The following is a 535,454-nucleotide window of genomic DNA, read 5'->3' as shown; positions in this document are numbered from 1 at the left end:
CTCCATTTCCAGTCCAGCTCTCTGCTATGGCCTGGGAAAGCAGTAGAAGATGGCCCAAGTCCTTAGGCCCCTGCACCCCTGTGAGAGACCCAGAGGAAGCTCCTAGCCATTGCAGCCATCTGAGGAGTGAACCAGTGGATGGAAGACCTCTCTCTCTCTCTCTCTCTCTCTCTCTCTTTTTCTACCTCTCCTTCTCTTTCTGCGTAACTCTGACTTTAAATAAATAAATAAATCTTGAGCCGGCACCACAGCTCAATAGGCTAATCCTCTGCCTGCGGCGCTGGCACACGGGATTCTAGTCCTGGTTGGGGCGCCAGATTCTGTCCCGGTTGTCCCTCTTCCAGGCCAGCTCTCTGCTGTGGCCCAGGAGTGCAGTGGAGGATGGCCCAAGTGCTTGGGCCCTGCACCCGCATGGGAGACCAGAAGCACCTGGCTCCTGACTTCGGATCAGTGCGGTGCACTGGCCGCTGCGGCCATTGGAGGGTGAATCAACGGCAAAAGGAAGACCTTTCTCTCTGTCTCTCTCTCTCACTGTCCATTCTGCCTGGCAAAAAAAAAAAAAAAAAAAGGCTAAAAAAATAAATAAATCTTAACAAAAAAAAAAAAAAAGAAAAGAAAAGAAAAAGAAGAGGTGGGCCCTTGGGACCGGCATTGTGGTGCAGCAGGTTAAGCTGTCACTTACGATGCTGGCATCCTATGTGGGCGCTTGTTCGTGTCCCAGTTGGCTATTGCAGCCTTCTGGGGAAGTGAACCAGCTGATGGATGATTCTCTCTCTCTCTCTCTCTCAACTCTGCCTTTCAAATAAATAAAAGTAAATATTAACAACAACAAAGGTGGGATCTTTAAGGAGTGATTAAGTCAAGAGAACTCTCTCATGAATGGGATTGTGTGTGTGTGTAGCTGTGTCTGTGTTTCTAAAGATTTATTTATTTATTTGAAAGAGTTACACAGAGAATGAGAGAGAGAGAGAGAGAGAGAGGAGACACTATCTTCCATCTGCTGGTTCACTCCCCAGATGGCCACAATGTCCAGGGCTCAGCTGGCTAGACTGCCAGGAGATTCTTCCAAGTCTCCCACATGGGTGGCAGGGGACCAAGCACTTGGGCCATCATCCACTGCTTTTCCCAGGCCCTTAGCAGGGAGCTGGGAATTAGAACAATGGCATCACAGGTGGCGGGTCTACCCACTACACCACCACGCCAGCCCCATGTGTGCTTCTAAAGCCCTTGAGAAAGGAAGTTGCTTCTGTCTTTGCCTTGCCCCAGGTGGGGACACAGGAAGAAGGTCCTCACCAATGTCAGCAGCACGAACCTAGACTTCCCAGCTTCCAGAACTGTAAGGAATACATTCCTGCCTTTTATAAATTGCCCAGACTCAGCTATGCTGTGACGGCGGCACAGATCCCACGGCATGCTAATCTCAGTAAAGACGGTGAGCTGATGGCAGGGGGACATCTCCACCCTCAATGCTCTGGCTGGTTTTCACCTAAATGGGGAGGGTGTGCCTTTCTGCAACTTCTCCTTGGTACTTCATCTTCCACAGGGCCCCTGGATCTCCTGCTGGATGAAGCTCATTCAACAGTCCATGTGTACCAGTTTATTTAAAGACACTCACTTCTGCTTCTTCACAATGAAAAATACACTGCAATTCTAGCAGGTGTCCAGCTTACCACTTAGCACACCTACATCCCACGTCAGACTGCCTGAGACACTGTGGGGGGCCTGGCTCTGGTTCTTGACTCCAGCATACTGCCAATGGGGACCGCAGGAGGCAGCACCGATGACTCAAGGAACCGAACTTCTGCCACCTGGATCGAAGACCTGGGCTGAGGTCTGAGCTGCCAGCTTTAGCCTCAGTCCTGGCCCAAGCCAAGCTGTTGTGGACATTTGGGGGCGTGAGCCAGCGACTAGGAGTTCTGTCTGTCTGCTCCTGTTTCTCTCAAATAAATAAAAATTAAGCATGTGTGTATTTTTACAATAAGTATCCTTTATTATGCTGTTTCTCTGAAGCATCTCCAATATAGGTACACAGAATTAGAATTGGCTGGTAGAGAGGTACTTTACATTTATTTAGTTAATTTTAAAGATTTGTTTATTTATATGACAGGCAGAGTTAGAGAGAGAGAGAGGGAGAGATATCTTCTTCTTCTTTTTTTTTTTTTTTTTTTAAGATTTATTTGAAAGTCAGAGTTACACAGAGAGAGAAGGACAGGCACAGAGAGAGAGAGGTCTTCCACCCTCTGGTTCACTTCCCAATTGGCCGGAACGGCCGGAGCTGTGCTGATCTGAAGCCAGGAGCCAGGAGCTTCTTCCAGCTCCCCGACGTGGGTGCAGGGGCCCAAGGACTTGGGCCATCTTCTACTGCTTTCCCAGGCCACAGCAGGATCAGAAGTAGAACAGCCAGGACTTGAACCGGTGCCCATATGGGATGCCAGCACTACAGGTGGAGGCTTTACTTGCTACGCCATAGCGCCAGCCCCAAGAGATACCTTCTATCTGTAGGTTCACTCCCCCAAATGGCTGCAACAGCCAGGGCTGGGCCAGCTGAAGTCAGGAGCCAGGACCTCCATCTGGGTCTCCCATGTGGATGGCAGGGGCCCGAGCACTTGGGCCACCTTCCGCTGCTTTTCCCAGGCACATTAACAGGGAGCTGGATCAGAAGTGGAGCAGCTGGGACTTGAACCGATGTTTATATGGGATGCTGGCATCGCAGGCAGCGGTTTAACCTGCTGCGCCACAGGGCTAACTGTTAGTGGCTACGGCTGTGTGACCTCTGCATCAGTTAACTAATGCTAAATTCCAAATGGAATCAGGGCACCAGCAGAAAGCAATGCTCACGCACACTGCCAGCTGCTACCAGGACTGCAAACTTCGTTCACCTTCACCCTTTGACCACAGGCACGCAGAAGGACCTGAATAACTGGGCAATCACACTGTGCCTACAGGCTCAAGACGTGCAGCAAGAGGTTCCTGGAGTCTTGTTTTACGGAGACTTGCACTCCACTGTTGGACACAAAAGCCCCGTTCCTTCCCAACACATGAGCTCCCACTCTTCCTGCCTTCCTCGGAATCCCGAGTCAGAACTCGCTGAATCTGGGTCCCAGATTGCAATTGCTAAGTCCCCCCCAAAACGCCCTCTTGTGTTTCTGCAGTTTCAGAGTCTGGATTGATTCATATTAGCAAGCAGAAACAATAACCCACATTTATTATTTTTTCATGGTTGCTGTCGGTTGGGGATTCAGGAGTGGTTGCTTCTGGCTCAGAGACTCTCATGAAGTCTATGAAAGCTAATTTTAATAAAGCTTATAAATAAATCCATACAATCCTAGCCACACAAAGATTCCAGGGACTGGCATTGTGGTGGGTTAAGCACAGATTACAACACTTCTATCAAAGCTCAGACTCCACTTTCCATCCAGCTCCCTGCTAATGCACCTGGGGAGCCAGCAGAGGATGGCCCATGTGCTTGGGCTCCTGCACCCACGTGGGAGACCCGGATGGAGTTCTGGCTCCTGCCTTCCACCTGGGCCAACCCTGGCTGTTGTGGCTATTTGGGAAGTGAACCAGAGGATGAAAGATTTCTCTCTCTCTCTCTGCCTTTCAAATAAGTAAATAAATGTTTGCAAAAAGATAATATTTCTTCCCACAGTTCTTCTGCAACATTTTTTAATCCAGCAAGCTTTTTTCCTCCTACATGTCTTTCTTTCTCATTCTGGAAAAACCAGTAATTCTGCTTTAGTTCTGAATTAATTACTTCTTTTCCCTTAACAGAAAATATAGCCTCATGTCTCAGGACTTTCCTTACCTCATGAGACATCTTATTTTCCTTGTATATCTGGCATAGAGTGTTTTTTCTTGTTATTTCTAGTAGTTTTAGTTACATATTATTTTAATTTTAATTATTATTTTGATCCTCAGCAACTGTGAACTGTAACACAGTGACATTCTGATCATCCTTTCGTAATTCCTAGAAATATGTACTTCCTCATAGAATAAGTTCATGTGTTTATTAGCAGACTGAAACATATTTTGTCTTTTGGTATAATTTAAGGGGGCCGGCGCAGTGGCATAGTGGGTTAAGCCACCATAAGCAGTGCTGGCATCCCATATGGATGCCATTTCCAGTCCTGGCTGTTGTTTTTTTTTTTTTTTTTTTTTTTTTTACAGGCAGAGTGGACAGGGAGAGAGAGAGACAGAGAGAAAGGTCTTCCTTTGCCGTTGGTTCACCCTCCAATGGCCGCCGCGGCCAGCGCGCTGCGGCCGGTGCACCGCGCTGGTCCGATGGCAGGAGCCAGGTACTTCTCCTGGTCTCCCATGGGGTGCAGGGCCCAAGTACCTGGGCCATCCTCCACTGCACTCCCGGGCCACAGCAGAGAGCTGGCCTGGAAGAGGGGCAACCGGGACAGAATCCGGCGCCCCGACCGGGACTAGAACCCGGTGTGCCGGCGCCGCAAGGCAGAGGATTAGCCTATTGAGCCGCGGCGCCGGCCCTGTTCCACTTCTGATCCACCTCCCTGCTAATGGGCCTGGGAAAGCAGCAGAGGATGGCCCTAAGTGCTTGGGCCCTTGCACCCATGTGGGAGACCTGGATGAAGCCCCTGGATCCTGGCTTTGGCCTGGCCCAGCCCTGACCATTGCAGCCATTTGGGGAATGAACCAGCAGATGGAAGAGTCTCTATCTCTCTATAACTCTGACTTTCAAATAGATAAATCTTCAAAAAATTAAGAAATTAAAATTAGATAAATTCTGCTCTGTAATTAATATTTCTATACTTTTAAAAAAGATTTTATTATTTTATTTATTTGAAAGACAGAGTTACAGAGAGAGGTAGAGACAGAGAGAGAGGTCTTCCATCCGCTGGTTCACTCCCCAGATGGCTGCAACAGCCGGAGCTGGGCTGATCCGAAGCCAGGAGCCAGGAGCTTCTTCCGGGTCTCCCACGTGGGTGCAGGGGCCCAAGGACTTGGGCCATCTTCTACTGCTTTCCTAGGCCACAGCAGAGAGCTGGATGGGAAGAGGAGCAGCCGGGACTAGAACCGGCATCCATATGGGATGCTGGCACTTCAGGCCAGGGCTTTAATTCACTGCGCCACAGCGCCGGCCCATAATATTTCCATACTTTTAAAAAATATTTATTTGAAAGGCAGAGCAACACACAGAGAGATATTCCATCTATTTGTTTCACTCCTCAAATGGCCGCAACAGTCAAATCTGAGCTAAGCTGAAGCCAAGAGTCGGGAACTCCATCCAGGTCTCCCACATACATGGTGAGGTCCATTGTCTGCTACCTTCCCAGACACATTAGCAGGAAGCTGGATCAGAAGCAGAGGAGCTGGGACTAGAACCAGCACTCCACTATGGATGCCTGAGGGGGGGTTTAAGCCGCTAAGCCACAACACTGGCCCTATTTCATTGTTTTATGTTACTTAGAAATGATCCAGGGTCTGGTATTGTAGCGTAGCAGGTTAAGCAGCTGTCTATGATGCCAGCATCCCTTACTGGTGCCAGTTTGAGTCCTGGCTGTTCCACTTCAGATCCAGTTCCCTGCTAATGACCCAGGAAAAGCAGCGGAAGTTCTTGGGCCCCTGCCACCCATGTGACAGAAGCTCCTGGCTTCAGCCTGGCCCAGCCCCGGCTGTAGTGGCCATCTGAGGAATGAACCAGCAGATGGAAGATCTCACTCTGTCTGCCTTTGAACAAATGAATTCTTAAAAAAGTTATACAGTTACTAAATACTATTAATTAATTTAATTTAGCATAACATTAAGGTTTTAAGTTACCAATTTTTTTTTTTTTACCTTATTTTTTTGAGAGTCAGAGAGAGAGAAAGTCTGTGCGCTCATCCACTGCTTCACTCCTCAAAAGTTCCCAAAGGCCAGGGCTGGGCTGGCCAAAGCCAGGAAGTGAGAAACTCGACGCAGGTTTCTTCCCATGTGGTTGGCAGGAACCTAATCACTGCAGCCATCATAGTAGCTTCCCAGGGTCTACACTGGCAGGAGCAGAGCTGTGCACCAAACCTAGACGCTCTTTTTTTTTTTTTTTTTTAGATTTATTTATTTATTTGAGAGGCAGAGTTACAGAGTCTCTGTCCACTGGTTCACTCTCCCAAAGGCCAGAGCTGGGATAATCCAAAGCCAGGAGCCAGGAACTTCTGGGTCTCCCATGTGTAAGCAAGGACCCAAGAACTTGAGCCATCTTCTGCTGCTTTCCCAGACCATCAGTAGGGATCTGGATAGGAAGTGGAGCAGCCAGGACTAGAACCAGCACCCGTCTGGTGCGTCTCAGCACCAAACAACTTTTTTTTTTTTTTAAGATTTATTTATTTATTTGAAATCAGAGTTACACATAGAGTGGAGAGGCAGAGAGAAAGAGAGGTCTTCCATCCAATGGTTCACTCCCCATTTGGCCGCAACGGCCAGAACTACGCCAGTCCGAAGCCAGGAGCCAAGAGCCTCCTCCTGGTCTCCCACATGGGTGCAGGGGCCCAAGGACTTAGGCCATCTTCTATTGCTTTCCCAGGCCATAGCAGAGAGCTGGATTGGAAGAGGAGCATCTGGGTCTTGAACCGGCACTCATATGGGATGTCGGTGCTTCAGGCCAGGGCGTTAACCCACTGTGCCACCGCGCTGGCCCCCTAGACAACTCTTAATACAGGACTTGGGCACCTTAACTGCTAGGCCAAACACCTGCCTCAAGAGTGATTTTTTTTTTATTTGACAGATAAAGTTAGTGAGAGAGTCAGAGAGAAAGGGTTTCCTTCCGTTGGTTCACCCCCAAAATGGCCGCTATGGTTGGAACTATGCTGATCCAAAGCCAGGAGCCAGGTGCTTCCTCCTGGTCTCCCATGCGGGTGCAGGAGCCCAAGCACCTGGGCCATCCTCCACTGCCTTCCCGGGCCACAGCAGAGAGCTGGACTGGAAGAGGAACAACCGGGACTAGAACCTGGCACCCATATGGGATGCCGGCGCCGCAGGCAGAGGATTAACCAAGTGAGCCATGGCGCTGGCCCCTCAAAAGCGATTTTTATAGCTATTTTAAAACATACTTTATGGGGCTGGTGTTGTAGCATAGTGAGTAAACCCATTGCCTGTAGTGCCAGCATCCCATATGGGCGCCGCTTTCAAGTCCCGGCTGCTCCTCTTCCCATCCAGCCCTCTGCTGTGGCCTGGGAAAACAGTAGAAGATGGCCCAAGTCCTTGGGCCCCTGCACCCACGTGGGAGACCCGGAAGAAGCTCCTGGCTTCTGGCTTCGGATCAACACAGTTGCAGCCATCTGGAAAATGAACTGGTGGATGGAATGCACCTCTCTCTCTCTGCCTCTCTGTAACTCTGCCTTTCAAATAAATAAATATTTAAAAAATACATTAAAACATAATTATTATGTTTTTAAAATTATATTTATGTCATTTTATTTGAAAGGCAAAGAGGGGCCAGTGCTGTGGTGTAGCAGGTAAAGCTTCTGCCTGCAGTGCTGGCATCCCATATGGGCACCGGTTCAAGATCCGGCTGCTCCACTTCTGATCCAGCTCTCTGCTATGGCCTGGGAAAGCAAGAGAAGATGGTCCAAGTCCTTGGGCCCCTGCACCCACCTGGGAGACCCGGAGGAAGCTCCTGGCTCCTGGCTTTGGTTTGGCGCAGCTCTGGCCGAGGTGGTCATCTGGGGAATGAACCAAGAAGACCTCTCTCTCTCTCTCTCTCTCTCTCTGCCTCTCCTTCTCTCTGTGTGTAACTGTGACTTTCAAGAAAAATAAATAAATCTTAAAAAAAAAAGAAAGGCAAGGAGACAAAGAGATCCTCCATCCCTAAACCAGTAAGCCTTTGATGACTTAACCATGGACAAAAGAGACAGCCTCAAAAGAGATCCAGTACCAGTAGCAGAAACAGCCAAAGAAAGGAAGGGTATAGTTTCCACCAGAGGCTGTGGGTGTCTGCTCGCTCGCTCTCTCTCTCTCTTTTTAAGATTTATTTATTTCTTTATTTGAAAGGTAGAGTTACAGAGACGTAGAGGCAGAGAGAGAAAGAAAGGTCTCCCATCAGCTGGTTCACTCCCCAGATGGCTTCAATGCCTGGAGCTGTGCAGATCCGAAGCCAGGAGCTTCTCCAGGTCTCCCATGGGGGTGCAAGGACCCAAGGACTTACTTGGGCCATCTTCCACTGCTTTCCCAGGGCATAGCAAAGAGCTGGATCAGAAGTGGAGCAGCCGAGACTTGAACTGGCACCCATATGGGATGCCAACGCTGCAGACTGAGGGCTTTAACCCACTGCACCACAGTGCCAGCCCCTGTCTACTCTCTTTCAGAACTGTTCATCTATGATACACTTATGGGTTTATGGTTTGAGGCACTTGGTAGGTATCTTTGATTGATTTTTGGAAGATTTTTTAAAATCTATTTATTTATTTGAAAGGCAGAGTTACAGAGAGAGACAGAGACACAGAGGTCTTCCATCCACTGGTTCACTCCACAAATGTCCACAACAGCCAAATCTGTGTCAAGCTGAAGCCAGAGCCAGGAATTCAATTTGTATCTCTCACTTGGGTGACAGGGAGCCAAGGACTTGGGGTCATCTGCTGCCTTCCTGGGTGCATTAGCAGGGAGCTGAATCGGAAGTGGAGCAGCCAGGACTCGAACTGGCACTCCCATATGGGATGCCAGCAGTGCAAGCAGCGGCTTAATTCACTGTACCACAATGCCAGTTCCAGTAGCTTTGATTCGAAAGGAGAAAAATGAGACAAACTGTTCATTCCTGCTGGGAATCTTGACTGTTTGCTCTGCTGGAGACAGATCTTAAGATATTTAACAGTTAGAAGACAGACACTGGGTAGGCGGGTGACCAACCAAGACAAAGACAAAAGTCCCTTCTGGACTAGGGCCGATAACGGGTTCCTCCAGCTGCCTGATGGGAATCAACACTTGCGCCCCCTGCTGGCAGAGACCAAGAACAGTCTCTGCTTGTTAAGCTCTTGGGGACACACAGCTCTGACAGGAAAGAGCGAGAGCTTGTTTCTGGGTGGAACAGGATAGATAAGCACAACCAAGGTTAAACAAGAGACGCAGTCCTAAAGCATGCTTTTCTGCTGTTAATCTGAGTTTGGAAAGGAAGGAACAAGGAGATGTTTTTAGTTCCTGCTCTTGGCTGGGCCCCATGGGCAGAGAGCCAGGAGAGCTGACACTAATAAAATTTGTACCTTTGTCCAGCTTTTGGTCGACTTTCCAAGGATCTCATCTGCAGGCCCCAGAGAGAGTGTGGTGTCTTAGCCAGCCCATGTTGGGTGGAAAAAAAGTAGGGGAGAAATGCCTTTCTCTTGTCAATTGCAAGGTTCCTGGTTGAGGGCCTTGTAACAAGACAGGGGCTGGCTCTGTGGCATGGCAGGTGAAGCTGCTACTTGCAGTGCCGACATCCCATGTGGGCGCCGGTTCGAGGCCCTGCTGCTCCACTTCCATTCCAGCTCTCTGCTATGACCTGGGAAACCAGTGGAGGATGGCCCAGGTCCTTGGGCTCCTGCACCTGCATGGGAGACCCAGAGGAAGCTCCCAGCTCCTGGCTTCAGATCGGTGCAGCTCCAGCCATTGCAGCCAACTGGGGAGTGAACCAGTGGACAGAAGACCTCTCTCTGTCTCTCCTTCTCTCTCTGTGTAACTCTGACTTTCAAATAAATAATTAAATCTTAAAAACAAAAACAAAAGATAGGCCAGCGCTGCGGCTCAATAGGCTAATCCTCCGCCTTGCGGCACCAGCACACCGGGTTCTAGTCCTGGCCGGGGCTCCAGATTCTGTCCTGGTTGCCCCTCTTCCAGGCCAGCTCTCTGCTGTGGCCAGGGAGTGCAGTGGAGGATGGCCCAGGTGCTTGGGCCCTGCACCCCATGGGAGACCAGGAGAAGCACTTGGCTCCTGCCTTCGGATCAGCGCGGTGCGCTGGCCGCAGGGCGTCAGCTGTGGCGGCCATTGGAGGGTGAACCAACGGGAAAGGAAGACCTTTCTCTCTCTCTCTCTCTCTCTCTCTCACTGTCCACTCTGCCTGTCAAAAATAAAAAAAGACAGATTAACAAGGGAAAAGCACACTCATTTATTGATCGTGAGTCTTCTGTAACACAGGAGAGCCAGGGGTGGGTGTCTGGCACAGTGGTTGAGACGCCCCTAGAGAGGCTTCTTGCCTCTCACATCAGGGTGCCTAGGTTCCAGACCCTGCCCTGCTTCCAATCCAGCTTCCTGCCAACACATACACCCTGGGAGGCAACAGGTTCTGGCTCAAGTACTTGGGTCCCTGCCACCCATGTGGAAAACCTGGGTTGAATTCTGGGATCCTGGCTTCAACCTGGCCTGGCCCTGGTTATGGTGAGCATTTGGGGAGCAAACTGGTAGATGGAAGATCTCTGTCTCTCTAGTCTTCATACTTTAAGAAAAGAAAGAAAGAAAATCAATTAATAGGGAATGGCATTGTGGCACAGTAGGTTAAGCCACTGCCTGAGAAGCCCACATCCACATGGGTGCCAATTCTGTCCCAACTGCTCCACTTCTGATCCAGCTCCCTGCTAATGCACCTGGGAAAGCAGTGGAAGTTGGCCCAAGTGCTTGGAACTCTGCACCCATGAGGGAGATTGAGATGAAGCTGCTTCCTCTGGCCTGGCCTAGCCCTGGTTGTTGTGGCCATTTGGGGAGTGAACCAGCAGATGGAAGATCTCTCTCTCTCTCTCTCTCTCTCTCTGCCTTTCAAATATATATATATATGGGGGGCGGGTATCAGCTGTCAGACTACAACATCAGCACTTTGCTTAGGAATTTCTTCCACCAAATATCCTATTTCATGGCTCACGGGCTCCTCTTCCACAAAATTTCTGATCATAACTCCTTGGGTAATCTCTTCGAGGACTGACACCTTCCCTATAGCTCTCCTCTCCTTTGGGGTTCCCAGAAGAATCAGCCTAACACTCGGTTCACAGCAACATGAGCTGTTTCTAGTATTCACTCCCAGGCTGTCCTAGCCCCTGGCCATTTCCCACTTCCAAAGCCACTTCCACATTTCTAACAATTTATTTTTTATTTGGGAGGCAGAGAGAGAGGGAGCGAGAGAGAGCTTTCCGATCCTCTGGTTTACTACCCAAGTGCCTACAATAGCTAGGACTGGGTTGGGGGCTGCAGCCAGGTGCCAGGAACACAATCCAAGTCTCCTATATGGGTGGCAGAAACCCAATTACTTAGGACCTTGCTACTGACCCCCAGAGTCTGCATTTGCAGGAAGCTGGAGTCAGGAGCCAGAGCGGGGGTCAGGACTTGTACCCCAGGCATGGGTGTCTTAATTGCTGGGTTAGGCTGGCACCACGGCTCAATAGGCTAATCCTCCGCCTGCAGCGCCGGCACCCTGGGTTCTAGTCCCGGTCAGGGTGCCAGATTTTGTCCTGGTTGCTCCTCTTCCAGTCCAGCTCTCTGCTGTGGCCCGGGAGTGCAGTGGAGGATGGCCCAAGTGCTTGGGCCCTGTACCCCATGGGAGACCAGGAGGAAGCATCTGGCTCCTGACTTTGGATCAGCATGGTGCGCCGGCTGCAGCGGCCATTGGAGGGTGAACCAACGGAAAAAGGAAGACCTTTTTCTCTGTCTCTCTCTTTCACTGTCCACTCTGCCTGTCAAAATAAATAAATAAATAAATAAATAAATAAATAAAATTAATTGCTGGGTTAAATGCCTGCCCTGCCGGTTCGAGTCCCGGCTGCTCCACTTCTGATCCAGCTCTCTGCTATGGCCTGGGAAAGCAGTAGAAGATGGCCCAAGTCCTTGGGCCCCTGCAGCTGCATGGGAGACCCAGAAGAAGCTCCTGGCTCCTGGCTTTGGATCAGCACAGCTCTGGGCATTGCAGCCAATCAGGGAGTGAACCAGCAGATGTATGACCTCTCTCTCTCTCTCTCTCTCTCTCTCTCTCTCTCTCTCTCTCCATCCTTCTCCCTCTCCCTTCTCTGTGTAGCTCTGACTTTCAAATAAATAAATCTTAAAAAAAAAAAGCCTTCCTGTCCACAGCTTTCTGTACTTGTTACAGCAGTACTGCACTTCTCAGGATGAATTTTTTTAAAGATTTATTTATTTGAAAGACAGAGTTACAGATAGAGATCATCCGTCTACTGGTTCACTCCCCAAATGGCTGCAACAGGTCTCCCACATGCGTACAGGGACCCAAGCACTTGGGCCATCCTCTGTTGCTTTCCCAGGCCATTAGCAGAGAGCTAGATCAGAAGTGCAGCAGCCGGGATTCGAACCAACATTCATACAGGATGCTGGTGCTGCAGGCCAGGGCTTTAACTGGCTGAGCCACAGAACTGGCACTGCCCCCCTCCACCCCTGCCTCACCCAAGATACATTTTTGTATCTTTTAACAAAAGACCACAAAAGACCAAAAAACCCTATATACAACAGAAATTTACTTTGCATAGTTGTGGACGCTGGGAAGTGTAAGATCAAGGTACCCAGCAAACTCAGGGTCAGGCGGCAGTTCCTCCTCCGTCTTGGGCTGGCATCTCTCACCGTGTCTCTCATGGCTCAAGGGGCACACTCCCTTCTGCCTCTGGGGGCTCCTCTGATACAAGGTCTTTCTGAGACCACATTGGCCAGGGATTGAACACCAACATAGGAATTTGAGGGGGTCCAGGGGATACCAGCATTGGGACCACAGCAGCTTTCTGGCTACAGTGGCAGCTCTGCCTCCTCTTCCCACTGGGCCTTTGACATCACTCCTTCCCTTTCCCCTCCCTGGCTTCCTGCTCTCCCAACAACCCTTGGGACACCACTGTGCCTCGGGCTTCTGCCTTCAACCCTCTTCCTTTCCCCACCCTGGTCCTGGCTCTGTGCACACCTGCACCTGCGTGTCTGATATGGCAATGCCCGCCCCTCCAGCCTGACCCCCACAGAAGGGCATCCACCCACACACTCTTCACCCCACCCTGAGGGCCTGGTCTTTTCTCTGAATCCACTGTCGCTCCCACCTTGCTGGAGCCGGGTGGGCCCACTGTCCTTACCCGAGCAGCACGGTGGATCCTGCCTCCCCTCGGATTTCCAGCCAGCAGGTGCCAGCGTTGTGGCGTCGTAGCAGGTTAGGACGCTACCTGTGACGCCAGCATCCCATATGGGCACCAGTTTGAGACCTGCGGCTGCTCCACCTCCGATCCAGCTCCCTGCAAATGAGCCTGGGAAAACAGTGGAAGTCCTTGAGCCCCTGCACCCACAGGGGAGACCTGGAAGAAGCTTCTGTCTCCTAGCTTCGGCCTGGTACAGCTCTGGCTATTACGGCTATTCGAGGAGAGAACCAGTGGATGGAGGAGCTCTCTCTCTCTCTCTCTCTCCCCTTCTTTCTCTGTAACTCTGCTCTTCAAATAAATAAAATAAATATATTTTTTTGACAGGCAGAGTTAGACAGTAAGAGAGACAGAGAGAAAGGTCTTCCTTCCTTCCATTGGTTCACCCCCCAAATGGCCGCTACGGCCAGCACACTGCGCTGATCCGAAGGCAGGAGCCAGGTGCTTCTCCTGGTCTCCCATGGGGTGCAGGGCCCAAGCACTTGGGCCATCCTCCACTGCACTCCCGGGCCACAGCAGAGAGATGGACTGGAAGAGGGGCGACCGGGACAGAATCCAGCGCCCCGACCAGGACTAGAACCCGGAGTGCCGGCCTCGCAGGCGGAGGATTAGCCTAGTGAGCTGCAGCGCCAGCCAAAATAAATATATTTTTTAAAGATTTATTTTATTTATTTATTTATTTGAGAGGAGAGTTACAGACAGTGAGAGGGAGAGACAGAGAGAGGTCTTCCATCCGCTGGTTCACTCCCCAGATGGCCGCAAAGGCCGGAGCTGCGCCGATCTGAAGCCAGGAGCCAGAAGCCTCTTCCGGGTCTCCCAAGCGGGTGCAGGGGCCCAAGGACTTGGGCCATCTTCTACAGAGAGCTGGATCGGAAGGGGAGCAGGCGCCCACATGGGATGCTGGCGGCACGCAGGTGGAGGATTAACCTAGTGCGCCACAGCGCTGGCCCCAATAAAATAAATCTTAAAAAAAAAAAAAAAAAAACAAAACCTGATGACCTCTCAGACACTCTGCTGGATCACAAATCCACGCCTTTGCTGAACGCGTGCCCTTCCTGCAAAAGCTTTCCTCGCTTCCCTAAGTTCTCTTCCGTTGAGTGGGGGAAGGTGGGACAGGGAGCCATCTGTCACCTCCTCCAGGCAGCCTTCCTGGAGGTTCTGGGAGGCGCTAAGACACCAGACTGCTAAGCGCCTCCTCACGGATGGCTGGAACCAGGCTTCAGGACTGGGAGTTCGATTAACTCCAGCAAACAGGAAAACGAACCCCTGTCGGCCAGGGAGGCGTGCAGAAGTTGTCTCCGACATGCAGCAGAGGGCGGGGGACCTCGGGGAGGCAGGGGGCGAGGAGGGGGCGTGACGGAGAGGAGGCGGCAGGGGCCGAATGGAGGAAGTTTGCAGCCTCGCCCTGGGACGTCCGTTCACTTCTTCACTCATTCATTCATTCACTCGTTCCGCTGCGCAGGTGCCAGGTGCAGCGACGCACACGGCCACCCCGGCCGTCGCCGCCCTCCGCGGGCTGAGCCCGGCACCCGAGCTGCCCACGCTGGGAGGGGCGGCCCCGAGCCGCAGCGCCCCTACACCCTTCCGCCCGCCCCCGGCGGGGGCACCACGCTCCCTGCTCCCCAACCCCGCCGGTGCCCCTGCCCCGCCGGCGCGCCCTGCGCCTGCGCGGCGCACCACGTGACGGCCTTGGCCCCGCCCCCGCCCCCGCCTCCCGCGAGTGCGGCCTCGGCTTGCGGCGGCTCCAGGTCAGCTGTGAGGCGTGGGCCGGGCGGGCCGAGCGGGCCGGGCTGAGGGGAGCGCGAGCGGCGGCGGGCGCGCGGGGCGCGGGGCGCGGGTTGAGCGAGGCGCGCGAGCGTGCAGGGGGGCGGGCGCGGGGCCGCAGATGCGCGGGGGCGGCGGCCTGAGGTGAGCCGGGGACCCTGACGTGGCGGCGGGGGAGCGGCCCGAAAGGGACCCCCGAGGCTGGGGCTCGGGGCGGGGGGGACTCGGCGCGGATGCGGGGCCCACCGGCCTCTTCGGCCCCGGGGTCGGCGCCTGTCACCCGCAAGGCGATGCTAGTGCGGCCTTGGCGGCGGCGACCCTCGGCGCTGGCGCCGGCGGGTCCTGCAACAGGCGGGTGTGTCGTGGCCAGGCCGCCGCGGCCACCAGGCGTGACCTCGGACCTCGGCCTGAGAGCTTCCCGGGAGGGGAGGGGAGGGGAAGGCAAGGGTCGCAGGGCCGGGGGTCGCCACCGTGGCAGCCCAGCCTGGCCGGGTCGTCCGGCTTCTTCAAAGAAGCCGGAGATAGCGCTGTCAAAGTGCAAAAATCGCCCGGCCCGGAAGCCTCAGCCGCCAAGGTCTATTTTCGATCCTGGGCGGGCCGAACCGATCCGACCCGACCCGGGTGGGCGTGTGGGGGGGCGCTATCAGCTTCTGTCCCGGGCTTCTCCGTGCGGGGCCCAGGCTTGGGCGCGCAGGGACGCACGCTCCAAGTCCGCTTTTTCGAAGCGCGTCCGAGTCGGCGCCACTTTGGAGCCTTTGCCCCACCTCCCCACCCCCTCCCCGGAAATTAGGACCCACTTCCTCGTCTCCTTTGCCTGCGTTGCACTTCTTGCCTCGTGTCGCCAAGCATTGGGGTGCAGCCACTGCTCTTTGTGGGGGCGCCTTCGTTAACGGACGGTACTGTTGGGGTGAGGGGCTCTCTCTGCAATGCCGTCGACTCTCATGCCTGAGTTCCTAACATTCCGCTTGTCCCTGCTTGGAAGGAACGTAAAGCTCTCTTTGGGCCCCCCTCCCCCGAATCTGAACTGCACGGAGTGGGGAGACCTTGCTTACGTCGTCGGTTAGAGTCGGGCTGCTAAGGGCCCCGAGGGGGCGGGGCACTTCATCCGCGGACAGGGCTTCAGGATGGAGTAACTCCGGCGGGCCAAAGAACGCGTTGCTAAGAACGTTCTACTTTATCTTCGAAAAGCAGGCGTGGGAAAGGATATGCCTTGTTCCCTTCATCCTCTCCTGGTAGAACTAGTGTCCCTTACAGAAATGCTTGTTTCTCATCCAAATCAGCACAGATTAGAAAGGCACACAGTGGGTGAGGTAGACATTGGCCTCCCTCCGGTTCGCCTGCTTTGCTGCTGGGGATGGGGTGGGGCGGGGCGGGGCTTTCTTTTATCTAGAAACTTTTCGTGGGATGGCACAGCTAAAGGGCTTTTAACCTACAACTGCTTGCAGTCGCAAACAATTGGAGGAAACCCAGATGTCGCTCTAGGACTGGTTAAATAAAACGTCTTTATCTATACAGTGGATGGTGGGAGGGATATGAAGTTCCATGAAAAAGCTAGTGAATACCAGGACAGGGGGCTGACACTGTGGCTCAGCAGGTTAAACTGGCATTGGCTAAACTGTGCCTGGTTTGAGTCCTGTCTGTCCTGTGCTTCCCACCCAGCTTCCTGCTAGCGCACCTGGGAGGCAGTGCTCCCACTCACACGGGAGACCCAGATGGAGTTCTTGGCGCCAGGCTTTGTCCTTGGCGCAGCTCCTACTGCAGCTCGCACTTGGGGAATGAGCCAATGGATGCAAGATCTCTGTCTCTCCCTCTGCCCTTATCACTCTGCCTTTCTAACAAATGAATAAATCTGGAAAAGAAGAAGGGAGTAGGGGAGGGATGTTGGGATTTACAACAGTTGCCTGAGACTTTATAGATGCCTTCTAGAAGCTTCCTCTGGGAGAGGATCTGGAGGGGCAGAGCCTGGACAGTTGTAAGTTTTACAACGGACATTTTACTGCCTCTTGAATTTGAGTCATGGATGTATTATGACTTAAAAATATGTTTGATGATTTCTTACTAAACACATAACATTGACAGGCAAATATAAGGAGTAGCAGATCCTTACCAGTGTTTTATGTACTTTTTTTTTCTTTCTGGAGATAGTCATGACCCTGCATTTGACATTTATTGTTCCTATAAATGTGTTTGTACTGTTTTATACCATAATATCCTCCTTGCATGCGATCTTGAATATTATTGTTTTGCTGTTTTTTTGGACTTCATGTCAACAAAGTTGTCTTGTACCTGTCCTGGCATTTTCTGCTTTCTCTCTCCGTAGCTTTGAGATTCTCCCACTCCACGGCTAAAGCTTCAGTTCTCAGCTGCTCATTTTAACTGCTGTGTTCTGTGAAGTCATGGACCCCAGTAGGCCTATTCCCCTGTGGATGAGTGTCTTCTGTGGGGGTCTTCAATGTTTTGGCACTCTGTGCCACTGTGGTCGGTCCATGATGGCAGGGAATCGGCTCGCTTTTCTTCACAGCCCCTCAAGCACCTACCGCAGGGGTGGGAACTTCCAGCCAGCCCAGGCCACATTCGGCCAGCAAAAGCATTTGGTTTGGCTCTGCCAAGGCAGCCACAGGCGGGACTCAAAAGTCAGTAACTCTCTAGCAAGCTAATTTTTAAGTTGATAATTTTGTATGGCCCACAAATGATGTTATAAATATCCCAATGGCCCTCGGCAGAAAAAAAAAAGATTTCCCCACCCCTGCATAGCTGAAGTCCTTAAGTTGTACTTGCCAAATGCGCTCTGCCTGCCCAGGGAAGGAGTCCTTGGATGTCCTGTACTGTCGCTGGCAGTGGGCACTGAGGGAGCAGCAGCCATCCATCCCTTCCCAGCTGTGCTCGCAGGGCTGGGAACGTCCAGTGGTCATGGTGATGGTGATGAGGAAGTTGAGGTTTAGAGATAGGAACCAGGTGCCCAGAGGCTATGGTTAGTTAGCAAATGGTGACGCCAGCAGCTGTGGGGGCTTTGAGATGCGTTAGGAGATAGTCTCAGCACTCCCTCCTGGGGGTGGGCAGGTAAGACAGACTCCGTGTTTGTTTTGCTCTCCATATGGTGCTGGTGAGAAATGATTGGGCTGGACCTTGACCAGTACCAGGCCTAGGAGGCAGGCGGAAGGTGTTTAGAGGACGATGGGTGTCCCTTTTGGTCTGAAAACTAGACACAGGCAAGGGAAGGAAGGCTCAGGTCACAAGGGGCCCCACCCAAGCAGGAGGCAGTAGAGCCAGGGCACCCCGCCCTCCACCCCCAGGAGGATGAGAAAAGAGGTCAGGAAATGTGTTAAGGGGTCTTGGGGGGAGGTAGGGGGTGGCTGAGACAGAGAAGGACTCAGAACTGGAGGGTCTGTTAGCTGACTAAGACCTTGAGGTTTCCCATGTGGATGTGGTAGCTACCCCAGTGACAAAACTGGCCTGGTTGGGAGGGCTCGTGCCTGGACTAGGCCCTGAGCTGGAGGTGCACCCTGGAAATGCAGGCTTCTGGGCAGAAGCAGGGTGTGCTGGGTAAAAGGAAGGGCTCAGAAATTGGCACAGGCCGAGTTTGCAGGCAAGAGAGAACCACCAACAGAGGTGGTCAGTGGGTGATAGACCTCAGCTTGGGCCATCTCGGGGGGCCTTGGCGGGGAAGGGTGGGTGGGCAGAAATCTCCAGTCGTTAGGCTGACTGAGGAGGATTGGGTGTGTTGGCTGGGAAGCAGTAGAGAGCCCAGAGCAAACAAGTACGGAAAGCGGAGAGGGGCAGAGGGAGAAGGCGGCGGCAGATACTCATGGCCCTGTGGCTGGCTGGCGGTGCTGTGGCTTACAGCATGTGTGGCTCAGCCACACCCTGAGCTGGGGCAGCTGGCTCTTGGCAGTTGCTTTTGCTTGTTTTAGAGTCTGTGTTTGCAGTAGGTTTTTTCACTCGCTGGGTTTCCGAGGCTATCATCAAATCAGTTTGCATTTATTATTATTGTTGTTGTTTTTAGCGTGCAGACTCAATAGAAGGTAACCTTGAATTTAAGTCACAGTGTACATGATCTTGCGTGCATACTATCAGAGTCTTTAAAGAACCAACCTTCCGCTGGCCTCTGCCTCCCAGGCCAGGGTTCCACGGTTGGAACTTTTCCCTGGGTCCATGTCTCCTGACCAGCACTCAGGCCTTGCTGTTATGTGTCCATTCCTGTCGGGGGACCCAGTTTTGTTCTTTCTCAAAGGGAGGAAGAACTCTTGCGAACCTGGTATATTCTGGTGCTTTATGGTCATTGCCTTAGGAATTTTCAACTATTTTAATTAGATTTTTTAAAAATTATTTGAAATACAGAGAGAGCTCTCCCATCCATTGGTTTACTTCCCCAAATGCCCACAGCAACCAGGGTGGGGCCAGGCCAAAGCTGGGAACCCAGAATCCCATCCAGGCCTCCACACACGGGTCAAGAACTAGAGCCCATAACCTGCTGCCTCCCTGGGGGTACAAGGACAGAGAGCTAGAATCAGTAGCAGAAGTGGATCTCAAAGGCAGGCTCTTAACCCCTGCTCCAAAGCCTGCCGCTATCTTAACTAATTTTAGAACCCCCGGTGGGGTGGGTCCTTTCAGCTCACTTCTTTATAGCTGAGGAACCTGAGGCTCAGCTGGCTCCTGTTGTGAGCCCTGGGCAGGGCAGGGCAGGGCTAGGCCGGAGTGGAGTCAGTCCTTATCAGTCCGGTGTCTCCAGGCCACTCGGAAGGAGATGAGATAAAGAGTCTTGGAGAGAAAAGGACACAGTCATTGTGAAGAAGTGCAAGTTTAAACCAGAGGTGGGAAGGCGGCACTGGGAGCCCAGGAAGTTTGAGATCACAGGGAGAGCTCAAGGGGTGGAGGAGGTGCTGGCCGCCGTCTCACTCTGTGCCCTCTGTCCTCTCAGCTGACGGGCCGGCCGCGGTGGTGTGGGCTCTGGAGGCCGTCAGGATGGCGGAGGAGCAGGAGTTCACCCAGCTGTGCAAGCTGCCATCGCAGCCCTCGCACCCGCACTGCGTCAACAACACCTACCGCAGCACGCAGCACTCCCAGGCCCTGCTCCGGGGGCTGCTGGCCCTCCGCGACAGCGGGATCCTCTTCGATGTGGTCCTGGTGGTGGAGGGGAGGCACATCGAGGCCCATCGCATCCTGCTGGCGGCGTCCTGCGACTACTTCAGGTAAGCCGAGCTGCTTTGGTCTGTCTCAGGAGAGTGACCCCGTGACCCTGGCTCCATGACGGCAGCCCGGGGCTCCCGCTTGCCTTGGAACTTCTCGCACCTTCCCTGGCCACTCAGTCAACAAGCCTGAGACGGAGAGAAAGGGTCCTTAGAGTATTGCTGTGAGCCACGCAGTCTCTTGGGTATGCTCTTTTTATTTATTTATTAAAAGATAATCGTGCTTAGCTTTACTTCTAATACTGCTTTTCTTTTCTTTTTTGTAATAAAACGAAGTTTCTGCTCCAAGTACAGTATGTTGGTGTCAAACTGATTTTCTTCCTACTTTATCCTGGGGTTCATCCCCACCGCCTCAGTATTGTTCGGAAAAATGTATGATCTATGGACGTCTGCAGAATAGCGTGATGAACACCCAAGTCCCAGTTGTTAACATGTTACTGCATTGCGCTCTCTTAGTGCTCCCGCACTTTTTTTTTTTTCTTAAAGATTTATTTATTCATTTGAAAGTCAGAGTTACAAGAGAAAGAAGGAGAGGCAGAGAGAGGTCTTGCATCTGCTGGTTCACTCCCCATTTGGCCACAGTGGCCGGAGCTGTGCCGATCCAAAGACAGGAGCCAGGAGCTTCTTCCTGGTCTCCCCTGTGGGTGCAGGGGCCCAGGGACCTGAGCCATCTTCCACTACTTTCCCAAGTGATAGCAGGGAGCTGGATCGGAAGTGGAGTAGCTGGGACTCGAACCAGTGCCCATATGGGATGCCTGCACTGCAGGCGGTGGCTTTATCTGCTATGCCACAGTGCTGCCCCCCCTCCTTTAAGGACCATGACACTTTACCCCCAAGGTCTCTCAGCACCAGGCCCACCCCGCCATAGCTCTAAGGCCAGCCCTGGCCACGCCTCTGGTACTGTGGGGTGCTGAAGCCGAGCCGGGTGATTATTCCCGTAGATGCATGGATGTGTCGTGTTTGGACCCACCCCTTCCTTATCCACCTTCCAGGTCACAGGTCTCTTCCCTCATGGCAACTCTGTGGCCACTGTGGGGTTTCTTGCGGCCACAGATCCTCAGCTGTGATATTCTAGTTCCATTTCTCCATTTCTGTTCATTTTGTCTTCCTGGCTTGGTTGCAGTTCTGATTTTTAGGTTTTTTTTTTTTTTTTTTTTTAGATTTTAAAGATGATGCCTGCATGACATCATCCTGGGGCTGGAATCTGTGTCAGGTCCTCATGCCTAACATGTTGTGAGGATGGGCTCTCCGGACAGACAGAACCAATAGAAGGTAGATAGATAGATAGGAAGGAAGGAAGAGATGTGTTAGAATTAGCTCATGTGACTTTGGAGGTCACACAACAAACCACATGCAGGCTGGAGACCCCAGGATGCCGGTGCTGTGGCCTGAAGGCCCCTGGAACCAGGGAAGCAGGTGGTGGCACGCTGGGTGTGAGAGCTAAGGCCTGAGAGCCAGGAGGCAGCCGATATCCAAGGGCCAGAGAGCATGGAGTTCTGATACTCAGAGAACAGAAGAGAGTGTCCGAGCTTCAGGAGAGAGAGGGAATCCTTTTCTCGCCTTTCTGTTCCGTCTGGGCTCCCAGCTGACTGGTTGGTCGTCTTCCCTGGAGACAGTCTCATGGCCACGCCTGATTCCTTAACCCAATTCCGCAATCCAGTCAAACTGACGCCTAAAATTAACGATCATAAGTGGCTGTCACAGATACTCAGACAGTACCCATGGCTTAAGTCAATACTTTTTCACTTCACGGATACAAATCAGGATATCATTTCCTGCATGGTCTGCACTGCTCTGTACCCCACGGAGGTGGTGCCACTCCCCTCGCTTCACACCGTGGGATGGGACTCGTGGCAGGCGAGCAAGCCTGGGCCTCAAATCCTTAGTTGTGATATTCTAGTTCCATTTCTCCATTTCTGTTTGTTTTGTCTTCTGGGCTTGGTTGTAGGTCTTGTCTTTTCTTTTTGTGAAAGATTTTAGAAACTGGGGCCAGTGCTGTAGCATATTAGGCTAAGCCTCTCCCTGCAGCACTGGCATCCCATTTGGGCACCGGTTTGTCTCCTGGCTCCTCCTCTTCTGATCTAGCTCTCTGCAGTGGCCTGGGAAAGCAGTGGAAGATGGCCCAAGTAAGTCCTTGGGCCCCTGCACCTGCCTGGGAGACACTAGAAAAGCTCCTTGCTCCTGGCTTCTGATAAGCCCAGCCCCGGATGTTGCGGCCATTTGGGGGGTGAACCAGCAGATGGGGGACCTTTCTCTGTGTTTTACCCGCTCATTGTCTGTACTCTACCTCTCAGATAAATAAATAAAAATATTACAATATATTAAAAAAGATTTTAGGAACTGTCCAGCAAAACTTTTCCTTATGGTTAGATGCCTCCTGAAAAGAGTTTACGGGGAATGCGACCCAGTAGTGGCTTGCTATGGACATATCCATGGGCAGCAGTGTCCCTTTAGTTTACTGGGCTGGGGGGGTGTTCAGCTGAGGCCTTTCCCCTCCCCTGAATTTTATTTTTAAATTTATTTGAGAAGAAGAGTGAGCAAAAGAGAAGAGAGATTCCCCATCTGCTGGTTCATGCCCCAAATTCTTGTAACAGCTGGGGCCAAAGTCAGGAGCCACGAATGCAATCCACATCTCCTTAGGTGGGTGACAGGAAGCCAGTGACCAGAGCCATCACTGCCACCTCCCAGTGTCTCTCGTAGCAGGAAGCTGGCATTGAGCCAGAGCCAGGAATCAAACCCAGGCACTGAGAAGTGGGACACGGGCATCTTAATTGCTAGGCTAACTGCCTGCCAGCTGGGGCCTTTAATAAGCTCTAAAATAACATCCTGGGCAGTGGGCAGGGTGGCGGTACTGGGAGCCGATGTGGGGGATGTGGGGCCATACACTGGGGCTCACTCGGCGTAGGGACCGACAGAGTGAACGCTTGTGCAGGAGAGGCTGGCCGGGGCCAGATGGCCTGTGAGATCGATCTCCTGGGCTTCCCCTCGCACCCCTGGGGCCCAGACCCCGCTGCTCACGTAGGCCGTCCTGACTCTAGATCTCACCTAGCTTCCCAAAAGGCTGGTGTGGATGCTGCCTTTCTCTAATTGGTCCGAAGCCTCCTGTGACTTTCCACAGCCTTCAGGAGTGATTCCTAGCCCTTGCCACACCCCCTCAAGGTGGACCTCTCATGGGAGGTGCCCCACTGTCTGACATGGTCACAGGGTGTGGCTGACACTCCCTCTCCTCCCTCCACCTTTGTTGGAAAGCAGGGAGAAAGAGTGACAACGCTGTTGGGAGAGCCCAGACTGTGTGTGTGTGTGTGTGTGTGTGTGTGTGTAATAAAGCAAGTGTTCCTAAGCTTTAGCACATTTATTACTCATTTTAGTGATCTGATTCAGGGTAACATGATAAAGAACCATTTTCTTCCCCAGTAAGACTGGTGAAGCTGTGAAATGTTTGTAATGTCTGCTGGCGGCCAAGGGCAGAGAGAAGGGCGTTTGCCCGGGCGTCGGGGGTGGCTTGGTTCCCAGCCCAGGGCCCTGTGGCTGGCTATCCCATATCTGTCTGCCCAGGTGGCTGGCCTGTGGGACCACACTCTGGTGCCTGAGGCATGAGGCAGGGGAGCTGAGAGTGGCCCTTCCATGCTGTGGTGTTGGGTGCAGGGGCTTACAGGCAAGGCTGGTGGTGCCTGCTGACAGGGACCCCGTGGAAGATGCTCCCACTGGGATGCATGCCGAACTCTGGAGATGACAGGAGCGGGGAAGGGAACCGAGGCTCCCCGCTCTACCCTTGACTGTGTTGTTTGAGTTACTGTTTTACAAAGAACAGGAGCTGCTTCTGCTGCTGAACACCCCCGAAACTGGTTAGAGGCGCTGCTGTAGAACCCCCAAACGGAGTCCACTCACCTGACACGCAGCAAGCCAAGCCCTGACCAGGGTGTGGAGAAAGCAGATGTTTATTACAAACTCAGAGCAGGAGGCAGGCAGCCAACTGCTCAATTCCCCAAATGCCCCCGAGGGAGTAAAGGCAGAGGCTTGCGGGCCTCTGGCTGGTTCTTAGTGTGTGTGGCCTTCCTTTGACAGTGTGCTCCAGCTGTCTCAGGCCTGTGGGGCAGATGGGTTGTCAGTTTCTTTGATCAAGGCCTGTGAGTTCCGGAAAAAAACATCTTGGTGAAGGTCTAACACCAGGACATCAGCTCTAGGGGTGATAAAGAAATTCCAAGGCCTGCAGTCTGGGAGTCCTGCCTGTGAGGTTTGCAAAAGCTCTCAAAACAGAGTCTTGGATTGAGATGCTGGGGTCGGGGTGGGTGGGTGATGGGCCCATCTGGCATCCCACATTGGAGGGCCAATCCACTTCCTGCTAACGCACCTGGGGAGGCAGCAGAGGATGGCCCAAGTGCTTGGGCCCCTGCACCCATGTGGGAGACCTGGATGGAGTTCCTGGTTCCTGGCTTCAGCCTGGCCCAGACCTGGCTGTTGAGGCCATGTAAGGGTTGAACCCATAGATGGACGATCTCTCTCTCTCTCTCTTTCTCTCTGCCTTCCAAATAAATAAATCTTTAATGCTACTGGGGATGGGGCTGGTTATGCTTGTGAGATGCAGGATTTTACTTCCTGTTTGATGCTCCTTACTGCTGGCAGGGAAGCCTTGTGAGAACGGGGCTTGAGGGTACCAGGCCCTCTGGGAGCCCCTTCTTTTCCAGCCTCTCCTCCCCCAGTTTGCCTGGCATTCTCTTCAGCCACAGCCAGGTGCTCACAGCTTCTTTAGCCTCTGAGTCCTTGCTGTTTTCCTCCAAGCCCTGATTGCACTTCTTGCTTTCCCTGCTGTGCAGAATGTTATTTTTCCTTCAAGGCCCATCCCAACTACCTCTTTTGGGGAGCCTTCCCTAATTGTCCCTTGTCTTTTGCCAACCCTGGGGGGATATCAGCCTCATCCCTGCTAAATGCTGCTGGCCCCTGGAGGGCAGAGAGTCATATTGCCCTTTGCCTTCACCTGGGGGGATGTGGGGGCACCCCCTTCAGCCGGAGGCCTCCTTAACTTCTGGGTGCACCCAGAGCAGCATGGCTCAGGCAGTGGGTGTCACGCTGCATCTTGGGTCTTGTTTTGGACTGCTGTTGATAGCTGTCAGCTGCGTCTCCCTCCTGTGAGCCACACCCCGCCTGCTTCACCTGGGTCACTTGTAAGCCCGTTCCCCTTCTCCGCCCAGATCCCATGTCTAAAGGGCTCGCGGGCTCTGTGCTCTGTGCCGCCTCCCTGGGCCATCTCAGCCCTCCTTAGCTTTGGGCTGATGTGGGCATGTAGATGATGAGGAACAGCTGAGGATGCCTGCGTGTGCCCCATATCCCAGATCCCACCGCCTTCCTTGTATTCTGGCTGGAAATACCCAGTGTGACTGCAGGCCTGGCACTCCCACACCCCGTCATGCACCGTAGCCCCACCATACCAGACACCATGACACTTCTGAGAATCCAGAAAAATGAGATATGGAAGTGGGTGGTATTCAACCTCCACCCAAACTTCCCGCTTCTTAAATATTCCATTAGGCCCTACTCTGGCACCACCCCTTATCCTATAGAAGGAAGACCCCCCTCCCCCCAACTTTGGAGGCCCTTCCTCCCTCAGTGAATAGAGCTTGCCTGTATTCACATCTGAGTGTGTGCTGTCTTTTTGAATAAATCATGCTTCCCTGTACACCTTTATGTCTCCTCTTTGAACTCTTTTCTCTCATGGAGATAAGAAGCTAGAACAAACCCAGCAGGATGGGAGTGGGGGGGTGGGGCTAGGGGGAAGGGGTTGAGACCCCCGTACCTGGTGGGTGTTGTTCCACTTTAGGGAACCTCTCTTACAGTGCCTGGCACTGATCAGGTCGAAGATGACCTGCTCTACCTCTGCATACAAGGCTACTGGGCATGTCTGCAGACACAGGAAAGTGAGTGCGTGGCCCCATTCAGCATCCATCTCTGCAGTTAAAGAACCTAGCAGTAGGTGAAAGTGTATACCCACTGAGCCCTTTACCCTTTTACCCTGCCCTCCCGCCTCGTTCCCCCACATGATGGTAGCTGGTTTTCACATGTTCCTAGTCATCCACATGCTATTTCTCAGCCTTGACGTTGGGTTCTCAGAATGTTTATTCATTGACTTAGTTTACTTGAGAGGCAGAGTGACCTCCCATCCGCTGATTCATTCCCCAAATGCCCACAAGGGCCGGGGCTGGGCCAGGGCTGAAGGCAGGAACCAAGGACTCAGTTCAGATCCCCCATGTGGGTAGCAGGGACCCACACTTTTGAGCTGTCACCTGCCGCCTCCCAGTGTGCATTAGCAGGGAGCTGGAGTCAGGAGCAGAGCCAGGACACACACATGGGTGTGGGCACCCCAACCTGTGTCTTTACTGCTTCACCAAACGCCTGCCTCAGGATGTAGAAGTTTCTTTCTTTCTTTTTTTTTTTTTTCCTTTTAAGAAGTTTTGGACATATTCATTAGGCCACAAAGCCCACCCTGAACATCAGGGTATTGCATTTCTTTCTTTTCTTTTCTTTTCTTTTCTTTTCTTTTCTTTTCTTTTCTTTTCTTTTCTTTTTTTAAGATTTATTTTTCCTTATTTGAAAGAGTTACAGAGAGAGAGAGAGAGAGAGAGAGAGATGTCTTCCATCCACTGGTTCACTCCCCAAATGGCTGCAATGGCTGGAGCTGCACCAATCCGAAGTCAGGAGCCAGGTGCTTCTTCCTGGTCTCCCATGTGGGTGCAGGGTCCCAAGCATTTGGGTCAATTTGGGTCATCTTCCACTGCTTTCCCAGGCCACAGTAGAGAGCTAGATCAGAAGTGGAGCAGCTGGGACTCGAACTGGTGCCCATATGGGATGCTGGCACTGCAGGCCAGGGCTTTAACCCACTGTATCACAGTGCCAGCCCCTGTATTGTATTTCTTATCCTGCTTAATATGAGTCTTATAAACATTTTACCTTGGAAATACTAAGGTATTTTTAAGATTTATTTATGTGGCCGGCGCTGCGGCTCACTAGGCTAACCCTCTGCCTTGCGGCGCCGGCACACCGGGTTCTAGTCCCGGTCGGGGTGCCGGATTCTGCCCCGGTTGCCCCTCTTCCAGGCCAGCTCTCTGCTGTGGCCCGGGAGTGCAGTGGAGGATGGCCCAAGTGCTTGGGCCCTGCACCCCATGGGAGACCAGGAGAAGTACCTGGCTCCTACTTTCGGATCAGCGCGGTGCACCGGCAGCGGCAGCCATTGGAGGGTGAACCAACAGCAAAGGAAGACCTTTCTCTCTGTCTCTCTGTCTCTCTCACTGTCCACTCTGCCTGTCAAAACAAAAACAAAAACAAAACAAAACAAAAAAAACAAAGAGAGAGAAAGATTTATTTATGTGAAAGACACAGTTACAGAGAGAGTTAGAGATACAGAGAGAGAGCCACAGTGCCAGCCTCATAGCCAATTTTAACTGTGTAGTTCAGCGATATAAAAGTACATTCAGGGGCTGACGCTGTGGCACAGCGGGTAAAGCCACTGCCTGCAGTGCCAGCATCCCATATGGTTGCTGGTTCAAGTCCTGGCTGCTCCACTTCCCATCCAGCTCTCTGCTGTGGTCTGGGAAAGCAGCAGAAGATGGCCCAGTTCTTGGGCCCCTACACTCAAGTGGGAGACCTGGAAGAAGCTCCTGGCTCCTGGCTTCGGATCAGTGTAGCTCCGGCCGTTGTGGCCATCTGGGGAGTGACCCAGCGGATGGAAGACCTCTCTCTCTCTCTCTCTCTCTCTCTCTCTCTCTCTCTCTGCCTCTCCTCTCTGTGTAACTCTGATTTTCAACTAAATAAAGACATCTTTAGAAAAATAAACAAGTACGTCCACATTACTGTGTAGCGGATTTCCAGAATGTTTCTTCTTGCAAATCTGAAACTCTGCATCTAAACCTCAGTCCCTGTCTGTCAGCTCTCCCCACCTCCGTCCCTGTAAACCACCATTCTGCTTTGTTTCTCTGGGTTTGACTGCTCTCCGTTCCTCATGAATGGAATCATACTGTTTATCCTTTTCCAACTGGCTCACTTCACTGAGCAAAATGGCCTCGGAGTTTACCAACTGTTACAGCACATGATACGTTTCCTTTTTTTTTTTTTTTAAGGTTTATTGATTTGAAAGGCAGAGCGACAGAGACCTTCCAAATGCGATTCACTCCCCAAACTGCCGAACAGCCAGGCCTGGTCCAGGCTGAAGCCAGGAACCCAGAATTCCATCTGAGTCTCCTATATGGGTGCCAGGGTCCACTGCCTTCCCAGGTGCATTAGCAGGGGCCTGGCTCAGCAGTAGAGCAGCCGGGACTTGAGCTGGTGCTCTGACATGAGGTGCTGGCATATGCCAGCCCCAGTTTCCTTCATTTTTAAGACTGAGTAGTATCCCATCGTGTATGTGTGTTTGCCTATCCCTTCATCAGTTGATGGACACTTGGGTTGCTTCCTCCTTTTGTCTGTCATGAATGGTGCACACATGGATGTGCAAATAACCTCTGGAGACTACTGTCCATTCCCTTGGCTCTGTAGCCTAGAAGTGGGATTGCTGGGTCATAGTAATTCTATTTTAATTTTTTGAGGCATTGTGTAGGGGTTTTCATATCAGAAGTAGAGTAGCCCAAGGGGCTGGCAATGTGGTGAAGTAGGTTAATCTTCTGCCTGTGGTGCCGGCATCCCATATGGGCGCTGGTTCGTGTTCCGGCTGCTCCTCTTCCCATCCAGCTCTCTGCTGCGGCCTGGGAGAGCAACAGAGGATGGTCCAAGTGCTTGGGCCCCTGCACCCTCATGGGAGACCTGGAAGAGGCTCCTGGCTCCTGGCTTCAAATTGATCCAGCTGCAGCCATTTGGGGAGTGAACCAGCATATGGAGAACCTTTGTCTCTCCCTCTCACTGTTTGTGACTCTGCCTCTCAAATAAAGAAATAAAATCTTTAAAAAAAAAAAAAAAAGAAGAAGAAGAAGAAGTGGAGCAGCCAGGCTACTGCTGCAGGTGGGGACTTCATCTGCTTGCCCTACAGTATGGGCCCCCATTTGGGTACTTGTAACTCTTGTTATTTCATACCGTGCCTACTCACCCCAGCAGTGTCCTTCACCTGTGCATGCTAACATGCCCGGAAGGCAGCAGATGATGGCCCCAGTCAAGCCATGTGGGAGGGAGGCCTGGATGGAATTTCTGGCTCTTTACTATGGCTTGGCACAGCGCAGGCCATTGTGGCCTTTTGGGGAGTGAACCAGTGGATGGAACATCTCTGTGTGTCTCTCTTTGTCTCTGTCACTCTGCCTTTCAAATAAGCAATCAGTCTTTTAAAAATTCTCCAACAGCAGCGCTCCCTCCCCTCCCCCCATTTATTTATTTATTTGAAAGGCAGAGTGACAGAGAGAGAGGGAGAGAGCCTCTTCTGGGTTTCCTATGTGAGTGCTGGGGCCCAAGGACTTGGGCCATCTTTCGCTGTTTTGCCAGGCCCATTAGTAGGGAGCTGGATCAGAAGTGGAGCAGCCAGGACTGATGCCCGTATGGGATGCCAGCGCTGCAGGCAGTGGCTTTACCCGCTATGCCACATTGCTGGCCCCAACAGCAGCTCTCTTTATGCTCAGATGTCAACTGGGACTCTGCCCTGCCCTAGAGATAGCTAGTGTACCCAAGCCTGCTGCCTGCCCCACCCTCTTACCTCCCCGCTCACTTCCTGTTGTCTTGGCTGCTTTGCTTGCCAAACTGTTCCCGCCCCAGCACCTGTGTACCTGTCTCTTCCACCTGGAACTCCCTCCCCCTGTTGGCACGTACCGCATTCCCTGCCTCACCCTCTGGTCTCTGTTCTTCAGAGGGGACTGTCCCTGCCCCCTCTCAGAGCCCCACCCACGCTTGCCCGTTCCTCTCCCTCTTAACCTATGTCTTTCTCTGCTACCTTTATCGCATGTAGGAATCCTACCAGTTTACATGTCCCTGATACTTCTGCTCTTTTGAGTGGCGCCTGGAAGTTGGTAGGAGGAGCTCAATACAGGACACATGGTGTGGAATAATTTTATTTTGTTGTTCCCCTTCCATTCATTCATTCGTTCTCCTGTAACACACTCTGAGGGGTTTGCTGCTGCGAGCCAGGAGCCGCACAGATGGCTGCAGCAGAAAGCTTGCACGTGTGGACCTGTGCTTGAGGGGAGAACGTAGGACCCCTTCTCCAGGATCCGTGGGAGCGAAATCAGTGGTTCTGGGATGGCTGCCCAGACCCCTGAGCAACCGCCGTTTACTGAGATCAGAGTGGTCGCACTGTCATCAAGCACACCACCTGGTCAGCCCTCTCCCTCGCTGCCCCCCCCCCCATGCGGTCTCCTCTTCGAGCAGCTCTGACTACTCTTGCTCTGGCAGCCTGGGCTGGCGTCCTGACTGGTCTAACCGCTGTTGTCTCTTCCCTTTGCAGAGGGATGTTTGCTGGGGGCCTGAAGGAGATGGAGCAGGAAGAGGTGCTGATCCACGGCGTGTCCTACAACGCCATGTGCCAAATCCTGCATTTCATATACACCTCCGAGCTGGAGCTCAACCTCAGCAACGTGCAGGAGACGCTGGTTGCCGCCTGCCAGCTTCAGGTGGGGCTCACCTCGTGGAGCGGCCACACCCGCACCCAGAGCGCCCAGCCCGCCTGCCACGCCCCCCAGGCAGTGGCGTTGGCCCGAGGCTGTGTCACGAGGGTGAAGATACCCATACCCAACAGTGGAGGAAGCCCCGGAGCAAGAACGGGCCTCTTGGGCAGAGCCTGGAAGGGGCTCCTCCTCTGCCTCCGCCCTCTGCTCTTTTTTTTTGAAGATTTACAGAGAGATCTTGATCTTCCATCCGCTGGTTCACTCTCCATGTGGCTGCAACAGCCAGGGCTGTGCCAGGCTGAAGCCAGGAGGCCAGAGCTTCTTTTGGGTCTCCCATGTGAGTGCAGGGACCCAAACACTTGGGCCATCCTCCGCTACTTTCCCAGGTGCATTAGCACAGAGCTTGATCAGACATAAAGTTCTGGGACTGGTACCAGAGCCAGTATGGGATGCCGGTGTCACAGGTGGTGGCTTTACCCGCTGCACCACTACCCCGGCCTTTGCCTTCTGCCCTTTTGCTGCTTCCTTCCCCTCCTGGCCAGGGGCTGCACTGAGGCTGTGGGTGCAGTGTCCTATGTGCTCTGATGCCTGGTGATGCGAGGCTGCACCCACCCCCATCCACAGCATGCTGTACAGGCCATTCCCACCTGTCCTCGGCAGTTCTCCCTTTGAAACACTTGTTATCCTGAGGCCGTGTTTGGAAGATACTACTGAACCTCAGTGGTGTGGGCGCAGCGACACAGGGCTGGGCGTGCAGGTGCCTTTGAGTCATCAGCCCCAGGCCTGAACTGGGTTGAAGGTCACCTCTTCTCATATTTCTTTTCTTTTCCTTTTTTTTTTTTTTTTAAGATTTATTTTATTTACTTGAAAGGCAGAGTTACAGAAAGGCAGAGGTAGAGAGAGAGAGAAAGAGAGAAAGGGAGAGGGAAAGGGAGGGAGGTCTTCTATCCACTGGTTCACTCCCCAGATGGCTGCAGCGGCTGGAGCTACACCCATCCAAAGCCAGGAGCCAGGAGCTTCTTCTGGGACTCCAACTCAGGTGCAGGGGCCCAAAGACTTGGGCCATCTTCCACTTCTTTCCTAGGCCATAGCAGAGAGCTAGATCGGAAGTGGAGCAGCCAGAACTTGAACTGGCGCCCATATGGGATGCCGGCACTGCAGGTGGCGGCTTTACCCGCTGTGGCACAGTACCACCCCCCATGTTTCTTGAAAGTGAAACAAAATGCTACATGGAGTTCATCCTTCTGACCTTTCACACGAGAATGTGTTTGGGCAGCTGGAGGGTGCCCGTCCCCACCCTTTGCGACAGGTGGGCAGGTGTGAGGCTGACCCTACATGTGTGTTGGTCTGGATACAACTCCCCCCACCATGGGCAGGTGAAGCTGAGCCCAGGCAGCTTCTCCACAGAGCTCTCTTCTGCCATTGTCACTTTGGGGACGCTCAGCCAGTTTTGTTATAGCGCTTAACTCCGGAACATCCTCCCCATCGCATCCCCGGCATGGCTGAGGTCCAGCTGTCCGTCCTCCTCCATGCCCGCCTCCCGCCTGGAGCACCCTGCTCTGTTGTGTCCCACAGCCATTCTGCCACGTCCTGGGCTCAGGACCTCGCGCTGCCTCGGGAGCTCTTGCACCTTCTGCATCCGCTGTGTCCACACCTGGACGTGCCATCCTCGTCCATCTCGCCTGGAGCTGTCTATAGCCATTTCCCCTGCTGCCCCTGGTCCCCTTTCTACTGACACCAAATCACCTTCCCAGCTCCGCTTTCTCTCTCCCACCCACCTTCTCAGACACCTGCAAGTCTCTCCGTATCCCGAGTCCTGGAGCTGTCAGCCCGAGGGCTCAGGAATGAGGACTTCTACGGGTGTTGACGAGGCTCCTCGTGGTGCCCCTAGAGCCCTGGGTCTGCAGGCAGTGAGACCGTCCACACGAGTCACTCAGGCAAATGTGTTCCCTTCCCTGAGCCTGTCGCGGAGCCTCCTACGTGGGAGAAGCCTTGGCCAGATTCTACCAAGGAGAGGGCCGCGGCTGCTCGGAAGAGAGGGCGGGAAGCAGAGGGGACAGGAAGCCAGCGCTCCTCAAGGAGCAGCTCCTCAACCCACCCGCACTCCCCTGAGGGCTGTGACTCTCACACCTGCCCAGACCCACATGGGATGCCGGCACCGAAGGTCTTTCTGCGCTTTGGTTTGCCTTTCTTGACTGTGGCCATCCACACCAGCAGCGGGAAGTCTGTTCAGCCGGCCTCAGTCACCTCCACAGAGATGATGTACATGACATTGGTCCCTGTGTTGTCAGCACAGTTGATCACTGTGCCGACCGGAAGACCTAGGGAAATTCAAAATTTTACACTGGAGGACTCACTGCGTCCTCGCTTTGACATTTCAAATGTTGGAAAGGGATAGCAAATACATTTTTTTACAGATTTTTAAAAAATATATTTATTTATTTATTTTAAAGGCAGACTTACAAATAGGAGAGAGATCAGAGATCTTTCATCTACTGGTTCACTCTCCAAATGGCTCCAGTGGCTTCTTCCTGGTCTCCCACGTGGGTGCAGGGGCCCAAACACTTAGGCCATTTGCTGCTTTCCCAGGTACATTAGCAGGGAGCTGTATTGGAAGTGGTGTAGCCAGGCCTCAAACTGACACCATTATGGGGTACCAATATTGCAGGCAGTTTCTTAACCTACCACACTACGATACTGGCCAGGCAGCAAATAAATCTTTTTAAAAATAAAAAGTAAAATATTGTAAATGCATGTTGATAAGGCTTTTCAACACCGGCAAAGCTGCTCCATGTGCCGTGGTTAATCAGTTGCCGGTAGATAAATCAGGTATTCCTGTTTTCTGAGAAGCTCAGCAGCCCTGTTTTCCTAAAGCGTTTGTCAGCACCTGGTGTTATCCCAGGCAGTTTTTCCTGGGACCTTTTCCTCTGTCTCCCTTTCTCCTGCCATCCTTGGCTCATCAGACCCCAAGGTGACCTTCAACAGCCTCGAGCCTCTGTGGCCTGATTCTTAGCCCCTTGGCCCTCTTCCCACCCACCATCTGAGCAGAGCCCTGGGATGGGTGCTGGGTGGGCATTGGGGAGCACCTGGACAGCAGTTCTGAGCTGAGGGAGACACGGCCGCCCTCACCCGCAGCCCCCCACCCCAGGTCGGGTTGTTGGGCCTGCAGCTTTGAAGAGCCCCACCCCCACCGTGGGAATTGTGGCAGGCGAGAAGAGCCGGCTGTGTTTTCGATCCCAGCACCACCAGAGAGGCAGACACTAACAGAGAGCCCTGGGACGCGTGTGGGGGTGGTCCCGAGTCGCTACCAAACCGGGGACGCCTGGCTCAGTGACTATTTGTGCCGCTTTCTCTGGTCAGCGAGGCGGCTGCCGTCTGTGAGACGCCTGCCCTGTGCCGGCTGGTTCCCGCACAGTCTCACTCCCATGCTATGCGTGCTGCTCATCGCCTCAACTCTCCCCGTTTTCCAGATGGGGGAAACTGAGTTTCAGAGATGCTGAGCACACACCACGCCCCCCCTCACTAAACCCTGTCAGCCTGCAGTAAGCCCCAGGTGTTTCTGGTTTGTCAGAAAGGTGGGGGACGGGTGACGAGGGCTTGCGCGTCCCCCACCCCCAGGGGGGCCTGGCCGAGCGTGCCAGCTGTGCTTGTGCCATCCCCCTGCCTCCCAGCCTCAGACTCAGCGGGTGTCGCTCCCCTTGCAGATCCCAGAGATTATCCATTTCTGCTGCGACTTCCTCATGTCCTGGGTGGACGAGGAGAACATTCTGGATGTCTACCGGCTGGCCGAGCTGTTTGACCTGAGCCGCCTGACCGAGCAGCTGGACGCCTACATCCTCAAGAACTTTGTGGCCTTCTCCCGGACTGACAAGTACCGCCAGCTGCCCCTGGAGAAGGTCTACTCCCTGCTCAGCAGCAACCGCCTGGAGGTGTCGTGCGAGACGGAGGTCTACGAGGGGGCCCTGCTCTACCATTACACCCTGGAGCAGGTGCAAGCCGACCAGATCTCGCTGCATGAGCCCCCCAAGCTCCTGGAGACGGTGCGCTTTCCCCTGATGGAAGCAGAGGTCCTGCAGCGCCTGCATGACAAGCTGGACCCCAGCCCGCTGCGGGACACGGTGGCCAGTGCCCTCATGTACCACCGGAATGAGAGCCTGCAGCCTAGCCTGCAGGGCCCCCAGACGGAGCTGCGGTCAGACCTGCAGTGTGTGGTGGGCTTCGGGGGCATTCACTCCACACCGTCCACGGTGCTCAGCGACCAGGCCAAGTACCTGAACCCCCTGCTGGGGCAGTGGAAGCACTTCACCGCCTCCCTGGCCCCCCGCATGTCCAACCAGGGCATCGCGGTCCTCAACAACTTCGTGTACCTGATCGGAGGGGACAACAACGTCCAGGGTTTCCGAGCCGAGTCCCGGTGCTGGCGGTAAGAGAGGCCGGGTGCTGGCGTCTGTGCCTGCGGGTGACACGGGGCTGGCCAGCCATGTGGGCTGAGGGCTCCTAGGGGAGAGGGTGGGGGTGGTGCACAAAGAGCACGTCACGGAAGACCTGGTTCCCGCGTCAGCCTTCTGCACATGTGCTCAGCATGTGAACTCGCAGTGAGGGAAGAGAAAGGGGGCTCCCGTGCTCCTCGAAACCCATTCATTCACCCTGCATCCCAGCCGGCTCAGCCTTGTTGGGGAGGGCCTGAGTGGTGAGCGTGGCATCCACTTGTACTGGCTGCGCACGCGGCGAGGGGAACCTTGGCAGGAAGGGCGTCGGGGCTCTGGGGGACAGGGTAGGGCAGTGGCTCCTTCTGTCTTGTCCTCTTTCTCTTCGAAGCATCAGCACCCCCCTGTCTGTCTGCTCCTGCCTTCCCCCTCTCTAACCAGCAGCCTGCAGTGGGTGGGTGGCTTCCTGCTGCTCAGTCTCACCCTGCATTTCCTTTCAGTCCTGTAGGCGGCCTGTGTGCTGGGCACAAGGCTTCTTGGAGGGGGAGAGGGAAGGGAGAGGAGGGGGAGGGGGAGGAGAAGGGAGAAGGAGAGGAGGGGGAAGGGGAAGAAGAGGAGGGGGAGTTTTTCAAGAAGGAGTTTGGACTGCTGTGGTGTTGTCAGTCCTTTAGACTGTGACCCCACAAACCCATTGCTTGGAGCAGAAAAAGAGGCCGTAGGTCAAGAACCCCAGTCGCAGCCACTGTCAGATTTCCAGGGGGCACCTCCACCGCACTTTGGGTACACGTGGGCAGTCTCCCCACACCGCACATGGAAGACAGCATTGCCGAGAGGGAGTTTACCAACCTCTTCCGGTAGCCACGGGCCAGGGGCTGACCAAGTTCATGTCTTCGTCTCCTGGGGCAGGGGTGGTGGTGGGATCTAGCCATACCACGCCTCTCAGAATCAACCGCAGTGACCATGACCGAAGAGGAAACGGGCTTTCCCCAGCCACCTCTGCTCTCCTGCCCTCAGGAAGCAATCGCCTGTGTTAAAGGGATGTGACTCGGCTGGAAGCCAGCAAGAATATTTTGTGGTTGAACATGAGGAAGGGCAGAGTTCACAGAGGAGGTTTCCTCCCTAACCAAATGATGTCCCCGACGATGGATGTGGCCACACCTACTAGGGCTTCTCCCTGGCCAAGCCTCAAAGCTCTCGCCCACTCCCACCCCAGTGGGCTCAGTTTTCCAGCTTGGGAGGCTGTGGCCTAAGCTCCTCTGCTTGGGGAGCAGCCCACAGATGTGCAGAGCAGATCTCTGCAGAGCGTTCAGCAGAAGGCGTGGGCAGCTGTGTGCCCAGCAAAGGAAGCGGGTCTTCACCACAAGGCGGGCCCTGGGAGAGACAGCCAGGGCCTCTGTCTGCCCCTGTGCTCTGTCCTGTTGTGGGCTGGCTGAGGGGTGGGGGAGGGGGGAGGCAGAAGGGGGAAGGGGCGGGTCGTGTGTCACTCAGGACAGTGGTCCAAATTGCCGGTCTTGTGAGCTGCCCGCTGCAAGTCTGTCTAATGCTGGGACTCTGCAAAATGCTGACGCTGGCCCCTGTAATCAACGACCACGTCTCAAACTGCGGTCTGGGAGCTGGGTCCCAGGGGCAGGAGGAGTGGGCAAGAGCAGGCGTGAGGGCGGGGTTGGGGTGCCCAGGCCAGCCTGCCTTGCCGGTGGGGGGGGGGCGTCTCTGCGGAATGAATGTGTGGTGAACCTCCCTGCGGAGGGACTCAGAGCTTCCCGATGAATCCCGCCACCTGGCAGTTGGAAGAATGCAGTTCTTTCTCCCCTCCCCCTAGAGCACAAAAGGCTCTGAGATACAAGCCAAGAAGATTCTGCAGTGGATTGGGGTTGTCAGTCTGTGGCGTTAGTGCTTTGCCCAGTTACATCTAAAGCACTGATAGGGAAACTGCACGGGGAAAGTTACTTCTTGGAACAAATCGTGTTTGCCTCGGGGATATCACTGTTGTGTTGTTCTTTCTCTGCTTCCTCCGTGTGACACACATTCTTCTTTGTACCTTGTCCACGGCTACAGTAACTCTGGGGGTCACCAAATGCTGGCTAGGAGTAGCCAGTCACATGTTGCCATCTGCCCCACCCTACTTAAAATAATTTGTCTTTTTCCTACGGTAATTCTGTGGCTGCTAATATTTTTAATTTTTTTTAAATTTTATTTTACTTGAAAGGCAGGAAGATAAAGAGGGAGGGAGAGTTTTTTAAATTAGTTTTTTAAATGTCAGAGTTACAGAGAGAGACAGAGACAGAAAGATCTTCCATCTGCTGGTTCACTCCCCAAATGGCCACAATGGCCAGAGCTGGGCTGATGTGAAACCAAGAGCCAGGAGCTTCTCAGGATCGCCCACATGTGTGTGGGAGCCCAAATACTTGGGCCATCCATCCTCTGCTGCTTTCCCAGGCACATGAGCAGGGAGATGGATCGGAAGTGGAGCAGCTGGGACTTGAATGGGTGCCCATTTGAGGTGCGGGAGCTGCAGGAGGTAGCTTTACCTGCTATGCCGCAGCGCTGGTCCCAGAGCAGGAGATCTTCTATCTTCCGATTCACTCCCCAAATGCCTGCAACAACTGGGGCGGGGCCACCCCGAAGCCAGGAGCCTGGAACTCCAGCCAGGAAGTACTTAGCCATCATCTGCCACCCTCGCAGGGTGTACATTACCAGGAAGCTGGATCAGAAGTGGTGGAACCTGGACTCAAACCCAGGCACTGCAATATGGGAGGCAGGTGTACCAAGTGGTAGCTCTCCCTGCCAATGTTTTTAAGTACATTTGAAATTAAAAAAAAATTCAAAAGGCTTTAAAACACTTAACAGTCACAGAATGACAGAAGAAAAGCTTTATTGGATGAGGATCTGAGAGCATTTTTATACTGACTAGATTTCCCTCGGTGATGTAAACAAGTACTTATTTCACACAGCCTGGACACTGGGAGGCCCAAGGTCACGGTGCTGGTCATCTTGGTGCACGTGCAGACCCACTCTTGCTGTGTCCTCGCCCGGTGGAGGAGCACTCTGGCTTGTCTCTGCGAAGGGGCACTGACCCGCTCAGCAGAGCCTTGCCCTTGGCACCTGACTTCACAAAGTCCCCACCTCCCAGCGCTGCCACATTGCGTCCTAGGGCTTCAAAATAGGGATTTGGCAGGGTTGGGGTAAGGGGTGGGACACAAGCATTTAGTCATCAGCAAACACTAAAGCTGTTTATATCTTTAAAACATTTTTTAAAAATTTATTCTCGTGTTTGGAAGAGAGAAAGCGAGATCTTCCACCTGCTGGTTCATTCCCCAAACGCCAACAGCCAGGGCTGGGTCAGGCCAAAGGCTGGAGCTCCATCCAGGTCTCCGACGTGGGTGGCAGGGACACAGATACCCAAACCATCGTCTGCTGCCTCCCAGGCTGTGTTTTTCATTAGCAGGAAGCTGGCTCAGAAGCAAGGTGAAACTTGAACCCAGACCCTCGGACATGGGATGCAGGTTGTCCCAAGTGGCATCCCAACCCTGGCACCAAAAGCCTGCCCCTATAATCTCCATATGCAGCAGTGAAGCGTGTTCTCATGAGAAACAAATATTACTTGGGAACCTATTCTGAGAAGGAAGCAATCAATCCAGGGACTCAGCGTTGTGGTGTGGGCGCCGGCATCCCATATGGGCACTGGTTCGAATCCCGGCTGCTCCACTTCCAATCCAGCTCCCTGCTTATGCACCTGGGAAAGCAGCAGAGGATGGTCCAAGTGCTTGGACCATGTGGGAGACCTGGATGGAGCTCCTGGCTTCAGATTGACCCAGACCCAGCTTTTGGGACCTCTTGGGGAGTGAACCAGCTGATGGAAGACTTCTCTTTCTGTCTCTCTGTAACTCTACCTTTCAAATAAATAAATCTGAAAAAGAAAGAAAGAAAGAAAGAAAGCCAATATTGAAGAAGAGGTGGGTTATGAGAGACAGAGAGGGCTAAGGAGAGCAACCCCTGACTTGGTGCATTACAAATAGCATACATATATTGAATCATCACACTGCACCCCATAAATTTGTACAGCCTAAAAGAAAGTACAACTGGGGGAAAAAACAGGAAATGAGTGAAATTTTGGTTATGTCACAATTACTGGCATGTGGTATCAGTGTTGACTCAGCCTGAGCAGCCGTGAGGGGAAGAGGCCAGTGGAGGCATTCAGAGGGTCTTGTCTCACGCTGGTGGGAGAAGCACATGCTGCCGACTTGGGTTACACTGAAAACAGGGCACAAAGACACACACGCTCCCAGAGGAGACCAGCACGCAGGAAGGGCCGTGGCCAGCCCGATGCCGGCTGGACAGCAGGGTCCCTGTGAGCACTGGGCCTTCCCCAGGCTCGTGCCCCGCGTCGTTCAGGTGCCAGCTCCTCCACAGGTCTTTCCTGGCGTCCTGAAGATCAGCGCGCTGCCCTTGCCCGCCCCCGCCCCGCTGGCTGGCCCACCACCCCCTTCCTCTCCTGGAACACCAAGAGACTAAAACCGACAGCCAGGGACATCCAACTAGAAGGGGCAGGACCAGGAGTCACACCCTGGGCAGGTGTGACCCAGGTGCCTGTGCTGGCTGCCATGGGCCCTGCTCCCTGCAGAAGTGGCCGTGGGCGGCGCCCGACTTGCTCTGTGGGATAAAAGGCTCCAGCTGAGGTCTTGCCTGGCCAGCGCTGGGCACAGGCCAGAGAAAGCGCTGTTGAGTCTCCTGAGCCAGTTAGACCTGTTCTCCCTGGGCGCTGTTCTCCCTCTGCAGAAATAAAAGCACTCGTCTGAAAAAAGGCCGTTAGCAAAGAGGCTGCAGCAGCTGGAGCCAGGCGCGTGCTGGAGCCAGGTGCGTGCTGGTGCCTGGGTGGCTTCCCGGGGGAAACGGGGTGTGTACGTGTCCGTCCTGGGATCATCTGTGTTAACAGCACGCCTTCCTGTGTGCGCCACGTGGGCCCAGCAGAGTCCAGGCCTGGTGATGGTGAGGAAGGGAGGAGGCAGAGAGAAGTCCCCAGGGTGTGGTGCTAGAAAGGTGTGTGTGGTCCTGGGCCTGTGGATGGGCCTTGGGTGCCAGCTCAGGCGGGTGGGAGCGGATGGCCAAGTGGACAGCCAGGCGGCCCCAGTGCAGGCGAGAGCGATGGGCGACGGTTAGCAGTCCTGGGTGGCTGAGATCACCCAGTGGGCAAGCATAAGGGGGCGTCTACTCCAGCAGGGCAGGGGCAGCCTCAGGGGACTTTGGGGTGGGCAGTGATGAGCCATCAACTCTGGACATCTTTATGGAAGTTAGCAGGGAAGCAGGGAGAAGGCAGGGCTGTGGTCTGGGGGGAGCAGCTGCATGTCCCATGAAAGGTACGTGAGGTGGCCCTGCTGTTGGAGGGCGAGCCTCCTGAGAGGACCCGGGCTGAGCAAGGTCAGCAGTGGCCATTGTCCCTCCCACCCTCCCCTCTCCATGTGCCCGGGGCCTGGACTGTTGGCAGGCAGGTCGCCCTCGGCTGCCTCATGGGAGTGGAGACTCCCCTAGCTGACGAGATCAGGAAAGCCAGGGGCTGGGGGTGTGGGGGACAACGGGACAGTATGTCAGACACAGGAAGTAGGGGTGGAATCCTGGCCCATGCTAGATGTTGACCAGGCCGAGTGTGATGGGCACTGGGCACAGGTGTGCCGGGCAGCCCACAGGTGATAAACGGGGCTTGAGGTCAGGAGGCCAGTAAGAGGAGGCTGACACACCCATCCAGCCTAGAGGTTGTAACTGGGCCCTTCTGGGGAAAGACAGAGCCCTGAGGCAGGAGGTGGCCCTAGGAACAGCTGTTGGGGGTGTGCAGGTGGTGAGCTAGAAACTGCACACAGGGGTCCCACCGAGAAGGGGCTGGCTTCAGGAGTGAATGCCAGGAGGCCCCTGGCCTCACCCTCTAGACCTTGTAGGTGGGTGCACCTGCACTCAGGTGTGTAGCAGCCTGCTGGCCTGGCTGTGGGGGCAGCAAGAAGGTTCAGGCCAGGCCGCAATGCGGGGCAAGCAGGCCAGAGTCAGAGGTGGGGGCCCTGGGGCAGGCTGTTACCTGGTCAGTGACACGCCAACCTTGTGTCCCCTCAAAGGTATGACCCACGGCACAACCGCTGGTTCCAGATCCAGTCCCTGCAGCAGGAGCACGCAGACCTGTGTGTGTGTGTCGTGGGTGGGTACATCTACGCCGTGGCGGGCCGTGACTACCACAACGACCTGAACGCCGTGGAGCGCTACGACCCTGCCACCAACTCCTGGGCCTACGTGGCCCCACTCAAAAGGGAGGTAAGGAAGCCCTCCTGGGGAGGGGGGGGACAGTGTTCTCCTGACTTCTTTCCTACGGATGCAGAGGGTAAGAGGCCCAGGTGCTGGAGGCCTGTAATGAGCAGCCTGCCTGACCTAGGGCGCAAGTCCTATGTCACAGACCCCGGCCCCGTGGGCACAGGCCACAGCCCCTCCCAGATTGCACTGACAGTGTTGATGGGGCTGGGGCTGCCTGAGCGTCAGCCGCACCACAGCAAGAGAGGGCACGTGGAGGGCTCAGACCCTCCCCAGTCAGCGCACCCTGCCTCGGCTCCCGAAAGCCGTGTTAACCCTGCAGTTCCAATGTGGACAGAAGCCTTCCCCTCGTCTGTCTGTCCCTTGGCCTGGCTAAGATGAACAGGGACATTTCCAGAGAGGTTAACCAGGAGGGACCCTGGGATAAAAGAATGTTCCTTAGCTGGCTCCCTGGATTGGGGGGGCGGGGAGGCAAACGCATTCAAAAAACACTTCTAAGGTTTTAGTCTTTGTATTAACAACAACTAAAAAATTCATGTTCATCCTACACAATGCCTTTGTTCCAGTGTGACTGTGTTTAAAGTTGTGTACACAGTGCAGAGGCAGCACCTCAGGGAGGTCCCTCTTCTGTCCTGTGACTTTGGGGGTACTCAGACGTGGCCTGAGAACCACCCATGGGACCCCAGGGGAAGGAAGAGGCCTTGCTGGCCCCACCTCTGAGTGCTGGTACAGGCACTGCTGTTTGAAGTGCCTGCTGGGGGCCGGTACACCTCCCGGGGACCCACGCACACAGGCCCCGTCCCTGGCTCTGCCTGCACCCGCCTGGGGAGAGGCAGGAGCTCCGGCCTCGGGAGCCTCTCTCTGCTGCCTGTCATTTTTCTCTCCCACCCTTTCTGCAGCCCCCTGGGGACTTCAGCTTTGACCTTTGCGGGCAAGGAAATGGAGTCCATCTGACAGGTCCAGCTCCCATCCATCTGAGTGCCCCTTCTGCCCTTGGTCTGGTTCTCTGGGGGGAGGAAGCCCTCTGGGAGCGAGGTTCTCGAACCCCTTGCTGGAGAAAGAGGCATAGAAAAGATCAGGGGGCCCTTGAGACCTGGTGCCCCCTGGGGAACTCCTGTGTCCATGCCAGGAGGAGGGGAGGGGAGACCAGCCGGAAGCCTGGGGGAGCAGATTGAGCCCTCCGTCAGCGGCTGCGGGGTGGGGGTGGGGAGGGGTGGGGGGGAGCTGCAGTTCCCCAGCTTGGCCACAGGGGGGCAGCCGTGGCCTTCAGCGGCCTGCTTTGCTTCCTTCATGTACCAGGTCCTGAGAATCTTGTAGTGACAAGTGACAAGGACACCCCTCTCCCCAGATGATCTGCTCAGCCTCGCAGAGGGGGAGCCACACCTGACCACCAAACATGTTCACGATGACATTACAGTGTTCCAAGCATGAAGAAGGACATGGGGAGGGGCCTGGGCTGGGCTCAAGTGGGATAGTCCAGGGGGGCTGTTTGGGAATGGTTCACCTGCAGAGAGGTCAGACCAACGCCCAAGGAGAGACAGGGAGGGCTGGCGCAGTGGCGTAGTGGACTAAGCCTCTGCCTGCAGTGTAGGCATCCCATATGAACGCCAGTTCCTGTCCTGGCTGCTCCTTTTTTGATTCAGCTCCCTGGTTATGGCCTAAGAAAGCAGTAGAAGATGGCCCAAGTGCTTGGGTTTCTGCACCCTGTGGGAGACCCGGAAGAAGCTCCTGGCTCCTGGCTCCTGGCTTCATATCAGCCCAGCTCTGGCTGTTGTGGCTATCTGGGGAGTGAACCAGTGGGTGGAAGACCTCTCTCTCTGTCTCTACCTCTCTGTCTCTAACCCTGCCCATGAATCCTGGCTGTGGGAGTGGCAAGGGCGTGTGTTGGAGGCTTATTCAGAGCACTTGTGTACAGCCTGCGGTGGTGGTGGGGGGGGGAGCTCCCGCAGCCCTACAGAGGATTGTCACCTCCCTGATGCTGGCTGTCAAGCCAGCCTGCCCGAGGCTGGTGGGGCCCACGGTGACACCTTGGAGTCCAGGAGCATTGGTCCCTTGCGGTACTTTGTGAAGGTGTTCTGTGATCAGCAGCGTCACCATGCCGGATGCCGAGAGTTGTGGCCACTGAGATTTCCCTGTAGGGTGGTCCCCACATGTTGTCCGGAACCATCTGTGAGCCAGGCCCCAGCCTTCCTCTGTCAGCTGCTTGTGGTGCACAAGGCCACAGGTGCAGGCTGGGAGAAAGAAGGTAAAATAGCTGAGGTTAGAACTGCAGGTACCTGGGCCCCTTCTCCATGCAACTGCTGCGTGCCTTCTGGATTTGTTTGGGTCTGATCACGTATGTACCCCTGGAGGGCGGCCATGCACGCCTGGTGGGTCAGATGATACCCAGTTCACAGTGGACCATTCAGGTCACATGGTGTCTTGGTGGCCCATGGCTAGGCATTCAGTTTCTTTTTCTTTTTCTTTTTTCTTTTCTCTCTCTCTCTCTCTCTTTTTTTTTTTTTTTTTTTTTTTTTTTTTTAGATTTATTTATTTGAGAGGCAGAGCTACAGAGAGAGGGAGAGACAGAGAGGGGTCTTCCATCCACTGACTCACTCCCCAGTTGGCTGCGACGACTGGAGCTGGGCACTGGGAGCTTCTTCCGGGTCTCCCACATGGGTGCAGGGACCCAAGGAGTTGGGCCATCTTCCACTGCTTTCCCAGGCCATAACAGAGAGCTGGAAGATGAACAGCCGGGACTCGAACCTGCACCCATGTGGGATGCTGGCACTCAGGCATTCAGTTTCTACTAGTGCCCACTAGCAGGCCAAAAGCTGCGTCTCAAGGCGAGAGTTGTGACGAGGCAGGGTCTAATTGTGAGATCCTGCGGGCCTCCACTGCCATTTCTTTGCAGGATGTGCACAGCGTCCCTGGCTGTCACCGACACCTCACGCACCATTGGATCTGCCCGGTCCTATTGGACTCTGCTGTGACAGAGTCCCTGACAGCAGCCTCGACTTGTTCTGTTGCAGAGCCGTATGCTGTCTCGGGTCACTGGGTGAATGGGCTGCAGTAACAGGCCTAATTTAGGAGCGTATTGCCCCCCCCATTTTAAAATATTTATTTATTTGAAAAGAACAGTTAGAGATCTTCCATCCGCTGGTTCACTCCCAAGATGGCCTCAATGCCCGGAGCTGAGCTGATCCTAAGCCAGGAGCCAGGAGCTTCTTCCAGGTCTCCCTTGTGGGTGCAGGGGCCCAAGGACTTGGGCCATTTTCCACTGCTTTCCCAGGCGCAAAAGCAAGGAGCTAGATTGGAAATGGAGCAGCTGGGACCGGAACCGGTGCCCATATGGGGTGCTGGGGCTGCAGGAGGCAAAGGTGTCTGCTAGCTCAGTAGCCAGCAGCTGGTTTTCATTTGTTCATGCCACATCTGGTGTGGCCGCCCCAGCTGGAGTCACTGCCTGGTTGAGCTTATGGTAGTCGCCGTCACTGTCCAGTGTCCGTCTGTCTTCTGCACAGGCCAGCCCCGAGAGTTGAGTGGGGGTGTGGTGGGACTCAGCCTCTTCCCATCCCTGATGGTGGCACGGACCTCCCCCCCACCCCCCGCAAGGGTGCTGGGCTGCGGTGCTGCTTCTGGTTTTGTTCTGCCTGGTGGAAGCAGCTCTCGAGGTCTCTGTTTGCCTTTTCCCACCATAGGAACCCTCATGTCACAGGTCAGGGACCCGGTGTAGGGGGTCAGCGAGCTGCTAAGTATGTTCCGATTACTCACCCTGCAACGGGAGGTGACAACCGGATGTGGCAGTCCCTTTCTGGCTGGAAGGGCCGCCGTGGTGTGCCAGGTCTCCTGGAATCAGGGTCAGTTCAGAGTAACAGTTGGACTTTTCAGTCATAAGCCAGCAGGAATACAGCATCCAAGGGCTCCGGGTCTGGAAATGGACCAAGGGACAGTGGCTGGCTGTCCGCTGGCCCTGGAAGATTTCTATTCACACAGCACAAGTGAAAACTCAGTGGGGCTTCCTATTTGCTTCACCTCGTGGCCATCGCTGTGTGGTTCTGCAGCTGGACTTTGAGTCCCTAAGCTTACCCCTTCCTCAGCCACTCTTTCCAGTGACGTGAGACACAGCCAACCAGCGTCCTTCTATTCCTTGGTTTTCCACAGACGTTCAAAAGTATACCCAAAGTCCCCAAGTTCCTGGCTGCGTCCAGGTGGCATCCCACAGAGATATTTTGCGTGTCTGTCAGTGCCGTCCGTGCGGTTGGAAGCACAAGCCGGATTTGAGAGCCAATTCCAGAAACCCAGGGTCACACTGACCTTCCGGGTGGTGACAGTTCCACCTTAAGGACTCGTCCTCCAAGAGGGACAGACCCTTTTTATCTTTTTAATCACCCGGTAAACCTAAAAAAGGCAATGATAGTCCCCCCCCACAAAAAAAAATAGTTTGTTGCAACACACACAAAAGCAAAACAAACAAAAGGGTATGAAGATACGGGCACAGATAAGTCACTCCCCCGAGCACAGAGTGGCTCACAGCAAACCTCAGACTGTGTCCACAGAGCAGCCCCTCCAAACAGTCCCTCCCCTCAGGCAGGGCCCAGATATTCGCAGCGCAGAGCCCCGGCGAGTCCTGCCTCAATTGGCAGTCTGCAGGCACTGGTATTTATAGTCGGGGAAGGATGTGTGACCTCAGCTCCCAGACATCCCCGCCTCACCTGCGTGGGGGCACACAGCTGTCGCCAGTGTGGCCGGCCATCAGCCAGCCGTGGAGGGTGCTCAGCCACCCACGGGGCTCGAGTGCAGCTGGTGATGCCCAAGGAAGCTCAGAGTGGTTAGTGCTGTCGGCTCGTAGTCACATTCCTCATCATCAGAATACCAGTTTACTTAGACTCATGAGAATCATAACAGCAAAGAAAACAAAAAACCACAGATCCCAATACTCCAGAGCCAGTTAAGGAAACGCACCTTTGAAAAAAACCAATGGGTTCCCGGGGGGACCACTCTTGCTACCAAAACCTATTAGCCAGGGTACTCCAGAGAGAGAGCCTCTCTCTTCCGTCTCTCCCTCTGCTTGTAACTCTGCCTCTCAAATACATAAATCTTTATTTTGTTGCAAAAAATATGTTGGAATCCATGCCGTTTTTCTGTAGTACACACTTTTTTGTTTCTTTAAATATTTATTCATTTTTTTGAAAGAGTTACAGAGAGAAAGAGGTACACACACACACACACACACACACACACAGAGGGAGGGAGGGAGGGCGGGCTTCCAGCTGCTGGTTCACTCCTCACATGTCTCCAACAGCCAGGGCTGGGCAAACCAGGGCCATCTTCCACATCTCCCACGTGGGTGCAGGGGCTCATGCACTTGGACCATCTTCTGCTTTTCCCAGGCCATTAGCAGGGAGCTGGATTGGAAATGGAGCAGCCAGGACACGAACTAGTGTCCATATGGGATGCTGGCATTGCAGGCAGTGGCTTTACCCACTACACCACAGTGCTGACACATGTAATACATATTTTCTGCAGACATTTTGAACACCCCTCATAGGTCGTGCAGGCTGTTCGGTCCACCTCTCTAGCATCTTGTGTCACGCGCAGCCCCCAAGTGGTAGGGAATGGCTCCTGTGACATAGCCCTGGAGCCTCCATGCCTCGTGAGGCTCCTCCCACCAAAACTCACGCAGCACCTCTGTGAGTGGGTCCTGGAGGCCTCAGGGCCATGTGAGGCATGGTGTCATGGACGCCAGCAGGGCCATGCAGAAGTAGCCGTCAGTCAGGCTAGAGAGCCCTGGAAAGGCTGAAGGCCAAAATCAAGAGCGGTGTGCGTGCCTTCCCTGCCACGCACCTGTCACCAAGGATGGAGTGTCCCTCCCACGGTCACCCCCATTCTCCCCCGCTGGGCCTTGGGACCAGAACCTGGGCAGGTGCCAGAATCTGCAAATACTCAAGTCAAAAATAGTGTATCTGGGGCCAGCGCTGTGGCAGAGCTGCTGAAGCCGCCGCCTGCAGTGCAGGCTCCCATATGGGCACTAGTCCTGGCTGCTCCATTTCTGATCCAGCTCTCTGCTGTGGCCTGGGAAAGCAGTAGAACTCCATCTGGGTCTCTCCCAGTGGGTAGCAGGGGCCCCAGCACTTGAGCCATCACCTCCCTCCCCGGATGCATTAGCAGAGAGCTGGCTGGGAAGCCCAGAGTAGCTGGGATTCGAACCCACGTGCACCAATATGAGATGTGGGCATCCTGGGCGGCTTGACTGCTGCGCCCCGACAACCACCCCCTCCTCCTTTATGCTTTAAGTCATCTCGAGGGTCCTTATGACCCCTAGCACCCTGCAGATGCTGAGTAAAGAAACAGCAAAGTCCTGTAGACGGTCTCCATGGTTGGAAAGGACAGATCAGAGGGCCGCCTGTGGTTGGCTCTGCGTCTCCCTGTCTTCCTCCCCACAACGTGGCTTTATGTCAGTTAAGTGCTGCTTGCCAACAGCTCTTGGACTTGAGTCAGCAGGCGCGGGGGTAGGGAGGAGGGGCCTTGCCTGGCCAGTGTGGGTGGGGAAGAAGGAGTGGCTTGGGGTGCCCCGTGTGTGGGTGGGGGGTGGGGGTGTCTCTGGCTGCTTCTGCAGAGGTATGCCTTGGTTTCCCCGGAGGATTCCCCCAGGTAAGAGTTCCCTTTGGGGGTGAAAGGAAGACTAAGATTGCACTTGATGTCTGGGTCTGCAGATGGACAGTGAAGTCCAGTGAGAGCCCAGAGAGCATTGTCCTTGGCGTGTGAAGAGCAAACAGGGGGCGAGGTGGACACCTCTGGCCAGCCCCACCCACTGCTCTCTCATCCCCTCCGTGTCCCCCCAGGTGTACGCCCACGCGGGTGCCACGCTCCAGGGGAAGATGTACGTGACCTGTGGCCGCCGAGGGGAGGACTACCTGAGGGAGACGCACTGCTACGACCCGGCCAGCAACACCTGGCTCACCCTGGCCGACGGGCCTGTGCGGCGGGCCTGGCATGGCATGGCTACGCTCCTGGACAAGCTGTACGTGATTGGGGGCAGCAACAATGACGCCGGCTACAGGCGGGACGTGCACCAGGTGGGCCGCGCTCCGGGGCTGCCCCTCCAGCTGGCACTGAGGAAAACAAGTGCCTGCCTGCCTTTTTCTTTCTTCTTTTCTTCTCCTCTCCTCTCCTCTCCTCTCCCCTCCCCTCCCCTCCCCTCCCCTCTCCTCTCCTTTCTTTTCTTTTCTTTCACAGGCAGAGTGGACAGTGAGAGAGAGAGAGAGAGAGAGAGAGAAAGGTCTTCCTTTCCCGTTGGTTCACCCTCCAATGGCCGCCACGGCTGGCGTGCTGCGGCCGGCGCACCGCGCTGATCCGATGGCAGGAGCCAGGTACTTCTCCTGGTCTCCCATGGGGTGCAGGGCCCAAGCACTTGGGCCATCCTCCACTGCACTCCCTGGCCACAGCAGAGAGCTGGCCTGGAAGAGGGGCAACCGGGACAGAATCCGGCGCCCCGACGGGCACTAGAACCCGGTGTGCCGGTGCCGCAAGGCGGAGGATTAGCCTAGTGAGCTGCGGTGCTGGCCTCTTTTTCATTTTTTGACATTAGGGCTCACTCTTGGTGTTGCAGCTTCTGTGGGTTTGAGAGGCGCAGTCCCCAGCCCTCTTATATCCTGTCTAAGCTTGGTTGGTCCCAGGTTAACATCACAAGTCGGGCTGCCTCCCGGAAGAATGCAGATTCTCCAGCCTCACCCTACACCTGCTGACCCGGGAGCGCTGCAGGGGGTGGGCGTGGCCGGAAGGATCGTGGAGGCGGTTCCCTTCTGCTGGGCTGCCGGCTGCTGTAACTACTGGCCCCAACCTTAGTGAGTTAAACCAGGAAGCGTGTTTACTCACAGCTCTGTGGGTTGCCCCTAGCCTGGGCTGCTGCATCTTCAAAGCTAGCAACAGTAGGGTCAGTCCTCACTTCTCACCTCTCCTGTCTGGTTTCCCTTCCCCCCTCTTTTTTTTTTTTTTTTTTTTTTTTTGAGTGACAAGGATTTTCCATATGCTGGCTCACTGCCCAAATGCCCACAACAGCCAGGGGCTGGGCCGGGCTGAAGCTAGGAGGATCCAAGGACTCCATCGAGGTCTCCTACATGGGTGGCAGGGGCCCAAGGACCTGAGCCGGTACTGGCTGCCACTCAGCATGTGCGGAGTCAGTCAGGCGCTGTGCCGTGGAATGCCGGCTTCCCAAGTGCGCCAAGTGCCCGCCCCTTCAAGTTCTCAAGGGCTGTGCACTTAGGTGGGTCCCCTAAAAAATCCAGGAAAACCAGCCCTGGAGCTCCATCTAGCTAGAAAAGCCAGAAATGGCTAAGCAGTCACGAAGGTAAGTTGTTGTTTTAAAATAAGACTTATTTATTTTTTTACTTGAAAAGCGGAGTAAGAGGTAAGGCAGGGAAGAGAGAGAGAGAGAGAAAGGGAAAGAGATCTTCCATCAGCTGGTTCACTCCTGCAATGGCCAGGCCTTGAGCCCAGGCCAAGCCAGGAACCAGGACCCCATCCAGGTCTCCCAGACAGGTGGCAGGGAGAGGCCCAAGTCCTTGGGCCATCCTCTGCTGCTTCCCAGGCGTATGCGCTGGGAGCTGGGTCAGGAGCGGAAGAGCCGGGACTCGAACCGGTGTTCCATTATGGGATGTCAGCATCACAAGTGGTGGCTTAACCTGTTGTTAACAATGCCAGCCCCAGAAGGTAAGATTTTAATAGCTCTCGGGGCTTACTGCCTGATCCCTCACCCTGCGTGGCAGACCCATGCCCGGTACTGTGACTCCACCCCACCGTCGCCAGCAGTGGGTGCCGTGGGCGGTTTTTTCCTTCCCCCAGTGGTTGCTGGGAAACAGTTGGAAATCTGTCCCCGGCATTTTGGTTTCTTGGCTTACTGGTAGGCTGAACGTTTTCCATGGTTTACTGTTGGGGATCATTTCAAAGACAGAAGGCAAAGACGGTGGTGACCACTTCCGCATTTCGTCTGCACCCCACCCCCGCCCCCGTGTTGGTGGGGGGGAGAAACCATGTCCTCAGGAACCACAGATGACAGCGTCCTGAGGGGACAACCCCTGTGTGCACGGGGACCAGAGGCCAGCCGGGGCGGGGGGGCTGCCTGCAGGAAGGCGAGGGACCTGCGGACCTGGCCCCTGGCCGTCTGGCAGGACAGAAGGTCACCCTGGCCCCAGGCCAGGTAGGGAGGGGGCTGGTGCCAGGTATACCCGGGGCCTGTCAGATGGGCTACAGCCCCGCCACAGCTCTGGGCTCGACTCTGCCCTTGGCTTTGCAGGTGGCCTGCTACAGCTGCACATCGGGACAGTGGTCGTCCGTCTGCCCGCTCCCAGCTGGCCACGGCGAGCCCGGCATTGCCGTGCTGGAGAACAGGATCTACGTGCTGGGCGGCCGCTCGCACAACCGCGGCAGCCGCACGGGCTACGTGCACATCTACGACGTGGAGAAGGACTGCTGGGAGGAGGGGCCCCAGCTGGACAACTCCATCTCGGGCCTGGCGGCCTGCGTGCTCACTCTGCCCCGCTCCCTGCTCCTCGAGCCGCCCCGCGGGACCCCCGACCGCAGCCAGGCTGACCCAGATTTTGCCTCCGAGGTGATGAGTGTGTCGGACTGGGAGGAGTTTGACAACTCCAGCGAGGACTAGGGCTCCAGGCCTGGGGTCGGAGGTCAGGGTGGCAGCAGCCGCCAGGGCCTAGGTCAGGGCAGCTGACTCCAGGGTTGGGGGGCCTGCCCATGGCGCCCAGGGTTCCCCGGCTGCTGCACCCTTGCTTTATGCCAACCCCTGGGCCAGCCTGGTTGACCGCCCAGTGGGACGTGTTCCTGGACCTCGTCGGTGAGTCCTGGGACTGGGTGAGGGGAGACTCAGTGCCACCTGCTCGGCCTTTCTCCCACCCCCACCCTCGCCTGTACGGTCCCTGCCGGCCACAGAAGGTCCCTTCTCCAAGGGAACCATCGAGGCGGATGGGCTGGGTGCACAGCCCGGGCCCGCAGCCTGCCCGGCAGCTTGAGCCATTGCAGAGCGGGCAGAGCCGCCCTAGGTGCCTGGGCCTGGCTCTGGTGATTCAAAGCCCCCCCCAGCCCCGACTCCCCCTGGGTTTTTCTGACCCTGTGTTGTTGATAAATGAAATAAAAGCATCCTAATGAGCCAGAGCCAGCGGCATCAACTGCTTTCTGGTGGCCACGCCCCCCCGTTTCTCTGCTTCTGAAGCTTGCAGGCTTCTGAGGTCAGAAACCCTGGGACGCCCCCAGGGCCAGGGCGCAGCGCTGTGGGAGAGACAAGCACAGCGAGCTCCCGTGGTTCCTGGGGAGGACCCACAGCCCAGCTCCCCCAGAACTTCTAGCGGTTCCTGTGCGAAATCTCTCGGCTTCAAGCGAAGCCCCTTCCTGGGGGCCCAGAAATGGCAGGCAGGCAGGGGCACAGGAGGGTACAACAAGGGGACACAGTCCTGGTGAGGGTGCCCCACTGGCCTGGGCCCTGCTCCTCCCAAGTGTGCGGTGGGGAGGGACCCGTCCCACAGTCCCACAGGTGCACCAGGTGGTGCCTGGGCCACCTCATGCCAGCACCGAAGGCGGGACCCTCCCCTGACCAATGCTCCTGGGGCTTTGTCCGCCCTCGGGAGCACTGCGGATGGGCACCGGCCCCGGCCAAGGCCAGGCTTTCACCTGAACACACGCCGTGCCCGGCTGTTCTGCTGAGGCCCTGTGGGGGCATGGGGAGGGGGCGAGGCCCCTCGACCCGCTCGTGGCTGGCGTGGCACCGCGCAGCCACAGCCCCGCCTGCCTGAGTGGAGGCCCAGGGCTCCAGCATAATACCCAGGCTCCCTCAGGCCCTGCTCCTGCGGAGGCCTGCTCACCCTTCAAGGTCCACATCACCTCCTCCAGGAAGCCATCCTGGCCAGTGGTCACTCATCTCTGGGTGCCCCTGGGCTCACACCTGATCCATGCTAGCGTCCACCTGGGACCTCCTGCTTGTGGGCACTGCTTGGGGAGTGGCCAACGGGAAACAAGTCTGGGGGAAGCAGAAAGGAGGAGATGGAGGCCCATGTGCCTGTTGGGGGCTTCTGTCCCGGCCAGGTGAGTGCCCGGGTCTAGTCCTGGGGGCGGGGCTGGGACAGACTGCGACCCCAGGGACCTCTGCTGGTAGCCCAGGGCAGCCTCTGGGGGAGGGCCCCCCACACTTGGGAGGGCACAGCTGAGGTCAGGGCGCGTGCCGGGGCTGAGCTGAGCGGCCTGTTTGCTTGTCTGGGAGAAGTGTTTGCATTGGTGACCACACTGCACTGCCCTCGACTTCCAGGCCACCCCGCCTTGCTCCCGCTGCAGCCAGCTGAGGGCCTGGCCGGGGGTGGGGGGTGGGGTGGGTGTCCCCAGCTTCCGGCACTCCCCGCCCCCAGCGGTCCCAAGTTGCCCATGGCCTTCGGCCCTTTCTGTGCCTGCTCCCCGGGGCAGGCAAGTGCCCTCCGGCCTCAAGTCCTCAAGATCAGTTCCTCCTCGTTGGGTCCTGAGTGCCCACGGGGATGCTTGTGCTTCCTGCCCACACCCCCCAACCTGTGGACCTGGGGCTCCTCCGACCCCCTGCTGGTTCCCAGGCACCACCAACCATCCCCTCTCCCTGACCCTACCTCCCTCTGCTCCAAGCTGTCACCTCACCCTGCCCAGCTCTGGCCTCTGCTCCCTGGAGGTCCTGAAGCCCTCCCCAGCAGCATCCAGCTCCCAGGCTCCCCAGCCCCTCCCCACGCACCCCCGGCCAAGGGCCCACGCCGCCGTCTCTAACTTCACCTCCACCACCTGGCGGAGTCCAGAGCCAGAGCCATTCCGCCTCCACGGCTGCATCTCTCCCACCGTCCCCACCAAGCCCCTCCGCCCCAGGCCCCTGGTCCCTGGTCCCTGGTCCCTGGTCCCTGGTCCTGACCGAGTCTGCCGGCAGGCCTCAGGCATCCTCCCGCTCAGTCGGATCCCGCGCGGTGCGCGGAGACACCGAGGGCTTCCCCGAGAGCAGAGCGGCCGTCTGTGGGTCACCCTACCCTGGCAGGTTTCACGGCGCCGGGGTGTGGGCCGGGGGCCGAGGACGTCGCGCCCGCGTCCGTCTCGCCCTCCCCGCGCGGGGCTGGCCCGCAGCGAGCGCCCTGGGGCGGCTTCAACGCGGGTGTCTAGAGAGGGGAGGGGAAGGCGCAGGAGCGCGGGACTCCCCGCGCGGGCCCCGCGCCGTCTCCTCCGAGTCGGCCCCCCAAGTTCGTGAGTGGCCGCGTGGGGGCGGGGGCCGCGCGGAGGGGCGGCGGCGCGGCCGGAGGGTGGGGTCTGGCGCGCGGGGCGGGCGCTGCCGCCTGGCCGGCCGCGGCTGGCCCGGGATCAGGGAGCCGATGTGGAATTTCCTGCCCGGCCCGGCGCCCCTCCTGCCGCCCCCCGCCCGGCCTCGCACTCCGTTTCCGGCCGCTGTCGCTGCGGCCGCACCCGCGCCCGCGCCCGCCCCGCGCCTGCCCCGCGCCGCATGGAGGGCGCAGGGCCTCGGGGGGCTGGGCCGGCGCGGCGCCGGGGAGCCGGGGGCCGGTTGCTGCTGCTGCTGCTGCTCTGGCTGCTGCCCGGCCCCGCTGCGCCCCAGGAGCTGAACCCGCGCGGCCGCAACGTGTGCCGCGCGCCCGGGTAGGAGGCCGGCCTGCCTGCGGGAGCGGGCCGAAGGGGGCGCGCGGGGCCGGGGGAGGCGGCACCGACGTCGGTGGGGCGGGGGCGTCGGGACCTCCGCACGCCAAGCGCGCGGGCCCCTCGGCGGCCCTCGCCGACGCCAGCTCAATTGCAGGCAGAACCTGGGAACTCCCCCCAACCCCCGGGCACCTCGGTGCCTCCGAGGAGACCCCCGACGGGAAGTCCCAGGGGTGGGGGCGGGGTGGGGATACCCGAGGAGCTGACACTCGGTGTCCGGGGTTCCCGTCGGGCCAGGTCGTGAGGGCGGTAGGGACAGCATCTCCCGTATGCAGAGGCGCGAGACAGGCGCGTGGCTCGAGCCGATGGGGAGGGGGGGGGTTGAAGGGAGAGGGAGCGACGCTCCCCAGAGGTGGCAGCCGAGGTCTGGGGGCCGGCGAGGCTTGGACGGACAGATGTGTGTCCTGGAAAGAGCAGGCGCGGGTGGTGACCCAGACGGAGGCGGCGCTCAGGGCAGCCGAGAAGCGGGGGTCGAGAGGACCACGATGGGCGTGGGGGATGGGAGGACGTGGGGACCCCCGGCGACTCCCAGGTGTGGATGCTGGGTACGTGGGGCGCCGCGCGCAGAGGGGGGCGCCATGGGGACAGGCCCGGCCGGAGGGTGGCAGGGCCCGGAGCTCGTGCGGAGGGCCCAGAGCCCAGGACGCGACGCCAGGGGTGGGCTCGGGGGCCCCGGCCACCACAACGTCTGTGTGCATCTCGGCGAGGCGGCGGGGAGGGGGCCGCGGCGGGCGCCTGGGCTCGTGTAGGGGGCGCCGCACCCGGGCGGGCAGGACAGCTGAGGAGGTGGCGCGGGACGCTCCGGGCTGGGTGCCCTCGGGGCGCCGCGGGCCCGCAGGGTCGGAGCAAGGCCGAGTCCAGGGGCTCGGAGGTCGCCGTAGACAAGGGGGCCCGCGCGGGGTTCCCGAACGCGCGCAGACCCCTCCCCGCCGCGAGCCCCGCCTCCGGGGCGGGGGCCGGCCTGGGCCGCCATCTGCTTCGCATCGACGCCGCCGCCGCCGCCGCCTCCTCCCCGGCCTCCCCGGCCCCAGGAATGCAGCGGCCGCGGCAGCCGCGGCGGGCGGGCGGGGCTGGGCCTGGAGACGCGGGGCAGGGCGCGGGGGGAGGGCGCGATCGCCGCCTGCCCCGTCGGCCCGCGCCAGCCGCCTCCTCCCGCAGCCCCGCAGCGGGGCCAGGGCCGGGGATGGGGTCCTGAGGCCCCTGTCCTGCAGACTTCCCCAGGCGGCGGCCTGAGCCAAGCTCCAGGTTCCTCCCTAGCTGTGCGGACTTCGGCCAGGCGCTTGACCTCTCTGAGCCTGGAAAATGCAGCTGCGGACGGCGCCCAACTCTCGGGGTTCTCGGGGGTGGGGTGGGGGGGAGGTTACTGTGTGGTCAGGGCTCCCGGGGAGGACACTGCCTGCTGGGGAGCCGGCCGTGCCTTTGTTACCCTCTTAAGAGGGGGGCGGGGGAGAGGAGCGTGCATGGCGGGGCATCACGCACACGCCCCTACGGTGTGCCAGGCACGGTCTGTGCGGGAGGTAGGAGGAGACGGAGGAGGGTATCTTGGAGTTCCTGGGAAATGCAATCTAAGTCTTTGGTGCAAAAATGGAAAATGTGCGTTACTGAAAAACTTCATGGATACCCCCACCCCTTATTTTTGTTGGCACAAAATAAACTTTTTAAAGAGGGAGAGAGTGAGAGTGAGAGCGAGAGCGGGAGCCTGTCTGTTGGTTCACCCCCCAAATGCCCACGATGGCCAGGGCTGAAAGTAGGAGCCAGAAACTCAGTCCTGCTGGGAATTGAACTCTGGCACTTCCGCGTGGGATGCAGGTATCCCCAGCTGGTGTCCAAGCTACCGGACCAAACACGCGCCCCTGAACGGATGCCTTAGTTCCACTTTCCCACCGACTTTTTAAAGCACTCTTGCAACTGCAGTGGACATGCAGAGCTGGTGTTGAGTTGGGGGTTGCTGCCTCCCTCAGGCTGATCGGGGAGACCGCCTGAGAGAGTGGGCAGTGGGCACAGGCCTGCATGAGGGGAGGCAGGATCCGGTGGGTGTCAGGGGCACGGCCCGTTGGAAGCAGGGTGAGGAGCCACGGGGCTGGGCAGAGCCCGCGAGGGCCGGAGTGTCTGCCCCCTGCTCAGAGGACTTGGGCTTTTTCTCCAGGGCCAGGGAACTCTGGGGGGTGAGGCCAGGGTTGGCAGCCAGGTGGCAAAAGCACTGGGGTTGGGAGAGTGGGAGTTGGGGCGGGGTGGAGGGTGGGGTGGGGGTGTTCTCAAGGGTGGGGCAGGGCAGGGAGAAGCGGCCCCACCCTCAGTGTTGTTGGGAAGGTGGAGGTGGTCTGTTTCTCAGAGCACCCATGGGATGGAGTCAGGGATGCCTGCTGGGTCTCAGCCCCCCAGTTTGGAAGGACAGGGGTGGCCTGAGATGGGGAAGGCCTGGGGTGCAGAGGCTGGGAGTTTAAGTTTCATTTTTTAAAAATGATTGATTGATTGATTTGAAAGGCAGAGTTACAGCAAGTTACACACATAGATCTTCCACCTGCTGGTTCACTCCCCAAATAGCTGCAACAGCCAGGGCTGGGCCAGACCGAAGCCAGGAGCCAGGAGCCAGGAGCTTTTTCTGGGTCTCCCATGTGGGTGCAGGAGCCAAAACACTTGGGCCATCTTCCGCTGCTTTCCCAGGCGTGTTAACAGGGAGCTGGATCAAGCTGGCGCCGCAGCTCACTAGGCTAATCCTCCTCCTTGCGGCGCCGGCACACCGGGTTCTAGTCCCGGTCGGGGCACTGGATTCTGTCCCGGTTGCCCCTCTTCCAGGCCAGCCCTCTGCTGTGGCCAGGGAATGCAGTGGAGGATGGCCCAAGTGCTTGGGCCCTGCACCCCATGGGAGACCAGGAGAAGCACCTGGCTCCTGCCTTCGGATCAGCGCGGTGCGCCGGCCACAGCGCGCCAGCCGTGGCGGCCATTGGAGGGTGAACCAACGGCAAAGGAAGACCTTCCTCTCTGTCTCTCTCTCTCCCTGTCCACTCTGCCTGTCAAAAAACAAACAAACAAACAACAAAACACAACAGGGAGCTGGATCAGAAGTGGAGCAGCCGGGACTCAAACCGAAGAAGTCCATGTGGGATGCTGGCATTGCAGGAGGTGGCTTAACCCACTGTGCCACAATGCCAGCCCCTGGGTGGTTGTTGTTGTTAATATTCATTTATTTGAAAGGGAGACACACACACACACACACCGCATCCGTGGGTTCACTCCCCAAATGACCACATGTCTGGGGCTGGACTGGGCTGAAGCCAAGAACTCACCCAGGTCTCCTGTGTGGGTGACAGTGACCCACGTCCTTGAGCCCGTCGTTGGCCGCTTCCCAGGGTGCGCAAGGGTAGCAGAGTGGGGACTGGATCCTAGGCACTGGCTATGGTGTGTGAGCATGCAAAGCAGGGTTTAAGCTGTGCACCAAACCCCACCCCAGGAGTTCCGTTTTCGATTGGTTGAGTATGAGACGCCCACGGTTTCTCCCTGTAGTGAGGTCATCAGGTAGCCAGTGGGCAGTTGGATTTGCAAGTCTGGCACTGAGAGGGACTGCCCTGCTGGGGCACCCCAAGGGTCTTACTAACTCATGGAACCACCCCAGCATCACAAGGTCAGGAGTGGGTGGGCTTGCTACCCCAGCCTGCAGTGCCCGCCAGTGCTTCCGGAAGGTTCTTGGGTCCTTCTGTCCTGGCTGCCGGTGGATGTAAGCTCTGCTGGGCTGGGGCCCGGGTGCCCACCCTGTGGGGAGTGATCACGCAGACTCAGCGGCTTCCTGGAGCCTACTCCCAGAATTCTCAGGTTCAGCATGGGCTGGAGGAAAGATGGTGACTTCCATCGTGGCCATGGAGGGCACCTAAAAAAACTGGTAAAATGGAATTGTCAGAGTGCCTGAGTCCCCGCTCTGCTGCTGGGTCCAGCTTCCTGCAGACGCACACCCTGGGAGGCACAGGTGGTGGCTCAAGTCCTTGGGTCCCTGCCACCCAAGTAGGAGACCCGGATGGAGCTCTGGGCTCCTGTCTAGGTCTGGCCCAGCCCTGGCTTTTTCAGGGAGTAAAACAGTGGATTGGAGCTCTCTTTCCTTTTGCTTTTGCTTTTCGAACCAAGAAGTAAATAAATAAATAATTACATTTAAAACATCCAATCGTCAAAAATTCTATTAAAAAGATAAATTACTTTTGTTGCCAAAAAAAAAAAAACAAATTGAAATCTATCGATAGTTTTTATTTTTAGAGATTTAATTATTTACTTGAAAGAGTTTACAGAGAGAGGGAGAGACAGGCAGGTCTTCCATTCATTGGTTCACTCCCCTAATGGCTGCAGTGAGGCAAAACGTCTGGACCAGAGGGGACCCCAGGGCACCTGCACAGTCAGCCTTCTCTGCCCTCCCCCCACCCTAGCGTGGCCACACTCAGCTCAGCCCCTCCACCATCCTCTCTGCCGGGGCCTCCCCACCTCCGATTCCAGGCTTTCAGGGGCTGCACCCCCCCCCCCGCGCGCGCGCCAGGACCTCCTGGTCATGTATATTGTGAGGCTAAATGAAATCAAAAGGCTAGGGCTGAAACGGGGGCTCTCACCCCTCTCCCTGCACCCCAAGTCTCGCCTGGGGTGCTAGTCTTCCTGGTTTCACTCACTTTATGCACTTGCAAGATTCTCCCTGTACCCTGCCTTCTTTTAGCTCCTGGGGGAGGGGGGTGCGCCTCACTGCCCAACCGCGCCGCCCCCAACCCAAGCCCCTTCTGCTGTCCCAGTCATGTCATCTCCCAAGACCGGCAGGCCCTTCACCCCGAGGGACACCCCAGAACCCCAACTCTACAGCAGGTTTAGAGGCTCAGGGTCCTCTTCCAAGCTCCCACCAAGTACCCACCAGACCTCTGAGGCTTACAGTGGGAGGGCGGGAAGGGCTAGCTCTTATCTGCTCCCTGGCGGCGCTCCCTCCGATTCGTTTTGTTTACCGTCCGTCTCTTGCGCACGTACAGCCGCGCGCACGGCAGGGGCCACGGTAAGCAGCTCCCGAGGGCCGCACGGCTACAGCGGGGGCAGGGAGGCCGCGTGGAGGCTGCGTGGGAGCCCATAGCACCACGGACGGGGGTGGGGAAGGAGGGTCAGGCTCAGGCGTCCTCCCTTCGCCCGCAGCTCCCAGGTGCCTGTGTGCTGCGCCGGCTGGAGGCAGCAGGGAGACGAGTGCGCGATCGGTGAGTGGGGCTCCCCCGGGGCCCTGGGCGCCGGGCGGAGGTGGGGAGCTGACGCGCGGCAGCTCGGCCCCCACCCCTACCCGTCTTGTCCGCAGCGGTGTGCGAAGGCAATTCTACGTGCTCAGAGAACGAGGTGTGCGTGCGGCCAGGCGAGTGCCGCTGTCGCCACGGCTACTTCGGCGCCAACTGCGACACTAGTGAGCGCGGCCGCGGGGATGGGGCCGGGGTCCTGGGGAGATGAGGCGTGGCCTGAGCCAGGAGGTGGAGTCCCGGGGTGGGGCGGGGCCTTGGGTAGGGGACTGTAGCCAGCTGTGGGTGGGGGCGGGGGGTGCCCCAACGACGCCAAGCAGGTTCGGGCTGGGCCTGGCGCCCACGCCACCCGCCCCGACCCTGCTCGTCCCCACAGAGTGCCCGCGCCAGTTCTGGGGTCCCGACTGCAAGGAGCGGTGTAGCTGCCACCCGCACGGGCAGTGCGAGGACGTGACGGGCCAGTGCACGTGCCACGCGCGGCGCTGGGGCGCGCGCTGCGAGCACGCCTGCCAGTGCCAGCACGGCACGTGCCACCCGCGGAGCGGCGCGTGCCGCTGCGAGCCGGGGTGGTGGGGCGCGCAGTGCGCCAGCGCGTGCTACTGCAGCGCCACCTCGCGCTGCGACCCGCAGACGGGGGCCTGCCTGTGCCACGCTGGCTGGTGGGGCCGCAGCTGCAACAACCAGTGCGCCTGCAACTCGTCGCCCTGCGAGCAACAGAGCGGCCGCTGCCAGTGCCGCGAGCGGACGTTCGGCGCGCGCTGCGACCGCTACTGCCAGTGCTTCCGCGGCCGCTGCCACCCCGTGGACGGCACGTGCGCCTGCGAGCCCGGCTACCGCGGCAAATACTGCCGGGAGCCGTGCCCCGCCGGTTTCTACGGCCTGGGCTGTCGCCGCCGGTAAGCGCAGGGGTCCCGGCCAGGGGCGGGTGGGCCGCCGACGGCGGGGGGGGGGGTGCGGCATCACCTAGTCGCCTGCCCTTCCCCCAGGTGTGGGCAGTGCAAGGGCCAGCAGCCGTGTACAGTGGCAGAGGGGCGCTGCCTGACGTGTGAGCCCGGCTGGAACGGAACCAAGTGCGACCAGCCGTGCGCCACCGGCTTCTACGGCGAGGGCTGCGGCCACCGCTGCCCGCCGTGCCGCGACGGGCACGCCTGCAACCACGTCACCGGCAAGTGCACGCGCTGCAACGCCGGCTGGATCGGCGACCGGTGAGCACCCCGAGCCAGCGCCCGCCCAGCCCCTGCGCGCGCGGCTGTGGGCTCTGCTGAGGCCCCCTTTCCTCGGTCCCAGGTGCGAGACCAAGTGCAGCAATGGCACCTACGGAGAGGACTGCGCCTTTGTGTGCGCCGACTGCGGCAGCGGCCACTGTGACTTCCAGTCTGGACGCTGCCTGTGCAGCCCTGGCGTCCACGGGCCACAGTGAGCGGCAGCGGGGGGCCCAGAGCGGGGTGGGGGATCGGCACCTGGCTAGGGGACTTCAGCCAGACCCCCCCGGGGAGGGGGGCGGCAGGTGGGACCAGGCTGCATTCTCCGCGCCCTGGGCCCTCTTCCCCAGTTAGGGAGTGCCAACAGCAGGCTCTTAGGTTCCTAATCCTGAAGTGGACCTGGCGCTCAGAGCCGGGATCCAGCGATCAGCCTGTGTCAGTGTGCTCCCGACGTGACCCGAGCTGGGGGTGTGGTCGGCAAGCTCCTGTTCTCCTGCTCGCAAGAGGCAGCCCCCCGAAACGGGCGTGCGGCTGGGCCTCCGTGGCCTCAGCGCCCTGGCTGGCTCTGCAACGTTGCCAGCACTGATTTCCAAAAATCTAAGGGGGTCGCCCGGTGTGCGCCCGCGCAGGTGAGAGTAGGCTTCTATCCCCAGACAATGGAGCTAGGGAAGCCGGCTCTGGGACCTGCGGCGGGCTGGGAGAGGGCGGAGGCACCCCGGGGGCCACGGCGGCCCGCCCTGACCCCGCGCCCCCGCAGCTGTAACGTGACGTGCCCGCCGGGGCTCCACGGAGTGGACTGCGCCCAGGCCTGCAGCTGCCGCGAGGACTCGTGCGACCCGGTCACCGGTGCCTGCCGTCTGGGTGAGTGGGGGCAGGGACGTCCAGGTGGGGCAGGCAGGGTTGGGGGGCGTCGGCCCCTACGCTGACCGCCTCCTCCCTCCCCAAACAGAGACCAATCAGCGCAAGGGCGTGATGGGCGCGGGCGCGCTGCTCGCCCTGCTCCTCGGCCTGCTGCTGTCGCTGCTCGGGTGCTGCTGCGCCTGCCGCGGCAAAGACTCCGCGCGCCGGTGAGGCCCGACGTCGCCCCGGCTCCCCCGGGCGGCTCCGACCGCAAGCGCCGTGGGGCGCCGCCGGACTCGCTTCCGCGGCCCGGCCGCCTTCGGCCCCGCCCCTTCCTGGCCCCGCCCCCGATTAGGCCCCGCCCCGTCCCATCAAAGTCTCGGCTCCCGCCTAGATGGACCCCTCCTCCTTCCTGGCCCCGCCCCCTTCGCTCAGGCTCCGCCCCCGCAGGGAGCTCTCGCTGGGAAGGAAGAAGACGCCGCAGAGATTTTGCGGGCGCTTCAGCCGCATCGGGATGAAGCTGCCCCGGATCCCGCTCCGCAGGCAGAAGCTGCCCAAAGTCGTGGGTAAGGAGGTGGACTCAGGGTCTCTGGGCGGGGGCTGGGGGAAGAGGGAGACACCTGCCGGCCGAGGAGGCTGCTGGTTCGGGTCTTGAGTGTTGCTCTCAGTGGGAGTGGGGAGGCGGGACCAGGAGGAGGGAGGGGGCGGCTGCTGCTGCAGCGGAGCTGCGGGGCGACGGGAATCAGGCCCGCGGGACGCCGTGCGGGAGTGCCTTGGGGATGCATGGGGGACATCTGGGCCAGGAGACCCCCACCCCGCTTTTGCAGGAGTGTGCAGCTGCTGGGGTCTGGTGTGCTAGCAGGCACGAGCATCCCCTCCTCCCTGGACCCCCTTCCTGGAAAGGAGTGGGCTGCTCCCATAGCCACCCCACCCTGGCAGGGCCCCCCTGGCGCTGTGCCACACCCCCCCCCCCGCCTGCTCCGGCCCACACCTGGGATGGACCCTCCGGGTGTCCCTTCTTCTCTCAGACTGAGCCGCCGGGTGGTCTCGACATCGCATGCCCAATGGGCTCCGAGATGCCCACCAGGCAGGGTCTGAGTCGTGGATTCGGGTGTCTCCCGCCTTCTTACTCTTTCCCCGACACTTCAGCCCACCCTGCTCTGGTTCCGCGGGCTTGCATCGTTCATACACAGCCCTGCTGGTCTCCATTCCTGGCCTTAGGTGTCACTCTTACCTGTTGAATTGCCTGTCCCACCAGCAGCCTCAGGGGATGGCTTAGCAGGAGGGCTGAGGCTGGGGCGAGGCAGGGCCCCTGGCAGCTCGGCCTGTCTCCCTCCCCAGTGGCCCACCACGACCTGGATAACACGCTCAACTGCAGCTTCCTGGAGCCGCCCTCGGGGCTAGAGCAGCCGTCCCCATCCTGGTCCTCCCGAGCCTCCTTCTCTTCCTTCGACACCACCGACGAGGGCCCCGTGTATTGCGTCCCCCACGAGGGTGAGTCTGGCCCTGCCTCTGGTGGGCGTTGCTCCAGCCGGTGGAATGTTCCAGCGCCGGGAGAGGGGGACAGGCAGCCTAGGAAGGAGGGGTGTGGTCAGTGGGGTTGGTCACAGCGGCAGGTGCAGAGCTAGGTGCTGTCCAGCTCCGAGCTGGGGTGGGGTGTGGGGAGATAGGTGACCCACCCCGTCACTAGGTACAGCCCAGCTTCCCCTCTGGGAGGAACGAGGCAGAGAAAAATGTCTGGGCTGCGTGAGGGGGTATCTTCAGGGGGTGGACTTGTGGTCAGCAGGATGGAGCTTGGGAGGCTGGACTTCTGGCCTCCCTTCTTCCTTGACCATCTTCCGGGGTGGCGGTGGCCAGATGACTAAACTCAGAACCTCAGAGGCCTTAAAGAAGGGGGTCGGATTAAAAAAAAAAGATTTATTTATTTGAAAGAGTTACACACAGAGAGAAGGAGAGGGAGGGAGGGAGAGAGAGAGAGAGAATGTGTCTTCCATCTGCTGGTTCACTCCCCAATTGGCTGCAACGGCCGGAGCTGTGCCCATGGGAAGCCAGGAGCTTCCTCTGGGTCTCCCATGCAGGTGCAGGGGCCCAAAGACTTGGGCCATCTTCTGCTGCTTTCCCAGGCCACAGCTGAGCGCTGGATAGGAAGTGGAGCAGCTGGGACTCGAACCGGTGCTCATATTTGATGCCGGCGTTGCAAGCGGCAGCTTCACTCTCACAGCCGCCAGCCCTCCCCTACCCCGGGGGTGGGCAGGGGTCAGATTTGATGGTTTGTGGGTGGAGCCATGACTGCGCCAGGCGCGCGCTTGGATGTCCCGGCTGCTCCAGAGGCGTCCAGGGTAGAGGAACGGGTGGGGGTTTGTGCCTGGCGGCTGCAGCTATTCCTAAAGGCAGTGACTGCCTCCCTCTCCACTTTGACAGAGGCGGCGGCCGAGAGCCTGGACCCAGAGGCCCTCGCTGCTCCTGCGGAGGCGCCGGCACCGTCCCCCGCGCCCTTGACCTCTCCGGCCTCTGCGGAGGAGGCAGCGCCCCTGCCCGCGTCCTCCGACAGCGAGCGGTCGGCGTCGAGTGTGGAGGGGCCCGGCGGGGCGTTGTATGCGCGCGTGGCCCGGCGCGAGGCCCGGCCGGCCCGGGCCCTGGGTGAGGCTGGGGGGCTGTCGCTGTCGCCATCACCCGAGCGCAGGAAGCCGCCGCCACCCGACCCCGCCACCAAGCCCAAAGTGTCCTGGATTCACGGCAAACACGGCACGGCCGCCGCTGCCCGAGCGCCCTCGCCGCCACCCCCGGGCCCCGAGGCTGCTCCCAGCCCCAGCAAGAGGAAACGGACGCCCAGCGACACGTCGGCGCGGCCGGAGGAGCCCGGCAGCCCCCGGGTCCGCGACCTGACGCCGCGGCCGCCAGGGCTGGCCGAGGAGGCGCCGGCCCTAGCTGCGCCCTCGCCACCCCGGGCCCGTGCGCGGGGCCGTGGTCCCGGCCTCTTGGAGCCCACGGACGCCGCCGGCCCCCCGCGCAGCGCGCCCGAGGCCGCCTCCATGCTGGCCGCCGAGCTGCGCGGCAAGACTCGCAGCCTGGGCCGCGCCGAGGGACTCCCGGGTGCCCAGAGTTCCCGGGAGAAGCCGGCGCCGCCGCAGAAGGCCAAGCGCTCCGTGCCGCCCGCCTCGCCGGCCCGCGCGTCCCCCGCGCCCGAGGCGCCAGCGCCCGAGAAAGCAGCGGCTGGCTCACCGGCATCCGAGACACCCCGGAAGAAGACCCCCATCCAGAAGCCGCCGCGCAAAAAGAGCCGGGAAGCTACGGGCGAGCTGGGCAGGGTGGGCGCTCCCACCCTGTAGCCGGCTTGGGCCCGGCCGCGCCCGCAGCTTCCCCGGCTTAGCGATGCTTGCCACCCCTCCTGCGCGCCCAGCGGCTCCCGCGTGGCCTGGGCGCGGGCCACCTCCCATTTGGCCAAGGCCCCAAAAGACCTGGCCGAAGCCTGTGTCTCAATGGCTCAGGCTCCAGCAGCCGCTCACTGGTTGGACCAGCGCTCTCTGGCGGGAAGGCCCCATCCCGTGGGTCGAGGCCTACGTGGCGCTTGGCTGGAGACGCCCACCTCATTGGTTTAGGTAGGGAGCGCTCCCACCAGCCCCCGCGTCTCACTGGCTAAGTCCACCAGGGTTCTGCCGAGACACCAGCATCTTAACTGGCCGAGAGTGCGGCTTGACTGGAGTTACTTTCTCGTTGGCTCAGGCCAGAAGCACTTCTAGCCTGGCTGCCTCTCATCGGCTAGGGGCCTGGCGCCTGTGCCTGGAGGCTCCCTTCCTTGGCAGTAGCCCGAGGCTACATCCACTGGCCAGGCTCCAGGGCATCTGGTTGACCAGAGCCTGGGGAGGAGGGCTGGTCTCCGCTCCTCAGGGGGCTCAGCGCCCCTGGGCTTAGCCCATCCCACCTCTGCCCCACCCTGCGGTCCCTCCTTGCCCCCTGCCCTGGGCCCTCAGCTGTCAAGCAGGTTTTGATGGCCTCCCAACCCCATGCGCCATGGGAACCCCAGGGGCGACTCCAGTGGCCTGAGGAGATGTATTTATAGGCCCCCGGCAGGGCTGCTCTCACCCCACCTGGGTGCCCCAGGATGGGCGCCTCCCGGCAGGGGTTTGGCCAAAGCTTAATAAAGTGCCTTCTTCCCCTCCCGCTTTGTGCTCTTATTACTTCCTGTCTGTGGGCTCCAAGCTGAGGTGCCCCCCAGGGAACCTGCACGCACTTCCGGTCCCCTCGTAAGACCCCTCCCCCAAAGCAGCCCCTGGGATCCCAGGTGTGGGTGTCCAGGGACCACCTTGGCAGTGAGCAGGCTGTCAGGTTTATGGGACTTCTGCCTTGACCTGTCCCATCCTGGCCTGGTCACTTGGGTGTTTGGGAGGAAGGATGGGCCAGTACAGATGGGCGGAGTCCAGTAACTGGGAGGGGCCACGGGTGGGCACTTGCCTCTGGGGCCGCTGCTGTTAACACTTGGGGTCAGGATTGTTTTGGGGGTGGGCCAGGGGGCCAAGAGTGCTGCCTGCAGCCGGGCCTCCTCGGCACACACAGGACGGTCTGGCGCTGCACAGAGCCCCGCTGTCCGCATCAATGGGCTCCTTGTCCTCAGCCGGAAGCTGCTCACCCGCCCGCCTGGCCCCGGGTGGGAGGCTGAGGGGAGCAGGAGGGGAACCTGCCTGGCCCAGAGCCCTCGCGCCTAAGCCAGCCCCTGCCACACGCCTTCCCCTGGGACAGTTCCTCACTGCTCCCCGCTCCCCCTCCCAGCTTTGATCCAGCCGTTCCACCGGGCAGCCCAAGCCACACACCCTTGCCTGTCCACGTGTCCGTGGTTTCCTGCTGTCCTCTGGGCCGAGTGCCATCAGCCAGGCCTGCCTGGGCTCCGCCTACCAGCTGGCTCCCCGTTGTCCTGCTCTGCTGTCTTCAGATGTCCAGAGCTGCTGGATTCTCCCAGGATCCTCCAAATCTCCCCAGCCCTGCCCTGTAGCACCCTCGTGACTACTGCCGGCAGCTCAGGGGTCCTCTCCCTGGCAACTTTCCAGCGCGTCCACTGCCCCGTCCATTTTGGCGACCCATCCATCACTCAGACACCTGAGCAGAGATGGGCTCCCTTCCCCCAGTGGCAGACACTTCTGCAGCGAGGGTCGGGCCAGCAGCACGCGGAATGCGGGCTCCCTGTCTCTGGGCCATGCTCCATCCCCTCAGGCCAGCTGGGCACCCTCCCAGCCATGGCCCTGCGGCTGGCCAACCACTGACCCATTCGGACACCTCGCTGTGCTGGCGGCTGGGTGAAGGCCCAAAGTCAGCCAGTTGGGCTTGGAGAGAGCGAGGCAGCGGTGACCGGGGCAGGGGGACGGTGCCGCATTGTTGCTCCCTGACCCCTTACTCAAAGCTCAGGCTCTCCTGCCCCAGCCTGAACCAGTGCAGGGTGGGGAGACGGGGCTGTCTCAGTGACCAGCCTTTTCTAGGGCCTCTCCCCCTGCTCTGAGCCCTCAGGCATCTGAGGCCTGACTCGCAGGAGCCCCTCTACCGGTGCCTCACAGAGCAGGACCCCCCTTTTCCTGCCACCAGCCCTCCAGGAGGGTCCCCTCCACAGCCTCCTGCCCTGGCCGCCACCAGCTCCTCCCCACCCCCTCGGGGCTTGCAGCAATGCCAAGTCCCAGGGCAGGCGCCACAAAAGGGAACTGCAGCTGCTGGAGCCTCCGTTGCCATGGGGACGGGGACCGCAGGACCCACATCTGGTAGCGATTGAGGGGGAAACATTAGGAGTGGTGGAAAACGCAAATATTTTTTGTAGCACAGAGCACAAAGGAATGTGGGGACTGGGAGAAGTGCCTGGTCTGCAGCAGGGACAAGGCTCCGAGAGGCCAGGCTGCCTGCTCCCATGCACACACACGTGAACACACACACTACACACACGCACACACACATGTGCCTGTTCTCACACACAGGCATACCACTCACAAGTGCACACATACCACACACACTACACACATGCACACACACATGTGCCTGTTCTCACACACAGGCTGCTACTCACATGTGCACACACACCACACACACTGCAGTGCCCCGTCGGCGACAGTCACAGAGACCCTGCAGTGCCCAGTGCCCGCACTGGGAGACACAGGCTGAGCAGCCCACACGCACGGGGGACAGGCTCCCTGGGAGACACGCACAGCCACAGAAGGACTCACACTGTGGTGCCACACACACACAGACACACACACACACACTCCAGGGGCCAGAAGAACCATGGCAGCCGCAGCCCTGCGGCACACAAAGCCCCGCAAAGGTACAGCAGTCTTCAAAACCTCACGGTAAAACGTAACAACGATGCCCCATTTTCAAGTCTCTCGGCACCAAACAAACTTCTCTTAATTCCACTTCCTACAAACTTTCTCTTCTTTTTAAAGATTTTTTAAAAAATAATTTATTTATTTGAGAGGCCGAGCTACAGAGAAGGAGAGACAGAGAGAAAGGTCTTCCATTCACTGGTTCACTCCTCAGATGGCCACAATGGCTGGGGCTGTGCCAGGCTGAAGCCAGGAGCCAGGGGCTTCTTCCGGGTCTCCCACGTGGGTGCAGGGGCCCAAGGACTGAACCATCTTCCACTGCTTTCCCAGGTGCATTAGCAGGGAGCTGGATCTGACGGTCGCCCACACGGGATGCTGGTGCTGCAGGCAGAGGCTTAACCTGCTGTGCCACAAATCTGGCCCTTCCACGAACTTTCTGAAGTGCCTCCTATCTTAGAAAGCACATACCCGCCCCACCCCACACAGTGAAACTCCAAGGTGGACACATTCCCAACAGCACACACGCACACAGACACACACCGACACAGAGATAAACACTCATTCTACAGACACACACCCTCTGCCAGGGACGGACACACGTGGCAGCTCACATGCCACCTGACATGGACAGGGACAGACGTGCACCTTGCACTCTGACACACTCACAGGAGCACACACACACACACAGACACCACGAGATAGCCCACCTGCAACCACAGGGGCGTGTCCACAATGTGGGACACAGGCTCCACTGAACACTGACACAGACACTGACACCCCTCAACCCTCCCTCCTCCTCTCCATCACCACGGAAACCCTGGGGCAGACACACAGGGACATCACAGGACAAAACCACACACGTGCCGGTATCTCAGAAAAGTGCACAGGAGGGGCGGGTGTTTGGTTTACAGGCTAACGTGCCCACCGAACCCCGTGTCAGAGCGCCTGGTTTGGGTCCTGCCTCCAGCTGCCTCTAAGGCAGCCCCTGGGGGCAGGGTCCCTCATGCAGGACCTGGGATAGTAAGCTCCCAGCTCTCGGCCCGGCCCAGCCCCCTTGCCAGGGCAGCAAGCGGGGGAGTGAACCAGGGGCCAGGAGCTCTTTGTCACTTTCAAATAAATAAAAATATAATTTTATTTGGGTGGAAAGAATCTTGAGGTCCGTCTTTACAGTTTCTTCATCACACTCATTTTCTATGATTATTTTTTAATTTTAAATACTTATTTTATTTATTTGAAAGGCTTAGTGAGATGGGGCTGGCACCATGGCACAGGTTAATCCTCCACCTGTGGTGCTGGTTCTAGGCCCAGCTGCCTCTCTTCCCATCCAGCTCTCTGCTGTGGCCTGGGAAAGCAGTAGAAGATGGCCCAAGTCCTTGGGCCCTTGCACCTGTGTGGGAGACCCGGAGGAAGCTCCTGGTTCCTGGCTTCGGATCGGCACAGCTCTGGCTGTTGTGGCCATCTGGGGAGTGAACCAGCGGAAGGAAGACCTCTCTCTCTGCCTCTCCCTCTCACTGGCTGTAACTCTACCTGTCAAATAAATGCAATCAAGAAGAAGGAGAAGGAGAAGGAGAAGGAGAAGGAGAAGGAGAAGGAGAAGGAGAAGGAGAAGGAGAAGGAGAAGGAGAAGGAGAAGGAGAAGAAGAAAGGCTTATCGAGAGAAATCTGAGAGGGAGTTTCCATCTGCTGGTTCACTCCTTCAAACTGTGGCGACACCCACAATGTTTGGCCAGGCTGAAGCCAGGAGCCAGGAACTGCAATCGGGTCTCCCACGTGGGTGGCAGGGCCCACACACTGGTTCCTCCTGCTGTGGCTGGGTGGGGCTTGCCTTCCCATCTCCACTCGGTGCCCTCTCTGCACTGCTCCTCACTGGCAACTTGGGGGTCCTGGTGGCGTGCTCCAGATGCTCTGTCCTGTGCTAGCACGGCCAGGCTTTGACTTGAGATGCTTTCTGTTTGATTTCTGGGGGCTGGAATGTTTGGCTTCATGGTCTGACCATTCCGTGATCTCTGTAAACACAGTGGTGGTTTATAGAGGTCTTCTCTCTGCCGGGGGACAGACGACAGAGCCTGGAGTTTGTGTTTTTTTTTTTGGTTTGTCTCTCTATTTTGGGCTTATATAAATTAAGAATGTGTCCCCGCTGGGAAGATGGTTTGGAGATGTGGCCAGCAGAACGGATGGACAGAGCTGTGCCACCAGGGAGGCTTTGCTTGGGTCTGATGGATTGGCTGGAGCATGTCCAGGTGAGTGAAAGACACAGCAGTAAGTAAGCATGCATTGAAAGGTGGCCTCGGGGCAGGGCATGCGGCCCAGAGGTTAAGACACTGCTGGGGACTCCCACATCTCATATCTGAGTCCCTGGCTTTGAGTCCCCTCTCTGCTTTCCATTCCAGATTCCTGTTAATGCAGACCCTGGGAGGCAGAGGTGATGGAGCAAGCACTGTGGCCCCTGCCACCCATGTGAGAGACCCGGATGGAATTCCCAGCTCCCAGCTTCAGCTGTGGCCCAGCCCCAGTTGTGGGCATTCGAGGGGGTGGACCAGCAGACGGAGAGTCCTCTCTCTCTTCCTCTGCTCCTTAAAGACAGACAGACAGAAAAGAATATACAGGACTAGGCCGGTGCCGCAGCTCACTAGGCTAATCCTCCGCCTAGCGGCGCCGGCACACCGGGTTCTAGTCCCGGTCGGGGCGCCGGATTCTGTCCCGGTTGCCCCTCTTCCAGGCCAGCTCTCTGCTATGGCCCGGGAGCGCAGTGGAGGATGGCCCAAGTGCTTGGGCCCTGCACCCCATGGGAGACCAGGAGAAGCACCTGGCTCCTGCCATCGGATCAGCGCGGCGCGCCAGCCACGGCGGCCATTGGAGGGTAAGGAAGACCTTTCTCTCTGTCTCTCTCTCTCCCTGTCCACTCTGCCTGTCAAATATATATATATATATATATATATATATATATATATATATATACAGGACCTGTTCCTCCAGTGTGGCTCACATGCAAATGATTGGTGTCTCCGGACTGGGGATATAAACCCAGAAACCTGGGCAGGAACGGAGTCAAAAGAATGAATGAAGCCGGCGCCGCGGCTCAGTAGGCTAATCCTCCGCCTAGCGGCGCCGGCACACCGGGTTCTAGTCCCGGTCGGGGCGCCGGATTCTGTCCCGGTTGCCCCTCTTCCAGGCCAGCCCTCTGCTGTGGCCAGGGAGTGCAGTGGAGGATGGCCCAGGTGCTTGGGCCCTGCACCCCATGGGAGACCAGGAAAAGCACCTGGCTCCTGGCTCCTGCCATCGGATCAGCGCGGTGCGCCGGCCGCGGCGGCCATTGGAGGGTGAACCAACGGCAAAGGAAGACCTTTCTCTCTGTCTCTCTCTCTCACTGTCCACTCTGCCTGTCAAAAAAAAAAAAAAAAAAAAAAAAAGAATGAATGAATCTGGGGACAGCCGGTGACTCAGAGGAGGGGGACACGTGGAGGGAGCCGGGAAAGTCTGGGGTATGATCGGAGGTGGGTCTGCCTGCTGAGCCTCTTTGGTGGGCAGAGAGTGATCAGGGGTCATCCATCTTTGAGTGAGGTCCGGCTATTGAGGTCACTCTCCTGTTGGTGTCACAAGGCTGGTCAGGGTGAGGTCCCAGGGTTTGCAACAACTTTGGGACCTTGAGACATCCATTGTTTGTGGAGTAGTGGAAACGCATGCTGCAGCTGGATCCCATGGGCACCCAAGGTGGGGGGTGGGGCTCGTGTGGGGCCTACAGCACCTCCCAGGGGCACCTGCTGCCTGCATGCTTGCAAGAGGTTTTCTGGTGGCTTTTTATTTTTTATTTATTTTTTTAAAGATTGATTTATTTTAACTGCAGAGTTACAGAGAGGCAGAGGCAGAGAGAGAGAGAGGTCTTCCATTTGTTGGTTCACTCCCCAGTTGGCTGCAACGGCCAGAGCTGAGCTGATCTGAAGCCAGGAGCCAGGAGCTTCTTCTGGGTCTCCCACATGGGTGCAGGGGCCCAAGAACTTGGCCCATCTTCTACTGCTTCCCCTGGACATAGCAATCAGCTGGATCAGAAGTGGAGCAGCCAGGACTCGAACCGGCACCCATATGGGATGCCAGCACTGCAGCTGGCGGCTTCACCCACTGTGCCACAGCACCGGCCCCTGGCGGCTTTTTATTAGGGGTCTGCCATGCATTCTGAGAGGCGAGGCATGGGGTCTTCATCCCAGAGACTCAACAACTTCGTTCCACATACACGGCTGCCTCCCTCCCCTGTGCTGCGACTGACTCCCTTGGGATGAGGGCAGCCAGTGGTTTCTGTCAATTACCGCTCCAGGCACAGAGCACGTGGAGTCATGGTGCCATCTAGTGGTTGGCAGTGGCAACGTCCTGAAGAGGCTGGCGTTCAATCCAGGTCTCCCAAGTGGATGGAAGAGACCCAAGTACTTGAGGCACCACCACTGCCTCCCTGTGTCCATTGGGAGCTGCGGCTCGCACCCAGGCACCTCCAATATGGAATGCGGGCTCCCAAGGGGTGTCGTAACTGTTCACAGCGCGCGCCCACCCTGATGTCTGAGAATGTGACTGAGGTCAGGGCCCTGAGCCTCACACGGGGCTACTGTCCCGCCTCCACTAAGCTCTGTGTGGACGTGGACTTGGTCTCCTGCTGTGTCCCCTCAGAGGGAAATGCGATCAGCCAGAAACAGGGACGGGTGTTCTCACCCAGGCTGCGGTGTGGACATGCCCTGGCGGCGCTGCCCTCAGTGGATAAAGCCACACACAAAAATGCCGTGCGATTCCGCGTCATGAGGTGCCCAGAGCGCTTAACGGGGCAGTGGGTTAAGCTGCAGCCCGGAGCGCCGGCATCCCACGAGTGCTGGTTCAAGTCCCAGCTGTTCCACTTCAAATCCAGCTTCCTGCTAATGTGCCTTGGACAGCAGTGGGAGGTGGTGGGAGTTTTGGGCCCCTGCTACCTACACGGGAGACCTCGATGGAGTTCCAGGCCTCTGGATTTAGCTTGGCCCAGCCCTGACCACTGCGGCCATGTGGGGAGTGAACTAGTGGGTGGAAGATCTCTTTCTTTGTCTATTTCTCCCTCTCACTTTTACTCTCCCTTTCAAATAAATGAATCTTAAAAAAAGGTAAGGGGCTGGTATTTTGGCCTAGTGGTTAAGCACCCACTGGGGAAGCCAACATCCCATACATATAAGAGTGCCTGGGTCTGAGTCTCAGCTCCACTTCTCTTTTTACTTTATTTATTTCTAAAGATTTATTTATTTATTTGAAAGGCTGAGTTACAAAGAGGCAGAGGCAGAGAGAGAGAGAGAGAGAGAGAGAGAGAGGGAGGGAGAGGTCTTCCATCTGCTGATTTACTCCCCAAGTGACCACAACAGCCTGAGCTGCGCCGATGCGAATCCAGGAGCCAGGAGCTTCCTCTGGGTCTCCCACGTGGGTGCAGGGACCCAAGGACTTGGGCCATCTTCTACTGCTTTCCCAGGCCATAGCAGAGAGCTGGGTTGGAAGTGGAGCAGCCGGGACTTGAACTGGCGTCCATATGGGATGCTGTTGCTACAGGCGGTGACTTTACCCGCTTTAGCACAAGCACTGGCATCCCCAGCTCCACTTCTGATTCCATCTTCCTGCTAATGCACACCCTGGGTGGCGGCAGACAATAGCTCAAGTGATCAGGTCCCTGCCACGTCCGTCAGAAACCGGGACTGAGTTCCCAGCCCCCAGCCCCCAGCTTTGGTCCTGGCCCCATCCTGACCACTGTGGCCATTTAGGAAGTCAATCAGTTAACAGGAGCTCTCAAATAAAAGCATAGTCATGGCCGGTGCTGCGGCTCACTAGGCTAATCCTCTGCCTTGCGGCGCCGCACACCGGGTTCTAGTCCCGGACAGGGCGCCGGATTCTGTCCCTGTTGCCCCTCTTCCAGGCCAGCTCTCTGCTGTGGCCCGGGAGTGCAGTGGAGGATGGCCCAAGTGCTTGGGCCCTGCACCCACATGGGAGACCAGGAGAAACACCTGGCTCCTGCCTTCGGATCAGCGCGGTGCGCCGGCCGCAGCACACTGGCTGCGGTGGCCATTGGAGGGTGAACCAACGGCAAAGGAAGACCTTTCTCTCTCTCTCTCTCTGTCCACTCTGCCTGTAAAAAAAAAAAAAAAAAAGAAGCATAGTCACTTGACAAAGGATGCTATGCAGCCTTGGGATTTGTGGTCTCTCCTCCGAGAAATGCTACAGGCCTCTTGTGTCAAGAACCCTTTCTCCGGAGGGCATCTGGGGTTGTTCCCTCTTTCCTTCCTTATGCTTCTGACTTTTCCATCTGTACCTCAAACTCTAAGCCATGGATTCAGAGTGGGAGTTGGCAGGCTGGCTTGCATTTTCTGAAAAGATTTATTTTATTTGAAAGGCAGAGTTACAGAGAAAGGGAGAGATGAGAGAGAGAGAGAGATGAGAGAGAGAGAGAGAGAAAGAGAGAGAGAGAGAGAGAGAGAGAGAGAGAGATCTTTCATTCTCCACATAGCCACAATGGCTAGGGCTGGGCCAGGTCAAAGCTAGGAGCTTCCTTCGGGTCTCCCACGTGGGTGGCAGGGGCCCAAGCACCTGGGCCATCCTCTGCTGCTTTCCCGGGAATGTTAGCAGGGAGCTGGATCGGAAGTGGAGCAGCCGGGATTCGAACTGGTGTTCATATGGATGCTGATACTGTAGGCAGCAGCTAACTCACTGCGCCACAGCGCCAGCCCCTACATATTTTCACACATAAAGATTTACACACTCACAAATAGCAAAGTGCATGCACAGGGCCAATTAAGGCCGATTAGGACTTTCAGTCCTTGTTATGCTCAGCAGAGTCATCTACTCACTGAACCATGCCAGATGTGAGTGTTGCGACCCAGCAGCTTAAGCCGCCACTCGGGACACCAGCATCCCATGAGTGCCTGGGTTAGCGCTCCACCTGTCTGATCCAGTTTCTTACTCATGTGCACTCTGGGAGGCAGCAGATGATGGCTCAACTACTTGGGTCCCTGCTGCCCATGTGGGAGACCTCGATGGAGTTCCTGGCTCCTGCTTGGCCAAGGCCAGGATGGAAGATCCCTGTCTCTCTGCCTTTCAATAAAACAAAACAAAACAAAGCAAAACAAAACTATCCATTCAGGGAGGCCCCGGCATGACTGTCTACAGCAGTAGGGCGGGCCATTTTCCAAGCCACAAGCCCCCAATGCAGCAAGGGCAAGGCCGGAGGTTGTGGCTGTGAACGCCAGGGTGGGTGAACAGTGCCTGTCCGTCCCCCCGTAGTCCTGGTGGCTCTCACAGATGATTAATCCCATCCGTTAGAGACATGAGGGTCACAATTCGTGCACGTTGGCAGTGTTTGAATGAAATCAGAGCCACTCTTTTTTTTTTTCTCATGGTCTAGACTCACTTGTTTTAGTGCACCTTGCAATTCTGGCTGAGTCACATCACCAGATGTCTGCTTTTGTCTCTCTCTGCACTACAAGAGTCGGGGTGTTTGTGTGTGTGGAGGGACTGGGGTGTCCTGCTGGGAGTCCCAGATTCATATATTGTCCATGTTAGGGCACCACTTCCTCCTAGCACCACCGTGTCCACAGGGGCTCAGAGCCCGTCAGGACAGACACGCCCCTTCAGTATCACAGTATGGCTGACGGACACAGGGGCTCCACGTGTTCCCACTGTCGCCAAATCGCCTCCAGCCCAAGTCGCTCCGAGGAGCTTTATTGTGACGAGGGAGACGATGGGAAGGCAGAGTTCCCTACAGAATCTGCCTCCCTAGGCGTCTGCAAAGGCTGGGGCACTGCAGGCAGTGGACAGGGGCAGCGGGAGGGCCTCTTCTGCTTGAAATGCTCAGCTTCATGCACTGTAAGTCCAAAGACAGGGCTCAGGCTCCTTGCTGGCAGCTTGTTTGAGGAGGCCGTGGGACAGGCGTTCCTGGGATGTTCTGAAAGGCCAACTCCAGGGGCTCGCCTGTCACTCTTTCCTTTTTTAAGATTTATTTATTTGAGAGGAGGGGGATATCTTTCATCTGCTGGTTCACTCCCCCAAATGGCTGCAACACCTGGGGCTAGCCCAGGCCGAAGCCAGGAGCCAGGAGTCAGGGAACCCCAACTGGGCCTCCCACATGGGTGGCAGGGGCCCAAGAACTTGGGCCATCTTCTGCTGCCTTTCCCGGCACATTAGCAGGGAGGTGGACCAGAAGTGGAGCAGCTGGGACTCGAACTGGCGCTCCAATATGGGATACCTGCATCACCTCTGTGGGGCTATGGCTTCCCTTCCCAGTGGGCAGTATGGAGGGGCCTCCTCTTGGACACAAGCTAAATGGTAAAGAGAGATCCTTACAGGGCAGCCTCGCCAGCACTGGTCAGCGAAGGCAAGCTTCTAGAAACATCTGCTTTGATGCTATGCCCATCTTCCCTGTATGTACTGGGTACCTGCTAGGGTGCTCCCAATTCCCCACCAGGGACTGCATGGCAAGGTGTAAGGATGTGGCTACCTTGGTGCTTTGCCGTGACTGCTGCAGTCTCTGACAGACGTGTCTGCTGCAGGAAGCCAGTCCAGGAAGTAAGAGCGCTCACTTGGAGGCAATACTGCTTGCAACTCTGGTGTTTTATTTCTGTTGTCGCACAGCGGGTTACAGAGGGAAGGCACTCCAGGAGCCCGTCTGAGGACACAAAGGCCCTTTTTATCTGCGGGAACCACTTCCCTTCCCCGGTCGGTGACCTCCACGCTCATCCGGGGAACAGACAATGGACATCCTCAAAAGGCTCTCCACTCTCACCCCTTCCCAGTGGGTGGAAGTGCTCTGAGCTTTGGGCCAGGCTTGCATGGGCTGGAAGGAGGAGCAGCCTGGATCCAGGAGCCCATGAGGAGTGACTGTGCCGTCTCCTGGGCAGCCCAGGAAGTGGCTCCCCAGACCTCCTGTCAGTGTCTGGGCTTGCTCCCCAGGGGGCAATTCCTGCTGGGCGGGGGCGGGGCCGCACACAGGAGCTCTGCCACATCCATGGCGTTCACTGGGTCCACGGCCCTCACCTCCGTGTCCCCAGCCCCCAGCAGACCGCCGGGCACGTAGTACGTGCCCAGCAGGTGTTTGTTGAGCTGGAGGGCAAAGGGCTTCTCCTCGCTGTGCAGTTTCCGGTGCTCCAGGAGGCGTGCGCTCCAGCTGAACATCTGCCCACAGTCGTTGCGCTTCAAAGACTTCTCTCCGGAATGAACCTTCTGGTGCTTCATGAGACAGTGGTTCTGGCTGAAGGCCTTGCCGCACTCGCGACACTTGTAGGGCTTCTCGCCGGTATGGACCCGCTGGTGCACGATGAGCGACGAGTGGCAGCTGAAGGCCTTCCAGCACTGGCTGCAGTCGAAGGGCTTCTCGCCGGTGTGGACCCGCTGGTGCACGATGAGGTACGAGTGGGAGCTGAAGGCCTTGCCGCACTCGTTGCACTTGAACGGCCTCTCGCCGCTGTGGACCCGCTGGTGCACGAGCAGGTACGAGTGGCAGCTGAAGCCCTTCCCGCAGTCTGTGCACTTGAATGGCTTCTCGCCCGTGTGGATCCGCTGGTGGAGGGTGAGGCGGGACCGGTGGTTGAAGGCCTTCTCGCACTCGCTGCACTTGAACGGCTTGTCTCCGCTGTGGATCTTCTCGTGCACGGTGAGGGAGGAGTGGCAGGTGAAGGCCTTGCCGCACTGGTCGCACTTGTAGGGCTTCTCGCCGGTGTGGATCCGGTGGTGCCGGGTCAGGTGCGTGCGCTGGTTGAAGGCCTTGCCGCACTCGCCGCACTTGTAGGGCTTCTCGCCGGTGTGCACGCGCAGGTGCATGCTGAGCAGGGAGCTGCAGCTGAAGGCCTTCTCGCAGGCACTGCACTTGTAGGGCCGCTCGCCCGTGTGCACCCGCTGGTGCACGTTGAGCGACGAGTGGCAGCTGAAGGCCTTGCCGCACTCCCTGCAGACAAAGGGCTTCTTGCCGCTGTGGATCCGCTGGTGCTCCACGAGGTTGGTGCTCCAGGGGAAGGCCTTGCCGCACTCGCGGCACTTGTACGCCTTCTCCCGGCTGTGCCAGCGCCGGTGCAGCGTGAGCGACGCGCTCTGGGGGAACGCCTTCCCGCACTCGCCGCACACCAGGAAGCCGCGCTGCCTGCACGCCTGTGGGGATTGGCCCTGCTCACTTGACTTCCGCGAGCCTTCCCCTGCGTGCGTTCTCCCGGGGGCCTTGGTGACGCCCTCAGCGGATGCGACATCCCTGAGGTGTGTGTCAGGACACCGTCCCTGTGTGGGGTTGCTCGGCTCGGCGGGGACGGTGCACCCGAGGGGGGAGCCCTCCTTCGACGTGTCCTGGCCCCGACGGTGCTCCTCGGGGGAGACGTCCTCACCGGCGGTAGGTGTGTGCTTCCATAACACAGCCTTGCTTCCCCACACAGCATCTGCTGGGTCTGCCCAGGCCCATGTCTCCCCCGGACTGGCACCGTGGAGGCTGGGCCTCGCTGGCTGCATGATCGGCTCCTGGAACGCCTCTCCTTGGCAAGCAGCCCGCCGCTGAGGGGGTTCTGCCTCCTCCACCTCAGGCCGAGGCGCCCCTTCTGTAGGGAACGGAACGTGGAATTCTCTGTGAGCGGGGCTCTGGAATTCAGATTTGAGTCTCCCTGCCTCTTGGGTGGGGAGATTAAGGGTGATCTTGAGACTTCCTGTGTTATCCCAGTTTTTTTTTTTTTTTTTAAATATAAACATGTATTAGTCAAACACAAAATGTTATTTGAAAAAGGGTAGTTGTGGGGAAGAGGATGGAGGGGGCAGTGGGAGCTAGCGCAGGAAGTTGCGGCTGTGGCCGCCACTGCAGGTTCCTGGGCCGGGGATGCGGAAGAGGGAGGGAAGGGAGCAGAGGAAGGGGAAGGAGGGGTCTGCCTCTTCCCCGCCCGCCCAGCACGGCAGGCCTGCAGCACTGATCCTGGCTCTACGTTCACCTGCTCGCTGGCCTGCCTTTCCCACACAAAGGTGTGTTTCTGGGGCAGGTGTTCGCCTTAGTGGCTGAGCCGCCTCTCGGGATACCTACATCCCAATCAGAACGCACGGGTTCATGTCCTGGCTCTGGAAGGCAGGAGGTGATGGCTCACTGTTGCTGGGTCTGTGCCATCCATGCGGGGGGAGTTCCTGGCTCCTGGCTTTGGCGTGGCCCAGCCATGGCTGATTGAGGGCATTTTGGGGAGTTGAACCAGCACAGGAAGGTCGGTCTCTCTCTCTCTCTGTGACTTATTAAAAAAAGTAGAAATGTGTTTCTCATTACTTTTGAAGGATTTATTTTTTTATTTGAAAGGCTGAATGAGAGTGGGGGAGACAGAGAGACAAAGAGATCTTCCATCTGTTGATTCACCCCCCAAATGGCTGCAAAGCCCGAAGCCAGTGGGTGAGAGGGACTCAGGTACTTGAGTCGCCATCCGCGGCCTCCCAGGTGCATGAGCAGCAGGCTGCACTGGAAGTGGCGTGGCCAGGACTTGAGCCAAGCACCCTGATGTGGGCGTCCTGAGTGGTGGCTTAACCTGCTGCGCTACAGCGCCCACCCCGAATGGGTGCTTCTCAAGTTCTCCAGATACCACCCACACGTAGCATCCAGCGTCCACTAAATGAACTGAAATTCATTAGTTAGAGCCAACTCAAGCAAAGAAGACAAATAGGCCATGTTCACCCCTGCTCAGGACTCGTCCATAACCACCCCCCCTTCACTCTAGGAGAGCCAGTGTTTCTGCCAAGTGGCCTTCACTGACCCTGACTTTGACCCTGAGCAGTGTGGCCTGTCCCACTTCTCCCGCCTCCTCTTCTTGGTTAGAGAAGCCCTGGCCCCAGTTCCTCACATATCCTGCCTCTGCCCAGCAGAAGGCGGGCCTTTTGGTGGTCTTAGTCACTGCTGTATTCCCAGACCAGGTGCTGGCACACAAACAGTGTTCAGTACGTGAGGGAGGGAGCGAGGCAGGGCAGTGGGACTATGGACAGAAAGTGGAAGCCACAACCTGGACACCCACAGAGGAAGCAAGGAGGGGGTGCCAGGCACCCTTTCACCTGGGTCACTGCTCACCTGGACAAGCTCCTCCAGGCACTTCCCTCTGCACACGCCATGGCTCCTCGCCTCGTTCCAGATGAGAGATCACATCTGGCTTGCAGACTGGGGGCCCTGACCAAGGGGGAGAAAGCAGCAGGGCTAGGAGCTGCCCACACAGGACCAGCCCTGTGGATGGGGACAAGACACTGTGAAGTGGGCACTACGGACAGGACACAGGAAGCCCTCCGGGTGTCTCGGATGTGGACTCCTAATCACAGTACACACTCTGAAACCCCAGGGACACCCTGCCTTCATTACCTGAGGACATCTCTGTGTGGGCTGAGCCCCAAGTCCTCTCAGCCCCATCTGCCTCCCGACCAACAGTCCTCCTATGTTCCCCAGTCACAGCTCCCAGCGAGATGGCGCTGTGGGGGCTGCCGGAGCGGCCAAGGCGCAAGCCCAAGGTGGAGAGTCACTGCTGTGTCTGGCACCAGGGCTGACGCTGAGAGGGTGGTGGGAGCAAGCCGAGAGCAGACACTCAGCCCTAGGGGGAGCATCTTACCAAGGGCGAGAAGGTTCTGGTAGTTCTCCAGCATCACGTCCCGGTACAGGGCTCGCTGAGGGGAATCCAACTGACTCCACTCCTCCTGGGTGAAGTCCACGGCCACGTCCTTGAAGGTCACCGATTCCTGAAATGACACAGCTGCTCACTCGCTCAGGTCAGGAGTGGTTCCGTGGCCACAGTTCCAAGGGAGTTCACTTCAGCTGCACTTCTCCCAAGGGAGGAAGGCTGTATGGCCGACACTGAGCAGGATGGGACTGCGGGCCCAGGAGGCGTGGGGTGCAGAGAAGTGGCACGTCTCCCACTCCCTGGCCCAGCTTTGTGCGCTGGCAGAGTTAGGCTGAATGGATGCTGAGGTACCCTGGCACCTGTCCAGGGCCTGCCTACGGCTGCTGTGACAGGTCCTGGGCGGGATCAAGAATTGCAAACTTAGAAAACATGAAAGAATAGTACAAAGAACCCAGCAGCTCTACTGTAAGCTGACTGTGGCCACAGGATTCAAACCCAGACTCAAAACCATTACGTTATCGGCAAGTTCTGGGTCCCAGGGGGCCCGCAGGGAGAAGCCACTAGGTGTTCTCGCCTGACCAGCCTCTACTCCTTCCTCACACCTCCCACTCGCCCTGCTCCAACATAATGAAATGTGTGGGATGTAGCTAACGCAGGACTTAGGAATGTACAGCACGGAATGCTACGTGAAAGAAGAAAAACAGTGTCAATATCTGAGTTTCAACCTGAAGAAACCAGAGAATATAAATGAAGACAATAACAAGGACCAGACATCAATGAAACAGCAGGCCGAGAAGCAACGAAAAAAAAAATCAAATAAGCCAAAAGATGATTCTTTGAAAAGATCAATAAAATTGACAAATACTAACTGTTATGACTCAGTAATTCTACTCCTAAGTGTTTTCTGATGAGAACGGAAAACACGGGTTGAGTGTGCTCAAACATTTAGAGCAGGACTCCTGAGCACACGGACGTTTGAACCCCCATGTTGAAAGTCAATGGCACTAGGGGGGTGAGACTTGCTCCAGTTCTGGAGTTGAGAGCTGGGCCCTTTGGGAGGTGATTGGGTTGGGTCAGTCGGTAGGGCAGTCTCATGAGACACAGGCACAGACAGCTGTGCACTCTGACTCTTCGATGATCTGCATCACCTTGGGACTGACTCCAAGGCCATCAGCTGAACCCGTGGGGCCCGCCTGATCTCGGACTATGACCCTCTAGAACCACGAGGCCGAACAAATCTTTATAAAGGTTCTTACGTGTAGTAACGAAAAACCGACCAATATAATCAACCTACATGTCAACTGGCTGGTGCAAGGATAAACTAACTGTAGAGTAGTTTCATGATGGTGTTATGGACTGAATTGTGTAGCGCCCCCAATGTACATGTGCAAGTCCTGAGCCCCGAGTACTGGACTGTTTTTGGACACAGGCTCTTTAAGCAGGTAATTAGATTAGAATAAACGCATTAGGGTGGGCCCTGTGCCAATATCACTGGTGTCCTCATGAGGAGATTCAGGCACAGAGCCGTGTGAAAAAAAGACTATGTGAAGACACAGAGCAAAGACAGCCGTTTACAAGCCAAGAAGGGTGGCCTCCAAGAAACCAACTCTGCTGACACCTTCGTCCCAGACTTGTACCTCCGGGACCATGGGAAAATGCATTTCCGTTGTCTATGGGACTTTGTTATGGCAGCCTCTGCGAACAGATCCAAATAAACCTGAGCGTTACAAAGGTGGAGCAACCTACTGAGCCACGCAGCAACACGGATGAACTCGAAGCATGGTGCGAACTCAAGTCAGAAATGAAAGCCTGAGCGTGCTGAAATCCGCATGAAAGTCTTAACAAGGCAAAACGGTAGCGGCTACCAAGGGGCACGGGGAGAAGACTGAGGGGCACGTGAGGGAACTTTCCAGGGAAGGGCAATGTTCTATCAATCATGGTTATGGCGCTGCTTACACAACTGTGTGCGTTTGTCAAAACTCACCAAATCGTGTAAAGACTGGAGAATTTATGTTGCATATAAATTGTAGTTCGATAAGCCAGTTCCCCACCCCCCCCCCAAAAAAAAGAGAAAACAAAACAAGCCGGCGCCGTGGCTCAATAGGCTAATCCTCCACCTAGCGGCGCCGGCACACCGGGTTCTAGTCCCGGTTGGGGCGCCGGATTCTGTCCCGGTTGCCCCTCTTCCAGGCCAGCTCTCTGCTATGGCCAGGGAGTGCAGTGGAGGATGGCCCAGGTGCTTGGGCCCTGCACCCCATGGGAGACCAGGAAAAGCACCTGGATCCTGGCTCCTGCCATCGGATCAGCGCGGTGCGCCGGCTGCAGCGGCGGCCATTGGAGGGTGAACCAACGGCAAAGGAAGACCTTTCTCTCTCTGTCTCTCTCTCTCACTGTCCACTCTGCCTGTCAAAAAAAAAAAAAAAAAAAAAAAAAAAAAAAAAAAACGAAAACAAAACAAAAAAACAAGAAACCAGTGTTTGTCAGCGACATGAGAAGGTGGAGATGGGACCACTTGCCGAGAGCACGTGTGTAAGTGAGGCAGACAGGATGATGGTGGCGCCGTTGGCCGATGCAAAGAGCAATCAGGTGGCATCAAAGCTCCAGGCCCATTGGAATACGATGCTGGCTGGAGGGTGTGAGAGGTTACGTGGCTCCAGTGTGTGTGTGTGTGTGTGTGTGTGTGTGTGTGTGTGTGAGAGAGAGAGAGAGAGAGAGCAAGAGGAGTCCAGGGTCTGTGCCCGAATCAGGCCCTCCTTGGGGTATCTCCAACCCACTAGGAGAAGCTCATGTCCACTGTGTCTTCATTCTCCAGGAAAAGGATCCCAGCGCCCAAGGGCTGTGGGAATCCAATGTGGTGTGGGCACGGAACCGGAAGAGAAGCCAGCACAGACCCTGGCAATGTCCCGGGAGACCAGACCACCTGAACTAGGCAGGAGTAAATGAGACTGCCGGGAGAGAAGGCCAAAGGCCAAGGGTGCTCAGGAGACGGGGGACGAGATACTGAGAGATCTGCCACGCTGATGCTTTAGGTGTGACACACATGCCCAAGTAGCTCCTGGCAGCTGACCCAGAGCCTGTGCTGGCTCGGCCGGAAGTGAGGGTCACAAGGGCTCACCTCCAGCGCCCTGGGTGGGAGTGTCCTCCGAACTTTCCCACCAGAGCTGCTCCTGGCGCTCTCAGCTTCCAGAAGACCCCACAGCTGGTTCCCAGGGGAGGGTCTGGGGCTGACTGAAGATCCAGGACTGTGTCGTAAAGAAGGAAGACAGGACAGCCACTCACCTCAGACCTGGCTTCCAGGAGACCCCAACCCAATTCAGCCTCTGGATTCTCTTTGAGGGAAAGGGCAGGGTTCTGAGAGCACAGAGCTGGGGAAGAAAAAAAAAAAAAAAAAAAGGAGTCAAGGGAGGGCTGTTGTGCTGATGTGCACCCCATTCTGGTACATCAGGAACCAGGGAGGAGGCGGGAGCCAGCCAGCGCTCCCACGTATGACACAGTCTGACCAACACCAGCGTTTGTTCTCTCTGGTCACTGCCGTGCCCTCCCTCCCACGCGCATGCTTGGGAAAGTGGAGCAGACGATTGCACACGATGAAAAAGCAGGGGCCTTGTCTGGGAAGCCGTCCGGCTCTCAAATGCAAACCTGCAGACCCACGGGCTGACAGAGGCTGTACCTGTCTCCTCAGGCTTCAGGGCCGAGGTCTCCATGGCGCCCCTGGGCGGCGGCCCCCGAGGGGGTGCACAGCCCTAGAGGAGCGAGTCCCGCTTCTGCGGCTGGCTCGGGCCCGCAGGGGAGCCTCGCAGGGTCGCCACGCGCTCACGGCTGCACCCTCGCACGCCCGGAGCCTCCTGCCGGCGCCCCGGCTGAGGCAAACGCGCCTCCCCCGTCCGCCGTCACCCCCTGTCACACCGCCCCGGCCTCGCTCCCCGGCCCCTCGCGCACACGCCCCTTCTTCCCCGTCACATTCCTCGGGGCGAGCCGCGCTGCAGCGCAAGGGCCAGGCCTCGGGTTCCTCCGCCCAGGGACAGCGAGCGCGGAAACTCGGCCACACACAGGAAGCGGGACGGACGGCGACCGCGACCCGCGCGCGGTCGGGCTGACGGCCGGGAGAGCTGACCAGCCTTTCACAAAAGGACAGACACCTCCACAAAGAGCAGCCCGCTGGCCGCCGCGGGGCAACGCGCCTGCGCAAGCCAGACGTGAACTACACCTCCCGGGAGCCTTTGCGCCGCGCAGGCGTCGGGCTGTATTTGACTGCGCCGGGACCTCAGAGCCACCCTGGAGGCCTGGCCCGGCGGGTGAGTGGCACAGCCTCCTGGGAAATGTAGTTCCGGGCCGCCCGCCGCCTTCCTTGCCGTGAGGGAGGCCAGGTAGCTCCACAGGGGCGGGCGGAGAGCATTGCGTGGTGGTGGAAGGACCATGTTATATAATTGTCCTGTCCTTCCTCCACATCTCCAGATGAAGTCGGGTGGACTCCAGGAAAGGCCTAGGCCCCTGGCCCTCGAGGCCCCTGACCCTAGCGAGCCTGCACTGCAGAGGCACCGAGCCCTTTGGGAAGGAGCCTGTAGTCAGGTCTGCTCCCCGACGGGGCAGGCGACCCTGACTGTAGCGCACCCTCGGACCCTGGGAGAGTGGTGGCGGCCCAGCCTTAACACCGGGCTGAGATCACTGCGCCCAGTTACCCTGCACCAACCACTGCCAGTGGCGCTCCCAGGGCCCGGCATGTGTTGTCAGGCAGAATGCTCACCACACCAGCTCCTGGCGTTTGGTGATTGTTGGGGGAGAAAGGACCACCACCCCTCTTTTCTGCTCAAAATAATTTTTTTCCAGAGGCCTCTTGTACAGGAACTCTTGACCCCTGGTTATCTGGGGAGACTTCTAGGATGACATCCTGCTCTGTCCGTACCCCAGCCCAGGGAACTTCTGTCCTGGCTGGTGAATAATTTCCCCCTGGCTGGTGCATATAACCGCAAAAGCAAAACGCTGTTGCTAGCTTGCTTGTGGGGAAATGTGGCAGCAGGAAAAAGTCGAAGGACTTGTACTATCTTATCAAGGAACTTACTGTCCCGTTGGCATCATTAAGACAAACAGATCAAGGGAACAATATACAGTCTGGAAAAAGAACCACACAACATATAGTTAATATCCCATCGAGGTGCCAATGGTTTCTATGGTAACAGGAAAGTTTTGTCAACAAGAAGTTTTATTCCTGTATTTCATAATATACACAGAAATTAATTTGAGATGGATCATGGGTCTTAAACACTAGAAGCATAAACAATTTATTAAGTACACAAAAGGCAGTATTGATTAAAAACCTGGTAAGTTGGATCTCATCAGAAACCAAATGTATGTGCTCATTAAAACATTACATTAAACATTAAAAAAATTTTATTTATTTATTTATTTTTTGACAAGCAGAGTGGACAGTGAGAGAGAGAGAGAGACAGAGAGAAAGGTCTTCCTTTGCCATTGGCTCACCCTCCAATGGCCACCACGGCCGGCGCACTGCACTGATCCGATGGCAGGAGTCAGGTGCTTCTCCTGGTCTCCCATGGGGTGCAGGGCCCAAGCACCTGGGCCATCCTCCACTGCACTCCCTGGCCACAGTAGAGAGCTTGCCTGGAAGAGGGGCAACCGGGACAGAATCTGGCGCCCCTACCGGGACTAGAACTGGGTGTGCCGGCGCCACAGGCAGAGGATTAGCCTAGTGAACCGTGGCGCCGGCCTAGAACATATTAAACATTAAAACAGGTGGGCGTTTGGCCTAGTGGCTAAGCTGCCTGCATCCCAAATTGGGGTACCTGGGTTTGGGTTCTGGCTCCAGCTCCCCACTCCAGCTTCCTTCTTTTTTTTTTTTTTTTTAAGATTTATTTATTTATTTGCAAGTCAGAGTTACACAGAGGAGAGGCAGAGTGAGAGAGAGAAAGAGGTCTTCCATCTGATGGTTTACTCCGCACTTGGCTGCAATGGCTGGAGCTGCACTGATCTGAAGCCAGGAGCCAGGAGCTTCTTCCGGGTGTCCCATGTGGGTGCAGGGGTCAAAGGACTTGGGCCATCTTCTGCTTTCTCAGGTCCGAGAGGACCACTTAGGAAGAAAGGTTTATTTTTGGATCACAGGTTTGGAGGTTCGCAGTCCAAGCCTGGTTTTTCCCCATGAGCCTGGTGTCTGATGAGGGCAGTGGGTGGTGGAACGCATGTGGAGGGAGGATCACGTGGTGGGCCAGGAAGCAGGGAGGGAACAGCTGGGTTGAACTTGGCTTTTATGACCAGGTCTCTCAGGAGTACAGCCTTCCAAGGAGACACCCCCAAGGACCCAAAGACCTCCTGGGCTCCCTTCCTAGGTGTCATAATCAGATCCACCCTAGATCCACTAACCATTAACATAAGCCTTTGGGGAGCAACCCCAGCACCTGGGCCTTTGGGGGGACGCCCACCTTGCTAGCAGTCACAGACACATTTTGACTGGGTTAAGATTCAGTGGAAATGACACCCACCCCCTCAGCCTCCTGACGTGTGGGTGAAGAGTTAAAATTGTATATGTGTGGGTGTAAAAAGTTAAGCTTAAGCTTACAGGTTTAAACCTTCCTGGTGCAGCTGTGAAAATAAAACAGAGTGAAGTAGCACCTTGACAGTAGGGACTCCATTTTGGAGCACTTGAGACTGCATTCTGGGAAAGCAACCCCCCCACCGTGAGACTCTGGTCCGAAACTATGATCTCAAATAGTCGGACAATAGCAGTGCACTACATCACCCTTGGCAGAGCACAAAAACCCCCTAGCATGATTGCTCAAGCTTAAAAGTAGAAAGGTTGCACCTGGGTTACCTGGGCTAATAATAAAGATGTGATTTGTCTGTGTCTTGCATTAATGTCAAGTCCTAATTGCTAATTGTAATATTGTAACTGGTATTGTCAAGATTATGATAAATATTAATTTCACTTAGGTTTTAGGTTATGTTGACCCCAGTAACCATATACTCTCTTTTGATTTTATGTACTCTCTTTTGATTTTAGCAACTGTGTATAGCAACCGTGCATAGCAACCGTGTATTCCCCCCTTCCCGGTTTTGCGGTTTTTGCCTTTATAAACCCCGACCTTTGGTTATTCGGGGCTGCTCTGTTCATGTATGATCAGACAGCCCCAGCATGCTGGATAATCAATAAAGCTTCCCCTTGCTGTTTGCATAAGAGATGTCTCTTGGTGACGTTTTTCGGGCAGTCGACCCTAACATTTGGAGGCCCCAGCGAGATCTGACTGCTGCCTGCAGACGTCTCCAACGGATATCTCTTGGGGTAAGTGCAGGCGCCTATTCGTGTTGTCGGCCGGCTTATTTGTGGTTTGTGTCTCTTCATTCTGGATTTTGGTAGTTTGTGAGCGCTCCAGGGTTTTGGGAACTGTGCTGGTGTAGTAGCTGCTGGGACAGGGCGTGAGCCCTTCCTGGCTGTGGCCGGCAGACGTGCCCGGGGGCCACAGGCTACGGCCCTGAGGGACGCCTCAGGAGGACAAAGGAAGGCTGGGGACGCCCAGATACTTCCGACGGGGCAGGCGTGGAGTCTGCATTCCCAGCACAGACGGGGTGGCCGGTAAGGCCTTCTTATTATTAGTCTTTTGTAGTTGTAAGGTGCTTTGTTGGTTGTCTTGTTGTTTGTTGATTGTGTTCTCTTGTCATTTAGCATTGTATGGGGTGCTGTGATGGCTCCCGTTTGGTAGATTTGGAATCTGCATTTGTATTGCCAGCATTATCGCGTGACTCTGAAGTGGTTCTGGAGTCTGCATTTGTAGGTTCTGAAGTGGTTCCGGAGCTTGCATTTGTATTACCGGCATCCTCACAGGGCTCTGAGGCGGTTCCAGAGTCTGTGTTTGTATTGCCAGCATCATCGCGACCAGTAGTTTATCTCAATTCCTTTATGGACACTTTGTGTGGTTGTTGTGTGCTGATTCTCTACACTGTTTGTCTGTTCGTGTACATTGTGATGTCTGCTAACATGGGCCAGACTGTGTCTACACCTTTGTCTCTAACTTTGAATCATTGGTCGGAGGTAAGCGACCGGGCACATAACCTTTCTTTGTCAGTCAAGAAGGTAAAGTGGCAGTCTTTCTGTGCCTCTGAATGGCCCCCCGGAGGGCTCTCCATTTACCACTCATTCGCCAAGTGAAAGAGGCCGTTCTCCTGCCTGGCCGTCATGGGCACCCAGACCGGGATTTTGAGAAAACATCGGAGGTCAGTATTCCTTCCCTCAAGCGGGACCGGATCTGTGGAAGTGACCGTTGAGTGTCCGGCACCCCACAGCTCTCCGAGAACGCGGAGTCCCCCCGGCCACGGCTTAGCTACGGCCGAAACTCCAGAGGGATTGTAAGGAATGGGAGGGAAATTAGGAAGGGCAGTTGGCTGAGAGCCTGGAGACCCCCTGAGCTCGCTTTGGCTTCCCGGCGGCCGGACTGCGACCCGAGGACCAGGTCTCTCTCTCGGAGGGACGCCTGGTCACGCTGCCTACTGCTACGCGAGCAGGGCTTAGCCTCGGTCGAGGCTAATATTGGCCCTCCAGGTAAACTCAGACAACTAGGTAGTGGGTAACCTTGAGTGATAGGAGATTTCAAACCCCACTCAGCCCCCAGACATGACGAGCTTCATTGCTTTCTGCCTTCCTCCTCCTCCCGGGGGGGGGGGGGGGGGGGGCTCCCTCCCCCACTCTTTTGCTCTCCTCATCTCCATTCCTATACCACTGGCGAGGAGAAAGGGAGAGGGAAATTCCACAGGTCTCTCCACCTGGGGAAAAGCTGTTACCTGTTACCTGTTAACCCTTTCCAACCGGGTAAAAAGTTTTCCGTCTTTGCAGCTTATGGTAGCTCTGGTGCGTCTTAAAAGTTTTTTGTAAACTATTACTGTTGCTAAGCTTTGATTGCCTGAGGACTAAATCTGGAAAAGAGCTAAAGTTAACTATCTGTTGTAATTGACTGAGTGTCTGCAGTAGTCCTAATTAATCTGGCTTTGGTTAAATTATAGAAGGTTCCCAACACCCCACGGCTAGTCCTGCCAGGCCCCGGTGTGTGCAGTCTTCCCTGTAAATGGGGGACCACAGCCTTTCTCTGCACTCCAAATATCTCTAGGCAGAGCCCCCACCCCAGGGCTGCTTCTTTTTCCTCTCCTGGAGGAATTTCCAATTCAATACCACTGCTGACCTTACCTAAGGGAGCCAGAACCTTAAGCCATTAACCCTTTCCAACCTGATGGGTTTTTCTCTTTGCAGCTAATAAAAACCTAAACAATGGGTTCATATGCTGATAATCAGCTCTTTTCTGTGCTGCTGTCCCTGACTCATCTGAGAGCGTTCACCTGTCTTGAAGGTTTCGCGTTTTTCTATTGCCATTAGAGTCTTGATTGGAAAAACTACAATGTGAAGTTGTTTACATTGTTTATCTGTTTTTAATGTCTGAGTGATTACCCAACTGATCAGAAATGTACTAATTTTGGCTAAATGGTTTGACTCTCTGACAGCTTAAATTCTAAACCGAGTCTTCCAACTTTGGGCTTCCAGTCGGATTCCTGGAACTCTCAAAGGATGAGACTCTAAATTTGTTAAAGTAACAGCTGCTTGGGTCAATTCAAATTATATAAAATATATTAAAATGTTATAAGTGATGTCAGACCTATGCTGTATTTATGTTTTTGCTTTCCAGCTAAAGCGGTCTTATAAAAATAAGAGTAAAATTCTGTGTATACAAGCCTTTATGTTGTTAACTAAAGTAAGCCAATACAGATTGGTTCAGAAAATTGAGGTAATGCAAATACCCTTTGGTTTGCTCAGTGGCTTGCTTGCTCAGTTTTACATGTCTTTGATATGCTTTAAACTTGTTTCTCTTAATGAGGAAGATCTTTTCAAAGTTGTAAACATACACTAATGTTTGCTGTCCAGGAGGTGTTATCCTTGTGTTACTTAAAAACATAAAAATGTAATTTTAACTTTTATTTCAGATAATGGTGTGGTATTCATTAATAACTCAGTGTCTTAAGTCATCTAGGCATCAGTGCTAAGTAAAACTTGGAAAAATATATTATATATACTTTTAACATCTCAAATTCAATAAAAAAAAAACTGAGTTTGTTAACATGTATTCTCATAGGTTGTCCATACATGACAATTCAAGGCTATGTAAAAAAAAAAAAAAAAAAAAAAAAAAACTACGGGTATAAAGTTTCAAAAGATGTAAACAAGTCATAAAAAGTTTTAAAATGTTTATAATTTTAAAATATTATTTACAGAGTTAAGTGCTAATGCTAAAATTACACTGACCTAAAGTTAAAGTCTAATCTTCTGTTATAACAATGGGGTTTAAAAAAAAAAGTGTACTAATGTTAGTAAATATCTAAAAATGGTCTAAATCATAAATCTTAAAATCTGTTTTTGCAAAAACTGTAACGTCTGTTTTAACAGTGTCTGCTTAATCGGTTACTCTGCCATTTCTAGAGTTAGGTCTTGTAAGCTCTTTTTGACTCTGTTAAATAATTCTAAATTATGTAAACTCTTATATACAAGTTTTTTTTATTTATTTCTGGTTTATTCAACAACAAGAGACATAAAATTCATGTTAATCCATTGTGTACTCTACTGTCTCTGTTAAGTTATGGTTATGTGGCAGATGCTAGAAAACTGGGTTCCAGAAACCCAAGAAAGCTCTAGTGTCCACAGGCTACACGGTAAATACCCGGAAGCCAAAGAATGGCAGAGAACTCTGCCATAATTTCTCCTCTAAGTCGGGCTACGCAGTAAACACTGGTTAAACTGGCAGTTAAATCTAAAAGCCCAGAAAGTCAGGCTAGAGACCCAACTCGCTGCCTCACTTCTCCTCTTTTCTCTTCCAGAAGGGAAGTTACTACTGTTCTGCAGGACTCTCCACTGTGGTGTACGGTTTGATCCCCAGACCTTATGTAAGGGATGACTGACCTTTTCTGTAATAATGCCTGGCCACAGTATAGGGCCCCCAACAACAACAACAACAAAGGTTAAACTATAAAATAATGTGACAACTAAATCAATTTTTGGGTGTAAAAAGTTACACTGACGACTTCAAAGTATGCAAGCAGGTCACCACAGTTGATCTTACCTAAAGGGTCATAGTTCTCCTCATGGGCACAGTCTTAACTCGCAGGCAAATACTAAGTGTCAGAATTTGCCCATGACCATAGTTTTTCTAGCTCACCCTGATATTTAAAAAAAAATCTCCAAAAATCAGGATTGGGTTGAGCACCCCCTTGACTGACATCATAGAGGCTGACTCCTTGGTCTACTTTATTAGAGACCAGGAAAACGCGGAGCAAGCTAGCAGCAGAGGATAGGCAACAGACCAATCAATGGCTGCTTTACACGGTGATTGCCATCAAGGAGACCCAACAAGGCCAGTGCACCCCAAACGGCACCTGTTGCTGATATAAGGAGCCAGGGCATTGGGCAAGCAGCTGTCGTGACAGCAAATGCCTTCTGTCAGCCTTGCCAAGAGCATGGCCACTGGACACGGAACTGCCCTGGGTGTCGAAGGACTCCTGGTTCAGAACTACAGACCCTGTGGCCCCGAGCTAAAAAGCCTTTGGCTCTGCCCAGCCTCTGCCCAGCTTCCAGCTCCAGCCACTGCTACTGGGGATGGCTTAGGGTCAGTAAAATGTAAGTTGCCTATTTCTATCAGCCTCCTATTTAACTCTCCTAGTCCAGCCATGTAATGCGAGTCAACAGGGTGCCTCCCTTAAAGGAGATTTGCATCTCTTACAATTTTCTTAACAGCACCCCATGGATAGGTCTGGGCCTCACACACCCTGCCAGGCCTTAAAAGTCTATCCAATAGTCCAGGGGGAAGTGGTCCCCTCCACTCCTGTACTGAAACTATAGATGCTTCTCCTTACACCGTGTGTTTTTAATGCCTTATTTGTTTTGTCTCTAACAGACTAAAAGCTGTTAACTCCAAATGGTCATCAGACAAGGCTTCCAGCCCATTCCACTGGACTACCTGAGCAGCCCTCTGGACCAAGCAGTACAGTCTCTCCAAGGCCACTGTTGCACACCATAAGACAGGTAGCAAGAGGAAATACCCAAATCCCCCTCGACGCCCACATGCCAGCTTCGAAGAAGTTACAGAAGACGGAACTCCATCCATAATCCCAAAGAAAAATTTTGGGTATTACCTCTTGAGGAAAAAATATTAGGCAGAAAGTTAGTTATGAGCTTATGTGTGTGTGACATAAAGGCCTAATGTGTCCACCATATGCATCTGCATCTCAGTCATCCTGACAATGTTTCATAGACAGCCCTGCCTTTGCATCCTGCCCTGCCCCCTTCTACCTGATAACCTGCCAGGTGGAGATCCCCGCCCCTTCTGCCTGACAAATCTTCCACAATCTCCCAGATGTAGCCCAGTATCTGCATTTCAGTATTACAGAACAGGCGGGGGTTGGATCTCATTTTCATAAGGGGGGGTGTGTGTTATGCGCGGCCCTAAAGGAAAAATGTTGTTTTTATGCTGACTAAACCCAGGTGGAAACTTCATGGCCAAACTCAGAAAACGACTGGAAAAATGGCAACAGGAGAGGGAAACTCAACAGGGACGGTTTGAGTCATGGTTCGGCCAGTCCCCATGGCTTACTACTCTACTGTCAGCCCTAACAGGACCCTTAATTGTTCTACTCCTAATTGTAACCATAGGACCTTGTGTGTTAAATAGACTCATCACCTTCATGCGGAAACAAGTTAAAAATGTTAAACTCATGGTCATAAGACAACAATATGTCACATTAAAAAAAAAAAAAAACAATCTCTAAGATTAGAGATCCTTACAACAAGGAGTGGGGAATGAAGAGTTAAAATTGTATATGTGTGGGTGTAAAAAGTTAAGCTTAAGCTTACAGGTTTAAACCTTCCTGGTGCAGCTGTGAAAATAAAACAGAGTGAAGTAGCACCTTGACAGTAGGGACTCCATTTTGGAGCACTTGAGACTGCATTCTGGGAAAGCAACCCCCCCACCGTGAGACTCTGGTCCGAAACTATGATCTCAAATAGTCGGACAATAGCAGTGCACTACATCACCCTTGGCAGAGCACAAAAACCCCCTAGCATGATTGCTCAAGCTTAAAAGTAGAAAGGTTGCACCTGGGTTACCTGGGCTAATAATAAAGATGTGATTTGTCTGTGTCTTGCATTAATGTCAAGTCCTAATTGCTAATTGTAATATTGTAACTGGTATTGTCAAGATTATGATAAATATTAATTTCACTTAGGTTTTAGGTTATGTTGACCCCAGTAACCATATACTCTCTTTTGATTTTATGTACTCTCTTTTGATTTTAGCAACTGTGTATAGCAACCGTGCATAGCAACCGTGTATTCCCCCCTTCCCGGTTTTGCGGTTTTTGCCTTTATAAACCCCGACCTTTGGTTATTCGGGGCTGCTCTGTTCATGTATGATCAGACAGCCCCAGCATGCTGGATAATCAATAAAGCTTCCCCTTGCTGTTTGCATAAGAGATGTCTCTTGGTGACGTTTTTCGGGCAGTCGACCCTAACATTGGCAGGCCTGGGAAGTGCTGCGGAGCTGTGGCTCAGTTAGGAGCCTAGTGGCTAATTGGGAGGCCCACAGGAAAAGAGGAGAGGAAAGGAACTCTGTCCACAGGGATCAGGAACCATAGGAACCTGGGTGGGAGGGGTGGCCGTGCCAGTTCCCTGGCAACAGGCCCCTCAGCCAATGCATACCTCTCTACTGTTTGACTCCAGATCAAAGCCAGTTTGCGTGGGGCTAACTCTTGGTGCATCGATTAAGTCACTACTTGGGACGGCCACATAAGCCTGGCTTGAGTCCTGGCTACTCTGCTATCTATCCAGCTGGGAAGCAGCAGATGATGGCCAAAGTCCTTGCTACCCATGAGGGAGAACTGGATGGAGTTCTGGCTCCTGGCTTTAGGCCTGGCTCTGCCCTGTTTGTTCGAATATTTGGAGGGTGAGTCAGTTGGATGGAAGATCTTGCTCCATCTGTCTCTCTGCCATTCAAATGAAATGAAAATGATTTTTAAAAAGTTTTCTTAAAATTGTATTTTAAGACATTCATTTTGCACACTCTTGTTTAAATAGCATTTAAATAGCATATTACCATAGCCAGCTCTGTGGTATAGTGTGTAAAGCTGCCGCCTACAGTGTCAGCATCCCATTTGGGCACCAGTTCAAGTCCCAGCTGCTCCACTTCCAATCTAGCTCTTGGCTATGGCCTGGAAAAGTAGTACAAGATGGCCCGAGACCTTAGGCCCTTGCACTGGCGTGGGAGACCCAGAAAAAACTCCTGGCTCTGGATCAGCCTAGCTCCTGCCATTGCGGCCAATTGGGGAGTGAACCAGTGGATGGAAGACTTCTCTCTCTCTCTCTCTGCCTCTCTTTCTCTCTCTGTGTAACTCTGACTTTCAAATAAATAAATCTTTTAAAAAATAAATAAATAGCATTTACCTAAAATATTTTCTTCCATATCAATTATTTTTCTGTTATGTCTATGTACAAAACTCAGTAAAATGGTTCTGATTTGAGCAAACTTTAAAAGATTTATTTATTTTATTTGAAAGGCAGAATTACTGAGAGGCTGAGGCAAAGAGAGAGAGAGAGAGAGAGGTCTTCCATCCATTGGTTCACTCCCCAGATGGAGGCAACAGCCAGAGCTGGGCCGATCCGAAGCCAGGAGCCAGGAGCTTCTGCCAGGTCTCCTCTGCGAGTGCAGGGGCCCAAGGACTTGGGTCATCCTCCACTGCTTTCCCAGGCCATAGCAGAGAGCCGGATCAGAAATGGAGCAGCTGGGACTTGAACTGGCACCCATATGGGATGCTGGCAATGCAGGCAGCAGCTTTACCTGCTATGCCACAGCGCTGGCCCCTGAGCAAACTTTTTAAAAAATTGTTAGTTCTTGAGTTTTATGTGAAAAAACTGTTGTAATGAGGCTTTGGTGCCTGTAAGGCAAGTTTGCTATGAGCAATACCTAGCTGTAGGCTGCACTTCATTAATGCTAACCTGATCAGCACCCTTACTTAGTACTCTTATGCCATAAGCAACACAGACCCAAAACTTGTGATATCTGTATCTTCTCACCAGCAAGCAATTAACCAGTTCAGCTGTGGACACCAGATGGTTGTCCCCTAATCCAGTTCTGGAGGGGGAATGAGATCCCACACGGTGAGGGCACTGCCCCCTCCCCATGCCAGCTTGTCCCATGTTGCTTTACCCGTGGCCTCTGCAGGGCCAGTGGGCAACAACTCATGGTTTCCACAGCGCCTCCTCAAGTTTGATTGATTGGGTTGAGTAGCTAGCAAAACCCAGGGACACAGTCCCACTGACTGGTTTGCCATGAAGAATTTAGAATACCCAGGAATTTACAGAATACCCAGGAAGAGATGCGTGGGGCGAGGGTGGGAGGACCTGCATGTGTCCAGCCATCTGGAAGCTCTCTGAACCCTGGACTTTTGGGTTTGAATGGAGACCTCATTGCATAGCACAGACTGAAGCACAGACGACCGTGGAGAAAGGTGTTGGACAAAAGGGTCTGATGTGGTACCAGTAGATCGAGCGGGTAACTCAGCAAAGCCCATCTATTAAAGAGTCTTCCCAACCTCTTGGTGCGGTGGTCATTCCTCCTGGGTATGGGGAAGGAACCCCCCTCCGGAATGGAGAGGTTCTCAGGCAGGAGACAGCGGAAGCTGAGAAAGGCAAATTCCGAAACTCCTATCGTGGCCTCATCCGTTTCTCTTTTTCTCCACCTTTGCTTCCCTTATCCTCAGTTTTGAAGTGGCAGACAGATAAGGACTAATTGGAGAAACTGAGAGAAATTCCCTTCTGAACAGATAAGATAGCAGCCAAACAGACCTGACTGCTCAAACTGGTTGATTGACAGATCACTTGTTAGGAAGTTGGAAGTTTGAGAAAACTTCCGCTTAGAAGCTTTATGTATCGTTATGGTAGTATCATTTAGAAGCTGTATATAGATATGGTAACGGCCAGATGGCCGACATGTCAGATGATCTCAGAATGACGCTAAGGGCCCCTCACCCAATACCTAAGCACCTCCATAAAGGTGTAGCCACCATTGCTTTAGGGGCTTCGGGTCTTTGCCTCGCTGGCCTGTTTGTATTCTCTCAACGAATGCATTTTCTTTCTTATAGTAAACTTCTGCTGTTATCACTTGCTGTCTGTCCGAGCCTCGTCCAAGTCATTGTCTGAAGTTCAATATTACCTGCTACACTACACGCCTTTCTACCCTTGACTCCAACAACATCATGACCTCTCAGGGCAGGTTACAGAATTTCTTTATGGCCAGCTCCAAGACAGAAAGGGGAGGCGGTGGCAAGATGAGAATTTTTATGACTCAACTTGGGGAAGAGAAATTCCAGTTTCTATGGACTGCCTTGGATAAGGAGAGAGGAGCCAGGAATTGTGGGTGAAAGCCACAATACCAAACTTCCAGATCTGGTTCCCAACACCTGTGTTCATTTTAAGGACTAACACTTCATGTGCTGCCTTGAAGCCTTTGAGCCTCACAGGGCCCCGGAAGCCTAACGAGGGTGCCCGGTGCTGACCCAGGCAAGGTTCGTTTCATGCTTTTCCTATCAGCTGGAACCAGCTGCACCTCCAACCTAAAGGGTTCCACCCATGCTCAGCACAGGAGTTACTCAACCAAAGCCACTCATTCTCCCATGGGAACCAGCGAGAGCCACATCTAATTGCCACTAAAATGCTTGAGTCCAGTGGCCCCTATTGGTTCAGTCTGTCCCCCCATGCAACCCACATGTGATGTTGGAGAGTGTGTGGTGCCCTCCTGTCTGTCACCAGCCAGTGGTGGCTTTTGAGTTACAGTGGGAGGCTCAGGATGCCTGTTCTTCCAATCCAGCTTCCTGCTAATGTGCCTGGGAGGCAGCAGATCATCCATGTGGGAGACCTGGATCGAGTTTGGGGTTCCTGACTCTGACCTGGCCCAGACCCAGCTATTGAAGGCATTTGGGGGTGAGTGACAGGTGATTAGAACACTGCATTTGCTACGCACATCATTCACTAGAACACTGTCTTCAAAGAGCACTTCTGGGGGCCAGCACTATGGCGCAGCAGGTTAACACCCTGGCCTTCAGTGCCAACATCCTATATGGGCGGCAGTTCAAGACCCAGCTGCTCCACTTCCAATCCAGCTCTCTGCTGTGGCCTGGGAAATCAGTAGAGGATGGCCCAAGTCCTTGGGGCCCTGCACCTGTGTGGGAGACCCAGAAGAAGCTCCTGACTCCTGGCTTTGGATCAGCACAGCTCCGGCTGTTGCGGCCACCAGGGAATTGAACCAGAGGATGGAAGAGCTCTCTCTCTCTCTGCCTCTCCTTATCTCCGTGTGTAATTTTTTCAAATAAATAAATCTTTTTAAAAATAATTGTTACTTTCACAGCTTTATTAATGATGTGTGTATTATTGAATACATAACATGCAAATATTTTCCACAATTGGATTTATAGTTTTTTATTAATTTATTGATGTTAAAGAATGCCAGCGATCACTTTGAAAGATTTCCCATATTAAGTAATTTTTGAATTCTCTCTAGTCTGAATTTTTTCGGCCAGCGCCGCGGCTCAATAGGCTAATCCTCCACCCATGGCGCTGGCACACTGGGTTCTAGTCCCAGTCAGGGTGCCGGATTCTGTCCCGGTTGCCCCTCTTCCAGGCCAGCTCTCTGCTATGGCCCGGGGGAAGGCAGTGGAGGATGGCCCAGGTGCTTGGGCCCTGCACCCCATGGGAGACCAGGAGAAACACCTGGCTCCAGGCTTCGGATCAGCAAGGTGCACCGGCCACACAGCGCCAGCTGCGGCGGCCATTGGAGGGTGAACCAACGGCAAAGGAAGACCTTTCTCTCTGTCTCTCTCTCTCACTGTCCACTCTGCCTGTCAAAAAAACTAAAAATAAAAAAAAAAGAATGCCAGCACGATCACTTTGAAAGATTTCCCGTATTAAGTGATTTTTTAATTCTCTCTAGTCTGAATTTTTTCACTGGTGCATTCTTAAAGTTTCTGTCTCACATGAATCCTCTGAGGTTGAGCAAGCTGTGCATTTACAGTGAAGGCCTTTCCACATTCCAAAGTGTTTTCTCCACTGTGCGTCTTACAGTATTGAATCAGATAAGCACTTTGGGCACAGCTTTTGCCACACTCATTACACTGTGGGGTTTCTCTTCAGTGTGAGTTCTCTGATGGTATGTACTTCTGTGGCAAGATGTGGCATTTTTTGCATTTGTATGGATACAGTTTCTTTCCAGGATGAATTTGCTGGTACTGGGTTATGTGTTGTGTTCCATCACAAAGCTTTTCCACATTGGTCACATTCTGCAGTATGGATCCTTCCTCTTCTGTTGAATAAAGGATTGTCTGTGGGTATCGGTTTCCCTACATTCCACAGCTGCATAGGGCTTTCCTCCAGTGCATGGTCTCAGGTGGTAAGGAAGATGAATGCTGGGGTAAAGACTTCTGCACATTCTTCACACTCAGATGGTTTTCTCCAGTGTGAATCCTCTAGTTCCAAACATCTGACACTGACTGAAGTCTGGACTAGCTCCACCACCACTATTTTGGCGTTGAGTGAAAACTAAACCGCAGCTAAGCTATTGTCCACACTTCTCACAACTGGCATGGGGTTTCAATCACATACATTTTCTGATAATTCTCTAGGCTACATGAAAAGCTCTTGTCATCATTGTCTTCTTTATGTACTATTCTCTCTAAAGGAAATTTGTTTTGAGTCACGAAATTTGACTGCAACCCTTATGTTCACAAATATTCTCTCAAGTCAAACTTTTCTTCCAGGTAACTGCCCATTGTGCTAAAATAGCTTTCTACACGGCTAAGGGTTTTGGGACTTTTTTCGTGGAGTAGAAGATTCCACTCCTTTTACCTCTGTTATTCTTTGAGAACACTCTTTAGACATCACTCACGTCAAATTTGACAAGATTCTGACTTGCAGATCTGGTCTCCTGGTCTGAACGAAATAAAAAATGGAGGTTATCTGATCAGTTAGAGAGATGAGATTTGTGAGGCAGCCCAAGTCACATGCAATATGCTACTATTGCTAAATTCTTTTGTTTATAAAAACTCTTTTTGAAAGAATTAGAGAGATCAGCCATCTGCTGGTTCACTCCCTAAATGGCCATGAGGACTGTGCCAAGCTGAAGCCAGGATCCAGGAGCTTCTTCCAGGACTTCCATGTGGGTGCAGGGCATCAGGCACTTGGGTCATTCTCCACTGCTTTCCTAGGCACATTGGCAGGGAGCTCCATTGGAAGTGGAATAGCTGGAACTTGAACTGACGCCCATTTGGGAGGCCTGTGTCACAGGCAGAGGCCTAACCTGCTATGCCACAATGCCAGTCCCACGTCTATTACTTTTTTTTTTTTTGACAGGCAGAGTGGACAGTGAGAGAGAGAGACAGAGAGAAAGGTCTTCCTTTGCTGTTGGTTCACCCTCCAATGGCTGCCGCGGCCGGTGCGCTGCGGCCGGCGCACCGCGCTGATCCGATGGCAGGAGCCAGGAGCCAGGTACTTTTCCTGGTCTCCCATGGGGTGCAGGGCCCAAGAACCTGGGCCATCCTCCACTGCCCTCCCTGGCCACAGCAGAGAGCTGGCCTGGAAGAGGGGCAACCGGGACAGAATCCGGCGCCCCGACCGGGACTAGAACCTGGTGTGCTGGCGCCGCTAGGCGGAGGATTAGCCTAGTGAGCCGCGGCGCCGGCCCACTTCTATTACTTTTACAGTGGCAGCATTTCAACGGATTTTTAAAAATTGAACTTTTGGCCAGTGCCATGGCTCACTTGGCTAATCCTCCACCTGCGGCACTGGCACCCTGGGTTCTAGTCCCGGTTGGGGCGCTGGATTCTGTCCCGGTTGCCCTTCTTCCAGGCCAGCTCTCTGCTGTGGTTCGGGAGTGCAGTGGAGGATGGCCCAAGTGCTTGGGCCCTGCACCTGCATGGGAGACCGGGAGGAGGTACCTGGCTCCTGGCTTCAGATCGGCGCAGCGCACCGGCAGTAGTGGCCACTTGGAGGGTGAACCAATGGAAAAAAGGAAGACCTTTCTCTCTGTCTCTCTCTTTCTCATGTCTAACTCTGCCTGTCAAAAAAAATTGAACTTTTTAGGTAATTGTAGGCTTCCATGCAGTTGTAAGAAATACAACCCATGTTCCCCTTTTCTACTTTATTCCAGTTGTAACATTTTTTTTTTTTTGACAGGCAGAGTGGACAAAGAGAGAGACAGAGAGAAAGGTCTTCCTTTGCCGTTGGTTCACCCTCCAATGGCTGCCGTGGCTGGTGCGCTGCGGCCGGCGCACCGCGCTGATCCAATGGCAGGAGCCAGGTACTTATCCTTGGGCCCACATGCTAAGGCCCACAACATGCTAAGGCTTAGCTTGCTGACCGTTTGCAATAGTTACTGCTGTGTGGACGTTTATGGTTTCTGTTGAGCTGCGATATCGGGACCTTTCCATAACCCCAGGGTTGAGTCTACAACTATGCCCTTGGGGCTTCTCACACTTTCTTCCCACTGACCAAGAGTTGAGAAAACGCCAGGTGGACCAACAATAAGCTTTCTGCTGGTGTCTGAGCTGCCTGCTACGTGACTAGGAGCTTGATTGGATGAAGACACGTGATCACCATCATGGTTGGATAAGGAGCGCATGGACTGTGCGTGATCAGGCAGCCGATTGGAGCGCCGCCGCATGGACTAAGCTTGTATTACATGCTTTTATACTATACAAGCCGTTCGTGATGTAGTAACGGGAGCTTCCCCTTTCTTTCGGAGCTCCCCTTGCTCAAGGGTTTCTTTTTCTATCCTGTTTAAATAAAGTCTACTGAAGACCGATAAGCTGCGAGCAACGTCGTTCCTTTGTGGGCAAGGGAGCGACAGGTCTCCCATGGGGTGCAGGGCCCAAGGACTTGGGCCATCCTCCACTGCACTCCCTGGCCACAGCAGAGAGCTGGCCTGGAAGAGGGGCAACCGGGACAGAATCCGGCGCCCCGACCGGGAGTAGAACCCGGTGTGCTGGTGCCGCAAGGTGGAGGATTAGCCTAGTGAGCTGTGGCGCCGGCTCCAGTTGTAACATCTTACAAAATGAAAGAACAATGTCAAAACCAGGATATTATCATGGAGAGAGTCAAGATATGGAATTTCCCATCTCCAGAAGATTCTTCAAATTCAGGTTTTACAGGGACACCCATCTCCCTTCTACCTCCACTTCCTACGTAAGTGTTGGAAACCCTCAGCCTGTTCTCCATCTGCATTCTTTGCCACTTAAGGACTGATATCTCAGCAGACATTACAGAGTATATAATCTGAGATCGGCTTTCTTCACTCTGTAGTTTAAACTCCTCCCCCCCCACTTATCATCAATCCATCCCTTTTATTCCTGAGTAGTATAAGGGTGCTTTGAAAAGTTCCTGGAAAATGGAATTAAAAGGTAAGTCTATTTTGGTGCAAAAGTTTTTGAAATCCATGCATTCTGATACTCCATACTATAAGTGTCCACACAGTTTATTTAACTGTTCAACTGCTGACACATATCTAGACTGCTCAGGTTTTTCACTATAAAAAAAGCAGCTACATATATCAATGTGCCGGATTAGAATAAATTAACAGGGGCCGGCACTGTGGCATGGCGGGTAGAGCTGCCAACTGTGATGATGGCATCCCATATGGACCGGTTAGGGTCCTGACTACTCCACTTCCAATCCAACTCCCTGCTGGTGTGCCTGGGAAAGCAGTGGAGAATGGCTCAAGTCCTTGGAAACCCTGTGCCCACGTGGGAGACTTGAAGGAGGCTCCTGGCTTCAGCCTGGCCCAGCTCTGACTGTTGTAGTATTTTGGGAGTGAACAAGCAGAAGGAAGATCTCTCTCTCTCCCTCCTTCTGTCTTTCTCTGTAACTCTATCAAATAAATAAATCTTAAAAACAAAACAGGTTTGTTGAGATACAACTCCCACCCCTCACAATTTATCCATTTAAAGTGCACAACTCTTTTTAGTATATTCATGGAGTTGTAAAAAAATCACCACAATCAAATTAGAACATTTTTTTGGATTCATTTTGTATTTAATCACTAAGTTATAAGAGGAACAGGTAATTTTGTAGAAATCAGAAAGCACCAGTATCCTTGTGATCCCATCTCAGATGTTTCTGTGGTCAGCTGGACTCACTCTACAGTAGAAAGGGTGCATTTTTGAACTCCATCCCAAGTATCTGAAAGTAGAACATGTAACTGCATTTCTAACAATAAAGGCACAATCTAAAGGGCACATTTCTAATAATAAAGGCACAGTCTAAAACCAACTCCTTGAAAATAGGGCCGGCGCCGCGGCTCACTAGGCTAATCCTCCGCCTAGCGGCGCCGGCACACCGGGTTCTAGTCCCGGTCGGGGCGCCGGATTCTGTCCCGGTTGCCCCTCTTCCAGGCCAGCTCTCTGCTGTGGCCAGGGAGGGCAGTGGAGGATGGCCCAGGTTCTTGGGCCCTGCACCCCATGGGAGACCAGGAAAAGTACCTGGCTCCTGGCTCCTGCCATCGGATCAGCGCGGTGCGCCGGCCTCAGCGTGCTGGCCGCGGCGGCCATTGGAGGGTGAACCAACGGCAAAGGAAGACCTTTCTCTCTGTCTCTCTCTCTCACTGTCCACTCTGCCTGTCAAAAAAAAAATTAAAAAAAAAATTAAAACCAACTCCTTGAAAATAACCAGAGTAGGCCAGCGCCGTGGCTCACTAGGCTAATCCTCCACCTGTGGTGCCGGCACCCCAGGTTCTAGTCCTGTTGGGGCGCCAGATTCTGTCCCGGTTGCCCCTCTTCCAGGCCAGCTCTCTGCTGTGGCCCAGGAGGGCAGTGGAGGATGGCCCAAGTGCTTGGGCCCTGCACCTGCATGGGAGACCAGCAGAAGCACCTGGCTCCTGGCTTCGGATTGGCGCAGCACAATGGCTGTAGCAGCCATCTGGGGGTGAACCAATGGAAAAAGGAAGACCTTTCTCTCTGTCTCTCTCTTTCTCACTGTCTAACTCTGCCTGTCAAAAAATACCCATGAATGGAGTTCTAAATGGTTTCTCACCAAAACAAACTCATAGTATCTTCTCAGGCCACGCCTGAACAGCATCTGGTTGGAGGCACTAAGAAGGGTAAGACATTGGTCTGAACAGAGTCCCTATCAGAGTCACATAAATTCTGTTAAAATGGAACAAACATCCAATTTCTGGCAAAGTCTGGGGGGGGGGGTGGAGGGAAGAAAGATGACATCACTGATGCTCTACAAAAAGAAGGTAGGGGCACTGCTCCAAAGCCGCCCACAGTTTGGAAATGGACAACTCGTGATAAGAGGGGGAGAAACGATGCTCCAGGTGGAGCACACAGGAAGCAGACCATCTGCACCTGGAGCACCTGGCAAGGAGACCACCCACACGGCCTTGCGAGGCCAACTGCTCCTCATAAGCTGATAATGAATGGCAGGAACAACAACCAACACCACGGACCCTCAGTCCCCTCAACTTACTCAATTTTGACTGAACAGTCAGAGTGGTGCAAACTTGATCAGTGAGTACCAAACCTGTGGCACCTGGACTGGCTGTGGACAAGAACTGAGCTTTCGACGGAAATTTTCTACAAGGACGTTGTCTGTTCCTTCAGACAACTGTAACAGGAGCTGGAACACGGCTTCACCAGGACCATCCTCAAGTCAGAGCACAGTCAAGACGATGGCTCCCAAGAGGTCGAAGCGATGGTCACAGCAGACGTGCGTCAGCCAAGAGGAAGCATTGGGTGACAGCTGTTTGGATGTTCAAGGTGCTTGTTGATTTTCTGGAGAGCCAAAGAAGGACAGCATCTGCTTATCTGGAGGGTTTTCAAACAAAAGGTTGCTTTTTTTTTTTTAAAGATTTGTTTATCTATTTGAAAGTCAGGGTTGCATACACAGAGAAGGAGAGGCAGAGAGAGAGGTCTTCCATCTGCTGGTTCACTCCCTAATTGGCCACAACAGCTGGAGCTGTGCTGATTCAAAGCCAAGAGCTAGGAGCATCTTCTGGGTCTCCCAATGGGTACAGGGGCCCAAGGACCTGGGCCATCTTCTGCTTTTACAGCCATAGCAGAGAGCTGGATTGGAAGTGGAGAAGCCAGGACTCAAACTGGCACCCATATGGGATGCCGGCACTGCAGGTGGTGGCTTTACCTGCTACGCCACAGTTCCCAGCCCCATAAAAGTTTAATTTGTTTATTTGAAAGGTAGAGTGACACAGAGAGGGAGGAGACAGGGGGAAGGACAAAGGGAGCAAGCATGAATCTCTTCCATTCACTAGTTCACTTGCCAAATGGCTGCCATGGTAGCAGGAAGCCAGGAGTCTGGAATTCATCTGGGTCTTCCACATGGGTTACAGGGGCCCAAGTACTTTGTCATACTCGCTGCTTTCCCAGATGCATTAGCAGGGAGCGAGATCCGAAGCAGAGCAGCCAAGACTCCCACTGGTGCTCTGATATGGAATGTTGGCAGTGACTTAACCCACTGTGCTTTAGAAAGTTAGACAAAGCTGTATCAGAGAACGTCCAGGGAAGCTGACCCAAAGGAGGGCTCCCTGGTCTGCTTCCCTTTTGTTCAGGAAAAAGGATGTGAGAGACTACTTGCAGGCAAAACAAGCAAAGTAAGATTTCCATTATATAAGTGGAAAAAAAAAGAAGTTTGACCAGGTTTCCAGTTTGTGAGCCCACATGTAGGAAATGTGATGGTTAGCACTGCCAGCCTCACGGGAGAAACACTGAACAAACTGCAAACCAACAACTCGTCGTGGATGGATCAGAGAAGTGAGGTCACGGGCCACACACTCGTCCAACCACTGGCCTGCCTGGAAAGAAGGGAATCCCAGCTGAACTGCTGCAGCTCCACTGTGGGCAGGAAAACACTAACGGGAGTGGAGGCTCCATGTGGGGGCTCCATGAGGGGTGGAAACTCCAGAGCGGGGGCAATCTTTCCTTAATGAGAGCTAATACACTTTCTACAATTTAATTTTCATTTCATTTGAAGGACAGAGGGACACAGAGGGATACAGAGACAGGGAGACAGACAGATCTTCCTTCCTCTGGCCCACTCCCCACAAGCCCGCAACCCCTCTTGCTGCTGCCTGGAATGCTGTTTTCCTCCATCGCACTTTGCTCTTTGTCATTTTGATTTTCAGAAAACAAGATGTAGAACCCTTACAGACGTCTACATACTTTTACCATCTATTCCTTATTTGGTAGTTTCTCCCACCTGTCCCCTCAATACTACTTGAACCGAAACCTTCGAGGGGAAGGTATTGTATTCGCATTACAAAGTCATGTACAGGAGCTGGTGTTGTGGCACAATGGGTTAAGCCACAGCCTGCAGTGCCGCCATCCCATATGGGCTCTGGTTTGAGTCTTGGCTGCTCCACTTCAGATCCAGCTCCCTGCTAATGGCCTGGAAAAGGCAGTCGAAGACGGCCCAAGTGTTTGGGCCCCACCATCCACATGGGAGACCTGGAAGAAGCTGCTGGTTCCTGGCTCCTGGCTTTGGCCTGGCTCAGCCCTGGCTGTTGTGGCCATCTGGGGAGTGAACCAGTGGATTGAAGATCTCTGTGTCTCCTCCTTTCTCTGTAACTCTTTCAAATAAATAAATCAATCTTTGAAAAAAGTGCACTTTATAAAAAGACAAAACAAAAATCATGTACATAGTCAGGAATCTAAGAAGAGAACAATAAGCTACCTCATATGTCCAGATATTTAATGTATTTTTGTTCTTCCTCAATTCCAATGTCCCGCACTTTCTGCTTGTGAAAACTTCACCCTGGAGAAGTTGCTTCCACACCATTTTGCTGTGGAGATGGATTCTCCTAGTTTCTTCAACCTTGGACTTTTCCCCCTTCAATCTTAAGTATACCTTTGCCGTATTTCATATCCTGGCTTAAAAGTTCCTTTCTTTCATTAAAGTTGTTCCAATCTCTTCTGACCTTGTGGTACGTGCACTCGTGCATGCCTAGACACACACGTGTGTGCACGGCTCACACAGGTACTTCAAAAACTTCACCTACAATGGAACTAAAAGAGATCAGTTTATTTTGGTGCAAGAGGTATTTCAAATTCATGCCTGTGATGGGTTTTCAAAATGTTTACAATACATATGTATCACAAGAAAAATCTGCATGAATTTCAACAGTGTTTTGCTCCAAAAGGAACTTACTTTTTGTTCTCACTTTTCCACAAATCTTTTCAAGCACGATTACATTCATGTGGAGGGACACATGGGGCATCTAATTGGACACTGCATCAGTCACCTGCTTTCTTCCCTTTAATATATTGTCGTTACATCAATAAATATCCCCCGGGTCCTAGTTTAAGGACTAAGTAAGTACAGCATGGTTTGTACTGCACACTGTGCGGTGCTTCCCTGGTCTCAATTATCTCTGCAAACTGTCCAGGCCCTAGAGTTCTAGCCCTGGTGCTGCTCTGCAGTTCGTCTGTCCATGACAGCCCTCCACTGATGGCTGTGTCCCAGACTGCCCACACAGCCTCTCCAGCCCACGTGCTGTTCCTTCTTGGGGGAGTCCTCTCCAGCCCCTTCAGACCACAGCGCCCACAAGGGCCTTCAAGCAGCCCTCTCCCCTCAAATGTTTAAAGATTTATTTATTTGAAAATCAGATACAGAGACAGAAGGACAGAGAGAGAGAGAGAGAGAGAGAGATGGGGGAGAGAGGGCGGGAGAGAGAGACAGAGAGAGAGCATCTTCCATCTGCTGGTTCACTCCCCACTTGGCTGCCACAGCCAGCAATGGGCCACTCTGAAGCCAGGAGCTTCATCAGGGTCTCCCACGTGGGTGGCAGGGGCCCAAACACTTGAGCCATCTTGTGCTGCTTTCCCAGGCCATCAGCAGGGAGCTGGATCAGAAGTGGAGCAGCCGGGACTCAAACTGGCACCCATATGGAATTCTGGCATTGCTGGTGGCAGCTTCACCTACTATGCCACAATGCTGGTCCCCAAGCAGCCCCCTTCTTGTCCCTACTTCCCCTGTAGGCAGGGCTTTCTGTCTGCCTGCACCACTGTCTGCCCAGTGCCCACTGCAAGTCCTGGCACCCAGAAGGTGTTCACTGAGTAGATGCTGAATGTAAATGTGGGCCCCGGGTGCTGAGCCCTGCGCTTGATTTTCGGGAACGAATCCCTGGAATTCACAGCCCCACACTGCCATATGTCAGTGGTTGATTGCGGATCTTTGGGGAGCCTCGTGGAGAGGAGCCCAAGGTATCTGACTAAAAACCAGCCTGCGGTCATTACTGCTCATTCCACCTCGCTCAGCAATGACTGAGGCTGTCCGTTCCTTACGCTGCACTGGAGACGAGGCGAGGGGAGAGAACAGGCAATTCTGCTCTGAGAGAAGCTGTCAAGCACCTTACTTCACCTTTTGGCAGCAACATTGAAACAACTGCCATTTCCTAAGGTGGGGGGAGGGAGAGAGACATCGCCGAGGAAACACAGGCTCTGCACGGCCCAGACTGCTGGGGATCGCAGCCTCATGCCCCAGCTGTTATTGACTCTAAGTCATGCAATTTCATTGGCCCTTAGTTTATTAAAAAAAAATGGGGAGATGGTGCTGTGGCATAGCAGGTAAAGCCACCACCTGCAAGGCTGGCATCTCATATGGGCGCTGGTTCAAGTCCAGGCTGCACCACTTCCTATCCAGCTCCCTGCTAAAGTGCCTGGGAAAGCAGTAGAAGATGACCCAAGTGCTTCGGCCCCTGCATCCACGTGGGAGAACGGAAAGACGCTCCAGGCTCCTGGCTTCGGATTGGTGCAGCTCTGGCTGTTGCAGCCAATTGGGGAATGAACCAGCGGATGGAAGACCTCTCTCTCTCTCTCTCTCTCTCTCTCTCTCCCCCTCTCCTTTTCCCTCTCCCTCTCTCTCTCTCTCCTTCTCTCTCTGTGTAACTTTGACTTTAAAATAACTCAATAAATCTTTTAAAAATCTGTTTGTTTATTTAAGAGGCATAGCTATAGACAGAGAGTGGGAGAGACAGAGAGTTATCCAGTGTTGGTTCACTCCCCAAATGGCCCCAATGACTGGGCTGGGCCAGGATGAAGCCAGGAGCCAGGAGCCCCCTCCAGGTCTCCCATGCAGGTGCAGGGGCCCAAGGACTTGGGCCATCTTCTGCTGCTTTCCCAGGTGCATTAGCAGAGAGCTGGATAGGAAGAGGAGCTGCCAGGACTGAAACCAGCTGTCTCATGGGATACTGGTGCCACAGGCTGTGGCCTTAACCCACTGCAACACAGCGCCAGCCTCAGGGTTTGTTTGTTTTTTTAAAGATCTCTTTTTATTTATTTGAAGGGTAGAATTACAGAGAGAGAGAGAGAGAGAGAGAGAGAAAGGGAGGGAGAGGTAGCTCCCATACAGTGGTTCACTCTGCAACAACTGGGGCTGGGCCAGGCCAAAACCAGGAAGCTGCCATTCCATACAGGTCTCCCATATGGGTGGCAGGGGCTTGAGCCATCTTGCATGGCTTTCCCAGGCACATTAGCAGGGAGCTGGATTGGAAGCGGAGCAGCTGGGACACAAATCAGAGTTCGGATGGGATGTTGGCGTTGTAGGCAGTGGCTTAACCTGCTGTGCCACAGGGCCAGCCCCATCGGTAGGATTCAAATAGGAAAATGGAGAAAAACATGCCAGTGGGGTGAAGGGGGCTCTTTGGGAGGGGAATGTGTAGGACTGGCTTTGGGTTTGGAGCAGGGAAGCCGGCTGTCAAAGACAAAATACACTGGACAGCTGAGGTGCAGTTTCATAAACAGAAACTTATCTTTAATTCTATTTCCCCAGCAACTTAAAAAGAAAACTGTTTATTTTATTTGAGGGGCAGAGAGCCAGGAGGAGCTCCCAGCTACCGGTCCACCCCGCAAAGAGCCTGGGAGCAGTGAACTCAATCCAGGTCTCTCACGCAGGTGGCAGGGACCTGATCACTTGAGCTGTTGCCTGCTGCCTCCCAGGGTGCACATTAGCAGGAAGCTGGCATCAGAGGAACCCACGTACTCTGATGTGGGATGTACGTGTCCTAAGTGGTGTCTTTAATGCTGCACCAAACACCCACGCCAAGGAGAAGATCTTATGTAGGCTGTTGCAACAGAGAGAACGCTCCAGATCCGAGGTCAGAGAGTCTCAGGAGAGTGGTTGACCTTGGACTTCTAAGGGGCGGGGCACGCAGTGGCAGATGTTTGTTTTGCAAGCAAGGCAAGTCTCAGTTATCCAAGCAGCAACTGAGAGCCTCTGCGGTTAGTCTCGGGGGATAAACGCTCATGATCTCAGTTAGCCAAAGAATGGGCAGTTGGAGCATCTGTGTCTAACCGTGTTGCAAAGCTGGGTCTTGGACCTTGCCACAGAGAAACAAGGGAGGTGTCCCCAACTCTCATGGGGAGTTAGGAGAGGGTGCATAGAGTCTTACAGAGGGCTGCATAGAGCACAGATGAAGTTCAGGGTTCCTGTTGAAGGAGCCAATCCCAGAAACTGCTGGAGTTTCTTTGCCAGGGGACAAACAGTGCCCCCAAAACTATGAGTCTCAGCGCGCAGAGCCAGGTGTATTCAGGTGTAAAACCAGCGAAGCAGCCCAGGGCGTGGGAAAAAGGCAGCTTTCCTATCCTTGCGTCTCCAAACCGCAGATCTGGGCATGTACGTTTGAGTGTCCTTCTATTTGCTTCTGTTAAGAGGCAAACACTGAAGAGGACCAGACTTGAGTGTTTCGCGGGGAGGGGGTGACAGTGGTTTTTCTCATGCTCTGTACCCCCTCACTAGGTGGGGCCAGCAGGGATTGGGATGTGTGGTCTTCATCCCTTTGCCCAATCCTGGAACCTTCCCTATGAGGGAAATGATCACAGCCATTTCAAACAAAAAATAACAGGATAAAAAATTCCCACAGTGTACACAATTTGAATGAGCATATTGAGGTAAGGGGTGATATAGCACAAGGAAACTAAGTAGGAACATTAGGCATCCAAAAACAGCTGAATCAGTTAAAAACACTAGGGTGGGGGCTGGCACTGTGATGCAGCGGGTTAACATCCTGGCCTGAAGCGCTGGCATCCCATATGGGCGCCGGTTCAAGTCCTGGCTGTTCCACTTTCGATCCAGCTCTCTGCTGTGGTCTGGGAAAGCAGTAGAAGATGGCCCAAGTCCTTGGGCCCTTGCACCCGTGTGGGAGACCTGGAAGAAGCTCCTGGCTCCTGGCTTCAGATCAGCACAGCTCCAGCTGTTGTGGCCAATTGGGGAGTGAACCAGCAGATGAAAGACCTCTCTCTCTCTCTCTGCCTCTGGCTCTCTGTAACTCTGCCTTTCAAATAAATAAATAAATCTTAAAAAAAACCCTGATACATACAAATGGTCAACAAGGAAAATGAAATGATGTGGGCAGGCATTGCTAAGCCACTGCCTATGATACCGCATCCCCATATCACAGCACTGATTTGAGTCCTGGCTGCTCAGCTTCCGATCCAGCTCCCTGCTAATGTGCCTGAAAAGCACATTGGAAAATGGCCCAAGTGTTTCACATGGGAGACTCAGATGGGGTTCCTGGCTCCTGCCTGGCCCAGCCCAGCCTCAGCCCTTGGGGCCACTTGGGGAGTGAATCAACAGATGCAAGAAACCTCTCCCTCTCTCTCTCTTGATCTCAATCTCGATCTTGATCTCCCTTTCACATAAATAAAATAAATCTTAAAAAAGAAAAGATGTAAAGATGTTCTACACCACTGGTCATTAGGGAAATGCAAATAAAAGTCACAGCACACGATCATCTCTCATCTGTTGGGATGCCGGTACAGAAAACCCCCGAGGAAAGCAAGTGTTGGCAGGGATGTGGAGGGGGGAATGTTTGGACACTGTTGCTAGGAACATTAGTTGGCACCGCTAATATGGAAAACAGTGCGAAGGCTCCCTCAGAAGTAAAAGAGGAGTGCCGCATGACCCAGCCACCCTGCGTTTCGGATGCATGTGCAGAGGAAGTAAAACACCACCTGGATGAGGTATCTGCAGTCCCAGGTTCATTGAGCTGTTAGTCACCGTTGCCCAGCCAAAACAATTAGAGAAGAAAAAGAAACTAAAGGACCCCAGCTGGAAAGGAAGACGTGAAATTATGTTTGCATTAGCTGTGATCATATACTCAAAAATTTTTTTTAATAAAAGATTTACTTGCTTATTTGAAAAAGAGAGAGAGAGGAAGAGAGGGAGAGGGAGAGACAGAGAGAATCTTCCATCTGCTGGTTCACTCCCCAAATGTCTACAACAGCCAGATCTAGGCCAGGCCAAAGCCAGGGGCCAGGAACTCCGTCTAGATCTCCCACGTGGATGCAGGGGCCCAAGCACTTGGACCATCTTCCACTGCTTTCCCAAGACCCTTATTAGCAGGAAGCTGGATTAGAAGTGGAGCAGCTGGGATTCCAACCAGTGCTCTTAACCCACTTTATCCACTGCACCACAACACCTGCTACACAAAAAACTGTGAAGCCTCAACAAAAGTACTAGATAGGCTCAGGGCCAGCGCTGTGGTGCAGTGGGTTAAAGCCCTGGCCTGCAGTGCTGGCATCCTATATGGGCACCGGTTCAAGACCCAGCAGTCGAAGATGGCCCAAGCGTTTGATCCCCACACCCACTTGGGTGACCTGGAGGAAGTTCCTGGCTTCAGATCTGCCCAGCTCCAGCCATTGTGGCCATTTGGGGAGTGAACCAGCGGATGGAAGACGTCTCTGTCTCTGTCTCTTTTTCTCTTTCTGTAACTCTGCCCTTCAAATAAACAAATAAATCTGAAAAAAGCTATCATATTTCTACACACAACAATGAACTGTCCAAAAAGTAAATTAAGAGAATCTCACTCAAAATAGTGTCATCGAAAATAATAAAATTATTTTTTAAGATTTAATTATTTATTTTAAAGTCAGAGTTACAGAGAAAGAGAAGGAGAGAGAGAGAGAGAGAGAGAGAGAGGTCTTTCACCCACTGGTTCACTTCCCAGATGGCCCCAATGGCCAGAGCTGTGCTGATCTGTAACCAGGAGCCAGGAGCTTCCTCCAGGTCTCCCACATGGGTGCAAGGGCCCCAGGACTTGGCCATCTCCCACTGCTCTCCCAGGCCACAGCAGAGAGCTGGATCAGAAGTGGAGCAGCCAGGACTTGAACCGGCACCCATATGGGATGCTGGCACTGCAGGCAGTAGCTTTACCCACTATGGCATAATGCCGGCCTCAAATAAAATTCTTAAGAATAAGCTTAACCACAGAGATGAAGAGTTGCACATGGATAACAATTCAGAAACAAAAGAAAGAAGATCTAAGCAGAAAGAAAATAACCCCAAGATCAGGGATTGAAAGGCTATTAAGGAGACACTATTACCTGTCTCCTAACTCCCAGCACTTGTGAAGGTGGCATCATTTGGAAATAGTCTTTGTGTATATAAGTAAGACCAGGTCATAGTTGATTGTGATGGCCCATAATATGATAGGACTGGTGTCTTTTAATAAATTGATTTATTTAAGGAATTTATTTGAAGGAGGGAGAATAGAGGGAGAGGGAGGGAGAATAGAGGGAGAGGGAGAGGGAGAGGGAGGGAGAATAGAGGGAGAGGGAGAGATTGAGAGAATAGAGGGGAAGAGAGAGAGGGAGAGGGAGGGAGAATAGAGGCAGAGGGAGGGAGAATAGAGGCAGAGGGAGCTCTCCCCACCATGGTTCCCCCCTCAGATGCCCACAGTGCTGAGGCTGGACCAGGCTGAAGTCAGGAACCAGGAGCTCCATCCAGGTCTTCCACAGGGGCAGCAGGGACGGAAGCACTCGAGCCATCGCCTGCTCCCTTCCTAGACGTGCGTATGCAGAAAGCTGGGTTGGAGGCAGAGGGGAAACTCGAACCCGTGCACTCTGAGGGGATGTGGGTGACCTGAGGTGGGGACTCAGCCCCTGCACCCCACGCCCACCCATCCAAGTGCGAGTTCAGAACACACGTGTCCCCTCGGCTTTGGGGAGCACACCTGCATTTTCCAGGGTCGGCCCTGTGTCTCGGATTCAGTCTCTGGCTTTGAACTTGGACCTCTTCCTTGGAGTTTCTCCTCAAGCCCTGAGCCAGGGACTTTACCTCCTGGGAGGGCAGGCGACACCTACACAGCAGGTGCGTGGAGGGCAACGTTCTTTTTCCACTACGATGCCAGAAAAAAAGCCCCTCTGCTGTTTCCGGTGAGCGCGAGAGCCCACACTGCTGCGGGTTTCCTCTGTCTGCTTCCCTCTCAGAGAAGCCGCATTAGTCTTCTGCCCATGGCTGCTTTGGAGCCAAGAGTCCTTCACGTCCTGGCCATCACCACTGCCTGCAGGGGTCCTCCTGCCTCTCACTCCCACCATGGATTTCCAAGGCCATGCTCCTCGTTGGAAAGCATGGAGAAGGAGTTTTATTAACCATGTATTTATTTATTTATTTGAAAGGCAGAGACAGAAATAGAGATAAACAGAGAGAGAGAGGTCTTCCATCTGCTGGTTCACTCCCCAAATGGCCACACTGCCGGGACTGGGCTGGCCCAAAGCCAGGAGCCAGGAGCTTCTCCCATGTCTCCCATGTGGGTGCAGGGTCCCCAGGACTTGAGCCATCCTCTGCTGCTTTCCCAGGCACATTAGTAGGGAGCTGGATCAGAAGAGGAGCAGCTGGGTTTCAGACCAGCCCCCGTAGGGAATGCTGGCCCTGCAGGCAGAGGCGTAACCTACTATGCCACAGTGCTGGCCCTGGAAAAGTGTCTTGTAACCACCTCCTGGTGTTTTGATAACTGGGCACTCAGGCAGATTGGCCATCACCAGGGCTCAGGGCTCAGGTCCTCATGTATCTGCCTCCCTGTTTCCTTATTATCATGTTACAATGGTTTATTTGACAGGGAAAGGGGTAGAACTGGAGAGACATATCTTCTATCTGCTGGTTTGTTCCCCAAATGGCTGCAACAGCCAGGGCTGGACCAGGTCAAAGCCAGGAGGCGGAAACTCCATCCAGATCTCCCACGTGGCTGGCAGGGACCCAAGTACCTGTGCCATCATCTGCTGCCTCCCAGTAAAGCTGGATTGGAATCACAGAGCGGCCAGGACTTGAACCAGGCACTCAGACATGGAATGTGACATCCCAAGTGACAGCTTAGCCTGCTGTGCCAGTTTTGGGGTGACACAGTTCAGTCCTAAGAGGACCAAGGGGAACCTGCTCTGTGGGCTGGAGAGTGGGCAGGGCTAGGAGTCTGGGTTCCCCAGGGGTCTCCTTCTCAAGACTCCAGTCACTCTACTTCAATCTTAGGAGGGACAGGAGCTGGGCTGAAGGCATGCCTAGGGCGAGGAAGGGATCAGAACACCCTATACTCTCCAGGGCCTGTGAAGTTAAATGCACAGAACCGCTGGTCCAAGTGAGAGAGAAAAATGCATTCACTCTTCTGCACGGAGAGTGGCAGGACCTGCAGATACTTCCTGGAAAGGGCTGTTTCTGGCTTTGTGGCCCAATGGTCTCTGCCACTACTCAACTGTGTCCTTGGAGCGAGAAAAGAAGCCACAGACAGGGGCTGGTGTTGGGGCACGGTGGGGGAGGCTGCCACCTGTGGTGCCTGCATCCCATATGGGCACGGGTTTGTAGTGTCCCAGCTGCTCCTCTTCCGATCCAGCTCCCTGCTGTGGTCTGGGAAAGCAGCAGAAGATGGCCCAAGTCCTTGGACCCCTGCACCCACATGGGAGACCCGGATGGAGTTCTTGGCTCCTGGCTTCAGGGGCTGTTGTGGTCTTCTAGGGGAGTGAACCAATAGATGGCGGATTCTCTCTCTCTCTCTCTCTCTCTCTCTTTCTCTCTCTCAACTCTGCCTTTCAAAATAAATAAATACATAAAATCTTAAAAGGTCACAGACAACAGGTGTGTACTGAGCAGGTGCTGTCAGCAGCCTGAGGCTGTCTTCTCTTTCCAGTTCGCTGGGCATTTAAAGTGGGACAGGAAAAGTTATTTCTGAGGGCCCCAGTTCCCTCCGAGGGGGAAGCTGAGGTCACTCCCAGGAGGGACCCGAGCCCACCGGCTGCCGTCCTGGGCCCCGGCCTGGGAGTCTCCAGCAGGTGCTTCCTCCCTCAGAGGCTGCCACGGAGCAAGACCAGAGCCACAAAGGCTGTTCCTGTAACTGACGCTGCAAACCCGTGAAAGCCTGGGATGGTAGTGACCAGGGACCGGGGCGTGTAGGGTCCCACCCCTTGGAGCAGGGAGGGAGCTGCCGGCTCAGAGTGAAGACCCCAGGAGTGGAGGTCATGGGAGATTGTGCTGTGTGGCTAGGAACCATGTCCCGGATTCCAGTGTGGCTCCTGCTACTTGCCCAGTGCGCAGGTGAGGAAACTGGGAACCCCCGGAGCCCAAGCCCCCTGCCCCTGCGCGCCTCTTGCCCTGCCCCATGTGCTGAATTTGGCCCCCAGGTGGTGGCCCTCAGCCGGCCTTGCACCAGCCTCCGACCGCGTCTTCGGCCCTGGGGACCACGGTCCGTCTCGCCTGCACCCTGAGCCGCGACCACAGCGTGGGACTACACAGCATCTACTGGTATCAGCAGAGGCCAGGCCACCCGCCCAGGTTCCTGCTGCGGTACTTCTTGCACTCCAACCAGCTCCACGGCCCCGGGATCCCTCCTCGCTTCTCCGGATCCAAGGACGTGGCCCGGAACAGCGGCTACCTGATCATCTCGGAGCTGCGGCCGGAGGATGAGGCTGTGTATTATTGCGCCATGGGCAGCCTGGAGGAGGAGATGGAGAGGAAGAGGGGGGAGGAAGAGGAGCCTGCGGCCTCAGGGTCCCAGGTGCCCAAGAACAGCGCGCCCTGAGGCGGAGACACCAGGATCGGCACCCCCTTAACTTGGAGAGAGGCCGGCGTGGGGGGAAGGAGGTGCCCCCTGCTGGCCCCAGGAGTCCCCAGGCCGCCCCGGAGTGTCTCCTGGCACAGGCGGTGTTGCTGGAAGCCCCCCGGGTTGGAGGCTGGGGTAAGGGATTAAAGTTCCTGTGTCTTGAGAAGTCTCGGTGCTGTGTTTTGCTGGGCACTGGACAGGTCAGGATGGGCGGGGCGCAGTTGCGAGCCAGGATCCCAGAGAGCTTGGCCATTACCGCTGGCTTGGCTGGGCAATGTGGCCAGGGGCTCACCCCAGATCACGGCGCTGGGGTGGGGGAACAGTTGACCAAAGCACCCTGCGTTCTTGGTGAGGGTGGGAAAGGGACATCTTTGCCAAGGGCGTGCCTTTCTGTAGGCATCAGCTGACTCATCAGCTGAGTTTACAGGGCTAATGAGCGTAGGGACACCTTCCCTGGGTCTCTGGGGGAGGTGACCTGGGGGTAGGGAGCTCCGCCTTGGTTCTATTGAGATTCTGGGCTAAATAGTTCTCAGCTGTGGGGCTGTCCTGTGCATTGCAGGATTGGCCTCTGCCCACCAGCTGTGTCACTCCTCGGATTGTGCCAATCCCACGGGTCTCTAGCCGTCACCAAGTGTCGCCAGGTGTGGCAGAGTCTCCCCAGCTGAGAAGCACCATCTAAGGGAGAGCAGTGCCTTCACTCTCGGGCACAGAGCCAGGATTTGTTTGTTTGTTTTTTCCTGGAAAGGGCCAGGGAGTGAGTATTTTTGACCCTGTGGGCCGTTGCAGATGCTCAATGCTCAGTCGCAGCCAGAGATCATGGGAGCCCGCGCCGGTGCCTGTGCTCCTCAGATCTCACTTACAGAGCCAGGTGGGGCTGCCGGAGGTGTGGCCACTGGGACCATAGTGGGCCACCCCTGCTCTGCAGGACTCACCACCCCCAGGTCCCGCCTCCAAAGGCTTCAACCAAGCCTTTGCTTCCTGGGATCATCAGGGTCCCCTTCAGCTCCTCCTGTGACCCCAACTTGGGTGAGAACATCCACTAGGATGGTAAAAAAGACCCCGAGAGTCCCTCCTCCTCTCCAACCAGAGACGGACACATGTTAATACTGGCTGGTCCCCACGTGCTGGTGGCCTGCCTGTGGTCAAACTGCTGTCAGCTCGCGGCAGGCCCCGGGGACCCTGTGTTCTTTCACTTCCTCGAATGCACAGAAGTTTCAGGCTCCCCCTGCCCCTAGCCCCACCCCCAAGGTCAGCCACGTGGCCTCCAGAAAAACGCCATCTTCTGCCTGTCACCGCCCCCCCCCCCCCCTTCATACTCTGTGACTCCGGGATTCTGTGCTAGCACAACAAATCCAGGACAACTGTCCTGGGCTCCATTATCCTCCACGAGGGTTCGACCTTGGACTTGGGCTTTTGTTCAGCTGCAGGGAGGGGCTTAGCTCTGTTGGCCTTGGAGGTTTCACCAGGTAGCATGTAGATACGTAGACTAGCGTGGATTCATTTTACGTGAAGCATTTAGCCCTGGGGTTGACTGTCACAGGCACTCCACAAAACGCCACTGCCACCCTTTCCTCGCCAGTCACCAGCCTGTCTTTTCCTTCCAGCTGAGTCAGGTCCAGCCTCAGCCATTATCAGGCCTCGGGCCGCCCCCCACTCCTCACCTTGTTTCTGCCTACTTAAGCTGATGGCAATCACAAACACTGATTCCCTTGGCGGCCTCCCAGCCTCCGCCCAACTGCTTACTTGGAGGAAGGACTCGCTGGCCCTTGGCAGCCGCCGGCCCAGGGTTCCACCATTCCTGCAAACCTCAGCTCTTGGGCAAGACCCCCAGAGGGAGCAATGACTGGCTCCCTCTGGTGTGCCAACACTACGTTTTCCTACCTCGATCCAGCCCCTCCCCTACACCTCTATGTCTATCTAGGGAGACTCCCCGCGCCTCCACGGGCCTGCAAATTGTCAGCGGTTCCGCACTTGAGGGGCATTAGGAGAGCCGAGCGAATCAATGAGTGAGCAGAGGAAGGCACGACTCAGCAAATTATCCTGTGATTCTGGGATCCACTTAGGTGGCTGGGGCCATCGTAAGGCCCTACGGAGGGAGAGCCAGCCCAGACAGCCCCTGTCATATTAGTGAATGGCCACACACACAGCCTGTCTTATTAGTGAATGACCACACACACAGCCTGTCATATTAGTGAATGACCACACACACACACAGCCCATCATATTGGTGAATGACCACACACACACACACAGCCCCTGTCATATTAGTGAATGACCACACACACACACAGCCTGTCATATTAATGAATGGCCACACACACGCACACACACCCACAGCCCCTGTCATATTAGTGAATGGCCACACACCCACACAGCCCATCATATTGGTGAATGGCCACACACACACACACACACAGCCCCTGTCATATTAGTGAATGGCCACACACTCACACACACCCACAGCCCCTGTCATATTAGTGAATGGCCACACACACACACACACACACACTTCTGATTTGCCCTGCCTATGAAGTGCAGGGATAGGCAAGTTTGAAACAGGCCAATGCAGAGAACTTTCTGAACTGTAATGGGGGGAGGAGGTGTCAGGAGAGGGGTTCTCAGATCGCCAGGGTCCACCCCCCAGCAAAGACCCCTCCAGGTGCCCACAGGGCCTGAACAGGCCAAAGAAGGGCATGGGGGTACTGAGAGTTCCCGCTGTTACCTGGAGGGGGCAGGCAGTGGGTTCCTGGCTCCCGGGCCCAGGTTAGGAAGATGGAGATGAGGCCCACCTGGAAGCCCCTCCTGGTGCCCCCATCTGCACACTTGCCCCTGGGATTGTGTGCACCTGCTGCTGCCCTGCCTGCCATGGCCCCGACACCCTGCCTCCCTCTTCCCCCGTAGACACTGGGGCTTTTGTTGTGTGTTGACTGTGTCTGGACCCTGGGAAAAACCCATCTGGAGAAAAACAGATCAAAGGTTCTAGATTTTTCTATCTGATGAAAACAGCTGTGTTTACTTTGGTTAAAGGTGGCAATTTTTATAAATGATGGAGACTATATTAGATGTAATTATAACAGACAATACCTTTAAAAATTCAATACATCTTTTGCATTTTGGCCATGTCTTTTTTTTTTTTTTTTAAGATTTATTTATTTAGTTGAAAGGCAGAGTTACAGAGAGGCAGAGGCAGAGAGAGTCTTCCATTCTGTGGTTCAATCCCCAGATGGCCACAATGGCCACAGCTGAGCACATCTGGAGCCAGGAGCCTGGAGCTTCTTCTGGGTCTCCCACATGGGTGCAGGGGCCCAAGCACTTGGCCCCTTCCCTTCTTTCCTTCCCCCTTCCCTCCTTCCCCCTTCCCTCCTTCCCCCTTCCCTCCTTCCCCCTTCCCTCCTTCCCCCTTCCCCCTTCCCCCTTCCCTCCTTCCCCCCTTCCCCCTTCCCCCCTTCCCCCTTTCCTCCTTTCCCCTTCCCTCCTTCCCTCCTTCCCTCCTTCCCTCCTTCCCCCTTCCCCCCTTCCCTCCTTCCCCCTCCCCCCTTCCCCCCTTCCCCCCTTCCCCCCTTCCCCCCTTTCCTCCTTCCCCCCTTCCCTCCTTCCCCCCTTCCCTCCTTCCCTCCCTTCCTTCCTTCCCTTCGTTTTTAATGACTTACAAAGGCTTTAGGTAGAATTAGTTCTCTTTGAATACAGTAACTTTTAAAAATCACTTCTCGGCCTTTTGGCTAAGATCAAGTGTAAAAATTACCTCAACTCAAAGCTGAACATTCCCAAAGTTTAACATAACCTAGTGTGAGATCCAAATTAAAATAAACTGACCCCACACCACAAACATACGTGCTTCTCTGCAAACCGGCAGAGGGGTCAGTGTATCTGGAGAAATGCACCATCCATCATGTGTTAGTGTTAGGATAAACACTAACACCAAACAGGTCAATTTGTATAAGCACTGCACAAACAGTGCATTTACTCAGCAGTTGGCTGACAACCTTAATTAGCTGGCAGATAGCTGGGAGCAAGGCAGTAAGGACAGATAGACAGAGGTAACAGAGACACAGGAGAGAGCCAGCGAGCGAGCCAAAACCCGGAGTGACAAACAGAACATCAACTAAGAGGCTGCAAAGCCCCACTCAGAGTTTATTTTATAAAATCCAAATAAAGTCATATTTTATCTACTTCTAAAGGAAAGAGTTGAGAAATATTTCCTTCAAAGATGGTTAGAAATTTTTTTAAATATAGGTGGCTTTGGAATGAAATCTTCAGTTATCTAAGAAAACATCTAAAGTGATTTCACCTGTAGTGAAACGTTGGGCCATTTTCCACTGCTTTCCCAGGCCATAGCAGAGAGCTGGATCAGAAGTGGAGCAGCTGGGACTCGAACCGGTGCCCATATGGGATGCCGGCACTGCAGGCAGCGGCTTTACCCACTACACCACAGTGCTGGCCCCACCTGATTGTATTTAACAATGAAAGTCAGGTGTTTAGTTGTATCGGGGGTATCTAGTCATGTCTTTGGGCTGTCTAAATGACTATAGGGAGGGACAAAGTAAGACTGACTTGAAGTTTTTTAGAGGAACGGTCTGTGTTGTGGTGCAGTGGGTTAAGCCACTGCTTGCAACACCAGCCCCCTATGTCGGAGTGCCGGCTGGAGTCCCAGCTGCTCCACTGCCAATCCAGCTCCCTGCTAATGTGCCTGGGAAAGCCAGGGGTAGATGGCTCAAGCACTTGGGCGCTGTTACCCATGTGGGAGACCTGGATGGAATCCTGGCTCCTGGCTTCTCTAAATCTGTTTTAATAAACCTTAAAAAAATTCTGCAGAGAGAAGAGACTTGGAGGGGTTGGTGTTCTATGGCCAGAGGGCATTGACAGCAGCCAGAGCAGGGGATGAGGGAAACAAGTGCCTCTCTCTGAAATGTGAATTAAGGAAGAAAAGGGTCTGTGTGTGTGTGTGTGTGTGTGTGTGTATTGTTGGGTGGATTTCTGGGGCAGAATGTTCCAGAAAAAACACAAAAAGCAAGCACACAAGACAGAACTGTAAAAAGGCTCAGTCATAGGAGGGATTCTCGGAGCCAAGTCTGGGTGGGAAAGCAGACTGACTGCTTTGTTGGCCAAGGCGACATCCACAAACTGGAGAAGACACTGTGGATTGAACCCTGACAATTACCAAAAAAAAAAAAAAAAAAAAAGGTAGTGCAGGGAGCTACTGGGGGCATTACGTCAGCCCCACACCAGCTCAGAGCTGATTGGTCTGGGGGGGAGCGCCTACTCAGCGTGACCAATGAGAGGCCTCAGCGGCTCCTCCATAAGCACAGGGAGGCGGCGGCGACAATAGGTGCGGCAGCTTTCCCGCCGCCCTCTGCTTGGTGCCGGCGTGGCTCAGGGCTCGAGGTGTCACGCTGCAGGGCTGTAGGTAGGTTCTGCTTCTTGCCTTTAAATCTAGGTCCACTTCATCTCGGTCCTTTGTTCTTGCTTGGTTTGCCTGCTTTAAGACTTATTTGAAAGGCAGCATTACAGAGAGGCAGAGAGCTCTTCCATCATGCTGGTTCACTCCCCAAATGGTCCCAACAACTGGAGCTGGGGCTGGGCCAGGCCAGAGCCAGGAGCTTCTTCCAGGTCTCCCACATGGGTACAGAGGCCCAAGCACTTGGGCCATCTTCTGCTTTCCCAGGTGCATTAGCAGGGAGCTGGACTGGAAGTGGAGCAGCTGGGACTCAAACCGGCACCTTTGTGGGACGCCAGTACTGCAGGCGGCAGCTTTACCTGCTGTGCCACAGAGCTGGCCCTGCTTTAGGTTGTTTTTAAATGCTGGTGAGATAAGTATATTCTGACTGGTACTCCAAAGCATGGCCTAAACTGTAACTAGCTTGATAGTCTAAAGCTGGAGATGTTAAAACCCAATTCCTGAAGATTCTGCGTGTGTTTTTCGCCCTTTGCTTCTTCTGTCCACTGTGTGTCTATGCTGTCTCCAGGTTGAAGCTCCGTTCCTCCTGCAGGTACTGCTCATACACCATTAAGGCTGTGATGGAGCACAGGAGTATACTTGGTTCTCCTCACCACTTATTTCCATGTTATTTGAAAGGCAGACAGACACAGTGAGCTCCTATCCCTGATTGACTCCCCAAATGCCTGCAACAGCTGAAGCTGGGCCAGGAGCCCCTGACTCCACCTGGGTCTCTGACGTGGGTGGTAGGGACCCAGGGACTTGAGCCATCGCCTGCTGCTTCCCAGGTGCAGGTCCGCAGGACGCTGGAATTGGGAGCGGAGCTGGGACTGAAGCCCAGGTGCTCCCATATGGGATTTGGGGGGTCTATGGAGGCTGCACCAAATACCCACCCCTCTACCACTACTGACTAATAGGCTGTTGCTGGTATGTGCTGGCAGATTCCTTGACCAAACTCCCTACCGGGCTCCCCTGAGCCCTCTTCAACCAGGCCTCCAGCCGACTTGAACAATGCGAAGGGTCCTAACAGCTGTAGGCTGCAGCCTTCATCTGCCTGCTGAGAAGACTCAAGATGGCCAAGCAGGTTCACAGCTACAGCCAACACCTGGAGGAAGGGCCCCCACCTCCCGGCTTCTGGGAGGGCAGGAGCCTGACATCAGTAAGCACCTTAGCTACATGGATGGGTTTCACGTGGCCCGAAAGTCCCCTTGCTGCTGTTCCTAAGACTACACTTGCTTGGCTGAACTCGGCCATGTTTACCGTCTTCCCCATGCTCTCGTGAGTGCCTGGATTCCAGAACTAAGTTCCAGATCAAGTGAGGACACAGTGACTCCCTCTCTGAATTGTCTATTGATACACTTTGCTCGTTAGGGGAAAATCCCACTTCTGGGGTATCTCTCTCATGGTTAACATAATTCTTAATTGTGTTAGTATGTCAATTACAGCCACTGAAAACGTCTCTTCCTAGCCTGTGGCTCCCCTCCCCACCCCTTATTTTAAAGATTTTTTTATTTACTGGAAAGTTACACAGAAAGGAGAGGCAGAGAGAGGGCTTCCATCTGCTGGTTCACTCCCCAGCTGGCTGCAATGGCTGGAGCTGCGCCGATCCAAAGCCAGGAGCTTCGTCTAGGTCTCCCATGCAGGTGCAGGGGCCCAAGGACTTGGGCCATCTTCTGCTTTCCCAGGCCATAGCACAGGGTGGGATCAGAAGTGGAGCAGCCGGGACTCGAACTGGTGCCCGTGTGGGATGGCAGCACGGCAGGCGGCAGCTTTACCTGCTACACCACAGTGCCGGCCGCTTGTACACTGTTAATGCTAATGAAGATGCTCAGAACCGTCTCGGTCAACTAAGCAGGAGCAAGGGTGTCTTGTGACCCAAAACCGGAGCAGCCAAGAGCTACCGCTTACAGGGCTTGTTTTCAGGGAACTTCTACCTACTCATGAAGTTCTGGGATGGATGACGTCTATTCAAAGGGTGGTGGTTGCATATGCCCACGGAGTTATTGAGGTAACACGAGTTTCTCGTTCAGTTGAGGGTGGAGAATGAACAGTGAGGGGTTCGGGCTTCCTGTGTCAGGTGAGTTAGATGAGGCTGCTGCTCGGGCATGGGGTCCTTCAGCCTCAGCTGGGTCCGGCTACTATGGCGCATTCACCGCTAGATGGTCTCGAGCCAACTCGTGTCCACATACAAGGACATCTGGTTGGTTTTAACCAGCATCAAAACAGGATTGGGCCACTTATTTTTACAGATGTATTTGAAAGGCTGAGTTAGGGAGAGGTCTGCCATCTGCTGGGTCATTCCCCAAATGTCCGTGAAGGCTGGGCTGTGCCAAGTCAGATCCGGGAGCCTGGAGCTGCTTCTGGGTCTCCCACGTGGGTGGCAGGGGCCCAGGCTTTTGGGCCATCTTCAGCTGTCCTGGGCACTTTAGCAGGGAGCTGGTTTAGAAGTGGAGCGGCTGGGTCTCCAATGGGTTCCTATATGGCATGCAGGCATCACAGGTGGCAGCTTAACCTTCAGTGCCACGATGTCGGCCCCGGGTCATTTTCTTTAAGTAGTGGGCTGTGCTGTTAGTTCCACTTCTTGGCTGCTGATCCCGTGAGGGTGGAAGCTCGCATCCCGATCCTGGGCTCCCAGCTCGGAGCTGACCCCCCCTCCCGTCCCACTCACTCACCCTTGGCCCCTGTTATCTGCGGTCAGCGGTGACTGGTGCACCCTTGCTCCTTGCTTTGTGTTTGGTTGGTGGTCCAGCAAGATGAGATCCTGTCCCGGGGTCTATCTCACTACCTCTCAGAAGCCTGTGCTGTGGCAGAAGCAGATAGGTAGTAGGGGGCTGTGTTTTCCTTTTTTATTTTTGTCGCTCCCCCTCTTCGTGGAGGAACGACACAGGACCCTGAGCTGTTCTTTCATCTGCTCGGCCCTCCCCGGGTTTGCTGCTGGTTCTTCCCGGGTTGGCTACCATCCCTTCCACCTCCGTGGAAGGGCGGTTCCCCCTGCCACATTCCCCACTTCCGCGGGGGAGTGGCACACCGCCGGCCGGCTCTCTCGGGGGCTGCACAGGTGTTCCTCTTAGGTGTTCCTCTTAGATGTTCCCCTTAGATGTTCCCGGTGCATGTTGTCTCTCTCCTCCTTTATAGTCCTCTTCCACCAATCCCAACTCTGCTACCCACACACCGAGTACGCTGCTCTCCTCCAATCAGGAGCAGGTCCTGCAGCTTGTCAAGTTGGTGAGAGGCAGCTGGGTAGAAGCTGTTTCCTCCTCTCCCAGCGCCATATTGTGGGAGAGCAGATGCATAGAATAAGTCTTAATTCCAGTAACTTAGTCCGAGTTGCTCCCCACAATTTTAAAAGCCATGAGTAGTACCGTGGGATAGGATGGTAATGAAAGTAGTCCATCTGCCACCCCCATTCCCACTCCAAGTGGTAGTGGCTTCTTGGCACAAGTTGTTGGTCTTATACTAACTTCTGTGTTACTACCTGGTCTCCACATGATGCACACTGTTAAGTCCATGTTTTTCCCCGCTAGGTTTGTTGATGCCAATTTCCTGCTTTTTCCTGTCCTGAAACAGGATTATCCATTTATTTAAGAGATTTTTTATCTATTTGAAATGCAGAGTTGGGAAGACAAGTCTTCCATCTGCTGGTTCATTCTCCAAATGGCTGCAACAGCCAGGGCTGGTCAGAGTTGGAGCCCGAATCCTGGAACTCTGTCCAGGTCCCTGTGGAGGTGGCAGGAGCCCTAGCACTTGAGCCTCTGTTGCTCTCCTGGGCACAGGATGGGAAGTGGAGCAGCCAGGACTCAAGCCGGTACCCATATGGGACACTAGTGTCGCAGGCAGCAGCTTAACCCACTATGCTGGTCCCTGGGATTATCCATTTTACCTCTTCATTGACACACCGTTCCTCTTACCCTCATATCAGTCCTTTAAGTTGACTAACAGCCACAGTATTTTTCTGACTGTTTACCATTTGCCTGTCTAAACATCCATCAACATAGAAGGAAGATATTTTGGTCTCCATCCCTGCCTCCTGGCCAGAACCCCTGGAGCCCTTGTGGTTTCCTAAGTGATGAGGGCATAGGAGCACCTGTTAAATTTTCATTACCCATCCACCCCCCCCCCATTGCTGAGGTCACTCAGGCACAAGTAAGGTGAATAGAACCCTTTATTGGCAATAAGCCTCTTTAACCACACCTCAGTCTAGCCTGGTGTGGCCACTGGGAAAGCTGTTGCCAGAGCAACCAGCTATAGGACTAGAGTTCCACTCCCTGACCTCCCGGGGAGCAGGGCAAGGCTGGAAGTGGAGTTTAGTTGCCTGTGGCCAGTGATTCACTCAACTGTGCACATGGAACATGACCTGAGGGCTCTGGGTCTGGAGCACTCCGAGGTGGGGAACGAGCTGGCGGCAGCTTAGCCCACTGCACCGCAAGGCGGCCCCAGCCACGAGGGTGTGCGCCTTAGCTCCTTAGCTCCGTGCATTTAAGGACAGGCAGTGGGAAGGCGGTGCCTAAGCAGTTGCAGATAGCGCTATAGAGTGTAGCCTTTGTGCCTAGCTGTTCGCTGTGAGAAATCTCCCAAATCGATGCACTTAGGCTCCTGGTCTGTCACCTGGCAGACTCCTGGGCTGAGGGCCATTGTGCTTAGAGGCTTGGATTCCTGGCTGGGAAAGGAAGCTGGGCCTTGCCTATTGGTCCACTTTCCTGGGGCCATGCCTGGGCCACCTGCCTGGTTTGATTCTTGGTGGCTTCCCTGTCCCCTTACAAGCTGAGCTCTGAGCTGCAGCCTGCACAGAAGTTAAGCCCTCAGTCCACCTTCTCTCTGGCTCCTGAACCTGTGCATGTGCTGATGGGAATTCCCTGGTGGGGGGGGTTGGGAGGGGACACAAGCTCTCTCTGCTTAGACCTGTTAAGGAACAGCGGATATGCTGAGATGCCTGTCTTCTGCCAGCCCCCAAGTGTCCAGGACTGGAAGAAGCCCCTGTGGCTTCTCTTGGGCAGAAAGGGAGCTGTGGGTCTCTGCTCGAGGCATGAGCAGGGGTGGGTGGTGAGGATGTTGCTGTCAGCGGGGAGGCCTGGGCTGCCCTTCCGTGACATGGGAAGAGGCTGAGCGGTGTGGGATTGCTTGAGGGTTCCCCCGTCTTGTTCTCGGGTTGGTGGAGATGCACAGACCAGTCCCCCTCTCGGTGTCTTGTATCTTGCAGTGCGGAGCCTGTGAGTGCTGAGGACTCAACTGTGTCCTGTCCCTGGAGAGCTCCCTCTTCCTGACCCTGCCCTCGATGAGGGCTGCTCGAAGATGGACAGTGATGGCACAGGCCTGGCCCTCTCCTTGCCTCCAGCTGGCATCATCGAGTAGCCATGGCTCGGGAGTTGTGGTCCCGCTGCTCACCCAGGTAAGGCTGGAGCAGGGGGAGGTGCGGGCAGAGGCACAGTCAGTGTGCTCACCCAGGTAAGGCTGGAGCAGGGGGAGGTGCGGGCAGAGGCACAGTCAGTGTGCTCACCCAGGTAAGGCTGGAGCAGGGGGAGGTGCGGGCAGAGGCACAGTCAGTGTGCTCACCCAGGTAAGGCTGGAGCAGGGGGAGGTGCGGGCAGAGGCACAGTCAGTGGGAGTCACCCGGGGGTGGGGGGGCCTCCGTGGACATGCACCTGTTGGGTGTAGGTCAGGTCTGCCTGAGGTGGGCAGGAGTGGGGACGGCCCTCTGACAAAGGGCTGCGTGCGAGAAGGGACGAGAGGCCTGCAGGGAAGCATTGTGTGGACAAACCCCAGTGCCTGGGGTGGCAGGTGGGGTGGGGCAGCTGGTGGCCTGTGGAGGGACGGGGACCAAAGGCCTGTTGCATCCCAGGGCTGCGGCTGCTTGAAGGAGCCTGTATCTTTGCTCATCTTCACAGAAGGCCAAAGCTGAGGGTGCTGGGCTTTACCTAGGAGGGAGATGTGCTGGGAGATCTCTCATCCCTTTTGTGTCTTGCACACGCATATGCACATGCACACGCACTAGCCAAGGCAGGGCCGGCCTCGGTGGTGGCCAAGGCCAGGCTAGTAAAGAATCCAAGGGCGGAGCCTCCATGGGTCCCAGAGCTGGGGGACTCTTGCCTTGCTCTCATCTTCAAGGGCAGAGGGGCATGGTCTCCTGCTCTGACAGGAAGTCGCCACTTCCTGTCCTGTCTCCTCCATGCCCGGGGAGGGTCTCCATGCCTCCAGGGCAGGAAGCTGCTCGCTCATGGAGTGCCGTGCCCCCTGTGGTGAAGATCCTGGGGAAAGGGGAGCCGATGTTGGCAGCCACAGGCTGCAGGGTCAGCCAGACCTGACCTGGCTCCTTCCCCCTCCCCCACCCCAGCAGGAGCAAACCTGCTCACACCATGGTGCATCTCCAGGAACTCCTGTGGCCTTCTTCTCCTGGCTGGATAAGCTGGACTACCTCCGTAAGCTTTGCTGTCTCTTGGGCCAGCCACACAGCTGCCAGGTGAGCATGCGGGAGGGTTGTTTGAATACGAAATGGTCTGTGTAGTAGACTCCCAGGGGTCCCTTTGTAGGATCCCAAGCTGGGTGGCTGAAAACACGGTAATGTATTCCCTTGTGAGTGAAGGCTGGACGTCGGAAGTCAAGGTGTGGACATGGCCGTGCTTCCCCCAAAAGCTCCGGGGGAGGAGTTGTTGCTTGATGTTCTACCTCCTGCTGCTTGCTGGTGATCCTTTGCGCTCCTTGGCACGTCAGGGCAGTCTGCCTCTGCACATGGCTTCTTCCCCTGTGTGTCTGTGTCTCTAAGGGACTGCAGTCAACAGACTAGGAGCCCACCCTCTAGTCTAACCTCACCTTGACCTGATCACATCTGCCAAGACCCTATTTCCATTCAAAGACTCCTGTTGGACATGAACTTGGGGGCGGGTGGTGACACTGCTCAATCCAGGACAGCCAGGGAACCCTTGAATCCCTCATGAGCAGGGCTCTGGAGTTGGAAGCCAGAGCTGGGAATCAAACTCTAGCACAGCATTTGTGCAGTGCTGCTGTCCTCATGGCTAGGCTAGGCACCCCTCTCCCAGCTGATCTGTGTCACAAATGGTGAGCTTGTGGAAACTCCCATAGGCTTTCTGCTCAACTAGGAAGCTAGCAGTTGGGGGGAAAAGGGGTGCAAAGGGGGGGAGTAGAGCATCTTCCCAAACTCATCGCCTAGGAACAGATCAGCCCTAGTGTGCAGAGATCTTTCCAAAGCTTGACCTCCATAGCTTCCATGGCAGAAGTGAGGCTCACGTGGGTAGCAGTGGCCCAGTAATGTGTGTACCATCCATGGTAGGTATGGGAGAGCGCCTGACTCTGAAGTCCTCTTGAAGTGAGGAGATGGTCTCCTATGGTCGTCTTAGGGTGTGGGGGGGCAATGGAGCTGTACCAAGCCAAGAGCTCTGGCCTCAGCTCCCTGGGAATAACTACTTGTGTTGTCTTAGTGACATGCAGAGACCACTGGAGACCTTAAGATGTGGACTTCTGGGCACCGATATTACCCATCTGTCCTACAGACTTCACACTGCCCACCTGCAGAACGTGGGTGTGGGCAGCAACAGCCTGCTCCACGTGATGCCTGCGCCCTGGAGACTGCTGGGTGGGGGTGGTCTTGAGCTCCTGCTGCCACCTGAGTTCCTGCTGCCAGCCCTGTGCTGCTGCCCCCACCCCGGGGTGGTCATCTCCCACGACCTCCTAAACTGCCCCTCCTACAGATAAGACGGTGTGTGGCAGTGCTCGAGCTGAAGAATGTTGAAGTATCCTATCCTTGTTGAATGCTCTGGATATGTGGATGACCACCCTGGATTAACGCTGCTTTAGAAGCCAAACCATGGCTAAGCTAAGCTGGACAGCATTGGATCAGATGGGGGAGGCGAGACCCACAAACTGCGTAGCACTGAGGGCTGAAAGCCGTGCAGAGCTCCACCGTGCAATAGTGCGCGCACAGCAGCTAGCAGAAGTGCCGTGGTTCAGTGTCCTTACTTGCACGTGTCTGGGTAGCTTCTAGTCGCTGGCCGAGACTCCGGCTCCTTGTTGCAGGAGGTGTTCTGGCACGATGGGAGAGGCAGGGCCCAGCTGATCTGACTTGTAAAGAATATTTTAACTTTCAAAATAAAGGATGATCTCATGCTTGTCTCTGTCTTACAACATCAACTGTACTCAGGTCTCAGGGATTTGAGGCTTCAACTTGAACTTAGATGTTCCTCTGCTGTGTCCTAGACTGTTCTAGATGCCTGGTATGAGGACAAATGAGACACTTCAAATAAAAAGTCTTTAAGGAAGGATTTTTTTAAAAAGGGTTAGAGAGGTAGAGTCAGAGAGAGGTCTTCCATCCGCTGGCTCACTCTCCAATGACTGCAATGGCCTGAGCTGAGCTGATCTGAAGCCAGGAGCTTCTTCTGGGTCTCCCAGGTGGATGTAGGGATTCAAAGACTTGGCATCTTCTACTATTTTCCCAGGACATTAGAGAGCTGGATTGGAAATGGAACAGCCGGGACTTGAACCGGTGCCCATATGGAATGTTAATGCTGCAGGCCAGGGCTTTAACCCACTGCACCACAGCGCCAGCCCCAAATGAGACTTTTTGTGAAGGATCTCTAGATACAGGTGTCCCTCTGGTCTGTTTTTCCTTTTTTTTCCTGCAGTTTGCCTACTTGTTTGGGTGGGTGGGCACGCAAAAATGGTTGACTTAATCTCACTAAACTTAAGTTCCTCACTTGTAAAACTGAGGTATTTTTAAGATTTATTTTAGGGGCCAGCGTTTTGGTGCAGTGGGTTAACACCCTGGCCTGAAGCGCTGGCATCCCATATGGGTACCGGTTCTAGTCCTGGCTACTCCTCTTCCGATCCAGCTCTGCTATGGCCTGGGATAGCAGCATAAGATGGCCCAAGTTCTTGGGCCCCTGCACCCACATGGGAGACCTAGAAGAGGCTCCTGGCTTTGGATCAGTGGCCATCTGGGGAGTGAACCAGTGGATGGAAGACCTCTCTACCTCTTTTTGTAACTGTCTTTCAAATAAGTTTTTTACAGAGAGAAGTGGAGACAGAGGTCTTCCATCTGCTGGCTCACTCCCCAGATGGCCACAACAGCCAGAGCTGTGCTGTTCCGGGTGCCAGGAGTGTCTTCTGGGTCTCCCACAAGGGTGCAGGGGCCCAAGGACTTGGGCCATCTTCTGTTTTCCCAGACCACAGCAGAGAGCTGGATCGGAAGAGGAGCAGCTGGGACTAGAACTGGCACCCATATGGGATGGATGCTGGCGCTTCAGGCTGGGGCATTAACCCACTGCACCACAGTGCCAGCCCTGCCACCCCCCCCTTTTTTTTGAAAGCTGTCAGCATAGTGCGTTTATTTATGCAGAAGGTGTTTGAGGCTCTGCCCTTCCCTGGGCTGAGTGCTAGAGGCAGGGGTGGAAAAGACACACGTGGTTCTCATGTTTCTAGGAACTTGTACTGAGATGGGTGACTCGGGCGATCGGCAAGTTACATCAAGAAGCAGGACAACTTCAGACAAGAGGCACGGAGACAGGATGCAGTGGAAGGTCACTGGGGTGAAGGGGGGGTAGCATCGTATGTGTGGGTGGCCCGGGAACGGTGCCTGAACACTGAGGCCGGGAGTCACAGGACATGGAACAGGAGCCTAAGCAGAGGAAATGCAGGTACGGAAGCCTGAACGGGCTGATGAGGCTGGAGGTTAAAACAGGAATAGGTTAAGCAATCGGCTGAGGGAGCCACAGTGAATGGATCACTTAGTGAACATGGGTATGTTTGTGATCATGTTATCAAAAGGAACCACTTCCACTGGTGCCGTGGTACGAAGGTATCCCCCAAACTTAGTGCGTCGATCACCAATGTGAAGCATTTTAAGAGGGGCTGCCTTGAGGGCCGGTGCTGTGTTGGAGGCTTCAGCTGTTGTCTATAGAGCCAACATCATATATGGATGCCAGTTTGAGTACTGGTTGCTCCATTTCCAATCCAGCTCCCTGCCAATGTGCCTGGGGAAAGCAGTGGAAGGTGGCCCAAGCGTGTGGGCCCCTGAACCCATGTGGGAGGCCTGGAGGAAGCTCCTGGCTTCAGTCTGGACCAGCTCTGACTGTAGTGGCCATTTGGGGAGTGAACCAGTGGATGGAGGACCTCTGTTTCTTCCCTCTCCATGTAACTCTGATTTTCAAGTTTTTTTTTTTTTTTTTCCCGAAAGAGGGGCTGACTTTAGGAGAGGATCAAATCTTGAAGGAAGAACACTCATGAACGGGACTGATGACCTTATAAAAGGACCACAGGGTCCCATCTGGGCCCTTCTGCCATGTGGGGACGTGTTGGTTTCCTCTGGGGCACACGGCAAGGTGCCATCTTGGAATCAGACTCTTCAAAGACAGCATCTCCTGGTGCCTAGACTGGGCTCCCCAGCCCCCAGAACTCAGATTTCTGTTATGGATCATCCTTCTAAAGGCTTTTGTTACAGCAGCAGGTGTAGATTAAGTTGGCTGATGCTATGGTACGAATTCCACTGTGTCTTGGGCTCTCCAAGTTGATGGCTTAGTGAAGCCCTACCCAACAGGTGAGGACATGCAGAAATAGAACCCAGGAAGCCACAGAAGTGGAGCGAGTTTGGTCCACTTATGTGAGTTTTCTGTGACTTCCATTGGGTGTCTGGTTTATTTTACTTAAAATACTATCCTCTATTGGGGCCGGTGCTGTGGCATAGTGGGTAAAGCTGCCACCTGCAGTGCCAGCATCCCATATGGATGCTGGTTCAAATCTTGGCTGCTCCACTTCTGAGCCAGCTCTCTGCTGTGGTCTGGGAAAGCAGGATAAGATGGCCCAAGTCCTTGGGCCCCTGCACCCATATAGGGGACCTGGAAGAGGCTCTTGGCTTTGGATCAGCGCAGCTCCAGCTGTTACAGCCATCTAGGGACTGAACCAGTGGATAAAAGACCTCTCTTGCCTCTGCCTCTCTGTAACTGCCTTTCAAATAAATCTTTAATATGATCGTCTGGGTTCATTCATATCACAAATAACAGGATCCCTCCCCCCCTTTAAAGGCTGATTATTGCACTTTGAGTCTAAACTACATTTTCTATTTCCATTTGCCCACTGATGGGCATCTGGGTTGTTTGCAAGACACTGAACAAAACTGCACAGGGCAGGGTGGGCATCTTCACAACACCATCCACAATGCCCTTGAGTGTCAACCCAGAGTTTTGACTGCTGTATTTTCTTTTTTTTTTAAACTTTTATTTAATGAATATAAATTTCCAAAGTACAGCTTATGGATTACAATGGCTTCCCCCCATAACGTCCCTCCCACCCACAACCCTCCCCTCTCCCACTCCCTCTTCCCTTCCATTCACATCAAGATTCATTTTCGATTCTCTTTATATACAGAAGATCAGTTTAGGATACATTAAAGATTTCAACAGTTTGCTCCCACACAGAAACATAAAGTGAAAAATAATAGATGATTTTTTAAATGATGATGAAATCAGACCTATTGTCATGTTTAATCCCAGTGAGAGTCAAGTTGGGAATTGATAATTTTTTTTTTTACAGAAGATCAGTTTAGTATACATTAAGTAAAGATTTCAACAGTTTGCACCCCCATAGAAACACAAAGTGAAATATACTGTTTGAGTACTCATTATAGCCTTAAATCTCAATGTATAGCACATTAAGGACAGAGATCCTACATGAGGAGTAAGTGCACAGTGACTCCTGTTGTTGACTGAACAAATTGACACTCCTGTTTATGGCATCAGTAATCTCCCCATGCTCCAGTCATGAGTTTCCAGTGCTATGGAAGCCTTTTGAGTTCTCCGACTCTTATCTTGTTTAGACAAGGTCATAGTCAAAGTGGAGGTTCTCTCCTCCCTTCAGAGCAAGGTACCTCCTCCTTTGAAGACCTGTTATTTCCACTGGGATCTCACTCACAGAGATCTTTCATTTAGGTACTTTTTTTTTTGCCAGAGTGTCTTGGCTTTGCATGCCTGAAATACTCTCATGGGCTTTTCAGCCAGATCCGAATGCCTTTAGGGCTAATTCTGAGGCCAGAGTGCTGTTTAGGACATCTGCCATTCTATGAGTCTGCTGTGTATCTCGCTTCCCATGTTGGATCGCTCTCCCCTTTATTTATTCTATCGGTTAGTATTAGCAGGCACTAGACTTGTTTATGTGATCCCTTTGACTCTTAGTCCTTTCATTATGATCAATTGTGAACTGAAATTGATCACTTGGACTGGTGAGATGGCATTGGCACATGCCACCTTGATGGGATTGAATTGGAGTCCCCTAGTATGTTTCTAACTCTACCATTTGGGGCAAGTCAGCTTGAGCATGTCCCAAATTGTACATCTCTTCCCTCTCTTATTCCCACTCTTAGGTTTAACAGGGATCACATTTCAGTTAAATTTCAACACTTAAGAATAACTGTGTATTAATTACAGAATTAAACCAGTAGTATTAAGTAGAACAGACAAAATATTAAGAGGGATAATGTATTAAGTTGTTCATTAACAGTCAGGGCTATGCTGATCCAGTCACTGTTTCTCATAGTGTCCATTTCACTTCAACAGGTTTCCTTTTTGGTGTTCAGTCAGTTGTCACTGATCAGGGAGAACATATGGTGTTTGTCCCTTTGGGACTGGCTTATTTCACTCAGCATGATGTGTTCCAGATTCCTCCATTTTGTTGCAAATGACTGGATTTCATTGTTTCTTACTGTGGTATAGTATTCTAAAGAGTACATATCCCATAATTTCTTTATCCAGTCTACCGTTGATGGGCATTTAGGTTGGTTCCAGGTCTTGGCTATTGTGAATTGTGCTGCAATTAACATTAGGGTGCAGACCGCTTTTTTGTTTGCCAATTTAAATTCCTTTGGGTAAATTCCAAGGAGTGGGATGGCTGGGTCGAACAGTAGGGTTATCTTCAGGTTTCTGAGGAATCTCCAGACTGACTTCCATAGTGGCTTGACCAGTTTGCATTCCCACCAACAGTGGGTTAGTGTCCCTTTTTCCCCACATCCTCGCCAGCATCTGTTGTTGGTAGATTTCTGAATGTGAGCCATTCTAACCGGGGTGAGGTGAAACCTCATTGTGGTTTTGATTTACATTTCCCTGATTGCTAGTGATCTTGAACATTTTTTCATGTGCCTGCTGGCCATTTGGATTTCCTTTTTTTTTTTTTTTTTTTTGACAGGCAGAGTGGACAGTGAGAGAGAGAGAGACAGAGAGAGAAAGGTCTTCCTTTTGCCGTTGGTTCACCCTCCAATGGCCGCCGCTGCAGCCGGCGCACCGCGCTGATCCTGGCAGGAGCCAGGAGCCAGGTGCTTTTCCTGGTCTCCCATGGGGTGCAGGGCCCAAGCACCTGGGCCATCCTCCACTGCACTCCCTGGCCATAGCAGAGAGCTGGCCTGGAAGAGGGGCAACCGGGACAGAATCCGGCGCCCCAACCGGGACTAGAACCCGGTGTGCCGGCGCCGCAAGGTGGAGGATTAGCCTATTGAGCCACGGCGCCGGCTCTGGATTTCCTTTTTTGAAAAATGTCTATTGAGGTCCTTGGCCCATCTCTTAAGTGTTTTTTTTTTTTTTTTTTGTGGAGTTTCTTGATCTCTTTGTAGATTCTGGTTATTAACCCTTTATCTGTTGCATAGTTTGCAAATATTTTTTCTCATTCTGTCGGTTGTCTCTTCACTCTCCTGTTTCTTTTGCAGTACAGAAACTTCTCAATTTGATGCAATCCCAATAATTGATTTTGGCTTTGACTGCCTGTGCCTCCCGGGTCTTTTCCAGAAACTCTTTGCCTGTGCCAAATATTGAAGGGTTTCTCCAATGTTCTCTAATAACTTGATGGTGTCAGGTCGTAGATTTAGGTCTTTAATCCATGTTGAGTGGATTTTTGTGTAAGGTGTAAGGTAGGGGTCTTGCTTCATGCTTCTGCACGTGGAAATCCAGTTTTCCCAGCACCATTTATTGAATAGACTGTCCTTTCTCCAGGAATTGGTTTTAGATCCTTGATCAAATATAAGTTGGCTGTAGATGTTTGGGTTGATTTCTGGTGTTTGTATTCTGTTCCATTGGTCTATCCATCTGTTTCTGTACCAGTACCATGCTGTTTTGATTACAACTGCCCTGTAGTATGTCCTGAAATCTGGATTTTTGATGCCTCCGGCTTTGTTTTTGTTGTACAAGATTGCGTTAGCTATTCGAGGTCTCTTTTGCCTCCATATGGATTTGAGCATCATTTTTTCTAGATCTGAGAAGAATGTCTTTGGTATCCTGATTGGAATTGCATTGAATCTATAAATTGCTTTTGGGAGAATGGACATTTTGATGATGTTGATTCTTCCAATCCATGAGCATGGAAGATTTTTCCATTTTTTGGTATCCTCTTCTATTTCTTTCTTTAAGATTTTGTAATTCTCATCGTAGAGATCTTTAACGTCCTTGGTTAAGTTTATTCCAAGGTATTTGATTGTTTTTGTAGCTATTGTGAATGGGATTGATCTTAGCAGTTCTTTCTCAGCCGTGGCATTGCTTGTGTATACAAACGCTGTTGATTTTTGTGCATTGATTTTATATCCTGCCACTTTGCCAAACTCCTCTATGAGTTCCAATAGTCTCTTAGTAGAGTTCTTTGGATCCCCTAAGTAAAGAATCATATCGTCTGCAAAGAGGGATAGTTTGACTTCTTCCTTCTCAATTTGTATTCCTTTGATTTCTTTTTCTTGTCTGATGGCTCTGGCTAAAACTTCCAGAACTATGTTAAATAGCAGTGGTGAGAGTGGGCATCCCTGTCTGGTTCCATATCTCAGTGGAAATGCTTCCAACTTTTCCCCATTCAATAGGATGCTGGCCGTGGGTTTTTCATAAATTGCTTTGCTTATATTGAGGAATGTTCCTTCTATACCCAATTTGCTTAGAGTTTTCATCATGAAAGGGTGTTGAATTTTATCGAATGCTTTCACTGCATCTATTGATATAATCATATGGTTTTTCTTTTGGAATCTGTTAATATGGTGAATCATATTGATTTGCGAATGTTGAACCATCCCTGCATACCAGGGATAAATCCCACTTGGTCTGGGTGGATGATTTTTCTGATGTGTGTTGTATTATATTGGCGAGAATTTTATTGAGGATTTTTGCGTCTATGTTCATCAGGGATATTGGTCTATAATTTTCTTTCAGTGCTGCATCTTTCTCTGGCTTAGGGATTAAGGTGATGCTGGCTTCATAGAAAGAATTTGGGAGGATTCCCTCTTTTTCAATTTTTCTGAATAGTTTGAGAAGAAATGGAATCAGTTCTTCTTTAAATGTCTGGTAGAATTCAGCATTGAATCCATCTGGTCCTGGGCTTTTCTTTGTTGTGAGGGCCTTTATTACTGTTTCAATTTCTGTTTCAGTTATGGGTCTATTTAGGTTTTCTATGTCTTCCTGGTTCAATTTAGGTAGATTGCATGTGTCCAGGAATCTATCCATTTCTGATAGATTTTCCTGTTTGCCGGCATACAAGTCCTTGTAGTAATTTCTGATGATTCTTTTTATTTCTGTGGTGTCTGTTGTTACATTTCCTTTTTCATCTGTGACTTTATTGATTTGGGTCTTTTCTTTTTTTAGTTAGTTGGGCCAATGGGGTGTCAATTTTGTTTATTTTTTCAAAAAACCAGCTTCTCGCTTGGCTGATTTTTTTGTAATGCTTTTTTGGATTCAATCCTGTTAATTTCTTCTCTGATTTTAATTATTTCTGTTCTCCTAATAGATTTGAGTCTGGTTTGCTGCATTTTTTCTAGGTCCTTGAGATGCGCTGAAAGCTCATTTATTTGGTACCTTTCCAATTTCTTGATGTAGGCACCTATTGCTATAAACTTGCCTCTCAATACTGCTTTTGCTGTATCCCATAAGTTTTGATATGTTGTGTTGTTATCCTCATTTACTTCCAGAAAGTTTCTGATTTCTCTTTTGATTTCTTGAATGACCCAGTGTTCATTCAGGAGCATGTTGTTCAGTCTCCATGTGTTTGCATACTTTCTGGGGTTTCCTGAGTTGCTCATTTCCAGCTTCATTCCGCTGTGGTCTGAGAAGCTGCATGGTATGATTCTAATTCTTTTGTATTTGCTGAGACTTGCTTTATGACCTAGTATGTGATCAATCCTAGAGAAGGTTCCATGCACTGCTGAGAAGAATGTGAAGTCTTTAGATGTAGGATTGAAAGTTCTGTAGATATCTGTTAGATTCATTTGGGCAATAGTGTCGATTAAATCTGCTGTTTCCTTGTTGATCTTCTGTCCGGATGATCTGCCTATTTCTGAGAGTGGAGTATTGAAGTCCCCCAGTACTATTGTATTGGAATCTAAATCTCCCTTAAAGTCCCTTAACATATCTTTTGAATAGACCAGTGCCCTGTAATTAGGTGCATATACATTTATAATAGTTACATCTTCCTGTTGAATTGAACCCTTAATCATTATATAGTGCCCCTCTTTGTCTCTCTTAACAGTTTTTGTATTAAAGTTTATTTTGTCTGATATTAATATGGCTACACCTGCTTTTTTTTTTGGTTTCTGTTGGCATGGAATATCTTTTTCCAACCTTTCCCTTTCAGTCTGCATACATCTTTGTTAGAGAGATGTGTTTCTTGTAGGCAACAAATAGTTGGGTTGTGTTCCTTGAGCCAATCAGCCAATAGGTGTCTTTTAACTGAAGAGTTAAGACCATTAATGTTTAATGTGACTATTGATACGTAGTGACTTTGCGCTGCCATTTTCTTGGAGATATTTTCTAGTACATGCTTTGAGCTTCCCATGCTCTTTTACTGGTGGTTTTTCTTCCTTTACCTTTTTTCATATTGATGGCCATGTTTCTGTGTTTCTGAGTGTAGCACATCTTTAAGTATCTTTTGCAGGGCCGGACGATTGGCGGCAAAGTCTTTCAATTTCTGTTTGCTATGAAAGGTCTTTATTTCATCTTCATTCCCAAATGAGAGCTTAGCAGGATATAATATTCTGGGCTGGCAATTTTTCTCTCTTAGCACCTGTGCTATGTCTCGCCATTCCCTCCTAGCCTGTAGTGTTTCTGATGAGAAGTCTGCTGTGAGTCTAATTGGAGATCCTCTGAGAGTAATCTGACGTTTCTCTCTTGCACATTTCAGGATCTTTTCTTTATGTTTCACTGTGGTAAGTTTAATTACCACGTGTCGTGGTGAGGATCTCTTTTGGTCGTGTTTATTGGGGGTTCTATGAGCTTCCTGTACTAGGATATATCTGTCCTTCTCCAAACCTGGAAAGTTCTCTGCTAGTATCTCACTAAAAAGGCCTTCTAATCCTTCCTCTCTCTCCATGCCTTCAGGAACTCCTAGAACTCGAATGTTGGTTTTTTTAATAGTATCCTGTAGATTCCCAACAATATTTTTTAGACTTCTAATTTCCTCTTCTTTTCTTTGGTTTGACTGTATGTTTTCCTATGCTCTGTCTTCTAAGTCCGATATTCTCTCTTCTGCTTCACCCATTCTGTTTTTAAGGCTCTCTAATGTGTTTGTCATTTGATCTATTGAGCTCTTCATTTCATTTTGATTTCTCTTCACTATCACACTTTACTGTTCTACTAGTTTCTGTGTTTCATTTTGATTCTTCCTTAAAATTTCATTTTCACGAGAGAGATTTTCAATCCTGTCCAATAAGGATTTCTGTAGTTCAAGGATTTGCTTTCGAAAACTTCTAAATGTTCTTATCATAAATTTTTTGAAATCTGTATCTTGCATTTCTTCTATCTCATCATCTTCATAATCTTGGCTTGGAGTGTTTTTTTTATTTGGAGGTGTCATAGTGTCTTCGTTTATCTTGTTCCTTCGATTTTTGTGTTTGTTGCTTTGCATAGTTAATTCTTCTTTTGTCACTGTGCGTTTTTTTTTATACTATGTCTGTGTTAAGTGGACTGCCTGCTGTTTGAGGAGCCTTGGAGGCTTGAGATGGGAGTGGCCTGAGAGCTCCGCTTGGTTCTTCCGGGTTACGGGTGTGCAAAGGTGACACCCTCAGGTTATGCGTTGTAAATCTCTTTTTATTTATTTTATTTTATTTTATTTATTCAGGAGGTAAGTAATACCGCACCGCACGGCTGTGCAGAATTGATGGTATTTAGCTTCCGATCTCTGGCTTCTACCCAAAGAGTCTGTGCAGGCTCTGTTTCTCCTCTGGACTCCCACTGGGTTGCCTAGGCTACTGAACTGTAGTGACTCAGTTCCTTAGCTCTCCCCTGTTGTTATGTAAATCCAGAGTGGGGGCCTGCTCTTTGTCTCTTGCTTGCCTTTGCAAGGTTGGTGGAGAGAGAAACTCACCTGTACCAGTACACCACCACCTTTTTTCCTTCTCTCCTGTAGTCAGTCTGGTGAACTTTCCCGCTCCTCTCTGGATTCTGACCGCCATTTCCCTGCCAATGTCTCCGGTTACTGAGCTCACCTCCCCTTCCAGCGCCAATGTGTGGACTTGGAGCTCTAGGCGTCCCTGCTCTCCCTGCTGGTGTCTGTGTGACATCCACTCCCCTTCCTGCACTGGCGCGCAGACCCTGCAGCTCCCGTGGCTTGGCTTCCACGTGGTGGGCGACCTTGTTCTCCCAGTAGGTCCTCTGAGTCACAGCCACTAGATCCAGAAGAGTTTCCTCTGCAATTTTTTCCTGATCCTTTTTCTGAGGCTACCATAACTCCACTTTTATTAAGCTAAATTTTCCCAGACTATCAGTGCGTGCCCTCACTATTCCGCCATCTTGGCTCCACCCAACTGCTGTATTTTCATTTAGTTAAATCTATCTTGTAGTTTGTCATCTTTACTGATATCTTTTTTAAAGATTTATTTGAAAGTCAGTTACACAGGGGCCAGTGCCATGGCTCACTTGGTTAATCCTCCACCTGTGGCACCGGCATCCCACATGGGTGCAAGGTTCTAGTCCTGGATGCTCTTCTTCCAGTCCTGTTCTCTGTTGTAGCCTGGGAAGGCAGTGGAGGATGGCCCAGGTGCTTGGGCTCCTGCACCCACATGGGAGATCAGGAGGAAGGACCTGGTTCCTGGCTTTGGATCGGCGTAGCTCTGGCCGTAGTGGCCATTTGAGGGGTGAACCAATGGAAGGAAGAACTTTGTCTCTCTCTCTCTCACTGTCTAACTCTGTCAAATTTAAAAAAGTCAGGAGAGGCAGAGAGAGGTCTTTGATCTGATGGTTCACTCCCCAATTGGCCACAATGGCTGGAGCTGTGCTGATCAAGAGCCAGGAGCCTCTTCTGGGTCTCCCACATGGGTGCAGGGGCCCAAGGACTTGGACCATCTTCTACTTTCCCAGGCCATAACAGAGAGCTGGATCGGAAGAGGAGCAGCCAGGACTAGAACTGGCGCCCATAGGGGATGCTGGCGCTTCAGGCCAGGGTGTTAACCCACTGTGCCACAGCACCGGCCCCTTGATATCTTTGTGATTTGATTTTTTTTGTAGTGATATACTTTATGGTTTTTGTATCTACTATAGGTTTCCATTTATGATTATCACAAGACTTGCATGGAATTTGTTAGAGCAATGTATTTTGAGCCGATTATAGCCTCATAGTAAAAAGTAAAAACTTGCTCCACACCACATACTTTGCTATTAGTATCAGAATTCATTTTATATTGTGTTTCCATTAACCAGTTTTTCTGGTAGTGTTTTTTGAAAATAAGTTATTTATTTTAGCTGCCATCTACAGGGTCGGCATCCCATATGGGTGCTGGTTTGAGTCCCAGCTGTTCCATTTCTGATCCAGCTCACTGCTAATGGTTTGGAAAGGCAGTGGAAGATGGCCCAGGTGCTCAGGCCCCTGCAGCCATGTTGGAGACCTGGAGGAAGCTCTTGGCTCCTGACTTCAGATTGGCCCAGCTCTGGCTGTTGTGGCCAACTGGGGAGTTGAAGCAGCAGATGGAAGACCTTTCTGTCTCTGCCTCTCCCTCTCCCTCTCTCTGTAGCTCTGCCTCTCAAATTTTTAGAAACATGTAATTTAAAAATCATGACAATGGCATCTACTTAAGGCACTTCAGAGGAAAGCTAACATTTCAAAATTTTCACAAAACAGACTTTGAAGTCATGTGTATTTTGGTGAATCTGTCCTCCAGATTTTAGAATGTCCCCTTTAGCTGCTCACAGCTTCTTTAAGGCAGACTGAAGACAAAAGACTTGTCAGTCCATCAGTGCTCGTGTCACACGATCTGGAGCTGTAGCGATCGGAAGGCAGCAGCAGCCCCCGTCCATCTGTACAGGTTATTTTTAGGTACGTGAAAGGTAGAAGAGAGGGAGAGGGAGAAAGTACCTTCCACCTGCTAGTTCACTCCTCAGATGTGCACAACAGCCAGGGCTGGGCCAGGCTGTAGCCAGGAGCTCAGTCTGGGTCTCCCCCATGGGCAGTGGGGGCCCAAACACTGAAGCCATCATATGCTGCCTGCTTCAAGGCTTTAGCCTGAGGCTGGATCAGAAGTGAAGCGGCCAGGACTTGAGCTGGTCACCCAAGTGACAGCTTAACTCACCACATCACAAGTCCCGTGCCTCTCCTTCAGTGTTTTAAGATTTTATTTGAGAGGTAGAGTTAGAGATGGAGAGAGAGGTCTTCCATCTTCTGGTTCAGTCCCCCAGATGGCTGCAATGGCTGGAGCTGCACTGATCTGAAGCCAGGAGCTTTATCCGGGTCTCCCACATGGGTGCAGGAACCCAAGCACTTGGGCCATCTTCTGCTTTCCCAGGTCATAGCAGAGAGCTGGATCAGAAGATGAACCATATGGGATGCCGGCGCCGCAGGTGGAGGACTATCCTACTGCACCACAGCACCAGCCCCATCTCCTTCAGTTTTCAAGGATGGTTTCTTTCAGCAGCTTGAATGTTTCCTCTCACCGCTGGCCTCCAAGGCTTTTGCTGGGAATCTGCCAGTCTTGTGGCATCCCTGCTTGTGTGGTGACTGCAGGGGACAAAGGTGCTCTGGAGAAATCTGAAAGTGGGTTTGGGGCTGGCACTGTGGTGCATCGGGTAAAGCCAACGCCTGCAGTGCTGGCATCCCATGTGGGCAGCAGTTCGAGTCCTGGCTGCTCCACTTCTGATCCAGCTCTCTGCTGTGGGCTGAGAAAGCAGTAGAAGATGGCCCAAATCCTTCAGCCCCTGCACCTGTGTGGGAGACCTGGAAGAAGCTCCTGGATTCAGAAAGGTGCAGCTCTGGCCATTTCAGCCATCTGGGGAGTGAACCAGCAGATAGGAGTCCTTGCTCGCTCTCTGCCTCTCCTTCTCTCCCTGTGTAACTCTTTCAAATCATTTTTTTAAAAAAGTGGATTTATTTTGGTTTATAGTTTGTGAGAGGGTGGGAGCACAAAGAAGGTCCACAGAGAAAGGAAAAGAACATTCCAGATGTCTGCAACGATTGGCACATCGCTGGCACTGAGGTGGCGGCTGTGGGTCAGGGGCAGGGGAACATCTGTTCAAGTGAGGGAGCACTGGCTGCACAGGGCCTGCTGACACCACAGTGGGGCAAGCAGGAAGCAGCTACTGGGACAATACATACACAGGGCCAGGTGCACCTATCTCCACCACTGGTCCCCAGGGCCAGCGGTGTCCCCCAGGAGGGCAGGAGGCTGCTTTCAGGGACCCCGTGGGGACACCTGGGGCTGGCTCACAGGGCTCGCATCCAGCCACAGGGCCAGGCGTCCGTCTCCCCCTGAGGAATTTCTTTGGCTGTCCATGTCCCCAGTGATGCCAACACCGCTGTAAGAAGTGCCTCTCCTAGGCAGCTGGACATAGTGGATTTCTCTCTCTCTGCACCTGTACGTTGCTAAGGTCCCCTCACTTTGGGTTTATGAATGCACCTGTAAAATCCCTTTTGTTGGGGGGATGGCATTTGGGGCAGCAGTTATGCTGTCTGCCTTCTGTATGTGGGAGCATGGTGTTCAAATCCTGGCTCCTTTATTTCCAATCCAGCTTCCGCTTAATGTGCACCCCGGGAGACAGCAGGTGATGGCTCAAGTGGTTGGGTTCCTGTCATCCACATGAGAGACTGGGATTTCGTTGTGGAATCCTGGCTTTGGTCTGGCTCAGCCCCAGCTATTGGTGGGGTGGGGTGGGGTGGCAGGATTTGGGTGTGAACCAGTAAATGGAAGCTCCCTCCCTCTCTCTGGCTTTCAAATAAAATACAAATATTTAAAGACAAACTTAAAAATTCCATTCATTTCTATTTCTTTGGCTTTGTTATTAGCATGTGTCTGAAAATCCATCATTGCATATGGTGGAAGTGGGAAGCTGAGTATTTTTTCCCTTAAGGGACACAGGACAAATAGTTAAGAATGTGGGGACTGTGCCCCTTGCCCTGGGTGGGGGAGGCCTGTACGTTGTGAGGCTACAGAAACTGAACGATGAAGGAAACTCCTACTCTGTTAGGTGAACGCTATGCTAGGAGCAGCTGGGCAGGGCTGCGGAGGGCACTGCCCCTGAGCCTGGGCTTTCTGGGGGATGCCATACCCCAGAAGAGCCTGCAGGGGGCAGATGAGAGCCAGGCAGTCCAGGCACTGAAAAGGCACGCACTGCAGGAATGTTCTGTGATCAAAGGGACCAGTAGCTTGGAGGAAGAGCGAGGAGAGTGGTCCAGGGGGCCTGGGAGCCATGCTAAGGTCTTGGGCTTTTCCGTCCAATAGCAGAGAGGTCAACACGAAGTTTTATTTGTCGTGTGCTTGTGTTTGCTTTTAATGCTCACATTCTGACTTATGACTTAAACACAGAGATCCTGCTCTGGTTGAAGGCACCAGCTGTCTGGGACTGCTGGGGTGCAGGAGGGTCGGGGTTTAGGCCAGGGCCATGCATACCGCGTGTGGCCTGTGCGTGTGTGTCATGGTGGTTCCTGAGATGGGCACCTGGGAGACCTTGGCTCACCCTCTGCAGGTGGTCTCACACACAAGGGTGCCACAGATGTCTTTGGGGTTTGTGCTTTTAGCTCTTTGCAGGCCAGACCCAGGTTTAGGCCACAGTCAACTGCTGTCAGAGGGATTAGGGTGGCACTGAGGGTTGCGGTCTCTTCTTCTCTGGGGGCGAGGGGTCCTGGCAGGGCCCAGGGGAAGTTGGATGAGGCTACTTGGGTCACTGTGGGTCTCCTGGAGTCCTGTTCCCCCCACCACCCCCAGGCCCAGTCAGGCTCTGCGGGGGGTGGGGCAGGGAGGGTCAGCCTTGACTTTTTTTTTTTGACAGGCAGAGTGGACAATGAGAGAGACAGAGAGAAAGGTCTTCCTTTGCCATTGGTTCACCCTCCAATGGCCATTGTGGCTGGCGCGCTGTGGCCGGCGCACCACGCTGATCTGAAGGCAGGAGCCAGGTGCTTCTCCTGGTCTCCCATGGGGTGCAGAGCCCAAGAACTTGGGCCATCCTCCACTGCACTCCCGGGCCACAGCAGAGAGCTGGCCTGGAAGAGGGGCAACCAGGACAGAATCTGGCATCCCGACCGGGACTAGAACCTGGTGTGCCGGCGCTGTAGGTGGAGGATTAGCCTAGTGAGCTACGGCGCCGGCCTCATCCTTGACTTCTATCTGAGAAAGTTGTCCTAGAATCGGCCAGAACTGAAGGAGCACAGAGGCCCCTCCCCCCAGCATTGCCCTTCTACACACACAGCTGAGCAAAGCGGCCCCTCGCTCCCCAGGGTCTCGCTGCATGAGCATGAAGCCGGGCCAGCCAGCGCTGTCAATCACGCATCCTCTCGGGCAGTGCAGACACAGCTCCCCCGTCTCTGTGACGCTGCGATGCCAGACCCCGGTCAGGCCTTTCACGTTAGGAGGCCCCACACTGTAGGCATCAGAAACTTCGGTTTCCAACAGAAATTTTCCATTGGGGGAAAGCAACCCTCATCTGGGGTCACAGTTCCCCAAAAGCAATGAGGTACATTTGGATCAACAACATGCGCTTTGCGGTACCAGGTAAATTACCTTCGAGTTCTGCAACCTCTGTTATTATTGATTTCTTTATCTGAGAGGCAGATGGAGCGAGAGAGGGAGAGAGCTCTCACCTGCTGGTTCATGCCTGCAACAGCACCCAGAGCTCAATCCAGGTCTCCTAAATGGATGACAGAACCCCAACTACTTGATCCATCACCCCTGCCCCCAGAGGTCTGCATTAGCAGGAAGCTTGGGCCTGTGGGGTGGGGCTGATTGGCAGGTGGGGCTGATTGACAGGAGTTGCTGTGACAGGGGAGCAGGGCAGAAGGTATGGGTGCCACTCTACCCCACGAGAGGAGTGCCAGAGGGACCTGGAAGGCTCTGGTGAGATGGCAGGGACCCTGTGCAGAGGCTCAGGACCCGTATTCCTCTGTGTGGGGCTGGATCTAGCCCTTGGCACAGCTTGCGCCAGGGGGCGAGGGGCCTGGGCTGCCAGAGCTGTGGCTGCACCAGCCTGGGGAGGACTGGTCTGGCCCCGGAGGTTCTCCAGGACCCAGCCAGACTCGGTTCTGTTTTCAACCAAGGGAGGATGTGGCTTATGGTGGTCACATCTGCCCGAGATGCCATGGCAGGCAAGCACAGGGGCATCAGAGCAGCCAGCAGTGCTGTTTAAGACTGGCCCCTTCTTCTCCCCAAGACTGGGGCTTGTCCTGGTCTTGAGAGGTGTGGGGAGGCAGGGATCATGGCTCCCATGCTGTGGGCAGTGGTATCACACCCACATGGGGGTGCAAGTGTGGGAAGCAGCTTCAGCACAGACCTCTGGGGGCAACCCTGCCCCAGGCTCCAAGGCTAAGGTCAGAGTCAGGAGTGGGCCAGCACTGCACTGGGTGGGGGGCTGGGTCACGAGCCTCCTAGGAGCTCTCCCCGCGCCCCATAGGATGTCTCTGAGGGCACCCACACACTGTTACTGGTCAGTACCTTTCCCATCTCGCTGATGACCACAAACCCTCCAGGATGCAATGCCTGGCCCTAAGTCAGGGTTTGTGGGACACAGGGATCCAAGCACAGTCCCATCAGCCCATGGGTTCTGACTTTCCTTTTGGTCCTCAGGACCCACATGTGGTTAACAGGGAGTTTGTCTGTTACAGAATCCAGTGGTCATGGCTGGACATGAGCCAGGGGATATCTGGGATGGCTGCCCCACTAGGGGCATGTGGGATGCACGGAACTCATTCTGGGTGGGGGGGCTGGGGAGAGCTTCAAAGAGATGGATGAGCCTTTGGGACAGCATTGGCCTGAGTGGACGGGGACAGACAGAACCTCAAGTGGGTGGGGGTCTCAAGGATGCACTCCAGATCAGTCAACAGTAAAATACAAGGGCACTTCAGAAAGTCCTTGGAAAGTGAAATTCAAAGGTAAGTTTATTTTGGTGCCAAAAACAACAACAAAACCACCCTGAAACCCATTCACCCAAGGGAGCCTCACAAAATTCATGAAAAAAGCTTCATAGGAAAAACCGCTTGGGCTTCAGTGATTTTTATTTTGGGTGTGTATGTGTATGCCAAAATAAATTTACCTTGTTTTTTCTTTTTTGACAAGCAGAGTGGCAGAGTTAGACAATGAGAGAGAGAAATCTGCCTTCCGTTGGTTCACCCCGCAAATAGCTGCCACAGCTGGTGTGCTGCGCTGATCCGAAGCCAGGAGCCAGGTGCTTCCTCCTGGTCTCCCCCGCGGGTGCAGGGCCCAAGCACTTGGGCCATCCTCCACTGCACTCCCGGGCCACAGCAGAGAGCTGGACTGGAAGAGAGCAACCGGGATAGAACCAGTGCCCCAACCGAGACTAGAACCCGGAGTACTGGCACTGCAGGCAGAGGATTAGCCTAGTGAGCCACGGTGCTGGCTTAAACTTACCTTTGAATTGCATTTTCCCATGAACTTTTTGCTCATGCAAGAATGGATGACAACCAGTTTGGACTCTTAAGGGTGAGCCAGCACGTCCCAGGACAGTGTTCTGCAAAAGATTTACCTCTGGAATATTCCCAGTTAGGAGGCAGGGGTTTAGCTTAGTGGGGCAGACACCTGCCTCCCCCATTGGAAAACCTGGATTCAACACCTGGCTCTGTCTGGCTCCTGATTTCAGCTTCCTGCCAGTGAAGATGGCTAAAGACATTGGGTGCTGGGGTCATTGTTATGGCACAGGTGGTTAAGCATCCACCTACCTGTGACACTGACATCTCATGTGAGCTCTGGATCGAGAACCAGCTGCTTCACTTCTTATCCAGCTCCCTGCTAATGCACCTGTAAAAGCAGCAGAAGATGGCCCAAGTGCTTGGGCCCCTGCCACCCTGTTGGAGACCTGTCCAGATGGAGTTCCTAGTTCCTGGCTTTGACCTAGCCCAGTCCTGGCTTTGCAGCCATTTGGGAAGTGAAGCAGCAGGTGGAAAAATCTCACTTTGTTTTTCTCTCTCTGTTACTCTGCTTTTCAAATAAATAAAAAAATTTTTAAAGAAAATTGGGGGGGGACTGTGCTGTGGTAAAGCTGATGCCTGTGGTGCCAGCATCCCGTATGGGCACCGGTTTGAGAGCTGGCTGCTCCACTTCCAATCCAGCTTGCTGCTATGGCCTGGGAAAGCAGTAGAAGATGGCCCAAGTCCTTTGGGCCCCTGCACCTGCTTGGGAGACCTAGAAGAAGCTCTTGGCTCCTGGCTTCAGATTGGCACAGCTCTGGCCATTGTGGCCATTTGGGGGAGTGAACCAGTGGATGAAAGACCTCTCTCTCTCCCCCTCTCTCTCTACATCTCTTCCTCTCTCTGTGTAACTGTGACTTTCAAGTCAAATAAATAAATCTTTTATGTATATAAAAAGAAAATTGGGTGCCTTCCACCCACATGGGAGACCTGGATTAAGTTTCCTGCTTCCCTGCTTTGGCCCTGGCCCAGCCCCAGCTGTTGTGGGCATGCAGGGAGTGAACCAGCAGACAGGAGTGTCCTGTCAAAATCAAGAGCCAACCAACAAAACCAACAGCCAGTAATAAACCCACATCCCATCCCCTCTATGTATTTAGACAACTGGAGCCACATCCCACGAAGCAGCCCTTGCTACCAGGGGCCTACTTTTCTGATTGCAACCAGCCTGAGCTGACTTCACAACCTTCTCTGAGCTGCAATGCAAATGTGAAGAGTGGCACTTGAGGTGTCACTGGAGATCCATTCATTTGCTGGTGGCTAATGTTTTTGCCTAAGCTATACCAGCCACACACCAGCTGGTTAAAATCATCATGGGTGGCTCCCATCAGTGATATACACGCAGCACTTTCAATGGACAAACCGGGCATGCTTCCATTTGTATGAGGGGCTTGACCCACCAGCTTCATAAAGGTGACAGAGTGGGGAACGGTGGCCAGGGGAGCAGGGAGCTGGTGTTGAGTGGGTCCAGAGTGTCAGTTTCACAGGAGGAAAAGTTCTGGAGGTGGGTGGGGGTGATGGCTAATCAGTGATGTTGGGGGACTTAGTGCCATTGAAGTGCAGGCTTAAAAAATGGTCAGAATGGGGCTGGTGCTGTGGTGCAGTGGGCTAAGCTCAGCATCCCATATGGGTGCCAGTTCAAGTCCCAGCTGCTCTACTTCCCATCCAGCTCTCTGCTATGGCCTGGGAAAGCAGTAGAAGATGGCCCAAGTGTTGGGACCCTGCACCAGCGTGGGAGACCTGGGAGAAGCCCCTGGCTCCTGGCTTTGGATCAGCTCAGTTCTGGCCATTGCAGCCATTGGCAGAGGGAACCAGCAGATAAAAGAACTTAGTTCCCCTCCCCTCCCCTCCCTCTCCAACTCTGCCTCTCAAATATTAAAAAAAATGGTCGGTGGGGGCCAGGGCTGTGGTGTAGTGGGTAAATCTACCACCTGCAGTGCTGGCATCGCATATGGGCACTGGTTTGAGTCCTGGCTGCTCCACTTCTGATTCAGGTCTCTGCTGTGGCCTGGGAAGGCAGTAGAAGATTGCCCAGGTCCTTGGACCCCTGCATCCACGTGGGAGACCTGGAAGAAGCTCCAGGCTCTTAGCTTTGGATTGGCCCAGTTCCAGCCATCAGAGTCATTTGGGGTGTAAACCAGCAGATGGAAGACGTCCCCCTCTCTCTTCCTCTCCTTCTCTGTGTAACTCTGAATTATAAATAAATAAATCTATCTTTAAAAAAATTGGTCAGGATGGAAATTTTGTTACCTATGCTTGATCACAATTGAGAAAGAAACTTAGGAAAACTTGCTGACAAAAAGCCCACTTTTACATCCATTGTCTTGCATCACCAACCATGGTCCTGGGGGGTGAGCAGAACTGGCAGCACTTCCAACCTCACCTCCAGGGGAAGGCAGGGAGCTTGGAGATTTCCAGTGGCCTGCGGGGTCACTCCTGGCCCCCTCCTCACTGCCTGCCACCCACCCGATACCAAAGTACAGGGTCCCAGGGCCCAGGGGCTCAGCCTAGGAAGAGGGTGAAGGGGCCTGGCCTGTGCTCCCAGTGGTGACTCCCCTATAGCCCCTGGATGAAATCCGTGATGATGAGTTTGCGAGAGCTACTGCACAGCACGGAGACTTCAGTGAGGCCCAAGGTTTCTGGGACGTGATGGATATGTGACTTCCTTGATGTAATCACTCCACAATGTCTGCATGTATCAGAACATGGCACTGTATACTGTAAATGCATGTTACTTGAGTTTGGATCCTACTTTAATACAGCTGGGGAAGGGCAGGCAGAATTGATAAGAATGCGTGTGTGTGTATGTGTGTGTGTGAGAGAGAGGAGGGAGGGAGGGAGGGAGGGGTCTGTGAGGTGCTGTGCCTGGTGCATTGAACACCATTCTGTTCTTTAGATCATGAGTCTGGACCGCAACAGCGGCCATGTCTTGTGAAACTCATTTCCTCCCCTGCCACCTGCCCTCCAGCCCGGGGCTTCTGTTCCACAGCTGAGCCCACTCTCCAGGGCCCCTGCAGGCCCCAGGTCATGCTCCAAAACCCAGCGTGCCCTTGGGGATCTGAACAGGGGACAAGGGTGGGTCACGTGTGCCGGGCCCTTGGCTGGGCTGGGAGGCAGTTGAGCCCAGGATCCTGACCACAGCAGAGCAGTTGGCAGATGTTTCTCTGTGAGACAGCCCCCAGGGGTAATGGCCAGGGATCCTAGAGGGAGCTGCGCTGGGGGCTGGGACCAGAGCTAGCCCAGGGGAAAGCCAAGGCCACACGGACTGGTGCGCACAGGGGCAGCTGTGGCCAGTGAGGGAACCAGGGACAGCTCCTTACAGACATCTCCTATCTCAAGTCTGGAAGGAGGCACCTTTGACCCTGAGGGTGGATGAGGCCCCGGAGTGGCCTGGTGGGGCCTGGGCCTGGCCCCAGGCTGCCCTGGGCTCTGCTGCTGCTGGGCCTGGTCGTGGGTGCCCAGGACCTGTGGATCCCAACAGCAGCACCCCGGAGCAGGGCCCTGGGCCCTGGAGGCCCTGTAGGAAGCAGCCGGTTCAACCTGCGGATCCCATGGCACAGGTAAAGAAAGGGCAGGGAGTTGGGGTGGGGGTGTCAGGGTGTGAGGGTCCCTGCGGCTGAGTGGGAGAAGGACCCATCCCAGAGGAGGTGCTGGCAAGACCTTGGCTTAAAGTGTGATATTCTGTCCATCACAGGCTTGTCTGTGTTCATTTTATGATTAACATCACACTGAAGTTTTACCTTGGTTCCTGAGTTTTGGGGCTCCCCTAATATTCTGTACCAAGGCCGGCATCTCACCAGCCTCCCCCCAGTCCTCTGGGCACGGGGGCAGGAGTCTGCGGCAGGTGGGGACCTCTGTCCCTGCAGGTACAGGATGGACACCCCCCTCCTCTGTCCCCTCTGGGTTGCCTCCCTGCCCTCACCTTCATTACCCAGGGGCCACTGCCTGCACTTAGCTGATATCCCCAGACCCTCAGCTAAGAAACCTCAGGCAGGGTCACCTGTGGAGATAGGCACCCCCCCCAGGAGACTAAGCCCACCCAGATGCAGGCAAACAATGCCCAGGGCAGGGTCTGTGGGGGGCCATGGTGTACCCCACCCAGCCCCCTCCTCTCTGTAGGGAGTGAAGTCCCAGACAAAGCTCAGCTTATGTCCTAGCAACATGGCCTGTCCACCACACTCACAGGGCGCTAGGGCTCAGGGACAGAACCTGCCTCTGAGAGCCGAGCTCCCCTCCCCCTGCCCCAAGGCAGTTCTCATCCCATTTCACAGATGGGAATGAAGGTCCAGACAGGGGAGGCGACCTGCCCAGGGTCACACAGCACAGGGACATGCAGACAGTCCCAGGACTGAGAACCTGTGACTCTAGCAGCAGGCTTATCTGTCATGGGGACAGACCCACGCCAGTTCTAGTCACAATAAGGGGGTGGGGATGTTCCCTGTGTGATCTCAGGATTGAGGGGTACCGGCTAGGGGCTGGGGTGCCAGCAAAGTCAGAAGCATGTGCTGAGAGGGGTTCAGGAGAGGAGGCATGTGGGGAGCTAGGGGTGGGATCGGGGAACCTCACACTCGTGTGTCCCGGCCTTTGTCCTGCAGAGGGATTGAAGCGCCACAGGGACAGGGATTTGTGCTTTGGAAAAACTGGCACCAAAATGGGAGGCAAATGGGAGGTCTGATTAGACGGCGGAGACTGAGGCCCAAGATGGGAGAGGCGGCCACATCCCAGGGAGGTGGTGCTAAGCTCAGACAAACCTCACCAGGAGGAGGAGCAGGATGGGCAGGTGCATGGCCACCTGGCCAAGATCCCCTTGAAAATGGCAAGTGAAACTGGTGACAGGCAGAGAGGTGACCTGGGAGGGTGTGTGCTTTCAGGCCATGAGGGGGAGATGGCGTTTCTGAAACATACAGTATTATTAAAATGCGCACTCCTGAGGTGGACCCTGGCCTATTGGTTAGGATGCCTGTGTCCCATGTGGGGCTGCCTGGATTTGAGTTCCAGCTTCCTGGCAATGCAGATCTTAGCAGGCAGCAGTGATGGCTCAAGTCCTTGGGCTCCTGCCCATATGGCCCTGTCCCAGCTGTTATAAGGATTTAGGGTGTGAACCAGCTGCTGGAAGATCCTCTGTCTTTCTCAAATCTCTCTCTCTCTCTCTATCTCTCTCTTTCTCTCTCTCTCACACACACACAATTCCTTTTTTACTTTTTCTTTTAAAAAGATTTATTTATTTATTTGAAGGTAGAGTTACAGAGAGGTAGAGAGGTAGAGAGAGAGAAGTCCTCCATCCACTGGTTCACCCCACAGTGTGCTGACTTGAAGCCAGCAGCCAGGAGGTTCCTTCAGGTTTCCCCCAAGGGCGCAGGGTCCTAAGGACTTGAGCCATCTTCTACTGCTTTCCCAGGCCATAGCAGAGAGCTGGATGGGAAGTGGAGTAGCCAGGACTTGAACCAGCACCTACATGGGATGCCGGCACTGCAGGCGGTGGCTTTACTCGCTATACCATGGCGCTGGCCCCATGTAATGCCTTTTAATCAAGTAATTTCTCTTCTAGACATTTATCTTGAAATAATAAAAAATTCAGCTGTATATTTTTTGTGTTCATGGGGAGAAGCAACCAAATGGTCGAACAACAGGGGAAGGTAAAATAAAGGATGCTACATCCATGATGGGGAGCACTCGAGTCATTAAGAGTGTCTCTCATGACCGTAGTAACAGATTCAAAAGCAGTCTACAGGGCTTAGCATTCCGTGCAGTGGTTAAGTTGCTGCTTGGCATGTCTGCATCCTGCACTGGAGGGCCTGCTTCCAGTCCTGCTTCTGCTCCTGATTCCAGCTTAATGCTGCCATGCGCCTTGGGAGGCAGCAGGGGATGGTTCAAGTCCTCGGGCCCCTGCCACACATGTGGGAAACCTGAATGGAGTTCCTGGCTCCTGACTTGAGCCTGGCCCAGCCCTGGCTGTTGCAGGCATTTGGGGAGTGAACCAGCAGATGGGAACCCTTGTCACTGCCTTTCAAATAAATCAATCTTTTTTTTTTTTTTGACAGGTGGAGCTAGACAGTGAGAGAGAGAGAGAGAGAGACAGAGAGGTCTTCCTTTCTGTTGTTTCACCCTCCAAATGGCCGCTACAGCTGGCGCGCTGCACCGATCCAAAGCCAGGAGCCAGGTGCTTTCTCCTGGTCTCCCATGCAGGTGCAGGGCCCAAGCACTTGGGCCATCCTCCACTGCAATCCCGGACCACAGTAGAGAGTTGGACTGGAAGAGGAGCAACTGGGACAGAATCTGGTGCCCCGACCAGGACTAGAACCCGGTGTGCAGACGCTGCAGGCAGAGGATTAGCCTAGTGAGCCGCGGCCCTAGCCAAATCAATCAATCTTGAAATAAAGAAATAATATGGAAGGATCCCATATACTTCTTTTTTTTTTCTTTTTTTTGACAGGCAGAGTGGACAGTGAGAGAGAGAGATAGAGAGAAAGGTCTTCCTTTGCCGTTGGTTCACCCTCCAATGGCCGCCGCGGCCAGCACACTGCGGCCGGCGCACCGCGCTGATCCGATGGCAGGAGCCAGGTACTTATCCTGGTCTCCCATGGGGTGCAGGGCCCAAGCACTTGGGCCATCCTCCACTGCACTCCCGGGCCACAGCAGAGAGCTGGACTGGAAGAGGGGCAACTGGGAAAGAATCCGGCGCCCCGACCAGGACTAGAACCCAGTGTGCTGGCACCGCAAGGCGGAGGATTAGCCTAGTGAGCCGTGGCACCGGCCTTGGTGGTTTTTCAACCTACTATTTCTTTCTTTTTCTTTTTTTAGTTATTTGTCAGAAAGTAAATTTTCATTGCCTTCTTAACAGATTCCATTTATTTATTTATTTATTTATTTTTGACAGGCAGAGTGGACATTGAGAGAGAGAGAGAGAGAGAGAAAGGTCTTCCTTTTGCTGTTGGTTCACTCTCCAATAGCCGCCGTGGCCGGCGCGCTGCTCTGAAGCCAGGAGCCAGGTGCTTCTCCTGGTCTCCCATGCGGGTGCAGGGCCCAAGTACTTGGGCCATCCTCCACTGCACTCCCTGGCCACAGCAGAGAGCTGGCCTGGAAGAGGGGCAACTGGGACAGAATCTGGGGCCCTGACCGGGACTAGAACCTGGTGTGCCAGTGCCGCAAGGTGGAGGATTAGCCTAGTGAGCCATGGCGCCGGCCTCAACCTACTATTTCAATATTATGTACTTCAGGAAGTTCATAGAAAATGAAATTAAAATGTAGGGGTTTTTTTTTTTTGGTGCAAAAAATGAAATCCATGCAAACAAGGAGTTTTTAAAAAGGTTCATGGAACACGCATAGTGTGAAAAACTATGGATTTCCAAATTTTTGTACCAAAATAATTAATTCCATTTTTTCATGGACATCCTGAAGTATTCTCATATTTAAGTTCCCTCATAAGTACCCCAAGTTTTTCTTTTTCTTTTTAATAAAGATTTATTTATTTGAAAGAATTACAGACGGGGGGGGGAGAGTTTGATCCTCCATCTGTTGGTTCACCCCCCAGATGACTGCAATGGCCAGGCCGAGCCAGCCAAAGCTAGGAACTCGGAGCTTCATTTGGGTCTCCCACTTGGGTAGCAGGGGCCATCTTCTGAAGCTCTTCCCAGACAATTAGCGGGGAGCTGGATCAGAAGTGGAAAAACTAGGACATGAACCACCACTCATATGGGATGTTGGTGTTGCAGGCAGCAGCGTTACCTGCACACCAACGCATCAGCACTGCCACCTCCACACCACTTTATTTTCTTATCTTATTGCATTGCCTAGAACCTCCAGAATAATGCAAGTTCTAGGATTCCCTGGCTTGTTCTCAGACTTTAGTGCACATGCATGTGGATCACTGCTGTAGAACTCTAGCAAACTCATCCTATCAAGTAAGTGTCTCATCGACTCACAGCTTAGTAAGAGTATTTCCCTTGGGTCAGACATTTGGTGCAGCAGCTAAGACATCACTTGGGATGCCCATGTCCCATAATGGAGTGCCTGGGTTTGAGTCCCAACTCTGTTCTCCATTACAGCTTCCTTGGAGGCCATGCAGGTGATGGCTCAATAGTTGGGTCTCTGCCACCCATGTAGACCTGAGTTGAGATCCAGGCTCCTGACTTTGGCCTAGGGACTTGGGGAGTGAACCAATGAATGGAAGGAAGGTCTGTTTCTGTGCCTTTGAGAAATTGATTTTGTATTATTTTTAAATAGGTTGTAACTTGTTAAGTGTTTTATCGCTTAATAAACAATTTCATGAATAGATATTAAAAATGTCAAAAATCTGCTATAATATGGATAAAACTTGAAGACACTATGCTAAAAGAAATGAGCCACACACAAAAAGACAAATACTGTATGACTGCACTTACTTGAGTTCCCTGAGTAGACAAGTTATGGAGGCAGAAAATAAAGTAGAGGTACCAGGGCCAGAGGAAGAGGAATGGGAAGTTATTGTTTAATGGATGCAGACTTCCTGTTTGGGAAGATGGAAAAATTCTGGAGGCAGATGGTGGTAACAGTTGCACAACAGTGTGAATGTACCTAATGCCACTGACCTGCACTTTTAAAAAATGGGCAAAATGGTACATTTTATGCTCTGTATATTTTACTATAATTAAAAAGTAGAAATAGCATTACATAATAGGAGAGAGATGGAGAGATAAATATGTATTGCCCTTTAAAAATACACTTCTATAGTGCTTAATTTTATGTTATATTCTTATAAGTTTAAAGGTTTTTCTTAACAGCCCCAGAAAAACCTTCCATTTTCATTACAAAACCAACCACCACTCACTGGCCCATCGTCTAAGCTAGAACACAACTAATCTGATGTCCCTGACAGTATCTCAATGCTGTATTCCTGTGTGAAACAGCAAAGGTAATGCCCCAGGCTTCTTGTGGTTTTGGGATAACAGAAGGCAAGTTTGTTGTTTTTTAATGATTCTGTGCCTGTTTTAACTTAGTGAGGAATGCTCAGATGCAACCATCTCAGGACACAGAAACCATTTCATTCTGGAGGTGAGGTGACTCAGTCTAAGGTGACCCCAGGATCCCCCCAAAGTGAGTGCCCTATAACCAGAGGAAGACAAAGACCTGGGTGGGTCAGGTGGCCAAGTTCTTCTGAGAGCGTTTGCCACTTTCCAGGTGGAGATGGGCGGTAGGCAATTTAGGAGGAGCTGAGGAGAGGGCCTGCAGCTGGGAGAGACTAGATCTCACCACACAGGCAGAGTAGGGGTCCACAGCATGGCAAGATGGCAGAGGAGGACCCAGGGTGGTGGTCTGGGACCCAGGGGGCAGGGGCTTGAGAGAACGGGAAGCCAGGGAGGAGAAGAGTAGGTAGTCTCAGATACCAAGGGGAAGAGAAGCACTAGAAAAAGCACAGACCCTGTGTCGCATCCTGGAGAGAACTGGAGAGGAACCTCAGACTTGACCCTGACAAGGACTTTCTTGACTGTGACCTGAGATATTTCAGAAAAAAACAGGGATGAGAGCTGGGGGCCATTGCCCTGTCCCCAGAGTGAGAAGACAGTGCTTGGTGCAGGCAGCATGGATGTACAGATGACAGGTGGATGAAGGACAGATGACTAAACATGTAGACGTTTAAGCAGATGCATGGACAAGTGGATGAAGGGTGGCTGCGTGAATACACAGATGCTGGACAAATGGATGGACGTCCTGGGCACAGAGCAATCAACAGCTGCAAAGTATGGTCTGAGGAGGCTTCATGGATGAGGTGGGGTGGATCTGCATCTCCATGAGCAGACACCAAAGCAGGGGTGTCTCCATAAATGCTTTGAGTCAGACATGGCCCCGTGCCCTTAGGTCTAGGGATATGAGAAAACTTACAGACCCTAAAATAAGGCCACATCCCTTTGTCGCCTGAGAGGGATACATCACCATGATTTGCTGAGCTCCTGCTGTGCACAGCTGCACAGTCAACACAGTTTGCAGGGAGGACACACTGGGGTCACTCCAAGGCTGCCTTGGACAGGGTGACAGAACTCTGGGGGGGGGGGCTGGCCAGCCACCTGCACTGTGCCGAGAATGCAGCCCTACCTGCTGAGCCTGTGCCTGTAATGCCCCACAGGTTGCCGCTCCAGCCAGGCCCCCAAGAGGCAGGCCCCAGGTGCTGGCCCCACGGGTTTTGGTCTGAGTCTCAGTCACGGTGGTATATCTTTGGCAGTGGGACCCAGCTCTCAGTCACAGGTAAGTGGCTCTCGGAGCCTCTCCCTGCCATCCCACCTCCTGCTGTCTGTGCAAAGTCTGTTTTCTCTCCCTGGGGGCTTTGCCCTTCTGCCTCTCCCACCTTTAGGGTCCTTGCCTTTCACCATGGGTTCTGGGAGAGGTAGGTGGTGTCAGGACAGCTCACAGAAAGGATCCCAGCAGCAGGAGCCTTCCTATCCCAACACTTGGACATGGCCAGGTCTGGGGACCTGGGCGAGGGGTTGCTCAGGGACAGGGGCTCCTTCCCTCTTCTAAGGCAGGTCCCTGAGAAGGGGCAGAGACTGGTTCTGATCAGAGGTTCTAGCAGGCATTAGAGACAGCCCCTGACTCCAGGGTCTGGGTTGAGGGCCTGAGGTCCATCTAGGCTGGGAGAAGCACCCAGGAGGCCCAGGGGCATGGCCGGGGCTGTGACCCCAGCACCCAGAGGCACGGGATCCCTCTGAGGGAGGGCCAGCAGAGGGTGGAAAGGGCTCTGACTCTTGCTAGGCTGTGCTATCTGAGCCTCTGTTGGGCCATGAGGACACAGGGACACTGAGGGACAGGACAGACTGGGTGAGGTGACCAGAGCCCAGGGCTAGTCACAAAGGAGCAGATCTGGAGCCCCTGGGGTCCATGTCTCCCCTGACCATGTCCGGGCCTCCTGCCTTCCCTGAAGGGCACAGTATACCCAGTGGCCCAGGAAGGGGGAGCAGAGGGCAGCTCAGAGAAGCTCTGGCTGCCGGGTGGAATGAGAGGCTGCTGGGGCAGCCATGGGGGTCACTCTGCCCTGGTTTGGGGAGCATTCCCAGGAGCCAAAGCAAAAGTGAGCCACTGGGGGGTAAGAGGGAGGGGGGCCTCACTGGGACAGAGCCTGAGGGGGCAGGAGGCTTCAGGACCCTCCCTCACATGCCGAGCATAGGCTGGGGCCATCCCCACACAGCCCTGACTGTGCTGCTGGGAGGGTGGGACCTTTGTTCAGAGGAGTCTCCAGGCACTGAAAGAATGAAGTGGAGGCCTTGGCTGGGGCTGGGGTTCAGCAGGTCAGGGCCAGAGTCCAATCTCAGCCTCTGGGGACTGGAGAGGAGCAAGGCTGCCCAGTTATGAAGGGGAAGCTGAGGCTGCAGAGGGGATGAGCAGGGTCTACTCAACTGGGAGAGACTTGGAAGGGCTTTGGGAGGGGGCAGGACTGTTTGTTCCCTAGGCAGCTGATGGGCAGGAGGGGAAGAGAAAGGAGCATGGTCCCTGGCAGGGGGTGGGGGAGGATGGGGACAGATGGTTGCATGTGAGAGAGCTCCCCAACACCCAGACCCATCTCCGCTATGTCACATCCCTCTGTCCCTGCAGGTCAGCCTGTGGTCGCCCCCTTGGTCACTCTGTTTCCGCCCTCCTCAGAGGAGCTCAAGGCCAACAAGGCCACCCTGGTGTGTCTGATCAGTGACTTCTACCCAGGCACAGTGACAGTGGCCTGGAAGGCAGATGGAGCCACCATCACCCAAGGCATGGATTTCACCCAGCCCTCCAAACAGAGCAACAACAAGTACATGGCCAGCAGCTTCCTCAGCCTCTCACGTGGACAATGGACATCGCATAGCCGCTTCATTTGCCAGGTCACCCATGAGGGGAAAACCATGGAGAAGAGTGTGGCCCCTGCACACTGTCCTTAGGGAACAACTCTCACCCACCCATGGGGTCTGGAAGCTGCAGGACCCCAGGAAAGGGCTTCTCCTTCCACCCCTTCCCTGATATCCTGGCCCTCCCCACCCCTGCATCCAATAAACTCTCAATAAACATCCTCATTGTCAATCAGACATCCTGCTTGGTCTCATTTTTTCTAGTCTCTTATTTAATCTGCAACCTCCCTGGAGTTCTCTGGTTGGGGGAGGTTCCCCACACCCAGTGAGGAGGCAGCCCAAGGGGTGAGACTCGGGGTCTTCTGAGGACGTCACACAGGAAACACCCCAGGAAGGAGAAGTTTGGTCACTGACATCAGGGCCTCTGACCTCTCCTTTCTCCTCTTCCTCCTCCCAGGAGAGGGCCCCCTGCTCCTTGCCTCTCTCTTGGGTGGAGACGTCCTTGACTGACCTCTGCATCCTCCCACCCCATGCCTTCTTTCCTCAGCCTGAACCTCCTCTGCCCCTGGCCCCTGCCCCCTGGAAAGTACCCACCTCCTCTTCCCTGCTCAGCTCCTGCCTGCCTGCCTCCATTCCCATCACCCCTGGTGACCTGGACAGCTCACAGGGCACACAATGCTTCAGAGCTACTGGATTCATGGGCTTTGAAATTCAGTGGCTGCCTTGAGTCCTCACTCCATGGCAGCTTCAGAGGCAAAGGGGAACAGAGAAACCCAGGAAAGAAACTGTCTCACAAAGGGACTGCCAGGAGGCAGGCACCTGAGGGGTCTGGCCAGGCAACAGGAACTCCACAGGAGACTCAGCCACCAGCTAGGGAAGGAGTTGGAGGAACCTTCAGAGAACTGGGTCAGGATCTCCCCCACAGCCAACCTGAGACTGATGGGGAAGAGAAACCCGAGAGACCCCCCCAGGCTCAAGAACGTGTCACGTGGTCCCAGTGGCACATCAGAGCCTCTGTGGGATCAGGCTGAGTGGGACCCACGGCCATGCTTGAGCCTTTCCTGCCATAACCACTCTCAATCACCACAGCTTCCTCCTGAGAGCACTGCTCATACTGCAAGGGTCTGTTGTGGAAAATTTCCTACTGGGGCCCTCAGAAAGCCCTGGGCTTTTCCAGAAACTTCTGGGGGATATGGGTGGAGTTGTCATTTATTCAGGTAGGGAAACAACCCAGAAGTGGGAGCAGGAGGTACCACATGTTTCTCTTAGAAAAAAAGTATTTATTGGAGGGATACAGACAGAGACACAGCTAGACAGAACTCCCATCTCTTGGTTTCTCTCCTCAATGTCCACAGTGACAGGGACTGGACTGATGCTGAGACCTGGGAGCAGGTCTCCCATGTGGGAGGCAGCAAACAATTACTCAGCCATCACCACTGCCTCCTAGGGTCTGCATCAGCAGGAAGCTGGGGTCAGCAGCTGGAGCTGGGAATGGAACCCAGGTATTCCAATGTGGACACTAGGCTACATGGCCCCTCCCTACAACACACCTGTGCTGAGCACCTTCTGCTTCCAGGAACTGTCTAGAGTATCAGGACTTCTCTTGTGCATGCAGCATGAAGGAGTGAGCATATTCCATGAGGACTGCAGGTCAGAAAAGCATTAGTACATTTTTGTGTGTATAGTCATGTACAAATGGCAATAACCATAGAAATCTTATCTTGTATGCTTATAATTACTTATTGAAAATGACAAATTTGCCAGTTCCACAGCTCACTAGGCTAATCCTCCACCTGCAGCGACAGCACCCCAGGTTCTAGTCCCGGTTGGGGCACTGGTTTCTGTCCCTGTTGCTCCTCTTCCAGTCCAGCTCTCTGTGTGACCCAGAAGTGCAGTGGAAGATGGCCCAAGTCCTTGGGCCCTGCACCCTCAAGGGAGACCAGGAGGAAGCACCTGGCTCCTGGCTTCGGATTTGCACAACGCCGGCAGCAGTGTGCCGGCCATAGGGGCCACATTGGGGGTGAACCAAAGGAAAAAGGAAGACCTTTCTCTCTGTCTCTATCTCTCTATCTCTCTCTCATTGTCTAACTCTGCCTGTCCAAAAAAAAAAAAAAAAAAGAAAATGACAAATTTAATGAGACATTCATTAATTTCTTAATTCTTAAATAATTTGAAATTTATGTCTTGGAAATCACGTGAACATACAGTTTGATATTTGAATGTAGTACTCCTGCAATTATCGACTATCATCATTCTCTGTCCAGGAACAGTCTGACTTTTTTTTATTTTTGTGGGACAAAAAGGTAACACGACATCCACTATCTAGACAACATAGTCAATGAAAATATAAGCTCAGGAGCAGATATTTAGGACTTTTACTTCCTGTGTATCTGAAACTATTTCTGGTGAACACCAAATCTCCATGTCTATCCCCAGCTCAGAGCAAGACCCCTCTTCTGTTTCTATGAGATTGGCAGCTGGAACACCACCTGTGTGTCTAAGTAGAATCACAGAGGACTGGTCCTCCTTTGACTGCCTTATTTCACTGAGAACGACCCAGCATCCTGATTCTGGACGAATCGCAAGAAGAATTGAAACTGGGATGGAAACATCTATATGCTGCCATGTTTTCTGCAGCACTATCCCTACCAACTGAGACATGGAAACAAGTTCGGCATCCACTGACGGATGAAGGAATAAACAAACGGTGGTGCACGGACACAGTGGATCATCCTCCTCCTTTCAGAGGAGGAAATCTTGTCCTGCAGGAAATGTAAATATGTGTGAAAGTAGCTGGAACACTTGGATGGGACAAGATGGAGAGCTCCATATAACCTATCACTCACACATTCTTCAGCACTCTTAGAAGGCCGCAATGAGAGGCAGATTGGATTAAGTGCAAACCTCAACAACAGCCTGACGGGGGTCAAGGTGGGTTTCTCACTTCACTTTCTCTCAGCCTCCTCCAATGCAGGTGAAGTCTGGGTACCACTAAATGGAAAACCAAGGGTGAATCCCTGTCTCTCTCCAGAAATGTGAGAAGGAAAATTTGGGGTATCAAGGAGAGGGTTATACCAATTTGCTTTGTTCATCTCACTTCACTGACAAAGCTGTCCTAATGTCTCTGCAGTGGTTAAGGGATAACCTTGAAAATTACTATATTTCGATTCTCAGGGCGGAGCCAAGATGGCGGAATAGTGAGGGCGCACACCGATAGTCTGGGAAAATTTAGTTTAATAAAAGTGGAGTTACGGTAGCCTCAGAAAAAGGATCAGGAAAAAAATTGCAGAGGAAACTCTTCTGGAGCTATTCGCTGTGACTCAAAGGACCTACTGGGAGAGCAAGGTCGCCCACCATGTGGAAGCCGAACCGCGGGAGCCGCAGAGTCTGAGCGCCAGTGTGGGAAGGGGAGTCTATGTGACAAAGACACCAGTGGGGAGAGGAGGGACGCCCAGGGCTCCGAGTCCACACATCGGCACTGGAAGGGCAAGTGAGCTCAGTAACTGGAGACATTGGCGGGGAAACGGCAGACAGAATTTTTGAGGGATGCGGGTTTTGAAGCGGGAAAGTCCAACAGACTGACGACAGGAGAGAAGGAAAAATAAATAAATAAATAAATAAATAGTTGGGGGCATACTGGTACAGACAAGTTCCACTCTCTGCCAACCTTGCAAAGGCGAGCAAGAGACAAAGAGTTGGGATATACATAATAAAAGGGGAGAGTTAAGGCTACAATTCAGTAGCCTAGGCAACCCAGAAGGAGTACGCAGGAGAAACTGAGCCTGCACAGACTCTTTGGGTAGAAGCCAGCGGAAGCTAAATACCATCCATTCTGCTCAGTCTTGCAGTATTACTTACCTCCTGAACAAAAAATAAAATAAAATAAATAAATGAATAAATAAATAAGTCAATAAATAAAGAGAGATTTACCACGCATAACCTGAGGGTGTCACCTTTGCACACCTGTAACCTTGAAGAATCAAGCAGAGCTCTCAGGCCACACCCATCTCAAGCCTCCAAGGCTCCTCCAACAGCAGGCAGTCCGCTTAACACAGACATAGTATAATAATAATAAAAAAAAACCTCACAGTGAGGGAAACAGAATTAACCATGCCAAGCAATAAACACAGAAATCGACGGAACAAGATCAACGATGACATTATGATGCCTCCAAATAAACAAAACACCCCAAGCCAAGATTATGAAGATGATGAGATAGAAGAAATGCAAGATATGGATTTCAAAAAAATCATGATAAGAACATGTAGAAGCTTTCAAAAGCAAATCCTTGAACTACAGAAATCCTTATTGGACAGGATTGAAAATCTCTCGTGAAAATGAAATTTTAAGGAAGAATCAAAATGAAACGCAGAAACTAGTAGAACAGGAAAGTGTGATAGTGAAGAGAAATCAAAATGAAATGAAGAGCTCAATAGATCAAATGACAAACACATTAGAGAGCCTTAAAAACAGAATGGGTGAAGCATAAGAGAGAATATCAGACTTAGAAGACAGAGAACAGGAAAGGATAAAGTCAAACCAAAGAAAAGAAGAGGAAATTAGAAATCTAAAAAATATTGTTGGGAATCTACAGGATACTATTAAAAAAACCAACATTCGAGTTCTAGGAGTTCCTGAAGGCATGGAGAGAGAGAAAGGATTAGAAGGCCTTTTTAGTGAGATACTAGCAGAGAACTTTCCAGGTTTGGAGAAGGACAGAGACATCCTAGTACAGGAAGCTCATAGAACCCCCAGTAAACATGACCAAAAGGGATCCTCACCACAACACATTGTAATTAAACTCACCACAGTTAAACATAAAGAAAAGATCCTAAAATGTGCAAGAGAGAAACATCAGATTACTCTCAGAGGATCTCCAATCAGACTCACTGCAGACTTCTCATCAGAAACACTACAGGCTAGGAGGGAATGGCGAGACATAGCACAGGTGCTAAGAGAGAAAAACTGCCAGCCCAGAATATTATATTCTGCTAAGCTCTCATTTGTGAATGAAGGTGAAATAAAGACCTTTCATAGCAAACAGAAATTGAAAGACTTTGTGGCCACTCGTCCGGCCCTGCAAAAGATACTTAAAGATGTGCTACATTCAGAAACACAGAAACACGGCCATCAATATGAAAGAAGGGAAAGGAAAAACACCTACCAGTAAAAGAGCATGGGAAGCTCAAAGCATATACTAGAAAATATCTCCGGGAAAATGGCAGGGCAAAGTCACTATGTATCAATAGTCACATTAAATGTGAATGGGCTGAACTGTCCAGTTAAAAGACACAGACTGGCTGACTGGCTTAAAGAACAACACCCAACTATTTGTTGCCTACAAGAAACACATCTCTCCAACAAAGATGCATGCAGACTGAAAGTGAAAGGTTGGAAAAAGATATTCCATGCCAACAGAAACCAAAAAAAAGCAGGTGTAGCCATATTAATATCAGACAAAATAAACTTTAATACAAAAACTGTTAAGAGAGACAAAGAGGGGCACTATATATATGATTAAGGGTTCAATTCAACAGGAAGATGTAACTATTATAAATGTATATGCACCTAATTACAGGGCACCGGTCTATTTAAAAGATATGTTAAGGGACTTAAAGGGAGACTTAGATTCCAATACAATAGTACTGGGGGACTTGAATACTCCACTCTCAGAAATAGACAGATCATCCAGACAGAAGATCAACAAGGAAACAGCAGATTTAATCGACACTATTGCCCAAATGGATCTAATAGATATCTACAGAACTTTCAACCCTACATCTACAGACTTCACATTCTTCTCAGCAGTGCATGGAACCTTCTCTAGGATTGATCACATACTAGGCCATAAAGCAAGTCTGAGCTAATCCAAAAGAATTAGAATCATACCATGCAGCTTCTCAGACCACAGTGGAATGAAGCTGGAAATGAGCAACTCAGGAAACCCCAGAAAGTATGCAAACACATGGAGACTGAACAACATGCTCCTGAATGAACACTGGGTCATTCAAGAAATCAAAAGAGAAATCAGAAACTTTCTGGAAGTAAATGAGGATAACAACACAACATATCAAAACTTATGGGATACAGAAAAAGCAGTATTGAGAGGCAAGTTTATAGCAATAGGGGCCTATATCAAGAAATTGGAAAGGCACCAAATAAATGAGCTTTCAGCGCATCTCAAGGACCTAGAAAATTTGCAGCAAACCAGACCCAAACCTAGTAGGAGAAGAGAAATAATTAAAATCAGAGAAGAAATTAACAGGATTGAATCCAAAAAAAATTACAAAAAATCAGCCAAGCGAAGAGCTGGTTTTCTGAAAAAATAAACAAAATGGATACCCCATTGGCCCAACTAACTAAAAAAAGAAAAGACCCAAATCAATAAAATCAGAGATGTAAAAGGAAACATAACAACAGACACCACAGAAATAAAAAGAATCATCAGAAATTACTACAAGGTTTGTATGCCAGCAAACAAGAAAATGTATCAGAAATGGATAGATTCGTGGACACATGCAATCTACCTAAATTGAACCATGAAGACATAGAAAACCTAAATAGACCCATAACTGAAACAGAAATTGAAACAGTAATAAAGGCCCTCACAACAAAGAAAAGCCCAGGACCAGATGGATTCACTGCTGAATTCTACCAGACATTTAAAGAAGAACTGATTCCATTTCTTCTCAAACTATTCAGAACAATCAAAAAAGATGGAATCCTCCCAAATTCTTTCTATGAAGCCAGCATCACATTAATCCCTAATGTGGGGAGCAACTGGGAGCAACTCGGACTAGACTAAGTTACTGGAATTAAGACTTATTCTATGCATCTGCTCTCCCACAATATGGCGCTGGGAGAGGAGAAAACAGCTTCTACGCAGCTGCCTCTTGCCAACTTGAGTGATGACCTCCAGGAGCTGATCCTGCTCCTGATTGGAGGAGAGCAGCGTACTCGGCGTGTGGGCAGCAGAGTTGGGATTGGCAGAGGAGGACTATAAAGGAGGAGAGAGACGGCATGCACCAGGAACATCTAAGGGGAACATCTACCTGAGGAACACCTGTGCAGCCCCCGAGAAAGCCGGCCGGCGGTGTGCCGCTCCCCTGCGGAAGTGGGGAATGTGGCCAGGGGGAACTGCCCTTCCACGGAGGTGGAAGGGACAGTAGCCAACCCGGGAAGAACCAGCAGCAAACCCGGGGAGGGCCGAGCAGACAAAAGAACAGCGCAGGGTCCTGTGTCGTTCCTCCACGAAGAGGGGGAGCGACACCTAAGCCAGAGAAAGATGCAGCACTGAAAGAAAATTATAGACCAATCTCCCTGATGAACATAGACGCAAAAATCCTCAATAAAATTCTCACCAATAGAATACAACACATCAGGAAAATCATCCACCCAGACCAAGTGGTATTTATCCCTGGTATGCAGGGATGGTTCAACATTCGCAAATCAATCAATGTGATTCACCACATTAACAGACTGCAGAAGAAAAACCATATGATTATCTCAATAGATGCAGAGAAAGCATTCGATAAGATTCAACACCCTTTCATGATGAAAACTCTAAGCAAATTGGGTATAGAAGGAACATTCCTCAATATAAGCAAAGCAATTTATGAAAAACCCACGGCCAGCATCCTATTGAATGGGGAAAAGTTGGAAGCATTTCCACTGAGATATGGCACCAGACAGGGATGACCACTCTCACCACTGCTATTTAACATAGTTCTGGAAGTTTTAGCCAGAGCCATCAGACAAGAAAAAGAAATTAAAGGAATACAAATTGAGAAGGAAGAAGTCAAGCAATCCCTCTTTGCAGACGATATGATTCTTTACTTAGAGGATCCAAAGAACTCTACTAAGAGACTATTGGAACTCATAGAGGAGTTTGGCAAAGTGGCAGGATATAAAATCAATGCACAAAAATCAACAGCCTTTGTATACACTAGCAATGCCATGGCAGAGAAAGAACTGCTAAGATCAATCCCATTCACAATAGCTACAAAAACAATCAAATACCTTGGAATAAACTTAACCAAGGACGTTAAAGATCTCTACGATGAGAATTACAAAATCCTAAAGAAAGAAATAGAAGAGGATACCAAGAAATGGAAAAATCTTCCATGTCGCTCCCCCTCTTCATGGAGGAACGACACTGGACCCTGCGCTGTTCTTTTGTCTGCTCGGCCCTTCCCGGGTTTGCTGCTGGTTCTTCCCAGGTTGGCTACCATCCCTCCACCTCCGTGGAGGGGCGGGCCCCCTGCCGCTTTCCCCACTTTCGCAGGGGAGCGGCACACCGCCGGCTGGCTCTCTCGGGGGCTGCACAGGTGTTCCCTCAGATGTTCCCCTTAGATGTTCCTGGTGCATGTTGTCTCTCTCCTCCTTTATAGTCCTCTTCCACCATTTCCAACTCTGCTACCCACACGCTGAGTACTCTGCTCTCCTCCAATCAGGAGCAGGTCCTACAGTTTATTGGTTGAACTGGAGGCAGCTGTGTAGAAGCTGTTTCTCCCTTCTCAGCGCCATATTGTGGGAGAGCAGATGCACAGAATAAGTCTTAATTCCAGTAACTTAGTCTAGTCCGAGTTGCTCCCCACACTTCCATGCTCATGGATTGAAAGAATCAACATCATCAAAATGTCCATTCTCCCAAAAGCAATTTATAGATTCAATGCAATACCAATCAAGATACCAAAGACATTCTTCTCAGATCTAGAAAAAATGATGTTGAAATTCATATGGAGGCACAAGAGACCTCGAATAGCTAAAGCAATCTTGTACAACAAAAACAAAGCTGGAGGCATCACAATACCAGATTTCAGGAATACTACAGGGCAGTTGTAATCAAAACAGCATGGTACTGGTATAGAAACAGATGGATAGACCAATGGAACAGAATTGAAACACCAGAAATCAACCCAAACATCTGCAGCCAACTTATATTTGATCAAGGATCTAAAACCATTTCCTGGAGAAAGGACAGTCTATTCAATAAATGGTTCTGGGAAAACTGGCTTTCCACGTGCAGAAGCATGAAGCAAGACCCCTACCTTACACCTTACACAAAAATCCACTCAACGTGGATTAAAGACCTAAATCTACGACCTGACACCCTCAAGTTATTAGAGAACATTGGAGAAAGCCTTCAAGATATTGGAACAGGCAAAGAATTTCTGGAAAAGACCCGGGAGGCACAGGGAGTCAAAGCCAAAATCAACTATTGTGATTGCATCAAATTGAGAAGTTTCTGTACTGCAAAAGAAACAGTCAGGAGAGTGAAGAGGTAATCAACAGCATGGGAAAAAATATTTGCAAACTATGCAACAGATAAAAGGTTAATAACCAGAATCTACAAAGAGATCAAGAAACTCCACAAAAACAAAACAAACAACCCACTTAACAGATGGGCCAAGAACCTCAATAGACATTTTTCAAAAGAGGAAATCCAGGCCAGCGCCGCGGCTCACTAGGCTAATCCTCTGCCTTGTGGCGCTGGCACACCGGGTTCTAGTCCCGGTCGGGGCGCCGGATTCTGTCCCGGTTGCCCATCTTCCAGGCCAGCTCTCTGCTGTGGCCAGGGAGTGCAGTGGAGGATGGCCCAGGTGCTTGGGCCCTGCACCCCATGGGAGACCAGGAAAAGCACCTGGCTCCTGGCTCCTGCGACCGGATCAGCACAGTACGCCAGCCGCAGCGCACCAGCCACGGTGGCCATTGGAGGGTGAACCAACGGTAAAGGAAGACCTTTCTCCCTGTCTCTCTCTCTCTAACTGTCCACTCTGCCTGTCAATAAAAAAAACAAAACAAAACAAAACAAAAAAAAAACAAAAACAAAAGAGGAAATCCAAATGGCCAACAGCCACATGAAAAAAATGTTCAAGGTCACTAGCAATCAGGGAAATGCAAATCATAACCACAATGAGGTTTCACCTCACCCCGGTTAGAATGGCTCACATACAGAAATCTACCAACAACAGATGCTGGCGAGGATGTGGGGAAAAAGGGACACTAACCCACTGTTGGTGGGAATGCAAACTGGTTAAGCCACTATGGAAGTCAGTCTGGAGATTCCTCAGAAACCTGAAGATAACCCTACCGTTCGACCCAGCCATCCCATTCCTTGGGATTTACCCAAAGGAATTTAAATTGGCAAACAAAAAAGATGTCTGCACATTAATGTTTATTGCAGCACAATTCATATTAGCCAAGACCTGGAACCAACCTAAATGCCCATCAACAGTAGACTGGATAAAGAAATTATGGGATATATACTCTTTAGAATACTATACCGCAGTAAGAAACAATGAAATCCAGTCATTTGCAACAAAATGGAGGAATCTGGAACACATCATGCTGAGTGAAATAAGCCAGTCCCAAAGGAACACATACCATATATTCTCCCTGATCGGTGACAACTGACTGAACACCAAAAAGGAAATCTGTTGAAGTGAAATGGACACTATGAGAAACAGTCACTTGATCCGCATAGCCCTGACTGTTAATGAACAACTTAATACATTATCCCTCTTAGTAGTTTTTTTGGTCTGTTCTACTTAATATGACTGGTTTAATTCTGTAATTAATACACAGTTATTCTTAAGTGTTGAAATTTAACTGAAATGTGATCCCTGTTAAACATAAGAGTGGGAATAAGAGAGGGAAGAGATGTACAATTTGGGACATGCTCAAGCTGACTTGCCCCAAATGGTAGAGTTAGAAACATACCAGGGGATTCCAATTCAATCCCATCAAGGTGGCATGTACCAATGCCATCTCACTAGTCCAAGTGATCAATTTCAGTTCACAATTGATCATAATGAAAGGACTAAGAGTCAAAGGGAGCACATAAACAAGTCTAGTATCTGCTAACACCAACCGATAGAATAAATAAAGGGGAGAGTGATCCAACATGGGAAGCGAGATACACAGCAGACTCATAGAATGGCGGATGTCCTAAACAGCACTCTGGCCTCAGAATCAGCCCTAAAGGCATTCGGATCTGGCTGAAAAGCCCATGAGAGTATTTCAGGCATGGAAAGCCAAGACACTATGGCAAAAAAAAAAGACCTAAATGAAAGATCTCTGTGAGTGAGATCCCAGTGGAAAGAACAGGTCTTCAAAGAAGGAGGTACCTTTCTCTGAAGGGAGGAGAGAACCTCCACTTTGACTATGACCTTGTCTAAACAAGATAAGAGTCGGAGACCTCAAGGGGCTTTCATAGCCTTGGAAACTCATGACTGGAGCATGGGGAGATTACTGAGGCCATAAACAAGAGTGTCAATTTGTAAAGTCAACAACAGGAGTCACTGTGCACTTACTCCTCATGTACGATCTCTGTCCTTAGCGTGCTGTACACTGAGACTTAATGGTATAACGAGTACTCAAACAGTATATTTCACTTTGTGTTTCTATGGGGGTGCAAACTGTTGGAAGCTTTACTTAATGTATACTAAACATATCTTCTGTAAAAAAAAAAACAGAAGAAATTATCAATCCCCATCTTGACTCTCACTGGGATTAAACATGACAATAGGTCTGATCTGATTTCATCATCATTTAAAAAATCATCTATTATTTTTCACTTTATGTTTCTGTGTGGGAGCAAGCTGTTGAAATCTTTAGTTAATGTATGCTAAACTGGTCTTCTGTAGATAAAGAGAATCGAAAATGAATCTTGATGTGAATGGAAGGGGAGAGGGAGTGGGAGAGGAGAGGGTTGCGGGTGGGAGGGACGTTATGGGGGGGAAGCCATTGTAATCCATAAGCTGTACTTTGGAATTTTGTATTCATTAAATAAAAGTTAAAAAAAAGAAAATTATTATATTTCAGGTAAAAAGAACCAGAAAGAATAGTGTTCTCCAAGTAATAAGAGGAAAATCTCTGGTTTCCCTTTCTCATACTATTTCACATTACAGGTATTCTTGTCGGTGGATCTGGACCACGGCATGAGCGTAAACACCACTGAGAAGAACATACAAGAGCGGCACTTGCAAAATTCAGGAGAACTGTGCACATTAGAGAGCTGCAGGGGACAAATAGTCTGCAGATGAATCAGCACAAGATGTGAGATCCCTCTGACTGCACATACACAGGCCACGCCCCAGAGGAGGAAAGCTGTGGAGCTGAGCCCCCACAGAACCAAGCAATTGACTTCCAGGTGACCTCTGAGGGTACAAGGTCTCAGTGGACACAGCTCCATGAAAATGAGTTGAAAACTGCACAAAGGTGCACCACTGTAGGACATGAGCCAAAACACCAAGATCAGTTAGATGTGCGCTATGTGGTTTGCTTCACAGAGCAACAGAGAAGGAAAATGAGCATCCTCCTGAGAGTTTTTAGTCTCCCACACTGTGCAGAATGCCACGGAGCAGTACACAACAAAACATAGAGATGACTAGGACAGTCTGATCAGCTCTCAAAGAAAAAGACCACCGATTGGTTCTGAACCTGTCCTCTTAGAGGAATGACTAGGGACAGCATCTCCTCTAACCATTTCCAAAGAAGGAAAGGCAAATGCTCTTGAAATTAATGGCAAGAAAGTGTTCCGAGCAGATGAAGAATTACATGAAAAACACAAGCTGGAAAGGTCAGGCCTGAACGTACAACATTCATATCAAAATGCAATGGATGGAATCAGGACCAGAGTGTAGAAAATGAGGAAGGATCAGATTATATGCCAATCAACAGAAAGGTACAAGTTGAAGAGCAAAGAGAAGGGAAGAAGCTGGAGGCTAAGTGAATGGAGCCTCAGAGATGTGTGAACCAGAGCAAAAGTCCTAATGTTTGGGAGCCTGAAATGGGGGGGGGGAGAAATGGGGGAGCAGTGAACAACAAAATCTATAAAGAATCCAATGGCCAGGAAGATCATCCTTTTAGGAATACAATCCAAGTAGCTCAGAAGCATTACAGGGACATGTGAACAATCCACAAAAAAAGGGGGGGGGAAATCTTGAAATCAGAGCCAATGGCATGCTCCCAACAAGGGAATACCCACATGAGAGGGTTTGACTTCTCATCAGAAAACACAAAGTCCACAGGATACTAGAACCCTGTCCTCCAAGTGCAGAAAGAAAAGACCTCCCCAGGAATCTCCAGGGAACCAAGACACCCTGAAGGATCTCAGCCCCCTATGCAGAAAAAGGAGGGGTAATGGAGAAGAAGGAATACTAAGAGCAATCATCAGAAGACCACTTGCCATCAAAATAGCACCAAGTGGATGGAATTCTTCAGGCTAAAGTGAAATCCTGCCCACAGGTAGGCTGGCACATCAGGAGTAATGAAGAGCAGGAGAAACGTTAAGGATTTAAATCACTGCTGGCTGTGTTTTCAACATTAAATTCTCTAAACAGCATTCATAGAACCCACAACAGAAAGCACAGACTCAGAGGGTGAGGCTCCATTTGTACAAAGGTCACACCAAGGGGAACAGTCACAACAGAGCAGAGGGTCAAAGAATCGTGCGGCCCTAAGGTTTCATTACTCTGCTGAACAGGAAGAAAAGGGACCCTAATCAGATGAGGAAAGCAACAGGACCCACAGTGCTATGCCCAGAACAACTGAAACACAAAGACACGCTCTAGGAAAGCTGGATGTGGGCCAGCATCATGGTGCAGTGTGTGATCCCACACACTGAGGCACTTGCAGCTCCCTGCTAATGTGCCTGAGAAAGCAGCAGAGGACGGCCCAAGTCCCTGTGACTCTGTACATGTGAGAGACATGGAGGAAGAGACATGGAGGAAGCTCCTGGCTTTCTCCTGACCTGCCCTGACTGTGGTGGCAACATGGGAGAGAACTAACAGATGGAGGATCATTCTCTCTCTAATTCTGTCATTCAAATAAATAAAAAAAATTTTTTTTACATAAGAGGATGAAGTTGGGTCACCTCAGGATCTAGATCTGGGAATGGAGCAGCAACAAACTGCTAACAGGTCTTTGTGGAAATCCAACTTGGCATTTCCCCAGAGAACTTGCATGAATGGAATCTCAGTTATATGGTCAGCATGTCTCTCCCAGCCTACCTGGCCCAAAACTATGCTGCCAGCACCTCAGGCTCTGAGGGGCACATGCATTTCTGCTCTGAGGGCTCTCTCCTCAGTGTTTCCAGGACAAGGGAAGGAGGACCCACACTGGGTGACACCAATGCGGCCATAGCCTACAGGACCTGCTTGTCAAGAGACTGCTCCTAGCACTCACCCACCTGAGGGTCAGGGATTGGGCAATGGGTCCTGCCCAGTGCCCTGAGGGCTCTAGGCCCTGGAAAAGCACTGAGGGGGCCACTGCACTACCAATACCTCACGATGCTCAATACAGACACCCTCTGCCCTCAGTAGGAGCCTGGAGGGACACAAGAGTCCAGAGGGGATCGGCAGCCTTTGCTGGGGCACTTGCATCTGTGTCATCTGCACAGAGAGCAACTCCTGAGTTGGAAAACTCCTTGGCAAACTCCATCCCTAGCCTGTGCCCTTGACACACCCATTTCCAGGCCCTGCTCTCTCTATAATGCGCACCCCTAGCAGCAGATTTTGTGCCAAGTGCCCATTCTATGATGACTAATCTGTAGATGTGGCCTTTTGGCCTTAGCCCTTTGGAGTGATAGCAGCCAAAAGTGCTTTGGGAAGTCTAATATTAGACTCTCCAGCTTATTGTCAAAAACTTTGGGCAGCAAATTTTGCCACCTCTCCAGCCCCAGCAATTGGGCCTGAACACTGACCTAAGGGGCCCCTAGGTCCAGGTGGGGGTCACAATCCTGCATCTGGCCCTGGACCAGTTGGTCCACGGGCAATATACCATAGGTCTTACAGACCAAAAGTCAGACAACCCAGTCTGATGATGAGAAAACTCAGGGCCATCGTGGCACTGCTGACCACTGTCTGTGGGCTTCAGACTCGACAATATGTGTCCTCCAACAGAGTGAACATCAGCAAGGCCAGGATGCCACCACCCCCTGAGCCAGGTAACCTGATCATCATGGAAATCTGAAAGCTTTGTAGGGGAGCACGTGTGAGTGCAGTGCTGTGGTGCAGTGGGCTCAGCCACTGCCTGCAACACCAGCATCCCAAAGGAGTGCTGGGTTGAGTCCCAGCTGCAGCACTTCCAACCCAGCTGACTGCTAATATACCTGGGAAGGCAGTAGAACATGGCTCAAGTACATGGCCATTTTGGGAAGCACTGGTGAAGTGCCAGGCCCTTGTCTGGCCAGCTACCATGTCATCTGTGGTGGCCATTTCAGGGTCAAATCAGCAGATGGAAGCTTCTTTTCAATTTCTTACTCCCCAAATCAACCTTTACACATAATTCATTTGTAACAGAAAGCAAAAGCACTTTGGGAGGTGACACTGAGGTCACCCAGGTGCACAGCAGTACACATCGTTCCTGCTTTTTCCCTTCTTGGACCTGTACTGAGTACACCTGATCCTACCAGATGAACCAGCAATGGGAGGTGGAGGAAGCAAGCCTGCAAAATATATTATCCATTCATCCAGGATATGGACACTTTACCCCCTGATACTCTTCCACAGGAGGAAGCCATGGACATCTCTCCCCCTATACTCCCCAAGGAAAACATCACCCCCATATGTTCCCTGAAAAGAGAGAGCTATAAACAACTCATCCCTCTCTGCTCCCCTACAGGAAGAAGTCATGTACACCACTCCTCCATATACTCCACCTCGGGAGGAGGAGCCCATGGACACCACGCCCCCATAAGAACCATCTTCTTGGCTGGAACCGATGGACACCATGCCTCCGTATGAACCATTTTGGCCAGAACCTATGGACACCACACCCCGCTATGTACCATCTTGGCCAGAGCCCATGGACACCACATCCCCTTATGTATCATCCTGGCTGGAGCCCTGGACACCACAACGCCTTATGAACCATGTAGGCCAGAACCAATGGACACCCCACCCCCATATGAACCATCTTGGCCAGAGCCCATGGTCACCAAACTCACATAAGAACCATCTTGGGCAGATCCACACCTCCCCAAGTTCCACCACGGGAAGAGCCCAGGGATACCACAGTCCCAACATTCCACCATGGGAGGAGCCTATTGACCCACATCCTCCTTTGTTTCCCCCATGGGAGGAGTCCCTGGACACCACAACCTCCTAAGCTCCACCAAAGGAGGAGCCAATGGACACCACAATGCCATAGGCTCCTCCTCCAGAGTAGCACCTGGACACCACACCATCCTATGCTCCACCAAGGGAGGAACCAATGGTTACCACTATCCCATGGGCTCCTCCTCCAGAGGAGCCCATGGACACAACACCAACCTACACTCGCCCTCCAGAGGAGGCAATGGACCCTTCACCCCCTGTTTCCAGCATAGTCCATGGAAATGTCAACTGCATCTCCTGCCCTCTGTTTGCCTCCCACTGGTCCCAGGGGCAGTTTTATGCCTGGCCTTCCCACCTTTCCTTGCATCTTCATACCCAGTTTCCCAGCACCTATGGATATAGACCCTCCCGCGTGACCCTTCCTCCCTCCCCTCCAGGACATGGCACAACTCTGCCCCCAGGCAGCTCCTTTCATGGCCTCCAGCTGGCTCCTCGCCACACAAGAGTCTTATTTAATATTAAACACCATACTCGTTCTGTTTTTTGTGTCTGTGCTCTGTAGATCCAGTGTGAGAAATGCTGGCTTGTGTGAGTGCTGACAGGAGGTCAGATCCTAGGGGAAAATGTTCCTGTGGTGCAAGAAACAGGGGCTGGAGGGTTGGGGGCTAGGGAGTAGAAGGAGCCAAAGGCCATAATGACTCCTCCTGAGCAGAAAAGCTGTGGCTGATGGGCCAGCACCTGTGTCAGCATAGTGGGTGAAGCTGCGGCCTGCAGTGCTGGCATCCCATATGGGTACTGGTTCAAATCCTGGGAGCTCTACTTCTGATCCACCTCTCTGCTATGGCCTGGGAAAACAGTAGAAGATGGCCCAAGTCCTTGGGCCCCTCTACACATGTGGGACACCTGGAAGAAGCCTCTGGCTTCTGGCATTGAATCAGTAGAGCTCCAGCCTTAGGAGTCAATTGGAGAGTGAACCAGTGGATGGAATTTCCCTGCCTTTCCTTCTCTCTCTCTGTAACTCAGACTTTTCAATATATGAATAAATCTCTAAATGAAGGAAAAACAAAAACGAAAGCTGTGGCTGAACTTAAGGGATGGGGCCCAGGATCAATGAGCCCAGGAAGGGAGGAGACAGGAAGGGTCATTCTTGCTGTGGTAGCAACCACTTCTCACCTCCTCTCTGGGCTGAAATTGGCCGGATCACTCCTCACACACACCAGCAGTCCACACTCTACACATTCACACCTGGTCCCTTAGGGAAATCTACACTCACAGCTCAGCCAGAAAGCACACATCTGGCATCGAAGCTCGCAGGCCATGAAGAACAGAGGAAGAAAACTCATCGCTCCACAATAACCAAGGATAACCATATCTCTAGGATGTCACTGATGCCCGGGTGATCTGATTGTCAACATGCAGAGATGTCCTCCTTGCCGCTCTTCCATTCAGATCTGGAAAGGGAAAGCAAAGAGACGATTTGCAGGGGAAACAAGCTAAGTTAGAGTCCCATTTTACAAAAAGGGATTAATTGATTTATATCTTTTAACCCACATGTACAAAGCATATCAACAGTCACTCCCAGCCATGCCACAAGACAAAAGCTGAACACCTGAAGTCACCAACTCGTCTTATATCCTACAGAAAAGTGAGGTCACTGACAAAACATGCCTCCAGAAATTGCCTTGACTGTCAGATGCAGAGAATCCCAGCTTAACTGAGCACAGGCCTCTGCTGGGGCTCAAATGTAGGTAGGGAACACAGACTGTAATAGGTCAACTGCTGGGGGCACAATGTGCACATGCTAGAGAGGAGAAAACTCCGGGGGGGGCAATCTTTGCTAAAATAAGGGCTAACAAAGTTTTTAAAAACTTATTTTCATTTTAATTATTAGGAGAGCTGCAATAAGAGATGGAAACAGCCATACTCAGATCTTCTTTCCTATGGCCCACTTCCCACATGCCTGGAATGCTGTCATCTTCCTTCTTGCTCTCTCTCACAGAAATCAAACCCCAAACCATGCTGCATAACCTGGAAATCTCTAGGAAATACCTAGTCCCACATACATGCCAGGGCAGGTGCATCCATCAATCTGTGGCCTGGACTTCTCAAGACATCAATCTCATCATAATCAAGTCAGGTCTAAGGAGATAGGCATTGCAGTACAATAGATTTGCCATCTGCTTGGGATGCCCCCATTCCATATTGGATTTCCTGAGATAGAGTCCCACCATTGCTTCTGATCCAGCTTCCTGCACACGTGCACCCTGGGAGGCCCAGGTGATGACCTCAGTGCTTGGGTTCCTGTCATTCATGTGGGAGCACAGGATGGAGTTTCTGGCTTCAGTCAGGCCCAGTCCCACCTTTGTATTTGTATTAGCAGATAGAAGGTCTTGAGATCTCTCTCTCTCTCTCTCTCTCTCTCTCTCTCTCTCTCTCTCTGTGTGTGTGTGTGTGAGAGAGAGAGAGAGAGAGAGAGTGTGCATGTGAGTGGGTGTGTGTACATTTCAAAGTAGGAAATGGATTCTATAAGAAAAACATGAAGAGTCTGAGACTAAATTCTGGATGTAGTGTTGGTACAGAAAACAGACGTGGGTACAGCTAAGGAATTTGAATAAACTGTGGCCTTTAGTGAATAATAAAGCATCAGTATAGGTCACTGATGGCAATGAACACACCACACTAAGGAAAGATGTCTATACGAGCTACTTCCAGCAGTTCCTTTATGAAGGGACTTCAAAAGGTCATGGAAAATGCATATTATGAGTAAACTGACACATGGACTTAAATTCTTTCTGCAACAAGGTAAATTCAGCTTTTCCCTCATTTCCTCCCCAAGGAGTCTGAAGTTTTCTCACCTGGTTTTACATTTTGATCTTTTGCTTGACACTGGGATGCCCATTCACCAAACCACCTTCAGGGCAAATATCTATCAAGACCGAGGCTGGACCTCTCAGGGCACTCCCTGAATTCCTTGTCACTGCACATGCATCCCACTCACAGGAATTACTACTGTGCTCAGAGGATTCAACCTTCTCTCTCATACTCCCTATTTTCTAGTCCCTGGAATAAAGACCTAAGGACTGAATGCTTTAAGCCTCGGACAACCGCACTGAATGATCCTGGGTACAGACATGGTGACATGTCAAAAACAAAGCACCACCCAGAAAAGCAAGGGCCTGGCTTCACCAGCAAGACACAGGGAGGTCTTAGCTCAGCCCTAAGCACTCGATTCTGTCCATCATCTAGAACAGGTTCGCACCTCTGCACATTTGTCCAAACTCACCTCTACCAGGGCCAACCACTGCTCTCCAGAGCACACAGGAAACAACCTGACAGCAGACAAGGGCCACACCTCAAGGCAGCTGTCATTCCTCAGCAGCTCCTTTATGTCAAGGCTTTGCCGGCAACACCACATTCAGTTCCTCCTCCCTCCAACCTCACTGACAGGAGGGTGCAGTTACAAGTTCAGCTGAAAGCTAAGAGTATGGATTGCAGACCCCCACCATGAGAGAGGTACTTGATGGGTCTGGGCCTCAGTGTCCAACATGTCAACTGGGGCTACTAACAGTCTCTGCAGTACAAACAGCTGCTGCCTGAGCTCTGCTGCTCCCATTGCTATTCCCATCCCATCCCCATTTGAAACAGGAAGGAAGGAGAGCTCCTAAGATCCCAGCTCATGGCTTCAGATCAGCCCAGCTCTCACAAGTTTAACCATTTGAGAAGGGAATCAATGGATGGAGCATCTCCAGTAGATGGAGTATCTCGAAAACAACCCCCCACCCCTTAATATTACTGTGCCTCTCAGATAAATAAATAAAATCTTTAGAAAGAGATCAAGATGCATCTTTTCTGTAGGTTCACCATGCAAATATCCACATCAGCCTGGTTGAAGCCAAGCCACAGCCAGCAGACAGGAAGGCACTCTGGGTCTCTTACCTGAATCACAGGCAACCAACAGCACCCAGTATCACCTGCTGCCTCCCAGGGTGCACATTAGAAGAAAATTAATCAGAAGTAGGACAGGAACTCAACCCCAGGCACTCTGACAAGGGATGTGCATGTCCCAAGCAGCATCGGGTGCTGTGCTGAAAACCTGCCTCTTCCAATATCTGTGAAGGTGACCGATTTTTCTTCAGTAAAGAAGTGTAAGCTGGCGCCACGGCTCACTAGGCTAATCTTCCACCTTGCTGTGCCGGCACACCGGGTTCTAGTCCCGGGCGGGGCACCGGATTCTGTCCCGGTTGCCCCTCTTCCAGGCCATCTCTCTGCTGTGGCCAGGGAGTGCAGTGGAGGATGGCCCAAGTGCTTGGGCCCTGCACCCCATGGGAGACCAGGATAAGCACCTGGCTCCTGCCATCGGATCAGTGCGGTGTGTCTGCCGCAGCGCGCCGGCCGCAGCAGCCATTGGAGTGTGAACCAACAGCAAAAGGAACACCATTCTCTCTGTCTCACTCTCACTGTCCACTCTGCCTGTCATAAAAAAAGATTTATTAAAAAAAGAAGTGGAAGAACTGAGCTGGCACTGTGGCATAGTGAGGAAAGCTGCCACATGTGGTGCTGGCATCCCCTACGGGCACTGGTTCAACATCTGGCTGCTCTATTTCCAATGCAGCTCCCTGCTATTGCACCTGGGAAGGCAGCAGATGACAGTTCTGGTACTCGGGCCCCTGTACCCACATGGGAGACATGGAAGAAGCTCCTGGCTTCAGAAAGGCACAATTCCAGCCATTGTGGCCATTTCAGGAGTGAACCAGTGGATGGGAGACTGGATTCTCTCTCTCATTCTCTAACTCTGCCTTTCAAATAAATACATAAATAGATCTACCTATCTTTTAAAAAATACAAACTGGAAGACTCCATGGATGTGGCCAAATTGCCAAGATCCTTAGTTATTGAGGAAAGAACTAAGTGTTTGTTTTATCACAAAAATGTCTGGAACTTTAACTACCTTCTATTGACAAAGTATATATTTCAGGTGTATGTTTAAATCCCACTGTCCTTGAATTCTAAATTTCCTCATATCACCAGCAGTGGAATTGCTAGGGGACATAACTACTCTATTATTCAGAGGACAATACTACGCACATTTATCCACCTGTTTTTGTGCTACTTAGAACTATTCTTGCTGTGTGCATGGTTGTCAATACAAATGTCTCTCCTTCCTCTAACTACCTTCTTAGTATGCCATTTCCTACATGGATCTTCTTTTTCTAGCACTGTATTACTGAGCTGATGTATTTCATACAGCAACACACACACACACACACACACACACACACACATGTGCATGTAAAGCCGGTGAAATCCTGATGAGGCTGAGGGATTTTTAGGGTCAATTTCTACAGAATCACCTGTGTGTTTCTGAAAACAAAGGAGCAGCCAAAGAGAGCAGAACACTCACCAACTCATCTAGCCTATAGAGCTGTCCAAAGCTGATGGAACCTCTGAAGAGAGCAATGAAGACAGAGATCAAAGACATCTCCACTGGTCGTGGAAGGCACTGGAGAAAGGCAGAATGGGAGAAGCCATGACTCAACCCCATGGGCCAGTGACCCCTGTCCTGCCCCTCCCAGCCCCTTCTCTCCCCCTCCTCCACCTCCTTTGCTCTCCTCAAGATCTTGCACAGGACGTGGCTGCTTAGGTTCTTCACTGTGCCCTCAGCCTCACTGCTGCTCTCATCCACTTCAGCCTCTGCACTTCCAAGTTAGGCTGGGACCATGACGTCTCAACATGGCACCCATGTCCTCTGTCATTGTCTGAGGGAGTCCACAGCCCTTTAGCAGCTCCACACACACCTAAATATCTTCATCACCTGAGCGCTCTGGCCCTTCACTCTGAGAGAGAATTTACAGCATATTCTGACAGTCACAAGCTCCCAAGGGTAGTCAGTTATGTGCTATATCCTTACAATTGCCACAAAAAGGAGAAGTAGATGACTGTATAGTAAACAGCAGCTAAAAGCCCTCCAATTCTCCCCTCCAATAAATCAGTGAGAAACCTGCCAAAAACAGTCACCATTAACATTTTGTAAGTTTTTAATCTTTTGATTCAGTGGGAGAAATGCATAGGAGAGTGAGGGCCCTATCTAAAAAAGACAGAGAAATCTGGATTCATACCGAACACCACTAGCCACCATGTGGAGGAGTATGCAGGCCAGGAAGCATGGAGCAGGTGGCCTGAAGACCACACACCCAAAGGTGCAGGGGCAGCAAGCCCATCCAGCACAAAAGGGAAAAGGGCCAAAAGGCCATTAACATTTCAAGAATCCTGGAAACTAACCCAACATCTGCAGGAACCCAGGCAGTACTGAGCACAGAAAAACAAAGCACAGCTGACTCTCAGGAAGAACAGGGGGTTGGTGGCAGTCTCCCTGTCCTGAGTACAACCTGCTGCTCTGCAGTTCCACAGGAACACAGAAAACGGAAGCCCACGTTCATGGTGAAAACCAGCAGTGGGCAGCCACTGCCGGGAGCACAATCAGTCTGTGGCTTCCCCAAAGCCTTATTCATAGAGAATGAGCACTCTCTGAGGAGTCTGCTGCCTTCGGGAAGAACCCACTTTCTAGGCTGAACTTGACCTGACCTTGAGCTTGTCCAAGGTGATAAGAACAATGGTCCCCAGGGGGGCGGAGCCAAGATGGCGGAATAGTAAGGGCATGCACCGATAGTCCGGGAAAATTTAGTTTAATAAAAGGGGAGTTACGGTAGCCTCAGAAAAAGAACCAGGAAAATATTGCAGAGTAAACTCTTCTGGATTGAGTGGCTGTGAATCGGAGGACCTACTGGGAGAACAAGGTCGCCCACCGCGTGGAAGCCGAACCGCGGGTGCCGTGGAAGCCGCAGGGTCTGCGCGCCAGTGCGGGAAGGAGAGTGCATGAAAAAACACAGACAACAGCGGGGAGAGTTCCGATGTCCAGGGCTTGGAGTCCACACATCAAGCTGGAAGGGGAGGTGAGCTCAATAACCCGAGACATTCGTGGGGAAACGGGGGTCAGAATCTAGAGGGGGGCCGGAAAGTGCAGCAAACTCACTACCTGAAAGAAGGAAAAAAAAAAAGAGCTTGGGGGTTTCTCTCTCAAGGCTTGAAGAATTCCCAAGAGACAAAGAGCAGGCCCTGTCTCTGGATTTACATATCAACAGCGGAGAGCTAAGGAACTGAATCACTACAATTTAGTAGCCTAGGCAACCCAGTGGGAGTCCAGAGGAGCCTAAACAGACTGTGGGGAGAAGCAGTGCCGTGCAGTGTTACTTACCCCCTGAATAAAATACATAAATAAATAAATAAATAAATAAATAGAGAGAGATTTACCATGCATAACCTGAGGGTGTCACTTTTGGACACCCTTAACCAGGAAGAACCAAGCAGAGCTCTCAGGCCGCACCCATCTCAAGCCTCCAAGGCTCCTCCAACAGCAGGCAGTCCACTTAACACGGACATAGTATAAAATAAAATAAAAATTTAAAAAAAAACGCACAGTGACGAAACAAGAATTAACTATGCCAAGCAACAAACACAGAAATCGAGGGAACAAGATCAATGATGACACTATGATGCCTCCAAATAAACAAAACACCCCAAACCAAGATTATGAAGATGATGAGATAGAAGAAATGCAAGATACGGATTTCAAAAAATTTATAAGAACAATTAGAAGTTTTCAAAAGCAAATCCTTGAACTACAGAAATCCTTATTGGACAGGATTGAAAATCTCTCTCGTGAAAATGAAATTTTAAGGAAGAATCAAAATGAAATGCAGAAACTAGTAGAACAGGAAAGTGTGATACTGAAGAGAAATCAAAATGAAATGAAGAGCTCAATAGATCAAATGACAAACACATTAGAAAGCCTTAAAAACAGAATGGGTGAAGCAGAAGAGAGAATATCGGACTTAGAAGACAGAGAACGGGAAAGGATACAGTCAACCCAAAGAAAAGAAGAGGAAATCAGAAATCTAAAAAATATTGTTGGGAATCTACAGGATACTATTAAAAAAACCAACATTCGAGTTCTAGGAGTTCCTGAAGGCATGGAGAGAGAGAAAGGATTAGAAGGCCTTTTTAGTGAGATACTAGCAGAGAACTTTCCAGGTTTGGAGAAGGACAGAGACATCCTAGTACAGGAAGCTCATAGAAGCCCCAATAAACATGACCAAAAGAGATCCTCGCCATGACACGTGGTAATTAAACTTACTACAGTGAAACATAAAGCAAAGATCCTAAAATGTGCAAGAGAGAAACATCAGATTACTCTCAGAGGATCTCCAATCAGATCCACAGCAGACTTCTCAGCAGAAACCCTATAGGCTAGGAGGGAATGGCGAGACATAGCACAGGTGCTAAGAGAGAAAAATTGCCAGCCCAGAATATTATATCCTGCCAAGCTCTCACTTGTGAATGAAGGTGAAATAAAGACCTTTCATAGCAAACAGAAATTGAAAGACTTTGTGGCCACTTGTCTGGCCCTGCAAAAGATACTTAAAGATGTGCTACAATCAGAAACACAGAAACACAGCCATCAATATGAAAGAAGGGAAAGGAAGAACACCCACCAGTAAAAGAGCATGGGAAGCTCAAAGCATATACTAGAAAATATCTCCGGGAAAATGGCAGGGCAAAGTCACTACCTATCAATAGTCACATTGAACATTAATGGTCTGAATTCTTCAGTTAAAAGACACCGTTTGGCTGACTGGCTCACAGAACACAACCCAACTATTTGTTGCCTACAAGAAACACATCTCTCTAACAAAGAGGCATGCAGACTGAAAGTGAAAGGTTGGAAAAAGATATTCCATGCCAACAGAAACCAAAAAAAGCAGGTGTAGCCATATTAATATCAGACAAAATAAACTTTAATACAAAAACTGTTAAGAGAGACAAAGAGGGGCACTATATAATGATTAAGGGTTCAATTCAACAGGAAGATGTAACTATTATAAATGAATATGCACCTAATTACAGGGCACCGGTCTATTTAAAAGATATGTTAAGGGACGTAAAGGGAGATTTAGATTCCAATACAATAGTACTGGGGGACTTCAATACTCCACTCTCAGAAATAGACAGATCATCCGGACAGAAGATCAACAAGGAAACAGCAGATTTAATCGACACTATTGCCCAAATGGATCTAACAGATATCTACAGAACATTCAACCCTACATTAAAGACTTCACATTCTTCTCAACAGCGCATGGAACCTTCTCTAGGATTGATCACATACTAGGCCATAAAGCAAGTCTCAGCAAATTTAAAAGAATTAGAAACATACCATGCAGCTTCTCAGACCACAGTGGAATGAAGCTGGAAATGAGCAACTCAGGAAACCTCAGAAAGTATGCAAACACATGGAGACTGAACAACATGCTCCTGAATGAACACTGGGTCATTCAAGAAATCAAAAGAGAAATCAGAAACTTTCTGGAAGTAAATGAAGACAACAACACAACATATCAAACCTTATGGGATACAGCAAAAGCAGTATTGAGAGGCAAATTTATAGCAATAGGTGCCTATATCAAGAAATTGGAAAGGTACCAAATAAATGAGCTTTCAGCACATCTCAAGGACCTAGAAAAACTGCAGCAAACCAAACCCAAATCTAGTAGGAGAAGAGAAATAATTAAAACCAGAGAAGAAATTAACAGGATTGAATCCAAAAAAAAAAAAACACTACAAAAAATCAGCCAAGCGAGAAGCTGATTTTTTGAAAAAATAAACAAAATTGACACCCCATTGGCCCAACTAACTAAAAAAAGAAAAGACCCAAATCATTAAAATCAGAGATGAAAAAGGAAACGTAACAACAGACACCACAGAAATAAAAAGAATCATCAGAAATTACTACAAGGATTTGTATGCCAGCAAACAGGAAAACCTATCAGAAATGGATAGATTCGTGGACACATGCAATCTACCTAAATTGAACCATGAAGACATAGAAAACCTAAATAGACCCATAACTGAGACAGAAATTGAAACAGTAATAAGGGACCTCCCAACAAAGAAAAGCCCAGGACCCGATGGATTCACTGCTGAATTCTACCAGACATTTAAAGAAGAACTAATCCCATTTCTTCTCAAACTATTCAGAACAATCGAGAAAGAGGGAATCCTCCCAAATTCTTTCTATGAAGCCAGCATCACCTTAATCCCTAAGCCAGAGAAAGATGCAGCACTGAAAGAAAATTACAGACCAATATCCCTGATGAACATAGACGCAAAAATCCTCAATAAAATTCTGGCCAATAGAGTACAACAATACATCAGGAAAATCATCCACCCAGACCAAGTGGGATTTATCCCTGGTATGCAGGGATGGTTCAACATTCGCACATCAATCAATGTGATTCACCACATTAACAGACTGCAAAAGAAAAAACCATATGATTATCTCAATTGATGCAGAGAAAGCATTTGATAAAATTCAACACCCTTTCATGATGAAAACTCTAAGCAAATTGGGTATAGAAGGAACATTCCTCAATATAATCAAAGCAATTTATAAAAAACCCACAGCCAGCATCCTATTGAATGGGGAAAAGTTGGAAGCATTTCCACTGAAATCTGGCACCAGGCAGGGATGCCCACTCTCATCACTGCTATTGAACATAGTTCTGGAAGTTTTAGCCAGAGCCATCAGACAAGAAAAAGAAATCAAAGGAATACAAATTGAGAAGGAAGAAGTCAAACTATCCCTCTTTGCAGACGATATGATTCTGTACTTAGAGGATCCAAAGAACTCCACTAAGAGACTATTGGAACTCATAGAGGAGTTTGGCAAAGTGGCAGGATACAAAATCAATGCACAAAAATCAACAGCCTTTGTATACACAAGCAATGCCATGACTGAGAAAGAACTGCTAAGATCAATCCCATTCACAATAGCTACAAAAACAATCCAATACCTTGGAATAAACTTAACCAAGGACGTTAAAGATCTCTACGATGAGAATTACAAAATCTTAAAGAAAGAAATAGAAGAGGGTACCAAAAAATGGAAAAATCTTCCATGCTCATGGATTGGTAAAATCAACATCATCAAAATGTCCATTCTCCCAAAAGCAATTTATAGATTCAATGCAATCCCAATCAGGATACCAAAGACATTCTTCACAGATCTAGAAAAAATGATGCTGAAATTCATATGGAGGCACAAGAGACCTCAAATAGCTAAAGCAATCTTGTACAACAAAAACAAAGCCGGAGGCATCAAAAATCCAGATTTCAGGACATACTACAGGGCAGTTGTAATCAAAACAGCATGGTATTGTTACAGAAACAGATGGATAGACCAATGGAACACAATTGAAACACCAGAAATCAACCCAAACATCTACAGCCAACTTATATTTGACCAAGGTTCTAAAACCAATTCCTGGAGCAAAGACAGTCTATTCAATAAATGGTGCTGGGAAAACTGGATTTCCACATGCAGAAGCATGAAGCAAGACCCCTACCTTACACCTTACACAAAAATCCACTCAACGTGGATTAAAGACCTAAATCTACATCCTGACACGATTAAGTTATTAGAGAACATTGGAGAAACCCTTCAAGATATTGGCACAGGCAAAGAATTTCTGGAAAAGACCCAGGAGGCACAGGCAGTCAAAGCCAAAATCAACTATTGGGATTGCATCAAGTTGAGCAGTTTCTGTACTGCAAAAGAAACAGTCAGGAGAGTGAAGAGACAACTGACAGAATGGGAAAAAATATTTGCAAACTATGCAATAGATAAAGGGTTAATAACCAGAATCTACAAAGAGATCAAGAAACCCCACAACAACAAAACCAACAACCCACTTAAGAGATGGGCCAAGGACATCAATAGACATTTTTCGAAAGAGGAAATCCAAATGGCCAACAGACACATGAAAAAATGCTCAAGGTCATTAGCAATCAGGGAAATGCAAGTCAAAACCACAATGAGGTTTCACCTCACCCCGGTTAGAATGGCTCACATTCAGAAATCTACCAACAACAGATGCTGGCGAGGATGTGGGGAAAAAGGGACACTAACCCACTGTTGGTGGGAATGCAAACTGGTCAAGCCACTATGGAAGTCAGTCTGGAGATTCCTCAGAAACCTGAAGATAACCCTACCGTTCGACCCAGCCATCCCACTCCTTGGAATTTACCCAAAGGAATTTAAATTGGCAAACAAAAAAGCGGTCTGCACCCTAATGTTTATTGCAGCACAATTCACAATAGCCAAGACCTGGAACCAACCTAAATGCCCATCAACGGTAGACTGGATAAAGAAATTATGGGATATGTACTCTTTAGAATACTATACCGCAGTAAGAAACAATGAAATCCAGTCATTTGCAACAAAATGGAGGAATCTGGAACACATCATGCTGAGTGAAATAAGCCAGTCCCAAAGGGACAAATACCATATGTTCTCCCTGATCGGTGACAACTGACTGAACACCAAAAAGGAAACCTGTTGAAGTGAAATGGACACTATGAGAAATGGTCACTTGATCAGCATAGCCCTGACTGTTAATGAACAACTTAATACATTATCCCTCTTAGTATTTTTTTTGTCTGTTCTACTTAATATGACTGGTTTAATTCTGTAATTATCACACAGTTATTCTTAAGTGTTGAAAATTAACTGAAATGTGATCCCTGTTAAACATAAGAGTGGGAATAAGAGAGGGAAGAGAGGTATAATTTGGGACATGCTCAAGCTGACTTGCCCCAAATGGTAGAGTTAGAAACATACCAGGGGATTCCAATTCAATCCCATCAAGGTGGCATGTACCAATGCCATCTCACTATTCCAAGTGATCAATTTCAGTTCACAATTGATCATAATGAAAGGACTAAGAGTCAAAGGGATCACATAAACAAGTCTAGTGCCTGCTAACAATAACCAATAGAATAAATAAAGGGGAGAGTGATCCAACATGAGAAGTGAGATACTCAGCAGACTCATAGAATGGCAGATGTCCTAAATAGCACTCTGGCCTCAGAATCAACCCTAAAGGCATTCCGATCTGGCTGAAAAGCCCATGAGAGTATTTCAGGCATGGAAAGCCAAGACACTGACAAAAAGATCTCTGTGAGTGAGATCCCAGTGGAAACAACAGGTCTTCAAAGAAGGAGGTACCTTCCTCTGAAGGGAGGAGAGAACCTCCACTTTGACTATGACCTTGTCTAAACAAGATAAGAGTCGGGGAACTCAGAGGGCTTCCATAGCCTTGGAAACTCATGACTGGAGCATAGGGAGATTACTGATGCCATAGACAGGAGTGTCAATTTGTAAAGTCAACTACAGGAGTCACGGTGCACTTACTCCTCATGTAGGATCTCTGTCCTTAATGTGCTGTACATTGGGATTTAATGCTATAACGAGTACTCAAACAATATATTTCACTTTGTGTTTCTATGGGGTGCAGACTGTTGAAATCTTTACTTAATGCATACTAAACTGATCTTCTGTAAAAAAAAAATATCAATTCCCAACTTGACTCTCACTGGGATTAAACATGACAATAGGTCTGATCTGATTTCATCATCATTTAAAAAAATCATCTATTATTTTTCACTTTATGTTTCTGTGTGGGAGCAAACTGTTGAAATCCTTACTTAATGTGTGCTAGGCTGATCTTCTCTATGTTAAGATAATTGAAAATGGATCTTGATGTGAATGGAAGGGGAGAGGGAGTGGGAGGGGGGAGGGTTGTGGGTGGGAGGGACGGTATGAGGGGGAAGCCATTGTAATCCATAAGTCGTACTTTGGAAATTCATATTCATTAAATAAAAGTTAAAAAAAAAACAATGGTCCCCAGCAAAACTCTCAAAACTATCACAGCCACTGCTTAACTTTGTGGATACTCTAAGTAGTTGACAACTCCCTTAGATAAAGGACAAACTAACCCAACAATATTGCAGCAGAGCTAAGTCATGATTGTCTGTAGGGGACTCAGGAAGCTCTGGCACACTCCTGGGAATCTAGAAATGCACAGGTGCACCCTTCTCTAATGAGAGAGGCTCGAGGTGCTGGACTTCTCACATACACAAACCTCTTGCTCCTCCTGGGGTACTAGAATCTACCCATGTACTGGGAAGAAGGCACCAATGAACACCCTAGGCAATCAGACTCTGGGACCTTGTCTGGCAAATGTCACTCTTGTTGTCACAACTTGTTCTGAGTCCAGGGGGGCCTCCACAGGAAGCACTGACCCTGGGAGTGCTCAGGATCAGGATCTCCCAACACAAGCAGAATCACCAAGAAAAACTGCAGCCAGCTGACACTACCTCTGAGGAAGTACAGACATGGAACTCACTAGGCCCAGAGCACTCGGCATTCACACTATACTCAAATTAGTGAAGGAATCTATGTGTTAAGCACTACAAACATCAACAGAAGTATTTCACAGGATAGGAAATAACAGTAAGGGAATATATCTTATGAGAGGAGTGACTCAAGTTTCTGGAATTCAAAAGAACAACTGAGAACTCCCTGCAGGGGCCTGTACCAGCTTCCTCGAGTCACCATAGCTCCTTACTGCCATCTGCCTGGCTTTAAAGCAGGAAGGTTGCTCACAGTTCTGGAGGGCAGGGCCTGATGTCAGAGGCCTGCTGCTCCCTGCTCTATCTGAAGGCTCCAGCATACGGTCCTCCACGGCCTGTTTCTAGTTTCTGGCGCTTGCCTCCACCCTTGGGTTGTTGCTTTGCAGTTGAAACTTCCCAGCCTCTGCCTGTGCCATCAGAGTCTTCTTCCTTCCACATCCACATTCGCCTGGAATGGAAGGACAACAGCAATGGATCAGGGCCCACTCTGACACAGGATGAGCTCATCATCCCTGACTCTACCTGTGAACACCTTATTTCCACAGAAAGCCTCCCACACAGACATTGAGCCCTAAGGCTTAAACGTTGGAGGACAAACTCCTCATACAATAGGCCTTTGAACAGGCAAAAGAAACACCAAACCTGTGGATCAGACCCTGCAGATGGCCCAGTCCAGTGAATAATAATAAGCAAACAATAGTTTCACAGACCTGTGGGACACCATCAAGCATAACACATATGCATAAAGAGTCCAGAGAGACAGGGATATGAGAGAGACAGGGGCAGCAAGAATATATGAATTGTGTCCCCAAATTGCCTAAACATTTTGAACAAGAATAATCAAAACATGCATGGGTGTTTGGCCTAGTCATAAAGCAAACAGGACATCAATATCCAACAAAGAAATGGTTCAATTTGATTCCCTAGCTCTGTCTCCTGTTTCCAGCTTCCTGCTCCTATGAATATTGGGAGGCAGCAGTGAGGGTCCAAGTCGTTGGGCTCATTCCACACATGGGGAAAACTTGGATTGGGAACCCAGTTCCCAGCTGTGATCTTACAGTTGTAGAAAGTACTTCAGAGGAGTCAATCAGCAGCTGGAATATCTCTCATGCCTCTATCGCTGACACATCATAGGATGCAAAAATATACATGGAGTTCAATGAACTGCACTAGTAGAAATTCACATCCTAGTAAGTTGGAAGGCAAAGACAAAGACATGCAAGGGCCTCCAGAATGAATTGTCATGCACAAAGTATCTCTGAGAAGATGAACACTGGTATGGCTGTAATCCTTTTTTAAGAAGTACTGCTAATAATGTTGTGGGATTTAAACTTCACACTTTATTCTAAAAATCCCATACAAGTTTTTTTTTATTTGTTTTATTTATTTGACAGGTAGAGTTACAGAATTTAAGAGAGAGACAGAGAGAAAGGTCTTCCTTTCATTGGTGATCTCTCCAAATGGCCAATGCAGCAGGAACTGTGCCTATCCAAAGCCAGGAGTCAGGTTATTCTTCCTGGTCTCCCACACAGGTGCAGAGGCCCAAGCACTTGAGCCATCCTCCACTGCCTTCCTGGGCCACAGCAGAGAGCTGGACTGGAAGAGCAGCAGCCAGGAATAGAACCGGTGCCCATATTGTATGCCGGCACCACAGGTTGGAAGATTAACCAAGTGAGCCACGGTGCCGGCCCCTCCCTTAAAAGTTTGACACTTCCTCAGAAAAGTTCAGAGTGTCAGTATACATAGTAGCCAAATGTGTAAGTTACCCATTTACCCAGTATGTGATAAATGAAAAGTATTAATATGTTGCATTCACACCGTAGATATTACTCAGCCATAAAAGGATCAGGTGTGGATATATGCTATAATATGGATGAACCTTGGATATATTTTGCTTATTGAAAGAAAACAGACATAAAAGTGACACTCTATCTCCATGAAATGGCCAGAAGTGAAAATAAATCCACAGAGACAGGAGGTAGATAAGGGTTACCAAGGCAAGGCAGGGGGAGAGAATGAGGTTCTCTGGCAAGGAGTATGGTGTTTCCCTTTGAGATGATGAGAAAAGTACTGAAATGACAAGACAGGAAACCCTGAATATACCAAAACCCAGTGAACAGTATGCTTTGTTTATTTTTAAAGATTTATATACTTGAAAGGCAGAGTGACAGAGAGAGGGGGAGAATGATAGGGAGATCTATCCACTGGTTCAGTCCCCTCAGATGACTGTAAGAGCCAGGACTGGGCCAGCCTGAAACCACAAGGCAGGAGCTTCCTCCAGATCTTTCATGTGGCTGGCAGGAGACCAAGCACATGGGCCATCTCCCACTGTTTCCCCAGAAGCATTGGCATGGAGCTGGATCAGAAGTGGAGCAGCAGGACTAGAATCAGCACCCATATGGGATGCCTACATTGCAGGTGGTGGCTGAACCTCTTATGCCACTATGCCAGCCTCTATACTATACACTCTAAATGTGTCAATTTATCACGTGAGAATTCTATTTTGGTAAAAAGAACATGAATTAAGATGTCTGTACAGTATGCCTCTGAAGATGGTAGGCTGAATACAGACCACAGTCATCACTCCTGAGTCACCTTAACAATTCAGTTCTCACAGTGACTTCAGTGGTAAAAGGTCATAGGAGGTGATACTGGAAGCTTAATCCTGGTCTCCTGTCAGAGCCCACTCTGGTGCTGCTCGGTGACTATGGGGCCAGTGATGAGTTTTCCGCCTCAAAGATCAATCCCCATGTGGATCTTTTAACTCAGTGACCTCCAAAGACATGTGCCCCAATTGGCATATTCAATAACCTTGGAAAATATTCAGAAACAGTTGTATCTATACAGAACATGTAGAGGTCTTTCTTGTCATTATTCCTTAAACTACATATTCCTTTTCAGTGCCTTTACATTGTATTAGGCAGTACAATTTGTAATGATTTATTGGCACAGGGATGGCTTAAGTCACATGCAAGATGTGCATAGTTATTTCCAATCCCATGGGCACTTTATAGAAGGGACTTGAATACCTGTGTGTTTTGGTTACTGCTGGTGCTATGGGTGTGGTCCTGGAACAAATGAACAAAAGGCTGTTGAGGGGCAAATGAGTTGTCTTTTTGTTGCTGTTCTTCGTATTCCTGTAGGAAGATAAAGGAAATGCATTCACTCAAGAATGGTGTTGCCATCTTCTTGGCAAAATAAGAAATGATTTCTTCCCAGGCCCAATCATGGATCTCTTTACTGTGGGCTGCCTGGAGGAGCCACCTGGGTCAGAGCAGGAATGAGTAAGTTCTCGCAGTTGGGTGTGCCGTGAAATAAGAGAACGGTTGCTGTATTTCCATGAGATGATGGAGAAAGTCAGCATCAGGCACTGAACCAGAGAATGGGGACAGCTTCCTGATGCCTGATGACAATGTTGCGTGTACCTGAGGATGTTCCTCAGCTGCTCTGTTGTTCAGTTCCCTGCCTGTGGTGTGGAAATGTTAATGGAACCTGTGTTAGGATGACTGTGAGGTTAAAACTAAGTAAACCCGAATCCTGAAGAAAATAGCTGCTATTTCCTAAGCACCACTGATGTAAGCATTACTTCCCAAGTCTGTGGAAGAGTAAGACCTACTGCCAATATAAACACTCTAATTCCCAAATGGTTCAACCCTGTATTTTTGACTCCCCAAATTCTGTCCTTGACTCCTTCAGCCCTCCCACCACTACTAGACAAAGTCTCTTTTGTGCACCATTCTGCACAAGTGAGGAAATACAAAACACAGGGCCCTTCCATTCTTGACGAAAGCCCCCTTGGTCAAGCCTGAAAATCAGATCACTAGAGGTCTCTCCTTGCCACCTGATTTATTTCCTCACATGTGACATGGTCATAATAATAATATCAACCTCAGAGAGATTCTACAATACTTAACTCCATTTGTGGTGGTTGTGACAAAAAATATTGTTGGCTTTTTTATCCATCCTTTAAATGTGAAACAATTCATGTGCAAAAGTAACATAGTTGAAGCTCCTGTTATATCTCCAACCAGCTGACATGTTTCCTGTTCCCAACTAATGTTTCTTCAGTCAGTGCTTCTCCATGCCTGTCCCTGCCCTAGCTGCTCTGTGGGATGACTTATGTATAACTGAACACTCTCCTCGACCACCTCAAGGCTAACACATTGGAGAAACAAAGTGATGTGTCCATCGGGGTTGTGAGCTTGCAAGGATCAACCCAATAGTTGATTCAAATGGAGAATGAATGATGCTGGGGAAGGCCCATGCTGCAGAGTCAATTCTGTGTTGACTTGAAGTTGTCAGGATTTACTATTTCTTTTTTTTCTTTTTTTTTTTTTATCTTTTATTTAATGAATATAAATTTCCAAAGTACGTCTCATGGGTTACAATGGCTTTCCCCCCCATACCGTCCCTCCCACCCACCACCCTCCCCTTTCCCACTCCCTCTCCCCTTCCATTCACATCAAGATTCATTTTCGATTATCTTAGTATACAGAAGATCAGCTTAGTATACCTTAAGTAAGGATTTCAACAGTTTGTTCCCACACAGAAACATAAAGTGAAAAATAATAGATGATTTTTTTTTTTAAATGATGATGAAATCAGATCAGACCTATTGTCATGTTTAATCCCAGTGAGAGTCAAGTTGGGAATTGATAGTTTCTTTTCTTTCTTTTTTTTTTTTTAACAGAAGATCAGTTTAGTGTACATTAAGTAAAGATTTCAACAGTTTGCACCCCCATAGACACACAAAGTGAAATATACTGTTTGAGTACTCGTTATAGCATTAAGCCTCAGTGTACAGCACATTAAGGACAGAGATCCTACATGAGGAGTAAGTGCACAGTGACTCCTGTTGTTGACTTTACAAATTGACACTCCTGTTTATGGCATCAGTAATCTCCCTATGCACCAGTCATGAGTTTCCAAGGCTATGGAAGCCCCTTGAGTTCTCCGACTCTTATCTTGTTTAGACAAGGTCATAGTCAAAGTGGAGGTTCTCTCCTCCCTTCAGAGAAAGGCACCTCCCTCTTTGAAGACCTGTTCTTTCCACTGGGATCTCACTCACAGAGATCTTTTTGCCAGAGTGTCTTGGCTTTCCATGCCTGAAATACTCTCATGGGCTTTTCAGCCAGATCCGAGTGCCTTTAGGGCTGATTCTGAGGCCAGAGTGCTATTTAGGACATCTGCCATTCTATGAGTCTGCTGAGTATCTCACTTCCCATGTTGGATCACTCTCCCCTTTATTTATTCTATCGGTTAGTGTTAGCAGATACTAGACTTGTTTATGTGCTCCCTTTGACTCTTAGTCTTTTCATTATGATCAATTGTGAACTGAAATTGATCACTTGGAATAGTGAGATGGCATTGGCACATGCCACCTTGATGGGATTGAATTGGAATCCCCTAGTATGTTTCCAACTCTACCAATTGGGGCAAGTCAGCCCGAGCATGCCCCAAATTATACATCTCTTCCCTCTCTTATTCCCACTTTTATGTTTAACAGGGATCACATTTCAGTTAATTTTCAACACTTAAGAATAACTGTGTGATAATTACAGAATTAAACCAGTCATATTAAGTAGAACAGACAAAAAAAAAATACTATGAGGGATAATGTATTAAGTTGTCCATTAGCAGTCAGGGCTATGCTGATCAAGTCACCGTTTCCCATAGTGTCCCTTTCACTTCAGGAGGTTTCCTTTTTGGTGTTCAGTCAGTTGTCACCGATCAGGGAGAACATATGGTATTTGTCCCTTTGGGACTGGCTTACTTCACTCAGCATGATGTGTTCCAGATTCCTCCATTTTGTTGCAAATGACTGGATTTCGTTGTTTCTTACTGCGGTATAGTATTCTAAAGAATACATATCCCATAATTTCTTTATCCAGTCTACCATTGATGGGCATTTAGGTTGGTTCCAGGTCTTGGCTATTGTGAATTGTGCTGCAATAAACATTAGGGTGCAGACCGCTTTTTTCTTTATCAATTTAAACTCCTTTGGGTAAATTCCAAGGAGTGGGATGGCTGGGTCGAACGGTAGGGTTATCTTCAGGTTTCTGAGGAATCTCCAGACTGATTTCCATAGTGGCTTGACCAGTTTGCATTCCCACCAACAGTGGGTTAGTGTCCCTTTTTCCCCACATCCTCGCCAGCATCTGTTGTTGGTAGATTTCTGAGGGGAGGCAAGATGGCGGAATAGGAAGGGAGCACACTGATAATCCGGGGAGAGATAGTTTAATAAAAGTGGAGATACTGCAGGTTCAAGGAAGAGTAGGGGAGGAAACAGCAGAAGAAACTCTTCTGGAACGCGTGATTCACAGTGGACCTGTGTGGAGAGCGTTTGAGCCCACAGTTCGGGACACCAGCAGCAGACTCAACACACCAGCACTGGAACGCGAGGTGAGCCGAACCTCAATAGCCTGAGACACCGGCAGGCAAGCAGAGAGAGGAGACTAGAGGGAACGACCCCCAGGGAGGGGAAAAGCTCACCAGGCTAACTGGAAGAGAGAGAGAGAGAGAAAAAAAAGGTGACTGGTACGGACACGGGTTTCTCTCTCTCCGCTCACCTCTCAAGGGCGAGCAAGACAAAGAGTAGGCGCCATCTTGGACATACATCATAAGCAGAGCGACCTCAGGTCTGCACCGGCCCAGAGCCTAGCAGAAAAACCTGACTCTGGGCGGGGCGAATTAACAGGAGATTAGGACCTAGTAAATTTGTGGTGCTACTGAACTGAGACTGTGAAAAAAGAGACGGTGGGGGAGAGAACTCACGGAATTCACGTGAGCACTCTCCAGAGATGCTACAATTCCATAACTTTGGCAACCCAGTGGGAGACTGAAGGAGAATTTGAGCCCACTCTGAGGGCCGAACAGATTCCGTGTGTGGTCCTTGGGAAAGAGCTTCCGATCTCTGGCTCCTGTGGGTATATCATTTGCCTGCTAACTACCTCCAACTTCGTTCAGCTGTGCGGAATTACTTCCCTTTTGAATCAAAAAAAGAAAGAGAGAGAGAGAGAGATTTACCACGCCTAACCTGGGAGTGTTACCTTTGGCACACCAAACAGAGCTCTCAGCCCACACCCATCTCAAGCCTTAAGGCTCCATCAAAAACAGTCCACTTAATCTAGAGTCATAGTATAACAAGAAAAAGCACCACAGTGAAGAAACCAATATCTCCAATATGCCAAATAACAAACGCAAAAACTGAGGTAATAAAAACAAGGAAGTCACCATGACGCCCTCAAATGAAAAAGACACCCCAATTCAAGATTATGAAGATGATGAGATAGAAGAAATGCAAGAAGCAGATCTCAAAAAATTGATAAGAACATTAAGAAGTTCTCAAAAACAAATTCTTGAACTACAGAAATCCTTAATGGACAAGATAGAAAATCTCTCTCGTGAAAATGAAATATTAAGGAGGAATCAAAATGAAACGAAACAACTAGTACAACAGGAAACTGTGATAGTGACGAGAAATCATAATGAAGTGAAGAATTCAATAGATCAAATGAAAAACACAATAGAGAGCCTTAAAAACAGAATGGGTGAAGCAGAAGAGAGAATATCAGACTTAGAAGACAGAGAACAGGAAAGGATACAGTCAGACCAAAGAAAAGAAGAGGAAATCAGAAATCTAAAACATATTGTCAGGAATCTTCAGGATACAATTAAAAAAACCAACATTCAGGTTCTAGGAGTTCCTGAAGGCATGGAGAGAGAGAAAGGATTAGAAGGCCTTTTTAGTGAGGTATTAGCAGAAAATTTCCCAGGTTTGGAGAAGGACAGAGAAATCCTAGTACAGGAAGCTCACAGAACCCCTAATAAACACGACCAAAAGAGATCCTCACCACGACACATTGTAATTAAACTCTCCACAGTGAAACATAAAGAAAAGATCCTAAAATGTGCAAGAGAGAAACGTCAGATTACTCTCAGAGGATCTCCAATCAGACTCACAGCTGACTTCTCATCAGAAACCCTACAAGCTAGGAGGGAATGGCGAGATATAGCCCAGGTACTAAGAGAGAACAACTGCCAGCCCAGAATATTATATCCTGCAAAGCTATCATTTGTGAATGAAGGTGAAATAAAGACTTTTCATAGCAAACAGAAATTGAAAGAATTGGTCGCCACTCGTCCAGCCCTGCAACAGATGCTTAAAGATGTGTTACACACAGAAACACAGAAACACGGTCATCAATATGAAAGAAGATAAAGGAAGGAAACCTCACAGCAAAAGATCACAGGGAATTCAAAGCATATATTAGAACTTATCTTTGGCAAATGGCAGGGCAAAGTTACCACTTTTCATTAGTCACATTGAACATTAATGGCCTGAACTGTCCAGTTAAAAGACACAGATTGGCTGATTGGGTTAAGGAACAAAACCCATCTATTTGCTGCTTACAAGAAACACATCTTTCCAACAAAGATCCATACAGACTGAAAGTGAAAGGCTGGAAAAAGATATACCATGCCAACAGAAATGAAAAAAGAGCAGGCGTAGCCATCTTAATATCAGACAAAATAAACTTTACCACAAAAACTGTTAAGAGAGACAAATGGGGCACTATATATATGATTAAGCGATCAATACAACAAGAAGATATAACAATTATCAATGTATATGCACCTAACTACAGGGCACCAGTTTATCTAAAAGATTTGATAACGGACTTAAAGGGAGACTTAGACTCCAATACAATAGTACTGGGAGACTTAATAACCAGAATCTACAAAGAAATAAAGAAACTCCACAAAAACAAAACCAACAACCCACTTAAGAGATGGGCCAAGGACCTCAATAGACATTTTTCAAAAAAGGAAATCCAAATGCCCAACAGGCACATGAAAAAATGTTCAAGGTCATTAGCAATCAGGGAAATGCAAATCAAAACCACAATGAGGTTTCACCTCACCCCGGTTAGAATGGCTCACATTCAGAAATCTACCAACAACAGATGCTGGCGAGGATGTGGGGAAAAAGGGACACTAACCCACTGTTGGTGGGAATGCAAACTGGTCAAGCCACTATGGAAGTCAGTCTGGAGATTCCTCAGAAACCTGAAGATAACCCTACCGTTCGACCCAGCCATCCCACTCCTTGGAATTTACCCAAAGGAATTTAAATTGGCAAACAAAAAAGTGGTCTGCACCCTAATGTTTATTGCAGCTCAATTCACAATAGCCAAGACCTGGAACCAACCTAAATGCCCATCAATGGTAGACTGGATAAAGAAATTATGGGATATGTACTCTTTAGAATACTATACCGCAATAAGAAACAATGAAATCCAGTCATTTGCAACAAAATGGAGGAATCTGGAACACATCATGCTGAGTGAAATAAGCCAGTCCCAAAGGAACACATACCATATGTTCTCCCTGATTGGTGACAACTGACTGAACACCAAAAAGGAAACCTGTTGAAGTGAAATGGACACTATGAGAAATGGTCACTTGATCCGCATAGCCCTGACTGTTAATGAACAACTTAATACTTTATCCCTCTTAGTAGTTTTTTGTCTGCTCTACTTAATATGACTGGTTTAATTCTGTAATTATCACACAGTTATTCTTAAGTGTTGAAATTTAACTGAAATGTGATCCCTGTTAAACATAAGAGTGGGAATAAGAGAGGGAAGAGATGTACAATTTGGGACATGCTCAAGCTGACTTGCCCCAAATGGTAGAGTTAGAAACATACCAGGGGACTCCAATTCAATCCCATCAAAGTGGCATGTACCAATGCCATCTCACTATTCCAAGTGATCAATTTCAGTTCACAATTGATCATAATGAAAGGACTAAGAGTCAAAGGAAGCACATAAACAAATCTAGTACCTGCTAATGCTAACTGATAGAATAAATAAAGGGGAGAGTGATCCAACATGGGAAGCAAGATACACAGCAGACTCATAGAATTGCAGATGTCCTAAACAGCACTCTGGCCTCAGAATCGGCCCTAAAGGCATTCTGATCTGGCTGAAAAGCCCATGAGAGTATTTCAGGCATGGAAAGACAAGATACTCTGGCAAAAAAAAAAAAAACCTAAATGAAAGATCTCTGTGAGTGAGATCCCAGTGGAAAGAACAGGTCTTCAAAGAAGGAGGTACCTTTCTCTGAAGGGAGGAGAGAACCTCCACTTTGACTATGACCTTGTCTAAACAAGATAAGAGTCAGAGAACTCAAAAGGCTTCCATAGCCTTGGAAACTCATGACTGGAGCATAGGGAGATTACTGATGCCATAGACAGGAGTGTCAATTTGTAAAGTCAACAACAGGAGTCACTGTGCACTTACTCCTCATGTAGGATCTCTGTCCTTAATGTGCTGTACATTGAGACTTAATGCTATAATGAGTACTCAAACAGTATATTTCGCTTTGTGTTCCTATGGGGGTGCAAACTGTTGAAATCTTTACTTAATGTATACTAAACTGATCTTCTGTAAAAAAAAAAAAAGAAGAAATTATCAACTCCCAACTTGACTCTCACTGGGATTAAACATGACAATAGGTCTGATCTGATTTCTTCATCATTTAAAAAATCATCTATTATTTTTCACTTTATGTTTGTGTGGGAGCAAACTGTTGAAATCTTTACTTAATGTATGCTAAACTGATCTTCTGTATATAAAGAGAATCGAAAATGAATCCTCATGTGAATGGAAGGGGAGAGGGAGTGGGAAAGGGGAGGGATGCGGGTGGGAGAGATGATATGGGGGGGAAGCCATTGTAATCCATAAGCCGTACTTTGGAAATTTATATTCATTTAATAAATTTTTAAAAAAGTGCCAGGGAATTCCAATTCCATCCCGTCAAGGTGGAATGTACCAATGCCATCTCACTAGTCCAAGTGATCAATTTCAGTTCACAATTGATCACACTGATAGGTCTAAGAGTCAAAGGGATCACATAAACAAGACTAGTGTCTCCTAATACTAACTGATAGAATAAAAAAGGGAAGAGAACGATCCAACATGGGAAGTGGGATACCCAGCAGACTCATAGAATGGCAGATGTCCTAAACAGCACTCTGGCCTCAGGATTAGCCCTTAAGGCATTCGGATCTGGCTGAAGAGCCCATGAGAGTATTTTAGGTATGGAAAGCCAAGACACTCTGGCAAAATAAAGGACCTAAATGAAAGATCTCTGTGAGTGAGATCCCAGTAGAAAGAACGGGCCATCAAAGAAGGAGGTACCTTTCTATGAAGGGAAGAGTGAACTTCCACTTTGACTATGACCTTGTCTAAATAAGATAGAAGTCGGCCAACTCAAAAGGCTTCCAAAGCCTTGGCAACTCATGACAAGAGCCTAGGGAGATTACTGATGCCATAAACAAGAGTGTCAATTTGTTAAGGCAACAACAAGAGTCACTGTGCACTTACTCCTCATGTAGGATCTCTGTCCTTCATGTGTGGTTCAATGTGAATTCATGCTATAACTAGTACTCAAACAGTAGTTTACACTTTGTGTTTCTGTGTGGATGCCAACTGTTGAAATTGTTACTTAATATATACTAAATTGATCTTCTGTATATAAAGATAGTTGAAAATGAATCTTGATGTAAATGGAATGGAAGAGGGAGTAGGAGTTGGGAGGGTTGCGGGCAGGAGAAGTTAAGGGGGGTGGGGAGAAGCCATTGTAATCCATAAGCTGTACTTTGGAAATTTATATTTGCTAAATAAAAGTTACAAAAAAGAAGCCAGAAATGGGCCAGTTACAAATTAACATTTACTCTTATGATGAACAGGCCCTGATTATAGAACACCCAAGCCAAATAACTTATACTCTATAACCACCTGGGTGTGCTACAGCTTGAAGACAGTTTACACTTTTGGGTCACCTGTCACACTCTTGCCCCAACCACTTCCAATCCCCACAGCTTCTTCTTGAGAGCACTCCTCACATTGCAAGAATCTGTTGTGGAAGATTTCCCTCTGGGACCCTCAGGAAGCCCTGTGTTGTTCCAGATACTTCTGGGGGATATGGGCTGAGCTGTTCCCCAGTCAGGAGGTGAGGCAACAGGAAGTGGCAGCAGGAGGTTCCCCGATGCTTCTCATAGAAAAAAAGTATTATGGAGAGATACAGAGAGACAGGTAGACAGAACTCCCATCCACTGGTTTCTTCCTAAATGCCCACAGTGACTCTGCCGGGTGAAGCCAGGACCTGGGAACTTAATCCAGCTCTCCTGTGTGGGTGGCAGGCAATTAATCAGCCATCACCACTGCCTCCCTGGGACTGCATCAGCAGGACGCTGGAGTCAGCAGCTGCAGCCTGGAAGGGAACTCAGGTATTCCAATGTGGGACTCTCGGCTACAGGCCTGCTCCCAACAGTGCACTTCTGCTGAGTGCCTTCTGTTTCCAGGCACCCTGTAGAGTGCCTGCACTCCTCTTATGCATGGCACCATGAAGGAGTGAATTCTTTCCATGAGAACTTCAGGTCGGAAAAGCATTAGTACACTTTTTTTCTGTGTATAGTCACATAAAAATAGCAATAACTATAGAAACTTTCTCTTGGGTGCACTTACAAGTTCACTGATTGAAAATGGCAAATTTTATTAGACATGTATTCATTCCTTAATTATTAGATAATACTAGTTTTTATATTCTGGAAATCACCTGATCATACAGCTTGATATTTGATTGCACCACTCCTGCAATTAAATGCTATCATCACTCTCTGATCACCAGGAATGGCATGACTTCTTCATTTGTGGGAAGAAAATTTGACAAGACATCCACCATCGAGACAACATGGTCAAAAAAGATATAAACTCTGGAGCAAATATTTAGGACATTCACTTCCTGTGTATCTGAAACTCTATTTCTGGTGAACACCAAATCTCCATGTCCATCCCCAGCTCAGAGCAAGATCCCTCTTCTGTTTCTATGAGATTGGCAGCTGGAATACCACCTGTGCGTCTAAGTAGAATCACAGAGGACTGGTCCTCCTTTGACTGCCTTATTTCACTGAGAACAACCCAGCATCCCGATTCTGGACGAATCGCAAGAAGAATTGAAACTGGGATGGAAACATCTATATGCTGCCATGTTTTCTGCAGCACTATCCCTACCAACTGAGACATGGAAACAAGTTCGGCATCCACTGACGGATGAAGGAATAAACAAACGGTGGTGCATGGACACAGTGGATCATCCTCCTCCTTTCAGAGGAGGAAATCTTGTCCTGCAGGAAATGTAAATATGTGTGAAAGTAGCTGGAACACTTGGATGGGACAAGATGGAGAGCTCCATATAACCTATCACTCACACAGATGAAAGTGAAATCTGAGCAGAGGACACATTCTTCAACACTCTTAGAAGGCCACACTGAGAGGCAGATTGGATTAAGTGCAAATCTCAACAACAGCCTGATGGGAGTCTGGCTAGGTTGCTCTCCTCACTTTCTCCCAGGTTCCTCAAATGCAGGCGGAGTTGAAGTAACTCCGAAAAGGAAAACCATGGGTGAATCCCTGTATCTCTCCAAAAAATGAGAAATGGTGTTAAGAAGAGGGTTATACCCATTTGTGTAGTTCCTCACTTTTCACTGACAAAGCTATGCTAATGTCTCTGCTAAGGGATAACCTTGAAAATTACTATATTTCTGCACAAAAGAACCAGAAAGATGGTGTTCTCCAAGGAATGAGAGGAAAATCTCTAGTATCCCTTTCACATACTATTTCCCCTCATGGGTATTCTTGTCTGTGGAACTGCACAACAGCATGGGGAATAAACACCACTGAGAAGAACATGTACGAAGGTCAGGAGAACTGTGCAAATCAGAGAGCTAAGGGGACAAACAGAGTCTACACAGCTTAGCTCTGAAACTGCCTTCATACAGGAATGATCAGAGACTCCATCTCCTCTAACCATCACTAAACCCAGAAAGACAAATACTCTTCAAATTATAGCTAAGAAGTTCTCAGCAGAGGAAGAAATACATGAAAAACACAAGCTGGAAACGTTGGGCCTGAACGTACATCATTCATATCAAAAGGTAATGGATATCTGGGCTGGCCTTAGCTCAGTGGTTCCTTCATCTACTGAAAATGTAACAGATGGAATCAAGTCCAGAGTGCAGGAAAAAGTGAAAATATCAAGTTATATGCCAATCAACAGAAAGGTACAAGTTGAAGAACAATGAGAAAGGGAAGAAGCTTGAACCTAAATGAATAGAGCCTCAGAGACGTGTGAACCATAGCAAGAGCCCTAACTCATAGGAGCCTGGAGGGGGTAGGAGGGTGGTGAAGTACAAAATATTAAAAGGAACAGAATGGCCAGGAACATCACCCTTTTAGGAATACAGATCCAAGGACTCAGAAGCATCTCAGGGACATGTGAACAATCCACAAGAAGAGAAAAAGAGAACTCTTGAAATCAGAGCCAATGGCATGTGCATACCCACATGAGCAGGGATGACTTCTCATCAGAAAACACAAACACCACAGGATACTAGAACCCTGTTCACCGCGTTTGGAAAGATAAGACCGCCCCAGGATTCTCCAGGGAAAAACATACCATGTAAGTTCCAAGCCTTCTATGCAGAAAAACTAGGATGGTGGAGATGAAGGAATACTAAGAGCAGTCATCAGAAGACCACTTGCTATCAAAACGGCACCAAGTGGATGGAATTCTTCTGGCTGAAGTGAAATCTTGTCCAGGGAATTCTGGGACATCAGGACTAATGAAGAGCAGGAGACACATGAAGTATATCACTGCTGGCTGTGTTTCCCCCCATAAATTCTCTAAACAGTGTCTGTAGAACCCAAAACAGAAAGCACAGACTCACAGGGTGGTGCTCCATTTATACAAAGGTCACACAGAGGGGGACAATCAAAACAGAGCATGGGTCAAAGAATCAGTGTGGCTGTAAAGTTTCATTACTCTGCTGAACTGGAGAGAAGGAACTCTAATTAGACAGGGAAAGCAACAGGACCCACAGTACTATTCCCACAACAACTGAAACACAGAGACACTCAAGAAAAGCTGGATTGGGGCTGCTGTCAAGGAGCAATGTGCAATTTCCCACCATGCGGCACTTTCATGCCATATGGGTGCCAGTTCCAGTCCCACATGCTCTACTTCTGATCCAGCTCCCTGCTAATGTGCCTGGGACAGCAGCAGAGGATGGCTCAAGTCCCTGGGCCACTGTAATAGTGGGAGAGCCAGGGGAAGCTCCTCACTTTCTCCTGACCTGCTCTGAGTGTTGTGGCCATCTGGGCAGGGAATCAGCTGATGGAGGATCATTCTCTCTAATTTTGCCATTCAAATAAAAAAAATCTTTAAAAAGGGGCCGGGGAGATGGATCACCTCAGGATCTAGATGATGGGAATGGAGCAGTGACAAGATTCACAAATAGGTCTTTGTGGAAATCCATGTTGGCTTCCTCCCTGAGAACTGGCAGGAATGGGATCTCAATCATGTGGTCAGGATGTGTCTTCCAGCCTGCCTGGCCTCAGTCCAAGCTGCCAGCCCCACAGGCTCTGACAGGCACCTGCATTTCTGCTCTGAGGGTGCTCTGCTCAGTGTTTCCAGGACAAGGGAAGGAGGATACACACAGGGTGACACCAATGCCATCACCTCCTGCAGGACCCGCTCGTCAGGAGATTGCTCCTCAGCAATCACTCACCTGCAGGGTGGGGAATGGGAAACGAGTCCAGCACAGCACCTGAGAGCTGAGGCCCTGGAAAAGCATTGAGGGGGCCCCCACACTACCAACACCTCATGGTGCTCCATCCACATACCCTCTGCCCTCAGCTAGAAACTGGGGAGACACAAGAGTCTGGAGGGGACCGGCGGCAGCCTTTGCCGGTACCACTTCCTCCCATGTCATCTGCAGATGTGCCACTACCGAGGTTCCACAGATGCAGCATTTTGGCCTTAGCACTTCTGAGGGACAGTGGCTGAAAGCTGTTTGGGACATCTACTGTTGTAGAGAGAATCTCGCTGTTTAAGAAACACTTTGGGAAGTAAATTTTGCCCCCCTCACCTGATCGCAGCAATGGGGGTTGACCACTAACCAAAAGGGATCCCATGCCCACATTGGGGTCACACTGCTGCCTCAAGCCATGGACCAATTGGAAGATGGCCAAAGTATCATAGGTATTACAAACCCTGCGTCAGACAGTCCTTTTTGATCCTGAGCAAACTGAGTGGCATTTTGGCACTGCTTTACTCTGTCTGTGGGCCTCAGACATGGCATGTCCTCCAGCACAGGGAGCACTGCCAAGAACAGGATGCCACCACCTCCTGAGCCAGGTCACCTGATCATCATGGAAATCTGAAAGCACTGGGGTGGTGGTCGGTGTGTGGCGGGCATATGTGTGCGCAGTGCTGTGGTGCAGCAGGCTCAGCCACTGCCTGCAACACCAGCATCCCATTTGAGTGCTGGGTTGAGTCCCAGCTGCTGCACTTCCAGCCCAGCAGCCTGCCACTGTACCTGGGAGGGCAGCAGAACATGGCTCAAGGACTTGGACCTTTGGAAGACTCTGATGAAGTTCCAGGGCCCTGTCTGTAAGTGACTATGCCAGCTGTGGTGGCCATTTCACGGTGAAATCAGCAGATGGAAGCTTGCTTTTTTTCTCACTTCCCAACTCGACCTTTCACACAAAATACATTTGTAACGGAAAGCAAAAGCACTTTGGGAGGTAAGGCTGAGGTCGTCCAGGTACACAGCAGTACACAGCCTTCTGGCCTTTTCCCTTCTGCAGCACCTGTTCCAAGCACTCTTGCTCCTAAAGACCAACCAGCCATGGGAGGCAGAGGAAGCAAGCCTGCAAAGTACATCATCCCATCATCCAGGATATGGACACTGTACCCCCGATACTCCACAGGAGGAAGCCATGAACATCTCTCCCCCATCTTCCCCAGTGGGGGTAGCAATGGACACATCACCACCATATTTCCCTGAACTGAGAGATACAGACAAATTATCCTCCTATGCTCCCCGAACAAGTGAAGCCATGACACCACACCACCCTATGATCCAACACGTGAGGAGGTCATGGGCACCACACTCCCCTACTCTCTCCCTCAGGAGGAGCCCATGGACACCACACCACCCTATGCTCTCCCACATGAGGTGCCAATGGACGCCACACCCCATATGCTTCCCCATGGAAGGAAGCTCTGGACTCCGTACTACCCTGTGCTCCTGCACTGGAGGTGGCCAGGGACACCACACCCCCATACACTCCTCCACGGGGCATGAGAAAAGCAAAAATCACCACTCTATGAGCCCAGAATAGGGACAGTCAAGTCCCTATGCTCCCCACAGAAGGATGCCATGGACACTTCACCCTGCTCTGTTCCATCACGGACAACAGAAATGTCAACTGCACCTCCTGCCCTCTGTCTCCCTCCTGCTGTTCCCAGGGGCAGTTTTGTGACTGTTCTTCCCACCTTTCCTTGCATCTTCATACCCAGTTTCTCAGCACCTATGGATATAGATCCTCCCGCGTGACCCTTCCTCCCTCCCCTCCAGGACAAGCACAACTCTGCCCCTGGCCAGCTCCTTTCATGGCCTCCAACTGGCTCCCCACAAGATAACATTCACTTATTTAATATTAAACACCATATTCTTTCTTTTTCTTTCGTGTCTGTGCTCTCTAGGTCCAGTGGGAGAAATGCTGGCTTGTGTGAGTGCTGACAGGAGGTCAGATCCTAGGGGAAAATGTTCCTATGGTGCAAGTAACAGGGGCTGGAGACCAGAGTGAGTCAATGGCCATAATGACTGCCTCCTGAGCAGAAAAGCTGTGGCTGAGGTGCTGGCACTGTGGTGTAGTGGGTGAAGCCATGGCCTGCAGTGCTGGCAAGCTTATGGGCCAGGTTGAAGCCCAGCTGCTCCACATCTGATCCAGCTCTCTGCTATGGCCTGGGAAAGCAGTAAAAGATGGCCCAAGTCCATAGGCCCCTGCACCCATGTGGGAGAGTGGGAAGAAGCTCCTGGCTCCTGACTTTGGATCAATGCAGCACTGGCCATTCCGGCCAATTGGAGAGTGAACCAGCAAATATATGACTTCTCTCTCTCGCTCTCTCGCTATCTCTATCTCTATCTCTATCTCTATCTCTATCTCTATCTCTATCTCTATCTCTATCTCTATCTCTCTGCCTCTCCTTTCTCCCTGTGGAATCAGGCATTCATGTAAATAAAATCTTTAAGAAAAAAAAGAAAATCTGTGGCTGAACTTTAGGAATGGGGCCCAAGATCTAGTGAGCTCAGGACAGGAAGAGACAGGAAGTTTCAACCTTGCTGTGGCAGCAGCCACTTCTCACTTCCTCTCTGAGCTGTGGTCGGCTGGATCACACCTTGCACACACCAGCAATCTACACTCCACACATGCACACTTTATCTTTTAGGGAAATCTCCTACACTGACATCTCAAGCAGAGAGCATGCACCCAGCATCAACACTCACAGGCTAGGAAGAATAGAGGAAGAAAACACATCACTCCACAATAACCAAGGACAACAGTAATTCTAGGATGTCACTTATTCCTGGGTGATCTGATTGCCAACATGGGGGGAAGTCCTCACTCCATCTCTTCCATTCTGATCTGGAAAGGGGAAGGGAAGAGACTATTTTCATGAGAAACAAGCTAAGTTACAGTCCCATTTTTTAAAGAAGGATTGATTGTACATGTGAGCTAAAAGATGTAAAAGTGTATCAAAAGTCACTCCCAACCACACCACAAGACAAAACTTAACACCTGAATTCACCAACTCATCTTGTATCCCACAGAAAAGTGAGGTCACTGGCAAAACACACCTCCAGAAATTGCCTTGATTGGCAGAGGCAGAGAATCCCAGCTTAACTGAGCACAGCCCTATGCTGGAGCTCAAACGTAGGTAGGAAACACAGACTGTAATAGGGCAATTCCTGGGGGCACAGTGTTGACACACTTCAGAGGTTAAAGCTCCAGGAACAGGGCTATCTTTTCTAAAATAAGAGCTAATGAAGATTTTAAAGACTTATTTTCATTTTACTTGTAGAGAGAGCAGCACAAAGAGAAGGAGATAGCCAGACACAGATCTTCCTTCCTATGGCCCACGTCCCACACACCGGCAAAACCCTGTTGCTACCACCTCGAATGCTATCTTCCTCCTTCTTGCTCTCTCTCACACAAATCAAACCCCCAACTGAGCTGCATCACCTGGAAATCTCTAGGAAATACCTATTCCCACATACATGCCAGTACAGGTGCATCCCTAAATAGCTGGCATGGACTCCTCAGGATGTCAATCTCATCAAACCCAAGTCGCATCTGAAGTACCTGTTGAGGCAGAACTGGTTTGCCATCTGCTTGGGACACCCCCATTCCATATGGAGTTCCTGAGACAGAGTCCCACTGTTGCTTCTGATCCAGCTTCCTGCACACTTGTATCCTAGGGGGCCCCAGTGATGACCCCAGTGCTTGGGTTCCTGACACTCATGTGAGAGCACAGGATGGAGTTTCTGGCTTCAGTCAGGCCCAGCCCCACCTCTGTATTTGGGAAGTGAAGCAGCAGTCAGAAGTTCTTCATATTTCTCTCTCTCTCTCTCTCTCTCTCTCTCTCTCTCTCTGTCTCTCTTTTTCTGTGCATGTGTTTTTGTGTACATTTTTAAAGAAACAAACCACCACCCCTGAGCTTCTCATCTCCTCCTCCTTTTGGGAGGATTCTGACCATGACAGTTTTCAGAAGGAAAATGTGTAATGTCATATATTCTGCATTACTCAGCAAATATGGAGCCAGGGTTATGTGAATGGCTTAGTGGTCAAGTCTGGATTTAACCCCTGCTCTGAATACTTATGCCAGCTTCCTGCCTATGCAACCCTGGAAAGCAGCAGTGATGGCCCAAGTAGCTGGGGTCCTGCCACCCCAGGGGAAATCTGGATTGAGTTCCCAGGCCCTCACTTGTGTTCCCTGTCCACAGCAGGCATTTAAGTGTCATTCGGGGATGAAGCAGTAGATGGGAGCTCTGTGCCTCCATCTCTTTCTCTGTCACTCATATCAAATTAAAGCAAGGCAAAAGCTTCAATGAACTCCAAGTAGTACCCATTCACATTATATAAAGTGCAGTTTTTCCCCTCTAATCATTCCAACCATGGAGGGTTACCATTGACCAAATAGGCTCACATGCCAATGTCAGGGACATGCTCCTGCCTCCTGCCCTGGAATATTGGTCGATGGCCAAATTATCACAGGACCTTAACAGCCCGCTATGGTTTCATCAGCCCTCAACCAGGAGATTCAATCTAACTCTCAAATCCCTGATTGCCAACCTGGCACTTCTCACCTTCACCTGTGCATCTCAGAACACCCACGCTTGTGGTCCAGTCCAGGTAACACAGCTAAGAATGGGACTCAGCAACTACCTGAGCCAGGGAACCAAAACCCCTAGGAAATCCAAACCGCTGAGGTGCGAAGTAGGTATGTGGAGTTCTGGTGCCATGGGTTAAGCTGCTCCTTGTGATAGGAGCTTCCACTGGGTTGCATCCAGGCTGCTCCAATTATAATACAACTCCTGCTAACAAACCTGGGAAGGCAGCAGAAGATGGCTCAACGACTGGGGCTTCTGCCTCCCAGGTGGAAGACTCAGAGGCCTAGGCTCCTGGCTTCAGCCTGTCCCAGTGCAAGCTGTTCCAGTCTCACACCTCTCTCCCTAGCTCTGCTTTTGAAACAAAAAAGGCACTGGGTGTGAGGCTGAGTCAACCAGGAACTCAGCAGTGCACAGCCTTTTCCCTCATCTCCATGCCTTCTGAGGAACTGTCCATGAGACACCTGTACTGTTCAGTACCAACCAGTCATGATCTGAAGACTGAGATCAAGACATCTGCATTGGTCATGGAAGGCACTGGAGAAAGGCAGAGTGGGAGAGGCCATGTCGCAGCCCCCTGGGCCAGGGACCCCTCTCCTGCCCCTCCCAGCTCCATCTAACTCTCCACCTCCTTGTTACTGCTGAAGGCCTTGCACAGGACACAGCTGCTTAGGTCCTTCACTGCACCCTTAGGCCCCACTGCTGCTCTCACCCCCAGTAACTTCAGCCTCTGCATTCCAAGTTAGCCTGGGACCATGGCATCTTTACATGGGATCCATGTCCCCTGTCATTGTCTGAGGGAGGCCACAGCCCTCTAGCACCTCCAAACACACACTTCAGTATCTTCCTCACTTGAACTCTCTGGCCATCAAGGAGTTTTCACACTAGTAAGCAGAGAACTCTTTTTCAAACTCAAATTGGTTCTTGCCACTCCCCTACTCAAAGTGCTCTATTGACTCTCATTTATAGCGAGAACTCTGCAAGCAACATTAAAACATCCAAAATTACCCCAAATTATTGTCCTGGACAACGTTATTTTCCAGTACACAATTAAGTCTGTCAAAACAAGCCAGAGTTTGCTTTGACCATGAGCTTGCCCATGGTGGTAAGTACAATGGTCCCAAGCCCAAATGTCAAAACTATCAAGGCAACATTTAACTTTGTTGATACGTGAAGTGGCTGACAACTTCCCTTAGATAAAAGACAGACTAACCCAACAGCATTACAGGAGAGCTGGGTCATGAGGGAAGTTCTGACACACTCCTGGGAATCCAGAAATGCACAGGTGCGCCCTTCTCTGATGAGAGAGGCTCACGGTGCTGGACTTCTCACACACATAATGACTAAAGCCAAACATCCAGTTCCTCCTGGGGTACTAGAATCTACCCATGTGCTGGGAAGATGGCACCAATGAACACCTTGAGCAATCAGGCTCTTATGAGCTTGTCTGGCAGACATCTCACTCATGTTGTGCCACCTTGTTGTGAGCCCAGGGGGGCCTCCAAAGGAATCACTGACCCTGGGAGTGTACAGGATCAGGATCTCCCAACATAAGCAGAAAATCAAGGGAAAAAAGCAGCCAGTTGACACTATCTCTGAGGAAGTACAGACATGGATCTCACTAGTTCCTGGGCACTCAGCTTTTACAATATACTCAAAGAAATTCAGGAAAGTATGCAAACAGAGTTCTGGAATTCAAAATCAGAACAATTGAAAGGCTCACCAGAGGGGCCAGTATTAGTTTTCTAGTCACCATACCTCTTTATTGCAATCTGTGTGGCATTAAAACTGGAAGCTGGACCATGGTTCTGGAGGGCAGAGCCTGAGGTCAGGAGCCTCCTGCCCTCTGCTCTATCTGCATGCTCCAGGCTAGGACCCTTCATGGTCTCTTCCTAGCTTCTGGCAGTTGCTGCAGTCCTTGGCTTGCTTGCTTTGCAGTGCATGCTTCCACTCTCTGCCTGGGTCATCCCAGAACAGCCTTCTTCCTTCCTTGTCTAAGAGGCCACATTTCTCTGCCAATGGAAGGACAATGGCATTTAGATCAGGACCCACTCTAATACAGGATGATGTATCTTCACTGATTCTACCTGTGAATACCTTTTTTTCCAAAAAAAAATGCATACACATACCCTGAGGGCTAGGACTTGAACATAGAGGACATAACTCTACCTATAATAGGCCTTTGAGGAGGCAAAAGCATCAGTGAACTTGTGGATTAGTCCCTTCAGATGACCCAGTCTAATGAATAGTTAGCCAATAAATAGAGTTCCAGAGACCTGTGGAACACTACTAAGAATACCACATAGTCACTGAGTCCCACTGAGAGATGATAGAGAGAATAGGATGGCAAGACTACATAAATTATATCCTAAGCTTCCCCCAGTGTTTTTAAAACCTGCAACCACAATATGCAAATGTTGGGTATTAGCCCTAGTCATTAAGCTAATGCTTAGGACATCCATGTCCCACATAGGAATTCTTGCATTTGATCCCCTACCTCTGTCTCTAGTTCCCGCCCATGTGCATCCTGGGAGACAGTGGTGATGGCTCAAGAAGTTGGGTGCTTTCCAGCCACATGGAAGACGTGGATCAAGTTCTCAGTTCCCAGCTTTGGCTCCTGTAGTTGTAGCAAGCATTTTAGAAGTGAACCAGCAGAGGACATCTCTTTGATTCTGTCTATGCAATTAAAAAATAACCAGGAAGTTCCATGTACCCTGGCATTATAATTTCATATCATAATAAGCTGAAGGCCAAAGAGAGACTCACAAGAGTGAAACACTATGTATAAAGGACCTGAGAGATCAACACTAGGATGCCTGCAAATTGTTCAGAAAAGTGCTGCCAGTGAGGTCGCAAAATTGGGAACTTCAAACACTGCTTCAGCTAATCCCCCCAGAAGTGTGACACTTTCTCAGAAAGTTAAACACAGGGCTGCTGTGTGGTCCAGATATTCTGCTCAGGGATATCTAAGCAGGAAAAAAAATCTTTCCTTCATGTAACAATCTGAAGCAAATGTTCATAGTGGCAGTATTCACAGCAGCAACAAAAGTGGAAGTGGCCCACTTTCACATGTGGAAATGTTGAAGGGCCTGTGTATTAGGATGACTGTGAGGTTAAAAATAAGTTAATTCAAAGCCTGAAAAAATTGGCTGCTATGTCATAAGAGCCATTGACATAAGTATTCACTTCCCAAGTATCCAGTAGAGTTAAGGAGACCTGAGTGCTAGTGTCCTCAGAGGAGGGTCCTCACAGGTGACAAATCAGAAAATAGGGCTTTCTCTTCCACACTGGCATGGGACTGATTCTTCACAGCTCACGAACAAAACCTATGGTCTTGAGATGTAGTGTAGGCAGAATAGCGGCTGTGTCTTCTGATGGTTTCAAGGCACTGAAATAAATGAGATTAAATGACTTCCCCAGATTTACTTCACTGATGATTCGTGAATCTTAAGGTGAATGTACAGCTGGATTCCCTAAGCATGGAGATCCCTGAACCCTGAGACCACAGATGCTACCCTGGCCATGGAACCAAGGACTGTCCTCCCACACTTTCCAAAAATCTCCTGGGGGGTTGCAAGACACAGCTGATGTCCTTGAAGATGTACATGACCCCAAATCCCAACTAACCTCATGGCTCAATATTTCAATCCCTGACCAAAATGCAAATACTTCCCTGACATGCAGCCCCGCTGAAGAATCAGGGGGTCCACACAGTGTCCATCCCACCACGGCACATGGCTCAACCTACCACTCTGCATTGAGGCATCGCTGTGGTCAGGGACCACCTGGAGTGACCAGTACACTGCTCAGTTCCCAACAGTCAGAAGCCAGGACATTCCAAACCAACTGCCCATGTGACAGGCAACAGAACTTGGTGAGGAGCAGTGAGGAGGCATCAACTTGGATGGGGGCCTGCAGGGCTGCTGCTCAGCTGCTTCAGTGATATCCACAAGCCTCTGGGTCTCAGAGTGAGGGCTGGACTTGGGTTCACATCTAATCATGGTTGGCACAAGGTCTAGAATGGGGGAGGGGTCATGGACACTGCCTACCCCTCCAGGATATGACCAGGCCATCTCTGGGACCTCAAGGGAATCAGCCCTCACTCACAATACAGTCCTATAGCTTTTGTCCAGAAGATCCCCAGGATTGTTCACTTAGGTTTTGGCAGAGTTCCCAGCCAAAGGTGAAGGGTGAGAGTTTAGCTGTCTATCCAAGCACCCCATGTGACTCCACATCCCTAAGGGAGTTCCCCATGCAAACTCTGTCCTCACTTCTGCCCTTGACCAGAGAGCTCAGCTGCTTTGATCCCATTCACTCAGCCTGCCAAGTTCCTCTGTCAGGTCGGGGTCAGCACCTGTCCGTGGTCCTGCACTGATGGGTAGGACATAAGGGAAGGGCCCCAGGATCTTTCTGCAGGGGTGCAGGTCTCTCTGATCACCACCCTGAGTTCACTGTGCCACCCTGAGGTGCGGCCTTTGATTCAGGTGCTCATGACCTCTGCGCAGGCCTCACTGGCAGAACAAACTCACCACCATCCCTGCAGCTCAGTGAACACTTCCAGCAAAGTGCAACCACTAAGTCCCCACCAAGACAAGTAACAGGGTCACCAGGAAAGACCATGACAGGGAGAAGCAACAGGGCTGTGGAGCATCAAGAGTATGTTGGGGGTGAAGCAATGGCCACCCAGAGCAGAGCAGCACACGGCCTCCTCCTTTAACCCTGTGCCAGCTGTAGGAATTATTCATTTGACTGCTGCCCTTCCAGTGTCCAGCAACAAGGAAAGCAGAGGACACAGAAGAGGAAACAGGAGACACCAGCAGGGCCACTGCCCAGGGTGCAGAAGAACCACCCATGGATATTGGGGCAGGTGCTGTAGCGCAGTAGATTAATCCTCCATCTGCAGTGCCAGCATCCTATATGGGTGCCAGTTTCAGTACCAGATGCTCCTCTTCCAGTCCAGCTCTCTGCTATGGCCTGGAAAAGCAGTAGAAGGTGGCACAAGACCTTGGGCCCTTACACCCACATGAGAGACCTAGAAGAAGCTCCTGGCTCCTGGCTTTAAATGGGCTCAGCATTGGCCATTGCAGCCATCAGGGCAGTGAACCAGAAGATGGAAGACTTTTCTCTTTGTCTGTCCCTCTCAAATAAATAAATAGAAAGAAAAATCTTTTTTAAAAAGCCCATGGGTATTTCTTTCCATGCCAGCCTCTCCTCTTGGGGCTTACAGCTGTCTCCGGGGGACCATTTTGCCTGCATTCCTGCCTTTCCCTGCACCTCTGGACCAGATTATCTAAGCCCTAGGGATGTGGACCCTCATAGCTGCTGCTGTCCTACCGCCCAGGCAGTGTCTGACGAGGGACACATGGCCATGGATGCAGGACCCCCTTGCCAACCTGCTTCCTGCCTTTCTCTGGCCTCCAGACCTGATTCCTTAGTCTCTTCATCTGGAGACCCTCCCGTCTGTCTGATCCTCTCCTCCGCCCTCCAACCTGTGGCACACCTCTTACTCAGGAGAACCCCTCGTCTTGTGGCCTCCAGCTGTCTGAACATTGAAATTAGATGGCAGTGTTCAATACAAAAGCCTCCCTGTCTCTTGTGCTCATGTGTCTGCTCTGCAGATCCTGTGTCAGAAAGCATTGGACTGTGTGACAGCTACCAGGGAAGGACTAATCCTATTGGAAAGTTTCCATCATGTGGGCCAGGGGGGCTGTGGAGCCCAACACACTGGTGTCCACAAGGACTGACACCTGAGCAGGAAGCCTGTGGCTGAACTGAAGGGATGGGAGCCCAGGATTCTCTCCTGGCTGAAAAGAGTGGCTGCTTCTCCTTAACCAATTACAGGATGGGGGCCTCTCAGCTGCCATGCCCTGCCTGTGGTCCTTGTGGGACAGAACAGAGTCTTTCCTCCTGGCCCCACTCTCTGGCCCACCCACTAGAGCTGTCTTGCAGGAAGGTTGTAAAGCCCTCACCTGTCTGCACCGCTGGCTGCTTCCTTGAAAGAATGCTGTGGCTCAAATGTCCTCCCAAAATACCTGTGCTGGAAACTTAGCCCCCAGTGCAATGGCATTGGAAGGAGGGACCTTTTAAAAAAAAGGCTTATTTCTCTGGAAGGCCAGAAACAGAGAGAGAGATTTTCCATCTACTGGTTCATTCAGCAAATGACTTCAACCATCATGGTTGGGCCAAGCCAAAGCCTTGAGTTAGGAATTCCAGCTGGGTCTCCCACATAGTGGAAATGGGGCAAGCATTTGGGCCAAATTCTGCTGCTTGCCAGGTGCAAAAACATCAGCCTTGCCTGGTACCACCAAAGCCTGACCGTACTCAATCATTTGAGCATACTTTACTCCACAGTGCCCCCTGCCAGACAGCAGGGACCTAGTAGGTTCAGCCTGTAACATGTCCATGTGCCAGCCTGTAACATGTCCTTGGCTGGCGGGCTCCCTGTCTTCCCCCACCACTGGGGCAACTCTAGTGTTCTCATTATGCATTTAAAAGATTTTTAACGTTATTTATTTTGTGGTGACAGCATCATGGCACTATGGTTTAGGCTGTCAACAATGACACTGGCATCTCATGCTGGAGTAATGCTTTGAGTCCTGGCTCCTCCACTGCATATCTGACTTCCTCCTAATGTGCCTGCAAAGGCTGAAGGCACCCCAAGTGCGTGGGTCCTTGTACCACATGTGGGAAATCATGATGGAGTTCCACACATGGCTGCTGTGGCCTTCTAGGAAGTGAACCAGTGGATGGAAGATCTCTCTGTGTCTCCCTCTCTGTCACTCTGCCTTTCAATAATGAATACATCTTCAAAGTCTTTAAATTTCTGGAGAGGCTGAGACACAGATGGTACTCCCATTTTTTGGTTTATTCCCAAAATTCTTGCAACCAACTGGGATGAACAAGGTAGGGACTGAATCTGGGAGCTGGAAATGCAACGAAGGATTCCCATGTGGCTGTGGCTGGCAGGAATTGACTTACTCAGGCCATCACTGGTGCCTTCTAGAGTCTGCATTAGCAGGAAGCTGGAATCAGGAGCTAAAGACAGGAAGAACTGAACCTAGGTACAATGAGGTAGGTTTCTTTTTTTTGTAAATATGCGTTGTATTTATTTGAAAGACAGAGTCACAGAGAGAGAGAGACAGAGAGAGAGGTCTTCCATCCACTGGTTCACTCCCCAGATGGCTGCCATGGCCAGAGCTGTGCCAATCCAAAGCCAGGGGCCAGGAGCTTCTTCTGGGTCTCCTATGTGGGTGCAGGGGCCCACGAACTTGGGCCATCTTCTACTGCTATCCCAGGCCATAGCAGAGAACTGGATCAAAAGAGGAGCAGCCTGGACTAGAACCGGTACCCATATGGGATGCTGGCCCATCAGGCCAGGGCTTTAACCTGCTGCACCACAGCACCGGTCCCGATGTGTGGGTCTCTTAATGAGCATCTTAATCACTAGGCTGAATGTCCTTCTAGTGATTCTTACTATTTTTTGATCATCAGCTTTGCCAATAACAATGTGCACTGGAAACACAGCAAATTTGTTGCCACACAAATTAACAAGATGCTTTTCTTGTATAACATTCTATCAATGTAGGCAGAAACTGAAAATCACAGGTTTCATTTTTTAAAATAAGTTGGTGCATGCCACTGAGATCTGGTACCAGACAGGGATGCCCACTCTCACCACTGCTATTCAACATAGTTCTAGATGTTTTAGACAGAGCCATCAGGCAAGAAAAAGAAATTAAAGGGATACAAATTGGGAAGGAAGAAGTCAAACTATGCCTCTTTGAAGATGATATGATTCTTTACTTAGAGGATCCAAAGAACTCTACTAAGAGACTATTGGAACTCATAGAGGAGTTTGGCAAAGTAGCAGGATATAAAATCAATGCACAAAAATCAACAGCCTTTGTATACACAGGCAATGCCACAGTTGAGAAAGAAATTCTGAGATGAATCCCATTCACAATAGCTACAAAAACAATCAAATACCTTGGAATAAACTTAACCAAGGACGTTAAAGATCTCTACGATGAGAATTACAAAATCTTAAAGAAAGAAATAGAAGAGGGTACCAAAAAATGGAAAAATCTTCCATAGCCATGGACTGGAATAATCAACATCATTAAAATGTCCATTCTCCCAAAAGCAATTTATAGATTCAATGCAATCCCAATCAAGATACCAAAGACATTCTTCTCAGATCTGGAAAAAATGATACTGAAATTCATATGGAGATGCAGGAGACCTCGAATGGCTAAAGCAATCTTGTACAACAAAAACAAAGCCGGAGGCATCACAATACCAGATTTCAGGACATACTACAGGGCAGTTGTAATCAAAAAAGCATGGTACTGGTACAGAAACAGATGGATAGACCAATGGAACAGAATTGAAACACCAGAAATCAACCCAAACATCTACAGCCAACTTATATTTGATCAAGGATCTAAAACCATTTCCTGGAGAAAGGACAGTCTATTCAATAAATGGTGCTGGGAGAACTGGATTTCCACGTGCAGAAGCATGAAGAAAGACCCCTACCTTACACCATACACAAAAATCCACTCAACATGGATTAAAGTCCTAAATCGACAACCTGACACCATCAAATTATTGGAGAACATTGGAGAAACCCTGCAAGATATTGGCAAGGCAAAGAATTTCTGGAAAAGACCCAGGAGGCACAGGCAGTCAAAGCCAAAATTAACATGTGGGATTGCATCAAGTTGAGAAGTTTCTGTACTGCAAAAGAAACAGTCAGGAGAGTGAAGAGGCAACCGACAGAATGGGAAAAAATATTTGCAAACTATGCAACAGATAAAGGGTTGATAACCAGAATCTACAAAGAGATCAAGAAACTCCACAACAACAAAACAAGCAACCCACTTAGGAGATGGGCCAAGGACCTCAATAGACATTTTGCAAAGGAGGAAATCCAAATGGCCAACAGGCACATGAAAAAATGTTCATGATCACTAGCCATCAGGGAAATGCAAATCAAAACCACAATGAGGTTTCACCTCACCCCGGTGAGAATGGCTCACATTCAGAAATCCACCACCAAGAGATGCTGGTGAGGATGTGGGGAAAAAGGGGCACTAACCCACTGTTGGTGAGAGTGCAAACTGATTATGCCACTATGGAAGTCAGTCTGGAGATTCCTCAGAAACCTGAATATAACCCTACCATTCATCCCAGCCATCCCATTCCTTGGAATTTACCCAAAGGAAATTAAATTTTCAAAGAAAAAAGCGGTCTGCACCTTAATGTTTATTGCAGCTCAATTCACAATAGCTATGACCTGGAATCAACCTAAATGCCCATCAACGGTAAACTGGATAAAGAAATTATGGGACATGTACTCTATAGAATACTATACAGCAGTCAAAAACAGTGAAATCCGGTCACTTGTAACAAAATGGAGGAATCTGGAAAACACTATGCTGAGTGAAATAAGCCTGTCCCAAAGGGACAGATATCTTATGTTCTCCCTGATTGGTGACAACTAACCGAGCACCAAAAAGGAAACCTGTTAAGGTGAAATGGACACAATGAGAAACAGTGACTTGATCAGCCCTTTCCCTGACTGTTGATGAACAACTTAATACATTATCCCTCTTAGTATTTTTTTGTCTGTTCTACCTTATACTATTGTTTTAATTCTGTAATCATTACACAGTTATTCTTAAGTGTTGAAACTTAACTGAAAAGTGATCCCTGTTAAGTATAACAGTGGGAATAAGAGAGGGAAGAGATGTACAATTTGGGACATACTCAAGCTGACTTGCCCCAAACGGTAGAGTTAGAAACATACCAAGGGGTTCCAATTCAACCCCATCAAGGTTGCATGTACCAATGCCATCCCACTAGTCCATTTGATCAATTTCTGTTCACAGTTGATCAGAATGATAGGACTAAGAACCAAAGGGATCACATAAACAAGACTAGTGTCTGAAAATACTAACCAATAGAACAAAAAGGAAAGAATGAACCAACATGGGAAGCGGGATACAATGCAGACTCATAGAATGATGATGTCCTAAACAGCTCTCTGGCCCCAGAATCAGCCCTTAAGGCATTTGGATCCAGCTGAAAAGCCCATGAGAGTATTTCAGGCATGGAAAGCCAAGACACTCTGGCAAAAAAAGGACCTAAATGAAAGATCTCTGCAAGTGAGATCCCAGTAGAAAGAACGGGTCATCAAAGATGGAGGTACCTTCCTCTGAAGAAAGGAGAGAACTTCCACTTTGACTATGACCTTGTCTAAATATGATAAGAGTCGGTGAACTCAAAAGGATTCCATAGCTATGGCAACTCATGACAAGAGCTGTGGGGAGCAGGGTCCATCTCCCACAACATGGCGGGGCGCCCGGGAGACAAGTAAGTACTGAGACTGTGGACTGAAACTAACTCTATGCATCTGATCTCCCACCATATGGCACTGAGAGGGAGCAAACAAATCTTACACAGCTGCTTTGTCAATTAGCTGATTCCTGACACAACCTCTAATTGGAGGAAAGTGGCGTGCTCAGTACGTGGGCAGCGGAGCATGGATTGGTGGGAGAGGACTATAAAAGGGGGAGAGAGACAACATGCGCGGCCCCCTGAGAGTTGGTCGGAGAGCTCATTGTTGCCGCTCCTCCACGAAAGCGGGTGAGCGGTGGGGATGCCGCTCCTCCGCAGAGGCAGGGGAGTGGCAGCAAATCCGGGAAGGACAGGGGAAAGAAAACAGTGTCTGGTGTTCTTCCTCCGTGAAAGTGGGGGAGCGACAAAGAGCCTAGGGTGATTACTGATGCCATAAACAAGCGTGTCAATTTGCTAAGTCAACAACAGGAGTCACTGTGCACTTACTCCACATGTAGGATCTCTGTCCCTAATGTGATGTAAATTGTGATTTCATGCTATAACTAGTACTCAAACAGAATTTTTCACTTTTCCCAGGCCCTCACTTGTGTTCCCTGTCCACAGCATGCATTTAGGTGTCACTCGGGGATGAAGCAGTAGATGGGAGCTCTGTGCCACCATCTCTCTCTCTGTCACTCATATCAAATTAAAGCAAGGCAAAAGCTTCAAAAACTCCAACTAGTACCCATTCACATTATATAAAGTGCAGTTTTTCCCCTCTAATCATTCCAACCATGGAGGGTTACCACTGAACAAATAGGCTCACATGCCAATGTCAGGGACATGCTCCTGCCTCCTGCCCTGGAATATTGGTTGATGGCCAAATTATCACAGGACATTAATGGCCCACTATGGTTTCATCAGTTCTGAACCAAGAGATTCAATCTAACTCTCAAAACCAGCTGATGGAAGAACTCTCTGTCTCTCCCCCTCTCTTTCCACCACCCTGCAACTCTTTCAAATAAATCAATAAACTTAATCAAAAAAAAAGTTAGTGTGGGTCATAGGAGAGTGTGAGGGATGGTCAGGTAGCTAGGTGCCTGACACCCATGTGGGAGATCTGGATTAAGCTCTGATCTGAGCTACTAACTGGACACAGCCCAGTTGAAAATATAATAAGTCAATCTACACAGAATACACTCTCATGACTAATCAGATCCCAGAGCAAGTATGGGAGCACCTCAAGATTACTCTGTGTATATTTTTTTCTGGCTCCTGCATGGCTGAATACTTCCTTAAAAAACTTTATTTACTTTTTTTAAAGGAATACAAGTTTCAAATATACAACTTTAGGAACATAGTTATTCTTACCACCTAATTCCAATCCTACCACCAACACTCCCACGTTTCCCGTTCCTCCCACTCCACTTCCCAATCCCATTCCCCATTAAGATTCATTTTCAATTAACTTTGTACATAGAAGACCAATACTCTGCTAAGTAAAAGATTTCAACAATTTGCATGTACACACACAAACACACAGACACAAACTATTGAAGAAGTAGTTTTACAGTTAACTCTCATAATTCAACTCATTGAGGACAGCAGACCTGCATGAGAGTTAGTGTACAGTGTTTCCTGTTGTTAATTTAACAATTAGCACTCTCATGTAATGATGTCAGTGACCACCTGAAGCTGTTGACATGAGTTATGGCTGAATACCTTATAATTTTCTTAAATAACTGACAAGTGACACTGAAATTTTTCATCTCAAAAGTCACACAGTTTTATTGTACCTCACCCTTTAGCAAACAACTCATGGGACACTTCAACAAAAAAAAATTCTCTAATTACTGACGTTAACAGGAGCCACTTAAATGGAAAGGAAACAGACATCATACAGCATTTGCTATAAACCACAGCAAAAACTGAGATGCATGCAGATCCCTCCACACCACCTATTCCTGGAAAAGATTTATACTCCACTGAAGACATGGGATTATAGGGGGAAAAAGTGTTTTTCTAGACAACTTGCTGACTCCTTGAGACAATGGAATGCACGTGGGGAACTGTGACATTAACTTGATCCTTACACCAAGGACGATGGTAAGAAAGGGGGCAGCTCACACACATCACAGCCTCACAGAGACTTTCCCCCTGTCACTCAGCCATGCAACAGGCCCCACGCCACGGGTTAGGCTAACACTATCAACACATTCTCTTTCATTCCAAGAGCTCCATACTCCACAGTTGTAAATGTTTCTAGGAAGAAAGAGAACAAGAAATGCAGGGAGATGCACTGCTTCCAGGCTCCGGTCCCACAGAAGGTCATCCCCTCCAAGCCCATCCCAGAGACATCGCATGATGTACCCAGAGGCAAAGAACTTCTGGGACACAACGGGCTTGAATGACTCATCCAGGGTTGTTCAACTTCCCACCCCTGGGACGCTGACACATTTTCAGTGACCTCCACATCACAGGTCCAGGGCAAGTTCCCTGTGTCACCCACCAAAGTTCTCAGTGCTCTGCCCTGGAGGTGTCACCTCCACAGTCCACAGGGCCCCATGGCCACTATGCACATACTTTAAATATGATTATCCATTTTGCCTATGCTTTGTAAATGTACATAAAGAATGGATTTTAAGTTTTCTATTTATGTTATTTGTTTTAAACCAGGGTGATGACAGAGAGAGAGAGAGGAAACAGACAGAGACAGGGTGAGAGATAATTCCCACAGTTAAGGGGTATGGAGTGAGAGGGGAGAGAGAGATCTATCTTAAACCCACTGGTTCACTCCCTAGATGGCAACAATGGCCAGGACTGTGCTAGGTTGAAATCGGGATCCAGGAGTTCATCCATGTCCCTGATGTGGGTGGCAGAGGCCCTAGCACTTGGGCCATCTTCCACTGCTTTTCCCAGGCCATAAGCAGGGAGCTGGATTGGAAGTGGAGCGGCTGGGAGGGCATAAACCAACCCCCATATGGGATTCTGGCATTGCAGGTGGTGGCTTCCCCTGCTGTGCCACAAAGCCAGCCCCAGCTTTGCACTATTTTTAAATATGAGATTCCCTTTTGCCTATACTTTAGAAACGTCAACAATGAAACTAAAATAAATTCAAAATTTAAATTATTTGTTTTAAAGGCAGAGTGACAAGAGTGAGAGAGATTTCTCTTCAGCTGGTTCACTCCCTAAAAGCTCACCTCAGGAAGAGATGGGGCAGAGTGATTCCAGGACCCAGGAACTGAATCCAGGTCTTCCACAAGGGTGTCAGGGACCCTGGCAGTTGCGCCATGACCTGCAGCCTCCCAGCAGTCACAGTAGCTGGAAGCTGGAATCAAAAGCAGAGTCAGGAATCAAATCCAGGCACTATGATACAGGACGTGGGTGTCCCAAGTGGCAGTGCAACTACTGTCCCAAACACCAGCCCTGAGGAGACTTCACAATGCAGCAAGTGGTGTGCATATTCATGAATCCTGAGACCTTAGAGAATTAGTCATCCCCAAAGACAGCCAATCCTTATTCCTGATGGATACTCTCAGGTGTAAGACAACTCTGTGCCAAAACGTGCAAGAACAGAGCAACAAGGAATGTTATGCACAAAACACCACACACCAACACTCACATGTCACCCATGGATACACCGATATCTGTGTCTTTTACTATGTCACTCTAAAATATCACTGTGGCACCACACTACTGTATCAACATCTTCCACACTGTACTCCACCAACTACTGTATATCACTATCACAATATGTCAGTATAGGGCTATATTGGCCATATCTGTTTATCACCATATCTGCCACCATACATTTGATTTCACTATATATCACTCTGTCTCTATGTATCACTGTCACTGTGTATCACCGTATCTGTCCTTATGTATCACTATATCACTACACATCACTATATCTGCCACTATGCATCACCATATCTGCCCTATGTATTACTGTATCTCTCACTATATATCACTATACACCTATATTTGTCACTGTACATCACCATCTGTCACTAAATATTGCTCTGACACTCTATACCACTCTACCTGTCTCTGTATGTCACTATTGTATGTCACTGTATATTGACATATCACCAGATATGACTGTATCTCTTGGTGTATCTCTGGGTCACTGTATTACCGTCACTGGCATCACTTGACCACTGCTATCACTAAATCCATCACTATGCACCTCTTGGGACACATCACAGTGCACTGCACAAGTGTACTATACATCTCTGATTTTATTGATTTGGGTCTTTTCACTTCTTTTTTTAGTTAGTTGGGCCAATGGGGTGTCAATTTTGTTTATTTTTTCAGAAAACCAGCTCTTCGCTTGGCTGATTTTTTGTAATTTTTTTTGGATTCAATCCTGTTAATTTCTTCTCTGATTTTAATTATTTCTCTTCTCCTACTAGGTTTGGGTCTGGTTTGCTGCAAATTTTCTAGGTCCTTGAGATGCGCTGAAAGCTCATTTATTTGGTACCTTTCTGTTGTATTGGAATCTAAGTCTCCCTTTAAGTCCCTTAACATATCTTTTAAATAGACCGGTGCCCTGTAATTAGGTGCATATACATTTATAATAGTTACATCTTCCTGTTGAATTGAACCCTTAATCATTATATAGTGCCCCTCTTTGTCTCTCTTAACAGTTTTTGTATTAAAGTTTATTTTGTCTGATATTAATATGGCTACACCTGCTTTTTTTTGGTTTCTGGTGGCATCGAATATCTTTTTCCAACCTTTCACTTTCAGTCTGCATGCATCTTTGTTAGAGAGATGTGTTTCTTGTAGGCAACAAATAGTTGGGTTGTGTTCCTTAAGCCAATCAGCCAGTCTGTGTCTTTTAACTGGACAGTTCAGGCCATTCACGTTTAATGTGACTATTGATACATAGTGACTTTGCCCTGCCATTTTTCCCAGAGATATTTTCGAGTGTATGCTTTCAGCTTCCCATGCTCTTTTACTGGTAGGTGTTCTTCCTTTCCCTTCTTTCATATTGATGGCCGTGTTTCTGTGTTTCTGAGTGTAGCACATCTTTAAGTATCTTTTGCAGGGCCGGACGAGTGGCCACAAAGTCTTTCAATTTCTGTTTGCTATGAAAGGTCTTTATTTCACCTTCATTCACAAATGAGAGCTTAGAAGGATATAATATTCTGGGCTGGAAATTTTTCTCTCTCAGCACCTGTGCTATGTCTCGCCATTCCCTCCTAGCCTGTAGTGTTTCTGATGAGAAGTCTGCTGTGAGTCTGATTGGAGATCCTCTGAGAGTAATCTGACATTTCTCTCTTGCACATTTTAGGATCTTTGCTTTATGTTTCACTGTGGTGAGTTTAATTACAACGTGTCGTGGTGAGGATCTCTTTTGGTCATGTTTACTGGGGGTTCTATGAGCTTCCTGTACTAGGATGTCTCTGTCCTTCTCCAAACCTGGAAAGTTCCCTGCTAGTATCTCACTAAAAAGGCCTTCTAATCCTTTCTCTCTCTCCATGCCTTCAGGAACTCCTAGAACCCGAATGTTGGTTTTTTTTAATAGTATCCTGTAGATTCCCAACAATATTTTTTAGATTTCTAATTTCCTCTTCTTTTCTTTGGTTTGACTGTATCCTTTCCCGTTCTCTGTCTTCTAAGTCCGATATTCTCTCTCCTGCTTCACCCATTCTGTTTTTAAGGCTCTCTAATGTGTTTGTCATTTGATCTATTGAGCTCTTCATTTCATTTTGATTTCTCTTCACTATCACACTTTCCTGCTCTACTAGTTTCTGCGTTTCATTTTGATTCTTCCTTAAAATTTCATTTTCACGAGAGAGATTTTCAATCCTGTCCAATAAGGATTTCTGTAGTTCAAGGATTTGCTTTTGAAAACTTCTAAATGTTCTTATCATAAATTTTTTGAAATCCATATCTTGCATTTCTTCTATCTCATCATCTTCATAATCTTGGCTTGGGGTGTTTTGTTTTTTGGAAGCATCATAATGTCATCATTGATCTTGTTCCGTCGATTTCTGTGTTTATTGCTTGGCATGGTTAATTCTGTTTCCCTCACTGTGAGGTTTTTTTTATTATTATTATACTATGTCCGTGTTAAGTGGACTGCCTGCTGTTGGAGGAGCCTTGGAGGCTTGAGATGGGTGTGGCCTGAGAGCTCTGCTTGGTTCTTCAAGGTTACAGGTGTGCAAAGGTGACACCCTCAGGTTATGCGTGGTAAATCTCTCTTTATTTATTTATTCATTTATTTATTTTATTTTATTTTATTTTATTTTATTTTATTTTTTGTTCAGGAGGTAAGTAATACTGCAAGGCTTCGCTTCCAGCGCCAATGTGTGGACTCAGAGCCCTTAGCATCCCTCCTCTCCCCGCTGGTGTCTTTGTCACATAGACTCCCCTTCCCACACTGGCACTCAGACTCTGCGGCTCCCACAGTTCAGCTTCCGCGTGGTGGACGACCCTGCTCTCCCAGTAGGTCCTTTGGGTCACAGCGAATAGCTCCGAAAGAGTTTCCTCTGCAATTTTTTCCTGATCCTTTGTCTGAGGCTACTGTAACTCCGCTTTTATTAAACTAAATTTACCCGGACTATCGTTGCGCGCCCTCACTATTCCGCTATCTTGCCTCCAACCAAAATGCCCATCAATGGTAGACTGGATAAAGAAATTATGGGATATGTACTCTTTAGAATACTATACCGCAGTAAGAAACAATGAAATCCAGTCATTTGCAACAAAATGGAGGAAACTGGAACACATCATGCTGAGTGAAATAAGCCAGTCCCAAAGGGACACATACCATATGTTCTCCCTGATTGGTGACAACTGACTGAACACCAAAAAGGAAACCTGTTGAAGTGAAATGGACACTATGAGAAATGGTGACTTGATCAGCATAGCCCTGACTGTTAATGAACAACTTAATACATTATCCCTCTTAGTAGTTTTTTTGTCTGCTCTACTTAATATGACTGGTTTAATTCTGTAATTAATACACAGTTATTCTTAAGTGTTGAAAATTAACTGAAATGTGATCCCTGTTAAACATAATAGTGGGAATAAGAGAGGGAAGAGAGGTATAATTTGGGACATGCTCAAGCTGACTTGCCCCAAATGGTAGAGTTAGAAACATACCAGGGGACTCCAATTCAATCCCATCAAGGTGGCATGTGCCAATGCCATCTCACCAGTCCAAGTGATCAATTTCAGTTCACAATTGATCATAATGAAAGGACTAAGAGTCAAAGGGATCACATAAACAAGTCTAGTACCTCCTAATACTAACCGATAGAATAAATAAAAGGGAGAGCGATCCAACATGGGAAGCGAGATACTCAGCAGACTCATAGAATGACGGATGTCCTAAACAGCACTGTGGCCTCAGAATCAGCCCTAAAGGCATTCCGATCTGGCTGAAAAGCCCATGAGAGCATTTCAGGCATGGAAAGCCAAGACACTATGGCAAAAAAAAAAAACCTAAATGAAAGATCTCTGTGAGTGAGATCCCAGTGGAAAGAACAGGTCTTCAAAGAAGGAGGTACCTTTCTCTGAAGGGAGGAGAGAACCTCCACTTTGACTATGACCTTGTCTAAACAAGATAAGAGTCGGAGAACTCAAGGGGTTTCCATAGCCTTGGAAACTCATGACTGGAGCATGGGGAGATTACTGATGCCATAAACAGGAGTGTCAATTTGTAAAGTCAACAACAGGAGTCACTGTGCACTCGCTCCTCATGTAGGATCTCTGTCCTTAATGTGCTGTACATTGAGACTTAATGCTATAACGAGTACTCAAACAGTATATTTCACTTTGTGTTTCTATGGGGGTGCAAACTGTTGAAATCTTTACTTAATGTATACTAAACTGATCTTCTGTAAAAAAAAAAAAAAAGAAGAAGAAATTATCAATTCCCAACTTGACTCTCACTGGGATTAAACATGACAATAGGTCTGATCTGATTTCATCATCATTCAAAAAATCATCTATTATTTTTCACTTTATGTTTCTGTGTGGGAGCAAATTGTTGAAATCTTTACTTAATGTATGCTAAACTGATCTTCTGTATATAAAGAGAATCGAAAATGAATCTTGATGTGAATGGAAGGGGAGAGGGAGTGGGAGGGGGGAGGGTTGCGGGTGGGAGGGACGTTATGGGGGGTAAGCCATTGTAATCCATAAGCTGTACTTGGAAATTAATATTCATTAAATAAAAGTTAAAAATAAAAACAAGTGTACTATACAGACATTATAAAACATAGAGACAGTGGGTAGTGTCCCACATACATGTGGACAACATTCCCCCAGGAGGACACAGGTGATGACATTTTCTAATCAGGTCACAAAGAACCAAGAGACTCAAGAAAATACTATTCATCCACAGATGATTATTGCATCCTGCAAACTCCCCCTATATCTGCCTGAGTCAGCCCCACTCACAGGATCAGGTGTCTGAGTTGAACCTATGGAAGTCATTACTGAGAACCTCCGGGTCACCTCCAAAGCAAAGCCACTCTGAAGGAGTCTGCTTGCCAGGCCTTGTGACCAGGCTTTGCCCCAGGCCCCACCTGAGACAGAGGGTGAACCCAGCAAACCCACTTGTGAGAGCATGAACTGGGTCTACCCCCATGCCATGCTCTCCCTAGTGCCCACTCTGGCCAGGCTGAGTGATGAGATGGGAAATGCAGGCAAGTATGAGTTAGGGGTGGAGAAAGAGGCCAGGGCCACCCCTCCTCTGATGTAGAGCTTCCCCCACTGAGCCCTGGACTCTGCTAATTCCCAGAGTTCAACCCTGTACTGTTGACTCCCCAAGTCATCCTTGATCCCTACACACCCTCCCAGCATCACCTGGCCTCCTCTCTATCACTCTCTCCACATTTCTAGCACACCGTGACAGCCCCAGTCTGAGCCACACCCAGGAACCACCACAACTACACATTGTCTCTTTTGTCCACCATCCTGCACAAGTGAGGAAATAAAGCACACAGGGGCTTTCCCTCGCTTGTCCAAAGTCCCACAGTCCAAGCCTGAAGAGCAGTCACCAGAGATTTCTCTTTGCCACCTTAGACTTATCTTCCATTACCTGTGACATACATGGTCGTAATAATAATATCAACCTCAGAGAGAGTTTGAAATACTTAAATCCATTCGTGTTTCTTAAAAAAAAATACTTCTCAAAACACACGACTAAATCAAAACCCATAGGAAAGGGGCTGGTGCTGTGGCATAGCCGGTAAAGTGCCACTGCCTGCAGTACCAGCATCCCATATGCATGCTGGTTCAAGTCCTGGCTGCTCCAATTCTGATCCAGCCCTCTGCTATAGCTTGAGAGAGCAGTGGAAGAAGACCCAAGTTTTGGGGCTTCTGCAACAAACAACGTGGGAGACCCAGAAAAATCACCAGGATCCTGGCTCATGGTCTTTGCTTTGCATTGGTGTAGCTCCGGCCATGGCAGCCAACTGGGGAGTGAACCAGTGCCTGGAAGACTCTCTCTCTCTCTCTCTCTTCATCTTCCTCTCCCTCTCTCTCTCCCTCTCTCTCCCTCTCTCAACCTTCCTCTCTCTCACCCTCTCACCCTTTCTCTCTATTTCTCTCTCTCCCTCTCTCTCTCTGTCTCTTTCTGTCTCTCCTTCTCCCTCCATGTAACTCTTTCAAACAAACAAATACATCTTTTAGAAAAACCAAAGGAAAACACACATGAGGTGTGTGCAGGGAGACAGAGTTGAGGAGAGAGGGAGACAGACCTCAGATGGCTGTCTTCAGCCCAGTGAGAGTGCACCAAATCTGCACTCAGTCATACAAACACTTGTCCACTGTCTGCTAGGATCAACAGCAACCTGTGAGTTCTGAAGCCCATCCTTGGGGAGTGGGACCCCTACAAATGTTTACTTCCTTAGGTGCTCTTCCTGAGCCCTAGGACACCTATTGGAATTCTCTATACAAGAGAGTTACTCTTCTATCATAACTTAATAACTCTTTGTTACACTGTCCTAATCAAACTATTTTCTGGCTTCCTAGATGGCCCAAACTGAGTGATTATTTTCTCTTCATGCTCATTTTATTTGTATTTCTTGTACAAAAGTTATTAATAGCTGATGGTGCTTTCGCATAAAAAGTAAAGCCTCCACATGGTAGGGTCTGCATCACATATGGTTTGAGTCCTGGCTGCTGCACTTCTGATCCAGTTTCCTGTGAATGGCCTGGGAAAAGCAGCAGAAGACAGCTCAGGTACTTGGGCCCCTGCACCCACATGGCAGACCAGGATGAAGCTCCTGGCTCTGGACTTCAGCCTGGCCAAACCCCAGCCATTGCAGCCATCTAGGGGTGAACTAGAGGATGGAAAGTCTCTTTCCTTCTCTCTCTGTATCTCTGCCTTTCAAATAATTAACATCTGTAAGAAAAGTGTTACTAATATCCACTCTGAAGGAATTCAGGAAATGAATTACCACTTGCTTTACCAAAACAATTTAGAATCATGGTTCCACAAAGTTGGATCATCATCAGGTTTGCTCAGCAATTACGATGTACCAGGTCTAAAATGAGGGAGAACACGTCCAACCATCATTTCTCTCTTATGGATCACCTCAGTCCTATGGCTGATCAGTGATTAGCAGGAATAAGGTTTTTGTTGGCTCAAATGATCCATTATTTAAATGGGAAACAATTCACATGCAACAGTAACATAGTTGAACTTCCTGTTATCCCTCCAACCAGCTGACTCCTTTCCTGTTGCCAGCCATCATTTATACACAGTAAGGGCTGCTCCATGTCTGTCCAGTCACAGCTCCTTCCCCTGGATGACTACATATGAACTGTACACTCTCCTGGGACACATCAGGGCTAATGGCAGAGAGAAAAAACTGAGATGCATCCATGGGGAACGGGAACCTGCAGGGATCAGCCCAATGCATTCAAAGGGGCAAGGAATGACACTGGGACAGGCTCATGCTCAATATCAACTTCTGTGCTTCCTTGAGGAATGTCAGGTTGATCATTTCTATTCTCCACTAAGTACAGTCATCACTAACTCCAGAGATTACAAACCAGTCATGATAGGGAACATGGACATGACTGAAATGTGGACACACTTGGCCCTCCCCTGGGGTTCTCTCCATGGCTGGCAAACTCAGCTGTGCACAGGGAACACAGCGGCCAAAGAACCATGGACCTGCCAGGCTGACAGGCCAGCCTGTCATGGAGATAAAGGGAGGGTCTTCCTGACCGGGGCTGCAGTCAACATAAAACTGATGGGGAATAGGAATGTTATAACCATTTGTTTTGTTCCTCTCCCTTCACTGACAAAGCTGTCCTCGGTCTCTGCAGTAGTGAAGGGAAAACCTTGGAAATTACTCTATTTCTGCTTAAACAAATTAGAAACAATGGCATTCTCCAAGGAAGAGGAGGAAAGTCTCCAGCGATCTTTCCTTAAACAATCTCACCTCACAGGTATTCTTGTCGGTGGATCTGGACCACGGCACGAGGGTAAACACCACTGAGAAGAACATGGAAGAGCGGCACTTGCAAATGTCAGGAGAACTGTGCACATCAGAGAGCTGCAGGGGACAAATAGTCTGCAGATGAATCAGCACAAGATGTGAGATCCCTCTGACTGCACATACACAGGCCACGCCCTAGAGGAGGAAAGACTGTGGAACTGAGCTCCCACGCAACCAAGCAATTGACTTCCAGGTGACCTCTGAGGGTACAAGGTCTCAGTGGACACAGCTCCATGAAAATGAGTTGAAAACTGCACAAAGGTGCACCACTGTAGGACATGAGCCAAAACACCAAGATCAGTTAGATGTGCGCTATGTGGTTTGCTTCACAGAGCAACAGAGAAGGAAAATGAGCAACCTCCTGAGAGTTTTTAGTCTCCCACACTGTCCAGAATGCCACGGAGCAGTACACAACAAAACATAGAGATGACTAGGACAGTCTGATCAGCTCTCAAAGAAAAAGACCACTGATTGGCACTGAACCTGTCCTCATAGAGGAATGACTAGGGACAGCATCTCCTCTAACCATTTCCAAAGAAGGAAAGGCAAATGCTCTTGAAATTGATGGAAGAATGTGTTCCGAGCAGACGAAGAATTACATGAAAAACACAAGCTGGAAATGTCAGGCCTGAACGTACAACATACCTATCAAACTGCAATGGATGGGATGGCGCCATGGCTCAACAGGCTAATCCTCCACTTTGCGGTGCTGGCACACCGGGTTCTAGTCGCAGTCGGGGTGCCTGATTCTGTCCCAGTTGCCGCTCTTCCAGGCCAGCTCTCTTCTATGGCCCGGAAGTGCAGTGTAGGATGGCCCAGGTCCTTGGGCCCTGCACCCAATGGGAGACTAGGAGAAGCACCTAGCTCCTGGATTTGGATCACCACGATGCGTAGGGCGCCAGCCATGGCAGCCATTGGAGGGTGAACCAAGGGCAAATGGAAGACCTTTCTCTCTGTCTCTTTCTCTCTCTCACTGTCTACTCTGCCTGTCAAAAAAAAAATGCAATGGATTGAATCAGGGCCAGAGTGTAGAAAAAGAGGAAGGATCAGATTACATGCCAATCAACAGAAAGGTACAAGTTGAAGAACAAAGAGAAGGGAAGAAGCTGGAAGCTAAATGAATGGAGCCTCAGAGATGTGTGAACCAGAGCAAGAGTCCTAATGTTTGGGAGCCTGAAATGGGGGGGGGAGGAGAAATGGGGGAGCAGTGAACAACAAAATCTATAAAGAATCCAATGGCCAGGAAGATCATCCTTTTAGGAATACAATCCAAGTAGCTCAGAAGCATTACAGGGACATGTGAACAATCCACAAAAAAAAAGGGTGGGGGGAGAATCTTGAAATCAGAGCCAATGGCACACTCCCAACAAGGGAATACCCACATGAGAGGGTTTGACTTCTCATCAGAAAACACAAAGTCCACAGGATACTAGAACCCTGTCCTCCAAGTGCAGAAAGAAAAGATCTCCCAGGATTCTTGAGGGAACCAAGACACCCTGAAGGATCTCAGCCCCCTATGCAGAAAAAGGAAGGGTGGTGGAGAAGAAGGAATACTAAGAGCAGTCATCAGAAGACCACTTGCCATCAAAATAGCACCAAGTGGATGGAATTCTTCAGGCTAAAGTGAAATCCTGCCCACAGGAAGTCTGGTACATCAGGAGTAATGAAGAGCAGGAGAAACGTTAAGGATTTAAATCACTGCTGGCTGTGTTTTCGCCCTTAAATTCTCTAAACGACATCTGCAGAACCCAAAACAGAAAGCACAGACTCAGAGGGTGAGGCTCTGTTTGTACAAAGGTCACACCAAGGGGAACAGTCACAACAGAGCAGAAGGTCAAAGAATCGTGCGGCCCTAAGGTTTCATTACTCTGCCGAACAGGAAGAAAAGGGACTCTAATCAGATGGGAAAAGCAACAGGACCCACAGTGCTATGCCCAGAACAACTGAAACACGAAGACACGCTCTAGAAAAGCTGGATGTGGGCCGGCATCATGGTGCAATGTGCGATCCCACACCCTGAGGCACTTGCAGCTCCCTGCTAATGTGCCTGAGAAAGCAGCAGAGGATGGCCCAAGTCCCTGCGCCCCTGTACATGTGAGAGACATGGAGGAAGCTCCTGGCTTTCTCCTGACCTGCCCTGACTGTGGTGGCAACATGGGGAGAGAACTGGCAGATGGAGGATCATTCTCTAATTCTGTCATTCAAATAAATTAAAAAAAAATTTTTTTTAAATAAGAGGATGAAGTTGGGTCACCCCAGGATCTAGATCTGGGAATGGAGCAGCAACAGATTGATAAACAGGTCTTTGTGGAAATCCAACTTGGCGTTTCCCCAGAGAACTCGCAGGAATGGAATCTCAGTTATATGGTCAGCATGTCTCTCCCAGCCTACCTGGCCCAAAACTATGCTGCCAGCACCTCAGGCTCTGAGGGGCACATGCATTTCTGCCCTGAGGGCTCTCTCCTCAGTGTTTCCAGGACAAGGGAAGGAGGACCCACACTGGGTGACACCAATGCGGCCATAGCCTACAGGACCTGCTTGCCAAGAGACCGCTCCTAGCACTCAGCCACCTGAGGGTCAGGGATCGGGCAATGGGTCCTGCCCAGTGCCCTGAGGGCTCTAGGCCCTGGAAAAGCACTGAGGGGGCCACTGCACTACCAACAGCTCATGATGCTCAATACAGACACCCTCTGCCCTCAGTAAGAGCCTGGAGGGACACAAGAGTCCAGAGGGGATCGGCAGCCTTTGCTGGGGCCACTTCCTCCCATGTCATCTGCACAATGTGCCACTCCTAAGGCCATCTTGTCAAACTCCACCCCTAGCCTGGGTCCTGGACACACCCATCTCCAGGGCCTGCTCTCTATGATGCGCACCCCTAGCAGCAGGTTCTGTGACACGTGCCCATTCTGTGACCACTAAGGTTCTGCAGATGTGGCATTTTGGCTTTAGCCCTTCGGAGCGATAGCAGCCAAAAGTGCTTTGGGAAGTCTTCATAGCATAGAGACTCACCAGCTTCTTTTCAAAAACTTTGGGGAGCAAATTTTGCCCCCCTCACCTGCCCCAGCAATGGGGGCTGACCACCGACCTAAGGGGCCCCCAGGCCCAGGTCGGGGTCACACTCCCGCCTCTGGCCCTGGACCAGTTGGTCCACGGGCAAAATACCATAGGTCTTACAGACCAAAAGTCAGACAATCCAGTCTGATAAGAAAACTCAGGGCCATCGTGGCACTGCTGACCACTCTCTGCGGGCTTCAGACTCGACAACGCGTGTGCTCCAACAGAGTGAACATCGGTAAGGCCAGGATGCCACCACCCCGTAGTCTAGGTAACCTGATCATCATGGAAATCTGAAAGCCTTGTAGGGGAGGTGTGGTAGAAGTGCGGGGAGCACGTGTGTGTGCAGTGCTGTGGTGCAGTGGGCTCAGCCACTGCCTGCAACACCAGCATCCCAAAGGAGTGCTGGGTTGAGTCCCAGCTGCTGCACTTCCAACCCAGCTGCCTGCTAATGTACCTGGGAAGGCAGTAGAACATGGCTCAAGTACGTGGCCATTTTGGAAGGCACTGGTGAAGTGCCAGGCCCCTGTCTGGCCAGCTACCTTGCCAGTTGTGGTGGCCATTTCAGGGTCAAGTCAGAAGATGGAAGCTCTCTTTTGGTTTTCTCACTCCCCAACTCAACCTTTACACATAATACATTTGTAACAGAAAGCAAAAGCACTTTGGGAGGTGATGCTGAGGTCACCCAGGTGCACAGCAGTTCACATCCTTCCTGCCTTTTCCTTTCTAGGACCTGTACTGAGCACGCCTGATCCTACCAGACGAACCGGCAATGGAAGGCGGAGGAAGCAAACCTGCAAAGTACATCATCCAATTATCCAGGATATGGACACTTTACCCCCTGATACTCCTCCACAGGAGGAAGCCATGGACATCTCTCCCCCTATACTCCCCAATGGGGGGTATCAAGGGACACATCACCCCCATATGTTCCCTGAAAGGAGAGAGCTATAAACAACTCATCCCTCTCTGCTCCCCTACAGGAAGAAGCCATGGACACTACTCCTCCATACACTCCACCTCGGGAGGAGGAGCCCATGGACACCACGCCCCCATATGAGCCACCAGAACTGATGGACACCACACCGCCATATGAGCCACCAGAACTGATGGACACCACACCGCCATATGAGCCACCAGAACTGATGGACACCACACCGCCATATGAGCCACCAGAACTGATGGACACCACACCGCCATATGAGCCACCAGAACTGATGGACACCACGCCCCCATAAGAAACATCTTGGGCGGATCCACACCTCCCCATGTTCCACCACGGGAAGAGCCCAGGGATATCACACTCCCAACATTCCACCATGGGAGGAGCCTATTGACCCACACCCTCCTGTGCTCCCCCATGGGAGGAGTCCCTGGACACCACAACCTCCCAAGCTCCACCAAAGGAGGAGCCAATGGACACCACAATGCCATAGGCTCCTCCTCCAGAGTAGTGCCTGGACACCACACCCTCCTACGCTCCACCAAGGGAGGAACCAATGGATACCACAATCCCATAGGCTCCTCCTCCAGAGGAGCCCATGGACACAACACCAACCTATACTCCCCCTCCAGAGGAGGCCATGGACCCTTCACCCCCTAGTTTCCAGCATAGTCCATGGAAAGGTCAACCACGTCGCCTGCCCTCTGTTTTCCTCCTGCTGGTCCCAGGGGCAGTTTTATGCCTGGCCTTCCCATCTTTCCTTGCATCTTCATACCCAGTTTCCCAGCACCTATGGATATAGAGCCTCCCACGTGACCCTTCCTCCCTCCCCTCCAGGACATGGCACAACTCTGCTCCCAGGCAGCTCCTTTCATGGCCTCCAGCTGGCTCCTCGCCACACAAGAGTCTTATTTAATATTAAACACCATACTCGTTCTGTTTTTTGTGTCTATGCTCTGTAGATCCAGTGTGAGAAATGCTGGCTTGTGTGAGTGCTGACAGGAGGTCAGATCCTAGGGGAAAATGTTCCTGTGGTGCAAGAAACAGGGGCTGGAGGGTTGGGGGCTAGGGAGTAGAAGGAGCCAAAGGCCATAATGACTCCTCCTGAGCAGAAAAGCTGTGGCTGATGGGCCAGCACCTGTGTCAGCATAGTGGGTGAAGCTGCGGCCTGCAGTGCTGGCATCCCATATGGGTACTGGTTCAAATCCTGGGAGCTCTACTTCTGATCCACCTCTCTGCTATGGCCTGGGAAAACAGTAGAAGATGGCCCAAGTCCTTGGGCCCCTCTACACACATGGGACACCTGGAAGAAGCCTCTGGCTTCTGGCATTGGATCAGTAGAGCTCCAGCCTTAGGAGCCAACTGGAGAGTGAACCAGTGGATGGAAGAACTCTCTTTCCCTGCCTCTCCTTCTCTCTCTCTGTAACTCAGACTTTTCAATATATGAATAAATCTCTAAACGAAGGGAAAAAAAAGCTATGGCTGAACTTAAGGGATGGGGCCCAGGATCAATGAACCCAGGAAGGGAGGAGACAGGAAGGGTCATCCTGGCTATGGCAGCCACCACTTCTCACCTCCTCTCTGAGCTGCAATTGGCTGGATCTCCCCTCACACACACCAGCAGTCTACACTCTACACATTCACACCTGGTCCCTTAGGGAAATCTACACTCACAGCTCAGCCAGAAAGCACACATCTGGCATCGAAGCTCACAGGCCACAAAGAACAGAGGAAGAAAACTCATCGCCCCACAATAACCAAGGACAACCGTAACTCTAGGATGTCACTGATTCCCGGGTGATCTGATTGTCAACATGCGGAGATGTCCTCCTTGTTGCTCTTCCATTCAGATCAGGAAAGGGGAAGCAAAGAGACTATTTGCAGGGGAAACAAGCTAAGTTAGAGTCCCATTTTCCAAAAAAGGATTAATTGATTTATATCTTTTAACCCACAAGTACAAAGCATATCAATAGTCACTCCCAGCCATGCCACAAGACAAAAGCTGAACACCTGAAGTCACCAACTCATCTTGTATCCTACAGAAAAGTGAGGTCACTTGCAAAACACACCTTCAGAAATTGCCTTGACTGTCAGATGCAGAGAATCCCAGCTTAACTGAGCACAGGCCTCTGCTAGGGCTCAAATGTAGGTAGGGAACACAGACTGTAATAGGTCAACTGCTGGGGGCACAATGTGCACATGCTAGAGAGGAGAAAACTCCAGGGAGGGGGCAATCTTTTCTAAAAGAAGAGCTAACAAAGTTTTTAAAAACTTATTTTCATTTTATTTGTTAGGAGAGCTGCAGAAAGAGATGGAAACAGCCATACTCAGATCTTCCTTCCTATGGCCCACTTCCCACATGCCTGGAATGCTGTCGTCTTCCTTCTTGCTCTCTCTCACACAAATCAAACCCCAAACCATGCTGCATAACCTGGAAATCTCTAGGAAATACCAAGTCCCACATACATGCCAGTGCAGGTGCATCCTATCAATCTGTGGCCTGGACTTCTCAAGACATCAATCTCATCATAATCAAGTCAGGTCTAAGGAGATAGGCATTGCAGTACAATAGATTTGCCATCTGCTTGGGAAGCCCCCATTCCATATTGGATTTCCTGAGATAGAGTCCCACCATTGCTTCTGATCCAGCTTCCTGCACATGTGCACCCTGGGAGGCCCAGGTGATGACCTCAGTGCTTGGGTTCCTGTCATTCATGTGGGAGCACAGGATGGAGTTTCTGGCTTCAGTCAGGCCCAGCCCCACCTTTGTATCTGGGAAGTGAATTAGCAGATAGAAGGTCTTGAGATCTCATTCTCTCTCTCTCTCTCACTGTGTGTGTGTGTGTGTGTGTGTCAGTGTGCATGTGAGTGGGTGTGTCTAACTTTCAAAGTAGGAAATGGATTCTATAAGAAAAACATGAAGAGTCTGAGACTAAATTCTGGATGTAGTGTTGGTACAGAAAAGAGACATGTGGGTACAGCTAAGGAATTTGAATAAACTGTGGCCTTTAGTGATTAATAAAGTATCAGTGCAGGTTCACTGATGGCAATAAACACACCACACTAAGGAAAGATGTCTATACGAGCTACTTCCAGCAGTTCCTTTATGAAGGGACTTCAAAAGGTCATGGAAAATGCACATTATGAGTAAACTGACACATGGACTTAAATTCTTTTTGCAACAAGGTAAATTCAGCTTTTCTCTCATTTCCTCCCCAAAGAGTCTGAAGTTATCTCTCCTGGTTTCACATTGTGATCTTTTCCTTGCCACTGGGATGCCCATTCACCAAACCACCTTCAGGGCAAATATCTATCAAGACCAAGGCTGGACCTCTCAGGAGCCACTCCCTGAATTCCTTATCACTGCACATGCATCCCACTCACAGGAATTACTACTGTGCTCAGAGGATTCAACCTTCTCTCTCATACTCCCTATTTTCCAGTCCCTGGAATAAAGACCTAAGGACTGAATGCTTTAAGCCTCGGACAACCGCACTGAATGATCCTGGGTACAGACATGGTGACATGTCAAAAACAAAGCACCACCCAGAAAAGCAAGGGCCTGGCTTCACCAGCAAGACACAAGGAGGTCTTAGCTCAGCCCTTAGCACTCGATTCTGTCCATCGTCCTGAACAGTTTTGCACCTCTGCACATTTGTCCAAACTCACCTCTACCAGGGGACAAACACTGCTCCCCAGAGCACACAGGAAACAACCTGACAGCAGACAACAAGGGCCACACCACAAGGAAGCTGTCATCCCTGAGCAGCTCCTTTGTGTCGAGGCTTTGCCAGCAATACCAACTTCAGTTCCTCCTCCCTCCCACCTCACTGACAGGAGGGTGCAGTTACAAGTTCAGCTGAAAGCTAAGAGTATGGATTCCAGACCCCCACCATGAGATAGGTACTTGGTGGCTCTGGGCCTCAGTGTCCCACACGTCAACTGGGGCTACTAACAGTCTCTGCAGTACAAACAGCTGCTGCCTGAGCTCTGCTGCTCCCATTGCTATTCCCATCCCATCCCCATTTGAAAGAGGAAGGAAGGAGAGGTCCTAAGATCCTGGCTCATGGCTTCAGATCGGCCCAGCTCTCACCAGTGTGACCATTTGGGAAGGGAACCAATAGATGGAGCATCTCCAGTGGATGGAGTATCTCAGGATCACCCCCCACCCCTTAATATTACTGTGCCTCTCAGACAAATAAATAAAATCTTTAGACAGAGATCAAGATGCATCTCTTTTGCAGGTTCACCCTGCAAATATCCACAGCAGCCCATTTGTAGCCAAGCCACAGTCAGCAGACATGAAGGCACTCTGGGTCTCTTACCTGAATCACAGTCAACCAACAGCACCCAGTACCACCTGCTGCCTCCCAGGGTACACATCAGAAGAAAATTAATCAGAAGTGGGACAGGAACTCAACCCCAGGCACTCTGACAAGGGATGTGCATGTCCCAAGCAGCATCGGGTGCTGTGCTGAAAACCTGCCTCTTCCAATATCTGTGAAGGTGACCCATTTTTCTTCAGTAAAGAAGTGGAAGAACTGAGCTGGCACTGTGGCATAGTGAGGAAAGCTGCCACATGTGGTGCTGGCATCCCCTAAGGGCACTGGTTCAACATCTGGCTGTTCTATTTCCAATGCAGCTCCCTGCTTTTGCTCCTGGGAAGGCAGCAGATGACAGTTCTGGTACTTGGGCCCCTGCACCCACATGGGAGACATGGAAGAAGCTCCTGGCTTCAGAAAGGCACAATTCCAGCCATTGTGGCCATTTCAGGAGTGAACCAGTGGATGGGAGACTGGATTCTCTCTCTCATTCTCTAACTCTGCCTTTCAAATAAATACATAAATAGATCTACCTATCTATCTATCTTTTAAAAAATACAAACTGGAAGACTCCATGGACATGGCCAAATTGCCAAGATCCTTAGTTATTGAGGAAAGTACTAAGTGTTTGTTTTATTACAAAAATGTCTGGAACTTAAACTACCTTCTATTGACAAAGTATATATTTTAGGTGTATCTTTAAATCCCACTGTCCTTGAATTCTAAATTTCCTCATATCACCAGCAGTGGAATTGCTAGGGGACATAACTACTCTATTATTCAGGGGACGATACTACACACATTTATCCACCTGTCTTTGTGCTACTTAGAACTATTCTTGCTGTGTGCATGGTTGTCAATACAAATGTCTCTCCTTCCTCCAGCTACCTTCTTAGTATGCCATTTCCTACATGGATCTTCTTTTTCTAGCACCGTATTACTGAGCTGATGTATTTCATACAGCAACACACACACACACACACACACACATGTGCATGTAAAGCTGGTGAAATCCTGATGAGGCTGAAGGATTTTTAGGGTCAATTTCTACAGAATCACCTGTGTGTTTCTGAAAACAAAGGAGCAGCCAAAGAGAGCAGAACACTCACCAACTCATCTAGCCTATAGAGCTGTCCAAAGCTGATGGAACCTCTGAAGAGAGCAATGAAGACAGAGATCAAAGACATCTTCACTGGTCGTGGAAGGCACTGGAGAAAGGCAGAATGGGAGAAGCCATGACTCAACCCCATGGGCCAGTGACCCCTGTCCTGCCCCTCCCAGCCCCTTCTCTCCCCCTCCTCCACCTCCTTTGCTCTCCTCAAGATCTTGCACAGGACGTAGCTGCTTAGGTTCTTCACTGTGCCCTCAGCCTCACTGCTGCTCTCATCCACTTTAGCCTCTGCACTTCCAAGTTAGGCTGGGACCATGACATCTCAACATGGGACACATGTCCTCTGTCATTGTCTGAGGGAGTCCACAGCCCTTTAGCAGCTCCACACACACCTAAATATCTTCTTCGCCTGAGCACTCGGGCCCTTCACTCTGAGAGAGAATTTACAGCATATTCTGACAGTCACAAGCTCCCAAGGGTAGTCAGTTATGTGCTATATCCTTACAATTGCCACAAAAAGGAGAAGTAGATGACTGTATAGTAAACAGCAGCTGAAAGCCCTCCAATTCTGCCCTCCAATAAATCAGTGAGAAACCAGCCAAAAACAGTCACCATTAACATTTTATAAGTTTTTAATCTTTTGATTCAGTGGGAGAAATGCATAGGAGAGTGAGGGCCCTATCTAAAAAAGACAGAGAAATCTGGATTCATACCGAACACCACTAGCACCATGTGGAGGAGTATGCAGGCCAGGAAGCATGGAGCAGATGGCCTGAAGACCACATGCCCAAAGGTGCAGGGGCAGCAAGCCCATCCAGCACAAAAGGGAAAAGGGCCAAAAAGCCATTAGCATTTCAAGAATCCTGGAAACTAACCCAACATCTGCAGGAACCCAGGCAGTACCGAGCACAGAAAAACAAAGCACAGCTGACTCTCAGGAAGAACAGGGGGTTGGTGGCAGTCTCCCTGTCCCGAGTACAACCTGCTGCTCTGCAGTTCCACAGGAACACAGAAAACGGAAGCCCACGTTCATGGTGAAAACCAGCAGTGGGCAGCCACTGCCAGGAGCACAATCAGTCTGTGGCTTCCCCAAAGCCTTATTCATAGAGAATGAGCACTCTCTGAGGAGTCTGCTGCCTTCGGGAAGAACCCACTTTCTAGGCTGAACTTGACCTGACCTTGAGCTTGTCCAAGGTGATAAGTACAATGGTCCCCAGCAAAACTCTCAAAACTATCACAGCCACTGCTTAACTTTGTGGATACTCTAAGTAGTTGACAACTCCCTTAGATAAAGGACAAACTAACCCAATAACATTGCCGCAGAGCTAAGTCATGATTGTCTGTAGGGGACTCAGGAAGCTCTGGCACACTCCTGGGAATCTAGAAATGCACAGGTGCACCCTTCTCTGATGAGAGAGGCTCGAGGTGCTGGACTTCTCACATACACAAGGACTAATGCCAAACCTCTTGCTCCTCCTGGGGTACTAGAATCTACCCATGTGCTGGGAAGAAGGCACCAATGAACAGCCTGGGCAATCAGACTCTGGGACCATGTCTGGCAAATGTCACTCTTGTTGTCACAACTTGTTCTGAGTCCAGGGGGGCCTCCACAGGAAGCACTGACCCTGGGAGTGCTCAGGATCAGGATCTCCCAACACAAGCAGAATCACCAAGACTGCAGCCAGCTGACACTACCTCTGAGGAAGTACAGACATGGAACTCACTAGGCCCAGAGCACTCGGCATTCACACTATACTCAAAGTAGTGAAGGAATCTATGTGTTAAGCACTACAAACATCAAGAGAAGTGTTTCACAGGATAGGAAATAACAGTAAGCGAATACATCTTATGAGAGGAGTGACTCGAGTTTCTGGAATTCAAAAGAACAACTGAGAACCCCCCTGCAGGGGCCTGCACCAGCTTCCTCGAGTCACCATAGCTCCTTACTGCCATCTGCCTGGCTTTAAAGGAAGGTTGCTCACAGTTCTGGAGGGCAGGGCCTGATGTCAGAGGCCTGCTGCTCCCTGCTCTATCTGAAGGCTCCAGCGTAGGGTCCTCCATGGGCTCTTCCTAGTTTCTGGCACTTGCTGCATCTTGGGTTGTTGCTTTGCAGCTGCAACTTCCCAGCCTCTGCCTGTGCCATCAGAGTCTTCTTCCTTCCACATCCACATTTGCCTGGAATGGAAGAACAACAGCAATGGATCAGGACCCACTCTGACACAGGATGAGCTCATCATCCCTGACTCTACCTGTGAACACCTTATTTCCACAGAAAGCCTCCCACACAGACATTGAGCGCTAAGGCTTAAACGTTGCAGGACAAACTCCTCATACAATAGGATTTTGAACAGGCAAAAGAAACACCGAACCTGTGGATCAGACCCTGCAGATGGCCCAGTCCAATGAATAATAAGCAAACAATAGTTTCAGAAACCTGTGGGACACCATCAAGCATAACACATATTCATAAAGAGTCCAGAGAGACAGGGATATGAGACAGGGACAGCAAGAATATATGAACTGTGTCCCCAAATTGCCTAAACATTTTGAACAAGAATAATCAAAATACGCATGGGTGTTTGGCCTAGTCATAAAGCAAACAGGACATCAATATCCAACAAAGAAATGGTTCAATTTGATTCCCTAGCTCTGTCTCCTCTTTCCAGCTTCCTGCTCCTATGAATATTGGGAGGCAGCAGTGAGGGTCCAAGTCGTTGGGCTCATTCCACACATGGGGAAAACTTGGATTGGGAACCCAGTTCCCAGCTGTGATCTTACAGTTGTAGAAAGTACTTCGAGGAGTCAATCAGCAGCTGGAATATCTCTCATGCCTCTATCGCTGACACATCATAGGATGTAAAAATATACATGGAGTTCAATGAACTGCACTAGTAGAAATTCACATCCTAGTAAGTTGGAAGGCAAAGACAAAGACATGCAAGGGCCTCCAGAATGAATTGTCATGCACAAAGTATCTCTGAGAAGATGAACACTGGTATGGCTGTAATCCGTTTTTAAAAAGTATAGCTAGTAATGTTGTGGAATTTAAACATCACACTTTATTCTGCAAATCCCTCACAAGTTTTTTTTTTAATTTGTTTTATTTATTTGACAGGTAGAGTTACAGAAAGTAAGAGAGAGACAGAGAGAAAGGTCTTCCTTTCATTGGTTCACTCCCCAAATACTGCTACAGCTGGAACTGTGCCTATCCAAAGCCAGGAGCCAGGTGCTTCTTCCTGGTCTCCCACATGGGTGCAGGGGCCCAAGCACTTGAGCCATCCTCCACTGCCTTCCTGGGCCACAGCAGAGAGCTGGACTGGAAGAGGAGCAGCCAGGAATAGAACCGGCGCCCATATGGCATGCCGGCACTGCAGGTGGAAGATTAACCAAGTGAACCACAGTGCCGGCCCCTCCCTTAAAAGTTTGACTTCCTCAGAAAAGTTCAGAGTGTCAGTATACATAGTAGCCAAATGTGTAAGTGACCCATTTACCCAGCATGTGATAAATGAAAAGTATTAATATGCTTCGTTCACACAGTAGATATTACTCAGCCATAAAAGGATCAGGTGTGGATATATGCTACAATATGGATGAACCTTGGATATATTTTGCTTATTGAAAGAAAACAGACATAAAAGTGACCCTCTATCTCCATGATATGGCCAGAAGTGAAAAGAAATCCACAGCGACAGGAGGTAGATAAGGGTTACCAAGGCAAGGCAGGTGGAGAGAATGAGGTTCTCTGACAAGGAGTATGGTGTTTCCCTTTGAGATGATGAGAAAAGTACGGAAATTACAAGACAGGAAAACCTGAATATACCAAGACCCAGTGAACAGTATGCTTTGTTTATTTTTAAAGATTTATATACTTGAAAGGCAGAGTGATGGGGAGTGGGGGATGATAGGGAGATCTATCCACTGGTTCAGTCCCCTCAGATGACTGTAATAGCCAGGACTGGGCCAGCCTGAAACCACAAGCCAGGAGCTTCCTCCAGATCTTTCACATGGCTGGCAGGAGACCAAGCACTTGGGCCATCTCCCACTGTTTCCCCAGAAGCATTGGCACAGAGCTGGATCAGAAGTGGAGCAGCCAAGGGGCTTCCATAGCCTAGACAGCTCATAGCAAGAGTCTCGGCTGATTGCTGATATATACAGAACTTTCAATCCTACAGCTAAAGATTTTACATTCTTCTCAGCAGTACATGGAACCTTCTCTAGGATTGACCACATACTAGGCCATAAAGCAAGTCTCAGCAAATTCAAAAGAATTAGAATCATACCATGCAGCTTCTCAGACCATAAAGGAATGAAGTTGGAAATTAGCAACTCAGGAATCCCTAGAGCATACGCAAACACATGGAGATTGAACAACATGCTCCTGAATGAACAATGGGTCATAGAAGAAATTAAAAGAGAAATCAAAAATTTTCTGGAAGTAAATGAGGATAACAGCACAACATACCAAAACTTATGGGACGCAGCAAAAGCAGTGTTAAGAGGAAAGTTTATATCAATAGGTGCCTACATCAAGAAATTGGAAAGGCACCAAATAGATGAGCTTTCAATTCACCTCAAGGATCTAGAAAACCTACAGCAAACCAGACCCAAATCTAGTAGGAGAAGAGAAATAATTAAAATCAGAGAAGAAATCAACAGGATTGAATCAAGAAAAACATTCCAAAAAATCAGCCAAACGAGGAGCTGGTTTTTTGAAGAAATAAACAAAATTGACACCCCATTGGCCCAACTAACTAAAAAAAGAAGAGAAAAGACCCAAATCAATAAAATCAGAGATGAAAAAGGAAATGTAACAACAGACACCATGGAAATAAAAAGAATCATCAGAAATTACTACAAGGACTTGTATGCCAGCAAACAGGGAAACCTATCAGAAATGGATAGATTCCTGGACACATGCAACCTACCTAAATTGAACCAGGAAGACATCGAAAACCTAAACAGACCCATAACTGAGACAGAAATTGAAACAGTAATAAAGGCCCTCCCAACAAAGAAAAGCCCAGGACCCGATGGATTCACTGCTGAATTCTACCAGACATTTAAAGAAGAACTAACTCCAATTCTTCTCAAACTATTCAGAACAATCGAAGATGAGGGAATCCTCCCAAATTCTTTCTATGAAGCCAGCATCAGCATCACCTTAATTCCTAAGCCAGAGAAAGATGCAGCACTGAAAGAGAATTACAGACCAATATCCCTGATGAACATAGATGCAAAAATCCTCAATAAAATTCTGGCCAATAGAATGCAACAACACATCAGAAAGATCATCCACCCAGACCAAGTGGGATTTATCCCTGGTATGCAGGGATGGTTTAATGTGCGCAAGACAATCAATGTGATACACCACATTAACAGACTGCAGAAGAAAAACCATATGATTATCTCAATAGATGCAGAGAAAGCATTCGATAAACTACAACACCCGTTCATGATGAAAACCCTAAGCAAACTGGGTTTGGAAGGAACATTCCTCAATACAATCAAAGCAATCTATGAAAAACCCACAGCCAACATCCTATTGAATGGGGAAAAGTTGGAAGCATTTCCACTGAGATCTGGTACCAGACAGGGATGCCCACTCTCACCACTGCTATTCAATATAGTTCTGGAGGTTCTAGCCAGAGCTATTAGGCAAGAAAAAGAAATTAAAGGAATACAAATTGGGAAGGAAGAACTCAAACTATCCCTCTTTGCAGATGACATGATTCTTTATTTAGGGGACCCAAAGAACTCTACTAAGAGACTATTGGAACTCATAGAAGAGTTTGTCAAAATAGCAGGGTATAAAATCAATGTGCAAAGACCCACAACCTTTGTATACACAGGCAATGCCATGGCTGAGAAAGAACTTCTAAAATCAATCCCATTCACAATAGCCACAAAAAAATCCAACACCTTGGACTTAACCAAGGATATTAAAGATCTCTACTATGAGAATTACAAAATCTTAAAGAAAGAAATAGAAGAGGATACCAAGAAATGGAAAAATCTTCCATGCCCATGGATTAGAAGAATCAACATCAGCAAAAGGTCCATTCTCCAAAAGAAATTTATAGATTCAATGTGATACCAATCAAAATGCCAAAGGCATTCTTCTCAGATCTAGAAAAAATGATGCTTAAATTCATATGGAGACACAGGAAACCTTGAATAGCTAAAGCAATCGTGTACAACAGAAACAGAGCTGGAAGTATCACAATACCAGATTTCAGGACATACTACAGGGCAGTGGTAATCAAAAAGCATGGTACTGGTACAGAAACAGATGGATAGACCAATGGAACAGAATTGAAACACCAGAAATCAACCCAAACATCTACAGCCAACTTATATTTGATCAGGGATCCAAAACCAATCCCTGGAATAAGGACAGTCTATTCAATAAGTGGTGCTGGGAAAACTGGATTTCCACGTGCAGAAGCATGAAGCCAGACCCCTACCTTTCACCTTACACAAAAATCCACTCAACATGGATTAAAGACCTAAATCTACGACCCAACACCATCAAGTTATTAGAGAACATTGGTGAAACCCTGCGAGATATAGGCACAGGCAAAGACCCAAGACTCTTGGAAAAAATCCTGGAGGCACAGGCAGTCAAAGCCAAAATTAACATGTGGGATAGCATCAAATTGAGAAGTTTCTGTACTGCAAAAGAAACAGTCAGGAGAGTGAAGAGGCAACCGACAGAATGGGAAAAAATATTTGCAAACTATGCAACAGATAAAGGCTTAATAACCAGAATCTACAAAGAGATCAAGAAGCTCCACAACAACAAAACAAACAACCCACTTAAGAGATGGGCCAAAGACCTCAATAGACATTTTTCAAAGGAGGTAATCCAAATGGCCAACAGGCACATGAAAAAATGTTCAGGATCACTAGCAATCAGGGAAATGCAAATCAAAACAACAATGAGGTTTCACCTCACCCCGGCTAGAATGGCTCACATACAGAAATCTACCAACAACAGATGCTGGAGAGGATGTCCGGAAAAAGGGACACTAACCCACTGTTGGTGGGAGTGCAAACTGGTTAAGCCACTATGGAAGTCAGTCTGGAGATTCCTCAGAAACCTGAAGATAACCTTACCATTCAACCCAGCCATCCCACTCCTTGAAGTTTGCCCAAAGGAAATTAAATTGGCAAACAAAAACGCAGTCTGCACCTCAATGTTTATTGCTGCTTGATTCACAATAGCTAAGACCTGGAATCAACCCAAATGCCTATCAACAGTAGACTGGATAAAGAAATTATGGGACATGTACTCTATAGAATACTATACAGCAGTCAAAAACAATGAAATCCGGATATTTGCAACAAAATGGAGGAATCTGGAACACATCAGGCTGAGTGAAATAAGCAAGACCCAGAGGGACAAATATCATTTGTTCTCCCTGATCGGTGACAACTAACTGAGCACCAAAAAGGAAACCTGTTGAAATGAAATGGGCACTTCGAGAAAGAGTGACATGAGCAGCCCTTGTCCTGACTGTTGATGTACAACTTAATACTTTATCCTTTTTAGTACTTTTTTGGTTCTACTTAATAATATTGATTGAACTCTGTAATCAACACACAATTATTCTTAGGTATTTAAAGTTAACGGAATCTATAAATTGCTTTTAGGAGAATGGACATTTTGATGATGTTGATTCTTCCAATCCATGAGCATGGAAGATTTTTCCATTTCTTGGTATCCTCTTCTATTTCTTTCTTTAAGATTTTGTAATTCTCATCGTAGAGATCTTTAACGTCCTTGGTTAAGTTTATTCCAAGGTATTGGAATGTTTTTGTAGCTATTGTGAATGGGATTGATCTTAGCAGTTCTTTCTCAGCTGTGGCATTGCTTGTGTATACAAAGGATGTTGATTTTTGTGCATTGATTTTATACCCTGCCACTTTGCCAAACTCCTCTATGAGTTCTAATAGTCTCTTAGTAGAGTTCTTTGGATCCTCTAAGTACAGAATCACATCGTCTGCAAAGGGGGATAGTTTGACTTCTTCCTTCTCAATTTGTATTCCTTTAATTTCTTTTCCTTGTCTGATGGCTCTGGCTAAAACTTCCAGAACTATGTTAAATAGCAGTGGTGAGAGTGGGCATCCCTGTCTGGTGCCAGATCTCAGTGGAAATGCTTCCAACTTTTCCCCATTCAGTAGGATGCGGGCCATGAGTTTTTCATAAATTGATTATATTGAGGAATGTTCCTTCTATACCCAATTTGCTTAGAGATTTCATCATGAAGGGGTGTTGAATTTGATCAAATGCTTTCTCTGCATCTATTGAGATAATCATATGGTTTTTCTTCTGCAGTCTGTTAATGTGGTGAATCACATTGATTGATTTGCGAATGTTGAACCATCCCTGCATACCAGGGTAAATCCCACTTGGTCTGGGTGGATGATCTTTCTGATGTGTTGTTGCATTCTATTGGCCAGAATTTTATTGAGGATTTTTGCGTCTATGTTCATCAGGGATAATGGTCTGTAATTTTCTTTCAGTGCTGCATCTTTCTCTGGCTTAGGGATTAAGGTGATGCTGGCTTCATAGAAAGAATTTGGGAGGATTCCCTCTTCTTCGATTGTTCTGAATAGTTTGAGAAGAATTGGAGTTAGTTCTTCTTTAAATGTCTGGTAGAATTCAATCCCATCAAGGTGGCATGTGCCAATGCCATCTCACTATTCCAAGTGATCAATTTCAGTTCACAATTGATCATAATGAAAGGACTAAGAGTCAAAGGGAGCACATAAACAAGTCTAGTATCTGCTAACACTAACCGATAGAATAAATAAAGGGGAGAGTGATCCAACATGGGAAGTGAGATACTCAGCAGACTCATAGAATGGCAGATGTCCTAAATAGCACTCTGGCCTCAGAATCAGCCCTAAAGGCACTCGGATCTGGCTGAAAAGCCCATGAGAGTATTTCAGGCATGGAAAGCCAAGACACTCTGTCAAAAAGATCTCTGTGAGTGAGATCCCAGTGGAAAGAACAGGTCTTCAAAGAGGGAGGTGCCTTTCTCTGAAGGGAGGAGAGAACCTCCACTTTGACTATGACCTTGTCTAAACAAGATAAGAGTCGGAGAACTCAAGGGGCTTCCATAGCCTTGGAAACTCATGACTGGTGCATAGGGAGATTACTGATGCCATAAACAGGAGTGTCAATTTGTAAAGTCAACAACAGGAGTCACTGTGCACTTACTCCTCATGTAGGATCTCTGTCCTTAATGTGCTGTACACTGAGGCTTAATGCTATAACGAGTACTCAAACAGTATATTTCACTTTGTGTTTCTATGGGGGTGCAAACTGTTGAAATCTTTACTTAATGTACACTAAACTGATCTTCTGTTAAAAAAAAAAAAAAAAGAAAAGAAACTATCAATTCCCAACTTGACTCTCACTGGGATTAAACATGACAATAGGTCTGATCTGATTTCATCATCATGTAAAAAAAAATCATCTATTATTTTTCACTTTATGTTCCTGTGTGGGAACAAACTGTTGAAATCCTTACTTAAGGTATACTAAGCTGATCTTCTGTATACTAAGATAATCGAAAATGAATCTTGATGTGAATGGAAGGGGAGAGGGAGTGGGAAAGGGGAGGGTGGTGGGTGGGAGGGACGGTATGGGGGGGAAAGCCATTGTAACCCATGAGACGTACTTTGGAAATTTATATTCATTAAATAAAAGATAAAAAAAAAAAAAAAAAAAAAAAAAAAAAAAATAAATGTCTGGTAGAATTCAGCAGTGAATCCATCGGGTCCTGGGCTTTTCTTTGTTGGGAGGGCCTTTATTACTGTTTCAATTTCTGTTTCAGTTATGGGTCTATTTAGGTTTTCTATGTCTTCATGGTTCAATTTTGGTAGATTGCATGTGTCCAGGAATCTATCCATTTCTGATAGGTTTCCCTGTTTGCTGGCATACAAGTCCTTGTAGTAATTTCTGATGATTCTTTTTATTTCTGTGGTGTCTGTTGTTACATTTCCTTTTTCATCTCTGATTTTATTGATTTGGGTCTTTTCTCTTCTTTTTTTAGTTAGTTGGGCCAATGGGGTGTCCATTTTGTTTATTTTTTCAAAAAACCAGCTCCTCGTTTGGCTGATTTTTTGTAATGTTTTTTTGGATTCAATCCTGTCGCTCCCCCTCTTCGTGGAGGAACGACACTAGACCCTGCGCTGTTCTTTTGTCTGCTCAGCCCTCCCCGGGTTTGCTGCTGGTTCTTCCTGGGTTGGCTACCGACCCTTCCACCTCCATGGAAGGGCGGTTCCCCCTGCCACTTTCCCCACTTCCGCGGGGGAGCGGCACGCCGCCGGCCGGCTCTCTCGGGGGCTGCTCAGGTGTTCCCTTTAGATGTTCCCCTTAGATGTTCCTGGTGCATGCCATCTCTCTCCTCCTTTATAGTCCTCTTCCACCAATCCCAACCCTGCTACCCACACACCGAGTACGCTGCTCTCCTCCAATCAGGAGCAAGATCAGCTCCTGCAGCTCAGTCAATCAAATTGGTGAGAGGCAGCTGTGTAGAAGATGTTTACTCCCTTCTCAGCGCCATATTTTGGGAGAGCCGATGCATAGAATAAGTCTTAATTCGAGTAACTTAGTCTAGTCCGAGTTGCTCCCCACACAATCCTGTTAATTTCTTGTCTGATTTTAATTATTTCTCTTCTCCTACTCGATTTGGGTCTGGTTTGCTGTAGGTTTTCTAGCTCCTTGAGATGCACTGAAAGCTCATTTATTTGGTACCTTTCCAATTTCTTGATATAGGCACCTATTGCTATAAACTTGCCTCTCAATACTGCTTTTGCCATATCCCATAAGTTTTGATATGTAGTGTTGTTATCCTCATTTACTTCCAGAAAGTTTTTGATTTCTCTTTTGATTTCTTGAATGACCCAGTGTTCATTCAGGAGCATGTTGTTCAGTCTCCATGTGTTTGCATACTTTCTAGGGTTTCCTGAGTTGCTAATCACCAGCTTCATTCCACTGTGGTCCGAGAAGCTGCATGGTATGATTCTAATTCTTTTAAATTTGCTGAGACTTCCTTTATGGCCTAGTATGTGATCAATCCTAGAGAAGGTTCCATGCACTGCTGAGAAGAATGTAAAGTCTTTAGATGCAGGATTGAAAGTTCTGTAGATATCTGTTAGATCCATTTGGGCAATAGTGTCAATTAAATCTGCTGTTTCCTCGTTGATCTTCTGTCTGGATGATCTGTTTCTGAGAGTGTAATATTGAAGTCCCCCAGTACTATTGTATTGGAATCTAAGTCTCCCTTGAAGTCCCTTAACATATCTTTTAAATAAACCGGTGCCCTGTAATTAGGTGCATATACATTTATAATAGTTACATCTTCCTGTTGAATTGAACCCTTAATCATTATATAGTGCCCCTCTTTGTCTCTCTTAACAGTTTTTGTATTAAAGTTTATTTTGTCTGATATTAATATGGCTACACCTGCTTTTTTTTGGTTTCTGTTGGCATGGATATCTTTTTCCTACCTTTCACTTTCAGTCTACTTGCATCTTCGTTAGAGAGATGTGTTTCTTGTAGGCAACAAATAGTTGGGTTTTGTTCCTTAAGCCAATCAGCCAATCGGTGTCTTTTAACTGAAGAGTTAAGTCCATTAACGTTTAATGTGACTATTGATACATAGTGACTTTGCCCTGCCATTTTCCCGGAGATATTTCTAGTATATGCTTTGAGCTTCCCATGCTCTTTTACTGGTAGGTGTTCTGCCTTTACCTTCTTTCATATTGATGGCCGTGTTTCTGTGTTTCTGAGTGTAGCACATCTTTAAGCATCTTTTGCAGGGCCGGACGAGTGGCCACAAAGTCTTTTAATTTCTGTTTGCCATGAAAGGTCTTTATTTCACCTTCATTCATAAATGAGAGCTTAGCAGGATATAATATTCTGGGCTGGCAATTTTTCTCTCAGCATCTGTGCTATGTCTCGCCATTCCCTCCTAGCCTGTAGTGTTTCTGATGAGAAGTCTGCTGTGAGTCTGATTGGAGATCCTCTGAGAGTAATCTGACGTTTCTCTCTTGCACATTTTAGGATCTTTGCTTTATGTTTCACTGTGGTGAGTTTAATTACAACGTGTCGTGGTGAGGATCTTTTTGGTCATGTTTACTGGGGGTTCTATGAGCTTCCTGTACTAGAATGTCTCTGTTGTTGCTTGGCATAGTTAATTCTTCTTCCCTCACTGTGAGTTTTTTTTTAATACTATGTCTGTGTTAAGTGGACTGCCTTCTGTGGGAGGAGCCTTGGAGGCTTGAGATGGGTGTGGCCTGAGAGCTCTGCTTGGTTCTTCCAGGTTACAGGTGTGCAAAGGTGACACCCTCAGGTTACGCATGGAAATCTCTCTCTTTTTATTTATTTATTTATTTATTTATTTTATTTTTTATTCAGGAGGTAAGTAATACCACACGGCTGAGCAGAATTGATGGTATTTAGTTTCCGATCTCTGGCTTCTACCCAAAGAGTCTGTGCCAGCTCAGTTTCTCCTGCAGACTCGCACTGGGTTGCCTAGGTTACTGAATTGTAGCCTTAGCTCTCCCCTTTTATTATGTATATCCTGAGTGGGGCCTGCTGTTTGTCTCTTGCTTGCCTTTGCAAGGTTGGCGGAGAGAGAAACTAGTCTGTACCAGTACCCCCCCACCCTTTTTTCTTTTTCCTTCTCTCCTGTCGTCAGTCTGGTGAACTTTCCCGCTTCAAAGCCTGCTTCCCTCTAGATTCTGTCCGCCATTTCCCCGCCAATGTCTCCGGTTACTCAGCTCACCTCCCCTTCCAGCACCAAGGTGTGGACTCGGAGCCCTGGCCACCCTCCTCTCCCCGCTGGTGTCTGTGCCACATCCACTCCCCTTCCCGCACTGGCACGCAGACCCTGCGGCTCCCGCAGCTCGGCTTCTGCGTGGTGGGTAACCTTGCTCTCCCAGTAGGTCCTCTGAGTCATAGCTACTAGATCCGGAAGAGTTTCCTCTGCAATTTTTTCCTGATCCTTTTTCTGAGGCTACCATAACTCCACTTTTATTAAACTAAATTTTCCCGGACTATCGGTGCACACCCTCACTATTCCGCCATCTTGGCTCCGCCCCTCAGCATTGGCCATTGCAGCCATCAGGGCAGTGAACCAGCAGATGGAAGTCCTTTCTTTCTGTCTGTTCCTCTCAAATAAATAAATAAAAAGAAAAATCTTTTTTAAAAAGCCCATGGGTATTTCTTTCCATGCCAGCCTCTCCTCTTGGGGCTTACAGCTGTCTCCGGGGGACCATTTTGCCTGCATTCCTGCCTTTCCCTGCACCTCTGGACCAGATTATCTAAGCCCTAGGGATGTGGACCCTCATAGCTGCTGCTGTCCTACCGCCCAGGCAGTGTCTGATGAGGGGCACACAGCCATGGATGCAGGACCCACTTGCCAACCTGCTTCCTGCCTTTTCTGGCCTCCAGACCTGATTCCTTAGTCTCTTCATCTGGAGACCCTCCCGTCTGTCTGATCCTCTCCTCCGCCCTCCAACCTGTGGCACACCTCTTACTCAGGAGAACCCCTCGTCTTGTGGCCTCCTGCTGGCTGAACATTGACATTAGATGGCAGTGTTCAATACAAAAGCCTCCTTGTCTCTTGTGCTCATGTGTCTGCTCTGCAGATCCTGTGTCAGAAAGCACTGGCCTGTGTGACAGCTACCAGGGAAGGTCTAATCCTATTGGAAAGTTTCCATCATGTGGGCCAGGGGGCTGTGGAGCCCAACACACTGGTGTTCACAAGGACTGACCCCTGAGCAGGAAGCCCGTGGCTGAACTGAAGGGATGGGAGCCCAGGATTCTCTCCTGGCTGAAAAGAGTGGCTGCTTGTCCTTAACCAATTACAGGATGGGGGCCTCTCAGCTGCCACGCCCTGCCTGTGGTCCTTGTGGGACAGAACAGAGTCTTTCCTCCTGGCCCCACTCTCTGGCCCACCCACTAGAGATGTCTTGCAGGAAGGTTGTAAAGCCCTCACCTGTCTGCACTGCTGGCTGCTTCCTTGAAAGAATGCTGTGGCTCAAATGTCCTCCCAAAATACCTGTGCTGGAAACTTAGCCCCCAGTGCAATGGCATTGCAAGGAGGGGCCTTTTATAAAAAAAAAGACTTATTTCTCTGAAAGACAGATTACAGATAGAGAGGGCTAGAAACAGAGAGAGAGATTTTCCATCTACTGGTTCATTCACCAAATGATTTCAATGATCATGGTTGGGCCAGGCCAAAGCCTTGAGTTAGGAATTCCAGCTGGGTCTCCCACACATTGGAAATGGGGCAAGCATTTGGGCCAAATTCTGCTGCTTGCCAGGTGCAATAAACGTCAGTCTTGCCTAGTACCACCAAAGCCTCACTGTACTCAATCATTTGAGCATGCTTTACTCCACAGTGCCCCCTGCCAGACAGCAGGGACCTAGTAGGTTCAGCCTGTAACATGTCCATGTGCCAGCCTGTAACATGTCCTTGGCTGGCGGGCTCCCTGTCTTCCCCCACCACTGGGGCAACTCCAGTGTTCTCATTATGCATTTAAAAGATTTTTAACGTTATTTATTTTGTGGTGACAGCATCATGGCACTATGGTTTAGGCTGTCAACAATGACGCTGGCATTTCATGCTGGAGTAATGATTTGAGTCCTGGCTCCTCCACTGCATATCTGCCTTCTTCCTAATGTGCCTGCTAAGGCCAAAGGCACCCCAAGTACTTGGGTCCCTGTTCCGCATGTGGGAAATCATGATGGAGTTCCACACATGGCTGCTGTGGCATTCTAGGAAGTGAACCAGTGGATGGAAGATCTCTCTGTGTCTCCCTCTCTGTCACTCTGCCTTTCAATAATGAACACATCTTCTAAGTCTTTAAATTTTTGGAGAGGCTGAGACACAGATGGTACTCCCATTTTTTGGTTTATTCCCAAAATTCTTGCAACCAAATGGGATAAACCAGGTAGGAACTGAAGCTGGGAGCTGGAAATGCAACCAAGGATTCCCATGTGGCTGTGGCTGGCAGGAACTGACTTACTCAGGCCATCACTGATGCCTTCTAGAGTCTGCATTAGCAGGAAGCTGGAATCAGGAGCTAAAGACAGGAGGAACTGAACCTAGGTCCAATGATGTGGGTTTTTTTGTAAATATTTATTGTATTTATTTGAAAGACAGAGACACAGAGAGAGAGAGACAGAGAGAGAGGTCTTCCATCCACTGGTTCACTCCCCAGATGGCTGCAATGACCGGAACTGTGCCGATCCAAAGCCAGGGGCCAGGAGCTTCTTCTGGGTCTCCTATGTGGGTGCAGGGGCCCAAGAACTTGGGACATCTTCTACTGCTATCCCAGGCCATAGCAGAGAACTGGATCAAAAGAGGAGCAGCCTGGACTAGAATCGGTACCCATATGGGATGCCGGCGCATCAGGCCAGGGCTTTAACCTGCTGCGCCACAGCACCAGCTCCGATGTGTGGGTCTCTTAATGAGCATCTTAATCACTAGGCTAAATGTGCTTCTAGTGATTCTTACTATATTTTGAGCATCAGCTTTGCCAATAACAAAGTGCACTGGAAACACAGCAAATTTGTTGCCACACAAATTAACAAGATGATTTTATTGTATAATATTCTATCAATGTAGGCAGAAACTAAAAATCATAGGTTTCATTTTTTTAAATAAGTTGGTCCATGTGGCTCTGGCTGAACAATATGAGAGAAATAGAAGTTCATGTGGAGGCCAGCCCTGTGGCTTAGTGTATAAGGCTGTTGCCTGCAATGCTGGCATCCATATGGTGGTCAGTTCATTGCTCAGCTGCTCTACTTCCAATCCAGCTCCCTGCTGATGACCTGCAAAAATTAGAGGAACAGGACCCAAATGTTTGGCCCTGCCACCCACATGGGAGAACTGAATGATGCTCCTGGTGCCTGGCTTCAGCCTGCCCATCACAGCCATCTCTGGAATGAACCAGCTAATGGAAGAACTCTCTGTCTCTCTCCCTCTCTCTCCCCCACCCTGCAACTCTTTCAAATAAATCAATAAACTTAATACAAAAAAAAGAAGAAGTTAGTGTGGGTTGTAGGAGAGTGCAAGGGATGGTCAGGTAGTTAGGTGCCTGACACCCATGTGGGAGATCTGGATTAAGCTCCATGCTACTAACTGGACACAGCTGTCATTCCTGAGCAGCTCCTTTGTGTCGAGGCTTTGCCAGCAACATCGCCTTCAGTTCCTCCTCCCTCCCACCTCACTGACAGGAGGGTGCAGTTACAAGTTCAGCTGACAGCTAAGAGTTTGGATTCCAGACCCCCACCATGAGATAGGTACTTGGTGGCTCTGGGCCTCAGTGTCCCACACATCAACTGGGGCTACTAACAGTCTCTGCAATACAAACAGCTGCTGCCTGAGCTCTGCTGCTCCCATTGCTATTCCCATCCCATCCCCATTTGAAAGAGGAAGGAAGGAGAGGTCCTAACATCCTGGCTCACGGCTTCAGATCGGCCCAGCTCTCACCAGTGTGACCACTTGGGAAGGGAATCAATAGATGGAGCATGTACAGTAGATGGAGTATCTCAGGATCACTCCCCACCACCACCACCCCTTAATATTACTGTGCCTCTCAGATAAATAAATGCAATCTTTAAAAATGAAAGCATACATAATTCAATGGGAAAAACATCAATGTCTCAAAAGAAATGCAGGTTGAACAGAAGCACACAGGTTACCAAAAGGAAATACAAATGGCCTCATGTGCCTAACAAGACAGCCCCTCACTCCCAACAGGGGAATCCACATAAATCCCACAGAGAAAAGGGTGCCCACATGTGGGAAAGAAATGCTGAACTCTACACCTGTGGTCAGACCAAGGGTAGATGGGCCTTGAGCAGATTGCTGGGGAGCATGCAACCAGGTGCAGCCCTGGGATGACCCAGCAGCTTCACAGCCACCTTTCCTCATAAAGCAATCACCATTCCAGCCCTTGGTTCCATCTGCAGGTGTGCAGAATGGAGCACACACACTCAACTGAGGAGCGGCAGGGTCACTTCTTAAACCCACTGAAGTTGACAGCTGAAAACCTGCTAAGGTCTCTCTCTCTCTCTCTCTCTCTCTCTCTCTCTCACACACACACACACACACACACACACATAGGAGGATTATTCAGCCATAAAAAGAATGAAATTCTACCATTTGCAGGAAAAATGGCTGGAACTGGAGGACATGCTATTGAGTGAAATAATCCAAACACAGAAAGACAAATGGTGCATGTCCTCTCTTATAGGGTGGCAGCCAATATTTAAAGAGAAAAATGCCTGAATATATAGTTTTACTGGAAATAGAGTGTTTTGTCTCATTTTGTGTTAAATATTTATCCAAGAAAATTGATAGGAATTATATTCTACTAGAGTTTTAATGATTTGGGGACTACTTTAAAATTTACTTTATGTGAGTCAACATGAACATCTTTTCTGTTGGTTATTCTGTGTAGCCCGTGCCTCCTTTCCTACTGGACTATGGTCTTCTCACTTTTTATTTCTGGAACTCTTTATTTAGGGGCACCAATAAGCCTTTGGCTATAATGTAAATTATATGTTATCTCAAAAAATAAATACAAGTTTTTTTAAAAGAACTAGCACACTCTTTGTAGACCAAATCCAAACACTTCAAGATGTGTTGTTGAGAAAAAAATCTGGTAGAAAATCCTCAGCTCAGAGATTGATTTCAACCCCACAACTTCTGAGGAGATTCCAGGGGCCGGGACCATGGTAGAGTAGTTTTTTTTTTTTAATTTTACAGAGTTAGACAATGAGAGAGAGAGAGAGAAAAAGAGAGAGAGAGAGGTCTTCCTTCCACTGGTCCACCCCCTAAATGGCTGCCACGGCCAGAGCTGCACTGATCTGAAGTCAGGAGCCAGGTGCTTCCCCCTGGTCTCCTATGCATATGCAGGGGCCCAAGCACTTGGGCCATCCTCCACTGCCTTCCTGGGCCACAGCAGAGAGCTGGACTGGAAGAGGAGCAAGCGGGACTAGAACCCAGCACCCATATGGGATGCCGGCACCGCAAGCAGAGGTTAACCATGTGAACCATGGCACCAGCCCCAGCACAGGTTAATCTGCCTGTGGCACCGGCATCCCATCTGGGCACTGGTTCTAGTCCTGGCTGCTCCTCTTCCAATCTGGCTCTCTGCTGTGACCTGGGTAATCAGTTGATGATGTTCAAATCCTTGGGTTCCTGAACCCCTGTGGGACACCTGGAAGAAGCTCCTGGCTCCTGGCTTTGGATTGCTGCAGCTCCAGCCAATGCAGCCTTCTGGGGAGTGAACCAATGGAAGGAAGACCTTTCTCTCTGTCTCTCCCTCTCACTGTCTGTAATTCTATCTCTCAAATAAATAAAAAGTTAAAAAAAATAAGGATGCTGAGTAGCAACCCAACCTTCCACCAACCAGGTGCATTTCCATCCCAGGTCACAACAAAAACAATGTGCTGGAGCATGGGTAGGAGGGAGGGTGCTGGAAGTGCCACTATGTTCCTATAATGGTATAAAGGAAATAGATGAAACATGTATAACATAAACAAAATATGTACCAAAGAAAAAAATCCAAGCATTCATAGCAAAAGTCGAGGAAAAGAGAAAATCACACTGTATTTTGAAGGAAGAGTAGCAGCTATGAACTTAAGGGGAACCAGAGAAGTAAAAAACGCTTTTTCAGAAAAGGCAGCACCAAGGTGGGGTGAGTGAGATCCAGGTTCTCCAGCACCACTGTCCCTGAGACTCTTGGTGCAGCCATGGCAGAACCACAGCCCTGGGCCAGCTGTCTCTGTTCTCAATAGCTGCTTGGATGCAGACACCAGCTCCAAGGATTTTCCATTGTAGCAGACCATGCCACAAATTAAGGATCTGAAGAAGTTGCTGCATGGAGCCTGTCCTGTGGCATAGTGGCTAAAGATGCCACCTGAAACACTGATATCCCATATGGACACTGGTTTAAATCCCAACTGCTCCATTTCCAAACCAGCTCCCTGCTAATGGCCTGGAAAAGCAGCAAAGGACAGCCAAAGCCCTTGGGCCCCTGCACCCGTGTGGGAACCCAGAAAAGTTCCTGACTCCAGTCCTGCCATTGGGACCATCTAGGGAGTAAACATGCAGAAGGAAGATTTCTCTCTCTCTCTCTCTCTCTCTCTCTCTCTCTCTCACACACACACACACACACGTCTCTAATTCTTCCCATAAAATAAATAAATCTAGAAGAAGAGGAGGAGGAGGAGGAGAAAGAGGAAGAGGCAAGATGAAGGAGGAGGAGAAATTCGACACCTAGCCCCTTGAACTCACACCAAATGATATTCAGTCATCCCCAAATGAAACTCTGTGAGAACAAAAGTTCATTTTCCTTTGTCATTACCCCCATCAATAGGAATAGCTCTTCTAATTCTCATTATCTTGCTCTGCAATGTTTTATTGCCCGCCTCCAGACTCCTATAGAAGAATCTATCAGTCTCCATTCAACAATGACTAGTGCAACTCATTCTTAAATAACAATGCCCAACTTTAGAGAATGAATCCAATAGCTAGATCATAATATTCATTGCTTAAACAAACCTACTAGGACTGTTACTCGTTCACTTATACTCACAACCCAGTTATTAATAAAGTTAGAAATTGCTATCCCACCAAGAGTTAAAGCAGTGGTTACTGGCTTCTGTCCTAAAACAAAACTATTTCCGGTGCCGTGGCACACTAGGCTAATCCACCACCTGTGGCGCCGGCACCCCGGGTTCTAGTCCCGGTTGGGGCGCTGGATTCTGTCCCCGTTGCTCCTCTTCCAGTCCAGCTCTCAGCTGTGGCCCAGGAGTGCAGTGGAGGCTGGCCCAAGTGCTTGGACCCTGCATCCGCATGGGAGACCAGGAGGAAGCACCTGGTTCCTAGCCTTAGATCAGCGCAGCATGCCAGTCGCAGCATGCCAGCCGTAGTGGCCACTTCGGGGGTGAACCAATGGAAAAAGGAAGACCTTTCTCTCTCCCTCCCTCCCTCTCTCTCTCTCTCTCTCTCTCTCTCTCTCTCTCTCTAACTCTGCCTGTCAAAAAACAACAACGACAACTAACTATCTACAGCCCATCTCCGCCCTCAAGGCAACCATTCCCCTTTCATTCCTATATCAGTAATTATCAAAGCTGTCAACTTAGTTTTTTATTTATTGACATACTAACTATCCATATTTACGGGGTACAATCTAATATTTTGATGAATGAAGACATTTACACAGCCCTGGCCCCATGAAGAGCCAGTATCACAGCAGGCTGCTTGCAATTCCATTTTCTTGGTGAAGCCACATAAGTTTAAACATCTATTTACCCCAAAACAGCCTAAATTGAATTTCATATTCTCCTTATTGCAACAGTCCTAGAATTCACTGTGGTGGCCGGCGCCACGGCTCAATAGGTTAATCCTCTGCCTTGCAGCACTGGCACATCGGGTTCTAGTCCTGGTTAGGGTGCCGAATTCTGTTCCAGTTGCCCCTCTTCCAGGCCAGCCCTCTACTATGGCCCTGGAGTGCAGTGGAGGATGGCCCAAGTCCTTGGGCCCTGCACCCACATGGGAGACCAGGAGAAGCACCTGGCTCCTGGCTTTGGATCAGAGCGATGCGCCGGCCGCAGCGCGCTGGCCGCGGCAGCCATTGGAGGGTGAACCAACGGCAAAAGGAAGACCTTTCTCTCTGTCTCTCTCTCTCACTGTTCACTCTGCCTGTCAAAAAAAAAAAAAAAGAATTCACTGTGGTTAACTGCCTTGCCCAAGCTGAGGACCTGCAGCTGGGAAGTCAGAGTCAGGATTCTAAGCGAGGTCAGCATGATTCCACAGCTTCTATTTCTAACCACGCTGCAAGAATGCCTGGTAGCTGCATATTTGAAGTGGTTCCAATTAATTGTATATTATTCTGTATTTGAAAAATCGGAACATTTGGGTTTAAATATGGTTACCATTGGCATTAAGCAATTACATTGATCACTTCTTTTAAAAATATTTTTCTATTTGAAAGTCAGAGTTAGGGAGAAATAGAGATAGAGATAGATAGATCAATCTGCCATCTGTTAGTTCACTTCCCAGATGGCTGCAATGGCTGGGGCTGAGCCAGGATGAAGCCAGGGAGCTGGAGATAAATCTAGATCTTCCAGGTGGGCAGCAGGAGTCCAAATATTTTGGCCATTTTTGGCTGCTTTCTCCAGGCCATTAGCAGGGTGCTAAAGCAGAGGTGGAGCAGCCAGGACACAAACCAGTGCCTGCAGAGATGCCAGCATCACAGGCCATAGCTTTACTGGCTATGCAATAGCACTGACCCCACACATCTATCATGTCTACACACTAGTAATACCCATTCCTCAAAGCTGTATTATGTATGTGCTCCAGATCTGCGACCCATTGCCTCCACAACAGATTGAAACACAGTCAATGTTAGCCCTTACTTATTCCTGGTGGCCTTGAACTGACAGGCATCCCTTTCCTGAAAGGCTTCTACTCTAAAGACTGAGACTTAAAATCCACAAACACATCCCATCCCCTCGTAATGACACTGTCACCTCCCCAAAAGCTGCCCGTGGTACTCACATTAACGTCTTTGCATTCTGAGGACAGCCCTGATTCTCAGCTCTAATATGGAAACTGACCCATTCCTAATTAAGTCAATCAAATGCCAGCCTGCTGGTGGGGTTTCTGCTGGCTCACTCACATCCAACAATGTCTCTCCCTGTAACCATTTACCAAATGATGGTTCACACAAAATTATCAGCTTCCATCATAACCATTTTAGGACTACAGAAATACAATTCCATCAACTAATATACAATCCTAAAACCAGATTTTCATCTAGTTTTTCCCAACAATCATGCATTGCCAATCACATTTCTTTTTTTTTTTTTTTTGACGGGCAGAGTGGACAGTGAGAGAGAGAGAGAGAAAGGTCTTCCTTTACCGTTGGTTCTGTGGCTGGTGCGCTGCGGCCAGCACACTGCACTGATTGGAAGCCAGGAGCCAGGTGCCTCTCCTGGTCTCTCATGCGGGTGCAAGGCCCAAGCACTTGGGCCATCCTCCACTGCACTCCCGGGCCATAGCAGAGAGCTGGACTGGAAGAGGAGCAACCGGGACAGAATCCGGCGCCCCAACCAGGACTAGAACCCGGTGTGCCGACGCCACGGGTGGAGGATTAGCCTAGTGAGCCGCGGCGCCGGCCTGCCAATCACATTTCTTGCAAGCCAAATTCAATCATCGCTAATATTGTACAGAATCTGACTGGAAAAAATGAGCCCCAAAATATTTCCCCTCCCAAATAACAGCCTGAACTACAATGTCAAATAGAGAGTCTTAGTTACACTGCATTTCTTCATTCCCTCATTTCACGTTGATTAACCACATCACCAGCCATCTAATCCCCCAGAAAATGTCAGTCACAAGAAACACAGTAACAATGACCAAGCACCCACAGCCCTCCATAACGACATAATCGCCCACAAAACAGACTCTTCCCCAAGACCTCAAAAATCAATCTTCTGAATTTTTAAAATTAAAAGAAATTTCTACCCCATCATAGTCCACCATTCACATAATTTATTCCATAAACAATCCTAAAATCAATGACTCCCAAATGCCCACACTCGGCCCCAAGTTCCAGGAGACTTCCGTAGCGTTACAGTGACATAACCCAAGAGAACCAAGATACCCCTCAGTCACAAACACTGTTCACCCTGAAAACGACCCCAAACTGAACCGACAGCACAACCAACGCTCCACGGACAACATCCCAGACCCCACAAGCAGAAGCTGGTGGGAAAGCGACAACACAGCCCACAAACACGTACTCCACAAAATATAAAATGAATCCATCAAGAAAACCAACGCGCAGCTCGGGTCCCAGTTCTCAGACGGAAGCTCCCCCGGCCGCTGACAGGAGAAACCCTCATTCCAGTTCGCCCCCAGGAGCTTCATGGCCGCGAGCAGCGCCTGCCACAGGGCGCCCAGCGGCGCGGCGACGCCCACAGCCCGCGTCCGTCCTCCCGGCACGCACGCCCCGCGCCCTCCACGCCTCTCCGCGGCTCCCACCTCCCTGAGGAGAGCGCCCGGGCCCGGCCAGGCCCCACGGACGCGCCACAGACGCTGACGCGACGCCGGGGAGCTGGGGCAGCCGTCCACGGGAGAGTTCTCCTCACGCACCCGCAGACCCGCGCTCTCTCCAGTCGGCCCTCTCCGCGGCAGCTCCACGTGCCTGGCTTCAAGCCTGGCCTCCGCATGTGCTGCAGTCCACAGCACACGCCAACGGACGACAACAAATCCAACGAAACATAAAAAAAAAATGGCCGACGCCAACTGCACAGCATACTCATAGCCTCTGTATCAAATATGGGCTCCGGAGGGACTCTTTTCTATTGGATAAGACGGGAAGAGCAGCAACCAATCAGTAACTCTGTGCTTGCGCATGCGTAGCCATTGGCCTCCGTCTGGGCCGGTCTGCCATCTCTGGAGACCCTGCCCTGAGCTGTGGAGGACAGCGCTTTGCGCCTGCGCAGTGATGCGGCACTGGCGGGAGCGCGGCAGGAAGGCCTGGCTGCCTGAAGAGGGCGCCCCTGCGACCCGGCGCCCGCCAGCTCCACACTCTCAAGTCCCGCATCTCACGGCTGCCCCAGAAGCCGGGCGCTGACAGCTGCGGGGCCTGCACCCCGGGACGCACAGCGCAGCCCTCGCCGCTCCTGGAGGCCCTGCCCGAGAGCGCCCCGAGCGGCCACTGCTGGCAGCGCCTCCCTGAACCGGACTCGTTCTGCCCTACCCTCCAAGGGCGGCTCCCCTTAGGGGACCCCCATCAGTCCCCACCCGCGCTCCCCGACTGCAGGCGGCCGCAGCCAGCACGGAGGAGCGCGGCCGCCGCAACCCCGCGACCGGGCTGAGCCCGGGGCGCGCGGGCGCTGGAGGCGGCGCGCTCCGCCCGCGCATGAACGCCCGACGCGGGGCCTGCAGGAGCCGGCCCGTGGCCGCTGGGGTCCGTGGGGTGACGGCCGCCGACCCGGACGGGGTCCCCTGCGAGTGGAAGCGGGAGGCACCACGTGACCGCACGGAAGGAGCGGGGTCAGCGGCCACGTCGGTTAAAAACCTGACCCCAGAGGATTCTCGCTCTGGATGGAGCTTGGGAAGCAGCAGGACGCTGGAGAACCCCGAGATCTGCAGCCGGATAGGTCTGGATTCGAATCTGGACTCCCCCGCTTACTAGGTGCGGGCTCCGAGGAACCTGCCTTCACCTTTCCCGGCCTCATGTCCCCACCACTGCTGCAGGCCCACTTCTCACATCTCATCTCTGCATTTACAGGTTTCTTAGACTCAGCTGAAAGGCCGTGTGCCCGGTTTCCTGTCCTTTTGTGTCCACTCTATCACGACAGCAGCAGTGACTCATTTTTACGTTAGCGTCGTTTCTCCTGCTGGATGGTGAACTGCACAACGCAGGGCCTTTCTGTCTCGTTCCTGCCTGTCTCCAGGGTGCAGCACAGTGACTGGGAAGCTGTACGTGTTCCGTGCATACGTGAAGAAGGAATGAATGGGTGCCAGAGCACGGGGAACGGGTGTGCGCAGAGGGACACACGGCGCAAGCTGGAGATGCCGGGCCACAGGGGGCAGCCGCAGGATGGCATCTGGCCTCTGGGGATGAGGGACATCCTTCGGGGAGAGAGGATGATGCGCCTCACAGAAACTGCTTCCCTCCCCGCCCACCTCAAGGCCAGGGCTCTTCGTGGGGGGACGGGATGCTCTTGCAGCAGGTGGCCCAGGGGTCCCAGCCGGTGGGCTGTGGGAAGGGGCAGGAAGCCTGAAGGGGACCCACTGCCTTCCTGAAATAACAGAGCTCTTTGGAGTCCCCCGGTATTATCTTCCCGCCTGTGCCTCTGCCAAGCCCCCTTCCCGCTGTGGAACAGCAGTAACAGCAGAGACCTCGTCTGTGTGTGTTCCTCTGATGCAAAGCCCCAGGGAATGCGTGCAAGGGCTACAGAGGGACAAATGCACCGGGAGGGCTCCTGGGCCCAAATGTGTCCTTAGCTGAAGCGTTGATGTTATTTTGGGGAGAGTAGCATGCAGGCTATGGAAAGCCCTCTTCCCACTCCCGCCCTCCATCCGTCCAGCTGCCCCTCTGGGTGTTCCGAGTTCCTGAAGAATCCTTCTGGGAAGTGCGTGCTCCAACAACCAAGTCCCTGCTCTTCCTGCAGCAGGTGAGTTCCACATACACTGTGTCTTGTTCACTGGATGCCACGCCTTGGCTCTCTTTCTGTACAAGCTCATGAGAGAGTGGGAGTTTTTCTTTTTGCTGTTGTAGCTCTTGGCTACACAGTATCCCTCGGAGTCAGTGTCCTGGGGAAAGGCCCCTAGTGTCTCAGGAGCCAGGCTCTAGCCCCCCATGCCCAGCTGTGTGCGTGCAGGTGGTGAGGAGTATGGAGGCAGCACACAGAGTTAGAGACTGAGTTAGGACACAGTTAGAGAACCTGACACCTTGCTGCCCACTGAGGAGCCAGGAGCTAGGTGTGGCTACTGAGCCCTGGAAACACCCGAATGGAGCTGTGCTCTTCAAGGAAAACATGCACAGATTATGAGGATTTAATTCAGAAATGTAAAATATCTTATTTTTAAAATGACTACAAGTTGAAACGATCACATTCTTGCATTGTAGAGCAACGGGAGAAACCACTGCTTGGGGCACTGGCATCCCATCCTAGTTCGAGTCCTGGATGCTCCACTAATTAGTCCCTGCTAATGCTTCTGGGAAAGCAATGGTGTGATGGCCCAATTGCTTGGGTTACTGCCAGCCACCCCTGTGGAAGACCAGGATGGAGCTCTGAGTTCCTGGCTTCAGCCTATCCCAGACTTGTCTGTTGCAGCCATTTGGGGAGTAAATCAGCGGATCAGAGATCTCTCCTTTTCTCTCTTTCAAATAAATCTTTTTTTTACAATGTGACTACTAGGCTTGTTTTATGTGTGGCATGTGTTTGTGGCCATTTTATTTCTATTTGTGCTTCCCCCAGAGACAGAGCTCAGGGTGGGAGCAGCTAAGCCATGCTGGAAAGAAGCAGAGAAAGAAGGAGACACAGCAGTAGCCGAATGAGACTCCCTGGGCTGGGGTCAGTGCAGTGGGTTCTCATCTGTCTCCCAGGATACTCACTCCTCAGTCTCATTTCCTCATTTCTTTCCTTCGTGTGTGCAAGATGATGAAGGAGGTTAGAGAATGTCTTCGTGCAAGTCTGGGGCTGCTCTCTGTCTTCCAGCTGTGCTATTTCTTCTTCTTTTTCTAAGGACTGATTTATGGGACCAGCGCCGTGGCGTAGCAGGCAAAGGTGCCACCTGCAGTGTCAGCATCCCGTATGGGTGTCGGTTCGAGTCCCAGCTTCTCCACTTCTGACCCAGCTCTCTGCTGTGCCCTGAGAAGGCAGTGAAAGATGGCCCAAGGCCTTGGGTCCCTGCACCCACATGGGAGACCCGGAAGAAGCTCCTGGTTCCTGGCTTCAAATTAGCACAGCTCCTGCCGTTGCAGCCATTTGGGGAGTGAACCAGCGGATGGAAGACCTCTCTCTCTCTCTCTGTCTCTCACTTTCTCTCTCTCTGCCTCTCTTATTTATTGGAAAGGCAGTCGCAGAGAGACACAGCGATCTCTTGTCGGCGGGTTCACTCCACAGAGGTCTGGGCCAGGCCAAAGCCAGGAGCTTGCTCCGGGTCTCCCACGCGGGCGCAGGGGCCCAGGCGCTTGGGCCATCTCCCGCCGCTTTCCCGTCAGCAGGGAGCAGAGTAGCAGGGCCCACGCGGTGGTCTGCGGTGTTGCACCCAGGGCTACACCGCCAGCTCACTGCGCTCCCCCATCCGCCGAGCCGGGAACAGTGCGCGGCTCTAACGTCCACGCTGGATTTCTCTTCTTCTTTGTGGAAACGTTGTTGCTCAGACGCCGCTCACGGGCACCGTCCGGCGTGCTTGCGTCACCAGCGTGCTGCCGCGTGCGTGTTTACATCGCCAGCGTGCCGTGGCTGCCCACGGAGGCGCGGCCTCGGTGCCGCCCGCCCCTCTTGGGTGTTCCCGGCCTCTGTGCTGTCCGTGCAGGCGTTCACTGCGGTCTCGTGCCACGCCCTCCTATGCTGCCGCTCCCGTCACCCGGCCAACCCCCTGACACTGGGGGGCTGTGATAGCGGGGAGGCCCCACCCCCAGCCTCAGCTCCTGGCAGCCCTTCTATGCGCCCTGCCGGGCTGGCTGTCCAGGGCCGTCAAAGGCTGAAGCCTCCGTCGCGCTCCTGTGCCTGGACAGAGAGAGCCCCCGGGCGGCGGCCTTTCCTCGGCTCCCCACCAGGCTCCCCACGCCGGCCGCTGCCCTGCCCTTGCTGTGTCCTCTGCCTGTGTGGGAGCCAAGGGTTCTGAGTTCTCGGATTTAGCTGTCTCAGGTCTGCACCATCCCAGGGCGGCCGGCAGTGGGGGACCTTGGGCCTGGGGAGAGACCGCCCAGTTACATTCTTGCTCACCGGCTTTTGCCCGGCCGCCTCAGGAGCCAGGAAGGAGTTGTGGGGCCCGGGAAGAGCAGGCCCCGCTGTGTTCCCCTCGGCCTGGCCAGCGGCCCTGGACCACGGTCCCGGGGTGCCCCTGCTGACGCACCATTGTCAGGGGCCGGCCTGAGGAGCACAGTCCTGTCCTCGGCCACCAGCATGGAGTCCGGGCACAGGTAAGCTACAGGACGTGCACCCAGGGGTGTGGTCAGGGGCCAGCGGGCTTCGGGGTCTGCAGCACGCACAGGTGGATCCTTGGTGCCTGGTGTCCCATGCTGCCCCTCCCCCAGGGCCACGATGTGGACACTGCCCTGCCCCCAGGCTCACTGGGTCACCTGGGGGCTCCGTGGGCACCTGCAGGGCGCGGAGGCAGGCCAGGCACATGGACCACAGCTTGTACTCCCTGAAGGGCCGGCCCAGTTGCACAGGAGGTCCTGCAGGGACAGGTTCTATGGGAGCAGAGAAGGGGACTTCCCGGGGGCGTGGCAGGTAACACCCCACTCCTGCGAGGCGAGGCTGGGGAAGCAGTGAGGTCGGAGTGAGCATGGGTGAGGCTGGAGGCCTGGCCACTGTGAAGTCAGATGTGGCAGGGCCCCCAGGAGCCGGCACAACCGTGGGCACAGCAGCCCCAGGGCGGCACACCATGCACTTGTCCCCTATATGAGGATGCCTTTGGGGACCTGGGCTCAGTGACCTGAGTGGTCACCCGGGTGCAAAGGGCAGGGAGCGTGTGGGAGCCAGGGTCAGGGAGCCGTGTCCAGGGGGTAGTCAGGGAGGATGAGGAATTTCTGGGAGGAGGTGGTGACAGACGCTGTGCGGGCCACTGAGCAGGCGGTCAGAGCACAAGGCCCACACTCGCTCTGTGTGTCTCCCTGGAGGGCAGGTCCTCCACATGGGCTCAGACACACAGAAGGCTCCAGAGGCCAGTGTCCTCCCGGAGACCCCTTTCCAAGGCCCCTTGTGTATCAGAGGGGCTGGAGTGTGTGCTGGGGCAGCCCAGATGCCTGGGGGGCTGTGTCCTGTGTGGGGGCTGAGGTCAGGAGTCTCGATGCCAGAACCGTGGCTGGGCATTGTCCTAGGGGAAAGGACAGCCCTGGCCACCTCAGTCTGCTCATCTGGCCCTGGGACAGACCTTGCTTGAAGTGACCACACCGTCCATGTAGTTGGCTCTCCAGTGCTCGCCAGGACTTGAATGGAAATAAAATCCCCAGAATCCCTCGCCCCTCGTCCTGTGGGTCAACCAGCAGTGGCTGTGTGTGTGGCCCCCGCCCTGGGGCATTCAGGGGACACAGCTCAGGAGCCGAGTGGGGGCACCGCAGGCCTGGCTCGCCTGTGTCCTAAGCCGGATGCAGGGGCAGGGGCAGGCCAGGCCGGGGCAGACAGGAAGACCCTGGAGAGGCTGGGAGGCGGTGCTGCCGGCAGTGCCATGGCTGTGGCCAGCTCCTCACCCCAGCTGCTGGGAGCCTGTCACCCACCTGCTCCATCAATGCCACTCCGGGAGTCTCCTCATCACCCATGGGCATCTCAGTTTCACCTCCTGCACCTTGAGTGGCCTCGGGACAGGGCAGGGACCTCTGCTTGGCAGGCCCCTGGCTGGAGCGTGGGGACTTGGGGCCCCATCTCCACTGCAGCCTGGGCCTGGTGCCCCCGTGTGCTGGGGCTGCGGCTCCTGCTCCAGCTCCTTGACCCTGGAGAGGCCGCTCCTCCCGCCCAGCATGGTCTTCCTGGGGCCTGCAGGGGAGCTCGCAGGCAGGAGCAGCTGGGCTCCAGGGCTGGAGGTAGCAGCCTCGGGGCCCTTGGGAAGGAGCCTGGGGGACGAGTGCATGCGCCGCAGGTGGCTCCTCTTGAGGAGGTCTCTGTCCAGCTCACCCAGGGGGCTCAGGGGGTCCAGGACAAGGCTGGCCAGCCCTTCCTGGCAGTGGCTGTCCTCGTTCTTCATAGGGGCTGACAGCAGTGGCTTGGGGGACAGGGGTCTGTGGCGCAGGCTGGGCTCCTCAGAGATGGGGGCTGGGGCAGGCCCTCTAGGTCAGTGCCAAGGTCCCCTGGAGGCCTTCTGGGCCCCACGCTTCTTGGTGCAGGCATCGCCCTCCAGGTACTGTCACTCAAATCTGGACACAAAGCAAGAGGCGTTCACAGCAGAGACAGCGACGTGGAGCCGCCAGCATGGCACCCACCCCGGCCTCCACCAGGGCTCCCCCGCCTGCTCCACACAACACCGCACACGTCTCCTGGACACCCGGTTTCTCATCCGAGGGCTGGTCAAAGTCACAAGTGGTTCCCGAGGGAGAACGGGAATCAGGTGAAACCTTCTCCCAAGTGAGCACTGTCCCTGAGATGGGACCCTACTGGCCCTTGCTGGCTCTGAGCTCAGACAGGCGGAGTCCCCATGAGCTGTGGAAACCCCACAGCTTTGAGCGTGCAGAAGGGAATGCACCTGCCGGCACGCAGTGGCGCTGGCAGAGGGGATGAGCTAACTGAGCGGCGCCGCGCCTGCACCTGCACCTGTCCCCAAGGTGCCCAGTGCCGGCCTGGCATGCTTTGAAGTCTCTGCTAGGTTTTTGCAAAATGCGTTTTCATGAGCTTCTTGAAGACCTGGTATGTACGGATTTCAAAAACCGGTTTTTGCACCAAAATGACATCATCTTCAATGCTGTTTTCCGTGAACTTTTTGAAGTACCCTTCCTATGTGATCTGTTTGAATACCCGTGTGTGAGTGTGAGTCCAGGGGGCGTGGGGGTTTAGTAAGAATGAGTGTGCCTGGGATTGTGTGTAGGTGGCTGTGCGGGCGTGTGGTTGCACGTACGTGCGTGGGCAGATGTGTGTGCGTGGGGGGGGGCGCTCTCTTACCCTGAAAGGCGCCAAAGGACTCGATGGAGAGCACGCGGCTGCCGACGGCGGAGAGGCTCCGCACACGTGGCAAGAGGACGCGGGCCGCGTCTTCTCCCGGCACAGCGCGATGACGCTCTGTGGACTGGAGCGCTCTCAGGAGGCTGCAGAGGGCTCTGCCCGCCGCCCGCCTCGCGCTGCCTGTCCACACTGCATCCCAACAGCTCCCAGCGAGGCGTGCGGCCTGGGCTCCGGAGCGCTCACCTCCAGGCGGGGTCTGTCTGCGGGCTCCTCCGCCTGCATCTGGCTCAGCAGCGGCTCCAGCTCCGTGCTCAGCCTGGGCTCCGGCTCCGGCTCCACCGCGTACTCCAGGGCTGCCTTCAGCGTGGCCGCCAGGGAGTAGATGTGCGCCTGAGGCACCGGGGCCATGAGTGAGGGGCCGGGCTGGGGGAGTGCCCCCTACCCTGCGGGTTTTCCCAAGACGGGGCGTTGGGAGAGTGGACAGCGGTGCCCGACCCAGCCGGGGGCCTGGGTCCAGGCTGCCCCAAAGCACCCACCGGCTCCCGCTGGTGTTCTGCCCACCCCAAAGGACAGACGGGCGTGACGGGTGTGATGAGTGATGTGTGATGCTTGACGCGTGCTGGGCGCAGCCCCTTCGCGGCAGGAAGCTGAGCCCAGCAGGACTCCGACGTGGAAAGCCCCTCGGCGCAGGCACAGCGCGGCTGCGCGGGAGCACGGGGTTCCAGACGGCAGGGCGGGCGGAGGCGGGGGCGGCGCGCGGCACGGGACCTGTCCTTAATGGATGAAAACGGTGCAAAAGGAGAAATGGTGCCGGCGCCCCAGTGCGCTCAGAGCCCACCTCCCCGCGCCCTGCACGGGGCCCTGCGGGAGGGAGCCGCGTGAGCTGAGAGCGCGGGGTAGGCGCTTTCCTGCGTGTGTCTCCCGGGAGACGCGCGTTCACGAGGCTGCGTCGCTCACGGGCCCAGGGAAACCCGCGGAGTGAACGCAGAAATGCAGCGCGGGAGACAGGATGCGGCAGGGCTGTGCGGGGAGGCTCAGGCCTGCAGCGTGCACGCTCACACCGCGAGGGAGCAGAGACGCACGATGGCCTCCTGGCCTCGGAGGAGACTAAGCTCCAGGCAGAGCAAGGAACGAGAACCGGAGGATTAACCGCGGCTAGCGCTGGACGCGGGGCGCCCCCGGCAGGACTGCGGGAGGAGGGCGCAGGGGAGCCGACTTCGTGAAAGACCGGAAAAGGAAAGGAAGCGAGGGTGCCGCGCCGCAGGCCTCGGCCTAACCCACAGGGCCACAGCTCCGGCCCCTCCTGGAAGCTTTTAGGGCTGGGCTTCAACTCCCCCCGGGGGAGGGCTACAGCACGAACGGGGTCACACCGCTGACTAAAGTGAGTCACAGCGGGAGGCTCCCGGCGGCAGGTGGCCGAGCTGGGGAACCTCTGGGTGTGGAGGGGTACCCTGGACCCTCCCTTCCACCGCACAGAGGCCGCTCCGGCCGCTCCCTGGCTGGATTCAGACGTGGTTCAGTGTGCCAGGCAAGCACACCTCCCCGGAGAGAGCAAAACTGTGGGGCCCGGGGAGGGGCACAGGTAAGCATCTGTCAGGCCTGGGCACAGCGGTGGAGCGTTAACAACCGCTCCTGAGGCCAGGAAAGTCATCACCCGTGACGCCGGCATCCCACACAGGCGCCGGTTCAAGTCCCGGCTGCATCTCTTCCGATCCAGCTCCCTGCTGATGGGCCCCTGCACCCGCATGGGAGACCCGGATGGAGTCCTGGCTCCTGGCTTCAGCTTGGCCCAGCTCTGGCCGTTTTGGCTATTTGGGGAGTGAACCAGAGGATGGGAGATCTCTCTCTCTCTCTCTCTATTTCTTTTTTCCATTTCTGTAATTCTGCCTTTCAAATAAATATTTTAAAAGATCTGAAAGCACAATGATGGAGTGTTGAGAAGCTGGCCGGGAAGCTGTTTCTGTGACAAGCGGAGGTGCTGATGCCTCTCGCTGTGCAGGGACTTCCCGAGGCTGCGCGAGTCCCGCGAGCCTGACAACAGAGGTTTACAAATGCGTGAAGTCGCTCGCCTCACTGGTTGCTTTTGGGAAAAGTGTTTTTCTTTCATAATATCTGTTATGTATGTGAACATGCAATGGGTTTGTTGTTATTTTAAAATGAATTAATGGGTTAGCATTTTCTAAAATGTCAGTTTCTGGTTGCGAGTCTGGCACAGTAGCAGCTGAGTTACTGTTTGGGACGCCAGCTCCCTAGGGAGTGCCTGCTTTGAGTGCTGGCTGCTCCACTCCCATGCAGCTCCCTGCTCACGGGCACCCCGGCAGCTCAAGTGCTCAGGCCCCTGCCGCACACGTGGGAGACCCAAATGGAGCTCCAGGCTCCTGGCGTCAGCCTGGTGTCCCCGGATGGTGCAGGCACTTGGGGAGTGCACCAGTGGATGGAGGGTCTCTTTCTGTCTCTCTCCCCTGCCTGTCCAGTAGAATGAAAATGCCGAGCAATAAAACCCACATGGATGAAACCTCTGGGGCTACTCTAACTTTTAGAATCTGAGCTTGCACGGAGGACTGCACAGATCCTTTGTGTGGTCCTTGGGGCACAGCAGACTAATATTACACCCACTAGTGCTAGCACTCAAGCACTGATCTCCTTTGAGGAAAGGAGCTCAGCTTAGCAGAATAAACCTCCCTTCTGCTAAAAAAAAAAAAAAAGATTTACCGTGCCAAACCTGGATGCGTCATCTTAGACAGGCCCTTCACCCTGGAGAACTGAACAGAGTTTCCTGGCCACTCCCACCACATGCCTCTAGATAGCCACTGAAAGTAGACATTGCACTTATGTACAGATGAATAGTACAAAGATAAAAGCCACCACAGAAAAAAAAAAAAAGAAAGAAACCAATGAGTATCTCCACAAATGCCAAATAACAAGTGCACCAATTCAAGAAACAAGAACAAGGAAGACAACATGACACCCCCAAAAGAATACAACACTTCAATACTATATTGTGAAGATGATGAGATTTAAGAAATGCCAAAAATGGGGGCTGGCGCTGTGGCACAGTGGGTTAATGCCCTGGCCTGAAGCGCCAGCATTTCATATGGGCGCCGGTTCTAGTCCCAGCTGCTCCAGTTCCCACCCAGCTCTCTGCTCAGGCCTGGAAAAGCAGTGGAAGGTGGGCCCCTGCACCCCCGTGGAAGACCTGGAAGAATCTCCTTGCTCCTGTCTTCAGATAGGCACAGCTCCAGCCATTGCAGCCAATTGGGGAGTGAACCAGCAGATGGAAGACCTCTCTCTCTCTCTCTCTGACTTTCAAATAAATGAATAAAATCTTTTTAAAAAAAGAAATAAATGCCAAAAATGAAATGCAAAATGTTGATCATAGGATTAATTAGAAGTAATCAGAAGCAAATGAATGAAATAATGAAATCCGTACATGATATGAAAGAAAATTTCTCCCATTAAACTGAGATCTTAAAGAGAAATCAAAATGAAATCTTGGAAAGGAGGAATTCAATAGAACAAATTAAAAATGCAGTGTAATGCCTAAACAACAAAATCAGTGAAGCAGAAGAAAGAATATCCAACTTAGAAAACAAAGAACAGGAGGGGCCAGCACCGTGGCTCACTTGGTTAATCCTCCACCTGCGGTGCCAGCATCCCATATGGGCGCCGGTTCTAGTCCCAGCTGCTCCTCTTCCAGTCCAGTTCTCTGCTGTGGCCTGGGAAGGCAGTGGAGGATGGTCCACATGCTTGGGCCCCTGCACCTGCATGGGAGACCAGGAGGAAGCACCTGGCTCCTGGCTTCAGATCGGCGCAGTTCCGGCCATGGTGGCCATTTGGGGGGTGAACCAACGGAAGGAAGACCTTTCTCTCTGTCTCTCTCTCTCACTGTCTATTACTCTACCTGTCATTTTTTTTAAAAAGCACAGGAAATCATACAGTCAGACCAAACACAACAAGAAGAAATTAGAAAAATAAAAAATGCTGTTGCTAATCTACAGGATACTATCAAATGACCTGACTTATGAGTTGTAGGAGTTCCTGAAGGCTTGGAAAGAGAGAAAGGATTAGAAGGCCTTTTGGTGCAATAATAACAAACAATTTCCATAATATATATGAAAGAAAGGGACATCCAAGTACAGGATGCATATAGAACTCCTAATAGACATGACCAGAAAAGAACTTCACCACAACACATTGTAATCAAACTCCCCACAGTAAAACATAAAAAAAGATTCTAAAATGTGCGTGAGAGAAATGCCAGATTAATTTCAGAGGATCTCCAATTAGACTCACAGTGGACTCCTCATCAAAACCCCACAGGTTAGGAGAGACTAGTGAGATATATTCCAAGTCTTAAGAGAAAAGAACTGTCAACCCAAAATACTATACCCCGCAATGCTCTCATTTATGAATGAAGGTTAAAAAAAAAAAGCTCTCATTATGAATGTCATGTTTCCATGACAAACAAAAATTGAAATAATTTGTCACCACCTGTCCAGTCCTGCTGGAGAAGCTATACTCAGAAACACAGTCATCACTATGAAAGAAGAAGGAATGTTTACGGAAAAATGGCAGGGCAAAGTCATTACTTACCAATAGTCACCTTGAATGTAAATGGCCTCAACTCTCCAGTTAAAAGACACAGACTGGCTGAATGGATTAAAAAGCAAAATCCATCTAGTTGCTGCCTACAAGAAACACATATCACCAACAAAGATGCAGGCAGACTGCAAGTGAAAGAATGAAAAAAGATATTCCATGCTAACAGAAACCAAAAAAGAACCAGTATAGCCAATCTAATATTAGACAAAATAAACATTAACACAAAAACTGTTGAAAGAGACAAAGAAGGGCACTATGTAAGGATTAAGGGATCAATTCAACAGGAAGATGTAACTATTATCAATGTATATGCATCTAATTACAGGGCACCTGGCTATGTAAAATAGATGTTAAGGGATCTAAAGGGAGACATAGACTCAAATACAATAGTAATGGCAGATTTCAAAATCCCACTTTCAGCAATGGACAGATCAAACAGACAGAAAATCAGCATGGAAACAGCAGAATTAATTGACACTATAGACCAATTTTCAGTGTACCTCCTCTCCCATGGCTGATTGCAAACTACCGCGGTGCCCACTAAACAGATCTGGGAGGGATGACTCGGCCTTCGGTTCTCAGGAACTGGCACATGCAGCCCAGCACTGACTGAGCTCTTCCCAGCCACTGTTCCTGCATTCTCCCCTCCTGACAGGCAATCTTGACTTCCTGTGCTCCTGTGCAAGTGACAGCGACACCTGGTGGCAGAGCCAGGCAAATCCCAGACCATGGAGAAAAGGGCTTAGTGTGCAGGAAGGGAGCAGGAATCCCACCTCCACACCTCCCCTCCTCCTTAACCAGCCCTGGGGCCCATCATCTCCAGGAAAGATACAACGTCCGGGCAGTGTCCACAAGGGTCCTTCACACAGTCTCCCGATGCTGGGGCTGGAGCAGCTCCTGGGGTTGGAGTAACAAGGGACATCTGTCAGCCTGCAGACCCAGCCTCTGGCTGAGAGTGACCAGCTCTCAGTGTAACCAGAAGCATTCCTTCACCAAGAGTCCTTCCTCCTGGGACGTGGTCCTTGGCGCCAGGTCTCAGGGCCTTTCTTCTGACCGCGTACTGCCCTGGCCTTCCCAGCCTCAGTACCCTATATCCCAGCCTAGGCTGGGGAGGTGGGGGAGTGAGGGTGGCCCCTGTAACAGCAAAACATTTACACTAAGCCCTTGACACCCAAAGCCCCACGTGGCAGAACAGACTGCCCATCACCAACGATGCCCTCCCCTTCACAGGGTATTTTTAAAGAGGGTGTCTGCTTAGCCCCAGGTATCACGTTCCAGGTCCCTAGAGGTACAACAGGATTTTTGAAAGATTTTATTCACCAAACACAAATCCCCTGGCTGCCACTTCTACAGACCAGCACTTGCTGCATCCCTCAGGCAGCCATCTCTGCACCCCACGAGCTGCTCCCCCAAACCTGCTGCAGCCACCCACACCTGCAGCACTGACAGTCACTCTGCAGACCAGTTCTGGCCACGCCCTTGGGTTATAAGTAGTCTCTTCCCTGGACAGTACTGGCACATGCTCTGAGACTGCACGTCCCTGCAAAGCCACACTCTCCCAGAAAAGACACGAATCACGGCCACGTGGGGAGCCTCCTCCTGAGCTCTTGGTTCCCTCACTGCCCAGCCTCCCTCAGCAGAGTCGGAAGCTGCTTTCTGAATCTGCTACTAATGATTATCTTGTGGTCTTTTTCATCCTTTTCACAGTTAACAACTGGTAATACTGCCTCTGCCTGCAGTACCAGCATCCCATATGGGTGCTGGTTCCAGTTCTGGCTGCTCCACTTCCAAGCCAGTTCCTGCTGGTGGCCTGGGAAAGCAGTGGAAGATGGCCCAAGTTCTTGGGCCCCTGAACCTGCATGGGAGACCCAAAAGAAGCTCATGGCTCCTGGCCTCAGATGAGTCCAGCTCCGGCCATTGTGGTCATTTGGAGAGTGAACCAGCAGATGGAAGAACGAACTCTCTCTCTCTCTCTCTCTCTCTCTCTCTGCCTCTCAAATAAATAAATAAATAAATTTTAAAAAGAATAAAGAAGAAGAAGAAAAGAAGAATTCAGCTCAGGAATCCAAGGTCATGAGCTTCTGGGTACCATGGGCACAACAAGCCTGTCCACCCTTGGGTCACAGATTCAGGCAATTTGGCCTGGCAGCAAATAAATGTCTCAGCTGGGGGAATCTGTGACTGGATCCTATCCCAGGAGATGCTCTCTCTGCGGGAAGAACACTGTCCAGGGGGAATAATTGAATCCATATTTTGTAGGTGATCACTCTCTGCTCACTGAAAGGAAAGAAAATAAATCTGTAAAGGCAGGAAGCCCAACAAAGGAGAGATCTGTCTTTTGTCCTTTGAGGGTCTCGATGTAAAATAACAAAACCCCAATCCAGCCTCTGTTCTTCCCACTGCTGTCCTGCAAACTGGGCAAGGACGATATTGTGACACCCAGCAAAATCTGCTGAGACGGGGAACAAAAAGAAAACAGTGATGGTAACTGTAGATACTGACCTGGAAGGAATACTACCGAAGGAGGCACACACCTTCAATGCTCACCTTGAACCCCACCCTGACCTAGCACTGGGGAAGTGCTAGCCAGCAGCACCTGTGGCCACAGACAGGCGGGTGACTGTTCCCTCAGCTAACCCACTCCAAGTCTGGTTCCTTGTAAAGGAAAGTCATACTCATTGGGTCAAAACTCACCTCGCCAAAGTGAGATATGGTCTGACTACATACACCAGGCTGAGATGTTCCACACTGTTGGGGAGGGTGGGGCACGTGGTGCCAGAGAACACCAAAGACAATCCCTGGCCAAGATGCTCTATGCAGAAACTGCCCACCAGGTGGCGTGCGTGCAGAAAGAGAGCTTAGAAACAGCTTGGGTTTCTCAGGTCCCCAGTTCTCTGTTGAGGTTGAGACCATGAACCTGATCCTAAACCTGGTCGCTAGAGACATTTTTGGCCACTTGGGTGGGAGTGCTGTTTACTGCAGAAAGACTAAGAAAGTTAAAATTCAAGGTAACCAGGGTTTTGTTCTATGAATTAATGTGTGACTAGTAAAGAAAATGTTCTAATTTTAAAACAAGATGGGGTATGTGTGTGAATATCTGGTATAGTGGTTAAGATGCCACTAGGGACGCCCATATCCCATATCAGAGAATGTTGGTGTGAGTCCTGGATCCACTACCCACTCTAGAGGTGCAGAGGTGATGGCTCAAGTGTTGGGTCCCTGTCACCCACGTGGGAGACCCAGATTAAGTTCCCGGCTCCTGGCTCCTAGTTTCAGCCTGGCCAACCCTGGCTGTCCTGGCCATCTGGGGAATGGATCAGCAGATGGCAGATCTCTGTGGGTCTTTTTCTCTATCTCTGTCTCCCTGCCTTTCAAATAAACATAATAAAACACAAGGTGGGAGGTTTGATTCCCTGAAGTTTCTCTCCTTACCTCTCCCTGCAGTGGAGGACAGTGTAAACTGCAGCTGGGCATCCACTTCAGAGTTTTACAGCCCATGGGGGGAGGGGGCTGGTGCTTCAGCATGGTGGGTAAAACTGCCACCTGTGGTGCCGGCATCCCATATGGGCACCAGGTCGAGTCCCAGCTGCTCCACTTTCCATCCAGCTCTCTGCTATGGCCAGGGAAAGCAGTGGAAGATGGCCCACGTGCTTGGGCCTCTACATCCATGTGGAAGACCTGCAAGAAGCTCCTGGCTTCAGATCAGCCCAGCTTCAACCATTGTGGCCAGTAGATGGAAGACAGACTCTCTCTCTCTCTCTCTCTTCTCTCCATCCCTCCCTCCCTCCCTCCTTCCCTCCACCTCTCTGTAACTCTGCCTTTCAAATAAATAAGTAAATTTTTAAAAAACATATGGGGGGAGGGGGTGGCCAGTGCTATAAAGCTGCCACCTGCAGAGCCAGCATCCCATATGGGCACTGGTTCAAGTCCCAGCTGCTCCACTTCTGATCCAGCTCCCTGCTATTGCACCTGGGAAAGCAGCAATAGCTGCCAATGTTCTTGGGCCCCTGCACCCAGGTGGGAGACCTGGAAGAAGCTCCAGGCTCCTGGCTTCAGCCTAATCCAGCTCCAGAGGTTGAGGCCTTTTGGGGAGTGAAGCAGCAAACAGAAGACCTCTCTCTCTCTCTCTTTCTCTCTCTCTTTCTCTCTCCCCCCTCACTTTCTGTTATTCTGCCTTTCAAATAAAGATACCACTAGGGATGCCCACATCCAATAAATAAATATAATAAATAAAATAAATAAATATAAAAACAAAACCTGAGGGAGAGATGTTCCATCTCCAGGACAGCAATAGTGTGTGTGTGTGTGTGTGTGTGTGCGTGTGTTAAAGTATTTCAGACATACTTAAAAGTTCCTCAAAAAATAGACTTAAAATATTAGTTTGTTTTGGTGCAAAAAACGTTTTAATCCCATGCCTGGTTTTTTCATACTATAGATTTTACATAAACTTTTTGAAGGCCCCTCAAATGCATGGGTTTCAAAACAATTTTTGCACCAAAATCAATATTTTTAGATTTCATTTTTGTGCCCTTTTTGAAGTATTTGTGTGTGTGTGTGTAAAAATAGTCTTAAGGGCATATAGCAAGTAAACATTTGTATAAGACAATTTAAAATTTGACAAGAACAGGATATGTCTCTTGCATTTCAGCCATGGCCTGTCCCATCCTCCCCGCTGCCAGCCCGAGGTGGCAGAAACCCCACTCCAGGTGTGTGCAGCCAAGAACAGAGCACTGTGTCCATGAGGCTCCATGCCAGGGGCTGTGGCATCCTCCTAGGAGGAGTGACTCAGCATTTCTTTCCCAGCCCAGCTACCTGCCACCAAGGCTGAATTCCTGGTGACTGTGGCAACAGTTGGGGGCACTCTTCTGCCACCCTGCCCCCACTGTGAACAGAGGCTCCGCCTTGGGTGAACACAGGGACATTCAACCCCCAGCCCCACCCTTTCCAGCTTCTCCAGAAAGCAGAGGTTCTACACTGGGAGAAGCAAGCACCGAACCATATCCAACTCCTGATGCAGGGCTGTCACTCAGACAAGCTGCCACTGTCCCCACTCCCAGCCCTAGAACCGAAGCTCAGAGGTTTTTCCTAGTGGGAAAGGCAGTACATAAAGTAGAGGACACCAGGGTTGGCTGTTGTGGCACAGTGGCCTGAGCTACCATTGGGATGCCTGTGGCCCTATCAGAGAGCACAGACCTGAGTCCACCTCTGCTTCCAATCCAGTTCCCTCCTGATGCACCCCAGAAGGCAGCAGAAAGTGCCCCACGTACTTGGGCTCCTGCCACCCATGGTGGAGACCAAGATGGAGTTCCTGGGTCCTAGCTTTGGCCTGACCCCACCCTAGCTGTTGTGGGAATTTGGGGAGTGAATCAGCAAATGGAAGGGGTGTGTGTGTGTGTGTGTGTGTGTGACTTTTTCAAATAAATAAATAAAACCCTTAAAAATAGTATGACATGCAGAGCTCCAAAGCCCATCCCAAATGAATTGACTTCATTTGTAACAGAGTGTGAGGCAGTTGGCAACCTAAGGGAACTCAGAAAACAAAGAGGCTTGTGAAAAAAAGCAATTAGGAGGGGACTGGTAGCTTCAGAGATACAGGCTGAATCACAGACCAGCTCATTTACTGGGCAGAAGCAAGAAAAGACACAGCTAAGGAGACCCCTTCGGGGTCAGAGCAAACCTCAAACCCTACTCCTGTGAATGAGCCTGAATTTAATTGGATGAATGTCTTAATAAAGATGGCAGGGAAGAGACTGATTCTCTCCTGCTTGAAATCATTAAAAGCAAGAGAAAATGTACACAAAGCAAAACAACAACAACAACAACAAAAAAAACCAACAAAAAAGAGGCTCTTACGTCCCTAGCTGCTAGGCAACAAAGAGCGGTCCCTGAAAGATGGGAAACCAACAAGGTAAGCCCTACAGTGGCCCCAGGTTACTGCACAGAGAATTTCTAGGCTGAGGCCAGGCGGGGAGAGTGTGGTCAGAGCTTGGGAGTCTAGGTTGAAGAAACACAGCTGCCCACGATCCGTGGCAACTGGAGAATGCCCAGAGCAGAACACAAAGAGCACTGTGCAGGCCCACAGATCCGAGTATACGGCTGAGCAGAGGTCAGGGTATGCGTGTGGGGAAACCACTGAGGCCAAGGGAAACTACCCAAAAAGATTAGAAAGAGAATCATCCCCAGGGAAAAATCCAGGGCTGCAAATAACGTCTGCTCTCACCAAGACATATGGAGAACTTGGTAATTCATGGAGGATTGGGTACAGAACTCGACATAGTTTGCCAGTTTGCTGAAGTCTCAAGCAAGCAAATAAAAAATCCCTTTTAAAGATTATAATTTATTTGAAAGGCAGAGTTACAGAGACAGAGAGAGAGAGAGAAAGAAGAGAGATCGTCCATCCACTGGTTCACTCCCCAAATGACTGCAAGGGCCAGAGCTGGGCCAGACTTGAGCCAGGAGCCAGGAGCTTCTTCCAGGTCTCCCATGTGGGTACAGGGACCCGAGCACCTGGGCCATTCTCTGCTGCCTTCCCAGGAGCTTTATAGGGAGCTGGATTGGACGTGTGGCAGCCAGAACTCAAACCGGCACCCATATGAGATGCCAGTGCTGAGGTGGCAGCTTAAACACTATGCAACAAAGCCAGCCCCAAAATTTAAGAATCTTAGAAGACTGGAATCAATTAAACTGTTCAAGTAATTAAATCATGAACTAGAACAAAATTCAAGCACATCTTTAGGAATACAAATATGTTTACTACCTGATAATATTAGCTATGTCCTGTATTCATCCACTCATCACCAAGCATATAAAGAAGTGGGGAAAATAAGACCTATACCTAGGAGACTATCACCCAAACTGACTCCAATTGACACAGTAATAACCGACTAGACAACAATATTCAAGCCGTTATTATAATGCCAATCTAAACATTGAAGAGCTAGAGGAAAAATCAAACGTGCATGGTAAACATATGGGAGGTTTTTCTTTAAAAAAGTTAATTAATTTTTTTAAAGATTTATTTATTTGAAAGTCAGAGTTACACAGAGAGAGGAGAGAGAGAGAGAAAGGGAGAGAGAGAGAGGGGTCTTCCATCTGCTGGTTCACTCCCCAGATGGCTGCAAAGGTTGGAGATGTGGTGATTTGAAGCCGGGTGCCAGGAGTTTCTTCTGGGTCTCCCACGGGGGTGCAGGGGCCCAAACACTTGGGCCATCTTCTACTGCTTTCCCAGGCCACAGCAGAGAGCTGGACAGGAAGCTCAGAAGCTAGGTCTTGAACCAGCGCCCATATGGGATGTCAGCACTTCAGGTCAGGCACTGTTAACCCACTGTGCCACAGTGCTGGCCCCAATAATTAAACTTTGATAACTATCATCTAGGTGAAAACACACTAGATAGATCAGAAAATGAAGAATTAAAGAGTAATGAACTTGAAGAAATCATTCAAAATTAACAGAGTTAAAGGGCTAGGAAAAATGAACAGAGCATCAGTGACCTATGGCATACCTTCTAGTGGCCAAACATGCACACTGTTAAAATCTCTGAGAGAGAGGAAGAGGGGATTTGACAAAGATAATAGCCAACAATTTTCTTAATTTGACTCAAAATATCTACCCACAATGTCAGGCAGCTCAACTCACCATAATTATAAAAGCATGAAGAAAATCATACCAAGGCATCATATTCAACACTTTTTTAAGTGACCAGAAGAAAAAGGTTCACATTATGTACAAAGGAATGAAAATAAGCATGACAGAAGATTTCTCAGAAAAGCAGTGGAGGCTAGAAGAAAGTGGAGCAACATCTTTAAGGTACAGAAAGAAAAAAGTTCATGTTAGAATTCTTTTTTGGGGGGGCTGGTGCTGTGGCACAGCGGGTTAAAGCCCGGTCTGAAGTGCCGGCATCCCATATGGGCGCCGGTTCTAGTCCCGGCTGCTCCTCTTCCGATCCAGCTCTCTGCTGTGGCCTGGGAAGGCAGTGGAGAATGGCCCGGGTCCTTGGGGCCCTGCACCCGCGTGAGAGACCTGGAAGAGGCTCTTGGCTCCGGATCGGTGCAGCTCTGGCCGTTGCGGCCATCTGGGGAGTGAGCCAGTGGATGGAGGCCCTCTCTGTCTCTACCTCTGTAACTCTGTCTTTCCAAATAAATGAATATATCTTTAAATAAATCAATCTTAAAAAAAAAGAATTCTTTTTTTTTATTTTTTGACAGGCAGAGTTAGACAGTGAGAGAGAGAGAGACAGAGAGAAAGGTCTTCCTTCCGTTGGTTCATCCCCCAAATGGCCGCCATGGCTGATGCCCTGCGCTGACCTGAAGCCAGGAGCCAGGCGCTTCCTTGTGGTCTCCCATGCAGATGCAGGGCCCGAGCTCTTGGGCCATCCTCCACTACCTTCCCAGGCCACAGCAGAGAGCTGGACTGGAAGAGGAGCAACCAGGACAGAACAGGTGCTCCAACCGGGACTAGAACCCAGAGTGCCGGCAGCACAGGTGGAGGATTAGCCTAGTGAGCCATGGCGCCAGCCCACGTTAGAATTCTTTACCTACGAAAGATGCAACTCAGAAAGAGAACTACAGATCAACTTCCCTGAAGAACACAGACACAAAAGTCTTCAACAAAATTCTAGCCAACTGAATCCAACAACACATCAGAAAGATCATTCACCTAGAAACAAGTGGGATTTATCCCTGGTATGCAGGGATGGTTCAACATTCACAAATCAATGTAATATAGCACACTAATAAACTGAAGAACAAAAACCACATGATTATCTCAATAGATGCAGAGAAAGCATTTGATAAAATACAATACTCTTAAGCTACTGGGAATAGAAGGAACACTCCTCAACACAATCAAGACCATTTATGACAAACCCATGGCCAGCGTCCTATTGGATCCAATAGGACAATTCCACTGAAATCTGGTACCAGACGAGGATGCCCACTCTCATGACTGCTATTCAATATAGTCCTGGAAGTTTAGCCACAGCCATTAGACAAGAACAAAAAATCAAAGGGATACAAATTGGGAAGGAGGAAGTCCAATTATGCCTATTTGCAAATGACATGGTTTTTTTTTGACAGGCAGAGTTAGAGAGAGAGAGAGAGAGAGAGAGAGAGAGATTGTCCTTCTGTTGGTTCACACCACAGATGACATGATTTTATAAAGAGGGGATCCAAAAGACTCCACTAAGAGACTATTAGAACTCACTTCACTTGACTTTTGGTACCTTGTCTGTTATTTGAATTGCTAGTATGTTTTTCCCAAACTGTCATTTGTCTAGATCAGTGTTTCTCAAGCGTCAGGGCTATCAGGCATTTGGGGCTAGATATTTAATTCCTTGTGGTGGAGGGTCTGTCAGTGCATTGTAAGATATTTAGAACCTGGTCCCTTCCCACTTGTGACTGTCAAAGCTGTCTCCAGATGTTGCAGATGCTCCCTAAGGGGGTGGGGAAATCACCCCTGGTTGAGAACCACTGATCTTAATAGTGTCTTTTTGTTATTAGAAATTTTATTCATTTTGCAGAAGTCAATTGATTTTCTCCCACTCCAACATTGCACAAATATTATTCTAAAAATTTTAATAACATTTTTATAGATTTTTAAGTGGTTCAATCTCAGACCCTCTGGAATTTACCTTTATTATATGATAGATGAGAGGTGTTTTAATTTATTTTCTTCCCATTAGTAAACAAACCACCCTCTTCCCACAGGCCAGAAGTGCCCACATTTGCACAGTTGGGCCTCCTTTCTGAAAACATTCATAAGCTTCTGACTGCTGAGCCCCACAGGGGCTGGGGAGTCTTACTCTGCCACTGGTGCCTTGGCTCTTGAAAGATATTAACCCAGGGCATGGGGGCCTTACACTTTTTTTGTTTGTTTTCTCTTTAATAGTTTCTGTGGGGAGCAACTCGGACTAGACTAAGTTACTGGAATTAAGACTTATTCTATGCATCTGCTCTCCCACAATATGGCGCTGAGAAGGGAAACAGCTTCTACACAGCTGCCTCCAGTTCAACCAATAAACTGTGGGACCTGCTCCTGATTGGAGGAGAGCAGCGTACTCGGCGTGTGGGTAGCAGAGTTGGGATTGGTGGAAGAGGACTATAAAGGAGGAGAGAGACGGCATGCACCAGGAACATCTATCTGAGGGAACACCTGTGCAGCCCCCGAGAGAGCTGGCCGGCAGTGTGCCGCTCCCCCGCGGAAGTGGGGAATGTGGCAGGGGGAACCGCCCTTCCACGGAGGTGGAAGGGTCGGTAGCCAACCCGGAAAGAGCCAGCAGCAAACCCGGGGAGGGCCGAGCAGATGAAAGAACAGCGCAGGGTCCTGTGTCGTTCCTCCACGAAGACGGGGAGTGACATAATGGTGCCGTGACTCGGATATGAAGCCTAGGCAGGGCTTAGTGTCGTTCCTCCATGAAGACGGGGAGCGACATAATGGTGCCGTGACTCGGATAGGAAACCTAGGAGGGAAGAAATGGGAAGAAGTGGAAAATACCGGAGAGAGAGACTAGCAAAGAGCCTAGGGGAAAGCCGGACAGAAAAGGTGCCGGAAGAAGCTATCGAAAGCCTAGGCATAGACTCCGATACGGACTGTGGGAAAGAAGTTAGGATTTAAAGTGAAAGCAAGAAGAAACTTAGACTCAGATACGGACTGCAGGTTGAAAGTGAAAGTGAAACCTATAAGAAACTTAGACTTGGATACGGACTGTGGGGAGAGGCCAGGAGAAATGAGGGAGGAATATTGTTGGAAGAAAACTTAGGGAAATATACCGGGTAGAGAAAAATGTTAGGGAGGATGAAGCCGTGAGTGCAGGCCGAGGCGGAAATGGAAGCCATCTTGGAATTCTTCAAGTCACCCCGGGGAGCAAGAGGCGAAGATCTGGAACCAGAGGCAGAGACGTGGGCCGCCAGGTTGGAATTCGCCAGGTTAGTCCGGGGAACTTGGATTGAATGCTAGTGGCGGAGACGTAAGCTACGCTGTGTGACTCGCGGAAGCCGCCGCATGCAGAGAGAGCACGGGGCGTGAATAGATAGGGAACTCGGGGCTGGCGCGAGGCCGTGGTGCGGACGCGAAGGGCGTGGAGACCACGGAGCGTGCAAAGCCAAGCCACGCAAAGCCGGGAAGCCGCGCAGATGAGAGAGGCGCGGGCTGAAGCGGCTCAGAGCCGGGAAGCCACCGAGAAGCAGCCTCGGGGCGGGCGCCGGGAAGCCGCAGGGATAAGAGAAACAGAAGTCTAGAAGTGAAATGAGAGAAATAGGAATGCTGGTAGATAGAAGTAAAATAGGAGAAATAGGAATGCCCGGAGATAGAGAAATAGAAAGGCCTCCCCACAACATGGCAATGAGAGAGCTTGGATTTGGTCTGCCTGATTAGTGAGGCGATGAGCACCTGCGGGCGGCTAGCAGCTTATGCGCCGCAGGTCACCGAAGACAGGCACGTTATCAACACCAATAAGTCTCCCCACAATACGGCAATGAGAAGGCTTGGATTCGGTTTGCCTGATTGCTAGGGCTTGTAAGCACCTGCAGGCAGAGCAGAGCATGCGCTGCAGGGCACCAAACACAGGCACGCATCAGCGCCTAAAAACCTCCTCACAACATGACGAAGAGAGGACCCGGATTCGGTTTGCCTGATTGATAGGACTTGTAAGAACCTGTGGGCAACTCTAGCAAGCAGAGCAGAGTGTGTGCCACGGGGCACCGAAGACAGGCGCGTATCAACGCCAAAAATAAAAAGAAAGGGGGATCTGTGGGGAGCAACTCGGACTAGACTAAGTTACTGGAATTAAGACTTATTCTATGCATCTGCTTTCCCACAATATGGCGCTGAGAAGGGAAACAGCTTCTACACAGCTGCCTCCAGTTCAACCAATAAACTGTGGGACCTGCTCTTGATTGGAGGAGAGCAGCATACTCGGCGTGTGGGTAGCAGAGTTGGGATTGGTGGAAGAGGACTATAAAGGAGGAGAGAGACAACATGCACCAGGAACATCTAAGGGAACACCTGTGCAGCCCCCGAGAGAGCCGGCCGGCGGTGTGCCACTCCCCCGCGGAAGTGGGGAAAGTGGCAGGGGGAACCGCCCTTCCACGGAGGTGGAAGGGTCGGTAGCCAACCCGGGAAGAGCCAGCAGCAAACCCGGGGAGGGCCGAGCAGATGAAAGAACAGCGCAGGGTCCTGTGTCGTTCCTCCACGAAGACGGGGAGTGACAGTTTCAGCCCAGAAATATTAGAGAAAGTTGGATGCATTTTCAGCCACATCAGTCTGGCTGCTGTGGGTGTTGTATTTTTCCAGAAAGAGAGCATAGAGGCTCCAACATCAGAATCAGCCCTTTAAGGCACTTTAGGTTGGCTGGAAAGCCCAGGGGGAACATATCAGGCATGGAAAGCCAAGACACTCAGGCAAAAGATGTCCTACATAAAGGACCCCTGGGGGTGAGACCCCAGTGGAAAGAAGGAGCCACCAAAGAAGGATGTACTTTTCTCTGAAGGGAGGAGAGAACTTTGCTGATGGCCTTGCACAGCTAGTGGATCCAAAAGGCTTCCATAGGGGAGGCAGATCATCTCAAGAGCCTTGATGATTACTTATATTATGCTTAAGAGTCTTATTTGTTAAATAAACAACAAGAGTCACTGTGCACTAACTTCCCACAAAGGACTTCTGTCTCCCAAAGAGTGGTACCATGAAGCTTAATAGTAAAACTTGTTCTCAAGAATCACTTCCTTTTTGTATATTAAAAGGAGGATATTATCATGTCTCATAAGTAATAGTTATGTCTGAGGGTTCCAAAAGATCTGTCAGCCCTTGTATAGACTGTTGAGGAACACTTCTCTCAGTTTTCTTTATGCCATTCATTTTTATTTTTCTTTCTCAGATAAAACATGGGAGGGAGCAGAAAGCAGGGGAGAATGAGTGGGAGGCAGGTACAGTGGGAAGAATTACTATGTACATAGTGTTGTATTTATGAGATACATACAAATGATAAATAAATAAATAAATAAATAAATAGCATGGAGGAAGAAGTCAGGGACATGCGCTTAAGTCACCTTCTTCCCAGAATCTCTCTTTCCTGTTTGGTGCTTTTTAAAGTTTTTTCTTTTAAAATTTATTTTATTTATTTGAAATGCTGATTTACACAGAGAGAGGGAGAGACAGAGATGTCTTCCATCACTGGTTCACTCCCCAAATGGCTGCATTGGCCAGGGTTGAGCCAGGCCAAAGCCAGGAGCCAAGAGTTTCTTCTAAGTTCTCCCACATAGATGCAGGGGCCCAAGGACTGGGCTGTCTTCTGCTGCTTTCCCAGGCCATTAGCAGGGAGCTGTCTTGTCAATGGAGCAGCTGGGACTTGAACTGGTGACTATACGGAATGCTGGTACTGCAGGTGGTGGCTTAACCCCCTACACCACAATGCCAGCCCCTGTTTGCTTTTCTAATGGAAACAGAAAGCAATTTCCTTCATCTTAAAGTATTTTGTAAATTCCTTTTTAAAGTTCTAATGTGCCTCTACCAACACATTGTTGATACCTTTCTTCAGAAGATCTTTAGAGTCATAGAGTGTTTGGCCTAAGCCTGGCCCAGTCCCAGCTGTTGTGGGCATTTGGGCCAAAAGATGGGAGCTCTGTCCTTGTCTGTCCTTCTCTTTCTCTTTGCCTTTCAAATAAAATGAATAAATAAATTTTAAAAATCAGCTATGGGGGCCGCCATTGTGGCACAGCAGGTTCAGCTGCCGCCTGTGACGCTGGCATCCCCTGTGAGCATCCGTCTGAGTCCAGGCTGCTCCACATTCCATCCTGCTCCCTGCTACTGCACCCGGGAAGGCAACAGAGGATGGCCCAAGTACTTGTGCCCCTGGAACCCATGTGGGAGGCCTAGATGGAGTTCCAGGCTCCTGGCTTTGGCCTGGCTTCAGGCTGTTGGGGTGGCCATTTAGGCAATGAACTAGCAGATCAAAGATCTCTCTCTGTCTCTAACTTTGCCTTTCAAAAAAAAAATGAGCTATGCACAAAGTAAGTACTGGATAACTGTTTCTGAGTGGATAAAGTAAGATTAACTTAATATGTGTAGAAGTTACTTGTTTAGTTTAAGGATTCATGACATGAAGAGATTGCCTGCTTAAATGTAGACAGGGATGGGCACAGTGGCATAGTTGGTAAAACTGCCACCTACAGTGCCAGCATCCCATATAGCAGCCAGTTCCAGTCCTGGGTGCTCCACCTCCAATCCGGCTCCCTGCTAATGACCTGAGAAAGCAGCAGAAGATGGCCCAAGGACCTGGGCCCCTGCACCCACATGGGAGACCTAGAAGAAGCTCATGGCTCCTGGCTTCAGCCTAGCCCAGCCTCAGAAGTTGTGACCATCTGGGAAATGAATGAGCAGATGGAAGATTCTCTCTCTCTCTCTCTCTCTCTCTCTCTCTCTCTCTCTAACTCAGCCTTTCAAATAAATACAATAAGTCAAAGAGAGAGAGAGAGAGAGAGAGAGAGAGAGAGAGAGAGAGAGGATAATGCAGACACCTCTGGTGGTGGCAGAGTTTTGCATTTTCTACAGAAAAGCAGTTTTATCAACCAGCTGTCCTCCTTAGGAAATCCAGGAGAGTCCCAGCGTTGTCTTCTGGCCCTAGCAGGTCTGGGAGTCAGAGCTGGGGCCCCTGAATAGAGAACAATTGAACACATTGGAAGGACCATGGCATGGCCATGTAACTTCCCCCCTGGAAGAAGCGAGGTGAGTATTTGGATTTGCCATTCCTGATCTACACACTCAGTAAACTGTTTCCCTCCCAGGCTTTGCCAGAAACCATGGCACTGGCTAATTATTTGGAGAAAGACTTAAAGCAGTTTTGTCCTTAAGGGATGTCGAGGAAGAGACAGGGCCATGCAGTCTTGTAGCTGGAAGAGATTGTATCTCCAGCTCTGCAGCCAGGGCCTTGCTCAACTCAGGGGCATGGGTTCTGTCCTTCAAATGAAAGAAGGGAGGTGTGGATTTGCTAAATGAAGGCCATCTCCTTAAGAGACCTGTGTCTTTGGAGCAGTTTAGTCTCTTGTATTCCACTGGGATTTATTATTATTATTGTTGTTATTGTTATTATTATTGTATTTTAGGCTGTGCTGTCCCACAGACATGCGACAATAGGAGACTTCTTCCTGGCTAGCTGAAATCTCACGTGGTTCCCGGTGAGCAAGCCTCACATGTGGCATTCCACTCTGGGGGCCACATCTTAGCTGTTTATTACTTTAATTTACATGTTTTTACTTAGAATAATTTTAAGTTGTTAAATCTGAAATGCCATTTAATCAGTAGTTCCCATAACTCTTTTTGTTAAAGATTTTATTTATTTATTTGAGAGGTAGAGATACAGAGAGAGAGGGAGAGACAGAGACAGAGAGAGAGAGAGAGAGAGAGAGAGAGAGAGAGAGATCTTGCATCTGCTGGTTCACTCCTCAAATGGCCACAATGGCCAGAACTGGGCTGATCCAAAGCCAGGAGCCAGGAGCTTCTTCCAGGTCTCCCACAAGTATGCAGGGGCCCAAGGACTTGGGCCATCTTCCACTGATCTCTCAGGCCATAAGCAGAGTGCTGGATTGGAAGAGGAGCAGTCAGAACAAGAACCAGTGCCCATATGGGATGCTGGCGCCACACGTGGAGACTTAGCCTACTATGCCACAGTGCCAGCCCTTCCCTTCACTCAAGTTTCTTAATTAAATATTTCCATTCGTCAACTCAGTTTAGTTCAATAACCATTTATTAGGTACCCAGTAAGTATAAGGTGCTGTTCTAAGTTTCAAGACACAGACAAAAAATAGATAACTCCACCCTCTGGAATGGGAGTTAGGTGCATATTGGTCTAATCAGAATACATTAATCATCCTGCAGTCCTACAGGTTCATCAAGAAGCTGGAACACACCTGGAAGGCGCTGTCCACGACGGGGACACCGTCTCCGTGCACCGCCCCAGCGTCTATGCCGAGCGCTTCTTCAAGTTCATGAGCAACACGGTCTTCCGGAAGAACTCCCTCAAGTCCTCGCCGTCCAAGAAGGGGTGCAGCACATTGCTGGCCGTGAAGCCCCTGGGGCCCACGGCCGCCGCCTCGGCCAGCCAGATCCCCAGCGAGCGGGAGGACGTGCAGTACGACCTACGGGGGCCCGCAGCTACCCCACGCTGGAGGTCGAAGGCCGGCCCGACCTCCTGCCCTGAACGCCGACTGGAAGAAGCCACGACGGCCTCCATCGCCAAGACCCTGTCGTCCACCTCGCTGTCCATCTCGGAGCAGTCCCCGTCGGAGACATCGGAGCAACCGCGCGGTACAGGCGGCGCACGCAGTCCTCGGGGCACGACGGCCAGCCCCAGGAGGACCCGCAGCAGGTCACCGTGCAGGTGGAACCCGCGTGCTGCGTGGAGATCATCGTCCCCAAGGAGGCGGCCGCGGTGGTGGAGGCCGCCTCGGAGCCCGCCAGCCAGGCCTCGGACGAGGAGGACACGCCAGCCGCCGACATCTACTTTTAACTTCTATGCACTCCCAGACCCGGAGCCCAGCGCCCGCCGCCGCCCGGAGGCGCTGCCCGGCCCCTGGACGGACGCGGACGGCCGAGCCCCCAGCGCCCACCACCTCCAAGCGCCGACCCGCGTACCGCTGCTCTGGGTCCTCGCGGAGCGCACGGAGATCACACTGCTGGCCCGTCCCCGCCCCATCAGCACGAGCCCGCCTGGGCCAGGTCCCCGGGGGCGGGGGCGGGGGCAGGGGGACCACAGGGACCAGGGAGGCCGCGTCCGCAGCCTGGCGTCGTCCAGACCCTCCGTCCAGACACGCCCCTAGCGGGAGACGCCTAGACCCTCTGGGGACCTTGTCAGAGGCTACAGAGCGAGGCCGGTGGGGCGGGGCCTGCCGCCGGGGGCGGGGCCTCCCCAGAGGGGCGTGGTCCGCCGTCTAGGGGCGGTCCCGTCGTCTAGAGGCGGGGCTTCTCTGTCGGGGGCGGCTGAGCCCGGCTCCTAGTAGGCAGCCCGAGGACCCCACTCCCAGATCTGCAAACTCCTTGGTGACACCCCCCGCTCGCTCCTCCCCGTGGCTGCTAGCACGAGCGGTGGGCGGCGCCCGCACTCCTGTGCTGTACAACCTGGGCGAGCTGGGAACTCCCCGCGCCCTGCGCCCCTGCGCCCCCGCACCTGGCTCAGTGCAATATCCCGTCCCCGGGACCCTGCCACGGTAGTGTCGCCGCAGCCCCTCACCCCGGCCCGCCCCGGCCCCTCTACTGGTTCAAGTGCATCGCCCGCGCCCACCCCGTCCCAAACCGCAGACCTCCTGCGTCCTGCGCATCCTCAGCCCCCGCGGTCTGGGGAGCGACAATGCAGAGCGCGGCTTCCCGCGGCCGCCCCCTCCCCAGCCCTCTTTTTACACTGAGATGTAATAAATTGGGTATCACCGTCAAAAAAAAAAAAAAAAAAGCCTAAGGGCCTTTGCTCTTTTTTTCAAAGTCAAGAACTTTTTTGTTAAAGAGTAGTTTATTTATTTATTCCAAAGGCTGAGTTACACAGAGAGTCTTCCATCCACTGGTTCACTCCCCAAATGGCTGCAACAGCCAGGGCTGGGCCAGGCCAAAGATAGGAGGCAGGAGCTTCTTCCAGGTCTCCCACACCATTGCAGGGGCCCAAGGACTTCGGCCATCTTCCACTGCTTTCCCAGGCTATAGCAGAGAGCTGGATCAGAAGTGGAGAAGTGGAGCAGCCAGGACACAAACCAGCACCCATATGGGATGCTGGCGCTGTAGGCAGTGGCTTACCTGGCTTTAGCACATCATTATCCCCTGAATGGTGACTTTTTAACTGGCATTTTCATTTAATAATATATGGAGACTGTCTTTCCAGACCTATATAAACATAGATAGACACGGGTATTTTATACTTATATGCATAGTATTAAATTATGTGGACATTCCACATTTATGAACTTATTAGGCAATTTAGATCATATGTAATTTTGTTCTATGACAAATATAGCAAGCATTCTTTTTTTATTTATTTATTTTGAGAGTCATAGTTACAGAAAGAAGGGAAGACACAGAGAGAGAAATCTTTAATCTGCTGGTTCATTCCCCAGATGGCTGCAATGCCCAGGGCCTGAAGCCAAGAGCCTGGAGTTTCTTCCAGGTTTACCATGAGGTCACAGGGGACAAACACTTGGGCCAGCTCCCACTGCTTTCCCAGGTGCATTAACAGGGAGCTTGATGGAAAATGGAGCAGCTGGGACATGAATTGGAACCCATATAGGATGCCAGTGTCACTTTCCCGGGATACCACCACACTGGCTCCTAACAGACATTCTTGATAGTATAAATAACCACCATTCTTCACTTATTAATATGCCTCCTCTAAGGCTTTTGCTTTGTTTGTTGCCTTATATTTTCCCCCGCTAAGGTGTTTGATATATGCATATTCTGAACTATGTCTAATTTGTGCATTTTACCTTGGATAGTTACTTTTTAAAAAAAATTCCTTTGTTGTGGCCAGTGCTGTGGCATAGCCAGTAAAGCTGCCACCTACAGGGCCAGCATCCCATAGGGGCACCAGTTTGAGTCCCAGCTGCTCCACTTCTGATCCAGCTCTCTGCTGTGGCCTGGGAAAGCAGTAGAAGATGGCGCAGGTCCTTGGGCCCCTGCACCAGCATTGGACATCCAGAGGAGGCTCTTGGCTCTTGGCTTCAGATCTGCACAGTTGTGGCCATTGCAGCCATCTGGGGAGTGAACCAGTGGTTGGAAGACCTCTCTCTCTCTCTCTGTCTCTCTCTCTGTCTCTCTCTCTGTCTGTCTCTCTCTGTCTGTCTCTGTCTCTGCCTCTTTGTAACTCTGCCTTTCAAATAAATAAATGAATCCTTTTTAGAAATTATTTTGTTTAATGCTTTTGTTCTTGCATAATACTTTATCTTGTATTAACGTTGTCAGTGCTATGTTCTTTTGTTTTCATTCACCTAAAAGGCTTTGTTGTTTGAAGCCTTTTTAAAATTTGCATTTTCATTTAAAAGGCAGAGGAACCGAGGGAGAGCTCCCATGCACGGATTCACTCCCCAGGCATCCACAACAGCTAGGGCTGGGCCAGGCCAGAACCAAAAGCCAGCAACTCAGTCCACATCTCTCACATGGGGGGTAGAAAACCAACGACCTAAACCGTCATCTGCTGCCTCCCAAGGTGTGTGTTACCAGGAATCTGGATTGGAAGTGAAACCTGGGGGCCGGCACTGTGGCATAGTTGGTTAAAGCCCTGGCCTGCAGTGCCGGCATCCCATACCGGCGCCGATTCAAGTCCTGGCTGCTTCATTTCGGATCCAGCCCTCAGCTGTGGCCTGGGAGAGCAGCAGAGGATGGCCCAAGTGCTTGGGCCCCTGCACCCACGTGGGAGACCTGGAAGAAACTCCTGGCTCCTGGTTTCAGATTGGCTCAGCTAATTGTGTGGCTCAGCAGTTGTGGCCATTTGGGGAATGAACCAGCGGACGGAAGACCTATCTGTCTTTCCCTCTCTCTGTCTGTAACTCCACCACTCAAATAAATAAATAAAAATCTTAAAAAAAAAGACACCTTGGGGCTGGCACTGTGGCATAGTGGGTAAAGCTGTCACCTGCAGTGCCAGTATCCCACATGGGTGCCGGTTCGAGTCCCGGCTGCTCCACTTTTGATCCAGGTCTCTGCTATGACCTGGGAAAGCCCCGGAAGATGGCCAAAGCCCTTGGGCTCCTGGCTTTGCATTAGCTCAGCTCTGGCTATTGTAGCCATCTGGCAAGTGAACCAGTGGATGGAAGACCTCTCTTTCTCCCTGGCTCTACCTCTCTCTGTAACTCTGTCTTTCAAATAAATAAAATAAATCTTAAAAATAAAAGTTCTTGCAGGGCTGGTGTCCAGCTCTAATATAAGAGGGGAGCATCCCAAGCAGCATCTTCATTGCTACACTAAATGCCTGCCCCTCAACCTTTCCTTTTTTTTTTTATTAAGATTTATTTTATTTATTTGAAAGACAGAGTTCCAGAGGGAGGTAGAGACAGGGAGAGGGGTCTTTCATCCACTGGTTCACTCCCCAGATGTCTGCAATGGCTGGAGCCGGGCCAATCCAAAGCCAGGAGCCAGGAGCTTCCTCCCAGTCTCCTACGTGGGTGCAGGGGTCCAAGGACTTGGGCCGTCCTCCACTGCTTTCCCAGGCCATAGCAGGGAGCTGGATCAGAAGTGGAGCAGCCAGGACTCAAACTGGCGCTCATATGGGATGCCGGCACTTCAGGCCAGGGCTTTAACCTGCTGCGCCACAGTACTGACTCCTCAACCTTTCTTAATAACTTAGTTTTACATGTGTCTCATATCAAAAGCATAATATTTATTTTTTGTGATTTTTTAAGGTTTTCTTTCTTTCTTTCTTTCTTTCTTTCTTTCTTTCTTTCTTTCTTTCTTTCTTTCTTTCTTTCTTTCTTTCTTTCTTTCTTTCTTTCTCATTTGAAAGGCAGAGTTTCAGAGATAGAAAAAGATCTTCCATCCACTGGTTCACTCCCCAGATGGCCACATCAGCCAGGGCCGGACCAGGCTGAAGCCAAGAGCCAGAAGGTCCATCTGGGTCTCCTACATGGGTGACAGGGGCCCAGGTATTTGGGCCATCTTCTGCTGCTTTCCCGGGCGCATCGTCAGGGAGCTGCATTCTAAGTGGAACAGCAGGAACTCAAACCAGTGTTCATATGGAATGCTGGCGTTAACAGGCAGCAGCTTAATTCACTGCCACAACACCGGCCCCAAGAGTCGGGTTTGGATTTTTTGCTTGTTTTTGAAATATTTGTTTATCTATTTCAAAGGCAGAGTTACAGAGGGAGAGGGAGGGAGAGACACAGAGAGAGCTCTTCCATCCACTAGCTCACCCCCCCCCCCAAATGGCCACAATGGCTGGATCTGAGCCGGTCGGGAGCCAGGAGCCAGAAGCTTCTTCTGGATCTCCTACAAGGGTGCAGGGGCCCAGGCACTTAGGCCTAAGGGAGCGGGACCAGAAGTAGAGCTGCCAGGACTTGAACCGGCACCCACATGGGATACCAGCATTACAGGCAGCAGCCTCACCTGCTACGCCACAACACAGGTGCCAAGTTTTGGTTTTGAATGGAGTGGTTACTTCCACTCCATTTGAAAGTTATTATTGCCTTGGGAGGTATTCTGTTCCTTTTTAAATGCCTCTAGGAATTTCTTTTATTTTGAATGTGACAGTTGCTGGCTGTAAGAAAACAAATGTTACAGTTCAAGTACAGAACTTGAATTTTTCTCCCTACTTCATCTTTATAACCATAATTCTGGTCCCCAGAAGAATTTTGTTCTATATACTGCCAAATATCTGCATATCTATCCTGCATATCTAAATGTGTCCCAAGTATCATAGACGTGTAGAATTTTAATGAGATTATGTATTGTATATTATTTTTGTCACATAGTAGAGCTACCTTATTTTTGTATGCTACACTGTATTTCATCATATTCATGTTCCTTGTTTTAACTAGTGTCTTACAGATAATCAGGGGGGCTCGGGAGCGGGGCCGGGGGCGGGCCTCCACCCGCTTCTCCCCAGCGTGGCGAGCCCGGCTCAGCGGCCGCTGACGCAGCAGCCGTCCCCGCTCCTGAGTCCCCAGGCACGCGGGCTCCCCGGCGGCCCAGCGGGCGCTGCGTGAGGGCACGGGAGGTGGCGCGGAGCGGGCCACACGCGCCCCCAGCTGCCCACCGGCCCGCGCGCGGACCGGCCCATCGCAGCCGCGGCGCGGGGAGCGCCGGCCCGGCGAGGGCGATGCCGCGGTGAGGGCCCCGCCATGGCGAAGCCCCGGCGGCGGCGGCGGCGGAGGAGGAGGAGGAGGAGGAGGAGGCGGAGGAGGAGGAGGAGGAGGAGGAGGAGGAGGAGGAGGAGGAGGAGGAGGAGGAGGAGGAGGAGGAGGAGGAGGCGGAGGAGGCGGAGGAGGAGGAGGAGGAGGAGAAGGAGGAGAAGGAGGAGTAGTAGGAGGAGGAGCTGAGCCAGGTGCAGGATGAGGAGCTGCTGCCCTGGAGCAAGGAGGAGCTGGCGCGGCGGCCGAGGCGCGTCGAGGGCGAGAGGGCGGGCCTCACGCTGGAGCGCGGCTGCCTGATGCGCGACGTGAACCGGCGGCTGCAGCAGCACCTGCTGGAGATCCGCGGCCTCCAGGACGTGAACCGGCGGCTGCAGGACGACGACCAGGAGCTGCGCCAGCTCTGCTGCTTCCTCGACGACGACCGGCAGAAGGGGCGCACGCCGGCGCCGTGTGGCACGAGGTGGCCCGCTCGCAGCAGAAGCTGCGCGAGCTCGAGGTGCGCCAGGAGGCCCTGCTGCGCGAGAACCTGGAGCGCGAGGAGCTGGTGCGGCTGCGGGGCGAGCGGCGGCGCGGGCTCCCGCAGCTCCATCGACAGCCAGGCCAGCCTGAGCGGGCCGCTGGCGGGCGGCGCGGCGGGCGCGGGGACCCGCGACACGGGCGACGGAGCAGCACCTGTGGTGCTGGCAGCGGCGGCAGCCCGGACCAGCACCGCCACCACCACGTCCCACCCGCGCTGCTGCCTCCCGGGCGCTCAAGGCCGGAGTCACGCGCCGGTCCCTGGACGGTCTCTCGGCGCCGCCGCATCACCGCAGCATCCCCAGTGGCTTGCACAATCCATCGTCCACCTACGTCAGACAGCAGGAGTGCAAGGTGAAGCTGCTGGAGGGTGACAAGCTCCCGGCACCCGCGGGCCCCGGAGAGTTCCGGACACTGCGGAAAGGCTCCCCAGCTCGCCGCCCTGCCGCCGCCCTGCCAGGACGCCCTGCCGAATGGCCCGGCCTGCCCTGTGCCTGAGCTGCCCTCGCCTGCCTCCTCCGGCTACAGCTCTGCCGGACAGAAGCCCGAGGCTGTTGTGCATTCGATGAAGGTCCTGGAGGTGCACGAGAACCTGGACCGGCAGCTCCAGGACTGCTGCGAGGAGGACAGGAGCGAGAAGGAGAAGGCCATCGGCCGCGAGATGTGCAACGTGGTCTGGAGGAAGCTGGGAGACGCCGCCAGCTCCAAGCCCTCCATCCGGCAGCACCTGGCTGGCAACCAGTTCAAGGGGCCCTTGTAGGGCCGCTCCTCCCCGGCCGTGAACTGGCACGCCTGGAGCCCAGACGCAGCCTTCCTACCCGGGGGCGCACTGTGCATAGCATGCGGCGTGCCCCGCCTGGCCAGCCTCCATCTCCCACCTCACTCACCAGCAAATCCCAAGACGAAAAGCTGACGACCTGTCTGTCTCTGGGCCCCAAGCCCCGGCTACATTAGCAAGAGGCCCGAGGCTGCAGCTGCTGCTGCTGTGACGGCCCCTGGCTCCTGGGCCCCGCCCTCCACAGGGGCCCTCACCAAGCCGCCACCCCGCTGCCCGCACAGAGACCGACCCCACTGGAGCCTGGGTCCTGGCGCGCATGACACCACCTCCGCCAAGCCTTCACCTGCCCCGGCTCCCTGAGCACTGGGCTCCCTACGTCCTGGACAAGGAAACTCACCAAGTCCCTGGCTGGCCACAGGCTGCTCTGGGGTTCAGGCCCTTTCCTGGACCCCTCTGCTGTGCCCAGCTGCCCTGCTGCTCACCCCCTGCCCCCCAAGACAGCCGCCCTCTCTGTAACGTCCCGTGCCCTGTGCCCAGGGCTCGTCCCTTGCTGTGGTTTACACGATGGGCCCGGAGCCCGGGGCAGTCCCATGCAGTCTCTGAGCTGAGCCACGCGTTGTTCTCTCTGGAAAGTAGCACTGGGCCACGGCTGGGCCTGTGGTCAGCTGTGGCCTCCCCCAGGGACCCGGCCACACCCTGGGTCACTGTGAATAGAGCCGTGGGAGTGCAGGTTCTGGCTTTAATTTGCCGAGTGACCAGCAAGTCACTCAGCATCTCTGGGCCCCTGAGGTCTCCATGGTTTCCTTCAGCCCTGCTCACGGTTCGAGCCCACACAGGTCTAGTGGGCTGGGTCATGTTCACAGCCATGGAGCCGATGGAGAGGCTGCTGGGGTGGGCCGGGCCCTAGCTGTGCCCTGCCACCTGGCGGCCTCGTCGCGGGTGCCATCACCTCCCCTCTGAGCCTCAGGGCTGCCGGCCACTGCCGAGGAGGCTCCGTGGGTCAGCTGTGAAAGGAAGGCAGGAACTGACATGTGAGGATGAGGCCCAGAGCGGGTGGTCGTGTGGGCAGTGCGATGAGCTCCTGGGTCCTGGAGCCCTAGGACGGGACGGGCCACCTCGCCCACACTGTTTCAGCACCTTCCTCACTCTTCCACAGTACTGAGTGAGGTGCCCAGGGGCTGTGTGTGGCCGGCAGGTCCCATCTGGGCCCCTGTGAGGCCTGGGGATCCAAGGCACGGGGTTGTTCCCACTGTGTGTGCCTGCGGCACCGTTGGGTCCTAACTCAGTGGAAAGGCTCATGGCCCAGGGTGTGCTGAGTGGGCGCTGAACAGGGGACGGGCCGTGTGTAGTTCCAGGGAGCCCTCTGAGCTTTTTCTGGAAGGAGCTTCCATCACCAGGGCTGTGCTCTTGAAGCTGGGTGAACACCTGCTGGTCATGGCACTGGGCGATTCCTGCCCAGGTGGGCAGCTGGGCTGGGAGCGCCAGAGGCACCTTCTGGGTCCTGGAATCCACAGAGCCGCAGAGCAGCCCGGGAGTGGGTGGGACCACAGCTGCCCGGAGCAGAGTGTGTTGTGTGCGCATCAGGCAGCTGGGCCACCACTGAAATAAGCAGTAAGTAGACTCCTGGGATCAGTCAGTCCCCTGCAGGTGGGCCTTGAAGCGACCTTCCCTTCCAGAGGGGAGTGACCCTGTCCCTAAAGCTGTGTGGTGTCCAGGGACCCGCAGAGCACATCCTGAGAGCCCTCCTGTCCCTTCCTGCCCCTGCTGGCAGCCCCTGGTTTGGGAGGGTGGAACTGCCCGTGGGACACATCTCAAATGGAGCCACGACTGCGCACCTGGGTACAGCTGGTGGCCGTAGAGCCAGTGGCTGGGGCCTCAGGCGGCCATTTGGCCGCAGCTCAGGGTGATGCCCAGCTCTGCCACTAGCAGGGCGACACGGGGCCAACCCCTCCCTCTGGAGCCTCAGCTCTGAGCCCCTCATTGGGCTGGGGTGCTGAGACCCCCACCATGAAGGAGGCCACTGGCCCAGCCCCGCTCGGGGGCCTGCCACCCTGAAGTCAGCATCTGCTGAGTTTTTAGGCGGGCGTGTTTCTATCCACGAGTTCTCGCTACACACCGGTGTTTAAAGAGAAAAAAGTGACCTTTCATTTTTTTTTTCTTGAGACTTGAGAGTGAGCAAACTGCATACCACTGATTTTTTAAAGAGCAGACTGCACGGCTGTGGAGTGGCACAGGTGTCTGTTCATGCTGTGCGGGCGCAGCGCTGGCTTCTGAGGTGGTGCCCACGGTGAGACCTGCAGCTGCCTGCACACAACCAGAGTCGTGGGTGCCCGGCCCGTTTCTACCTTCTGTTAAACCACTTTGATTTGGGGAGAGAAAAGAATAGATATTTGAGAGGCAGAGTTACAGAGAGGCAGAGGCAGAGAGAGAGAGAGAGGTCTTCCATCCGCTGGTTCATTCCCCAGATGGCCGCTATAGCCGGAGCTGGGCTGATTCGGTCAAGAAACAGGAGCTTCTTCCAGGTCCCCACATGGGTGCAGGGGCCCAAGGACTTGGGCCATCCTCCACTGCTTTCTCAGGCCACAGCAGAGAGCTGGATTGGAAGTCGAGCATCAGGGACTCAAACAGGAACCCTACATAGGATGCCGGTGCTGCAGGTGGTGGCCTTACCAGCTACGCCACCAGCGCCATGGAGTAGCAGGTAAAGCCATTGCCTGCAGTGCTGGCATCCCTTATGGGTTCCAATTCAAGTCCCAGCTGCTCTACTTCTGATACAGCTCTCTGCTGTGGCCTGGGAAAGCAGCAGAAGATGGCCCAAGTGCTTGGGACCCTGCACCCGCATGGGAGACCCAGAAGAAGCTCCTGGCTCCTGGCTTTGGATCTGCACAACTCCAGCCACTGCAGTCATTTGGGGAGTGAACCAGCAGATGGAGACTCTCTCTCTCTCTCTCTCTCTCTCTCTCTCTCTCTCTCTCTGCCTCTCTGTAACTCTGCCTTTCAAATAAATGAATAAATCTTTAAATAAAAAAAGTTTTACATCCAGTTATTCTCCTACTGATACTATATTACTGGCAGCTTTTCTGTGTCACTGAGTAGAGATCTGCTTCATTTTTCTGTTTTTATATTTTAATAAACTTTTTAACTGTAAAGTACACAAATCAGAGTGCAAAGACTAATAAAAGATCAAAGTAAAACCACTCTGGTACCCAGTACCCAGGTCAAGATGTTACACTTTTGTTTCCTTCCTTCCTAGACTAAAATTGTTGCTTTTCTTGCCTTATTACACTGGCTAGGACCTTAGTATAGTGTTGACTGGAAGTGGAGACCACAGGGTAGGTTTGGGGACAGTAGTTTAAATGCCACTTCAGATGCCTGTATCCCATAATGGAGTGCCTGGAGTTGAGTCCACTTCCAGGTCTAGCTTCCTGCTAGTCTGTACCCTCCCAGGCTGCTGCTGATGGCTCAGGCACTTGGGGCCCTGCCATCCACATGGAAGACTTGGGTGGAACTCTGGCTGAAGGCATTTGGGGAATGAACCAACAGATGAAAGATCTCTCTCTCTCTCTTTCTCTCTCTCTCTCTCTCTTTCTGCTTTTTAAATGAACAAAAAACAAACATTTGTTTAAAATCAAAAGTATGTATTCCTTAATCAAAGTTCATAAAGACTTTCCCATTTTCTTCTAATAACTTAGTAGTTTTATGTTTCACCTTTAAAAAAAATCCATATGGATTTTATTTTTATAAATGCCATGAAATGTCTTTATTAGTTTTTAGTTACTCAGTATCCTGTCATTGACTAGTCGTGGCTGCAAATGACCCTAAACCTGTTTCAATTATCAAGGCTATTTCAAAGGAATATGGTTTAATATGCCAAATAAAATTTGGTTATTTGTTTAGTTGAACAGGCACTCTAGTGCCTTTCAGGAAAAAAAATTTTTCCTTTAATGATAAAAATTTGTACCACTTAGGATATTGGGGAATAAATGCCATAGACTTGAGGAAAATTTCAACAATGAAGTTTTGTAAATATCTTGTTGGCATTGCATGAAATTCATTCATGTCATAGTCAAGATTCTTGAACTAATTTGTGGTGGTAGTTCCAACCTAGTGTAGGCAAACATGTACTTCCTTGGTTCACATAGCTGAAAAGGCCAAGAGCACACTACGTTCAGGCATAACTAGATCCAGGGTTCTGAATGAGGGGCCGGCGCCGTAGCACAGCAGGTCCAAGCCCTGGCCTGAAGCACCAGCATCCCATATGGGCGCCAATTCTAGTCCTGGATGCTCCTCTTCCAATCCAGCTCTCTGCTGTGGCCTGGAAAAGCAGTAGAAGATGGCCCAAGTCCTTGGGCCCCTGCACCCACGTGGGAGACCCAGAGGAAGCTCCTGGCTCCTGCATTCGGATCAGCGCAGCTCCGGCCGTTGCAGCCATCTGTTGAGTGAACCAGTGGATGGAAGACCCCTCTCTCTGTCTCTACCTCTCTCTGTAACTCTGTCTTTCAAATAAATTTTTAAAAAAACAGGGTTCTGAATGAACCAAGTATATGTAAGAGCTTCAAATTATCATGGCCCCAGAGAGCCTGGTGGAGGGAAGCAGTCATTCTCAGTCCCTCCAGCAGAAGAATCCTGGAGCAAATTCTGATTTGCCCAGCCTGGATCTCACGTCCAGTCCTCCTATATTGTCGCTCCCCCATTTGTGGAGGAATGACACCAGACCCTGCACTGTTCTTTCTGCCCAGCCCTTTCTGGGTTAGCTGCCGGCCCCTCACTCGCGGAGGAACGACGCCGTCCCGGGTTAGCTGGCGGCCCCTCCACCTCCATGGAGGGGCGGCACCCTCCGCCGCTTTCCCCGCTTCCGCAGAGGAGCGGCACACCGCCGGCCAGCTCTCTAGGGGGCTGCTCAGATGTTCCTCAGGTGTTCCTCCAGATGTTCCTCCAGATGTTCCTGGTGCATGTTGTCTCTCTCCTCCTTTATAGTCCTCTTCCACCAATCCCAATTCTGCTACCCACATGCCGAGCACGCTGCTCTCCTCCAATCAGGAGCAGGATCAGCTCCTGCAGCTCAAATTGGCGAGAGGCAGCTGTGTAGAAGTTTACTCCTCCCCAGTGCCATATTGTGGGAGAGCAGATGCATAGAATAAGTCTTAATTCCAGTAACTTAGTCTAGTCTCAGTTGCTCCCCACACTATTTCAGTTTTTGCCCAGCACACAGGGAATGTGGGCCAGGCCTGAGTCCCGTGCTGGACTGGAGTGGGAGGCAGTTTGACTGGATCCCCCCAGACTACCCAGAATGGGATCCAACTGGAAAGAGAGATTCTGCGACCAGAAGCAGGCAGAGAGAGGTTGCTGGGCGCACAAACACCAAGGCCTGTTCCTCTTAGCACATAAGGCCTGGACTGTGTCACCCTGATGTACTTTATGGATGAGACACAACCAATCCCAGTGAGTCTGGTTTTGCCATCTCAGTTCTTCAGTCGTATGTGAACACTCTGTTTAAGGAGCTGACGAGTGTGATCTTTTTCAGCCTTTGTTGCAGTGGGAGGATACCAGGAGCTGCTGAATAAGTACTTTGATGCCATCCCCAGTGTCATCAGTGATGGCAACTGGACTGCCAAGCCAGAGTGCTACCTCCCTCGCCCGGATGCTTTCCACATTTTCCGTGATCCCGTCTCTGGGGACATCCCCTGGCCAGGACTCCTCTTCGGTGTCTCTTCCCTCACCTTCTACTTCTGGAGTGCGGATCAGGTAATTAGAGGCCTTGTCACTAAAACCACTGCTCATGGGGTCTTGGGGGTGTGCCCGACATTCCAGGCCCCAGCACAGTCTGCAGATAGAAGGAACTGTGGACCTGTCCACTCCGTGGTCAGATTTCCCCGACCAATTTGTATTTATTGCCCAAATAGCAGTGTAAGAAGTTCCATGTAAATGTGATTTTCAGGGTGGTTGTTTGACACAGTGGTTCTTGGGATGTCTGCATCCCGTATTGGAGTGCCTGGGTTTGAGTGTCGGCTCCACTTCTGATCCCAGCTTCCTGCTCACGTGCAGCCTGGGAAGCAGCAGATGAAGGCGCAAGCAGCTGGGCTGCTGCCAGCCACGTGGGAGACCTGGACTGAGTTCCCAGCTCCTGGCTTCAGCCATTGCAAATAACTTAGGGAGTGAATCAGTGGATGGAAGATCTCTCTCTCTCTCTCTCTCTCTCTCTCTCTCTCTCCCTGCATTTGTCTCTTTCCCTTTCAAATAAAATGAAAATAAATAAATACAAATTAAACTGTTTCTTCCACAGCCCCATCTACAACATATCAACTCTTGAATTTTTTCCTATCATTGTCTAAAAAGCATAATTTTGTTGGAAATGAAAAGTGGCTTTTTTTTTTTGCTCTGCTTGTAACAGTGATACATTCTTTTAAAATTTCATTATAGTGAAATGTATATCAGAAGAATGATGATGAGGCATCTATGTGACCAGTACCCCAGTTAAGAACCAGCACATAGGGGCCGGCGCCGTAGGTCAGTAGGTTAATCCTCCACCTGCGGTGCCGGCATCCCATATGGGCGCCGGGTTCTGTCCCAGCTGCTCCTCTTCCAGTACAGCTCTGTCTGTGGCCTGGGAAGGCAGTGGAGGATGGCCCAGATGCTTGGGCCCTGCACCCATGTGGGAGACCAGGGGGAAGCACCTGGCTCCTGGCTTCAGATCAGCATAGCTCTGGCCACTGCAGCTGTTTGGGGAGTGAACCAATGGAAGGAAGACCTCTCTCTCTCTCTCTCTCTCTCTCTCTCTCACTGTAACTCTACCTGTCAAATAAATAGAAAAAATCTTAAAAAAAAAAAAGGAACCAGCACATAGCCATTACCTGAGAATAAAAATGCCACATCCTCACTGGCAGAGAGTCACACTATAAAGAAAAGTTCAAACATGAAATCACCAAAATCCCGTCAGAAAGTGATACACAGTATCTTAGTGAACCTGCTGCCAGAAGCCTTTTAGTGCATAAAGCAAATAGGCATGTATGCATTATTTTACATAACTGAATTATGCTGCTGCTGTTCTCTGACATCTCTTGGTTTTCTTTTTACTCGTAAACATGTTTCAAACATCTTTTCATGTCAGTAAACAACTATAAACATTTTCCTTTTTAGGGATTTTTAAAATTTTTATTGGAGAGGCAGAGACAGATAGATAAAATAAAAAGTGCTCCCATCTATCTGCTGGTTCTCTGCCCATCCCCAGATGCCCACAAATGGCCAGGGCTGGGCCACACAGAACTGGGAGGCAGGAACTCAATCCAGGTCTCCCGCATGGGTGATGGGAACCCACCCACCTGAGCCATCACCTGCTGCTCCCAGAGTGCACATGAGCAGGAGTGGGGCTGGGACTCAAACCCAGGCACTCCACATGGGTGCACGTGTTCTGATAGCACCTACCCAGCAGCCTGAGTGTCCACCTCAAGACCTCATTTCAGGATGGTAGCCCCTCTGTTGTGTATGGCTACCAGAACAAAGTCAGCAGTGAGTTCACGGGTGTGATTTCCAGTGTTCACCATCACAGTCCCTGATAATCCATTCTTGGGTGTGATCTCTGTTCCACCTGTCTGACCCCTAGTGACCTTATATGCTTGGTTCTTCTGATAAGTAATGCTTCTAAATGACATGTCCTAATTCTTTTTTTAACTTTTATTTAATGAATATGAATTTCCAAAGTACAACTTATGGATTACAATGGCTTCCCCCCCATACCGTCCCTCCCACCCACAACCCTCCCCTTTCCCACTCCCTCTCCCCTTCCATTCACATCAAGATTCATTTTCGATTATCTTAATATACAGAAGATCAGCTTAGTATACATCAAGTAAGGATTTCAACAGTTTGCTCCCACACAGAAACATAAAGTGAAAAATAATAGATGATTTTTTTAAAATGATGATGAAATCAGATCAGACCTATTGTCATGTTTAATCCCAGTGAGAGTCAAGTTGGGAATTGATAATTTCTTTTTTCTTATAGAAGATCAGTTTAGTATACAATAAGTAAAGATTTCAACAGTTTGCACCCCCATAGAAACACAAAGTGAAATATACTGTTTGAGTACTCATTATAGCATTAAGCCTCAATGTACAGCACATTAAGGACAGAGATCCTACATGAGGAGTAAGTGCACAGTGACTCCTGTTGTTGACTTTACAAATTGACACTCCTGTTTATGGCATCAGTAATCTCCCTATGCTCCAGTCATGAGTTTCCAAGGCTATGGAAGCCTTTTGAGTTCTCCGACTCTTATCTTGTTTAAACAAGGTCATAGTCAAAGTGGAGGTTCTCTCCTCCCTTCAGAGGAAGGTACCTCCTTCTTTGAAGACCTGTTCTTTCCACTGGGATCTCACTCACAGAGATCTTTTTGCCAGAGTGTCTTGGCTTTCCATGCCTGAAATACTCTCATGGGCTTTTCAGCCAGATCGGAATGCCTTTAGGGCTGATTCTGAGGCCAGAGTGCTATTTAGGACATCTGCCATTCTATGAGTCTGCTGAGTATCTCACTTCCCATGTTGGATCACTCTCCCCTTTATTTATTCTATTGGTTAGTGTTAGCAGGTACTAGACTTGTTTATGTGCTCCCTTTGACTCTTAGTCCTTTCATTATGATCAATTGTGAACTGAAATTGATCACTTGGAATAGTGAGATGGCATTGGTACATGCCACCTTGATGGGATTGAATTGGAATCCCCTGGTATGTTTCTAACTCTACCATTTGGGGCAAATCAGCTTGAGCATGTCCCAAATTATACATCTCTTCCCTCTCTTATTCCCACTCTTATGTTTACCAGGGATCACATTTCAGTTAATTTTCTTTTTCTTTTTTTTTAACTTTTATTTAATGAATATGAATTTCCAAAGTACGACTTATGGATTACAATGGCTTCCCCCCCATACCGTCCCTCCCACCCACAACCCTCCCACCTCCCACTCCCTCTCCCCTTCCATTCACATCAAGATCCATTTTCAATTATCTTAACATACAGAAAATCAGCCTAGCATACATTAAGTAAGGATTTCAACAGTTTGCTCCCACACAGAAACATAAAGTGAAAAATAATAGATGATTTTTTTTAAATGATGATGAAATCAGATCAGACCTATTGTCATGTTTAATCCCAGTGAGAGTCAAGTTGGGAATTGATAATTTTTTTTTTCTTATAGAAGATCAGTTTAGTATGTATTAAGTAAAGATTTCAACAGTCTGCACCCCCATAGAAACACAAGGTGAAATATATTGTTTGAGTACTCGTTATAGCATTAAATCCCAATGTACAGCACATTAAGGACAGAGATCCTACATGAGGAGTAAGTGCACAGTGACTCCTGTTGTTGACTTTACAAATTGACACTCCTGTTTATGGCATCAGTAATCTCCCTATGCTCCAGTCATGAGTTTCCAAGGCTATGGAAACCCTCTGAGTTCTCTGATTCTTATCTTGTTTAGACAAGGTCATAGTCAAAGTGGAGGTTCTCTCCTCCCTTCAGAGGAAGGTACCTCCTTCTTTGAAGACCTGTTCTTTCCACTGGGATCTCACTCACAGAGATCTTTTTGCCAGAGTGTCTTGGCTTTCCATGCCTGAAATACTCTCATGGGCTTTTCAGCCAGATCGGAATGCCTTTAGGGCTGATTCTGAGGCCAGAGTGCTATTTAGGACATCTGCCATTCTATGAGTCTGCTGAGTATCTCACTTCCCATGTTGGATCACTCTCCCCTTTATTTATTCTATTGGTTAGTGTTAGCAGGTACTAGACTTGTTTATGTGCTCCCTTTGACTCTTAGTCCTTTCATTATGATCAATTGTGAACTGAAATTGATCACTTGGAATAGTGAGATGGCATTGGTACATGCCACCTTGATGGGATTGAATTGGAATCCCCTGGTATGTTTCTAACTCTACCATTTGGGGCAAGTCGGCTTGAGCATGTCCCAAATTATACCTCTCTTCCCTCTCTTATTCCCACTATTATGTTTAACAGGGATCACATTTCAGTTAATTTTCAACACTTAAGAATAACTGTGTGATAATTACAGAATTAAACCAGTCATATTAAGTAGAACAGACAAAAAAAATATTAAGAGGGGTAATGTATTAAGTTGTTCATTAACAGTCAGGGCTATGCTGATCAAGTCACCATTTCTCATAGTGTCCATTTCACTTCAACAGGTTTCCTTTTTGGTGTTCAGTCAGTTGTCACCAATCAGGGAGAACATATGGTATTTGTCCCTTTGGGACTGGCTTACTTCACTCAGCATTATGTTCCAGATTCCTCCATTTTGTTGCAAATGACTGGATTTCATTGTTTCTTACTGCGGTATAGTATTCTAAAGAATACATATCCCATAATTTCTTTATCCAGTCTACCGTTGATGGGCATTTAGGTTGGTTCCAGGTCTTGGCTATTGTGAATTGTGCTGCAATAAACATTAGGGTGCAGACCGCTTTTTTGTTTGTCAATTTAAACTCCTTTGGGTAAATTCCAAGGAGTGGGATGGCTGGGTTGAATGGTAGGGTTATCTTCAGGTTTCTGAGGAATCTCCAGACTGACTTCTATAGTGGCTTGACCAGTTTGCCTTCCCACCAACAGTGGGTTAGTGTCCCTTTTTCCCCACATCCTCGCCAGCATCTGTTGTTGGTAGATTTCTGTATGTGAGCCATTCTAACCGGGGTGAGGTGAAACCTCATTGTGGTTTTGATTTGCATTTCCCTGATTGCTAGTGACCTTGAACATTGTTTCATGTGCCTGTTGGCCATTTGGATTTCCTCTTTTGAAAAATGTCTATTGAGGTCCTTGGCCCATCTCTTAAGTGGGTTGTTGGTTTTGTTTTTGTGGAGTTTCTTGATCTCTTTGTAGATTCTGGTTATTAAGCCTTTATCTGTTGCATAGTTTGCAAATATTTTTTCCCATTCTGTCGGTTGCCTCTTCACTCTCCTGACTGTTTCTTTTGCAGTACAGAAACTTCTCAATTTGATGCACTCCCAATAGTTGATTTTGGCTTTGACTACCTGTGCCTCCCGGGTCTTTTCCAGAAATTCTTTGCCTGTGCCAATATCTTGAAGGGTTTCTCCAATGTTCTCTAATAACTTGATGGTGTCAGGACGTAGATTTAGGTCTTCAATCCACGTTGAGTGGATTTTTGTATAAGGTGTAAGGTAGGGGTCTTGCTTCATGATTCTGCACGTGGAAATCCAGTTTTCCCAGCACCATTTTTTTTATCTTTTATTTAATGAATATAAATTTCCAAAGTACGACTTATGGATTACAATGGCTTCCCCCCCATACCGTCCCTCCCACCCACAACCCTCCCCTTTCCCACTCCCTCTCCCCTTCCATTCACATCAAGATTCATTTTCGATTATCTTAATATACAGAAGATCAGCTTAGTATACATCAAGTAAAGATTTCAACAGTTTGCTCCCACACAGAAACATAAAGTGAAAAATAATAGATGATTTTTTTAAATGATGATGAAATCAGTTGTCATGTTTAATCCCAGTGAGAGTCAAGTTGGGAATTGATAATTTCTTTTTTTTTTTTTTTACAGAAGATCAGTTTAGTGTACATTAAGTAAAGATTTCAATCGTTTGCACCCCCATAGAAACACAAAGTGAAATATACTGTTTGAGTACTCGTTATAGCATTAAGCCTCAGTGTACAGCATATTGAGGACAGAGATCCTACATGAGGAGTAAGCCAGCACCATTTATTGAATAGACTGTCCTTGCTCCAGGAATTGGTTTTAGATCCTTGATCAAATATAAGTTGGCTGTAGATGTTTGGGTTGATTTCTGGTGTTTCAATTCTGTTCCATTGGTCTATCCATCTGTTTCTATACCAGTACCATGCTGTTTTGATTACAACTGCCCTGTAGTATGTCCTGAAATCTGGTATTGTGATGCCTCCGGCTTTGTTTTTGTTGTACAAGATTGCTTTAGCTATTCGAGGTCTCTTGTGCCTCCATATGAATTTCAGCATCATTTTTTCCAGATCTGAGAAGAATGTCTTATGTATCTTGATTGGGATTGCATTGAATCTATAAATTGCTTTTGGGAGAATGGACATTTTGATGATGTTGATTCTTCCAATCCATGAGCATGGAAGATTTTTCCATTTCTTGGTATCCTCTTCTATTTCTTTCTTTAGGATTTTGTAATTCTCATCGTAGAGATCTTTAACGTCCTTGGTTAAGTTTATTCCAAGGTATTTGATTGTTTTTGTAGCTATTGTGAATGGGATTGATCTTAGCAGTTCTTTCTCAGTCATGGCATTGCTTGTGTATACAAAGGCTGTTGATTTTTGTGCATTGATTTTATATCCTGCCACTTTGCCAAACTCCTCTATGAGTTCCAATAGTCTCTTAGTAGAGTTCTTTGGATCCTCTAAGTAAAGAATCATATCGTCTGCAAAGAGGGATAGTTTGACTTCTTCCTTCTCAATTTGTATTCCTTTAATTTCTTTTTCTTGCCTGATGGCTCTGACTAAAACTTCCAGAACTATGTTAAATAGCAGTGGTGAGAGTGGGCATCCCTGCCTGGTGCCAGATTTCAGTGGAAATGCTTCCAACTTTTCCCCATTCAATAGGATGCTGGCCGTGGGTTTTTCATAAATTGCTTTGATTATATTGAGGAATGTTCCTTCTATCCCCAATTTGCTTAGAGTTTTCATTATGAAAGGCTGTTGAATTTTATCAAATGCTTTCCCTGCATCTATTGAGATAATCATATGGTTTTTCTTTTGCAGTCTGTTAATGTGGTGAATCACATTGATTGATTTGCGAATGTTGAACCATCCCTGCATACCAGGGATGAATCCCACTTGGTCTGGGTGGATGATCTTTCTGATGTGTTGTTGTACTCTATTGGCCAGAATTTTATTGAGGATTTTTGCGTCTATGTTCATCAGGGATATTGGTCTGTAATTTTCTTTCAGTGCTGCATCTTTCTCTGGCTTAGGGATTAAGGTGATGCTGGCTTCATAGAAAGAATTTGGGAGGATTCCCTCTTCTTCGATTGTTCTGAATAGTTTGAGAAGAAATGGGATTAGTTCTTCTTTAAATGTCTGGTAGAATTCAGCAGTGAATGCATCTGGTCCTGGGCTTTTCTTTGTTGGGAGGACCTTAATTACTGTTTCAATTTCTGTTTCAGTTATGGGTCTATTTAGGTTTTCTATGTCTTCATGGTTCACTTTTGGTAGATTGCATGTGTCCAGGAATCTATCCATTTCTGATAGGTTTTCCTGTTTGCAGGCATACAGGTCCTTGTAGTAATTTCTGATGATTCTTTTTATTTCTGTGGTGTCTGTTGTTACGTTTCCTTTTTCATCTCTGATTTTATTGATTTGCGTCATTTCTCTTCTTTTTTTAGTGAGTTGGGCCAATGGGGTGTCAATTTTGTTTATATTTTCAAAATCCAGCTTCTCGCTTGGCTGATTTTTTGTAGTGTTTTTTTGGATTCAATCCTGTTAATTTCTTCTCTGATTTTAATTATTTCTCTTCTCCTACTAGATTTGGGTTTGGTTTGCTGCAGTTTTTCTAGGTCCTTGAGATGCGCTGAAAGCTCATTTATTTGGTACCTTTCCAATTTCTTGATATAGGAACCTATTGCTATATTGTTTATTTTTTATTATTATTTTTTATTTATTTATTTTTTTGACAGGCAGAGTGGACAGTGAGAGAGAGAGACAGAGAGAAAGGTCTTCCTTTGCCGTTGGTTCACCCTCCAATGGCCACCGCGGCCGGCGCGCTGCGGCCGGCGCACCGCGCTGATCCGATGGCAGGAGCCAGGAGCCAGGTGCTTTTCCTGGTCTCCCATGGGGTGCAGGGCCCAAGCACCTGGGCCATCCTCCACTGCACTCCCTGGCCACAGCAGAGGGCTGGCCTGGAAGAGGGGCAACCGGGACAGAATCCGGCGCCCTGACCGGGACTAGAACCCGGTGTGCCGGCGCCGCAAGGCGGAGGATTAGCCTAGTGAGCCACGGCGCCGGCCACCTATTGCTATAAACTTGCCTCTCAATACTGCTTTTGCTGTATCCCATAAGTTTTGATATGTTGTGTTGTTACCCTCATTTACTTCCAGAAAGTTTTTGATTTCTCTTTTGATTTCTTGAATGACCCAGTGTTCATTCAGGAGCATGTTGTTCAGTCTCCATGTGTTTGCATACTTTCTGGGTTTTCCTGAGTTGCTAATTTCCAGCTTCATTCCACTGTGGTCTGAGAAGCTGCATGGTATGATTCTAATTCTTTTAAATTTGCTGAGACTTGCTTTATGGCCTAGTATGTGGTCAATCCTAGAGAAGGTTCCATGCACTGCTGAGAAGAATGTGAAGTCTGTAGATGTAGGGTTGAAAGTTCTGTAGATATCTGTTAGATCCATTTGGGCAATAGTGTCAATTAAATCTGCTGTTTCCTTGTTGATCTTCTGTCCGGATGATCTGTCTATTTCTGAGAGTGGAGTATTGAAGTCCCCCAGTACTATTGTATTGGAATCTAAGTCTCCCTTTAAGTCCCTTAACATATCTTTTAAATAGACTGGTGCCCTGTAGTTAGGTGCATATACATTTATAATAGTTACATCTTCCTGTTGAATTGAACCCTTAATCATTATATAGTGTCCCTCTTTGTCTCTCTTAACAGTTTTTATATTAAAGTTTATTTTGTCTGATATTAATATGGCTACACCTGCTTTTTTTGGTTTCTGTTGGCATGGAATATCTTTTTCCAACCTTTCACTTTCAGTCTGCATGCCTCTTTGTTAGAGAGATGTGTTTCTTGTAGGCAACAAATAGTTGGGTTGTGTTCTTTGAGCCAGTCAGCCAAACGGTGTCTTTTAACTGAAGAATTCAGACCATTAATGTTTAATGTGACTATTGATAGGTAGTGACTTTGCCCTGCCATTTTCCCGGAAATATTTTCGAGTATATGCTTTGAGCTTCCCATGCTCTTTTACTGGTAGGTGTTCTTCCTTTCCCTTCTTTCATATTGATGGCCGTGTTTCTGTGTTTCTGAGTGTAGCACATCTTTAAGTATCTTGCAGGGCTGGATGAGTGGCGGCAAACTCTTTCAATTTCTGTTTGCTGTGAAAGGTCTTTATTTCACCTTCATTCACAAATGAGAGCTTGGCAGGATATAATATTCTGGGCTGGCAATTTTTCTCTCTTAGCACCTGTGCTATGTTCGCCATTCCCTCCTAGCCTGTAGTGTTTCTGATGAGAAGTCTGCTGTGAGTCTGATTGGAGATCCTCTGAGAGTAATCTGACGTTTCTCTCTTGCACATTTTAGGATCTTTTCTTTATGTTTCACTGTGGTAAGTTTAATTACCACGTGTCGTGGTGAGGATCTCTTTTGGTCTTGTTTACTGGGGCTTCTATGAGCTTCCTGTACTAGGATGTCTCTGTCCTTCTCTAAACCTGGAAAGTTCTCTGCTAGTATCTCACTAAAAAGGCCTTCTAATCCTTTCTCTCTCTCCATGCCTTCAGGAACTCCTAGAACTCGAATGTTGGTTTTTTTTTAATAGTATCCTGTAGATTCCCAACAATATTTTTTAGATTTCTAATTTCCTCTTCTTTTCTTTGGTTTGACTGTATGTTTTCCTGTGCTCTATCTTCTAAGTCCGATATTCTCTCTTCTGCTTCACCCATTCTGTTTTTAAGGCTTTCTAATGTGTTTGTCATTTGATCTATTGAGCTCTTCATTTCATTTTGATTTCTCTTCACTATCACACTTTCCTGCTCTACTAGTTTCTGCGTTTCATTTTGATTCTTCCTTAAAATTTCATTTTCACGAGAGAGATTTTCAATCTTGTCCAATAAGGATTTCTGTAGTTCAAGGATTTGCTTTTGAAAACTTCTAAATGTTCTTATCATAAATTTTTTGAAATCCGTATCTTGCATTTCTTCTATCTCATCATCTTCATAATCTTGGTTTGGGGTGTTTTGTTTATTTGGAGGCATCATAGTGTCATCGTTGATCTTGTTCCCTCGATTGCTGTGTTTGTTACTTGGCATAGTTAATTCTTCTTTCGTCACTGTGCGTTTTTTTTTTTAATTTTATACTATGTCCGTGTTAAGTGGACTGCCTGCTGTTGGAGGAGCCTTAGAGGCTTGAGATGGGTGCGGCCTGAGAGCTCTGCTTAGTTCTTCCTGGTTAAGGGTGTGCAAATGTGACACCCTCAGGTTATGCGTGGTAAATCTCTATTTATTTATTTATTTATTTATTTATTTTATTTATTCAGGGGTAAGTAACACCGCATGGCACGGCTGTGCAGAATTGATGGTATTTAGCTTCCAGTCTCTGGCTTCTACCCACAGAGTCTGTTTAGGCTCCTCTGGACTCCCACTGGGTTGCCTAGGCTACTGAATTGTAGTGACTCAGTTCCTTAGCTCTCCCCCATTGATACGTAAATCCAGAGAGGGGGCCTGCTGTTTGTCTCTTGCAAATTCTTCAAGCGTTGCAGCCTTGCAACCTTTGCAAGGTTAGGGGAAAGAGAAACCCCCAAGCTTTTTTTTTTCCCTTCTTTCAGGTAGTGAGTTTGCTGCACTTTCCGGCCCCCCTCTAGATTCTGACCCCCGTTTCCCCACTAATGTCTCGGGTTATTGAGCTCACCTCCCCTTCCAGCGCCGATGTGTGGACTCAGAGCCCTGGACGTCCCAAGTCTCCCCGCTGTTGTCTGTGTGGCATGCACTCCCCTTCGAGCACTGGCGCGCAGACCCTGCGGCTTCTGCGGCTCGGTCCCGCGGCTTGGCTTCCGCACGGTGGGCGACCTTGTTCTCCCAGTAGGTCCTCCGATTCACAGCCACTCGATCCAGAAGAGTTTCCTCTGCAATGTTTTCCTGGTTCTTTTTTCTGAGGCTACCATAACTCCCCTTTTATTAAACTAAATTTTCCCGGACTATCGGTGTGCGCCCTCACTATTCCACCATCTTGGCTCCGCCCCACATGTCCTAATTCTTTATCATTTATGTTCAGAAATGCAAATTCTTTAAAGATTTATTTATTTATTTGAAAGAGTTACACAGAGAGAGGAAAGGCAGAGACAGAGGTCTTCCATCCAGCGGTTCACTCCCCAATGGCTGCAATAGCCAGAGCTGTGCTGATCTGAAGCCAGGAGCCAGAAGCTTCTTCTGGGTCTCCCACATGGGTGCAGGGACCCAAGGTCTTGGGCCATCTTCTACTGCTTTCCCAGGCAATAGCAGAGAGTGGGATGGGAAGTAGAGCAGCTGGGTTTCAAACTGGCGCCCATATGGGATAACGGCGCTTCAGACCAGGGCATTAACCCACTGCACCACAGTGCCAGGAGCGCAAATTTAAATTTCTTCTTTTGTCAGCTACCTAGATACTAGCATTAATACTAAAAACTTTAGGCCGGCGCCGCGGCTCAATAGGCTAATCCTCTGCCTGCGGCACCAGCTCCCTGTGTTCTAGTCCCAGTTGGGGCACCGGATTCTTTCCCGGTTGCCTCTCTTCCAGTCCAGCTCTCTGCTGTGGCCCGGGAGTGCAGTGGAGGATGGCCCAAGTGCTTAGGCCCTGCACCCCTTGGGAGACCAGGAGAAGCACCTGGCTCCTGCCTTCGGATCAGCATGGTGCGCTGGCCACAGCGCGCCAGCCACAGCAGCCATTGGAGAGTGAACCAACAGCAAAACGGAAGACCTTGCTCTAGTTTCTCTCTCACTGTTCACTCTGCCTCTTAAAAAAAGAAAAAATACTAAGAACTTTATATAAATTTTAATTTACATAGTATATCATCTATGAATAAAGAAAAGCTGAATCTTTGTTTCTCTCCTTGAGCCTTTAGCTTCTTTGTCTTTTCTCACGGTGCCAGCTTGGACATCCACATGTAACAACATTAGCTGTAGTCAGAGATGTCAGTACTCCCTCTGGAAGCAACCATGACAGAAAAGTCAGAGCCCTCCAGAATCCAAGCGGTGCAACTAACAGGCTAGGTTATACAGTGATATCAATTTGTGTATCTTAGTTGTATAAAATTTTCTATACCAAGCAAACGAAATATTAACATTCTTTTCAAGCACATTTACATTTTAAAAAATTGGCCATAATTAGGCTATAAAAGAGGTTTTAGATTACTAATCAGTGGGTAGATACCAAACACTGTTCAGACTAATGAAAATTAGAAAGTAAAAGCTAAAGAACAGTTTCTAAAATCGCTTGAATCTGAAAATTAAGTAGCATGTTATTAAGTAGCTTGGGGACTGGAAAATCAAAAGATCACATTTAGAACTGAATGGCAATGAAAACACTGCGTGTCAACTTTTTTTTAAAAAAAAGATTCATTTATTTGAAAGTCAGAGCTACACAGAGAGAGAAGGGGGGAGAGAGAGAGAGTGAGAGAGAGAGAGAGAGAGAGAAAGTCTTCCATCCTCTGGTTCACTCTCCAATTGGCCACAGCAGCCAGAGTTGCTCTGATCTGAAGCCAGGATCCAGGAGGTTCTTCCAGGTCTCCCACGCGGGTGCAGGGGCCCAAGGACTTGGGCCATCTTCTACTGCTTTCCCAGGCCATAGCAGAGAGCTGGATGGGAAGTGGAGCAGCTGGGTCTCGAACCAGCGCCCATATGGGATGCTCACACTGCAGGTGGTGGCATTACATGCTATGCCACAGAGCCGGCCCCTGCGTGTCAACTTTTAGGGCATATTGCAAACAGTACATTAAATGTACATTTTGGGAGATGTGAAAAGTTAGCTGTAATACGCTAAACATTGAAATCCAGAAATTGCATAAAGAGCGGTAGACCAAAAAAGATTAACAAGAAGACAGATATATAAGGAGAAATAAAATAATAAAGACGATTAGTCAGCTTCTGTTACTGTAATGAAATGCCCAAGGCAAACTAACTGTATGAAGTAAGCAGGTTTATTTAGCTCACAGGTTTGGAGGCTAAAAGCCCAAACAGCATAACCTGACTCTGGTGAGGGCTCCACGGCACATGGGTTGTGGAAGAAGGGATCACATCTCAACAGTGGGAGCCAGAACAAGATGGAGCTTCACAGTCCCTTCTGAGAGTAGTGCCCCCATCTGACCTCGGGACTTCCTACTGGGCCTCGCCTCTTAAAGGTCCTACCTCCCAAACATGCCACAGTGCGGGCCAAGCCTCCGACACATTAATGAACCTAAGGCTGGACGGGGCGGTGGCAGGGGTGGGGATAGTGATAGAGATCAGCAAAGTGCACAGTGAAAAAGTACAGATGGTCAGGAAACCAAGACCTGGTTCTTTCGAGACTGATGAGGTAGACATCTTCTAAGAGAATGGGAGAAAAATGAGATGCTTAAAATACCAAACAGAAAGCAGGGAGCAAAAGCAAAGAATCTTTTAGAAATTACTTTTAAATATTATGAATACATGTGTATTGATACATTTCTTTAAAAAAAAAGATTTATTTATTTATTTATTTGAAAGGCAGAGTTACAGAGAGAGGCAGAGGCAGAGAGAGACAGAGAGAGAAAAGTCTTCCACCCGCTGGTTCACTCTCCAAACAGCCACAACAGCTGGAGCTGTGCTGATCCAAAGCCAGGAGCCAGGAGCTTCCTCTGGGTCTCCCACCTGGGTGCAGGGCCTGAAGACACAGATCTTCTGTCTGCTGGTTCACTCCCCAAATGGCCACAATGCCCAGGACTGGGCCAGTCCAAAATCAGGACCAGGCCCTTCACCTGACTCTCCCATGTGGGTGCAGGATCCCAAGCGCCTGGGCCATCCTCTGCTGCTTTCCTAGGTGCATTAGCAGGTTCTAGACTGAACGTGGAGTACCTGGGACCTGAACCAGTACCCATATGGCATGCCGATGTTGCAGACAGCAACTGTGCTGCTCTACTATGCTACAACGTTGGCCCAACTGCTTTTGCTTTATCCATTTGTCTGATGATGGACACCTTGGTCAATTGGGTATTTTGGCTATTGTGAACACTGTTATACACATGGTGGACACGGCTTTCACACAGTGTGCTTATATCTTTTGGGTATGTACCCAGTTGTGGGATTGCTGGATCATATGGCAAATGCATTTCTGGTTTTTTTTTTAAAGAAATATCTATAAGGCCGGCGCCACGGCTCACTAGGCTAATCCTCCGCCTTGCAGCGCTGGCACACTGGGTTCTAGTCCCTGTCAGGGCGCCAGATTCTGTCCCGGTTGCTCCTCTTCCAGGCCAGCTCTCTGCTGTGGCCAGGGAGTGCAGTGGAGGATGGCCCAAGTGCTTGGGCCCTGCACCCCTTGGGAGACCAGGAGAAGCACCTGGCTCCTGCCTTCGGATCAGCATGGTGCGCTGGCCGCGGCGGCCATTGGAGGGTGAACCAATGGCAAAAGGAAGACCTTTCTCTCTGTCTCTCTCACTGTCCACTCTGCCTGTCCAAAAAAAAAATATCTATAGTGTTTTTCCACAGTGGTTGCTCTAATTTACATTCACACTAACGGTATGTAGGAGTTCCCCTTTCTCCATTGTCTTGCCAGCATTTGTTGCTCTTTTGGATAATAGCCATCTGACAGGAGTGAGGTGATATCTTATCATAGCTGTTGTTGTTGTTTTGAAAGATGTATTTATTTGAAAGGGTTACAGAGAGGCAGTGAGAGAGAGGTCTTCTATCCGATGGTTCACCCCCCAGATGGCGGCAAAGGTCGGAGCTGTGCTGATCTAAAGCCAGGTGCTTCTTCCTGAACTTTCACGCGGGTGCAGGTGCCCAAGGACTTGGGCCATCTTCTGATGCTTTCCCAGGCCCTAGCAGAAAGCTGGATCTGAGATGGAGCATCCGGGAGTTGAACCGGTGCCGCTTTAGCAGCCATGGCACAGAGCCGGCCCCTTATGATAATTTTGGTTCGTTCTCCTGCAAGGCCCGCAGTGCTGGGATGATGGAGCGACAGCATTCTTCAAGAAGCACCAGAGACAAGTTTCAGAGAGCTTGTCTGTTTATTAACAATCAATTTCAAGCTTTTAAAGGGCAGGCAGAGGTGGCGTAGCTAATTCAGGGCAACACTGATTCTGTAGGATAAAGCTGATGTGATATAAGGTAAAGCTGTGCTTCTCCAATCAGCTTGAAAGTCATGTAGCCTTTGTAGACTCCCAGGTGGTCCTGATGGGCCTGGGCCACACCAGGGAGCTGCTTACCTGATTGGCAATTACAAGGCCCTTGAACAGGAAGTGTGGGGTGGGGGAATGTGCCTGGGGCTCCTGCCCCCTGCCAGCAGTCAGGTCTTAGGGTCCTTCCTGGGAGGCATGGTGTGCCACGCCCTCTTAACCTCCTGCATGGGCTAGGCAGGCAGTCTCCCAGCCAGGCACATGGTCACACTGCTAATGATATTGAGCATTGTTTTCATATATTTTTGGCTATTTGTATTTCTTATTTTAAGAACTATCTGTCCAGGTCCTCTGCTCATTCCTTAACTGAAATGGTTATTATTCTGTTGTTCAGTCTTTCATTGTTATTATCTTTATTGTTACTGAAATTATCTGGGGAATTAGATGGCTACTTATGTGGTTAACAAGGGAAATTAGGAAAGAAGAAATATTGTTCAACAGATTTTTTTTAGAATCTTTATTTGAAAGTGGGAAATATTTGGGAGTCACTTTCTCCAGTCAGATTATATACAATAAAAGTGATTTTAGGCTTGTTGAGAGGTTGAAATGTGATAGGTAGTGCATAATTTTCGGGAAGAACTGCACATAATTAGAGAACATGAATGCATGAGAGTAAGATTTGTTTTTGGGAATGTTGATTTGTTGTATTGCTGTGGTCCTAAAATGCTTATGATGGGAGCTGATAGTTTTGTGTAAAATGTTAAGTTATTTGGTAGATGGCTACAGGAGTGATATTGTGGGAGATGAGGAAGCCTGCAGAAAACCCTCCCAATTGCAAGGCATCTGACTGAGTTAATTAGGAACAGGTCATTATAAATAAATTGGATCTGAGAATCAGGGATGTGTCAACAATGCATAGAAAGTGCTGTGAGTGCTGTGGACAGCTGGTCAGGAGGGGGCAATGCGTGTGATTAAGAAGCTTCAGGCGGTGGTTTAGGATGTGTTTGTGGGTTGAATGATTGAGTCTTTAGAGTAGAAGCCATTCAGGAGAGGAATGCCTGTTAGTGCAAGGCTATCAATAATAAGAGATGAATTATTTCTGTGTTTCAGATATCCTGTTCATTGTTAAGGTTGTGGGTCTTATCTCTGGAGCTTATAAATAATACAGCTTTGAGGAATGGGTGTGTACAGATCTGTAGAAATGATAGGCATGACTGGTTACATGCCAGTGGTAACTATTTTTAAACTCAGATGTTTCAATTTTATTCACTTACCACATATATTAACGATTAACTGGAACCACCTGGAAATATGTAGCTACAGTGTGTTCTTGCAGAGTATTAGAAATAGAAGCTGTGAAAGCAAGCTGATCTGGGTTAGAATCCTAACTTTGATTTTCTAGCGTCAGGTCTTAAGCTTGGGCGAGGCAATTAACCACAGAGAATTCTAGAACTGTTAGAGGAGCATGACTCCTAAATGTAATTATAGCTGTTGTGGGGCTAATGAATGTTAAGACTAATGTAGCTAAACCAAGAAGGTGTAAGAATAAGTGGGCCACTGTAATACTGACTGTTAACTAGATGGCTAAGATTGTGGGTTGAAAAAATAGACTAATACAGGAATAAGTGGGACTGGTGTGCCCTGAGGGAATAAGTGGGCTGTTGATGCTTTTGTTTTATGGCAGAAGCCAGTAAAGTCTGCTCCTGCTCATGGTGGTATAGCTGTTTCTAAATTTATTGATAACTAGGTTTGGGTGTAAATGAGGTAATTGTCTTGGTAGATTTGTTGAAGCAATGAATATAGTTAGTGAGTAGTATTAGAGGTCCGATTCATCTTTAATGTTGTGTATTGTCTTTAAGAAGTAGTTGCATTAGTTACTGTTGAATGGAGACTGATTGCTCTATAGGAGGTTGGGGGAGGGGAATAAAATATTAGGGAATAAGATATTGAGAATTACAAGGGCTAATATTGTTGGGGTAATGAAAGGGGCAAATAAGTTTTGCTTGTCCTAATGGGATTTCATGTTATGATGATGCAATCACTTTTGTTGTGGACTTAATGGTGTAGGTATTTGGAGAACTTCAGTTGGAATAAAATGAATATTGCTACCTACAATCATTGGGATAATAGGGAGAGAGCATGTTGATATATCTAATTGTGGCATTTCATTTTGGAGGTTATTCTCAATCTTTAACTTAAAACATTAATGCTAACTAGCTACATAATGATGATATGACAAAGGTATTGATCAATTTTCAAAGTGCTTTTGTGGTACTGAATGTACAATAGGCATGATGTTGCAGTTGGACCCACAAATTAGGGGATGCCGGCCCTAAAGTAGACTGGATGTAGTGAATGGGAGGGTTCCTTGATTGAAATATACTGGAATGGCATCTGTTTATAGGTTTAATAATGGATGGCTGGTGAGTGCAAAACATCCTTGGTTGAAATTAGTATACAGATTGGCATTTCTTTATTTTTTTTTGACAGAGTGGACAGTGAGAGAGAGAGAAAGGTCTTCCTTTTTTGCTGTTGGTTCACCCTCCAATGGCCGCTGCGGCTGGCGCACTGCACTGATCCGAAGGCAGGAGCCAGGTACTTATCCTGGTCTCCCATGGGGTGCAGGACCCAAGCACTTGGGCCATCCTCCACTGCACTCCCTGGCCACAGCAGAGAGCTGGCCTGAAAGAGGGGCAACCGGGACAGAATCCGGCGCCCCGACTGGGACTAGAACCCAGTGTGCCGGCGCCGCAAGGCGGAGGATTAGCCTAGTGAGCCACGGCGCCGGCCAGATTGGCATTTCTGTACATAGAACTACTCAATTATCTTAAGCATAGTTCTGATTTTAAATCTGTTTTGGGAATTACAGGAGGCAGAGTTTATCTTCACAGCTTCAGTAACACTGATGTCCTGCAGATTTCATAGTTAGGGAGGGGTTGTTAATTTTATCTGTTATGTATAGAGCTCATGAGGATGGAAGGGCAAATTAAGATTAGTGTAATAACTGGTGAAATGTTCTCGGCTGTTTCTACTTGGGCATTTATGGGACTTGTGTTGTTTACTTTATGTGGGGAGCAACTGAGACTAGACTAAATTACTGGAACTGCTAAGACTAACTGTGCATCTGATCTCCCATCATATGGCGCTGAGAGAGAGTAAACAACTTCCACACAGCTGCCTCACCAATTCGACTAACAAGCTGCAGGAGCTGATCCTGCCCCTGATTGGAGGAGAGCAGCGTGCTCGGCATGTGGGTAGCAGAGTTGGGATTGGTGGAAGAGGACTATAAAGGAGGAGAGAGACAACATGCAGGAGGAACATCTGAGGAACCCCTGAGAGCCGGCTGGCGGTGTACCGCTCCTCCGTGGAGGAGGAGCCGGGAAAGCGGCGGGGGTGCTGCCCCTCCATGGAGGCGGGGTGGGGGGGGGCGGGTGAAGTGGCAGCAAACCCGGGAAGGGCCGGGCAAAGAGAACAGCGCAGGGTCCGGTGTCGTTCCTCCACGAGTGGGGGAGCGACAACTTTAGTTATTAATATATTGAAATAATGTGAAGAACTAAATTAATTGAGAGAGATTGTTATTGTGTGATTATGAAATAGAGTAGTTCTGCAATAAGTGATGTAGCATCTCAAAGTCTAGTTGGAATTGGTGTGTCATAAAGAGATAAATGAATTCAAGGTGGGTTAACCTTGGCAAATTTGTATAACATTTTTACTTGCAGCTTTATTGAGAAAGTCACAGTGATATATGGCCAGATTCCAATCAGTTGTAGGGGGTTTGGTTCCTTCCTTATTTTAGGATTCTACATAAATATCTCTTCAAGTACATGATATGGTATTGGGCACTATGTGAAATCATTCAAGGTTCGTGGTTGAGATCAGGAATGGACGCTTCTCATTTTGAGGCAAAACTTTCTCAAATAACAAAAATTAAGACTACCATGGCTGTTAATAAAGGAGCCCATTGTTGATATGGTATTTCATTTTGTATATGCATCAAGATTGTCTTCTGCCTATAATCCCAGAAAATGTTTGGAAAAAATATTTGCAACTACAAATATAACTGCAAAGTGAATTTTAGCTCAGGTAGAATTGAGTGTACATTCTGAAAATGATAGGAATCTGAGTGAATCCTCCTTTGATTGCAAATAGAGCTTCTGTTGGAAAGATGCAATAGAGCTGTGCGTCATGAAGAACAGTACTTAACAGCTGGCTAGCACAATTCCTGTGAACACCTCTGACTGTAAGTAGGAAGATGAAATCCAGGGTTCATAATGTGCCTGGGCTCTTTTGATACTGCCTCCATATATGGTTGCTAGTGAAATAAATGCTTTTATTTCCGTGGGAGTAGCGATAATTATGGTACTTGTGTGAAATATGCTCTGGTGTTAATGTCTGTTCCTACTGTAAGTATATGGGGAGCTAGGAAGTCAGTCTTTAAAAACCAATATTGGGGCCGGCGCTGCGGCTCACTAGGCTAATCCTCTGCCTGCAGCGCTGACACTCTGGGTTCTACTCCCAGTTGGGGTGCCGGTTCTGTCCTGGTTGCTCCTCTTCCAGTCCAGCTCTCTGCTGTGGCCCGGGAGTGCAGTGGAGGATGGCCCAAGTGCTTGGGCCCTGCATCCGCATGGGAGACCAGGAGGAAGTGCTTGGCTCCTGGCTTCAGATCGGCACAGCACGCCGGCCGTGGCGGCCATTTGGGGGGTGAACCAACGGAAGGAAGACCTTTCTCTCTCTCTCTCACTATCTAACTCTCTCTGTCAAAAAAAGAGGCAATATTGGAGCCATTGCTGTGGTGCAGTAGATTAATCCTCTGCCTGCAGGGCCGGTATCCCATATGGACACCAGTTCTAGTCCCAGCTGCTCCTCTTCCAAGCCATCTCTTTTATATGGCCTGGAAAAGCAGTAGAAAATGGCCCAAATTCTTGGGCCCTTGCACCCACGAGGGAAACCTGGAAGAAACTCCTGGCTTTAGATCAGTGCAGCTCCAGCCATTGTGGCCATCTGGGGAGTGAACCAGTAGAAGGAAGACCTTTCTCTCTGTCAGTCCCTCTCACTGCCTGTAACTCAACCTCTTAAATAAGTAAATAAAATTAAAAAAAAAAACAATGTTCATTCAAGCTCATACTCTTATTCCCTCAGAACAACAGATTCCAGAGGGTTAAATTATTCCAGAAACAGGTCAGATCAGAGTATATACTTTGGGTTTGCCAAAGAATAAGAATATGTGTTGGTATAAACTTGGGTATTCTCCTCTAGCCATGTCAAAGTATGTGGTGTCTAGGTTCCAGTATGTTGTAATCACTGCTACTCATATAGAAAGAATAGTAGGAGATTGCTATAATTCATACTGGTCATACAAAGAGTGGTGTTTGATATTGGGATAGCACAGGTGGTTACATTTAATAATTGTGATGATGCAGTTAATGGTTTCAGGAATTGATACGACACCTGCCAGCTGAAGTGAAAAGATGGTTCAGTCTATGGGAGCACCCGCATGTTCAGGATTACAGGCCAGGGGTGGGGAGCTGTCCCTCCTGCTCCCAACCCAGCTTCTGCTATAGGGGAATTGAGTAGGGAAAATGTGTTGTGTGTAATAATCAAAACCTCATGTTATTTATTCAATGAAGAATTATACTTTGGACTCTGATTATAATATCTACTAGAAAGAAAAGGTTGGTGACTGCATTCCCCAAGGGCTGAGAAGGAGGCTTTGTGTGCCTTCTCCAGGACAGTTCTTAGAAATAGCACAGAGGCTTTCATTTTCTCACTCAAAGTTTTAGCAAATTTTACAAACACACTCAGCGGGAAGAATATGCAGAGTGTCGGGATCTTGGCAGTCCTGCACTGGAGCAGGCCAGTGCTCTTGGGACCCAGCCGCAGCGTGAGCTACTGTAACCCTGCCTTCTTTCATTGAAGTTGTTCATTTCCCCTACAGTGTTGAGATAGCTACATACATCTTTCAAATAATGTTGTGAGTTTTAAGACACCTGCTTGGAAATTTGCACTACCAGTATGAACAGTGGTTTTTAACTTTTGACGTTACTGGAATTAGAGAAGGTGAGCTTTTTAAAAAGTAGTACAAGTCATTAGGATGACTCTCCTGCGTGCCTCCTTTCCATGAGGGACAATGACTGTGTGTCACTGATCCTCTTGGCTATAAGAATCAGGCTTCTTGTCCTCATAGGAGGGCAACTTTGAGGGTGGAGTGAATTCAGAAACCATGTGGTTTCCAGAGGCTCCTGAACTCACTCACTGCAGCAAAACCTGCAGACTCTTGAATCCTCCCAGTGTCTGCCTCCTTGATATTTCCTATCATACACAGTATGAAGTATCATAGGTCATTGATACTGCACACAGCCTCAGAGCCATCCATAGCTCAAACCCATTTAACAACAATACCTTCAAAATTATGTGATATAATTACTCTAAAAGGACAAAATCCAAAGTGGGGAGACTGGGCAAAATCCTGGTGGTTGCTGTTAGAGGTTTTTGGGCATGTGACACAGGATGAGGAGCACTGTGATTTCTTGGAGTGATTCAGAAAATTAGAGGGAAAAGTTTGCTAAAGATCTCATAACTAGATTGTCTTGATTGGCTTCAAGTTAGCCAGGGTCTGTCCCTTGTACTGTAGACTGATGTGGTCATGAACTTCATAATGAAGGAGTTCATATACTTGTGATTCTAGAGAGAAAGTGTGAAGGTCTGAGCTCATGAGTGTGCTGACTGCAAAATCATTAGAGAACCAGCCACAGAAGTTTTTCATCTGCTTTGGTTCTTTTGGTTACAGGAGGAAAATTCGTCTGGGAAGATTCAAGCTCCTTTAGTTTGTGATTTCCTTTTAGATCTGCAGATGATTATTAAATCTTAATGCCACCACAGGTAGCAGGCTATTCAGAAGACAGTGGGTTGTTGTTGTGCGCATTGGCTTTCTGTGGGTTTATAATTTCCATGACCATTCGAAGGGAAACTTATCTCATGGGTCTGGAGATAACTGTGTTGCAGTTATTCTGTTGGAATATGAGCAAGAGAAAAATAAGCAAACAAGTCAATAAATGCTTTGTGAAATATCAAGACTGAAAGGTTCCAATAAAGACAAGAGAGAAAGGATGGGAGTCTTAGACTGGCAGCATTTTGAGGAAGGGGTCTCTGAGGGATTGACACTGAACCAGACACCAGCATAGTATATTTGGGGTGGGAGTAGGTTTGTGGTCATCAGGGTGGAAGTGAATCCCAATGTTAGTTCTCAGTATGGAGAAAACACCCCTTGGTTGTGTTAGTGATGTTCTCAGGGGTTGTGTCACTCATGAATTCCTGGATGTCTGGCGGAGCAGCTATGAAGGACTGGGCGACTGGGGGATGCATTCGTATTTGGGAGAGAAAGTGATGTCTTGGTTTTGTGCTGTAGGAGAATACCTCAAATATTTTGTAAAAGGAATAGATATTGGATGCAGTGGTTAAAATGCCAGTTGGGACTCCCTCACACGTCGCAATGCCTAGATTTGATTCCTGGATCTGCTCCAGATTGCAGCTTCATGTTAATAACACCCTGGGAGGCAGCAGGTAACTGATGGCTCAAGAAGTTGAGTTTCTGCCACTCAGATGAGAGAACTGGATTGAGTTCCTGATCCTGGCTTTAGCCTGGCCCAGCCCCAGCTATTGCAAGTTTTGGGGAATAAACCAGCACATGGGAGGGCTCTCTTTTTATGTCTGTTTCTGTGTCTCTGCCTGTGAAAAAAAACCCACAATAATTGAAAAAATACACATTGAATACATTTAATTGTAGGGCAGTAGCTGTTCTTATGATAGAAGAGTTAAGCCATTTTAAGGGGGAAATTGCTTTTGATCCTTGTAAGTCAAAACTCGAGGGGAATGTAACTTTTCGGTTTCATTATGAAGGGAAAGACATAGATTACAGTACTGGAGCCTTGGAAATTATTTACGTAGGAGATTTTCTTTCTAGCTAAAGGATGCTTAGTGAGTTGAAGTGATGAGAGCTTGCCTGCTGATGTGATGGAGAAGTTGGTTGTTATTGGTATCAGAAATTCTGAAAAATTTAAAGATAAATGGATAAATTACTTCTAAAACTCTAGAAGGGAGTTACCTAGGATAGATGTGACCTTTCAGATACAATAATGAGTGAAAATTGCAAGTTCATGGAAGACTATTTGAAGGCGGAGCCAAGATGGCGGAATAGTGGGGACGTGCACTGATAGTCCGGGAAAAGATAGGTTGATAAAAGAGGAATTACAGTAATCACAGGGAAAGGCTCGGGGGGAAAAATGCAGAGGAAACTCTTCTGGATCTAGTGGATGTGACGCAGACAATCAGCGGGGAGAGCAGGGACGCCCATGGCTCCGAGACCACACATCGGCACTGGAAGGGGAGGTAAGCTCAGTAACTGAGACATTGGCGGGGGAAACGGTGGTGGACAGAGCCCAGAGGGAACTGGGCTTGAGGCCCCACTGGGGAAAGTTCACCAGACTGACTACAGGAGAGAAGAGAAGGAAAAAAGAGGGGGGGGACTGGTACGGACGAGTTTGTCTCTCTGCCGACCTTGCAGAGGCGAGCAAGAGACAAAGAGCAGGCGCCATTCTGGATATACGTAACAGGTGTGTGACCTCAGTGCTGTGAGTGACCTCAGGACTGTGAGCAACCTCAGAGCTATGCGTGACATCAGAGCTGTGCGCGACCTCAGGGCTGTGTACAAACTCAGAGCTCAATGTGACAGACCTGTGCCTGCCCTCAGTCAAACGGAAAAACCTGAGTCTGAGGGGGTGAAATATCAGGAGGTTAGGATTTAGTGAAAGGGTAGAGCTAATGAACTGAGGCGGGGGGTAGGGAAGGGTGATAGAACTCACGGAGGTCACGTGAGTGCTCTCCAGAGATGCTACAGTTTGGTAACCTAGGCAACCTGGTGGGAGACTGCAGGAGAAATTGAGCCCACACTGAGGGCAAAACAGATTCTTTGGGTGGTCTGTGGGGAAAAAGCAGACGAATGATATACACATAGAAGCCAGAGATCAGAAGCTAAATACCATCAATTCTGCTCAGCTGTGCGGTATTACTTCCCTCCAGAATAATAAACAAATAAATAAATAAAAGAGAATTACCACGCCTAACCTGAGTGTGTCACCTTTGGCACACCCTTAACCCTGAAGAACTAAGCAGAGCTCTCTGACCACACCCATCTCAAGCCTCCAAGGCTCCTCCAACAGCAGGCAGTCCACTTAACACAGACATAGTATAAAAAAAAAAACACCACAGTGAGGGAAGAAGAATTCACAATGCCAAGCAACAAACACAAAAACTGAGGGAAAGCATCAATGAAGACACTATGACACCTCCAAATGAACAAAACACCCCAAACCAAGATTATGAAGATGATGAGATAGAAGAAATGCAAGATACGAATCTCAAAAAATGTATGATAAGAACATTTAGAAGTTTTCAAAAGCAAATTCTTGAACTACAGAAATCCTTATAGGACAGGATAGAAAATCTCGTGAAAATGAAATCTTAAGGAGGAATCAAAATGAAATGCAGAAACTAGTAGAACAGGAAAGTGTGATAGTGAAGAGAAATCAAAATTAAATGAAGAACTCAATAGATCAAATGACAAACACATTAGAGAGTCTAAACAGTCAGTGAAACAGAAGAGAGAATATCGGACTTACAAGATAGAGCACAGGAAAGGATACAGTCAAACCAAAGAAAAGAAGAGGAAATCAGAAATCTAAAAAATATTGTTGGGAATCTATAGGATACTATTAAAAAACCCAACATTCGAGTTCTAGGAGTTCCTGAAGGCATGGAGAGAGAGAAAGGATTAGAAGGCCTTTTTAGTGAGATACTAGCAGAGAACTTCCTGGGTTTGGAGAAGGACAGAGACATCCTAGTACAGGAAGCTCATAGAACCCCTAGTAAACATGACCAAAAGAGATCCTCACCATGACACATTGTGATTAAACTCACCACAGTGAAGCATAAAGAAAAGATCCTAAAATGTGCAAGAGAGAAACGTCAGATTACTCTCAGAGGATCTCCAATCAGACTCACAGCTGACTTCTCATCAGAAACCCTACAAGCTAGGAGTGAATGGCGAGATATAGCTCAGGTACTAAGAGAACAACTGCCAGCCCAGAATATTATATCCTGCTAAGCTCTCATTTAGGAATGAAGGTGAAATAAAGATCTTTCATAGCAAACAGAAAGTGAAAGAGTTTGCCGCCACTCGTCCGGCCCTGCAAAAGAAGCTTAAAGATGTGTTACACTCAGAAACACAGAAACACGGCCATCAGTATGAAAGAAGGTAAAGGATAGGTAAAGGCATAGGATGATCAAAGCATATACTAGAAAATATCTTTGGGAAAATGGCAGGGCAAAGTCACCACTTATCAATAGTCACATTGAACATTAATGGACTTAACTCTCCAGTTAAAAGGTACAGATTGGCTGAATGGATTAGGGAACAAAACCCATCTATTTGCTGCCTACAAGAAGCACATCTTTCATTTTTCTTTTTCTCTTTTTCTTTTTTCTTTTTTTTTCCTGCTTGGGACACCTGCATTCCATATTAGAGTGCCTGGTTTGAGCCTTGACTATTCCATACATCTGATCCAGCCTTCTGCTAATGTGCCTGAGAGGCAGTAGGTGATGGCTTACGTGTTGAGTTTCTGCTACCCATGTGAGGAGACCCAGATGGAGTTCTTGGCTCCTGGCCTTTGGCGTGGTCTAGCCCTGGTTATTTTTTTTAACTTTTATTTAATGAATATAAATTTCCAAAGTACAGAATATGGATTACAATGGCTTCCCCCCATAACGTCCCTCCAACCCGCAACCCTCCCCTTATCCACTCCCTCTCCCCTTCCATTCACATCAAGATTCATTTTCGATTCTCTTTATATACAGAAGATCAGTTTAGCATACATTAAGTAAAGATTTCAACAGTTTGCTCCCACACAGAAACATAAAGTGTAAAATACTGTTTGAGTACTAGTTATAGCATTGAATCTCAATGTACAGCACACTAAGGACAAAGATCCTACATGAGGAGTAAGTGCACAGTGACTCCTGTTGGTGACTTAACAAATTGACACTCTTGTTTATGGCCTCAGTAATCACCCTAGGCTCTTGTCATGAGCTGCCAAGGCTATGGAAGCCCCCTGGGTTCACTGACTCTGATCATTTTTAGACAAGGCCATGTTCAAAGTGGAAGTTCTGTCCTCCCTTCAGAGAAAGGTACCTCCTTCTTTGACCCATTCTTTCCACTGGGATTTCACTCGTGGAGATCTTTCATTTAGGTTTTTTTTCCCCCAGAGTGTCTTGACTTTCCATGCCTGAAATACTTTTCATGGGCATTTCAGCCAGATCTGAATGCCTTAAGGGCTGATTCTGAGGCCAGAGTGCTGTTTAGGACATTTGCCATTCTATGGGTCTGCTGTGTATCTCACTTCCCATGTTGGATCATTCTCTCCCTTTTTGATTCTATCAGCTAGTATTTGCAGACATTATTGTTGTTTATGAAGAAACACATCTTTCTAACATAGATGCATGCAGACTGAAAGTGCCGGCAACACGGCTCACTAGGCTAATCCTCCAACTTGCGGCGCCGACACACCGGGTTCTAGTCCCAGTCGGGGCGCCGGATTCTGTCCCGGTTGCCCCTCTTCCATGCCAGCTCTCTGCTGTGGCCAGGGAGTGCAGAGGATGGCGGCCCAAGTGCTTGGGCCCTGCACCCCATGGGAGAACAGGAGAAGCACCTGGCTCCTGCCATCGGATCAGTGCAGTGGGCCGGCCACAGCATGCCAGCTGTGGTGGCCATTGGAGGGTGAACCAACGGCAAAGGGAGACCTTTCTCGCTGTCTCTCTCTCTCACTGTCCACTCTGCCTGTCAAAAAATAAATAAATAATAAATAAATAAATAAAGATGCATGCAGACTGAAAGTGAAAGGTTGGAAAAAGATATTCCATGCCAACAGAAACCAAAAAAAAGCAGGTATAGCCATATTAATATCAGACAAAATAAACTTTAACACAAAAACTGTTAAGAGAGACAAAGAGGGGCACTATATAATGATTAAGCATTCAATTCAACAGGAAGATGTAACTATTATAAATGTATATGCACCTAATTACAGGGCACCGGTCTATTTAAAAGATATGCTAAGGGACTTAAAGGGAGATTTAGATTACAATACAATAGTACTGGGGGACTTCAATACTCCACTCTCAGAAATAGACAGATCATCCGGACAGAAGATCAACAAGGAAACAGCAGATTTAATTGACACTATTGCCCAAATGGATCTAACAGATATCTACAGAACTTTCAACCCTACATCTACAGACTTCACATTCTTCTCAGCAGTGCATGGAACCTTCTCTAGGATTGACCACATACTAGGCCATAAAGCAAGTCTCAGCAAATTTAAAAGAATTACAATCATACCATGCAGCTTCTCAGACCACAGTGGAATGAAGCTGGAAATTAGCAACTTAGGAAACCCTAGAGAGTATGCAAACACATGGAGACTGAACAACATGCTCCTGAATGAACACTGGGTCATAGAAGAAATCAAAAGAGAAACCAAAAACTTTCTGGAAGCAAATGAGGATAACAACACAACATATCAAAACTTAAGGGATATGGAAAAAGCAGTATTGAGAGGCAAATTTATAGCAATAGGTGCCTATATCAAGAAATTGGAAAGGCACCAAATAAATGGGCTTTCAGCTCATCTCAAGGACCTAGAAAAACTGCAGCAAACCAGACCCAAATCTATTAGGAGAAGAGAAATAATTAAAATCAGAGAAGAAATCCACAGGATTGAATCAAAAAAAAAAATTACAAAAAATCAGCCAAGTGAAGAGCTGGTTTTTTGAAAAAATAAACAAAATTGACACCCCATTGGCCCGACTAACTAAAAAAAGAAAAGACCCAAATCAATAAAATCAGAAATGAAAAGGAAATGTAACAACAGACACCACAGAAATTAAAAGAATCATCAGAAATTACTACAAAGCGTTGTATGCCAGCAAACAGGAAAATCTAACAGAAATGGATAGATTCCTGAACACATGCAATCTACCTAAATTGAACTGTGAGCCGGTGCCACGGCTCACTAGGCTAATCCTCCACCTTGCGGCACCGGCACACCGGGTTCTAGTCCCGGTCAGGGCACCAGATTCTGTCCTGGTTGCCCCTCTTCCAGCCCAGCTCTCTGCTGTGGCCCAGGAGTGCAGTGGAGGATGGCCCAAGTGCTTGGGCCCTGCACCCCATGGGAGACCAGGAGAAGCACCTGGCTCCTGCCATCGGATCAGCGCGGTGCGCCGGCTGCAGCGTGCCGGCCATGGCGGCCATTGGAGAGTGAACCAATGGCAAAAGGAAGACCTTTCTCTCTGTCTCTGTCTCTCACTGTCCACTCTGCCTGTCAAAAATAAAAAAATAAATAAATAAATAAATAAATGAGAAATAAATTGAACTGTGAAGACATGGAAAACCTAAATAGACCCATAACTGAGACAGAAATTGAAACAGTAATAAAGGCCCTCCCAACAAAGAAAAGCCCAGGACTAGATGGATTCACTGCTGAATTCTACCAAACATTTAAAGAAGAACTAATTCCATTTCTTAAACTATTCAGAACAATTGAAAATGATGGAATCCTCCCAAATTCTTTCCATGAAGCCAGCATCACCTTAATCCCTAAGCCAGAGAAAGATGCAGCATTGAAAGAGAATTATAGACCAATATCCCTGATGAACATAGATGCAAAAATCCTCAATAAAATTCTTGCCAATAGAATACAACACATCTGAAAAATCATTCACCCAGACGAAGTGGGATTTATCCCTGGTATGCAGGGATGGTTCAATGTTCCCAAATCAATGTGATACACCACATTAACAAACTGCAGAAGAAAAACCATATGATTATCTCAATAGATGCCCAGAAAGCATTGGATAAAATTCAACACCCTTTTGTGGGGCTCCATGGGATGCGCAGCCATGGAGCCCCCACGTCATGCTCAGTCTGATAGCTGTTGCTGTGTCTTTATCACAAGGCGAATGTTGCTAGTTTTGGTTAGGGCAATGCTTTCCCACGGTCGGGACTTTCCAGAGGAGTTGAGAATGTTGTAAACAACAAGATGGCGCCGAGGACCGTGCGGTGAGCCTGCCTGCTGTGTGACACCTCATCTGATTGGCCCAAGGACGCGTGCACACTGCGTGAACAGAGGGCGGATTGGAGTGTTCCGTGCATGGACTTGAGCCCGCTTGCAATTGGCCGGATTTTGTATATAAGCTGTGTGCTGAGGAAGGAGGGGGCTTTTCTTTCCACTCTCCTCCCTTCATTCTTTCTCTGTCGCTGTTATTTTCTTATTAAAAGTCTACTGAAGACCGATAAGCTGCGAACAGTGTCGTTCCTTTGCGGGCAAGGGAGCAACACCTTTCATAATGAAAACTCTAAGCAAATTGGGTATAGAAGCAACATTCTTCAATACAAGCAAGGCAATTTATGAAAAACCCACGGCCAGCATCCTATTGAATGGGGAAAAGTTGGAAGCATTTCCACTGAGATCTGGCACCAGACAGGGATGCCCACTCTCACCACTGCTATTTAACATAGTTCTGGAAGTTTTAGCCAGAGCCATCAGGCAAGAAAAAGAAATTAAAGGGATACAAATTGAGAAGGAAGAAGTCAAACTATCCCTCTTTGCAGACGATATGATTCTTTATTTAGGGGATCCAAAGAACTCTACTAAGAGACTATTGGAACTCATAGAAGAGTTTGGAAAAGTGGCAGGATATAAAATCAATGCACAAAAATCAACAGCCTTTATATACACAAGTGATGCCACAGCTGAGAAAGAACTGCCGAGATCAATCCCATTCACAGTAGCTACAAAGGGCGGTGCCACGGCTCAATAGGCTAATCCTCCGCCTGTGGCGCGGGCACACCGGGTTCTAGTCCTGGTCGGGGCGCTGGATTCTGTCCCGGTTGCCCCTCTTCCATGCCAGCTCTCTGCTGTGGCCCGGGAGTGCAGTGGAGGATGGCCCAAGTGCTTGGGCCCTGCACCCGCATGGGAGACCAGGAGAAGCACCTGGCTCCTGCCTTCGGATCAGTGCAGTGCGCTGGCCGCAGCGGCCATTGGAGGGTGAACCAATGGTAAAAGGAAGACCTTTCTCTCTGTCTGTCTCTCTCTCTCACTGTCCACTCTGCCTGTCAAAATATTAAAAAAAAAAAAGAGAGAACGCATCTGGTACAGTGTTTAAGATGCCACGTGGGGTCGGGATGCCTGCATCCCATGTCAGAGTGCCTGGATTCAAGAGCCAGCTCCACAATAGCTACAAAAACAATCAAATACCTTGGAATAAACTTAACCAAGGACGTTAAAGATCTCTACAATGAGAATTACAAAATCTTAAAGAAAGAAATAGAAGAGGATACCAAAAAATGGAAAAACCTTCCATGCTCATGGACTGGAAGAATCAACATCATCAAAATGTCCATTCTCCCAAAAGCAATTTATAGATTCAATGCAATCCCAATCAAGATACCAAAGACATTCTTCTCAGATCTAGAAAAAATGATGCTGAAATTCATATGGAGACACAGGAAACCTCGAATAGCTAAAACAATCTTGTACAACAAAAACAAAGTTGGAGGCATCACAATACTAGGTTTCAGGACATACTACAGGGCAGTTGTAATCAAAACAGCATGGTACTGGTACAGAAACAGATGGATAGACCAATGGAACAGAATAGAAACACCAGAAATCAACCCAAACATCTACAGCCAACTTATATTTGATCAAGGATCTAAAACCATTTCCTGGAGCAAGGACAGTCTATTCAATAAATGGTGCTGGGAAAACTGGATTTCCATGTGCAGAAGCATGAGGCAAGACCCCTACCTTACACCTTACACAAAAATCCACTCAACATGGATTAAAGACCTAAATCTACGACCCGACACCATCAAGTTATTAGAGAACATTGGAGAAACCCTTCAAGATATTGGCACAGGCAAAGACTTCCTGGAAAAGACCTGGGAGGCGCAGGCAGTCAAAGCCAAAATTAACTATTGGGATTGCATCAAATTGAGAAGTTTCTGTACTGCAAAAGAGACAGTCAGGAGAGTGAAGAGACAACCGACAGAATGGGAAAAAATATTTGCAAACTATGCAACAGATAAAGGGTTAATAACCAGAATCTACAAAGAGATGAAGAAGCTCCACAACAACAAAACAAACAACCCATTTAAGAGACGGGCCAAGGACCTCAATAGACATTTTTCAAAAGAGGATATCCAAATGGCCAACAGGCACATGAAAAAATGTTCAAGATCACTAGCAATCAGGGAAATGCAAATTAAAACCACAATGAGGTTTCACCTCACCCCGGTTAGAATGGCTCACATACAGAAATCTACCAACAACAGATGCTGGTGAGGATGTGGGGAAAAAGGGACACTAACCCACTGTTGGTGGGAAGGCAAACTGGTCAAGCCACTATGGAAGTCAGTCTGGATATTCCTCAGATACCTGAAGATAACCCTACCGTTCCACCCACCCATCCCACTCCTTGGAATTTACCCAAAGGAATTTAAATTGACAAACAAAAAAGCAGTCTGCACCCTAATGTTTATTGCAGCACAATTCACAATAGCCAAGACCTGGAACCAACCTAAATGCCCATCAACGGTAGACTGGATAAAGAAATTATGGGATATATATTCTATAGAATACTATACAGCAGTAAAAAACAATGAAATCTGGTCATTTGCAACAAAATGGAGGAATCTGGAACACATCATGCTGAGTGGAATAAGCAGTCCCAAAGGGACAAATATCATATGTTCTCCCTGATTGGTGACAACTGACTGAGCACCAAAAAGTAAACCTGATGAAGTGAAATGGACACTATAAGAAACGGTGACTCAATCAGCCATTACCCTGACTGTTGGTGAACAACTTAATATGTTATCCCTCTCAGTATTTTGTCTATTCTACTTAATACTATTGGTTTAGTTCTGTAATTAATACACAGTTATTCTTAAGTATTGAAACTTAACTGAAAAGTGATCCCTGTTAAATATAAGAGAGGGAATAAGAGAGGGAAGGGATGTATAATTTGGGACTTGCTCAAGCCGACTTGCCCCAAACGGTAGAGTTAGAAACATACCAGGGGATTCCAATTTCATCCCGTCAAGGTGGCATGTACCAATGCCATCTCACTAGTCCAAGTGATCAATTTCAGTTCACAATTGATCATAATGATAGGACTAAGAATCAGAGAGATCACATAATGAAGACTAGTGTCTGAAAATACTAACAGATAGAACAAAAAAGGGAGAGAATGATCCAACATGGGAAGTGGGATGCACAGCAGACTCATAGAATGGCAAATGTCCTAAACAGCACTCTGGCCTCAGAATCAGCCCTAACAGCATTCGGATCCCCTGAAAAGCCCATGAGAGTATTTCAGGTATGGAAAGCCAAGACACTCTGTCAAAAAAAAAATACACTAAATGAAAGATCTCCACGAGAGAGATCCCAGTGGAAAGAACGGGTCATCAAGGAAGGAGGTGCCTTTCTCTGAAGGGAGGAAAAAACTTCCACTTTGACTATGACCTTGTCTAAATAAGGTAAGAGTCAGTGAACTCAAAAGGCTTCCATAGCCTTGGAAGCTCATGACTGGAGCATAGGGAAATTACTGAGGCCATAAACAAGAGTGTCAATTTGTTAAGTCAACAACAGGAGTCACTGTGCCCTTACTCCACATGTAGGATCTCTGTCCTTAATGTGCTGTACATTGTGACTTAAGGCTATAACTAGTACTCAATCAGTATTTTTCACTTTGTGTTTGTATGTGGGTGCAAACTGTTGAAATCTTTACTTAATATATACTAAACAGATCTTCTGTATATAACGAGAATTGAAAATGAATCTTGATGTGAATGGAAGGGGGGAGGGAGCAGGAAAGGAGAGGGTTGCAGGTGGGAGGGAAGTTTTGGGGGAGGGAAGCCATTGTAATACATAAGCTGTTCTTTGGAAATTTATATTCATTAAATAAAAGTTTTAAAAAAGACCTTGTCTAAATAAGGTAAGAGTCAGTGAACTCAAAAGGCTTCCATAGCCTTGGAAATTCATGACTGGTGCATAGGGAGACTACTGATGCCATAGACAGGAGTGTCAATTGGTAAAGTCAACAACAGGAGTCACTGTGCACTTACTCCTCATGCAGGATCTCTGTCCTTAGCGTGCTGTACATTGAGACTTAATGCTATAACGATTACTCAAACAGTATATTTCACTCTGTGTTTCTATGGGGGTGCAAACTGTTGAAATCTTTATGTATACTAAACTGATCCTCTGTAAAAAAAAAAAAAGAAATTATCAACTCCCAACTTGAATCTCACTGGGATTAAACATGACAATAGGTCTGATCTGATTTCATCATCATTTAAAAAATCATCTATTATTTTTCACTTTATGTTTCTGGGAGCAAACTGTTGACATCCTTACTTAATGTATACTAAGCTGATCTTCTGTATATTAAGATAATCGAAAATTAATCTTGATGTGAATGGAAGGGGAGAGGGAGTGGGAAAGGGGAGGGTAGTGGGTGGGAGGGACGGTATGTGGGGGAAGCCATTGTAATCCATAAATCGTACTTTGGAAATTTATATTCATTAAATAAAAGTTAAAAAAAGATAAAGTTACAAAAATGCACAAAAAAAGACTATTTGAAAATATGGCATGACTTAGAGGTATTTTTTTTGACAGGCAGAGTGGACAGTGAGAGAGAGAGAGACAGAGAGAAAGGTCTTCCTTTGCTGTTGGTTCACCCTCCAGTGGCTGCCACGGCCAGTGCGCTGCAGCCAGCATACTATGCCTGTCCGATGGCAGGAGCCAGGTGCTTCTCCTGTTCTCCCATGGGGTGCAGGGCCCAAGCACTTGGGCCATCCTCCACTGCACTCCCGGGCCACAGCAGAGAGCTGGCTTGGAAGAGGGGCAACCGGGACAGAATCTGGTGCCCCGACCGGGACTAGAACCCGGTGTGCCGGTGCCGCAAGGCGGAGGATTAGCCTAGTGAGCCGTGGCGCTGGCTCTCTATCTGGGTCTCTTACATGGTGCAGAAACCCACATACTTAACCCATCATCACTGTCCCCCAGAGTGTGCCTTAGCAGGTAGCTGGAATCAAAAGCGAGAGCCGGAACCCAGCCCACCCTGGGCGCTGCAGTATGGGATGTGGCATCCCAGGTAGTGTTACCTGCCAGATGCCTGCCGCTCCAATAGGAATCATAGACTGCGGTTTGGCTCATTTTATATTTGTGTTAGAACAAACACCTTGTTTTCTTGCAAAGCTCTTCAGAAGCAGCCAACCCTGTTTCAGTCTGGAGGTGCAGTAGGACATGATGGAGGTTGTTCAGCCTCACGGGTGAGTTTACCTTTCCCCATCTTTCAGTGAGTGTCCAACCCTCTGTCCTTCCAGGAAGGGAGCCACGTGTCCAGCCTGATGCCCAGTCCCCTAATTAAGCCTCTAGTTACTCCTCACAGAAACCACAACTAGGCTAAGTGAGGGAAGGCCAGTTTGTCACTGGAGCGTGGTATTTCCTGTTCTTGGAAGCATTATCTGAGGGTCAAGACTAGACCTCTGTGGAGAGGGAGTGAATTTTCCCCATCTCAGCCTGGAGGCTCCTCCTTTCTCAGATTCCTCCCAGAACTGGGGTCTTAACTGCAGAAGCAAGGAACCCTGCCCAGCTGTCCAAGCTGTAGCATGGCTGGGAAGATTAGTTCTGAGACCTCTGGCACAGGAGAATGGTTAATGGAGGTTAGGGAATGTGCATCAGCGTCCAGTACTGAGGGAGAAAGGGATCTGGCATTCCCGCCATCTCAGCCCCCACAATCACTCCACACAAAGAGGCAAGAACAAGGGTTTCTATCACAATTGAGTCAAACTCATAGTCTAAGGTCAGAGTCTGTCCTGGGCAGAATAGGTGTGAGGGGGAGTCCATGGACTTGACGTGAACTACAGCTCCCAGTTGTCAGGCTGGGCCACCCTCCCTCCTTCCTTCATCCAGCTTCTCAAATCTTTGTTTATACTTATGTAAAATGGAACACTTCAAGAATAGATCCTAGATATCACTTGGTATCTGGACCACACACAGTTACAGAACTAGTAGGGGGCTTGGCACTGTGGTGTAGCAGGTAAAGCCACCACCTGCCATGCCAGCATCCCATATGGGCACCAGTTCAAGTCCTGGCTGCTCCACTTCTGATCCAGCTCTCTGCTATGGCCTGGGAAAGCAGTAAAAGATGGCCCAAGTCCTTGGGGCCCTGCACCCACATGGGAGACCCAGAAGAAGCTCCTGGCTCCTGGCTCCTGGCTTTGGATCAGCACAGCTCTGGCCGTTGCAGCCACTGGGGGAGTGACCCAGAGGATGGAAGACCCCCCCATCTCTCCCTCTCCTTCTCTGTGCAACTCTTTGAAATAGATATTTTTAAAAAATGTTACTTTGGCAGCTTTATTAATGATGTGTGTATTATTGAATGCATAACATGAAATCATTTTCCACAATTGGACTTATAGTTTCTTTTATTTATTGATGTTAAAGAATGCCAGCGAGGCTGGCACCGTGGCTCACTAGGCTAATCCTCCACCTTGCAGCACCGGCACACTGGGTTCTAGTCCCGGTTGGGGTGCCAGATTCTGTCCCGGTTACCCCTCTTCCAGGCCAGCTCTCTGCTGTGGCCAGGGAGTGCAGTGGAGGATGGCTCAAGTGCTTGGGCCCTGCACCCCATGGGAGACCAGGAGAAGCACCTGACTCCTGCCATTGGATCAGCGTGGTGCGCTGGCTGCAGCAGCCATTGGAGGGTGAACCAACGGCAAAGGAAGACCTTTCTCTCTGTCTCTCTCTCACTGTCCACTCTGCCTGTCAAAAAAACTAAAAATAAAAAAAAAAGAATGCCAGCACTATCACTTTGAAAGATTTCCCATATTAAGTGATTTTTGAATTCTCTCTAGTCTGAATTTTTTCACTGGTGCATTCTTAAAGTTTCTGTCTCACATGAATCCTCTGAGGTTGAGCAAGCTGTGCATTTACAGTGAAGGCCTTTCCACATTCCAAAGTGTTTTCTCCACTGTGCGTCTTACAGTATTGAATCAGATAAGCACTTTGGGCACAGCTTTTGCCACACTCATTACACTGTGGGGTTTCTCTTCAGTGTGAGTTCTCTGATGGTATGTACTTCTGTGGCAAGATGTGGCATTTTTTGCATTTGTATGGATACAGTTTCTTTCCAGGATGAATTTGCTGGTACTGGGTTATGTGGTGTGTTCCATCACAAAGCTTTTCCACATTGGTCACATTCTGCAGTATAGATCCTTCCTCTTCTGTTGAATAAAGGATTGTCTGTGGGTATCGGTTTCCCTACATTCCACAGCTGCATAGGGCTTTCCTCCAGTGCGTGGTCTCAGGTGGTAAGAAGATGAATGCTGGGGTAAAGACTTCTGCACATTCTTCACACTCAGATGGTTTTCTCCAGTGTGAATCCTCTAGTTCCAAACATCTGACACTGACTGAAGTCTGGCCTAGCTCCACCACCACTATTTTGGCGTTGAGTGAAAACTAAACTGCAGCTAAGCTATTGTCCACACTTCTCACAACTGGCATGGGGTTTCAATCACATACATTTTCTGATAATTCTCTAGGCTACATGAAAAGCTCTTGTCATCATTGTCTTCTTTATGTACTATTCTCTCCAAAGGAAATTTGTTTTGAGTCACGAAATTTGACTGCAACCCTTATGTTCACAAATATTCTCTCAAGTCAAACTTTTCTTCCAGGTAACTGCCCATTGTGCTAAAATAGCTTTCTACACGGCTAAGAGCTTTGGGACTTTTTCGTGGAGTAGAAGATTCCACTCCTTTTACCTCTGTTATTCTTTGAGAACACTCTTTAGACATCACTCACGTCAAATTTGACAAGATTCTGACTTGCAGATCTGGTCTTCCGGTCTGAACAAAATAAAAAAATGGAGGTTATCTGATCAGATCAGTTAGAGAGATGAGATGTGTGAGGCAGCCCAAGTCACATGCAATATGCTACTATTGCTAAATTCTTTTGTTTATAAAAATTCTTTTTGAAAGAATTAGAGATCAGACATCTGCTGGTTCACTCCCTAAATGGCCATGGGGACTGTGCCAAGCTGAAGCCAGGATCCAGGAGCTTCTTCCAGGACTTCCATGTGGGTGCAGGGCATCAGGCACTTGGGTCATTCTCCACTGCTTTCCTAGGCACATTGGCAGGGAGCTCCATTGGAAGTGGAATAGCTGGAACTCGAACTGACGCCCATTTGGGAGGCCTGTGTCACAGGCAGAGGCCTAACCTGCTATGCCACAATGCCAGTCCCACTTCTATTACTTTTACAGTGGCAGGATTTCAACGGATTTTAAAAAATTGAACTAAAACTACCTCAACTAAAAATTGAGGTAATTTAGGCTTCCATGCAGTTGTAAGAAATATAACCCATGTTCCCCTTTTCTACTTTATTCCATTTGTAGCATCTTACAAAATGAAAGAACAATGTCAAAACCAGGATATTATCATGGAGAGAGTCAAGATATGGAATTTCCCATCTCCAGAAGATTCTTCAAATTCAGGTTTTACAGGGACACCCATCTCCCTTCTACCTCCACTTCCTACGTAAGTGTTGGAAACCCTCAGCCTGTTCTCCATCTCCATTCTTTGCCACTTAAGGACTGATATCTCAGCAGACATTACCGAGTATATAATCTGAGATCGGCTTTCTTCACTCTGTAGTTTAAACTCCTCCCCCCCCCCACTTATCATCAATCCATCCCTTTTATTCCTGAGTAGTATAAGGGTGCTTTGAAAAGTTCCTGGAAAATGGAATTAAAAGGTAAGTTTATTTTGGTGCAAAAGTTTTTGAAATCCATGCATTCTGATACTCCATACTATAAGTGTCCACACAGTTTATTTAACTGTTCAACTGCTGACACATATCTAGACTGCTCAGGGTTTTCACTATAAAAAAAGCAGCTACATATATCAATGTGCTGGATTAGAATAAATTAACAGGGGCCGGCACTGTGGCATGGCGGGTAGAGCTGCCAACTGTGATGATGGCATCCCATATGGACCGGTTAGGGTCCTGATTACTCCACTTCCAATCCAACTCCCTGCTGGTGTGCCTGGGAAAGCAGTGGAGAATGGCTCAAGTCCTTGGAAACCCTGTGCCCACATGGGAGACTTAAAGGAGGCTCCTGGCTTCAGCCTGGCCCAGCCCTGACTGTTGTAGCTATTTTGGGAGTGAACAAGCAGAAGGAAGATCTCTCTCTCTCCCTCCTTCTGTCTTTCTCTGTAACTCTTTCAAATAAATCTTAAAAATGAAACAGGTTTGCTGGCGCTGCGGCTCACTAGGCTAATCCTCTGCCTTGCGGCGCTAGCACACCAGGTTCTAGTCCCGGTCAGGGCACCAGATTCTGTCCCGGTTGCCCCTCTTCCAGGCCAGCTCTCTGCTGTGGCCTGGGAGTGCAGTGGAGGATGGCCCAAGTACTTGGGCCCTGCACCCCATGGGAGACCAGGATAAGTACCTGGCTCCTGCCCTCAGATCAGCGTAGTGCGCCAGCCGCAGTGCGCCGGCCGCGGCGGCCATTGGAGGGTGAACCAACAGCAAAGGAAGACCTCTCTCTCGGTCTCTCTCACTGTCCACTCTGCCTGTCAAAAAAATAAAATAAAATAAATAAAACAGGTTTGTTGAGATATAATTCCCACCCCTCACAATTTATCCATTTAAAGTGCACAACTCTTTTTAGTATATTCATGGAGTTGTAAAAAAAAACCATAAACAATTTAGTACAGTTTTTTGATTCATTTTGTATTTAATTCCTAAGTTATAAGAGAAACAGGCAATTTTGTAGAAATCAGAAGACACCAGTATCCTTGTGATCCCATCTCAGATGTTTCTGTCGTCATCTGGACTCACTCTACAATAGAAAGGGTGCACTTTTGAACTCCCAGAATAATTTTGAAAACCCAGAATAATTGTGTGGGTGCATAGTTACACATATTGCTTCACTGAATCATGCCATGTGTATGACCACACACCCCTCATTTCCCACGTGATGATCATTGTCGTGAATCCCTTGTGATTTTAATATCCCTCTTTTCAAGCATTATATGCGTATGTATATAATGTCTATGAGAAAAGTGATATGGCAAAATGTTAAAACTTGTTGCATCTTAAAACTGAAAAAAAATTCATAGAAAAGGCCGGCGCCGTGGCTCAATAGGCTAATCCTCAGCCTTGCGGCGCCGGCACACCGGGTTCTAGTCCTGGTCGGGGCGCCGGATTCTGTCCTGGTTGCCCCTCTTCCAGGCCAGCTCTCTGCTTATGCCAGGGAGTGCAGTGGAGGATGGCCCAGGTGCTTGGGCCCTGCACCCCATGGGAGACCAGGAAAAGCACCTGGATCCTGGCTCCTGCCATCGGATCAGCGCGGTGCACCGGCTGCAGCGGCGGCCATTGGAGGGTGAACCAACGGCAAAGGAAGACCTTTCTCTCTCTGTCTCTCTCTCTGTCCACTCTGCCTGTCAAAAAAAAAAAAATTCATAGAAAAGAAAGGAAAGCAGCAGGTAAGCAGTGGGCCTGTCTGTTTTGGATGTGTCGGCAGCAAATAGGCAGGCTTTGGTCCAGGAAGCCTTTGTCATAGAAGGGGGGATGGTGCCATTCACATCCCATTCTGCCTGCTTATGCTCTTGAAGCTTTCACAGTGACCATCTTCAGTGGCCTGCTCACTATCAGGACGCTTAGGTCAGGTGGTTCAGAGGAGACCTCCTGGGGCTCTGGCTGCTAGTTCACTCCCCAAGTGGTGACTACAGTCAGGACTGGGCCTGGACAAAGCCAGGAGCTTCTTCCCAATCTCTCACATGGGTACAGGGGCCCAAGTTCTTGGGCTATCTTCTGCTGCTTTCCCAGGTACCTTGGCAGGGAACTGGAAGTGGAGCAGCCGGGACACAAACCAGCATCCATATGGGATGCCGGCATCACAGGCAGAGGCTTAACTTGCTATGCTACAACACCAGCCCCGTTCTGAACCATTTTTAAACTTGATTTTTATTGACTTAAATGGGTGAGGGCGAGGGCGAGGGCGAAGGAGAGAGAGAGAGGGAGGGGGAGGGGGAGGGAGGAAAGGGAGATGAAGAACAAGGGTGAGCAAGTGAGCAAATGAATGAATGAATGAATGAATATCTTCCATTTGCTGGATCATTCCTCAAAGGCCCACAGTAGCCAGAGATGGCACAGGCTGAAGCCAGGAGCCCAGAAGTATATCTGTTTACCATGTGGGTGACAGGAATCAACTACAGGAGTCAACTACCCTGCCTCCTAGGGTGCGCATCAGCAGGAAGCCAGAATTGTGAGGGGAGCCGAGTTCCTGATAAGAGATGTAGGCATCCTTGGCTGGCACCATGGCTCAGTAGGCTAATCCTCTGCCTGCGGCGCCAGTACTCTGGACTCTAGTCCCAGTTGGGGCACTGGTTCTGTCCTGGCTGCTCCTCTTCCAGTACAGCTCTCTGTTGTGGTCCAGGAAGGCAGTGGAGGATGGCCCAAGTGCTTGGGCCCTGCACCTGCATGGGAGACCAGGAGAAAGCACCTGGCTCCTGGCTTTGGAACGGCGCAGCGCACCAGCCGTAACAGCCATTTGGGGGGTGAACCAACATAAGGAAGACCTTTCTCTTTCACTGTTTAACTCTGCCAGTCAAAAAAAAAAAAAAGATATGTAGGCATCCTAAGCAGCCTGCCTCCATATGCATATAAAAAGTCATCAGCGGGGCTGGTGCCATGGCTCACTTGGTTAATCCTCCACCTGCAGTGATGGCATCCCATATTGGCACCAGGTTCTAGTCCCAGTTGCTCCACTTCCAGTCCAGCTCTCTGTTGTCACCCAGGAGGGCAGTGGAGGATGGCCCAAGTGCTTGAGCTCCTGCACCCACATGGGAGACCAGGAGGAGGCAACTGGCTCCTGGCTTCGGATCGGCACAGTGCTGGCTGTAGCGGCCACTTGGGGGGTGAACCAACGGAAGGAAGACCCTTCTCTCTGTCTCTCTCTCACTGTCTGTAACTCTACCTGTCAAATAAATTTTTAAAAAAGTCATCAGAAAGTTCATGAAAAAATGCAGTTTTATGAAACAAAAACTACATGCACGTATTTAAAAATATTTTGCACCAAAGTAAACCTTTAAATAATCATTTATTTAAAATGCAGAAAGCTACACATAGACAGAACTCTTCCATCACTGGGTACTTCTCTAAATGCCCACAAAGGCCAGGGCTGGACCAAGCCAAAGTTGGCAGCCACTCACCTGTTCCCCAGCCTCCCGATCCTGGAGACAGACACAGAGGGAAGTCAAGTCAAGCAAGAACTTGTTTATTGCATGCATAACAAAGCCTTTTGAAGCACAAAACTGCAGAGTCATTGGGGCAGGGCATAAGGACCAACCAATCACTTAAAAGGTCAGTTTACAGGCCGTTTTTTTATAGGACTAGCCATATGTCTATACACTCATCATCAGTTGTCGTCACTTCCCCTGATGTTGTGTAGCCAATTAGCTTTGGTGGTAAACAACTTTGGGTTCCGCCCACCTTACTTCCTTTGGGTGCCATCTTTGAATTGCCTCATGTGTCTAATTTCCCCGCAGGTCCCTCCTTTTTTGTTTCAGCCGATCGCCCACCTCGTTTGAGGTTCGAGCATATGGACACCTCCATTAGGAAGTACGTCCTGGCTACACAGAGGTTTTATTATTATTATTATTATTAATTTTGTCATACTGACCTGTACTTCCTGGAGCCCCTCTTTTGTTTTATTAAAAATGAAGCTCCTACGCCAACCCCTGTGGCACCCAAACCTATGAGTGTGGTTACTGCCACAGCGGTCATAACCTCTCATTGCTGACGCCGGTGTAGGCACACCGCCACTTCTTCATTTGGGTGATACAGTACGTGGGGGATGAGGATCATTAGCATGCAGGAATCATTGCTGTGTACCAATACCCCTGTCAAAATACAAAGTGTGAGTCCTGTAGCCCTGCATGGCCAAAACATCCCTCCCTTCTGGGGTGCCACCCATTGGCCTAAGGTCTCATTAACAATTTGACATCCGTTCCAGATATTTTCCTGAGACCCTTCTGACTAATCCAGTGACCCATCCCTGTAGTCTCACACCCCCATTGAGATGGGGGCTGGTCCCCCCTTTTTGTTTTAAAAGTTTTTCATTTAGGCCAGCCTCTTGGCCAGGCTGCCGGTGCTAGGCTCCTCAATGTGGAAGGTTCTGGTGAGGAGGTTGTAGAAGGAGCCGTAGCACACAGCCACCACAGTGCATGTGAGGCATATCACATTGTAGGGCATGCTGAAGTCCGGCGTTGGCAGGCTCACCAGCAGTGGCTCCATGTACAGTGTCGCACAAAGCAGCTGGGGCCATTGAAGACCGGGAATAGGGTACTGAAGAGGGGGCTCTCTTCCCAGTCCACTGGTGTGGCTGCCACCAAACTGGGCACAATGGCACTGAGGATGGGTGGGCTGACAGAGAAGCCGTGGTTGGGGTCTGGAGTGTACTCGGTCCACGTGAGCAAGGCTCACTCAAACTGGATGGAGATCGTGGTGACTGAGCTGGCGGGCAGCTGAATGAGCATCTCCAGGAGGTGGGGCTGCAGGCAGTCCTGGGCAGGCTGGTAGTGGATGTAACTTGGTTTGTTCTCCTTGCCCTTGGATGTGATGGTGAGCGTGTGCACGTAGAGCCGCAGGTACCAGGGCACAGTGTCCAGCAGCAGCACGGGGAAGGCGCGGTATGGGTGGGTGTTGTACAGCAGGGTGCTCAGCTGCCCCTTCTGCAGCCTGTAGCCACTCACATAGTGCTAGGCGTGCAGGAAGGGCACCGGTGGGGCCTTGCTCTCTGGGGTCTCTTCCACTTGAGCTGGAGGCTGAGAGAGCTGTTGATCAGGGCTGTGTCGAGCAGGTAGACTGCATAGGTCTTTCAGCTGTCCCGGATGACATCCTGGTACGTGGTAGTGGGTAATGGTGTGCATCAGCGGTGTGATCAGGGCCTCAGCCTGCAGGTGGAAGTGGTCCAGTGTGGCCCATGCTAGGGTGGTGGCGCACAGTGGCAAAGGGAGATTTGGCTCCATGGAGGAGCAAACAAGGCCAACAGCGGGGTAGGTGTGGTGCTAAGGGTGAGGCCCTGAGATGACAGGGGCAGCCAGTTTCCAAAGGTGGGGTCCCAAGCTCAGCTCCTACAGGGGAAGCCCTCCAAGGGGAAACGGGGTCTGGGCTGACTTTTAAGAGGCAGCGGGCTAAGAAAAAGACCACCTGGGAGTCTGAAAGAGAAAGGGGAGGAAGATGATGCGACGGGCTGTGCAGGCATGGTCGTGGTTCTTAGCATTCTGCAGCAGAGGCTGGTAACTGGATGGCCAGTAGAACATTCACTGGGCGGTATCGGTGTGGATATGGCCAAGAAAGAGCTCCTCCACCAGGTGGTCCAGGTTGTGGCGCAGGTACTGCTTCTCCACCCAGACCAGCTGCAGCTCATGCATGTGAAGTTCACGGCTTTGGTGTACTCTCAGCCATTCTCCTCCCACCACAGGTTGTAAGCCACGTCCTGCACCCAGGGGTCCCCGTGGCCAGGAAGCCCGGGCACGTGTGGTTCATGCACTGGCTGAGCTGCTCAGTGACTGCCTCCAAGTGGCAGATGACCTGCATGGTGTGCAGGTGGCAGTCAGCTTCGCTGCCACCACGGATGATCCAGGAGGCCTGGCGGAGGTGGATCTTGCCTCAGATGATGAGGGTGTAGGTGGGGTTTGTTGCTGCCATAATAAAACTGGTAGACCTGAAAGGTGTTGTTGTTGTAGAATCTGTAAGACTGGGTGATGAACTCTGGACCCGATCTGACTTCAGGTCTGACTTCACCTGGCCCATGGAGACCCAGTGGCCCTCAGTGGTGGGTGGCATCTGCACGGTGATGTGCACGCCATTGTGCAGATGTTTCAGCATGTGATGGCACTGGGATTCCTTGAAAGCCCTCCAGGCGCTCTTGTCCAAGGACCTAGGATGGGTCCTGCTGTCTAGATGAGGGAGAGCAGAACCCTCTCCCAGCCTGTGCAGCAGGAGGGCCGGGAACAGGTATCTGAACAGGAGGCGACACGGCCAGGACATCTCCAGTGCTCCTCGGGGCGCGCCCGCTCGCCACGCTCCAAACTGGTGCTTGTGCAGCCCCGCAACTCGGCGCGCACCACCCTCCGCCTCCAGCTGGGTCCAGGAGTGCTCAGGCATGGGGCGTGTGCCGACACCACTCCTCGGCTGTAGCCTGCAGGCAGCCAGAATAGACCCTGGCCTCAGGCGGCTGCAGAGCACCCCATACCCGGTGGGCACAGTGCAGTGGTGCGAGGCGCACACTTGCTCGGCACTGTCAGGCCAGGGTCCATGGCCGGCCCGCGTCCACATCATGGCCTCTTGGCGAGCCACCCCGGCCTCTCCTCGCCCGGCCCTGCGTCCCCTGCTTTGTTCGGCAGTGGAGAGAGGGGCCCAGAGCTGCAGCCCTCCCCTTCCCCCACCTGCGGCCCCCGCCCAAGCTGCCAGCCCCAGCACTTACTGCCATCATCCTCTGGGTCCGCGCTGCCGCTCAACCCAGCAGGTGGCAGCTGTCGGCCCCATGCCGAGGCCACTGCTGGCCCGGGGCCACCCCTACCACTGCCACTCCAGCTCCTGTGGTCCCCACTGGGCTCCATGCGTGGTGATCCTCCCGCACAGTGTCGTGTGGGGACTCTGCCTGGCCCCAGCCGCCTGGCCCCAGGGTCAGCAGCACCAACAGAGAAAGTGGCATAGCCGCTGCCATGCCAGTGGCTGCTCCCACATAGGTCCTCTCATTTCTCCTCCCTCCTCCTGAGCAATCGCAAGGGTCCAGATCACGTAGCTCCCTCCGTGGCTCTACATAGGGGGAGGCCACCTCTGCCCCCGGGAGGTATGGGGGGGGGTTCCAGTCCCTCTGGGGCAGATGGGTTAGGTGGAGTGACTTTTACTTTCGTTTTTGCTTCCTGATTACTCTTAGCCCATTCTCTTTCCCTGCCATCTTCCTCTGAGTCTTTGGGCTCTCCCAAGTCCTGTAAGGCCTTTAAGGTCTTGTCCTCTTTGGATGAAACTGCATTACCCATACTGAGGGTTTCACTTACCCTGAGAGACTGCTTAGCCTCAGCCGAAAAGTTACGGTTTGAGCCCCACGTTGGGTGCCAGATGCAGGGTCTTAGTTCACCCGAACAAGGATGGACTGGGTCTGAGGAAAGGTAAGTGCGCCGCTTGCCCGTTCCACAGCCTTCTGATCCCGGAGACAATCAGATGAAGAGGGGCGTCAAGTCAAGCAAGAACTCGTTTATTGCACGCATAACAAAGGCTTTTAAAGCACAAAACTGCAGAGTCATTGGGGCAGGGCATAAGGACCAACCAATCACTTAAAAGGTCAGTTTATGGGGCAGTTTTTTATAGGACTAGCCATATGTCTATACACTCATCATCAGTTGTCATCACTTCCCCTGATGTTGTGTGGCCAATTAGCTTTGGGTTCCACCCACTTTACTTCCTTTGGGCACCATCTTTGAATTGCCTCGTGTGCCTAATTACCCGCACATAGACAGAACTCTTCCATCCACTGGTTCCCTCTCTAGATGCCCACAAAGGCCAGGGCTGGACCAAAGCTGGCAGCCAGGAACTCAATGCAGGCCTCCCATATGGGTGGTAGGCACCCAACTACTTGAGCCATTTAACCTGCTGACTCTCAGGTGTGCATTAGCAAGAATGCTGGAATTAGAAGCAGAGCTGAGACTCAAAACCAAGTGCTCTGATACGTGAGGCAGTGATTCCAAGAGACATCCTAACTGCTATGCCAAACACCTGTCCCTAAATTTATCTTTTTTTAAAAAAGATTTATTTACTTGAAATAGTTAGGCAGAGAGAGAGAAAAGTCTCCCATCTGTTTGTTCACTCCCCATTTGGCCACAATGGCCTGTACTATGCCGATCTGAAGCCAGGAGCCAGGAGCTTCCTCTGGGTCTCCCATGTTGGTGCAGGGTCTCAAGGACTTGGGCCATCTTCCACTGCTTTCCCAGGCCAGAGCAGAGAGCTGGATCAGAAGTGTAGCAGCCGGGACTTGAATTGGTGGCCATATGGGATGGTGGCACTGCAGGTGGATGCTTTACCCGCTACGCCACAGCACTGGCCCCCACATTGATATCTGAGGTTGATAACACACCCTGTTATGAAACAGTTTTGTCATCTACCTGTTCCTCAGCCCCTACCTTCAACTCCTGACTTGCAGCCCAACCTGCTCTTTTGCACTTCTTAAGACCTCCAGACCACCCCATGGAGGATACTGCTACCCTCCTCATCCACTGGTAGATAATTAAACTTGCTCTTTCTTTCATCCTCCAGCTTTGTCCTCGTTAATCTGTCACTGTTGATGAGGACTTAGGTTTCAGTAACACTTCCACTAATGAGAGTCCATGCTCCACATGTTTAGACTTCTCTCAGCCAGACAGGACAGACCTGATGTCAAAGCTCACACACGAGGAAGAACAGGGAAAGAACACTCAAGGCTGCCTGGTGCCCAGGCTTTAATTCTAGGATGCCACTTATTCCTATTTTTCAAAAATTGAACTCTTCCTGGTACATCACTTCCCTTTTGTTCAGGAAAAGGGATGATAAGAGACCACCTGCTGGTGAAACAAGCAAACCTAAATTTCCATTATTTAAAACAAAAAGGACAAATAGATTTCCAGGATGTGGGCCAATGTAGGAAACATGGGGCTTGGCACTCACAGCTTCAAAACAAGAGAAAAGCTTAACAAACTGAAAATTAACTTTCCTTGGATACATGAGAGATGAGGTCACAGACAAAACATTCCTCCGAAAACGGATGTGACTGGCAGATCAAAGAATCACAGCTTTACCCGGGCAGAGGCCCCTGCTGGAGGTAGAACGTGGGTGGGAAATCACAAATGGTAATAGGTGAATCCTGGGGGTCAATGTGGACTAGCTTAAGTGTTGAAAACTCCTGGGGCTGGCATTGTGTGTAGTGGGTAAAGCTGCTGCCTGTGATACCAGCATCCCATATGGGCACCGCTTTAAGTCCCAGTTGTTCCACTTCTTCTCCAGCTCTCTGCTAGTGTGCCTGGGAAGGCAGCAGAGGATGGCCCAAGTCTTTGGGCTCCTGTGCACACCCACATGGGAGACCCAGAAGAAGCTCCTGGCTCCTGGCTTCAGATTGGCCTAGTTCCAGCCGTTGTGGCCATTTGGGGAGTGAACCAGTGGATGGAAGACCTCTCTCTCTGTCTCTCTCTCTAACTCTGCCTTTAAAATCAATAAATTGCATGTGCAAAGGAAGTAAAATCACCCCTAGATGAGGTATTTGCAGTCCCAGGTTCATTGACATGTTAGTCACCATTGCCCAGCCAGAACAATTAGAGAAGAAAAAGAAACTAAAGGACCCCAGCTGGAAAGGAAGATGTGAAATTATGTTTGCATTAGGTGTGATCATATATGCATAAATTTTTAAAATGAATGATCTACTTGCCTATTTGAAAAAGAGAAAGAGGGAGGGAGAGACAGAGAGAATCTTCCATCTGCTGGTTCACTCCCCAAATGTCTACAACAGCCAGATCTAGGCCAGGCCAAAGCCAGGGGCCAGGAACTCCATCTAGGTCTCCCACATGGGTGCAGGGGCCCAAGCACTTGGACCATCTTCCACTGCTTTCCCAAGACCCTTATTAGCAGGAAGCTGGATTAGAAGTGGAGCAGCTGGGATTCCAACCAGTGCTCTTAACCCACTTTATCCACTGCACCACAACACCTGCTACACAAAAACTGAAGCCTCAACAAAAGTACTAGATAGGCTCAGGGCCAGCGCTGTGGTGCAGTGGGTTAAAGCCCTGGCCTGCAGTGCTGGCATCCTATATGGGCACCGGTTCAAGACCCAGCAGTCGAAGATGGCCCAAGCGTTTGATCCCCACACCCACTTGGGTGACCTGGAGGAAGTTCCTGGCTTCAGATCTGCCCAGCTCCAGCCATTGTGGCCATTTGGGGAGTGAACCAGCGGATGGAAGACGTCTCTGTCTCTGTCTCTTTTTCTCTTTTTGTAACTCTGCCCTTCAAATAAACAAATAAATCTGAAAAAAGCTATCATATTTCTACACACAACAATGAACTGTCCAAAAAGTAAATTAAGAGAATCTCACTCAAAATAGTGTCATCGAAAATAAAATTTTTTAAGATTTAATTATTTATTTTAAAGTCAGAGTTAGAGAAAGAGAAGGAGAGACAGAGACAGAGAGACAGAGAGGGGGGGGGGTCTTCCACCCACTGGTTCACTTCCCAGATGGCCCCAATGGCCAGAGATGCGCCGATCTGTAACCAGGAGCCAGGAGCTTCCTCCAGGTCTCCCACATGGGTGCAAGGGCCCCAGGACATGGGCCATCTCCCACTGCTCTCCCAGGCCACAGCAGAGAGCTGGATCGGAAGTGGCAGCCGGGACTTGAACCGGCGCCCATATGGGATGCTGGCACTGCAGGCAGTGGCTTTACCCACTATGGCATAGTGCCAGCCTCGAATAAAATTCTTAAGAATAAGCTTAACCACAGAGATGAAGAGTTGCACATGGATAACAATTCAGAAACAAAGAAGATCTAAGTAGACAGAAAATAACCCCAAGATCAGGGATTGAAAGGCTATTAAGGAGACACTATTACCTGTCTCCTAACTCCCAGCACTTGTGAAGGTGGCATCATTTGGAAATAGTCTTTGTGCATATAAGTAAGACCAGGTCATAGTTGATTGTGATGGCCCATAATATAGGACTGGTGTCTTTTAATAAATTGATTTATTTAAGGAATTTATTTGAAGGAGAGAGAATAGAGGGAAAGGGGGAGAGAGAGAGAGTAGAAGGAAAGAGGGAGAGGGAGGGAGAATAGAGGGAGAGGGAGGGAGAATACAGGCAGAGGGAGCTCTCCCCACCATGGTTCCCCCCTCAGATGCCCACAGTGCTGAGGCTGGACCAGGCTGAAGTCAGGAACCAGGAGCTCCATCCAGGTCTTCCACAGGGGCAGCAGGGACGGAAGCACTCGAGCCATCGCCTGCTCCCTTCCTAGACGTGCGTATGCAGAAAGCTGGGTTGGAGGCAGAGGGGAAACTCGAACCCGTGCACTCTGAGGGGATGTGGGTGACCCGAGGTGGGGACTCGGCCCCTGCACCCCACGCCCACCCATCCAAGCGCGAGTTCAGAACACACGATTTCATCATCATTTAAAAAATCATCTATTTTTCACTTTATGTTTCTGTGTGGGAGCAAACTGTTGAAATATTTACTTAATGTATGCTAAACTGATCTTCTGTATATAAAGAGAATTGAAAATGAATCTTGATGTGAATGGAAGGGGAGAGGGAGTGGGAGAGAGGAGGGTTGCAGGTGGGAGGGACGTTATGGGGGGAAGCCATTGTAATCCATAAGTTGTACTTTGGAAATTTATATTCATTAAATAAAAGTTAAAAAAAGAACACACGTGTCCCCTCAGCTTTGGGGAGCACACCTGCATTTTCCAGGGTCGGCCCTGTGTCTCGGATTCAGTCTCTGGCTTTGAACTTGGACCTCTTCCTTGGAGTTTCTCCTCAAGCCCTGAGCCAGAGACTTTACCTCCTGGGAGGGCAGGCGACACCTGCACAGCAGGTGCGTGGAGGGCAACGTTCTTTTTCCACTACGATGCCAGAAAAAGCCCCTCTGCTGTTTCCGGTGAGCGCGAGAGCCCGCACTGCTGAGGGTTTCCTCTGTCTGCTTCCCTCTCAGAGAAGCCGCATTAGTCTTCTGCCCATGGCTGCTTTGGAGCCAAGAGTCCTTCACGTCCTGGCCATCACCACTGCCTGCAGGGGTCTTCCTGCCTCTCACTCCCACCATGGATTCCCAAGGCCATGCTCCTCATTGGAAATCATGGAAAAGGAGTTTTATTAACCATGTATTTATTTATTTGAAAGGCATAGAGAGAAATAGAGATAGAGACAGAGATACAGAGACAGAGAGAGAGGTCTTCCATCTGCTGGTTCACTCCCCAAATGGCTGCAATGGCCGGAGTTGCACCAGTCTGAAGCCAGGAGCCAGGAGCTTCTTCCAGGGGCCCAAGTACTTGGGCCATCTTCTACTGCTTTCCCAGGCCATAGCAGAGAGCTGCATTGGAAGACGAGCAGCTGGGACTTGAACCGGCGCCCGTATGGGATGCTGGCACTGCAGGGAGAGGCTTAGCCCATTATAGCACGGTGCTGGCTTCTGGCCTCTCAGATTCCTTTTCATGACATCGTCTTTCAAGATTGGCTCAGACCCTTCCCCAAGCCCTGTTTCCTGTGCACAATCCACCCCCCCCACTCCTCACCTTGTTTCTGCCTACTTAAGCTGATGACAACTGATCAAACACCGATTCCCTTGGTGGCCTTCCAACTTCCGCCCAACTGCTTACTTGGAGGAAGGACTTGGTGGTCCTTGGCAGCCACTGACACAGGGTTCCACCATTCTTTCAACCCTCACCTCTTGGGCAAGACCCCGAGAGGGAGCAATGATTGGCTTTCTCTGGTGTGCCAACAGCACATTTTCCTACCTCGATCTAGCCCATCCACCACACCTCTACATCTGTCTAGCAAGACTACACACACACACACCCTTTTGATTGATAGGCAAGTTTGAAACAGGTTAATGCAGAGAACTTTCTGAACTGTAAAGGGGGGAACAGGTGTCAGGAGAGGGGTTCCCAGATTGCCAGGGTCCACCCACTAGCAAAGACCCCCTCCAGGTGCCCACAGGGCCTGAACAGGCTGAAGAAGGGCATGGGGGTACTGAGAGTTCCCGCTGTTACCTGGAGGGGGCAGGCAGGGGGTTCCTGGCTCCCGGGCCCAGGTTAGGAAGATGGAGATGAGGCCCACCTGGAAGCCCCTCCTGGTGCCCCCTGTCTGCACACTTGTTCCTGGGATTGTGTGCACCTGCTGCTGCCCTGCCTGCCATGGCCCCGACACCCTGCCTCCCTCTTCCCCCGTAGACACTGGGGCTTTTGTTGTGTGTTGACTGTGTCTGGACCCTGGGAAAAACCGATCTGGAGAAAAACAGATCAAAGGTTCTAGATTTTTCTATCTTTTGGTTACTTTGGTTAAAGGTGGTGCATTTTTATAAATGATTGAGACTATATTAGATATAATTACAGACAATAGCTTTAAAAATTCAACACATCTTTTGCATTGTGGCCATTTTTTTAGATTTATTTATTTACTTGAAAGGCAGAGGTCTCCAGAGAGGCAGAGGCAGAGAGAGAGAGAGAGAGAGAGAGAGAGAGACTGACTTCCATTCACTGGTTCACTCCCCAATTTGCTGCAATGGCCACAGCTGAGCTGATCTGAAGCCAGGAGCCTGGAGCGTCTTCTGGGTCTCCCATGTGGGTGCAGGGGCCTGAGGACTTGGCCCATTTCCTTCTTCCCTCCCTCCCTCCCTCCCTTCCTCTCTCTCTCTCTCTCTCTCTCTCTCTCTCTCTTTAGATTTGACTAACTTGGTTTTTAATGATTTACAAAGGCTTTAGGTAGAATTAGTTCTCTTTGAATACAGTAACTTTTAAAAATTACCTCAACTCAAAGCTTAACATTCCCAAAGTTTAAAATAACCTAGTGTGCAATCCAAATTAAAATAAGCTGACCCTTCTCTGCAAACCGGCAGAGGGGTCAGTGTATCCAGAGAAATGCACCATCCATCATGTGTTAGTGTTAGGATAAACACTAACACCAAACAGGTCAATTTTGTATAAGCACTGCGCAAACAGTGCATTTACTTAGCAGTTGGCTGACAACCTTAATTAGCTGGCAGATAGCTGGGAGCAAGGCAGTAAGGACAGATAGACAGAGGTAACAGAGACACAGGAGAGAGCCAGCGAGCGAGCCAAAACCCGGAGTGACAAACAGAACATCAACTAAGAGGCTGCGAGGCCCCACTCAGAGCTTATTTTATAAAATCCAAATAAAGTCATATTTTATCTACTTCTAAAGGAAAGAGTTGAGAAATTTCCTTCAAAGATGGTTAGAAATTTTTTTAAAATATAGGTGGCTTTGGAATGAAATCTTCAGTTATCTAAGAAAACATCTAAAGTGATTTCACCTGTAGTGAAACGTTGGGCCATTTTCCACTACTTTCCCAGGCCATAGCAGAGAGCTGGATCAGAAGTGGAGCAGCTGGGACTTGAACCGGTGCCCATATGGGATGCCGGCACTGCAGGCAGCAGCTTTACCCACTACACCACAGTGCTGGACCCACCTGATTGCATTTAACAATGAAAGTCAGGTGTTTAGTTGTATCGTGTGTATCTAGTCATGTCTTTGGGCTGTCTAAATGACTATAGGGAGGGACAAAGTAAGACTGACTTGAAGGTTTTTAGAGGAACGGTCTGTGTTGTGGTGCAGTGGGTTAAGCCACCGCTTGCAACACCAGCCCCCTATGTCGGAGTGCCGGCTGGAGTCCCAGCTGCTCCACTGCCAACCCAGCTCCCTGCTAACGCACCTGGGAAAGCCAAGGGTAGATGGCTCAAGTAGTTGGGCGCTGTTACCCATGTGGGAGACCTGGATGGAATCCTGGCTCCTGGCTTCTCTAAATCTGTTTTAATAAACCTTAAAAAAATTCAGAGAAGAGACTTGGAGGGGTTGGTGTTCTATGGCCAGAGGGCATTGACAGCAGCCAGAGCAGGGGATGAGGGAAACAAGTGCCTCTCTCTGAAATGTGAATTAAGGAAGAAAAGGGTCTGTGTGTGTGTGTGTGGTTGGGTGGATTTCTGGGGAAAACCTTCCAGAAAAACCACAAAAAGCAAGCACACAAGACAGAATTGTAAAAAGGTGCAGTCATTGGAGGGATTCTGGGAACCGAGTCTGGTGGGAAAACAGACTGACTGCTTTGTTGGCCAAGGCGACATCGACAAACTGGAGATGACACTGTGGATTGAGCCCTGATGTGCAACGTGGGAGACAATTTAAAAAAAAAACAAACAAAAAGGTAGTGCAGGGAGCTACTGGGGGCATTACGTCAGCCCCACACCAGCTCACAGCCGATTGGCCTGGGGGCGGGCACCTACTCAGCGTGACCAATGAGAGGCCTCGGCGGCTCCTTCATAAGCACAGGGAGGTGGTGGTGACAATAGGTGCAGCAGCTTTCCCACCATTCTCTGCTTGGTGCCGGCATGGCTCAGGGCTCGAGGTGTCATGCTGCAGGGCTGTAGGTAGGTTCTGCTTCTCACCTTTGAGTCCAGGTCTACTTCATCTCAGTCCTTTGTTCTTGCTTGGTTTGCCTGCTTTAAGACTTATTTGAAAGGCAGCATTACAGAGAGGCAGAGAGCTCTTCCATCATGCTGGTTCACTCCCCAAATGGCCCCAATGACTGGGGCTGGGGCTGGGGCTGGGCCAGGCCAGAGCCAGGAACTTCTTCCAGGTCTCCCACATGGGTGCAGAGGCCCAAGCACTTGGGCCATCTTCTACTGCTTTCCCAGGTGCATTAGCAGGGAGCTGGACTGGAAGTGGAGCAGCTGGGACTCAAACCGGCACCTTTGTGGGATGCCAGTACTGCAGGCGGCAGCTTTACCTGCTGTGCCACAGAGCTGGCCCTGCTTTAGGTTGTTTTTAAACGCTGCTGAGATAAATGTATTCTGACTGGTACTCCAAAGCATGGCCTAAACTGTAACTAGCTTGATAGTCTAAAGCTGGAGATGTTAAAACCCAATTCCTGAAGATTCTGCGTGTGTTTTTCGCCCTTTGCTTCTTCTGTCCACTGTGTGTCTATGCTGTCTCCAGGTTGAAGCTCTGTTCCTCCTGCAGGTACTGCTCATACACCATTAAGGCTGTGATGGAGCACAGGAGTATACTTGGTTCTCCTCACCACTTATTTCCATGTTATTTGAAAGGCAGACAGACACAGTGAGCTCCTATCCCTGGTTGACTCCCCAAATGCCTGCAACAGCTGAAGCTGGGCCAGGAGCCCCTGACTCCACCTGGGTCTCTGACGTGGGTGGCAGGGACCCAGGGACTTGAGCCATCGCCTGCTGCTTCCCAGGTGCAGGTCCGCAGGACGCTGGAATTGGGAGCGGAGCTGGGACTGAAGCCCAGGTGCTCCCATATGGGATTTGGGGGGTCTATGGAGGCTGCACCAAATACCCACCCCTCTACCACTACTGACTAATAGGCTGTTGCTGGTATGTGCTGGCAGATTCCTTGACCAAACTCCCAACTGGGCTTCCCTGAGCCCTCTTCAACCAGGCCTCCAGCCGACTTGAACAAATGTGAAGGGTTCCTAACAACTGTAGGCTGCAGCCTTCATCTGCCTGCTGAGAAGGCTCAAGATGGCCAAGCAGGTTCACGGCTACAGCCAACACCTGGAGGAAGGGCCCCCACCTCCCAGCTTCTGGGAGGGCAGGAGCTGACATCAGTAAGCACCTTAGCTAACACGGATGGGTTTCACGTGGTCCGAAAGTCCCCTTGCTGCTGTTCCTAAGACTACACTTGCTTGGCTGAACTCGGCCATGTTTACCGTCTTCCCCATGCTCTGCTTGAGTGCCTGGATTCCAGAACTAAGTTCCAGATCAAGTGAGGACACAGTGACTCCCTCTCTGAATTGTCCATTGATACACTTTGCTCGTTAGGGGAAAATCCCACTTCTGGGGTATCTCTCTCATGGTTAACATAATTCTTAATTGTGTTAGTACGTCAACTACAGCCACTGAAAAGGTCTCTTCCTAGCCTGTGGCTCCTCGCCCCCTCCTTTTTTTTTAAAGATTTTTTTATTTACATGAAAGAGTTACACAGAAAGGAGAGGCAGAGAGAGGGCTTCCATCTGCTGGTTCACTCCCCAACTGGCTGCAGTGGCCGGAGCTGCGCCGATCCAAAGCCAGGAGCTTCGTCTAGGTCTCCCATGCAGGTGCAGGGGCCCAAGGACTTGGGCCATCTTCTGCTTTCCCAGGCCATAGCACAGGGTGGGATCAGAAGTGGAGCAGCCGGGACTCGAACTGGTGCCCATGTGGGATGGCAGCACGGCAGGCGGCAGCTTTACCTGCTACACCACAGTGCCAGCCCCTTGTACACTGTTAATGCTAATGAAGATGCTCAGAACCATCTCGGTCAACTAAGCCAGGAGCAAGGGTGTCTTGTGACCAAAAACTGGAGCAGCCAAGAGCTACCGCTTACAGGGCTTGTTTTCAGGGAACTTCTACCTACTCATGAAGTTCTGGGATGGATGACGTCTATTCAAAGGGTGGTGGTTGCATATGCCCACGGAGTTATTGAGGTAACACGAGTTTCTCGTTCAGTTGAGGGTGGAGAATGAACAGTGAGGGGTTCGGGCTTCCTGTGTTAGGTGAATTAGATGAGGCTGCTGCTCGGGCATGGGGTCCTTCAGCCTCAGCTGGGTCCGGCTACTATGGCGCATTCACCGCTAGATGGTCTCGAGCCAACTCATGTCCACATACAAGGACATCAGGTTGGTTTTAACCAGCATCGAAACAGGATTGGGCCACTTATTTTTACAGATGTATTTGAAAGGCTGAGTTAGGGAGAGGTCTGCCATCTGCTGGGTCACTCCCCAAATGTCCGTGAAGGCTGGGCTGTGCCAAGTCAGATCCAGGAGCCTGGAGCTGCTTCTGGGTCTCCCACGTGGGTGGCAGGGGCCCAGGCTTTTGGGCCATCTTCAGCTGTCCTGGGCACTTTAGCAGGGAGCTGGTTCAGAAGTGGAGCAGCTGGGTCTCCAATGGGCGCCTGCCTATATGGCATGCAGGCATCACAGGTGGCAGCTTAACCTTCAGTGCCACGATGTCGGCCCCGGGTCATTTTCTTTAAGTAGTGGGCTGTGCTGTTCGTTCCACTTCTTGGCTGCTGATCCCATGAGGGTGGAAGCTCGCATCCCGATCCTGGGCTCCCAGCTCGGAGCTGACCCCCCCTCCCGTCCCGCTCACTCACCCTTGGCCCCTGTTATCTCCAGTCAGCGGTGACTGGTGCACCCTTGCTCCTTGCTTTGTGTTTGGTTGGTGGTCCAGCAAGATGAGATCCTGTCCCGGGGTCTATCTCACTACCTCTCAACAGCCTGTGCTGTGGCAGAAGCAGATGGGCAGTAGGGGGCTGTGTTTTCCTTTTTTATTTTAAAAGCCATGAGTAGTACCGTGGGATAGGATGGTAATGAAAGTAGTCCATCTGCCACCCCCATTCCCACTCCAAGTGGTAGTGGCTTCTTGGCACAAGTTGTTGGTCTTATACTAACTTCTGTTACTACCTGGTCTCCACATGATGCACACTGTTAAGTCCATGTTTTCCCCCCTAGGTTTGTCAATTTCCTGCTTTTTCCTGTCCTGAAACAGGATTATCCATTTATTTAAGAGATTTTTTATCTATTTGAAATGCAGAGTTGGGAAGACAAGTCTTCCATCTGCATTCCCCAAATGGCTGCAACAGCCAGGGCTGGTCAGAGTTGGAGCCCGAATCCTGGAACTCTGTCCAGGTCCCTGTGGAGGTGGCAGGAGCCCTAGCATTTGAGCCTCTGTTGCTCTCCTGGGCACAGGAGCAGGGAGCTGGATGGGAAGTGGAGCAGCCAGGACTCAAGCCGGTACCCATATGGGACACTAGTGTCGCAGGCAGCAGCTTAACCCACTATGCCAGTCCCTGGGATTATCCATTTTACCTCTTCATTGACACACCATTCCTCTTACCCTCATATCAGTCCTTTAAGTTGACTAACAGCCACAGTATTTTTCTGACTGTTTACCATTTGCCTGTCTAAACATCCATCAACATAGAAGGAAGATATTTTGGTCTCCATCCCTGCCTCCTGGCCAGAACCCCTGGAGCCCTTGTGGTTTCCTAAGTGATGAGGGCATAGGAGCACCTGTTAAATTTTCATTACCCATCCACCCCCCCCCCCATTGCTGAGGTCATTCAGGCACAAGTAAGGTGAATAGAACCCTTTATTGGCAATAAGCCCCTTTAACCACACCTCAGTCTAGCCTGGTGTGGCCACTGGGAAAGCTGTTGCCAGAGCAACCAGCTACAGGACTAGAGTTCCACTCCCTGACCTCCCGGGGAGCAGGGCGAGGCTGGAAGTGGAGTTTAGTTGCCTGTGGCCAGTGATTCACTCAACTGTGCACATGGAACGTGACCTGAGGGCACTGGGTCTGGAGCACTCCAAGGTGGGGAACGAGCTGGCGGCAGCTTAGCCCACTGCACCGCAAGGCGGCCCCAGCCACGAGGGTGTGCACCTTAGCTCCTTAGCTCCGTGCATTTAAGGACAGGCAGTGGGAAGGCGGTGCCTAAGCAGTTGCAGATAGCGCTGTAGAGTGTAGCCTTTGTGCCTGGCTGTTCGCTGTGAGAAATCTCCCAAATCGATGCACTTAGGCTCCTGGTCTGTCACCTGGCAGACTCCTGGGCTGAGGGCCATTGTGCTTAGAGGCTTGGATTCCTGGCTGGGAAAGGAAGCTGGGCCTGCCCATCAGTCCGCTTTCCTGGGGCCATGCCTGGGCCACCTGCCTGGTTTGATTCTTGGTGGCTTCCCTGTCCCCTTACAAGCTGAGCTCTGAGCTGCGGTCTACACAGAAGTTAAGCCCTCAGTGCACCTTCTCTCTGGCTCCTGAACCTGTGCATGTGCTGATGGGAATTCCCAGGGGGGGGGGGTTGGCAGGGGACACAAGCTCTCTCCACTTAGACCTGTTAAGGAACAGCAGATATGCTGAGATGCCTGTCTTCCTGCCAGCCCCCGAGTGTCCAGGACTGGAAGAAGCCCCTGTGGCTTCTCTTGGGCAGAAAGGGAGCTGTGGGTCTCTGCTCGAGGCATGAGCAGGGGTGGGTGGTGAGGATGCTGCTGTCAGCGGGGAGGCCTGGGCTGCCCTTGCGTGACATGGGAAGAGGCTGAGCGGTGTGGGATTGCTTGAGGGTTCCCTGTCATGTTCTCGGGTTGGTGGAGATGCACAGACCAGTCCCCCTCTCGGTGTCTTGTATCTTGCAGTGCGGAGCCTGTGAGTGCTGAGGACTCGGCTGTGTCCTGTCCCTGGAGAGCTCCCTCTTCCTGACCCTGCCCTCGATGAGGGCCGCTCGAAGATGGACAGTGATGGCACAGGCCTGGCCCTCTCCTTGCCTCCAGCTGGCATCATCGAGTAGCCATGGCTCGGGAGTTGTGGTCCCACTGCTCACCCAGGTAAGGCTGGAGCAGGGGGAGGTGCGGGCAGAGGCACAGTCAGTGTGCTCACCCAGGTGAGGCTGGAGCAGGGGGAGGTGCGGGCAGAGGCACAGTCAGTGTGCTCACCCAGGTGAGGCTGGAGCAGGGGGAGGTGCGGGCAGAGGCACAGTCAGTGTGCTCACCCAGGTGAGGCTGGAGCAGGGGGAGGTGCGGGCAGAGGCACAGTCAGTGTGCTCACCCAGGTGAGGCTGGAGCAGGGGGAGGTGCGGGCAGAGGCACAGTCAGTGTGCTCACCCAGGTGAGGCTGGAGCAGGGGGAGGTGCGGGCAGAGGCACAGTCAGTGTGCTCACCCAGGTGAGGCTGGAGCAGGGGGAGGTGCGGGCAGAGGCACAGTCAGTGTGCTCACCCAGGTGAGGCTGGAGCAGGGGGAGGTGCGGGCAGAGGCACAGTCAGTGTGCTCACCCAGGTGAGGCTGGAGCAGGGGGAGGTGCGGGCAGAGGCACAGTCAGTGGGAGTCACCCCGGGGTGGGAGCCTCCGTGGACGTGCACCTGTTGGGTGTAGGTCAGGTCTGCCTGAGGTGGGCAGGAGTGGGGACGGCCCTCTGACAAAGGGCTGCGTGCGAGAAGGGACGAGAGGCCTGCAGGGAAGCATTGTGTGGACAAACCCCAGTGCCTGGGGTGGCAGGTGGGGTGGGACAGCTGGTGGCCTGTGGAGGGACGGGGACCAAAGGCCTGTTGCATCCCAGGGCTGCGGCTGCTTGAAGGAGCCTGTATCTTTGCTCATCTTCACAGAAGGCCAAAGCTGAGGGTGCTGGGCTTTACCTAGGAGGGAGATGTGCTGGGAGATCTCTCATCCCTTTTGTGTCTTGCACACGCATATGCACATGCACATGCACATGCACTAGCCAAGGCAGGGCCGGCCTCGGTCGTGGCCAAGGCCAGGCTAGTAAAGAATCCAAGGGCGGAGCCTCCATGGGTCCCAGAGCTGGGGGACTCTTGCCTTGCTCTCATCTTCAAGGGCAGAGGGGCATGGTCTCCTGCTCTGACAGGAAGTCGCCACTTCCTGTCCTGTCTCCTCCATGCCCGGGGAGGGTCTCCATGCCTCCAGGGCAGGAAGCTGCTCGCTCATGGAGTGCCATGCCCCCTGTGGTGAAGATCCTGGGGAAAGGGGAGCCGATGTTGGCAGCCACAGGCTGCAGGGTCAGCCAGACGCGACCTGGCTCCTTCCCCCTCCCCCACCCCAGCAGGAGCAGACCTGCTCACACCACGGTGCATCTCCAGGAACTCCTGTGGCCTTCTTCTCCTGGTTCGATAAGCTGGACTACCTCCGTAAGCTTTGCTGTCTCTTGGGCCAGCCACACAGCTGCCAGGTGAGCACGTGGGAGGGTTGTTTGAATATGAAATGGCCTGTGTAGTAGACTCCCAGGGGTCCCTTCGTAGGATCCCAAGCTGGGTGGCTGAAAACATGGTAATGTATTCCCTTGTGAGTGAAGGCTGGACGTCGGAAGTCAAGGTGTGGACATGGCCGTGCTCCCCCCAAAAGCTCCGGGGGAGGAGTTGTTGCTTGATGTTCTACTTCCTGCTGCTTGCTGGTGATCCTTTGTGCTCCTTGGCACGTCAGGGCAGTCTGCCTCTGCACATGGCTTCTTCCCCTGTGTGTCTGTGTCTCTAAGGGACTGCAGTCAACAGACTAGGGGCCCACCCTCTAGTCTAACCTCACCTTGACCTGATCACATCTGCCAAGACCCTATTTCCATTCAAAGACTCCTGTTGGACATGCACTTGGGGGTGGGTGGTGACACTGTTCAATCCAGGACAGCAGGGAACCCTTGAATCCCCCATGAGCAGGGCTCTGGAGTTGGAAGCTGGAGCTGGGAATCAAACTAGCACCACATTTGTGCAGTGCTGCTGTCTTCATGGCTAGGCTAGGCACCCCTCTCACAAATGGTGAGCTTGTGGAAACTCCAGTAGGCCTTCTGCTCAACTAGGAAGCTAGCGGTTGGGGGAAAAGGGGTGCAAAAGAGGGGGTGGAACATCTTCCCAAACTCGTCACCTAGGAACAGATCAGCCCTAGCGTGCAGAGATCTTTCCAAAGCTTGACCTCCATAGCTTCCGTGGTGGAAGTGAGGCTCACGTGGGTAGCAGTGGCCCAGTAATGTGTATGTAGCATCCATGGTAGGTATGGGAGAGCGCCTGACTCTGAAGTCCTCTCGAAGTGAGGAGATGGTCTCCTATGGTTGTCTTAGGGTGTGGGGGGGCAATGGAGCTGTACCAAGCTAAGAGCTCTGGCCTCAGCTCCCTGGGAATAACTACTTGTGTTGCCTTAGTGACATGCAGAGACCACTGGAGACCTTAAGATGTGGACTTCTGGGCACCGATATTACCCATCTGTCCTACAGACTTCACACTGCCCACCTGCAGAACGTGGGCGTGGGCAGCAACAGCCTGCTCCACGTGATGCCTGCGCCCTGGAGACTGCTGGGTGGGGGTGGTCTTGAGCTCCTGCTGCCACCTGAGTTCCTGCTGCCAGCCCTGTGCTGCTGCCCCCACCCCGGGGTGGTCATCTCCCACGACCTCCTAAACTGCCCCTCCTACAGATAAGACGGTGTGTGGAATGCTCGAGCTGAAGAATGTTGAAGTATCCTATCCTTGTTGAATGCTCTGGATATGTGGATGACCACCCTGGATTAACGCTGCTTTAGAAGCCAAACCATGGCTAAGCTAAGCTGGACAGCATTGGATCAGATGGGGGAGGGGAGACCCACAAACTGCGTAGCACTGAGGGCTGAAAGCCGTGCAGAGCTCCACCGTGCAATAGTGCGCGCACAGCCAGCCAGCAGAAGTGCCGTGGTTCAGTGTCCTTACTTGCACGTGTCTGGGTAGCTTCTAGTCGCTGGCCGAGACTCCGGCTCCTTGTTGCAGGAGGTGTTCTGGCACGATGGGAGAGGCAGGGCCCAGCTGATCTGACTTGTGAAGAATATTTTAACTTTCAACATAAAGGATGATCTCATGCTCGTCTCTATCTTACAACATCAACTGTACTCGGGTCTCAGGGATTTGAGGCTTCAACTTGAACTTAGATGTTCCTCTGCTGTGTCCTAGACTGTTCTAGATGCCTGGTATAAGGACAAATGAGACACTTAAAAAAATCCTTCCTTAAACTTATTTTATTTGAAAGGGTTAGAGAGGTAGAGCAAGAGAGAAGGCTTCCATCCACTGGTTCGCTCCCCACATGACTGCAACAGCCAGAGCTGAGCTGATCCAAAGCCAGGAGCTTCTTCTGGGTCTCCCAGGCAGGTGCAGGGGCCCAGGGACTTAGGCCATCCTTTGCTTTCCCAGGCCATTAGCAGAGAGCTGGATTGGAAATGGAGCAGCCGGGACTTGAACCAGTGCCCAGATGGGATGCTAGTGCTGCAGGCCAGGGCTTCAACCCACTGTACCACAGCACCGCCCCAAATGAGACTTTTTGTGAAGGATCTCTAGATACAGGTGTCCCTTTTGTCTGGTTTTCCATTTTGTTTTTTCTGCAGTTTTCAATATTTGTTTTTTTGGGGGGGTGGGTGGGCATGTAAAAATGGTTGAGTTAATCTTGATAAACTTCAGTTCCTCACTTGTAAAACTGAGGTCTTTTAAGACTTATGTATTTGAAAGAGTGGTAGAGACAGAAAGAGAGGTCTTCCATCTGCTGGCTTACTCCCCAGATGGCAGCAATAGCCAGAGCTGTGCTGATCCAGGAGCCAGGAGTCTCCTCCAGGTCTCTCACATGGGTGCAGGGGCCCAAGGACTTCGGCCATCTTCTGCATTCCCAGGCCATAGCAGAGAGCTGGATTGGAAGAGGAGCAGCCAAGACTAGAACTGGTGCCCATGTGGGATGCTGGTTCTTCAGGCCAGGGTGTTAACCCACTGCGCCACAGCACCGGCCCCTCTTTTTTGTGTGAAAGCTGTCAGCATAGTGCATTCACTTATGCAGAAGGTGTTTGAGGCTCTGCCCTTCCCTGGGCTGAGTGCTGGGGGCAGGGGTGGAAAAGACACGCGTGGTTCTCATGTTTCTAGGAACTTGTACTGAGATGGGTGACTCAGGCGATCGGCAAGTTACATCAAGAAGCAGGACAACTTCAGACAAGAGGCACGGGGACAGGATGCAGTGGAAGGTCACTGGGGTGCAGGGGGGGGTAGCATCATATGTGTGGGTGGCCCGGGAACGGTGCCTGAACACTGAGGCCGGGAGTCACAGGACATGGAACAGGAGCCTAAGCAGAGGAAATGCAGGTACGGAAGCCTGAACGGGCTGATGAGGCTGGAGGTTAAAACAGGAATAGGTTAAGCAATCGGCTGAGGGAGCCACAGTGAATGGATCACTTAGTGAACATGGGTATGTTTGTGACCATGTTATCAAAAGGAACCACTTCCACTGGTGCCGTGGTACGAGGGTATCCCCCAAACTTAGTGTGTCGATCACCAATGTGAAGCATTTTAAGAGGGGCTGCCTTGGGGGCCGGCACTGTGTTGGAGGCTTCAGCTGTTGTCTATAGAGCCAACATCATATATGGATGCCAGTTTGAGTCCTGGTTGCTCCACTTCTAATCCAGCTCCCTGCCAATGTGCCTGGGGAAAGCAGTGAAAGGTGGCCCAAGCGTGTGGGCCCCTGCACCCATGTGGGAGGCCTGGAGGAAGCTCCTGGCTTCAGTCTTGCCCAGCTCTGACTATAGTGGCCATTTGGGGAGTGAACCAGTGGATGAAGGACCTCTGTTTCTTCCCTCTCCATGTAACTCTGATTTTCAAGGTTTTTTTTTTTTTCCAAAGAGGGGCTGCCTTTAGGAGAGGATCAAATCATGAAGAACCTTCATGAACGGGACTGATGACCTTATAAAAGGACCACAGGGTCCCAGCTGGGCCCTTCTGCCATGTGGGGATGTGTTGGTTTCCTCTGGGGCACACGGCGAGGTGCCATCTTGGAAGCAGACTCTTCAAAGAGGCAGTATCTCCTGGTGCCTAGATTGGGCTCCCCAGCCCCCAGAACTCAGATTTCTGTTCATGGATCATCCTTCTAAAGGCTTTTGTTACAGCAGCAGGTGTAGATGAAGTTGGCTGATGCTATGGTACGAATTCCACTGTGTCTTGGGCTCTCCAAGTCGATGGCTTAGTGAAGCCCTACCCAACAGGTGAGGACATGGAGAAATAGTAGAACCCAGGAAGCCACAGAGGCAGAGCAAGTTTGGTCCATTTATGTGTGCTTTCTGGTTTATCTTACTTAAAATACTATCCTCTATTGGGGCTGGTGCTGTGGCATAGCAGGTAAAGCTGTCGTAGTGCCGGCATCCCATGTGGATGCTGGTTCAAGTTCTGGCTGCTCCACTTCTGAGCCAGCTCTCTGCTGTGGCCTGGGAAAGCAGTGGAAGATGCCCCAAGTCCTTGGGCCCCTGTACCCATGTGGGAGACCCGGAAAGAAGCTCCTGCCCTTGGATCAGCGCAGCTCCAGCTGTTATAGCCATCTAGGGAGTGAACCAGTGGATAAAAGACCTCTCTGCTTCTGCTTCTCTGTGACTCTGCCTTTCAAATAAATCTTAAATATGATCATCTGGGTTCATTCATGTCACAAATGACAGGATTTCCCCCCCCCCCTTTCTTAAAAGGCTGATTATTGCACTTTGTGTCTAAACCACATTTTCTGTTTCCATTTGCCCACTGATGGACATCTGGGTTGTTTGCACGTCTTGCTCACTGAACAAAACTGCTGTGCATAGGGCAGGGTGCGCATCTCTTCACGACGCCATCCGCAATGCCCTCGCGTGTCAACCCAGAGTTTTGACTGCTGTATTTCATTTAGTTAAATCTGTTTGTAGTTATTTTGTCATCTTTATTGATATCTTTTTTAAGATTTACTTGAAAGAGTTACACAGAGGAATGGTAGAGAGAGGTCTTCAATCCACTGGTTCACTCCCCAGTTGGCCGCAATGGCCAGAGCTGTACCAATCTGGAGCCAGGAGCCTCTTCCGGGTCTCCCGCATGGGTGCAGGGGCCCAAGGACTTCGGCCATCTTATTCTGTCCCAGGCCATAGCAGAGAGCTGGATCAGAAGAGGAGCAGCCAGGACTAGAACTAGCGCCCAAATGGGATGCTGGTTCTTCAGGCCAGGACGTTAAACCACTGCGCCACAGCACCAGCCCCTTGATATCTTTGTGATTTGATTTTTTTGTAGTGATATACTTGATTAGCCTTATCTTTTTTGTATCTAGTATAGGTTTCCATTTATGATTATCACAAGACTTGGATAGAGCAACATATTTTGAGCCAATTATAATCTCATAGAAAATAAAAACTTACCCCACACCACATACTTTGCTATTAGTATCAGAATTCATTTTATATTGTTTCTATTAACCAGTTTTTCTGGTAATTTTTTAAAGTTATTTTAGCTGCCAACTACAGGGTTGGCATCCCATATGGGTGCTGGTTTGAGTCCCAGCTGTTCCACTTCTGATCCAGCTCGCTGCTAATGGTTTGGGAAGGCAGTGGAAGATGGCCCAGGTGCTCGGTCCCCTGCAGCCATGTGGGAGACCTGGAGGAAGCTCCTGGCTCCTGACTTGAGATTGGCCCAGCTCTGGCTGTTGTGGCCAATTGGGGAGTGAAGCAGCAGATGTCTCTCCATCTCCCTCTCTCTGTAGCTCTGCCTCTCAAATTTTTAGAAACATATAATTTAAAAATCATTAATATGAGAATGGGATCTACTTAAGGCACTTCAGAGGAAAGCTGAACATTTCAAAATTTTCACAAAACAGCATTTTAAGTCACATATTTTAGTGAGTCTGTCCTCCATGGATTTCAGCCAGAATGTCCCCTTTAGCTGCTCACAGCTTCTTTAAGGGAACAAAAGACGAAAGGCTTTGTCAGTCCATCAGTGCTTGTGTCACATGATCTGGAGCTGTAGCGATCAGAAGGCAGCAGCAGCCCCCGTCCGTCTGTACAGGTTATTTTTAGGTACATGAAAGGTAGAAGAGAGGGAGAGGGAGAAAGTACCTTCCATCTGCTAGTTCACTCCTCAGATGTGCACAACAGCCAGGGCTGGGCCAGGCTGAAGCCAGGAATTCAGCCTGGGTCTCCCCCGTGAGTGGTGGTGGTGGTGGGGCCCAAACACTGAAGCTGTCATATGCCGCCTGCCTTGAGGCTTCAGCCTGCGGCTGGATCAGAAGTGAAGCAGGCAGGACTTGAGCTGGTCACCCAAGTGACAGCTTAACTCACCGCATCACAAGTCCCGTGCCTCTCCTTCAGTGTTTTAAGATTTTGAGAGGTAAAGTTAGAGATGGAGAGAGAGGTCTTCCATCTTCTGGTTCACTCCCCCAGATGGCTGCAATGGCTGGAGCTGCGCTGATCTGAAGCCAGGAGCTTTATCCAGGTCTCCCACATGGGTGCAGGAACCCAAGCACTTGGGCCATCTTCTACTGCTTTCCCAGGTCATAGCAGAGAGCTGGATCAGAAGAGGAAGGGTATGGGATGCCGGCGCCGCAGGTGGAGGGCTATCCTACTGCACCACAGCACCAGCCCCATCTCCTTCAGGTTTCAAGGATGGTTTCTTCCAGCAGCTTGAATGTTTCCTCTCACCGCTGGCCTCCAAGGCTTTTGCTGGGAATCTGCCAATCTTGTGGCATCCCTGCTCGTGTGGTGACTGCAGGGGACAAAGGTGCTCTGGAGAAATCTGAAAGTGGGTTTGGGGCCGGCACTGTGGTGCATCGGGTAAAGCCGACGCCTGCAGTGCCGGCATCCCATGTGGGCATCAGTTTGAGTCCTGGCTGCTCCACTTTTTTAAAAATTTATTTGACAGGTAGAGTTGTAGACAGAGGTCTTCTTCTGTTGCTTCACTCCCCAAATGGCCATCATGGCCAGCGCTGCGCTGATCTGAAGCCAGGAGCCAGGTGCTTCTTTGTCTCCCATGTGGGTGCAGGGGCCCAAGCACTTGGGCCATCCCCCACTGCCCTCCTGGGCCACAGCACAGAGCTGGACTGGAAGAGGAACGACTGGGACTAGAACCCGGTGCCCATATGGGATGCCAGCGCTGCAGGCAGAGGATTAACCAAGTGAGCCACAATGCCAGCCCACTGTTCCACTTCTGATCCAGCTCTCTTCTACGGCCTGGGAAAGCAGTAGAAGATGGCCCAAGTCCTTGGGCCCCTGCACCCACATGGGAGACCTGGAAGAAGCTCCTCACTCCTAGCTTTGTATTGGTGCAGCTCTGACTGTTTCAGCCAACTGGGGAGTGAACCAGTGGATGGAAGACCTTGCTCTCTCTGCCTCTCCTTCTCTCCCTGTGTAATTCTGACTTTCAAATAAATAAATCATTTTTATAAAAAATGGATTTATTTTGGTTTATAGTTTGAGAGATGGCAGCAGCACAAAGAAGGTCAACAGAGAAAGGAAAAGAATATTCCAGATGTCTGCAATGATTGGCATATCGCTGGCACTGAGGTGGCAGCTGTGGGTCAGGGGCAGGGGAACATCTATTCAAGTGAGGGAGCACTGGCTGCACGGGGCCTGCTGACACCACAGTGGGGCAAGCAGGAAGCAGCTACTGGGACAATACATACACAGGGCCAGGTGCACCTGTCCCCGCCACTGGTCCCCAGGGCCAGCGGTGTCCCCCAGGAGGGCAGGAGGCTGCTTTCAGGGACCCTGTGGGGACACCTGGGGCTGGCTCACAGGGCTCACATCCAGCCACAGGGCCAGGCTTCCGTCTCTCCCTGATGAATTTCTTCGGCTGTCCATGTCCCTGGTGAGCTGGACACCACTGTAAGAAGTGCCTCTCCTAGGACGTAGCGGATTTCTCTCTCTGCACCTGTATGTTGCTAAGGTCCCCTCACTTTGGGTTTATGAATGCACTTGTAAAATCCCTTTTGTTGGGGGGATGGCATTTGGGGCAGCAGTTATGCTGTCTGCCTTCCGTATGTGGGAGCATGGTGTTCAAATCCTGGCTCCTTTATTTCCAATCCAGCTTCCGTTTAATGTGCACCCCGGGAGATAGCAGGTGATGGCTCAAGTGGTTGGGTTCCTGCCATCTACATGAGAGACTGGGATTTCATTGTGGAATCCTGGCTTTGGTCTGGCTCAGCCCCAGCTATTGGTGGGGTGGGGTGGGGTGGGGTGGCAGGATTTGGGTGTGAACCAGTAAATGGAAGCTCCCTCCCTCTCTCTGCCTTTCAAATAAAATACAGATATTTAAAGGCAAACTTCAACATTCCATTCATTTCTATTTCTTTGGCTTTGTTATTAGCATGGTCTGAAAACCCATCGCATATGGTGGAGGTGGGCAGCTGAGTATTTTTTCCCTTAAGGGACACAGGACAAATAGTTAAGAATGTGGGGACCGTGCCCCTTGCCCTGGGTGGGGGAGGCCTGTACGTTGTGAGGCTACAGAAACTGAACGATGAAGGAAACTCCTACTCTGTTAGGTGAACGCTACGCTAGGAGCAGCTGGGCAGGCCGCGGAGGGCACTGCCCCTGAGCCTGGGCTTTCTGGGGGATGCCATACTCCAGAAGAGCCTGCAGGGGGCAGACGAGAGCCGGGCAGTCCAGGCGCTGAAAAGGCACGCACTGCAGGAATGTTCTGTGACCAAAGGGACCTGTAGCTTGGAGGAAGAGCGGGGAGAGTGGTCCAGGGGGCCTGGGAGCCATGCTAAGGTCTTGGGCTTTTCCGTCCAATAGCAGAAAGGTCAACACGAAGTTTTATTTGTCGTGTGCTTGTGTTTGCTTTTAATGCTCACATTCTGACTTAAACACGGAGATCTTGCTCTGGTTGAAGGCACCAGCTGTCTGGGACTGCTGGGGTGCAGGAGGGGCGGGGTTTAGGCCAGGGCCATGCATACCGCGTGTGGCCTGTGCATGTGTGTGTGTCATGGTGGCTCCTGAGATGGGCACCTGGGAGACCTCGGCTCACCCTCTGCAGGTGATCTCACACACAAGGGTGCCACAGATGTCTCTGGGGCTTGTGCTTTTAGCTCTTTGCAGGCCAGACCCGGGTTTAGGCCACAGTCAACTGCTGTCAGAGGGATTAGGGTGGCACTGAGGGTCGTGGTCTCTTCTTCCCTGGGGGCGGGGGGTCCTGGCAGGGCCCAGGGGAAGTTGGATGAGGCTGCTTGGGTCACTGTGGGTCTCCTGGAGTTCCATTCCCACCCCACCCCCCAGGCCCATTCAGGCTCTGCAGGGGGTGGGGCTGGGAGGGTCAGCCTTGACTTCTGCCTGAGAAAGTCATCCTAGAATCGGCCAGAACTGAAGGAGCACAGAGGCCCTCCACCCCCAGCATCGCCCTTCCACACACACACAGCTGAGCAAGGTGGCCCCTCGCTCCCCAGGGCCTTGCTGCATGAGCGTGAAGCCGGGCCAGCCAGCGCTGCCAATCACGTGTCCTCTCGGGCAGCACGGACACAGCTCCCCCGTCTCTGTGACGCTGCGATGCCAGACCCCGGTCAGGCCTTTCACGTTAGGAGGCCCCACGCTGTAGGCATCAGAAACTTCGGTTTCCAACAGAAATTTTCCATTGGGGGAAAGCAACCCTCATCTGGGGTCACAGTTCACCAAAAGCAATGAGGTACGTTTGGATCAACAACATGCACTTTGCGGTACCAGGTAAATTACCTTCGAGTTCTGCAACCTCTGTTATTATTGATTTCTTTATCTGAGAAGCAGATGGAGCGAGAGAGGGAGAGAGCTCTCACCTGCTGGTTCATGCCTGCAACAGCACCCAGAGCTCAATCCAGGTCTCCTAAATGGACAACAGAACCCCAACTACTTGAGCCATCACCCCTGGCCCAGGGGTCTGCATTAGCAGGAAGCTTGGGCCTGTGAGGTGGAGCTGATGGGCAGGGGCTGTTGTGACAGGGGAACAGGGCAGGAGGTGCGGGTGCCAGAGGGACCTGGAAGGCTCTGGTGAGGTGGCAGGGACCCTGCACAGAGGCTCAGGACCCATCTTCCTCTGTGTGGGTCTGGATATAGCCCTTGGCACAGCTTGCGCCAGGGGGGCGAGGGGCCTGGGCTGCCAGAGCTGTGGCTGCACCAGCCTGGGGAGGACTGGTCTGGCCCTGGAGGTTCTCCAGGACCCAGCCAGACTCAGTTCTGTTTTCAACCAAGGGAGGATGTGGCTTATGGTGGTCACGTCTGCCCGAGATGCCATGGCAGGCAAGCACAGGGGCATCAGAGCAGCCAGCAGTGCTGTTTAGGGCCGGCCCCTTCTTCTCCCCAAGACTGGGGGTTGTCCTGGCCTTGAGAGGTGTGGGGAGGCAGGGATCATGGCTCCCATGCTGTGGGCAGTGGTATCACACCCACATGGGGGTGCAAGTGTGGGAAGCAGCTTCAGCACAGACCTCTGGGGGCAACCCTGCCCCAGGCTCCAAGGCTAAGGTCAGAGTCAGGAGTGGGCCAGCACTGCACTGGGGGGGGGCTGGGCTGGGTCACGAGCCTCCTGGAAGCTCTCCCCGCACCCCATAGGATGTCTCAGGGCACCCACACACTGTTACTGGTCAGTACCTTGCCCATCTCGCTGATGACCGCAAATCCTCCAGGATGCAATGCCTGGCCCTCAGTCAGGGTTTGTGGGACACAGGGATCCAAGCACAGTCCCATCAGCCCATGGGTTCTGACTTTCCTTGTGGTCCTCAGGATCCACATGTGGTTAACAGGGATTTGTCTGTTACAGCATCCAGTGGTCATGGCTGGACATGAGCCAGGGGATATCTGGGATGGCTGCCCCACTAGGGGCATGTGGGATGCACAGAATTCATTCTGGGTGTGGGGGCTGGGGAGAGCTTCAAAGGGACAGATGAGCCTTTGGGACAGCATTGCCCTGAGTGGACGGGGACAGACAGAACCTCAAGTGGTGGGGGTCTCAAGGATGCACTCCAGATCAGTCAATGGTAAAATACAAGGGCACTTCAGAAAGTCCTTGGGCCAGTGCCACGGCTCACTAGGCTAATCCTCCGCCTTGCGGCGCCGGCACACCGGGTTCTAATCCCGGTCGGGGCACCGGATTCTGTCCCGGTTGCCCCTCTTCCAGGCCAGCTCTCTGCTGTGGCCCGGGAGTGCAGTGGAGGATGGCCCAAGTGCTAGGGCCCTGCACCCCACGGGAGACCAGGAGAAGCACCTGGCTCCTGCCATCGGATCAGCATGGTGCACCAACCGCAGCGCACCAGCCACGGCAGCCACTGGAGGGTGAACCAACGGCAAAGGAAGACCTTTCTCATGAGACTGTCTCTGTCTACTCTGCCTGTCCAAAAAAAAAAAAAAAGCCCTTGGAAAGTGAAACTCAAAGGTAAGTTTATTTTGGTGCGAAAAACAACAACAAAACCACCCTGAAACACATTCACCCAAGGGAGCCTCACAAAATTCATGAAAAAGGCTTCATAGGAAAAACTGCTTGGGCTTCAGTGATTTTGTGTGTGTTTGTGTGTATGCCACAATAAACTTATCTTTTAATTGCATTTTCCCGTGAACTTTTTGCTCATACAAGAGTGGATCTGCAATCAGTTTGGACTCTTAAGGGTAACTGAGCTAGCCTGTCCCAGGACAGTGTTTTTTTTTTTTTTGCCATTTCCTTTTTTTTATTTAATAAATGTGAATTTACAAAGTGCAACTTTTGTATTATTGTGGCTTCTCCCCCCCAACCTCCCTCCCTCCCTCCCTCGGCCCTCCCCTCTCACACTCCCTCTTCCCATCCCGCCCTTCATTGAGTTTCATTTTCAATTACCTTCATATACAGAACATCAACTTAGTATATACTAAGCAAAGATTTCAACAGGCTGCACTCACACAACCATACAAGGTATAGGGTATTGTTCGACTAGTAGTGTTGTCTTTAAGTTTCATAGTAAAACACATTAAGGACAGAGATCCTACATGGGGAGCATGTACCCAGTGACTCCCGTTGTTGATTTAACAGTTGGCACTCTTATTTATGACATCAGCAATCACCCAAGACTCTTGCTATGAGCTGTCTAGGCTATGGAAATCCCTTGAGTTCACCAACTCTGAACTTGTTTAGTGAAGGCCATATCACAGTGGAGGTTCCCTCCTCCCTTCAGAGAAAGGTGCCAGGACAGTGTTCTACAAAAGATTTTCCTCTGGAATATTCCCAGTTAGGAGGCAGGCGTTTAGCTCAGTGGGGCAGACACCTGCCTCCCCCATTGGAAAACCTGGATGCAACACCTGGCTCTGGCTGGCTCCTGATTTCAGCTTCCTGCCAGTGAAGATGGCTAAAGACATTGGGTGCTGGGGTCATTGTTATGGCACAGGTGGTTAAGCATCCACCTACCTGTGACACTGGCATCCCATGTGAGCCCTGGATCGAGTCCCAGCTGCTCCACTTCCTATCCAACTTCCTGCTAGTGCACCTGGAAAAGCAGCAGAAGATGGTCCAAGTGCTTGGGCCCCTGCCACCCTGTTGGAGACCTGTGCAGATGGAGTTCCTAGTTCTTGGCTTTGACCTAGTCCAGTCCTGGCTGTTGCAGCCATTTGGGGAGTGAACAGCAGGTGGAAAAAAATCTCACTTTATTTCTCTTTCTCTGTTACTCTGCTTTTCAAATAAATAAAAAAATTCTAAAGAAAATTGGGGCAGGGCTGGTGCTGTGGAACTGTGGTAAAGCCGATGCCTGCTGTGCCGCATCCCATATGGGCACCGGTTTGAGAGCTGGCTGCTCCACTTCCAATCCAACTCACTGCTATGGCCTGGGAAAGCAGTAGATGTTCCAAGTCCTTGGGCCCCTGCACCCGCTTGGGAGACCTGGAAGAAGCTCTTGGCTCCTGGCTTCAGATCAGCACAGCTCTGGCCATTGTGGCCATCTGGATTGTGAACCAGCAGATGAAAGACACTCTCACTCTTTCTCTCTCTCTCTCTCTCTCTCTCTCTCTCTCTCTCCTCTCTCTGTGTAGCTGTGACTTTCAAGTCAAATAAATCTTACATATTAAAAAAAAGAAAATTGGGTGCCTTCCACCCACATGGGAGACATGGATTAAGTTTCCTGCTTTGGCCCTGGCCCAGCCCCAGCTGTTCTGGGCATGCAGGGACTGAACCAGTAGACAGGAGAGGAGTGTCCCATCAAAATCAAGAGCCAACCAACCAACACAAAACTAACAGCCAGTAATAAACCCACATCCCAGCCCCTCTATGTATTTAGACAACTGGAGCCACATCCAGCGAAGCAGCCCTTGCTACCAGGGACCTACTTTTCTGGTTGCAACCAGCCTGAGCTGACTTCACAACCTTCTCTGAGCTGCAATGCAAATGTGAAGAGTGGCACTTGAGGTGTCACTGGAGATCCATTCATTTGCTGGTGGCTAATGGTTTCACCTAAGCTACACCAGCCACACACCAGCTGGTTAAAATCATCATGGGTGGCTCCTGTCTGTGATATACATGCAGCACTTTCAATGGACAAACCGTGCATGCTTCCATTTGTACAAGGGGCTTGAGCCACCAGCTTCATAACGTGACAGAGGGGGGAATGGTGGCCAGGGAACGGGGAGCTGGTGTTGAGTGGGTCCAGAGTTTTAGCTTCACAGGAGGAAAAGTTCTGGAGGTTGGTGGGGGTAGTGGTTGCCCAGTGATGTCAGGGGACTTAATGCCATTGAAGTGCAGGCTTAGAAAATGGTCAGGATGGGGCTGGTGCTATGGTGTTGTGGGCTAAGCCTCTGCCTGCAGCACTGGCACCCCATATGGGTGCCGGTTCAAGTCCCAGCTGCTCCACTTTCAATTCTGCTTTCTGCTATGGCCTGGAAAAGCAGAAGATGGCCCAAGTGTTGGGACCCTGCACCCACGTGGGAGACCTGGGAGAAGCTCCTGGTTTTGGATCAGCTCAGTTCTGGCTGTTGTGGCCATTGGCAGAGTGAACCAGCAGGTAGAAAACCTTAGTTAGTTTCTCTCTCTCTCTCTCTCTCTCTCTCTGCCTCTAAAATAAATAAATATTAAAAAATGGTCAGTGGGGGCCAGGGCTGTGGTGTAGTGGGTAAAGCCACCACCTGCAGTGCCGGCATCCCATATGGGCACAGGTTCAAGTCCTGTCTGCTCCATTTCCAATTCAGGTCTCTGCTGTGGCCTGGGAAGGCAGTAGAAGATTGCCCAGGTCCTTGGACCCCTTCATCCATGTGGGAGACCTGGAAGAAGCTCCAGGCTCTTGGCTTTGGATTGGCCCAGTTCCAGCCATCAGAGTCACTTGGGGTGTAAACCAGCAGATGGAAGATGTCTCTCTCTCTCTGCCTCTCCTTCTCTCTGTGTAACTCTGAATTAACTCTTGAATTTATTGTAAATAAATAAATAAATCTTTAACAAAATGGTCAGGATGGAAATTTTGTCACCTATGCTTGATCACAATTGAGAAAGAAACTTAGGAAAACTTGCTGACAAAAAGCCCACTTTTACATCCATTGTATTGCACCACCAACCATGGTCCTGGGGAGTGAGCAGAACTGGCAGCACTTCCAATCTCACCTCCAGGGGAAGACAGGGAGCTTGGAGATTTCCAGTGGCCTGCGAGGTCACTCCTGGCCCCCTCCTCACTGCCTGCCACCCACCCGATACCAAAGTACAGGGTCCCAGGGCCCAGGGGCTCAGCCTAGGAAGAGGGTGAAGGGGCCTGGCCTGTGCTCCCAGTGGTGACTCCCCTACTGGCCCCTGGATGAAATCCATGATAATGAGTTTGCGAGAGCTACTGCACAGCACGGAGACTTCAATGAGGCCCAAGGTTTCTGGGGCATGATGGATATGTGACTTCCTTGATGTAATCACTCCACAATGTCTGAATGTATCAGAACATGGCACTGTATACTGTAAATACATATTACTTGAGTTTGGATCCTACTTTAATACAGCTGGGGAAGGGCAGGCAGAATTGATAAGAATGTGTGTGCATGTGTGCGTGTGTGCATGTGTGTGTGAGAGAGAAGGAGGGAGGGAGGGAGAAGCCTGTGGGGTGCTGTGTGTGGTGCATTGAACACCGTTCTGTTCTTTAGATCATGAGTCTGGACTACAACAGTGGCCATGTCTTGGGGAGTGAACCAATGAACGGAAGGAAGGTGTTTCTGTGCCTTTGAGAAATTGATTTTGTATTATTTTTAAATAGGTTGTAACTTGTTAAGTGTTATATCACTTAATAAACAATTTCATGAATAGATACTAAAAATGTCAAAAATCTGCTATAATATGGATAAAACTTGAAGACACTATGCTAAAAGAAATGAGCCACACACAAAAAGACAAATACTGTATGACTGCACTTACTTGAGTTCCCTGAGTAGACAAGTTATGGAGGCAGAAAATAAAGTAGAGGTACCAGGGCTAGAGGAAGAGGAATGGGAAGTTATTGTTTAATAGATGCAGACGTCCTGTTTGGGAAGATGGAAAAATTCTGGAGGCAGATGGTGGTAACAGTTGCGCAACAGTGTGAATGTACCTAATGCCACTGACCTGCACTTTTAAAAAATGGGCAAAAGAGTACATTTTATGCTCTGTATATTTTACTATAATTAAAAAGTAGAAATAGCATTATATAATAGGAGAGAGATGGAGAGATAAATATGTATTGCCCTTTAAAAATACATTTCTATAGTGCTTAATTTTATTATGTTATATTCTTATAAGTTTAAAGATTTTTCTTAACAGCCCCAGAAAAGCCTTCCATTTTCATTACAAAACCAACCACCTCTCACTGGCCCATTGTCTAATCTGGAACACAACTAATCTGATGTCCCCAATAACTCAATGCTATATTCCTATGTGAAACAGCAAAGGTAATGCCCCAGGCTTCTTGTGGTTTTGGGATAACAGAAGGCAAGTTTGTTGTTTTTTAATGTTTCTGTGCCTGTTTTAACTTAGTGAGGAATGCTCAGATGCAACCGTCTCAGACACAGAAACCATTTCATTCTGGAGGTGAGGTGACTCAGTCTAAGGTGACCCCAGGATCCCCCCAAAGTGAGTGCCCTATAACCAGAGGAAGACAAAGACCTGAGTGGGGCAGGTGGCCAAGTTTGAATGAGAGCATTCACCGCTTTCCAGGTGGAGATGGGCAGTAGGCAATTTAGGAGGAGCTGAGGAGGGGCCTGCAGCTGGGAGAGACTAGATCTCACCACACAGGCAGAGTGGGGGTCCACAGCACGGCAAGATGGCAGAGGAGGACCCAGGGTGGTGGTCTGGGACCCAGGGGGCAGGGGCTTGAGAGAACGGGAAGCCAGGGAGGAGAAGAGTGGGTAGTCTCAGATACCAAGGGGAAGAGAAGCACTAGAAAAGGGGCAGACCCTGTGTCGCATCCTGGAGAGAACTGGAGAGGAACCTCAGACTTGACCCTGACAAGGACTTTCTTGACCTTGACCTGAGATATTTCAGAAAGAAACAGAGATGAGAGCCGGGGGCCATTGCCCTGTCTCCAGGGTGAGAAGACAGTGCCTGGTGCAGGCAGCATGGATGTACAGATGACAGGTGGATGGAAGGACAGATGACTAAACATGTAGACGTTTAAGCAGATGCATGGACAAGTGGATGAAGGGTGGCTGCGTGAATACACAGATGCTGGACAAATGGATGGACGTCCTGGGCACAGAGCAATCAACAGCTGCAAAGTATGGTCTGAGGAGGCTTCATGGATGAGGTGGGGTGGATCTGCATCTCCATGAGCAGACACCAAAGCAGGGGTGTCTCCATAAATGCTTTGAGTCAGACATGGCCCTGTGTCCTTAGGTCTAGGGATATGAGAAAACTTACAGACCCTAAAATAAGGCCACATCCCTTGGTCAACTGAGAGGGATACATCACTGTGATTTTCTGAGCTCCTGCTGTGTACAGCTGCACAGTCAACACAGTTTGCAGGAAGGACACACTGGGGTCACTCCAAGGCTGCCTTGGACAGGGTGCCAGAACTCGGGGGAGGGGGGCTGGCCAGCCACCTGCACTGTGCCGAGAATGCAGCCCTGCCTGCTGAGCCTGTGCCTGTAATGCCCCACAGGTTGCTGCTCCAGCCCGGCCCCCAAGAGGCAGGCCCCAGGTGCTGGCCCCACGGGTTTTGGTCTGAGTCTCAGTCATGGTGGTATATCTTTGGCAGTGGGACCCAGCTCTCAGTCACAGGTAAGTGGCTCTCCAAGCCTCTCCCTGCCATCCCACCTCCTGCTGTCTGTGCAAAGTCTGTTTTCTCTCCCTGGGGGCTTTGCCCTTCTGCCCATTCCAGCTTTAGGGTCCTTGCCTTTCACCATGGGTTCTGGGAGAGGTAGGTGGTCTCAGGACAGCTCACAGAAAGGATCCCAGCAGCAGGAGCCTTCCTATCCCAACACTCGGACATGGCCAGGTCTGGGGACCTGGGCGAGGGGTTGCTCAGGGACAGGGGCTCCTTCCCTCTTCTAAGGCAGGTCCCTGAGAAGGGGCAGAGACTGGTTCTGATCAGAGGTTCTAGCAGGCATTAGAGACAGCCCCTGACTCTCCAGGGTCTGGGTTGAGGGCCTGAGGTCCATCTAGGCTGGGAGAAGCACCCAGGAGGCCCAGGGGCATGGCCGGGGCTGTGACCCCAGCACCCAGAGGCACAGGATCCCTCTGAGGGAGGGCCAGCAGAGGGTGGAAAGGGCTCTGACTCTTGCTAGGCTGTGCTATCTGAGCCTCTGCTGGGCCATGAGGACACAGGGACACTGAGGGACAGGACAGACTGGGTGAGGTGACCAGAGCCCAGGGCTAGTCACAAAGGAGCAGATCTGGAGCCCCTGGGGTCCATGTCTCCCCTGACCATGTCCGGGCCTCCTGCCTTCCCTGAAGGGCACAGTAGACCCAGTGGCCCAGGAAGGGGGAGCAGAGGGCAGCTCAGAGAAGCTCTGGCTGCCGGGTGGAATGAGAGGCTGCTGGGGCAGCCATGGGGGTCACTCTGCCCTGGTTTGGGGAGCATTCCCAGGAGCCAAAGCAAAAGTGAGCCACTGGGGGGTAAGAGGGAGGGGGGCCTCACTGGGACAGAGCCTGAGGGGGCAGGAGGCTTCAGGACCCTCCCTCACATGCCGAGCATAGGCTGGGGCCATCCCCACACAGCCCTGACTGTGCTGCTGGGAGGGTGGGACCTTTGTTCAGAGGAGTCTCCAGGCACTGAAAGAATGAAGTGGAGGCCTTGGCTGGGGCTGGGGTTCAGCAGGTCAGGGCCAGATTCCAATCTCAGCCTCTGGGGACCGGAGAGGAGCAAGGCTGCCCAGTTATGAAGGGAAGCTGAGGCTGCAGAGGGGATGAGCAGGGTCTACTCAACTGGGAGAGACTTGGAAGGGCTTTGGGAGGGGGCAGGACTGTTTGTTCCCTAGGCAGCTGATGGGCAGGAGGGGAAGAGAAAGGAGCATGGTCCCTGGCGGGGGTTGGGGGAGGATGGGGACAGATGGTTGCATTGTGAGAGAGCTCCCCAACACCCAGACCCATCTCTGCTATGTCACATCCCTCTGTCCCTGCAGGTCAGCCTGTGGTCGCCCCCTTGGTCACTCTGTTTCTGCCCTCCTCAGAGGAGCTCAAGGCCTCCCTGGTGTGTCTGATCAGTGACTTCTACCCAGGCACAGTGACGGTGGCCTGGAAGGCAGATGGAGTCACCATCACCCAGGGTGTGGACACCACCCAGCCCTCCAAACAGAGCAACAAGTACATGGCCAGAACATCCTCAGCCTGTCACATGGACAGTGGACATCGCATAGCCGCTTCACTTGCTAGGTCACCCATGAGGGGAAAACCACGGAGAAGAGCGTGGCCCCTGCACACTGTCCTTAGGGACCAACTCTCATCCACCTATGGGGTCTGGAAGCTGCAGGACCCCAGGAAAGGGCTTCTCCTTCTACCCCTTCCCTGATATCCTGGCCCTCCCCACCCCTGCATCCAATAAACTCTCAATAAACATCTTCATTGTCAATCAGACATCCTGCTTGGTCTCATTTTTTTAGTCTCTTATTTAATCTGCAACCTCCCTGGAGTTCTCTGGTTGGGGGAGTTTCCCACACCCAGTGAGGAGGCAGCCCAAGGGGCGAGACTCGGGGTCTTCTGAGGACGTCACACAGGAAACACCCCAGGAAGGAGAAGTTTGGTCACTGACATCAGGGCCTCTGACCTCTCCTTTCTCCCCTTCCTCCTCCCAGGAGAGGGCCCCCCACTCCTTGCCTCTCTCTTGGGTGGAGACGTCCTTGACTGACCTCTGCATCCTCCTACCCCATGCCTTCTTTCCTCAGCCTGAACCTCCTCTGCCCCTGGCCCCTGCCCCCTGGAAAGTACCCACCTCCTCTTCCCTACTCAGCTCCTGCCTGCCTGCCTCCATTCCCATCACCCCTGGTGATCTGGACAGCTCACAGGGCACACAATGCTTCAGAGCTACTGGATTCATGGGCTTTGAAATTCAGTGGCTGCCTTGAGTCCTCATTCCATGGCAGCTTCAGAGGCAAAGGGGAACAGAGAAACCCAGGAAAGAAACTGTCTCACAAAGGGACTGCCAGGAGGCAGGCACCTGAGGGGTCTGGCCAGGCAACAGGAACTCCACAGGAGACTCAGCCACCAGCTAGGGAAGGAGCTGGAGGAACCTTCAGAGAACTGGGTCAGGATCTCCCCCACAGCCAACCTGAGACTGATGGGGAAGAGAAACCCGAGAGACCCCCCAGGCTCAAGAACGTGTCACGTGGTCCCAGTGGCACATCAGAGCCTCTGTGGGATCAGGCTGAGCGGGACCCACGGCCATGCTTGAGCCTTTCCTGCCATAACCACTCTCAACCGCCACAGCTTCCTCCTGAGAGCACTGCTCATACTGCAAGGGTCTGTTGTGGAAAATTTCCTGCTGGGGCCCTCAGAAAGCCCTGGGCTTTTCCAGAAACTTCTGGGGGATATGGGTGGAGTTGTCATTTATTCAGGCAGGGAAACAACCCAGAAGTGGGAGCAGGAGGTACCACATGTTTCTCTTAGAAAAAAAGTATTTATTGGAGGGATACAGACAGAGACACAGCTAGACAGAACTCCCATCTCTTGGTTTCTCTCCTCAATGTCCACAGTGACAGGGACTGGACTGATGCTGAGACCTGGGAGCAGGTCTCCCATGTGGGAGGCAGCAAACAATTACTCAGCCATCACCACTGCCTCCTAGGGTCTGCATCAGCAGGAAGCTGGGGTCAGCAGCTGGAGCTGGGAATGGAACCCAGGTATTCCAATGTGGACACCAGGCTACATGGCCCCTCCCTACAACACACCTGTGCTGAGCACCTTCTGCTTCCAGGAACTGTCTAGAGTGTCAGGACTTCTTTTATGCATGCAGCGTGAAGGAGTGAGCATCTTCCATGAGGACTGCAGGTTGGAAAAGCATTAGTACATTTTTGTGTGTATAGTCATGTACAAATGGCAATAACCATAGAAATCTTATCTTGTATGCTTATAATTACTTATTGAAAATGACAAATTTGCCAGTGCCACAGCTCATTAGGCTAATCCTCCACCTGCAGCGACAGCACCCCAGGTTCTAGTCCCGGTTGGGGCACCGGTTTCTGTCCCTGTTGCTCCTCTTCCAGTCCAGCTCTCTGTGTGACCCAGGAGTGCAGTGGAAGATGGCCCAAGTCCTTGGGCCCTGCACCCTCAAGGGAGACCAGGAGGAAGCACCTGGCTCCTGGCTTCGGATTTGCAAAACGCCAGCAGCAGTGTGCCGGCCATAGGGGCCACATGGGGGGTGAACCAAAGGAAAAAGGAAGACCTTTCTCTCTGTCTCTATCTCTCTATCTCTCTCTCTCATTGTCTAACTCTGCCTGTCCAAAAAAAAAAAAAGAAAATGACAAATTTAATGAGACATTTATTAATTTCTTAATTCTTAAATAATTTGAAATTTCTGTCTTGGAAATCACCTGAACATACAGTTTGATATTTGAATGTAGTACTCCTGCAATTATCGACTATCATCATTCTCTGTCCAGGAACAGTCTGACTTTTTTTTATTTTTGTGGGACAAAAAGGTAACACGACATCCACTATCTAGACAACATACTCAATGAAAATATATGCTCAGGAGCAGATATTTAGGATGCTCATTTCCTATGTATCTGAAACTATTTCTGGTGAACACCAAATCTCCATGTCTATCCCCAGCTCAGAGCAAGACCCCTCTTCTGTTTCTATGAGATTGGCAGCTGGAACACCACCTGTGTGTCTAAGTAGAATCACAGAGGACTGGCCCTACTTTGACTGCCTTATTTCACTGAGAACAACCCAGCATCCTGATTCTGGACGAATCGCAAGAAGAATTGAAACTGGGATGGAAACATCTATATGCTGCCATGTTTACTGCAGCACTATCCCTACCAACTGAGACATGGAAACAAGTTCGGCATCCACTGACGGATGAAGGAATAAACAAATGGTGGTGCATGGACACAGTGGATCATCCTCCTCCTTTCAGAGGAGGAAATCTTGTCCTGCAGGAAATGTAAATATGTATGAAAGTAGCTGGAACACTTGGATGGGACAAGATGGAGAACTCCATATAACCTATCACTCACACAGATGAAAGTGAAATCTGAGCAGAGGGCACATTCTTCAGCACTCTTAGAAGGCCACAATGAGAGGCAGATTGGATTAAGTGCAAACCTCAACAACAGCCTGATGGGGGTCAAGGTGGGTTTCTCACTTCACTTTCTCTCAGCCTCCTCCAATGCAGGTGAAGTCTGGGTACCACTAAATGGAAAACCAAGGGTGAATCCCTGTCTCTCTCCAGAAATGTGAGAAGGAAAATTTGGGGTATCAAGGAGAGGATTATACCAATTTGCTTTGTTCATCTCACTTCACTGACAAAGCTGTCCTAATGTCTCTGCAGTGGTTAAGGGATAACCTTGAAAATTACTATATTTCGATTCTCAGGGTGGAGCCAAGATGGCGGAATAGTGAGGGCACACACCGATAGTCTGGGAAAATTTAGTTTAATAAAAGTGGAGTTACGGTAGCCTCAGAAAAAGGATCAGGAAAAAAATTGCAGAGGAAACTCTTCTGGAGCTATTTGCTGTGACTCAAAGGACCTACTGGGAGAGCAAGGTCGCCCACCACGTGGAAGCCGAACCGCGGGAGCCGCAGAGTCTGAGCACCAGTGCAGGAAGGGGAGTCTGTGTGACAAAGACACCAGCGGGGAGAGGAGGGACGCCCAGGGCTCCGAGTCCACACATCGGCACTGGAAGGGCAAGTGAGCTCAGTAACTGGAGACATTGGCAGGGAAACGGCAGACAGAATTTTTGAGGGACGCGGGTTTTGAAGCGGGAAAGTCCAACAGACTGACGACAGGAGAGAAGGAAAAATAAATAAATAAATAAATAAATAAATAAATAAATAGTTGGAGGCATACTGGTACAGACAAGTTCCACTCTCCGCCAACCTTGCAAAGGCAAGCAAGAGACAAAGAGCAGGGATATACATAATAAAAGGGGAGAGTTAAGGCTACAATTCAGTAGCCTACGCAACCCAGTGGGAGTACGCAGGAGAAACTGAGCCTGCACAGACTCTTTGGATAGAAGCCAGCGGAAGCTAAATACCATCCATTCTGCTCAGTCTTGCAGTATTACTTACCTCCTGAACAAAAAATAAAATAAAATAAAATAAATGAATAAATAAATAAAGAGAGATTTACCACGCATAACCTGAGGGTGTCACCTTTGCACACCTGTAACCCTGAAGAACCAAGCAGAGCTCTCAGGCCACACCCATCTCAAGCCTCCAAGGCTCCTCCAACAGCAGGCAGTCCACTTAACACGGACATAGTATAATAATAATAATAAAAAAAACCTCACAGTGAGGGAAACAGAATTAACCATGCCAAGCAATAAACACAGAAATCGAGGGAACAAGATCAACGATGACATTATGATGCCTCCAAATAAACAAAACACCCCAAACCAAGATTATGAAGATGATGAGATAGAAGAAATGCAAGATACGGATTTCATAAAATTTATGATAAGAACAATTAGAAGTTTTCAAAAGCAAATCCTTGAACTACAGAAATCCTTATTGGACAGGATTGAAAATCTCTCTCGTGAAAATGAAATTTTAAGGAAGAATCAAAATGAAACACAGAAACTAGTAGAACAGGAAAGTGTGATAGTGAAGAGAAATCAAAATGAAATGAAGAGCTCAACAGATCAAATGACAAACACATTAGAGAGCCTTAAAAACAGAATGGGTGAAGCAGAAGAGAGAATATCAGACTTAGAAGACAGAGAACAGGAAAGGATACAGTCAAACCAAAGAAAAGAAGAGGAAATCAGAAATCTAAAAAATATTGTTGGGAATCTACAGGATACTATTAAAAAAAACCAACATTCGGGTTCTAGGAGTTCCTGAAGGCATGGAGAGAGAGAAAGGATTAGAAGGCCTTTTTAGTGAGATACTAGCAGAGAACTTTCCGGGATTGGAGAAGGACAGAGACATCCTAGTACAGGAAGCTCATAGAACCCCCAGTAAACATGACCAAAAGGGATCCTCACCACAACACGTTGTAATTAAACTCACCACAGTGAAACATAAAGCAAAGATCCTAAAATGTGCAAGAGAGAAAAGTCAGATTACTCTCAGAGGATCTCCAATCAGACTCACAGCAGACTTCTCATCAGAAACACTACAGGCTAGGAGGGAATGAGACATAGCACAGGTGCTAAGAGAGAAAAATTGCCAGCCCAGTATATTATATCCTGCCAAGCTCTCATTTGTGAATGAAGGTGAAATAAAGACCTTTCATAGCAAACAGAAATTGAAAGACTTTGTGGCCACTCGTCCGGCCCTGCAAAAGATACTTAAAGATGTGCTACACTCAGAAACACAGAAACACGGCCATCAATATGAAAGAAGGGAAAGGAAGAACACCTACCAGTAAAAGAGCATGGGAAGCTCAAAGCATATACTCGAAAATATCTCCGGGAAAATGGCAGGGCAAAGTCAAACGTGAATGGCCTGAACTGTCCAGTTAAAAGACATAGACTGGCTGACTGGCTTAAAGAACAACACCCAACTATTTGTTGCCTACAAGAAACACATCTCTCTAACAAAGATGCAGGCAGACTGAAAGTGAAAGGTTGGAAAAAGATATTCCATGCCAACAGAAACCAAAAAAAAGCAGGTGTAGCCATATTAATATCAGACAAAATAAACTTTAATACAAAAACTGTTAAGAGAGACAAAGAGGGGCACTATATAAGGATTAAGGGTTCAATTCAACAGGAAGATGTAACTATTATAAATGTATATGCACCTAATTACAGGGCACCGGTCTATTTAAAAGATATGTTAAGGGACTTAAAGGGAGACTTAGATTCCAATACAATAGTACTGGGGGACTTGAATACTCCACTCTCAGAAATAGATAGATCATCCAGACAGAAGATCAACAAGGAAACAGCAGATTTAATCGACACTATTGCCCAAATGGATCTAACAGATATCTACAGAACATTTTACCCTACATTAAAGACTTCACATTCTTCTCAACAGCGCATGGAACCTTCTCTAGGATTGATCACATACTAGGCCATAAAGCAAGTCTCAGCAAATTTAAAAGAATTAGAATCATACCATGCAGCTTCTCAGACCACAGTGGAATGAAGCTGGAAATTAGCAACTCAGGAAACCCCAGAAAGTATGCAAACACATGGAGACTGAACAACATGCTCCTGAATGAACACTGGGTCATTCAAGAAATCAAAAGAGAAATCAGAAACTTTCTGGAAGTAAATGAGGATAACAACACAACATATCAAAACTTATGGGATACAGCAAAAGCAGTATTGAGAGGCAAGTTTATAGCAATAGGTGCCTATATCAAGAAATTGGAAAGGCACCAAATGAATGAGCTTTCAGCGCATCTCAAGGACCTAGAAAATTTGCAGCAAACCAGACCCAAACCTAGTAGGAGAAGAGAAATAATTAAAATCAGAGAAGAAATTAACAGGATTGAATCCAAAAAAACATTACAAAAAATCATCCAAACGAAGAGCTGGTTTTCGGAAAAAATAAACAAAATGGATACCCCATTGGCCCAACTAACTAAAAAAAGAAGAGAAAAGACCCAAATCAATAAAATCAGAGATGAAAAAGGAAACATAACAACAGACACCACAGAAATAAAAAGAATCATCAGAAATTACTACAAGGATTTGTATGCCACCAAATAAGAAAATCTATCAGAAATGGATAGATTCCTGGACACATGCAATCTACCTAAATTGAACCAAGAAGACATCGAAAACCCAAACAGACCCATAACTGAAAGAGAAATTGAAACAGTAATAAGGGACCTCCCAACAAAGAAAAGCCCAGGACCGGATGGATTCACTGCTGAATTCTACCAGACATTTAAAAAAGAACTGATTCCATTTCTTCTCAAACTATTCAGAACAATCGAAAAAGAGGGAATCCTCCCAAATTCTTTCTATGAAGCCAGCATCACCTTAATCCCTAAGCCAGAGAAAGATGCAGCACTGAAAGAAAATTATAGACCAATATCCCTGATGAACATAGATGCAAAAATCCTCAATAAAATTCTCACCAATAGAATACAACACATCAGGAAAATCATCCACCCAGACCAAGTGGGATTTATCCCTGGTATGCAGGGATGGTTCAACATTCGCAAATCAATCAATGTGATTCACCACATTAACAGACTGCAGAAGAAAAACCATATGATTATCTCAATAGATGCAGAGAAAGCATTTGATAAAATTCAACACCCTTTCATGATGAAAACTCTAAGCAAATTGGGAATAGAAGGAACATTCCTCAATATAATCAAAGCAATTTGTGAAAAGCCCACAGCCAGCATCCTATTGAATGGGGAAAAGTTGGAAGCATTTCCACTGAGATCTGGCACCAGACAGGGATGCCCACTCTCACCACTTCTATTGAACATAGTTCTGGAAGTTTTAGCCAGAGCCATCAGGCAAGAAAAAGAAATTAAAGGAATACAAATTGAGAAGGAAGAAGTCAAGCAATCCCTCTTTGCAGACGATATGATTCTTTACTTAGAGGATCCAAAGAACTCTACTAAGAGACTATGGGAACTCATAGAGGAGTTTGGCAAAGTGGCAGGATATAAAATCAATGCACAAAAATCAACAGCCTTTGTATACACAAGCAATGCCATGGCAGAGAAAGAACTGCTAAGATCAATCCCATTCACAATAGCTACAAAAACAATCAAATACTTGGAATAAACTTAACCAAGGACGTTAAAGATCTCTACGATGAGAATTACAAAACCTTAAAGAAAGAAATAGAAGAGGATACCAAGAAATGGAAAAATCTTCCATGCTCATGGATTGGAAGAATCAACATCATCAAAATGTCCATTCTCCCAAAAGCAATTTATAGATTCAATGCAATCCCAATCAAGATACCAAAGACATTCTTCTCAGATCTAGAAAAAATGATGCTGAAATTCATATGGAGGCACAAGAGACCTCGAATAGCTAAAGCAATCTTGTACAACAAAAACAAAGCCGGAGGCATCACAATACCAGATTTCAGGACATACTACAGGGCAGTTGTAATCAAAACAGCATGGTACTGGTATAGAAACAGATGGATAGACCAATGGAACAGAATTGAAACACCAGAAATCAACCCAAACATCTACAGCCAACTTATATTTGATCAAGGATCTAAAACCATTTCCTGGAGCAAGGACAGTCTATTCAATAAATGGTGCTGGGAAAACTGGATTTCCACGTGCAGAAGCATGAAGCAAGACCCCTATTACACCTTACACAAAAATCCACTCAACGTGGATTAAAGACCTAAATCTACGACCTGACACCATCAAATTATTAGAGAACATTGGAGAAACCCTTCAAGATATTGGAACAGGCAAAGAATTTCTGGAAAAGACCTGGGAGGCACAGGTAGTCAAAGCCAAAATCAGCTCTTGGGATTGCATCAAATTGAGAAGTTTCTGGACTGCAAAAGAAACAGTCAGGAAAGTGAAGAGGTAACCGACAGCATGGGAAAAAATATTTGCAAACTATGCAACAGATAAAAGGTTAATAACCAGAATCTACAAAGAGATCAAGAAACTCCACAAAAACAAAACAAACAACCCACTTAAGAGATGGGCCAAGGACCTCAATAGACATTTTTCAAAAGAAGAAATCCAGGCCGGCGCCGCGGCTCACTAGGCTAATCCTCTGCCTTGCGGCGCCGGCACACCGGGTTCTAGTTCCAGTCGGGGTGCCGGATTCTGTCCCGGTTGCCCCTCTTCCAGGCCAGCTCTCTGCTGTGGCCAGGGAGTGCAGTGGAGGATGGCCCAGGTCCTTGGGCCCTGCACCCCATGGGAGACCAGGAAAAGCACCTGGCTCCTGGCTCCTGCCACTGGGTCAGCGCAGTGCGCCAGCTCCAGCGCGCCGGCCACGGCAGCCATTGGAGGGTGAACCAACGGCAAAGGAAGACCTTTCTCTCTGTCTCTCTCTCTCTCACTGTCCACTCTGCCTGTCAAAAAAAAAAAGAGGAAATCCAAATGGCCAACAGACACATGAAAAAATGTTCAAGGTCACTAGCAATCAGGGAAATGCAAATCAAAACCACAGTGAGGTTTCACCTCACCCCGGTTAGAATGGCTCACATTCAGAAATCTACCAACAACAGATGCTGGCGAGGATGTGGGGAAAAAGGGACACTAACCCACTGTTGGTGGGAATGCAAACTGGTCAAGCCACTATGGAAGTCAGTCTGGAGATTCCTCAGAAACCTGAAGATAACCCTACCGTTCGACCCAGCCATCCCACTCCTTGGAATTTACCCAAAGGAATTTAAATTGACAAACAAAAAAGCAGTCTGCACCCTAATGTTTATTGCAGCTCAATTCACAATAGCCAAGACCTGGAACCAACCTAAATGCCCATCAACGGTAGACTGGATAAAGAAATTATGGGATATATACTCTTTAGAATACTATACCGGAATACGAAACAATGAAATCCAGTCATTTTCAACAAAGTGGAGGAAACTGGAACACATCATGCTGAGTGAAGTAAGCCAGTCCCAAAGGGACAACTACCATATGTTCTCCCTGATCGGTGACAACTGACTGAACACCAAAAAGGAAACCTGTTGAAGTGAAATGGACACTATGAGAAATGGTGACTTGATCAGCATAGCCCTGACTGTTAATGAACAACTTAATACATTATCCCTCTTAGTAGTTTTTTTGTCTGTTCTACTTAATATGACTGGTTTCATTCTGTAATTAATACACAGTTATTCTTAAGTGTTGAAATTTAACTGAAATGTGATCCCTGTTAAACATGAGTGGGAATAAGAGAGGGAAGAGATGTACAATTTAGGACATGCTCAAGCTGACTTGCCCCAAATGGTAGAGTTAGAAACATACCAGGGGACTCCAATTCAATCCCATCAAGGTGGCATGGACCAATGCCATCTCACTATTCCAAGTGATCAATTTCAGTTCACAATTGATCATAATGAAAGGACTAAGAGTCAAAGGGAGCACATAAACAAGTCTAGTACCTGCTAATACTAACCGATAGAATAAATAAAGGGGAGAGTGATCCAACATGGGAAGCGAGATACTCAGCAGACTCATAGAATGGCGGATGTCCTAAATAGCACTCTGGCCTCAGAATCATCCCTAAAGGCATTCTGATCTGGCTGAAAAGCCCATGAGAGCATTTCAGGCATGGAAAGCCAAGACACTCTGGCAAAAAACAAAAACAAAAACAAAAACGAAAAAAAACCAAACCTAAATGAAAGATCTCTGTGAGTGAGATCCCAGTGGAAAGAACAGGTCTTCAAAGAAGGAGGTACCTTTCTCTGAAGGGAGGAGAGAACCTCCACTTTGACTATGACCTTGTCTAAACAAGATAAGAGTCAGAGAACTCAAGGGGCTTCCATAGCCTTGGAAACTCATGACTGGAGCATGGGGAGATTACTGAAGCCATAAACAAGAGTGTCAATTTGTAAAGTCAACAACAGGAGTCACTGTGCACTTACTCCTCATGTAGGATGTCTGTCCTTAGCGTGCTGTACAGTGAGACTTAATAACGAGTACTCAAACAGTATATTTCACTTTGTGTTTCTATGGGGGTGCAAACTGTTGGAAGCTTTACTTAATGTATACTAAACTGATCTTCTGTAAAAAAAAAAAGAAGAAGAAATTATCAATCCTCATCTTGACTCTCACTGGGATTAAACATGACAATAGGTCTGATCTGATTTCATCATCATTAAAAAAAATCATCTATTATTTTTCACTTTATGTTTCTGTGTGGGAGCAAGCTGTTGAAATCTTTAGTTAATGTATGCTAAACTGGTCTTCTGTAGATAAAGAGAATCAAAAATGAATCTTGATATGAATGGAAGGGGAGAGGGAGTGGGTGAGGGGAGGGTTGCGGGTGGGAGGGACGTTATGGGGGGGGAAGTCATTGTAATCCATAAGCTGTACTTTGGAAATTTGTATTCATTAAATAAAAGTTAAAAAAAAAGAAAATTAGTATATTTCAGCTAAAAAGAACCAGAAAGAATAGTGTTCTCCAAGTAATAAGAGGAAAATCTCTGGTTTCTTTTTCTCATACTATTTCACATTACAGGTATTCTTGTCAGTGGATCTGGACCACAGCATGAGCGTAAACACCACTGAGAAGAACATGCAAGAGTAGCACTTGCAAAATTCAGGAGAACTGTGCACATCAGAGAGCTGCAGGGGAGAAATAGTCTGCAGATGAATCAGCACAAGATGTGAGATCCCTCTGACTGCACATACACAGGCCACACACCAGAGGAGGAAAGTTGCGGAGCTGAGCCCCCACAGAACCAAGCAATTGACTTCCAGGTGACCTCTGAAGGGGACAAGGTCTGAGTGGACACAGCTCCATGAAAATGAGTTGAAAACTGCACAAAGGGGCACCACTGTAGGACATGAGCCAAAACACCAAGATCAGTTAGATGTGCGCTATGTGGTTTGCTTCACAGAGCAACAGAGAAGGAAAATGAGCATCCTCCTGAGAGTTTTTAGTCTCCCACACTGCCCAGAATACCACGGAGCAGTACACAACCAAACATAGAGATGACTAGGACAGTCTGATCAGCTCTCAAAGAAAAAGACCACCGATTGGCTCTGAACCTGTCCTCATAGAGGAATGACTAGGGACAGCATCTCCTCTAACCATTTCCAAAGAAGGAAAGGCAAATGCTCTTGAAATTAATGGCAAGAAAGTGTTCTGAGCAGAGGAAGAATTACATGAAAAACACAAGCTGGCAATGTCAGGCCTGAACGTACAACATTCATATCAAAATGCAATGGATGGAATCAGGACCAGAGTGTAGAAAAAGAGGAAGGATCAGATTACATGCCAATCAACAGAAAGGTACAAGTTGAAGAACAAAGAGAAGGGAAGAAGGTGGAGGCTAAGTGAATGGAGCCTCAGAGATGTGTGAACCAGAGCAAGAGTCCTAATGTTTGGGAGCCTGAAATGGGGGGGGGGGAAATGGGGGAGCAGTGAACAACAAAATCTATAAAGAATCCAATGGCCAGGAAGATCATCCTTTTAGGAATACAATCCAAGTAGCTCAGAAGCATTACAGAGACATGTGAACAATCCACAAAAAGGGGGGGGGTCTTGAAATTAGAGCCAATGGCATGCTCCCAACAAGGGAATACCCACATGAGAGGGTTTGACTTCTCATCAGAAAACACAAAGTCCACAGGATACTAGAACCCTGTCCTCCAAGTGCAGAAAGAAAAGACCTCCCCAGGCATCTCCAGGGAACCAAGACACCCTGAAGGATCTCAGCCCCCTATGCAGAAAAAGGAGGGGTGATGGACAAGAAGGAATACTAAGAGCAGTCATCAGAAGACCACTTGCCATCAAAATAGCACCAAGTGGATGGAATTCTTCAGGCTAAAGTGAAATCCTGCCCACAGGAAGTCTGGTACATCAGGAGTAATGAAGAGCAGGAGAAACGTTAAGGATTTAAATCACTGCTGGCTGTGTTTTCACCCTTAAATTCTCTAAACAGCATCCATAGAACCCACAACAGAAAGCACAGACTCAGAGGGTGAGGCTCCATTTGTACAAAGGTCATACCAAGGGGAACAGTCACAACAGAGCAGAAGATCAAAGAATCGTGCAGCTGTAAGGTTTCATTACTCTGCTGAACAGGAAGAAAAGGGACCCTAATCAGATGAGAAAAGCAACAGGACCCACAGTGCTATGCCCAGAACAACTGAAACACAAAGACACGCTCTAGGAAAGCTGGATGTGGGCCGGCATCATGGTGCAATGTGCGATCCCACACCCTGAGGCACTTGCAGCTCCCTGCTAATGTGCCTGAGAAAGCAGCAGAGGACTGCCCAAGTCCCTGTGACCCTGTACATGTGAGAGACATGGAGGAAGCTCCTGGCTTTCTCCTGACCTGCCCTGACTGTGGTGGGAACATGAGAGAGAACTAGCAGATGAAGGATCATTCTCTCTCTAATTCTGTCATCCATAAATAAAAAAAATTTTTTTTTACGTAAGAGGATGAAGTTGGGTCACCTCAGGATCTAGATCTGGGAATGGAGCAGCAACAAATTGATAAACAGGTCTTTGTGGAAATCCAACTTGGCATTTCCCCAGATAACTTGCATGAATGGAATCTCAGTTATATGGTCAGCATGTCTCTCCCAGCCTACCTGGCCCAAAACTATGCTGCCAGCACCTCAGGCTCTGAGGGGCACATGCATTTCTGCTCTGAGGGCTCTCTCCTCAGTGTTTCCAGGACAAGGGAAGGAGGACCCACACTGGGTGACACCAATGCGGCCATAGCCTACAGGACCTGCTTGTCAAGAGACTGCTCCAAGCACTCACCCACCTGAGGGTTAGGGATTGGGCAATGGGTCCTGCCCAGTGCCCTGAGGGCTCTAGGCCCTGGAAAAGCACTGAGGGGGCCACTGCACTACCAACACCTCACGATGCTCAATACAGACACCCTCTGCCCTCAGTAGGAGCCTGGAGGGACACAAGAGTCCAGAGGGGATCGGCAGCCTTTGCTGGGGCACTTGCATCTGTGTCATCTGCACAGAGAGCAACTCCTGAGTTGGAAAACTCCTTGGCAAACTCCATCCCTAGCCTGTGCCCTTGACACACCCATTTCCAGGCCCTGCTCTCTCTATAATGCGCACCCCTAGCAGCAGATTTTGTGCCAAGTGCCCATTCTATGATGACTAATCTATAGATGTGGCCTTTTGGCCTTAGCCCTTCGGAGCGATAGCAGCCAAAAGTGCTTTGGGAAGTCTAATATTAGACTCTCCAGCTTATTGTCAAAAACTTTGGGCAGCAAATTTTGCCACCTCTCCAGCCCCAGCAATTGGGCCTGAACACTGACCTAAGGGGCCCCTAGGTCCAGGTGGGGGTCACAATCCCGCATCTGGCCCTGGACCAGTTGGTCCACGGGCAATATACCATAGGTCTTACAGACCAAAAATCAGAAAACCCAGTCTGATGATGAGAAAACTCAGGGCCATCGTGGCACTGCTGACCACTGTGGGCTTCAGACTCGACAATATGTGTCCTCCAACAGAGTGAATATCAGCAAGGCCAGGATGCCACCACCCCCTGAGCCAGGTAACCTGATCATCATGGAAATCTGAAAGCTTTGTAGGGGAGCACGTGTGAGTGCAGTGCTGTGGTGCAGTGGGCTCAGCCACTGCCTGCAACACCAGCATCCCAAAGGAGTGCTGGGTTGAGTCCCAGCTGCAGCACTTCCAACCCAGCTGACTGCTAATATACCTGGGAAGGCAGTAGAACATGGCTCAAGTACATGGCCATTTTGGGAAGCACTGGTGAAGTGCCAGGCCCTTGTCTGGCCAGCTACCATGTCATCTATGGTGGCCATTTCAGGGTCAAATCAGCAGATGGAAGCTTCTTTTCAATTTCTTACTCCCCAAATCAACCTTTACACATAATTCATTTGTAACAGAGAGCAAAAGCACTTTGGGAGGTGACGCTGAGGTCACCCAGGTGCACAGCAGTACACATCATTCCTGCTTTTTCCCTTCTTGGACCTGTACTGAGTACACCTGATCCTACCAGATGAACCAGCAATGGGAGGTGGAGGAAGCAAGCCTGCAAAATATATTATCCATTCATCCAGGATATGGACACTTTACCCCCTGATACTCTTCCACAGGAGGAAGCCATGGACATCTCTCCCCCTATACTCTCCAAGGAAAACATCACCCCCATATGTTCCCTGAAAAGAGAGAGCTATAAACAACTCATCCCTCTCTGCTCCCCTACAGGAAGAAGTCATGTACACCACTCCTCCATATACTCCACCTCGGGAGGAGGAGCCCATGGACACCACGCCCCCATAAGAACCATCTTCTTGGCTGGAACCGATGGACACCATGCCTCCGTATGAACCATTTTGGCCAGAACCTATGGACACCACACCCCGCTATGTACCATCTTGGCCAGAGCCCATGGACACCACATCCCCTTATGTATCATCCTGGCTGGAGCCCTGGACACCACAACGCCTTATGAACCATGTAGGCCAGAACCAATGGACACCCCACCCCCATATGAACCATCTTGGCCAGAGCCCATGGTCACCAAACTCACATAAGAACCATCTTGGGCAGATCCACACCTCCCCAAGTTCCACCACGGGAAGAGCCCAGGGATACCACAGTCCCAACATTCCACCATGGGAGGAGCCTATTGACCCACATCCTCCTTTGTTTCCCCCATGGGAGGAGTCCCTGGACATCACAACCTCCTAAGCTCCACCAAAGGAGGAGCCAATGGACACCACAATGCCATAGGCTCCTCCTCCAGAGTAGCACCTGGACACCACACCATCCTATACTCCACCAAGGGAGGAACCAATGGTTACCACTATCCCATGGGCTCCTCCTCCAGAGGAGCCCATGGACACAACACCAACCTACACTCGCCCTCCAGAGGAGGCAATGGACCCTTCACCCCCTAGTTTCCAGCATAGTCCATGGAAATGTCAACTGCATCTCCTGCCCTCTGTTTGCCTCCCACTGGTCCCAGGGGCAGTTTTATGCCTGGCCTTCCCACCTTTCCTTGCATCTTCATACCCAGTTTCCCAGCACCTATGGATATAGACCCTCCCGCGTGACCCTTCCTCCCTCACCTCCAGGACATGGCACAACTCTGCCCCCAGGCAGCTCCTTTCATGGCCTCCAGCTGGCTCCTCGCCACACAAGAGTCTTATTTAATATTAAACACCATAATCGTTTTGTTTTTTGTGTCTGTGCTCTGTAGATCCAGTGTGAGAAATGCTGACTTGTGTGAGTGCTGACAGGAGGTCAGATCCTAGGGGAAAATGTTCCTGTGGTGCAAGAAACAGGGGCTGGAGGGTTGGGGGCTAGGGAGTAGAAGGAGCCAAAGGCCATAATGACTCCTCCTGAGCAGAAAAGCTGTGGCTGATGGGCCGGCACCTGTGTCAGCATAGTGGGTGAAGCTGCGGCCTGCAGTGCTGGCATCCCATATGGGTACTGGTTCAAATCCTGGGAGCTCTACTTCTGATCCACCTCTCTGCTATGGCCTGGGAAAACAGTAGAAGATGGCCCAAGTCCTTGGGCCCCTCTACACATGTGGGACACCTGGAAGAAGCCTCTGGCTTCTGGCATTGGATCAGTAGAGCTCCAGCCTTAGGAGCCAATTGGAGAGTGAACCAGTGGATGGAATTTCCCTGCCTTTCCTTCTCTCTCTCTGTAACTCAGACTTTTAAATATATGAATAAATCTCTAAATGAAGGAAAAACAAAAACGAAAGCTGTGGCTGAACTTAAGGGATGGGGCCCAGGATCAATGAGCCCAGGAAGGGAGGAGACAGGAAGGGTCATTCTTGCTGTGGTAGCAACCACTTCTCACCTCCTCTCTGGGCTGAAATTGGCCGGATCACTCCTCACACACACCAGCAGTCCACACTCTACACATTCACACCTGGTCCCTTAGGGAAATCTACACTCACAGCTCAGCCAGAAAGCACACATCTGGCATCGAAGCTCGCAGGCCATGAAGAACAGAGGAAGAAAACTCATTGCTCCACAATAACCAAGGATAACCATATCTCTAGGATGTCACTGATGCCCGGGTGATCTGATTGTCAACATGCAGAGATGTCCTCCTTGCCGCTCTTCCATTCAGATCTGGAAAGGGAAAGCAAAGAGACGATTTGCAGGGGAAACAAGCTAAGTTAGAGTCCCATTTTACAAAAAGGGATTAATTGATTTATATCTTTTAACCCACATGTACAAAGCATATCAACAGTCACTCCCAGCCATGCCACAAGACAAAAGCTGAACACCTGAAGTCACCAACTCGTCTTATATCCTACAGAAAAGTGAGGTCACTGACAAAACATGCCTCCAGAAATTGCCTTGACTGTCAGATGCAGAGAATCCCAGCTTAACTGAGCACAGGCCTCTGCTGGGGCTCAAATGTAGGTAGGGAACACAGACTGTAATAGGTCAACTGCTGGGGGCACAATGTGCACATGCTAGAGAGGAGAAAACTCCGGGGGGGGGCAATCTTTGCTAAAATAAGGGCTAACAAAGTTTTTAAAAACTTATTTTCATTTTAATTATTAGGAGAGCTGCAATAAGAGATGGAAACAGCCATACTCAGATCTTCTTTCCTATGGCCCACTTCCCACATGCCTGGAATGCTGTCATCTTCCTTCTTGCTCTCTCTCACAGAAATCAAACCCCAAACCATGCTGCATAACCTGGACATATCTAGGAAATACCTAGTCCCACATACATGCCAGTGCAGGTGCATCCTATCAATCTGTGGCCTGGACTTCTCAAGACATCAATCTCATCATAATCAAGTCAGGTCTAAGGAGATAGGCATTGCAGTACAATAGATTTGCCATCTGCTTGGGATGCCCCCATTCCATATTGGATTTCCTGAGATAGAGTCCCACCATTGCTTCTGATCCAGCTTCTTGCACACGTGCACCCTGGGAGGCCCAGGTGATGACCTCAGTGCTTGGGTTCCTGTCATTCATGTGGGAGCACAGGATGGAGTTTCTGGCTTCAGTCAGGCCCAGTCCCACCTTTGTATTTGTATTAGCAGATAGAAGGTCTTGAGATCTCTCTCTCTCTCTCTCTCTCTCTCTCTCTCTCTCTGTGTGTGTGTGTGAGAGAGAGAGAGAGAGAGAGAGAGTGTGTGCATGTGAGTGGGTGTGTGTACATTTCAAAGTAGGAAATGGATTCTATAAGAAAAACATGAAGAGTCTGAGACTAAATTCTGGATATAGTGTTGGTACAGAAAACAGACGTGGGTACAGCTAAGGAATTTGAATAAACTGTGGCCTTTAGTGAATAATAAAGCATCAGTATAGGTCACTGATGGCAATGAACACACCACACTAAGGAAAGATGTCTATACGAGCTACTTCCAGCAGTTCCTTTATGAAGGGACTTCAAAAGGTCATGGAAAATGCATATTATGAGTAAACTGACACATGGACTTAAATTCTTTCTGCAACAAGGTGAATTCAGCTTTTCTCTCATTTCCTCCCCAAAGAGTCTGAAGTTTTCTCACCTGGTTTTACATTTTGATCTTTTGCTTGACACTGGGATGCCCATTCACCAAACCACCTTCAGGGCAAATATCTATCAAGACCGAGGCTGGACCTCTCAGGGCACTCCCTGAATTCCTTGTCACTGCACATGCATCCCACTCACAGGAATTACTACTGTGCTCAGAGGATTCAACCTTCTCTCTCATACTCCCTATTTTCCAGTCCCTGGAATAAAGACCTAAGGACTGAATGCTTTAAGCCTCGGACAACTGCACTGAATGATCCTGGGTACAGACATGGTGACATGTCAAAAACAAAGCACCACCCAGAAAAGCAAGGGCCTGGCTTCACCAGCAAGACACAGGGAGGTCTTAGCTCAGCCCTAAGCAGTCGATTCTGTCCATCATCTAGAACAGGTTCGCACCTCTGCACATTTGTCCAAACTCACCTCTACCAGGGCCAACCACTGCTCTCCAGAGCACACAGGAAACAACCTGACAGCAGACAAGGGCCACACCTCAAGGCAGCTGTCATTCCTCAGCAGCTCCTTTATGTCAAGGCTTTGCCGGCAACACCACATTCAGTTCCTCCTCCCTCCAACCTCACTGACAGGAGGGTGCAGTTACAAGTTCAGCTGACAGCTAAGAGTATGGATTGCAGACCCCCACCATGAGAGAGGTACTTGGTGGGTCTGGGCCTCAGTGTCCAACATGTCAACTGGGGCTACTAACAGTCTCTGCAGTACAAACAGCTGCTGCCTGAGCTCTGCTGCTCCCATTGCTATTCCCATCCCATCCCCATTTGAAACAGGAAGGAAGGAGAGGTCCTAAGATCCTGGCTCATGGCTTCAGATCAGCCCAGCTCTCACAAGTTTAACCATTTGAGAAGGGAATCAATGGATGGAGCATCTCCAGTAGATGGAGTATCTCGAAAACAACCCCCCACCCCTTAATATTACTGTGCCTCTCAGATAAATAAATAAAATCTTTAGAAAGAGATCAAGATGCATCTCTTTTGCAGGTTCACCCTGCAAATATCCACAGCAGCCCAGTTGTAGCCAAGCCACAGCCAGCAGACAGGAAGGCACTCTGGGTCTCTTACCTGAATCACAGGCAACCAACAGCACCCAGTATCACCTGCTGCCTCCCAGGGTGCACATTAGAAGAAAATTAATCAGAAGTAGGACAGGAAATCAACCTCAGGCACTCTGACAAGGGATGTGCATGTCCCAAGCAGCATCGGGTGCTGTGCTGAAAACCTGCCTCTTCCAATATCTGTGAAGCTGACCGATTTTTCTTCAGTAAAGAAGTGTAAGCTGGCACCACGGCTCACTAGGCTAATCCTCCACCTTGCTGTGCCGGCACACCGGGTTCTAGTCCCGGGCGGGGCACCGGATTCTGTCCCGGTTGCCCCTCTTCCAGGCCATCTCTCTGCTGTGGCCAGGGAGTGCAGTGGAGGATGGCCCAAGTGCTTGGGCCCTGCACCCCATGGGAGACCAGGATAAGCACCTGGCTCCTGCCATTGGATCAGCGCGGTGTGTCTGCTGCAGCGCGCCGGCCGCAGCAGCCATTGGAGTGTGAACCAACAGCAAAAGGAAGACCTTTCTCTCTGTCTTACTCTCACTGTCCACTCTGCCTGTTATAAAAAAAGATTTATTAAAAAAAGAAGTGGAAGAACTGAGCTGGCACTGTGGCATAGTGAGGAAAGCTGCCACATGTGGTGCTGGCATCCCCTACGGGCACTGGTTCAACATCTGGCTGTTCTATTTCCAATGCAGCTCCCTGCTATTGCACCTGGGAAGGCAGCAGATGACAGTTCTGGTACTCGGGCCCCTGCACCCACATGGGAGACATGGAAGAAGCTCCTGGCTTCAGAAAGGCACAATTCCAGCCATTGTGGCCATTTCAGGAGTGAACCAGTGGATGGGAGACTGGATTCTCTCTCTCATTCTCTAACTCTGCCTTTCAAATAAATACATAAATAGATCTACCTATCTTTTAAAAAATACAAACTGGAAGACTCCATGGATGTGGCAAAATTGCCAAGATCCTTAGTTATTGAGGAAAGAACTAAGTGTTTGTTTTATCACAAAAATGTCTGGAACTTTAACTACCTTCTATTGACAAAGTATATATTTTAGGTGTATCTTTAAATCCCACTGTCCTTGAATTCTAAATTTCCTCATATCACCAGCAGTGGAATTGCTAGGGGACATAACTACTCTATTATTCAGAGGACAATACTACGCACATTTATCCACCTGTTTTTGTGCTACTTAGAACTATTCTTGCTGTGTGCATGGTTGTCAATACAAATGTCTCTCCTTCCTCTAACTACCTTCTTAGTATGCCATTTCCTACATGGATCTTCTTTTTCTAGCACTGTATTACTGAGCTGATGTATTTCATACAGCAACACACACACACACACACACACACACACACATGTGCATGTAAAGCTGGTGAAATCCTGATGAGGCTGAGGGATTTTTAGGGTCAACTTCTACAGAATCACCTGTGTGTTTCTGAAAACAAAGGAGCTGCCAAAGAGAGCAGAACACTCACCAACTCATCTAGCCTATAGAGCTGTCCAAAGCTGATGGAACCTCTGAAGAGAGCAATGAAGACAGAGATCAAAGACATCTCCACTGGTCGTGGAAGGCACTGGAGAAAGGCAGAATGGGAGAAGCCATGACTCAACCCCATGGGCCAGTGACCCCTGTCCTGCCCCTCCCAGCCCCTTCTCTCCCCCTCCTCCACTTCCTTTGCTCTCCTCAAGATCTTGCACAGGACGTAGCTGCTTAGGTTCTTCACTGTGCCCTCAGCCTCACTGCTGCTCTCATCCACTTCAGCCTCTGCACTTCCAAGTTAGGCTGGGACCATGACGTCTCAACATGGGACCCATGTCCTCTGTCATTGTCTGAGGGAGTCCACAGCCCTTTAGCAGCTCCACACACACCTAAATATCTTCATCACCTGAGCGCTCTGGCCCTTCACTCTGAGAGAGAATTTACAGCATATTCTGACAGTCACAAGCTCCCAAGGGTAGTCAGTTATGTGCTATATCCTTACAATTGCCACAAAAAGGAGAAGTAGATGACTGTATAGTAAACAGCAGCTGAAAGCCCTCCAATTCTCCCCTCCAATAAATCAGTGAGAAACCTGCCAAAAACAGTCACCATTAACATTTTGTAAGTTTTTAATCTTTTGATTCAGTGGGAGAAATGCATAGGAGAGTGAGGGCCCTATCTAAAAAAGACAGAGAAATCTGGATTCATACCGAACACCACTAGCCACCATGTGGAGGAGTATGCAGGCCAGGAAGCATGGAGCAGGTGGCCTGAAGACCACACACCCAAAGGTGCAGGGGCAGCAAGCCCATCCAGCACAAAAGGGAAAAGGGCCAAAAGGCCATTAACATTTCAAGAATCCTGGAAACTAACCCAACATCTGCAGGAACCCAGGCAGTACCGAGCACAGAAAAACAAAGCACAGCTGACTCTCAGGAAGAACAGGGGGTTGGTGGCAGTCTCCCTGTCCTGAGTACAACCTGCTGCTCTGCAGTTCCACAGGAACACAGAAAACGGAAGCCCACGTTCATGGTGAAAACCAGCAGTGGGCAGCCACTGCCGGGAGCACAATCAGTCTGTGGCTTCCCCAAAGCCTTATTCATAGAGAATGAGCACTCTCTGAGGAGTCTGCTGCCTTCGGGAAGAACCCACTTTCTAGGCTGAACTTGACCTGACCTTGAGCTTGTCCAAGGTGATAAGAACAATGGTCCCCAGGGGGGCGGAGCCAAGATGGTGGAATAGTAAGGGCGCGCACTGATAGTCCGGGAAAATTTAGTTTAATAAAAGGGGAGTTACGGTAGCCTCAGAAAAAGAACCAGGAAAATATTGCAGAGTAAACTCTTCTGGATTGAGTGGCTGTGAATCGGAGGACCTACTGGGAGAACAAGGTCGCCCACCACGTGGAAGCCGAACCGCGGGTGCCGTGGAAGCCGCAGGGTCTGCGCACCAGTGCGGGAAGGAGAGTGCATGAAAAAACACAGACAACAGCGGGGAGAGTTCCGATGTCCAGGGCTTGGGGTCCACACATCAAGCTGGAAGGGGAGGTGAGCTCAATAACCCGAGACATTAGTGGGGAAACGGGGGTCAGAATCTAGAGGGGGGCCGGAAAGTGCAGCAAACTCACTACCTGAAAGAAGGAAAAAAAAAAAGAGCTTGGGGGTTTCTCTCTCAAGGCTTGAAGAATTCCCAAGAGACAAAGAGCAGGCCCTGTCTCTGGATTTACATACCAACAGCGGAGAGCTAAGGAACTGAATCACTACAATTCAGTAGCCTAGGCAACCCAGTGGGAGTCCAGAGGAGCCTAAACAGACTGTGGGGAGAAGCAGTGCCGTGCAGTGTTACTTACCCCCTGAATAAAATACATAAATAAATAAATAAATAAATAAATAGAGAGAGATTTACCATGCATAACCTGAGGGTGTCACATTTGCACACCCTTAACCAGGAAGAACCAAGCAGAGCTCTCAGGCCGCACCCATCTCAAGCCTCCAAGGCTCCTCCAACAGCAGGCAGTCCACTTAACACGGACATAGTATAAAATAAAATAAAAATTAAAAAAAAAACGCACAGTGACGAAACAAGAATTAACTATGCCAAGCAACAAACACAGAAATCGAGGGAACAAGATCAATGATGACACTATGATGCCTCCAAATAAACAAAACACCCCAAACCAAGATTATGAAGATGATGAGATAGAAGAAATGCAAGATACGGATTTCAAAAAATTTATAAGAACAATTAGAAGTTTTCAAAAGCAAATCCTTGAACTACAGAAATCCTTATTGGACAGGATTGAAAATCTCTCTCGTGAAAATGAAATTTTAAGGAAGAATCAAAATGAAATGCAGAAACTAGTAGAACAGGAAAGTGTGATACTGAAGAGAAATCAAAATGAAATGAAGAGCTCAATAGATCAAATGACAAACACATTAGAAAGCCTTAAAAACAGAATGGGTGAAGCAGAAGAGAGAATATCGGACTTAGAAGACAGAGAACGGGAAAGGATACAGTCAACCCAAAGAAAAGAAGAGGAAATCAGAAATCTAAAAAATATTGTTGGGAATCTACAGGATACTATTAAAAAAACCAACATTCGAGTTCTAGGAGTTCCTGAAGGCATGGAGAGAGAGAAAGGATTAGAAGGCCTTTTTAGTGAGATACTAGCAGAGAACTTTCCAGGTTTGGAGAAGGACAGAGACATCCTAGTACAGGAAGCTCATAGAAGCCCCAATAAACATGACCAAAAGAGATCCTCGCCATGACACGTGGTAATTAAACTTACCACAGTGAAACATAAAGCAAAGATCCTAAAATGTGCAAGAGATAAACATCAGATTACTCTCAGAGGATCTCCAATCAGACTCACAGCAGACTTCTCAGCAGAAACCCTACAGGCTAGGAGGGAATGGCGAGACATAGCACAGGTGCTAAGAGAGAAAAATTGCCAGCCCAGAATATTATATCCTGCCAAGCTCTCATTTGTGAATGAAGGTGAAATAAAGACCTTTCATAGCAAACAGAAATTGAAAGACTTTGTGGCCACTTGTCTGGCCCTGCAAAAGATACTTAAAGATGTGCTACACTCAGAAACACAGAAACACAGCCATCAATATGAAAGAAGGGAAAGGAAGAACACCCACCAGTAAAAGAGCATGGGAAGCTCAAAGCATATACTAGAAAATATCTCCGGGAAAATGGCAGGGCAAAGTCACTACCTATCAATAGTCACATTGAACATTAATGGTCTGAATTCTTCAGTTAAAAGACACCGTTTGACTGGCTCAAAGAACACAACCCAACTATTTGTTGCCTACAAGAAACACATCTCTCTAACAAAGAGGCATGCAGACTGAAAGTGAAAGGTTGGAAAAAGATATTCCATGCCAACAGAAACCAAAAAAAAGCAGGTGTAGCCATATTAATATCAGACAAAATAAACTTTAATACAAAAACTGTTAAGAGAGACAAAGAGGGGCACTATATAATGATTAAGGGTTCAATTCAACAGGAAGATGTAACTATTATAAATGAATATGCACCTAATTACAGGGCACCGGTCTATTTAAAAGATATGTTAAGGGACGTAAAGGGAGATTTAGATTCCAATACAATAGTACTGGGGGACTTCAATACTCCACTCTCAGAAATAGACAGATCATCCGGCCAGAAGATCAACAAGGAAACAGCAGATTTAATCGACACTATTGCCCAAATGGATCTAACAGATATCTACAGAACATTCAACCCTACATTAAAGACTTCACATTCTTCTCAACAGCGCATGGAACCTTCTCTAGGATTGATCACATACTAGGCCATAAAGCAAGTCTCAGCAAATTTAAAAGAATTAGAAACATACCATGCAGCTTCTCAGACCACAGTGGAATGAAGCTGGAAATTAGCAACTCAGGAAACCCCAGAAAGTATGCAAACACATGGAGACTGAACAACATGCTCCTGAATGAACACTGGGTCATTAAAGAAATCAAAAGAGACATCAGAAACTTTCTGGAAGTAAATGAAGACAACAACACAACATATCAAACCTTATGGGATACAGCAAAAGCAGTATTGAGAGGCAAATTTATAGCAATAGGTGCCTATATCAAGAAATTGGAAAGCTACCAAATAAATGAGCTTTCAGTGCATCTCAAGGACCTAGAAAAACTGCAGCAAACCAGACTCAAATCTATTAGGAGAACAGAAATAATTAAAATCAGAGAAGAAATTAACAGGATTGAATCAAAAAAAAAAAAAACACTACAAAAAATCAGCCAAGCGAGAAGCTGATTTTTTGAAAAAATAAACAAAATTGACACCCCATTGGCCCAACTAACTAAAAAAAGAAGAGAAAAGACCCAAATTATTAAAATCAGAGCTGAAAAAGGAAACGTAACAACAGACACCACAGAAATAAAAAGAATCATCAGAAATTACTACAAGGATTTGTATGCCAGCAAACAGGAAAACCTATCAGAAATGGATAGATTCGTGGACACATGCAATCTACCTAAATTGAACCAAGAAGACATAGAAAACCTAAATAGACCCATAACTGAGACAGAAATTGAAACAGTAATAAGGGACCTCCCAACAAAGAAAAGCCCAGGACCGGATGGATTCACTGCTGAATTCTACCAGACATTTAAAGAAGAACTAATCCCATTTCTTCTCAAACTATTCAGAACAATCGAAAAAGAGGGAATCCTCCCAAATTCTTTCTATGAAGCCAGCATCACCTTAATCCCTAAGCCAGAGAAAGATGCAGCACTGAAAGAAAATTACAGACCAATATCCCTGATGAACATAGACGCAAAAATCCTCAATAAAATTCTGGCCAATAGAGTACAACAATACATCAGGAAAATCATCCACCCAGACCAAGTGGGATTCATCCCTGGTATGCAGGGATGGTTCAACATTCGCAAATCAATCAATGTGATTCACCACATTAACAGACTGCAAAAGAAAAACCATATGATTATCTCAATTGATGCAGAGAAAGCATTTGATAAAATTCAACACCCTTTCATGATGAAAACTCTAAGCAAATTGGGAATAGAAGGAACATTCCTCAATATATTCAAAGCAATTTATAAAAAACCCACAGCCAGCATCCTATTGAATGGGGAAAAGTTGGAAGCATTTCCACTGAAATCTGGCACCAGGCAGGGATGCCCACTCTCACCACTGCTATTGAACATAGTTCTGGAAGTTTTAGCCAGAGCCATCAGACAAGAAAAAGAAATCAAAGGAATACAAATTGAGAAGGAAGAAGTCAAGCAATCCCTCTTTGCAGACGATATGATCCTTTACTTAGAGGATCCAAAGAACTCCACTAAGAGACTATGGGAACTCATAGAGGAGTTTGGCAAAGTGGCAGGATATAAAATCAATGCACAAAAATCAACAGCCTTTGTATACACAAGCAATGCCATGACTGAGAAAGAACTGCTAAGATCAATCCCATTCACAATAGCTACAAAACAATCAAATACCTTGGAATAAACTTAACCAAGGACGTTAAAGATCTCTACGATGAGAATTACAAAATCCTAAAGAAAGAAATAGAAGAGGATACCAAGAAATGGAAAAATCTTCCATGCTCATGGATTGGAAAAATCAACATCATCAAAATGTCCATTCTCCCAAAAGCAATTTATAGATTCAATGCAATCCCAATCAGGATACCAAAGACATTCTTCACAGATCTAGAAAAAATGATGCTGAAAATCATATGGAGGCACAAGAGACCTCGAATAGCTAAAGCAATCTTGTACAACAAAAACAAAGCCAGAGGCATCACAATACCAGATTTCAGGACATACTACAGGGCAGTTGTAATCAAAACAGCATGGTATTGGTACAGAAACAGATGGATAGACCAATGGAACACAATTGAAACACCAGAAATCAACCCAAACATCTACAGCCAATTTATATTTGACCAAGGTTCTAAAACCAATTCCTGGAGCAAAGACAGTCTATTCAATAAATGGTGCTGGGAAAACTGGATTTCCACATGCAGAAGCATGAAGCAAGACCCCTACCTTACACCTTACACAAAACTCCACTCAACGTGGATTAAAGACCTAAATCTACATCCTGACACGATTAAGTTATTAGAGAACATTGGAGAAACCCTTCAAGATATTGGCACAGGCAAAGAATTTCTGGAAAAGACCCAGGAGGCACAGGCAGTCAAAGCCAAAATCAACTATTGGGATTGCATCAAGTTGAGCAGTTTCTGTACTGCAAAAGAAACAGTCAGGAGAGTGAAGAGACAACTGACAGAATGGGAAAAAATATTTGCAAACTATGCAATAGATAAAGGGTTAATAACCAGAATCTACAAAGAGATCAAGAAACCCCACAAAAACAAAACCAACAACCCACTTAAGAGATGGGCCAAGGACATCAATAGACATTTTTCGAAAGAGGAAATCCAAATGGCCAACAGACACATGAAAAAATGCTCAAGGTCATTAGCAATCAGGGAAATGCAAATCAAAACCACAGTGAGGTTTCACCTCACCCTGGTTAGAATGGCTCACATTCAGAAATCTACCAACAACAGATGCTGGTGAGGATGTGGGGAAAAAGGGACACTAACCCACTGTTGGTGGGAATGCAAACTGGTGAAGCCACTATGGAAGTCAGTCTGGAGATTCCTCAGAAATCTGAAGATAACCCTACCGTTCGACCCAGCCATCCCACTCCTTGGAATTTACCCAAAGGAATTTAAATTGGCAAACAAAAAAGCGGTCTGCACCCTAATGTTTATTGCAGCACAATTCACAATAGCCAAGACCTGGAACCAACCTAAATGCCCATCAATGGTAGACTGGATAAAGAAATTATGGGATATGTACTCTTTAGAATACTATACCGCAGTAAGAAACAATGAAATCCAGTCATTTGCAACAAAATGGAGGAAACTGGAACACATCATGCTGAGTGAAGTAAGCCAGTCCCAAAGGGACAAATACCATATGTTCTCCCTGATCGGTGACAACTGACTGAACACCAAAAAGGAAACCTGTTGAAGTGAAATGGACACTATGAGAAATGGTGACTTGATCAGCATAGCCCTGACTGTTAATGAACAACTTAATACATTATCCCTCTTAGTAGTTTTTTTGTCTGTTCTACTTAATATGACTGGTTTAATTCTGTAATTATCACACAGTTATTCTTAAGTGTTGAAAATTAACTGAAATGTGATCCCTGTTAAACATAATAGTGGGAATAAGAGAGGGAAGAGAGGTATAATTTGGGACATGCTCAAGCTGACTTGCCCCAAATGGTAGAGTTAGAAACATACCAGGGGATTCCAATTCAATCCCATCAAGGTGGCATGTACCAATGCCATCTCACTATTCCAAGTGATCAATTTCAGTTCACAATTGATCATAATGAAAGGACTAAGAGTCAAAGGGATCACATAAACAAGTCTAGTGCCTGCTAACAATAACCAATAGAATAAATAAAGGGGAGAGTGATCCAACATGGGAAGTGAGATACTCAGCAGACTCATAGAATGGCAGATGTCCTAAATAGCACTCTGGCCTCAGAATCAACCCTAAAGGCATTCCGATCTGGCTGAAAAGCCCATGAGAGTATTTCAGGCATGGAAAGCCAAGACACTGACAAAAAGATCTCTGTGAGTGAGATCCCAGTGGAAACAACAGGTCTTCAAAGAAGGAGGTACCTTCCTCTGAAGGGAGGAGAGAACCTTCACTTTGATTATGACCTTGTCTAAACAAGATAAGAGTCGGAGAACTCAGAGGGCTTCCATAGCCTTGGAAACTCATGACTGGAGCATAGGGAGATTACTGATGCCATAGACAGGAGTGTCAATTGGTAAAGTCAACTACAGGAGTCACTGTGCACTTACTCCTCATGTAGGATCTCTGTCCTTAATGTGCTGTACATTGAGATTTAATGCTATAACGAGTACTCAAACAATATATTTCACTTTGTGTTTCTATGGGGTGCAGACTGTTGAAATCTTTACTTAATGCATACTAAACTGATCTTCTGTAAAAAAAAAATATCAATTCCCAACTTGACTCTCACTGGGATTAAACATGACAATAGGTCTGATCTGATTTCATCATCATTTAAAAAAATCATCTATTATTTTTCACTTTATGTTTCTGTGTGGGAGCAAACTGTTGAAATCCTTACTTAATGTGTGCTAGGCTGATCTTCTCTATGTTAAGATAATTGAAAATGGATCTTGATGTGAATGGAAGGGGAGAGGGAGTGGGAGGGGGGAGGGTTGTGGGTGGGAGGGACGGTATGAGGGGGAAGCCATTGTAATCCATAAGTCGTACTTTGGAAATTCATATTCATTAAATAAAAGTTAAAAAAAAAAACAATGGTCCCCAGCAAAACTCTCAAAACTATCACAGCCACTGCTTAACTTTGTGGATACTCTAAGTAGTTGACAACTCCCTTAGATAAAGGACAAACTAACCCAACAATATTGCAGCAGAGCTAAGTCATGAGTGTCTGTAGGGGACTCAGGAAGCTCTGGCACACTCCTGGGAATCTAGAAATGCACAGGTGCACCCTTCTCTAATGAGAGAGGCTCGAGGTGCTGGACTTCTCACATACACAAACCTCTTGCTCCTCCTGGGGTACTAGAATCTACCCATGTACTGGGAAGAAGGCACCAATGAACACCCTAGGCAATCAGACTCTGGGACCTTGTCTGGCAAATGTCACTCTTGTTGTCACAACTTGTTCTGAGTCCAGGGGGGCCTCCTCCACAGGAAGCACTGACCCTGGGAGTGCTCAGGATCAGGATCTCCCAACACAAGCAGAATCACCAAGAAAAACTGCAGCCAGCTGACACTACCTCTGAGGAAGTACAGACATGGAACTCACTAGGCCCAGAGCACTCGGCGTTCACACTATACTCAAATTAGTGAAGGAATCTATGTGTTAAGCACTACAAACATCAACAGAAGTATTTCACAGGATAGGAAATAACAGTAAGGGAACATATCTTATGAGAGGAGTGACTCAAGTTTCTGGAATTCAAAAGAACAACTGAGAACCCCCTGCAGGGGCCTGTACCAGCTTCCTCGAGTCACCATAGCTCCTTACTGCCATGTGCCTGGCTTTAAAGCAGGAAGGTTGCTCACAGTTCTGGAGGGCAGGGCCTGATGTCAGAGGCCTGCTGCTCCCTGCTCTATCTGAAGGCTCCAGCGTACGGTCCTCCACAGCCTGTTTCTAGTTTCTGGCGCTTGCCTCCACCCTTGGGTTGTTGCTTTGCAGTTGAAACTTCCCAGCCTCTGCCTGTGCCATCAGAGTCTTCTTCCTTCCACATCCACATTCGCCTGGAATGGAAGGACAACAGCAATGGATCAGGGCCCACTCTGACACAGGATGAGCTCATCATCCCTGACTCTACCTGTGAACACCTTATTTCCACAGAAAGCCTCCTACACAGGCATTGAGCCCTAAGGCTTAAACGTTGGAGGACAAACTCCTCATACAATAGGCCTTTGAACAGGCAAAAGAAACACCAAACCTGTGGATCAGACCCTGCAGATGGCCCAGTCCAGTGAATAATAATAAGCAAACAATAGTTTCACAGACCTGTGGGACACCATCAAGCATAACACATATGCATAAAGAGTCCAGAGAGACAGGGATATGAGAGAGACAGGGGCAGCAAGAATATATGAATTGTGTCCCCAAATTGCCTAAACATTTTGAACAAGAATAATCAAAATACGCATGGGTGTTTGGCCTAGTCATAAAGCAAACAGGACATCAATATCCAACAAAGAAATGGTTCAATTTGATTCCCTAGCTCTGTCTCCTCTTTCCAGCTTCCTGCTCCTATGAATATTGGGAGGCAGCAGTGAGGGTCCAAGTCGTTGGGCTCATTCCACACATGGGGAAAACTTGGATTGGGAACCCAGTTCCCAGCTGTGATCTTACAGTTGTAGAAAGTACTTCAGAGGAGTCAATCAGCAGCTGGAATATCTCTCATGCCTCTATCGCTGACACATCATAGGATGCAAAAATATACATGGAGTTCAATGAACTGCACTAGTAGAAATTCACATCCTAGTAAGTTGGAAGGCAAAGACAAAGACATGCAAGGGCCTCCAGAATGAATTGTCATGCACAAAGTATCTCTGAGAAGATGAACACTGGTATGGCTGTAATCCTTTTTTAAGAAGTACTGCTAATAATGTTGTGGGATTTAAACTTCACACTTTATTCTAAAAATCCCATACAAGTTTTTTTTTAATTTGTTTTATTTATTTGACAGGTAGAGTTACAGAATTTAAGAGAGAGACAGAGAGAAAGGTCTTCCTTTCATTGGTGATCTCTCTAAATGGCCAATGCAGCCGGAACTGTGCCTATCCAAAGCCAGGAGTCAGGTTATTCTTCCTGGTCTCCCACACAGGTGCAGAGGCCCAAGCACTTGAGCCATCCTCCACTGCCTTCCTGGGCCACAGCAGAGAGCTGGACTGGAAGAGCAGCAGCCAGGAATAGAACCGGTGCCCATATTGTATGCCGGCACCACAGGTTGGAAGATTAACCAAGTGAGCCACGGTGCCGGCCCCTCCCTTAAAAGTTTGACACTTCCTCAGAAAAGTTCAGAGTCTCAGTATACATAGTAGCCAAATGTGTAAGTGACCCATTTACCCAGTATGTGATAAATGAAAAGTATTAATATGTTGCATTCACACCGTAGATATTACTCAGCCATAAAAGGATCAGGTGTGGATATATGCTACAATATGGATGAACCTTGGATATATTTTGCTTATTGAAAGAAAACAGACATAAAAGTGACACTCTATCTCCATGAAATGGCCAGAAGTGAAAATAAATCCACAGAGACAGGAGGTAGATAAGGGTTACCAAGGCAAGGCAGGGGGAGAGAATGAGGTTCTCTGGCAAGGAGTATGGTGTTTCCCTTTGAGATGATGAGAAAAGTACTGAAATGACAAGACAGGAAACCCTGAATATACCAAAACCCAGTGAACAGTATGCTTTGTTTATTTTTAAAGATTTATATACTTGAAAGGCAGAGTGACAGAGAGAGGGGGAGAATGATAGGGAGATCTATCCACTGGTTCAGTCCCCTCAGATGACTGTAAGAGCCAGGACTGGGCCAGCCTGAAACCACAAGCCAGGAGCTTCCTCAGGATCTTTCACATGGCTGGCAGGAGACCAAGCACTTGGGCCATCTCCCACTGTTTCCCCAGAAGCATTGGCATGGAGCTGGATCAGAAGTGGAGCAGCAGGACTAGAATCAGCACCCATATGGGATGCCTACATTGCAGGTGGTGGCTGAACCTCTTATGCCACTATGCCAGCCTCTATACTATACACTCTAAATGTGTCAATTTATCACGTGAGAATTCTATTTTGGTAAAAAGAACATGAATTAAGATGTCTGTACAGTATGTCTCTGAAGATGGTAGGCTGAATACAGACCACAGTCATCACTCCTGAGTCACCTTAACAATTCAGTTCTCACAGTGACTTCAGTGGTAAAAGGTCACAGGAGGTGATACTGGAAGCTTAATCCTGGTCTCCTGTCAGAGCCCACTCTGGTGCTGCTCGGTGACTATGGGGCCAGTGATGAGTTTTCCGCCTCAAAGATCAATCCCCATGTGGATCTTTTAACTCAGTGACCTCCAAAGACATGTGCCCCAATTGGCATATTCAATAACCTTGGAAAATATTCAGAAACAGTTGTATCTATACAGAACATGTAGAGGTCTTTCTTGTCATTATTCCTTAAACTACATATTCCTTTTCAGTGCCTTTACATTGTATTAGGCAGTACAATTTGTAATGATTTATTGGCACAGGGATGGCTTAAGTCACATGCAAGATGTGCATAGTTATTTCCAATCCCATGGGCACTTTATAGAAGGGACTTGAATACCTGTGTGTTTTGGTTACTGCTGGTGCTATGGGTGTGGTCCTGGAACAAATGAACAAAAGGCTGTTGAGGGACAAATGAGTTGTCTTTTTGTTGCTGTTCTTCGTATTCCTGTAGGAAGAGGAAAGGAAATGCATTCACTCAAGAATGGTGTTGCCATCTTCTTGGCAAAATAAGAAATGATTTCTTCCCAGGCCCAATCATGGATCTCTTTACTGTGGGCTGCCTGGAGGAGCCACCTGGGTCAGAGCAGGAATGAGTAAGTTCTCGCAGTTGGGTGTGCCGTGAAATAAGAGAACGGTTGCTGTATTTCCATGAGATGATGGAGAAAGTCAGCATCAGGCACTGAACCAGAGAATGGGGACAGGTGCCTGATGCCTGATGACAATGTTGCGTGTACCTGAGGATGTTCCTCAGCTGCTCTGTTGTTCAGTTCCCTGCCTGTGGTGTGGAAATGTTAATGGAACCTGTGTTAGGATGACTGTGAGGTTAAAACTAAGTAAACCTGAATCCTGAAGAAAATAGCTGCTATTTCCTAAGCACCACTGATGTAAGCATTACTTCCCAAGTCTGTGGAAGAGTAAGACCTACTGCCAATATAAACACTCTAATTCCCAAATGGTTCAACCCTATATTTTTGACTCCCCAAATTCTGTCCTTGACTCCTTCAGCCCTCCCACCACTACTAGACAAAGTCTCTTTTGTGCACCATTCTGCACAAGTGAGGAAATACAAAACACAGGGCCCTTCCATTCTTGACGAAAGCCCCCTTGGTCAAGCCTGAAAATCAGATCACTAGAGGTCTCTCCTTGCCACCTGATTTATTTCCTCACATGTGACATGGTCATAATAATAATATCAACCTCAGAGAGATTCTACAATACTTAACTCCATTTGTGGTGGTTGTGACAAAAAATATTGTTGGCTTTTTTATCCATCCTTTAAATGTGAAACAATTCATGTGCAAAAGTAACATAGTTGAAGCTCCTGTTATATCTCCAACCAGCTGACATGTTTCCTGTTCCCAACTAATGTTTCTTCAGTCAGTGCTTCTCCATGCCTGTCCCTGCCCTAGCTGCTCTGTGGGATGACTTATGTATAACTGAACACTCTCCTCGACCACCTCAAGGCTAACACATTGGAGAAACAAAGTGATGTGTCCATCGGGGTTGTGAGCTTGCAAGGATCAACCCAATAGTTGATTCAAATGGAGAATGAATGATGCTGGGGAAGGCCCATGCTGCAGAGTCAATTCTGTGTTGACTTGAAGTTGTCAGGATTTACTATTTCAATTCTCCATGAAACCCAGTCATCCATCACTAATCCCAGGGATCACAACCAAACTGTCAGTGTGAGGGAATGTGGAAATGACTGAAATGTGGATGCTCTTGAGCCTCCCTGGGGTTCTCTCCATGGCTGGCACACTCAGCAGTACACAGGGAACACAGCACATCAGCCAAAGATTCACAGACCCACCTAGCCTAAGAGAACTGACCTGGCTATTGGAGATGCTGAGTGGATCTCCATCAGCTTGCCCAAAGCCAACATAAACTGATAGTGACCAGGGATGTGTGTGGACTCCCAGCCCCAAGAAAGTGTCACTTGGTGCCAGGGGCACTTCATTCCCTTTGTGACATCAGGCCCTGGAGAGCTACAGCTACAACCACATCCATACCTGAGCTTCTTTAGTTTTGGGGTGTAGAGATTAAAAACACAGTGAGACTTTTGAGGTCAAATTAGGAATATTTAGTGTCCAGCTGGTGACTGCCCTCTCAGAGCAAGTCTCGAGAAGCCAGCAGAGAGTTGCAGGTGCAGAGAGTTTGTAAAGGCAAAACCTACTTTTTATCAGTCATTTAATTACATGTGCAGAATTGTGCAAGCAAGACTCAGACATACAGAAGGGAGAAGCACTTAGCCAATCAGCCAGTTTCTTTGTAACCTTATTGAAAAATGTAATGATTTAATTATTTGATTGTTCCAAGTCAGGGTCAAACATGGTGCCATTGACCTTGGTGCCACCTGTGTGATCTTGTGGTTGCATCCAGGACAAGACAGGAGAAACCATAGTCTGGTGGCCTTGGCCATTATCAAGCAAGCAGAGGTACAGAAGCCAGAAATGGGAGGAGGGCAAGATGGCAGAATAGGAAGGGAGCACATCGATAGTCTGGGAAAAGACAGTTTAATAAAAGTGGAGATACTGCAGGTTCAAGGAAGAGTTAGGGAAGAAACAGCAGAGGAAACTCTTCTGGAACTACTGGTTCATGGGGACCTATGTGGAGGGCACCGGTGCTCATGGCTCAGAACCCTAGCCATAGAATCTATGCACCTGTACTGAAAAGGAAGCTGTGTAGAATTACTTCCCTTCTGAATCAGAGAGAGAGAGAGAGAGAGAGAGAGATGTATTATGCCTAACCTGGGTGTGTCACATTTGACACACCCTTAACCCTGAAGAACCAAACAGAGCTCTCTGGCCACACCCATCAGAAGCCTCTAAGGATCCATCAAATAGCAGACAGTCCATTTAATAGAGTCATAGTAGAATGAGAAAAAAATTCCACAGCGAGGAAAGAAGAAACCAATGAATATCTCCACAAAGCCAAGCAACAAATGCAGAAACCAAGGAAACAACAACAAGGAAGACATTATGACACCCCCAAATGAACAAGACACCCCAATACAAGATTATGAAGATGATGAGATAGAAGAAATGCAAGATATGGATTTCAAAAAAATTATGATAAGAACATGTAGAAGTTTTCAAAAACAAAGTCTTGAACTGCAGAAATCCTTACCGGACAGGATAGAAAATCTCTCTTGTGAAAAGGAAATCTTAAGCAGGAATCAAAATGAAATGCAAGAACTAGTAGAACAGGAAATTGTGATAGTGAAGAGAAATTGAAATGAAATGAAGAATTCAATAGATCAAATGAAAAACACATTAGAGAGCCTTAAAAACAGAGTCAGTGATGCAGAAGAGGGAATATCAGACTTAGAAGACAGAGAACAGGAAAACATACAGCCAAACCAAAGAAAAGAAGAGGAAATTAGAAATCTAAAAAATATTGTTGGGAATCTACAGGGTACTATTAAATAAAACCCAACATTTGAGTTCTAGGAGTTCCTGAAGGCATGGAAAGAGAGAAAGCATTAGAAGGCCTTTTTATTGAGATACTAGCAGAGAACTTCCTGGGTTTGGAGAAGGACAGAGACATCTTAGTACAGGAAGCTCATAGAACCCCTAGAAAACATGACCAAAAGAGATCCTCACCACGACACGTAATTAAACTCACCACAGTGAAACATAAAGAAAAGATTTTAAAATGTGCAATAGGGTAGTATCAGATTACTCTCAGAGGATCTCCAATCAGATCCACAGCAGACTTCTCAGCAGAAACCCTACAGGCTAGGAGGGAATGGCGAGACATAGCCCTAGTACTAAGAGAGAAAAACTGCCAGCCCAGAATATTATATCCTGCAAAACTCTCATTTGTGAATGAAGGTGAAATAAAGACTTTTCATAGCAAACAGAAATTGAAAGAATTGGTCGCCACTGTTCCAGCCCTACAAAAGTTACTTAAAGATGTATTACACACAGAAACTCAGAATCGCAGTCATCAATATGAAAGAAGGAAGAAAACCAGAGTAAAAGATCACACAAAGTTCAAAGCATATATTAGAAAATATCTTTGGGAAAATGGCAGGGCAAAGTTACTACTTATCAATAGTCACATTGAACGTTAATTGCCTCAACTCTCCAGTTAGAAGACACAGATTGGCTGAATGGGTTAAGGAACAAAACCCATCTATTTGCTGCTTACAAGAAACACATCTTTCCAACAAACATGCAGGCAGACTGAAAGTGAAAGGCTGGAAAAAGATATTCCATGCCAATAGAAATGAAAAAAGAGTGGGCATAGCCATCATAATATCAGACAACATAAACTGTAACAGAAAAACTGTTAAGAGAGACAAAGAGGGGCACTATATAATGCTTAAGGGATCAATTCAACAGGAAGATGTAACTATTATAAATGTATATGCACCTAACTACAGGGCACTGGTTTATTTAAAAGATATGTTAAGGGACTTCAAGGGAGACTTAGACTCCAATACAATAGTACTGGGGGACTTCAATACTCCACTCTCAGAAACAGACAGATCAACCAGACAGAAGATCAACAAGGAAACAGTAGATTTAAACAACACTATAGCCCAAATGGATCTAACAGATATCTACAGAACTTTTCATCCTACACTTAAAGAATTGACATTCTTCTCAGCAGTACCTGGAACCTACTCTAGAACTGACCACATACTAGGCCATAAAGCAAGTATCAGTAAATACAAAAGAATTACAATCATATGATGCAGTTCTCAGACCACAGTGGAATGAAGTTGGAAATTAGCAATTCAAGAATCCCTAGAGCATATGCAACCACATGGAGATTGAAAAACATGCTCCTGAATGAACACTGGGTCATAGAAGAAATCAAAAAAGAAATCAAATAATTTCTGGCAGTAAATGAGGATAACAACACAACATATCAAAACGTATGGGATACAGCAAAAGCAGTGTTAAGAGGAAAGTTTATAGCAATAGGTGCCTACATCTAGAAAATGGAAAGGCACCAAATAAATGAGCTTTCAATGCATCTCAAGGATCTAGAAACGCTGCATTCATGTGCAGAAGCATGAAGCAAGACCCGTACCTTTCACCTTACACAAAAATACACACAAAATGGATTAAAGACCTAAATCTATGACCCAACACCATCAAATTATTAGAGAACATTGGAGAAAACCTCCGAGATATAGAAACAGGCAAAGACCGAAGATGCTTGGAAAAGACCCTGGAAGCACAGTCAGTCAAAGCCAAAATAAACATGTGGGATTGCATAAATTGAGAAGTTTCTGTACTGCAAAAGAAACAGTCAGGAGAGCGAAGAGGCAACCGACAGAATGGGAAAAATATTTGCAAACTATGCAACAGATAAAGGGTTAATAACCAGAATCTACAAAGAGATCAAGAAACTCCACAAAAACAAAACCAACAACCCACTTAAGAGATGGGCCAAGGACCTCAATAGACATTTTGCAAAGGAGGAAATACCAATGGCCAAATGGCCAACAGGCACATGAAAAAATGTTCATGATCACTAGCCATCAGGGAAATGCAAATCAAAACCACAATTAGGTTTCACTTCACCCCGGTTCGATTGGCTCACATACAGAAATCTAGCAACAACAGATGCTGGTGAGGATGTGAGGAAAAAGGGACACTAACCCACTGTTGGTGGGAGTGCAAACTGGTTAAGCCACTATGAAAGTCAGTCTGGAGATTCCTCAGAAACCTGAATATAACCTTACCATTCAACCCAGCCATACCACTCCCTGGAATTTACCCAAAGGAAATTAAAATGGCAAAAAAAGCAGTCTGCACCTTAATGTTTATTGCAGCTTAATTCCCAATAGCTATGACCTGGAACCAACTCAAATGCCAATCAATAGTAGACTGGATAAAGAAATTATGGGACATGTACTCTACAGAATACTATACAACAGTCAAAAACAATGAAATCTGGTCATTTGCAACAAAATGGAGGAATCTGGAAACCATCATGCTGAGTAAATTAAGCCAGACCTAGATGTACAAATATCTTATGTTCTCCCTGATCAGTAACAACTACTGAGCAACAAGAAGGAAACCTTTTGAAATGAAATGGGCACTTCAAGAAAGAATGACATGAGCAGCCCTTGTCCTGACTGTTGATGTACGACTTAATACTTTATCCCTTTTAGTACTTTTTTGTTCTACTTAACACTATTGGTTGAACTCTGTAATCAACACACAATAATTCTTAGGTATTTTAATTTAACTGAAAAGTGATCTCTGTTAAATATAAGAGTGGGAATAAGAGAGGGAGGAGAGGTACAATTTGGGACATGCTCAAGCTGACTTGCCACAAATGGTAGAGTTATAAAAGTGCCAGGGAGAGGAGGCAAGATGGCGGAATAGGAAGGGAGCACACTGATAATCCGGGGAGAGATAGTTTAATAAAAGTGGAGATACTGCAGGTTCAAGGAAGAGTAGGGGAGGAAACAGCAGAAGAAACTCTTCTGGAACGCGTGATTCACAGTGGACCTGTGTGGAGAGCGTTTGAGCCCACAGTTCGGGACACCAGCAGCAGACTCAACACACCAGCACTGGAACGCGAGGTGAGCCGAACCTCAATAGCCCGAGACACCGGCAGGCAAGCAGAGAGAGGAGACTAGAGGGAACGACCCCCAGGGAGGGGAAAAGCTCACCAGGCTAACTGGAAGAGAGAGAGAGAGAGAAAAAAAAGGTGACTGGTACGGACACGGGTTTCTCTCTCTCCGCTCACCTCTCAAGGGCGAGCAAGACAAAGAGTAGGCGCCATCTTGGACATACATCATAAGCAGAGCGACCTCAGGTCTGCACCGGCCCAGAGCCTAGCAGAAAAACCTGACTCTGGGCGGGGCGAATTAACAGGAGATTAGGACCTAGTAAATTTGTGGTGCTACTGAACTGAGACTGTGAAAAAAGAGACGGTGGGGGAGAGAACTCACGGAATTCACGTGAGCACTCTCCAGAGATGCTACAATTCCATAACTTTGGCAACCCAGTGGGAGACTGAAGGAGAATTTGAGCCCACTCTGAGGGCCGAACAGATTCCGTGTGTGGTCCTTGGGAAAGAGCTTCCGATCTCTGGCTCCTGTGGGTATATCATTTGCCTGCTAACTACCTCCAACTTCGTTCAGCTGTGCGGAATTACTTCCCTTTTGAATCAAAAAAAGAAAGAGAGAGAGAGAGAGATTTACCACGCCTAACCTGGGAGTGTTACCTTTGGCACACCAAACAGAGCTCTCAGCCCACACCCATCTCAAGCCTTAAGGCTCCATCAAAAACAGTCCACTTAATCTAGAGTCATAGTATAACAAGAAAAAGCACCACAGTGAAGAAACCAATATCTCCAATATGCCAAATAACAAACGCAAAAACTGAGGTAATAAAAACAAGGAAGTCACCATGACGCCCTCAAATGAAAAAGACACCCCAATTCAAGATTATGAAGATGATGAGATAGAAGAAATGCAAGAAGCAGATCTCAAAAAATTGATAAGAACATTAAGAAGTTCTCAAAAACAAATTCTTGAACTACAGAAATCCTTAATGGACAAGATAGAAAATCTCTCTCGTGAAAATGAAATATTAAGGAGGAATCAAAATGAAACGAAACAACTAGTACAACAGGAAACTGTGATAGTGACGAGAAATCATAATGAAGTGAAGAATTCAATAGATCAAATGAAAAACACAATAGAGAGCCTTAAAAACAGAATGGGTGAAGCAGAAGAGAGAATATCAGACTTAGAAGACAGAGAACAGGAAAGGATACAGTCAGACCAAAGAAAAGAAGAGGAAATCAGAAATCTAAAACATATTGTCAGGAATCTTCAGGATACAATTAAAAAAACCAACATTCAGGTTCTAGGAGTTCCTGAAGGCATGGAGAGAGAGAAAGGATTAGAAGGCCTTTTTAGTGAGGTATTAGCAGAAAATTTCCCAGGTTTGGAGAAGGACAGAGAAATCCTAGTACAGGAAGCTCACAGAACCCCTAATAAACACGACCAAAAGAGATCCTCACCACGACACATTGTAATTAAACTCTCCACAGTGAAACATAAAGAAAAGATCCTAAAATGTGCAAGAGAGAAACGTCAGATTACTCTCAGAGGATCTCCAATCAGACTCACAGCTGACTTCTCATCAGAAACCCTACAAGCTAGGAGGGAATGGCGAGATATAGCCCAGGTACTAAGAGAGAACAACTGCCAGCCCAGAATATTATATCCTGCAAAGCTATCATTTGTGAATGAAGGTGAAATAAAGACTTTTCATAGCAAACAGAAATTGAAAGAATTGGTCGCCACTCGTCCAGCCCTGCAACAGATGCTTAAAGATGTGTTACACACAGAAACACAGAAACACGGTCATCAATATGAAAGAAGATAAAGGAAGGAAACCTCACAGCAAAAGATCACAGGGAATTCAAAGCATATATTAGAACTTATCTTTGGCAAATGGCAGGGCAAAGTTACCACTTTTCATTAGTCACATTGAACGTTAATGGCCTGAACTGTCCAGTTAAAAGACACAGATTGGCTGATTGGGTTAAGGAACAAAACCCATCTATTTGCTGCTTACAAGAAACACATCTTTCCAACAAAGATCCATACAGACTGAAAGTGAAAGGCTGGAAAAAGATATACCATGCCAACAGAAATGAAAAAAGAGCAGGCGTAGCCATCTTAATATCAGACAAAATAAACTTTACCACAAAAACTGTTAAGAGAGACAAAGAGGGGCACTATATATATGATTAAGCGATCAATACAACAAGAAGATATAACAATTATCAATGTATATGCACCTAACTACAGGGCACCAGTTTATCTAAAAGATTTGATAACGGACTTAAAGGGAGACTTAGACTCCAATACAATAGTACTGGGAGACTTAATAACCAGAATCTACAAAGAAATAAAGAAACTCCACAAAAACAAAACCAACAACCCACTTAAGAGATGGGCCAAGGACCTCAATAGACATTTTTCAAAAAAGGAAATCCAAATGCCCAACAGGCACATGAAAAAATGTTCAAGGTCATTAGCAATCAGGGAAATGCAAATCAAAACCACAATGAGGTTTCACCTCACCCCAGTTAGAATGGCTCACATTCAGAAATCTACCAACAACAGATGCTGGCGAGGATGTGGGGAAAAAGGGACACTAACCCACTGTTGGTGGGAATGCAAACTGGTCAAGCCACTATGGAAGTCAGTCTGGAGATTCCTCAGAAACCTGAAGATAACCCTACCGTTCGACCCAGCCATCCCACTCCTTGGAATTTACCCAAAGGAATTTAAATTGGCAAACAAAAAAGTGGTCTGCACCCTAATGTTTATTGCAGCTCAATTCACAATAGCCAAGACCTGGAACCAACCTAAATGCCCATCAATGGTAGACTGGATAAAGAAATTATGGGATATGTACTCTTTAGAATACTATACCGCAATAAGAAACAATGAAATCCAGTCATTTGCAACAAAATGGAGGAATCTGGAACACATCATGCTGAGTGAAATAAGCCAGTCCCAAAGGAACACATACCATATGTTCTCCCTGATTGGTGACAACTGACTGAACACCAAAAAGGAAACCTGTTGAAGTGAAATGGACACTATGAGAAATGGTCACTTGATCCGCATAGCCCTGACTGTTAATGAACAACTTAATACATTATCCCTCTTAGTAGTTTTTTGTCTGCTCTACTTAATATGACTGGTTTAATTCTGTAATTAATACACAGTTATTCTTAAGTGTTGAAATTTAACTGAAATGTGATCCCTGTTAAACATAAGAGTGGGAATAAGAGAGGGAAGAGAGGTATAATTTGGGACATGCTCAAGCTGACTTGCCCCAAATGGTAGAGTTAGAAACATACCAGGGGACTCCAATTCAATCCCATCAAGGTGGCATGTACCAATGCCATCTCACTATTCCAAGTGATCAATTTCAGTTCACAATTGATCATAATGAAAGGACTAAGAGTCAAAGGAAGCACATAAACAAATCTAGTACCTGCTAATGCTAACTGATAGAATAAATAAAGGGGAGAGTGATCCAACATGGGAAGCAAGATACACAGCAGACTCATAGAATTGCAGATGTCCTAAACAGCACTCTGGCCTCAGAATCAGCCCTAAAGGCATTCTGATCTGGCTGAAAAGCCCATGAGAGTATTTCAGGCATGGAAAGACAAGATACTCTGGCAAAAAAAAAAAACCTAAATGAAAGATCTCTGTGAGTGAGATCCCAGTGGAAAGAACAGGTCTTCAAAGAAGGAGGTACCTTTCTCTGAAGGGAGGAGAGAACCTCCACTTTGACTATGACCTTGTCTAAACAAGATAAGAGTCAGAGAACTCAAAAGGCTTCCATAGCCTTGGAAACTCATGACTGGAGCATAGGGAGATTACTGATGCCATAGACAGGAGTGTCAATTTGTAAAGTCAACAACAGGAGTCACTGTGCACTTACTCCTCATGTAGGATCTCTGTCCTTAATGTGCTGTACATTGAGACTTAATGCTATAATGAGTACTCAAACAGTATATTTCGCTTTGTGTTCCTATGGGGGTGCAAACTGTTGAAATCTTTACTTAATGTATACTAAACTGATCTTCTGTAAAAAAAAAAAAAGAAGAAATTATCAACTCCCAACTTGACTCTCACTGGGATTAAACATGACAATAGGTCTGATCTGATTTCTTCATCATTTAAAAAATCATCTATTATTTTTCACTTTATGTTTGTGTGGGAGCAAACTGTTGAAATCTTTACTTAATGTATGCTAAACTGATCTTCTGTATATAAAGAGAATCGAAAATGAATCCTCATGTGAATGGAAGGGGAGAGGGAGTGGGAAAGGGGAGGGATGCGGGTGGGAGAGATGATATGGGGGGGAAGCCATTGTAATCCATAAGCCGTACTTTGGAAATTTATATTCATTTAATAAATTTTTAAAAAAGTGCCAGGGAATTCCAATTCCATCCCGTCAAGGTGGAATGTACCAATGCCATCTCACTAGTCCAAGTGATCAATTTCAGTTCACAATTGATCACACTGATAGGTCTAAGAGTCAAAGGGATCACATAAACAAGACTAGTGTCTCCTAATACTAACTGATAGAATAAAAAAGGGAAGAGAACGATCCAACATGGGAAGTGGGATACACAGCAGACTCATAGAATGGCAGATGTCCTAAACAGCACTCTGGCCTCAGGATTAGCCCTTAAGGCATTCGGATCTGGCTGAAGAGCCCATGAGAGTATTTTAGGTATGGAAAGCCAAGACACTCTGGCAAAATAAAGGACCTAAATGAAAGATCTCTGTGAGTGAGATCCCAGTAGAAAGAACGGGCCATCAAAGAAGGAGGTACCTTTCTATGAAGGGAAGAGTGAACTTCCACTTTGACTATGACCTTGTCTAAATAAGATAGAAGTCGGCCAACTCAAAAGGCTTCCAAAGCCTTGGCAACTCATGACAAGAGCCTAGGGAGATTACTGATGCCATAAACAAGAGTGTCAATTTGTTAAGGCAACAACAAGAGTCACTGTGCACTTACTCCTCATGTAGGATCTCTGTCCTTCATGTGTGGTTCAATGTGAATTCATGCTATAACTAGTACTCAAACAGTAGTTTACACTTTGTGTTTCTGTGTGGATGCCAACTGTTGAAATTGTTACTTAATATATACTAAATTGATCTTCTGTATATAAAGATAGTTGAAAATGAATCTTGATGTAAATGGAATGGAAGAGGGAGTAGGAGTTGGGAGGGTTGCGGGCAGGAGAAGTTAAGGGGGGTGGGGAGAAGCCATTGTAATCCATAAGCTGTACTTTGGAAATTTATATTTGCTAAATAAAAGTTACAAAAAAGAAGCCAGAAATGGGCCAGTTACAAATTAACATTTACTCTTATGATGAACAGGCCCTGATTATAGAACACCCAAGCCAAATAACTTATACTCTATAACCACCTGGGTGTGCTACAGCTTGAAGACAGTTTACACTTTTGGGTCACCTGTCACACTCTTGCCCCAACCACTTCCAATCCCCACAGCTTCTTCTTGAGAGCACTCCTCACATTGCAAGAATCTGTTGTGGAAGATTTCCCTCTGGGACCCTCAGGAAGCCCTGTGTTGTTCCAGATACTTCTGGGGGATATGGGCTGAGCTGTTCCCCAGTCAGGAGGTGAGGCAACAGGAAGTGGCAGCAGGAGGTTCCCCGATGCTTCTCATAGAAAAAAAGTATTATGGAGAGATACAGAGAGACAGGTAGACAGAACTCCCATCCACTGGTTTCTTCCTAAATGCCCACAGTGACTCTGCCGGGTGAAGCCAGGACCTGGGAACTTAATCCAGCTCTCCTGTGTGGGTGGCAGGCAATTAATCAGCCATCACCACTGCCTCCCTGGGACTGCATCAGCAGGACGCTGGAGTCAGCAGCTGCAGCCTGGAAGGGAACTCAGGTATTCCAATGTGGGACTCTCGGCTACAGGCCTGCTCCCAACAGTGCACTTCTGCTGAGTGCCTTCTGTTTCCAGGCACCCTGTAGAGTGCCTGCACTCCTCTTATGCATGGCACCATGAAGGAGTGAATTCTTTCCATGAGAACTTCAGGTCGGAAAAGCATTAGTACACTTTTTTTCTGTGTATAGTCACATAAAAATAGCAATAACCATAGAAACTTTCTCTTGGGTGCACTTACAAGTTCACTGATTGAAAATGGCAAATTTTATTAGACATGTATTCATTCCTTAATTATTAGATAATACTAGTTTTTATATTCTGGAAATCACCTGATCATACAGCTTGATATTTGATTGCACCACTCCTGCAATTAAATGCTATCATCACTCTCTGATCACCAGGAATGGCATGACTTCTTCATTTGTGGGAAGAAAATTTGACAAGACATCCACCATCGAGACAACATGGTCAAAAAAGATATAAACTCTGGAGCAAATATTTAGGACATTCACTTCCTGTGTATCTGAAACTCTATTTCTGGTGAACACCAAATCTCCATGTCCATCCCCAGCTCAGAGCAAGATCCCTCTTCTGTTTCTATGAGATTGGCAGCTGGAATACCACCTGTGCGTCTAAGTAGAATCACAGAGGACTGGTCCTCCTTTGACTGCCTTATTTCACTGAGAACAACCCAGCATCCCGATTCTGGACGAATCGCAAGAAGAATTGAAACTGGGATGGAAACATCTATATGCTGCCATGTTTTCTGCAGCACTATCCCTACCAACTGAGACATGGAAACAAGTTCGGCATCCACTGACGGATGAAGGAATAAACAAACGGTGGTGCATGGACACAGTGGATCATCCTCCTCCTTTCAGAGGAGGAAATCTTGTCCTGCAGGAAATGTAAATATGTGTGAAAGTAGCTGGAACACTTGGATGGGACAAGATGGAGAGCTCCATATAACCTATCACTCACACAGATGAAAGTGAAATCTGAGCAGAGGACACATTCTTCAACACTCTTAGAAGGCCACACTGAGAGGCAGATTGGATTAAGTGCAAATCTCAACAACAGCCTGATGGGAGTCTGGCTAGGTTGCTCTCCTCACTTTCTCCCAGGTTCCTCAAATGCAGGCGGAGTTGAAGTAACTCCGAAAAGGAAAACCATGGGTGAATCCCTGTATCTCTCCAAAAAATGAGAAATGGTGTTAAGAAGAGGGTTATACCCATTTGTGTAGTTCCTCACTTTTCACTGACAAAGCTATGCTAATGTCTCTGCTAAGGGATAACCTTGAAAATTACTATATTTCTGCACAAAAGAACCAGAAAGATGGTGTTCTCCAAGGAATGAGAGGAAAATCTCTAGTATCCCTTTCACATACTATTTCCCCTCATGGGTATTCTTGTCTGTGGAACTGCACAACAGCATGGGGAATAAACACCACTGAGAAGAACATGTACGAAGGTCAGGAGAACTGTGCAAATCAGAGAGCTAAGGGGACAAACAGAGTCTACACAGCTTAGCTCTGAAACTGCCTTCATACAGGAATGATCAGAGACTCCATCTCCTCTAACCATCACTAAACCCAGAAAGACAAATACTCTTCAAATTATAGCTAAGAAGTTCTCAGCAGAGGAAGAAATACATGAAAAACACAAGCTGGAAACGTTGGGCCTGAACGTACATCATTCATATCAAAAGGTAATGGATGTCTGGGCTGGCCTTAGCTCAGTGGTTCCTTCATCTACTGAAAATGTAACAGATGGAATCAAGTCCAGAGTGCAGGAAAAAGTGAAAATATCAAGTTATATGCCAATCAACAGAAAGGTACAAGTTGAAGAACAATGAGAAAGGGAAGAAGCTTGAACCTAAATGAATAGAGCCTCAGAGATGTGTGAACCATAGCAAGAGCCCTAACTCATAGGAGCCTGGAGGGGGTAGGAGGGTGGTGAAGTACAAAATATTAAAAGGAACAGAATGGCCAGGAACATCACCCTTTTAGGAATACAGATCCAAGGACTCAGAAGCATCTCAGGGACATGTGAACAATCCACAAGAAGAGAAAAAGAGAACTCTTGAAATCAGAGCCAATGGCATGTGCATACCCACATGAGCAGGGATGACTTCTCATCAGAAAACACAAACACCACAGGATACTAGAACCCTGTTCACCGCGTTTGGAAAGATAAGACCGCCCCAGGATTCTCCAGGGAAAAACATACCATGTATGTTCCAAGCCTTCTATGCAGAAAAACTAGGATGGTGGAGATGAAGGAATACTAAGAGCAGTCATCAGAAGACCACTTGCTATCAAAACGGCACCAAGTGGATGGAATTCTTCTGGCTGAAGTGAAATCTTGTCCAGGGAATTCTGGGACATCAGGACTAATGAAGAGCAGGAGACACATGAAGTATATCACTGCTGGCTGTGTTTCCCCCCATAAATTCTCTAAACAGTGTCTGTAGAACCCAAAACAGAAAGCACAGACTCACAGGGTGGTGCTCCATTTATACAAAGGTCACACAGAGGGGGACAATCAAAACAGAGCATGGGTCAAAGAATCAGTGTGGCTGTAAAGTTTCATTACTCTGCTGAACCGGAGAGAAGGAACTCTAATTAGACAGGGAAAGCAACAGGACCCACAGTACTATTCCCGGAACAACTGAAACACAGAGACACTCAAGAAAAGCTGGATTGGGGCTGCTGTCAAGGAGCAATGTGCAATTTCCCACCATGCGGCACTTTCATGCCATATGGGTGCCAGTTCCAGTCCCACATGCTCTACTTCTGATCCAGCTCCCTGCTAATGTGCCTGGGACAGCAGCAGAGGATGGCTCAAGTCCCTGGGCCACTGTAATAGTGGGAGAGCCAGGGGAAGCTCCTCACTTTCTCCTGACCTGCTCTGAGTGTTGTGGCCATCTGGGCAGGGAATCAGCTGATGGAGGATCATTCTCTCTAATTTTGCCATTCAAATAAAAAAAATCTTTAAAAAGGGGCCGGGGAGATGGATCACCTCGGAATCTAGATGATGGGAATGGAGCAGTGACAAGATTCACAAATAGGTCTTTGTGGAAATCCATGTTGGCTTCCTCCCTGAGAACTGGCAGGAATGGGATCTCAATCATGTGGTCAGGATGTGTCTTCCAGCCTGCCTGGCCTCAGTCCAAGCTGCCAGCCCCACAGGCTCTGACAGGCACCTGCATTTCTGCTCTGAGGGTGCTCTGCTCAGTGTTTCCAGGACAAGGGAAGGAGGATACACACAGGGTGACACCAATGCCATCACCTCCTGCAGGACCCGCTCGTCAGGAGATTGCTCCTCAGCAATCACTCACCTGCAGGGTGGGGAATGGGAAACGAGTCCAGCACAGCACCTGAGAGCTGAGGCCCTGGAAAAGCATTGAGGGGGCCCCCACACTACCAACACCTCATGGTGCTCCATCCACATACCCTCTACCCTCAGCTAGAAACTGGGGAGACACAAGAGTCTGGAGGGGACCGGCGGCAGCCTTTGCCGGTACCACTTCCTCCCATGTCATCTGCAGATGTGCCACTACCGAGGTTCCACAGATGCAGCATTTTGGCCTTAGCACTTCTGAGGGACAGTGGCTGAAAGCTGTTTGGGACATCTACTGTTGTAGAGAGAATCTCGCTGTTTAAGAAACACTTTGGGAAGTAAATTTTGCCCCCCTCACCTGATCGCAGCAATGGGGGTTGACCACTAACCAAAAGGGATCCCATGCCCACATTGGGGTCACACTGCTGCCTCAAGCCATGGACCAATTGGAAGATGGCCAAAGTATCATAGGTATTACAAACCCTGCGTCAGACAGTCCTTTTTGATCCTGAGCAAACTGAGTGGCATTTTGGCACTGCTTTACTCTGTCTGTGGGCCTCAGACATGGCATGTCCTCCAGCACAGGGAGCACTGCCAAGAACAGGATGCCACCACCTCCTGAGCCAGGTCACCTGATCATCATGGAAATCTGAAAGCACTGGGGTGGTGGTCGGTGTGTGGCGGGCATATGTGTGCGCAGTGCTGTGGTGCAGCAGGCTCAGCCACTGCCTGCAACACCAGCATCCCATTTGAGTGCTGGGTTGAGTCCCAGCTGCTGCACTTCCAGCCCAGCAGCCTGCCACTGTACCTGGGAGAGCAGCAGAACATGGCTCAAGGACTTGGACCTTTGGAATACTCTGATGAAGTTCCAGGGCCCTGTCTGTAAGTGACTATGCCAGCTGTGGTGGCCATTTCACGGTGAAATCAGCAGATGGAAGCTTGCTTTTTTTCTCACTTCCCAACTCGACCTTTCACACAAAATACATTTGTAACGGAAAGCAAAAGCACTTTGGGAGGTAAGGCTGAGGTCGTCCAGGTACACAGCAGTATACAGTCTTCTGGCCTTTTCCCTTCTGCAGCACCTGTTCCAAGCACTCTTGCTCCTAAAGACCAACCAGCCATGGGAGGCAGAGGAAGCAAGCCTGCAAAGTACATCATCCCATCATCCAGGATATGGACACTGTACCCCCGATACTCCACAGGAGGAAGCCATGGACATCTCTCCCCCATCTTCCCCAGTGGGGGGTAGCAATGGACACATCACCCCCATATTTCCCTGAACTGAGAGAGATACAGACAAATTATCCTCCTATGCTCCCCGAACAAGTGAAGCCATGACACCACACCACCCTATGATCCAACACGTGAGGAGGTCATGGGCACCACACTCCCCTACTCTCTCCCTCAGGAGGAGCCCATGGACACCACACCACCCTATGCTCTCCCACATGAGGTGCCAATGGACGCCACACCCCATATGCTTCCCCATGGAAGGAAGCTCTGGACTCCGTACTACCCTGTGCTCCTGCACTGGAGGTGGCCAGGGACACCACACCCCCATACACTCCTCCACGGGGCATGAGAAAAGCAAAAATCACCACTCTATGAGCCCAGAATAGGGACAGTCAAGTCCCTATGCTCCCCACAGAAGGATGCCATGGACACTTCACCCTGCTCTGTTCCATCACGGACAACAGAAATGTCAACTGCACCTCCTGCCCTCTGTCTCCCTCCTGCTGTTCCCAGGGGCAGTTTTGTGACTGTTCTTCCCACCTTTCCTTGCATCTTCATACCCAGTTTCTCAGCACCTATGGATATAGATCCTCCCGCGTGACCCTTCCTCCCTCCCCTCCAGGACAAGCACAACTCTGCCCCTGGCCAGCTCCTTTCATGGCCTCCAACTGGCTCCCCACAAGATAACGTTCACTTATTTAATATTAAACACCATATTCTTTCTTTTTCTTTCGTGTCTGTGCTCTCTAGGTCCAGTGGGAGAAATGCTGGCTTGTGTGAGTGCTGACAGGAGGTCAGATCCTAGGGGAAAATGTTCCTATGGTGCAAGTAACAGGGGCTGGAGACCAGAGTGAGTCAATGGCCATAATGACTGCCTCCTGAGCAGAAAAGCTGTGGCTGAGGTGCTGGCACTGTGGTGTAGTGGGTGAAGCCATGGCCTGCAGTGCTGGCAAGCTTATGGGCCAGGTTGAAGCCCAGCTGCTCCACATCTGATCCAGCTCTCTGCTATGGCCTGGGAAAGCAGTAAAAGATGGCCCAAGTCCATAGGCCCCTGCACCCATGTGGGAGAGTGGGAAGAAGCTCCTGGCTCCTGACTTTGGATCAATGCAGCACTGGCCATTCCGGCCAATTGGAGAGTGAACCAGCAAATATATGACTTCTCTCTCTCGCTCTCTCGCTCTCGCTCTCTCTATCTCTATCTCTATCTCTCTGCCTCTCCTTTCTCCCTGTGGAATCAGGCATTCATGTAAATAAAATCTTTAAGAAAAAAAAGAAAATCTGTGGCTGAACTTTAGGAATGGGGCCCAAGATCTAGTGAGCTCGGGACAGGAAGAGACAGGAAGTTTCAACCTTGCTGTGGCAGCAGCCACTTCTCACTTCCTCTCTGAGCTGTGGTCGGCTGGATCACACCTTGCACACACCAGCAATCTACACTCCACACATGCACACTTTATCTTTTAGGGAAATCTCCTACACTGACATCTCAAGCAGAGAGCATGCACCCAGCATCAACACTCACAGGCTAGGAAGAATAGAGGAAGAAAACACATCACTCCACAATAACCAAGGACAACAGTAATTCTAGGATGTCACTTATTCCTGGGTGATCTGATTGCCAACATGGGGGGAAGTCCTCACTCCATCTCTTCCATTCTGATCTGGAAAGGGGAAGGGAAGAGACTATTTTCATGAGAAACAAGCTAAGTTACAGTCCCATTTTTTAAAGAAGGATTGATTGTACATGTGAGCTAAAAGATGTAAAAGTGTATCAAAAGTCACTCCCAACCACACCACAAGACAAAACTTAACACCTGAATTCACCAACTCATCTTGCATCCCACAGAAAAGTGAGGTCACTGGCAAAACACACCTCCAGAAATTGCCTTGATTGGCAGAGGCAGAGAATCCCAGCTTAACTGAGCACAGCCCTATGCTGGAGCTCAAACGTAGGTAGGAAACACAGACTGTAATAGGGCAATTCCTGGGGTCACAGTGTTGACACACTTCAGAGGTTAAAGCTCCAGGAACAGGGCTATCTTTTCTAAAATAAGAGCTAATGAAGATTTTAAAGACTTATTTTCATTTTACTTGTAGAGAGAGCAGCACAAAGAGAAGGAGATAGCCAGACACAGATCTTCCTTCCTATGGCCCACGTCCCACACACCGGCAAAACCCTGTTGCTACCACCTCGAATGCTATCTTCCTCCTTCTTGCTCTCTCTCACACAAATCAAACCCCCAACTGAGCTGCATCACCTGGAAATCTCTAGGAAATACCTATTCCCACATACATGCCAGTACAGGTGCATCCCTAAATAGCTGGCATGGACTCCTCAGGATGTCAATCTCATCAAACCCAAGTCGCATCTGAAGTACCTGTTGAGGCAGAACTGGTTTGCCATCTGCTTGGGACACCCCCATTCCATATGGAGTTCCTGAGACAGAGTCCCACTGTTGCTTCTGATCCAGCTTCCTGCACACTTGTATCCTAGGGGGCCCCAGTGATGACCCCAGTGCTTGGGTTCCTGACACTCATGTGAGAGCACAGGATGGAGTTTCTGGCTTCAGTCAGGCCCAGCCCCACCTCTGTATTTGGGAAGTGAAGCAGCAGTCAGAAGTTCTTCATATTTCTCTCTCTCTCTCTCTGTCTCTCTTTTTCTGTGCATGTGTTTTTGTGTACATTTTTTAAGAAACAAACCACCACCCCTGAGCTTCTCATCTCCTCCTCCTTTTGGGAGGATTCTGACCATGACAGTTTTCAGAAGGAAAATGTGTAATGTCATATATTCTGCATTACTCAGCAAATATGGAGCCAGGGTTATGTGAATGGCTTAGTGGTCAAGTCTGGATTTAACCCCTGCTCTGAATACTTATGCCAGCTTCCTGCCTATGCAACCCTGGAAAGCAGCAGTGATGGCCCAAGTAGCTGGGGTCCTGCCACCCCACGGGAAATCTGGATTGAGTTCCCAGGCCCTCACTTGTGTTCCCTGTCCACAGCAGGCATTTAGGTGTCATTCGAGGATGAAGCAGTAGATGGGAGCTCTGTGCCTCCATCTCTTTCTCTGTCACTCATATCAAATTAAAGCAAGGCAAAAGCTTCAATGAACTCCAAGTAGTACCCATTCACATTATATAAAGTGCAGTTTTTCCCCTCTAATCATTCCAACCATGGAGGGTTACCATTGACCAAATAGGCTCACATGCCAATGTCAGGGACATGCTCCTGCCTCCTGCCCTGGAATATTGGTCGATGGCCAAATTATCACAGGACCTTAACAGCCCGCTATGGTTTCATCAGCCCTCAACCAGGAGATTCAATCTAACTCTCAAATCCCTGATTGCCAACCTGGCACTTCTCACCTTCACCTGTGCATCTCAGAACACCCACGCTTGTGGTCCAGTCCAGGTAACACAGCTAAGAATGGGACTCAGCAACTACCTGAGCCAGGGAACCAAAACCCCTAGGAAATCCAAACCGCTGAGGTGCGAAGTAGGTATGTGGAGTTCTGGTGCCATGGGTTAAGCTGCTCCTTGTGATAGGAGCTTCCACTGGGTTGCATCCAGGCTGCTCCAATTATAATACAACTCCTGCTAACAAACCTGGGAAGGCAGCAGAAGATGGCTCAACGACTGGGGCTTCTGCCTCCCAGGTGGAAGACTCAGAGGCCTAGGCTCCTGGCTTCAGCCTGTCCCAGTGCAAGCTGTTCCAGTCTCACACCTCTCTCCCTAGCTCTGCTTTTGAAACAAAAAAGGCACTGGGTGTGAGGCTGAGTCAACCAGGAACTCAGCAGTGCACAGCCTTTCCCCTCATCTCCATGCCTTCTGAGGAACTGTCCATGAGACACCTGTACTGTTCAGTACCAACCAGTCATGATCTGAAGACTGAGATCAAGACATCTGCATTGGTCATGGAAGGCACTGGAGAAAGGCAGAGTGGGAGAGGCCATGTCGCAGCCCCCTGGGCCAGGGACCCCTCTCCTGCCCCTCCCAGCTCCATCTAACTCTCCACCTCCTTGTTACTGCTGAAGGCCTTGCACAGGACACAGCTGCTTAGGTCCTTCACTGCACCCTTAGGCCCCACTGCTGCTCTCACCCCCAGTAACTTCAGCCTCTGCATTCCAAGTTAGCCTGGGACCATGGCATCTTTACATGGGATCCATGTCCCCTGTCATTGTCTGAGGGAGGCCACAGCCCTCTAGCACCTCCAAACACACACTTCAGTATCTTCCTCACTTGAACTCTCTGGCCATCAAGGAGTTTTCACACTAGTAAGCAGAGAACTCTTTTTCAAACTCAAATTGGTTCTTGCCACTCCCCTACTCAAAGTGCTCTATTGACTCTCACTTATAGCGAGAACTCTGCAAGCAACATTAAAACATCCAAAATTACCCCAAATTATTGTCCTGGACAACGTTATTTTCCAGTACACAATTAAGTCTGTCAAAACAAGCCAGAGTTTGCTTTGACCATGAGCTTGCCCATGGTGGTAAGTACAATGGTCCCAAGCCCAAATGTCAAAACTATCAAGGCAACATTTAACTTTGTTGATACGTGAAGTGGCTGACAACTTCCCTTAGATAAAAGACAGACTAACCCAACAGCATTACAGGAGAGCTGGGTCATGAGGGAAGTTCTGACACGCTCCTGGGAATCCAGAAATGCACAGGTGCGCCCTTCTCTGATGAGAGAGGCTCACGGTGCTGGACTTCTCACACACATAATGACTAAAGCCAAACATCCAGTTCCTCCTGGGGTACTAGAATCTACCCATGTGCTGGGAAGATGGCACCAATGAACACCTTGAGCAATCAGGCTCTTATGAGCTTGTCTGGCAGACATCTCACTCATGTTGTGCCACCTTGTTGTGAGCCCAGGGGGGCCTCCAAAGGAATCACTGACCCTGGGAGTGTACAGGATCAGGATCTCCCAACATAAGCAGAAAATCAAGGGAAAAAAGCAGCCAGTTGACACTATCTCTGAGGAAGTACAGACATGGATCTCACTAGTTCCTGGGCACTCAGCTTTTACAATATACTCAAAGAAATTCAGGAAAGTATGCAAACAGAGTTCTGGAATTCAAAATCAGAACAATTGAAAGGCTCACCAGAGGGGCCAGTATTAGTTTTCTAGTCACCATACCTCTTTATTGCAATCTGTGTGGCATTAAAACTGGAAGCTGGACCATGGTTCTGGAGGGCAGAGCCTGAGGTCAGGAGCCTCCTGCCCTCTGCTCTATCTGCATGCTCCAGGCTAGGACCCTTCATGGTCTCTTCCTAGCTTCTGGCAGTTGCTGCAGTCCTTGGCTTGCTTGCTTTGCAGTGCATGCTTCCACTCTCTGCCTGGGTCATCCCAGAACAGCCTTCTTCCTTCCTTGTCTAAGAGGCCACATTTCTCTGCCAATGGAAGGACAATGGCATTTAGATCAGGACCCACTCTAATACAGGATGATGTATCTTCACTGATTCTACCTGTGAATACCTTTTTTTTCCAAAAAAAAAAATGCATACACATACCCTGAGGGCTAGGACTTGAACATAGAGGACATAACTCTACCTATAATAGGCCTTTGAGGAGGCAAAAGCATCAGTGAACTTGTGGATTAGTCCCTTCAGATGACCCAGTCTAATGAATAGTTAGCAAATAAATAGAGTTCCAGAGACCTGTGGAACACTACTAAGAATACCACATAGTCACTGAGTCCCACTGAGAGATGATAGAGAGAATAGGATGGCAAGACTACATAAATTATATCCTAAGCTTCCCCCAGTGTTTTTAAAACCTGCAACCACAATATGCAAATGTTGGGTATTAGCCCTAGTCATTAAGCTAATGCTTAGGACATCTATGTCCCACATAGGAATTCTTGCATTTGATCCCCTACCTCTGTCTCTAGTTCCCGCCCATGTGCATCCTGGGAGACAGTGGTGATGGCTCAAGAAGTTGGGTGCTTTCCAGCCACATGGAAGATGTGGATCAAGTTCTCAGTTCCCAGCTTTGGCTCCTGTAGTTGTAGCAAGCATTTTAGAAGTGAACCAGCAGAGGACATCTCTTTGATTCTGTCTATGCAATTAAAAAATAACCAGGAAGTTCAATGTACCCTGGCATTATAATTTCATATCATAATAAGCTGAAGGCCAAAGAGAGACTCACAAGAGTGAAACACTATGTATAAAGGACCTGAGAGATCAACACTAGGATGCCTGCAAATTGTTCAGAAAAGTGCTGCCAGTGAGGTCGCAAAATTGGGAACTTCAAACACTGCTTCAGCTAATCCCCCCAGAAGTGTGACACTTTCTCAGAAAGTTAAACACAGGGCTGCTGTGTGGTCCAGATATTCTGCTCAGGGATATCTAAGCAGGAAAAAAAATCTTTCCTTCATGTAACAATCTGAAGCAAATGTTCATAGTGGCAGTATTCACAGCAGCAACAAAAGTGGAAGTGGCCCACTTTCACATGTGGAAATGTTGAAGGGCCTGTGTATTAGGATGACTGTGAGGTTAAAAATAAGTTAATTCAAAGCCTGAAAAAATTGGCTGCTATGTCATAAGAGCCATTGACATAAGTATTCACTTCCCAAGTATCCAGTAGAGTTAAGGAGACCTGAGTGCTAGTGTCCTCAGAGGAGGGTCCTCACAGGTGACAAATCAGAAAATAGGGCTTTCTCTTCCACACTGGCATGGGACTGATTCTTCACAGCTCACGAACAAAACCTATGGTCTTGAGATGTAGTGTAGGCAGAATAGCGGCTGTGACTTCTGATGGTTTCAAGGCACTGAAATAAATGAGATTAAATGACTTCCCCAGATTTACTTCACTGATGATTTGTGAATCTTAAGGTGAATGTACAGCTGGATTCCCTAAGCATGGAGATCCCTGAACCCTGAGACCACAGATGCTACCCTGGCCATGGAACCAAGGACTGTCCTCCCACACTTTCCAAAAATCTCCTGGGGGGTTGCAAGACACAGCTGATGTCCTTGAAGATGTACATGACCCCAAATCCCAACTAACCTCATGGCTCAATATTTCAATCCCTGACCAAAATGCAAATACTTCCCTGACATGCAGCCCCGCTGAAGAATCAGGGGGTCCACACAGTGTCCATCCCACCACGGCACATGGCTCAACCTACCACTCTGCATTGAGGCATCGCTGTGGTCAGGGACCACCTGGAGTGACCAGTACACTGCTCAGTTCCCAACAGTCAGAAGCCAGGACATTCCAAACCAACTGCCCATGTGACAGGCAACAGAACTTGGTGAGGAGCAGTGAGGAGGCATCAACTTGGATGGGGGCCTGCAGAGCTGCTGCTCAGCTGCTTCAGTGATATCCACAAGCCTCTGGGTCTCAGAGTGAGGGCTGGACTTGGGTTCACATCTAATCATGGTTGGCACAAGGTCTAGAATGGGGGAGGGGTCATGGACACTGCCTACCCCTCCAGGATATGACCAGGCCATCTCTGGGACCTCAAGGGAATCAGCCCTCACTCACAATACAGTCCTATAGCTTTTGTCCAGAAGATCCCCAGGATTGTTCACTTAGGTTTTGGCAGAGTTCCCAGCCAAAGGTGAAGGGTGAGAGTTTAGCTGTCTATCCAAGCACCCCATGTGACTCCACATCCCTAAGGGAGTTCCCCATGCAAACTCTGTCCTCACTTCTGCCCTTGACCAGAGAGCTCAGCTGCTTTGATCCCATTCACTCAGCCTGCCAAGTTCCTCTGTCAGGTCGGGGTCAGCACCTGTCTGTGGTACTGGACTGATGGGTAGGACATAAGGGAAAGACCCCAGGATCTTTCTGCAGGGGTGCAGGTCTCTCTGATCACCACCCTGAGTTCACTGTGCCACCCTGAGGTGCGGCCTTTGATTCAGGTGCTCATGACCTCTGCGCAGGCCTCACTGGCAGAACAAACTCACCACCATCCCTGCAGCTCAGTGAACACTTCCAGCAAAGTGCAACCACTAAGTCCCCACCAAGACAAGTAACAGGGTCACCAGGAAAGACCATGACAGGGAGAAGCAACAGGGCTGTGGAGCATCAAGAGTATGTTGGGGGTGAAGCAATGGCCACCCAGAGCAGAGCAGCACACGGCCTCCTCCTTTAACCCTGTGCCAGCTGTAGGAATTATTCATTTGACTGCTGCCCTTCCAGTGTCCAGCAACAAGGAAAGCAGAGGACACAGAAGAGGAAACAGGAGACACCAGCAGGGCCACTGCCCAGGGTGCAGAAGAACCACCCGTGGATATTGGGGCAGGTGCTGTAGTGCAGTAGATTAATCCTCCACCTGCAGTGCCAGCATCCTATATGGGTGCCAGTTTCAGTACCAGATGCTCCTCTTCCAGTCCAGCTCTCTGCTATGGCCTGGAAAAGCAGTAGAAGGTGGCACAAGACCTTGGGCCCTTACACCCACATGAGAGACCTAGAAGAAGCTCCTGGCTCCTGGCTTTAAATGGGCTCAGCATTGGCCATTGCAGCCATCAGGGCAGTGAACCAGAAGATGGAAGACTTTTCTCTTTGTCTGTCCCTCTCAAATAAATAAATAGAAAGAAAAATCTTTTTTAAAAAGCCCATGGGTATTTCTTTCCATGCCAGCCTCTCCTCTTGGGGCTTACAGCTGTCTCCGGGGGACCATTTTGCCTGCATTCCTGCCTTTCCCTGCACCTCTGGACCAGATTATCTAAGCCCTAGGGATGTGGACCCTCATAGCTGCTGCTGTCCTACCGCCCAGGCAGTGTCTGACGAGGGACACATGGCCATGGATGCAGGACCCCCTTGCCAACCTGCTTCCTGCCTTTCTCTGGCCTCCAGACCTGATTCCTTAGTCTCTTCATCTGGAGACCCTCCCGTCTGTCTGATCCTCTCCTCCGCCCTCCAACCTGTGGCACACCTCTTACTCAGGAGAACCCCTCGTCTTGTGGCCTCCAGCTGTCTGAACATTGAAATTAGATGGCAGTGTTCAATACAAAAGCCTCCCTGTCTCTTGTGCTCATGTGTCTGCTCTGCAGATCCTGTGTCAGAAAGCATTGGACTGTGTGACAGCTACCAGGGAAGGACTAATCCTATTGGAAAGTTTCCATCATGTGGGCCAGGGGGCTGTGGAGCCCAACACACTGGTGTCCACAAGGACTGACACCTGAGCAGGAAGCCTGTGGCTGAACTGAAGGGATGGGAGCCCAGGATTCTCTCCTGGCTGAAAAGAGTGGCTGCTTCTCCTTAACCAATTACAGGATGGGGGCCTCTCAGCTGCCATGCCCTGCCTGTGGTCCTTGTGGGACAGAACAGAGTCTTTCCTCCTGGCCCCACTCTCTGGCCCACCCACTAGAGATGTCTTGCAGGAAGGTTGTAAAGCCCTCACCTGTCTGCACTGCTGGCTGCTTCCTTGCAAGAATGCTGTGGCTCAAATGTCCTCCCAAAATACCTGTGCTGGAAACTTAGCCCCCAGTGCAATGGCATTGGAAGGAGGGACCTTTTTAAAAAAAAGGCTTATTTCTCTGGAAGGCCAGAAACAGAGAGAGAGATTTTCCATCTACTGGTTCATTCACCAAATGACTTCAACCATCATGGTTGGGCCAAGCCAAAGCCTTGAGTTAGGAATTCCAGCTGGGTCTCCCACATAGTGGAAATGGGGCAAGCATTTGGGCCAAATTCTGCTGCTTGCCAGGTGCAAAAACATCAGCCTTGCCTGGTACCACCAAAGCCTGACTGTACTCAATCATTTGAGCATACTTTACTCCACAGTGCCCCCTGCCAGACAGCAGGGACCTAGTAGGTTCAGCCTGTAACATGTCCATGTGCCAGCCTGTAACATGTCCTTGGCTGGCGGGCTCCCTGTCTTCCCCCACCACTGGAGCAACTCCAGTGTTCTCATTATGCATTTAAAAGATTTTTAACGTTATTTATTTTGTGGTGACAGCATCATGGCACTATGGTTTAGGCTGTCAACAATGACACTGGCATCTCATGCTGGAGTAATGCTTTGAGTCCTGGCTCCTCCACTGCATATCTGCCTTCCTCCTAATGTGCCTGCAAAGGCTGAAGGCACCCCAAGTGCATGGGTCCTTGTACCACATGTGGGAAATCATGATGGAGTTCCACACATGGCTGCTGTGGCCTTCTAGGAAGTGAACCAGTGGATGGAAGATCTCTCTGTGTCTCCCTCTCTGTCACTCTGCCTTTCAATAATGAATACATCTTCAAAGTCTTTAAATTTCTGGAGAGGCTGAGACACAGATGGTACTCCCATTTTTTGGTTCATTCCCAAAATTCTTGCAACCAACTGGGATGAACAAGGTAGGGACTGAATCTGGGAGCTGGAAATGCAACGAAGGATTCCCATGTGGCTGTGGCTAGCAGGAATTGACTTACTTGAGCCATCACTGGTGCCTTCTAGAGTCTGCATTAGCAGGAAGCTGGAATCAGGAGCTAAAGACAGGAAGAACTGAACCTAGGTACAATGAGGTAGGTTTCTTTTTTTTGTAAATATGCGTTGTATTTATTTGAAAGACAGAGTCACAGAGAGAGAGAGACAGAGAGAGAGGTCTTCCATCCACTGGTTCACTCCCCAGATGGCTGCCATGGCCAGAGCTGTGCCAATCCAAAGCCAGGGGCCAGGAGCTTCTTCTGGGTCTCCTATGTGGGTGCAGGGGCCCACGAACTTGGGCCATCTTCTACTGCTATCCCAGGCCATAGCAGAGAACTGGATCGAAAGAGGAGCAGCCTGGACTAGAACCGGTACCCATATGGGATGCTGGCCCATCAGGCCAGGGCTTTAACCTGCTGCACCACAGCACCGGTCCCGATGTGTGGGTCTCTTAATGAGCATCTTAATCACTAGGCTGAATGTCCTTCTAGTGATTCTTACTATTTTTTGATCATCAGCTTTGCCAATAACAATGTGCACTGGAAATACAGCAAATTTGTTGCCACAAAAATTAACAAGATGCTTTTCTTGTATAACATTCTATCAATGTAGGCAGAAACTGAAAATCACAGGTTTCATTTTTTAAAATAAGTTGGTGCATGCCACTGAGATCTGGTACCAGACAGGGATGCCCACTCTCACCACTGCTATTCAACATAGTTCTAGATGTTTTAGACAGAGCCATCAGGCAAGAAAAAGAAATTAAAGGGATACAAATTGGGAAGGAAGAAGTCAAACTATCCCTCTTTGAAGATGATATGATTCTTTACTTAGAGGATCCAAAGAATTCTACTAAGAGACTATTGGAACTCATACAAGAGTTTGGCAAAGTAGCAGGATATAAAATCAATGCACAAAAATCAACAGCCTTTGTATACACAGGCAATGCCATGGCTGAGAAAGAACTGCTAAGATCAATCCCATTCACAATAGCTACAAAAACAATCAAATACCTTGGAATAAACTTAACCAAGGACGTTAAAGATCTCTACGATGAGAATTACAAAATCTTAAAGAAAGAAATAGAAGAGGATACCAAGAAATGGAAAAATCTTCCATAGCCATGGACTGGAATAATCAACATCATTAAAATGTCCATTCTCCCAAAAGCAATTTATAGATTCAATGCAATCCCAATCAGGATACCAAAGACATTCTTCTCAGATCTAGAAAAAATGATACTGAAATTCATATGGAGATGCAGGAGACCTCGAATGGCTAAAGCAATCTTGTACAACAAAAACAAAGCCGGAGGCATCACAATACCAGATTTCAGGACATACTACAGGGCAGTTGTAATCAAAAAAGCATGGTACTGGTACAGAAACAGATGGATAGACCAATGGAACAGAATTGAAACACCAGAAATCAACCCAAACATCTACAGCCAACTTATATTTGATCAAGGATCTAAAACCATTTCCTGGAGAAAGGACAGTCTATTCAATAAATGGTGCTGGGAGAACTGGATTTCCACGTGCAGAAGCATGAAGAAAGACCCCTACCTTACACCATACACAAAAATCCACTCAACATGGATTAAAGTCCTAAATCGACAACCTGACACCATCAAATTATTGGAGAACATTGGAGAAACCCTTCAAGATATTGGCACAGGCAAAGACTTCCTGGAAAAGACCCTGGAGGCACAGGCAGTCAAAGCCAAAATTAACATGTGGGATTGCATCAAGTTGAGAAGTTTCTGTACTGCAAAAGAAACAGTCAGGAGAGTGAAGAGGCAACCGACAGAATGGGAAAAAATATTTGCAAACTATGCAACAGATAAAGGGTTGATAACCAGAAACTACAAAGAGATCAAGAAACTCCACAACAACAAAACAAGCAACCCACTTAAGAGATGGGCCAAGGACCTCAATAGACATTTTGCAAAGGAGGAAATCCAAATGGCCAACAGGCACATGAAAAAATGTTCATGATCACTAGCCATCAGGGAAATGCAAATCAAAACCACAATGAGGTTTCACCTCACCCCGGTGAGAATGGCTCACATTCAGAAATCCACCACCAAGAGATGCTGGTGAGGATGTGGGGAAAAAGGGGCACTAACCCACTGTTGGTGAGAGTGCAAACTGATTATGCCACTATGGAAGTCAGTCTGGAGATTCCTCAGAAACCTGAATATAACCCTACCATTCATCCCAGCCATCCCACTCCTTGGAATTTACCCAAAGGAAATTAAATTTTCAAAGAAAAAAGCGGTCTGCACCTTAATGTTTATTGCAGCTCAATTCACAATAGCTATGACCTGGAATCAACCTAAATGCCCATCAACGGTAGACTGGATAAAGAAATTATGGGACATGTACTCTATAGAATACTATACAGCAGTCAAAAACAGTGAAATCCGGTCACTTGTAACAAAATGGAGGAATCTGGAAAACACTATGCTGAGTGAAATAAGCCTGTCCCAAAGGGACAGATATCTTATGTTCTCCCTGATTGGTGACAACTAACCGAGCACCAAAAAGGAAACCTGTTAAAGTGAAATGGACACAATGAGAAACAGTGACTTGATCAGCCCTTTCCCTGACTGTTGATGAACAACTTAATACATTATCCCTCTTAGTATTTTTTTGTCTGTTCTACCTTATACTATTGTTTTAATTCTGTAATCATTACACAGTTATTCTTAAGTGTTGAAACTTAACTGAAAAGTGATCCCTGTTAAATATAACAGTGGGAATAAGAGAGGGAAGAGATGTACAATTTGGGACATACTCAAGCTGACTTGCCCCAAACGGTAGAGTTAGAAACATACCAAGGGGTTCCAATTCAACCCCATCAAGGTTGCATGTACCAATGCCATCCCACTAGTCCATTTGATCAATTTCTGTTCACAGTTGATCAGAATGATAGGACTAAGAACCAAAGGGATCACATAAACAAGACTAGTGTCTGAAAATACTAACCAATAGAACAAAAAGGAAAGAATGAACCAACATGGGAAGCGGGATACAATGCAGACTCATAGAATGATGATGTCCTAAACAGCTCTCTGGCCCCAGAATCAGCCCTTAAGGCATTTGGATCCAGCTGAAAAGCCCATGAGAGTATTTCAGGCATGGAAAGCCAAGACACTCTGGCAAAAAAAGGACCTAAATGAAAGATCTCTGCAAGTGAGATCCCAGTAGAAAGAACGGGTCATCAAAGATGGAGGTACCTTCCTCTGAAGAAAGGAGAGAACTTCCACTTTGACTATGACCTTGTCTAAATATGATAAGAGTCGGTGAACTCAAAAGGGTTCCATAGCTATGGCAACTCATGACAAGAGCTGTGGGGAGCAGGGTCCATCTCCCACAACATGGCGGGGCGCCCGGGAGACAAGTAAGTACTGAGACTGTGGACTGAAACTAACTCTATGCATCTGATCTCCCACCATATGGCACTGAGAGGGAGCAAACAAATCTTACACAGCTGCTTTGTCAATTAGCTGATTCCTGACACAACCTCTAATTGGAGGAAAGTGGCGTGCTCAGTACGTGGGCAGCGGAGCATGGATTGGTGGGAGAGGACTATAAAAGGGGGAGAGAGACAACATGCGCGGCCCCCTGAGAGTTGGTCAGAGAGCTCATTGTTGCCACTCCTCCACGAAAGCGGGTGAGCGGTGGGGATGCCGCTCCTCCGCAGAGGCAGGGGAGTGGCAGCAAATCCGGGAAGGACAGGGGAAAGAAAACAGTGTCTGGTGTTCTTCCTCCGTGAAAGTGGGGGAGCGACAAAGAGCCTAGGGTGATTACTGATGCCATAAACAAGCGTGTCAATTTGCTAAGTCAACAACAGGAGTCACTGTGCACTTACTCCACATGTAGGATCTCTGTCCCTAATGTGATGTAAATTGTGATTTCATGCTATAACTAGTACTCAAACAGAATTTTTCACTTTTCCCAGGCCCTCACTTGTGTTCCCTGTCCACAGCATGCATTTAGGTGTCACTCGGGGATGAAGCAGTAGATGGGAGCTCTGTGCCACCATCTCTCTCTCTCTGTCACTCATATCAAATTAAAGCAATGCAAAAGCTTCAAAAACTCCAAGTAGTACCCATTCACATTATATAAAGTGCAGTTTTTCCCCTCTAATCATTCCAACCATGGAGGGTTACCACTGAACAAATAGGCTCACATGCCAATGTCAGGGACATGCTCCTGCCTCCTGCCCTGGAATATTGGTTGATGGCCAAATTATCACAGGACATTAATGGCCCACTATGGTTTCATCAGTTCTGAACCAAGAGATTCAATCTAACTCTCAAAACCAGCTGATGGAAGAACTCTCTGTCTCTCCCCCTCTCTTTCCACCACCCTGCAACTCTTTCAAATAAATCAATAAACTTAATCAAAAAAAAAAGTTAGTGTGGGTCATAGGAGAGTGTGAGGGATGGTCAGGTAGTTAGGTGCCTGACACCCATGTGGGAGATCTGGATTAAGCTCTGATCTGAGCTACTAACTGGACACAGCCCAGTTGAAAATATAATAAGTCAATCTACATAGAATACACTCTCATGACTAATCAGATCCCAGAGCAAGTATGGGAGCACCTCAAGATTACTCTGTGTATATTTTTTTCTGGCTCCTGCATGGCTGAATACTTCCTTAAAAAACTTTATTTACTTTTTTTAAAGGAATACAAGTTTCAAATATACAACTTTAGGAACATAGTTATTCTTACCACCTAATTGCAATCCTACCACCAACACTCCCACGTTTCCCGTTCTCCCACTCCACTTCCCAATCCCATTCCCCATTAAGATTCATTTTCAATTAACTTTGTACACAGAAGACCAATACTCTGCTAAGTAAAAGATTTCAACAATTTGCATGTACACACACAAACACACAGACACAAACTATTGAAGAAGTAGTTTTACAGTTAACTCTCATAATTCAACTCATTGAGGACAGCAGACCTGCATGAGAGTTAGTGTACAGTGTTTCCTGTTGTTAATTTAACAATTAGCACTCTCATGTAATGATGTCAGTGACCACCTGAAGCTGTTGACATGAGTTATGGCTGAATACCTTATAATTTTCTTAAATAACTGACAAGTGACACTGAAATTTTTCATCTCAAAAGTCACACAGTTTTATTGTACCTCACCCTTTAGCAAACAACTCATGGGACACTTCAACAAAAAAAAAATTCTCTAATTACTGACGTTAACAGGAGCCACTTAAATGGAAAGGAAACAGACATCATACAGCATTTGCTATAAACCACAGCAAAAACTGAGATGCATGCAGATCCCTCCACACCACCTATTCCTGGAAAAGATTTATACTCCACTGAAGACATGGGATTATAGGGGGGAAAAGTGTTTTTCTAGACAACTTGCTGACTCCTTGAGACAATGGAATGCACGTGGGGAACTGTGACATTAACTTGATCCTTACACCAAGGACGATGGTAAGAAAGGGGGCAGCTCACACACATCACAGCCTCACAGAGACTTTCCCCCTGTCACTCAGCCATGCAACAGGCCCCACGCCACGGGTTAGGCTAACACTATCAACACATTCTCTTTCATTCCAAGAGCTCCATACTCCACAGTTGTAAATGTTTCTAGGAAGAAAGAGAACAAGAAATGCAGGGAGATGCACTGCTTCCAGGCTCCGGTCCCACAGAAGGTCATCCCCTCCAAGCCCATCCCAGAGACATCGCATGATGCACCCAGAGGCAAAGAACTTCTGGGACACAACGGGCTTGAATGACTCATCCAGGGTTGTTCAACTTCCCACCCCTGGGACGCTGACACATTTTCAGTGACCTCCACATCACAGGTCCAGGGCAAGTTCCCTGTGTCACCCACCAAAGTTCTCAGTGCTCTGCCCTGGAGGTGTCACCTCCACAGTCCACAGGGCCCCATGGCCACTATGCACATACTTTAAATATGATTATCCATTTTGCCTATGCTTTGTAAATGTACATAAAGAATGGATTTTAAGTTTTCTATTTATGTTATTTGTTTTAAACCAGGGTGATGACAGAGAGAGAGAGAGGAAACAGACAGAGACAGGGTGAGAGAGAATTCCCACAGTTAAGGGGTATGGAGTGAGAGGGGAGAGAGAGATCTATCTTAAACCCACTGGTTCACTCCCTAGATGGCAACAATGGCCAGGACTGTGCTAGGTTGAAATCGGGATCCAGGAGTTCATCCATGTCCCTGATGTGGGTGGCAGAGGCCCTAGCACTTGGGCCATCTTCCACTGCTTTTCCCAGGCCATAAGCAGGGAACTGGATTGGAAGTGGAGCAGCTGGGAGGGCATAAACCAACCCCCATATGGGATTCTGGCATTGCAGGTGGTGGCTTTCCCTGCTGTGCCACAAAGCCAGCCCCAGCTTTGCACTATTTTTAAATATGAGATTCCCTTTTGCCTATACTTTAGAAATGTCAACAATGAAACTAAAATAAATTCAAAATTTAAATTATTTGTTTTAAAGGCAGAGTGACAAGAGTGAGAGAGATTTCTCTTCAGCTGGTTCACTCCCTAAAAGCTCACCTCAGGAAGAGATGGGGCAGAGTGATTCCAGGACCCAGGAACTGAATCCAGGTCTTCCACAAGGGTATCAGGGACCCTGGCAGTTGCACCATGACCTGCAGCCTCCCAGCAGTCACAGTAGCTGGAAGCTGGAATCAAAAGCAGAGTCAGGAATCAAATCCAGGCACTATGATACAGGACGTGGGTGTCCCAAGTGGCAGTGCAACTACTGTCCCAAACACCAGCCCTGAGGAGACTTCACAATGCAGCAAGTGGTGTGCATATTCATGAATCCTGAGACCTTAGAGAATTAGTCATCCCCAAAGACAGCCAATCCTTATTCCTGATGGACACTCTCAGGTGTAAGACAACTCTGTGCCAAAACGTGCAAGAACAGAGCAACAAGGAATGTTGTGCACAAAACACCACACACCAACACTCACATGTCACCCGTGGATACACCGATATCTGTGTCTTTTACTATGTCACTCTAAAATATCACTGTGGCACCACACTACTGTATCAACATCTTCCACACTGTACTCCACCAACTACTGTATATCACTATCACAATATGTCAGTATAGGGCTATATTGGCCATATCTGTTTATCACCATATCTGCCACCATACATTTGATTTCACTATATATCACTCTGTCTCTATGTATCACTGTCACTGTGTATCACCGTATCTGTCCTTATGTATCACTATATCACTACACATCACTATATCTGCCACTATGCATCACCATATCTGCCCTATGTATTACTGTATCTCTCACTATATATCACTATACACCTATATTTGTCACTGTACATCACCATCTGTCACTAAATATTGCTCTGACACTCTATACCACTCTACCTGTCTCTGTATGTCACTATTGTATGTCACTGTATATTGACATATCACCAGATATGACTGTATCTCTTGGTGTATCTCTGGGTCACTGTATTACCGTCACTGGCATCACTTGACCACTGCTATCACTAAATCCATCACTATGCACCTCTTGGGACACATCACAGTGCACTGCACAAGTGTACTATACATCTCTGATTTTATTGATTTGGGTCTTTTCACTTCTTTTTTTAGTTAGTTGGGCCAATGGGGTGTCAATTTTGTTTATTTTTTCAGAAAACCAGCTCTTCGCTTGGCTGATTTTTTGTAATTTTTTTTGGATTCAATCCTGTTAATTTCTTCTCTGATTTTAATTATTTCTCTTCTCCTACTAGGTTTGGGTCTGGTTTGCTGCAAATTTTCTAGGTCCTTGAGATGCGCTGAAAGCTCATTTATTTGGTACCTTTCTGTTGTATTGGAATCTAAGTCTCCCTTTAAGTCCCTTAACATATCTTTTAAATAGACCGGTGCCCTGTAATTAGGTGCATATACATTTATAATAGTTACATCTTCCTGTTGAATTGAACCCTTAATCCTTATATAGTGCCCCTCTTTGTCTCTCTTAACAGTTTTTGTATTAAAGTTTATTTTGTCTGATATTAATATGGCTACACCTGCTTTTTTTTGGTTTCTGGTGGCATTGAATATCTTTTTCCAACCTTTCACTTTCAGTCTGCATGCATCTTTGTTAGAGAGATGTGTTTCTTGTAGGCAACAAATAGTTGGGTTGTGTTCCTTAAGCCAATCAGCCAGTCTGTGTCTTTTAACTGGACAGTTCAGGCCATTCACGTTTAATGTGACTATTGATACATAGTGACTTTGCCCTGCCATTTTCCCAGAGATATTTTCGAGTATATGCTTTCAGTTTCCCATGCTCTTTTACTGGTAGGTGTTCTTCCTTTCCCTTCTTTCATATTGATGGCCGTGTTTCTGTGTTTCTGAGTGTAGCACATCTCTAAGTATCTTTTGCAGGGCCAGACAAGTGGCCACAAAGTCTTTCAATTTCTGTTTGCTATGAAAGGTCTTTATTTCACCTTCATTCACAAATGAGAGCTTAGAAGGATATAATATTCTGGGCTGGAAATTTTTCTCTCTTAGCACCTGTGCTATGTCTCGCCATTCCCTCCTAGCCTGTAGTGTTTCTGATGAGAAGTCTGCTGTGAGTCTGATTGGAGATCCTCTGAGAGTAATCTGACATTTCTCTCTTGCACATTTTAGGATCTTTGCTTTATGCTTCACTGTGGTGAGTTTAATTACAACGTGTCGTGGTGAGAATCTCTTTTGGTCATGTTTATTGGGGGTTCTATGAGCTTCCTGTACTAGGATGTCTCTGTCCTTCTCCAAACCTGGAAAGTTCCCTGCTAGTATCTCACTAAAAAGGCCTTCTAATCCTTTCTCTCTCTCCATGCCTTCAGGAACTCCTAGAACCCGAATGTTGGTTTTTTTAATAGTATCCTGTAGATTCCCAACAATATTTTTTAGATTTCTAATTTCCTCTTCTTTTCTTTGGTTTGACTGTATCCTTTCCCGTTCTCTGTCTTCTAAGTCCGATATTCTCTCTTCTGCTTCACCCATTCTGTTTTTAAGGCTCTCTAATGTGTTTGTCATTTGATCTATTGAGCTCTTCATTTCATTTTGATTTCTCTTCACTATCACACTTTCCTGCTCTACTAGTTTCTGCGTTTCATTTTGATTCTTCCTTAAAATTTCATTTTCACGAGAGAGATTTTCAATCCTGTCCAATAAGGATTTCTGTAGTTCAAGGATTTGCTTTTGAAAACTTCTAAATGTTCTTATCATAAATTTTTTGAAATCCATATCTTGCATTTCTTCTATCTCATCATCTTCATAATCTTGGCTTGGGGTGTTTTGTTTTTTGGAAGCATCATAATGTCATCATTGATCTTGTTCCGTCGATTTCTGTGTTTATTGCTTGGCATGGTTAATTCTGTTTCCCTCACTGTGAGGTTTTTTTTATTATTATTATACTATGTCCGTGTTAAGTGGACTGCCTGCTGTTGGAGGAGCCTTGGAGGCTTGAGATGGGTGTGGCCTGAGAGCTCTGCTTGGTTCTTCCTGGTTAAGGGTGTTTAAAGGTGACACCCTCAGGTTATGCGTGGTAAATCTCTCTTTATTTATTTATTTATTTTATTTTATTTTATTTTATTTTATTTTATTTTATTTTTTGTTCAGGAGGTAAGTAATACTGCAAGGCTTCGCTTCCAGCGCCAATGTGTGGACTCAGAGCCCTTAGCATCCCTCCTCTCCCCGCTGGTGTCTTTGTCACATAGACTCCCCTTCCCACACTGGCACTCAGACTCTGCGGCTCCCGCAGTTCAGCTTCCGCGTGGTGGACGACCCTGCTCTCCCAGTAGGTCCTTTGGGTCACAGCGAATAGCTCCGAAAGAGTTTCCTCTGCAATTTTTTCCTGATCCTTTGTCTGAGGCTACTGTAACTCCGCTTTTATTAAACTAAATTTACCCGGACTATCGTTGCGCGCCCTCACTATTCCGCTATCTTGCCTCCAACCAAAATGCCCATCAATGGTAGACTGGATAAAGAAATTATGGGATATGTACTCTTTAGAATACTATACCACAGTAAGAAACAATGAAATCCAGTCATTTGCAACAAAATGGAGGAAACTGGAACACATCATGCTGAGTGAAATAAGCCAGTCCCAAAGGGACACATACCATATGTTCTCCCTGATTGGTGACAACTGACTGAACACCAAAAAGGAAACCTGTTGAAGTGAAATGGACACTATGAGAAATGGTGACTTGATCAGCATAGCCCTGACTGTTAATGAACAACTTAATACATTATCCCTCTTAGTAGTTTTTTTGTCTGCTCTACTTAATATGACTGGTTTAATTCTGTAATTAATACACAGTTATTCTTAAGTGTTGAAATTTAACTGAAATGTGATCCCTGTTAAACATAAGAGTGGGAATAAGAGAGGGAAGAGATGTACAATTTGGGACATGCTCAAGCTGACTTGCCCCAAATGGTAGAGTTAGAAACATACCAGGGGACTCCAATTCAATCCCATCAAGGTGGCATGTGCCAATGCCATCTCACCAGTCCAAGTGATCAATTTCAGTTCACAATTGATCATAATGAAAGGACTAAGAGTCAAAGGGATCACATAAACAAGTCTAGTACCTCCTAATACTAACCGATAGAATAAATAAAGGGGAGAGTGATCCAACATGGGAAGCGAGATACTCAGCAGACTCATAGAATGACGGATGTCCTAAACAGCACTCTGGCCTCAGAATCAGCCCTAAAGGCATTCCGATCTGGCTGAAAAGCCCATGAGAGCATTTCAGGCATGGAAAGCCAAGACACTATGGCAAAAAAAAACCTAAATGAAAGATCTCTGTGAGTGAGATCCCAGTGGAAAGAACAGGTCTTCAAAGAAGGAGGTACCTTTCTCTGAAGGGAGGAGAGAACCTCCACTTTGACTATGACCTTGTCTAAACAAGATAAGAGTCGGAGAACTCAAGGGGTTTCCATAGCCTTGGAAACTCATGACTGGAGCATAGGGAGATTACTGATGCCATAAACAGGAGTGTCAATTTGTAAAGTCAACAACAGGAGTCACTGTGCACTCGCTCCTCATGTAGGATCTCTGTCCTTAATGTGCTGTACATTGAGACTTAATGCTATAATGAGTACTCAAACAGTATATTTCGCTTTGTGTTCCTATGGGGGTGCAAACTGTTGAAATCTTTACTTAATGTATACTAAACTGATCTTCTGTAAAAAAAAAAAAAAAAGAAGAAGAAATTATCAATTCCCAACTTGACTCTCACTGGGATTAAACATGACAATAGGTCTGATCTGATTTCATCATCATTCAAAAAATCATCTATTATTTTTCACTTTATGTTTCTGTGTGGGAGCAAATTGTTGAAATCTTTACTTAATGTATGCTAAACTGATCTTCTGTATATAAAGAGAATCGAAAATGAATCTTGATGTGAATGGAAGGGGAGAGGGAGTGGGAGAGGGGAGGGTTGCGGGTGGGAGGGACGTTATGGGGGGGAAGCCATTGTAATCCATAAGCTGTACTTTGGAAATTAATATTCATTAAATAAAAGTTAAAAATAAAAACAAGTGTACTATACAGACATTATAAAACATAGACACAGTGGGTAGTGTCCCACATACATGTGGACAACATTCCCCCAGGAGGACACAGGTGATGACATTTTCTAATCAGGTCACAAAGAACCAAGAGACTCAAGAAAATACTATTCATCCACAGATGATTATTGCATCCTGCAAACTCCCCCTATATCTGCCTGAGTCAGCCCCACTCACAGGATCAGGTGTCTGAGTTGAACCTATGGAAGTCATTACTGAGAACCTCCGGGTCACCTCCAAAGCAAAGCCACTCTGAAGGAGTCTGCTTGCCAGGCCTTGTGACCAGGCTTTGCCCCAGGCCCCACCTGAGACAGAGGGTGAACCCAGCAAACCCACTTGTGAGAGCATGAACTGGGTCTACCCCCATGCCATGCTCTCCCTAGTGCCCACTCTGGCCAGGCTGAGTGATGAGATGGGAAATGCAGGCAAGTATGAGTTAGGGGTGGAGAAAGAGGCCAGGGCCACCCCTCCTCTGATGTAGAGCTTCCCCCACTGAGCCCTGGACTCTGCTAATTCCCAGAGTTCAACCCTGTACTGTTGACTCCCCAAGTCATCCTTGATCCCTTCACACCCTCCCAGCATCACCTGGCCTCCTCTCTATCACTCTCTCCACATTTCTAGCACACCATGACAGCCCCAGTCTGAGCCACACCCAGGAACCACAACTACACATTGTCTCTTTTGTCCACCATCCTGCACAAGTGAGGAAATAAAGCACACAGGGGCTTTCCCTCACTTGTCCAAAGTCCCACAGTCCAAGCCTGAAGAGCAGTCACCAGAGATTTCTCTTTGCCACCTTAGACTTATCTTCCATTACCTGTGACATACATGGTCGTAATAATAATATCAACCTCAGAGAGAGTTTGAAATACTTAAATCCATTCGTGTTTCTTAAAAAAAAAATACTTCTCAAAACACACGACTGAATCAAAACCCATAGGAAAGGGGCTGGTGCTGTGGCATAGCCGGTAAAGTGCCACTGCCTGCAGTACCAGCATCCCATATGCATGCTGGTTCAAGTCCTGGCTGCTCCAATTCTGATCCAGCCCTCTGCTATAGCTTGAGAGAGCAGTGGAAGAAGACCCAAGTTTTGGGGCTTCTGCAACAAACAACGTGGGAGACCCAGAAAAATCACCAGGATCCTGGCTCATGGTCTTTGCTTTGCATTGGTGTAGCTCCGGCCATGGCAGCCAACTGGGGAGTGAACCAGTGCCTGGAAGACTCTCTCTCTCTCTCTCTCTTCATCTTCCTCTCCCTCTCTCTCTCCCTCTCTCTCCCTCTCTCAACCTTCCTCTCTCTCACCCTCTCACCCTTTCTCTCTATTTCTCTCTCTCCCTCTCTCTCTCTGTCTCTTTCTGTCTCTCCTTCTCCCTCCATGTAACTCTTTCAAACAAACAAATACATCTTTTAGAAAAACCAAAGGAAAACACACATGAGGTGTGTGCAGGGAGACAGAGTTGAGGAGAGAGGGAGACAGACCTCAGATGGCTGTCTTCAGCCCAGTGAGAGTGCACCAAATCTGCACTCAGTCATACAAACACTTGTCCACTGTCTGCTAGGATCAACAGCAACCTGTGAGTTCTGAAGCCCATCCTTGGGGAGTGGGACCCCTACAAATGTTTACTTCCTTAGGTGCTCTTCCTGAGCCCTAGGACACCTATTGGAATTCTCTATACAAGAGAGTTACTCTTCTATCATAACTTAATAACTCTTTGTTACACTGTCCTAATCAAACTATTTTCTGGCTTCCTAGATGGCCCAAACTGAGTGATTATTTTCTCTTCATGCTCATTTTATTTGTATTTCTTGTACAAAAGTTATTAATAGCTGATGGTGCTTTCGCATAAAAAGTAAAGCCTCCACATGGTAGGGTCTGCATCACATATGGTTTGAGTCCTGGCTGCTGCACTTCTGATCCAGTTTCCTGTGAATGGCCTGGGAAAAGCAGCAGAAGACAGCTCAGGTACTTGGGCCCCTGCACCCACATGGCAGACCAGGATGAAGCTCCTGGCTCTGGACTTCAGCCTGGCCAAACCCCAGCCATTGCAGCCATCTAGGGGTGAACTAGAGGATGGAAAGTCTCTTTCCTTCTCTCTCTGTATCTCTGCCTTTCAAATAATTAACATCTGTAAGAAAAGTGTTACTAATATCCACTCTGAAGGAATTCAGGAAATGAATTACCACTTGCTTTACCAAAACAATTTAGAATCATGGTTCCACAAAGTTGGATCATCATCAGGTTTGCTCAGCAATTACGATGTACCAGGTCTAAAATGAGGGAGAACACGTCCAACCATCATTTCTCTCTTATGGATCACCTCAGTCCTATGGCTGATCAGTGATTAGCAGGAATAAGGTTTTTGTTGGCTCAAATGATCCATTATTTAAATGGGAAACAATTCACATGCAACAGTAACATAGTTGAACTTCCTGTTATCCCCCCAACCAGCTGACTCCTTTCCTGTTGCCAGCCATCATCTATACACAGTAAGGGCTGCTCCATGTCTATCCAGTCACAGCTCCTTCCCCTGGATGACTACATATGAACTGTACACTCTCCTGGGACACATCAGGGCTAACAGCAGAGAGAAAAAACTGAGATGCATCCATGGGGAACGGGAGCCTGCAGGGATCAGCCCAATGCATTCAAAGGGGCAAGGAATGACACTGGGACAGGCTCATGCTCAATATCAACTTCTGTGCTTCCTTGAGGAGTGTCAGGTTGATCATTTCTATTCTCCACTAAGTACAGTCATCACTAACTCCAGAGATTACAAACCAGTCATGATAGGGAACATGGACATGACTGAAATGTGGACACACTTGGCCCTCCCCTGGGGTTCTCTCCATGGCTGGCAAACTCAGCTGTGCACAGGGAACACAGAGGCCAAAGAACCATGGACCTGCCAGGCTGACAGGCCAGCCTGTCATGGAGATAAAGGGAGGGTCTTCCTGACCGGGGCTGCAGTCAACATAAAACTGATGGGGAATAGGAATGTTATACCCATTTGTTTTGTTCCTCTCCCTTCACTGACAAAGCTGTCCTCGGTCTCTGCAGAAGTGAAGGGAAAACCTTGGAAATTACTCTATTTCTGCTTAAACAAATTAGAAACAATGGCATTCTCCAAGGAAGAGGAGGAAAGTCTCCAGCGATCTTTCCTCAAACAATCTCACCTCACAGGTATTCTTGTCGGTGGATCTGGACCACGGCACGAGGGTAAACACCACTGAGAAGAACATGGAAGAGCGGCACTTGCAAATGTCAGGAGAACTGTGCACATCAGAGAGCTGCAGGGGACAAATAGTCTGCAGATGAATCAGCACAAGATGTGAGATCCCTCTGACTGCACATACACAGGCCACGCCCTAGGGGAGGAAAGACTGTGGAACTGAGCTCCCACGCAACCAAGCAATTGACTTCCAGGTGACCTCTGAGGGTACAAGGTCTCAGTGGACACAGCTCCATGAAAATGAGTTGAAAACTGCACAAAGGTGCACCACTGTAGGACATGAGCCAAAACACCAAGATCAGTTAGATGTACACTATGTGGTTTGCTTCACAGAGCAACGGAGAAGGAAAATGAGCAACCTCCTGAGAGTTTTTAGTCTCCCACACTGTCCAGAATGCCACGGAGCAGTACACAACAAAACATAGAGATGACTAGGACAGTCTGATCAGCTCTCAAAGAAAAAGACCACTGATTGGCACTGAACCTGTCCTCATAGAGGAATGACTAGGGACAGCATCTCCTCTAACCATTTCCAAAGAAGGAAAGGCAAATGCTCTTGAAATTGATGGAAGAAAGTGTTCCGAGCAGACGAAGAATTACATGAAAAACACAAGTTGGAAATGTCAGGCCTGAACGTACAACATACCTATCAAACTGCAATGGATGGGATGGCGCTGTGGCTCAACAGGCTAATCCTCCACTTTGTGGTGCTGGCACACCGGGTTCTAGTCGCAGTCAGGGTGCCTGATTCTGTCCCAGTTGCCGCTCTTCCAGGCCAGCTCTCTTCTATGGCCCGGAAGTGCAGTGTAGGATGGCCCAGGTCCTTGGGCCCTGCACCCAATGGGAGACTAGGAGAAGCACCTAGCTCCTGGATTTGGATCACCACGATGCGTAGGGCGCCAGCCATGGCAGCCATTGGAGGGTGAACCAAGGGCAAATGGAAGACCTTTCTCTCTGTCTCTTTCTCTCTCTCACTGTCTACTCTGCCTGTCAAAAAAAAATGCAATGGATTGAATCAGGGCCAGAGTGTAGAAAAAGAGGAAGGATCAGATTACATGCCAATCAACAGAAAGGTACAAGTTGAAGAACAAAGAGAAGGGAAGAAGCTGGAAGCTAAATGAATGGAGCCTCAGAGATGTGTGAACCAGAGCAAGAGTCCTAATGTTTGGGAGCCTGAAATGGGGGGGGGGGAGAAATGGGGGAGCAGTGAACAACAAAATCTATAAAGAATCCAATGGCCAGGAAGATCATCCTTTTAGGAATACAATCCAAGTAGCTCAGAAGCATTACAGGGACATGTGAACAATCCACAAAAAAAAGGGGGGGGGGAGAATCTTGAAATCAGAGCCAATGGCACACTCCCAACAAGGGAATACCCACATGAGAGGGTTTGACTTCTCATCAGAAAACACAAAGTCCACAGGATACTAGAACCCTGTCCTCCAAGTGCAGAAAGAAAAGATCTCCCAGGATTCTTGAGGGAACCAAGACACCCTGAAGGATCTCAGCCCCCTATGCAGAAAAAGGAAGGGTGGTGGAGAAGGAATACTAAGAGCAGTCATCAGAAGACCACTTGCCATCAAAATAGCACCAAGTGAATGGAATTCTTCAGGCTAAAGTGAAATCCTGCCCACAGGAAGTCTGGTACATCAGGAGTAATGAAGAGCAGGAGAAACGTTAAGGATTTAAATCACTGCTGGCTGTGTTTTCGCCCTTAAATTCTCTAAACGACATCTGCAGAACCCAAAACAGAAAGCACAGACTCAGAGGGTGAGGCTCTGTTTGTACAAAGGTCACACCAAGGGGAACAGTCACAACAGAGCAGAAGGTCAAAGAATCGTGCGGCCCTAAGGTTTCATTACTCTGCCGAACAGGAAGAAAAGGGACTCTAATCAGATGGGAAAAGCAACAGGACCCACAGTGCTATGCCCAGAACAACTGAAACACGAAGACACGCTCTAGAAAAGCTGGATGTGGGCCGGCATCATGGTGCAATGTGCGATCCCACACCCTGAGGCACTTGCAGCTCCCTGCTAATATGCCTGAGAAAGCATCAGAGGATGGCCCAAGTCCCTGCACCCCTGTACATGTGAGAGACATGGAGGAAGCTCCTGGCTTTCTCCTGACCTGCCCTGACTGTGGTGGCAACATGGGGAGAGAACTGGCAGATGGAGGATCATTCTCTAATTCTGTCATTCAAATAAATTAAAAAAAAATTTTTTTTAAATAAGAGGATGAAGTTGGGTCACCTCAGGATCTAGATCTGGGAATGGAGCAGCAACAGATTGATAAACAGGTCTTTGTGGAAATCCAACTTGGCGTTTCCCCAGAGAACTCGCAGGAATGGAATCTCAGTTATATGGTCAGCATGTCTCTCCCAGCCTACCTGGCCCAAAACTATGCTGCCAGCACCTCAGGCTCTGAGGGGCACATGCATTTCTGCCCTGAGGGCTCTCTCCTCAGTGTTTCCAGGACAAGGGAAGGAGGACCCACACTGGGTGACACCAATGCGGCCATAGCCTACAGGACCTGCTTGCCAAGAGACCGCTCCTAGCACTCACCCACCTGAGGGTCAGGGATCGGGCAATGGGTCCTGCCCAGTGCCCTGAGGGCTCTAGGCCCTGGAAAAGCACTGAGGGGGCCACTGCACTACCAACAGCTCATGATGCTCAATACAGACACCCTCTGCCCTCAGTAAGAGCCTGGAGGGACACAAGAGTCCAGAGGGGATCGGCAGCCTTTGCTGGGGCCACTTCCTCCCATGTCATCTGCACAATGTGCCACTCCTAAGGCCATCTTGGCAAACTCCACCCCTAGCCTGGGTCCTGGACACACCCATCTCCAGGGCCTGCTCTCTATGATGCGCACCCCTAGCAGCAGGTTCTGTGACACGTGCCCATTCTGTGACCACTAAGGTTCTGCAGATGTGGCATTTTGGCTTTAGCCCTTCGGAGCGATAGCAGCCAAAAGTGCTTTGGGAAGTCTTCATAGCATAGAGACTCACCAGCTTCTTTTCAAAAACTTTGGGGAGCAAATTTTGCCCCCCTCACCTGCCCCAGCAATGGGGGCTGACCACCGACCTAAGGGGCCCCCAGGCCCAGGTCGGGGTCACACTCCCGCCTCTGGCCCTGGACCAGTTGGTCCACGGGCAAAATACCATAGGTCTTACAGACCAAAAGTCAGACAATCCAGTCTGATGATAAGAAAACTCAGGGCCATCGTGGCACTGCTGACCACTCTCTGCGGGCTTCAGACTCGACAACGCGTGTGCTCCAACAGAGTGAACATCGGTAAGGCCAGGATGCCACCACCCCGTAGGCTAGGTAACCTGATCATCATGGAAATCTGAAAGCCTTGTAGGGGAGGTGTGGTAGAAGTGCGGGGAGCACGTGTGTGTGCAGTGCTGTGGTGCAGTGGGCTCAGCCACTGCCTGCAACACCAGCATCCCAAAGGAGTGCTGGGTTGAGTCCCAGCTGCTGCACTTCCAACCCAGCTGCCTGCTAATGTACCTGGGAAGGCAGTAGAACATGGCTCAAGTATGTGGCCATTTTGGAAGGCACTGGTGAAGTGCCAGGCCCCTGTCTGGCCAGCTACCGTGCCAGTTGTGGTGGCCATTTCAGGGTCAAGTCAGAAGATGGAAGCTCTCTTTTGGTTTTCTCACTCCCCAACTCAACCTTTACACATAATACATTTGTAACAGAAAGCAAAAGCACTTTGGGAGGTGATGCTGAGGTCACCCAGGTGCACAGCAGTTCACATCCTTCCTGCCTTTTCCTTTCTAGGACCTGTACTGAGCACGCCTGATCCTACCAGACGAACCGGCAATGGAAGGCGGAGGAAGCAAACCTGCAAAGTACATCATCCAATTATCCAGGATATGGACACTTTACCCCCTGATACTCCTCCACAGGAGGAAGCCATGGACATCTCTCCCCCTATACTCCCCAATGGGGGGTATCAAGGGACACATCACCCCCATATGTTCCCTGAAAGGAGAGAGCTATAAACAACTCATCCCTCTCTGCTCCCCTACAGGAAGAAGCCATGGACACTACTCCTCCATACACTCCACCTCGGGAGGAGGAGCCCATGGACACCACGCCCCCATATGAGCCACCAGAACTGATGGACACCACGCCCCCATATGAGCCACCAGAACTGATGGACACCACACCGCCATATGAGCCACCAGAACTGATGGACACCACACCGCCATATGAGCCACCAGAACTGATGGACACCACACCGCCATATGAGCCACCAGAACTGATGGACACCACGCCCCCATAAGAAACATCTTGGGCGGATCCACACCTCCCCATGTTCCACCACGGGAAGAGCCCAGGGATATCACACTCCCAACATTCCACCATGGGAGGAGCCTATTGACCCACACCCTCCTGTGCTCCCCCATGGGAGGAGTCCCTGGACACCACAACCTCCCAAGCTCCACCAAAGGAGGAGCCAATGGACACCACAATGCCATAGGCTCCTCCTCCAGAGTAGTGCCTGGACACCACACCCTCCTACGCTCCACCAAGGGAGGAACCAATGGATACCACAATCCCATAGGCTCCTCCTCCAGAGGAGCCCATGGACACAACACCAACCTATACTCCCCCTCCAGAGGAGGCCATGGACCCTTCACCCCCTAGTTTCCAGCATAGTCCATGGAAAGGTCAACCACGTCTCCTGCCCTCTGTTTTCCTCCTGCTGGTCCCAGGGGCAGTTTTATGCCTGGCCTTCCCATCTTTCCTTGCATCTTCATACCCAGTTTCCCAGCACCTATGGATATAGACCCTCCCACGTGACCCTTCCTCCCTCCCCTCCAGGACATGGCACAACTCTGCTCCCAGGCAGCTCCTTTCATGGCCTCCAGCTGGCTCCTCGCCACACAAGAGTCTTATTTAATATTAAACACCATACTCGTTCTGTTTTTTGTGTCTATGCTCTGTAGATCCAGTGTGAGAAATGCTGGCTTGTGTGAGTGCTGACAGGAGGTCAGATCCTATGGGAAAATGTTCCTGTGGTGCAAGAAACAGGGGCTGGAGGGTTGGGGGCTAGGGAGTAGAAGGAGCCAAAGGCCATAATGACTCCTCCTGAGCAGAAAAAGCTGTGGCTGATGGGCCGGCACCTGTGCCGGCATAGTGGGTGAAGCTGCGGCCTGCAGTGCTGGCATCCCATATGGGTACTGGTTCAAATCCTGGGAGCTCTACTTCTGATCCACCTCTCTGCTATGGCCTGGGAAAACAGTAGAAGATGGCCCAAGTCCTTGGGCCCCTCTACACACATGGGACACCTGGAAGAAGCCTCTGGCTTCTGGCATTGGATCAGTAGAGCTCCAGCCTTAGGAGCCAACTGGAGAGTGAACCAGTGGATGGAAGAACTCTCTTTCCCTGCCTCTCCTTCTCTCTCTCTGTAACTCAGACTTTTCAATATATGAATAAATCTCTAAACGAAGGAAAAAAAAGCTGTGGCTGAACTTAAGGGATGGGGCCCAGGATCAATGAACCCAGGAAGGGAGGAGACAGGAAGGGTCATCCTGGCTATAGCAGCCACCACTTCTCACCTCCTCTCTGAGCTGCAATTGGCTGGATCACTCCTCACACACACCAGCAGTCTACACTCTACACATTCACACCTGGTCCCTTAGGGAAATCTACACTCACAGCTCAGCCAGAAAGCACACATCTGGCATCAAAGCTCACAGGCCACGAAGAACAGAGGAAGAAAACTCATCGCCCCACAATAACCAAGGACAACCGTAACTCTAGGATGTCACTGATTCCCGGGTGATCTGATTGTCAACATGCGGAGATGTCCTCCTTGTTGCTCTTCCATTCAGATCAGGAAAGGGGAAGCAAAGAGACTATTTGCAGGGGAAACAAGCTAAGTTAGAGTCCCATTTTCCAAAAAAGGATTAATTGATTTATATCTTTTAACCCACAAGTACAAAGCATATCAACAGTCACTCCCAGCCATGCCACAAGACAAAAGCTGAACACCTGAAGTCACCAACTCATCTTGTATCCTACAGAAAAGTGAGGTCACTTGCAAAACACACCTTCAGAAATTGCCTTGACTGTCAGATGCAGAGAATCCCAGCTTAACTGAGCACAGGCCTCTGCTAGGGCTCAAATGTAGGTAGGGAACACAGACTGTAATAGGTCAACTGCTGGGGGCACAATGTGCACATGCTAGAGAGGAGAAAACTCCAGGGAGGGGGCAATCTTTTCTAAAAGAAGAGCTAACAAAGTTTTTAAAAACTTATTTTCATTTTATTTGTTAGGAGAGCTGCAGAAAGAGATGGAAACAGCCATACTCAGATCTTCCTTCCTATGGCCCACTTCCCACATGCCTGGAATGCTGTCGTCTTCCTTCTTGCTCTCTCTCACACAAATCAAACCCCAAACCATGCTGCATAACCTGGAAATCTCTAGGAAATACCAAGTCCCACATACATGCCAGTGCAGGTGCATCCTATCAATCTGTGGCCTGGACTTCTCAAGACATCAATCTCATCATAATCAAGTCAGGTCTAAGGAGATAGGCATTGCAGTACAATAGATTTGCCATCTGCTTGGGAAGCCCCCATTCCATATTGGATTTCCTGAGATAGAGTCCCACCATTGCTTCTGATCCAGCTTCCTGCACATGTGCACCCTGGGAGGCCCAGGTGATGACCTCAGTGCTTGGGTTCCTGTCATTCATGTGGGAGCACAGGATGGAGTTTCTGGCTTCAGTCAGGCCCAGCCCCACCTTTGTATCTGGGAAGTGAATTAGCAGATAGAAGGTCTTGAGATCTCATTCTCTCTCTCTCTCTCACTGTGTGTGTGTGTGTGTGTGTGTGTCAGTGTGCATGTGAGTGGGTGTGTCTAACTTTCAAAGTAGGAAATGGATTCTATAAGAAAAACATGAAGAGTCTGAGACTAAATTCTGGATGTAGTGTTGGTACAGAAAAGAGACATGTGGGTACAGCTAAGGAATTTGAATAAACTGTGGCCTTTAGTGAATAATAAAGCATCAGTACAGGTTCACTGATGGCAATAAACACACCACACTAAGGAAAGATATCCGTATGAGCTACTTCTGGCAGTTCCTTTATGAAGGGACTTCAAAAGGTCATGGAAAATGCACATTATGAGTAAACTGACACATGGACTTAAATTCTTTCTGCAACAAGGTAAATTCAGCTTTTCTCTCATTTCCTCCCCAAAGAGTCTGAAGTTATCTCTCCTGGTTTCACATTTTGATCTTTTCCTTGCCACTGGGATGCCCATTCACCAAACCACCTTCAGGGCAAATATCTATCAAGACCAAGGCTGGACCTCTCAGGAGCCACTCTCTGAATTCCTTATCACTGCACATGCATCCCACTCACAGGAATTACTACTGTGCTCAGAGGATTCAACCTTCTCTCTCATACTCCCTATTTTCCAGTCCCTGGAATAAAGACCTAAGGACTGAATGCTTTAAGCCTCGGACAACCGCACTGAATGATCCTGGGTACAGACATAGGGACATATCAAAAACAAAGCACCACCCAGAAAAGCAAGGGCCTGGCTTCACCAGCAAGACACAAGGAGGTCTTAGCTCAGCCCTTAGCACTCGATTCTGTCCATCGTCTTGAACAGTTTTGCACCTCTGCACATTTGTCCAAACTCATCTCTACCAGGGGACAAACACTGCTCCCCAGAGCACACAGGAAACAACCTGACAGCAGACAACAAGGGCCACACCACAAGGAAGCTGTCATCCCTGAGCAGCTCCTTTGTGTCGAGACTTTGCCAGCAATACCAACTTCAGTTCCTCCTCCCTCCCACCTCACTGACAGGAGGGTGCAGTTACAAGTTCAGCTGACAGCTAAGAGTATGGATTCCAGACCCCCACCATGAGATAGGTACTTGGTGGCTCTGGGCCTCAGTGTCCCACACATCAACTGGGGCTACTAACAGTTTCTGCAGTACAAACAGCTGCTGCCTGAGCTCTGCTGCTCCCATTGCTATTCCCATCCCATCCCCATTTGAAAGAGGAAGGAAGGAGAGGTCCTAACATCCTGGCTCATGGCTTCAGATCGGCCCAGCTCTCACCAGTGTGACCATTTGGGAAGGGAACCAATAGATGGAGCATCTCCAGTGGATGGAGTATCTCAGGATCACCCCCCACCCCTTAATATTACTGTGCCTCTCAGACAAATAAATAAAATCTTTAGACAGAGATCAAGATGCATCTCTTTTGCAGGTTCACCCTGCAAATATCCACAGCAGCCCAGTTGTAGCCAAGCCACAGTCAGCAGACATGAAGGCACTCTGGGTCTCTTACCTGAATAACAGTCAACCAACAGCACCCAGTACCACCTGCTGCCTCCCAGGGTACACATCAGAAGAAAATTAATCAGAAGTGGGACAGGAACTCAACCCCAGGCACTCTGACAAGGGATGTGCATGTCCCAAGCAGCATCGGGTGCTGTGCTGAAAACCTGCCTCTTCCAATATCTGTGAAGGTGACCCATTTTTCTTCAGTAAAGAAGTGGAAGAACTGAGCTGGCACTGTGGCATAGTGAGGAAAGCTGCCACATGTGGTGCTGGCATCCCCTAAGGGCACTGGTTCCACATCTGGCTGTTCTATTTCCAATGCAGCTCCCTGCTTTTGCTCCTGGGAAGGCAGCAGATGACAGTTCTGGTACTTGGGCCCCTGCACCCACATGGGAGACATGGAAGAAGCTCCTGGCTTCAGAAAGGCACAATTCCAGCCATTGTGGCCATTTCAGGAGTGAACCAGTGGATGGGAGACTGGATTCTCTCTCTCATTCTCTAACTCTGCCTTTCAAATAAATACATAAATAGATCTACCTATCTATCTATCTTTTAAAAAATACAAACTGGAAGACTCCATGGACATGGCCAAATTGCCAAGATCCTTAGTTATTGAGGAAAGTACTAAGTGTTTGTTTTATTACAAAAATGTCTGGAACTTAAACTACCTTCTATTGACAAAGTATATATTTAGGTGTACCTTTAAATCCCACTGTCCTTGAATTCTAAATTTCCTCATATCACCAGCAGTGGAATTGCTAGGGGACATAACTACTCTATTATTCAGGGGACGATACTACACACATTTATCCACCTGTCTTTGTGCTACTTAGAACTATTCTTGCTGTGTGCATGGTTGTCAATACAAATGTCTCTCCTTCCTCCAGCTACCTTCTTAGTATGCCATTTCCTACATGGATCTTCTTTTTCTAGCACCGTATTACTGAGCTGATGTATTTCATACAGCAACACACACACACACACACACACACACACGTGCATGTAAAGCTGGTGAAATCCTGATGAGGCTGAAGGATTTTTAGGGTCAATTTCTACAGAATCACCTGTGTGTTTCTGAAAACAAAGGAGCTGCCAAAGAGAGCAGAACACTCACCAACTCATCTAGCCTATAGAGCTGTCCAAAGCTGATGGAACCTCTGAAGAGAGCAATGAAGACAGAGATCAAAGGCATCTTCACTGGTCGTGGAAGGCACTGGAGAAAGGCAGAATGGGAGAAGCCATGACTCAACCCCATGGGCCAGTGACCCCTGTCCTGCCCCTCCCAGCCCCTTCTCTCCCCCTCCTCCACCTCCTTTGCTCTCCTCAAGATCTTGCACAGGACGTAGCTGCTTAGGTTCTTCACTGTGCCCTCAGCCTCACTGCTGCTCTCATCCACTTTAGCCTCTGCACTTCCAAGTTAGGCTGGGACCATGACATCTCAACATGGGACCCACGTCCTCTGTCATTGTCTGAGGGAGTCCACAGCCCTTTAGCAGCTCCACACACACCTAAATATCTTCTTCGCCTGAGCACTCGGGCCCTTCACTCTGAGAGAGAATTTACAGCATATTCTGACAGTCACAAGCTCCCAAGGGTAGTCAGTTATGTGCTATATCCTTACAATTGCCACAAAAAGGAGAAGTAGATGACTGTATAGTAAACAGCAGCTGAAAGCCCTCCAATTCTCCCCTCCAATAAATCAGTGAGAAACCTGCCAAAAACAGTCACCATTAACATTTTGTAAGTTTTTAATCTTTTGATTCAGTGGGAGAAATGCATAGGAGAGTGAGGGCCCTATCTAAAAAAGACAGAGAAATCTGGATTCATACCGAACACCACTAGCCACCATGTGGAGGAGTATGCAGGCCAGGAAGCATGGAGCAGATGGCCTGAAGACCACATGCCCAAAGGTGCAGGGGCAGCAAGACCATCCAGCACAAAAGGGAAAAGGGCCAAAAAGCCATTAGCATTTCAAGAATCCTGGAAACTAACCCAACATCTGCAGGAACCCAGGCAGTACCGAGCACAGAAAAACAAAGCACAGCTGACTCTCAGGAAGAACAGGGGGTTGGTGGCAGTCTCCCTGTCCCGAGTACAACCTGCTGCTCTGCAGTTCCACAGGAACACAGAAAACGGAAGCCCACGTTCATGGTGAAAACCAGCAGTGGGCAGCCACTGCCGGGAGCACAATCAGTCTGTGGCTTCCCCAAAGCCTTATTCATAGAGAATGAGCACTCTCTGAGGAGTCTGCTGCCTTCAGGAAGAACCCACTTTCTAGGCTGAACTTGACCTGACCTTGAGCTTGTCCAAGGTGATAAGTACAATGGTCCCCAGCAAAACTCTCAAAACTATCACAGCCACTGCTTAACTTTGTGGATACTCTAAGTAGTTGACAACTCCCTTAGATAAAGGACAAACTAACCCAATAACATTGCCGCAGAGCTAAGTCATGAGTGTCTGTAGGGGACTCAGGAAGCTCTGGCACACTCCTGGGAATCTAGAAATGCACAGGTGCACCCTTCTCTGATGAGAGAGGCTCGAGGTGCTGGACTTCTCACATACACAAGGACTAATGCCAAACCTCTTGCTCCTCCTGGGGTACTAGAATCTACCCATGTGCTGGGAAGAAGGCACCAATGAACAGCCTGGGCAATCAGACTCTGGGACCTTGTCTGGCAAATGTCACTCTTGTTGTCACAACTTGTTCTGAGTCCAGGGGGGCCTCCACAGGAAGCACTGACCCTGGGAGTGCTCAGGATCAGGATCTCCCAACACAAGCAGAATCACCAAGACTGCAGCCAGCTGACACTACCTCTGAGGAAGTACAGACATGGAACTCACTAGGCCCAGAGCACTCGGCATTCACACTATACTCAAATTAGTGAAGGAATCTATGTGTTAAGCACTACAAACATCAAGAGAAGTATTTCACAGGATAGGAAATAACAGTAAGCGAATACATCTTATGAGAGGAGTGACTCGAGTTTCTGGAATTCAAAAGAACAACTGAGAACCCCCCTGCAGGGGCCTGCACCAGCTTCCTCGAGTCACCATAGCTCCTTACTGCCATCTGCCTGGCTTTAAAGGAAGGTTGCTCACAGTTCTGGAGGGCAGGGCCTGATGTCAGAGGCCTGCTGCTCCCTGCTCTATCTGAAGGCTCCAGCGTAGGGTCCTCCATGGGCTCTTCCTAGTTTCTGGCACTTGCTGCATCTTGGGTTGTTGCTTTGCAGCTGCAACTTCCCAGCCTCTGCCTGTGCCATCAGAGTCTTCTTCCTTCCACATCCACATTTGCCTGGAATGGAAGGACAACAGCAATGGATCAGGACTCACTCTGACACAGGATGAGCTCATCATCCCTGACTCTACCTGTGAACACCTTATTTCCACAGAAAGCCTCCCACACAGACATTGAGCGCTAAGGCTTAAACGTTGCAGGACAAACTCCTCATACAATAGGATTTTGAACAGGCAAAAGAAACACCGAACCTGTGGATCAGACCCTGCAGATGGCCCAGTCCAATGAATAATAAGCAAACAATAGTTTCAGAAACCTGTGGGACACCATCAAGCATAACACATATTCATAAAGAGTCCAGAGAGACAGGGATATGAGACAGGGACAGCAAGAATATATGAACTGTGTCCCCAAATTGCCTAAACATTTTGAACAAGAATAATCAAAATATGCATGGGTGTTTGGCCAAGTCATAAAGCAAACAGGACATCAATATCCAACAAAGAAATGGTTCAATTTGATTCCCTAGCTCTGTCTCCTCTTTCCAGCTTCCTGCTCCTATGAATATTGGGAGGCAGCAGTGAGGGTCCAAGTCGTTGGGCTCATTCCACACATGGGGAAAACTTGGATTGGGAACCCAGTTCCCAGCTGTGATCTTACAGTTGTAGAAAGTACTTCGAGGAGTCAATCAGCAGCTGGAATATCTCTCATGCCTCTATCGCTGACACATCATAGGATGCAAAAATATACATGGAGTTCAATGAACTGCACTAGTAGAAATTCACATCCTAGTAAGTTGGAAGGCAAAGACAAAGACATGCAAGGGCCTCCAGAATGAATTGTCATGCACAAAGTATCTCTGAGAAGATGAACACTGGTATGGCTGTAATCCGTTTTTAAAAAGTATAGCTAGTAATGTTGTGGAATTTAAACATCACACTTTATTCTGCAAATCCCTCACAAGTTTTTTTTTTAATTTGTTTTATTTATTTGACAGGTAGAGTTACAGAAAGTAAGAGAGAGACAGAGAGAAAGGTCTTCCTTTCATTGGTTCACTCCCCAAATACTGCTACAGCTGGAACTGTGCCTATCCAAAGCCAGGAGCCAGGTGCTTCTTCCTGGTCTCCCACATGGGTGCAGGGGCCCAAGCACTTGAGCCATCCTCCACTGCCTTCCTGGGCCACAGCAGAGAGCTGGACTGGAAGAGGAGCAGCCAGGAATAGAACCGGCGCCCATATGGCATGCAGGCACTGCAGGTGGAAGATTAACCAAGTGAGCCACAGTGCCGGCCCCTCCCTTAAAAGTTTGACTTCCTCAGAAAAGTTCAGAGTGTCAGTATACATAGTAGCCAAATGTGTAAGTGACCCATTTACCCAGCATGTGATAAATGAAAAGTATTAATATGCTTCGTTCACACAGTAGATATTACTCAGCCATAAAAGGATCAGGTGTGGATATATGCTACAATATGGATGAACCTTGGATATATTTTGCTTATTGAAAGAAAACAGACATAAAAGTGACCCTCTATCTCCATGATATGGCCAGAAATGAAAATAAATCCACAGAGACAGGAGGTAGATAAGGGTTACCAAGGCAAGGCAGGTGGAGAGAATGAGGTTCTCTGACAAGGAGTATGGTGTTTCCCTTTGAGATGATGAGAAAAGTACGGAAATTACAAGACAGGAAAACCTGAATATACCAAGACCCAGTGAACAGTATGCTTTGTTTATTTTTAAAGATTTATATACTTGAAAGGCAGAGTGATGGGGAGTGGGGGATGATAGGGAGATCTATCCACTGGTTCAGTCCCCTCAGATGACTGTAATAGCCAGGACTGGGCCAGCCTGAAACCACAAGCCAGGAGCTTCCTCCAGATCTTTCACATGGCTGGCAGGAGACCAAGCACTTGGGCCATCTCCCACTGTTTCCCCAGAAGCATTGGCATAGAGCTGGATCAGAAGTGGAGCAGCCAAGGGGCTTCCATAGCCTAGACAGCTCATAGCAAGAGTCTCGGCTGATTGCTGATATATACAGAACTTTCAATCCTACAGCTAAAGATTTTACATTCTTCTCAGCAGTACATGGAACCTTCTCTAGGATTGACCACATACTAGGCCATAAAGCAAGTCTCAGCAAATTCAAAAGAATTAGAATCATACCATGCAGCTTCTCAGACCATAAAGGAATGAAGTTGGAAATTAGCAACTCAGGAATCCCTAGAGCATACGCAAACACATGGAGATTGAACAACATGCTCCTGAATGAACAATGGGTCATAGAAGAAATTAAAATAGAAATCAAAAATTTTCTGTAAGTAAATGAGGATAACAGCACAACATACCAAAACTTATGGGACGCAGCAAAAGCAGTGTTAAGAGGAAAGTTTATATCAATAGGTGCCTACATCAAGAAATTGGAAAGGCACCAAATAGATGAGCTTTCAATTCACCTCAAGGATCTAGAAAACCTACAGCAAACCAGACCCAAATCTAGTAGGAGAAGAGAAATAATTAAAATCAGAGAAGAAATCAACAGGATTGAATCAAGAAAAACATTCCAAAAAATCAGCCAAACGAGGAGCTGGTTTTTTGAAAAAATAAACAAAATTGACACCCCATTGGCCCAACTAACAAAAAAAAGAAGAGAAAAGACCCAAATCAATAAAATCAGAGATGAAAAAGGAAATGTAACAACAGACACCATGGAAATAAAAAGAATCATCAGAAATTACTACTAGGACTTGTATGCCAGCAAACAGGGAAACCTATCAGAAATGGATAGATTCCTGGACACATGCAACCTACCTAAATTGAACCAGGAAGACATCGAAAACCTAAACAGACCCATAACTGAGACAGAAATTGAAACAGTAATAAAGGCCCTCCCAACAAAGAAAAGCCCAGGACCCGATGGATTCACTGCTGAATTCTACCAGACATTTAAAGAAGAACTAACTCCAATTCTTCTCAAACTATTCAGAACAATCGAAGAAGAGGGAATCCTCCCAAATTCTTTCTATGAAGCCAGCATCAGCATCACCTTAATTCCTAAGCCAGAGAAAGATGCAGCACTGAAAGAGAATTACAGACCAATATCCCTGATGAACATAGATGCAAAAATCCTCAATAAAATTCTCACCAATAGAATGCAACAACACATCAGAAAGATCATCCACCCAGACCAAGTGGGATTTATCCCTGGTATGCAGGGATGGTTTAATGTGCGCAAGACAATCAATGTGATACACCACATTAACAGACTGCAGAAGAAAAACCGTATGATTATCTCAATAGATGCAGAGAAAGCATTCGATAAACTACAACACCCGTTCATGATGAAAACCCTAAGCAAACTGGGTTTGGAAGGAACATTCCTCAATACAATCAAAGCAATCTATGAAAAACCCACAGCCAACATCCTATTGAATGGGGAAAAGTTGGAAGCATTTCCACTGAGATCTGGTACCAGACAGGGATGCCCACTCTCACCACTGCTATTCAATATAGTTCTGGAGGTTCTAGCCAGAGCTATTAGGCAAGAAAAAGAAATTAAAGGGATACAAATTGGGAAGGAAGAACTCAAACTATCCCTCTTTGCAGATGACATGATTCTTTATTTAGGGGACCCAAAGAACTCTACTAAGAGACTATTGGAACTCATAGAAGAGTTTGTCAAAGTAGCAGGGTATAAAATCAATGTGCAAAGATCCACAACCTTTGTATACACAGGCAATGCCATGGCTGAGAAAGAACTTCTAAAATCAATCCCATTCACAATAGCCACAAAAAAATCCAACACCTTGGACTTAACCAAGGATATTAAAGATCTCTACTATGAGAATTACAAAATCTTAAAGAAAGAAATAGAAGAGGATACCAAGAAATGGAAAAATCTTCCATGCCCATGGATTAGAAGAATCAACATCAGCAAAAGGTCCATTCTCCAAAAGAAATTTATAGATTCAATGTGATACCAATCAAAATGCCAAAGGCATTCTTCTCAGATCTAGAAAAAATGATGCTTAAATTCATATGGAGACACAGGAAACCTTGAATAGCTAAAGCAATCGTGTACAACAGAAACAGAGCTGGAAGTATCACAATACCAGATTTCAGGACATACTACAGGGCAGTGGTAATCAAAAAGCATGGTACTGGTACAGAAACAGATGGATAGACCAATGGAACAGAATTGAAACACCAGAAATCAACCCAAACATCTACAGCCAACTTATATTTGATCAGGGATCCAAAACCAATCCCTGGAATAAGGACAGTCTATTCAATAAGTGGTGCTGGGAAAACTGGATTTCCATGTGCAGAAGCATGAAGCCAGACCCCTACCTTTCACCTTACACAAAAATCCACTCAACATGGATTAAAGACCTAAATCTATGACCCAACACCATCAAGTTATTAGAGAACATTGGTGAAACCCTGCGAGATATAGGCACAGGCAAAGACCCAAGACTCTTGGAAAAAATCCTGGAGGCACAGGCAGTCAAAGCCAAAATTAACATGTGGGATAGCATCAAATTGAGAAGTTTCTGTACTGCAAAAGTAACAGTCAGGAGAGTGAAGAGGCAACCGACAGAATGGGAAAAAGTATTTGCAAACTATGCAACAGATAAAGGGTTAATAACCAGAATCTACAAAGAGATCAAGAAGCTCCACAACAACAAAACAAACAACCCACACAAGAGATGGGCCAAAGACCTCAATAGACATTTTTCAAAGGAGGAAATCCAAATGGCCAACAGGCACATGAAAAAATGTTCAGGATCACTAGCAATCAGGGAAATGCATATCAAAACAACAATGAGGTTTCACCTCACCCCGGCTAGAATGGCTCACATACAGAAATCTACCAACAACAGATGCTGGAGAGGATGTCCGGAAAAAGGGACACTAACCGACTGTTGGTGGGAGTGCAAACTGGTTAAGCCACTATGGAAGTCAGTCTGCAGATTCCTCAGAAACCTGAATATAACCTTACCATTCAACCCAGCCATCCCACTCCTTGAAGTTTGCCCAAAGGAAATTAAATTGGGAAACAAAAACGCAGTCTGCACCTCAATGTTTATTGCTGCTCGATTCACAATAGCTAAGACCTGGAATCAACCCAAATGCCTATCAACAGTAGACTGGATAAAGAAATTATGGGACATGTACTCTATAGAATACTATACAGCAGTCAAAAACAATGAAATCCGGATATTTGCAACAAAATGGAGGAATCTGGAACACATCAGGCTGAGTGAAATAAGCAAGACCCAGAGGGACAAATATCATTTGTTCTCCCTGATCGGTGACAACTAACTGAGCACCAAAAAGGAAACCTGTTGAAATGAAATGGGCACTTCGAGAAAGAGTGACATGAGCAGCCCTTGTCCTGACTGTTGATGTACAACTTAATACTTTATCCTTTTTAGTACTTTTTTGGTTCTACTTAATAATATTGATTGAACTCTGTAATCAACACACAATTATTCTTAGGTGTTTAAAGTTAACGGAATCTATAAATTGCTTTTAGGAGAATGGACATTTTGATGATGTTGATTCTTCCAATCCATGAGCATGGAAGATTTTTCCATTTTTTGGTATCCTCTTCTATTTCTTTCTTTAAGATTTTGTAATTCTCATCGTAGAGATCTTTAACGTCCTTGGTTAAGTTTATTCCAAGGTATTGGATTGTTTTTGTAGCTATTGTGAATGGGATTGATCTTAGCAGTTCTTTCTCAGCTGTGGCATTGCTTGTGTATACAAAGGATGTTGATTTTTGTGCATTGATTTTATATCCTGCCACTTTGCCAAACTCCTCTATGAGTTCTAATAGTCTCTTAGTAGAGTTCTTTGGATCCTCTAAGTACAGAATCATATTGTCTGCAAAGGGGGATAGTTTGACTTCTTCCTTCTCAATTTGTATTCCTTTAATTTCTTTTCCTTGTCTGATGGCTCTGGCTAAAACTTCCAGAACTATGTTAAATAGCAGTGGTGAGAGTGGGCATCCCTGTCTGGTGCCAGATCTCAGTGGAAATGCTTCCAACTTTTCCCCATTCAGTAGGATGCGGGCCATGAGTTTTTCATAAATTGATTATATTGAGGAATGTTCCTTCTATACCCAATTTGCTTAGAGATTTCTTCATGAAGGGGTGTTGAATTTGATCAAATGCTTTCTCTGCATCTATTGAGATAATCATATGGTTTTTCTTCTGCAGTCTGTTAATGTGGTGAATCACATTGATTGATTTGCGAATGTTGAACCATCCCTGCATACCAGGGTAAATCCCACTTGGTCTGGGTGGATGATCTTTCTGATGTGTTGTTGCATTCTATTGGTGAGAATTTTATTGAGGATTTTTGCGTCTATGTTCATCAGGGATAATGGTCTATAAATTTCTTTCAGTGCTGCATCTTTCTCTGGCTTAGGGATTAAGGTGATGCTGGCTTCATAAAGAATTTGGGAGGATTCCCTCTTCTTCGATTGTTCTGAATAGTTTGAGAAGAATTGGAGTTAGTTCTTCTTTAAATGTCTGGTAGAATTCAGCAGTGAATCCATCGGGTCCTGGGCTTTTCTTTGTTGGGAGGGCCTTTATTACTGTTTCAATTTCTGTTTCAGTTATGGGTCTATTTAGGTTTTCTATGTCTTCATGGTTCAATTTAGGTAGATTGCATGTGTCCAGGAATCTATCCATTTCTGATAGGTTTCCCTGTTTGCTGGCATACAAGTCCTTGTAGTAATTTCTGATGATTCTTTTTATTTCTGTGGTGTCTGTTGTTACATTTCCTTTTTCATCTCTGATTTTATTGATTTGGGTCTTTTCTCTTCTTTTTTTAGTTAGTTGGGCCAATGGGGTGTCAATTTTGTTTATTTTTTCAAAAAACCAGCTCCTCGTTTGGCTGATTTTTTGTAATGTTTTTTTGGATTCAATCCTGTCGCTCCCCATCTTCGTGGAGGAACGACACTAGACCCTGCGCTGTTCTTTTGTCTGCTCAGCCCTCCCCGGGTTTGCTGCTGGTTCTTCCCGGGTTGGCTACCGACCCTTCCACCTCCATGGAAGGGCGGTTCCCCCTGCCACTTTCCCCACTTCCGCGGGGGAGCGGCACGCCGCCGGCCGGCTCTCTCGGGGGCTGCTCAGGTGTTCCCTTTAGATGTTCCCCTTAGATGTTCCTGGTGCATGCCGTCTCTCTCCTCCTTTATAGTCCTCTTCCACCAATCCCAACTCTGCTACCCACACACCGAGTACGCTGCTCTCCTCCAATCAGGAGCAAGATCAGCTCCTGCAGCTCAGTCAATCAAATTGGTGAGAGGCAGCTGTGTAGAAGATGTTTACTCCCTTCTCAGCGCCATATTTTGGGAGAGCAGATGCATAGAATAAGTCTTAATTCGAGTAACTTAGTCTAGTCCGAGTTGCTCCCCACACAATCCTGTTAATTTCTTGTCTGATTTTAATTATTTCTCTTCTCCTACTAGATTTGGGTCTGGTTTGCTGTAGGTTTTCTAGATCCTTGAGATGCGCTGAAAGCTCATTTATTTTGTACCTTTCCAATTTCTTGATATAGGCACCTATTGCTATAAACTTGCCTCTCAATACTGCTTTTGCCATATCCCATAAGTTTTGATATGTAGTGTTGTTATCCTCATTTACTTCCAGAAAGTTTTTGATTTCTCTTTTGATTTCTTGAATGACCCAGTGTTCATTCAGGAGCATGTTGTTCAGTCTCCATGTGTTTGCATACTTTCTAGGGTTTCCTGAGTTGCTAATCACCAGCTTCATTCCACTGTGGTCCGAGAAGCTGCATGGTATGATTCTAATTCTTTTAAATTTGCTGAGACTTGCTTTATGGCCTAGTATGTGATCAATCCTAGAGAAGGTTCCATGCACTGCTGAGAAGAATGTAAAGTCTTTAGATGCAGGATTGAAAGTTCTGTAGATATCTGTTAGATCCATTTGGGCAATAGTGTCAATTAAATCTGCTGTTTCCTCGTTGATCTTCTGTCTGGATGATCTGTTTCTGAGAGTGGAATATTGAAGTCCCCCAGTACTATGGTATTGGAATCTAAGTCTCCCTTGAAGTCCCTTAACATATCTTTTAAATAGACCGGTGCCCTGTAATTAGGTGCATATACATTTATAATAGTTACATCTTCCTGTTGAATTGAACCCTTAATCATTATATAGTGCCCCTCTTTGTCTCTCTTAACAGTTTTTGTATTAAAGTTTATTTTGTCTGATATTAATATGGCTACACCTGCTTTTTTTTGGTTTCTGGTGGCATCGAATATCTTTTTCCTACCTTTCACTTTCAGTCTACTTGCATCTTCGTTAGAGAGATGTGTTTCTTGTAGGCAACAAATAGTTGGGTTGTGTTCCTTAAGCCAATCAGCCAATCGGTGTCTTTTAACTGAAGAGTTAAGTCCATTAACGTTTAATGTGACTATTGATACATAGTGACTTTGCCCTGCCATTTTCCCGGAGATATTTCTAGTATATGCTTTGAGCTTCCCATGCTCTTTTACTGGTAGGTGTTCTGCCTTTCCCTTCTTTCATATTGATGGCCGTGTTTCTGTGTTTCTGAGTGTAGCACATCTTTAAGCATCTTTTGCAGGGCCGGACGAGTGGCCACAAAGTCTTTTAATTTCTGTTTGCCATGAAAGGTCTTTATTTCACCTTCATTCACAAATGAGAGCTTAGCAGGATATAATATTCTGGGCTGGCAATTTTTCTCTCAGCATCTGTGCTATGTCTCGCCATTCCCTCCTAGCCTGTAGTGTTTCTGATGAGAAGTCTGCTGTGAGTCTGATTGGAGATCCTCTGAGAGTAATCTGACGTTTCTCTCTTGCACATTTTAGGATCTTTTCTTTATGTTTCACTGTGGTGAGTTTAATTACAACGTGTCGTGGTGAGGATCTTTTTGGTCATGTTTACTGGGGGTTCTATGAGCTTCCTGTACTAGAATGTCTCTGTTGTTGCTTGGCATAGTTAATTCTTCTTCCCTCACTGTGAGTTTTTTTTTAATACTATGTCTGTGTTAAGTGGACTGCCTTCTGTGGGAGGAGCCTTGGAGGCTTGAGATGGGTGTGGCCTGAGAGCTCTGCTTGGTTCTTCCAGGTTACAGGTGTGCAAAGGTGACACCCTCAGGTTACGCATGGAAATCTCTCTCTTTTTATTTATTTATTTATTTATTTATTTATTTTATTTTTTATTCAGGAGGTAAGTAATACCGCACGGCTGAGCAGAATTGATGGTATTTAGTTTCCGATCTCTGGCTTCTACCCAAAGAGTCTGTGCCAGCTCAGTTTCTCCTGCAGACTCGCACTGGGTTGCCTAGGTTACTGAATTGTAGCCTTAGCTCTCCCCTTTTATTATGTATATCCTGAGTGGGGCCTGCTGTTTGTCTCTTGCTCGCCTTTGCAAGGTTGGTGGAGAGAGAAACTAGTCTGTACCAGTACCCCCCCCCACCCTTTTTTCTTTTTCCTTCTCTCCTGTCGTCAGTCTGGTGAACTTTCCCACTTCAAAGCCTGCTTCCCTCTAGATTCTGTCCGCCATTTCCCCGCCAATGTCTCCGGTTACTCAGCTCACCTCCCCTTCCAGCACCAAGGTGTGGACTCGGAGCCCTGGCCACCCTCCTCTCCCCGCTGGTGTCTGTGCCACATCCACTCCCCTTCCCGCACTGGCACGCAGACCCTGCGGCTCCCGCAGCTCGGCTTCCGCGTGGTGGGCAACCTTGCTCTCCCAGTAGGTCCTCTGAGTCATAGCTACTAGATCCGGAAGAGTTTCCTCTGCAATTTTTTCCTGATCCTTTTTCTGAGGCTACCATAACTCCACTTTTATTAAACTAAATTTTCCCGGACTATCGGTGCACACCCTCACTATTCCGCCATCTTGGCTCCGCCCCTCAGCATTGGCCATCGCAGCCATCAGGGCAGTGAACCAGAAGATGGAAGTCCTTTCTTTCTGTCTGTTCCTCTCAAATAAATAAATAAAAAGAAAAATCTTTTTTAAAAAGCCCATGGGTATTTCTTTCCATGCCAGCCTCTCGGGGCTTACAGCTGTCTCCAGGGGACCATTTTGCCTGCATTCCTGCCTTTCCCTGCACCTCTGGACCAGATTATCTAAGCCCTAGGGATGTGGACCCTCATAGCTGCTGCTGTCCTACCGCCCAGGCAGTGTCTGATGAGGGGCACACAGCCATGGATGCAGGACCCACTTGCCAACCTGCTTCCTGCCTTTTCTGGCCTCCAGACCTGATTCCTTAGTCTCTTCATCTGGAGACCCTCCCATCTGTCTGATCCTCTCCTCCGCCCTCCAACCTGTGGCACACCTCTTACTCAGGAGAACCCCTCGTCTTGTGGCCTCCTGCTGGCTGAACATTGACATTAGATGGCAGTGTTCAATACAAAAGCCTCCTTGTCTCTTGTGCTCATGTGTCTGCTCTGCAGATCCTGTGTCAGAAAGCACTGGCCTGTGTGACAGCTACCAGGGAAGGTCTAATCCTATTGGAAAGTTTCCATCATGTGGGCCAGGGGGCTGTGGAGCCCAACACACTGGTGTTCACAAGGACTGACACCTGAGCAGGAAGCCTGTGGCTGAACTGAAGGGATGGGAGCCCAGGATTCTCTCCTGGCTGAAAAGAGTGGCTGCTTCTCCTTAACCAATTACAGGATGGGGGCCTCTCAGCTGCCACGCCCTGCCTGTGGTCCTTGTGGGACAGAACAGAGTCTTTCCTCCTGGCCCCACTCTCTGGCCCACCCACTAGAGATGTCTTGCAGGAAGGTTGCAAAGCCCTCACCTGTCTGCACCGCTGGCTGCTTCCTTGAAAGAATGCTGTGGCTCAAATGTCCTCCCAAAATACCTGTGCTGGAAACTTAGCCCCCAGTGCAATGGCATTGCAAGGAGGGGCCTTTTATAAAAAAAAGACTTATTTCTCTGAAAGACAGATTACAGATAGAGAGGGCTAGAAACAGAGAGAGAGATTTTCCATCTACTGGTTCATTCACCAAATGATTTCAATGATCATGGTTGGGCCAGGCCAAAGCCTTGAGTTAGGAATTCCAGCTGGGTCTCCCACACATTGGAAATGGGGCAAGCATTTGGGCCAAATTCTGCTGCTTGCCAGGTGCAATAAATGTCAGTCTTGCCTAGTACCACCAAAGCCTCACTGTACTCAATCATTTGAGCATGCTTTACTCCACAGTGCCCCCTGCCAGACAGCAGGGACCTAGTAGGTTCAGCCTGTAACATGTCCATGTGCCAGCCTGTAACATGTCCTTGGCTGGCGGGCTCCCTGTCTTCCCCCACCACTGGGGCAACTCCAGTGTTCTCATTATGCATTTAAAAGATTTTTAACGTTATTTATTTTGTGGTGACAGCATCATGGCACTATGGTTTAGGCTGTCAACAATGACGCTGGCATTTCATGCTGGAGTAATGATTTGAGTCCTGGCTCCTCCACTGCATATCTGCCTTCTTCCTAATGTGCCTGCTAAGGCCAAAGGCACCCCAAGTACTTGGGTCCCTGTTCCGCATGTGGGAAATCATGATGGAGTTCCACACATGGCTGCTGTGGCATTCTAGGAAGTGAACCAGTGGATGGAAGATCTCTCTGTGTCTCCCTCTCTGTCACTCTGCCTTTCAATAATGAACACATCTTCTGAGTCTTTAAATTTTTGGAGAGGCTGAGACACAGATGGTACTCCCATTTTTTGGTTTATTCCCAAAATTCTTGCAACCAAATGGGATAAACCAGGTAGGAACTGAAGCTGGGAGCTGGAAATGCAACCAAGGATTCCCATGTGGCTGTGGCTGGCAGGAATTGACTTACTCAGGCCATCACTGATGCCTTCTAGAGTCTGCATTAGCAGGAAGCTGGAATCAGGAGCTAAAGACAGGAGCAACTGAACCTAGGTCCAATGATGTGGGTTTTTTTTGTAAATATTTATTGTATTTATTTGAAAGACAGAGACACAGAGAGAGAGAGACAGAGAGAGAGGTCTTCCATCCACTGGTTCACTCCCCAGATGGCTGCAATGACCGGAACTGTGCCGATCCAAAGCCAGGGGCCAGGAGCTTCTTCTGGGTCTCCTATGTGGGTGCAGGGGCCCAAGAACTTGGGACATCTTCTACTGCTATCCCAGGCCATAGCAGAGAACTGGATCGAAAGAGGAGCAGCCTGGACTAGAATCGGTACCCATACGGGATGCCGGCGCATCAGGCCAGGGCTTTAACCTGCTGCGCCACAGCACCAGCTCCGATGTGTGGGTCTCTTAATGAGCATCTTAATCACTAGGCTAAATGTGCTTCTAGTGATTCTTACTATTTTTTGATCATCAGCTTTGCCAATAACAAAGTGCACTGGAAACACAGCAAATTTGTTGCCACACAAATTAACAAGATGATTTTATTGTATAATATTCTATCAATGTAGGCAGAAACTAAAAATCATAGGTTTCATTTTTTTAAATAAGTTGGTCCATGTGGCTCTGGCTGAACAATATGAGAGAAATAGAAGTTCATGTGGAGGCCAGCCCTGTGGCTTAGTGTATAAGGCTGTTGCCTGCAATGCTGGCATCCATATGGTGGTCAGTTCATTGCTCAGCTGCTCTACTTCCAATCCAGCTCCCTGCTGATGACCTGCAAAAATTAGAGGAACAGGACCCAAATGTTTGGCCCTGCCACCCACATGGGAGAACTGAATGATGCTCCTGGTGCCTGGCTTCAGCCTGCCCATCACAGCCATCTCTGGAATGAACCAGCTAATGGAAGAACTCTCTGTCTCTCTCCCTCTCTCTCCCCGACCCTGCAACTCTTTCAAATAAATCAATAAACTTAATACAAAAAAAAGAAGAAATTAGTGTGGGTCGTAGGAGAGTGCAAGGGATGGTCAGGTAGTTAGGTGCCTGACACCCATGTGGGAGATCTGGATTAAGCTCCATGCTACTAACTGGACACAGCTGTCATTCCTGAGCAGCTCCTTTGTGTCGAGGCTTTGCCAGCAATACCAACTTCAGTTCCTCCTCCCTCCCACCTCACTGACAGGAGGGTGCAGTTACAAGTTCAGCTGACAGCTAAGAGTTTGGATTCCAGACCCCCACCATGAGATAGGTACTTGGTGGCTCTGGGCCTCAGTGTCCCACACATCAACTGGGGCTACTAACAGTCTCTGCAATACAAACAGCTGCTGCCTGAGCTCTGCTGCTCCCATTGCTATTCCCATCCCATCCCCATTTGAAAGAGGAAGGAAGGAGAGGTCCTAACATCCTGGCTCACGGCTTCAGATCGGCCCAGCTCTCACCAGTGTGACCACTTGGGAAGGGAATCAATAGATGGAGCATGTACAGTAGATGGAGTATCTCAGGATCACTCCCCACCACCACCACCCCTTAATATTACTGTGCCTCTCAGATAAATAAATGCAATCTTTAAAAATGAAAGCATACATAATTCAATGGGAAAAACATCAATGTCTCAAAAGAAATGCAGGTTGAACAGAAGCACACAGGTTACCAAAAGGAAATACAAATGGCCTCATGTGCCTAACAAGACAGCCCCTCACTCCCAACAGGGGAATCCACATAAATCCCACAGAGAAAAGGGTGCCCACATGTGGGAAAGAAATGCTGAACTCTACACCTGTGGTCAGACCAAGGGTAGATGGGCCTTGAGCAGATTGCTGGGGAGCATGCAACCAGGTGCAGCCCTGGGATGACCCAGCAGCTTCACAGCCACCTTTCCTCATAAAGCAATCACCATTCCAGCCCTTGGTTCCATCTGCAGGTGTGCAGAATGGAGCACACACACTCAACTGAGGAGCGGCAGGGTCACTTCTTAAACCCACTGAAGTTGACAGCTGAAAACCTGCTAAGGTCTCTCTCTCTCTCTCTGTCTCTCTCTCTCTCTCTCTCTCACACACACACACACACACACACACACACACATAGGAGGATTATTCAGTCATAAAAAGAATGAAATTCTACCATTTGCAGGAAAAATGGCTGGAACTGGAGGACATGCTATTGAGTGAAATAATCCAAACACAGAAAGACAAATGGTGCATGTCCTCTCTTATAGGGTGGCAGCCAATATTTAAAGAGAAAAATGCCTGAATATATAGTTTTACTGGAAATAGAGTGTTTTGTCTCATTTTGTGTTAAATATTTATCCAAGAAAATTGATAGGAATTATATTCTACTAGAGTTTTAATGATTTGGGGACTACTTTAAAATTTACTTTATGTGAGTCAACATGAACATCTTTTCTGTTGGTTATTCTGTGTAGCCCGTGCCTCCTTTCCTACTGGACTATGGTCTTCTCACTTTTTATTTCTGGAACTCTTTATTTAGGGGCACCAATAAGCCTTTGGCTATAATGTAAATTATATGTTATCTCAAAAAATAAATACAAGTTTTTTTAAAAGAACTAGCACACTCTTTGTAGACCAAATCCAAACACTTCAAGATGTGTTGTTGAGAAAAAAATCTGGTAGAAAATCCTCAGCTCAGAGATTGATTTCAACCCCACAACTTCTGAGGAGATTCCAGGGGCCGGGACCATGGTAGAGTAGTTTTTTTTTTTAATTTTACAGAGTTAGACAATGAGAGAGAGAGAGAGAAAAAGAGAGAGAGAGAGGTCTTCCTTCCACTGGTCCACCCCCCAAATGGCTGCCACGGCCAGAGCTGCACTGATCTGAAGTCAGGAGCCAGGTGCTTCCCCCTGGTCTCCTATGCATATGCAGGGGCCCAAGCACTTGGGCCATCCTCCACTGCCTTCCTGGGCCACAGCAGAGAGCTGGACTGGAAGAGGAGCAAGCGGGACTAGAACCCAGCACCCATATGGGATGCCGGCACCGCAAGCAGAGGTTAACCATGTGAACCATGGCACCAGCCCCAGCACAGGTTAATCTGCCTGTGGCACCGGCATCCCATCTGGGCACTGGTTCTAGTCCTGGCTGCTCCTCTTCCAATCTGGCTCTCTGCTGTGACCTGGGTAATCAGTTGATGATGTTCAAATCCTTGGGTTCCTGAACCCCTGTGGGACACCTGGAAGAAGCTCCTGGCTCCTGGCTTTGGATTGCTGCAGCTCCAGCCAATGCAGCCTTCTGGGGAGTGAACCAATGGAAGGAAGACCTTTCTCTCTGTCTCTCCCTCTCACTGTCTGTAATTCTATCTCTCAAATAAATAAAAAGTTAAAAAAAATAAGGATGCTGAGTAGCAACCCAACCTTCCACCAACCAGGTGCATTTCCATCCCAGGTCACAACAAAAACAATGTGCTGGAGCATGGGTAGGAGGGAGGGTGCTGGAAGTGCCACTATGTTCCTATAATGGTATAAAGGAAATAGATGAAACATGTATAACATAAACAAAATATGTACCAAAGAAAAAAATCCAAGCATTCATAGCAAAAGTCGAGGAAAAGAGAAAATCACACTGTATTTTGAAGGAAGAGTAGCAGCTATGAACATAAGGGGAACCAGAGAAGTAAAAAACGCTTTTTCAGAAAAGGCAGCACCACGGTGGGGTGAGTGAGATCCAGGTTCTCCAGCACCACTGTCGCTGAGACTCTTGGTGCAGCCATGGCAGAACCACAGCCCTGGGCCAGCTGTCTCTGTTCTCAATAGCTGCTTGGATGCAGAACCAGCTCCAAGGATTTTCCATTGTAGCAGACCATGCCACAAATTAAGGATCTGAAGAAGTTGCTGCATGGAGCCTGTCCTGTGGCATAGTGGCTAAAGATGCCACCTGAAACACTGATATCCCATATGGACACTGGTTTAAATCCCAACTGCTCCATTTCCAAACCAGCTCCCTGCTAATGGCCTGGAAAAGCAGCAAAGGACAGCCAAGGCCCTTGGGCCCCTGCACCCGTGTGGGAACCCAGAAAAGTTCCTGACTCCAGTCCTGCCATTGGGACCATCTAGGGAGTAAACATGCAGAAGGAAGATTTCTCTCTCTCTCTCTCTCTCTCTCTCTCTCTCTCTCACACACACACACACACATGTCTCTAATTCTTCCCATAAAATAAATAAATCTAGAAGAAGAGGAGGAGGAGGAGGAGAAAGAGGAAGAGGCAAGATGAAGGAGGAGGAGAAATTCGACACCTAGCCCCTTGAACTCACACCAAATGATATTCAGTCATCCCCAAATGAAACTCTGTGAGAACAAAAGTTCATTTTCCTTTGTCATTACCCCCATCAATAGGAATAGCTCTTCTAATTCTCATTATCTTGCTCTGCAATGTTTTATTGCCCACCTCCAGACTCCTATAGAAGAATCTATCAGTCTCCATTCAACAATGACTAGTGCAACTCATTCTTAAATAACAATGCCCAACTTTAGAGAATGAATCCAATAGCTAGATCATAATATTCATTGCTTAAACAAACCTACTAGGACTGTTACTCGTTCACTTATACTCACAACCCAGTTATTAATAAAGTTAGAAATTGCTATCCCACCAAGAGTTAAAGCAGTGGTTACTGGCTTCTGTCCTAAAACAAAACTATTTCCGGTGCCGTGGCACACTAGGCTAATCCGCCACCTGTGGCGCCGGCACCCCGGGTTCTAGTCCCGGTTGGGGCGCTGGATTCTGTCCCCGTTGCTCCTCTTCCAGTCCAGCTCTCAGCTGTGGCCCAGGAGTGCAGTGGAGGCTGGCCCAAGTGCTTGGACCCTGCATCCGCATGGGAGACCAGGAGGAAGCACCTGGTTCCTAGCCTTAGATCAGCGCAGCATGCCAGTCGCAGCATGCCAGCCGTAGTGGCCACTTCGGGGGTGAACCAATGGAAAAAGGAAAACCTTTCTCTCTCTCTCCCTCCCTCTCTCTCTCTCTCTCTCTCTCTCTAACTCTGCCTGTCAAAAAACAACGACAACTAACTATCTACAGCCCATCTCCGCCCTCAAGGCAACCATTCCCCTTTCATTCCTATATCAGTAATTATCAAAGCTGTCAACTTAGTTTTTTATTTATTGACATACTAACTATCCATATTTACGGGGTACAATCTAATATTTTGATGAATGAAGACATTTACACAGCCCTGGCCCCATGAAGAGCCAGTATCACAGCAGGCTGCTTGCAATTCCATTTTCTTGGTGAAGCCACATAAGTTTTAACATCTATTTACCCCAAAACAGCCTAAATTGAATTTCATATTCTCCTTATTGCAACAGTCCTAGAATTCACTGTGGTGGCCCGCGCCACGGCTCAACAGGTTAACCCTCCGCCTTGCAGCACTGGCACACTGGGTTCTGGTCCCGGTTAGGGTGCCGAATTCTGTCCCGGTTGCCCCTCTTCTAGGCCAGCCCTCTACTATGGCCCTGGAGTGCAATGGAGGATGGCCCAAGTCCTTGGGCCCTGCACCCATATGGGAGACCAGGAGAAGCACCATGCTCCTGGCTTTGGATCAGAGCGATGCGCCGGCCGCAGCACGCTGGCCGCGGCGGCCATTGGAGGGTGAACCAACGGCAAAAGGAAGACCTTTCTCTCTGTCTCTCTCTCTCACTGTTCACTCTGCCTGTCAAAAAAAAAAAAAAAAAGAATTCACTGTGGTTAACTGCCTTGCCCAAGCTGAGGACCTGCAGCTGGGAAGTCAGAGTCAGGATTCTAAGCGAGGTCAGCATGATTCCACAGCTTCTATTTCTAACTACGCTGCAAGAATGCCTGGTAGCTGCATATTTGAGGTGGTTCCAATTAATTGTATATTATTCTGCATTTGAAAAATCGGAACATTTGGGTTTAAAAATGGTTACCATTGGCATTAAGCAGTTACATTGATCTCTTCTTTTAAAAATATTTTTCTATTTGAAAGTCGGAGTTAGGGAGAAATAGAGATAGAGATAAATAGATCAATCTGCCATCTGTTAGTTCACTTCCCAGATGGCTGCAATGGCTGGGGCTGAGCCAGGATGAAGCCAGGAAACTGGAGATAAATCTAGATCTTCCAGGTGGGCAGCAGGAGTCCAAATATTTTGGCCATTTTTGGCTGCTTTCTCCAGGCCATTAGCAGGGTGCTAAAGCAGAGGTGGAGCAGCCAGGACACAAACCAGTGCCTGCAGAGATGCCAGCATCACAGGCCATAGCTTTACTGGCTATGCAATAGCACTGACCCCACACATCTATCATGTCTACACACTAGTATACACCCATTCCTCAAAGCTGTATTATGTATGTGCTCCAGATCTGCAACCCATTGCCTCCACAACAGATTGAAACACAGTCGATGTTAGCCCTTACTTATTCCTGGTGGCCTTGAACTGACAGGCATCCCTTTCCTGAAAGGCTTCTACTCTAAAGACTGAGACTTTCAATCCACAAACACATCCCATCCCCTCGTAATGACACTGTCACCTCCCCAAAAGCTGCCCGCGGTGCTCACATTAACGTCTTTGCATTCTGAGGACAGCCCTGATTCTCAGCTCTAATGTGGAAACTGACCCATTCCTAATTAAGTCAATCAAATGCCAGCCTGCTGGTGGGGTTTCTGCTGGCTCACTCGTGTCCAACAATGTCTCTCCCTGTAACCATTTACCAAATGATGCTTCACACAAAATTATCAGCTTCCATCATAACCATTTTAGGACTACAGAAATACAACTCCATCAACTAATATACAATCCTAAAACCAGATTTTCCTCGCCTTCAAATTCTCTAATCATCTAGTTTTTCCCAATAATCATGCATTGCCAATCACATTTCTTTTTTTTTTTTTTTTTGACAGGCAGAGTGGACAGTGAGAGAGAGAGACAGAGAGAGAAAGGTCTTCCTTTACCGTTGGTTCTGCGGCTGGTGCGCTGCGGCCAGCACACTGCACTGATTGGAAGCCAGGAGCCAGGTGCCTCTCCTGGTCTCTCATGCGGGTGCAGGGCCCAAGCACTTGGGCCATCCTCCACTGCACTCCCGGGCCACAGCAGAGAGCTGGACTGGAAGAGGAGCAACCGGGACAGAATCCGGTGCCCCGACTGGGACTAGAACCCGGGGTGCCGACGCCACGGGTGGTGGATTAGCCTAGTGAGCCACGGCGCCGGCCTGCCAATCACATTTCTTGCAAGCCAAATTCAATCATCGCTAATATTGTACAGAATCTGACGGGAAAAAATGAGCCCCAAAATATTTCCCCTCCCAAATAACAGCCTGAACTACAATGTCAAATAGAGAGTCTTAGTTACACTGCATTTCTTCATTCCCTCATTTCACGTTGATTAACCACATCACCAGCCATCTAATCCCCCAGAAAATGTCAGTCACAAGAAAGGCAGCAACAATGACCAGCACCCACAGCCCTCCATAACGACATAATCGCCCACAAAACAGACTCTTCCCCAAGACCTCAAAAATCAATCTTCTGAATTTTTAAAATTAAAAGAAATTTCTACCCCATCATAGTCCACCATTCACATAATTTACTCCATAAACACTCCTAAAATCAATGACTCCCAAATGCCCACACTCGGCCCCAAGTTCCAGATTTCCGTAGCGTTACAGTGACATAACCCAAGAGAACCAAGATACCCCTCAGTCACAAACACTGTTCTCCCTGAAGACGACCCCAAACTGAACCGACAGCACAACCAACGCTCCACGGACAACATCCCAGACCCCACAAGCAGAAGCTGGTGGGAAAGCGACAACACAGCCCACAAACACGTACTCCATAAAATATAAAATGAATCCATCAAGAAAACCAACGCGCAGCTCGGGTCCCAGTTCTCAGACGGCAGCTCCCCCGGCCGCTGACAGGAGAAACCCTCATTCCAGTTCGCCCCCAGGAGCTTCATGGCGCGAGCAGCGCCTGCCACAGGGCGCCCAGCGGCGCGGCGACGCCCACAGCCCGCGTCCGTCCGCCCGGCACGCACGCCCCGCGCCCTCCACGCCTCTCCGCGGCTCCCACCCTCCCTGAGGAGAGCGCCCGGGCCCGGCCAGGCCCCACGGACGCGCCACAGACGCTGACGCGGCGCTCAGCAGGCCCGCGACGCCGGGGAGCTGGGGCAGCCGTCCACGGGAGAGTTCTCCTCACGCACCCGCAGACCCGCGCTCTCTCCAGGCGGCCCTCTCCGCGGCAGCTCCACGTGCCTGGCTTCAAGCCTGGCCTCCGCATGTGCTGCAGTCCGCAGCGCACGCCAACGGACCACAACAAATCCAACGAAACATAAAAAAAAAAAAATGGCCGACGCCAACTGCACAGCATACTCATAGCCTCTGTATTCAAATATGGGCTCCGGAGGGACTCTTTTCTATTGGATAAGACGGGAAGAGCAGCAACCAATCAGTAACTCTGTGCTTGCGCATGCGTAGCCATTGGCCTCCGTCTGGGCCGGTCTGCCACCTCTGGAGCCCCTGCCATGAGCTGTGGAGGACAGTGCTTTGCGCCTGCGCAGTGATGCGGCACTGACGGGAGCGCGGCAGGAAGGCCTGGCTGCCTGAAGAGGGCGCCGCTGCGACCCGGCGCCCGCCAGCTCCACACTCTCCAGTCCCGCATCTCACGGCTGCTCCAGAAGCCGGGCGCCCCTCTTGGGTGTTCCTGGCCTCTGTGCTGTCCGTGCCGGCGTTCCCTGTGGTCTCGTCCCCCGGCCAACCCCCTGACACTGGGGGGCTGTGATAGCGGGGAGGCCCCATCCCCAGCCTCAGCTCCTGGCAGCCCTTCTATGCGCCCTGCGGGGCTTGCTGTCCAGGGCCGTGAAAGGCTGAAGCCTCGGTCGTGCTCCTGTGCCTGGACAGAGAGAGCCCCGGCGTGGCGGCCTTTCCTTGGCTCCCCACCAGGCTCCCCACGCCGGTCACCGCCCTGCCCTTGCTATGTCCTCCGCCTGTGTGGGAGCCAAGGGTTCTGAGTGTCTCGGATTTAGCTGTCTCAGGTCTGCACCACCCCAGGGCGGACACGGGGTCCGCCGGGCAGTGGGGGATCTTGGGCCTGGGGAGAGATGGCCCAGTTACATTCTTGCTCACCGGCTTTTCCCGGCCGCCTCAGGAGCCAGGAAGAAGGAGTTGTGGGGCCCAGGAAGAGCAGGCCCCGCTGTATTCCCCTCGGCCTGGCCAGTGGCCCTGGACCACGGTCCTGGGGTGCCCCTGCTGATGCACCATTTTCAGGGGCCGGCCTGAGGAGCACCGTCCCGTCCTCAGCCACCAGCACGGAGTCCGGGCACAGGTAAGCTTCAGGACGTGCACCCAGGGGTGTGGTCAGGGGCCAGCGGGCTTCGGGGTCCACAGCATGCACAGGTGGATCCTCGGTGCCTGGTGTCCCATGCTGCCCCTCCCCCAGGGCCACGATGTGGACACTGCCCCACCCCCAGGCTCTCTGGGTCACCTGGGGGCTCCGTGGGCACCTGCAGGGTGCGGAGGCAGGCCAGGCACAGGGCCCACAGCTTGTACTCCCTGAAGGGCCGGCCCAGCTTGCACAGGAGGTCCTGCAGGGACAGGTTCTGTGGGAGCAGAGAAGGGGACTTCCCGGGGGCGTGGCAGGTGACACCCCGCTCCTGCGAGGCGAGGCTGGGGAAGCAATGATGTCGGAGTGAGCGTGGGTGAGGCTGGGGGCCTGGCCACTGTGAAGTCAGACGTGGCAGGGCCCCCAGGAGCCGGCACGGCTGCGGGCACAGCAGCCCCAGGGCGGCACACCATGCACTTGTCCCCTAAATGAGGACGCCTTTGGGGACCTGGGCTCAGTGACCTGAGTGGTCACCTGGGTGCAAAGGGCAGGAAGCGTGTGGGAGCCAGGGTCAGGGAGCCGTGTCCAGGGGGCAGTCTGGGAGGATGAGGAATTTCTGGCAGGAGGTGGTGACAGACGCTGTGCGGGCCACTGAGCAGGCGGTCAGAGCACAAGGCCCACACTCGCTCTGTGTGTCTCCCTGGAGGGCAGGTCCTCCACATGGGCTCAGACACACAGAAGGCTCCAGAGGCCAGTGTCCTCCCGGAGACCCCTTTCCAAGGCCCCTTGTGTATCAGAGGGGCTGGAGTGTGTGCTGGGGCAGCCCAGATGCCTGGGGGGCTGTGTCCTGTGTGGGGGCTGAGGTCAGGAGTCTCGATGCCAGAACCGTGGCTGGGCATTGTCCTAGGGGAAAGGACAGCCCTGGCCACCTCAGTCTGCTCATCTGGCCCTGGGACAGACCTTGCTTGAAGTGACCACACCGTCCATTTAGTTGCTCTCCAGTGCTCGCCAGGACTTGAATAGAAATAAAATCCCCAGAATCCCTCGCCCCTCATCCTGTGGGTCAACCAGCAGTGGCTGTGTGTGTGGCCCCCGCCCTGGGGCATTCAGGGCACACAGTTCAGGAGCCGAGCGGGGGCACCGCAGGCCTGGCTCGCCTGTGTCCTAAGCCAGATGCAGGGGCAGGGGCAGGCCAGGCCGGGGCAGACAGGAAGACCCTGGAGAGGCTGGGAGGCGGTGCTGCCGGCAGTGCCATGGCTGTGGCCAGCTCCTCACCCCAGCCGCTGGGAGCCTGTCACCCACCTGCTCCATGGATGCCACTCCGGGAGTCTCCTCATCACCCATGGGCGTCTCAGTTTCACCTCCTGCACCTTGAGTGGCCTTGGGACAGGGCAGGGACCTCTGCTCGGCAGGCCCCTGGCTGGAGCGTGAGGACTTGGGGCCCCGTCTCCACTGCAGCCTGGGCCTGGTGCCCCCGTGTGCTGGGGCTGCAGCTCCTGCTCCAGCTCCTTGACCCTGGAGAGGCCGCTCCTCCCGCCCAGCATGGTCTTCCTGGGGCCTGCAGGGGAGCTCGCAGGCAGGGGCAGCTGGGCTCCAGGGCTGGAGGTAGCAGCCTCGGGGCCCTCGGGAAGGAGCCTGGGGGACGTGTGCATGCGCCGCAGGTGGCTCCTCTTGAGGAGGTCTCTGTCCAGCTCACCCAGGGGGCTCAGGGGGTCCAGGACAAGGCTGGCCAGCCCCTCCTGGCAGTGGCTGTCCTCGTTCTTCATAGGGGCTGACAGCAGTGGCTTGGGGGACAGGGGTCTGTGGCACAGGTTGGGCTCCCCAGAGATGGGGGCTGGGGCAGGCCCTCTAGGTCAGTGCCAAGGTCCCCTGGGGGCCTTCTGGGCCCCACACTTCTCGGTGCAGGCATCGCCCTCCAGGTGCTGTCACTCAAATCTGGACACAAAGCTAGAGGCGTTCACAGCAGAGACAGCGACATGGAGCCGCCAGCATGGCACCCACCCCAGCCTCCACCAGGGCTCCCCCGCCCGCTCCGCACAACACCACACACGTCCCGTGGACACCCGGTTTCTCATCCGAGGGCTGGTCAAAGTCTCAAGTGGTTCCTGAGGGAGAACGAGAACCAGGTGAAACCTTCTCCCAAGTGAGCGCTGTCCCTGAGACGGGACCCTACTGGCCCTTGCTGGCTCTGAGCTCAGACAGGCGGAGTCCCCGTGAGCTGTGGAAACCCCACAGCTTTGAGCGTGCAGAAGGGAATGCACCTGCCGGCATGCAGTGGCGCTGGCAGAGGGGATGAGCTAACTGAGTGGCGCTGTGCCTGCGCCTGCACCTGCACCTGTCCCCAAGGTGCCCAGTGCCGGCCTGGCATGCTTTGAAGTCTCTGCTAGGTTTTTGCAAAAATGCGTTTTCATGAGCTTCTTGAAGACCTGGTATGTACGGATTTCAAAAACCGGTTTTTGCACCAAAATGACATCATCTTCAATGCTGTTTTCCGTGAACTTTTTGAAGTACCCTTCCTATGTGATCTGTTTGAATACCCATGTGTGTGAGTCCAGGGGGCGTGGGGGTTTAGTAAGTATGAGTGTGCCTGGGATTGTGTGTAGGTGGCTGTGTGGGCGTGTGGTTGCATGTACGTGCGTGGGCAGATGTGTGTGCGTGGGGGGGGGCGCTCTCTTACCCTGAAAGGCGCCAAAGGACTCGATGGAGAGCACGCGGCTGCCGACGGCGGAGAGGCTCCGCACACGTGGCAAGAGGACGTGGGCCGCGTCTTCTCCCGGCACAGCGCGATGACGCTCTGTGGACTGGAGCGCTCTCAGGAGGCTGCAGAGGGCTCTGCCCGCCGCCCGCCTCGCGCTGCCTGTCCACACTGCATCCCAACAGCTCCCAGCGAGGCGTGCGGCCTGGGCTCCGGAGCGCTCACCTCCAGGCGGGGTCTGTCTGCGGGCTCCTCCGCCTGCATCTGGCTCAGCAGCGTCTCCAGCTCCGTGCTCAGCCTGGGCTCCGGCTCCGGCTCCACCGCGTACTCCAGGGCCGCCTTCAGCGTGGCCGCCAGGGAGTAGATGTGCGCCTGAGGCACCGGGGCCATAAGTGAGGGGCCGGGCTGGGGGAGTGCCCCCTACCCTGCGGGGTTTCCCAAGACCGGGCGTTGGGAGAGTGGACAGCGGTGCCCGACCCAGCCGGGGGCCTGGGTCCAGGCTGCCCCAAAGCACCCACCGGCTCCCGCTGGTGTTCTGCCCACCCCAAAGGACAGACGGGCGTGACGGATGTGATGAGTGATGTGTGATGCTTGACGCGTGCTGGGCGCAGCCCCTTCGCCGCAGGAAGCTGAGCCCAGCAGGACTCCGACGTGGAAAGCCCCTCGGCGCAGGCACAGCGCGGCTGCGCGGGAGCACGGGGTTCCAGACGGCAGGGCGGGCGGAGGCGGGGGCGGCGCGCGGCACGGGACCTGTCCTTAATGGATGAAAACGGTGCAAAAGGAGAAATGGTGCCGGCGCCCCAGTGCTCTCAGAGCCCACCTCCCCGCGCCCTGCACGGGGCCCTGCGGGAGGGAGCCCCGTGAGCTGAGAGCGCGGGGTAGGCGCTTTCCTGCGTGTGTCTCCCGGGAGACGCGCGTTCACGAGGCTGCGTCGCTCACGGGCCCAGGGAAACCCGCGGAGTGAACGCAGAAATGCAGCGCGGGAGACAGGATGCGGCAGGGCTGTGCGGGGAGGCTCAGGCCTGCAGCGTGCACGCTCACACCGCGAGGGAGCAGAGACGCATGATGGCCTCCTGACCTCGGAGGAGACTAAGCTCCAGGCAGAGCAAGGAACGAGAACCGGAGGATTAACCGCGGCTAGCGCTGGACGCGGGGCGCCCCCGGCAGGACTGCAGGAGGAGGGCGCAGGGGAGCCGACTTCGTGAAAGACCGGAAAAGGAAAGGAAGCGAGGGTGCCGCGCCGCAGGCCTTGGCCTAACCCGCAGGGCCACAGCTCCGGCCCCTCCTGGAAGCTTTTACGGCTGGGCTTCAACTCCCCCCCGGGGGGGCTACAGCACGAACCGGGGTCACACCGCTGACTAAAGCCATGAGTCACAGTGGGAGGCTCCCGGCGGCAGGTGGCAGAGCTGGGGAACCTCTGGGTGTGGAGGAGGGGTACCCTGGACCCTCCCTTCCACCGCACAGAGGCCGCTCCGGCCGCTCCCTGGCTGGACTCAGACGTGGTTCAGTGTGCCAGGCAAGCACACCTCCCTGGGGAGAGCAAAACTGTGGGGCCCGGGGAGGGGCACAGGTAAGCATCTGTCAGGCCTGGGCACAGCGGTGGAGCGTTAACAACCGCTCCTGAGGCAGGAAACGGGCCGGGAAAGCCATCACCCGTGACGCCGGCATCCCACACAGGCGCCGGTTCAAGTCCCGGCTGCACCTCTTCCGATCCAGCTCCCTGCTGATGGCCTGGGAAAGCAGCAGAGGATGGTGTAAGCGCTTGGGCCCCTGCACCCGCATGGGAGACCCGGATGGAGTCCTGGCTCCTGGCTTCAGCTTGGCCCAGCTCTGGCCGTTTTGGCTATTTGGGGAGTGAACCAGAGGATGGGAGATCTCTCTCTCTCTTTCTTTTTTCTATTTCTGTAATTCTGTCTTTCAAATAAATATTTTAAAAGATCTGAAAGCACAATGATGGAGTGTTGAGAAGCTGGCCGGGAAGCTGTTTCTGTGACAAGTGGAGGTGCTGATGCCTCTCGCTGTGCAGGGACTTCCCGAGGCTGCGTGAGTCCCGCGAGCCTGACAACAGAGGTTTACAAATGCGTGAAGTCGCTCGCCTCACTGGTTGCTTTTGGGAAAAGTGTTTTTCTTTCATAATATCTGTCATGTATGTTAACATGCAATGGGTTCGTTCTTATTTTAAAATGAATTACTGGGTTAGCATTTTCTAAAATGTCAGTTTCTGGTTGCGAGTCTGGCACAGTAGCAGCTGAGTTACTGTTTGGGACGCCAGCTCCCTAGGGAGTGCCTGCTTTGAGTGCTGGCTGCTCCACTCCCATGCAGCTCCCTGCTCACGGGCACCCCGGCAGCTCAAGTGCTCAGGCCCCTGCCGCACACGTGGGAGACCCAAATGGAGCTCCAGGCTCCTGGCTTCAGCCTGGTGTCCCCGGATGGTGCAGGCACTTGGGGAGTGCACCAGTGGATGGAGGGTCTCTTTCTGTCTCTCTCCCCTGCCTGTCCAGTAGAATGAAAATGCCGAGCAATAAAACCCACATGGATGAAACCTCTGGGGCTACTCTAACTTTTAGAATCTGAGCTTGCATGGAGGACTGCACAGATCCTTTGTGTGGTCCTTGGAGCACAGCAGACTAATATACCCAGGCACTGATCTCCTTTGAGGAGAGGAGCTCAGCTTAGCAGAATAAACCTCCCTTCTGTTAAAAAAAAATTTACCGTGCCAAACCTGGATGTGTCACCTTAGACATGCCCTTCACCCTGGAGAACTGAACAGAGTTATCTGGCCACTCCCACCACATGCTTCTAGATAGCCACTGAAAGTAGACATTGCACCTATGTACAGATGAATAGTACAAAGATAAAAGCCACCACAGAAAAAAAAAAAAGAAAGAAAGAAAGAAACCAATGAGTATCTCCACAAATGCCAAATAACAAGCGCACCAATTCAAGAAACAAGAACAAGGAAGACAACATGACACCCCCAAAAGAATACAACACTTCAATACTATATTGTGAAGATGATGAGATTTAAGAAATGCCAAAAATAGGGGCCGGTGCTGTGGCACAGTGGGTTAATGCCCTGGCCAGAAGCGCAGGCATTTCATATGGATGCTGGTTCTAGTCCCAGCTGCTCCAGTTCCCACCCAGCTCTCTGCTCAGGCCTGGAAAAGCAGTGGAAGGTGGGCCCCTGCACCCCCGTGGAAGACCTGGAAGAATCTCCTTGCTCCTGTCTTTGGATAGGCACAGCTCCAGCCATTGCGGCCAATTGGGGAGTGAACCAGTGGATGGAAGACGTCTCTCTCTCTCTCTCTCTCTGACTTTCAAATAAATTAATAAAATCTTTTATAAAAAAGAAATAAATGCCAAAAATGAAAAGCAAAATGTTGATCATAGGATTAATTAGAAGTAATCATAAGCAAATGAATGAAATAATGAAATCTGTACGTGATATGAAAGAATATTTCTCCCAAAGAGAAATCAAAATGAAATCTTGGAAAGGAGGAATTCAATAAAACAAATTAAAAATGCAGTGCAATGCCTAAACAACAAAATCAGTGAAGCAGAAGAAAGAATATCCAACTTAGAAAACAAAGAAAAGGAGGGGCCAGTGCCGTGGCTCACTTGGTTAATCCTCCACCTGCGGTGCCAGCATCCCATATGGGAGCCGGTTCTAGTCCCAGCTGCTCCTCTTCCAGTCCAGTTCTCTGCTGTGGCCCGGGAAGGCAGTGGAGGATGGTCCACGTGCTTGGGCCCCTGCACCCTCATGGGAGACTAGGAGGAAGCACCTGACTCCTGGCTTCGGATCAGCATAGCTCTGGCCATTGTGGCTGCTTGGGGAGTGAACCAATGGACAGAACACCTTTCTCTCTCTCTGTCTCTCTCTCTCACTGTAACTCTACTTGTCAAATAAATAAATAAAATCTTTAAAAAACAAAGAAGCAGCAGCATATAGCCATTACCTGAGAATAAAAATGCCACATCCTCACTGGCAGAGAGTCACACTATAAAGAAAAGTTCAAACATGAAATCACCAAAATCCCATCAGAAAGTGATACACAGTATCTTAGTGAACCTGCTGCCAGATGCCTGGCTCCTGGCTTCGGATTGGCGCAGTTCCGGCCATGCTGGCCATTTGGGGGGTGAACCAATAGAAGGAAGACCTTTCTCTCTGTCTCTCTCTCTCGCTGTCTATTACTCTACCTGTCAATTTTTTTTAAAAAGCACAGGAAATTATACAGACAGACCAAACACAAGAAGAAATTAGAAAATTAAAAATGCTATTGCTAATCTACAGGATACTATCAAATGACCCAACTTATGGGTTCTAGGAGTTCCTGAAGGCTTGGAAAGAGAGAAAGGATTAGAAGACCTTTTGGTGCAATAATAACAAAACATTTCCATAATATAGACAAAAGAAAGGGACATCCAAGTACAGGATGCATATAGAACTCCTAATAGACATGACCAGAAAAGAACTTCTCCACAACATATTGTAATCAAACTCCCCACAGTAAAACATAAAGAAAAGATTCTAAAATGTGCGTGAGAGAAATGCCAGATTAATTTCAGAGGATCTCCAATTAGACTCACAGCAGACTCCTCATCAGAAACCCCACAGATTAGGAGAGACTGGTGAGATATTCAAGTCTTAAGAGAAAAGAACTGTCAACCCAAAATACTATACCCCACAATGCTAAAGGTAAAAAAAAAAGCTCTCATTATGAATGTCATGTTTCCATGACAAACAAAAATTGAAAAACTTTGTCACCACCCATTCAGTCCTGCTGGAGAAGCTACACTCAGAAACACAGTCATCACTATGAAAGAAGAAGGCAAAGGAAGAAAATCTCCCAGTAAAATTATAAAAGAAATCCAAAATAAAAAATAGGAATGTTTATGGAAAAATGGTTGGGCAAAGTCATTACTTACCAATAATCACCTTGAATGTAAATGGCCTCAGCTCTACAGTTAAAAGACCCAGACTGGCTGAATGGATTAAAAAGCAAAATCCATCTAGTTGCTGCCTACAAGAAACACATATCACCAACAAAGATGCAGGCAGACTGAAAGTGAAAGAATGGAAAAAGATATTCCATGCTAATAGAAACCAAAAAAGAACCAGTATAGCCATTCTAATATTAGACAAAATAAACATTAACACAAAAACTGTTGAAAGAGACAAAGAAGGGCACTATGTAAGGATTAAGGGATCAATTCAACAGGAAGATGTAACTATTATCAATGTATATGCATCTAATTACAGGGCACCTGGCTATGTAAAATAGATGTTAAGGAATCTAAAGGGAGACATAGACTCAAATACAATAGTAATGGCAGATTTCAAAATCCCACTTTCAGCAATGGACAGATCAAATAGACAGAAAATCAGCATGGAAACAGCAGAATTAATTGACACTATAGACCAATTTTCAGTGTACCTCCTCTCCCATGGCTGATTGAAAACTACCGCGATGCCCACTAAACAGATCTGGGAGGGATGACTCGGCCTTCAGTTCTCAGGAACTGGCACATGCAGCCCAGCATTGACTGAGCTCTTCCCAGCCACTGTTCCTGCATTCTCCCCTACTGACAGGCAATCTTGACTTCCTGTGCTCCTGTGCAAGTGACAGCGACACCTGGTGGCAAAGCCAGGCAAATCCCAGACCAGGGAGAAAAGGGCTTAGTGTGCAGGAAGGGAGCAGGAATCCCACCTCCACACCTCCCCTCCTCCTTAACCAGCCCTGGGGCCCATCATCTCCAGGAAAGATGCAACGTCCGGGCAGTGTCCACAAGGGTCCTTCACACAGTCTCCCGATGCTGGGGCTGGAGCAGCTCCTGGGGTTGGAGTAACAAGGGACCCCTGTCAGCCTGCAGACCCAGCCTCTGGCTGAGAGTGGCCAGCTCTCAGCGTAACCAGAAGCATTCCTTCACCAAGAGTCCTTCCTCCTGGGACGTGGTCCTTGGCGCCAGGTCTCAGGGTCTTTCTTCTGTCAGCGTACTGCCCTGGCCTTCCCAGTCTCAGTACCCTATATCCCAGCCTAGGTTGGGGAGGTGGGGGAGTGAGGGTGGCCCCTGTAACAGCAAAACATTTACACTAAGCCCTTGACACCCAAAGCCCCATGTGGCAGAACAGACTGCCCGTCACCAACGATGCCCTCCCCTTCACAGGGTATTTTTAAAGAGGGTGTCTGCTTAGCCCCAGGTATCACGTTCCAGGTCCCTAGAGGTACAACAGGATTTTTGAAAGATTTTATTCACCAAACACAAATCCCCTGGCTGCCACTTCTACAGACCAGCACTTGCTGCATCCCTCAGGCAGCCATGTCTGCACCCCACGAGCTGCTCCCCCAAACCTGCTGCAGCCACCCACACCTGCAGCACTGACAGTCACTCTGCAGGCCAGCTCTGGCCACGCCCTTGGGTTATAAGTGGTCTCTTCCCTGGACAGTACTGGCACATGCTCTGAGACTGCACGTCCCTGTAAAGCCACACTCTCCCAGAAAAGACATGAATCACGGCCACGTGGGGAGCCTCCTCCTGAGCTCTTGGTTCCCTCACTGCCCAGCCTCCCTCAGCAGAGTCGGAAGCTGATTTCTGAATCTGCTACTAATGATTATCTCGTGGTCTTTTTCATCCTTTTCACAGTTAACAACTGGTAATACTGCCTCTGCCTGCAGTACCAGCATCCCATATGGGTGCTGGTTCCAGTTCTGGCTGCTCCACTTCCAAGCCAGTTCCTGCTGGTGGCCTGGGAAAGCAGTGGAAGATGGCCCAAGTTCTTGGGCCCCTGAACCTGCATGGGAGACCCAAAACAAGCTCATGGCTCCTGGCCTCAGATGAGTCCAGCTCCGGCCATTGTGATCATTTGGAGAGTGAACCAGCAGATGGAAGACCTCTTTCTATCTGTCTCTCTCTCTCTCTCTCTCTAACTCTGCCTCTCTAATAAATAAATAAAAAAAAATTTTTTAAAAAGAACAAAGAAGAAGAAGAAAAGAAGAATTCAGCTCAGGAATCCAAGGTCATGAGCTTCTGGGTACCATGGGGACAACAAGCCTGTCCACCCTTGGGTCACAGATTCAGGCAATTTGGCCTGGCAGCAAATAAATGTCTCAGCTGGGGGAATCTGTGACTGGATCCTATCCCAGTAGATGCTTTCTCTGCAGGAAGAACACTGTCCAGGGGGAATAATTGAATCCATATTTTGTAGGTGATCACTCTCTGCTCACTGAAAGGAAAGAAAATAAATCTGTAATGGCAGGAATCCCAACAAAGGAGAGATCTGACTGCCTTTTGTCCTTTGAGGGTCTCGATGTAAAATAACAAAACCCCAATCCAGCCTCTGCTCTTCCCACTGCTGTCCTGCAAACTGGGCAAGGACGATATTGTGACACCCAGCAAAATCTGCTGAGATGGGGAACAAGAAGAAAACAATGATGGTAACTAGATACTGACCTAGAAGGAATACTACCGAAGGAGGCACACACCTTCAATGCTCACCTTGAACCCCACCCTGACCTAGCACTGGGGAAGTGCTAGCCAGCAGCACCTGTGGCCACAGACAGGCGGGTGACTGTTCCCTCAGCTAACCCACTCCAAGTCTGGTTCCTTGTAAAGGACAGTCATACTCATTGGGTCAAAACTCACTTCGCCAAAGTGAGATATGGTCTGACTACTACACAGCACCAGGCTGAGATGTTCCACACTGTTGGGGAGGGTGGGGCACAGGGAGCAGTGGTGCCAGAGACCACCAAAGACAATCCCTGGCCAAGATGCTCTATGCAGAAACTGCCCACCAGGTGGCGTGCGTGCAGAAAGAGAGCTTAGAAACAGCTTGGGTTTCTCAGGTCCCCAGTTCTCTGTTGAGGTTGAGACCATGAACCTGATCCTAAACCTGGTCGCTAGAGACATTTTTGGCCACTTGGGTGGGAGTGTTGTTTACTGCAGAAGGACTAAGAAAATTAAAATTCAAGGTAACCAGGGTTTTGTTCTATGAACTAATGCATGACTAGTAAAGAAAACGTTCTAATTTTAAAACAAGATGGGGTATGTGTGTGAATATCTGGTATAGTGGTTAAGATGCCACTAGGGATGCCCATATACCATATCAGAGAATGTTGGTGTGAGTCCTGGATCCATTACCCACTCTAGAGGTGCAGAGGTGATGGCTCAAGTGTTGGGTCCCTGTCACCCACGTGGGAGACCCAGATTAAGTTCCTGGCTCCTGGCTCCTAGTTTCAGCCTGGCCAACCCTGGCTGTCCTGGGTATATGGGGAATGGACCAGCAGATGGCAGATCTCTGTGGGTCTTTTTCTCTATCTCTGTCTCCCTGCCTTTCAAATAAACATAATAAAACACAAGGTGGGAGGTTTGATTCCCTGAAGTTTCTCTCCTTACCTCTCCCTGAAGTGGAGGACAGTGTAAACTGCAGCTGGGCATCCACTTCAGAGTTTTACAACCCATGGGGGGAGGTGGCCGGTGCTTCAGCATGGTGGGTAAAGCTGCCACCTGTGGTGCCGGCATCCCATATGGGCACCAGGTCGAGTCCCAGCTGCTCCACTTTCCATCCAGCTCTCTGCTATGGCCTGGGAAAGCAGTGGAAGATGGCCCACGTGCTTGGGCCTCTGCATCCATGTGGAAGACCTGCAAGAAGCTCCTGGCTTCAGATCAGCCCAGCTCCAACCACTGTGGCCAGTAGATGGAAGACAGACTCTCTCTCTCTCTCTCTCTCTCTCTCTCTCTCTCTTTCTCTCTTCTCTCCCTCCCTCCCTCCCTCCCTCCTTCCCTCCACCTCTCTGTAACTCTGCCTTTCAAATAAATAAGTAAATTTTTAAAAAACATATGGGGGGAGGGGGTGGCCAGTGCTATAAAGCTGCCACCTGCAGAGCCAGCATCCCATATGGGCACTGGTTCAAGTCCCAGCTGCTCCACTTCTGATCCAGCTCCCTGCTAATGCACCTGGGGAAGCAGCAATAGCTGCCAATGTTCTTGGGACCCTGCACCCAGGTGGGAGACCTGGAAGAAGCTCCAGGCTCCTGGCTTCAGCCTAATCCAGCTCCAGAGGTTGAGGCCTTTTGGGGAGTGAAGCAGCAAACAGAAGACCTCTCTCTCTCTCTCTTTCTCTCTCTCTTTCTCTCTCCCCCCTCACTTTCTGTTATTCTGCCTTTCAAATAAAGATACCACTAGGGATGCCCACATCCAATAAATAAATATAATAAATAAAATAAATAAATATAGAAACAAAACCTGCCAGAGACATGTTCCATCTCCAGGACAGCAATAGTGTGTGTGTGTGTGTGTGTGTGTGTGTGTGTTAAAGTATTTCAGACATGCTTAAAAGTTCCTCAAAAATAGAATTAAAATATTAGTTTGTTTTGGTGCAAAAAACGTTTTAATCCCATGCCTGGTTTTTTCATACTATAGATTTTACATAAACTTTTTGAAGGCCCCTCAAATGCATGGGTTTCAAAACAATTTTTGCACCAAAATCAATATTTTTAGATTTCATTTTTGTGCCCTTTTTGAAGTATTTGTGTGTGTGTATAGAAATAGTCTTAAGGGCATACAGCAAGTAAACATTTGTATAAGACAATTTAAAATTTGACAAGAACAGGATATGTCTCTTGCATTTCAGCCATGGCCTGTCCCATCCTCCCCGCTGCCAGCCCGAGGTGGCAGAAACCCCACCCAGGTGTGTGCAGCCAAGAACAGAGCACTGTGTCCATGAGGCTCCACGCCAGGGGCTGTGGCATCCTCCTAGGAGGAGTGACTCAGCATTTCTTTCCCAGCCCAGCTACCTGCCGCCAAGGCTGAATTCCCGGTGACTGTGGCAATAGTTGGGGGCACTCTTCTGCCACCCTGCCCCCACTGTGAACAGAGGCTCCGCCTTGGGTGAACACAGGGACATTCAACCCCCAGCCCCGGCTTCTCCAGAAAGCAGAGGTTCTACACTGGGAGAAGCAACCACCCAACCATATCCAACTCCTGATGCAGGGCTGTCACTCAGACAAGCTGCCACTGTCCCCACTCCCAGCCCTAGAACCGAAGCTCAGAGGTTTTTCCTAGGGGGAAAGGCAGTACATAAAATAGAGGGCACTAGGGTTGGCTGTCGTGGCACAATGGACTGAGCTACCATTGGGATGCCTGTGGCCCTATCAGAGAGCACAGACCTGAGTCCCACCTCTGCTTCCAATTCAGTTCCCTCCTGATGCACCCCAGAAGGCAGCAGAAAGTGCCCCACGTACTTGGGCTCCTGCCACCCATGGTGGAGACCAAGATGGAGTTCCTGGGTCCTAGCTCTGGCCTGACCCCACCCTAGCTGTTGTGGGAATTTGGGGAGTGCATCAGCAAATGGAAGGGGTGTGTGTGTGTGTGTGAGAGAGAGAGACTCTTTCAAATAAATAAATAAAACCCTTAAAAATAGTATGACATGCAGAGCTCCAAAGCCTATCCCAAATGAATTGACTTCATTTGTAACAGAGTGTGAGGCAGTTGGCAACCTAAGGGAACTCAGAAAACAAAGAGGCTTGTGAAAAAAAGCAATTAAGAAGGGACTGGTAGCTTCGGAGATACAGGCTGAATCACAGACCAGCTCATTTACTGGGCAGAAGCAAGAAAAGACACAGCTAAGGAGACCCCTTCCGGGTTAGAGCAAACCTCAATCCGTACTCCTGTGAATGAGCCTGAATTTAATTGGATGAATGTCTTAATAAAGATGGCAGGGGCCGGCGCCACCATAGCTCAATAGGCTAATCCTCTGCCTGCGGCGCCGGCACACGGGGTTCTAGTCCCAGTCGGGTGCCGGATTCTGTCCCGGTTGCCCCTCTTCCAGGCCAGCTCTCTGCTGTGGCCATGGAGTGCAGTGGAGGATGGCCCAGGTGCTTGGGCCCTGCACCCCATGGGAGACCAGGAAAAGCACCTGGCTCCTGGCTCCTGCCATCGGATCAGCGCGGTGTGCCGGCTGCAGCGCGCCAGCCGCGGCAGCCATTGGAGGGTGAACCAACGGCATAGGAAGAGCTTTCTCTCTGTCTCTCTCTCTCACTGTCCACTCTGCCTGTCAAATAAATAAATAAATAAATAGAAATAAAAATAAAGATGGCAGGGAAGAGACTGATTCTCTCCTGCTTGAAATAATTAAAAGCTGGAGAAAATGTACACACACACACACACACACACACACAAAGAGGCTCTTAAGTCCCTAGCTGCTAGGCAACAAAGAGTGGTCCCTGAAAGATGGGAAACCAACAAGGTAAGCCCTACAGTGGCGCCAGGTTACTGCACAGAGAATTTCCAGGCCGAGGCCAGGCAGGGAGAGTGTGGTCAGAGCTCGGGAGTCTAGGTTGAAGAAACACAGCTGCCCACAATCCGGGGCAACTGGAGAATGCCCAGAGCAGAATGCCTGAGAGAGAGCTGAACACAAAGAGCACTGTGCAGGCACACAGATCCGAGTATACGGCTGAGCAGAGGTCAGGGTATGCGTGTGGGGAAACCACTGAGGCCAAGGGAATCTACCCAAAAGGATTAGAAAGAGAATCGTCCCCAGGGAAAAATCCAGGGCTGCAAATAACGTCTGCTCTCACCAAGACACATGGAGAACTTGGTAATTCATGGAGGATTGGGTACAGAACTCGACATAGTTTGCCAGTTTGCTGAAGTCTCAAGCAAGCAAATAAAAAATCCTTTTTAAAGATTATATTTAATTTATTTGAAAGGCAGAGTTACAGAGACAGAGAGAGAGAGAAAGAAGAGAGATCGTCCATCCACTGGTTCACTCCCCAAATGGCTGCAAGGGCCAGAGCTGGGCCAGACTTGAGCCAGGAGCCAGGAGCTTCTTCCAGGTCTCCCATGTGGGTACTGGGACCCAAACACCTGGGCCATTCTCTGCTGCCTTCCCAGGAGCTTTATAGGGAGCTGGATTGGACGTGTGGCAGCCAGAACTCAAACCGGCACCCATATGAGATGCCAGTGCTGAGGCGGCAGCTTAAACACTATGCAACAAAGCCAGCCCAAAAATTTAAGAATCTTAGAAGACTGGAATAAATTAAACTGTTCAAATAATTAAATCATGAACTAGAACAAAATTCAAGCACATCTTTAGCAATACAAATATGTTTATTACCTGATAATATTAACTATGTCCTGTATTCATCCACTCATCACCAAGCATATAAAGAAGTGGGAGTGGGGAAAATAAGACCTATACCTAGGAGACTATCACCCAAACTGACCCCAAATTGACACAGTAATAAACGACTAGACAACAATATTCAAGCAGTTATTATAATGCCAATCTAAACATTGAAGAGCTAGAGGAAAAATGAAACGTGCTTGGTAAATATATGGGAGGTTTTTCTTTTAAAAAAGTTAATTAAACTTTTTTTAAAGATTTATTTATTTGAAAGTCAGAGTTATACAGGGGGGGGGGAGGGAAAGAGAGAGAGAGGTCTTCCATCTGCTGGTTCACTCCCCAGATGGCTGCAAAGGCAAGGGCTGGGGTGATTCGAAGCCAGGTGCCAGGAGTTTCTTCTGGGTCTCCCATGGGGGTGCAGGGGCCCAAACACTTGGGCCATCTTCTACTGCTTTCCCAGGCCCTGGACAGGAAGCTCAGCAGCTAGGTCTCGAACCAGCGCCCATATGGGATGCCAGAACTTCAGGTCAGGGTGTTAACCCACTGTGCCACAGTGCTGGCCCAAGTAATTAAACTTTGATAACTATCATCTAGGTGAAAATACACTAGATAGATCAGAAAATGAAGAATTAAAGAGTAGTGAACTTGAAGAAATCATTCAAAATTAACAGAGTTAAAGGACTAGGAAAAATGAACAGAGCATCAGTGACCTATGGCATACCTTCTAGTGGCCAAACATGCACACTGTTAAAATCTCTGAGAGAGAGGAAGAGGGGATTTGACAAAGATAATAGCCAACAATTTTCTTAATTTGACTCAAACTATCTACCCACAATTTCAGGCAGCTCAAATCACCATAATTACAAAAACATGAAGAAAATCATACCAAGGCATCATAATCAACACTTTTTTAAGTGACCAGAAGAAAAAGGTTCACATTATGTACAAAGGAATGAAAATAAGCATGACAGAAGATTTCTCAGAAAAGCAGTGGAGGCTAGAAGAAAGTGGAGCAACATCTTTAAGGTACAGAAAGAAAAAAGTTCATGTTAGAATTCTTTTTTTTTTTTTTGGACAGGCAGAGTTAGACAGTGAGAGAGAGAGAGAGACAGAGAGAAAGGTCTTCCTTCCGTTGGTTCATCCCCCAAATGGCCGCCACGGCCGATGCTCTGTGCTGACCCGAAGCCAGGAGCCAGGCGCTTCCTCCTGGTCTACCATGCGGATGCAGGGCCTGAGCTCTTGGGCCATCCTCCACTACCTTCCCAGGCCACAGCAGAGAGCTGGACTGGAAGAGGAGCAACCAGGACAGAACAGGTGCTCCAACTGGGACTAGAACACAGAGTGCCGGCACTGCAGGTGGAGGATTAGCCTAGTGAGCCATGGAGCCATCCCATGTTAGAATTCTTTACCTACGAAAGGTGCAACTCAGAAAGAGAACTACAGATCAACTTCCCTGAAGAACACAGACACAAAAATCTTCAATAAAATTCTAGCCAACTGAATCCAACAACACATCAGAAAGATCATTCACCCGGAAACAAGTGGGATTTATCCCTGGTATGCAGGGATGGTTCAATATTCACAAATCAATGTGATATAGCACACTAATAAACTGAAGAACAAAAACCACATGATTATCTCAATAGATGCAGAGAAAGCATTTGATAAAATACAACACTCTTAAGCAACTGGGAATAGAAGGAACACTCCTCAACACAATCAAGACCATTTATGACAAACCCATGGCCAGCGTCCTATTGGATCCAATAGGACAATTCCACTGAAATCTGGTACCAGACGAGGATGCCCACTCTCATGACTGCTATTCAATATAGTCCTGGAAGTTTAGCCACAGCCATTAGACAAGAACAAAAAATCAAAGGGATACAAATTGGGAAGGAGGAAGTCCAATTATGCCTATTTGAAAATGACATGGTTTTTTTTTTGACAGGCAGAGTTAGAGAGAGAGAGAGAGAGAGAGAGCGAGAGAGAGAGAGGTCTTCCTTCTGTTGGTTCACACCACAGATGACATGATTTTATAAAGAGGGGATCCAAAAGACTCCACTAAGAGACTATTAGAACTCACTTCACTTGACTTTTGGTACCTTGTCTGTTATTTGAATTGCTATTATGTTTTTCCCAAACTGTCATTTGTCTGGATCAGTGTTTCTCAAGCGTCAGGGCTATCAGGCATTTGGGGCTAGATATTTAATTCCTTGTGGTGGAGGGTCTGTCAGTGCATTGTAAGATATTTAGAAGCTGGTCCCTTCCCACTTGTGACTGTCAAAGCTGTCTCCAGATGTTGCAGATGCTCCCTAAGGGGGTGGGGAAATCACCCCTGGTTGAGAACCACTGATCTTAATAGTGTCTTTTTGTTATTAGAAATTTTATTCATTTTGCAGAAGTCAATTGATTTTCTCCCACTCCAACATTGCACAAATATTATTCTAAAAATTTTAATAACATTTTTATAGATTTTTAAGTGGTTCAATCTCAGACCCTCTTGAATTTACCTTTATTATATGATAGATGAGAGGTGTTTTAATTTACTTTCTTCTCATTATTAAACAAACCGCCCTCTTCCCACAGACCAGAAGTGCCCACGTTTGCACAGTTGGGCCTCCTTTCTGAAAACATTCATAAGCTTCTGACTGCTGAGCCCCACAGGGGCTGGGGAGTCTTACTCTGCCGCTGGTGCCTTGGCTTTGAAAGATATTAACCCAGGGCATGGGGGCCTTACACTTTTTTTTGTTTGTTTTCTCTTTAATAGTTTCAGCCCAGAAATCTTAGAGGAAGTTGGATGCATTTTCCGCCGCATCAGCCTGGCTGCTGTGGGTGTTGTATTTTCCAGAAAGAGAGCATGGAGGCTCCAACATCAGAATCAGCCCTTTAAGGCACTTTAGGTTGGCTGGAAAGCCCAGGGGGAACATATCAGGCATGGAAAGCCAAGACACTTGGGCAAAAGATGTCCTGCATAAAGGACCCCTGTGGGTGAGACCCCAGTGGAAAGAAGGGGCCACCAAAGAAGGATGTACTTTTCTCTGAAGGGAGGAGAGAACTTTGCTGATGGCCTTGTCCAGCTAGTGGATCCAAAAGGCTTCCATAGGGGAGGCAGATCATCTCAAGAGCCTTGGTGATTACTGATATTATGCATAAGAGTCTTATTTGTTAAATAAACAACAAGAGTCACTGTGCACTAACTTCCCACAAAGGACTTCTGTCTCCCAAAGAGCGGTACCATGAAGCTTAATAGTAAAACTTGTTCTCAAGAATCACTTCCTTTTTGTATATTAAAAGGAGGATATCATCATGTCTCATAAGTAATAGTTATGTCTGAGGGTTCCAAAAGATCTGTCAGCCCTTGTATAGACTGTTGAGGAACACTTCTCTCAGTTTTCTTTATGCCATTCGTTTATTTTTTCTTTCTCAGATAAAACATGGGAGGGAGCAGGAAGCAGGGGAGAATGAGTGGAAGGCAGGTACAGTGGGAAGAATTACTATGTACATAGTGTTGTATTTATGAGATACATACAAATGATAAATAAATAAATAAATAAATAAATAGCATGGAGGAAGAAGTCAGGGACATGTGCTTAAGTCACCTTCTTCCCAGAATCTCTCTTTCCTGTTTGGTGCTTTTTAAAGTTTTTTCTTTTAAAATTTATTTTATTTATTTGAAATGCTGATTTACACAGAGAGAGGGAGAGACAGAGATGTCTTCCATCACTGGTTCACTCCCCAAATGGCTGCAATGGCCAGGGTTGAGCCAGGCCAAAGCCAGGAGCCAAGAGCTAGTCTAAGTTCTCCCACATGGATGCAGGGGCCCAAGGACTGGGCTGTCTTCTGCTGCTTTCCCAGGCCATTAGCAGGGAGCTGTCTTGTAAATGGAGCAGCTGGGACTTGAACTGGTGACTATACGGAATGCTGGTACTGCAGATGGTGGCTTAACCCCCTACACCACAATGCCAGCCCCTGTTTGGTGCTTTTCTAATGGAAACAGAAAGCAATTTCCTTCATCTTAAAGTATTTTGTAAATTCCTTTTTAAAGTTCTAATGTGCCTCTACCAACACATTGTTGATACCTTTCTTCAGAAGATCTTTAGAGTCATAGAGTGTTTGGCCTAAGCCTGGCCCAGTCCCAGCTGTTGTGGGCATTTGGGCCAAAAGATGGGAGCTCTGTCCTTGTCTGTCCTTCTCTTTCTCTTTGCCTTTCAAATAAAATGAATAAATAAATTTTAAAAATCAGCTATGGGGGCCGCCATTGTGGCACAGCAGGTTCAGCTGCCGCCTGTGACGCTGGCATCCCCTGTGAGCATCCGTCTGAGTCCAGGCTGCTCCACATTCCATCCTGCTCCCTGCTACTGCACCCGGGAAGGCAACAGAGGACGGCCCAAGTACTTGGGCCCCTGGCACCCACGTGGGAGGCCTAGATGGAGTTCCAGGCTCCTGGCTTTGGCCTGGCTTCAGGCTGTTGGGGCGGCCATTTAGGCATTGAACTAGCAGATCAAAGATCTCTCTCTGTCTCTAACTTTGCCTTTCAAAAAAAAATGAGCTATGCACATAATAAGTCCTGGATAACTGTTTCTGAGTGGCTAAAGTAAGATTAACTTAATATGTGTGGAAGTTACTTGTTTAGTTTAAGGATTTATGACATAAAGAGATTGCCTGCTTCAGTGTAGACAGGGATGGGCACAGTGGCATAGTTGGTAAAACTGCCACCTACAGTGCCAGCATCCCATACAGCGGCCAGTTCCAGTCCTGGGTGCTCCACCTCCAATCCAGCTCCCTGCTAATGACCTGAGAAAGCAGCAGATGTCCCAAGGACCTGGGCCCCTGCACCCACATGGGAGACCTAGAAGAGGCTCCTGGCTCCTGGCTTCAGCCTAGCCCAGCCTCAGAAGTTGTAGCCATCTGGGAAATGAACGAGCAGATGGAAGATCTCTCTCTCTCTCTCTCTCTCTCTCTCTCTCTCTCTCTCCCCCCCTCTCTAACTCAGCCTTTCAAATAAATACAATAAGTCAAAGAGAGAGAGAAAGAAAGAAAGAGAGAGAGATAAAGAGAGAGATGATAATGCAGACACCTCTGGTGGTGGCAGAGTTTGCTTTTTCTACGGAAAAACAGTTTTATCAACCAGCTGTCCTCCTTAGGAAATCCAGGAGAGTCCCAGCATTGTCTTCTGGCCCTAGCAGGTCTGGGAGTCAGAGCTGGGGCCCCTGAATAGAGAACAATTGAACACATTGGAAGGACCATGGCATGGCCATGTAACTTCCCCCCTGGAAGAAGCGAGGTGCGTATTTGGATTTGCCATTCCTGATCTACACACTCAGTAAACTGTTTCCCTCCCAGGCTTTGCCAGAAACCATGGCACTGGCTAATTATTTGGAGAAAGACTTAAAGCAGTTTTGTTCTTAAGGGATGTCGAGGAAGAGACATGGCCATGCAGTCTTGTAGCTGGAAGAGATTGTATCTCCAGCTCTGCAGCCAGGGCCTTGCTCAACTCAGGGGCATGGGTTCTGTGCTTCAAATGAAAGAAGGGAAGTGTGGATTTGCTAAATGAAGGCCATCTCCTTAAGAGACCTGTGTCTTTGGAGCAGTTTAGTCTCTTGTATTCCACTGGGATTTATTATTATTATTATTGTAATTATTATATTTTAGGCTGTGCTGTCCCGCAGACGTGCGACAATAGGAGACTTCTTCCTGGCTAGCCGAAATCTCACATGGTTCCCAGTGAGCAAGCCTCACATGTGGCATTCCACTCTGGGGGCCACATCTTAGCTGTTTATTACTTTAATTTACATGTTTTTACTTAGAATAATTTTAAGTTGTTAAATCTGAAATGCCATTTAATCAGTAGTTCCCATAACTCTTTTTGTTAAAGATTTTATTTATTTATTTGAGAGGTAGAGATACAGAGAGAGAGGGAGAGACAGAGACAGAGAGAGAGAGAGAGAGAGAGATCTTGCATCTGCTGGTTCACTCCTCAAATGGCCACAATGGCCAGAACTGGGCTCATCCAAAGCCAGGAGCCAGGAGTTTCTTCCAGGTCTCCCACAAGTATGCAGGGGCCCAAGGACTTGGGCCATCTTCCACTGATTTCTCAGGCCATAAGCAGAGTGCTGGATTGGAAGAGGAGCAGTCAGAACAAGAACCAGTGCCCATATGGGATGCTGGCACCACACATGAAGACTTAGCCTACTATGCCACAGTGCCAGCCCTTCCCTTAACTCAAGTTTCTTAATTAATTAAATATTTCCATTCGTCAACTCAGTTTAGTTCAATAATCATTTATTAGGTACCCAGTAAGTATAAGGTGCTGTTCTAAGTTTCAAGACACAGACAAAAAATAGGTAACTCCACCCTCTGGAATGGGAGTTAGGTGCATATTGGTCTAATCAGAATACATTAATCAGTACCGCACAGTGAGTCTGAAAGGAGGTGCGCAGGTAAACTCAGGCTTGCTGGGTAGAGGGAACACTTACTGAGAGATAGGAAAGGTCCTGGAGAGGTGGGGTTGTTTGAGCAGGATTTGGAGGTGGAGTAGCTGTTTTCCAGGTAGATGAAGTGTGAGAGCATTCCAGCAACGGGAGCAAAAGAGGCCAAACATGGAGGTGTGGAATAGCACAGTGCTGACGGTGGGGGCAGGGTAGAAGGCTAGAAATATGTTTTGTTTCTATATTAAATATTTATTTGTTATACAGAATTATTCCATCCAAGAAGAGGGACTCACAGTCCCCACAGCGGTACAAGCAGCTTTCTGTCCATGGGCAGGGGTCAGGGGGCCATCTTAGGGAGAAAGATGGGAACTGTGCCAAGCCTGAGCCATCTTTACAGTTTATTATTGTTATGTAAAAATCTACACATAGTGTCCACATAAGAATGTAAGGTACAAATAGGAAATTGTGCAAGAACCAAGCCCTTGTTTAATCGTTTATTCTTTGGCCTCAGATGTGAAGTCTTGTGGCACGTGTACGGTTTTCACATGGGGCAACTTCTCCTGCAGAGAAGCCCGGTCTCGGGAGGACAGACTGCCTTCCTTTGAGGGAAGAGGAAAGTGCAGCCATAAACAACTTAAAGAAACGGCCTTCCCCAGTTATCTGGGAGCTTCGACGAAACGCTTTTTCCTGGTGTGAGCTTTCTGGTTTAGGCTTTAATTTTTTTTCTTTGTAAACCCAGTTGAGGAAGAGATTAATGTGAGACTCCTACTTTGTTTTTTGTTTGTTTGTTTGTTTGTTTTGAATGAGGACCCTTATCACCAGGATCTCTTCCTGGGCTACAAGACCTCCAGTCTTTTTTTTTTTTTAAGATGTATTTATTTATTTATTTGAAAGAGTTACAGGGAGAGAGGGTTCCATCTGCTGGTTCACTCCCAAGATGGCTGCTGGGGATGAGGCTGGGCCTGGCCAAAGCCAAGAGCCAGGAGCTTCTTCTGGGTCTCCCTCATGGGTGGAAGGAGCCCAAGCATTTGGGCCATTTTCTACTGCTTTTCCCCAGGCACATTAGCAGGGAGCTGGATCGGAAGTGGAGCAGCTGGAACTTGAGCCGGCATTCATATGGTATGATGGCATCACAGGTGGCGGCTTTACCTGCTATTCCACACCAGTCCATTTCTAGTCTTTTGAACTTGTCTTTGACCTTAAAGTCATGTTTCCAGTACCCAGAAAAATGGGAACCACCAGCCTGTGTCTTACAAGATTGAGACACTTGAGGGAGTTTTCAGTGGCTTAATGATTCCCAGTGTTTACATATCAGTGTTACAATTTATTCATTTATTTGCTGTGACTTTTCAATATAATTATTGCTGAATGAATAGACTGTATTGCAGCATATTTAAAGAACTTGGAATGAAGTAAACATTTTATCACTTTTCTTTTTGTATTTTTTTCAACCAGCAGATAGCTCATGGGTATCAGTGGTTCTTGCCAGGAACCCCAGTGACCTCCACAGCACCTATTCCCATGCCTAGTTCTCGGTCCTCCCACACGGCTCAGATGTAGCTTTAGAAACCCGCAGTCCTTCCCTGTTGGGTTGACCATCACCCTTGCTCACGTCCACCACTGCACCAGCCCCTGCCCACGTCCTGGTCTCCCTAGCCTCTTAATGCTGAAGGTCCCCAGAACTCCTGATCTGATCTCTCCTCTGCAGTCACACTTAGCACTCGGCAGTCTCATCTGCTTCATGACTTCAGACCCCATTCCATGCTCACAAGTCCCAAATGTGTATCTGAGCCCAGGTCTCCGGCTGGGGCTCAGACTGGTGTGTTGCATGGCCTGTTGGTTGTCTTCAGTTGAAAAGTTTATCAGAAATCTCACCTTGGACAGATCTCCAAGGGAACGCTGGGTTTTTCCTCTGTGAATGTTCCCCATCGTTCAATAGCATCTCCATCCTTCTGGTTGCTCAGGTTGACCAACTTGGAGTCATCCTCAGCCCTTCTTTCATTTCCTCACGTCCAGCACCCTGTCTATCAGGAAATCCTGCAGTTCTGCCTGAGGCTGCTTGGGTTCTGACCATTTCCCTGGGTTCCAAGCTGCCATCCTCACTGTGGGATCCCTCCTTCTACCTGTGCGCTTCCACGCCTAGTCTCAACAACATGGCCAAAGAGAAGTTGCTTAAAAAGTCTCAGCAGACCGTGACATTTTTCTGCTTAAAATCCTCCAGAAACTCCCAGGTCACCCTGAATGAAAGTGCAGCAGTTGTAATAAGCTACATTAGGCCACAGCGGATCCACCCCTCCTTCCCTCCTGGGCTTGGCCTCTTAGGAGCTCTCCCCAGCTCTAGTCCATGTCCTTGAACGCTAGGGGCGAGGTCATGGAGACCAAGGACAGGATGGGCAGGATCCCGGCCGTGAATGGGCGCGGCGAGCGCCTGCTGCTGCACAAGGGCATCATGGACATCCTGCAGTCCTACAGGTTCATCAAGAAGCTGGAACACACCTGGAAGGCGCTGTCCGCGACGGGGACACCGTCTCCGTGCACTGCCCCAGCGTCTACGCCAAGCGCTTCTTCAAGTTCATGAGCAACACGGTCTTCCGGAAGAACTCCCTCAAGTCCTCACCGTCCAAGAAGGGGTGCAGCACATTGCTGGCCGTGAAGCCCCTGGGGCCCACGGCCGCCTTCTCGGCCAGCCAGATCCCCAGCGAGCGGGAGGGCACGCAGTACGACCTGCGGGGACCCGCAGCTACCCCACGCTGGAGGTCGAAGGCCGGCCCGACCTCCTGCCCTGCACGCCGCCTTCCTTGGAAGAAGCCACGACGGCCTCCATCGCCACGACCCTGTCGTCCACCTCGCTGTCCATCTCGGAGCAGTCCCCGTCGGAGCCATTTGAGCAACCGCGCGGTACAGGCGGCGCACGCAGTCCTCGGGGCACGACGGCCAGCCCCAGGAGGACCCGCAGCAGGTCATCGTGCAGGTGGAACCCGCGTGCAGTGTGGAGATCATCGTCCCCAAGGAGGCGGTCGCGGGGGTGGAGGCCGCCTCGGATCCCGCCAGCCAGGCCTCGGACGAGGAGGACAGGCCAGCCGCCGACATCTACTTTTAACTTTTATGCACTCCCAGACCCGGAGCCCAGCGCCCGCCTCCGCCTGGAGGCTCTGCCCGGCCCCTGGACTGACGCGGACGGCCGAGCCCCCAGTGCCCATCGCCGACCGGAGTCGCTGCCCGGCCCCTGGACGGAAGCGGACGGCCGAGCCCCCAGCGTCCACCACCTCCAAGCGCTGACCCGCGTACCCGCCGCTCTGGGTCCTCGCGGAGCGCACAGAGATCTCCACACTGCTGGCCCGCCCCCGCCCCATCAGCACCAGCCCGCCTGGGCCAGGTCCCCGGGGGCGGAGGCAGGGGGACCACAGGGACCAGGGAGGCCGCGTCTGCAGCCTGGCGTCGTCCAGACCCTCTGTCCAGGGACGCCCCTAGCGGGAGACGCCGAGACCCTCTGGGGACCTTGTCTGAGACTACAGAGCAACGCCGGTGGGGCGGGGCCTGCCGCAGGGGGCAGGGCCTCCCCGGAGGGGCGTGGTCGGCCGTCTAGGGGCGGTCCTGTCGTCTAGAGGCGGGGCTTCCCTGTCGGGGGCGGCTGAGCCGGGCTCCTGGTAGGCAACCCGAGGACCCCACTCCCAGATCTGCAAACTCCTTGGTGACACCCCCCGCTCGCTCCTCCTCCGTGGCTGCTAGCACGAGCGGTGGGCGGCGCCCGCACTCCTGTGCTGTACAACCTGGGCGAGCTGGGAACTCCCCGCGCCCCGCGCCCCGCGCCCCGCGCCCCTGCGCCCCCGCGCCCCCGCACCTGGCTCAGTGCAATACCCAGTCCCCAGGACCCTGCCAAGGTAGTGTCGCCGCAGCCCCTCACCCCCGCCCCGCCCCGGCCCCTCTGCTGGTTCAAGTGCATTGCCCGCGCCCACCCTGTCCGAAACCGAAGACCGCCTGCGTCCTGTGCGTCCTCAGCCCCCGCGGTCTGGGGCGCGACAATGCAGAGCGCGGCTTCCCGGCGGCCGCCCCCTCCCCAGCCCTCTTTTTACGCTGAGATGTAATAAATTGGGTATCACCGTCAAAAAAAAAAAAAAAAGCCTAAGGGCCTTTGCTCTTTTTTTTTTTTCAAAGTCAAGAACTTTTTTGTTAAAGAGTTATTTATTTATTCCAAAAGCTACAGAGAGAAAGAGAGTCTTCCGTCCACAGGTTCACTCCCCAAATGGCTGCAACAGCCAGGGCTGGGCCAGGCCAAAGATAGGAGCCAGGAGCTTCTTCCAGGTCTCCCACACTATTGCAGGGGCCCAAGGACTTCGGCCATTTTCCACTGCTTTCCCAGGCTACAGCAGTTGAGCTGGATCAGAAGTGGAGAAGTGGAGCAGCCAGGACACAAACCAGCACCCATATGGGATGCTGGCGCTGTAGGCAGTGGCTTACCTGGCTTTAGCATATCATTATCCCCTAACTGGCATTTTCATTTAATAATATATGGAGACTGTCTTTCCAGACCTATATAAACATAGATAGACACGGGTATTTTATACTTATATGCATAGTATTAAATTATGTGGACATTCCACTATTTATGAACTTATTAGGCAATTTAGATCTGATCTATGACAAATATAGCAAGCATTCTTTTTTTATTTATTTATTTTGAGAGTCATAGTTACAGAAAGAAGGGAAGACACACAGAGAGAAATCTTTAATCTGGTGGTTCATTCCCCAGATGGCTGCAATGCCCAGGGCCTGAAGCCAAGAGCCTGGAGTTTCTTCCAGGTTTATCATGAGGTCTCAGGGGACAAACACTTGGGCCAGCTTCCACTGCTTTCCCAGGTGCATTAACAGGGAGCTTGATGGAAAATGCAGCAGCTGGGACATGAATCGGAACCCATATAGGATGCCAGTGTCACTTTCCCGGGACACCACCACACTGGCTCCTAACAGACATTCTTAATAGTATAAATAACTACCATTCTTCACTTATTAATATGCCTCCTCTAAGGCTTTTGCTTTGTTTGTTGCCTTATATTTTCTCCCGCTAAGGTGTTTGATATATGCATATTCTGAACTATGTCTAATTTGTTCATTGTACCTTGGATAGTTACTTTTTAAAAAAAATTCCTTTGTTGTGGTCAGTGCTGTGGCATAGCCACTAAAGCTGCCACCTACAGTGCCAGCATCCCATAGGGGCACCAGTTTGAGTCCCAGCTGCTCCACTTCTGATCCAGCTCTCTGCTGTGGCCTGGGAAAGCAGTAGAAGATGGCGCAGGTCCTTGGGCCCCTGCACCAGCATTGGACATCCAGAGGAGGCTCTTAGCTCCTGGCTTCAGATCTGCATAGTTGTGGCCATTGCAGCCATCTGGGGAGTGAACCAGTGGTTGGAAGACCTCTCTCTCTCTCTCTGTCTGTCTCTGTCTCTGTCTCTCTCTCTGTCTGTCTCTGTCTCTGCCTCTCTGTAACAATGCCTTTCAAATAAATAAATGAATCTTTTTTAAAAATTATTTTGTTTAATGCTTTTGTTCTTGTATAATACTTTATCTTGTATTAACATTGTCAGTGCTATGTTCTTTTGTTTTCATTCACCTAAAAGGCCTCATTGTTTGAAGCCTTTTTAAAATTTGCATTTTCATTTAAAAGGCAGAGGAACAGAGGGAGAGCTTCCATCCATGGATTCACTCCCCAGGCATCCACAACAGCTAGGGCTGGGCCAGGCCAAAACCAAAAGCCAGCAACTCAGTCCACATCTCTCACATGGGGGGTAGAGAACCAACGACCTAAACCGTCATCTGCTGCCTCCCAAGGTGTGTGTTACCAGGAATCTGAATTGGAAGTGAAACCCGGGGGCCGGCACTGTGGCATAGTGGGTTAAAGCCCTGGCCTGCAGCACCGGCATCCCATATGGGCGCCGATTCAAGTCCCAGCTGCTTCATTTCCGACCCAGTTCTCTGCTGTGGCCTGGGAGAGTTGAGCCAGGTGCCGGAGGAGGAGGAGCTGGCGCGGCGGCAGAGGCGCATCGAGGGCGAGAGGGTGGGTCTCACGCTGGAGCGAGGCTGCCTGATGTGCGACGTGAACCGGCGGCTGCAGCAGCACCGGCTGGAGATCCGCGGCCTCCAGGATGTGAACCGGCGGCTGCAGGACGATGACCAGGAGCTGCGCCAGCTCTGCTGCTTCCTCGACGACAACCAGCAGAAGGGGCGCACGCCGGCGCCGTGTGGCACGAGGTGGCCCGCCCGCAGCAGAAGCTGCGCGAGCTCGAGGTGCGCCAGGAGGCCCTGCTGCGCGAGAACCTGGAGCGCAAGGAGCTGGTGCGGCTGCTGGGCGAGCGGCGGCGCAGGCTCCCGCAGCTCCATCGACAGCCAGGCCAGCCTGAGCGGGCCGCTGGCGGGCGGCGCGGCGGGCGCGGGGACCCGCGACATGGGCGACGGGAGCAGCACCTGTGGTGCTGGCAGCGGCGGCAGCCCGGACCAGCACCGCCACCACCACGTCCCACCCGCGCTGCTGCCTCCCGGGCGCTCAAGGCCGGAGTCACGCGCCGGTCCCTGGACGGTCTCTCGGCGCCGCGTCATCACCGCAGCATCCCCAGTGGCTTGCACGATCCATCGTCCACCTACGTCAGGCAGCGGGAGTGCAAGGTGAAGCTGCTGGAGGGTGACAAGCTCCCGGCACCCGCGGGCCCCGGAGAGTTCCGGACACTGCGGAAAGGCTCCCCAGCTCGCCGCCCTGCCGCCGCCCTGCCAGGACACCCTGCCAAATGGCCCGGCCTGCCCTGTGCCTGAGCTGCCCTCGCCTGCCTCCTCCGGCTACAGCTCTGCCGGACAGAAGCCCGAGGCTGTTGTGCATGCGATGAAGGTCCTGGAGGTGCACGAGAACCTGGACCGGCAGCTCCAGGACTGCTGCGAGGAGGACATGAGCGAGAAGGAGAAGGCCATCGGCCGCGAGATGTGCAACGTGGTCTGGAGGAAGCTGGGAGACGCCGCCAGCTCCAAGCCCTCCATCCGGCAGCACCTGGCTGGCAACCAGTTCAAGGGGCCCTTGTAGGGCCGCTCCTCCCCGGCCGTGAACTGGCACGCCTGGAGGCCAGACGCTGTCTTCCTACCTGGGGGCGCACTGTGCATAGCATGCGGCGTGCCTGGCCTGGCCAGCCTCCATCTCCCACCTCACTCACCAGCAAATCCAAAGACGAGAAGCTGCCGACCTGTCTGTCTCTGGGCCCCAAGCCCCGGCTACATTAGCAAGAGGCCCGAGGCTGCTGCTGCTGCTGCTGTGATGGCCCCTGGCTCCTGGGCCCCGCCCTCCACAGGGGCCCTCACCAAGCCTCCACCCCGCTGCCTGCACAGAGACCGACCCCACTGGGGTCCTGGCGCGCATGACACCACCTCTGCCAAGCCTTCACCTGCCCCGGCTCCCTGAGCACTGCGCTCCCTACGTCCTGGACAAGGAAACTCACCAAGTCCCTGGCTGGCCACAGGCTGTTCTGGGGTTCAGGCCCTTTCCTGGACCCCCCTGCTGTGCCCAGCTGCCCTGCTGCTCACCCCCTGCCCCCCAAGACAGCCGCCCTCTCTGTAACGTCCCGTGCCCTGTGCCCAGGGCTCGTCCCTTGCTGTGGTTTACACGATGGGCCCGGAGCCCGGGGCAGTCCCATGCAGTCTCTGAGCCGAGCCACGCGTTGTTCTCTCTGGAAAGTAGCACTGGGCCACGGCTGGGCCTGTGGTCACCTGTGGCCTCCCCCAGGGACCCGGCCACACCCTGGGTCACTGTGAATAGAGCCGTGGGAGTGCAGGTTCTGGCTTTAATTTGCCGAGTGACCAGCAAGTCACTCAGCGTCTCTGGGCCCCTGAGGTCTCCATGGTTTCCTTCAGCCCTGCTCACGGTTCGAGCCCACACAGGTCTAGTGGGCTGGGTCGTGTTCACAGCCATGGAGCCGATGGAGAGGCTGCTGGGATGGGTCGGGCCCTAGCTGTGCCCTGCCACCTGGCGGCCTCGTCGCGGGTACCATCACCTCCCCTCTGAGTCTCAGGGCTGCCGGCCACTGCCGAGGAGGCTCCGTGGGTCAGCTGTGAAAGGAAGGCAGGAACTGACATGTGAGGATGAGGCCCAGAGCGGGTGGTCATGTGGGCAGTGCGATGAGCTCCTGGGTCCTGGAGCCCTAGGACCGGACGGGCCACCTTGCCCACACTGTTTCAGCACCTTCCTCACTCTTCCACAGTACTGAGTGAGGTGCCCAGGGGCTGTGTGTGGCCGGCAGGTCCCATCTGGACCCCTGTGAGGCCTGGGGATCCAAGGCACGGGGTTGTTCCCACTGTGTATGCCTGCGGCACCGTTGGGTCCTAACTCAGTGGAAAGGCTCATGGCCCAGGGTGTGCTGAGTGGGCGCTGAACAGGGGACGGGCCGTGTGCAGTTCCAGGGAGCCCTCTGAGCTTTTTCTGGAAGGAGCTTCTATCACCAGGGCTGTGCTCTTGAAGCTGGGTGAACACCTGCTGGTCATGGCACTGGGCGATTCCTGCCCAGGTAGGCAGCTGGGCTGGGAGTGCCAGAGGCACCTTCTGGGTCCTGGAATCCACAGAGCCACAGAGCAGCCCGGGAGTGGGTGGGACTGCAGCTGCCCGGAGCAGAGTGTGTTGTGTGCCCATCAGGCAGCTGGGCCACCACTGAAATAAGCAATAAGTAGACTCCTGGGACCAGTCAGTCCCCTGCAGGTGGGCCTTGAAGCGACCTTCCCTTCCAGAGGGGAGTGACCCTGTCCCTAAAGCTGTGTGGTGTCCAGGGACCCGCGGAGCACATCCTGAGAGCCCCCCTGTCCCTTCCTGCCCCTGCTGGCAGTCCCTGGTTTGGGAGGGTGGAACTGCCCGTGCGACACATCTCAAATGGAGCCATGACTGCGCGCCTGGGTACAGCTGGCGGCCGTAGAGCCAGCGGCTGGGGCCTCAGGCGGCCATTTGGCCGTGGCTCAGGGTGATGCCCAGCTCTGCCACTAGCAGGGCGACACGGGGCCAACCCCTCCCTCTGGAGCCTCAGCTCTGAGCCCCTCGTTGGGCTGGGGTGCTGAGACCTTCACCGTGAAGGAGGCCACTGGCCCAGCCCCACTCGGGGGCCTGCCACCCTGAAGTCAGAATCTGCTGAGTTTTTAGGCGGGCGTGTTTCTATCCACGAGTTCTTGCTACACACTGGTGTTTAAAGAGAAAAAAGTGACCTTTCATTTTTTTTTTCTTGAGACTTGAGAGTGAGCAAACTGCATACCACTGATTTTTTAAAGAGCAGACTGCACGGCTGTGGAGTGGCACAGGTGTCTGTTCACGCTGTGCGGGAGCAGCGCTGGCTTCTGAGGCGGTGCCCGCGGTGAGACCTGCAGCCGCCCGCACACAGCCGTGCGGTTCCCGGCCTGTTTCTACCTTCTGTTGAACCACTTTGATTTGGGGAGAGAAAAGAATAGATATTCGAGAGGCAGAGTTACAGAGAGGCAGAGGCAGAGAGAGAGAGAGGTCTTGCATCCACTGGTTCATTCCCCAGATGGCCGCTATAGCCGGAGCTGGGCTGATTCAAAGTCAAGAAACAGGAACTTCTTCCAGGTCTCTCACATGGGTGCAGGGGCCCAAGGACTTGGGCCATCCTGCACTGCTTTCTCAGGCCACAGCAGAGAGCTGGATTGGAAGTCAAGCATCAGGGACTCAAACAGGAACCCTACATGGGATGCTGGTGCTGCAGGTGGTGGCCTTACCAGCTACACCACCAGCGCCATGGAGTAGCGGGTAAAGCCATTGCCTGCAGTGCTGGCATCCCTTATGGGCTCCAATTCAAGTCCCAGCTGCTCTACTTCTGATACAGCTCTCTACTGTGGCCTGGGAAAACAGCAGAAGATGGCCCAAGTGCTTGAGACCCTGCACCCGCATGGGAGACCCAGAAGAAGCTCCTGGCTCCTGGCTTTGGATCTGCACAACTCCAGCCACTGCAGTCATTTGGGGAGTGAACCAGCAGATGGAGTCCCTCTCTCTCTCTCTCTCTCTCTCTCTCTCTCTCTCTCTGTAACTCTGTCTTTCAAATAAATGAATAAATGTTTAAATTAAAAAAAAGTTTTACATCCAGTTATTCTCCTACTGGTACTATATTACGGGCAGGTTTTCTGTGTCACTGAGTAGAGATCTGCTTCATTTTTCTGTTTTTATATTTTAATAAACTTTTTAACTGTAAAGTACACAAATAAGAGTGCAAAGACTAATAAAAGATCAAAGTAAAACCACTCTGGTACCCAGTACGCAGGTCAAGATGTTACACTTTTGTTTCCTTCCTTCCTAGACTAAAATTGCTGTTTTTCTTGCCTTATTACACTGGCTAGGACCTTAGTATAGTGTTGACTAGAAGTGGAGACCACAGGGTAGGTTTGGGGACAGTAGTTTAAATGCCACTTCAGATGCCTGCATCCCATAATGGAGTGTCTGGGGTTGAGTCCACTTCCAGGTCTAGCTTCCTGCTAATCTGTACCCTCCCAGGCTGCTGCTGATGGCTCAGGCACTTGGGGCCCTGCCATCCACATGGAAGACTTGGGTGGAACTCTGGCTGAAGGCATTTGGGGAATGAACCAACAGATGAAAGATCTCTCTCTCTCTCTCTCTCTCTCTCTCTCTCTCTCTCTCATTCTGCCTTTTAAATGAACAAAAAACAAACATTTGTTTAAAACCAAAAGTATGTATTCCTTAATCAAAGTTCATAAAGACTTTCCCATTTTCTTCTAATAACTTAGTAGTTTTATGTTTCACCTTTTTAAAAAATCCATATGGATTTTATTTTTATAAATGCCATGAAATGTCTTTATTAGTTTTTAGTTACTCAGTATCCTGTCATTGACTAGTCGTGGTGCAAATGACCCTAAACCTGTTTCAATTATCAAGGTTATTTCAAAGGAGTATGGTTTAATATGCCAAATAAAATTTGTTTACTTGTTTAGTTGAACAGGCACTCTAGTGCCTTTCAGGGAAATTTTTTTCCTTTAATGATAAAAATTTGTACCACTTAGGATATTGGGGAATAAATGCCATAGACTCTTGTGGAAAATTTCAACAATGAAGTTTTGTAAATATCTTGTTGGCATTGCATGAAATTCATTCATGTCATAGTCAAGATTCTTGAACTAAATTGTGGTGGTAGTTCCAACTTAGTGTAGGCAAACACGTACTTCCTTGGTTCACATAGCTAAAAGGGCCAAGAGCACACTACGTTCAGGCATAACCAGATCCACGGTTCTGAATGAGGGGCCGGCGCCATGGCACAGCAGGTCAAAGCCCTGGCCTGAAGCACCAGCATCCCATATGGGCGCCGGTTCGAGTTCTGGCTGCTCCTCTTCCAATCCAGCTCTCTGCTGTGGCCTGGGAAAGCAGTGGAAGATGGCACAAGTCCTTGGGCCCCTGCACCCACATGGGAGACCCAGAGGAATTTCCTGGCTCCTGCATTTGGATCAGCGCAGCTGCGGCCGTTGCAGCCATCTGTTGAGTGAACCAGTGGATAGAAGACCTCTCTGTCTCTAACTCTCTCTGTAACTCTGTCTTTCAAAAAAAATTTTTAAAAAACAGAGTTCTGAATGAACCAAGTATATGTAAGAGCTTCAAATTATCATGGTCCCTGAGAGCCTGGTGGAGGGAAGCAGTCATTCTCAGTCCCTTCAGCAAAAGAATCCTGGAGCAAATTCTGATTTGCCCAGCCTGGATCTCATGTCCAGTCCTCATATATCCGTTTTTGCCCAGCACACAGGGAATGTGGGCCAGGCCTGAGTCCCGTACTGGACTGGAATGGGAGGCAGTTTGACTGGATCCCCCCAAACTACCCAGAATGGGATCCAACTGGAAAGAGAGATTCTGCGACCAGAAGCAGGCAGAGAGAGGTTGCTGGGCGCACAAACACCAAGGCCTGTTCCTCTTAGTACATAAGGCCTGGACTGTGTCACTCTGATGTACTTTATGGATGAGACACAACCAATCCCAGTGAGTCTGGTTTCGCCATCTCGGTTCTTCAGTCATATGTGAACACTCTGTTTAAGGAGCTGACGAGTGTGATATTTTTCGGCCTTTGTTGAGTGGGAGGATACCAGGAGCTGCTGAATAAGTACTTTGATGCCATCCCCAGTGTCATCAGTGATGGCAACTGGACTGCCAAGCCAGAGTGCTACCTCCCTCGCCCGGATGCTTTCCACATTTTCCGTGATCCCGTCTCTGGGGACATCCCCTGGCCAGGACTCCTCTTCGGTGTCTCTTCCCTCACCTTCTACTTCTGGAGTGCGGATCAGGTAATTAGAGGCCTTGTCACTAAAACCACTGCTCATGGGGTCTTGGGGGTGTGCCCGACATTCCAGGCCCCAGCACAGTCTGCAGCTAGAAGGAACTGTGGACCTGTCCACTCCGTGGTCAGATTTCCCCGACCAATTTGTATTTATTGCCCAAATAGCAGTGTAAGAAGTTCCATGGAAATGCGATTTTCAGGGTGGTTGTTTGACACAGTGGTTCTTGGGATGTCTGCATCCCGTATTGGAGTGCCTGGGTTTGAGTGTCGGCTCCACTTCTGATCCCAGCTTCCTGCTCACGTGCAGCCTGGGAAGCAGCAGATGAAGGCGCAAGCAGCTGGGCTCCTGCCAGCCACGTGGGAGACCTGGACTGAGTTCCCAGCTCCTGGCTTCAGCCATTGCAAATAACTTAGGGAGTGAATCAGTGGGTGGAAGATCTCCCTCTCTCTCTCTCTCTCTCTCTCTCTCTCTCTCTCTCTCTCTCTCGCTGCATTTGTCTCTCTCCATTTCAAATAAAATGAAAATAAATAAATACAAATTAAACTGTTTCTTCCACAGCCCCATCTACAACATATCAACTCTTGAATTTTTCCTTCCTATTTTGTCTCAAAAAGCACAATTTTGTTGGAAATGAAAAATGGCTATTTTGCTCTGCTTGTAACAGTGATACATTCTTTTAAAATATCATTCTAGTGAAATGTACATCAGAAGAATGATGATGATGCATCTATGTGACCATTACCCCAGTTAAGAACCAGCACATAGGGGCCAGTGCCGGAGCACAGTAGGTTAATCCTCCACCTGGGGTGCCAGGATAACATGAGCACTGGTTCTAGTCCCGGTTGCTCCTCTTCCAATCCAGCTCTCTGCTGTGGCCTCGGAAGGCAGTGAAGGATGGCACAAGTGCTTGGGCTCCTGCACCTGCATGGGAGACAAGGAGGAAGCACCTGGCTCCTGGCTTCAGATCGGCATAGCTCTCGCCATGGCGGCTGTTTGGGGAGTGAACCAATGGACAGAACACCTTTCTCTCTCTGTCTGTCTCTCTCTCTCACTGTCTGTAACTCTACTTGTCAAATAAATAAATAAAATCTTAAAAAACAAAAAAGCAGCAACACATAGCCATTACCTGAGAATAAAAATGCCACATCCTCACTGGCAGAGAGTCACACTATAAAGAAAAGTTCAAACATGAAATCACCAAAATCCCATCAGAAAGTGATACACAGTATCTTAGTGAACCTGCTGCCAGAAGCCTTTTAGTGCATAAAGCAAATAGGCATGTATGCATTATTTTACATAACTAGAATTATGCTGCTGCTGTTCTCTGACATCTCTTGCTTTTCTTTTAACTCATAAACATGTTTCAAACATCTTTTCATGTCAGTAAACATCTATAAACATTTTCCTTTTTAGGGATTTTTAAAATTTTTATTGGAGAGGCAGAGACAGACAGATAAAATAAAAAGTGCTCCCATCTATCTGCTGGTTCTCTGCCCATCCCCAGATGCCCACAGATGGCCAGGGCTGGGCCACACAGAACTGGGAGGCAGGAACTCAATCCAGGCCTCCCGCATGGGTGATGGGAACCCACCCACTTGAGCCATCACCTGCTGCTCCCAGAGTGCACATGAGCAGGAGTGGGGCTGGGACTCAAACCCAGGCACTCCACATGGGTGCACGTGTCCTGACAGCACCTACCCAGCAGCCTGAGTGTCCACCTCAAGACCTCATTTCAGGATGGTAGCCCCTCTGCTGTGTATGGCTACCAGAACAAAGTCAGCAGTGAGTTCACGGGTGTGATTTCCAGTGTTCACCATCACAGTCCCTGATACTGCATTCTTGGGTGTGATCTCTGTTCCACCTGTCTGACCCCTAGTGACCTTATATACTTGGTTCTTCTGATAAGTAATGCTTCTAAATGACATGTCCTAATTCTTTATCATTTATGTACACAAATGCAAATTTTTTAAAGATTTATTTATTTATTTGAAAGTGTTACACAGAGAGAGGAGAGGCAGTGAGAGAGAGAGGTCTTCATTCTGGTGGTTCACTCCCCAATGGCCGCAAGGGATGGAGTTGTGCCAATCCGAAGCTGGGACCCAGGAGCTTCTTCTGGGTCTCCCACACAGGTGCAGGGGCCCAAGGTCTTGGGCCATCTTCTACTGCTTTCCCAGGCCATAGCAGAGCGGGATGGGAAGTGGAGCAGCCGGGTTTTGAATTGGCGCCCATATGGGATGCCGGCCCTTCAGGCCAGGTCGTTAACCCGCTGCACCACAGTGCCAGGCGCACAAATTTAAATTTCTTCTTTTTCAGCTACCTAGATACTATCATTAATACTAAAAACTCTGGGCCTGTGCCGCGGCTCAAGGCTTATCCTCTGCCTGCGGCACCAGCACCCTGGGTTCTAGTCCCGGTTGGGGTGCTGGATTCTGTCCCAGTTTCTCCTCTTCTAGCCCAGCTCTCTGCTGTGGCCCGGGATCGCAGTGCTTGGGCCCTGCACGCCATGGGAGACCAGGAGAAGCACCTGGCTCCTGGCTTCGGATCAGTGTGGTGTACCGGCTGCAGTGTGCCAGCTGCAGCGGCCATTGTGGGGTGAACCAACGGAAAAGGAAGACCTTTCTCTCTGTTTCTCTCTCTCTCACTGTTCACTCTGCCTCTCAAAAAAAAAAAAGAAAAAATATTAAAAACTTTATATAAATTTTAATTTATGTAGTATATCATCTATGAATAATGAAAAGCTGAATCTTTGTTTCTCTCCTTGAGCCTTTAGCTTCTTTGTCTTTTCTCACGGTGCCAGCTTTGATGTCCACATGAAACAACATTAGCTGTAGTCAGAGATGTCAGTACTCCCTCTGGAAGCAACCGTGACAGAAAAGTCAGAGCCCTCCAGAATCCAAGCGGTGCAACTAACAGGCTAGGTTATACCATGATATCAATTTGTGTATCTTAGTTGTTTAAAATTTTTTATACCAAGCAAATGAAATATTAACATTCTTTTCAAGCATATTTACATTTAAAAATTGGCCATAATTAGGTTATAAAAGAGGTTTTAGATTACTAATCAGTGGATAGATATCAAACACTGTGTTCAGACTAATGAAAATTAGAAAGAAGAAGCTAAAGAACAGTTTCTAAAATCGCTTGAATCTGAAAATTAAGTAGCATGTTATTAAGTAGCTGGTGGACTGGAAAGTCAAAAAATCACATTTAGAACTGAATGGCAATGAAAACACTGCATGCCAACTTTTTTTTTATCATTTATTTAATGAATATAAATTTCCAAAGTACGACTCATGGGTTACAATGGCTTCCTCCCCCCATACCGTCCCTCCCACCCACAACCCTCCCCTTTCCCACTCCCTCTCCCCTTCCATTCACATCAAGATTCATTTTCGATTATCTTAATATACAGAAGATCAGCTTAGTATACCTTAAGTAAGGATTTCAATAGTTTGCTCCCACACAGAAACATAAAGTGAAAAATAATAGATGATTTTTTTAAATGATGATGAAATCAGATCAGACCTATTGTCATGTTTAATCCCAGTGAGAGTCAAGTTGGGAATTGATAATTTCTTTTCTTTTCTTTTTTTTTTTACAGAAGATCAGTTTAGTGTACATTAAGTAAAGATTTCAACAGTTTGCACCCCCATAGAAACACAAAGTGAAATATACTGTTTGAGTACTCGTTATAGCATTAAGCCTCAATGTACAGCACATTAAGGACAGAGATCCTACATGAGGAGTAAGTGCACAGTTACTCCTGTTGTTGACTTTACCAATTGACACTCCTGTTTATGGCATCAGTAATCTCCCTATGCACCAGTCATGAGTTTCCAAGGCTATGGAAGCCCCTTGAGTTCTCTGACTCTTATCTTGTTTAGACAAGGTCATAGTCAAAGTGGAGGTTCTCTCCTCCCTTCAGAGAAAGGCACCTCCCTCTTTGAAGACCTGTTCTTTCCACTCGGATCTCCCTCACAGAGATCTTTTTGCCAGAGTGTCTTGGCTTTCCATGCCTGAAATACTCTCATGGGCTTTTCAGCCAGATCCGAGTGCCTTTAGGGCTGATTCTGAGGCCAGAGTGCTATTTAGGACATCCGCCATTCTATGAGTCTGCTGAGTATCTCACTTCCCATGTTGGATCACTCTCCCCTTTATTTATTCTATCGGTTAGTGTTAGCAGATACTAGACTTGTTTATGTGCTCCCTTTGACTCTTAGTCCTTTCATTATGATCAATTGTGAACTGAAATTGATCACTTGGACTAGTGAGATGGCATTGGCACATGCCACCTTGATGGGATTGAATTGGAATCCCCTGGTATGTTTCCAACTCTACCAATTGGGGCAAGTCAGCCCGAGCATGCCCCAAATTATACATCTCTTCCCTCTCTTATTCCCACTCTTATGTTTAAAAAAAAGATTTGTTTATTTGAAAGTCAGAGCTACACAAGAGAGAAGGAGGGGGGGAAGAGAGAGAGAGAGAGAGAGAGAGAGAGAGAGAGAGAGAGAGGTCTTCCATCCTCTGGTTCACTCTCCAATTGGCCACAGCGGCCAGAGCTGCACTGATCTGAAGCCAGGATCCAGGAGATTTTTCCAGGACTCCCACGTGTGTGCAGGGGCCCAAGAACTTTTACCATCTTCTACTGATTTCCAAGGCTACAGCAGAGAACTGGATTTGATGTAGAGCAGCCGGGACTCAAACCAGCACCCATATGGGATGCTGGCACCACGGGCGGCGGCTTTATGGGCTACACCGCAGGACCGGCCCTTTGATACATTTCTAAACCTATCTTCAATGCATAAATTCCTGGGAAATTATGTATTGGCATTTTGGGCAAAAGAAGAAATTTTGTATGCAAAAATAAAGCAATCAATGACTAGAAATAGTAATCAAAGCATCTCTCCCAAAGCTCTAAGCCAGATAGCTTTGCTAATAACGTCTACTAAATGTCTAATCTTTTACAAGGTGTTCCAGAAAATAAATAAAAGCAAAAACTGCCCATATCATTTCGTGATTCCGGGGTAATCTTGATTCCAAAGCTGTGAGGAAAATACAAGACACCAAGCCCGGGGGAAACCTCCTGTCGCAGGGGTCTCACAGTCTCTCAGCCTGGGTGCACTGATCAGGGAGTCGCCTGCACCGAGGTAGCCGCAGCCCGGCACGGGCCGTGCAAGCAGAGGCACTGGTGAGCGGACTGCAGGCCGCCGCCGGGATCTGGCGAGGGTCCAGTCCAAAAGGCAAGGCCAACCGACCCTGGGAGGACAGAGGTCAGGTGGGGGAGGGTGCCTGCCGAGCCCCGGTGCAGGGAACCTGGTAGAGAGATGGGGACCTGCCTGTCGGGGCTCCCCGGGCAGGCGGGGTCCAGGTCAGGCGGCCTTGCCAGCAGCGGCTCCTCAGGGCGCTCGCGGGCAGGGGCGTCACGGGCGGCGGGGCTGCTCCCTTCTCCCCGGGCGCCGGCTGCAGGCACCGCTGCTGTCAGCGCCCGGCTTCTGGGGCAGCCGGGAGGGGCGGGACACTCGGGCTTCCTGGGCCGGCAGCCGCCGGGTCGCAGGAGCGCCCTCTTCAGGCAGGGAGCTGTGGTGCCGCGCTCCCGCTGTCCCGCATCAGTGCGCAGGCGCAGAGAACTCCCCGCACCACCTCAGGATGCTCAGCAGCCGTGGAGCGGCTCAGGGATGGCCCCCAGGGCTGGCCGCCTTTGCACAGTCGCCAGCGTTCCTTTCTGATTGGTTGGTTGGTGCCTTCCACGGTACCCAATGGAAGTGAACCTCTCAGGAGCCCTCATTTGAATAGCGGGGCTATAAATGTGCTGCCCGGGGCTGCGTCAGCCATATTGTGGTTATTTTCTGAGACGGAGGGTGTTCGCCTGCAGGATGTCCAGCGCGCCAGGCTTGACCTTCAGGACCGGAAGACGCTGTGGAGAGGCCCGAGGGCAGAAAGGGCCGGCACACGGACACGAGGGCTCCAGGTGCCGGGCGGGTCCGCCTCCCGCCTGGAGAACATCCCGGTGCCCGGTGCCCGGTGCCGCGCGTCGCGTCGCCATCCCCGCGCTGCCCCTGAGGCCCGGTGAGTCCTGTGGTCAGCGTCTGAGGGGGCGTCGCGGGGTGGGGGTCGTGACCGGAGGCCCGGGGCGCTCTCCCGGGGGTGGGAGCCGGGAGGAAGCCTCCAGGACGCTGGGAGTGTGCGTGTCGGGGACTCGGTGCTGCTCGGGGGGCGGCTGGTCTGCTGGGTGTCCTGCTGCGGGTGCTGCCGGGGCGGCGAGTTCCTGGAGTTGGAATAGAGGGAGGAGTTTTTGTTGTTGTTGTTGGTCATGGTTAAATTCCATGTGAGAATTACGACCTGCGCTGTGTTTTCATTAAGATTGTGTGTGTGTGTGTGTGTGTGTGTGTGTATTGTGTAAGGTTTCCTTGCAACGCTTCTGTTTGTCATGCTTTGGGCTTATCGTTGGGGAAGTTTTGGGGGGGGGATCATGTTACGGCTTGTGCGATGGTTTTTACAGTGAATAGTATTCATATTTAGCGCGTGTTCTTGCGGTGTTGTTGCGGTGTTGGTTTGTATAACTGCGTGGCTACTGAAGGGCGTCCTGAAACTTGGGGGTCACGTGTTGGGGTTTTGGGTGCCTTCCAGTTGGGCGGGTGTGTAGAATGATGTGAAGGTGGGTGGTGATAAGGTAGAAATTGTTACTGGGTTTTAGAATGCAGAAGATGGAGTGACTTGAGGTTGAGGAAGTTGGCCTTTGTGGTTGTCCAGCTGTGGTGTCCTAGTGATGAAAGTTGGTTAATGTGGGTGCTGGTGTGGTTGGTTGGTCATCGTTACACTTTTATTTTTTTTTTACTTGATTTTTTTAAATTTTTACTTGAAAACTTTTTTTTAGTTTGTCAATTGTTTGTTTGTTTTTGAGGTAGCATTCTTGGTTCCCATTGTGGTCGAAGGCTTAGTGCTGCACCAAGTGAAGAGTTCAACAAGTACAGAGTGAAAAGCCCATAGCTGAGCAGGAGTGTAGGCAAGGGCTGTAAATGGTCATCAGATGAAAAGGTTCTCAAATTCATTCATAAATTTTAAAAGTCACAGAATCATTAAAACTGTAGTAGTGTCTAATTCTTCACTGTGACAGAGATTGAAACCAAAGTTTGTGGGGCCAGTGCTGTGGTAAAGCAGTAAAGCTTCTTCCAAGTCTCCCATGGGAGTGCAGGGTCCCAACTCTTGGGCCATCCTCCACTGCCTTCCCAGGCCACAGCAGAGAGCTGATCGGAAGTTCAGAAGCCAGGACTCGAACCGGCACCCATATGGGATGCCGGCACTGAAAGTCACAGCTTTAACCCACTGCGATAAGGCGCTGGGCCCTCAAACACTTCTCTATCTTGATTTAGGTGCATATTGTGTTTCTATTTTATCTAACCCCTGTAGGTGTTTGAGTTTGCTTTTATATTTTCATTAGCCTGCTGCGGTTGAACAGGCATTATTCTGAGACATTTTAAAACACAGATTTCAGATTTAAATTGTTAGACAATATAGAGCTAAAAGGAAGAGAGATTGGGCCGGCGCCCTGGCTCACTTGGTTAATCCTCTGCCTGCGGCACCAGCATCCCATATGGGTGCCGGGTTCTAGTCCAGGTTACTCCTCTTCCAGTCCAGCTCTCTGCTGTGGCCCGGGAGTGCAGTGGAAGATGGCCCAAGTGCTTGGGCCCCTGCACCCGCATGGGAGACCAGGAAGAAGCACCTGGCTCCTGGCTTTGGATCGGCACAGCGCCGGCCGTGGTGGCCATTTGGGAAGTGAACCAACGGAAGGAAGACCTTTCTGTCTCTCTCTCTGTCTATAACTCTACCTGTCAAAAAAATTTTTTTAAAAAAGGAAGATAGATTAATTTTATGAAGCTGAAGATATTAATGCTAAAACTTAGCAACTATAGCATAGAAAATAATAAAATTAAAGACTAATCTCATTTTTAAATATCAATGCAAAAATGTTAAGGTAGTAGACATGAATCCCAAAATACATTAAAAATGATAGAGCTGGGCATTGTGGTACAGCATGTTCAATAGTCACTGCTTGGAATGCCCATGTCCGCTATCAGAGTGCCAAATCGAGTCCCAGCTGCTCTGTTTCCAATCCAGCTGCCTGCTAGTGCATCCTGGGTGGCGGTGGATGATGGCTCAAGTGCTTGGGCCACTGCCACCCATGTGGAAGACCCATAGGGAGTTTCTGTCTCCTGGCTTTGATCTGGGGCAACTCTGGCTATTGTAGGCACTTGGGGAATGAACCAGTGGAAGGTTTCTCTCTTTTCTCTTCTCTTCTTCTCGCTCTCTTTCTCTCTCTCTCCTCCCCTCCCCCAAAAGTAGATGAAAATAAATAAGCATGTTAAGAAAACACTGCATGGGCCGGCATTGTGGCATAGTGAGTTAAGCAGCCCCCTGTGACACCAGCATCCCATATGGGCACTGGTTTACATCCTTGCTGCTCCACTTCCAATGCAGCTCCCTGCTAATGTACTCAGAAAAGCAGCAGAGGAGGGCCCAAATGCTTGGGCCCCTGCAGCCATGTCAGAGACCTGGAAGAAGTGCCTGGCTCCTGGCTTCAGCCTGGCCCAGCACCAGCTGTTGCAGCCATTTGGGGAGTGAGCCAACAAATGGAAGATTGTATGTGTGTGTGTGTCTCCCTTTTTTTCTCTCTCTAAATCTGACTTTCAAATACATAAATAAATCTTTAAAAACAGAGAGATGGGGCCAGTGCTGTGACAGCAGGTAATGTGTGATGATTCTGACTGCTCACCATCTTCACCAATCTTTTTTTTTTTTTTTAAGATTGATTTGTTTGAGAGGTAGAGTTACAGACAGTGAGAGGGAGATACAGAGAGAAAGGTCTTCCTTCCGGTGGTTCACTCCCCTAATGGCTGCAACGGCTGGAGCCATGCCAATCTAAAGCCAGGAGCCAAGAGCTTCTTCTGGGTCTCCCACGCGGGTTCAGGGGTCCAAGGACATGGGCCATCAGGTACTGCATTCCCAGGCCATAGCAGAGAGCTGGATTGGAAGGGGAGCAGGCAGGTGTTGAGCCGGCACCCATATAGACTGCAGGAGCTTCAAGTCGAGACATTAACCTGCTGTGCCACAGCGCTGGCCACTTCACCAATATTTTACCATCTTTGAGCTACATCAGCTGACCACATACTGTGTATGTGGACCTACTTTTGGACTCCATTTTTCTGCAGTAATCTGTCCTAATGCTAGCCCTAAAGTGTCTTGATTGCTGTCCCTTTACAGTAAAAGTGTTAAGTAGGCAGTTTTACAGTTTCGATGTGTCTCCTCCAAAATTCAGAGGTTGAAACTTAATGGCCAGTGTGCTGGCTTAAGTAGTAGGCCTTTAAAAGGTGGTGAGGCCATTCAGCTTCTCCTCCCATAAATGGGATTAAGGCCCCCACGAGAGCAGCATTAGATTAGGTTCTCTCGCCCTGCCACCTTCACCAGCCCATACAGAATCCGTAACTTTGGGACATCTCCATTCACTTGGATCTTCTATAATTTCTCTGCTTTCTAGTTTTCACTGTGTATATTGTGCACCTAAATTCATTGCTACGTATTCTATTCTTGTTGGAATTGTTTTCCTTCTTCTCTACTACAACTATAATCTCCCTTTAAGCCCTGCTTTAGCTGCCTCTTGGAAATTTTGATATATTGTGTTTTCATTTATATTCAGTTCAAAACATTTTCTAATTTGCTTGTGTTTTCTTTGATCCATGGGTTACTTGCAAGTGTGCTGTTTAATTTCCAAGTATTTGGGATTTTCCTTACTCTCTTGTTATTGATTTCTCACTTCCTTCTCTGTGATCTAAACATATCCACTGTCATATTTGTCTTGAAATTAATGATACTTCTGTATTCGTACTGAATTTTTGTCTCCCTCTTCCAGAGTGTATTTGTGTATTTCTGTGTGTGTACACACACTCAAGTATTCAGTGTCTTCTATATGAAAGAAGGATATTAAAATCTTCCGTTACAGGTTGGGTGTTTAGCCTAGCACGTCCCATATTGGAGTACCGGAGTCTGATAGCTGGTTTCAACTGAGGACTGCAGCTTCCCGCTGGTGCCTTCCCTGGGAGGCAGCAGTAAGGGTTCAAGAAGCTGGGCTCCTGCACCCTGATGGGAGAGAGACATGGATGGAGCTCCTGGCTCCAATCTTCATCCTTGGCCCAGCCCTGGCTGTTGTAGGCATTTGGAGAGTGACCCAGTGGATGAAAGCTCTGTTTCTCTTTCTCTCTCCACACTACCCAACAATACATATTTAAATTAAGTCTTTAGTTATGATTTTGTAGTTGTCCTTCCCTCCTTCCCCGTAATACTTTTTGTTGCTTCATAAGTGTTGGAGTTCCGGTATAAGGCACTTACACATTTATGCTTATTCTGGCTTCTTGAGGAATTAACCCATCAGTCATTGTGCAGTGTCCCCTTGTGTAAATCTCTGAGTGTGCCCCCTCCCTTGACGTTTGCATTGTTATTACTTTAGCCCACACCAGCTTTCTCATGCTTAGAATTTGTCACATCTTTAATCTCTGCATGTATTTGAAGTGAGTCCCTTATAGAGCAAATATAGTTGGATCTTGATTTTTTTAAATCTATTCTGACAGTTACTGCCTTTTAATTTGAATGCTTAGTTCATTTGCATTTTTTAAAGATTTATTTATTTTTAGGCAGGGAGAGAGAGAGAGAGAGAAAGAGAGAAAGAGAGAAAAGGAGAGAGAGAAATCTTCCATGTACTGGTTCACTCCGCATGACTGAAGCTGTAGCATGTCCGGGGCCAGGCTGAAGCCAGGAGCCAGGAGCTTTTCTGGGTCTCCCAGATAGATCCAGGGGCCAAGCACTTGGGCCATCCTCTGTTGCTTTCCCAGGCCATTAGTAGGGAGCTGGAGCAGAAGTACAGCAGCAAGAACTCAAACCGGCTCCCATAAGGATACCAGTGTTGGAAGCAGCAGCTCATCCCACTATGCCACAGCGCCAGCCGCAGGCCGTTTACATTTAACAGCATCATCAGTGTGGCTAGAAATAAAATTTAATATTCTATTTTAATTCCTTTTTGTTCTGGAAATTCTTATATATGTTCTTAACCTATCACAGCCTACTTCCAATTAATATTGAGCCACTTTATGTAATAAGAAGTCCTTTGACACATTTTCCCCTTCCATCGCTTTGATTATATTTTTTAAGATTTTGTTTATTTATTTGAGAGCTAGAATTACATACAATGAGAGGGAGAGAGAGAGAGAAAGGTCTTCCTTCCACTGGTTCACTCCCCAAATGGCCACAATGGCCAGAGCTACACCGATCCAAAGCCAGGAGCCTGGAGCTTCTTCCAGGTCTCCCATGTGGGTTCAGGGCCCCAAGCACTTGGGCCATCATCCACTACCTTCCCAAGCCACAGCAGATGGCTGGATGGGAAGAGGAGCAGCTGGGACTCGAACTGGCAACCACATGGGATGCCGATGCTGCAGACAGAGGATTAACCTACTGTGCCATGGCGCTGGCCCCAGATTATTTTTGTCATATTTTACATCTGTATACATTGGAGACTCCTACACACAGTCATATAATTTTTTTTTTGCTTTATTGCCTTTTATAAAATTTTTTTTGAGAGAGTGAGAGAAAGTGCTCCCCACCAAGGGTTCACTCAACGAATGCCTACAGCGGCCCAGGCTGGGTCAGGGCCAACACCAGGAGCTGGGAACACAATTGACATCTCCCATATGTGTGGCAGGAGTCCACAGCTGGGCCGTCACCGCTGCCTCCCAGAGTCTGCATCGTGAGATGCAAGAGCCAGGAGCCCAAGCCGGGTGTCAGACCCAGGCATTTTAATATAAGACGTGAGCAGCTTAATTGGTGTCTTATTTACTAGCCAAATCTCGCCCATTATTGACTTTTAATGAAATTAAGATACGAGATAGGTGTTTGGCATAGT

The 535,454-nt window shown here is 49.4% G+C and overlaps 6 protein-coding genes, 4 long non-coding RNA genes and 2 pseudogenes across 38 annotated transcripts; 7 read left to right on the top strand and 5 right to left on the bottom strand.

Annotated features, from left to right (window-relative positions):
* The first annotated feature begins 13,723 nt into the window (after window positions 1-13,723).
* KLHL22 (kelch like family member 22) lies at window positions 13,724-51,429 on the top strand. 4 transcript variants are annotated; one of them, XM_051841038.3, is made up of 7 exons: window positions 13,724-14,807; window positions 19,742-20,012; window positions 30,415-30,580; window positions 34,279-34,997; window positions 41,100-41,292; window positions 48,108-48,341; window positions 50,558-51,429. In XM_051841038.3, the coding sequence occupies exons 2-7, from the start codon at window positions 19,786-19,788 to the stop codon at window positions 50,921-50,923; spliced, it is 1,905 nt and encodes a 634-aa protein (XP_051696998.3). In that variant the 5' UTR covers window positions 13,724-14,807; window positions 19,742-19,785; the 3' UTR covers window positions 50,924-51,429. The 4 variants fall into 4 exon arrangements, with proteins under 4 accessions (XP_051696998.3, XP_051696999.3, XP_069922024.2 ...); XM_051841039.3 differs by lacking the exon at window positions 13,724-14,807 and adding an exon at window positions 14,820-14,967; XM_070065923.2 differs by lacking the exon at window positions 13,724-14,807 and adding an exon at window positions 15,277-15,719.
* A 2,199-nt stretch (window positions 51,430-53,628) lies between these two features.
* Window positions 53,629-65,412, top strand: SCARF2 (scavenger receptor class F member 2). Of its 2 annotated transcripts, none has more exons than XM_051841037.3 (11): window positions 53,629-53,916; window positions 59,119-59,177; window positions 59,273-59,374; window positions 59,584-60,103; window positions 60,194-60,412; window positions 60,495-60,623; window positions 61,167-61,270; window positions 61,359-61,476; window positions 61,700-61,815; window positions 62,591-62,743; window positions 63,671-65,412. In XM_051841037.3, exons 1-11 carry the CDS (start codon window positions 53,765-53,767, stop codon window positions 64,576-64,578), a joined length of 2,580 nt encoding a protein of 859 aa, XP_051696997.1. In that variant the 5' UTR covers window positions 53,629-53,764; the 3' UTR covers window positions 64,579-65,412. The 2 variants fall into 2 exon arrangements, with proteins under 2 accessions (XP_051696997.1, XP_051696996.1); XM_051841036.3 differs by having other exon boundaries at window positions 61,685-61,815.
* A 10,710-nt stretch (window positions 65,413-76,122) lies between these two features.
* Window positions 76,123-84,331, bottom strand: ZNF74 (zinc finger protein 74). Its single transcript, XM_008251892.5, has 5 exons — window positions 83,797-84,331; window positions 83,406-83,491; window positions 80,118-80,244; window positions 79,592-79,687; window positions 76,123-78,104 (listed from the first exon to the last, which is right to left on the bottom strand). The coding sequence occupies exons 1-5, from the start codon at window positions 83,828-83,830 to the stop codon at window positions 76,456-76,458; spliced, it is 1,992 nt and encodes a 663-aa protein (XP_008250114.4). The 5' UTR covers window positions 83,831-84,331; the 3' UTR covers window positions 76,123-76,455.
* Window positions 84,332-87,423: 3,092 nt separating this feature from the next.
* Window positions 87,424-93,630, top strand: LOC138843887 (uncharacterized). 2 transcript variants are annotated; one of them, XR_016227426.1, is made up of 3 exons: window positions 87,424-88,977; window positions 90,987-91,052; window positions 92,060-93,630. It is a non-coding gene; the product is annotated as an uncharacterized LOC138843887 (long non-coding RNA). The 2 variants fall into 2 exon arrangements; XR_016227425.1 differs by having other exon boundaries at window positions 87,424-89,470.
* Window positions 93,631-115,457: 21,827 nt separating this feature from the next.
* Window positions 115,458-116,117, top strand: LOC138847477 (immunoglobulin iota chain-like). The gene is made up of 2 exons (XM_070066297.2): window positions 115,458-115,503; window positions 115,590-116,117. Exons 1-2 carry the CDS (start codon window positions 115,458-115,460, stop codon window positions 115,985-115,987), a joined length of 444 nt encoding a protein of 147 aa, XP_069922398.2. The 3' UTR covers window positions 115,988-116,117.
* A 5,139-nt stretch (window positions 116,118-121,256) lies between these two features.
* Window positions 121,257-378,586, top strand: IGLL1 (immunoglobulin lambda like polypeptide 1). Of its 19 annotated transcripts, XM_089322850.1 has the most exons (5): window positions 121,257-121,412; window positions 126,640-126,828; window positions 127,808-127,896; window positions 157,378-157,496; window positions 158,838-159,172. In XM_089322850.1, the coding sequence occupies exons 2-5, from the start codon at window positions 126,715-126,717 to the stop codon at window positions 159,155-159,157; spliced, it is 642 nt and encodes a 213-aa protein (XP_089178976.1). In that variant the 5' UTR covers window positions 121,257-121,412; window positions 126,640-126,714; the 3' UTR covers window positions 159,158-159,172.
* LOC149119906 (uncharacterized) lies at window positions 188,926-264,378 on the bottom strand. 4 transcript variants are annotated; one of them, XR_016227377.1, is made up of 4 exons: window positions 264,184-264,378; window positions 242,965-243,157; window positions 192,462-192,569; window positions 189,535-189,880 (listed from the first exon to the last, which is right to left on the bottom strand). It is a non-coding gene; the product is annotated as an uncharacterized LOC149119906 (long non-coding RNA). The 4 variants fall into 4 exon arrangements; XR_016227376.1 differs by lacking the exon at window positions 192,462-192,569 and adding an exon at window positions 223,279-223,406 and having other exon boundaries at window positions 189,536-189,880; window positions 264,184-264,377; XR_016227375.1 differs by lacking the exon at window positions 192,462-192,569 and having other exon boundaries at window positions 188,926-189,880; window positions 264,073-264,374.
* On the bottom strand, window positions 346,843-348,220 carry LOC127489169 (GPI-anchor transamidase component PIGT pseudogene; annotated as a pseudogene).
* On the bottom strand, window positions 348,021-349,486 carry LOC103346700 (protein APCDD1 pseudogene; annotated as a pseudogene).
* Window positions 358,331-366,033, top strand: LOC149119905 (uncharacterized). 2 transcript variants are annotated; one of them, XR_016227373.1, is made up of 4 exons: window positions 358,331-358,457; window positions 363,212-363,400; window positions 364,630-364,752; window positions 365,710-366,033. It is a non-coding gene; the product is annotated as an uncharacterized LOC149119905 (long non-coding RNA). The 2 variants fall into 2 exon arrangements; XR_016227372.1 differs by having other exon boundaries at window positions 364,627-364,752.
* A 33,609-nt stretch (window positions 378,587-412,195) lies between the features above and the next one.
* Window positions 412,196-489,155, bottom strand: LOC149119904 (uncharacterized). Of its 2 annotated transcripts, none has more exons than XR_016227520.1 (3): window positions 488,853-489,149; window positions 468,699-468,891; window positions 412,196-412,827 (listed from the first exon to the last, which is right to left on the bottom strand). It is a non-coding gene; the product is annotated as an uncharacterized LOC149119904 (long non-coding RNA). The 2 variants fall into 2 exon arrangements; XR_016227521.1 differs by lacking the exon at window positions 412,196-412,827 and adding an exon at window positions 466,714-466,812 and having other exon boundaries at window positions 488,853-489,155.
* A 24,436-nt stretch (window positions 489,156-513,591) lies between these two features.
* Window positions 513,592-518,289, top strand: LOC138847460 (uncharacterized). The gene is given in 8 exon segments (XM_089323565.1): window positions 513,592-513,754; window positions 513,831-514,745; window positions 517,007-517,045; window positions 517,207-517,440; window positions 517,443-517,566; window positions 517,568-517,755; window positions 517,758-517,947; window positions 517,949-518,289. Coding segments are annotated over 8 exon segments (2,187 nt in total). The 3' UTR covers window positions 518,283-518,289.
* The last annotated feature ends 17,165 nt before the right edge of the window (window positions 518,290-535,454 follow it).

This window comes from Oryctolagus cuniculus, chromosome 21 (assembly GCF_051225735.1).
Source record: "Oryctolagus cuniculus isolate XC-2025 breed Fujian yellow rabbit chromosome 21, ASM5122573v1, whole genome shotgun sequence".
NCBI classification, from domain to species: Eukaryota; Metazoa; Chordata; class Mammalia; order Lagomorpha; family Leporidae; genus Oryctolagus; species Oryctolagus cuniculus.
This window is presented reverse-complemented; position numbering and strand designations above follow the sequence as displayed.

Excerpts from the sequence above, each read along its gene's own strand:
- ZNF74 (XM_008251892.5), bottom strand. The coding sequence starts at position 83,830 with ATGGAGACCTCGGCCCTGAAGCCTGAGGAGACAG. Across the intron at positions 83,492-83,796 it reads CCTGAAGCCTGAGGAGACAG|CTCTGTGCTCTCAGAACCCT; the intron begins GTACAGCCTCTG and ends TTTCTTCCCCAG. Across the intron at positions 80,245-83,405 it reads TCCTGGAAGCCAGGTCTGAG|GAATCGGTGACCTTCAAGGA; the intron begins GTGAGTGGCTGT and ends GTGTCATTTCAG.
- KLHL22 (XM_051841038.3), top strand. The coding sequence starts at position 19,786 with ATGGCGGAGGAGCAGGAGTTCACCCAGCTGTGCAAGCTGCCATCGCAG. Across the intron at positions 20,013-30,414 it reads GCGTCCTGCGACTACTTCAG|AGGGATGTTTGCTGGGGGCC; the intron begins GTAAGCCGAGCT and ends TTCCCTTTGCAG. Across the intron at positions 41,293-48,107 it reads TGGCCCCACTCAAAAGGGAG|GTGTACGCCCACGCGGGTGC; the intron begins GTAAGGAAGCCC and ends GTGTCCCCCCAG.
- IGLL1 (XM_089322850.1), top strand. The coding sequence starts at position 126,715 with ATGAGGGCTGCTCGAAGATGGACAGTGATGGCACAGGCCTGGCCCTCT. Across the intron at positions 126,829-127,807 it reads TGGTCCCGCTGCTCACCCAG|GAACTCCTGTGGCCTTCTTC; the intron begins GTAAGGCTGGAG and ends GTGCATCTCCAG. Across the intron at positions 127,897-157,377 it reads GCCAGCCACACAGCTGCCAG|GTTGCCGCTCCAGCCAGGCC; the intron begins GTGAGCATGCGG and ends AATGCCCCACAG.
- LOC138847477 (XM_070066297.2), top strand. The coding sequence starts at position 115,458 with ATGTCCCGGATTCCAGTGTGGCTCCTGCTACTTGCCCAGTGCGCAG. Across the intron at positions 115,504-115,589 it reads GCTACTTGCCCAGTGCGCAG|GTGGTGGCCCTCAGCCGGCC; the intron begins GTGAGGAAACTG and ends TTTGGCCCCCAG.
- SCARF2 (XM_051841036.3), top strand. The coding sequence starts at position 53,765 with ATGGAGGGCGCAGGGCCTCGGGGGGCTGGGCCGGCGCGGCGCCGGGGA. Across the intron at positions 59,375-59,583 it reads CGGCGCCAACTGCGACACTA|AGTGCCCGCGCCAGTTCTGG; the intron begins GTGAGCGCGGCC and ends TCGTCCCCACAG. Across the intron at positions 60,624-61,166 it reads CCTGGCGTCCACGGGCCACA|CTGTAACGTGACGTGCCCGC; the intron begins GTGAGCGGCAGC and ends GCGCCCCCGCAG.